This window comes from Monodelphis domestica, chromosome 7 (genome assembly GCF_027887165.1).
Source record: "Monodelphis domestica isolate mMonDom1 chromosome 7, mMonDom1.pri, whole genome shotgun sequence".
Taxonomy (NCBI): domain Eukaryota; kingdom Metazoa; phylum Chordata; class Mammalia; order Didelphimorphia; family Didelphidae; genus Monodelphis; species Monodelphis domestica.
Window position 1 is genome coordinate 145,898,168 of NC_077233.1, and position 576,716 is coordinate 146,474,883.

Consider the following 576,716-nt stretch of genomic DNA (forward strand, 5'->3'; position numbering starts at 1 on the left):
ACAAAACTCAAAATGTTACAAAGAACTGTGCTTTTAATTATCTTATCTAAAGAACTTTATCAGTACCAAATATCAAGCACATACATAAATTTACACATAAGCACATAACATACACATACATGCATGCTATATATATCGACACACATAATATTTACATACATGGCACACACATATATATACACATACATACTCTATAATATAATTTTCCAACCCAATCTATAACACACATTATTTACATATCTGTTTATATGTTTATGTGATATATAACATGTACTGTGTAATATGTACTATATAACATGTAGTACATGTTATGATGTATGTTGTAATGTATTTCAGTACCCTGTCTTAATTTAACCCTAATCTAATCTACCTATATCTCTATATACTCACTAATATCAAAACAGAATATCTGAACTCAGACATTCCATCTTAATGAAATATAATTAAATTAACCTATCTACCTATGCTACTACTATTTTAATCTATCTAAAATCTAAACAGTATTCATATATCTACATGGAAACTTATAACTAAATCCTATAACTATCCTTTGATTCACTACTTGAGTCAATGTATACTAACCATGTTTATGTTTATGTTTATATGTTTATGATCATACATATATGGTTATGTTGTATTGTGTTATATTTCTGTTGTATGCAACATACCTACCAAGACTTCAGATCTTTCATCTTCTTGTCTGATGAAATCTCTTCTTCTCCAAAGTCCATGGCAGTAATATCTGCTGTTGAATGCATTGTAATATGAACATATAATATTATCTAACACAAAATCTTACAATTAATTATCCATTAATTATCTGATCCTCTTCATTGAAAAATCCTCTTTAAAAGTCTTTATGCCCTTGACCTCTGTAAATCAGTCACTTTCTGCACAATGTCCTCTGTTGTCTCTGGATCCTCCTCTTTTACAGGAATGTCCTCTTCCTCTGGAATGATCCTCTCCTTACTGATCTTTCTGACTACAGACTCAATTTGAATGATGTAAAGGATAATTTTAGCATTGTGACCTAAACTATAGAAATTATTGGTCACCATGGATATCCCCAATAATAAAAAAAATTTACCCAAGTCAGTCTGGAAATTTATGGTGATTTAATTAATATAGTGGAAAGAAATTTAAGAAGAAGGGAGAAGGAAAGGGTGTAGGATTTCTCCTGCCTGGCTTGTGCTGGGTGGGAAGATTAGAGGCTCTAGAAGGTAAGGTTTTGGAGAGTAAAAGAGGAAGGAATCAGTCTGAATTCCAAGAGGGCTCAGCCAAGATGTCTGAACCTGATTTAGTTAAAGGGCAAACTCACCATCAAAACCCAGACAAATAGCTGCCACCACACCAAGATGTCGGAACACTTAGCATGCTGCCAGCCAGAGATGCCTCTCCAGGAAAAGAGGCTGAAGAGAGGAAGTGATGTGCCCTATATAGATGGTTTTATGTCACTTTCCTGCATCTCATCTGTACCAATGTTAGCTTAGTTTTGACTTAGGACAGCCCAGGGGTCTGTCCGCTGTTTCTGCACATGTCTGTTGAAGGCCATCTTCTCAGATCCTTAATCCTTGAATGTGGTGCAGACATTCCTGACCTTGTTAAACTAAGTAGGGTAGAGAAATGTAGAGTTCCCAAGACTTGATTCTATTAGACCAAGTATCTCCATCGTTGCTAATCAGGAAATAGCTTAATCAGATCTTCCAAAGTATGGTCTGAGTAGGGTGGAGTAGTTTTAAAATTCACACTGATGAAATCTTAGCTTTCCACCAACTCTTCTTCTTCCACTTCTACTATTTCCATACTCTCATCTTCAATTTTATGAGCTAATTTTACATGAGAACAATGGAACCATGAATTTCTTCCTAATACTTTCACTGATGTAGGTGAAATTAATATAATAGTATAAGGACCAACCAAACTTTCTTGTGTAGCTGATATTTTGGCAAAAATTTTCACATACATTTGATCACCTGGTTGGAAATTATGGAGAGAATAATCCAATGGACCAGATTGGATCAGCACTCCCATATCATGGAATTCTCTAAGTCAGGCATCCCCAAACTTTTTACACAGGGGGTCAGTTCACTGTTCCTCAGACCATCGGAGGGCTGGACTATAAAAAAACAAACAAACAAACAAAAAAACTATGAACAAATCTGTATACCTCTGTCTGGGATAGCGGAGCCTGCAGTGCTCGCTGTGATGGACCTGTCACACCTTGCATAGGCCCATCACTGCCACCACTATACCGGGCTGCAGTATACACAGTGTGGAATCCCCTCCCCAAGATCACCACTCAGCATGCTCACCATGCTCACCATGCTGAAGTCTTCCATTGTGCAGCTACATAATCCTTTGCTCAGTGCCTCATTCTCATTCAGTTACTCTCAGAAGAAGGTGCCACGTAAAGGATTATGTCACCAGAAGTAGTACTGTACATGAGCGACACCACACATACAGTGCTCCTCTCACTGACCACCAATGAAAGAGGTGCCCCTTCTGGAAGTGTGGTGGGGGCCAAATAAATGGCCTCAGGGGGCCACATGTGGATATTGATAATACCCCCCTAAGAGAGATGTATAAACAGTCTTACAAGTTTTTGCTTGCAAAGGAACATGATCAAATAACATTTCACAAGATGATACATGGAAATCTGATCTAGGTCTTATACACAGGGGGGAAAAAAGCTATGGGAAGAATATCTGGCCATTTTACATGAGTTTCAGCACAAATCTTCCAAACCATAGTCTTGAGTTCCCTGTTCAAATGCTCCCTTGTCCTGAACTTTGTGGATGATAAGGAACATGAAATGTAGGTATTATTCCTAGATTCTCATAGACTCTTTTCAGAATATTTTGAGTAAAATGAGATCTTCTCTCTGAATCTATAGTAACTAGAACACCATATCTAGGAACAATTTCCCTAAGCAACACTTTCACCACAAAGCTAACTGTATTGGTATTAGATGGAAAAGCTTCAGGCCAATCTACAATCACAAGACAAAACTTGTATCTTCCAGCCTTTGGCATGCTTATATAATCTATCTGCAAACTCTCAAATAGGCAGTATGCCAAAGGTCTACCACCTACACCTTTCTTTCTGAATGTACCTTGATTGAACTTTTGGCAAACAGAACAACTACTACAGATCCTATTTGTAACAGTATTAATTCCTGGTGCTACCCACTGTCTCTTTACAGAGTCTCTGAGTTTATATAAACTTGTAAATCAGTAGACTCAGTAGTGGAAAGATTCATTACATACACTGGAGCATTTTGGGCTGCATACTTTGCAGTTACATCAGCTCTATCATTTTCTTTAGACATTGAGTCTTTACCAAAAGTATGATTTCCACAATGGATTACAGTCAGCTGTTCTGACTTCTGGATAGCATCCAGTAACTCAGTTATTATTATTTTTGTTTTTTTTAATTTAAATTAATTTATTTAGTCAATTTAGAACATTTTGACTTGGTTATAAGAATCATATTATTTCCCTCCCTCCCCCCCCCCCTTCCTGTAGCTGATGTGCAATTTCACTGGGTATTATATGTGTCCTTGATCAAAACCTATTTCCATGTTGTTGGTGTTGTTCATTTAGGGTCTACATCCCCAACCATAAAGCAAAGATCTTTTGGGAATCCTCATGAATGGGAATTGAGAAAAAAATCTGAGCATAAATCTGCCACAGTGAAATATTTTGCCTGACTTGGAATGGAAGAAATTATAGCAACTGGGCTTGGTACAATATGATGAATTTTGATCACATATTCATTAACAGCTCTTAAATCTCATATAAAACGATACACAAGTTTTCCATTCTCATCCAGATTTGGCTTTTTAAAAGGAAGAATGGGTATATTAAATTCTGATAAGCAAGGTATTATGATCCTCAATTGCTTCTTTAGTCAAGGGATATTGAGGTACCCAAGGAACTGATCCTCCCTTAGTCCTCACCTTGACTGGAGTAGAAGATTTAAAAAATCTCACATCTGTAGAACATTTTGACCAGTCCTTAGAGATATAGATTGAACTGGATTCACCTTCTGTACTTACTGAATCTAAAAAAAGCAATGGAAAGGCTTTCAAAGATTCTTCTGGAAGCTGTAATGAAATTTCTCCAGTAGGAGTATAGTGGAATATTGTCCTCAGTTTACACAACAAATTCCTTTCTAAAAGATTCATTGGTCAATCTGGCATACACAAAAAAACATGTTCTACACTTAATGGACCCAAAGAAACCATCTTTGGTTGCAATTTGACTACTCTTTGTGATCTTCCTTTAGCTCCCACTACTTCCATTGTACCAAGAGCTCTACAATTTTCAGTCAGAGTTTATAACACTGACTTACTTCCACCAGTATCAACCAGAAGATTATAGATCTGGTCTCCCATAGTCACAGACACATGTGATTCTGTGCTATTTGGTGGTTGGAATGTTTCCAATACTGGAGCTAACACAGTGACATCAATGGAAAGCTTAGCCATCTCCTGTCCATCCAAACACACATCTGCTTGAATTACATGATTTTTCCAGGATTTTAACTCTTTATCACCTTCATCAGATTTAACACTACTCTTATTGGTCCCCTTAACTTCTACATCAGTTCCATTGTTCACACTTACAATCTCATTTCCTCTATCCAGTTTACATTTTTCATTATTTTCCATTATTACTTAATCTTCAGAATTTTCAACTATTATTACATCACTATTTTCTTTTCCTCCCACAATCATTAACATTAATTATACTTCCTTTTGTTTCAATTACATCATTTACAGATTCATTAACTTTATCCTCATTACATCTAATCCCATTAACCTTAAATCAATTTTGCATTGATTTACCCAACACTTGAGAATTCTGGGAACACCTTCATAATGAACATGTGCCTTTGTTCTGATTCCCTTCTGGACTACCTGGCTATACTTTGGTCTAGCTCCAGACTTCAGCCAATCCTGGATAGTATTCAGATCAGGTGCTTGAACCTCTTGGCAACAAGCATTAGAACACCCATTTGAATTAACTTGTACTTGATATCTATTCATATTATTTAAATTATTATTATTGTTCCATCTATTTGAATTCTGTCTCCATCCATTATTATATTCATTATTAAAGCTATTTGTCTATTTAGTTGTCTCGAGAATTGTCCCTTATAATGACAATCCCTTACAAAGTGACCCACACGATTACACAAAAAACACCTTGGAGCTCCAGAGCTCCTTTCTCTAGGACTATATTGATTTTTAGGCTGCACTGATCTCAATGGCACTATAATTTTAATTTCTTTGATTTCACTGTCTTTCACCTTTTTATTTGTTTCTTGTAATTGTCTTTTGAGATCTTTTACAACACTATCCTTTTCATCTGAACTCTTATATCCGTCTGCTACAACCACATAACAAGCTTTCCTTTTTAATTCCTCCAAACTGTCTCCCAATCTGGATAGTTGTTTCTAAAAAAATTTCTCACTATCACACACGTATTTTTAACAAACAGCCTCCTGATGTGAGAAATCATCTCCTCTGATAGTATGAGACCCAATTGCAACTCAGCAGCTTCCATAAGTTTGTCCAAGAATTCTGCAGGTGACTCCCCAATTTCTTGCTTAATGAGTTCAAATTTTGACCAGCTGTCAGGTCTCTTAGAATTTCTCTTCATTACCTCAAGAATAGATTCCCTTGCTTGTTTCAATACTCTATAACCATACACTGAATTCAAGTCAATGTCCTCATAATTCTCTGGTCATGGTGTTAGATCAGGATCATTCCAGGTTTGTTCTATTAATTGTTCCCTCTCTTCTAGTTAGAAGTTCTTCCAACAAAAAGAGAAAAATCAGCATAATCAGGGTCCAAGATTTTAATTGCCCTCTTGAACTCACAGATGATCCTATGAGGTTCATCAAAATATCCAGGAGTTTCTCCTTTTTATGGCATCTAATTCAGCTGAGGAGAATTTCTTAACATACCTCAGCGTTGATTTTTTTTTTAATAACCCTTACCTTCTGTCTTAGAATAAATATTGTGTATTGCTTCTAAGGCAGAAGAGTAATAAGGGCTAGGCAATCAGGGTTAAGTGATGTGTCCAGGGTCACACAGCTAGGAAGTATCTGAGGCCAGATTTGAACCTAGGACCACCTGTCTCCAAGCCTGGCTCTCAATTCACTGAGATACTCAGCTACCCCTGTCAGTTATTTTGATTTGTGAGAGATTTAGAACACCTTTTCATGTGCTAATTGATAGTTTTGATTTCTTTATCTGAAAACTGCCTAATCATGTCCCTTGACCATTTGTCAATTGGGGAATGGCTTGATTTTCTGTACAATTGACTTAGCTTCTTTTTTTTTTATTTTTTTTTAAACCCTTACCTTCCATCTTGGAGTCAATACTGTGTATTGGCTCCAAGGCAGAAGAGTGGTAAGGGTAGGCAATAGGGGTCAAGTGACTTGCCCAGGGTCACACAGCTAGGAAGTGGCTGAGGCCGGATTTGAACCTAGGACCTCCCGTCTCTAGGCCTGGCTCTCAATCCACTGAGCTACCCAGCTGCCCCAATTGACTTAGCTTCTTATAAATTTGAAAAATGAGACCTTTGTCAAAAGTTTTTGTTATACAATCTCCCCCCCCCCCAATTTGTTGCTTCCCTTCTAATTTTGGTTACATTGGTTTTGTTTGTACAGAAACTTTTAAATTTAATATAATCAAAATTATTCATTTTATATTTTGTAGTGTTCTCTATCTCCTGCTTGGTCTTAAATTCCTTCCTTTCCCTAGAGCTGACAGATATAGTATTCCATGTTTACTTAATTTATTTATGGTTTCCCTCCTTATATTTAAGTCATTTACCCTCTTTGAGTTAATATTGGTATAGTATGTAAGATGTTGATCTAAGCCTAACTTCTCCCATACTGTTTTCCAATTCTTCTAGTAGTTTTTGTCAAACAGTGAGTTCTTGTCCCAAAAGCTGGGATCTTTGGGTTTATTGAACACTATCTTGCTACTGTCATTTACTCTAAGTCTATTCCATTGATCCACCCTTCTGTTTCCAAGCCAGTACCATATAGTTTTGATGATCACTGCTTTGTAGTATAGTTTGAGATTTGGTAAAGCTAGACCTCCATCCTTCACATTTTTTTTCATGATTTCCCTGGCTATTCTTGATCTTTTGTTCTTCCAGATGAACTTTGTAATAATTTTTTTTTAATTCTGTAAAGAAATGTTTTGGTAATTTGATAGGTATATCACTGAATAAGTAAATTAATTTAGGTAGGCTTATCATTTTTATTTATATTAGCTCATCCTACTCATGAACAATTGATGTTTTCCCAGTTGTTTAGATTTAGTTGTATTTGTGTGGAGTGTTTTGTGGTTATGTTCATAGAAATTAAAAATTTTTAATGAAATTATTTTAATGTTCTTTTGATTCTTATTTTGACAAATTCATACTGTTTAAGTCTCAGTGGGAAATGGAAAATAAACTTGCATAGAAAATCAGAATCAATATTTTTTCCTTTGCCCATTTTTGTTAGTCAACAAGCATTTATTAAGTTTTACAATTTGCTAGTCACAATGCTATGTTCTGAAAAACATGGTCCCTGACTTCAAGGAGATCACATTCTAATTTTAATTTTCCATTGGCTATTGCTTATTTAAATAGAGCAAGTTATAACTGTGCCCATTGTTGTCTTCTCCTCTTTTGTTGATTTTGACCTTTGCCATAGATAAATGTCTGACTACAGATAGATAGCTAACTTGGAAATTACTTTCCCTCTATTTTACACTCATTTCTTGTTTTTTATGATGTAATTATTTTCATTCTTTTGTGATATTGTTTAGTGTTTGTCCTGCCTAGTGTATTGCAATTCTTCCTTCTCCTTTTCCCCCCAATCCACTAATACTTTCCTCCTCATCTCTGGGTCCAGTTGTGTTCTCTCCATCTCCCACACTGTGAAGACTGCCTGTCAGATTAGCATGTTTGAAGGAGCTTCAGAATATTGTTGATGTTCCCTAGTATGAGCGTAGGAATTGAGGTGGAGAGAAAGACTGTGAACCAATTACTGAACTCATTGAGGAAAGAAGGAGAGCATCCTGGAGACAAGTTGATAACAGCTACCAGAATTTTCATTGGACATAAGATATGGATTAAGTGAACCTCAGAGAAGGAGAGGTTACTGAGTGAGGGATGCTGGTAGAGGGAGAACTGGGAAGGGGTAATGGGAGCAAGGAATATTGCACCTCCCCCACATTGACCTTGAATGAGGGAAGGGAGTGAAATGGGGGAAGATAGAACTAGCAATGAAAGGGGAGTCCAGGGAGGGTCCATGATCAGGAGGGAACTAGCTCTTGGTGAAAACTAGAAGATAAGAATTAAGAAAAGAAAAAAGATTTAAGATGAAAGCAAGTTTGTTACTTCTAAAGCAGGCCTTCCAGAGAGCACAATGGAAGGGGTGCGTAGTTTTAGAAAGGGATATTGGGTCAGAGTTAGATCAAAGGGAATGACAATCAAGGCTCAGGAAATGGGAGATGGAGAATGATGATTGGGGGGGAAGGGGAGTTCAGAATCACTGGAATGAAGAAAGTATGACTAGGTGAGAATTTGTTAATCAGTGAGGAATAAGCTCTGGTAGGTTATCCACATCCCTAGGGGTTTGGCCCCAGGATGGAACCCTTTCCGGGTAGTGAGAGAGAAGAGAGGCAGCTAAAAGATGTTACTCTCCTTCCCCGCTAGGCATGAGATGAGATAGAATGGAATTTTCTTTCTTTGTCCCCAAAACTGGAGATTAGACTTTGATGGCATGTTGTTTTTTTTCTCTTGCAGATGAAGGCTTGAGACCAGGGTGGAGATCTAGAGCAGTGAATGATAATTTAAGTATTTTAAAGAGAGAAAAATTGCTAGTCTAATGGAGGACTGACCAATTAGGGTACAGTCCTGAGTTCCTGCTCAGGAGACCTAGATGCTCCCATGACTGGCTTTTTATTGGCCAGTCCTTTAATATACTAACAACTAGGGAGGAAAAGGGAAAGCTTATACCTGATGTGGTTCATGAGCTGAACCACTAAGAAAGAATTCAAAGAGATAAAGGTAAAGAAGAGGTGCTTTCCAAGGAGACAGCTTACAGAAAGACAGAAGGAAGAGCTGTAAATTGAACATAATTTAGAATTTGACTTTGTTTTTTGTTTTGAGAGCTCACTCTATTAAGAATACTATTTATAATGAAAGTATGTATTTTTTAAAATAAAGAAAATGTGAGGTAGTTATCTACTTCAACCTTAGTTTTAGAAACAGTATAGTATCAGAAAAACTTTGAAAGGATCAAATAATAGATCCAGACACAAAATATCTGAGTTAGAAGGGATCATAAAACAGAACTTAGAATGTCAGAATAGAAATGATAGGGAACCTGTAGTCCAACCTCTTCATTTTAGATAATGAAATTGAGTCCCAGAGGAGAGGGAGATGGCTTCTGGGCAGATGTGTCTTGCTTAGAGCTTCCTCTTATCTGGATCAGCTTTCAGGTTATATTTATCTGGCCTTTTCACTGAAGCTGGGGAGCCCAGTTCCTCCCTAACCTTTCAGCTAGAATAAAGTGTTCATCTCTCCATTTTTTTTTTCAGCTCAAAATGCTGTTTTTATCTTGATCTGGGAGAAATACTCTGAGTACATATTGCCACCCACAGTTTTACTCACTCAGAGGTGAGATTAGAGGATTAGTATCTACTGATACATATACCAAAATATGTGCCAACATCTACCACTCACCAGACCATGAGAACCATGCTCTGGGGGAGAAGTTCTTGCTAATTTGCCATTGACACAAGCTCATGTTCCCTAGGCTCAGCATCCGAGAGGACACGTGGGACTAAAAAGCCCATTGCTTGTTGGGACCTGGCATTTCAGGAGGTATGACTTTTCATATAAAGATGAATTGCCAACTTGCAACAAAGTAGAGGAGAAGGGTGATCGATCTTTGTGGAAGCATGACCTTGAAGGAAGAAGGAAGAAGGAAGAGTTGAATGTTAACTCTCTTTAAAAGGGAAAGGCAAATTTGATTCATGCTATTAATGCAATGCCTATTGACTCTGTTTGGACTGGATCCAATAGGAATCTGTGGGACCCTCCACCTCCATCACTACCATCATCACCCACCATCCTCAGCTACCACCGTCACCTTCAAAATGGTCATCTTCATTATAGATCCCAGCCACTTATATCATGACTGTTATCACTACCAATCACTACCATCATTGCCATTGCTACCACCACCACCATCATCATAAATATCCAGAGCAATCATTACTGTTATCATCACCACAACCACCAATATCATTCAAAAACTTGGTTCAGGGAAATGTGAGTCTAAATATGAGTTATTTCATAAGGATCTTGGGAATGGGGTACTGCAGACCCTTTTAGTGAGCACTAAATTAGGTTCCCCCCGGAAAACCAGTTTTATTTAAATAAATGACATAACATTTAAACTAATTAAAAAAAAACCCCAAAACCAAACCAGTCTGTTAACTTCACATGGCATTGGGCAGCTGTTGCTATTAAGAGGCAAGCTCCACAGTTACTACACTGACTTTTTTGATATATTAGTTCAAAATTTGTTCCCTTCTGTAAAAATGGAGATTTGAACCCTAGACTTCAATCCCCAGAAGTCCATGGTATTTCCCAAAATTCCCTATAATCTCACTGGAGTCTCCACCTGGGCGAGATCACAATGAGTATTTAACTAGCTCTTTACACGGTCTCTCTACTCTTCCATTTTGCAATCATGTAGTAAGTAAGCTAAGCACGGGGTTTCTGAATTGGCTAATCAGCCATAGGCACAAACGTGGTTTATTATTTTGTATCCTTGATTTCTAATAATCTTAATAAACCTCATAAAATATAATACTTTTATTACTAGAGACTAAAGTTTAATTCAGGTAAAGTTGGTCTCACAGTATGGTGTTCTCTCCTCTTGTGCATCCTGCAGAGGCAGGGCACTACTACTAAAAGTCTGGTCAAACACTAGACCTTGGTGTGATGTAAGAAAGAAAATGTCCTGCCATTGCCCCCAAATGAAACCCTTCCCTGGATCAGGTGGTGCAAATCACCAGGGGAATCCCTGTTCTGCTCCCAAAGGCTATCTTTATCTTGATGGTACAACTGGGTATTGGCAGCTTTACTCTTTGGAGAATCATTAAAAGTAGCTCAGAGGGTCAGTTTTCTTAAATGGAGAGGGAGCTCTGCAGAGGGAGCACCCAAGAAGCCTCTGGACAGACATGGTCTCAGATGCTACTCGGGTTTTAGATTTGGCTGAAACATCAGATTATTTGGGTTTCAGGCTGAGCATTGACAGGCTAATTGACCTCTTTTTAAATGAGGGACTGCAAGACTAGAGGGCTTGGCTCTTTTCAGTTTATTACAGGAATGATTTACACTAGTCCAAGTTAAACAGTGGACCCCAAATGGTTACATTAGACAAGCTGTGAAGTTTTTAACTTGTGACAAGGGACAGAAGGGAATTTTTCTACTCATTGCAAGGAAATCCTCACTTAAGCTTCAGTGAGCCACCAGCACTTAAAACTCATGAACCTCTAGCTGGCCATCCTTAGCCAGTCTAATCTTGATGAGGAACTGGCATAGGTTCTTGCGCTGGTCACCCTGTAGCTGAATTATGTCTCCAAATTCTGGATGCTCAGTTACAGTACCATTGCAGGCAAATTTCTTCTTTAATGCCATCGCTAGTTTCTTTTTATCATAATCATCTGTGATCCCCTGGACAGTAGTGAGGGTCTTCCTCCCGTTTCTCTGTTGAATTCTTATATGGATATAATCCTCGGTCCCAGCAGGAAGCAGGTCATCATCCTTACTTGTGACATGGGCACTGTACCCCCAGAAACCCAGGCTAACTATTATCAGGGAAACTCCCTTGCTCCCTTGCATCCTTGTGACTCTTAACCTAGAAACACCCAATGACCCCACCCAGGGTCCTGAGATGTTTACCCTCTTTTGTCCTCTGGATTTAAGGTGGACAAAGAGATGAATCTTTATGCCTCCAGGCAGACCCCAGTCAGATGACCACCTCACCCCACCAAGTGCCTGAGGGACTAATACTCTAGGTTATGTCCACACCAGGACATAGCATCTAAAGAGTATAAAAACCCCAGAACTGATGTTGTCTGGGGGACAGCCTTTCCACTCATGCTGTCCCCATAGGGAACAGCCTTTCCTTTCATGCTGTCCTCCCAGGAACTGCTCCCCATCTTGCTGTTCCACCTTGCTATCCTCCTGGCTAGTCTCAACATTACTTCCTAAATTAATAAATTTCTCTTTTTGTTTTTAAGCTAAGTTTTGGAGTCTTGAATTCTTGCAAAAGGTATCCTTCCCACCCATAATATTTTGACACCCAACGTTTTTGGCTCTCCTGAAAGCTACTCCTGTACCCCGGATCATCCATGAGGACACAGCTTCTCAGGTAGGAAGGAGCCTTTTCTTTGACTCCTGAAACCCCCATCTTTGGGTGATGTCTTTGTGGGACCTCTTTCGTGCTCTCTCTCCCATCGGCCCCAGATCAGTCTGGCCACTGGAGTTTGGGGTCTATCTGTTGGCTCCCCCTTATACTGGAAGACGTTCTGGTATGTAGGAAGTCTCGCTCTCCTCAGTGTTGAACTGAGTGCTCTTGGTCGGGCAACCTCTGTGGACGCACAGTTGTTGACCCTCCAGTGTGGAATTATCCATCCTGCATCTAAATGGGACAGAGACAGAGAGAACCCCGAGATTCCCCTTTGGGGTGCATACTTAAAATTGCAAAAAAAAATTGTCACTAAACAGCTTAAAGAAAAAGCAATTGGTTTCTTTTTGTAATGTTGACTGGCCATGATACATCTTTGATAAGCAAGAGGCATGGCCTATCCGTGGCACCCTAAAATTGTAATACCATCATCTACCTACAATTGAAAATTTTTTTTTCAGCCTGAGGTCAAGCCAGATAGGGACTAGCCAACCTAATTAAGACAAAGGGAGAAGCATGCTTGCAGGCCTCTCCTGTTGGGAAGAGATCAAGTGTAAGCAGCCTAAGAGAAAATTCAGTTGGAGATTTTGTTTGTTTTCTCTCATGTTAAATAGTTGAGCAACATCAAGGAAAAAATGATGAGGATATTGGCTTTTTGTTACCCTAAATTCTAACACCAGGTGGCAATTGGACATGTTTTATGGACAAAAACTCCTTACCTTTTAGATTTATTCTCTCACGAGGCTCCCAGTTCTCCAAACTCTATTCTTTATTTGGATTTTAAGGAAAGGGCCCGCCGAGAAACACAGGTGGAGATGGGGAAAAGGAAACCGGGAAGCTTTCATTTCACTGCTCAGATCTGCCTTCCTCTTCTTCTGCAGAGAGGAAGGGGGTTGATTCTGAACAGAGAGACAACTGGTGAGACACCCCTATTTTGGGAATTTTTAAATGTCTTACACTTTTAAAACTAAGGTTTTTTTTCAACTTATAGAACAACCCATTAATTATCTTCTGTTTTGAGGTAAACAGGGAGAGATAAGAAGACCTGATAAATCTCCTTTCCCTGTCTGCTAGCCAAAAGGAAGTAATGCTTAAATCTATTAGAGGTATTTATTGGTATTTTATTTCAAAACTATGATCATGTATTTATGTGGGTTTAGAAAATAACATCCTAATTTTAATTTTGTCAGACAGTGAAATTTCAGTTTGTATAGAAAAGCCACGGATTGGTTTTGTAAAATAGGTTTTAGCAATGTTTAAACTTACCAAAAATGGGTTTTTATTTTAAAATTACCAAATGGTTTTCATCCCAGTGTATTAAAGTTGGACTAACTTTATTATTACATTTAATTTCTTGGTCTTGAAAATAGATGATCAGCCTGCTTGTCAAAAGGCTTGCTTTAAGGTTTACAGTCCTTAAAAGGTTTCAAATCTCTAAATTTAAAATAGGTCCTGTAATACTAAATGTTTTATGAAAAATTTTTAAATGTTATGTGAATTGCTGTTGAAATATATATTTTAACTATTATTTGGATATAAATAAGCTCATTGTAAACCTGACTCTACCATAGATTTTGTTCAATACTCAGTGGTTACCTCAGTTTACCAATTTGTACTATGAACTGAAATTTATAATGGTTGAGCCCTATGCTAAAGATGGTTCAATGATGTAACCTTTAAATCAGAATTCTTTTGGTTACTGATTAGCAGTTGAAGTGATACCAATGGAATGTTTGGTTGACTTATGGTGGTAAAAGCAAGTCAGAGAAGGTAGAGAAGGTATGTTGGGTTTGAATTCATAACAAAGAGGGACTTTGATCTAAAGTCCATAAAGCTTGAGTATGCAGGTTTGTGAAGGAAGAATGGAAGTTGTGTTCTGCTTTTTAAGCAGAGGATTTTGAAGGAAAGAGAGAGAGAGAGATAAAGAGAGAGAAGGTGAAAGAGAACAGATAGATGTTCTGTCCTCATAATTGGATCTGTAACTTAGGGATCATTTCTAGAACTGATGTATGTAGTTTTGGAAAATCACAAATAATTCTGGAATTTCTCTGAAAATTCCTTAGAGAGATTCCTGACTGGTCTTGTTCCTTCAGAAGGCCTAAGGTCAGGATTTGATATCGCCCAGATTTGTATATTACTATAGAGCTAATGAATTCAACATTCCTGTTCAGGTCTTATGACTAAATTGTGATAAATTAATTATTGCCAAAATATGTAAGAATAATTGCTATAATGTAGACTCATAGGCTTTAAGGAATTCTTAGAGAGGGCAAATGGTCAGAAAAGCTTGTTTGAGGGTATGGAAATTTGTTTCTGGACTGTTGATAAGCAGAATTTCTCTGAGCTGAGTAATGGGTGAGACTTGTCCGTTAAGGAAAAAGAAGGCTTCTGGGATCTAATGGTGGCAAAGTACACAAAGGACAGAGAACATCCTGGAATGGTTCTGACCATCTAGGCTGCTAATCCTTTAGTGAAACAATAACGGGAGTGACAGCCTTGCTTTGAACATGAAGCCACTCACAGTGTCCTCTGTGACTTGGAGATATTTTCCCTTTCTGGACCTTCTTCCTTCGTGACACACGAATTCCCATAATCAGCACATAATACAAATTGGAAAATTAAAGTTTCCATTTCCCCAAACAACCTATTAAGTTAATAATTGAACATTCTCAAACTGTTAGGGAACATACTTTGAGAAGCAGGTAAAGTTTATTAATTGATGGCTCATATTTGCAGCCTTAATTGAAGTTTGGATCTGGAGCTTGGAATAGCTCAAAGCTCTCCTGAATTTTCCCCAGAATCTGGGGTAAAGAAATTCATCTGTAATATATTGTTACTCAAGTGTTTATAGATGTTATAGTTAATGTGTACTTTGCAAAAGGATATTCTTTAACAGAAACATCACATACCAACTCTGCAAACAACTCAGGAATCCGATTTCCTAAAGGGATCTATTCCTGTCAGAAGATTTCTGAAGAAGTCTGTTGGCTAAAATACCCAAATGCAAATGTGTAATGCCAATTGCTATTGTACTGTTTTGTATTATTCTCTGTTTCAATCTGGTGTTCTAGTGTTTGCCCCAGTCCTGGTTTCTACACTTCTATCTTAGGGGCTGATTCTCCCCTTATGACCTGTCTGCCCACCAGGGGAAGCAGTCGCTGGACATCCTTCACATCTCCAAGCAGATTCCCAGGTACATAGGACCCAGGCATTCACTGAGGACATGTCCCCAAGACCCTGTGCCCACAGCCTTTCCTTCCCTGTTATCTTCAACCCCTTTTACTTTAGCTCTTAACTACCTGACCATAACTATTTCTTTCCTTAAATTTTGGGTCTTCTATGTTTTAAATCATGCATACCCAGCCAGCTGGACATATAATTCTCTGATTCAGCTTGGGGAAGCAGTAGCCAAAGTGGGTCCCTCTAATTGTTGGATCTGTATGAAGTACCCCCAAAGTGGAGAGAACCCCAGGCCTCTAGCCCGAGATCTCAGTGCCTCTGGGGTATATCCAAGATCTGAGGCTTTAAGGAGATTAGCAACCACTGTAACAATTAAAGTAGTGTATGGCATAAACTGTTATAGATAAAAGAGTGGTTGCCTTAAACTGTGACCGCAAAGATATGTTTTTTTATATTAAAAATAAAGTGGTCTCCAGGGAAAAATTCCCAATTATGAAATATACCCAAATCAGCTGGGTTTTATGGAGATTTTAATTAATATAAATGAAGGAATTAAAGAAAAGGGAGAGAAACAGAGTAAGAGGGAATAGTAGGAAAAGGGCTTGACCAGCTTAGGCCAGCCTTAAGGCTTAAGCCTTAAGAGAGAGAGATCAGTCAGTCTTTTATCAACTCACCACATGATTTGTCCAAGCAAGACTCTAGTGTTCAGAGACCCACCAGTTCAGATTTGGCCAGCTCCATCTCCAGAGAGAGTTCTCTGAGAGAGAATTCCTTGCTCTTAGCTTCTCATCTCCTTTTAAAGAGAATTTTCTCCTATGTCACCTCCCCTAAGTTCTCACATCTACCAATCACAGTAGACGTTTTCCAAAGGACAGACCATTCTTAATTCACACCTAAATAGACTAAACTTTTGAGTAATTCATTCCTGAAAAAACCTCTGAGTAAGTTCTCACCTCTTTGCCACTTGTAAGTTTACAAGTTGCTTGACCTTCATGGGTACTTAGCACCTTCCTAAAAATAGACTTAGCTTAAGGCTTTTGCTTTACTATAAGTATGAGTTAAGTACTTTTTCATTGTTCAGTAAAGAGTTTACAACTTTATCGCCCCTAAAGTATGCTTAAGTATGGGTGGAGTAGAGTTCTCACATTCCTGACTAAGTCCCTTCATTGTTTAAAATGGGGAATAGTCTTACCAAACTTTATGAAGTAGGGTCTGAGAATTTTTAAGATTCACACCACTCCAATTTTGGCTACTCCCCCGTGGGATATGTGGACCTTGTATTTGTAACCTTGTCATCTCTTTAGTTGCTTCTAGGGTAAAAGCACTCATGGGAGTCACCCAGATGCTAGATGCCACCATAACCTCAGCAACCATACTAGCCTGATGCTCTGGACACAGTCCAGCCTAAAGTCAATACCTCTCTCTCCTAATGTTAGGCAGGGACAAATCTACACCCAGTCTCAGCTCTGAAGAAGTTACAAAAGTCTCTGAGACCATCGTCCCTTTTCCCTTACATATTAGGAGAGGGGGAAGATGACATGGGCACTGTACCCCAGAAACCCAGGCAAACTATTACCAGGGAAACTCCCTCCCTCCCTTGCATCCTTGTGACTCTTAACGTAGAAACACCCAATGACCCCCCCCCCCCAGGGTCTTGAGATGACTATCTACCCTTGAACAAAGAGACTTAAGATGGACAAAGAGATGAATCTTTATGCCTCCAGGCAGACCCCAGTCAGATGACCACTTCACCCCACCAAATCCCTGAGGGCTTACCACTCTAAGTCACTTCCCCACCAAGGCATAGGTTCTGTTGTAAAAAGGTATAAAAACCTCAGAACTGATGTCATTCTGGGGGAACAGCCTTTCCTTTCATGCTCTCCTCCCAGGAACTGCTCCCTGTCTTGCTGTTCCACCTTGCTATCCTTCTGGCCATTCTCAGCATTACTTCCTAAATTAATAAATTTCTCTTTTTTCTTAAGCTAAGTTTTGGAGTCTTGCATTCTTGTACAAGGTATCCTTCCCAAACCCCAGGGGTACACATCTGTACCCCCATAACACTTGCACCAGCAAAGGGGTCAAAAGAGTGGAGGTTCTGGAGAGCGGATGTATGATAGGATTCCTTTTCCTGGGTGGGGAACTCAGTGGCAGGAGAAGGGGGGGGAACGACAGAGCATCGGGAAGTGAGGGGGCTCGAGGGGGAGGCTGAGTCCTCGGGGGAGGTTCAGTGACTGGGCGCTAACATTAATTCTAAAAACTTAGCCAAGTATCCTTTTAATGCTTGGGTGACGGGGAAGGGCTGCAGGGAGAGAATATTCTCTGAGCAGTTGGCGGCATAGGGAAGGAGACCTTCACATAGTTTGGTTGTGGGACACAGAATTTAATTGTTTTTAAATAAGGAAATCTACTACAACTTTATATGGAAGTACTTCTTTATATTCAACTTATGTATTTATTGCTGCATTTGTTCCCTCCTCTTTTCTTTTTATAGTAGGAAATAATAACGATAACATTTTGTACCTGTGGAAACTTAATATTAATCTTCAGTCCTTTGTGACATTCCAAAACAACCCTTTAATTTTAAAGTAAAAAAAAAATCTTCCTTCTAAAGCACTGAACTATATCTTTTTAAAAATTATTATTATTTTTTAAACCTTTACCTTCAGTCTTAGAATCAATACTGTGTATTGGTTCCAAGGCAGAAGAGTGGTAAGGGCTAGGCAATGGGGGTCAAGTGACTTGCCCAGGGTCACACAGCTGGGAAGTGTCTGAGGCCAGATTTGAACGCAGGCTCTCAATCCACTGAACCACCCAGCTGCCCCCTGAACTATATCTTTATGAGGCAATGGATGGAATCCTTCCTCCTCTTGTCCACTGTGCTAGGAGATGCAGTGCCAGAGCTGTGCAGCCATTCTAGAGACCATGTGCTGATTCTTGGCATCTGGAAGACCCACCTCTTGCTTGGACTGATATCAGAGTCCTCCAAATAGAGGAGCTTGGGAAAGGGATCTCATGAGGAGCATAAATTAGAGTAGAAGAAGGAAGTAGGGGTTTCTTGCCTTGGAATCATGTGCAGTCTGACTCAGCTATGGTGTACTAGTGGGGGTGAGATAGGGGGAGAAGGCTACTAAGAGAATGGCTGACTACCTATGGCTGGTGCCTTTTCTTTCTCTGACCTGCTTTTTATTATTTAATAAATAATTATAAATTAAAATATGGTCTCCAGAGAATTTTAATTATAACAATGGCAACAAAGAGGCTGAATTTTTAATTCCTCCCCTCCCCCTTTTTTTGGCCTTTTCCTAAGTTTTATTTACTTATTTTTCACCAGGAATGACTTACTTATAGAGTAAAAAACTTTAAACTTCTAGGTTCCTGAGAAGCTTAGACTATCAAGAAGAAACTTTGATTAAGATTAGTGTTCTGGAGGCAGCTGGGTAGCTCAGTGGATTGAGAACCAGACCTAGAGATGGGAGGTCCTAGGTTCAAATCTGGCCTCAGACACTTTCCAGCTGTGTGACCCTGGGCAAGTCACTTGACCCCCATTGCCTAGCCCTTACCACTCTTCTGCCTTGGAGCCAATACACAGTATTGACTCCAAGACGGAAGGTAAGGGTTTAAAAAAAAAAAAAGATTAGTGTTCTGTGATGGGGCAGTTGGGTAGCTCAGTGGATTGAGAGCCAGGCCTGGAGATAGGAGGTCCTAGTTTCAAATCTGGCATCAGACACTTCCTAGCTGTGTGACCCTGAGGAAGACAATTAGCCTCCATTGCCTACCCCTTACTGCTCTTCTGCTTTAGAACCAATACATAGTAAGGGTTTAAAAAAAAGAAAAAAGAAAAATGGAACTCCCAGAGGCAGTAACAAACAGTGATTGAGGTGTCAGGGAAATCTCAAAACATTTCTAAGCTTTTTCCTTACATTATGTCTATGGAACCTCTGTCAGTAGAACACATTCTTCCTAATGCCAGATTCCCCTACAAATTTCTTATGTAAACTCTGGGCCACAATATTTTGCTCTCCAGATGGTTTTTTATCTCTAAAATTGCCTGAGGACTTTCTGTGTATTCCTTCCTTCCTTCCTTCCTTCCTTCCTTCCTTCCTTCCTTCCTTCCTTCCTTCCTTCCTTCCTTCCTTCCTTCCTTCCTTCCTTCCTTCCTTCCTTCCTTCCTTCCTTCCTTCCTTCCTTCCTTCCTTCCTTCCTTCCTTCCTTCCTTCCTTCCTTCCTTCCTTCCCCTTACCTTCCATCTTAGAATCACTACTGTGTATTAGTTCTAAGGCAGAAGAGTAATAAGGACTAGGCAATGGGGGTTAAGTGATTTGCCCAGGGTCACACAGCTAGGAAGTGTCTGAGGCTAGATCTGAACCCAGGACCTCCCATCTCTAGGCCTGGCTCTCACCCAGCTGCCCCCACCAGTCCTTATGTATAGCTGGATGCAGTGTTTGCTGGAGCACTGCCTTGCCTTTGAGCTGTGGTGGCCACAGCTCTCTTAGTAGAGATGACTCTGACCTGGGTTCTCCTTTAATTGTCCTCTGCCCACATTAGGTTGAGGCATTACTACTCCATGTAGGAAGCCCCTGGTAAAGAACTTCCTCTACCTATGTACAGCAACAAATTTTTTGCAATCATAATATTTAATCAATCCATCTTCCCTTTGCCTTATTACTTAATCTTTATTTTTATTGGAACTTCCATTTCCTCCATTCCTCATTTCTATCCCAGGCCATCACCACTCAACTGATTATAGTCTCCTTTCTTCCCTGTCTCTAATCCTTAATGAACCAACTCAATGTTATCCTTTCTTCCCTTGGATTCCCTTGCCCCATTGTCCTATTCATGATTGTGCCTGGGTCAAACTCCAGCCCTGGATTACTCCCTCTATATGCCTTTTTTATTTCTGTTCAAGTGCTGCTGAATGAAGCTGGAAGAAATCTGGGCCCACTGCAAATTTAGGTTATCTAAATTCTAAATTTAGGTTATCTAAATTCAACTGGGCTCTCACTGCTGCAAGGCACACATTTTATTCCTCCCTAAACAGCTCATTGTCTCACTTTCCTTTGCAGCTATTCCATATCTTTTCTCACATCTTCCATGGCAACCTCTTTCCTCCTCTCTCTCAGTTGAGGATCTTGTCTCACATTTTACTCTCATTCATCCTGCACATCCAATCTACTGTCAAATCATGTAATTTTTACTTTCCAGATATCACTTATATCTATATCTCCTCTTTATTAAGGGCCTGGTTCAGAGCATAATCACCTCTCCCCTAGATTACAATAGTAACCTTCTGGTTGATCTCCTCTCTTCAAGACTTTCTCCATTACAGTTTAATCCTCTAAGAATGAGGTCAAGGTCAAAGAGAATAACCTTTGCATCACAAATGACAGAGCAACAATGGTGAGCAGGAAATTTAAAAAATTTATTATTATCATGCAAAAGCTATACTTCCATATTGGTCATTGCTGTAAGAGCATACTCATACATAATCAAAACCCCAAAAGAAAACCATAAATACATTGATGTGAAAGATTTGTTTTGATCTGCATCCATCTGACTCCAACAATTCTTTCTCTGGAGGTGGATATCACTTCCTGTCATAAGTCTTTCAGGATTGTTCCAAATCATTTTAGTGCTGACAGTAGCCAATTTTTCACAGTTGATCATCATACAATGTGGCTGTTATTGTGTACACTGCTCTTCTGGTTCTGCTTATTTTTTTCTGCATCAGTTCCTGCAGATCTTTCCAGCTTTTTCTGAAATCATCTTACTAACCATTTTCCTATAGCACAATTGAATTCCATCACCAACATGTACCACAATTTGTTCAGTCATTCCTCAATTGATGGACATCCTTTCAATTTCCAATTCTTTGCCACTATAAAAAGAGCCAGCATGTAATTGATTCTAAAGATGGGTAAGGAGATAAGACAATATCTACTTGCCCTTGGTGAATTCAAGGGAATGTTAATTATCTTCAAATATTTGAAAGGCTTCTGTGTGTCAGAGGTCATTAGACTTGTTCTGTTTGACTCCAGAGAGCAGAACCATGAGCAATGAGTAGATGTTGCAGAGGCCAATTTATGATTAAAGAGGAGTGAGGTAAGAGGGAGTAAAAGAGAACAAGTATTTATTAAGAGCTTGTCATTTGCCTGGCACTGTGCTCTGTGTTTTACAAATATTGCCTCATTTAGTTCATTTGATCTTAAGGAAAACTGCCTAATAATTATCAGAGTAGAAGAGCTTGACTCCAGGGGCTTCTCCTTTCTTGTAGGCCTTCAAGAAGAGAATGGTTGAGTACTTGGTCAGTTTAATAGGATCAGTCTTCAACTGACAAAGTTTCTTTCCTCCAACCCACAACACAGGGAGGCTTTTACTTAAAAGACAAAGATGTCCTTGGCACTTGATTGGCCCCAGCTTCCCTGATGCAGCTTCTTGGTCAACTGAGGCAAAAGAAAAGTCACAATTTCTTGAAGTTTGACTTGGTGGGTGTTTAAAACCATTGAAGTCACTGTATTCTAATGACTTTCTGATTAGATATGTTTCTGTACGGAGATAAGGAGGACAAGAGTCCAAGGGAGTTAAATGCCACTGTATATTTGTTGCCTGGCCTTGCTATGTTAGGATAGAGTATTGCAAAACTCATGTTAAATGTTCAATGATTTTGTAGTGCCTCATTTTGTCCTCAAATCAAGCCTGAACCAAGAGGATGCTTGTATTCGAGCCAGGCCTCCAAAATCAGGTCTGTTCAATGGAGATTTTTTTCAGAGAAATACTGTACTAGACGGCCTCAGAGGGCCCTTCCAATACTCAAATTCTGTAGTTCTTCCCTTTGGTCTTTAAGACTGTGTTCTGAAATGATTCTCCCACCTCCCTTTTATCCCTATTTTCCCTTTTCTGTTTTTGATCTCTTGGGACTTTCAGATCACAGCACAGAAAAGGGGCAGGAATAGTCATGTGGGTGGGAATATATGGTGATGAACTTGTCCAGGTGAGCTTGAAGCATCCTTTTCTGGGACTCAACATATCTAAAATGGAACTTATTATCTTTTCCTCCTCTGGGCTTCTCCTCCTCCTAATTTCCCTATTACTATGACATAATATAGAAGTTATCATACCCCACCATTTTGTCTCTTCCTACATCTCCTTTTTCCCATTTTGTCCATTGCCAAATTCTATAGATTCTACTTCTATAGTATGTCTTCTACACCTTTCCTTTTCTTCCCCAACAGTGCCATCATTCTAACGCAGGCCCTCATCACTTCATACCTGGACTATTGTGACAGTTTTCTGAATGGTCTCCCTATATCAACTCTTTCCCTTTCTCGCTCTGCCTCTCCTACTCTTTCTGAGATTCAGTTCTGAGAGACCATGTAACAAATCCCTCTCCTTCATTCAATAAACTCCAGTGGTTCCATATTACCTTTGGAATAAAAAACAAAATCTTCTATTTGGCTTTTAAAGTCCTTTTTAACCTGGTACCTTCTTACCTTTCTGGTCTTCTTATATCTTATTCCCCCCAGCCCACATAATCTTTAGGGGCGCGGCATTCTTTGTTTATTTAAAGATATTTTATTTTCTCAATTACATGTAATAACATTTCCAACATGTTTCCCAAAATTATAAGATCCAAACTGTCTCCTTCTTTCCCTTCCCTTCCCCTCTCAGAGATGGTAAGTAATTTGATCTGGATTATACATGTATTATCATATAAAATATACTTTTATATTGATCATTGTTGTAAAAGGATATTCATATAAAACCTAAACCCCAAAATAAAACCATAAATAAACTAACATGAAAGATATTGTACTTTGATTCTGTATCTGACTCCAATAGTTCTTTCTCTGGGGGTATAAAACATTCTTTGTCCTGAGTCCTTCAGAATTGTTCCAGATCATTGGATTGCTGAGAGTAGCTGTCTTTTACCGTTGATTATCTTACAATATTGCTGTTACTGTGTACATTTTTCTTCTGGTTCTGCTTATTTCATTTTGCATCAATTCCTGGAGATCTTTCCAGCTTTTTCTGAAATCATCTTACTTACCATTTCCTATAGCACAATAGAATTCCATCACCAACATATACCACAATTTGTTCAGCCATTCTCCAATGGATAGACATCCCCTTAATGTCCAATTCTTTGCCACCGTAAAAAGAGCTGCTATGAATATTTTTGTACAAGTAGGTCCTTTCCTCTTTTTTATGATCTCTTTGGTATATAGACCCAGTAGTGGTGTTATTGGATCAAAGGGTATCTATCCACTGTGCTACTTAGCTACCCACATCTTACTAAATATCCATTTCTAAGGGCTAGCTATTTGGATGCCAATGCCAAAATTTGTTTTCCTTGACAATGTATATTTATCATGTGATTTGTCTTTTTCTTTTTCAATAGGATGGAAATTGGATTTTTTGTTAATTTACAAAGAATAAAAACTTTTAAAATTGTCTGACTAACTGATATCAGTTGATGATCATGGCAGGAAGCACAACATTATAAAAAACTTCTCCACTATGCTCTGAATCACTCCTTGAACCTGGAAGGAGAGATATAATAGTTGTTCTCTGGGGATTGAGTCTTCTTCTGGGGACTGGGGTTTCAGAAAATAGATTGAGAATGGATATTTTTTACCTTGTGGGTAACCCTGAGTTGAAGAGTTCTTGTTGTTCAAGAGGGGCAGCTGTGGCTCAGTGGTTAAGAGCATTGGGCCTGGAGTCAGGAAGACCTGAATTCAAATCCAGTCTCAGATATGGTCTTGCTGTGTGACTCCAGGTAAGTCATATAACCTTGTAAGAACACAGAACAATAAGAAACAATCTGCCTCAGTTTCCTCGACTATAACATGGGGATAATAATACCTCTCAGGGTTGTTGTGAGTATGAAATGAGGTATTTGTAAAACATTTAGCATAGTGCCTGGCATATAGCTGGTTCCCTTCCCTTATCTTGTTGTTTGTCACTCTCTCTCTAGGCTTCATTGTTTTGACTTCCTCTGCAATGTCTGATGCCCAAGTATCTCAGCCCAGGCTTCTCAGTTGTCTGCATACCTTTGGGACTTGTGCCAAACACTATCAATTCAGAACTTCTCAATCTCCCAGTCCTGAGAGTTTTCTTCACCTTCCCCTTACAATCATAAAATCTTGACCTCCAAGAAAGCTTGAGCCAGAAGGAACCTTATAACATAAGACATAGAATTGATGGATCTGATAGGTGACAGAGAAATCATTAACTAAAGCTCATTTTTTAAAAAGAAAGATGAAATGAATTACTTGAGACTGTACTGCACCTAAAGGTAGAGTTCTATGCCCCACACTACTTTCCTTATTTAGAGAAAAACAAAATCTAATTTGAAGATGTTTATCTGAGCCTACAAGTATTTCTGACAGTTAAGCACTAATCAAAGGCAGAATCTCAGTAAACAGTATTTTGAAAGTGCAAATTGTGAAAAGCTCTGCTCTGCAGATTTCTAATCTGCCTGAATTAACGGAGGGTGGGGGGTGGGAGGGTTGTATCTGTTGGCATAATTCAGGGCTTCACCCCACCGGCCAGTGGACTCCAAGAAAGCAAAATCCATCAAATGGCCAAGAACTTTATTTTCCCCCATAACAGGTACTTCAACATTGATGCTCCCCTTTTCCTAAGAGCCAAGGCAAGATATAAAGTTGGCAACATTTGGCTTCAGTGTCTCTTTCCTCCTTTCCTCTGCTAGTGCCTCTCACCATTCCTATCTTCTTCCTTTGCCTTTTCTCTGCCTTTCTCCTTTCTTTTCCCTTTTTTTATTTCTTATTTCCTTCCTCTATTTGCTTATACACTTTTTTGCCCATTTCCTTATAGATGTGTCTCCTCCTCTCTCCCTCTAAAATTCCCCCCCTTTCTTTTGGGTGTATCCCCCTCTCCTTACACTTTTCTTCTCTGTTTTCACTGGTTCTCTTCCTCTCCTTTCCTTTCCTCTGTCTCTCTCTTCTCATTTGCTCCTTTCCTTACTCTTTCTTTTTTATCCATCCCTACCTTCACTGCCTCTTTCTATCCCTGATCTTCTCTTCTCTTTCTTTTTACTTCCTCTTCTTTTCTCCTCTACCTTTGCTCCTTACTTCTCTCCCATTCTTACTCATCCCTTTTTTATCCTCTTTTTGTCTTGTTTCCTCCCCACCCCAACCCATTCTCATGGTTTCCCTTAACTACTCAGGGACTCCAGCAATGGTTGTCCTTCGGTTTTCCCATGCTTGGAAATACCCTGTAATAAATATTTTCCTCCCACCTGCCATTCTCCTCAAAACTTATGATCCTTCTATTTCATGGTGCAATGGAAAGAACCTTAGAGTCAGAGGATCTGAGTTCAAATACTATTTTTGAGGCTTATTACTTGTGTGACCTTGGGGAACTCACTCAACTTTTTCTGGACTTACGGAGGAGGCTGGATTGAAGACCTCTGAGGGTTTTTTTTTTAGCTCTACGTTGTGGCAAAAACCACATCTTGCAATTTTTAGAAAGATCATTAGAGGTTTTATTTAGACCCCAGTCAAGTTGTGAAGTTGGCAACATTTGTCAGGAAATTCTGTCAACATGCATAGCTATGTCTTTTTAGAAAGTGGCCATACCCCTTGTAGAAATGGAAGGAAACTTTTGTACCCTAAGGTGGTAACTGGTTTCCATTTGCAGTTATTAACCTTGTAGGTAGACTTACCTTGGATTTTAACCTCATTGTAGAATTTTAATTGTTTGCCCTAAAAAAAAGGATCAAATGTTTTAGCTACCTAGTAGCAAGGACAAAGGTGAGAAGGATTTTTAAGAACAGACACAGAGGAAAACATGACTTCTCGTTTTGGATGGACTAGAGTCTTGTCAAAAGAAGGAAGATATTGGGCCCCTCTCTCTTTGCTGCCACACTCCCTACTTTGAAAATCCTTTTCTCAGTTATCTTAAATAGCACTTCAAATACAGTCAGTACCTGAGTTTCTTTGATCAGGAGGCAGGGGAAGGATCTAGATAATATCACTAACCTTGTGTCACAAAGGGAAAAACCCAAGTAACTCTTGCCTGAAGTTGGGGATCTAAGGTAAGATTCCAAAGTGAGAGAATGTGGGGAAGGCATTGAAGCTCATATCTTCAGTTTCCAGGTTAGTATAGGATTAGAAGGTCCCAGATAAGGTGGAAGCAGTTATATATATTCCTGACTTCTTTTCCCTTATTCTAGATGAGGTATAGGTAGGTAGGAAAAGAGGCAGAGGTGTCTAGTTCTAAGGGTGGGTGGGTTCCTTTGCAATGTGATATGTGGTTCATGACTGATGGCTCTGGCAAGGTTGATGGTTAGCCATACCTACTGTCAGAAGCAAATTTCTCTCTCCATTATGTTGCCTTTTTTTAACATCATCTCTCAGTGACCTAGAGGTCAAAGACCAATGAGTAAATTCAGGTATAGATAAGCCCTCAGAGAAAGGAAGTTAAAGAACCAAGGAACCAATGAGACAAGAAATCTAATCTAGAGGTACTGCCCCCCCTGGCTGGCACAGGCAAATTAAGAAACTATGGTTGGTTCCTGAGATATGACATGTGAGAGTTAGTGGGTGGAGAAAAGAGCTTATAAGTGGAGACCAGGAAGTCTTTGGGATCTTCTGGTTGGGGCATGGAAAGTGGAAGGAACCCTTGTTGGAGTCTAGCTACAGGCTCATCATGGTAGACAATAGATTAGAAAGCTAAGTATCTCTCTACCTCTTTCCTACCTTTCCCTCTCTTTACTACCACTATGACATTGATTTAATAGAGTCATTAAGCTACTATAGGCCTCGTGATTTTAATTATTATACTAGGATGGACTTCTCTAGTTGGGTTCATGGGCATTCTTTCTATTATTGATTCAGTATTTAATTCAGTTAGAGTCTGAGGAAAGGGTATCAGGTGTTTGAGGCACAACTTCTAGTGTTGTTAATGAATAGACAACACTTTCATTTGTGCCTGTCTGCAACCCAGCTGATGGTTGGAGATTCTTTTGATGGTGGAACAATTGGAGGTCTAGAGGGGCATGTATAAGAATAGTAATAAGGTTTCATTTATGTTTTCTATGAATAGTGCTTACTATTTATATGAGGGCAATAGGAAGAGCAACAGGCCATTTAATTCTAGTTTAAGAAAAAAATCTTAGCTCTTTTGTTCTTAAGAATAACATTTCATTTTGTCATTCTACACTCCTGCAGATCCAGAGTAATGTGGGCAGTGAGAATGCTGTCAAATCTACAAAGCCTTGTAAATTTCCTTTATACTGTAATTTGTTCTGTAAAATGGGTTTTATTGTCTCCTAATAAACAGAGGGATACCAAATCTGTTTGAGTAATAGTATCTACTTTCTCATAGGAAAAGCTTCAATTCATCCTCAAGATTAGTAAACAAGTATAAGTACATAACCAAAAGAACACTTTGTACTAGTCTATATGTTTACAAGAGTTCTTCATAGTAGGCATGTTGGGGGGAGTTACTTGTTTCAACTTTATAGACTTTCTAATTTGTCTCATAGGTAGGGCAACTTGAATAATATTGTTGAACTTAGAAATAAAAATGTAAACCAACCAATGCTCTCTCTCTCTCTTTTCCATAATCTCCCCTTTTACTTATGATTGCAGGGATGTCTGAGAGGATGAAGGAGCAAAGGTGTTGTAGAGTCAGCACAGGTTCTTTGAATCAATTTAGGGATCAAAGTTCACTTGCTATCTTCTTTTAGTGAACTCCATACCCCTCATCAACATCCTTTAGTATAGGGGATCAATTAAATCTTGATCCATACAATTCAAGAATAGGACTTTTTTTTTTAAACTCTTACCTTCTGTGATTTGTTTGATAAAAGCCCAAGAAGGCAACAGTCTTGATTGTTGTTATTAGCAAGTAACAAAGAACTTCCTCAGACCCCAGAGCAGGGAATCATCAACTCTCATTCTTCCCTTCTTCCTCTGACCCTTACTCATTGATCTCTCTCACCTGGTTGTTTCTGTAGCACTGCTATAGCATTCTTCTTCGGAACCTTCAGCTTACTTCCTGATGAGAGGCTTAAATTTGTCTTTAAAATTTAATTGTACAACTGCCCTTGTCATTAGCTCTTTAAAATTTTTAAATTAAAATTTTTATTTTTTCAGTTACATGGAGACACTTTTTAAAATTTATTTTTTAAAATTTTATTTGGTTAATTTAAAACATTATTCCTTGGTTAAAAAATCATATTCTTTCCCTCCATCCCCTCCCCCTCCCCCTCCCATAGCTTGAGCACAATTCCATTGGGTATTACATGTGTCCTTGATCAGAACCCATTTCCATGTTGTTGTTGTTTGCACTAGGATGTTCATTTAGGGTCTACATCCCCAGCTGTATCCCCTTGACCCATGTAATCAAGCAGTTATTTTAATTCTGTGTTTCTACTCCCACAGTTTTTCCTATGAATGTGGATAGTGTTCCTTCTCATAGATCCGTCTGGGTTGTTCAGGATCATTGCATTGCCACTAATGGAAAACTCCATTACATTCAATTGTGCCACAGTGTATCAGTCTCTGTGTACATTGTTCTCCTGGTTCTGCTCCTTTCACACTGCATCACTTCCTGGAGGTTGTTCCAGTTCCCATGGAATTCCTCCACTTTATTATTCCTTTGAGCACAATAGTGTTCCATCACCATCATATACCACAATTTGTTCAGCCCTTCCCCAATTGAAGGGCATCCCCTCAATTTCCAATTTTTTGCCACCACAAAGAGCGCAGCTATGAATATTCTTGTACAAGCCTTTTTCCTTATTATCTTTTTGGGGTACAAACCTAGCAGTGCTATGGCTGGATCAAAGGGCAGACAGTCTTTTAGTCCCCTTTGGGCATAGTTCCAAATTGCCCTCCAGAATGGTTGGATCAATTCACAACTCCACCAGCAGTGTATTAATGTCCCAACTTTGCCACATCCCCTCCAGCATTCATTACTTTCCTTTGCTGTCATGTTAGCCAATCTGCTAGGTGTGAGGTGATACCTCAGAGTTGTTTTGATTTGCATTTCTCTGATTGTAAGAGATTTAGAACACTCTTTCATGTGCTTATTAGTAGTTTTGATTTCTTTGACTGAAAATTGCCTATTCATGTCCCTTGCCCATTTATCAATTGGAGAATGGCTTGATTTTTTTGTACAATCAATTTAACACTTTGTAAATTTGTGTAATTAGACCTTTGTCAGAGGTTTTTGTTATGAAGATTGTTTCCCAATTTGTTGCTTCCCTTCTAATTTTGGTTACATTGGTTTTGTTTGTACAAAAACTTTAATTTGATGTAGTCAAAATATTTATTTTACATTTTTTGACTTTCTAAGTCTTGCTTGGTTTTAAAATCTTTCCCTTCCCAAAGGTCTGACATGTATACTATTCTGTGTTCACATAATTTGCTTATAGTTTCCTTCATGTTCAAATCATTCACCCATTCTGAGTTTATCTTGGTGTAGGGTGTGAGGCGTTAATCCAAGCCTAATCTCCCCCACACTGTCTTCCAATTTTCCCGACAGTTTTTTTTTATCAAATAAAGGATTTTCCCCCCCAAAGCTGGGATCTTTGGGCTTGTTATAGACTGTCTTACTGAGGTCATTTACCCCAAGTCTATTCTACTGATCCTCCTTTCTGTCTCTTAGCCAGTACCAAATTGTTTTGATGACCACTGCTTTATAGTATAGTTTGAGATGTGGGACTGCTAGGCCACCTTCCATTGCATTTTTTTTCCATTATTTCCCTGGATATCCTTGATCTTTTATTCTTCCAAATGAACTTTGTTATGATTTTTTCTAATTCAGTAAAGAAGTTTTTTGGTAGTTCAATGGGTATGGCACTAAATAAGTAAATAAGTTTGGGTAGGATTGTAATTTTTATTATGTTAGCTTGCCCTACCCATGAGCAGTTAATGTTTTTCTAATTGTTTAGATCTAGTTTTAATTGTGTGGAAAGTGTTTTGTAGTTGTATTTATATAGTTCCTGTGTTTGTCTCAGCAGATAGATTCCTAAGTATTTTTTATTGTCTAGGGTGATTTTAAATGGAATTTCTCTTTCTAATTCTTGTTGCTGAGATGTGTTGGAGATATATAGAAATGCTTATGACTTATGTGGGTTTATTATGTATCTTGCAACTTTGCTAAAGTTGTTGATTATTTCCACTAGCTTTTTAGTTGATTCTCTAAGATTCTTTAAGTAGACCATCATATCATCCGCAAAGAGTGATAACTTGGTCTCTTCCTTGCCAATTTTAATACCTTCAATTTCTTTTTCTTCTCTAATTGCTACTGCTAGTGTTTTTAGTACCATGTTAAATAATAGGAGTGATAACGGGCATTCTTGTTTCACTCCTGATCTTATTGGGAATGCATCTAATTTATCCCCATTGCAGATAGAAATACTTTTTTTTTTAAAACCCTTACCTTCTGTCTTGGAAACAATACTGTGTATTGTTTCCAAGACAGAAGAGTGGTAAGGGCTAGGCAATGGGGCAAGTGACTTGCCCAGGGTCACAGAGCTGGGAAGTGTCTGAGGCCAGATTTGAACCCATCTCTAGGCCTAGCTCTCAATCCACTGAGGCATCTAGCTGCCCCCAAGAATGAGACTTTTAAAAGAAAGTTATTCTACCTCTATATTTTTACCACTGCCTGTTTAGGGATGTAGAGAGAAACTGATATTTACCATAAGGCTTTTATGGAAAAGAGGGGAAGTTGGACATAGTTTTAGCAATATTAAACTTTTCCATGAGGTCTGGGGGTCTAAATGGTATGGCTACTGTGACAAGGAAATCACTTTAAAAGACTGATATATATTAATTTAAGGTCGACAAGGAATTCAGCTATGTAATTCCTTAATGAAACTTCAAGTCAGCAGTCAACCTTTTATGGAGTTTAATTACAAATAGGAGGAAGAAAGGTATTAGAGAGAGAGAGAGAGAGAGAGAGAGAGAGAGAGAGAGAGAGAGAGAGAGAGAGAGAGAGAGAAAGGGGAGAGAAGGGAATAGGGCTTAAATACCCCCTCTGTTTAGGCTGGGCCAAAAGGCCCAAGCCCTTAGATAGCTGAGGCAACGAAAAGAGATCAGTCCCTATCACTCACATGACCAAAATGGAGAAACAGTCTCAGCGGCCTCCACCTCCAGCTTCCTTCTGAGCAAGCTTCTCAGAGCACAACCTCTCCAACCAACCCCTCTAGTCCTCAGACCCCTCTATCTTTAAGGAAACCATCCAAGTTCCCTCCCCTCAGTTCTCACATCTACCAATCACTGGCCATGTCTTCCCTGTGCCAATGGTGGCTCTAGCTTAACCCAGGACCACCCAGAGGTCTGTGGCTTTGCACATGTCTGTTGAAGGTCATATTCTCAAATAATTAAATTTTGATCTATGCTGCAGCCCTTCCTAAATCCTGTTACCCTGAGTAGGGTGGAGATTGGAATAATTAAATTTTGATCTATGCTGCAGCCCTTCCTAAATCCTGTTATCCTGAGTAGGGTGGAGATTGGAATAATTAAATTTTGATCTATGCTGCAGCCCTTTCCATTGTTCAGCAAAAGGTTTCTGTCCTAAAGTAATCTTAAGAAGGGAGGAGGAGGAATCTCCCTTGCCAATGGGGTTCACATTCCAATGGTGAAATTTCCAACATTCACAAGTCTAAGAAATATTAAGGTTTACACTTCCTTTCAGAAGGCATGTTGAAATAAAACCTTCTCAATTGTGTTTGGTTCTAAGTTGAGAAAATCTTTTTTTTTTTGTGAAACAAATTTATACATCATAACTTTACATTATTCAAGGGGTATAATAGCCAGGCCCATTATCTACTGGTCTGGAGGATCTCCTGACTTTTAAATAAGCAAAATAATGGGGAAATGGTTGGGCAAATTTGATACTTTCTTCAGAGGACCTTTCCAAATCTTCGCAATAATCTACCATCGTCTAAAACTGATTTGATACTTAGTGATGCTAGATAGAAGACACTGGAGGAACTGTCTATGAATTGTCAAAGTGTCAGCATTGACACTGTATTTGGTGGCACAGTGAATTGAATGCTGGGCCTGATATCAGGAAAATTCATCCTTGTTAGTTCAAATCTGGCCTTAAACATATATTAGCTGTGTGACTCTGGGCAAGTCACTTAACCCTATTTGACTCAGGTCCTCATCTGTAAAATTAGCTAGAGAAGGAAATGGCAAACCACTCCAGTTTCTTAGCCAATAAAACTTTAAATAGAGTCATAAAGAGTTGGACACAGCTAAACAACAGTCATTTTTTTTTATATCAGGATCAAAGTGAGAATTTAGATCAATGATGGTGAACCTTTTAGAGACAGTGCTGGGCCCCACCCCGACCCCACTTCCCAGACTGAGTGCCCCCTCCAGAGACATCATACCATGACCCTCTCCTCCCCTTATCTCACATATGGGAGGAAGAAGTGATCCCACTGGGCTGATGGGAAGAAGGGTGGGTGAAGTGAGGAAAAGTAAAGAATGTCCTCAGCAAATGTAGAGAGGGGGAGGGGAGTGGTCTGAGCACTCTGCTCCCCTCCAGCTCTGCCATCTGTGGGCCACTGACCTAACCCCCTGTGTGCTCCCATTGGGCTGCTGGGCTGAGGGGTAGGGGGTGTGAAAAAAATGACCTCAGGTATGGTGGAGAGGGGGAGAAGAGCAGCTCCTCCAAGTCCCTTTGCTTTTCTAGTAATGAACACTGGAAGTGGGGGGGAGGGAGGAAGGGTGACCAAGTGCCCATAGAGAGTGCTCTGTGTGCTATCTTTGGCACCTGTGCCATAGGTTTGCTATCCCTGGTTTAGATTATAAGCCAAATGTGTAGTCCCAAGAGATTTTGCTTCACTGTCAAATCCCCTGCTTGCTTAACAATTTAGAACAAAGTACAGAGTAGTTGTTACAGTGTTAATAATGATGATGCAAGGCGTGGGAAATGTTTTACATTTGTAACACAGTACATAATAATATGACATTGAAAACATCTTTTGTATCCATTGAACCCAGGGAAGGATTTTAAAATGCTTTTAATCCTTTTGTTTCATATAAATTTCACCTAGTATACATATACAACATTAATACTGTTCTCTGCATGGTTGGAACAAGCCTGCAACAAAAATAGTATTATCAATGAATTATTTTTCTAAATTTAAGAATTGTTCTACTTGAGAAAGAAATGTCTAAATTGATAGAATCCTTTCATGCTGTTGAACATATCTTTTACAAGGTATTTGGAAGTAACATTTATAGGAATCTTGAACAAGGAAAAATTCATAATATGATAAATCATAGTTGTACAATTCAGGGTAAAGTAAAATCTGACATTTAACTTCATCAAGCTAGAACATTAGTTATTTAATCTTGAAGAATAATTTTCCTAAAAACAATCTCTCTATTACCACTCCTCTCAAGGGCTCCTCCAACTTCTTCCTTCTTTCATTATCCCAGCAACTTCAGGGAACTAGAAAGGTACCCTTACTTCAGGTGGATCAGTCAAGAATCCCTTGGCTCAAGTGCATGATCTGGACATGGTCCTAATCACTTAATGGGAGGAGACCTTTATGGACTAATTTGAGGCGGGGGGGGGGGTGAAATTATTTTGGAATTGACAGAGGAAGACTAAAAAGACTAAAGACTACAAAGACTAAGAAGACTAAAAAGAAGTTCTCTTTCAGTTTAGTCCAAAGACTTTAGACTAGGATACTTTATTATTTTTTAAAATTTTTCTTTATTTTATTCCAGTAACAAATTTACACATAAGTTTTCCATGGTTACATGATTCATGTTGTCTCCCTCTCTTCTTTTCTCCCCATTCCCAGGGTTGACAAGCAATTCTACTGGGTTATACATGTATTTTCACTTAAAGCCTATTTCCACATTATTCATTTTTGTAAGAGAGTAATCGTTTAGAACCAAAACCCCAAATCATATACCCAAATAAACAAATGATAAATCATATGTTTTTCTTACACATTTCTTCTCCAACAGTTCTTTCTCTAGAGGCAGATAGCATTCTTTTCATAAGTCCCTCACAATTGTCCTGGATCATGACATAGCATTGCTATTAGTAGCAAAGTCTATCACGTTTGGTCATTCCAAAATATTGCTGTTACTGTGTATAATATTGTCCTAGTTCTTCCTAGTTCACTCTGCATCAGTTCATGGATGTTCTTTCACCAGTTCTTTCTAAAATCATAGGACACTTTAAGAATGCTTTATTAGTATTTCTAAAAGTGGAAAGAGGGGTGGAGAACTTTGCTTCCATACATTTATTACATATTCCAAAGGAAACATCAGTGAAAAAATGATAATCACAAATTTTAAAAAATTATAAGATTTTACACAAAAGTGTTCAGGTGCTTGCTTAAAACCAGAAAGATGACGAAAGTGGTTTAGTGTCTTTAAAGTTTTAGAATCTGTTTTCTTTTTAATCCTATTCTTAGCCAGGGAAGAGTACCAGCACAAAACCCTCTGCCCTAGTGTTTTAACACCAATTAATAGAGCAAAAAGGGTTTTTAAAGTAGGGTCTATGCATTTGAGATGAATGATCCTGACACTTCAGAACAATTCAAGTGATCCTGGGCAAGGTCTTTTCCCATTCAGCTTCTGGGCAGTTATTTTCTTTGATGGCCTAGAATGGTGATTCTACACCTATAATGAAAGGAATGAGGAAAGCTGCCTTCCAAAGGTGACTTAGGGTCCTTTCCCAACCAAAAACTATATGCTCTTGTGGCAAAAAGCACATCTTGAAGTGCTTAAAGCAGGTTAGTTGAAGTGTAATCCAGAAACATAGAAAATACATGCCTGTATGTAATTTTAGGTAGGTGGAGACTTCTTTTACAAAGCAGACCCCCCCTTACAGAGCTTTGAAAGGGCTTTTATATTCCAAGGCAGTGACTAATTTCTGTTTTGGTTAGTGTTATATTTTTTTTTTAGTTTTGATGCAGAACTTTATCATTGCCTGGCCTTCTCTGAGGACTGTCTGTACTATCAGACTAGTAGCAAGGACACTGGTGGGAGAGTAGAGAACAAGGACAAAGAGGAACACATGGTTTCTTATTTATTTTATTTTTTAGTAAAAAAAATTTAAAAACCCTTACCTTCTGTCTTGGAATCAGTATTGATTCCAAGGCAGAAGAGTGAGAAGGGCTAGGCAATGGGGGTTAAGTGACTTGCCCAGGGTCACACAGCTGGGAAGTGTCTGAAGTCACATTTGAACCTAGGACCTCCTGTCTCTTGGCCTGGTTCTCAATCCACTAAGCTCCCCAGCTCCCCCATGGCTTCTCATTTAGAAGGAATAGAGGCCAGTGAATAAAATGTCATAATTAAGACCAAAAGAGAGATTTGCCTTTATATCTAGAGTTACAATTCTTTATCCCATTCTCAGGTGAATGGGAAGGGATGGAAATTAATATGTCAATTCTCTCTATGCTCTCTGCCAATAGTTTATAATATTCTCCTTTGGTGACTCTAGGAGGGGAAAGGAAGATTATTTAGGAAAAATTCTGCTAGCAGACCTGGGCTTGACTTCTAGCCCCATTTCTTTCTTCATCTGGATCTTGAACAACTCCTAGTCCTTTTTGGAACTTCCATTTCCCCATCAATCTAATGGATTGGTACCCTGATGGTTTCACAGGGTTACAATAGGGCTCAAATTAAATAATGGTTAGGAAAACACTTTGTAAACTGTAAAGTATAATACAAATGTAAGGGATTGTTATTACTGAACTCAGAACTACCCCATGGGCATGTAGAGCAAATATTTTTGATAGCTTTTTATATAAATAATTTGATTTAAAAATGTATTACAAAATTCATGGGCCCATGGGACATAATTCTAATTTGTTGATGAACATTTAGAATAATTACCTTACAACATCCACCTTTTCATAAGAAGTCTTGTGAATTCAAATACTGAACCACATAGAGATGAAATGACCGTCTACATTTAGGTTACTATTGGAGTTTACACACTAATTACTCAAGTTGTAATTATGGGCAGTTAAGGAATGAAGAAATCCTCACCTTCCCCCTTAGAATCAATACTATGTATTGGTTCCAAGGCAGAAGGGAGGTAAGGGCTAGGCAATGGGGCTAAAATAATTTGCCCAGGATCACACAGTAGGATGTGTCTGAGGCCACATTTGAACCGAGGTCCTCCCACATCTAGGCCTGGCTCTCTATCTACTGAGCCACCTAATTGCCCCTTGAAATAGATAATTAAAGATAAACTTTGTTTTTATTCTGCAGCTTAAGATGATATTTTAAAATATTAGTTGTTTTGTTGGTAATACGAATAATCTAAATAATGGAATGTTGATACTGTCTTTACATTTCAGGTGCCTTGTTTTTTGAAATTTTAGATAAACTAGCTCTATCTTAAAATGAAAATAATTGTTTTTATATCAAGATCACAATTTAAGAAAGAAAAATTAAATAGACCTTATATTTCAACCATTAATACAATATTTTAATATTAAACAATATAACAATGTTTTCCTACTAAAAATTGAACAACTGCATTTTTCTTGCACTACTGTTCATGATAGCTTAAAAGCACACAAATGTAAAATTTATATTTTTACATTTTATTTTATATATTTTTTTATTTTATATATTTTATTTTATAATAATTCAGAAACTATCCAGCTTTTAATTTAATGCTACCTAACAGAAGATACCATCCTACACAATATTATAGACATGTGGACATGTGCATTTCGATAGCAACCACCAATTTACCCTTTTTTTAGATGGGAGAATTGTTAATTTTAAGTTTATTATAATCACAGTCTTAATGTTAATGATATTATATACCTTAAAAACAAATCTGAAGAAATAATAGCTTATTTTGTGAATTGTTTTTTCCTCAATTACATGAAAAAACTATTTTTAGCCTTCTTTTTTAAAGTTTAAGTCCAAGTTGTTTTTCTTAAATCCTTATCTTCCATCTTAGAATCAATACTGTGTATTAGTTCTAAGGAAGAAGAGTGGTATCAAGTCCTTACCTTCTCTTCTTTCCTCTCCTCTCCCCCACTTCCCTACCTCCCCTGCCCCCTCTCTGAGATGGCAAGCAATCTGATATAGATTTTACATGTGTTATAATGTAAAACATCTTTCTATATTAGTCATCTTGTAAAAGAGAACTTGAACAAACAAAAGAAATGTGAAGAAATAAAGTGAAATACATTATGTCTTGGTCTGCATTCAGAGTCCATCAGTTTTCTGTGGAGGTGGATGGCATTTTTCATAATGAATCTTTGAGAACTGTCTTGTATCACTGAATTGGTAAGTGAAGTAATTCATAAATGTTCACCATATAATAGTGTTATTACTGTGTATAATATTCTCTTTACATTAGTTCATGTAGGTTTTCTCAAATCATTCTTCTCATCATTTCTTATAGCACAATAGTATGCCATTACAATCATATACTACAACTTGTTCAGTCATTCCCCAATTGATGGACATCCCCTCAGTTTCTAATTCTTTGTCACCATAAAAAGGACTACTATAATATATATATATATATATATATATATACATATATATATATATATATATATATATATTTAGTAGTCCTTCGGTGACCGAGAATGACAATTGTCTTTGTGCATTATCATCTACGGTGTACCCTCATGTGGCTTTGGAGTCCAAAGGCTGAGGCGCACAGTTTGTGGCACTTGGGGCCTGGGACGCCAGTTGTTACGGGAAGTGCGGCTGTGGCCTGGTTTCGGCGTTCACAAGACATCGACGTCGCTCATCTTCAAAGGTGATGGTGGCATGGTTAATGTGGGCTCGCCAGCTGCTTCTGGCAGAGGCAGCGAGTTCTAGTTGCTTTGGTGTAATGCCAGCCCACTTCAGGTTGGACTTTAGCTGATCCTTGAATCTTTTCTTTGGTCGGCCTTGTTTCCTGAGTCCAGCTGAAGTTCACCATAGAATACCTGTCTTGGTATTCGCTGTGGGTCCATGCGGATGACGTGTCCAGACCATCGTAGCTGGGTTCTGAGGACCATGACTTCGATGCTGGTGGAGTTGGCTCTGTCGAGGACTTCCTGATTGGTGATTCGGTCCTGCCATCGGATCCTCATGATTGACCGGAGAGAGTGTTGGTGGAATTGCTCCAGCTGTTTCATGTGCTTCTGGTACAGTGTCCATGTCTCGCAACCGTACAGGAGCCAGCTGAGGACCACTGCGTTGTACACTTTGAGCTTCGTCGCAGTGCTTACACCTCTGTGTTGGAGGACTTTGCAGCGCAGCCGCCCGAGTGCCTGGCTGGCCTTTTGGATCCTGGCATTGATCTCGTGGTCTAGGGACCCGTCGTTGGCTGATGCTGCCCAGGTACTTGAAAGTGTTGACGTTAGAAAGCTGAGTGCCATCGATTGTGATGAACGGCTGGTTCATTGGCCTCCCTGGTGCGGGTTGGAACAGCACCTCTGTTTTGCTGAGGCTGATAGTCAGACCAAACAGTTTTGTTGCAGTGGAGAACCTGTCCACTGTACTATACAACTATACTATACAACTACTATAATTATTTTTGCATAAATAGGTCCTTTCCACTTAAAAAAAATCTTTTTGAGATATACATCTAGTAGTGGTATTGGTGGATCAAAAGGTATGCATAGTTTAAATCACTCTCCAGAATGGTTGGATCAATTCACAACTCCATCAGCAGTGCATTAATGACTCCATTTCCCTACCTCCCCTCCAGCATTTTTTTTTCTTTTTGGTCATATTAGTCAATATGGTAGGTATGAGGTAGTAATTCAGAATTATTTATTTATTAAAACTCTTACCTTCCATTTTAGAATCAATACTTGGTAGTGGTTCCAAGGTATCAGAGTTATTTTAATTTGCATTTCTCTACTCAAGACATTCAATTTATTCTAAAGCTTAAATGTGTAGTCTTAGGAGCAAGTGGATTCTCCACTGTTGAAATTCTTCAAATAATGCCTGTGATGTGGGCAAGGTTTATTGAGTCTCATTCAAAGAACTGATTGACAGCTTGTACTGACTCCATTTCAAGGGACCAAGCTTTATTATAAGAGTATAGTAATAGAGTGGATGTAGATAGTTAGCTAGCTGATATAGTAATAAAGGTAAGATAGGTAAGTAAAGTAAGCAAAGCATTTCAGGAATGCTTTTTTATTTTGATTGGTTGCCAAGGAAGGATTCATTTGAGTCGTTGTTGCCCTGTTGATTCTAAGGAACTTTTATCCATGATCCATTTTGGTCTCTGTGATTTTATCCATGATTCACTCTGTCCACTGGGGAGAGGGTGAAGCAAACTGCAATTTAAATGGGATGCAAATTATATGTTAAATACCCCAGGGCAACTTTAAGTCAGATTTTGCTCTATTCTGCCTAGACTCTAAGGTCAGTAGTGATTGTGGAAGCTGAGCCTTGTTTGAATATAGTCTTTTAGGAATGGGAAATTGAATCACCTGAGCTTGCTCTTTAGAGACCCCCAATCAAGGACTAGGTCATGTACGTAAGGAGTTTTCTCATAATTGTAAATCTAAGCAATCCATATGTCTTATCTGAAAGGTGACCCTATACTAATTAACTAATTATTGTATCCATGTTCTTTTGATTGTTTACAGCTACTTGGCAGGGTTTGGGGACATTTCAGCTCACATCCTTTCCCAGGCCAAATAACACAGGACCTAGTACTGGGATAGGTGTGAAGATCAGTCTTTTGGAACTACTTCCTGCTGAATAGGGGTACAGTTTCAAGTATGAGCATGGAGTCTTGTATTTCCTGGTGGGGAAGGGGTCATCACAAGCTTCTGGGAATGGAAGGTAGCAGCAGCAGCATCTGGGGGTTGGAGATGTACTTGTTGCTCAGTAGTGTGAAAAGGAAATTCTTTGTTCTCTTTGTCTATTCTGATTTACACTTGTAAAAAGGGAATCCTTTATTCTTTTTGCCTAGTTGGAGTTAACACTTTGGTTGACAATAACTTAAGTACTCCTACTTAGTACCTCACTAGATTGTGAAGACAGGACTAACTCTCCATGGTCTACTTTTGATTGAATCAACAATCAAAACCTATATCCTAAACCACTTAGAGAATTCACATCCTCAGAAACTCAATCAGTCAGAAAACTGTGAACCTTTTTGATGAGAATTCATACTTCCAGAAGGTGAGAAGTAGATCCCACAGACACTACCCCCCTGGGCAGTGCTAGACAGTTTAGAAGCTGTGATTGGCCCTTGTGAAGAGGAGAAGGGACATGAAGCCACTATAAAAGGCCCTGAATTTCTGGGGCTGGGGAGGTCAGCTTCAAGAGAAGCTCGGCTTCAAGAAGGAAGTCAGCTTCAAGAAGAAAGTCAGTTTAAGGAAGAAAGTTGGCTTCAGGAGTCACCTTCAGCTTGAGTTATAATCTTGGCTTTCCTCATGGAGGGAACTTGGGTGAGTGGATAGCCGGCATTCCCTTCCTGTGTTCTCGAGAGAGTTTAATTCCAGTTGAAGGTCAACAAATCCTGGATGAGTAGAGCACTAGAGCAATATTTAGTTAGATAGGCTAATGTCTTTATCCTTTTGTATTTCTCTACTTTCACTCTTTCCATATCTTTTGTAAATAACAGCTATTAAAGGTCATTTCCACTATGAGCAATAATACTTTGAATTGGTGGCCACCATTATTATTTATAATTTTCATATATTTTAGTAAAACCATTAATTTTTAATTCCTACAGTAGTCATCAACTGGAACTGGGAAAGCAGAGAGTTCACAAATTTAACAAAGTAATTAAATAGGCAAGGACCAAATAGCAATAGAAGCAATCATTAAATCAAAGGAGATATGAGGAATACCACCAGATGTCCAAGGGGAGGAAGAGATTAAAGAAACCCGAAAGGAATCCTGAGTTACCCAATAGTTATAAGGTTCTCTCCCTGGGCCACAGTCCTGGAGAGCTGGAAGATGGCATGTCAGATCTATTGTGGTATTCCAGCAGTCAAAATAGATGCAAATAAGAGAAGAGGGAACTAAGTACCCTGCATATTTAGGCTGGGAAGGAAAATAGTTGATCCAATAGTAGGTAGGGTGTGTCATACTTTCAAAGTTAGGCATGCCTTAAGAATAAGGCTTGGTATTTTGTCAGTCTACCAATGGTTAGCCATCTGTATGTAGCCTTTTGTATCAAGGACATTTGGGACCCAATGGTGGGGGAGGTCTGAATCACAAGAGGCTGCCTAAGAGTCAGTTTGGTAGCCTCTTCCATCATAGTAGGGGAGCCATTGCTGCAGGCAGGTCATTCCTGAGCTACTGTGTCTAGCTGTTTAGAAAAGTAGGCTATAGAGCAGTGGTCAGGTCCCAAGATCTGAATAAGGGACCCCCCAAAGTATGTCCACTTCTCTCATTAACAGAGAGAAATGTGTATCTAAGTTGGGTAAAGCCAGTATTGGGGTAAATGTGAGCTTGGCCTTGAAGATAGTCTGTTTGCTGATTGGGTCTCCAGTGCAGAGGCTAACCTGTACCTGCTTCATACAGTGGCTTGGCAATTATGCCAAAGTTAGGAATCCAAATTCTGCCGAAGCCTGCCATACTTAGGAAGGCCCTAAGTTGTTTCTTTGTCACTGGACTAGGGATAGACAGAATAGCCTTCTTTCTTTCATATGTTAGGAGGTGGGAGTTAGTTCATGGCTTATGTATTGGACCTTCGTTGGGAAACCTGGACCTTTTTTACTGAGACTTTGTATCTCCTTTCTATCAGAAAATTTACTGTACTGATAGTATCTGTGTGTGAGGACTTAAAGTCAGGACTACAGTTAAGTATGCCATGTGTGTATTGGGTGGCCATACTGTTGTTGGGGTGTAGGTCCCTAAGGTTTTTACTATGGTTGTTGCCAAATAGATGATGGGCCTCCCCACCACAATGAGTGGGGTGGCTGTCCCTAAATCCTTGAGAGAGGTTTGGCCAAATGCATTGTTGTGGGAGGTAGTCTGCTGGTGATGCTTGCTCAAAAGCAAAAATGAACTGAGTTCATGTGTAAAAGAAGACACAAAAAGGGGCATCTTTGAGGTCTAAGGTTAAAAACCAAGCTGTGTCCCTAGGGATCTGGATTAGTATAGTGTAGAGGTTAGGGATAGTAGGGTAGATAGGGATTATGACCTCACTGATAGCCCTTAAAATCTGGACCATCCAATAATTCCTACTTGGTTTTTTGTATTTGTATTTGTTTTTTTTTTCTTTTTTTAGTGGGGAGGATGGACATGTTACAGGGAGAGTGGGTGGATATCAGAAGACCATGTTGAAGAAACTTGTCTATCAAAGGTTGTAGTCTTGCCCTCACCTCTGGGCTGATATAGTTTTGCTGCCTATGTAGAAACTTGCTAGGATCTTTCAGGAGAACAATTGCAGGGACTGCATGGATTGCCCTTCCAGGGACATTCCTGACTTGGGGATTGACCTCTTCCCATACAGAGGTGGGAATGATGGGGAAGGGGGCATTTGCTTAAAGGCTCATTTAAGAGTGTGAAGGTACTAGCACAGGAGGAGCCTTCAACAAGGCTGGAATGTATCTCCATTTTTAGCATAGTGTCTCTTCATAGTAGGGAGGCTGGTCAGGAAGGAATTACCAAAAAAGTTATGCTGGAATAGGAGATCCTCAAACTGGTAGGAGAGTGGGTGGGTTTCTAAATACCTCCTCTGGTGCCCTCTGATTCCAACTATGTGATGCTAGTGGGACTTGAGATCTGAGGTGGCACAGAATGTGTGCTATATCTGTAAGAAAGATGATACATTTATCTGTCACATTTATTGCAACCCTGGGTTTGGCCATGGTGATAGAGAGGGAAGAAGCCAACTCAAACTCTGGATCCTATCACTCCAAGTCCTGAGGAGACTGGAAGGTTGAGAGTTGGTTTGTGGCTCAATCTCCTTTTCTAGTGGCCATTCTGTCCACAACTAGGACAGGGCCTGGGGACTTCTGCTTCTGTGGGCAGTCTCTCGACCAACAGCACTTCTTTTCACACTTGGAAACACAAGCTGATCTCCCAGGGGTTTCCTTTTTGGTTGGTAAAGGAAACTGCTACAGTCATCTAAGCCTGTTCCCCCTCATCAACTGGATGACCATTCATCAGAAAGGCTGAAGAAAGGATTCTTATTCAGGTAGGGGCTGAACTCAATGACATCCACATCTTTTCTGACTAAGAAAATTTCAGATTTGTGATAAATGATGAATGATGAGAATTTCTGGCACTGTGACTGCCCTGAGCGGGGAAACCTTTTTAAGAAACCTTACTTTTTGACTTAGACTCAATAATAAGTATGGGTTCCAAGGTAGAAGAGCATTAAGAGCTAGGCAGTTGGAGTTCAGTGACTTGCCTTGGGTCAGCTAGGAAGTGTTGGAGGCCAGATTTAAATCCAGGTCTTCCCAACTCCAGCCTGGATCTCTATCCACTTAGCCACCCCTCAAGCAACATCTGTTAAGTGCCTTCTCTGTATCAGGTACTGTGCTAAACAATGGGGATATAAAAAGAGATAAAAAACAATTTCTGCCTTCAAGGAGTTAATAATTTAATGACCCACATGGGTAGTGCTCTGGATTAGGGTTTCTGGATATCAGGGTTCCTGCTTCAGTGCTGTGATTGCAAAGCTACTGTTTAACTTCTTTGATCCTCAGTTTCCCCATCAATAGATTAGATATGATGCTTATTATCTGTTCCAGCTTAAACATATAGAATTTTAGAATGGGAAAGGACTTTAGAAATAACTTGATTTAACCCCCTAATTTTACAGAAGAGGAAACTGAATCACGGAAAGGGGGAATTGAATTAATGACTAATAGGAGCAGAGACTAGAACCCAGGTTTCCTGACTATCAGGTAACAATAACAACTAATTGCCTTTTCAGGAATTCCTCACTTATAAGGAGTCTCATTTCTGTTGAGTCTACTCCTTAAACACCAATTTTCTGTGATACACTGTACTCTTCTAGTCTATGGATGGGTTGCTATGGTGTTTATTCTATTGGAGATTCCATTGAAGCCTCCCCTGAGATCTTATTGTAGGAGAGTGTTGGTGTTATGTCTCCTTTAGGTCCATAGAACTTCCTGGTGAAAGAGTTTCCTTTTCTAGATTCCATGAGGAAATCATTAAACGTCAGGGAACCATAGTTTCCTCCTCTGCAAAATGAGACTATTTGTAATTGCTTGTCTCCTTGGGCTGTTACGAGCAAAGGGTTTTGTAAATCTTTAAGAATAAGAAATGTGAGCTATTACTGTAATTATAATGGCCTCAGTTCAATATTCAAGGAATAAATGTCCTGTAAAGAGTTTTATATGCACAGGGATACCAACTCTCTCATTTTACAAAGAACCCCACCCCTCTTGCCCTGAGGCCTAATTAGGAGATGTAGAATAACTTGCCCAATGTCACCCTAGCTCAAGCCTGAGCTAGTGAGTTTGTGGCCAAGCCAGAAACTAGGCAGGATGAGGGTTAAGTCCCATGTCTTTCATATGTGAATGGTTTGGTTCTTGAAAGAGACAGAAAAGAACATTTATGTGAGGAAAAATTATGAAATTAAATTGTGGATAAATACAGTCTCAAATAAAATGTTAGATAGAAACATCAGTCGGTCATTAGGACCAGAGAACTGTCTTCAGATGGATGTCCTGAGAGGATCCCTTGGAAGGCAAAGCACTGACAGCAGTTAACAATTTTGAGACTTCTAGAGAAGACCAAAGTTAGAGTAGATTTTCTTCTTCTCGTAAAACTACAAATTGCATACATAATACAAGCACACACACATGTCCACACATGCACAATTTTTTAAAAATCCTAAACTTCTGTTTAGTGTCAGTTCTAATTCAGAATAGTCAAAAGGGTTAGTCAATGGGGGTTAAGTGACTTGCCCAGGGTCACACAACTAGGAAGCATCTGAAGTCACATTTGAACCCAGTTCTTCCTAATTCCAAGCCTGGCACTCTATCTACTGTGCTACCTAGCTGATGCTACACATATGTATTCAGTTTGTATGTTTTTGTATACACATAAATGTGCCTGAAGAAAACGTGCCTGATTACTTCGTGAAATCGAGATCTTTTGAAATATACACTCATACATAAAAATTTTGGGTGCCGACCTCTTGCTTTGTTTGGTAATTTATTTTAAGGATTTATTTGTGAATAGCTTATTAATAGAATTTATTTACTATGAATTTATTATATTTTTGTATATGCTATACCTGTCAGTTTCTCCAATTCCCACCCCATATAGCTCCAAAAGCTAAAGGCTAGACTTGAGGAATTTTTGTGAGTCAACATCTTCTCAAAACCAGAGAGCTCCCATTCTGTGCTTGCTCTACTAAACCAACCAAACAGTGATTAGATATTTATTCTAATAGCAAGCTAAAATAATTGACATGGAATGTCCCTCATGCATACAGGGATATATTCTACCATGCCAACAGGAGAGGAGGGGACCCACAGAAGGAATATTCATGAACTGGAAACATGGAATACACATGGAAGGGTACTGGGCAGTTATTATTTTCTCCCACAATCTGCTGATATTCAGCTAAGATAGAAGTGCTTCTCCATAGGGAAAGGCAGCTATAGCTCTACAGTTTAATAGTAATAAAAGTAATAATTTCTAGCATTTATATATTGCTTATTATGTGCCAGGCATTGTACTAAACTCTTTTATAAATATTATCTTATTTTGGTCCTCACAACTACTGAGGTAGGTGCTAATATTATCTCCATTAAAAAAACAAAAAACAAAAAACAAAACCTTTTACCTTCAATCTTGAAATCAATGTTGTACATCGTACCAAGGTAGAAGAATGGTAAGGGCTAGGCAAAGGGGATTAAGTGACTTACCAAGGGTCACACAACTAGGAAGTAATTGAAGTCAGAGTTGAACCCAGGCCTCTTGTCTCCAGGCCTGTCTCTCAATCCACTGAGTCACCTAGTTGCTCCCTATTATCTCCATTTTTACAATTGAGAAAACTAAAACAGAGGGGTTAAATGACTTGTCCAGGGTCACACAGTTATTGTATGAGATCAGATTTGAAACTGGTACTTTCATGTAATACATATTTCCATCATGCTCTTGTTGTAATAGAAGACACATATCACATATACAATAAAAATCTCATTAAGGAAATAAAGTGGATAATGGTACATTCTTGAATTTTAAAAAATAGCGTTATTGATGTTTTGATACATTTTAACTGATATCTTTGGTGATATGACACCAGAATTTCTTGTGGTATTTCTCTTCCTCCCATAGAGCCATCCTATATCACAAATAATGTTTTACAAAAAAAATGAGGAAGAGAAAAATAAACAAAACCAATCAAAAGTCTGAAAATAGATGCAGTGTTCTATATCTGTAGACCTCCAACCTCTGCAAAGGAAGGGGGGTGGAATGGTCCTCATATATCCAGTCAAGCATTTTAAAAATCTGTCCTCTCATGATGCCCCTTAAGGTCATCTCTCATTTATGGTTTGAGATGCCTTTCACTCCTCTCTCATTCTTAGGCCACTAGTCTCGTCCCCTTCAAATCACTCAAGAGAATCCACTTAGCAAGATTGCGAAGGACTTTGATAATGCTGACTTATGGAACATCTTTTAACCTCCATAAAGCTCCTTATTGATATTCAAAATTGACTTGCAAGCAAGAGTTTGGTGGAGGTTGTGATATTGGAGAACTTTGCCTAGGTTGTTCTCTTTTCATGCCACCAAACAAAATAATTGAATTCCCTGGATTTAAGAATTTTGGAACAGATCTTTCCATGATGTCCTTTTCTCTCTCCTCCAATTCTTTTTGTAGGACTTCTTTTCTTCAAGGCCCAACTGAATTTCTGCCTTCTCCATATAGTCATCTATTAATTCCATAGCTTTAAGAGATCCTTTCTTCCTCAATTTTTTCATTGCAATTTGAAATTCTGCTCTGCACCTAGCAAATTCTGTCTTGTATCATCATTTTTTGTGCACATGCCTTTTCTTTTCATTAGGGTGTTAGATTCTTAAAAGACTTGAAAGGCTTAACCTTTTTCATTTCATCAATCAAGGTCATTCATTTCTGCAATCCTCTAGATGCAGAGGGCCTTGCCTATAGTGTGTACTTAATAAATATTTGTTGGATTTTATAGTTAAATTGAATCCCCCTCCTTCTGTCCCTCTGTCTCCCATGAAGTCATAATCCTAGGTTAAACATCATAATCTATTGACACCCCTCTCATGATCTAGAAGGAGTCAGAAGGGATGAAGGGGAGGAGGAATAGGTAGGATGAAGTTGCCCTCCCCCCCCAGATGTCAACAAACTTGGGTATCTGGGGGGGGGCGGGAAAGTGAGTAGTTAGGTCTGATCAAAAGTGGTTCCCTCCTCCCCCTTCCTCTTAAAATGGAAAAAGGTCTTGGAGATATATCTATGGAAATTTAGACACATGGAGGAAACATTGATTTCGGGAATGGTGCCTTTGATTCTTAGTCATCCAAGGTAGGAGAATTTGGGCCTCAGTCTTTTGCTATATGATATGTTATTTAGTCTACAATCTCACCTGTTCCTTTTCTCATCTTTTTCTGAACAAACTTCTATTCTTTGCATGTGTCCAGGGAGCTCCTTTGAGCTTCTCTCTATCTCTTTTAGGAAAGTACTTGATAATAGTCATTTGGATTTTTGTATGATTTCAAGCCAGTGTATTCCTTTCCATTTGAAGATGTAGCACAATACCTTACTATGAAATGAAAGCCTTTATTGAAATTTCCACCACCAGTCAGTAGATTCTCAAATTAATTAGACACATTTATTAAATATTTACTTTGGGCACTAGGGATACAAAAGTAAAAAAAAAAAGATGGGAGTCCTTGCTGTCAGGAAACTGATAATCTCAGAGAGAGTGATCCAACATCTAGACTATAACCATTATTTCTAAATATGTCTTATTGATGCTTTTTATCTTTCCATGATACACATATATGTATATATACACACATATGTTTTTTTCCATCTGCACTCCCTCCAGATTGAACCTGTGCTTGTGACAAAGAATAACAATTTAGCAAAAATATTTGATACAAAGACCAATAGTGTTTACAGTATTCTGACAGTTTTGGAAGGGAGGAGGAAGAAGTAACAAAGAAGTTCCCAGGAATTCTGAAATCATATCCTTTGTCAACTTGTTACTGTAGGTAAGAAGCAGTTTGGTATAAAAAACAATGGCCTTGGGGTCAGGAGATGTGAGTTAACATCCTAGCCTGACCATTAATTAGCTGAGTGGATTTGGACTAGGAATTTAACCTCTATCAGCGGCTTTAAAATAGATACACTCTACCTCATGGGGTTCTTATTAAAGGTGCAGCTTGATCTTGGACAAGTTTGATTTTGGGCAAATCTTTCTGGGCTTAAGCAAAATGAGAGTGAACAATACTTGCCATACTTCCCAAATTTTAGAAACTGTTATTTAAAAAAAAAAAAGCTCTATAAGAATACAGGCTATGATTATTATAGGTGGGGCATGGGTAATGGTGTCCAGGGGGTGTAGGAACTGACCACACCAGGAATTCATAAGTATAGTGTCTTGGCATAGAGAAGGCATTTGATAATGTCATATATCCATTGAAAGGTTTACAAGATGCTCCCATATCACCCCTGTGATGTAGGTAATGCAAGGATTCTTTTTTAAATTTATTTTTGTAAAGATATTCTATATACCAATTACATATAATAACAATTTTCCATATAAGTTTTCTGAAGTTATATGATCCAAATTGTCTCCCTCCTTTCTCTCCCTTCTCTCCCCCTTCCTGAAGATGGTAAGCAATTTGATCTGGGTTATATCTATACAGTCATTCTGACACCAACAGTTCTTTCTCTGGAGTTGGAAAGCATTCTCTGTCATAAATCCTTCAGAATTGTCTTGGATCATCATTTTCTGAGAATAGCTAAGTCCTTCAAAATTGATAATTCCACATTATTGCTGTCACTAAGTACAATTTTCTCTTGGTCCTGCTTATTTCACTCTGTATCAGTTCATAAAGATCTTTCCAGCTCTTTCTGAAATCATCTTGTTCATCATTTCTTACAGCACAACAGTATTCTGTCACTAACATATACTAAAATTTGTTCAGTCATTCCCCAGTCGATTGACATCCCTTTAATTTCTAGTTCTTTGACACCACAGAAAGGACTGCTACACACATTAAAAAATCTCTTAGGGACACAAACCTAGTAGTGGTATTACTAGATCGAAGGGTATGCACTATTTTATAGCCCTTTGGGGCATAATATCAAATTGTTCTCCAGAATGGTTTGATCCGTTCACAACTCCACCAACAATGCATTAGTGTCCCAAGTGTGCCACATCCTCTCCAACATTTATCACTTTCCTTTATTGTCATATTGGCCCATCTGATAGATGTGAGGTGTTACTTTAGAGTTTTTTTAATTTAGTGCAAGTGCTCTTATCTCCATTTTGCAAATGAGGAAACTATCTCAGAGAAGTCAAATTACTTTCCTTTCAGGTACATATAGTCATTGTAGAACCTGGGATTTTACTTCATGTTTCCAGACTCCAACTTGAATCCCCTTCCCTGCTATATCATGAATAATGTTTGTTGAAATGAATTGAACTGTTTTTAATAAGTCCACTAGTGCATGCCTAGTATCTCTAGACAGTATAATCACTATTTGGATGGGAAGGAATAGACCCTCCAACCTGCAAAGCATTTACCAAACTAAGGAACTGGGAAAGGTGAATACTAGGGACCTCATAGGAACAGGTTCAAATAACAAGTTCATGGGTCCTTCTTGTTCTGACTCAGGCTCATACCTCATTGTCGATATCATGTTTATTCCTCTGCCTCCATTTTTATCAACTTATATCTCTCAAGGTTCAGCTTCAGTCTTATTTCCTTCAGAAGATCCCTCTCCAACTGGCTCAATTCATACTGATTCCCTTCTCACTTCTGGATCTTAGCATCTTTCTCTGTACCTCATTTTAGTCCTTAACATGGAATGCATTGTATTGTTGTCTATTTCATGTGCATCTTTTTTCTCCAACAAGCTCTAGCACAAGACACTTTCCCTCTTTGGTATTCAGTTTCTTCATTTGTAAAATGAGTAGGTTGGACTATATGAGCATCTATTTCATAGACTGTGCTCTATGGAGCCCTTGTTTTTTAAGTGACATGAATAAGGATTCCATAGAAAATTTCAGTGTTAGTTACATTTTTCCTTTTGAAAAATATTAACAAAATTAAGTTTGCCTCAAAAATACTTATTACCAGAAGGATTTTTTTTTTTACCATGAAAATCAGCTTAATTTTTTTCTATTTTGTTAAAACATTTCCCCAAATCTCCTTCATCCCAGGTTTCATCTATATTCTAAGCTCCATTTCTCCTTATGATTGTGTCCTCCCCACCCCACTACCCCTGCAATAGTGTTTTGTGGCCAAACTGGTTTGGGAAATGATGGGATAGATGATTTTTAGGGGTGACTGCCAGCTCTAATATTTTATGGCTTCATGCTTATTGAGTACCTGTTGCAGTGCAAGGCTATGGGCTTGGGCTTTGAAGGAGACAACAAAAATTAAATAAGACATGGTTCCTGATTTTGTGAAGATCACAATCTAGTAGACTTTAAGATATTAATTTTCTTGAAGATAGGACTTTGTCTCTTATTCCCACACTGCACTCCCTTTGTAGTCCATAAACCAGTATGGTGCTGCTAGCCACCAGCTTGATGCTTTGCAATAGTAAGAATTGGGTTCTGGGTGAACCTAGCTGTGTGACAGCCTCTCTGTCTGTCTCTGTTTCATAATCTGTAAAATGGAGATAATAATAGCACCTACCTCTCAGGGCTGTTGTGAAGATAAAATGAAATATTTGTAAAAGCACTTAGCACAATAACTGGGACATAGTAGACACTTAATAAGTCCCTTCCTTTCTTCATTCCTCAAATTTATTCTGATGATTATGGTACCCTCTGTGGTGCTGGGGGAAAAAGACCAAGCTCTTTGTGGTTCTCAGACAATGAATGGACCTTTATCTCCTAGCTTCATACCTCTGTAGGTTAACTATGCTGGCTTGTCAGTCTAGAGCAGTGATGGAGAATCTATGGCTTGGTTGCCAAAGATGACATGCACTGTGCTCTTTGTGGGCACACGGCCACCTCCCCCCCTTCTTTACTAGAAAGGCAGAGGGACTTTGTTGGAGCTGTTCTCCTCCCTCTTTCCACCTCCTCCAACAACATTTTTCACATCCCCCACCCCTCTGTCCAGCAGCCCAATGGGAGGGCACAAGGGGTAAGATGGGTAGCTCATAGGCAACAGAGCTGCAGGGAAGTGGAGCACTGGGCCCCCCCCCCCCTCTCTATACTTGCTGAGGACATTCCTCACTTCATCCACCCCTCTGCCCAGCAGCCCAATGGGAATGCTCCCTTCTTCCCCTGTGTGGGGTAATGGGGGTCAGGATGCCCCTGGCACTTGGTGGGGGGAAGGTGCATGACATAAGGTCTGGGGGGGGGGTCAGGGCCCAGCACTCCATCTCTCAAAGGTTCGCCATCACTGGTCTAGAGAGTGTGGTGTCTAGATTCACCAAATCAAGTTAGCTTGGAGTCTCCTTACTGGTGAAATTCTACATATCCTGGCATAATCTATTAATTCCCCACAGGAATTCCCACAGATGTCCTTCAGGGTACTGTGTTAGCCCTCTTCTCTTCTTCTTTCATACTACTTCACTTGGTGATCTCATTAGCTCTCCTGTATTTAATTACCATCTTTGTGTTGATGCTTCTCATATTGATCTTTCCTGCCCACTTCTCTTCTGATCTCCAATCTCTCATCTCCTTGAATTGGATGTCCAGTAGACATCTTTTTTTTTTAATTTTATTTTTTATTATCATGCAAATCACACTTCCATGTTGGTCATTGTTGTAGGAGCACACTCATACAAAACCAACACCCCCAAATAAAACTATAAATACACTAATGTGAAAGATAGTATGCTTTGATCTGAATACATCTGACTCCAAAAGGTCTTGCTTCCAGTAGATATCTTAAACTCAATATGTCCAAAACAGAACTCAGGATCTTTACCTCCAACCTCCCCCCATTCCCACCTTCCTTATTACTCTAGAGGGCAATATCATTCTTCAAAATCCCCAGACTTGCCACCTAGAAGCAGTCCTGGATCTTCTAAACTGTTGCCAAGATCTGTTGATTTCAATTTGCAACATTCCTTCTCTTCTCTGACACTGTCACCCTCATCACCTCATGCCTGGATTATTGCAATAGCCTGATGGTGGGTCAGTCTCTGCCTCAAGTATCTCCCAACTCCAATCCATCCTCAATTCAGCCTCTGAAATGATTTTTCTAAAGGTTTGATCATGTTACCCCCTGCCCTGACTACCCCCTTCCCTGACCATCCTCCCTATCCCTATCATCCCCAGGAAAAATACAAAATGCTATGTTTGGCATTCAAAGCCCTCCATACCCTAGCTCTCTCTTAACTTTTTACTTTACTTAATGCCTTATTCCCCAACATGTATTCTTTCTTCTAGTGACCCTGGCCTCTTGACTGTCCCACAAACAAGGCATTCCATTGCTTGGTCTGAGCATTTTCTCTGGCTGTCCCCCATTCTTGGAACATTCTCTTTCTTCTGGTCCAACTAATGACCTCCCAGGCTTCCTTTAAGTCCCAACTAAAGTCCCAACTTTAGGAAAACTTTCTCAACTCCTCTTAATTCTAAGACCTTCCCTCTTTTAATTAATTCCTATTTAACCTGTATTTAGCTCACTTTTTATATGTTTGTTTGCATGTTGTCATCTCCCCCATTAGGTTACAAGCTTATTGAGAACAGGGGTTGTCTTTTGTCTCTTTTTGTATCCCCAGCACTTAGCTACAATGCCTGGCACCAGTGGTCACTTAGTAAATATTTATTGAATGACTGATAATAAAATACCTCCCTTGAGGCTGTGTGCCTACTCTTTATTTAGATCTAGATAGCATCATCTCCCCTCCCTACCAAACTCCCCAAATGCAGAGCAATTCTGAACTTAGAAATTCTAGGAATGGTACACTTAGGCTTGTTTAGTCCCTATATGACCTCTCCTTTTGTAAATGGGCAAAGGACAGTTGAAAAGAGTTTTCAACTTATAAATTCAACTCATACTACCCAGTATGTAGGTGAAGGTGAAGGAATCTGGGGCATTGGAACTCAACTCCTCCCATTGTGGTACAGGGTATATTGGGATCCAGAGTTTTTCTGATATATAATTTCTACCAATACTCTCTTCTAAGGCCTGATTCTTAAGAGAATTTGGGGCTCTGCTCTGTGGTTTCTGTCACTTCCCCAAAATTTGAGGCATTTTGTCAGCCTGCATTCTTCATGCTTAGTTCCAGAGAAATAATACAAATCATAGAATGTTAGGGGGGAAAGGTCTTAGAACACAGACTGTTGGAACTGGAAGGTATCTTAAAGGCTAAATTCAGCCTTCTTTTTTTATAGATAATAGCAACAATAATGATACTTCATGAATGGTTCCACCAGCATATCATATACTCTTTGAAGATCAGTCTAGATCAGTATGGCAAGATCCATTAAAAATTTACTCACTATTGAATGGATTATTTAGCAATGGAAATTTATGAAACCAAGAAAAACATAAAATGGATCTAGTCTTGTGCAGCAATGACAACGGCAAACTGATTGGAAGGGGGACAAAGAGTGCTAAGAATCACAGTTTTTAGATTGTCTATAAATATTAACTGTTGGACCTCTAACATTTATCCAATAACCAATGAGATCTACAACTGAGAGAAATTAATCATACCAGTATTGATATCTTTGATATAAGTGAAACCAGAAGACAAATGGAAGGATGACTCAGAGGTTATATTTGGATAAGAAAATAAAGAATCTGGTAAAATTGGTTTTACCATGCATCTAAAAGAAACAAGTAACAAAATTTCAGAGTTTTCTTGGTTATCTTGCCTTCAAGTACAAAGAATGAATCTAAACTAGCTTATATGATGTTTATTGTAGGAAATAAGGATATTGAGAAATTCTAATAAAGTCTTTGAAATTAAATTGACATGCACTTTAATAGTTGGTGACTTCAATCTAAAGTTGGGCAGATGGGATGATAGATAAAAGTATGGCTCAGTTCAAGAAATAAAGAAAGCCAAAGGCATATACACTACATGGAATGGTCATACCTAAGAATATTTTCTTCAAAAGGAGAGTTTGTGTACAGGATATAATTGAGCACCAAATAACATCACAGAAAATGAAACTGATTATCTTTTAACAGACAAGAAACAACTTGAGTGATGAGAGGCATTTCTGAATCAGCTATCTCTGGGCTTTCAGATTATCAAGTTCAAAATCAACATCAAGTTAGAATAAAAAAATGAGAAGATCCTCCATGTTGTTAAAATAGTTTCAACATAGCCTATTTAAATTATTGACATTAAAATGGAAAATAGATTAAGAGAAAGACATCAACACATCTAAGATGATTTACTATGGGAAATTGATTGTTATATAAATAAAGCAATTGCTATAACAACTGCCAAAAGAGCTTAGAAGCTACCTCAGTCAATAGAGACATGATCTTGCTAAACAAGAGGCATATCCAATAGCAACACTCATGTAAAATATAGATTGATTGGTAAAATTTTACAGAGGATGGTAGATGATGAGCAGAATAATTTCATAAAACACTGAGAAGTGGTAGAGAGATATGTTTATAGAAATTTGGTCTGGGATATAATTAAGCTACCTTGTAACAATGTTTGTGAACAGGAAGATGGAAGGATGAATAAATAATGGAAATGATGTCAACATTTTTATAACAATTTGCTTCATCAATGATTGTGTTACTCTCTTGCTTCAAAAACTTCAATGTTCACATATTATCTCTAGAATAAAACACATTGACATATAGAGCCTTTCCCTTTCTGGTTCTAGCCTACCTTTCCAGGCTGATTGCATATTGATTATTCCATCTTATATACTCTGCATTCTGTCTTTGCATAAGTTGTCTATCATACATTGAATCCATTCCCTCATTTCCATTTCTGGGAACCTTCATCTCCTTTTAGCTCCAGGTTAAATTCCATAAAAAGAAATGTAAGATGTGCAATTTTAGAGATATCTCCATCCCAAATGTTCACATGGGTTACTTGTGCAGGACCTGTGGTATAGAGCCTTTTGAGCTCATATTGGTCTGATCAGATACAGTAGGACACATTGTACATTGACTCCAACATAGTGATGGCATTTAAGTACAAAGGATAACTAACCAAATTCCATCATCTTCTGTAGGCAGAAACAACCCTGAGAAAATGCTGATTTTCAATTTGTCCTTTGTCCCCTTTGGCATTAATTTTTATTTATGTTTTCATATTGTTTGCCCTGTGTAGAAAAGCTCATTGAGGGCAGAGCCTGTTTCATTTTTGTTTTTGTATTGATAATATCTAACGGTAACTGGAAGATAACAGGTATGTGTGTGTATGGAAATTCGTCCCTGGCCAATTGATTCCTACTCCGATTTCAGTGGATGTAGTCATAGAAAGCGATCAATCATAGGAAAGAGAGGTGTTAATATGTGTGCCACTTTGTTATTTCTTTATAGAGTATGAAATTCTTTTTGATCAAGTTAGGGAATAGGTACTGACTCGCCAAGGATAGGATATATTTTGGGTGGCCTTAAAAAAAAGAGGACATATTCTCTAGTGATGGACACAGAAGAAGGGGCAAGAGTAGATAGAGAAGAAAGCAGTCTATGGATTTAAGATGGGCATCTGGCTCAATAAAAAAGCTGCACTTAGTAGCAAGCAACATGAGAACATATCTAGAAGAGGAAGAATATTGGGGTCCTGCAGTACTAGAGGATGGGGTTACTTTGTATATGTGTTCCCTATGTTTATGCCTCACTATCAATGTACTCTGTGTCTACCTTTCCTACAGATCCCTGTACTAATGGGAAGAGTGCTCTCCTGGGGTTAGGGAATGGGGTGGGAATATTTTATAGCTGCTGTTTTAACTATGCTTAGTAAATGTCTTTGCTTCAAACTAATGATGTCTATTGGATGACTCCTAAAAGTAAGCTTACTGGTGAGGCTTATATAAGCTCACTGTTGAATTATATTGTCTTATTTGACATAGTCACCCCTTTAGAACCCCAACCTATATGCCGGTGAGTTCTGATTTGGAGAAATAGATGAGAGATGGTACGATAGGTACTTAATAAATACTTGTTGAAAAGAAAAGAATTGAAATGAAACACTATATTTGGACTCTATCTAACATCCTAGTACCCAAATTCTGTATGAAGAATCAGAAATGGCACTAAAAAAACCAAAATACCAGTTGGACAAGACCAACTATACATTGAGAAAATCCACGCTGGAGTTGATGCAGCTTGGGACATCACATTTCAGGATATCTCTTAAGAGTAGCAGATACTATGGCGAGACATCCTTTCAAACCTTTTGGGATGCAGCCAAAGCGGTAATCAGAGGTAAATTCATATCCCTGAGTGCATATATTAACAAACTAGGGAGAGCAGAGATCAATCAATTGGAAATGCAAATAAAAAAACTCAAAAGTGACCAAATTAAAAAACCCCAGCAGAAAACCAAACTAGAAATCCTAAAAATTAAGGGAGAAATTAATAAAATCGAAAGTGATAGAACTATTGATTTAATAAATAAGACAAGAAGCTGGTACTTTGAAAAAAACAAACAAAATAGACAAAGTACTGGTCAATCTAATTAAAAAAAGGAAGGAAGAAAAGCAAATTAACAGCATCAAAGATGAAAAGGGGGACATCACCTCTGATGAAGAGGAAATTAAGGCAATCATTAAAAATTACTTTGCCCAATTATATGGCAATAAATATACCAATTTAAGTGATATGGATGAATATATACAAAAATACAAACTGCCTAGACTAACAGAAGAGGAAATAGAATTCTTAAATAATCCCATATCAGAAAATGAAATCCAACAGGCCATCAAAGAACTTCCTAAGAAAAAATCCCCAGGGCCTGATGGATTCACCAGTGAATTCTATCAAACATTCAGAGAACAGTTAATCCCAAAACTATACAAACTATTTGACATAATAAGCAAAGAGGGAGTTCTACCAAACTCCTTTTATGACACAAACATGGTACTGATTCCAAAACCAGGCAGGTCAAAAACAGAGAAAGAAAACTATAGACCAATCTCCCTAATGAATATAGATGCAAAAATCTTAAATAGGATACTAGCAAAAAGACTTCAGCAAGTGATCAGAAGGGTCATCCACCATGATCAAGTAGGATTTATACCAGGGATGCAGGGTTGGTTCAATATTAGGAAAACCATCCACATAATTGACCACATCAACAAGCAAACCAACAAGAACCACATGATTATCTCAATAGACACAGAAAAAGCCTTTGATAAAATACAACACCCATTCCTATTAAAAACACTAGAAAGCATAGGAATAGAAGGGTCATTCCTAAAAATAATAAACAGTATATATCTAAAACCATCAGCTAATATCATTTGCAATGGGGATAAACTAGATGCATTCCCAATAAGATCAGGAGTGAAACAAGGATGCCCATTATCACCTCTATTATTTGACATTGTACTAGAAACACTAGCAGTAGCAATTAGAGAAGAAAAAGAAATTGAAGGCATCAAAATAGTCAAGGAGGAGACCAAGTTATCACTCTTTGCAGATGACATGATGGTCTACTTAAAGAATCCTAGAGATACAACCAAAAAGCTAATTGAAATAATCAACAACTTTAGCAAAGTTGCAGGATACAAAATAAATCCACATAAGTCATCAGCTTTTCTATATATCTCCAACACAGCTCAGCAGCAAGAACTAGAAAGAGAAATCCCATTCAAAATCACCTTAGACAAAATAAAATACCTAGGAATCTACCTCCCGAGACAAACACAGGAACTATATGAACATAACTACAAAACACTTGCCACACAACTAAAACTAGACTTGAGCAATTGGAAAAACATTAACTGCTCATGGGTAGGACGAGCCAATATAATAAAAATGACCATCCTACCCAAACTTGTTTATCTATTTAGTGCCATACCCATGGAACTCCCAAAAAATTTCTTTACTGATTTGGAAAAAACCATAACAAAGTTCATTTGGAATAACAAAAGATCAAGGATATACAGGGAAATAATGAAAAAAAAAACACAAATGAGGGGGGCCTAGAAGTCCCAGACCTCAAACTATATTACAAAGCAGCAGTCATCAAAACAATTTGGTACTGGCTAAGAGACAGAAAGAAGGATCAGTGGAATAGACTGGGGGCAAGTGACCTCAGCCAGACAGTATACGATAAACCCAAAGATCCCAGGTCTTGGGACAAAAATCCACTATTCGATAAGAACTGCTGGGAAAATTGGAAGACAGTGTGGGAGAGATTAGGAATTGATCAACAACTGACACCCTACACCAAGATAAATTCAAAATGGGTGAAAGACTTAAACATAAAGAAGGAAACCATAAGTAAATTGGGTAAACACAGAATAGTATACATGTCAGACCTTTGGGAGGGGAAAGACTTTAATTAAAACCAAGCAAGATATAGAAAGAATCACAAAATGTAAAATAAATAATTTCTACTACATCAAATTAAAAGGCTTTTGTACAAACAAAACCAATGTAACTAAAATCAGAAGGGAAACAACAAATTGGGAAAAAATCTTCATAAAAGCCTCTGACAAAGGTTTAATTACTCAAATTTATAAAGAGCTAAATCAATTGTACAAAAAATCAAGCCATTCCCCAATTGATGAATGGGCAAGGGACATGGATAGGCAGTTTTCAGATAAAGAAATCAAAACTATTAATAAGCACATGAAGAAGTGTTCTAAATCTCTTATAATCAGAGAGATGCAAATCAAAGCAACTCTGAGGTATCACCTCACACCTAGCAGATTGGCTAACATGACAGTTATGGAAAGTAATGAATGCTGGAGGGCATGTGGCAAAGTAGGGACATTAATTCATTGCTGGTGGAGTTGTGAACTGATCCAGCCATTCTGGAGGGCAATTTGGAACTATGCACAAAGGGCGATAAAAGAATGTCTACCCTTTGATCCAGCCATAGCACTGCTGGGTCTGTACCCCAAAGAGATAATGGACAAAAAGACTTGTACAAAAATATTCATAGCTGCGCTCTTTGTGGTGGCCAAAAATTGGAAAACGAGGGGATGCCCATCAATTGGGGAATGGCTGAACAAATTGTGGTATATGTTGGTGATGGAATATTATTGTGCAAAAAGGAATAATAAAGTGGAGGAATTCCATGGAGACTGGAATGACCTCCAGGAAGTGATGCAGAGCGAGAGGAGCAGAACCAGGAGAACATTGTACACAGAGACAAACACACTGTGGTATAATCGAACGTAATGGACTTCTCCATTAGTGGCAGTGTAATGTCCCTGAACAATCTGCAGGGATCTAGGAGAAAAAAACACTACCCATAAGCAGAGGACAAACTGAGGGAGTAGAAACACCAAGGAAAAGCAACTGCCTGACTACAATGGCTGAGGGGACATGACAGAGGAGAGACTCTAAACGAACACTCTAATGCAAATACTAACAACATGGCAATGGGTTCGAATCAAGAACACATGTGATACCCAATGGAATCACGCGTCGGCTACGGGGGTGGGGTGGGAGGGAGGAAAAGAAAATGATCTTTGTCTTTAATGAATAATGCATGGAAATGATCAAATAAAATACTATAAAATTAAAAAAAAAGAAAAAAAGAGTAGCAGATACTAAATAATGAAAAATGTCACGTTATCAGAGATAGGGATAAGGATAATAAAGACTAGGCCTGTGATTTCATTGACATAGGGAATTTCCAGGCAAGGAAACTTCCTCTATCAGTGAAGTTAGAGATATTGTAAAGGTAGAATCAATAAGACTTGGAAACTGGAAATCATTGGGGAGATCTAACATAGCATCCAAATGGAAGAGGATTCTTTGATGTAGATGGTGAGGTCCTCCAGATGTTTCTATTTTCAGATGACATATAAATAGCATTAACTCCAATATGGTGCAGAATCTCCTATATGAGATCCATAAGCATCAAAAGAGTTCTGCTTTGTGGAGGAAAAAAAAAACAAATGGATACAGAATGTCTAATATTTTATGATATGCACTTATATGGACAGCCCCTAGAACTAGACCCTTATTTAGTGTATCTTTCTCAGACAGACACTAGAGAAAATGAGCTGGATCCAGAAGTGGGTAAGAGATAGGGCTGGACTGCATTTGAGAAATTTTGCTGTGTTTTCAGTAACTCCAAGTTTCTTCTTGATAAAAAAAGACATTAAATTCAACATCAATATTTTGATGATGCTACATGATGGCAAATTAAGGGATACAATAATCACTACAGAATCAAAATCTCCTGTAACTCAAAGGGCAATGGATGAATGTTGGACATAAATGGAGGGAGCATATAACTACTGGTTTGTATGCAAAAAGTTGCTTAAAACATAAGAAGAGACATATGATAAAAAAATAAAAAGATTAGTGAATGGGAGGAATATTGCTGAGTGCATTGGTATATTTGAAAACACCTAGAGGAGAGCCTTTGAATATTGGATAGACCCCTTGTGGAGGACTTGTGGAAGAACATAGAGAAGAATCATATAGGATGAGAATGGTTGTAATCTGCCTTTGTCATGGGTACATTCAATATCCTTGATGAAATTAGATTTACTAAAGTACTAAATAATTGGCATTTATGTGGTCCTTTATAAAGCACTTTCTTCACAAATCTTTGAGCTAAGTGTTGCCTAGTATTATTATTTCCTCTTTATAGATAAGGAAACTGAGAGGCTCAGGGAAGTTTACAGCCAGCGGTAGAGCAAAAGGATGGAACTCAGGTCTTCTATTAATAAATAGGAATTTTGTTTTCATAATACTTTGTTCATACTTCTCTTACTGGAATTATCCTCTTTAGACAGTTATTATTTTTCTTCTTGCTTTATTGCCACTGTTAGACTGGAAGTCTTTTAAAGGCCAGGACTATGTCTTAATCACTTCTGCATAGGATCATAGATGAAGTGTTGACAGGACTCTCCGAAGCCATCTATTGTACCTTTCTCATTTTATAGATGAAGAAACCAAGGCCTAGGGAGGCCCCAGCTAACAATAGAGTGTCAAAGGTAGGATTTGAATTTAGATTATTTCATTCCAAAGCTATTCTGGCAGTATGATGACTGAATTTGAATCCTGACTTATTTCTTGCACACACTGGGGTAAGTCACTTGGCCTTTGCTAGCCTCGGTTTCCACATCTGTGAAATAGGTAGGTTAACTAGAGGAGAACTAGATGAATTCTACAATTCCTTTCAGTGCTATATCTATGACCTTCCTTAGCACTTAATACCACATAATAATGCAAACTCTTCCCATGTAAACAGTATATTACAGTTTTAAAAAATGTGGAGGGATATGAGGGATATTTGCAGTGGCAAACAATTTAGAAAGATAGCTAGCAAACAAGAGAATTCTTAAAAGTCTTTGAATATTTGCTTCCCCCCCCTTTATATTGCCAGAATGTTTCCACCTGTTGTCCAGTTCTGATCCCCTACCAAAACAAACCAAACATAAGGCTAATTTAGACTGAGGGAAAATTGAGGATTTAATAAAAATAATTCAATGTAATTTTTTTGCCCCTCCCTCCCCAGCAGATAAACAGCAAGAAAAAAATCACAAAAATCATTGCCACATCAAATGTACTCAAGGGAGAATTCCAATCTCTCTTCTTTCATTTGAATTCCCCCTTTCTATTCCCCTCAAAATTGTGCAAGACATGAAAATATAGGGCTGGTGAATGGGGTGAAGGTATTGATGTTTACTAGTTTGCAAACTGGTTAATAGAGGTACAAACATGATCATAAAGCCAGTGTAGGGGAAGAGAAGCTGGGAGGAGTGGTCACACAGAAATGAGACAGGAAATGGAAGTGTGCATCACAAAACTCTGTTTGATCTCTCCAGTGCATTTATCACATCCTGCCTTGTGTGGCAGTTGTTTACATGTCTCTGTACTGACTCTATACTGAGCTAGCTAGCTCAACGAGGGCAGGGACTAGGTCTGGGTTATTTCTGTATCTTCCCCCAGTGGCCAGCGGTGCTCTGCAGACTGGTTTGTTGAACTGTTCAAATGAATAACCCTATGAGGATGACAAGGCAGGGATTCTGTTTCCAGGTAATAACAACTCACATAAGATCAGAGAATTTAGAGGAATATTGGCAATCTAGTTCAACCCGCTCATTTAACAGACTGCCAGAGCATTAGAGTGGCTTAAGGCCAGAGGAGACAGAATAGGATTCAAACCTAGTTTCTCCGACTCCAGATCGCATCTTTCCCCTATTGATGGGGAATTCAGACTGAGTCTTCAGACCACAGATGCAGGGCTAAAGGAGGTAGTTATCACCATCTGATAAATGAGGCTTAGTCGGCAACCGAATCGGAGAATTGGGCCGAATCTTAGAAAAGCCCCTTCCACATGGGAAAACTGATACCCAGAAAGGGGACCTGACTTTGTCCAAGGTTGAGCCCAGGGCGGGAACTTGTACTAGAACCACAGAATTCCTCCTTCAGAGAGGAAAGTCGATAGGAGTTGTAGTCTCTTTTTGGCCAGGCAGGCGGCCCTGAGAATGGATCCTGCAGATTTCAGTGCATCCCCGGGGCTCAGGTAAGGAGGAAGAGGACAAGGATGAATTCGAGGCCGAGTAGTTCAGCCGGCTGAGGGCAGCACAACCCACAGCCGCCCGTCCTATACCAGCTAGCAAACCAGGAAATGCAGCTCCAACAGGATGGGGGAGGGCAACTTGCAGCGGTCCGAAGTGGGGAAGGGGGTTAGTCGGGGTCTTGGTCCGAGTGACAGGCGGTGCGCCCAATAATTGGTGTGCGTAAGCCTCCCGACGCCGGAAATCCCTCCCTACCGACGGGTGGCGGCGTTGTCGTCGGCGGAGTGGGCGGGAGCGGGGGGGGCCAGGGAGAGAGAAAGAGAGTGTGTGTGAGTGTGTTTTAGAGAGAGAGAGAGAGAGAGAAAGCTAGAGCGAGGAGAGTGTATGTGTGTGTGTGTGCTCGCGCGTGTGTGTATGTGTATGTGTGTTGTGGGGGGGCGGGGGTTGGCAGTGCGGACGCCCGCAGGATGAGGGCGGCCATTGCTGTGGTTCCACCGCGGGGAGGAAGACTCTGAGGCCGCGAGCTGCGCGCGCGCGGGGGGAAGGGGGGGAGGCGCCCGTGCCCGAGCCCGAGCCGGGGCTCATGGCCAGAACCACGAGCCAGATCGTGAGTACTGGGGTGGGGGATGGGGGGGGGAAAGAGGCGGGGGCTGGAGGGAGGGCCCGGTTCGGGGGCTAAGTGGGCAGGTGGGCGGCCCGACCCGTTACCTCGGGTAGTGGTGGGGAGCCCTTTTGCCTCCTGCTCTGGGCCTGGTCCCAGCCCTGGCTTCCCGGGTCAGTGGCGTGAGCGAAGGCTCAGGGACCAGGGCCGGCCGGGGAAGGGGCGGCGGCGTCTGTGCTATACTGCTGGCCTCTCGACCGTCACATGCCTGACAGGTAGGGGGAGTGAGGGAACCTAGCGCCGGGCTCACATGTGTGTGTGTGTGTGTGTGTGTGTGCGTGCGTGTGCGTGCGCGGAGGTGGGTGGGTGGTGGAGAGCGACACTTCGGCTCCCTGGGGACCTGGGCTGGGTGTGTATGTGTGTGTGTGTGCGTGCGTGCGTGATGACTTACTAGCGAGTTTTGGTTCTCAGTAAAGTCCACCTAGCGGCTCCCACGCTTTTGGCACAGCCCCAGAGAGTGTTCGGGGAGACCCTCGAGTCACACCCTCAGTTTCGTGGGCCAGGTCCTAGCTTCATTCAGGCTTGCGAGATGTCAGCATTCTCATCCACGCTTGGCCCTCTGGGTGCCTTTGTAGGATTGAGCCTCCCAGAATCGAGGGAGTCGGAGGCGGGGGACCCTGTGGCAGAAGGAAAAGGTAGATGGGGACCCCTTGAGCAAGCGAGGACATAACTAGTGGGGGTTTCGAGAGGACACCGGCAGAATAGCTGGAGAGGAGGGGGATCAGAATGCAGCTAGAGGACTGGGAAGTGTGTATGTGTGGGAGCTGGGACGTGAGTACTACTACACTTGTGGCCTCTGCAATAACTGCTTCTGTGAAGGATCTGTTGACATGGGGGCTAGGGGAAGTAGGCCTTTTCCCAAGCGGACCACGCCAGCTGATCAGTTTGACAGATGCCAGGGGTGATGGGAAATCTTTGATGAGGGAGACAGTGTTGAGCAGTTCAGATACTGTCATCGAACATGGAGTAACTTGTAATTTCTTTTGATTGTCAGGTGCTTAAGAAGTTCCTCCTTGCTTGTGTAGAAACTTTATGCAAAAATTCTGTCGGTTTTCTATTTGAAATTAGCTCCCCTATTTTGTTGAAGGCCTGCTTCAGTCATTTTCACTGAATATTTTCTCCACATTTTTCCTTATGACTTCGAATTCTACAGAGGATAAATAGCATACAAATTTCTTTATTTTTTGAGAGGAGAAAGTTTACAAACCTGATGCTGATCTCCAATTCCTGATTAGGACTGAGTTTGGGAAATTCTTTCCATATCCTCTTCTATTACAAACAGAGGATTGAAATAATCTTTCCATCTTGTTGACTGGTCCCTTGGGGATGCTGATTGGTGTTGTGGGAAGCCTTGTGTAGTGACTCAGTTGAGTTTTGCCAGGGGGGGTTTGAATTTTTCACTGGCCTTTCAATAAAGTTAAGGCTTTTACATTTAGTTATTTGCATTTTCAATATTTGATGCTTATTTTTAATTCTCAGAATATTTTTCTTGGGTTTAAGGATTTATACTCTATGTGATTGTGAAATGGGTGATGTAATAATTTTTAGACAGGTTGCAAAATCAGTTTTGAGTTAGTACCCCCTCCCCCAGTGTGCCAGAGTATGGAGAACACTTGAGTTTTTGAGGTGGGTTTTTTTCCTAAGATTAAATTTTTTGAGATCTTGACTTGATTACGAATTCCTAAAAGAGAGATCTTCCTAGTTAAAAAAAAAGTGGAAGGAAAAAAGGATGAAGTTGGACTTTGCAGGATGCTAGGAATTATATAGAGGTATAAAATTGCCTGTTTAGTGAGTAATCAGAAAAAAGTAGCAGTTTACACACTGAACTTTCACATAGTGTCATACTCCTGAAGTTGGGAAGAGGGAATGTTGTGTGTACAGGGAAAATGAATCCCATTTTACAGTTAGTAATTCTACAAGATTTAGTCTGATATATTTTTCTTTTCTTTTTAAAAACTCTATCTTCCATCTTAGAATCAATATTGTGCATTGGCAGAAGAACAGTAAGGGCTAGGCAATGGGGCCCAGGGTCACACAGCTAGGAAGTATCTGGGATCAAGTTTGAACCTGGGACCTCTTGTCTTTAGGCCTGGCTCTCAATCCCCTGAGCCACCTAGGTGCCCTCTATGTTTTTTAAAATTGCAGAAATACGTCAGGATGAAAAAAAACTAAGCAAATTATAAAACAGGTCAAGAGTCTACATTAAGAAAAAAGGAAGTGAACCTGCTGGGAGTTAGTTAAATGTTTCCTTTCATATATTTCCCCAAAGGTAAGTGGCGATATTATAATAAGAATATGTTGTATTCAGAATAAACAGTGACAGTTTAGAGAAACAAGGTAGTGGATAGAGCTTTGGATTTTAATTCAGAAGACATGGATTTGAGTCCTTGGGTTTTAGATTTGAGTTTCCCTTTGTCAGCTTCAGTTTCCCCAACTATGAAGTATAATACTTGTATTTCTTGTCTCACAGGGTTCAAATATCATTGTCTATAGATAGTGCAGAACTTTGCCTAGACTGGCGATTAATTAAAACATACTTCTTACCCTCACTGAGCTTTCATTTTTGTAGGAAAAGGCTTTGTAAACAATTAAATACTATATAAATGAATGGTATTATATTTTATTATAATACTATTTAAAATACTCAACTTCACCTGAAATTTAGGGAAAATGTGGCATGTTTCAATTGAATTAGAAAAAGGAATTGTATATTAAACTGCTTTGTGAGAGTCTAAAAGCTCTATAGATGCAAAGTAGTATCATGTTTATCTAGATGTTCTTTTGAGACTAAATGACCAAAAATCGGGACAAACCATGGTCAGAGGTAATAAAAATTAAAATTGGATATTGAGTTTGGTGGAATGAAGTAGTGTCAGTTGGACTGCTTAGTAGTCATAGGGCATTTTACTTAAAGAAGTTCTCAATGTCAGTGATGCTAACTTTTTAAATGGACTTGGGGTAGGAATGAAGCTTTAATTTAGAAAAGTCGACACATTATTTATTTAGACAGATGGATGAACTTTGTGACCTTAGGGGAGTTAGTTTTGGTCTTGTGCTTACAGAAAATGGCTGGTTGGAACCAAGGCTATCTTATTTAAGAGATAATATCCTAAAAGATGTGTTTTGATGTTTTTGTTTTTCATTGAGGAAGAAAGCGCCTTTTTTTTTTGTTAAAGTTTAAAGAGGCTAAGAGACATTTTTATTATGAGAAGTAGCAAAGTGTTCCCATTACATAAAATATATGTGATGTGGAGAGAGACTTTTCTGTAGAACAAGTTGAGTTGACTCCTATATCCAGTCACTAGTACTTTACCTTTTTATCTTCTGTTGGGGCCTAGGGAAGAAAGGGATGATAGTTTGCCCAGAATCACACAGTAAATTGCTGGCAGGCTTGGGACTAAACCCAGGATTCCCAACATCTAATACTTGGCTTTTTATACTTTTTCATGGATCATTTAGTTAAGATATTAAGTAGATGAAGTAAGAAAGAGGAATGCTGAGACTTCAACAGCAGAAAGGGTCTTTATAAGGATGAAGCCTAGAGTGGAACTAATTTGGCTAATGTGGAGTGAGTTTGGAGGTCAAGGAGCAAGATGAATCCTCAAGAGCACTGTATGAGGGAGGTAGAAACCTGGGTGGAATTTAGCCTCTTTTTGATCATTTAACTAGCTGTATAACCTTGGGCAAATTACACATTTTTGAGGCCTGAGTTTTCCTTTTCTGAAAAATGGGGATATTACCTTTCTTCTATATTTTTCCCTTTTGGTAACTTGTGCTCATGGAACACTTTATGTTTTTTGGTATTTTGTTTTCCAACAGCTTTTGATATTATCTTATATAGTAAGTTATATGTGTGGCCTTAGGAATTGTGTGTAGTGTAAGAGTTCTAGAACTGTGGATGAAAAGGGACCAAAAAGAGGTAGAAAGATGTGACTTCATCAAGTGTTTGCCCTGTGTTCTTCCTTTTATAAGTAGGATAATCTCCAATTTTGGGATGCCAGTGGCTATTAAAATAGAACTGAAAAGAAAGAAAAGAACTTTTGAAATTGATATGTACTCTTTTTCCATGATTCCTCCCTCTCTTCCTTAATTCCTGGGTAATTTGATTAGTCTTCTTATTGTGAGGGGGGATAGTATAGAATGCATTAGACAGCAGTTTTGAGAAATATAGGTGAGTAGTTCAAAAGAATCATTTTTCTCTTTAGCACCTTTGGGCTGTATAGTTATTATTATTGCTAATAATTTGTTTTTGTGAAATACTTTAAGATTTATAAAGCATTTTATATATACTTATTTCCTTCTTTCAAAATTCCTGTGTTTTCATTTTAGTTTTTGACCTAGATTCTAGCCCTACTCTGTTACTGTTTGACTTTATTAAATTTTTTTTATTAGTATCTCTTTGTTTTTAACCTCATTTCCCAGTTGTATCACTCTTTTGCCCCTACCAGAGAGCTGTCCCCTTAGAGTAGTTTAAGTATTAACTTTATTTACAAATAAGGAAACTAAGGCTAAAAAAGGGGAAAATGACTTGCCTAAGGCTAATCAACTAGTGAAGAGTCTTGATTTCAGAACCTGTACTTTCTCCTCTATACCAAACAATTGTGTTTACCTAATTGAAAGACTTTCTCATGATCTCGAAGAAATTTGTAGGACAAACTGAGTCACCCCATATGTTATATTCCAGCTCTATGTCAGGATATAATACTCCTTGAACTGTAACACTTACCAAGGAAATGTTTTTCTTAGCAGGTGTAAGGGTTGAAGACACATATGCTTTGTTTCTTTGATAACAGGTGGCAACCTCAATGCATATAGCAGTTGTTTTGAAGGCAGGTTCAAAGTGCAGTTAACTTTGAGGAAGTACCTCATGTGGCGTGTGTGATTTTGGGACATTTTATTATTCATATCTTAATATCAAGCAAGTTACATGTTTTTAACTGTCTTGAACCTTTGTCCAGCATAATCCTAAACTTTTTCTTTTAAGTTCAATATCAATAATAGTGGTAAAAGAATTCAGATGAAGGAGACTGCCTATAAAGGATAATAAAATTTTAGTTTTATCTATGAAATTCTGTCCCTTGATAGTCAAAGCCCAATCTTCAGGACAAGGGACTGTCTTTTGCCTCTTTGTATCCCCAGTGTTGAGCATAGTGTCTGGCACAGAGTAGATACTTAATAAATGTTTATCAATTGATAGCTTATAGTTGTCATAGAATTTTAGAAATGGAAAGGGATCTTAGAAATAATTTAGCCCAATCCTTTCACCTAACAGGAAAAGCAAAGGCCCAAAGAATATAATAAAGGTCAACATTTGTATTTAATAAGGTGCTTTATATGTGTTCTTTTTTGATCTTTCCATTACCCCTATTGGATAGGTAGCAGAAATATTAATAGTAATCTATAAAATGATCAAGAAGCAAAGTTTCAAGTTGCAGAGTGTCACGTTTGGTTATATGTTAAATGACTGGCTGGGCTGAGATATGAACTTGAGTCCCTTTAATTGCTCGGTCTTTTTTTTTTTTTTTAACTCTAGAATAGATACTGAGCCAGTCGTTTAAATGCGGTTGCCCAGGCCTTACTGCTCTTCTGCCTTAAAATTGATACTTAAAGCTTACTTTTTTAATGGGGGAAATAGCATATAATGGAAATTTTCAGCTGCAAGTCAGAATGACCCTATAGTCTTTAGTATACAATGGCAAAACATCTAGGAGTTCCATCTAAAGTCATTTTCATTGATAAAATTATCAGTTTCTGGCATTGAACCATTTGACAGTGAACTTTGGTAGCAAGAACTTTCTTTTCTGTGTCTTCTGTAGCTGTGGCTACTGCAGGGTTACCAAGCTATATCTCCACTGAGAATCTTCCCAGGATGATGGAGGACAATACTATTTTACTGGGTTGGAAGCATTGCTTTTCTTAATACTTGGGGGTTCAGGGTCCTGAGCCCTCTATGGTAGACTTTATTTTCTTTAGTAATACTCTGGAGTTTCCTTTGTGCCTGTGTGAATCACTAGAATTGGGTTGTAGTCATCCGCTTTGCTGGGGAATCTTTTAAATAGTCTGGGATATCTGCCTCAAAACAACAGACCTGTCATTGTGATTCTACTATACTATCTGATCTGATTATATGATCTGTGATTCTACTATATTATTCCTTGTAAATCAAGTAGTTCCTTGCTTCTTAGAGCATACAGCTTTCTCCTGTCCAGGAAGGGCCTCAAGTTGATTAGCAGATAAAGTAGTATGCTGTACATAGAATTTTCCTAGATATTGAAAAACATTTGGATAAAATATCTCATGCTATTGTGGAAAATATGGTATGATATAAACTAATGCACTAATGGTGCAGTTGTATGGGTTTTGAATTGAACAAATGGCCAAACTCAAAGAATAGTTGTTAATGGTTTTGTGTTATCTTAGCAGGTGATCTCCAGGGGAGTGCCCCAGGGATCTATGCTTGACCCTGTACTGTTTAACATTTTTATTGTTGATTGGAAAAAGGCATAGCTGCCATATTTATCAGATTACCTGGGAGGGATGATAGAGTTCTGGATAGGTTAGAGTATTGGTTTGAATATAAGGTGAAATGCAGTAGGGATGAATAGAGTTTTATTTCTGGGTTTAGAAAATCAATCTTACAAGGTGAATGAGGCATGGCTAGACAGCAGTTTGAAAAGTATCTTGGGGTTTTGTTGGACTAAAAGCTCAGTAGGAGACCAAAGTGTAATGAATGAGGCAACTAAAAAGCTCATGGATTACATTGAGAAGCGTACTTTCTAAGAATATGAAGGTTCAACTATTCTCTGTCCTGCTCAGACTATATCTGGAGTATTGTGTTCAGTTTTGGATTCTACAGTTTAAGGCATTGGTGAGTATTATAGTAAATTAGAGTAAGAAATACATTGATGAGTATTAATTATAGAGGAGAGTGGTAAAGATGGTAAAGGGTTCTGAGTTCATTTCATGACAGGACTAATTAAAGGAATTGGGGATAACAAACTTGGAGAAGAGAGAGAATTTAGAGGGATTCTGAGAAAGCTATTTTTAGTTATTTTGAGGACTGTCATATGGGAAAGGGATTTCATTTCAAAACCAGAAGCAATTAATAGAAATTCTAAAGTGGATGTCAGGAGAAACTGCCTATTTGCCTATGTTTTTGGAGTAATTCAAAAGTAGAATGGGCTGCCTACAAGCAAAGGTTTGATAACTGCTTGTCTAGGATTTCATTGTGAGAATTCCTTTTGGGCATGAGTTGAACTACTTGGCTTTTGAATTCTGTTTCAACTGAAATTTTGTGATTCTTTAATAGTAAGAGTCAGAAGCAGGATTTGAATTTATATCTTCTTGACTTCATGTTCTTTTACTATGTAATTTCAACTTCAAACATTACATGCCTATTCTTTTTAGAGTATTGTGCACTATGTATGATACCAAGATTTTTAAATAAGGAGAACTAAATGTTCCTGCTTTCATGGAGCTGACAGTCTGCTGAGGGTTTAAGGAGAGCATAACACATGTAAAAAATAGTATTGTCAATGGTGTGAGAATTACTTGGGACAAATAATTTGAATATGGATTAATTTTGTTACTGCAGTAGTCATATTGATGTACTGCCATTGACACTAGACGGACTTTAAACAGATGAAAACAGATTGACATGGTTTCTGTATGTTTTAGTTTCCTGTCAGCTGAATGATGAGTTTTGTACCATAAACATATTTCATTGTTTTCTTTTGTTGTGTTTTAAAATCTGTACTTGCTAATAATAGATGTTATTCCAAGGAGATTGTGCAAAGATTGTAATGCTTCAGTAACTGTTAGAGATATTGCAGTAGCAGCTGGTGTGAAGAAGTCAAGTGTTTCAAAGATCATTCAAACCCACAATGACATAGGATTATTTTCATTGAAGCACAAAGGAAAGTGTGATCAAAAATAAAAAAACAAACCAACCAAAAAAATTTTTTTCTAAATAGCCAAGAATTGACAAATTATTAATGTGAAAAAACCTTATTAATTTTTCAGAAAATGACTTTTCATCTATTCCAGTCTTTGTATTATAATTATAATTATATTGCTTATGACAAGCATTTTGTCCTCATAACTGGTTAGCAGCTATTTTCCTTTTACCTTCTTACCATTCTTTCGATTTCAAGAAGCCATTGTATTAGAAAAATCAATAGACAAAGACTGGAATACAGAGATTGGAAAAAGTTAATTTTTTTGATGAAACTCACTTTTTAAAGGCTGTATCAATTATTTGAGATCTGAATGTCTTTACCAGATTAAAAAACCCACCCAGAAATATGTTTTTGGGATTTTTACATCCAGAGGGCCTTGATGCCTTGTCCCCATTAAGGTAATGATGAACTCTGATTATTTATATACCAAGGAGCAGAATTGTTCCAGAATTACAGAAATTCCCATTTGTACACCGAAATACTGAAACATGGCCTTGCACCATTCCACATGTCATGAAATATTAAGAAATCTATCCAAGAGGTGGCAATAAATACACTTCGATGGCCTAAGAACTTGCTGAAATGAAACCCCATTTAAAAATCTGGACTATAATATATATATATAATCAAAAGTTACTTGGAGAGAAAAAAAAAATTTGTTTAACAGCCAGTGTGATAAAATAATGTTTTAAGAAGAAGAATTAAAGATATATCACAATTTGTCAATTCAGTGCCAAATCCTATAAAGCTTCTTTTTATGATAAAAGATATACATACTGCATTTTGAAAAAAATTTTAAAGGTGTAAATAATTCCTAACGTTTATTGTGTAAGTCAATAAATTTGATTAACTTACTTTGTTCCAAGTAATTAATTTATCATTGTAGGTGCCAGGAGAGGTATAAGATGAAGGTAATATTTGAGGGGAGGAATTGTTTGTGACCATAAGGATGTGAGTAAGCTTTTTGAAGGTCTTTGGAACACTATTTGGCGAATTGATAGCTCCCTAAATTTACTAGATTTTAAATGTGTTGGATACAGTTACTTCAGCAGTGAGTGAATTCTTTTACCTAATGTTTTAGGATGTCATTAAGTAGTTAAGAATCTCTGAAACCAGGCAAGTCACTCTCTTTGGGCTTCTTTTTATTTTGTAAACTGAGGAATTTGGACTAGATTTCCCCTAAGGGTTCTCTTTAGCCCAGAATTCTTTTTTTTTTTTTTAATTTTTATTAAGCAACCCAATGATTTACTAGGAAACGTGGTTAGTGGAGAGATGACCCGAGTTTGACTCCCTCCACAGGTGCTAACTGTTACTTTGAGCAAGTCATTTAACTTTTCTGGTCCCCCTCAGTTTCCTTTTTTTTAAACAAAGGAATTGAATGGTAACCTTGAAGATTCCTTCCAGATATAAATCTCTGGTTTTATGATGCTGTGAACCTAAGAGTATATAGAAAGTTTAATAGAGCCTGGGAAGTACCTCAGGAGGTTACAATGATTTGCCATAGGATTAGAGAAATTGTCTTACTTATTGGTCACATTTACCTCATACTTGTTTTTATTTTTATACACCCTTACTTTACATCTTAGAATCAATACTGGGTATTGGTTTGAAGACAGAAGAGCAATAAAGGCTAGGCAGCAGGGGTTAAATGATTTGCCCAGGGTCACACAGCTAGGATGTGTCTGAAGTCATATTTGAACCTAAGATCTCTAGTCTCTTGACTTGTCTCTCAATCCACACCTCCCCCAGTATTAGCTTTAGAGAGCTATCCTTTTCCTTTCTGATGTTGGGGGTAAGATTCCTAAGGTCTGCAGCAAATGTAAAGCTCCTAGGAACTTAAAAAAAAACCAAAACCCTTACCTTCTGTCTTGGAATCAGTACTGTATATTGGTTCCAATGCTGAAGAATGGAAAGGGCTAGGCAATGGGGGTCAAGTGACTTGCCCAGGGTCACAAAGCTGGGAAGTACCTGAGGCTAGATTTTAATTTGGGACTTCCCGTCTCTAGGCCTGGCTCTCAGTGCATTGAGCTACGCAGATGACCCTCCCCTAGGAACTTTTTAATGAAACCTTTTGGATAAAATGTAACCGAACTAGATTTACATCCCAGAGTATAATCAAATCCCCAGAAACAGAGTGGCCAGGAAGAAAGAGTGCTAGATTAGAATTAGGAGACTTAAGTTTGAATGCCAGTTTTCCCATCTACCATCCTACCTACAGGACTTGGAAAAGTCTTTGGGTTTCAGTTTCCTCATTTGCAAAATGAAAGATTTAGATTAAATGGTCTCTATAGCCCCTTTTATGTCTGTATCTATGATTCTATAATTCTGGGGAAATCACTCTTCTCTTTCAAATACATTTCTAGATAATTTAGAATCATGCACTCAGTGCCCTTAGAAAACATTTGCCTCTTGCTCCTTCTTCTTTCCTTCTTCCCCGTCTTTTGCAACTGACAAAACTAAAGCCACAGATTTGTCTCTTTGAATTTATATTTAATCTTTTTTTTTTTTTTAAGTAGGTTCCTTGCCTCATTACATTTGTTACCTTGATTTTCTTTTTTTTTTCTCTCTATGTTTGAAACATTTGAACCTCCACTGGCATGCTTGTTATTACATAGCCTTTTGGTTACCAAGAAGAGTGGTCTAGAGCAGTGGTGTCATTTAAATAGAAACAGATTCCCATGGGTAGCATATTGATTTAGAAAACCACATATTAATATTATCTACATTGTATTATATTTTTACTTATTTTGTTAAACATTTTCCAATTACATTGTAATCTGGTTAGGCATCAAAGGTGAGTTGACATTTCTGGTTTAGTAGAAACAGCACTGGTCTTGAAATCAGATGACCTGAGTTCAGTTTTGGACTGTCCCTTGGTAGTTACATGACTAGCCAGTCACCTTAAATTTCCTGAGCTTTAGTTTCTTTATCTGTAAAACGAAGTACAGGCATACCTCAGAGATATTTTGGGTTCTGTTCCAGACCACTGCAGTCAAGCAGATATCTCAATAAAGCAAATCATACAATTTTTTTGGTTTCTCTGATGCATATAAAAGTTATGTTTGTACTGTATTGTAGTCTTAAGTGTGCTGTAACAATATAGTAGTAGTAGTAGTAGTAGTAGTAGTGGTAGTGGTAGTGGTAGTGGTAGTGGTAGTGGTAGTCTCTCGGTGACCGAGAATGACTATTGTCTTTGTGCAGTTTCATCTATGGTGTACCCTCATGTGGCTTTGGAGTCCAAAGGCTGAGGCGCAGAGTTTGTGGCACACGGGGCATGGGAGCCAGTTGTTACGGGAGGTGCGGCTGTGGCCTGGTTTCGGCGTTCACAAGACATCGACGTCGCTCATCTTCAAAGGTGATGGCGGCATGGTTAATGGGGGTTCGCCAGCTGCTTCTGACAGAGGCATCGAGTTCTAGTTGCTTTGGTGTAATGCCAGCCCACTTCAAGTTGGACTTTAGCTGATCCTTGAATCTTTTCTTTGGTCGACCTTGTTTCCTGAGTCCAGTTGACAGTTCATCATAGAATACCTGTCTTGGTATTCGCTGTACACCTTTAATTTTAAAATACCTTACTGCAGTTGTAATTTTTTTGGTGGTGGAGAGTTTTGCCTCTGTGTTGATGGCTGCTGACTTATCAGGATGATGGCTGCTGAAGGTGGGGGTAGCCCTGGCAATTTCTTAAAGTAAGACAGCAATGAAGTTTGTTGCTTTGATTTAACTTTTCCTTTCACTTGAATATTTAGAGGCCATTATAAGGTTATTAATTTGCCTAATTTCAATATTGTTGTGTCTCAAAAAATAGGGAGGCCAGAGGAGAGAGGGGAAAACTGGTTGCTTGAGCAGTCAGAACACATATGACATTTATCAATTAAATTTTGTCTTATATGGGTGCAGTTCACAGTGTCCCAAAACAATTAAAGTAGTAACAGCAAATATCACTGACCACACATAACAGATATAATAATGAAAATATTTGAAATATTTTGAGATTTGTCCAAATGTGACACAGAAACACAATGTAACACAGGGACAAAATGTTGAACACATGCTGTTGGGAAAATGGTGTCCATAGGCTTGCTTGACATAGGATTGCCACAAACCTTTGATTTGTAAGAAATGCAATATTTACATTAATAAAATTAATAAAATGAAATGCAATAAAATTTATGTATGTGTGTATATATATGAATCATCTATATTATAATCATTTTGAGGAAAACACTATATAAACCTTAAAGAGCAGTTTAGTTTTTTTAATTGACATTAATATGGATAGGAGCTCAGAGACCATTTAGAGCAACCAGAACCTTTGATCAAATATACTCTACCATATATCCTGGCCAAGTAGTCATTTAGCCTTGGTTGGAAGATCTAGAGCAGTGATGGGCAACCTTTTGAGCTTGGTGTGTCAAAATTCATCAAAAAACCAAGCATAACTTATGTGGTGTGTCACTTTGAGAAAAAAACCATAATTTTGTGATATTTATAGTTTAAATAACAAAAATGTATAATTATAATATATAACTATTTAATAAACCAAAAACTAATTACTTAACTTACCTGCTTAGTGACTTCTTTGTTCATTTGTCAGTTGGTTTCTTTTGTTGATCTTGATATTATTTAACTTGTATGGGGTGCTGTGAACTAAGATGAGTGAGAGAGAGGGGGAATTCTTTAACTAACCTGCCTATTAGTGACTTGTTGCTGAATTTCATTGGCTAAATCTTCAATTGAAGGTTGGTATTTTGTACACTTCAAGCCCAAGCAAGTGCTACTAACTTTATCTGTCATTCTGTTTCTTTTGTTGGTTTTGATATTATTTAATGCTGAGAATAAGGTTTCACATAAGTACGCACAGGGAATAATTGTGAGTAAAGCCATTGCAATATTTTTCAGGGTGCTAAAATTGTATGGTAGTCCTGTCCAGGCACTCCTCTATTGCATATGGCTAGAGCTCTGCCCCTCCCCAGCTGACTGACCCAGGGGGTACCATAAGAGCAGTGTCTGCCGCCAGCCTGCCCACATGTGCTCTTTCTCTCTCCCCTTCCCCACCCCCCCCCTTCCCCTGGAAGCCCCATGTTCCCCAGCCGCCTGGCCAGCTAATTCCCTCCCTCCCCCCCCCCCCCCCCCAGGCACACAGCCTTCATGCAGCTGCGTGTCATCGAAAATGGCTACGTGTGTCAGTGCTGATATCCATACGTATCATAGGTTCACCATCACAGATCTAGAGTGAAGGGGAAACATTACTTTTTTATGGTAGTCTATTTTTGGATAGTGCCAGTTGTTTTATCTTTAAAGCTTAAATTTGACCTTCTAAATTTTCACATTTCTTCTAGTTCAGTTCCCTCCATATCAGAGCATTTTAGCTACTTGGAAGACAATATAAAGTTTTTTCTAGGACACACATCTTTAGTTCTGTCAATTTGATCCTCATGGTAATATCTTAAAGCCCTTTACTTTCCTGGTTATCTTCCTTTGGAAGCTCTTTAGATGTAGATTGGAAACCCATAATGGAACATGATTCTTTAGACATGATCTGACCAGGCAGAGTTGAATGGACCTTCTGGTTCCTATCACAATTCCTCTCAGTGCTGGCTTATGTTTATTAGACTTTTGTCTATGGAATCACATGGTTGATTCATATTGAACCTGTTATCCACTAACACCCCTAGATCTTCTTTAGAACTGTACTATAGCTAATCTTTTCCCATCTTATACTTGTGAAGTTAATTTTTTGAACTTTCCATTTATTCCTTTTCAGAATGACTAAATTTATTTTGAAAAACTCAAGCTAAAAAAGCCAAACTCAAACAAAGCAGCCAACTCAAGTTAAAAAAAAAAAAAAGCAGCCTGCTGGTCCTCTGCTCCTGGAGTCATCTTATTGGTGCTGGATTCAGACCAAGACACTGGATTAGTTTTAGTCTGCATTTCAGAACTCCCTAACTTAAGTGGTCCTCAGCCTCCCCAGTAACAGGGACACCTACCTTTGTTTAGGTTTTTTAGACTAGGCAAATATGCTTTTACCAGCTTGTTTCTCATTGTACTCTCAAGCTAAAAGCCTTTAATTCCCACATTTTAAGCCAGAAATTAAAAACCCATTCTCCAACACCATCCTTTTAGCCATCTGTTCATTTCCCAAATCTGCCTTTCCCTTTGAAGTTCTTTTCTTTGATCAGCAGCAGTAAAGAAAACACCACCTGTGTCCTTAAGGTATTCAAATGTCTTGCCCAAGACTTTTTTGGTTTCATTCAATTAATAGTTATTTTTTAAACAGTTATTTTGTGGATGCCTTTTGGTTTTACATTTGTTTTATTTGAAAAGGTTTTTATTAATATTTTCTATTTCTTACATCACCATTGTTATTCCCTTCCCATAGCCATCTCTTATGACTTATAATATTTTTTTAGAGAGAAAAAAGTCAGCACAATTGATCGATACATTGAAAAAGTTTGAAAGCATATGCATTGCATAACACCTGTGGTCCTCCCATCTCAATGAAGGGGTAGGTTGGGGCAGTTTTCTCCTTGTTTTTCATGTGGCTTATGCTTCAGCTTCATAATTTTTTGGTATATCAGTCTTTACTTTTAAAATGTCAATAGTGATTATGTATATTGCATTTTGGTTCTACTTAACCCTGTCACTTTATATAGATCTTTCCATGCTTCTTTTCATTTGTCTTATACATCATTTCTAATAGCATAGTAATATTTTATTACATCCATGTACCAACAGTTTGTTTAGCTGGTCTTCAGTTGTTGAGCATTTACTTTGTTTCTAATTCTTAGCTATTACAAAAAAATGTTGATGTAAAAATTTTGGAGTATATGGGGACTTTTTTCTTATTTATACTGCCCTTGGTGTACAAGTCCAATAATGGAGTCTCTGGTTTAAACTCTGATTTAGTATGGATATTTTAGTCAATTTATTTGCATAATTCCAAATTACTTTCAAAATGTTCCAATACTTTAAAAATAATCTTTAGCTTTACTTTCCCTTTTATAGCATTCTCTGTGCCCACATGAATTAATAGTTAATTAGTAGTTATCACATTTGACAAGTTTTGAAATGTTTTTAAATTTAAATTTTTAAATTAGAATTTTTAATTTTTTCTCTTCATTTATTTTTTAAAGTATTTTTCCATGGTTATATGATTCATGTTGTTTCCCTCCCCTTTTAAAACCTCCCCCCTCTCAGAGCTGACAAGCAATTTGGAATGTTTTTTGTCATATCTTAGATACATGCCTTGGGGAACCAGATGACACTTATATCCAAGTTGACAGGTAATTAACTCAGTACCCCTCAGCAGGAGTCACCAATCATTACTTTTCTGTTATTAGATGATCTCATCTAATCTAAGGATCCACATACTCAAATTATCCTCTCCTTCCTTTCTAGAAAGATCTACTAGTGATCAGTGGTCCTTCCCTTTCTCTGGGTCACATTCTTTCTTCCAACCTGCTTTTGCAAGCTAGGATTCCTTTTTTGTCCTCTGATAATTTTCAATTGATAGTAGGCCAAAACTCTTTAATTTTAAAGAAAAAAACCAACTTTTAAAAAACCCTTACCTTCCACCTTAAACTCAGAAGAGTGGTAAGTGCTAGACAATGGGGGTTAAGTGACTTGCCCAGGGTCACACAGCTAGCAAGTATCTGAGGCCAGGTTTGAACCTACGACCTTCCATCTCTAGGCCTAGCTCTCAATCCACTGATCTACCCAGCTGGTCCCTTAAAGAAAATTTAAATAAAAAAATTTAAAATATCTTTATTTTCAGACCTTCTCTTACTTCTCCTCTACCTATTAAGTCATCCCCTATAATAATGAATGCAAAAGAGAAAAAAAAAAGAATAATTCAGCAAAACTAATACATCATCCAAGCTTGATAGTACATACAATGTACCAAAAATATAATCTCAGACATTTTCAAAAAAGAAAGGAAGTAGCATTTTCTTCTGTCTTATTTGCAGTCATATTTGGGAGTCAGTTTTGTTTTGCTATATAATTGCATTGTTGTCATTGGACATATTGTTTTCCTAGTCTTGTTCATTTTGCATCCGTTCTTAAGGTCATTTATTATGTTGTAATAAACACATGCTTCAGTTTGATTAGCCATTCCCCAGTTGAGGATCATCTACTTTGTTCTCAGTTCTGTATTACCACAAAAAATGCAACTAAGTATAATTTGGTGTATGTGGGACTTGGGTTCTGTTTTTGACCTTGCCTGAATCTTTGGGTCAGAGTATAGATTTTTTAGTACTTTCTTTGAATAATCCAAATTGCTTTCTGAAGTGGTTGAACCAATGTATAGCTTTATTAGTACTGTATTAATGTACTGATCTTTCTACTACCCCTTCAATATAGCTAGCATTTATTTAAAGTAATTTAAAGTTTATAAAGCACTTTACTTATTTGATTCTCACAACAACGATGGGAGGTAGGTAATATTATTCCCATTTTATAGATGAGGAAACGTGGGACAGAGCAGTTAGGTAACTTGTAACAGGTAACTTGTTCATATAGTAATAAGTGTCTGAGGTAGAATTTGAAGTCATATTTCCCTCATTCCAAGTCTAGAACTTGACACCTATCTGCTTCATTTATGACATCTTTTGTCATTTTTGACAAATTGCTGAGTGAAAGGTAAAACTTTAAAGTTGTTTGGATTTTAATTTCTCTTATTAGTGATTTGGAACTCTTTCATGTAGTTTTTAATAGTTTGCAATTTTCTTTTGAGACTTATCAGTCAGTAAGCATTTTCATTCATTCATTCATTCATTCATTCATTTATTTATTTGTTTGTTTGTTTATTTATTTTTAAGCCCTTACCTTCTGTCTTGGATCAATAATGTGTATTGGCTCCCAGGCAGAAGAGTGGTAAGGGCTAGGCAATGGGAGTCAAGTGACTTACCCAGGGTCACACAGCTGGGAAGTGTCTGAGGCCAGATTTGAACCTAGGACCTCCCATCTCTAGGCCTGGCTCTCAATCCACTGAGCCACCCAGCTGCCCCCTAGTCAGTAAGCATTTATTAAGCAACTATTAGAGCTATAATGACCAAAAATGGAATAATTCCAACTCTTATAGAACTTATATTCTATGAGGGTGGGGCAGAGAAGGTTAGGCATTATGGAAAATATATAAGTACCAAGTAAAAAATAAATGCCAGGTGGTTAAATCCAAGTTAGGGGTGGCGAGCATTAGCATTTGGGGGGTACAGTAAAGTTTTGTGTAGAAGGTGGTGTTCGAGTTCAATCTTGAAGGAAAAGAGGGTGTTTCTTTGAGGCAGAAATGAGGAGAGAGATGCACTTCAGGCATAGAGGAAGGACAGTTACTATGTATGGAGGAACTCAATAAGCTAATTTAGCTGGGACATAGGGCATGGGAAAGGGAGTAATGTGTGTATAATGAAGCTAGAAATATAGGAGAGGGCCAGGTTGTGAAGGGCTTTAAAAGCCAGAAAAGTATTTATATTTTGCCCCAGAGGCAATAGGGAATGTTTAGAGTTTATTGAATAGGGGAACAGCATAGATTTAGAAAAGGTAGATAGGTGATTTTAGTTTTTTGGTACATACTTTTCAGCATTAATAATCAGATCTCTTTGAAAATGTATGGAATTGAAAATGATTTAACTTCAAACATTATTATTTGTTGTGAGTGGATGGCATTTTTAGCTGTTGATAGCATATGATAGTAGAAAGGAACTTCTAGTTAGAAGAGCTAGTTTTGAAACCTAGTGGTTTCATGTGACTCTGGGTAAGTCTATTCTCCTTAGAGCTGGGTTGGTGAAGGTTTTTCAGTTCAAGTGGCTAGAGGGCAAATTCAAGCTTTCTAGGAGTGCTGAACCCCCTTCCCCTCTTACTTGAGAGAGCAGAGGGAGGAAGTGCTTGCTTTAGGTGGCTGGACAGAGGGGTGGGACATGCAAAAAAAATGTCTTCCCCTGGGAAGAGGGGCCTAGCAGTGCCCTGAGTGCTGGCTGGGCACACATTCCAATATGTGCCAGTATTTTGCCAATGCTGCCTTAGAGCCTTCATTTCCTCTTTGGTAAGAGAGATGTCTTTTAATTCTGGGTTTTTCCCAAGTCTCAGTTCTAGGCCCCCATATGCCTCTCTCTTCACATTTTTGGTGACCTTAATTGCGCTTAATACAGGTGACACCCATACACACATACTGTATATCTAGCACCAGTTTTTAACTTAAGATTTAGTCTGGTAATACCAATTTCTTATTAAACATTTTGAACTCGTGCTTGGAGACAGCTATAACTTAATGATTGAAATCTAACCCATTACTTTCCCCCTCAAACTTAATTAAGTCTACTAGGCTCCTAACCTTGACATTAATCTTTACTTCTCTCTCATCTTGTATATCCAGTTACTATATCTTACTTTTTCAACTTCTCTTGCCTCTTGGACCCCTTTTATCATTCACATGGCTTTCACCTTAGTTCAGACTCTTTTACTTCTCATTGAACATTATTACAACAGTCTCCTGTTTCTTTTCCATGCCTCAAGTCACTCACCACTCTAGTCCATTCCCTACAATGCACCCAAAGCCCTTCGTAATCTAAATCCCTTGACAGCCTTGTCCTAACCTGTCTTTCTAGCCTCATTAGATTTTACTTCCCTTCCCTGTACTCTTCTATCTAGTCAAACTGGCCTTCTTTCTGTTCCTCACCCATGAGACACTTCATCATCTGTCTTTGTGGCTTTACTCTAGGTGTCCCACATACCTAAAATGTATTTCTTCTTCACCTATGCCTCAGAGAATCTATTGCATTTCTTTTAAGATGCAACTTGAACACTGACTTTTACATAAAGCCTTTCCTGATATTCTGAAATGCTAGCAACCAACCTCTCTTCCAGACTAGTTAGTTAAAATACTATTTTGGGTCTATATTTATGCTGTATAAAATTGATATATGAAGTTCTTTCCTAGTAGAATGTAAGAATTATTTTATTCATTGTACTTCTATCTCTAGTGCCTAGCATACATTGTTTTTTTTTGGAAATTTTTATTTAATTAGTTAATTTAGAATATTTTTCCATGGTTACAAGAACCATGTTCTTTCCTTCCCATCCTCCCACCCCCCTCCTGTAGCCGATTCACAATTCCACTGGGTTTTACATGTGTCGTTGATCAAGACCTATTTCAATATTATTGATATCTGCACTAGGGTGATCATTTAGAGTCTACATCCCCATTCATATCCCCCTCGACCCATGTGATTGAGCAGTTGTTTATCTTCTGTGCTTCTTTTCCCACAGTTCTTCCTCTGAATGTGGATAGTGTTCTTTTTCATAAGTCCCTCCTAATAGTTCTGGATCATTGCATTGCTACTGGTAGAGAAGTCCATTACATTCGGTTGTACCACAGTGCATCAGTCTCTATGAACATTGTTCTCCTGGTTCTGGTCCTTTCACTGCATCAATTCCTGGAGGTCGTTCGAGTTCACACGAAATTCCTTCAGTTCATTATTCCTTTGGGCACAATAGTATTTCATCACCATCAGATAACCATAATTTGTTCAGCCATTCCCCAATCGAAGGGCATCCCCTCATTTTCCAATTTTTTTTGCCACCAGAAAGAGCGCAGCTATGAATATTCTTATACAAGTCTTCTTCCTTATCTCTTTGGGGTACAAACCCAACAGTCCTAGCATACATTGTACCTGTCACTAGAGTAGATGCCAATAATAGGTGATTGATTGATTGACCAATAAATAGTTACATAGTCTAGCTAATAGGGTTTCTTAGTAGGAAAAATACTTTATTTAAGCTATTTTTTTAAATTTTATTTTTTAATAAACATTATTTTATTTGGTAATTTCCAAACATTATTCATTGGAAACAAAAATCATTTTCTTTTTCCTCCCCCCTCCCCCTCCCACCACCTCTCACATAGCTGATGCATGATTCCACTGGGTATCACATGTGTTCTTGACTTGAACCCATTTCCGTGTTGTTGGTATTTGCATTGGAGTTTTCATATAGAGTCTCTCCTCAGTCATATCCCCTCCACCCCTGTAGTCAAGCAGTTGCTTTTTATCGGTGTTTTTACTCCCACAGTTTATCCTCTGCTTGTGGATAGTGTTTTTTAGATCCCTGTAGATTGTTGCGGGACATTGCATTGACCCTAATGGAGAAGTCCGTTACCTTCGATTGTACCACAGTGTATCAGTCTCTGTGTATAATGATTTCCTGGTTCTGCTCCTTTCGCTCTGCATCACTTCCTGGAGGTTGTTCCAGACTCCATGGAATTCCTCCACTTTATTATTCCTTTGAGCACAATAGTATTCCATCACCAACATAGACTTGGCTTGTTCAGCCATTCCCCAATTGAAGGGCATCCCCTCATTTTCCAATTTTTGGCCACCACAAAGAGCACAGCTATGAATATTCTTGTACAAGTCTTTTTCCTTATTATCTCTTTGGGGTACAAACCCAGCAGTGCTATGGCTGGATCAAAGGGCAGACAGTCTTTTATCGCCCTTTGTGCATAGTTCCAAATTGCCCTCCAGAATGGTTGGATCAATTCGTAACTCCACCAGCATATTTAAGTTATTATTAGACCTGGTTTCATGAAAAAAGATAACTGAGTTATAGATGCTACCTGTAACAAATAGAGAAATGTATGGCTATCACTTTTCAGCTTCTCTCTGAAGGAAAAGAAATATAGAGTAAGTTCAGTTAATATGAATTTGACCAGATGGAATGTTATAAACTAGCTCTTCTGTTAATCTCATTTGTGCTTTTGAAAATGCTAAATGATTAAAGAAAAAAAAAGCTTATGAGATGGGGTTTACTTCCTCATATAGTAGATAAATCAATTAGTAAGCATTTATTAAGGGTTTGATTTATGCCAGACATAGTGTTAAGTGTAAGGATGTAAAGATATGGATGAAATAAAACCTGCTTTTAAGGTACTTGTGTTTCTATAAAGGGAAAATACAAAGTATGCATATAAATGTATACAAACTAAGGACATAAAATAGACAACAAACTAAAAAGCATATATAAAATAGACATACAGTAATTTGGGGAGAGGCACTTTTAGCTTATAGAAGGCCTTTTTTCTTTTAGGAGGTAGTATTGGAGCTTAGCTTTGAAGGAAACCAGGAATTTTAAGAGATTGAGATGAGGATTAGGACAGAGTATATTCTAGGCATAGTGGACAGATATCTTGAAAAAAATTGGAGCCAGAAGATATAGAATGTTTTATGTCAATAGGCCAATTTGATTGACTTCAGAACATGTGGAGGGGAGAGCAGTGTATAATGTATAATAAAACTGGAAATGTAGGCTTGTTTATAAGAAACTTTAAATGTCCAAACAAAGGAGTTTGTATTTGATCTTCATTGAAGCCATTAGAGTTTGAGAAAGGGGAATGATATGGTTAGGCCTTTGCTTTAGGTATATTACTTTGGCCACTATGTGGAGGATAAGTGAGTCATGAGAGAGACTTAGGCTATAGAATAATTAGGCTATTACAGTAGACCATGTGAGGTGATGATGGCTTGAACAGGACTAGTGACTCTGAGTGGAGAAAATAGGACTGAGAGAGAGATGGGAAGGTAGAATTGACAAGACTGATTGGATATGTAGGCTGGAGATTGAAGAGAAGAAGATGACTGTAGTTTCAGACCTTTGTAACAGTAAAAGGTGGGGATGTCCTCAACAGAAATAGGAAAGTTACGAAGAGGAATGGATTTAAGGGAAAAGAATGATTTCTGTTTTGAGTTTGAGATGTTTGGGAATTGTTCAATTAGCAGTTGGTATTTTGGTACTGGCAATGGCTTCAACAGGCCGGCTAAACCTTGTGAGGGTAGCCATTGGGTCGACGTCAACCCCTGGTGAACTAGGGTTTTGCTCACCCAGCATGTGAAGACTGCTTCGGCGGAACAGGCGGAAGAAACCAACAAGAAGGTTCAACGGCTGAGATGGCGACGCAGCAAGGCACTGTGGAGTGCTTAGGGCGTGATGGAGCACAAAAGACAACAGGGCCATCCAATGCAGCTGAGGAAGTCTCTAGGTGTAACGACTTTTCGTGCCAATGGACCCAGGCTTCCAAAGCTGAGAGAGTGGGACTGTCTCTGTGCATCGACTTTTCCACTTAAATCTTCATGCACAGGTGTCTTTGTGCACAAAAACGCACAAAGACAATCGTCATCCTCCATTCGAGAGACAGCCAACAACAACAACAACACAACATTTTGGTACTGGAGCACAGGACTGGATTTTTTAAGAGTTGGGAGTCATAGGATGCTAGCTAGTTCAACAACTCTTGTTTTACAGATGAGGAAACTGGGGTACAGAGTGTAATTTTAAACATTGATCTTATGATTTTAGAACAAATACCCTTTCCATTGTACCATGATGCACAGAGATGATAATTAGATCCATGGAAGCTGATGAAGTCTTTGAGAGTATACAGAGAGAAAGTAAATAAATAAAAAAAGGAGATGAAACTTTGGGTTATGAAGCCTTGGGTTAAACTCACAGTTTGATCCAACAAAGGCAGACTGAGGAGCAGACAGATAAAAGGAGATTCAGGTAAGAGTAGTGTTAGAAAAATCCAGAAAGGAGACTATTTTAGGATGAGAAGACAACTGTTATTTTCTGTTGATTATCCTTTCAGAGATTTGGCATTCTAAAACAATTTTCCTCTTCAAGATTGGCCATTCTAAAATAGAGCACACTTTATTTACATGTATAAAATCTTCCTTGGGACCAGAGTTATTACAAAATAGGTTGTTATATCTAGTGTAATTTTCATATTACATGTATTCTTTTTTTTTTTTAATCAGTCATTCAGCAAGACTTTATTAAGCTCCTGCTACATGCAAGGCACTCTGCTAGATGCTGGGGATATAAAGGCAAAAAAAAATCAGCCCTGGCCTCAGAGCTGATGTTCTACTGGAAGAAATAATGTGTACATATATAAGCACATACAAAATAAATGCAAGGCAATTTGGGAGCGATTATAGACTTAAATTTGGTAGAGAGCTACTAGTCCAACCCCCTCATTTTAAAGATACAGAAACTGAGGTCCAGCAGGGTCAACTGATTTGCACTGATTATCCACATTTTGCAGGTGGAGATACAAAGGCTGGAAAAAGTTAAATGACTTTCTCAGGGCCACACAGCCAGTAAGTGTATAAGGTTGGATTTGAACTCAAGTTTTATTGTCACCAACACTAGCACTTAGTGGATTCATTGTGCTACTTAGTTGCCTTCTGATTAATAAGATGTAAGGAATTCATCATTGGGATGCAAAAAAAAAATCTTCCTAAAACACGTCTGACTATTTAAAAACTGACACTTGTCTTGTGTTTTAAGATTTGCAGCTAGGTGGTAAAATGGATAAAGTGTTGGACCAGGAGTCAGGAAGACCTGAGTTCAAATTTGCCCTCAGACATATACTAGCTGTGTGACCCTGGGCAAGTCACTTAACCCTGTTTGACTCAGCTTTCTCATCTGTAAATCTGGAAAACCATTCCAGTATCTTTGCCAAGAAAACTCCAAATGGAGTGAGTCATGGAGAGTAGGACACAACTGAACAACAACAACCCTTTACATATGTGTTTGTCTTTGTATTGTTTACATGTATTCTTTGAAAAGAAAATGCTTGCTTATTATGTGGGGCAGCTAGGTAGTTCAGTGGATAGAGCCTTGGGCCTGGAGTCAGGAAGGCCAGAGTTAAAATTTAGCCTCAAGACACTAGGTATGTGACCATCAGCAAGTCACTTTACTTGTTTGGCTCAGTTTCCTCATCTGAAAATGGGGATAATAGTAGAGCCTCTTGGTTGCTGTGAGGATCAAATGAGATAAAATAATTGTTCCTGCTACATAGTAAGCAGTATAAATGTTAGTTATTATTATTGTGATTACTGTAGAGGGCAACACTATCTTCCCAGTTCCTTGGGCTTGTAATCTGAATGCCATTCTTAACTCCTCACCGTCTCTTACTGTGCCCTTCTCCCCTTTCACCCCCATCCAAACTATTACCAAGGCTTGTTGATTTTACCTTTGTAACATCTTTCAAATATGTCCCCTTTGTTCTTTTAATACTGCCATTACTCTGGTATAGGCCCTCATTACCTCATGCCTAGACTATTGCAAAAACTTTCTGGTGGGTCTGTCATCCTGAAAATGCAGGTCTGACCATGTTACCTCATTCCTTACCCTCTACCCCTTGGTTCAATATACTCCATTGGCTCCCTTTTGCTTCCAGGATCAAATACAAACTCTTCTTATTTGGCATTCAAAACCCTTCATAACTTGCCTCCCTTCTGCCCCTTTCAATTTTCTTACATCTATTCCTTGTCATATACGCTTCTATTCAGTAATTCAGAGCTACTAACTATTGTACAAACAAATACACTCCATCTCTGTGATTATAGACAATTTTTCTGGCTATCTCTCATGTTGGGCACGCATGCTCTTTCTCCTTATCTCTGACTAAGGACTTTCTTGGCTTCCTTCAAGTCCCAATTATAATCTCACCTTCTATAGGAAGTCTTTCAGAACTCACTCTTAATTCTTGTACCTTACTGTTTTTACTTATATCCTATTTTTCCTGAATGTATCTTGTTTGTACATATTTATTTGCTTATCTCTGTCATTAGATTGTGAGCTCCTTGAAATGGTATGGTTTATCTTTTGCATTTATTTCTATCCTCAGTGCTTTGCACATTGCTTGGTATTTAGTACGTGCTTGATAAATCTTGATTGACTAAGTTCCCAAAATCTGCCTCTCCTAACTAATCTCTTAAATTCTTATTAGAAAAATGTTTTATTGATGCATTTCCCCCCAACCTGGCCTTTTCTCAGTTTCTCTCTCCACTCACAATAGCATGCTTTGTAATAACCAAAGGAGTAGAGGTAAGGAAAAGAAATTAACATATTGACCATATTTAATGGCATATGCCTCATTCCATATTTGGATTCTATCACCTCTTTATTGAGAGGAGGGAAGCTATGTTTTATCAATCAGACTTTGGAGTTAAGATTAGTTATTACATTAATCTGAATTCTGATGTCATTTTTGCATTTTTTTTATTGTGGATGTTATTCTCAGTGCTATTTTGCTTTTAATTCATACAAATCTTTCTAGGTTTGTGTAAATTCTTTATATCCGTTATTATGGTGCAATGATAATCTTTTCATTTTGTCTTTAAAAAAGATTCCAAATTTAACAAAACACCAATTAAAACAAACATTTCCATCTACACTGTGGAATAGAAGTTGAGAATTGTACATGAAATTGTGAATCTGTTATTTGCTTTTCTTTTTAAAAATATTATAGCTTCAGCATTTAATTTTCTTTCTTAGCTTCAATTTAGAAAAATTAATAAAGATCTATTTTCTCTTTTCTACCCCCATTGGGAAAAATTAAAAAGTAAAAAAAACCATTGTAATGTATGCATAGTCAAGTGAAACTAATTCCTGCATTGGTCATTTCCCAAAAAATATGTTTCAGTTTGCACCTTGAAATCATTACGTCTAACAGTAGATAGGTAGCTTGTTTTAGCTTTGTTCCTCTAATGATTCCTCTGATTAAAAAAAAAATTGATGGTCTTTATTCTGTCAGCACAGTTTATATGAAACTTTAAAGGATTAATATAGCATCCAAATATGCTGTGCTCAGTAGCCAGTAAGATATTTTAATGCCAGCTTTTATATACCTTTCATTGATCTCATTAAATGACTGGTGGAGGAAAGGAAAAAGAAGCTAATTAATACCATAAAGTATAAAATAATAACCTCACATTTGTGCATCCTTTCAAACAACCCTCTTACAATTCTGCTAAGGCTATTTCTCTCTTGATGAGTTCACCAAAGGCAAAAAAGCAAACCATGTAGATTGTGGAAAAGGGGTCTTAGATTTCACTCTGGTTCTGTTGCTGTTAAAGTGAGGCCTGAAAAATTGCTTTGCTTCAGTCTGCCTATCAACAAAATGGGATCAACGGAGGCTTAAATGGCTTTTTAGTTACTGACGCAACAGGCATGACTAAAATTTGCTCTGCTTAGAGCTTACTGCTGAGAAGAAAATATTCTGATAGAAGGAACTGGATGCTATTATTAGTATTAGAATTGTGGTTGTTTCTTCCATTAGTCAAAGTTTTTAGGTCGTTCAAATTAGTATTTATAGTGATGTTGTTATTGTGTAAATTGTTCCTCTGATTCTGCTCACTTTAGTCTGTATCAGTTCATATATCTTCCTATGTTTCACTGAAAATTTTCCTCTTTTTCATTTTTTTAAACAGCACAGTGGTATTTCATTACAACACGTACCATAATTTGTTTACCCATTCCCCAATTGATGGGTACCACCTTAGTTCTTTTCCACCAGATAAAAAACTGCTATTAATATTTTTGTTCATAGTAGATTTTCTATTCCTTGATCTTTTTTGGAATATAGCCCAGTAGTAGTATCATTAGGTCAAAGAGTAACTCATTGTTGAGTAACTTTTTTTTTGGCATAGTTCTAAATGCACAATAATATTCTATTATAGTCATATATTGTCCATTTGGTTAATCTTGGCTTCCATTTTGTTTCCATTTTTTTCCTCCCAAAAAAGTGTTGCTTGGAATGTTTTGTAATATATAAGATTTTTCTTTATGTCATTGGCCTTCTTGGAGCATAGGCCTAGTAGTATGATCAGTGGGACAAAGGGAATGAACAGTTTTAGTGGTTGTTTTTTTTTTCACAATTAATAATTATTGTTTCCTAGAACTATTGGACTAATTAATGAATCTTCCAATGGTATATTAATGTACTTCCTTTCTCAAAGACCCTCTAATGGTAACTATTTCTGTTTTTAATTATTTTTGCCAGTTTGATGGGTGTGAATTTAAACTCCAAAACAAGTAAGCTCTTAATTGAATGTCTTCTAAATTGTCTAGACTTGAAAAAAAAAAAGGTAGGGAACCAGAATTATGTAGTGCATAGAGGGGAGTAAAGTTAAAGAAAACTGTTCAAAGATAGGATGGAGTCATTTTTCATCTGTCTAGCAGACTTTTAAACGTTCCTTACAAATCTAAATTTTTATTTGCTGAAGGAAATTGTCTTTAACAGATGAGAAATCTTCTAGTATCAGTCCTGAAATTGCCTGTTTCTGATGGCCTACCTACTAACTGAAGTAACTGCTGGATAGCTATCTGGGAAATACAAAAGCTTTCAAATAACCATTATCAGAGGCAAATGAGGAAATAGTTTTCATAGAATTAATTCAGTTGGCATACTCAACATTTCAATTCAACATGAAAAAAATGTCTTAACCTTAAAACATTTTACAAAACAAAGACTGACTCAAGAGAAATAATCCATTAGACTTCTTCCAGCTCTAATTCTTAAAATCCTCAGAAACACAATCATCTACTATAGAGATAATGTCATGAAACTGGGATTTGAACTCAGATCCTCTCATGCAAAATTCAGCAAAATCTCCAATGCATAGTGTTTTTATCATTTAACTCAGTGCCATTGGACAAGTCACATTCTCTGGTTATAGTTTCCTAATATGGAAAATAAGGTTGGACAGAGAGCACTTCCAACTCTAATATTCTATGTTCTCACATTTAATGTTCTAAATTTCTAGCTCTTGAATCATATAAAAATAAAAACTAGAAATCCTCCATTTCAAGTTTACAATCTAACAAAGATAAGACTTCTCTGTACAATAAGCATGACCAGAGATTGAATATAGTAAAGGAAAAGTCTAGGCAAAGTGTTAGAATATTTGACAATTTGGGATTAAGGAAAATTTCATGGAGAAAGTGGCTCCTATATTGCTCCAGGAATAGAAGGATTTCAGCAACAAATGCATGAAAAAAGGGAGTTGCAGACATAGAATACAGTCTGCACAAATGCATAGAAAAGGCTGGAAGATTGGAAGTATAGTGGTGGCCACTCACAGGCCAGATCCCACCACTGATTGGCATGGAAGCTTTGACCTTTTCCCTTTGTGACTGGTTGCAGTTTGCCCTCCTTAGGCAGCACCTCCTTTGACCCAGTTTCCCTGGGGACTTACCATATTGGTGTGGAACTTAGTGTGGATATCAGATCAGCTTTAACTCTACTATAGATTTAGAACTCTTGAGCTTGCGATTCACCAGCCTCTCTCCCCAGAAGTTACAGATTATAAGCATATGCCCTCATACCTAGATAATGCAGTCCAACTTGCTGTTTCTTGAACAGTATATTCTATCTCCCTTTTCTGTACTTTTCTCCTCACTGTCTCTCATAGCTAGAGTACTTTCCTTAGTTATACCAACTTTTAAGTTTCTGGAGCTTTGAGTCAGCTTGAATTCCACTTTATGCAGGAAGACTTTCCTAGTACCCCCAGCAACTGGTGCCTTCCCCTCTGAAATTATCTTTCATCTATTCTACATATAGTTATGTAGTTATTTATATGTCGCCTCCATTAAAATGTGAGTTCCCTGAGGCAGGAAATACTAAGTCTCTTGGTTCCCTGTCCCATGCTATTTGGGAAAATTTTTTTTTTCTTAAACTAACAAATCTTTATATTTTTTCTGTTTTTCTCTACTTAAACCAAAAACAACAATTTTTTTTTAAAACCCTTACCTTCCGACTTAGAATCAATACTGTATATTGATTCCAAGGCAGAAGAGTGGTAAGGGCTAGGTAAAGTGACTTGCAGGTAGGAAGTGTCTGAGGCCAGATTTGAACCTAGGACCTCCTCCTGTCTCTAGGCCTAGGTCTCTATCCATTGGGCCACCCAGCTTCCCCCACAAAGTAAAATTCTTACAAGAAATAAGTATCATCAGGCAGAACATTCTTTTATATAATGCTCTTTACACAAACCATGTACCTCTAGATGAGTGCTGTGAGAAGCCCTGCTAGTCAGAGCATCAGATGAATGGTCAGACTACTTTAAGTATAGAATAAAAGCAAGTGACCCTGAGTTCATAGAATCATATATTTAGAGCTGGAAAGGACTTCAGATGATACCTAATCCAAACCCCTTAATTGTACAGAGGATGAAACTGTGTACCAGAGAGTTTAATAATTCTCCAGGATCAGATAGTAACTTGTGGAGATAAGATTTGAATTGAGACCTTCTTACTCCAGTACTTTTTATTGTATCATGTTCCTGTCTGTTATTATTAACCTTCTGTGTGATGTGGGCTAGTCATATTTCAAACTGCTAAATAGGAAGAGGGTTTTAACAATCTTGATTCGAACATAGGGATTAAATTTGCTAATTTGAGGTGTGGGAGTAGGGAGGTTTTTCTTAGTTTTAGTGGCATCCTACTAGAAAAGAGAATTAAGAAAAAAAAAAACCAAAAATCAACCCATCTCCAATGCTAGATTAGCTTGAACTGTTTCTTTTGAATATACTCTTGGTTTTTCCTATATTTTGAAATAAATTTCAGATCCCTAGCATGTGCCAAGTCTCTGATAGTGTCTAAGAATGGCAATTCTAGCATTTTAAAACATTACAGATTTTGAGTTTGTTTTTTCCCTTGTGTTCTGAAATGCTAAGCTTGCTGTTACAGCATATCTGACCATATAAGGTCCCAATTCTCTTCCAGTATCTACTACTGTATGTTGTACAGTCCAGGGGGCATAGTGTATTTATTCTCATGTGAGTTAGAATTTGGCTTCTTAGACATGTTTAACTTTCTCTAATAGAGAAATTTAAAGTGTTTTGGAAGGAGAAAGTTTATGGCTTTGATGGGCTTTCCTTGGTAAAATGATTTTTTGGTACGTTAATAATTTTCAAGTCCCTTATTAAAAAATGAACAGCTAGGATGTTTGTACTTAGTGATACTTCATTGACTAGTAACTTAATGTAATGTATGGTACGTGGTAGGTACTTAACAAAGGTTTATATAGACTAACATTATTGACTACCCCATGTTATACCACCTACCTTACAAAACTGTGATAAAGACTTTGTTGCTTTAAATTTTTACAGAAATTTGAATTTCAGAAGTATTTAAGCAATTTGACTACTTCTGATAGCTCTGGGTCACAAGTGGGTGGCAAACTGTTTAAAATATATTGGGAAGGGATGATTCATCTAGTGTCTGTCTGGTCTTCCCTTCTAGTTCTGTATCAACTTAACTAATATCTAATGAAATTTGCTTATTCAACTTGAACCATTTCTTTGTGCTTGGTAAAACCACATTGGGGGTAGTTAATCCTTTTGAAAACTTGATAATCATTTGTTTTCCATTTCTCTTGACATCATACCTTGAATATTATTGATGTGATTCAGTTAATGATGCATTTAAAAAATTCCTCTTGAAAATATTAATGTGAAAGTCTTTAAACTCTTTTGGAAATAATAATCTAAAATGTAGATTTGAGCTTTTTCACACTTTGAAGAGAATTTGTTCAATTTTATTTTTTAGATTGATCTTTAAAAATACATTTAAACGATATCCTTATTTTCTTCAAGTAGGAAACTAAAAATATTCAATAATTTCAACTCATTAGAAAAGTTAGACTTAAAAAATAAAAAAAATCTGCTTTAGAGATATTAAAGCTGGGTGGTGCTTTGATAGACTACTGAACCTGGAGACAGGAAGACCTCAGTTCAAATTTCACTTAAGATCTCATTAGCTTTGTAACCTGGGCAAGTCATCTAATCTCTGTTTACCTTATTTCCTTTACTAGAAAATGGAGATAGTAATATTACCTACCTTCCAGAGTTATAGTGAAAATGAAATAAGATAATATTTGCAAAGTGCTTTGTAAACTTCAGAGCACTATATATATACTAGAAGTTGTTTCTACTTCTACTACAACTGTTGCTGCTACTGCTATTATTACTACTACTACCATTGCTGCTATTATACTTACCTATTCAAAGAAAAACTTTTTTAAAAGTTAATAGAATTTTCTGGTCATGGAAGGTAAGAAATCTTACAAATGAATGTTTTTTGTATATTTTCTATATATGAAATAGAGATACTATCCAGAGATGCAGAGTAGCTTCTCTTAAATGTAGAAGTCTTTGTACTTAATATTCCAATGATAAATTTGTATAGAACAAAAAAATACTCTTTGGATTTGAGTTCTTGAGTAGATTGCTTAAATTGTCTGAACCTCACTTTATTTAAAAAGTGAGGTTATTTAGTAATAACATGTTTAATTATATATGTATAATTCTATACACTACAAAGCATTTTTCTTAATAGTCTTTTGAGATAGATAATAACAAGTATTACCCCTATTTTATAGATAAGTTGAGTCTGAAAGAGGTTATGATCCTTTCTAGAGCCATAGTTCTGTGATTTGAGTCTTCTTTGCTTCTAAGGAATCTTTAAAAACTTTAGATCGCTTTTAGCACCATTGCTTACTCCAAATAGAATATTGGAACTAGAAGGAACTTTAGTTATCATCTAGACCTTTGTAAAATACAGGAGATTGCACTACATGGATTTCTTAGTTTATAGTTGCTTCAGTTATCTGTCACCTCTCTGTCTCCTTTGCTGGATCATGCCCTCTTCCCATAGATGTTCCTCAGAGTTCTGTTGTAGGTTCTCTTCTCTTTCTCCCTATATGCTTCTTTTCTTGGTAATCTTATCAGCTCCCATGGATTTAATTGCCATCTTTATCCTGATTATTTTCAAATCTATCTTTCTTGTCCTACTCTCTCTGCTGACTTTCAGTGTTGTATCTCCAATTGCCTTTCAGACACCTCTAACTGGATGTTCAGTAGACAATTTAAAATCAATATATTCAAAACAGAACTCATCTTTTCCCTCCTAAATCCTTCCACCCCTACCCCCCTTCCCTATTACTATAGAGAGCAACACCATCCTCCTATCCCTCAGGCTCAAAATGTAGGGGTCATTCTAGATTCCTCTCACCCCCATATCCAGGTTGTTGCCTGCTGATTTTACCTTTGCAACATCTTCTGAATAATCCCTGTTCTCTACTCTGACATTTTCATCCCTTTTGTAGACCTTCACCTCACACCTGGACCACTGCAACAGCCTGCTGGTTGGTAGGTCTCTGTGCCTCAGGTCTCCCTGCCTTAGATCTCTCCTCACTTGAATCCAATTTCTATTCAACCACTAATTTGATTTTCCTAAAGTGCAGGTCTGATCATGTTACTCCTCTATTCAATAAACTCGAGTGGCTTCCTATTGGCAAATTGAGCAAATACAAAATGCTTTTTTTGGTCCTTAATAAATGAGCTATCCTCCCCCCACCTTTCTTTCTGGTCTTCATTCTTTTGATTTTGCTTTATTATTTTGTGATGTGAAATCATTAGCTTCTATTTGCCCAATTCTAACTTAAGACTCAATTTCTTCCATGACCTTTTAATCCTCCTTTTCCATTAGTCCAGGGGTCCCCAAACTACATGCAGCCCCCTGAGGCCATTTATCTGGCCCGCACCGCACTTCCGGAAGGGGCACTTCTTTCTTTGGTGGTCAGTGAGAGGAGCACAGGATGCGGATGTACTGTATGTGGCATTGCTCACGTACAGTACTACTTCTGGTTACATCCTTTGCTTGGCGCCTTGTTCTGAGAGTAACTGAACGAGAATAAGGTGCTGCGCAAAGTATTATGTGGCTGCACAGTGGAAGATGTCAGCATGGTGAGCAGTGATCTAGGGGAGGGGATTCCGCACTGTGTATACTGCTGCCCAGCATAGTGGTGGCAGTGATGGTCCTGTGCAAGGTGTGACAGGCCTAGCACAGCCAGCGCTGCAGCCTCTGTTATCCCAGACAGTGGTATATAGTGTCACAGGCCCAGCACCGCCTCCAGTACTGTATACAGGCATCAGATAGTGGTGATCTGGCCTATGACATCAGCGATGGGCCTCTATTGTGAGAAGTCCACCACTGCCATTGGGTGTTTTATAAGACACCCCCTGATTTTTGGGCCAAATATAAGACAGTGTCTTATTTTCAGGGAAACGTGGCAGTACAATGACCCCCATACTCCCCCAGATGTACAACCCTATTATAGGGGCCATTATGTTGTTCCTCTGGGGGAGTATGGGGGCCATTGTACTGTGTAGTAATGTGGGGAGAGACTTTTGGGCAAATGAAGGTTTATAGGGGCCATTATGTTGTGTTTCTCGGGGAGTACAGTTGCCATTGTACTATGTGGGGGAAGTTAGGCATGTGTTTTTCATATTATGGTCTATAATTACAGATCCATAAATACGGACCACAAGAGGACACCCACTAGTGTTGTGTCTTCTATTTTCTTGCCATGGAATCTGATTGGGAATCTGATCGCATGGGTATTACCCATGCGATCAGATTCCTGTGTGAGTTCACCGATCGCAATGCAGTTTGCACAGGGTAGTGTGAACTGGAAAGGTGGTGGAGAAACCAACTCTGTAATCTTGCCGGTTCCTGCACTGCCCCAGTGTGAGCCTGAGGTAAAAGTGGAGTTCCATCAATATGGCCACTGGTGAGGCTGAAAAGATGTGGACTGAGAAGGCTGCATTGATGGACACAGATCAGATTGCATTGATGTTCAGTACAGTCTGTATGTCTCTATATGGGCAAAATTATTGTTGGTATATTGTTTTTGTAGGGCTGTATATATATCTATATCTATTGGTATTTTACTAATAGCAATTTGGAATCCCTAGGAAACAATGACATCAAGAAAGAGAAAAACTGACTCTAGTGTAGGATATTCAAAGACCAGTGGACTTAAGATGACTTTTTCATGCAGTATAAGGAAAGAGCTGTGTCTTTGATATGCCAGAATATAGTGTCTGTGTTCAAAGAATACAATTTGTATCGACACTATCAAACTCAAAGATAAATGTGATTGTTTGGTTGGAGATGTGAGAAAAGATAAAATATTAAAACTGAAAAATATATTGACAACACAGTAAAATACTTCTGTGAAGCAGAATCAGCCAAATATTTCATCACTGCGAGCAAGTTTTCAAGTTGCCAAGCTAATAGCATGTACTGGCAGACCATTCGTGGAGGGAGAATTTGTTAGTGCCTTCTTTCTGTTTCCAAAGAGATGTGTCCAGAAAAGGCAGACTTATTTAGTGCAGTTAGTCTTTCAATATCTACAATTACACAAAGGATTGAAGAAATGGGAGACAATATGCATCAGCATTTGCAAAGCTCCACAAGAAAACTTTCCTATTTTTCCTTGGCATTCGACGAGAGCAATGATGTTCATGATTCTGTACAACTTCTGATTTTTATTTGTGGGATAAGTGACAATTTCGAAGTCACAGAAGAGCTTGCTGCACTGCAAAGCATCAAAGAAAAGGAGCAACTACAGGAGAGGATATCTATGAAAAGGTTTCCTAAACTGTAAAGGATTTGGAGCTGGACTGGGCTACTAGCCAGTGTGTCAACTGATGGTGCTCCTAGCATGGTGGAGTCTAAGAAAGGAGTAATTGCTTGCATTAACCAAGAGATGGACAAACATAAACATTCTCATCCAATAGCCATACACTTCATCATCCATCAACAAGTGCTGCTATGTAGTAAATCACTGAAGTGAGAGACTCTGTTAGGCAAATTGTGGTATCTTGTGATAACTTCATTAGAGCTAATGCACTAAACCACAGACAATTTCAGGAATTTCTATCTGAGCTACATGTTGCCTATGAAGATGTTCCGTACAACACAGAAGTCTGTTGGCTGAGTCGAGGGAAAGTTTTGAGACATTTCTGTGACTTACTTCCACAGATTACAGCTTTTATGCTTTAAAAAACAAAGAAGTACCAGAGCTCAGTGATGCAGAATGGAAATGGCACCTTGCCTTTCTGACAGATGTAACAGAGCAACTCAACAGTTTCAATGTGCAACTTCAAGGAAAAGGGAAGCTCATCTGTGATATGCAATCACATGTGAAAGCATTTGAAGTAAAATTAGGCCTCCTTATCAAACAAGTGAAGGAGGAAAATTTCTGCCATCTCCCCTTAACTCAAAATCTGTTAGTGGAAAAACCCTTGTTTGCATTCCCAAAAGAAACATGTGTGGATTCACTGGAAAAGTTGCAAAAGGAGTTCCACTTCAGATTTAAAGAGCTTCATCTCCATGAATAGGACATACAGCTTTTCTGTAACCCATTTTCTATTGCCATTGAGAATGTGGATACAATTTACCAAATGGAACTGGCTGAACTGCAGAATTGTGACTCTGAAAGATGCATTCAAGTCAAGCAGCTCTGCATCTCCCCCCTCTGAGACATATCCTAATCTCAGGAACCATGCACTCAAAGGGGCAACTGTCCTTGGCAGCACTTATGTCTGTGAACAGACTTTTTCCAGAATGAAACATCTGAAATCTCCAAACAGATATAGACTAACTGATGCACACTTGCATCACTTGTTATGGCTAGCAGTGACAAATATGGAACGGGACACTGACCATCTCATTAACCAAAAGCAGGGCCATAGTTCCCATTGAAACACTGGTCAGTTTGTTGATTTAAATTTACTTGTTCTTTATTTTAAGTATTGTATTTGTTCCCATTTTGTTTTTTTACCTTAATATATGTGCAGTGGGCATAGTTTGTTCATAGTTTTTTTTTTTTATAGTTTGGCCCTCCAATGGTCTGAAGGACAGTGAACTGGCCCCCTGTATAAAAAGTTTGGGAACCCCTGCATTAGTCCATTCTGCTTTTCATGTTACTCTTTTCTTCATTGCATTTTTGAGCCTCTTTTTCTAGTTGACCAATTTTGCTTTTTTAAGCTGTTATTTTCTTTTTCTATTACTTTCATTTTTTTCTCATTTTTCTTCATTTTGAATTCCTTTTTGAATTCTTCTAGAGCTTGAGACTAATTCCTGTCTTGGTTTTTTGTAGTTGTTGTTGTAGTTTTTTTTTTAAGTTTTACCTGTGATAGCTTGAATTCACCATCTCCTGTTGGTTCTGTTTCTTTTTCCTGTAGAAATTTTTGAGGGTTGTGTTTTTTTTCTCTTTTTCTGTTTGCTCCTTTTTCAAGCCAACTCTTTTTTTTGCCTGTGGACTAGTAATTCTAAAAGCTGCTTGCTGATTCTGTCTCCTCTGCTGGCTTGCAGGGTTAGCCACTGTGAGCTATTTTGCCCTGGGGCCAAGTCTTCACTGCTCCCACCAATGGAGTCTTGAAAGGGCTCAGTGCTGTGGACTGCTGGACCTCATCATGGTTTTGTGCCAGGGCCTGGGACCTCAAGGTGTGGGTCTGAGGTACTCTTTTGTTGGTGTAGCCTGCATCCTAAAATCCTAAAGTTGGAGCGGATTCTGTCTACACAACTTACCTTGTGATTCCATTGGGAGGCAGACATGTTGAAATCTCCCAAATTTATATGCCTAGTCTTCCCAGGGAATCATTTCACAATCTGACCTTTTGATGTGCCTTTATTCTAAAGACTGTTTTGGAAGGAATGTCAGAACATTTTCAGCTTTTGTTGTTACTAAGCTGCCATCTTGGCTCTGCCCTCCTTTCTGGTCTTATATCCTACTCTCCAACACTCACCTTACTCCTCAATATATACTCATTCTTTTAGTAGCACTGGCCTCCTGACTATTTGATAAATAAGACACTTCCATTTCTTGATTCTGGGCATCCTTTGCTCTCTTCTATTCCAACTACTGATCTCCTTGCTTCCTTTAAGTCCCAGCTAAAATCCTATTTTAAAACCTTCTCTAAATTTATTTCCATTGCCTTCCCTCTTTTAATTATTTCCAGTGCCTTCCCTTTTAAAGTTTTATTTTTATCCTGTGTATAGCTTGCTTTGTATATATTTGTTTGCATGTTGTCTCTCTTATTAGGTTGTAAGCTCCTTCAGGGGAGGGACTATGTTTTGCCTCTTATTGTATCAGCACTTAGCCCCATGCCTGGTTCATAGTAGGTGCTTAATAAATGTTGATTTAAGTGAATTGAAAAATTATATGATTCTTTTGTGTCCTTCATAGCATCATATCAATGATATATCATAAAATAGTAGTTGTTTTATTAAGCTTTACCAAAGGACTTTATGATGAATTTTGTCATTAAAATGGATTATTTAAATAGGATGAGATTTTAGAAACCCAGGTTTCAGTCATTTTGTTGTTGTTGACTATTTTGCTATTTTTTGAAAGTAATAGAAAGTGCAAGATAGAAGAGATCTTTGCATTTTGACAAGAGAAAGAAAGACTTTGGGATTTAGGATTCTAAAAAGTTATGCTTCTTCCTTCCAGAATTGTCTTGTTTCCTCTCTCTCCAGTGTCTTATTCCAATAAGTAGCATTTGCATAGTGTTTAGGGTATGCAAAGTGTGGTAGCACAAGTATTATTATCCTCATTTTAAAGGTGAGCAAACTCAATTTTTTCCTGACTTCAGGACCATCTTGTTGCTTCTGAATCACTTTCCCAGAAACTTAAGAATTAGTATTCAAATCCATTTTTGGGGGGTACATTGTTGCCCCTTCATTACTTTAACATATGCACAGGTCCTTTATTGATAAAATATTTTATTAATCTTACTATTCTCCTCATGATTTTTTTTACCAATTGTTTTCCAAAACAAGTTGTTACTGTCTTTTGTACTTGAAGAGGACCAAAACAATATCACTGATGTCGTTTAACTCTTGCATGAATTAGATTTAAGTGAGGCAGAATTGCATAAAGTTATATCAGTCTTACTCTCTTCCAGAGCTAGAAGTCCAATGGCATGACAGAAGTCAAGATGTCTGGTGATGGTTCAGGATGCAGTGGATGTCTAAGAAAACTCATAGCATCTTCTTTTGCTGCTTTTCATGGTTTTGGAACAAATTGTTCTCATCCTCTCCTTCTACTGGGGGAAGTCCTCACCTGCCTGGGATATTCAACTAACTCACTGATAAGTTTGAGGCTATCCTCAACCTTGTTTAGCCCATCTGATGAGACAGTTTATCAGGGTGTGGCCATTGTGCATACTATATACAATTTCTTGGAGCCATAGGGTGAGAATTGGGTGGCAGGTGGACACCAAAGGAAGAAAGTAGCCCTGAAAGGAATTAGCAGACCCCTCACACCATAGGTACTTGTCTTCCCTGAATACTTCATATTCCTCTCCAAAATTAGTAGGCTGTATTTGTTGCCTCCATTTTATATAACCTATTCCTGACCTAACTTTGCAGTTTTTTTCTTTCCCACCAATTCTGGAAAACTATACCCTCCAAGGTTACTAATATATTCCCTTGATTGCCATTAACCTTTTAAAAGTCATCTTACTCTGATGGCTTTTGAACCTGCAATCATCCTTTTCTTGAAAATTTCCCTCCTTTTTCCTTCCACGAAATTAGGAAAGTTCTTGGTTGTTTTTGTGAAAGATAACTCACTGTCTAAGTCACTTAATATCTCTGAATCTTATTTTCATCATCTTTAAAAGAGGATTCTTAAAGTTCCTGATACATAGGATTGTTATTATTAAAGGAGATATGGAAAATACTGTGTACATTGCCTAACACTTTAAAATATTCACATGATAATAATAAAATGTAATGCTATTGCCTCCACTGAAGTTCTGCTCTGGTGGAGTTGACCCCAGGGTTCTTTGAAGGCAAATTGTCCAAAATTTTCTACAGGTAAGAAGACTTTTGAGTGCAGGCCTGCTGACTGACACATTGTATCCTTATCATCAGTTCCCTGATAGCTAAGTACGTGAGGGCCATGATTTTCAGAAGACTGACTGCTAGATGATCATTTTTTTTTTTAAGGATAGCATTTCATGGAACAGTCTACTGAGGTCTGATGACATTTTGATCTCTATTGGTAAAGGAGGACAAAATTGTAAATCTTTTGTAATATGAAAATATAGTATTAAACTGCCCTTGTCTAAGATCTTTTAAAGTAGGATTCCATTGCTTTTTATAATTTCAAAATTGTGCATCTACTAAGACAGTTAGTTCTCCTTTATATGCATGCATTTGTGTTTGTATAAAGGAGAATTGACTTCATGTGTTTTTTAATAATACCTTGCATCAAAATGCAAAACATTTTATGCTGCTCTTTAGGGGGATCAGAACTATGTTTCTCTGTGTTTTTAAACCTTACAAAATGGGAAAGTTGTTTAATTAGTAGATTAGTAGATTTTTTCCCTAAATAATGTCCAAATTATTGGGTATAACCTTACAGTTAATGAAATTCTAATAACTGCCATTAGAAACAAAATTGTCATCTTTTAAAATAACTTTTTAAGTTTTTGTTTTGAGCAGCCTGGTAATTTCCAAAGGTGTTGAAAAGGAGTGCATTTTAATATTTTGTCCACACTATTTTACAGAAAGTGTGGCCATATATATCCATATCTCTTAAAATTTATTATTTGTTTTTAGCATTATTATATATCAATCAATAAAAAAACTTTTGAAAAATACAGTGGTATAATTTGTGTTTGAAAAGCTAGAAAAAGGGGCAACTAGGTGGCTCAGTAGATAGAGAGCCACGTCTAGAAATAGGATATGCTGGGTTGAAATCTGACCTCAAAGACTTCTTACTTGTGTGACCCTAGAGAAATCACTTAATTCCAATTGCCTAACCCTGTGATATTGAACATATGGTATGTGTGCCAATAAGGGCATGCAGAACTCTCTCTGTGAGCCTCTCCATTCAGCTCCTCTCTCACTCATTGAGAAGATATTCATTATAGATTCAAAATCATGCAAAACAGATTTCTGTTAGTCATGTTGCAAGAAAAAGAAAGTGAAAAAATTATACTTCAGTTTCTAGAATTCATTAATTTTCCATCTGGAGATGAATAGCAGTTTTCATTATAATTACTTTGTATCAGTTCATAAAAACCACCCTAGGTTTCTCTGTAATTACCCCTTTTGATATTTCTTATGATTTTTAATAGCATTTTATTACACTTACATACCATAACTTTTTCATTCATTCCCCTATTGATGGATGCCCCCTTAGTTTACAGTTCTTTTTTTTAATCACATAAAAATCTATTATAAATGTTTTTGATAATATGAAGCTGTTTCCTTTTTTTTCATCTCTTTAGAGTATAATCCTAATAGTTGTATTGATGGTTCTCTGTTTCATCTTAGGTTGAAATTGCTTTCCAGGTTAGTTGTGTGTACACACACACACACACACACACACACACACACACACACACACACACACACACACACACACACACGTTACAGCTCTACCCGCAATGTGCCAATAATGCACCTGTTTTTCACAGTCCCTCCAATGTGTGCCATTTTCTTTTCTTTCTTTCTTTTTTTGGTCAACTTTGCCTATCTGATTGGGTATGTGATAGAACTTCAGAATTGCTTTAATGTGTATTTCTCTATTAGTTATTTGGAGCATTTTTTCATAATGCTGTTAATAGTTTGGATTCCACTTTTTGGAAATTATTCATTTTTTTGATCATTTATCAATTGAAGTATGAATTATAAATTTGAACAGTTTTTAAAAAATATGTCTTGGAAATAAGACTTTTGTCAAATTATTGTGCTGAAATGATTTTTTTTTTCCCAGTTGACTTATGCAGATGACAACTTTTTCTCAACTCCTCCCTTCCCCAATTAGGGAAAAGACTGAATGATTTAAGGACATTTTTCCTTTTTCTGTTTAGTGTTGATGGTATTATTTCATTTTAATTTTTTCTAGGATTCAGAAACTTTTAAAGCCTTTTGAGATAAATGTGGAATTTCTTCATTTTAATTTTGATTTTGTCCCTTCACTTTCTATAGCAAAGCAATACTAAAAAGTGCTTCCCTCCTTCAAATCTTAAAAATTCATAACTAAAATCTGTGTTTTAATATCACTACTGTGGTACAACACTTGGCTATATAACATTATTTTAAAGTTTAACATAATGTTTAATCCTCAGGATGAAAATTATATAGTGTTTCACTCTCTTCTAAGAATATCCAGGTAAAATGAATTTTAAGAAATGATTTTTGTGTAGAGTTGTATATGCATGTGTGTGCATACTTATATGCGCATACATATATGTACACACAAATACACTTAAATGAGAGTGGCAGAATTGTAAGAAAATATTGTACAGTTTTCTCCAGACTCATGCCTGGCATTTAATCTTTCTAATTCTCATTTCTAATGTACTGTGTACCTTTTATGTGCAAGATCCTATGCTAGTTGTTGGGACACATAAAGATAAATATTATAACCTACCTTCAGAGAACTTATAGGTTATCTGTTGGGGAAATTATTGCATGTGCACAAATAATTGAAGTGCCAAATGTAAATATATAAATAAAGTACTGCTTTTTGTGATTCAAATCTTCCTAGTTAATTTCTTTTAACTCTACCTGTATTTCTATAGGCAAGGCGTTTTGTTGGGTTTCAGAGTCTAGCTTCTGCTGGACATCCTGTTCAATTTTTATACTGCTCATTGGCAAACTTCTTTCCTTATTACTTTATCAACCTCTGTCGTAGGTAGTATTAAATGAGGTAGCATAATCATTATTATCTCTTAGGCCAGATTAGACTTTGTTTTTGGAAAATATAGTGCATCTTCATTTTCATAGCTCTGTTGCTATATAATATTTATTAATATAATATAATATTTATTTGGGGGTGAAGATATGTTGGTTTCTATTTAATAAACACTTAACATCCTGTGAATGGCACTGAGATAATGCTTTATCTTTGTATGGCTTTTTACCTAAAAAAATCTTTCATATATATATGTGAGATAGCTAAAATTTTAATTGTTTTAATTACACTAGGTAGTAAAGTCATAGGTGGGGAAAGAATTATCTTCTATAGGAAAGGAAACTGAGCATCAGAGAAATTAGTGACTCATCTAGGGTCAAATTGTTACAAAGTAGTAGAACTGAACTCAGATCTCCTTATTTCTCCTTTTCTGTTGTAGTTTTCTACAACTATAATGATGATTCAGTAGCTTTTATTTTTCATTTAATAACAATAAAGTGTCCTTCATGTACCATTATTGTTCTGGTATCATCAGGATATATACTTGTTTTTTGGAATTTTTTTTTCTGATAGTAGGGATTTGTCTTTCAAAATATACTCTTAACATAATCCTGTCTGATTACACAAAATCATAGAATGTTGCAAGGTGCTTTAAATATTTTTGCATAGGATACTTTTGTATATAGAAAAGATGTTTCAGAAATACACTTCCCAGTTTAGTCAACATTTTCCATGTACTACTACTAATAAGAATAATATATTGTCGTTTATGTTTACAAAATGTTTTATAAATCTAAGGCATTATGTAACATCTTCATTTTACTGATGAGTAAGCAGACCTAAACTAGTTTTTGAAAACTGTATTCCAGTGATTTCCGTTAGATACTTTATTATACCATATAAAGCAACACAAAATAAATAGGTATATCTCATGTAAAGCAGATTTCCCTGGCTTTGAAAATATGTGTATTTATATAAATTTCCTTTCATCACTTGCTCCTCCATGCTATGCTGTTTGTTGTGCTATTGATAAAAGCCTGTCTTGCCTTATTCTTGCTCTGGATGAAGTGACTTGTTCACTTACTAATTAATAGCAGAGCTTAAGACAGTATTTACATCTTTTGACTTGACTCTTAGTCCAGCACCCTTAGAATGATTTCATACTTTTATACATGATTTTTAACTTTAAAATGCTTTTATAGCTATTGCCTTATAAAATTCAAGGTGACCTGAAGCTGTTTATACATCACCTTGAAAGGCACTTGTGGGCAAGGGGCTTTGATGGTGCTAGGCAAATGTGATGTTAGGATGTTGCTCAAGTCGGAACATAAATATTTCTTCCTAGGTCTGTTTAGTTATAATGCTGCAAAGCACATTCATGTTATACCTTCCCTTAAAGTTTTTTCTTGTTATAGAATCATAGATTTATAGTCAGGCCCACCTTCATTGTCTTTAAGTATCAGGCTTCAAAGCTTTCAAATTGGAATCAACCCTAGTAGCATCAAGACCAGTTCAATCCCATTACTATTATAAACATTTTGAAAGTTTATTTTGTGTTGTAAAAAGTATAAGCATATACCCTGCATAATATTGCTTTGGCTAGTGTCATTCTTTATTCAAGTCATTAATCATGGCATTGACTGATATCCTGACTATATAACGACTATTAAAGATCCAGCTGACTTTTAAGTTCTACTGGCATTAACCCCTCAGCCTGTTTAATATCTCTTTTATTATAATTTGCGAAATAACTGCCCTGGGCTAGAAGGAAAATCAGTTTCTAAGGAGCAGTTGTTCTCTGTTCAAAGTTAGCTGACCTTTCTGGAAATCAAATCTGCATTCCTACTTAGTCTTTTAGTTGTTAGTTTTATCCACAGAAGAGTAGGTATTTAGGTTAAAGTCAGAAAGAAGAAAAATTAGCTCTAGTTGTGAATCTGATTAGGCCCTTTGACTCTAAATATTCACTATACCACTTAAACTTTCATTTGTTTAAATGGTATTGTTTGTCTTGATAGTTTCATTTCGGGGAATAAAATGAGGAAATATAGGTAATAAATTTAACTAAGTGTAAACTAATTGTCCTTATCTTTCTTTCCTTCTAGTATGATGCTATTCCCATACAAACTAGTGTGGTATTATGTTCCTGTCCAACCCCATCAATGGTGAGAAACCATACAGATTCCAGCACTCCCCCTGTCATCGTTCCCTGTAGTAGTAGACAGGGGTCTACCATGGATGGCACTGCAGCCGAGCCAAGATCTAATTCCAATTCCTTACCACAACATTCAGGACAGCAGCTACCACAGCCTCGAAAGAAACGGCCAGAAGACTTCAAATTTGGAAAAATTCTTGGTGAAGGATCTTTTTCAACAGTAAGTATATGTGTGGTCATTATTTTTAATTTTCCTTTTGTTGGGTGATGCTTTGCAATTTTGAGCTAGAGGACTCCGGTCTAGTGTGGTAATTTATAGATGGAATCCATCCATTATTAGAACTGGAAGGATTTTTTGAGATAATATCTACTAACTACTTATTTTACAGATGAGAATATAAGTTTCATATTGTATTTCAGAGTGATGAGATGGGTTTGTACTCCAAAGAGATAATAAGGAAAAAGGCTTGTACAAGAATATTCATAGATGCGCTGTTTGTGGTGGCAGAAAATTGGAAAATAAGGGGATGCCCTCCAATTGGGGAATGGTTGAACAAATTGTGGTATATGTTGGTGATGGAATACTATTGTGCTCAAAGGAATAATAAACAGGAGGAATTCCATGTGAACTGGAACAACCTCCAGGAATTGATGCAGAGTGAAAGGAGTAGAACCAAGAGAACAATGTACACAGAGACTGATACACTGTGGTAAAATTGAATGTAATGGACTTCTCTACTAGAAGTAATGCAATAATCCAGGACAATTCAGAGGGACATATGAGAAAGAACACTATCCACATGCAGAGAAAGAACTGTGGGAGTAGAAACACAGAGGAAAAACAACTGCTTGATCACATGGGTCGATGGGGATATGACTGGGGAAGTAGACTCTAAAAGATCACCCTAGTGTAAATATTTATAATATGGAAATAGGTCTTGATCAATGACATGTTAAACTCAGTGGAACTGCATACAGGATGAGGTGGGGAGGGAAAGAACATGAGTCTTGTAACCATGGAAAAATATTCTAAATCATCGAATTAAATAAAATTTTCAAAAAAAAAAATTAGAAGGATAGGCAGTTGTTCTGGGTAAATAAGTATCTCATGAAATGTATTTCCTTTATTGTGAATCTGTTCCTCAGATCAGCCATCTCAGTCTAAACCAAACTGAGAACTGTTTATTCTCCATTTTCAAATAGTAAAAATTGTATGATTAAAATATATTTAATTATTTTATAAAAATAAGCACCAAATGACTGATGGCTTGAATTTCTTCAAGCAGTTGACTAATTTCATGAGCTTTTTGTTAAACAAATGCTCTCACTTTGGTTTTATTAGCTATGACACAGCGAGGATCCTCTTCCATAGGTTGAATCTTGGAGTCAGTTAATTCTTTCTGCCCATTATTTGGTAACATTTCTTGACCTTGAGCACTCTCATTTTGGTAAAATAGATAATGAAATATTTACTTGCATGTTTGTGTTTATTAGATTTTAGTACTTGAATACAGAATCTGTCCATGTTCATCTCTGTGGATAAGCTATATTTTAACGAAAGAAAATGGGTATGTGGTGCAAATAAAGCAGTTCAATCACATGAAAGAGCACTACTTTTGGGAACTCTAACTTGAAGTTAAAAAGCAGGGGTTGTTTGAGAAATGCATTGCTCTTTCTCACATTTCTCTATTAAAAAGTTAGAATATTAGTAAATTTAAGAGATCACGGTCATGGGCTCAGGTCTTCAGGCTCCCAGTTCACTGTGTGAATTCCCCCATACTGTGCTTCAGTTCAGTCTTTATTAGCAGAAGGAGGTGGACCTTTGAGGAGTGCTTGACAATTCTAAAATGAGAAAATGGATGCCCAGGTCAGATTTCTATTCTTCCACTATTTCCAGACTTCATAAGTTGTTATTGTATGTGTATGGTACAGTTTAACTTGACTGAAACTGGAAAAATGGTATTGTTTCCTTATATGCTCGTATATTCATAGATAACTTTGATATTCATAGATAATTTCAGAAATTAGTGTCTAAAATGTGGTCACTGAATAGAAAAGGGCTGCTACTATTTTTACAGCATCACAATAAAGTCATCTTCTGTCATTAAATTGGTATTTAATAGCTGTTAGTGCTTGAAGTGACTTTTAAAGATCATCCTGTCAAACTTTTTAAGAAAAGATATAGAGGTCAGCTGGGTAGCTCAGTGGATTGAGAGCCATGCCTAGAGATGGGAGGTCCTAGGTTCAAATCTGGCCTCATACATTTCCTAGCTGTGTGATCCTGGGCAAGTCACTTAGCCCCCATTGCCTAGCCCTCTTACCACTTTTCTGCCTATTCCAAGACACTTAGGTAAGGGTTAAAAAAAAAGAAAAAAAGAAAAAAAAATATATATATAAATTGAAGCCCAGAAAGATTAAACAGCTTGTCCAAGGTCCCACAACTGTACATGTGGGTGACAAGGTTTTGACCCCAGCCCTTACATACCATGTCCCACATACTTTTCTATGACAGAACACTGTGTGATGGGAAAATGAAGCCTTAGGTGCTAGGCTCCCATCTCCCAGGTCTCTAAGGAGTGTGACATGTTAGGAAAAACACTGGTCTGGGGTTTAGTCTTATAGTTACTGTCCAAGGCCTATGGTTTAGTTCTGTTTCACACTCTTTAGAACCTTTGACAAATCACTTCCCCTTTCTGGGCTTCATTTTGCTCATCTAATAAAGTGAGCAGAGTGGATTAATGATTTCTAATGTCTCTTTTGCCCCAAGCATTTTAAGATTATAAAAATAGAAAATGTAATAAAAAGTTTAGCCAATTGAATTTTTTTTTGACTATGTTTATGGGGCCTCAGGAGGTGTAGGCCATGTTATTTTTATGAGAGTCCCAGGACACCAGAAAAAAAGATGAAATAAAGAATTTATTACAAAAAATGTTAATATAGTATTCTCTAACCTTTCAAGTTTATGTTTTGATAGTTTTAGACTATATTAGATATGCTGTATGGGAGAACTCTTTAAACTATAAAGAATCAAAATACTAATGTGAGAGAATTTTTATTGAGGTTACTGACCTCCTGACATTAGGATGGGCATGGTCTTTGTTTTTTTTATGAATTTCTGATATTAACACATTTGGTTATATTTCACTTTTTTCTTCTACAAATATAGTTCTAAAAATATTTGTTTAAATATTTAATGTTTTACCATATTTATTAATCTGTTATCAGTCACATACATATTATTTGGCAGCAGATTATATATTCGATCATGACATTTATATAAGAATATACATATTTAGTCATGTTTATAGTGCATTATCTTATTCAGTTTTGAACTCTATGTAGAGTCCTTTGTGCACAGAAACACTTTAAGATTTTTTTGCTGAATCTAACATAGTTAACTTTTTGTTGTGTCCTTTTTCTCCTCCCTTACCACCTTCCTTCTCCTTTTTCTAAAACCAGGTTGTCTTGGCTCGAGAATTGGCAACTTCAAGAGAATATGCTAGTAAGTAATATAATGTATACAAATTTAATGTAGTATCTATGAATATAATAAAATTATATTTTATTTAAAACTTTAAGTACTTATTGCCAAGAACCTTATTTGTTTTTTTTTACAGACTATAAAAATATTTAAGTTTTAATAATGAATTAATAGTGAAATGCATTAATCATTTGGTATTTAAATCTTTATGTTACCAGTCTTAGTAACTCATTTCTTTTGATTTTTGTTTAAGTTAAAATCCTAGAGAAACGGCATATCATAAAAGAGAACAAGGTACCATATGTAACCAGAGAAAGAGATGTAATGTCCCGCCTGGATCACCCTTTCTTTGTAAAACTTTACTTCACATTTCAGGACGATGAAAAGCTGTGTATCCTTTGAAATGCCATTAGATATGGTCAGAGTAGACCATGAAATGTTTCATTATAATGAGAGTGATTCCCAGTCTTTTTAGGAATTTTGACACCTCATTGTTTGATGTTGCAACCTCTCTCCCCATCTCCCTTATAATATGACAGACATTTGAAAAATGAAAATAAATTAAGATAAATTAACTTTGAGAAAATACTTGACACACTTTGAGATTGATGTCCTCAAAAAGTACAACGAAGACCAAGACTTGATGAAAGAGAATATTATTCTTTGTGAAAATAGGTGAATGTTTTTTGATTGCAGTTATAAATGATTAAATTTTTTCAATTTCATTAGGAAGGATTATAACTTTGTAACCAATAGCTCTACTATATATATAGTCAATAAAAAAGTATTGACTAAATAAAAAAGAACTTAATTCCTCTACATTAAAACACTTAAATTTGTGTAGGTTATTTCCAATATATTGAAAATACACATTTCACTTAAATGTAAATTTAGTGTTCTATAGAATCTTGAATGATTTTCTCACTTCAGGGTGAGAAAAATGACTAATGTAAAACTAGGGACACTAGGGGCAGCTGGGTAGCTCAGTGGATTGAGAACCAGGCCTAGAGACAGGAGGTCCTAGGTTCAAATCCGGCCTCAGCCACTTCCTAGCTGTGTGACCCTGGGCAAGTCACTTGACCCCCATTGCCTAGCCCTTACCACTCTTCTGCCTTGGAGCCAAACCACAGTATTGACTCCAAGACAGAAGGTAAGGGTTTAAAAAACAAACAAACAAACAAACAAAAAAAAAACTAGGGACACTAAAGAGAGGTAGGAAAGGCTGTTAAATACAAAAAGGTAGGTTTACTGTGAGGTATTGAGCACAAAAACCCAAAACAGCCTTGTGATTTCTCACACATGATATGTTCCATCTTTTGTCTCTGCACTTTGCAGTAACTGACCCTATGCCTTCTTCATTTCTGCCTCTTGTCATCCTTGTTTACTTCAAAATTATGCTCAAGTTCTACTTCTATGGAAAAATCTTTCCTGATCCTTTTGGTTACTAATGCTCGTGCCCCCCCCCCACCCCCCATGTTTATTTTGCCTTTCTCCCTTCCCATTTTTTGTCTTAGAATAGGTTTGGAATTTAAGTGACTTGGAGTGTCTGAGATCAGATTTTAACCCAGGACTTTGTCTCTTGGCCTGACCCTCTAATCTACTTAGTTTCCCCTGTGCATGTATTTTTTTGACCAATATAGTATAAGCTTCTTGATTGCATTCCCCATTTTATTTTGTCTTTGCATCCTTAACACACAGCACAGAGTCTGACACTTAATAAATGCTTGCTGATTAATTAATTTGTTTATTCTTGGTGGGCGTCCTTTTACTACTAAACTCAATGTATAATTAGGAACAGGATAGGGATTGATCTTGTGATTTCATTGGTAAAGAGAACATCTGAGTGATGAAACTCCTAACAATGCAGTTTATAGTCTTCACAGTTTATTGTCTTAAAGGGTTGCCTCAAGCACTGAGAAGTCAAGTTACTTGCTCTTACATTTCATGTATTATAGCTATTACATATCAGAGGCAAGACTCAAACACAGGTCTTTGGGCTCTGTTCTGTACCACCAAACTAATGTGTACTTAGGGATTCTTTTTGCTTAGGAGAAGCATAATTAAGACAGTAAATCTGCTATAATACCAGCATGTGATGTTTTTCAGTCAAATATAAACTTTTGGGGAATTTTTTTACACCTATGTTTCCTACTATTAGTATAAGTAATTTAAAACTACTAAATATCTCATTGCTTCTATATCTTTCAGCAAAGGCAGTGTGTAGAAGTCTTTCTTACATGGAGAGGAAAGGAAGGTTAAGTGCTTATTATGCACCAGACATTTTGCTAAATGCTTTACAAATAAGAAACGTTTTAAAGATAAAGATATCTTAAGATGTGTCTGGTTCCTTACCTTCCTCCCACCCCACCCCAGATAGTTCACCTAATTTTAAATGAGGGTAGTCTTTATAAAGTAAAATGAAACTCTCCTAACATTTACCTAGTCATTTGCAAAATAATTTATAAGCTTTCTATTTTAATCCTCTTGCTTGAAAATGAACAAATGAGTTAATTTACATATCAAGTATTCATTAAATTCCATAATAGTAATAGCAATAATAGTATTTATATGGCCCTTTAAGGTCTGCAATCATTTTACATAAATTATCTCATTTGGCCCTTGCAACAATTTTATGAGTTTTCCCATTATCCCTATTTTCCAGATGAGAAAACGGAGGTTCACAGAGATAAGTGACTTGCCTAGGATCACACAGCTAGTAAGTGTATAAGGCAGTATTAGAACATTGATTTTTTCTGAGTCTAGAGTCAGTGCTTTATCCACTATACTCCCTAGCCAAGAACCTAAATAATAACCATTTGTGAAGCTAGTAGAGAAACCACATTTTTCTTTGCCCTGACCTAAGATATTAGCTTTGATGACTTGAAGATTTTACCCAAACTTCTTTGTTCTACATGTGTTCATTATACACCATTAGGGCAGGACTTTATTCTTAGAGAGATCATCTGAAATTCTAAGTTTGGTATTCCCCCCTCTCTAGCTAAGGCTTCTTTATTAGCTCTTTCATTCTCATGCTCCCCTTGAAATCTTTCTGTCTTGGATAGTAATTCTAGGCTTCCACCTTCTTCTTAGGCCCTTAGATATATTGTGCTCTTTCTGCAGCTCAAGTTTCATGGTTGGCTGACTAATTGCTGCCTGCAACAGAATTTTAGATTACTTCAGTTTCTTAGTTTCTTCTGTGTTGTCCCCCAACCTTAGATCACTCATTCACTTCATATATTTTATTATTCCTGGATTAAAAGGTACTTCTGGAAGAGAGCATAGGATGCCAAAGCTCAGATTCTTGTTATTCAACTTCAATTTGATCTTAATCACAGTTCTACAATCCTGCCATTTATTTCTTTTTTGACAACACTTTCATCTTCAGTTCTAATAGTGTTTATTCTAAAGCTTTCTCATCTCTTCTCAAGTCCTGTTCTTGGCTGTTGTATTCATATTATTTTGAGTTAATGACACTTTCTCAGCAGATTGAGTCAGTCTTCTGTACTCCACTCTTCTATAAGGAGCCCATTTGCCAAAGTTCTCTCGTTAATCTCATGCACTTTACTGTATGTGTATTATTGTTTTTAAAGAATTTTTATCAACATAGGCTGATGTCATTTTCTATATGTGGTAGTCTTCTCCCTCTGTACTCACTTTTCCCCAATGGGCTAGTTTGTCCCTCAACACATTTTAAAATTTTCCATTTATTCCATTTGTGAACTAGAAAGGTGGCTCTTTTCCTCTTAGAAAATATCTCTAAGTATCAAGCTTTTCTGAGTCCAAATCCAGTATTTATTTTTTCTGTTAATAACTCATAAAGGAGGGATTTACGAATATGAAAAATGATCTTAGTTTTTTAAACATGCATTATTTCATATTATCTTAGCTCTTTTTGTTTGAAATCTACTAAGAGATCAGACAAAAAGTCTTGCTAGAAGACTAAACCAGACATGAACTAACAAGAACCTATACTAAGAAGAGAATGGAGAAAAGCTAAAGTCATATGACGACTATGCTTGGTGGTAGGACTGGATTTAGGAAATGGTGGAAATAGGATGACTGGAAGCTATTATCTGTATCATATTGGCTTAGTCAACAGGTAATTCATATTCTTGTTCCATTCTCCTTTTGTACAATCTCAAATGCCTTTTTATTACTACCATTACTACTACTGCTATATAACAATTGTAACATGCTATATACAAGTTACAATTCCAAAGCATTTTGCATACATTCTCAATTTCCTGTCATGATCTTTAAAGTAAGTAGTATTTCATTGATCTCATCTTACAGATAAGGAAATGTGCTTAGAAGGGGCAAGTAATGGTTTTAGGTTTCGAAGCTCTGGCTTTTGACTATGTTTAATTTTTAAAAGTTCCTAAAAAATCCTCCCAGGCTAGGTTGATAAGAGTCAAAAAAGATGAAATAGAAATGACAGCCAAGATTGCTTTTTAACACAGTCAATCCTAGTTCCCAGAATGGGATGAAGAATGAGTTTTGCTTTTTCATTTTTCCTCCTGATGACTCATTTAAAATTATGCTTTGCATAACTAAGCCAGCAGATGGAGCATTTTCTCCCCCTAAACCTGTATGTTTCCTATGAGCTACTGATTTCCCTAATGTTAAACTAATTTTCTTGTATTTCTTCATAGGAATTTCAGGAATGTTGAGAATAATTTCCAAATACCACAGACTGTGCTAACACTTGTCTCCACTTCCTTTTTTTTTACATCAAAGTTTATGGTCCTCACCTTCACTGGAGTTTTTAGATAGCGTTCCTCAAGTTGCTTATCTACTCTTGGAAATCTACTCATGTAACTTCATTGTTCATCTTTATGTAGATGGTTGCTATGTGTCTGTTTCTTGTTAGAGTTGTTCAACTAAACTCTACTCTTTTATTTATTTTCTAAAATCTATTTATTTATTTTAAGCCCTTACCTTATGTCTTAGAATCAATACCATGTATTGATTCTATGGCAGAAGAGTGGTAAGGGTTAGGCAATGGGGGTTAAGTGACTTGCTCAGGGTCACACAGCTAGGAAGTGTCTGAAGCCAGATTTTAACCCAGGACCTCCCATCTCTAGGCCTGACTAGATCCACCCAACTGCCCCCTAAGCTCTAGTCTTTTATATCTGTTTTTATACTTTTCTTTGGATATCTTTCACCTCAAAATTATCCAGAATTGAATTTTTTCAGGTCTTCATTATCCTTATCACCCACCAGTTTCTCCATATATGTCCATGGCACCATCACTCTCCAAGTCACCCAGGCTTGAAACCTTAGAGTTGTCTTTTATTTCTTCCTTACTTTCAGTCCAAAAATATAACCTGGCATCCAGCTCTATCCTTCCTTAGTAATATTTCTGAGCCATATCTCCTTTTCTCCATTTCCACTACCACCACCAGGCCCATATATTTTTCTTGATGTATTTGTAGTCTCTTTGCTTTTATTATTTTTTCTTTTTGCAACCCCAACATTTCTATCAGACTACTCTTCAAAACTTCAGTTTTGTCATGTTACTTTCCTGTTGTCTACTAGATCAACCCAAATTCTTATTGACAGTTTTCCCATTGTTGCTCAGACATAAGATCCTCATTTCTACTTACATGACTTTTTATTTAAATGTGGTACTTCCTACTTGGAATACTGTCTCTCTTCTCCTTTTTCCTTTTCTAGGTTTCAATATTTTTTCAAAATCCAGTCCAAGACCTGCCCCCCAAATCATGTATGTACCCTGATATTTTCCATTCTTGATCTCTCCTATCTCTTTTATTATTGTTTGACATTATCTCATTTGATTACTTTAAGTCTTGTATTATTTTCTAATCATTTCATGTATGTAAATCATCTCAGTAAAACTTTGATGACTTGTCTCATATAAGACTCACTCATTTATCTGGAGATGAGATTTCTAGCTATCCAAACCATCAAATTCAGTGGTGAATGAGGATAGGGGGAGGTGAAGAGTTATTAGAGGCAGAATCCTTATATAAATGAAAATCGAAATGAAAAGCAAAAATAACAAGCAACAGGACTGCCTAGCATTCTAGACTCAATTAGTGTGGGATCAAATAGCTACCTTCAGAGCCTCTAAAGTAAAAAAATACTTTTGCTGAAAAGTCTGAGCCAATCAGATTTGGCTGTATTTATGTGGTATTTACAGCATTTGTCATAGAAGATAACATAGTATGTGAATTTTTTTTTTAATTTCTTCATCAAGCTTGGTTATGAAGTTTTAGTTCTTGATTGCATGAAGTTATTTGGAATGGCCACTAGCTAGGATATCTCACTTTCCAATGATGATGTGTTCCTGTATTGCTCTTAGATCCCCTAGAGTGCTTAATGTAGTAGACCTGGGCTCATTGGAAATGCTTGAACACTTGTGAAGTTTTACTGAACCAGGAAGCGATAAATCAGCTGCTTCCTTTCAAATTACTACATAAGTGAGGGAAATTTTGTCATGCTAATAATTGAGAAGGAATTGTTCGAGTTTCCATCCATAGGCTATTAAGTGCCCACTGTATTCAAAGCATTATATTCAGGGACTAGGAATGATTTCTTTAGTTTTTCTGAAATTATGCTATCATGGAGAATAAAAGCCCAATTAGCTTATAAAAGTGACTGCTCCTATCCAGTTACATTAATTGCTGAGTCTTTGGGGGTATTAATAAGTTGAGTAACTCTAAGCATGATTTTGAACAGCTTCCTTTCCGTCTTATACAAACATACTACATATGAAAAGTTATTGTTTTTCATTTCTTGTCAGAAGTTAAATATAATGTAATTAGCTAGAAGTATTAGGCTTGTGGATTTGGCATTCTATTTTTGCTAAATGACCTCTTCGTTGCTTTATTATAGAAGAAATCAAGAATTGTTTTCTAGTCAGTTTGGCCTGAAAAAAGACTTGCAAAGACCATGAATTTTAATTTACTAAAGCTAGAAAATGTTAGAACTGGATAAAAGCCTTTGATATAATCTAATATAATTTCCTTGTTTTATAGCGGAAGGAACTGAGGCCTGGTGAGGGAATTGAAGTCATATCAAATTTGTAGCAGAACAGGGACTAGATTTTGGGTCTCATGGTGCCTTTATCTTTATACCTCATGCTTTCCCATCTAGGTTATTGCCAAACTTAAGAGGCATTTTTTGCATTATGAGAACCTGGGCCCAATTTCCTCTTTTAGAAATGATGGATGGAAGTATGAAGTAGTTTATAATCATTTCAGTTGATAGCACATTCCTTATACCTATAGATCTTGAGAGAGGCTGAGTGACCTCTTGTCAGGGTTAATGTAGAGTGGGATTCCTGCTCAAGTAAGGTTGAATTTAGTGACCTTTGGGTTTACTTCAGTATTTTGAAAAATCATTTGGTCACCATTAGTCTCAAGATTTAGATCTCACATTCTTTGTTGGCTTTTTCTAAATTTTAATGTTAGATTATAAATCCTGTACCCTATTGTTCTTGGCCATTATTACCTTCAATTTTCACTTAGTTATAAAGTGTTTTCTGCATGCCCATTAAGGTTTTTAACTTGTTTTTTTAAGTTTTAAAATATTGATCCTTAACTGTATGCTTAGATTTTGGCCTTAGTTATGCCAAAAATGGAGAGCTACTTAAATACATTCGAAAGATTGGTTCTTTTGATGAAACCTGCACCAGATTTTATACTGCTGAAATTGTATCTGCTTTGGAATACTTGCATGGAAAGGGAATTATTCACAGGTAATTTTTAAAAATAGTTTTTTGTTTAAATATTTGTAGGCCTATTTATTGGTAAAGAATAGTTATTTTTACAAAGTTCAAGGAACATTTTAAAAGTTTCAGTTATAAAAATGTTATAAAAAGCTTTTTGGCTTTCAGAAAAACCACAGCAAAATTATATGTTGGTAAAATCCACTTTTTATTTTTTTATTAAAAACCCTTACCTTCCGTTTTGGAATCAATAATGTGTATTGGTTCCAAGGCAGAAGGGTGGTAAGGGCTAGACAATGGGGGTTAAGTGACTTGCCCAGGGTCTCACAGCTGGGAAGAGTCTTGAGGCCAGATTTGAACCTAGGACTTTTCATTTCTAGGACTGGCTTTTAATCCACTGAGCTACTTAGCTGCCCCCCAAATTATCCATTTTCTTGAAAATTAGTACAACAGAGAATAGAATGGTCACAAATAAAATTTATGTTGATGAAGTTTAATATATTTAAATGTCATAATATAATAAACACATTTATATAGCTCTGCACATGTTACCCTATTTGCTTTTCTAAGGGGTTAGTTAGATTGAAAAAGATACTATCTTGATGACAGTATTTCATTTCCCAAACTAAGTGGAAATATATTTTTAAAAATTATATTCATTTTTTTGTCCTAGATCTTAACACCAAATGAGGCAAAGGTTAAAAAAAAATAGTCCCTTTTAGATTTTGGTGGTTTTATTGTTAAGTGAGAGGAAAAAAAATCAAACTGTATAAAGATTGCAAAGGGGAATGAGAGAATCATTTTACATTTTGTCATACAATATCAAAACAAACATTTGAGAGGGAATACAATCACTAACTTGAGGGGTGGGGGGGAATACGAGGTAGTCAACTGCTGAATGTACAATGTTTAACAGTTGTCTTTTCCATATATGTGCTTTTAAATGAAAGCTGGAAAGTAGGCTTCTGAATATTTGTTGACTTTTTTAAAGTAGGGGGAAGATATTTAACTGATTTTAACTTTAGCATTTCATGATCTTGGTCTGTGGGTGTTTTCTCTACTAATACAAATTGTAATTACTCCATGCCATGATTGTTCATGGTTTTTGAGCTGCTTTGGCCAAAACATTCATTACTTTGTAGCTTGGTTGCTACAACTCTCTTATGATGAACTTCTTTTAATATAATTAGATTGGGTCCTTGAATGACAGTAAAGTGTGTTTTTGAACCCAGAAACCTTGGAATAGGACTCTTAAGGGAGATGAAGAATATCTTAGCTTAGTAATAATTTTTTATATTGTAGATTGAAAAGATTTGCTTAAGTCCATTGCATTTCAGGAGGGTCTAAGAGTTTCTCTTTGAACTTTGTAAGGCAAGTGACTGATGATTATTTTGCTAAGCTTGTGTAGTTTGGTTTCCTTCAAGCTTGGGATCACATTTCACCTGTCTGTCCTGAAATAGCTAGAACTAACACTGAAATTAAAACACCTTCAGCCATACCTGAATATAAATATTAAGAGTATTAAGTTTATTGTGGGCATTTTGATGGTTTTGCAGCCCCTGTTTTTTGTTATATTGGGCATAGTCTATTTATGCCTATTCTTTTCCTTTCTGGTGGAATGGGCTTTCTTTTGATTTTACTTCATATACTTTTAGATAAATTCATTTTAGAAATGTGACCAATTGCTAATTTCAGAGCCAGAAATACCTTAATTATTAATCATAGGGACTAAAATTGGGGTCTCTTATGAGAATAAAGTAGTTCACAGTTGTGAATTAAAATTTTCAAATCTCCATGCAATTTTCACAATCCCTTTGTAATTTTCTAGATGGGAGTAAGATCTATTTGCCTAATTGATATATATTTCATATTTAATAAGGTTTCAGTAAGAATGATTACATTTTCTTTTACTTTTTTTGTCACATTTAGTGTATATTAAAATGGACCTCCTTAAAATATTTCAGTTGAAATGTGGAAATCTATTTTTTCAGGGACCTTAAACCAGAAAACATTTTATTAAATGAAGATATGCACATTCAAATTACAGATTTTGGAACAGCTAAAGTATTATCTCCAGATAGTAAACAAGGTATGCAAGTGTTCTTTTCTAACACTATCAAGGCTGAGTTCAGTTTTATGAAGTAGAAACTTATCTTTCAGAGTTACTGAATGTTATTTGATTTGTATTGAACTATTTTGTATTTGAATTATTTGTATATTTTATACAGTAAAATCCATAGTAACAATAAAAATATTGTAGAGCTCATAATTTTAAAGTATCAAGAGTATAAATATGCACACCAAGATGTAGTGAGCTTCAGTTAGTGAGAATTATAAAAGCCATCATGCCTTTTTAGGCTGGGGACAAGAGGTACCAGGAAATCTTTAAATTTATTAAAAAAAAAAAATCAGTTTTTTCACTCATTTCTTTTATTGCTAAGCTAGAGCTGCAGAGATTGTTAGTATTTTTTAGTTCAGCCCATTAAAAACATTTTTTTTACACATAGAAAAATTGAAGGAAATAACTGTAACTTGGTTAAGGACATACATTGCATCATTTCCAGGGTTTAGCAGTAATTTTTCCACTGTACCATGTTTTTAGTGTATCCTTATCAACAACAGCATCAACTAAAATTTTAATAGTACTTAAAATTTTACAAGTCCATTACAAGTGTTACTTCATTTGAACCTCACAACAACTCAGGCAGGTAAGTGCTTTCATTTTATAGATGAAACCGAGGCAGAGATTAAGAGTTGCATAGCTAATAAGTGTCTAGAGCTGGAGTTGAATTCAGATCTTACTAATTCAAAGTCCAGAGCTCTATCAGAGAAGAAGCCACAGAGTATTAGGGTCATGAAAGTATGACTGTACTTCATACTATGGATATAGCTATGTTTATTTAATTTGAAATATGATATTTTAGGAAGATAACTGTTAAATTAGTAAGTATATTGAGAGAGATTAAGAAAGTTCTTGGGTGTGAGACATATTGTAAAGATACTATCCTCTTTGAGGTAAAGGACTTTATTTTGTTTCATCTTTTGCTCCCAAGTGCCTAATATAGCTTTGCAACATAGTTGGCACTTGGATTATTTTATCTTTGTATCCTTAGAAACTAGTTTATTGCCTTGTACAAAATAGAGGTTTATTAAATATTTGCTGAATTGAAGAAATAGAAATCAGCTAGAATGAATATTATTATGATATACAAGATTGACTACATTGACCTGGCAGACATTAATGAACATTTAACATTTTGTCTTTTTGATAATACTAATGAACCACTGGGAATTGTCATATTTTTGGTCATTTGAACAATTTTTAAAAAATTCTTCTAGAAGGTAATAGATATTGTTAAGCTTTAGAACCTAATTGTTGAATTCTCATGCCAGATCAGTGTAAGGACATCCAGTATTCATACTGTAAGGATGCATAATGAAGTATAATTGATTATAATTTGCCAATTTCTTATAAAATGTTGCAATATTTTCCTCATCTATAAATAGGTATGTTTTTGGTCAGTCAATAAAAATCCATTGTTAGAGATGGCATTACAAAAACATGAATAAAACAGTTTCTGACCCCAGATAGCTCTTTATATTTACTGTGGAGAGTCAGGGTGACTGTGGACTTGGAGTCAGGAAGACCCAGGTTCAAATTCTTTCAGAGGCTCTTGTTAGCTTTATCGACTCTATGCTCAAGTTATCTAACTTCATTATGTTTTGGTTTCCTTACTTATAAAATGAGGGGATTAGACTCAATGCCCTTTAATAATGCTCCTTTTAGATCCAAATTAATGATCCTATTTCATGTACATATAAAAGCATATATAAAATAAATACAAGGTAATTATTTAGGGGGAACAGGAACATATTAACATTTAGAAAGACCTCTTGTTAGAAGGTGGTGTTTAGAAACTAGAGTAAGAAGTGAAGAAGGATATTAGTGCAGGCATGGTAGGCATCTTGCAAAAAGGAAATGGAATATCATGTGTGAAGAAAAGCAAAGAAGACCAGATTGAGTTAGTGAGGGTAGGGGGAACAGAGGGAGAAAAATATATAATAAACATGTAAAGGTAGATTGGAATCTTGTTATAAAAGGTGTTAAAAGTTAAAATGAGGAGTTTGCATTTGATTCTAGAAGACACTGAGAGTCACTGGAATTTTATTGTGTAGGGTAATGCTATAGGTACAGCTATGCTTTAGAAATATCACTTTAACAGCTGTGTGGAGGATAGATTGGAGAGGGAATTGACTTGAGGCAAGGAAAACGAATTAAGAAGCTAAGGAAATGGTATAGGAAAAAGATGGAAAGTGCCTGACCTAGGATGGTGACCAGAGTGAGTGAAGAGGAGAGAATGGATATGAGAGAGATTGTGGAGTTGGAATCAGTTAAAGCTTGACAATTGATTGGCATATGGGGTAAGGAAGCTAGGATTCAGTGATGATTTTGAAATAGCAAATTTATGTGATATTAAGGATGGGGTGCCATTTAGGAGAAGGGATAGGTTTAGGGAGGAAAAGGAGTTCTGTTTTAGACATACTGAATTTTGAGATGCCTGTGAAATAGTTCATTTGGAAATGTCCTATAAATATTTGGTGCTGTAGGACTGGCACCTAGGAGTGAGGCCAAGACTGCACATCCAAATCTGGGAGTCATCTGTGTAGACTAAATGAAAACTGAACCAAAGGGAGCTGATGAATTCATTGAGAGAATGTGGAGAGGGAATAGAAGAGGACAGGCCAGAGCTTTGGGGTTAACCCACAGTTAGGGATCCCCGTTTGGATGATATTCCTGAATGTGAAGGAGTGGTTGGCCAGTATGGGAGAAAGAGAACCAAGAGAAGTATTGTTAAAAAAATCCAGAGCAGAGAGAATATTCTAGAGGGAAAATATAATAAGCTTTGTCACATGCTGAAGGTAAATTGTGAAGGATGAGGATCTAGAAAAGTTTGTTGTATCTTGCAGTTAACATTGGTAATGTTGGAGGGAACAGGTTAAATGCAGTTTCAAGAATGAGGTTGGAAGGAAGGCAGATTTAAAGGTTTAAAAAGGGAAGGAAAGGAAGAGTATATTCAACTTCTGGCAGTTAAAAGGAGGGGAGATATAGGATGATATCATGTAGGGAGGGTGGTAGGGTCAAGTGAGTGTTTTATAAGGATGGACAAGACCTGGAAATGTTAATGAGTAAGTGGAAATGAGTCAGGAGATAGAGATTGAAGATTCAAGAGAGAGAAGGGCTGATTGTGAGGGTAGTCTACTGAAAGAGATGAGAGGAGATGGGATCAAAGATAAAATTAGAAGGATTGGTGTTGGCAGGAAGAACTATCTTTTCAGTGATTGAGGGAGAGAATGGATATGATATTAAGAAGTTTTGAAATGGAGAATAATCCATGGACAATGGCTTCTTTTTTTTTTTTAATGTAGGTCAAAGTCTTCTCCTGAGAGGACAGTGGGGAAGACCCGGTGACTGAGATTTCAGGAGAGAAGTTATGTAACAATAGCTGTGGGGAGTGGGATAGAGAATGAATTAGGGAGGAGTTATAGGCTTTTCTTGCTATTATGATAGCCACATTGAAGTTAGGTAACAAATTTGTAGTGGACTGAATCAATATGGTTGTCAGATTCAGTAAAATTGTATGGCTTCCTCTCAGATCATTACATTAGGCATGGAGGATGCATATAATGGGAATAATTTGGAATTGAGGTTTGTTAATTTGAGAGTAACAGTAGTACAGTGGGTCATAACATTCAAGAGTAGAGAATAGTGTTAAGTTCAACTGATTAACTATAGCGAAAAGATTAGCGAGGGAGGAAAGTAAAGCCAGAGAAAGAATGCCAGCCTGGGAAAGTCTTGATTAGTGGAAGAATCGGAGGTTATGTTGAGGTTAAAGAATAGATTGAGTAATGAGGCATGAGGAGTAATATAATGATAAATTTAATGATTGGCTAAAGGAATTCCAGAATTTTTGATCATGGAATATTTTTGTTGGATATTGAGATCAAGAGTGTTAGATGACCTTTGTAACCTGAAACATAAAATACTTTTGAATAGACTGTATGTTTTGATATCTCTAAAGGTAATTTATTTTCTCCCTTCTTTTTTCCTTCTTCCTCAGCTAGGGCTAACTCGTTTGTAGGAACAGCACAATATGTTTCTCCGGAGCTGCTTACAGAAAAATCTGCATGTAAAAGGTAACCTACTGTCATTTGTCATATTCTTTGGATTGTATATTTTAAGGAAAAAAAAAGAGAATTTCTCATTGATAGACTACCTGTCCTGCAAAGCTCATCTCAGAGGTTCCTTTCTGTTAAATCCTCCTCTGATCTCCCACCTAGAAGTGATTTTTTTTCCCTTCATCTGAGATTCAGAACCCTTTATTTAGCACTCATTCCCATATCTTATTTCCTTCTACACTATTGAGGTACATTTAAGCAAGACTTGTGTTCAGATCTATCTCCAGCACTTATTTTCTTTGTGGTCATGGTGAGTCACAAAACCTCTTTGAGCTTCTGTTTCTCATCCATACAATGACGTTAATATATATAATCATGCACATGCACATTTAACCTTTAAGGCATTATCTATGCTAATTGTTGTTATTAAAGGTAGGGATTGTAGCTTGCTTTTTCTTTCCCCTCTAATGCTGTTATATATGTTTGTTGAATTCTGGATAACTTTTATAGTTCTTTACTGGTTAAGAATGCCCTGAAAAAAACTTGGGGTTTCCTTTAATATAGATTTATGTTGATGTGCTATTTATATTTTTGTTTATTTTTTGTGGGTTTGAACCATTTGTGATTTTTCAGTGTCTGTAGGAGTGGGAAAGGAGTGCCCTAGTCTTTCCTTTTTTCTTTTTACATGATCTTTGTTTTAGCACCTTGAGAATTTACATCATTATTAGGATCATAATCAGTATCTTAATATATTGGAACAAAGAGAAGTTTGTGTCTATTTGAGAATTGGTTTTATTATAACCCAAGGTCTGTTGTAATCTTTGAGCTAATTTCCTTAAAACTGTACTTCAAGGGGAGAACTAGGACAAAGGCATATCAAATTGTATTCTAAACATAGATTTCTTTGGATACCTGAGAAATCTTTTGGCAAGCCATTTCACATTTTTTAGATCTTAATTTATTTTCCAAAGTACAAAATGAGGAGGGGAAGTTGAATTCGATTATAGTGTCTTCCAGCTTCAGTTTTCTGTGATTCTAAGATTCTATGAATTATTTCTCAGACTTAATAAATTTTTACTTTCAGGGCCCTGGTAATGTTGTTTACTCATCAAATTTTTTCAGAGGAAGGTTCTTGTAGTCATTTATGGGACTAGTATTTAGTCAGTAATATTGTTCTTTTGAACTGCTCTATCTTGTTTAGTTTCTCTGGTCTGACTCTTTGGTGGCTCCCATGCTCCTTCTTTTGGGTTGATTCATTACCACTTTAGTGTAGGTATTGATGCTTTGCATTTTTTGGATATCCATGAGGAGAGATTATAATGGGCACAGATGGTCTTAAGTGTTGCATATTTAAGTTGCCATTCTGGAGTTTAAAAATTGTATCAGTGAGGGCAGCTGGGTAGCTGAGTGTATTGAGAGCCAGGCCTAGAGACGGGAGGTCCTAGGTTCAAATCTGGACTCAGATACCTCCCAGCTGTGTGACCCTGGGCAAGTCACTTGACTCCCATTGCCTAGCCCTTACCACTCTTCTGCATTGGAGCCAATACATAGTATTGACTCCAAGACGGAAGGTAAGGGTTTAAAAAAATAATAATTGTACTAGGTAAGAACTGGTAATAATTAAAGTTTCTATGCCCTTTAGTCTATGCTAAGTAACTGTGAAGGGAATTCTGTACTTTACAAAATGACATGTTAAACTTTTCAAAAGGAAAAGTTGATATCTTACTATTTCTTAGGACTTTTTTGCTTTAATTTTCACAAATGGGGGGAAATCCCCTTTCAAATCAGCTGACAGCTATGGAAGAGCAAATATCTTGTGTGTGGGTACATGCCTTCATTTATTTATTTTTAAAGTATTGACATCATTTGTTTCTCTGCAAAGGCCAACAAATACTGAAACAAACAAGCCATTTGACAAAGTTAGTTTATTGATCTTTTCAGAAAGGAGAGGTGTGTCCTTTGGCATTAGGTCATTGTAGTTGACCACAAGTTTTGGTATTTTTTGTTGACATGATTTATATTGTCTTTGAGTATACTCTGATTTCTTTACACTTTATCGTTTAATCAAGATAGGTCCTATTTCTGTGGAATCTTCATATTCCTTGGAACTAAGTTTGAGGGGGTTGGAATAACTAACCTCTCAGGTCTTTTCTAGTACTCTGCAAATGGTCCCTTAATTTTTCATTGACAAATGAAACAAAAATATCAACTCAGAGGGTTAGGGGGTTGCAGAGCTATGGAAGGAAAGTTTGAGGAACTATGAAAAGGTTTGGAAGAGTCATAGGTAAGTGAGATGGTGAATGAATTAGGGAGGTGATAAAAAGATTTACCTTGCTTCAGTGGAAGCTCAATTAAGATTCTGTAATAAATTTATAGTAGGTCCAGTGAGCAATATTTTGTGATTTTTCTCATATTTAGTGGCATGCGTAAGGAACAAAGAAGATGGTTTGAATAATCTAAAGCTGAGACCTGACTGGGTAAAACTGTGGTGATAGGATAAAAGGACAAGGGAAATGAGCTCATTGTCTTAAAGATTTACACCAAGTACCCATAGAGTGTTCAGTGTTAGAACTTTTATCAGATATTTATCAGACATCTTCCAGTAAAATTTTCCTTTGATAGTAATTTAGTGACCCTGAGTTCTCAAAGGATTGGTCCAGGAAATTAAGCTCCTGCATGGCCTACCAAGCTCAGAAGACTTCAAGATAGTGACCTCTACATTTCAAGTTCATAGTTCAAGAACTACCCTAGCCAAGTTTAAGAAAGGTTCTTCACCAGGTTGGTTGTAAGGTGATAATTTTTTCAGCTACAGTGATTCTCAGTGGCCAATTCGTCTAGTAGATACAAGAGGGGTTGTAATCTTTGTAGAATACCCACATTGATTAAATTACAGATTCTAGAAGTATTTAATGCAAATATTTCCCTCTAGTCTAGCTATATTGATTAATGCAAAAATTTTAAAATTTTACATAGTCAAGATTGCCTTTTCTACCTGTTTGGTTATACAACATCCCTCTTTCAAGGTTGTAAAGGATAGAACCTTCTTTTCTCCTCTAACAACTAGTCCTATCTCAAATGAATATAGATGAATTTCCTTGTCCAACTCTATAATCTGTTTTCAAAATGTTTTTAATCTTAGTTGTATGTTCATTCAACAAATGACATTTATTCATTCAGCATTTATTAGATGCCTACTATCTGCAGAAATCCATTTTAGGGGATAAAAGATGAAATGAAAAATATGTGCCCTCTTGGAGTTTATAAATTTAGTTGAGAGTATAAGCCATAGATACAAGTAAATTTAATCTAAATTAAAATATGATGAGTGTGTAAGAGAAACATAAGGTACACTAAGATAAGATGAGGAACAATTCCTACTGGCAGAAGTTATGGAAGATGTTAGGCTGAGTCAATAATTTTAACTTAATTTAATTTTAAACCTTTACCCTTTTTTTTTTAACCCTTACCTTCTGTCTTAGAATCAATACTGGATATTGGTTCTAAGGCAGAAGAGTGGTAAGGGCTAGGCAATGGGGGTTAAGTGACTTGCTCAGGGTCATACATCTAGGAAGTGTCTGAGGCCAGATTTGAGCCCAGGACCTCCCATCCCTGGGCCTGGCTCTCAGTCCACTGAGCCACCCAGTTGCCCCCAAACCTTCTGTCTTCTTATCAGTTCTAGCAAGGTCTAGGCAATTGAGGTTAGGTGACGTTCCCAGAGGTACGCAGCTATAGGAAGTATCTGAGGCTAGATCTGAAGCCAGGTCCTAACTCCAGACCTGAATTTCTATCTATTGTGCTATCCAGATGCCTTTAGTGAAGGATTTTAAAACGACTTTGTGTCACAAGGATTTCTAACTGAGAATGATTTTATTTTCATTTTCTTTTCATTTCATTCAAGTATATATATCTTATTTGCCTGTCTGTCTGTCTCTCTTCATCTGTCTGTCACATAGAGGACTGTTTTTTCCTTGTGCATAGGAGCCATAATTTTGTACCCTAGGCTTGAATTTGATTCTAAGAGAGGACACTGTTCATATACATATCTTGGAGACTTGGCTATCAGCATGAGGTAGAGTTATATTTTAGTGTTAATGTATATATAAGGTTGGTTTGTGTTAGAGTGGCTGAGCTATTGAAAAATATTGTTGAAATTTCATTCTAATAAAACTTTTTTTAATTGGAGGCAGTTAATTAGTACAGTGGATAGAGTGCTGGGCCTGGACTCAGGAAAACTTGAATTCAAATGAGACCTCAGACACTTAATTGGCTATATGATTCTGGGCAAGTCACTCAACCTCTCCTCTTCAATTTCCTCATCTGTAAAATGGGGATGATAATAGCACCTACCTCCCATTGTGAGAATCAAAGGAGATAATATTTGTAAAGGGTTTTAGCGCAGTGCCTGGTCCATAGTAGGAGTTTTAAAAATGCTAACTATTGTCATTGATGTTGTCCCTAAAATGTTTCTGAAAAGTGAAGAGAAAGAAAAGGTTAGATGAGAGAAGAGTGAGACATTACTATGTAAAAAGGTTTCATTTTTTTCCTAGAGAAAAGCAAAGGAGTTAAGGAAGAACAGCTCATGAGTAGCTTTACAAACCCATATGAAATTAGTAGAAAATGTTTGTGTGTAACAAATTAGAAGATACGTAGTTCTTCCTTCACTAAATCAGATCACACCTTTAAAAATATATTACTGGAAAGGAGGAAGATTATATGGATCAAATAACTTTGGAAAACTTATGTGGAAATTTGATATTAAAGACAAATAATTATTTTCCTGAGTTGTGGCAAACAAACAAACAAACAAAGATTTCTTGATGGATAGTTTTCTGGTGATTAATCTTTCTGAAGCACTAATCTTTTTTTTTTTGAGTCCTTTTCCAATAAGGATAGGAGGTTCTAAAGTATCTGGTCTGTCCTTGTAACAGACTTTGAGAAGCCAATCTCACCTTGCTTTAGGGAAACTTTGAAGGGACAGTAATGTGATAGACTCCTGGACTTTGAAAAGATTTGGTTCTTTTCCCTTAATCTGTAGTGAATCTTAACACTGTTTAAAAAATAACTTTTAGGATAAGGTTAGAATTTCCCCATTAGTACCTAAGAAGAGAAGGAGAAAAAAGCCATTCTGCATACATCCTATGAGATGCTTAATTTATCTCTTCTTAGAAGTTTCTTAAAAATTTTAGTTTGTGCAAACCCTGAATTATTTCTCTGGGAATTCAGGGTTGTTCTTGGAGGAACAAACTTGTTAGGTGACATTGTACCCATTCTCTTCATCTCTCTGTTTAAGTTGCTTTGTTTGTGAAATAATGCTCATTTTTATGGCTTGATCTAATTTAATTTAGAAGATGTTTTAGTGCTATAATAGAAAGATAATCTGTGTAGAAACTATTTCTTGTTGTAATTGGATACTCTGGCTTACTAGAGGGCTGCTAGTATTGGGACACTTGAGGGCACCTAATTACAAATGGAGATAGCTGAGAGATGCTGCTTGAGATAGAGTGATACTGAGATAGGGGAATGCTCTGGGGTTTGCCTACTGATCTCTTCTGATGACTAGTAGAATATATTTCCTAACCTCCTCCTCCCTTCACTCCCTCCCTTCTTCCACCCTCTCATTGTCTTCTTTTCTTCTTTCAATTCACAAAACCACCAAGGTCTCTCAGCCTAACTCCAGAAGCCCCCCCCCCCCCAAGAGTTCTTCAGCTTGGGACAGAAGCTAATAGGATCAGATCGTTCAGCTTCTTCCCCTTCCAGCCAGGCTTGCCTCCCTTGGTCAGAAAAACCCAGAGCCAAAGTTCTAGTTTTTCTCTCCTTTCTTTGTCAGTCACCCCCAGAGAGAGGAAGAATCCGTTCCTCCCCCTGGCCAGCTCCAACTGCCTCCTCCTGGGAACATTCCATTTGGAATCTTCGTCTTGATTGACAGACAGGTCCCCAGCCTTGTTTCTTGCATGACCTGACTTGTAAGTCCTCTCTCTCTTCATGCCTCTTCCACAGTGCCTTCAATACAACTTAAGAAATATTTATGGGGACAGCTAGGTAGTGCAGTAGATTGAGAGCCAGGCCTAGAAATGGAAGGTTCTAGGTTCAAACCTGGCCTCAGATACTTCCTAGCTGTGTGACCCTGGACAATTCACGTAACCCCCATTTCCTAACCTTCACTGCTCTTCTGCCTTGGAACCAACACACAGTATTGATTCTAAGATGGAAGGTAAGGCTTAAAAAAAAAAAGAAACATGTATTATGTACTTACCACTTTCATTAGTAATGTGCTTGGCCACTGGATAAGACACAAAGTTTAGATCAAATTAGATTTTGATGTTTATAGTCTATTAGAGGGATATGAAACCATTATACAAAATAATGTAACATAAATGTATCAGAGAGAGATACATACAAAGGATTGTGTGACAGCTGCTGGTGGAAAAGTCATTACTATCTTGGAAATGTCAAAGGAATTTTGAGAGGAAGTGTCTTGATTTGAACACATCAAAGTAGGAATTTATCAGGTGAAGGACGAAGGAGAAGAACATAGGAAACTGTGAGCAAAGGCATAGAGGAAATTGCAGGATAAGATAATAATAGCATTTATTTAGTGCTTTCACGATTGCAAAGTACTTTAAAAATATTATTTCATGTATGGTTAGGTATATGGTGCAGTTAGATGGCAAGGTGAATAGGGTTCTGGGTCTGGTGCCAGGAAATTTCTTCTTCCTGAGTTCAAATCCAGCCTCATACTTAATAACTGTGTACCCTTGTGCAAGTTGTTTAACCTTGTTTGCTTCAGTTTCTTCATCTGTAAAATGAATTGGAAAAAGAAAATGATGAATCACTCCAGTATCTTTGCCAAGAAAACTCCAAATTGTAAGAGGTAAAAATTCTGGTTGGACTGAATATTTGAGAGTTGGTCGCCAGATTTAATTACTAAATCCCAATGAATTACTCAAGTCAGAATGACTTTTATGGTAGTTTATTTGCAAATAGAGGGAAGAAATTAAGGAAGTGAGAGAGAGGAAGAAAGAGAGAGAGATAGCTGCTCTGGCCTGGTCTGAAGCAGGCAGGAATTCAGAGGCCCCAGCAAGAGGGGTGGGAGTGGGGTGGACCAGAGGATTAAATTTAGCAAGGCTTCCAGCCACCAAGGCCATCTCCAAGATGAGGGGCATCTCCAGAGTCTGGTGTCTCCAGAAAGCCAAGGGAAAAGGAGTCCCAAGACAATGGGCCTCTCCAGAGACTGGTGCCTCCAGAAAAGCTAAGGAAAGGGAGTCAGCCTTTTCACTCACCATGTGACAGTCCAAAAGGAAGCAGTCTGAGATCTCCAGCTTGAGTTCCTCCATGGTCAAGTTCCAAGGCAAAGACTACCTTCACAGGAAGTGACCATGAAATTTAAAGGCAGTTCTTTACATCACTTCCTGTGCCTTACATGTACCAATGGTGGCTTAAACTTGGCTTTGACCTGCCCAGGAGAGAGTCAGTTTTTTCTGATTTGTCACTTGCTAGCACACATGGGTCATAGACCTTCCTCCCCCACACTTTATCCTTAAGTGGGGGTGTATACATTCCTGGTGGCTAAAATTCTAAAGAATAAGTAGGGTGGAATTAATCTCAATTTTACAAAATGGAGTCATGATGAGCTGGATGTGACTGAAATAGTGAACTACAAAAAATATGACAGATGCTAAGGAACAGTCTATATAAAGTACTCAGAGAAGTTCTAGTCTTATTTTATTTTTTTTTATATTATTCAGTGTTAGTAATCAGTGGAATCCTGGAAAATTCTGGGTTTGCAATTTTTTAAACTCTGACTTGTTCCTGGTTTGCTGGCTTTTTAATTCTTAACAGTCTACTCAGGCTTCTCTCTTCAAGATCACTAGTCAAATTTTAGTGGGCTTTCTTTAGTTTTTATCTTCTTTGACCTTTTTATATAGCATTTAGTATTGTTGATGGTCCCATTCTTCTTATAAATTCTTTTAATTTTAAAGACAAAGGCATTTTCTCCTAAACTATTCTTTTGCTTCTTCTTTACTTGGCCTATCTTTTTAGTTACCTTTCTTGATTCATTATCTTTTTCCTGCTCCCTAAATATAGATATCTCCCCAGAGGTTTGGCTACCTTTATTCAGCTTCCTTTTTTCTTTCTATGCCCTTTCTTTTTGTATTGTCCTTTACAACTATGGTTTCGATGATCACTTTAATGTAGATGATTCTTAGCCTCTGTATCCAGCTTTGGATTCTTGTTTGTATTTCACTGCTGCATGGCTAAACACTTACTGGACATCTCCATCTGAATTTCTTGATAGCTACTTCATACTCAACAGATTCAGATTCTAACTCATATCTTAATCCCAATACTTCTTCTTTCAACTTGCCAGTACTTAGCATAGTGCTTTACATATATTTTTGTTGTTCAGTCATTTTTCGGTTGTGTCCAACTCTTCATGACCCCATTTGAGGTTTTCTTGGCAAAGATGTTGAAGTAGTTTGCCATTTTCTTCTCCAACTCATTTTACAGATGAAGAAACTGAAGCAAACAGGGTTAAGTTACTTGCCCATGGTGTATGGATGATATTAGAAAAATAGGCATTGTTTTATTAGTTTAGGGATAAAAAGTAGAGTGCTGGCTTGAGAAAGACCTGGAGGTTGAAGCAGAGCTGAGCGAGCGTGTTAATTTCAGATGTAACAATCATAACCATTTTTCTGTGTCATTTACTCTTTCTGGCAGCTGGGAGTTGGTCTCTGTCAGTTGGCAGAGACACTCTCAGAGACTCTCTCTCAGGGCTGAAGGAGGTAACATCTTTGCCTTTCTCTCTGTCTGAGGGAAAGACCTGAAGGAGCTCAGTGTTTTCCATTCCTAACTTGGGAAATCCTATTGACTATATATTGTCGTTTTTATAGATTGGTTTATATCTCAGAAGACCAAAGAAAAACCTGGTGTTTGGTTTGGACTCTGAGTCTTAACATATTCAGAGTCCTGACTTGATTCTTGTTGTGACTCAACCAGCTAGCCTTTGCTATTTTATATTTTGAAGGTGAAGTTAAGAATTATAAGGAAAATAGTGGTAATTTTATTTAGATAGTATAAGTTTGGGTTAGTCAGATCAGGGAGGATTAGTGTAGCCTGTGAAACCCAGGAGAAGTGGTTCCTTGCAGAACCAGGGAATTTATTTGTTTGCATTTAGAATCCCTTAGAATTAGAAATCCTTCTTTATCCTCATATAGTTCAATAAATACTTTATTTTTATAAGAAGAATCTCTTTAGTGTCCTTGCACCTGGCTTTGAAGGGAAGTTCACATTTGAGCTTCACTTCATCACTGAGGATACTTTTTATCACATCATCAAAAGTATCTGAACAGTTTTAAACCTATATGGAACAGTTTTTCCATCTAAATATTTTATTTTATAACTCACCATGGTCACAGAGCTAATAAGTGACTGGAGGCCAGATTCGAACTCAGCAAAAAGAGTCTTCCTGATTCGAGGCCCTGGCACTCTATACCCTGTGCCACCTAGTTGCTGATTTTATTTTATTTTATTAAAAAAAATTTTTTTTAAACCTTTGCCTTCTGTTTTAGAATCAATTCTGTGTATTGGTTCTAAGGCAGAAGAGCAGTAAGGGCTAGGTAATGGTGGTTAAGTGACTTGCCCAGGGTCAGACAGCTAGGAAGTGTCTGAGGCCAGATTTGAACCCAGGACCTCCCATCTCTAGGCCTGGCTCTCAATCCACTGAGCTACCCAGCTGCCCCCTAGTTGCTGATTTTACAGAGAAGCAGTATTTAATTTTTGACTGAATTGATTTGAACTGGATTAATATGAACTATTTACATCATGACCAGAAATAACATAAAGAGGTGATAGAATGAACTTCTTTTGTAGACAGCAAAGCCAGATTAAGGGAAACATAGAATAGAGTTTCTGACTATTCACATGAGCTTTAAAAAATTATTTTTATAAATATTTATTATTTCTTCCACTATTTCTCTGATTCAGCAATTAAAATAAGAAAAAGATGACCACTATACTAAATGAGCATAGTCCAACAAAACAAATTCCCACATTGGTTATGTCCAAAAATGCATGTCTCATTCATTTAAAATATATAACCTCACTGGTTCTAGGTGGCTGGTGGCACATTTACTTTTCTTGTGGCTTATCATTTAATTGATTAAAGTTCTTTAGTCTTTCAAGGTTATTTTTCTTTATATTGTCATTTTGTCAGTTATTCCCCTTGTTCTGAATCAGTGAATGAAGGAATGAATGAATAAAGCATTTATTGAACACTTAATATATGCAAAGCACCATTCTAATTGGACACAAATCAAAAAGCAAGACAGTCCTCTGCTATAGGAACTCAGTGTATGGAGAAGACAATTCGTGAAAAATTTCAGTTGTAAATCAGATAAGAAGTTTTCATGGCTCTTAGGCTACAGTGGGAAAGCAGAAGGCAATACTTCTCTTTTTTTTTATCCTTTAAAATTTTATTATTTATTTACAGCATTCATGTTAAATTTTGAGTTCCAGACTCTCTCCATTCTTCCTACCCTCTTTACTATACATTGAGAAGGCAAGAAATATACCAATTATACATGTGAAATCATCAAGCTATATAATATTTCCATATTAGCCTTATTTTTTTTTTTAAGTAAAAAAATGAAAGTGAGAAAATTACACTTCATTTGCACTGAGGTTATAAGTTCTCTTTTTGGAGTTGGATAGCAGTTTTTCATCATGAGTTATTTGGAATTATCTTGGATCATTAATATTGATCAAAGTACCCAAGTCTTTCTCAGTTGATCATCACTTAACTACATTGTAACTGTGCACAATAGTCTCCCAGTTCTTCTCACTTCATTTCAAACTTTATGGTAAAGTTGGGTTCTGTTCACTGGTAAATGCGGAGGCATTGTCTCAACCTTTAGGCCTTTTCTCATACTGCTGTTTTCAGAACTAGTTCTAGGGGGTCTGCAAGTTTTTGATGTTTCAAAGTTTGTGTGATGTGAGGAGATACATGGTCACTGCTTTTTCTGGTCTATGTTCTCATCTTACCCAGGAAGAGACCCATAGCCTCTGAAGTTGCATGTGCGAGTGCTCCTCTCTACTTTGTTTCTCTGACCTGGGCCCCTGCTCCCTTATAACTGACCATCAATACTTCTTTCCACTTCAGAAACATAGCTGTTTCCAAGGCTCTTGGGTTCTGGGTCTTTGGATACTTTCATCAGAGTATGATGGGCGATGATAGTTATGGTTGTAGTGGTTTGATATTCCCAACCCATTGTGAGATTTAAAATGGTTGAGGTCTTAAACTGTAGTGATTAAAATAGTGGAAGATATAAATTGTGATAGATATAAGAGAGGGTGAGTAAATTTGACCACAGAAATATGTTTCACTACAGTGTCTTGGGTTTTAAAATCAAATATAAGGTGGTCGCCAGGGAAATATTCCCAATCATTCAAATACCCAAGTCAATTGGGTTTTATAGAGATTTTAATTAACAATACAATGAGTAATCAAAGAAAGAAAGAGAGAGTAAGAAAGGAATAAATATGAAGGGCCTCAAGCCAATATGGCCTAGACCTGAGTCTTAAAAGAGAAATCAGTCAGTTTTTTATAACACCCCATAAGATCTAAGTAAGGAATTCTAATGACACCAGGCCAGCGTCCTTCCTCAAAGAGTCTTCCAGCCAGAGATTGTTTCAAAGGGCCTCTCTCAAGAGCCTCCAGAGCTCTTACTCCAGAGGGACAGAGCCCCTCAGAGGAGTTCCTCAAGGAGCTCTCCTTCAGAATGAGAATCAGAAACCAGATCTTTTGCTCTTCTCTGAGCTCTTATTTTTAAGGGCAAAATTTCCTCTGTCACCTCCCCTAAGTCCTTACATCTACCAATCATTGTAGATGTTTCTAAAGGACCGCCCATTCTTAGTCCACACCTAAGAAGGTGTGGATTTTTGAGTAATTCACACCAGGAAAGCTCTGAGTAAGTTTTCCAGTTCTTTGTTCCTTGTAAATTCACAAGTTGCTTGACCTTTATAGGTACTTAGCTTAAGAAAAGTATGGGTTTAAGTACTTTTCATTGTTCAGAAAAGAGTTTACAACTTTATCTTCCCCTAGGGCAGACCCAAGTAGGTAAAGTAGAATTCTCACATTCCTGCTTTAAGTAGAGTTCACTGCCCAAATGGGGAATGGTCTTAATCCAATCTTATAAAGTAGGGTCGAAATTTTAAGGTTTACACCATGCTGCATCTTCTTTCTTGCTGTACATTACTGCTTTAGCTAGGCTGGTTTGACTGCTCTGTGGGTGACAATTTGCACCCTGGCTCCATCTACAGAGGAGGTACTTTCTCAGATTGTGAGCTGGTGAGGGTTGCTCACTCCATTCCTCATTTGATCATAAAGGTGTTCCTGGCTACTTCTAAATCTTTTTTTTTTTTGGTCATTTCTTCTGACACAAGCTTCTATTGTGTTGATAAACTATAGTAAGTAAATTGTTCTAGTTTTCAGTTTTGCCTATTATGAAAAGAATTGCTATGAATATTCTTGTATATATGAATTCTTTTCTTCTTCCTTCACTCTTTGCCACATAGGTCTAATAGTGTATAGTAGGTTTAAAGGATATGTGTAGCTTAGTAACTTTTTTGGCATAGTTCCAAATTTTCATCCACAATGGCTGTAGGAGTTCCCATCTCAACCAATAGCACATTAATGCTCCTGGTTTCTCTCAAATCTTCCAACATTTGTCATTTTTCTCATTTCTTGTCTTTGTCAATGTGAGGTGGAACCTCAGAGTTTCTTTAATTTCATTTCTCAAATTACAATGGTTCGAAGCATTTTCTATCATTGTTTATTTGGTGGTTTCTTTGGAAACCACCTATTCATATCCTTTGATTATTTTTTTGGGGAATGACTCTTAGTCTTGCTGCTGCAAATTTTCCCCCTAGTTACTGTTGGTCTTTAAAATTTCACCTATATTACTTTTATTCATGTAAAAACCTTTAAATTATATGTACTCAAAATTGCCCATACATATCTTCTATAATCCTCTCTCTTCTTGTCATTTGGTCTTGAAACTTTCCCATCTCTAACAGGTAATTTCTTCCTTGTTCCTCTAATTTACTTAGGGCTGCTTTCCTCTTTTATGTCTTAAGTCATGCATCCATTTGGTATTTATCTTTGTGTATGGTGTCAGTGTTTGTTTATACCTAATTTCTGTCAGACTGATGCCAGTTATTCCAGCAATTTTTGTTAAATAGTAAATATCCCAGTGCCTGGGGTCTTAACAGTTTATCAGCCACTATACTACAGTATTCATTTCCTTCTTCATGTTTTTTATTTGTATCTAAGTCACATGAGTTTTTTATAGTATAATTATCACAACTTAGCTGAACAGTACTGATCATCACTTTGTTGTCTTATTTCTCAAAATGAACTCACTATTGAAAAATTATCAGAATGGTATGAAAAGTTAATTTGGCAAAGGTTATGCTTTCGATTTTTGTTTTAAAAGAAAAGATATGATTTGTGCTAAAAGTGAACTTTATTTTCTCAAAGCATATTAACAGAATTTATCATTTGAAGTATGAAATATGTTATGCCACTTGTCCTTTTCAAATATGATATTTTTCTTTTTCCCCCATTTTAAAGTTCAGACCTATGGGCCCTTGGATGTATAATATACCAGCTTGTAGCAGGATTACCACCATTTAGAGCGGGGTAAGAGAAATATAGCCTTCTTATAATTTTTTTTTAAAGATTTCAATGTTTTTTATTTATTATTTTTCCAATAATATTCTTATAATAAAATGAATGTTAGTAGTTAATTACATATTAATAAAATTTCAATATCTTCTTTTAAAATATGGGGAAAAAGTTTTAGAAGTTACCGGTTTATCTGAGCATTCATTGTTCAAGGGTATAGCCAGATGCGTAAGGAGGTGAGTAGAGAAAGGCTTTGGGGGGGCTTAAATTTGAGTTGAAATTCCAGGAAGACAGACTTATGCTTGTTATAAAGAAAAATTTATTAGTAGACCTGTCCCAAAATGGAATGGTTTTTTTTTTGTTGTTGGGTAGTATGTTCCCTGTCAATGAAGATGATTTCAGGTTGGATAACAGCTAGTTAGGTATGTTATAGAAGAGGATTGAGATTGTTTTAAATTGCCTTGAAATTTTTTTCCCAACATTAAAATTCACTATTTTTCAATTACTAGTTATGACAGTTATAAGAATTTTGGGGGGACCTTCCTTTTTTAGGGGAGAGGAGTGGACAATATCCTGCACTGTCCATGTTGCAGATTGAAATCTTTACCTTCAAAGCTGATTGCAAAGATAAAACAGCATTTTTGGTTTGAATATAACTGGTTATGCACAATTAAAAAATAGCAATGAAGCTTTAGGTTTAGTGCTTGTTTGCATGATTCTGAGATGAATCATTTTGCTTTTGTTTTGCCAGAAATGAGTATCTTATATTTCAGAAGATAATTAAATTGGAATATGACTTTCCAGAAAAATTCTTCCCTAAAGCAAAAGATCTTGTGGAAAAACTTTTGGTAAGTATATGTCTCATTTTATTATGGTGTACTATGGGTAAAAATTCCTTTCTGATCTATGTTGAAGGCAGTTTTTGTAACTTCATATAATTTCTTTGACTTTTTGTGTTTCCATCATTTTTCTGTTGTGTCTGACTCTTTGTGATCCCATTTGGGGTTTTCTTGGCAAAGATACTGGAGTGGTTTGCCATTTCTTCTTTAGCTTATTTTCAGATGAGGAAACTGAGGCAAACAAGGTTAAGTGACTTGAGCAGAATCACAGAGTTATTATTCTGTGACCAGATTTGAACTTCAGAATATGAATCTTCCTGACTTCAGGATTTATGCTACCTACTTTAGAGTACAAGTTACTAAAACTGTATGTTCCGAGAGTTAGCAAAGATTTTCATGATGAGTGGTAGAATAAGCTCTGGACTTATGTTCAAATTTTGACTCTGACACTTACTCACCATATGATCACAAATAAATTCCATTACCTCTTTGAGCCTCATTTACTTATATGTAAAATAAGGGTGATCTTTATACTACTAACATTATGGGATGTTTTGAAGGAAGTATTTTATAGAATAAAATGCTAAGCTACTATTGTTAACTAAAATTATATTTTATAAAATTTAAAGTTCTAATTTTAGAATTTTTTAATCATTGAAATTAGTCTGTAATACTCTTTAATGTCAGTATAAGTGACTAAAGTGTCAACTGAGTCATTTATGGCAGCTAAATAGGACTTTTATTCAGAATTTAGGTTTAAGCCAAGGAAGAAATCCTAACTTATTACTTGGTTGATCAGAGATGTGTGTCTATGGACAAGAAAACTGAACTCTTGGAATTCTCATGTTTGAGTGTGTGAAGTCTTACATTGGTTGGGAGCTAGTGATCTCCTGTGAAATGCCTTTTAGAATTCTGATATTCAGTGTTAGAACTTTTTATTGATATTATAGCTCCCAATATTGGTATACATAAGTAGTCTTTGCTAATGTTGGAACAACTGCTCTCTAACATAGATTAGGATTTTGCTGTCCAAGGTGAGGTGACAGAAGAAGGTATTGACTGTGTAGGCTTTTGCATTATTTTTAGTGGCATGAATCAGCACAACCCACATTTCTGAACTTGCCTTTAGCATTATAGAATAATCTTGTCCATAAACATATCACATGTGGTGTTCTGATAATGGGCAAGCATTACAGAATTCCTCAATGAGGTCTCTGAAATGAGGATCTAACAATTACAGTTCTTAATTTATGCCCATGTAGAGTATCTGAAATGACATACACTTTGTATGATCGCCTTAGGGCCTTAGTCATTTTTGGACTAGATACAGAATGTAAGGAGAAAAAACCAGTTCTAGTAATTGGTAGTGTTAGTGCCCATATGTACATGTTGGGTCAGGAAATAGACAGTATTTGGAAACAATGCCCATAAACCTCTTTAACCTGTTTTAGCCAGGTTTTCTGTATTTTTTGTTTTTATTAAATATGTGAGTTTTCTGATTCTGGGACAATGATAGTTGACAAGGTAGATCATTATAAATTATGTTTAGCTGACATTCATGGACAGTAATTTAAATGACATTTTTGTAATAATGCCTTACTATTGCTGAAGTGCTTTCCTCATAACTATGAAATCTCTGTTATAAGTATTGACCCCATTTTTACAGTTGTAGAAACGGAGACTTAGTTGAAGTCCTTTACCCAGGGTCAAAGAATTTTTAAAATGTTGGAACTTGGACTTGAACCCAAGTTTTGTGACTCTCAGGCTTGGGTTCTTTCCATTATACCAACATTCTCCATCCAATAGCATGTTGACTGGAATTTCATTGTATTTTATGGAAAGGCTTATACGAGTTAACATGAAACTTATAAAAATAATGTTTATTAGAACTTTAGCAACTGACCTCCCTTGTGATTCTAATATTTTAAACTATAGAAACCTTGCCAAGTCAGGAAACTTATGTAGCCTTTATATTACTCTTGTTTTAATATGAAAGAACTAGGTTGGTGGCTGAAACAAAATATGTAACAGTGCTGGAAGACACATCAACCTCTTATTTTCTTACATTTCCCATAGCTTTCCCCAGGGAATAGATGTAGCAAACTCACACAATGTGAGTGATTTCACATTTCACTAAATCTTTTGGATAGAGTTATAATTGTGTGAAATTTTGAGCTTTTGACTTTAGGAAATTTTTTTCTTCAGAGAGAGAGAGAGGGAAAGGGAAAGAGAGAGGAGTTAGATTCATTTTATTCATTCTATTCCTTAGGGAGTCATCTTCTTCAAAATATATTTTTGTTACCTCCGTTTTCTTTTAATTCGTTCTAACTTTAGGGAGTTGATTTCTTCAGTGAATTTTCCCCTCAGCTTATTTGATTTTTAAATTTATTTTCAAGTTCTTCCAAGGGTTCTTTTTGGGCCTGATATTTTTGCACATTTATTTTTAAGGCTTCATATGTTTCCTTTTTGGCATTGTTTTTCTCTTCTGAGTTTGTATTATCGTCTTTCCTGTTACTGAAGAAACTATCTAAGCTCAGGTTTGTTTGTTTTTTTCTTTGTATTTTTCTCACTTTCCAGACTTATTTATTTATTTGCTTGTCCATTTATTTATTTGCTGATTCCTTCCTTCCTTCCTTCCTTCCTTCCTTCCTTCCTTCCTTCCTTCCTTCCTTCCTTCCTTCCTTCCTTCCTTCCTTCCTTCCTTCCTTCCTTCCTTCCTTCCTTCCTTCCTTCCTTCCTTCCTTCCTTCCTTCCTTCCTTCCTTCCTTCCTTCCTTCCTTCCTTCCTTCCTTCCTTCCTTCCTTCCTTCCTTCCTCCCTCCCTCCCTCCCTGCCTCCCTGCCTCCCTGCCTCCCTGCCTCCCTCCCTCCCTCCCTCCCTGCCTCCCTGCCTCCCTGCCTCCCTGCCTCCCTGCCTCCCTGCCTCCCTGCCTCCCTGCCTCCCTGCCTCCCTGCCTCCCTGCCTCCCTGCCTCCCTGCCTCCCTGCCTCCCTCCCTCCCTCCCTTCCTCCCTTCCTCCCTTCCTCCCTTCCTCCCTTCCTTCCTTCCTTCCTTCCTTCCTTCCTTCCTTCCTTCCTTCCTTCCTTCCTTCCTTCCTTCCTTCCTTCCTTCCTTCCTTCCTTCCTTCCATCCATCCATCCATCCATCCATCCATCCATCCATCCATCCATCCATCCATCCATTGCTGTATCTATCTGTTGAGGTTCTTCTTTGTTCCTGGGGGGGTAGAAGGAGCATTGCTCCAAACTTGCAGAGTACTCTTCTAGGTTACTTGGGGTAGGCTTGACTGCCTTTTTTCAACCATGTTGTGTCTTTGAGAGGATGGTATTGCTGTTTTGCTCTGCTTGGGATGCTTGCAGCTATTTTGTTCAACTAGATTCAGTACTCCATGTTACCAGTTCCCTTGTTCTTTCATGGTCTGGGTTGATCCCCTTTCGGCTGCTTCCCTGACCCTGCCATGTGACTTGGGCTGGGCAGGTCTCCTATTCTAGGCTTTGCTGCCTCATGTGCTCTGCTGCCACATGGGAATTTGGAGATTTCTTGCTCTCTCTGACTTCTCTGCCTATGCCCTGTGGCTTAAGCTGGGCCAGTCCTCCACCTTCCCCTATCTACCTTCTCTACCTATGTCTTATGGCTTGGGCTTGGAGCTTCATTGCCTCTGGTGGAGTAGCAACATTTGAGCTGGTCTGAGTTTTGCCGGTTCCCACAGATTCCATACTGCCTGGGCTATGCTCTCTTCTTATCTATCCTCCTGCTTTCCTTTATTTTGAGGCAATTTATTTTCTTTGTGTGTGTGTATATGTGTAGAGATTAGGGGAGCGGAGTGTCCTTTACTCTGCCACCTTAGCTCTCAGCATGCAACCTTCATTTAGGAAATTGAGGGAAATTTCATTAAGTCTGTGAATAGATTACGTTAAATCATTTATTTTGCTGTTAAAACTTCAATTTTATTTAGGAAATTATTTTAATGTGTGTACTTGTTAATCACTTTTTACTATAATTATAGGGAGAAAGAAACTGGGGCAGCTGGGGGTAGCTCAGTGGATTGAGATCCAGGCCTAGTGACAGGAGGTTCTAGGTTTAAATCTGACCTCAAACTCTTCCTAGCTACAAGTCACTTAACCCCCTTGCCCATACCACTCTGCTGCCTTGGAACCAATACATATTATTGATTCTAAGGTGGAAGGTAAGGGTTTTTTAAAAAAAAGAAAGAAAGAATGAAACCCATGAAATGTAGGCAAAATATTTTACAGTAACAATTTATAAAGGAAATTTTGCAGGAACTACAACAATCCTAGACTAGTTGGCTATTATAGAATTGTCATGCTTTCCATGAATCTTTAGATAAATTGAACAGAATTTTCTTTTCATTACATAGCACCTAAGGTTGTAGTGGCTACTTAATAATTTTTGATTGATTTCTGACTGGAAATTTACTTATGATTTTTCTTTAAGGTTTTAGATTCCACAAAGCGATTAGGTTGTGAAGAAATGGATGGGTATGGGCCCCTTAAAGATCATCCATTCTTTGAATCCATTACATGGGAGGATCTGCAGCACCAGACACCCCCAAAGCTCACAGCATACTTACCTGCTATGTCTGAAGATGATGAAGACTGCTATGGAAATGTATGTCAGTATGTAATAATATGCATAATTTGCCAATCATATATTTAAGTTCTCTGTTCTTTCTTTCAACTTGGCCTGAGCTCTGGGGATGATATGGAACATGGAATTTTGGAGTTTTCCCCAAGCAAGAATATATCTGATTTAGGACAGAATCAGTAAAATGACTTCCTCTATCTGAATCAATATGTGCTGGCAGGCCAAAGCGAGGAATAATTTCTTTTAAAAGCACCTTAGCAACAAAAGCCGCTGTGGCTCGGGTCACAGGAAATGCTTCCGGCCATCTAGTCAGTTGATCTACTATGACTAGACAAAATTTATAATGTCCAGCCTTTGGCATTGTTATGAAATCTATCTGTAGGTTCTCAAAAGGTGTTTAAGCCAGAGGACTCCCACCAAAGGCTTTTCCACGAAAGGCATGTTGGTTATATGCTTGGCAGGTAGAGCCGGCTGTACACACTTTAGAGGCCATAGTAGTTACACTATGGGCTATCTTTACTCTTTTAACAGAGTCCACGATGCCCTGGGTGCCAAAGTGAGCATTTTTATGAATAGATTGGCAGATTTGGTGATAGAACCTTCTAGGGAACAGGGGTTTTCCTTCAGATGACACCCATACTCCATTAATTTGTTTTGCTTTGAATTTTTGCTTCCATTTTTCCACTTCCTTTTCATTATAGGAAAGTGATAAATTTTAGTCATCAGTGGTTGTTAATGTTAAAATTAATTCAGGCCCTTCTATGGCTGTTAGCTTTGCAGCAGCATCTGCTCAATCATTTTCCCTAGAGACAAGGTCAGTGCCACCTGTATGGGCAGAGCAATGAACTACAGCTAGGGCTTCCAGCAACTGGAGAGCAGAAATAACTTCATTAATAATTTCTGCATTAGCTATAGATTTTCCAGCTGAAGTTAAAAATCCTCTCTGGAGCCATAGCATCCCGACAGAGTGACAAATGCCAAAGGCATATCTTGAATCTGTATAAATTGTTGTGCTTTTATCCTTGGCAATTATACAGGAGTGTTTCAGAGCTATGAGTTCTGCCCCTTGAACACTAATATTAGAGGGCAGTGAAGCTGACCACTCAGTGGCAAATTCTATGACTATGAGTGTATGCCATCCCTCATAAAAGAGAAACCATCAGTAAATGAGACCAGATCTGGATTGCCTAAGGGAGTGTCCAAGAGATTATCTCAAAGCTTTTCTGCCATGAACACTAGTGTTTCACAACTGTGTAATGGTTCTTCTGAAGTTGGTAAATCTGGAAGCAAGGTGGCAGGGTTAAGGGTTGTACAGCGTTTTAAGGTAATGTTTTCGTTATTTAACAAGGTTATTTCATACCTTGTAATTTGCTGATCCGAGAATGCCTGTGTTCTATGTCTTAGCAATAATGCTTCTACCTCATGTGGGCACATAGTTGTTAATGGGCATCCTAATACTAGATCAACAGTTTTTGTCACTAGTAAGGCTACTCCTGTAAGACATGGTGGTGCTCCTGATGCTACTGGGTCTAGTTGGGCAGAATAATAAGCAATTAGGTGTCGAGAAGGCCCCAGAATCTTTTTTTTTGTTTTTGTTTTTTTTTTAATTTTAATATTATTTTATTTGGTCGTTTTCATACATTATTCACTGGAAACAAAGATCGTTTTCTTTTCCTCCCCTCTCCCCCCCCCCCCCCCCCCCCCCCGCCTTTCCCTCTCCCATAGCCGACGCATGATTCCACTGGTTATCACATGTGTTCTTGACTCGAACCCATTTCCCTGTTGTTGGAGTTTGCATTATAGTGTTCATTTAGAGTCTCTCCTCAGTCTTATCTCCTCCAGCCCTGTAGTCAAGCAGTTGCTTTTCAGCGGTGTTTTTACTCCCACAGTTTATCCTCTGCTTGTGGGTAGTATTTTTTTTTTAGATCCCTGCAGATTGTTCAGGGATTGCATTGATACTAATGGAGAGGTCCATCACCTTCGATTGTACCACAATGTATCAGTCTCTGTGTACAATGTTTTCCTGGTTCTGCTCCTCTCGCTCTGCATTACTTCCTGGAGGTTGTTCCAGTCTCCATGGAACTTCTCCACTTTATTATTCCTTTGAGCACAATAGTATTCCATCACCAACATATACCACAATTTGTTCAGCCATTCCCCAATTGAGGGGCATCCCCTCATTTTCCAATTTTTGGCCACCACAAAGAGCGCAGCTATGAATATTTTTGTACAAGTCTTTTTGTCCATTATCTCTTTGGGGTACAAGCCCAGCAGTGCTATGGCTGGATCAAAGGGCAGACAGTCTTTTATCGCCCTTTGGACATAGTTCCAAATAGGCCCCAAAATCTGAGTTAAAACACCTGAAGCTACTCCTCTTTGATCATGTACATACAAAGTAAATGGCTTATTGTAATCTGGGATGCCTAGAGCAAGGGCAGACAGGATAGCCTGTTTTAGATCTGATAGAGCTGACAAGTGCTCTGGCTCTAATTTGAGGGATTCAGGGACTGAATCCCTTGTTAGTGCTATAAGGGGTTTAGTAATTTCTCCATAGCAAAGAATCCATTGTCTACAAAACCCTGTTGCTCCTAAAATTGCTCTCAACTGTTTCTTAGTGGTTGGAGTGTTTAAATTTTGAATATTTTCAATTTGTTTTGGAGAAATAGAGCGGGCACCCACAGTCAGGATGAACCCCAAATATTCTACTTTGGGGAGACACCACTGAACCTTATCCTTCGAGACTTTATGTCCTTTTTTGTGCAGTTCCAAAAGAAGGTGTTTACTATCTTCCTGACATGCTTCTGTGTTTGTTGAAGCCAAGAGTAGATCATCTACATATTTGATTAATTTGCTATTTTTAAATGTTTTATTATTTGTGTCTTGGCTCAAAATTTGTGCAAATAACTTATGTTTTCCATGTAACCTTGGGGCAGATGACTACATGTATATTTGAGCCCTTCCAGGTGAAAGCAAAAATATGCCTGGAGTTCTCATGTATAGGAATGGAAAAAAACAACAACTGAGCACAAGTCTACTACTGTAAAGTATGTAGCTGTGCTAGGAATACAGGAAATAATCGTATTTATGTTGGAAACTACGGAGTGTCTCTTTATAATGTGATTATTCACAGCCCTCAGATCCTGTACGAATCTATAGAGGTGCTTGCCATCGGGCTCCTTTTTTGTTTTTTTAACGGGCAGGATGGGCGTGTTGTATTCAGATTTACAAGGGATCATTATTCCCTGTGGAATTAATGAGTTTATTACTGGGGTAATACCCTCTATTGCCTCTTTTGAGAGAGGATACTGAGGAATGGATGGAGGTGGACTAGATTTAATCTGCACTGGAATAGCTGATTTAAGTAGGTCTACATCAGAAGATGTGGCCCAAAGAGACTCCGGTATATCTGTGGGTATTTCAAAAGTGGGAGGTTCTTTTGCCTCCTGGCTCTCTGAGAGAATTACAGGGAGTAAATTTAAAGATTCCTCAGGTATTTCCAATGATAAGGAACTATCTGGGGAGCAAGTTATTGTGGCTGTGAGTTAGCATAGGAGGTCCCTACCTAGCAAATTTAAAGGGGAATCAGACATCAAAAGGAAGGAATATTGTTCCTCTTGTGGTCCTACAGACACCATTCTAGGGGAAAGTTTTTTAACCCTTTGGGATATTCCTGACACTCACATTACATTCTCTCAGCCAACAGAATAACAATGTAAATCAGGTGTACTCTTTAATACAGACCTGGAAGCTCCAGTGTCTAAAACACAATCATAATAGGTGTTACCCACCTTTAAGGTAACATGGGGTTCATTAGTATGGGGGGGCAGTGGATAGGGACAACAGGTAGTAGGACATCAGGGTCTGGAAAATCAAAAGGTTGTATCCTCTGATTCCTGTGCCCCAGTCCCCTCAGGACACTTTCATAGTATTTGGGAAGTTCCTTGGGCATCCCCTGAAGGGCACCCCCCTGAGGGGCATTAGCACTCCGAGTATTTTTTGGACAACCACCACTTAAGTTACATTGTTGTGGAGTGATTTGGTTTGAGTTAACATTTTCCCAATATCTATTCCTATAGTTATCGTTCCTAAAGTTGTGGTTTCCATTATCATTATTATAGTTATTTCTATAGTTATCACTTCTGTAGTTGTTATTAAACTGTGTATTCTTTCTGATAACCTTGAATAATACTCTCTCATTTTGCGGCCCTTCTTCTCACAGAATTGGCAAGTAATGGATTGATAATTAGATTCCTGGAGAGGGGCAAGTGACATTGGTTGAGTATCATGCCCACTTTCCATTTTAGCCATCTTATCTTTTAAACATCTCAATTCTTTCTTTATTTCCTCCATGAGATCATTATTTTCTTCCTCCTTTTCTTTGTTTCCCTTTGAATCATATAGAGCTGTTTTTTTGCAATTCTTTAAGGTCTATCTTTGGCCATCTTGGGCAATGTGTTCTAAAATAATCCCTAATCACTTTGCAAGAGTTATTGACAAAGTGCCTTCTAACTTGTCTTATTCAATTTTCTTTAGATAGGTCAAAATCCAGGTGTCTACCCCCAAACTCGATTATTCTATCCATGAATCTGGAGGGTGTCTCTTCCTCATTTTGCTTAATTTTTTCAAATTCTGTCCACTTATATGTACTGTCTGCATACTCTCTCATTGCTGTTAAGATGACCTCTCTACAATGGTATAGTTGCAAAAAATCCTCTGAGTTGTTATAGTCCCATTTGGGATCCTGAGATGGTCAATGTGCTGCATTGTGCCCACAAGTTTTGTTGACATGAGCAGTTTTTATTTTTCTCACGTTCAGTTAAAAAAAACCTGTAGCAAGTTTTCAATGTCCTTGTAAGACAGATTATACTGAAAAAAATATGTCTGTCATCTTTTTTTGTTACTAGAAAGAGATCTTGTTCATATGTGGGAATATTTCGTGTAAATTCATTTATTTCTTGGGGATTAAACGGTATATTGTGCCTTAGAGTCACCACATCCTTGTTCTGTCCTATTTCAGGTACTTCTTAGAGGAAACGGGCCTCTGATTGAATTTGGTACTTGTGGATTAGTTTGACTAAGACTAGTTTCGTTAGAAGGACGAGATTTCCTTTGGGCTGGAATTTGGTTTTGTGTAGGAGAAGGAACATGAGAAACTGGGATTGCAGGGGAGGGTCTTGGGGATTCCGTTCAGCCAAGATTTGTAGACCATGAGAGAACAAGTCTATTAACTGAGCTATAGGCAAAGTGTTTTCCATCTCTATTTCGGGGAAGGAAATTTCCTCATTTAGAGGTACAGAAACAGGTCTGTCATGTTCAGGGTGGATGTTTGCCAATTGATCCTGTAAGAAACATTTTAAATTATCCAATTGGGCTTGTATGTTCTCCTGCATTTTATCCTCAAAATTTTTTTTAATTTTTCTGTGTCTTGCATGTTTTTTATTTTCTGTATTTTAGCTTCAGATTCTTGTATAATTTCTTGTATTTTAGCTTTGGAATTTTGTGTGTTTTTCTGAATTTCAACTTCAAATAATTTTTTTATGTTAGCATCTCTTAAGCACAGTACTGAGGAGTACAAAAATGACATTACCTAATAATATGAAAAATTGGAGGTATGCTGAATTCCTCAGTGTCCGTAATTCTTCAACCGCCATATAAATGTCGAAGAATGTAGCATTCATTTTTATATATGTGTTTTGTAATTATTTTCCTAGTGGGCTTCACAAAACACGTGAGGAGCAGGGAAAGGTCAAAACTCTCTTTAGGTTCCACTCATTCCTAATTAAGAGTAATCTAGGCAGTTGTTTCCTGAGGGAAAGGAGATTTGTAGCTAAACAGCTTTCCCAGTCCTCCTGCTTTGGATTAAAAAAGAAAAAGAAAAAGAAAAACAGCTGTATTCTATCTAATTTAAGGAGAGAGGGGAAAAAAAATCCAAATTTACTTACCTCTACAGCTGATCAAAATAAGTTATGAAAAGCTGAACTTAGGGATAGTCACAGTAGAGAAAAGGTTAAGAAGTAGAGAAAGTTAAGAAGATTGAGGGTATTTCGTCACAACCAATGTGGTCAGCTAAAACTGTAAAGGATAATTTTAGTGTTGTGACCTAAACTATATTAATTATTTGTTGCCATGGGATATCCCAAATACAAAATACCCAAGTCAGCTGGAAATTTATGGTGATTTAATTAATATAGTGGAAAGATATTAAGAACAAGGGATAAAGAAAGGGTGTAGGATTTCTCCTGCCTGGCTTGTGCAGGGGGAAAGATTAGAGGCTCTAGGAAGATAAAGTTTTGGAGGGTAAAGGAGGAAGGAATCAGCCTGAACTCCAAGAGGGCTCAGCCAAGATGTCTGAACCTGAATTAGCTCAAGCGCAAGCTTACCACCAGACAATTAGCTGCCACCACGCCAAGATGTCGGAATGCTTAGCATGCTGCCAGCCAGAGCCACATCTCCGGGGAAAGAGACAGGTGAGAGGAAGCCCTGTGGGGAAAAAAAAAACAAAAACCTAGATGATTCTACCTTCGTTTCAATTGTAGCTTAAGCTTGACTTAGGACAGCCCAGGGGTCTGTCAGCTGTTTCTGATTTGTCAATTTCTCTATCAAAGGCCATCCCCCTAAACACTTAATCTTCAAGTATGGTTACTGACATTCCCAATTTTGTTAGACAAAGTAGGGTGGAATAATGCAAAGTTCCTAAGACATCCCTGATTTTGTTAGGTTAAGCATCTTCATTGTTACAAATCAGGAGATAGCAAACAAACTGCAAAAGTTGTGATTTAGTAGATAAATATATTCCTTAAGTCATTTGTCATTTTAGGCCTTCCCTGCTTAGTAGAGCATGCAGGAATTATATATTCCATTCATATTGTCTTCAGGCATTTATGGTCATCTCCATATCATCATGAAAAAGAATAGAACTTTCATGGGTATATGATGATGATATGCCAATCTAACTAAAGCAACAGAATGCAATAGGAGGGTAAAGAAGCACAGAGAGTTTTACTTACCCTTCAATATTTTTTTCTTTTGAGTTCCTGAACCTATTGCATCAAATTGTGACTAATGGAACTTTATTTGGGTTACTTTATAATCCAATCTGCTTAAGATTGTTTTCTGTATATTTACCATGTTACTTCAGTATCTATTTGAAGGCAAAAAAAGCATGAAATTGAACTTCTTGGAAGGCACATTATTAGGCTGGAGGAAGGAAATAATTTTTTAAACCTTCTAGCAGCATACATACTTATGTTTACTTAAGTATACTATAGCTTATATGCACTCTTTCTTTCTCTTTAAAAGACAGTGTATCTGAGTATTTTTGTTATCATTGCAGTTAACATATATTGAAATTGATTTCTGGTTTTAGCAGCTTTTATGTGTTCTGAAGTTGTCAGGTCTTCTGGAAAAAATTAGTTCAATAATATGTTGTTATTTTGAAAAGGTGAATCAGGAGTGCAAAATTGTCACGTAGATGCTCTTAAAACTTTTTGGGGAGAAATCATTTTCTAGTATATACCTAGAGCAGTGGTTCTCAACCTTTCTAATGCGGTGACCCCGCAATACAGTTCCTCATGTTGCAGTGACCCCAAACCAAAAAATTATTTTGTTGGCTACTTCAAAACTGTAATTTTGAGGGGGCAGCTGGGTAGCTCAGTGGATTGAGAGCCAGGCCTAGAGATGGGAGGTCCTAGGTTCAAATCTGACCTCAGCTACTTCTCAGCTGTGTGGCCCTGGGCAAGTCACTTGACCCCCATTGCCTAGCCCTTACCACTCTTCTGCCTTGGAGCTAATACATAGTATTGACTCCAAGTCAGAAGGTAAGGGTTTAAAAAAAAAACAACTGTAATTTTGCTACAGTTATGATTTGGAATGTAAATACCTGATATGCATTATGTATTCTCATTGCTACAAATTGAGAGGTTGAGAACCTCTGACCTAGAGCAAACAGGTTATCAATCATCTTAGTCCAGGTACCATACCTTCCTCCACACTTCTCTCCTCTCACTCACCCTAACATACTCTAATTTTAGAGATGAAGAACAAAAGCTTAGAGAAATGAAGTGACAATTCTTTGATCATATTAGCTAGTGTCCAGTGCCATATATTTGACCTACATGTACTTGTCCTAATTTAATGCTCATTATTATGTCATTAAAATAAATATTTTATGTATTTCTGGATTTTCCTGCAGATGAATTTGTAATGAGAATTTTTTACTTCCCATCTTTCATCTCTATTATGTGCTGAGTTATACAGCAGCATGAGAAAGTTGATAATTAGGCTGACGGAAGGGAAGGGATAGTTAAGCTTTTTATATTTGATGGAATCCTTCATCTTATTTTTTTTCTTCTTAATTATTTACATTTTTCTTTTTTATAAGCAAAAATGAACACAATCTTATTAAACTAAGTGGGCTGGTAATTGCTGTTATTTCTATGTCTTGGCCATGTTTGCAAAACCAAATTTCTTTTCAAATACACCAAATATTAAATCTCCATGTTAATATGCTTGAGTGAAATAGCTGTGAAATAACACACTGGCTGTTTTATTTAGATATTACAGACTTAAAATGAATAAAATTAGAATTTTTGTTTTTGGCTTACAGTATATGTGGTGGCTTATCCTTTTGGAGGATGATGTGCATACACATTTTTATACATGCATATTTTTGTGGACTTCCTGCCCTTTTGATACTTAAAATTCTGTTTTCTGTTTTTAAAGTGCAGACTGACATTGTTTGCTGCTGGGTTGCCTTTTTAGCTTTAGAAAAACAAAAAACCACATATAATTTGAAAGTTTCATGAAACATTCAGATAAAGCCATGTGCATTTATCTTTAATATATAATTTTAAATATAGTAATGATACTACTATACTTAACATACAGTCATATATGTATTTATATGTAGTATATAAGCTTATAAAACTTATATGTAACCTAAGGAAATAATACTGTTTTAAAGACAGGTCAAACAAGATAAAACCTATATGAATTGTTATCTTATGGAAAGTATTGAAAATACGAAATCTTAGCATCCAAATGTCAATAAATTTTAATGTTTTCTATATTTAGAGTAAGGAAGATATGGTTATTCATGCTCTTAAATAAGGAGAGTCATTTACTAACAGAGTGGGACTAATAAGCCATTATAGTGTGAACTGGTTTCTGTGATCCTTTAAAAAAGGTGGATATCCTAAACTAAAGTCAAGTTTGGGAACTTATTTTTGACTTCACTTATTAAATAACGAGTTAATACTGAGTAATCTTCCGTTTTTGGCCCTATTCAATTTACAAGGATAAGGAGAATTGAGGGGTAAAAAAATCACTTTATTTTAGATGTGGTTTCCTTCATAGAGTAGTTTTAAATAGAATTAATAATCTTTATCTTACAAGGGTATTTTTTTTTAAACCCTTACCTTCTGTCTTGGAGTCAATACTGTGTATTGGCTACAAGGCAGAAGAATGGTAAGGGCTAGGCAATTGGGGGTCAAGTGCCTTGCCCAGGGTCACACAGCTAGAAAGTGTCTGAGACCAGATTTGAACCTAGGACCTCCTATCTCTAGGCCTGGTTCTCAATCCACTGAGTTATCCAGCTGCCCCCCTTACAGGGGTATTTAAGGAAGAACAATTTTTCCCCAAGCCAATTCATCCTGTTTTTTGTTCACTTATGCCTTGTCTGTTTGTGACTCCTTTTGGGGTTTTCTTGGCAAAGATATAGGAATGGTTTGCTATTTTCCTCTCCAACTCATTTTACAAACAAGGAAAGTGAGGCAAACAGGATTAACTGACTTGCCCTGGGTCATACAGCTAGTGTCTGAAACCAAATTTGAACTCAGATCTTTTTGACTTCAAGCCTAGCATTCTATTTACTGTGTCACCTAGATGCTTTGAAGGGTAAGAAATTGAGGGAAATTTTATTGGTCACTGATGCAGGGGTTATAGATAGCAAATACTTTTAGACTTTCTCTTTCACTCTTTTTTCTCCATGTCTATATTTACAAATTGCAAACTGTACAATAATTCTACTTCTCACTTTTGGAAACTGCTTAATAACTAATGGTTATTAGATAAGTACTTCTTACCACCTTCATTGTTCCCACTACTATTTTGAAGAGGAATAAAAGTTGAGTATAAGATGTAACTTTTTTCTTCAAGAACTTTATAGTCTCATTGGAAAGTAAAGATTCTTACATATGAAATAAAACAGTTGAGTACTAAGCTGCCTCTGGCTAGGTGTGTAATACAGAGTTCACTGAGAGGATAAAGAACTGTGGGGATGAATATGACAATTAAAGAGTAATTAGTGACCTTCCTTTGTAAGAGAATGACCATGAGTTAATATCATTAGGATGGCATAAAACTATACTATAATTACTAGGGTTAAGTTAATACCCTTCTTTTTAAAGAAGGATAGGATTTGGGTGGGAATCCAACTGAGAGAATAAATCTAGGCTGGAACCAAATTTATAATTTCAAAATCTATTAGACTAGGTCAGAAAAGGAAAGCCTAGGGTAGGGGCAGAGACTTAAGAAAGGGACTTCAGTAATCAGACTCCAAGTTACTTTACACAACATCTCCTTGACTTTGTACCTTTTTTTGAAGTTTGTATGTTTTTTATTCCCACTTTAATATGAGAGACATTGTTTGAGTTGATGCACTAATTGTGACTGGTCTTTACTTGCTTTATTGAAAGAGTTTTGGAAATGGAAGAGGAATTAGCAATGAGTTGACAGCAGGTTTGGATCAACGTACTTAAGAAGAAATATATAATATATATATAAGAAGAAATAGGTGAAGAACAAGTTTGGTAAATATGTGGGAGGAAAACAAGTGCAATTTTTTTAAGGGTCGTCATATGTATCCCCATCTTTTCACTTATGTAGCTGCCATTCTGGTTCAGGCCCTTATCACCTCATACCTGGACACTTGCGGTAGTCATTTGAGTGTTCTCTCTACCTCAAATCTCTCTCCAGTCCATCCTCCACTCTGCTGCTAAAATGGTCTTCCAAAATTAGCCCAGGTTTGAACATTTCACCAAACTCAGTACACTCCAGTGGTTCTCTGTTACCTCTACCCATGTCTTTTCTCCTGACTGTTATTTTTCCTGGCTGTTTCCTTTGCAAAGAATGCTCTCCCTCCTTACCTTTACCTCATGACTTTTCATGTTCCTTCAAGACTCAATTCACATCTAATCCTCTTCAAGAGACTTTTCATGGTTCCCTTACTGCTAGAGTCAATCTTGCATTATACAGACTTAATTGCTTGTTGTTTGCCTCATTAGAATATGAGCTTCTTGAGGGCAGGGAACACAGCCTAGCACATATCAAATACTTAATACTTATTTATTTGTTGAGGTTGTTGTTGATGATGATGATTGTGGCAGGGTGGGGCAAGGGAAGGAACACAGAAATTACGGTCTTACAGATGAATTTGTACTGGGTATTATGAAGGTTTCCTAACTTTAGTATGCTTGTGATGCTCTTGTTATAAGTTGATGAAGATAAAAGCACAAAATAATGGGAGAGCAGTAGAGCCTAAGTGTTTGCTAAAGTCATTAAGAGGGTAATATTTGAAGTATATAGAAAGGACATAGAGGAAGGAGATAGGGTATTAATTAAAACTTTGCAGAAAATTTCATAAACATGACATGAATGGCAGATGAAGTTAAGTAGTGCAAGGATGAGTAGTTCTGCTACTTTAGTGCTAGAAGGTAGGAGGGATGCATTCCTTGTGAGTTGGAAAATATTGACCGAATTTAGGCTTTTAACAGAAAGGATTGTGGAGTCATCTAGAGTAGGATTTTATTGAGAGAGGAGAAAGTAGGAAAAAAGTTTATCCCTCCTGTAATAGAAGTTCCTTCCTTCCTTCTGTTCCAGTATTCTATCAGCTGTACTAACTAGCTACCCTGGTAATAGAGATTTCAAAGGGCTATATAACCTTGGAGTCGGGAAGATCTGAATTCAAATCCTGCCTTGGATATTTATTAGTTGTTTGGCCCCCCAGCAAGACACAAAACCTCTCTTTTACTCAATTTCCTTAATGTAAAATAGGAGGTTGGACTTGATGACCTTACTAAAGACTCTAAATCTATTTTTAAAAAAATTGGATTGGGCCTTTACCCTTGGAGGAATGAGAATGGCTGTTCCCAGTAAGAGTGGTCATATTTTTTGGTTAGTTCAGGTGATAGAATTAGTTCATATGGCTATCTGGAATGAGGGAAGCAGGACATTGGGAGAGAGAGGGAAGAATGGGTCAGAGGTGAAGAGATTCCTAAGGAGTAGGATTTTTTTTCTATTGATTATCTGAAAAATCAAAGTTGGATTGGCCACCTTCTGTCTTGTCCTATCTATCTATCACAGTTTCTGTGATACTATCATAGTTTTCATTTTTCTTTTACTCTTTGCTGTCCATTGGTCATTTACTCAGATCTCCTGTGCCAGAAATAATCAGCAAAGTTGGTGGAGAACAGAGAATAGAGAACTAATGAGAAACTTGAGGATATTATTGAATCATTAGGCCTAGTCCTGGCTAGGACATGATGGAGAAAACTTTTTACTAGCTCAATTAAACTTTATAGCCAAGCTGAGAAAATATCAGTAGCATGTTCCATCTTTCTCCTTATCATTTATTAATTTTATTAATAATTACATCATGTGTGTTGTTAATTAATAGCTCTTGCAGTTTTACCTAATAGTAGGTAATTTAATGGGTGTTTAGTTCAGTTTTCAATATTGCCCTCAAAAGGCATTTCTGTTTGTTGAGAGATTAAAAAAGAATATTTTTGAAAAAAGATTAGCATTGGACAAAGTAAGTAAGCACTTAACAACTTGTAAAAGTAATCACAGACACACTTGAGTTGGATATCAGTAATTTTCCATCAACTGGAAGTATGTCCAAGCTTTAGTGGAATGATCACTAGTTTCTAGTTCTGATGTTGGCACTTTATAGTCATTGACAAGACATTTTTCCTTTTTTTACTTCAAAGAATACTTGTGCTACTTGCCTCACAGGGTTTTTTGTGAGGAAAGTGCTTTTTAAACTTTAGAAATGTGAGCTATTAAGTTGGACAGGAGGAAAATAAGGAAAAAGCACCTAAATGGCACAATGATTACAGTACTGGACCTGAAATCCAGCTATACATACACTTAAACAGCTGTGTGACTCTATCAAAATCACTTACCCTCTGTTTGCGTCAGTTTTCTCATCTGCAAAATGGAGATAATAATAACACCTACCTTGTTCTGAAGAGAGCAAATGTTATCATTGTAAAGTGCTTATTCCTGGCACATAGTAGGTACTAGCTCCTAAATAATAAACAATGAACTAATAGGAATCCTTCAGGAAATATATATCTAACAGATCTAGTGAAACTAGAATATCCATCTGGTGTTATGTTATTCCATGTTGTTACATCAAAAAGCAGGGTCATTTCTTTTGCTTCTATTAAACCCAGACTCCATGACCTTTAGACTAGTCTATTATTCTTAATGAACATCTTGTACATTGTGTTATGGCATGATTATTTATAGCAGATTTTTATTAGTAAACTCTTAATTATGTTACATAAAAACTTTCCGGGAAGAAATTTGGGATTTTAGATTTTCCACTAATCTTAAAGAATGAAAGTTAAGAGAGTAAATGAAAGTTAAGTGACCAAGATATCATTATATTGGAGTGACCTAGAATTTGTAAACAAGGATGAATCTTGGCCTTCTAACTCTAAATGTAGGACTGTTGCTTTCAAACAGGAAAGCATGAGAAAATTTAATTTTAAAAATTATCAGAAATGCAACATTTTTAGGTAATACTAATTAACAAATAGTTTAATTAATATGGGACAGATCTTCCCTAGTTTTGTTCTGTGTTCCACTCTTGTACTATTTAGAAAGCTAAAGAAAATATTTTAGGAAGTAGTAACGGTATAGGTTCTGATCTTATTAATGTCTCAGGACATCCTGAAACTGCAAGTGAAAATAATGTTCATGTGTTGTATTACCTTCTTGTGTTTGCAACCTGGAAATTGGGTGGGATGGGTGGCTTAGGCATATGTTCTAGGAAAAGGAAATTTGTTTCTAACATGCAGTGTGGTGACTGTTTCCTCAGCTGTGAAATGGGACGGGCTAGTAATGCTTGTAGTATTTACTTTACAGGGTTGTTAATAAGGAGAACACTCGCAGTCTTATAGCACTTTAGAAATATGAGCTATAATTATTATTATGGTCCTGACTAGTTTGTCATATTTAAGATCAAATCTTGATTAGCTGGCATTACTTAGAAATAGAATTCTTTCCTTATTTTGTATTTGCTTAGTGCCAAATGTTTCTTTCCCAGAGTCTTCCCACAATAGTTTTGTTAGCCATTTTTCTTTTATACTGAATAGTACAATTCTTATTGTAATATTGAAAAAATAATATTATGCCAGATGTAATATGTGAAATGTAATATTTAAAAATTTGTTTGGAAATATAATATTAGTTTTAAAAAATATTATTGTGGTCGCTGTTTATAAAAAGAGAAAGACTCCAGCCCCTAAAACCCCTTTTCTCCTTTCACTGTGGCCTGCTGTAAAACATCTCAGGAACTAGTCTCTGAGCTGGACTTGTAACCCTATGTTTCCAGTCATGCTTTTAGGGCTTGCTCAGGTGAGTAGAAAGTTCAAGACCCTAGGAGAAAGGGTTTCCCTTTACACATTATCTAGCTCATCTGAAGAAGACGGTGTGTATTATATGTCTGTTCAGAGAGGAGGAGGGTTGATTTTTTTAGCTCTTTGTTTTTGGATTCATGTTTTTGTGCAATATATATTTGAAGTCTTGATCTTAGGATTTTGTTTGGTGCAGCCTTTTTAAATGTAGAACACATGAGAAGTTTAGTGTAAACCAATGGAAATTCATAATGACTTTCCTCTTTTTCTCTCCATAGTATGATAATCTCCTCAGCCAGTTTGGCTGCATGCAAGTTTCATCTTCAACTTCTTCCCATTCATTGTCTGCTTCGGAGACTAGCCTGCCCCAAAGGTCAGGCAGCAATATAGACCAATATATTCATGATCTGGACAATAATTCTTTTGAGCTGGACTTACAGTTTTCTGAAGATGAGAAGAGGTTATTATTGGAGAAGCAGGCCGGTGGAAATCCATGGTAAGAGCTCTTAATTTTTAACTTGTTTGGTTGCTATTGGAAGGATATAGAAACTATTTACTTTCCTTAAAAGGTGACTTCTGCCTGACTAGTTGAATGATATTTTTTTGTGGCTATAAATAGCCGATTGCCTTTCTAGTATTATAAAATGATAGTGTAACATTGGGGGAAGTTAGTTAATAAGAACAATTATTATGTTTTTGCAATAAGAGATATAGCAATGATAATGCAGGCTTATAGTTCAGGAAAGTAGCATAAGAACAATCATTATGTTTTTGCAATAAGAGATATAGCAATGATAATGCAGGCTTATAGTTCAGGAAAGTAGCAGTGCAAGGGCTCAAAAGCTTGCATTCTCACAAACCATCTGAATCATGTTAATGCAGAGTTTTTCTTAACTTTTTGGTGGAATTCCTGGTTATGATATATTAATATCCTTACTATGGAAGTTTTTTAAATAATTATTTTTAAAAATGACTTACTATGTGAAATGCCTTGTGCTTTTTCCTGGGAGACAGATATAATATTGATCCTGTTCTTAATGATGAGTATACAATAATAGATGCAATTTAGAGTGATATGTGTCTTATTGGAGAGGTCCCTGAAAAATTCAGTGTGAAAATGACTAGGGTTGGGATTTGGGGGTAGTGTGGAGGGGGTATTCAGAGAAGACTTTGTGAAGGCATATTCTGTGATTTGGGCTCTCAAGGAAGAGGACTTTATTAGGTGAGGGTTGAGGAAGAAGAGTGAGAAGTTTATTTTAGGCATGCTATGGTATTATTAGAGTAAAGGAACTGAAATGAAAGGAAGGAAGCACAAGAATAGAGGATAAAGAATAATACAATTTGAGTGGACCATAGACTGCTTGAGGGAGAGGAAATAATATAAAATTAAAGCTCAATAGGTGGATTAAAACAAGATTATGGATATGCTAGAGTGCTGACTCAGGAATTTATTCTTTATTCAGTTGGCAATGGGAGCCTACTAAAGCTTCATTGAGAAGAATAACAGAGGTGCATTGGTGAGGTTACTTTGACATTGGTTCATTTGTGGAGGTTTGTCCAAAAATATAATAGGAAGCCTTGGTAGATTGTGAATTTGGAGGTCTTCAAGTGTAGGATGAATGACTACTTAGCAGGAATGTGTAGTGGTTCTAATGTTTGGAGTAAGGTCCTTCTAAGGTCTGTGATTTTATACATCATCATCTTTGACTCTCAGTCCAACAGAAAAAGTTGTTTTTAGGTAACAATTTAATTAGGAAAAACAATAGTGTTTTAAAAATGCAACAAATATGTAACAAAATTTGTTCCAAGCTATAAAAAATGAGTTAAATTTGTTCATTAAGTGATGATGAGAAAGTAAGTAAAATTTCCCTACAAGTAGTTGTGTTGCCTGAAAATGGATTTTTATTTTCCTAATGAAGTGTTTTGGAAAAATTCTAGGTGAATTATATAAATTGATTCCATAGAACTTCATTCCAGCCTGTTCTTCTATTCAAAATAATATTGTACTATAGCTATTAGTCCATTTTCAAAAGTATAGGTGGCTATTATGGAGCCTTATGGGCAGGCTTAACCTTTTTTTTTGTTTGTTTTTTAGAGGATGCATGCAAATTGGTTGTTTTTTGGACCGACCTTTCCCTTCCTAAAACCTTCATTTGGGAGGGAGCTAAGGTAGAAAAACTCAGAAGATTGCCAAAAAAATATGTTTCTGCTAATAGACATTTCCTACTGGCCCTTCTCAGAGCACACATCTTCTTTCTGGGCATCATTTTAGTCTTACTGGCTCCTTTAGTGTGTGACAAAATTCTATTTAAGCTTCTCTACTTAGCTTTGATTATTGTTCCCTAAAGCTTTTTTTTTTTTTTAGTTTTGTAGTTTTGTGTCAAATGAGCAGTAGATGTGAACTCAGAAAATTTGAGTTTAAATCCCATTTCTACCATTTAGAAACTTTGTCCTCCTAGATAATATACTTCTATTTTGAGCCTCAGTTTTAATATCTATGAAAAGGGGGTAAATCCACTGCTTATTTTACAGGGTTGTTTTGAAGATCAAATTACATAATGAATCAGAATACTTTATAAATTTTTTTTACATTAAATGTGATGTATCACTATTTAATCTTCTTATGTTTTTGCCAGTCACTAAAAAGTTATGCATTATAAAAACAATTCATTAGAGTAAACATAAGAATTAATATTAATTAACTGGGTGTTAAAAGCCAAGAAAATTCCTTCCATTTAAAAAGTTTTAATTAATTATTTATTATGAAAACAATTTCTCAGAACAAAGGAGTTAACTTTAGTTTAAGAAACTGACATATTAAAGTCAAGAAGATTCCATCTATTAAAATTTTTAAATTTAATTAACTAGAAGTAAATCTTTATTATTTGACCATGTAAATAGCTGAATTAATCAAAGGCATAAGAGGTCTCTTTGATTTTTAACTTTTTAATTACTAATTTAGATAGTTGAAGTTAATCATACTTCTTTGCTTGGTATTCAAGGGCTTTCATTTCTCTTCACTTTTCCTGGAATTCCGGCCTTTCATGATTTGGATTTTTCCACCAGTTGATTATGCTTTGGCTATTCTGTTTATGGAATATAACCTGTGCTTTCCTATATTTATGCATTTCTTGCACTGTTCCCTTTTAATGTTATCCATTCCCATCTTTCCTACTTGCTTTCCATATCCCTGCTCTAACTCAGATGTCATATTTTCTATAAAGTCCTTAGCATTTGTACTGCTTTTAATGCACTCTATTTTGCTATCTACTTTATATTATAGTTTTGTTTATGTCTTTTCTACTTTATTTCTATGGTAAATAAATTCCTGAGATGGCAAGAACTGTATTTTATTCATTTAATCAAAAAAATCTTTTAATACCACATGCTAGGCATTGTGATAATTCTTTCTTTTATGTCCACATCCACCTAATCAGAATTCTATTAGCTGTTGTCAGTGGACCTTTAGGCACTCTTTTTTTCTTCACAGAGTAGGTTCTAGTAAATGCTTATTGACTGTCTGATAATCCCTGATAAGCATACAAAGAAAAAAGTAAAATAAACCAGTCCTTGTACTGAAGTAATTTATGTAGAGGTGACAACATTTGTAAACAGATATGCGCTCTCTCTCTCTCTCTCTCTCTCTCTCTCTCTCTCTCTCTCTCTCTCTCTCTCTCTCTCTCTCTCTCTCTCTCTCTCTCTCTCTCTCTCTCTCTCTCTCTCTCCCTCTCTCCCTCTCTCCCTCTCCCCCCCCTCCCCCCCCAAGCTGTATTAGTATTAGTATTACCTAAAAAGATTTACCAGTGAATTCTATCAAAAAGACATTTAAAGAAATTTAATGCAACATTATACTAATGTTGGCCAAAAAAAAAGGCAAATTATAAGCTTCCTTTAATAATATCAATATATTGCAACTTTTTAAAAAATTTGTTTGAATCCGTTAAGATCCTTCTTCTGATATTGTTACCCAACTACTTCTCACCCCAAATGAGAACATTTGAAAACCAAACCCTATTATAAACATCTATAGTCAATCAAAACAAAATTAGATGCTGACCATGTTCAAAAAACTTTGTTTCCTTCTGCAGTCTAAATCCTTATAGGAGGTAGGTAGCATATTTTATCATTATTCCTCTGGGATCTTGGTTGGGTCATTACACTGATAAGAATTCAGCACAGTAGTATTCCATTACATTGATTTACCATAATTTGTTCATCCATTCTCAATTTATGGGTACCACCTTAGATTCCCATTCTTTGCCACCTCAAAAAGTTATAAATATCTTTGTATATCCATATAGTTTGTTTTAGGATGGACCTCTCCCTTAATCTATATTCCCTTTAATTTCCCCTCTCCTGTTTTCTTTCTATTTTTCCTATTGAGTGAAATTTTTGTACTCATCTGAGTTTGTGTATTCTTTCTTTATTACCATTTCAGATGAAAGATTCATTCGTTATCTCTTCCCTCTGCCCTACCTTCTTCTTGTTTGTATAGATGTCTATTTGTATACTTTATTTACATTGAGATAATTTTCCTTAACTTTTTTATCCATCTCCCTCTCAGTATTCCCTTTCTTAAGATCATTGATATTAAAAAAAATGATATAAGAAGAACCATTCTCAGGCCTTGTTTAATTGGATCCTCTGTTTGAACCCTGATGATGATAGGGTTCAGAGAGGACACATGTATTATCTCTCTCCATATCTAAATGTAAGCACTTTATCCTTGTTTAGTCGTTTTTATCATGGTTCTTTCATGTTTACCTTTTTCTACTTCCTGTTACTTCTTTGTTTGAATATTGTATACCAAGTTCTCTGCTATTTTATAGTGGTAGCTGTTAAATCATGTGTGATTCTGACTCTTACTCCTTTGGCTTTTGGCTATAATGTTTTTAGAGATCTGAGCAGTTTTCTTGAAATAGGATGTTTAGGCTTTTTTTTAATCTTGGTCATGGTTTTCAAATAGTTCTGTGATTCTTAAATTTTTTCTCCTTGATATCTTTTCCAGTTCAGTTGTTTTTGCTATCAGATAGATGCTTTAACATTTTCTCCCCCCCCCTCACCCCCAGCATTTTCCCTTTGTTTTAATATTTCTTGTTTTATTAAGTCATTGGCATTTAAATTTATTGTTGTGGATTTTGTTGCTAGGGCAAAGTTTCATACTTCTTGTGGCAAGCTATTACTTCCTTTTCCAATTCTTTCTTCCAAAGCTTTCATTTCTTTTACAAATTTTTCTCAAACACACTCATTCCAGGAATTCTAGTTGAGTTTGAATTTGTGCCAATAGTATTTTTCTCTAAGGCTCTGCTTGTTTGTGTTTTGAGTGCCCCCACCACCATAATAGCTGATTGTAGTAAGGTTCTTATTTGTTTGCCTCTTTCTGGGACTTGATGTTAGTGCTGAGCTTTGTGGCAGTTCTGGAGAAAAGGTTAGGGGTTGGTCCTGTTGCTGATTTCCTGGGGTAGTTAAGATTTTAGAAATAGGCAAGACATTAGTAAGCTTTCAGTGCTTACAGAGTGGTCTGTTGCCCCTTTGGTCTTAGCTCTTCAAGTTCTTGACCTGGGTTTGAATCTGTGCAAGACTGCTGCTACACTCTGCTCCATCAGTTAGCTAGAAAGCTTTGTTGACTCAAAGTGACAGAATTATAAGTTGCCCTTTGGTCTAGGTTTCTTGCCTTGGTTATTTCTTTTCAGGCTGCACTAGATGCTATCAGTAAGATTGTGCCACATCACTGCTGCTGGCTTCTAAACTTCCTTTTTTCTTGGTATACTGCCCAGGGTTTCCTTAAGCTGTATGAAGGTCTCCTTGTTCCACCTGGGATATGGAAACTGGGTCTAGTTAGTGTATGACAGAACTACTAGTTGGCACCTGTCTCCTCACAGTGCTCTGGTTTGAGCCATTATGAATCTGGGAGCTCCTTTTTTGCTGGTTTATAACCACCACCTCCTGAATGCTAGAATGCTCCATGTACCTTGTGCTCTTGACCTAGCCTTGTCCCCAGACTTCTCCATTTGCTTCCCTATGCCAACTTAGACCCACTATGACTATTTCTGGATTTCTCCATCAGAATTTGATATGGTGCATTTTATAGATATAAACTGTTAGGTGAGTTGTAATAGAATCTCAGCTATATTCTAAATAATTCTTTATATCTAAACCAGGGAAAGGCAAAGCAGAGAAAGAAAACTATCTCTAATTAATGCAAAAATGCTAAATAAAATATTAGAAAAGAGGCTACAACATATTAAAAAGTTACAGACTATGATCATGTTGGATTTTTACCAGGAATATAGGGTTAATTATAACATTAGGAAAACTATTAACATAAAAGATCACATTGATTACCCAAACAATAACATTCACATGATTGTATCAGAATGTGCAAAAAACTTGACAAAATATGGCATTTAGTTTAAGTTAAAAATGCTAAAATTGACAAAAATAATGGAATCTTTCCTTAAGATAACTATCTAGAAAACCAAGAGGCATGTATATGGGGGATAAGCAAGGATGTTCATTACCACCAATGCTAACTATATTTAAAAAAGGAAGGAATAAAAATAGACAATAAATAGTTACTACTTTTTTCAGATTATATAATGTAGTTAAGAGAATTCTTGAGAATTAACTAAGATTGATTGAAATAATATTACCCAAGTTTCAGGGTATAAAATAAATCAGTATAAATAATCAGCTTTTCTGAATTTTACCAGGAAAACCCAGAAAGGTTAAATAGATGAATTACAGCCAGATTTGCCACACAGTATATGGAATATTTGTGAGTCTATGTATTAACACATGGGGAAACTGTATCAGTATAAAAGCAAAACATTAGGGGACAGCTGGGTGGCTAAGTGGATTGAGAGAATCAGGCCTAGAGACGAGAGGTCATAGGTTCAAATGTACCCTCAGACACTTCTCAACTGTGTGACCCTGGGCAAGTCACTTAACCCCCATTGCCTAGCCCTTACTACTCTTCTGCTTTGGAACCAATACATAGTATTGATTCCAAGATGGAAGGTAAGGGTTTAAAAAAAAAGCAAAACACTATAGAAATACAGACCTGAATAATTGACAAGATCTTAATTATTCATGATTGGGCCATGCCAAAGTAGTAAAAGTGACAAAACTCCCTAAATGAATATACTTAGAGCCATTCTAGTCATAATACCAGAGTCACATACCTTAGATTTTAAGGAAAATAGATTTCAAAATATACCAGGAAGAAAAGGTGGGAACCCATGGACTAAAAATTGTATAGAGGAAAGTAGTTTAGGAGGAATGAGGAAATGATTAATAAGGAAATTTGAAGGCACAAAAAAATAATTCTGATAAAGAAAAAAGGATGATCTGTTGAAAGAAATTAATTGCAGATGCTTAGGAAACTCAATGATGCATTTAAAAAATGTAAAACAAATGGAAATAAAAGCATGTAATGAGAGATGAGTATACAATAAAAGCATGTAATGTGCTTGTAAGAATGGTGTTTGGTGAGTCAAGGCTCAGGATAAGTTGATATGGGTTAGGAAAGCTTTAGATCGTGAAAAGAAACAAAGATTTTAAAGGCCTATTCGGAAAGAAGGTCAAAGAAGAGGTAGGACCAGGGCTTTGCTTAGTTAGGAAGATAATAATCAGTGACTAAAGTAGAGCTTTTTAGCTCTTTTCTTCTATTCTTCCCCCTCCCCCTCCCCGCAATTGGAATGATATTTGAAAGGATAGAATATAACTGGTTAATAGGATATAAATCAGGATACTTAGGGAGACACTGAGAATCACATATTGTCACTCTGGTTCTCTGCCGTATCTGATCAATTTTTCTCAGGCTTCTTGACTGAAATTTCATTCATATCATGCCCATCAACTGTAGGCATCCTCCAAGAAGTCTCTTTTCTGGGTCCCCCTTTTCTCTTTCCTGAGTTAGTTCATGAAGCCTTGATTAACCACGTCCCTGGGTGATGGAAGAACTGATGGTTTTGCTGAGCCTGATGATCTGGAGTCATGGAGAATAAGAAATGAATCATATGAAAAAGCGAAATAAATGTCCCAATTATTGAAAAAAGGAGGAAGAGTATCAATTCTTTTATTGGCAACTGAGCACAACCTCAATGTTTGGTAAAATTCTAGAACATTTTGTTCTATCGAATAATCTATGAAGATATAGATAGTTCATGTCTAAAAAAGGAAACAGTTGTCATTGGATTATATATTGAAGTTAGAAGGGACCCTAGTTTGTTCCAATGCTCTGTTCTTACAGGTGAGGAAACTTGAGTCACCAAAGTGGTCAAGTGGCTTGAAGAGTTATGCAGGTAATAATTGACAGAAAGAGTAGCATGGATAAATTAAGAATAGGTCATGACAAAATAACATTTCTTGTTTAAAAAAAAAAAAGATTGATTCTTTTTTGTTTTTATGCTAGTTATTTTAGTACTTCACTGACCCTTTTGTGTGACAAAGAAAAACAAAGAAAAACACCATGCATCTGATTTCCTGCAAATCCTCCAGCCCTCTTTTTGTCCCTTAAGGGATTCACACCTTTAAAAAATAGTAATGTATTAGACTGCTATATCAGAGGGATGATCTAAATTGCATTTTAGCAAAACTTTTGGCTAATAGTATTTGTATGTTATTTTATATATGAACTATAAAAAGATGTGTGCAAGAATCAGATGTCAGCACACTATGATCCATCTTCTTCATTTGGCCTGCTGATTGTTTTGGGTACCTTGCTGGTTGTAGAACAGGCAGTGGATCCATTCAGGCCCTGCAGGCTGTAGTCTTCCTATTAATAATAGGTAATTTGGAACTGTTTGAATGGCTGAACTCAGAGAATAGTTTTTAGTTATTGGAAAGATGTTTTTATTTTATTTTAGTATCTCAAGCATTAGTGCTTGACCCTTTACTGATTAACTTTTTATCAGGGACATGAAGGCATAAATGAAATACACATAAAATTTGAAAGGAGTTAGGGCGCCCCCCCCCCCAATATCTCCATATGTTAGAACATTGGGCCAAATTTAAATTTTATTTAATAGGCAAAGTCTGATATTTGTGTTAAAATCATTTTCGTAAGTTTTAGAAAATGTGGGCTAGAAGAACCAGGAGAATCTTATACACAGAGACGGATACACTGTGGCACAATCAAATATAATGGACTTCTCTGCTAGCAGCAATGCAATGATCCAGGACAATCCATTGGAACTTATGAGAAAGAACACTATCCACGTTCAGAGAAAGAACTGGAAGTAAAAATGCAGAAGAAAAACAACTGCCTGATCACATGGGTTGATGAGGATATGATTGGGGATGTAGACTCTAAGCAGTCACCATAATGGAAATATGTCTTGATCAATGAAACATGTAAACCTAGTGGAGTTGTTTGTTAGCTACAGGAGGGGAGGGAAAGAACATGAATCCTGTAACCATGGAAAAATATTCTAAATTAATTAAATAAAATATTTCAAATCAAAAAGAAAAAAGGAAATTGGGCTATGGCTTGACAACAGTTTTTCTGAGTTTTTCCAGTTTTAGTTAATTGGAAAAATAACATGAGGATAATAATATGACTGACAAAAAGTCAATGCATCATTAGTCTGCAGCAAAAGAGGAAGTTACGTCACGGTACTGGCCTTTTGTCAAACTACATCTAGAGCCTCATATACAGCTTCGGGAGCCACATTCCTAGAAGGACTGTTGCTAGAGATATGCATACATGTATACATACATGTGTGTATGTAAATACATACACATATACACACATTTCGATTAACAAGCATTTGTTTTCTGTCTCTCCTAAGTGGTTATTAATAAACTTTTTGGAAAATTAGAACTTGAAGTTAATAATTTAAATATAACATGTGCTGGAGGTTGGGAGAAGGGGAGGGCAAAGGAGGAGAGGAAGAAAAACAAAACTCCTATAACTAATTTGCATTTTAAAGCAAAATAAATTCCTTCATTGGCCATGTTCACAAATGTATGCTACATCTTTAATTTATCACCTGGAATCGTGGTTGGTCATTATTGATTATAGATAGGTCTTAGGTCTTTCAAAATTATATATCTTTATAGTACTGTAATTGTATAAATTGTTCTCTTGATTTTGCTCACTTCACTTAGTCCTGGATAATCTTAAATCTGTAATTTGAAAAATTGACTTCCCTTTTTTGAATATAACTGAAGGTTTCCTGGGATGTGTGTGTGTGTGTGTGTGTGTGTGTGTGTGTGTGTGTGTGTGTGTGTACACATACTCATTAGTTCCCATATATGTTGATATATTTGAGAACAAATGAATGTCAATAAGAGGAACCCAGAATCAATCCCTAAGGATATATAAAGCCTTTGAAACTAAAGGACATGAAGACATGTACAGGTGCCACTTTCATAACTACTAATTTCAAGTAGGAATTCAAGAAAAAGAAGGATACTGAAAGTGAACAATTGGTTAAGGTAATGATGTTGGAGAACTGGAGTTAGCTCTCTAGATCATGACTAAAGACATCAGGATGTTGAGTTTTCAGAAGAAGATGAAGGCCTTCTTGCCACAGACCTATGTTAGAAGAATTTACTTCCTTCCTGTTTTGAAAAGTGTGTTTGACCATCTCTAGTCCTGTTTTCCATAGTTTTTGGGGATCACCAGCAATTACTTAGGAATCACATCCACAAATTATTTCAGTGTTGAAACATAATTTTTCTAGGAACTCACCATTGCTAGATGCTTAAAAAAAAAAACCCACAAAAAGCCTAAAAGCTATTTTGTATCCTCAGTAACTATTATTATTTTCCGTGTTAGTCTATAGATCATTTCCTTTGGTACAGAAACAGGAACAAAATAGATGTGAATCATTTGTATCTTTTCTCTCCCTTTCATTATCATTTCCCCATCTTCCACCTTTTCCCAGTAAGGTCTTATGTGTTGTTTCTCCCTCCCAAACCTCCCTTCCCTATGAGGTCTTAACTGAATCTTCCCTAGGACTAGCGCTACCTACCTTCATTAATTTAATTTTTATTTACTTGGTATACATTTTGTATTTACTTATGACTTATGTTTTATTTCTTTCCTCTTCTTGACCTGAGATAGAATGCAAGCTCTTTCAGGTTAGGAACTGTCTTGCTTTTGTATCCTCAGGACTGAGTAGTATAAGAACAGTATTAATATTGCATAGAGTATAAGTATTTAGTTAATGTCTGTTGAATGGATGATTAAATGATTTAGAAATTTAAGTAAATTAAAATCAAACTTGAAACTAAGTTACTTTTTCTCTAACATGAATTTGAGTTTAAAGACTATACTTAAAACTTTTTGATTATCAACTATTCTTTACTTTGTTGTTACTTTACTCATTACTTTACATGTTTGTGATCCCAAACCTTGACTTGGACTTCAGAGTGAGTCCTAAATTTAGGTTTGAAAGGTAAGTCAAGATTGCTAATTTCCCATTGTCAAGCCTATACAGGATTTCTTTTTACTGGAATTTTTAGGATCATTGGATCATAATTTTAGAACTGGAAGTGACTTTAGATGTCTTCTATTCTAACCCCCTAATTTTACAGATTAAGACACTGAAGCTTGGAGAGGTTAAGTCTCTGACCGTAACATAGATGATTCATTTATGGTTTTGTTATAGAGTTGTGAAAGATAAAAATGTAGAAATATTTTCCCCAGTAGTTTAATGAGGGCAAAGTTTTGATGAGAGATGTGTGTTTTGGGGAAATATGAAGAATTTCCATAGATGTCCATCTAATTACTCAGACAAAAGTACCTCATTTACATTTTTCTTTTCTTATTTTAATAGGCACCAATTTGTAGAAAATAACTTAATACTAAAAATGGGTCCAGTAGATAAAAGAAAGGTAAGTAATGTTCATCTTGAATACCTAGTTATATATCTAAATATTTTCCAGTGGTGTTTCTAAGAAGATGCTTTCTCCTGCACAATAGATTTTTTTAAAAATTAAAAAATTTACAAAAAGCTATTACTTCCAGGTACTTTGTAGTATACAGACCATATGAAGTGGGGTAATTATTAATATTCTCATTTTATAGATGAATTAAATGAGTCTTATAAAGGTGAATTGACTTATTGAAGGTCACATAGCTTGTAAATAGCTGCCTCAGTCTTTTTTTCTAACTTCTAAATGGAAGACTCTTCCCATGTTTCTCACATTCCATACTATCATATTATTTGGAGTTAATAATTAAACCAGTTTAACAACTGAGGGAAATTGTAGCAGGTGAAAAACCAAAGGAGTAATATGTGTACTTGTCTGATGAAGGCATAGTAAAATTCATACCAAATTTCACAGTGCTCTCAGGCCAATATACTCTTTACTATATATTTGACTGGTTTCCCCTTTCTTTTAAGGAGGACTTTGCTTTTTTGGTGGGTGTTCTCAGTGTTCTAGAAATTTTTCTTTTCCTAGAAGTTAAATAAATAAAGTAAATTTTTCAAAATTGAATTCTATTTTGAAGAGATATAAGTTTTGTTAAAATAGTTTTGAAGTTCATGTCTGAAAAGTAAAAGGTTCACAAATTTTCATCAGCTTTCATGCTCTCCTGGTCTTTTGCATTTCTCAGTGTTATTACTATGCTCTCCTTAGTTTATTATTTCTGTCTATAGTCTAAAATAGCTGTAAATAATTTCCCTTTACTCCAGGAAGGAACAGGAAAAAACAAGAAAGAAAAGAATGGGGGAAACCTGATTGGAAGAGCCCTTTAACTTCTTTCAGTCATTGGCACTTGTTTGCTTGTTTCTTAATCTGCCTATACCAATCTATCTAATAGGATTTAGGATATTCCAGAGTCAGATGCATTGGAAGTACATGAATTTGATAAATGAAGGGTAAACTATATTTCTGAACCCACCTTAGAAATGCATGTCTGTCTTCTCTATTTTTCCTCTTCCCTTTTTGGGGCTGCTATTGGGGAAATTCAGGAGATTTATATTGTCCAGACAGATGGATGGTACTTGTTTGCCGTAATGACTAGTATTAGCTGGCTTCTAGGAACTTTAATGGCCAATCAAAGAAGTGATACCATAAAGAACTCTTGGTTTTTCATTTTGGATAACATGGATCTTTATGTTTATTTGTATCAGGGTTTATTTGCACGCCGTCGTCAGTTGCTCCTTACAGAAGGGCCACATTTGTATTATGTGGACCCTGTCAACAAAGTCCTGAAAGGAGAAATTCCCTGGTCACAAGAACTTCGGCCAGAAGCCAAGAATTTTAAGACCTTTTTTGTTCACACAGTAAGTATTCTTCCTGATTGCTTTCATTTTTCATAAATAAATATATACAATTAATTAAAAAAGCTATAAGGTGCTATAGTTTATAAACCTATTATATAGTGTCAGTATTTTCTTTCAGTACTTCAAAAGATTTGTGATTTCATCAGTGTGAGAACTTTTTATACTACTATATCACCCTCAAGGCTTGAGTAGTGATTCTCATGATGAACATTTCTAAACTTAAACTGATCCTCAGATAACAGACTCATGTTCCATGACCATTTCCATATTTGAAGGCTATCTGGTTCCATTAATATAGTCCTTGAGAATCCAGTGTGACCTCTATCCTATGATTGTCATTAGAATAGAACTTTTTAAGGGGATACCTATTTTATAGATCAGGAAATCAAGTTTAGAGTGGTTTCTTAACTTGAACATAGTCTCAAAAACCAATAAATAATAGAGCTTGAACTTAAATCTATTTTTCTAACTTGCATGTTTTCTTTTCTTCTGTTTGACATTGTTATGCATGATTGGCTGGACTGAGTTGGAATGGTCATAAAGAGAACATTGCTATGTAAACGTTTTTCTTATGCTGACTTTTGACCTTCCACCCCTCTCAGGATCAGTTAGAACACAATTTTGAGGACTTAGTTCTACTTGGTTTCTGTTTTCAGATATCTGGTATTTCCCCCTTTTTTTTCCTTTCCATTTTTCAGACAATATTTAATTTTTAATTTTATTGGCATCTTTTGTTTTAACTCTAGTCATTTCCACTTGTGTTATCTTCCCCTTTTTTCTTCACTTCCCCACACTACTTCTGACATCATATGCAACATTCTGTAACTAATCCTTTATACCTCAAATAAGGATGATAGTTCTCCCTTTCTTCTCTAGGACCATTATTTTATGGGTTTTTTTTTTTTTTTAGTTTTAGGTTTTGTTTTTTTTTTAGGTGGCAATGACATTTTAAAAAAGCTGTCATCAAAACTAGTAGAATAGACTCCCAGAAAAGAGTAATAAAAGATCATAGTAACCTTAACAATTGTAATTGACAAAAGTAAAGATCCAAGTTTTGGGGACTAGAATTCACTCTTTTCGTAAAAATTGTTGGGAAACCTGGAAAGCAGTTTGACAGAAACTAAGTTTAGACCAATGTCTTATACTATTTACCAAGATAAGATCAAAATAGATGTATGACCTAGACCTAAAGGGAGATATAGACATGTTAGAAGAATAGGAAACATATTACCTATCAGATTTGTGGAAAGGAGAGAAACTTATGACTAAATAAGAGGTAGAGAACATTATGAGATATAAAATGGAAAATTTAGATTACATTAAGTTTAAAAGGTTTTGTACAAATAAAACTAATGTGTTCAAGATTGGAAGGAAAGCAGAAAATTTTGGGGAAAATTTATAGACAGTTTCTTGGACAGAAGTCTCATCTGAAATATATGGATAACTTTTTCAAATTCATTAGAATATGAGGTATACTCCAATTGATAAATGGTCAAAATATAGGAACAATCAGTTTTTGGATGAAGAAATAGGTCATGCTAATCAAAACCATTCTGATGTATCATCTAACATCTATCACATTGGCTAAAATGATAAAAGGACAAAATGAAAAATGTTCAACAGGATATGGAAAAATGGGGACACATACATTATTGACAGAAATTGAACTGATAGGACCATTTTGGAGAGCAGATTGGAATCATGCCCAGGGAGATATTAAATTGCATACCCTTTTTCCCAGAAGTAATACTGTTGGGTCTGTTTCCCAAAGTGATCATGGGGAAAAAAGCAAAATAAACCAAATGTTCTAAAATATTTTATAGCATCTCTTTTTGTGGTAGCAAGAAATTAGAAATTGAGGGGAATGTCCAAAAATTGGGGAATGACTGAACAAGTTGCAGCATATAATTGTGATGGAATACTATTGCACTATAAGAAATAATGAGCAAGTTAATGAAAAAAAATGTGGAGAAACCTACATAAAATAATGAAGAGTGAAATGAGTAGAACCAAGAGAACATTATAAACAGCTACAGAATTAACATCTGAAGAACAACTTGTAAATGTCCACCTGCAGAGAAAGAACTGATGAATAGAAAAATGCAGTTTATATATACATATTTTTTTGGATCAGATGATGCCTTGTCTCGTTTGGGGAGGGGAGAGAAGGAAGGAGATAACTGGGAATTTTAATATAACCAAAAAACAAATTAATAAAAAAAATAAATGCACCATATTTAAAAAAGAAGCTACTGTCTAAAGTTAAATTATAATCTATACTTAGTTATCCTATTTTAGGATTGTTATTTTGCTGTGAAATTTTGTGGAAGTCATTAAACTTTGATCTCCTTGTAGCCTAACAGGACATATTACCTGATGGACCCAAGTGGGAATGCTCATAAGTGGTGCAAAAAGATACATGAAGTTTGGCGGCACAGATACCAGAATCATCCGAATGCTGCTGACTAGGAAAGCTTCCCCCAACCTGGCCTGGCTCCTGCCTGCTGCTCCATGATTCAGCATATGGGCTCGGCAGCACATTGGAAGGACCTTCCCATGCCACCTGTTAGCCATCTCAAGGGGAAATCATATGTCTGATATATTGCAGTTTTTTATTTAAAAAGAAAAAAAAACCAACAAAAAATGACAAAAAAAACAACAACAAACATAAATGGAATTCAGGGTCGCTTTGCTTGTTCTTTGTGCTTCCGTTGAGGCTTCCACTTGCATATCGTTGCAGTGAAGATCTTGCTTTGGTGCCCTTCAGCTCAATTTCTGCTGCAAACTAGTGGATAGACCTTGCTTCACTAAAGATAAATTGAAACTGGTCTACATGCACACACCCAAAATCATGTACCAGTCCTGTGTGTGTAATGGGACAGGGATTATTTCTGTGATTTTGTTTCTCCTCCTTCTCCCATTGCCAAGACCCCATCTAGATTATCATTGAACTCTATTTCATCAGGGAGCTTTTAAATGCCTCTGCTGAGGTCTTGCCATCGTCTCTGTGGGTTTATTTTATTTTCCTGTTTATGCTTTTTTTGGTATATGGCAATTGCAGTCAGGTTAGTTTTACCTTTTTCCATAATCTCTAATATAGTTCTGGTTGCAGGATTTCCGTGGTACTTATTATAATTATGTGAGTGCACCAGATATATGCTTGGCAGTCAGGCTTCATGTTATGAAGAGTATGGTATAGGTTTTAAGCAAGAAAATGCTGAATGTGGCACTGAAATTTTATAAAATTAAAATTACTGGTTCCTGGGGGTGTGTAAAATTTTAAGCTTGTCATTTTAATTAAATACATTGAAGTCCTTAATCAAGGGGCCGTACAGGTAGCAGCATGCTTTTAATGAATACTAACTGAAAATGAACTAGTTAGTAACAAATTTTAGTCATTGATGTAGGAAATATACTCCTGACATTTTTTAGATAAATTCAGGTTTTTCCTTTCTCCAGGGTGTGCACATATATACTGCCCTTGTGAATGTTGCTACCTGTTTTTAGTGGATATATAAAGATGAATGAGAAGAATCCAATTGAATTGTTTTAATGGGTCTTGGTTTAGTGAATTGTACAATTCTTCCTCTTCATGAGTTGATGGAAATCTAATGTACCCTTCCTTAGAATAATTTTTAAAACATTTAAATGTGCTTGGGCACTTTACTAATTGACTTATGGGGGAGCAAAGATGAAGCTTTTGATACTGAAGAAGAAAGTACGGTACTTTTTGTCTCATCAGTACATAATTGTTGAAGGGTCATATATGTCACATGAATCCTTTTTATGTTAAATTGTGGTTGAACATTTCTTGTAACATAGCAGAGAGCTTTTAACTTTTATGTTTAACCTTTTTCTAAATTTGTTCTTTAGCTGTTCTGCTGGTGGTCCTTCTGGCTCTCTTACAAAGAGCAGGGCTTTGCTTGGAGATAAGTATTGCTCATAATTGCATTAAAAAGGGGTAAAAATACCACACTAAATCACCTCATATTGATAAATTAGTGGTTTTTTTTTCCTTAGCTTCTTTTCTACTTGATTTATTTCCTTTATGACACCTTTTTTTTCTTTAAGGGGAAGTGTCCTGTTATTGGATAAGTGTTGATTATTTCCAATCATTGTTAATAGTTATTTTATTTTCTTCATGAATAAGTAGGCAGAAATCTTGTTAATCTAGCAGGATTAAGATGTTTCCTTAATTTCCCCAAAAGTCTTCCTTAGGTATAGTTATTAGTGGTGCATGGTTGGTCTATGTGAGGGCCTTGATACTGCTGCATGGGAGAATTTTTTCACATTTATCTCCTTTGTGGACCCAAGGGTGATGAGAAACTTTTCTACTTTTCCTTTAATGTAATCTTCAATAAGTGTCATTAATATAAAACTAAATTCAGTTGGAAGGCTCTCTCTGTCTAAAACAGTCATCCATTAGTATCAGACATAGTATACCAAATTGGGTCCAGATTTAGAAAGCTTCTATTTCTTCTTCTTGCCCCAGTTAAGTGGTATGAAATGATTTTTCTTGTCTCCTCAGATGTGGTAACAGATTTCTTTCAAAGTTATGTTCTCTTTCATGAACCAGGGGCTTGTTTGCTATATTAATTTGATTATTCTTAAATTAGATGGTGCAAAATGGTTCAGATAATGTAATAGGTAGTAGAACACTTCATGGTACTAATGATTTCTGGTTGGGCATAGAGCCCAATTCAGAGTTCAAGCAGCAAAGAGGACCAAATAGTGTAGAGAAGTTTATGGCTCATGTTGGGGACCCCAGAGAGTGGGGACTGTGTAAAGTCTTTCTGTACTGGTATCAGTTGTAGTGCCTTTAATCATATATCTAAAGGGATTTTAAGACATTAGACTAAGCATTTGTAACATAGATTCAAATTGTACTTTTCTTATTTCCTAACCCTTCAAAAAGATTTTTTTTTTGTTAATTCCAAAAGGTGATATTAACATTTCTATTTTAGAACATTTTTCCTTTAGGAATGCTTTCCCTTCATTTGATCTAATTGCACATATTGGAAAATTCTCTAAAGCATTTATAGAAGTCCCCACTTTTTCTGTTTATGTAATTATTTAAACTGCATCAAACCTAAAGGATAGATACCAAACTGCATTTGCCAACACATCTTTCATGGGCCATTTGTTTCAGGAGCAAAGGACACATCTAATAGATGGCCACTAATGAGGGCATTTTTTTGTAGTTGTCTTGGGGAAGAGACACATTTTTTTATTGGACTTTTCCCTTTCTGGGTGGTCATGCCACTACCTCCTAGGCCTTAATAACAATATTCACTTTTAGATTCTGAAACCGGATGGGGATACTATATTAGCTTTTGCAAATACTGAAATTATTTTGCCATTAGCTAGATCTACTGATACCACTGTGAGCTAATTCTCCTTTTTTAGGTAATTTTTTTGTTCCTTATACAAAAGTCCATTCTTTAGAAGACATTCTTTTATTTTCTTACCCCTTTCTTACTCATATCAGATTTATTCTAGTCTATCTCTATAACCCTGGTGTTTAGGTGCCTTTCATTATATTTAAGATCATATGTATGTGTATGTATATGTGTGTGTGTGTGTGTGTGTGTGTGTGTGTGTGTGTGTGTGTGTGTATGCCATCTGGGGAGGACAGGAGGAGGGAATTAAAAACTCTGTTATTGAATCCAACCAAGACACCTTTAATTTAAATAACAAATAGAATGATAGCCCTAACCAAGAGGCTCTGACAGGTACAGAGCTCACAAGTTCTCATTCTCTTTTTTGGTCTTTCTTAGAATGGGTAAAGAAAGGAGTAGACCTGAGAGCTATAATAATTATCTCTTCAGAAAGCCTACTTGTGCCTTGACTTTCTCACCTGGATGTTGTTTTATTGCGTCATATAGGTCCGTAGGCAGTGAGTGAGTGTTACCATTTGGACCATGAAACTACAAAACTCAGTATGGGAAAGGGCATTCCAAAAGCTATTTCAGTGTAATTTTACCAATTTTAATGTGTAAGGAGAATTCTTCTCATTCTTAATTCATATGCCCTCCTCCTCCCCCTCTCACCCCCTTTCAAGATCCTGGTAGAGAGAAGAGACTCCCAATATGAAACAAGAAAGACCCTTTTTATGCATTTAAATTACAAATTGCCATTCAGATAGATGGTCTGTTTTTCACTGATACCTTGTAGCAACATTATTCACTCTAAAGTATTCATTATAAGTTTAGGTTCTTTTTAGACCCTCCCTTTATAGGAGTTTAGTTCCAGAAATACAAAAGGAACTTGATTTAAGGCATTTTTTCACAGAAGGCAGTCTCATGACAAGGTAATAGTAAGGGCCTTCTTCATTTGACACTTGTAGCTCATAGTTCCATACACTGAACATATTTGTTTTCTCTCGTGGACTATGAAAAGCTTACACTCTCTGAAATAAATGCAGTGAAATGCTGTGTGTCCCAAAGAATGAATTTGAATAATACAACTTCTCACCCTCCCTATAAAAGCTTTTATACCTTCTCATGAATACAGTCAAATATTTAATTCTCCCCAAAACCATTACAGAAAAAAACTACTCAAGGAATATGGTTATGCTTCCATGTTAGGTATGCTTTCAGCCCCACCACTGACATTTTGGTTGCTAAGTGCTCCATGTCATGTTCAGAGACCTTGTAGGTGCAAAATGTAGTAGTGCCTGTTAGCTTCAAGAGCATTATTGTTAAAGTACTCTTAATGTCACATTTTTGGTAGTTCATAGATAATTTATTATAAATTATAGAGACTCCAAAATATCCATTGGGCTTTAAGGAACCAGTAGAAAGGCCTTAGTAGGTAGTTGTTTTATGTTTTTTTTTTTTAAATTCAAACCTATAGGTAGGTTGCTAGTTGGATCTTTAATGGCTAGAGTATTTATCCAGTCCTTATGTTTCAGGTCCACCCTGGCTTTGAGGTCCAACAAACATAATGGAATAGTGTATTGATTGTATTTGGCCCTCAGAAAGGTTCTCTAAATGAATAATTCAGGGGAGTAATGTAGTACTGATATATTTATCATCCCATCAGCAACAATTTTAGGCAGGCTTCACAGCTCTGCAAAAGACCAAAACATCTCTCTGGTTTATTTCTTGATTTCTTTACATCACTCTAGTAAGGGCATTAGGGAGGAAGAAAGTTCTATCATTCCAGATGAAAAGCATGCAAGCCAGATTTCCTTAGGAGCCATGCTCAACACCACTTTTTAATTTATCAGACGTTATGGGTCTCATGCCCTTTCTCTGTAGATGATTGCACTACCCTGGAGTTTCCCTTATCCCTGGCTGGTCCCCAGAGTGATGAGGAAACCCATAGATAAAACTTCAAACGGAGTGGGAGATTTTTAGGTATAGAGTTTGCTGAAGGTACTATGCTTTATGAATGCTCTACAAATTTTTCATTTTACTTCCTTTCATACCCAAATTCAGAAATGAATTGATGATTGCTCAGTTGGGTGTGGTTTTTATCTCTTTTTTGGCATATGTGGTGAATGTGTAAGTAATTTGTCTTTAGGCAAATATTTTCTAATCAAGTTCTGGGTCACTCCTCTGAAGTTTCCTGATAATAGTGGCTTTGTGGCCCAGGTTTGCATATATGTGTATATGCATATATATATATATATGTGTATGTATACTCATACATATATATGTATCTACACACCTATGTATCTACACACATACATACAAAGATATAACGCTGCCTTTGGAGAACTCTTCTAGATAAGTAACTATCCTTATGGCAAAGAGCAATTTTCAGTTCAGATAGAAGCCATGGGGAACTGAAAACAAAACACTTAGGTGTACCTCTTTATCTTCCCCCATAATTTATTTCTTCAGTCTGTGAAGAAACTCCAAACTGTATGCACAGTGGACTATTTATAAAAAAAGAAAACTTTTTTAGCTGTGTAAACCACCCTGTAATCCAATCTATATGTCTGAATGACTATGAATGTGGGTTCTTACTGTTGAAAAAGCCTCCATAATTTTGTCCTAAGTTTGATTGGATGTTGGCCAAATGTACTAAATTGTGGCAGTATTTTAGAACTGCTGTAGCTGTCTTTTAACAACATAAAATTAGGAAATTGAATGCATTTTGATAGTATGTTAGCTGTCTTTCAGGTTGGTGGCAGTTAGTAATATTCTCTACCTGGTTTGTAGCTGTAACTGATGTACAGGCAAAGCAAAAAAAAAAATAAAGAACTTATGAAAACAGAAGCAAATAATGCAATGATATTAGGATATACACTTTTGTATTTTTATTCTTATATAAGGTTATTTGCTGGCTACTGTTGGCCTCTAGTTCAGTCTGTTATTTAAATTCTAATATATGAATTATTTGGATTGAATTTCATGTTCGGGGCCACCTTGTTGTATGTATTGATGTACAGCCTTGAATGTGAATAATTATTGTAAACTATATTTTACAACTTTTTTTCTGGTTTTATTATATAAATTTTCTATTTGGTCAATGATTTAATCATATCTCATAATTTAATGAATCTGTTTATTCTCTTTCCAGATATTTGTGCTTTAGATGTAGTTACTGAATGATGAATTTTTCACATATGCTCGATAGTCTTGTAATAAAAAAAAGCATGTAGGGCTCTAGGTGTACAATGTCTTGGCTCTTTTCTTTGATTTCCCTCCCAGGACCTTCCCTTTCATCACAGAAATTTGACGGCCACCTCCTAAAGTTCAGGGAGAAATGGTTTTTATCTTGAGAGATGTGTGGTTGGTGTGTCCTTATTTGCAGTGAAAAAAGCCCGGAGTCCAGATTTGATACCGTCAGTGAGACGTTCCTCTTGAGTCCCTCTAAGACGGGAGTAAGACTGCACGGTCTACTTCGCTAAGTAGTCTCTAGGAAAGCACTACAGAAATGCTAATAAATGTTATAATCCTAAATCGCCGAAGGGGCCAAAGGGCCACTTTCAGGAGGGAGAGGCGTAGTTTTCTGTCCTAGAACCACGCTGGGCCTCCGGAGTCTGGGTCAGTCTGGGGCGGAGTCTCAGCCCTAGCTGTGCTAGGCGGAGTACCGGCACGGACCCTGAGAGAGTGGGAAGCTCTTATGCAAAGGTCATCATCAATTCACTACCGTGAACTTGGAAAGCCGGCGCTGTTCCTCGACTCCCTTTACCGAATCTCCAGCAGGCGGCCACCTTTCCGGAGGAGCACTTCCGGCACCCGAGGGTGAAGCAGGGGTTGGGGAGCCAGTTTAAAGAGTTGCTTCCGTTCTGGAGGACTCTCAGGGCGGTACTTCCGTCGGCGGGACCTGTTTGAAGGGTGGACTTAAGCCGACGGGAAGAGTTCCCGGCGGACGGCATTAAGGGACGGACCCTTCCGGCCTGAAAAAACCTAGCCGCCCCGAGCAGAGTGTAGGGCTGGTTGGAAGGACTCGGATCATGGCGGAGAATCACTGCGAACTGCTCCCGGCTCCTGGCGCCACTGCGCTCGGGGTGGGACCGGGGGGCGGCTTGTGTAGACGCTGTGGCTCCGGGCTCGCGCCCCTCGGGGAGCGGGCAACCGGCGGCGGTTCCAAGTGGGTCCGACTCAACGTGGGCGGCACCTACTTCCTCACCACCCGGCAGACTCTCTGCCGGGACCCGAAATCCTTCCTGTACCGCCTGTGCCAGGCAGATCCGGACTTGGACTCGGACAAGGTGAGCGAGGCCCTCCCGGCACCCTTCCCCCGCTGCGGAGCATCTCCCCTCAAGGCGACCCTGGCCCTGTGTCCTCAACTCACGCTGAACAGCACCCCCTTGTTCCCTACCCTACCTGGGCAGAGATAACTCTGATCCTGCTTCTAACAGACATTCCTCCCATTTCACACTCCTCGGCTGAGAAGACCTTTTTACCTTGTCTTGGTCAGCCTGTGGAGACTTGCTATACGTTCTCCCTCAATCCTTTTCCCCGGTCTGAAGAGACCCGAGTCTCTCTGACTTAACTGTACTCAGGTTTAGGGTAAGACCCCATTTTCTTTTCTTTATACTGTTTCCCTCTTCTGACTAAAGATATCTGCAGTACTTTCCCTCAACCACACATTTTGGTTATAGTTCGGTCCATAGACTGAGGAGACGCTAGGCTCTCTTTATTCAGTCCCCATCCTTTTGGTGAAGGCCTGCACTCCCCTTCCTATATTCTGTTCTCAGGAAGAGGAAACCGTGGGATCCTGACATATATTTGCCTCAGATAGCTAACAGTCCCACTCTCCAACCCCACTTCACTCCCAGGCTGAAGAGATCCCGAGGTACGCCCATGCTTAGTTAGGCTTATTTCAGGTCTCAAACTCTGGGACTACCCAAATTTCCACTTATCCCTCTTGCGGAATAACCCCGGGGGTCCTTCCTTTATTCATTTCCATTGTTAGGCTGAGACTTTACATTTCTGGTTCCTGAATCCAGTATACCTCACTCTCTTTAAATTCTCTTTAAAATGCTTTCTCTTCTAGGCTGAAGATATTCTGATGTCCCAAAAACCCTACTCCCTAGTTTTGAGGGGGCCCTTGATTCTCTTCCCCAGACTTGAGATCCTGCTATCCCTTATGACTACCTCTCCCTCCCCAAATTACCCTTATAAAAACGGATGTTGGAGTTTTCCTCACTTTTCATTCTACCAAATGCTTGAGTGCTAAGAACCCGATATGTGAATCCTACTACTTAGAACATCTTGTACATTTGGTACCTGATTTGATTCCTCCTCTCACCACCACCATTCTCTAACTCAACTGTAGCAGTCCTAGCCGCGCCTTCCTCTGGGGGAGGGCCCCCAGGCCTACTCCCTACTCCCCTCTTTTAAAGTAATTCTTTCTACCTTCTATAAAGGGTGCCCTTCTGCTCTTTGGGAAGTGCTAGTGAATTAATATTCTCCAATTTTCCAGCTGTTTTTCCTTTGTTAACTGAGTAACTTTCTGTTTGGTCTTGAAGTCTTCTTTCTTGGTGTTTTTGTTTTGTTTTGTTTTTGGTGTGGTAGTGGGGTGGGGTTCCCCCTACTTTCTCTTTACAGGTATATTAGTTGTCTTTGCAAACTGTATATAGGAAGACTGTCAGATTTAGTTAATTGATTCCATAGAAGCATGATATTGAACAAAATACCATCTAGTAAAATGAATTCTATAGGAATAAGTGTTATATCTAGTATTTCTTTTGACCTATTTTTTTCCTTTAATGTGATTTTTCTGAAAGAGATTTTATTTTGCTAAAGCTAGATTTTCAATGGTGTTGTGAAGATCAGGAGCCAAGTCCTCTTTAGTCTGCTCTTTAACTTAACAGTAAATTTGTTGTTTTTCACTGCTTTTGAAAGGATTTAGGACTGTTGGCCTAAATTACCTGCCCTTAATTTAATACTTAGACTATGTATATGCTAATAAAACAATGTTTCTTGACCACTAGTCTGCTTCAGATTTTTGCCAATTGTACAATATCTGTACTGTTCAAGATTCTTAATTGTTAAAAAAAAAACAACCCTACAAACTTTTAAAAGATTATTTTCTTTTTCTGTTCCCTATGACTGACTTATGGTCCCCTCTTCCATTCTTTTTTCTGGCTCCCATTCTTGAGCTATAGAGGTATGCAACTAATCTGCAATGTAGTTTGAGTTGGAAAACTAATAAAATTATTAAGTTTTTCACTTTTCAAAAACTAAAATTCTGGAGCTATAAAGAAACTTGGTGTCTCTTTAGTGCAGTTCTTTGACTAAAACATGAACTCCTACAGTATCACCCCAAGGGATAATCAGGCTTCTATTTGAACACCTCTAATAATGGGGTGTGTATATGTGCACACACACCTTGGGATGGGAGGTGCTACCTCACAAGGTAACCCATTCAGTTTCTGGACAGTTGTAATTATTAAGAGTTTATAACACTTAAAAGTATAGCTTTACAACAGTCATTTGCTTATGATAGAGATATCTATATGTAATACAAGATGTATAAATCTGGAAGAAATAACCAGTTTAACTGTTAGAGACGCTGAGGATTGAGGCTAAGGGAAAGCTTGGTCAGGACAGTAATTTTTACCAACCTATTCTGAGTTGGTAGACTTTATAGGAGTTATTGATGTTTCTGTTTTCCTTATGTATTTTAACACATTTAGTTTATTATGCTTCCAGTGTAACTATTATGTTAGCTGGTTTCCCCCCATCCATTTCTCCTCACAATACAAGATTTCCCCACTCTTCTCCCCTTAGGACTAAGTGTTTTGGATTGAGTATTCTGGAGTTTGTTTGGGAGCTTGCCTGAGGCAGGTGTCCCAGACTGATGGGATCAAATCTTAAATACCTTTTTTGTCTTCTAAGTCTCTCCTGTTCTATCTTCCTGGAAGACAAGCTCATTGGTTTAACTGTTCCTCACATCAGCCCCTCCCAGATAATCCAATCCTAAACTTTTTTGGGGGGGGGGATAATATTCTTGTCTTTTTTTTCTGGATTAAAACCTTTGTCTCCAACCCTTGAATGTTACTTTGCTTGAATGTACCTACTGTAAAGCTATTCTCCAGTTTCTTCAAGACTTAATTTGCTTGGATGTATAAATTGTCTATTGTATTTTCCTATAAATTGGGAGTGTCTGTAAATCTGGTGATATTACCACTACATTTTGTAACTGGAACCTTGTATCTTGAGTCTTCCTGCCTCTGCTCCATCGGAGGGCCTGCATGGCTACCATTTCTCTCTGTAAATCTTTGGGGCATTCGTCTTAGGTCAATGACTTGAGGTAGTGCCCCACATTTCTTTCAATAAATACATTCCATTTTAAAGATGTTTTTTCCCATTTTTTAAATAGTGGTTGTTAACTTGGAAATAACACAGAACTACCAAAGTAGTCAGAAAAACCACTGTTAAATCAGAATTGGGATAAGTCCAATATTTGTCTCTTTACTCAAAAGTCTGGCGCCACAACTTTTACAGGGTTTACACCCTGGGAGTGCTACCGCCCTAGATGATAACTCCAAGGAACAAAAGAATTTGGGGGAACCTATACCATTTGGGGGAATCCAGGGGCAGGGAAAGAGAATTGACATTACCATAACTACAAGGAAATGGGCATGTCCAAACTGTACTGACCGTACCATCAAGCTTGGGAAAGGAATCATAACCAGAGGCGAGGGGCAAGGGTCCCCAAACTTTGTATTTACACAGGGGGCCAGTTCACTGTCCCTCAGACCATTGGAGGGCCAGACTATAAAAACCTAACCCTAACCAAGCAGCAGTATACATAATGCGGAATCCCCTCCCCCAGATTGCCATTTTCCATGCTGACCTCTTCCATTGTGCAGCCACATAATCCTTTGCACTGCACCTCATTCATGGGAAGGATTATGTCACTGGAAGTAGTACTGTAGGGGAGCTACACTGTGCTTTGCATCGCTCCCACATACGGTTCTCTCACTGACCACCAATGAAAGAGGTGCCCCTTCTGGAAGTGCGGTGGGGGCCATATACAAGGCCTCAGGGGGCCACATGTGGCCCACTGACTGTACTTTGAGGACCCCTGGGTTAGGGTGTAAAGGGAAGGATCTCCTTACTAGGGATACTAAAAGAATAGTCCTTGCCCTGTTGTGGGTTTTCTTGGAAAAGGGTCTTTGATACTATTGGGAAGACTACCTAAAACAAAAAGGATACTTAGCATATGCTTAGTTCCACCTAACTAGGATTGTCATTTATCCCAGGGTCCATTATTCAGTCTGAAACTGCTAGCCTGAGATTCCCTTCAGGGTGAATTTTCTTGGGAACAGAGAACAAGTACAAGCTTTGGGGTCTCCAACTTACAAGCTAGTCCTAAAACTTGGGGTTCATCAAGATCTTACTAGGCTACAAGTTTGGGGTTTCTAGATTCCATGTTGACATGGTTAAAGAGAGTGTACTTTAATATTTTCAAGGTCCCCTTAAATTTCTACTAAACACAATTGGACATGTTCAGGGTCTTCTTGTGAGATTGTATGGATGCCAATGGGTCTCCTTTTAGTCCTTTTTGTATGACTCTAAAAATGTAATATGCTATAAAATAACATTTGTGAAAGCTTTATTCTCTTGTTGAAATTTTCTCAGGGTTATAGATTATTCTCATCAAGATTTTGAGAGTTGGGAAAGTAGAGTTATTGATATTTTCTTGTTTGCCTTTGAGGGGGTACTAATGAGGCCCGAGATTTTGTTTACATTTTTAAAAAAAGGGTATCCTTGGGGGCAGCTGGATAGCTCAGTGGATTAAGAGTCAGCCCTAGAGACGGGAGGTCCTAGGTTCAAATCTGGCCTCAGCCACTTCCTAGCTGTGTGACCCTGGGCAAGTCACTTGACCCCCATTGCCTAGCTCTTACCACTCTTCTGCCTTGGAGCCAATACACAGTATTGACTCCAAAAAAAAAGGGTATCCTCCCACTTTTCATTAATGTTGACTCAGTCTCAGTTTCCCCCCTTCCAGCATCTCCCCTTGCTGACTTTCTTTTCTTTAATACTATTTCTATTCATATATTGCTTGGGAGATGGTGGTGATAAAGGCAGGGGATATGAGGTAATAGTATCATTGAGTGAGAAAAGAGTTTGTTTTAGAATCTTATGTAGATCCTTTCAGCGGGTTTTCCCCCTGACCTTCCAGCTTCATTCTTATTCAAAGGATGGTTTAGTTTAGCTAAGTCCCTGGACAAAATGTAAAGATGAAAAATATTGATTGCTTCCATCAAGAAGCTTATATGTAAAAGGGGGATGGATAGACATCCAGAAGTAAATTAGAAAACATCTAAGTGTTTAGGAAAGGACTAACAGTCAACAGATTCAAAGGGGGAAGATTCCTTCTGACTGGTTGCTTCATGAAAGCAACTGAGCTGGGGTTTAAAGGATGGGAAATCTGTAGAAAAGTTATGGGGGAGAGAGGGAGGGGGAGAGAGAGAGAGAGAGAGAGAGAGAGAGAGAGAGAGAGAGAGAGAGAGAGAGAGAGAGAGAGAGAGAGAGAGAGAGAGAGAGAGAGAGAGAGAGAGAGAGAGACAGAGAATGGGTTGGATGACATCTGAAAATAGTGGGTATTCCAAATTAGTTAGAGATGAGAGGAAGCAAAAAGAGCCCATCACAAAATAAAGTTGGAAAAGCAAATTGAAAATAGATTGCTAAGCCTTAAATGCCAATTTATATTTTGTTTGGTGAGGTCTCCTGGGAGTTTCTGAGGCCACATATCTATATTTTAGGGAAAAAGATTACTATGCCAGCTTTGGAAGGATGAATTGGAGAGGAGAGGTAGTATTGTTGACTTGGAAATAACACAACTATCAAATAGTCAGAAAAACCAAATCTTTAATCAGGATAGGGATAAGTCCAATATTTAATTCTTTACTCAGTCTGGTGCCACAACTTTTTCAGGGTATAAACCCTGAATTCTGGGGATATTATCCCTGGGAATGCCATTAAAGTTGGGGAGTTGAAATACCTTCCTAGGTGAAACTTGGGGGCTAAGGACAGTTGATTGACTTTACTGTAGTAATTAAGGAAAATGAAGAGTTCCAGACAGGAACAACTGTGAGGGGCTGATGCAGGGAAAGACCCCACCTAGGACTGGGCCACCTGGGTAAAGGACTTAACATCTTAAAGTCTATTGTTAGTCTAAGACCAGTGAAGTAGGACTTTCCCTCAGGGAGGAATTTAAGCTACAAGTTTTTTTTTATAAACCTTGTTTTATTGTTTGGAATGCATGACTTGAATATTTTTCATGCTTTGCAGACTTTACTTGGGAAACTTCTATGGTCAAGAAATGAAAATTTGGGGTTATATTTCTCCACCAGTAGACTCAACTTTTGTAAACTTGAACTTGTCTTCAACAGGAATCAGACTGGTTTATCTGTACTTTTATTACTTTTGGGAATGGCATCATATGACAAGTGTATGATAGAATTTGACTTATTTTATTCATAAATTTTCTATTTATACTTACTGATATATATTTAACTTCTCAGAGTAATACTTAGTGAAAGCTTGGATGTCTACTGTTGCTCTATTATTATGTACTTGAATAAAACTTTAAATCACATTTTTTCTCTAGGAGGCCATGCATTGGTGGCCATATTTAGCAATTCATTAATCTATGCAGAACTTCTTAAGTTGGCTCCTACAGAGCCAGTTTATCCAAGTTGTAAGCTGGTGCTCCTTTTTAAAAACGTATGCTTTACGCTAATAGGAAGCCTTTTTAGTAGTATCAAAGTGACTGGCACTACAGGCAGTGGTCAGTCTCCCAAGGATCCTCAGAAGGAGGGTGTGATGTACTGGGAAAAGGCTTCTGGAGTGGATTGTCATTCCCCTGAGAGTCTCCCACTCCAGTCTGAAACTGCTAGCCTGGGATTCCCTTCAGGGTAGATTCCCATGGGAAAAGGGAACAAGTACAAACTTTGGGGTCTCCAATCTATAAGCTAATCCTGAAACTTGGGGTTCACTAGATCCCACTAGGCCACAAGTTTGGGGTTCCTAGATTCCATGTTGACACAGGAAATTACAGGTAATTGAAATAACCTTAGGTATCTGGGTTCCAAACAGATTGGATTCAAGCTTCATCCCTGCCATCCTATCAGTTTAGGCAAGCCACTTCCTCTCCTTGTGCCTTAGTTTCCCAATTTGTAAAATAATTGGTCTCTATGGTTTCTAAGAGCTCATCTAACTCTGACCTATGATTCCAAACTGACTAAATCAGCATCTTTTCTGCCAGATACAGTGGAAATACAGTGGATGATGTAACCCCTACTTGCATGGAGTTTTCAGAATATAAATCTTCAGAGTGATTTTGCTTTATTGTTCTTTTAAGCATATTTGAATTCTAGTTAATATAACTAAAAATGAATGAGTAATAGAAGATATTACCTTTTGATTCCTAATAAAGTGGTTGATATTAAGTTACTGTTAGCTTTATTCATAGTTAATATAATTGACCTAGATTAATTAATGTATTTATATAAATGGGAGTTCTTCAAGGCAAGGCTGAATGATGCTTTGTTGGGTATATTGTCCAGGCAATTCCTATTTGAAGGTGCATTAAATAGTTCCAAAGATTCCTAATGGCTCTAGTGTTCTGTGTCGGTGTCAAATAATAGTACCTTCTATTGGAAGTCCTTAATTTATTTTCTCATTTCTCTCCATTTTTTTCTTTTTTCAGTAGAGTGAAAACCAAACACACAGCTAGAATTTACATAGGGTCGAAGGTTTCATTTTATCCTCCCCAAAACCCTTGGAGTTGAGTGTTATTATCACCCTCATTTTATAGTTGAGGCAAACTGATAGAGATTAAATGACTTGGCCCAAGGTCACACAACTAGTATTTCAGGGTGCATTTGAATCTAGGACTTTCGCCATTGTACCACTTAGTAATAAGCCATGTGTTTCTTATTGATAATTAAGCCCTAGGATCTCTTAATGATGTGATAGAAAATAAATAAAAAAAAATATATATATATAAACTCCCTTTGTACAAATTTCATAATTGTAATCAGTAAAGACAACCTTTTTACACATGTTCTTGGTTTTGAATCTTGGGGATAGGAAAGGTACACCATTTTCTGTTCTTAAAAAGTACAGTGTTTATTGAAGGTTTGCTATGTATGCAAAGCTATTAGGAAAATGTTTTGGCTTTTTTTTTTTTTAAAGAGCCTGTATCTTCTGCCTTAGAATTAATACTTAAGTATTGGATCCAAGGCAGAATAGTGGTAAAGGCTAGGTAGTTGGAGTCACTTGTGACTTACTAGGGGTCACATTGTTGGGAGGTATCTGAGGGCAGATTTGAACATAGGATCTTCTATATTTAGGTCTGACTATCTACTGAGCCACCTAGCTGCCTCGTTCTTGAGAATAATTCCAATTCTCTGAACCTATAAATTCCAAAGTGTCAACATGGAAATATAGAGATCCCCAGTTTATTTAGTTTGAGTGTAGAAGCCCCAGGTTTTGACCTTGTCACTGGAGAGGTTTCTCCCTGAGGGAAGGTCCCACTTCACCAGACAATGGACATCCACTTCAGGTGGGAGGTAGACCTGATCTGAAGTCAAGTAGCTCTTTTGTCTCCAGAAGCTTCTCCCAGTATATCACACCCTCCTTCCCAGGACCTTCAGCTTGCGGACCTTCAGCGCTACCTACTGTGCCAAAGCTGAAGTGGACAAGTCTATTGTCTGGTGAAGTGGGACCTTCCCTCAGGGGGAAACCTCTCCTGTGACAAGGTCAAAACCTGGGGCTTCTACACTCAAACTAAATAAACTGGGGATCTCTATATTTTCATGTTGACAAAAGCAACATATTAACAAAAAATATAGCATGAGCTGTGTGTGTGTGTGTGTGTGTGTGTGTGTGTGTGTGTGTGTGTGTGTGTGTGTTCTGTGGGGAGTATAAAAAAGATTAGACTGTGATGGGCTTAATAAGAAGGAACTACAGAGATAAATGATAGCAAGGTGGTGCAGTTAATAGAGAGCTGAGTTGGGAAGAACTTGAGTTCAAATTCATCTTCAGACACTAGCTATGTGACCCTGAGCAAGTAATTTAACTTATCTGCCTCAATTTGCTCATCTATAAATGAGAACAATAGCATCTATTTCCCAAGGATTTTGTGAGGAATTAAATGAGATAAAATTTGTAAAATATTTAGCACAGTACCTGGCATCTGGTAGGTATTTAATAAATACTTGTTACTCCCTTCTAGAGGACTGGAGTCTTTTCAAGTGTTATAGACTTGAAAGTGTGGGATGCTAGACCTTATAGTTCATCTACTTTGACTCCTTTATTTTATAGACAAGAAACTGAGACCCAGAGATGCAGAAATAGTGGCCAAATTAGAAGTAGATGTCTTGACTTTAGTTGTGTTTTTTTCCTATTGTTCAGTTCCATTTTTGGCCTGGTAAAGAGGTTGGTAAATGTCAGGTTAGGAAGAATGACATAAAGCAGGGTAGAGCAGCAAGCAATAGCAAATTGTATGCAGGGGATGGCAACTAAGGAAGGCTTTGTTTATGATGTTCTTCTGGATGAAGGATTCTTGATTTTTTTCTGTGTTATCCCCTGGCCATCTTGCACCTATCCCTTCTCAGAGTAATATTTTTAAATGTGTGAAAATATATGTGATTATAAAAGGAAACTGATTAGCAAAATATTATCAAATTTTTTTAAAGTTCATAAATCCCAAGTTAAGAAATCCCTTTAGATCAAAGTGCCTTATATTTTAATGGGGAATATGATTATGTACACACATATACAAAAAGTCACAACAAATTATTGAAAAGTTTGAGAAGGGAGTAGTTATTCAGGAGAGAATAAAAGTTTCATGGAAGTTCCTCTAGAGTTGGATCTTGAAAAAAATGTTGACTGGGAAAAAAACAGAACTATTAAATAGTCAAAAATAACTCTTTAATCAAGGAAAAGGGGTTCGATGCAATAATAGGCCTTGACACAGAGCTGCACACCCACACGACTGCACAGAGTTTGAGGATTGAACTCTGGCCGCTCTGAATACTGACCCCTGGGAAAGCCAACCATGCTAGATTAGACAATTTCAAGGAACAAAAGAATTTGGGGGAAATCCTGGGTCCAGGAAAGATGATTGACATTAATTACCATAGCTACAAAGAAAATGGAAGTGATACAATCAAGCTTGGGAAAGGAATCATTGCTAGAGGCTAGGGCAGGGGTTCCCAAACTATGGCCCTGCAGGCCACATCTGGCCCCCTAAGGCCATGTACTTCTGGAAGGGGCACCTCTTTCATTGGTGGTCAGTGAGAGGACCACTGTACGTGGTGTTGTTCACTTACAGTACTACTTCATGTGACATAATCCTTTGCATGGCGCCTTGTTCTGAGAGTAACTGAAGTATAATGAGGTGAGGTGCTACAGATTATGTGCCTGCACAATGGAAGACTTCAGCATGGTGAGCATGGTGAGTGGTGATGGGGGGGGGGGGGGATTCCACACTGTATATTCTGCTGGCAGATATAGTGGTGGCCATGATGGACCTATGCAAGTTGTGACAGGTCCATCACAGTCAGCGCTGCAGCCTCCACTATCCCAGACAGCGATATACAGCTTTGTTCATAGTTTTTATAGTCCAGCTCTCCAAGGGTCTGAGGGACAGTGAACTGGCCCCCTGTGTAAATAGACCCTAGCTGCCAGGGTCTAAGGAAGGGGCTACTTACAATGAATACTAAATGGGTGGTCCCTGCCCAGGTGTGGGTCTTCTTGGGAAAACTCTCTGATACTATAGGGGAGACTACCTAAAACAAAGAGGGTCCTTAGCATATGCTTAGTCCCCCCCAACTAGGATTGTCTTTCACTTGAGGGTCTTGTCACTCTGAAACTGCTAGCCTGGGATTCCCTTCAGGGTGGATTCTGTGATAAAGGATGGAAAGGTTTGCAATTTGCAAAACTGCAAAAACTGAAAAGTGCAAACCTAGGTATGATTGACAGTGGCATGTGACCAAGGGTCACATGAGAGCCTGAGCTAGAGGAGCTGGGAAGATTCCATTTTGCCCCAAGGGACTTTTCTTCTGGTCTCCTGAGGAAGTCAAGAGGAAGGTCTGAAGAGGGATATCAAGAGAATTTCCCTGTGTTGAACTGAGGAAGGGTTCCTGTATCTGGCCGCTGGCAGCATTCAGTCTCACTTGGACATCAGGACTTGTTTGGACATCTAACAAGAGATCCTGGCTCTTAACTGGTTTTGGGCCCCTACTGTGATATTTGGGTATTTTGTTAAGTTCTTATAGTTTAGTAACCTAGTTAGCATAGTTAGTTTTTTAAATAAGAATAAGCATAAGTAAATCCCTAAGCCCTTATTCCTTTCCCTTCCAAAACAATAAAGTAGATTTTTGTGTTTTTTCCTCTTGTGTTTTCCTAACCCAAAAATCCTATCTTAACAATTCCCACGGAACAGGGAACAGGTTGGGGTCTCCAACCTACAAGCTATCCTGAAACCTGGACAATGACCCCTGGGAATACCACCGCACTAGATGACAACTCAGAGGAGCCATTCAAGTTTGAGAGTTTATGTGGGAGTAGAAACACCAAAGAAAAACAACTGCTTGAATACATGGGTCAAGGAGGATATGATTGGGATATAGACTCTAAATGAACATCCTAGTGCAAACATCAACAACATGGAAATAGGTTCTGATCAAGGACACATGTAAAACCCAATGGAATTGTGTGTCGGCTATGGGAAGGGTGAGGGGAGGGAGGGAAAGAATATGATTCTTGTAATCAAGGAATAATGTTCTAAATTGACAAAAAGGAAAAAAAAAATGAGTTGATTGTCAAAATGGCTTTTGGACTGCATTCAGTTTCCAAAAACATTATACCAAAGTTTAATATCATTTGATTAAATAATTTGATCATGTATTATTAAAAAATAAGTAAATAAGATAATGTTGGGGAATTTAAATACCTTTCTAGGTGAAACCTGGGGGTTTAGGATGAGAGGGACAGTTTATTGACTTTACAATGGTAAGAAAGGAAAGGTGTTCCAGACAGGAATAACAGTGAAGAGCTGATGCTTTACAATGGACACAAAAGGGAAAGACCCAGCCCAGGCCTGGGCCACCTGGGTTAAGGACTTTAGGGGGAGAAATCATTTGGACTAAAGAGATACTTAACATCTGATGGGATTAGGTATTCCCACCCCAAACTACCAGGAGGTCTGAGACCCATGTAGTAGGACTTTCCCTCAGGGAAAGAACTCTCCCATGACTAGATCAAACCTGGGGTTTCTACCTCCAAACTAAACTGGGGATCACAAAATTCCTCCAACTTGCAAGTGCGGGGACCTCTAGATTCCACGTTGACAAGAATTAAATCTTTGAGGAAGCCACTGAAGATTTCTTAGGGTCAGTTGGCATAGTCAGCCATCTATAAAGAGTTTGACTGCAGAATGAACGGTAGCCTGGAAAAGGGAAGACAGTGGAGGGGGGAGACTAAGAGTTAAAAGAAAAAGAGATTATTACTTTCAAAATGGGAGATTTTCAGAAAAAAACTCCATCTGGGGAGAAACACATCTCCACAACCCAGAGTAGCCCAATGAAAACTTGGCATTTGAACAAGGCCATTGTAATTGCTTTAGAGCTGCAGATGTGGAGGCATCATTTGGAACACTGATGGTTGGGGAATATGCTGATGATTCTAGCCAGATATCAATTGTAATTCATTACTCAGTGTTTACCCAGAGCCCCTTTGTGGTTGAACCATCTAAATAACTTCAGGCCACTTTAGAGGAGACCTCTTTTTTTTTTTTTAATTTTATAGTATTTTATTTGTTCATTTCCATGCATTTTTCATTAAAGACAAAGATCATTTTCTTTTCCTCCCTCCCACCCCCCGTGGCCGACGCGTGATTCCACTGGTATCATATGTGTTCTTGACTTGAACCCATTGCCATGTTGTTAGTATTTGCATCAGAGTGTTCGCTCCGAGTCTTTCCTCTGTCATGTCCCCTCAGCCATTGTAGTCAGGCAGTTGCTTTTCCTCGGTGTTTCTATTCCCTCAGTTTGTCCTCTGCTTTTGGATAGTGTTTTTTTTCTCCTTGATCCCTGCAGATTGTGCAGGGACATTACACCACCACTAATGGAGAAGTCCATTATATTCGATTATACCACAGTGTGTTTGTCTCTGTGTACAATGTTCTCCTGATTCTGCTCCTCTCGCTCTGCATCACTTCCTGGAGGTTGTTCCAGTCTCCATGGAATTCCTCCACTTTATTATTCCTTTGAGCACAATAGTATTCCATCACCAACATATACCACAATTTGTTCAGCCATTCCCCAATTGATGGGCATCCCCTCATTTTCCAATTTTTGGCCACCACAAAGAGCGCAGCTATGAATATTTTTGTACAAGTCTTTTTGTCCATTAGAGGAGACCTCTTTAGGAAGAAGAAAGAACAGCTTGTGGCCAGGGAACCTAATTGGAAAAATGTGTACTAAAACACTAGAAGAAGAATGAGAAGCTGGTAGGAGGACCACTTGTATATTACCGAGATCTAGGCAAAGAAGATTTTAGAGGGAGCTAAAAAGAGAATGAATGAGCATTTACTGGGGGTGGGTGTAAAGGAAAGGGAAGAGTCAAAAGTTTGAGTTTTCGATCATCTGAGATACTGGTAGTTACTATCTATTAAAGAGAAATTATGGAGAAAGTTAGGTTTTGGGGAAGAGTTCAGTTTTTGGTAATGGACTATAATGCAGATGTTGGGCAGAGACATCCAGCCGATTGCTGAATCCAGTAAAACTGTTCACTAGGCAATTGGAAATACAGGACTGGATATTTGGGGAGAATTTGGGAGTTAGTACTTATTCTGTATTTTTCCAGTGTCTAACACAAGGACTGGGCACATATTATGTACTCAGTAAATACCAGTTTAATTTATGTCAATTATTACTCCATATATGCTGAGGCACATGATTCAGTTGACCATTCAGTTATTAGACATTAATCACATCTTGTATGCTGAGCACTGTATTAGCTCTGGAGGAAATGAACAGTTTAGGTAAGACACTGTCTTTGGTCTCATGGATCTTACTAGCCCAATGGGATATAATAGGTAAAATATTACATATTACATAAGTACATCAGAAAGTAGTGATGTGTGGTTACCAAAGGGAAAATTATTATTAACCAAGGCTGTATTAAGAAGGCTTCCTGTAGGAGGTAGCATCTGAATTGAGCTATTTTTAATGAATCCCAGACATAGAGCATAAGTGGACACGGTGGCATACTTTGGCCCTAGAATAGGGCTTGAAGTGCTTATCTCTCTACTCCATCCTTCTCCCCCCATGAGGATATACCTTGGCCAAATAATGGTCCCTTTCTTTGAGGATCAGTTTTGGCTGTTGGACTGCTCTCCAGGCCACTACTGGTTTTTGGTTTGCCCTCCTCAGAACACCATGGGACCCTTTTGGGCAAAACCTAGTTAAGAGGTTTTCATTCATTTGTAGAAGCTAGAGGGTTCCATGTATTATCACTTTGCTTATGAGCCTCCTTCTTCATCTAATCTTTTGCCAAATTCAGTCGATTCTACCTTTGAAACATTCTATAAGCTCCTTTCTTTTCTCTGATACTATTATCACAAGATGCAGGCCCCTATCACCTTCAAACTTGGACCATTGCAGCAGCCTTCTTGTTGGCTCCATCTTCCATTCAGCTATCAAAGTTATCTTCCTAAAGGCAGGTCCAATCATGTACTATTTAATAAACTCCAGTGATTCCCTGTTTCAGGCTCAAATATAAAACCTTCTGTTTGACTTTAAAGTTCATCATAGCCTGGATGCTTCCTATCTTTCCTTTCTTACACCCTACTACGTACTCTTTACCTCTATTTCTTGGCTTCTTTCAGATCTCAAAATATGTGTGAGTGCCTTCCCTTTTTAATTATCTCCAATTTACCTGGTATTTATCTTGTTCATACATTGTTATTTTCATGTTACCTTCCCCCTTAGCTTTTGTGCTTCTTGAGAGCAAGGGGTCTTATTTTTTTAAATCCCTAGCACTTAGCAGGGTGCTTGTCAAATAGTAGGTACTTTGTTGACTTTATGTGCTACCCAGAACCTTCCCTGACATCCATTGAGAGCTACTATACTTTCCCTTACTCTTTCTTGAGGGCCCTTCCCTCAATCCCAGTGTGGGGTGTAGGATAGCAGAAGACTTTGAAGCACAAGGAGATCATTATCTCTTGATTGCAATGAAGAGAAAAAGGATGTTGTCCCTACCTTAACCCCAGGTCTCCCAACCAGATTTAAGTGTATCTTAATCCTAGGTATAAGGTTTTTGGAAACAGGCTTTTGGGGCCCTCTTCATCATGTCAAAAAGTAAATATTTATAGATGGATATGCTTATGTGTATGTGTGGTGTATATGTATGTGAGTATATATATGACTAAGCAAATATTTTCTTCATTGTTTCTTATGGGGATTATACCCAAAAGAACTAAAAGCAGAAAACTAAAACAAGTCTGAATTCCATCAGAGCAGTACGTGCAGTTTTAACAGCATAATAAAGAATTTTGTTAGGCTTCAAGGTATGGGTAAAACAAAGCAAAACAAAACACAGAATGAAATAGTTCCTAATAATCATGAGCAGGGCTGAGAAAACAAACATGGTATTATCAATCTTCCTCTCCCCAAGGATCTGATTTAGAACCTCATAGAATCATAGTATCTCAAAATCAGGCCATTTAGTCCAGAATGTACCTGAACAAGAATACATTATACCACATACTGAGAGCTGATCATCCCAAGTTTCTCTGTAGCCCATACCACTTAAAATTAAAAAAAAAATTTTTTTAATTAAATCTTTTCAAAGATTAGTCTTTTCTTTCATTTTGCTCATGTGAAAAAAAAGTAAGAAAAACAAAACTCCTGCTACTAAAATGTATGATCAAGCAAAACAAACTTTCTCTTTAACCAAGTCTCAAATATAATTCAGTACTGGTACTTTGGGTCTCCCAGGAGTTCTAGTTGAGTTTGTGCCTAAGCTGTGTTTTTCTCTTAGGCTTTGCTTATAGATGTTTTAAAGTCACTCTCTTCATTGTGTCTTGAGAGGCCTAACACCATTATAGCTCATTAAGAAGTGTTGTTTTTTTTTTCCTTGTTCAGCCTGACTTTGTCTCAATGTTTGGGATTTCGCACTGCCACAATTTTAGAGGGAAGATCTGGACTGATCCTCTTGATGCTTTATTTCAGTATTGAGTGTTGTGTTCTTCCAGGATCTCAGAAAAAAGCTAGGAATCTAAAAGTGTTTCCAGAGTTGTCTGATCTAGGACAGAGCTAATTGCTAGTCCCTTGTCTGTGCCCTGCAAGGTCCTGACCTGGGTTTGGGTCTGAACAAGAGTAGTATCTGCTGGACCCAGCCCCTTGGCCTCTAGAAAGCTCAAACTGGCTGCAGGCTTCTCTTTGGTCTGGGTTTCTTGCTTGGCTATTCCTCTGTAGATTATTCCTCTAGATCAGCGGTTCTCAACCTCTCAATTTGTAGCAATGAGAATACATAATGCATATCAGGTATTTACATTCCGAATCATAACTGTAGCAAAATTACAGTTTTGAAGTAGCCACCAAAATAAGTTTTTGGTTTGGGGTCACTGCAACATGAGGAACTGTACTGCGGGGTCATGGCATTAGAAAGGTTGAGAACCACTGCTCTAGATGCTAGATGGAAGACCCTGCTTTGTGCCTGTGATCTGAGCAATACCACTGCTGCAGGCTTCTGAATTTCCTCTTTAAAAAAAAACAAAACCCTAAACCCATACCTGCCATTCCAAGGCAGAAGAGCAGTAAGGACTAGGCAATGGCTGAAATTCAATTTAGTTAAATGACTTGTCCAGGGTAACACAGCTAGGAAGTATCTGAGATGAGATTTGAACCCAAGACCTCCTGGCTCTATCCATTGAGCCACATAGCTACCCTGAATTTCCTACTACCATGTATTTCCCAGGGCTTATGAATACTGTTCCCCTTTTCATGTCTTATTCTACCCTAGCTCTGTGAACTAGGTAATGGCTTATAAAGTTAGCAGTTCGCATCTTTTCATATAATGTCTGAAGGCACCTTTTTTCTTCTTTTTTTTTTAGTCTGAAACCTTTTTGCCCTTGATGCACAGCCTCTTCATGGGCATTGGAATGTTCCTTTCTCTAGTGTTCATACATTTTCCTGTATTATCTTTTTGCTGAATAGGGCTAGACAGATGACTCATTCATTTTTTTTCTTGATTTCCCCATTAGAATTTAGTTTGTGTAGGAGAGCTTGGCCACACTGTTCCATTTCATTTCTGCCATATTAGTTTTCCTACTTCAATGGTTGTAGTAATTTTAAACATTATTATTAATATCTTTTGTTTTTACATTCATCCTCTCTTTCAAATATAGCCCTTATTCCTCCCATCCTGTGAGATATCACTTGTAACAAAGAATTTTAAAAGAAAGAGAAAATAAGGTGTTTGGAAAAATCACTTAATATATCAACCAACTCTTGATGTTATATGTAGTATTCCATATCTAGAGCCCTTAATTCTACAAAGAAAGAAGAGAGGAGGAAGGTGCATTTTCTCAGCTTCTCAGGGCCATGACTGCCTATCTAGCAATAATTTTTTTTCTTTCCAGTTACATTATTATAGTTGCTGTGCATATACCATTTTCCTGCATTAGTTCATACAAGTCTTCTATTGCCAACCTCTTCATAGTTTTATGCCGTTTACCTTATCCACAGGGAAGCAAAAAGGAAAGTATACTTTGGGGTTTCATGGATCATTCCAGTCAAACCTATGGACCATATATATTATTAATTTGTATATTGATCATGATAATTGATTGTCAGCTTCTAATGCTAATACTCAAAAGCTGCAGAGCAACTCTGCTGAGTTTCCCCTTCCTGTCTGTACGCTTGTCTTCTGTTTTTTTTCTGTTGTCTCCCTTTCTTTAAATGTTAGTATGGTCTCTCAACATTTTCTTTGCATTTTGAAATTTTAGGTCACTTTTCCCTCTTCTTGATCAGTGGACAAGGATGAAGTACATCCTTCTGTATGAGGTATTATTCTAGTCACTGAGAATACAGTCAGTGATAACAGTCCCTCCCCTGGTGGCGGGGGGGGGGGGATAATTAAAAACTATTGGTATTGGTATTGGAACTGATGAACTTTGAAGGAAACTTAAGAATTCCAAGTAATGGAGGTGAGGAGGGTGTGTAGCATACTCCAGACATGTAAAGGCAGATGGTGGTTTGGGAAAGGGCAGGGTGTGAGGTGGAGTTTGCTGTAAATACTGCAATAAGACTTGACCATGGAGTACAAAAAGGAGAGGGGATGAATAATAAGTAGAAAAGAGTAGATTGAGGTCAGATTGTAAAGGGCTTTAGATGGTCTTAGAGTAGAATTGCAAGAGCAAGGAGGAACTTTGATCATAGAATGGTAGAGCAGAAAGATCCCCCAGAAACTTAATCCTCTCATTGTACAGAGGAAGAAATTGAGGCTGAAAGAGGATATAACTTAATGACTACTGCAGTGATACTAACAGAGATGGCTTACTAGTATCACTGCCACTTACTCTTCCTTTTATATCCATAAATAATATCCTTTTCAATGTGGAGACAGTTCATAATAACAAAAGACAATTCATAGAGTCTAAATCCATGGTCCAAAATTCATGGTTCTTTATGACAAAGTTTGAAGACAACCTAGGACTTTCCTATAACTGAAATGATAATTCTATTTCTCTTTGAAAACCCTGTAGACACTTCAGATAAGCATTGCTTTGTTGGCCTTTTAAGAAGAGAATTCTAGTGATATGAGAGGAGAGGTACATTTCAAGCTTGGGGAACAGTTTAAACAGATTGAATAGAGGTAGAATCCTGCCTGTATGGTGACCTCATGGAAAATAGCTTGAACATCTTAATTCCATTTTCATTGAAACAAAGTATGAAATCAGGCCAGATAAGTGAAAGCCAGATTATGGAGAGCTTTAGTGTAAGGAGCTTGTATTTTATCTCCTACACATTAACTGGACCTTGAAAATATTTTAACAGGGAGGTGGTATAGTCAGACATATGTACTATGATAATCATTTGTCAGGTGTTTTTTTTTTTTGAAGGTTGGATTGAATGAGTGGGAAACCAGAAACCAATTTTAGGAGGGAGATTGGTAGTAAAGTTCTGATTTAGTGTGTTGTCAGTTTGAATTGTCAACATGGAAATCTAGAAATCCCCAGTTTATTTAGTTGGGAGGTAGAAACCCCAGGTTTTGACCTTGTCACAGGAGAGTCTTCTCCCTGAGGGAAGGTCCTACTTCACCTGGTCTTAGGCTAACAATAAGCAATCCACTTCAGGTGGGAGCTAAGCCCAAGCTGAAGTTGAGTGTGACTCTTTGGCACTATAGGCAGAGCGTCAGTCTCCCAAGCTGAAGGTCCTGAGTTTGATCCTCACAAAGAGGGTGTGACATACTGGGGAAAAGGCTTCTGGAGACAGTCACTCGATTTCTGGCTTGGGTTTGGCTCTCACCTGAAGTGGATTGTCTATGGTTAACCTGAGACCAGGTGAAGTAGGACCTTCCCTCAGGAAGAAAATTCTCCTGTGACAAGGTCAAAACCTGGGGTTTCTACCTCCCAACTAAATAAACTGGGGATTTCTAGGTTTCCACTTGACAGAATCAATAAATCAACAAGCAGTCATTTATTATGTTCTTGCTAGATCCTGGGGATACATGTACAAAGAATGGAATAATCCCCATTTTCAAGGAGATAACACACATACATGTAAGTATATACAGATAGAGGAATAAGGCTTGGACCTAAGATTTTATTTGTATAGGAAACTTCTTACACCAGTTTAGATCAGCACCCTCTCTGTAATTTATAGTCATAGAAAATTGTCTAGATCATTGAAAGGTTAACTGATTTGCCAAGGGTCACATAGCTGGTACATCAGAGGTGAGATTTGAACCAGGTCTTTCGGGCCTTAAGGTTGGTTTCTTGTCTTTTCACCATGCTTCTCTTAATAATAAATATATCATAAATTTCATACTCTACAATATAATGTATTTATTTGGTATAAGTTATATGCAGGATAAATACAAAGTAGATGAATATAAGGTAATTAGATAGAGAGGGTACACTCAGCTGGGACACCAGAGTTTAGAGAGTTTAGAGATGGGGAGATAGATGTACTTAGAGATATTTAGGCAGAATGTAGAGATTGGTAGAATTGGTAGAATAGGTCTTGGCAATTGATTGGATGTAGTATCTGAGAGAAATAGAGGGATCAGATATACCTATCAAAATCAAAATAAAAAATACCACTAATGGAAATTAGCTTCTTTGTTACCAGTGATCTCTTTACTACCAAATCCAGTTGCCTTTTCTTAATCCTTATTCTCTTTGATTTTTGTAGCTTTTGACACTTGTTCACTCTCTACTTTTTGACACTCTTTTCTCTAGGTTTTTAGCTATCTCCTTGTTCTCCTCCTACCTGTCTGACTACTCCTTCTCTTTCTCCTGTGCTAGATCTTCTCCAGATCACACCCTCTAATCTTTAGGTGTCCCTCAGGATTCTGTCTCTTGAATCCTCTTCCCTTCTCCATCTGGTTCTATTTCACTTGGTGATCTCACCAGCTCCCATGGATTGAATTACTGTCTCTATGCTGACTGTGGGTCATGACATTTAAAGGCATTTAAAGCTATTAGAACCATTAGTACAACTGGATAATTGAGGTTTGGGGGATGGAAGCTAGGGGAAGAATGAAACTACTTTAGTTGTCTTTAGAATCATCAAAACAAAATAAAAAATGTATATTGCTTTGGACTTCTCTATTACGGAGCTTCTCTTACTCCTTCCCCACCCTGTACTTCTCAGCTTCCTTTTATGTTTTGTTTTCCTTGTTAGAATATAAGCTCTTAAAAGGCAGCTTTATCTTTTTTGCTTGTATCCTCTTGAGTTTTGCACATTGCACATTGATAATGATTTTTCTTTTATCTTCTATCTCTCCATTCCCAGACCCATGAACCCTATACAGAGATTGTGTGCTCTCCCAGCCTTGTAGATCTTGATGTATCTTAAAGGACATTTTATGTTTTAAGAGCCCACTTCAGAATTTTGTGTCTTCTATCTGAAGATTTACATGATATTTAGAAATTTCATTTTAAGTTTTGTTCTGGGGTCAGACCTTGACTTCTTATGTAGTAAGATGGGATTCTTAGTGTTAATATTGGGAATACTAAGGAAGTTACTAAAGAAGTCAGAGTTTCCTGCTACTTACATCTTGAGAAGGAGCCATATGTGGTCATTTGCTATGGAGTGACAGTCTGCTCTTAAGGAATTGTGCTCTGCCTTGGGTTCACAGCTGATTGTGTATGCTGAGGCAATAGACTGCCATAGTGTCAAGATTGGATTTAGTTAATGGTATTTTGTAATATCTAAACCATAAATGTACTCTCTTCTTCCTTTATAACCATCTGCTCTGCTCACAGGTCTAGGACTTCAGGCAGGCTCCTGCAGTACTACTTGTTATAAGTGAGCATGTTTGTTAATTTCATATTTCTCTTAGATGTATGGGTGTGGTTGTATTGGTCATTAATTTGGGACATATTAATGCTTTAATGACAATGCTATTCAGCAAGATCTCCCCTCAGAGTCCTTTGCCAAATCTATTTTGCTTCAAATTATTTGACTGTGACATTGGCCTTAGCTTGTGACTTGGTTGGAGTACATACTGCTTTCCAGGTTCTTTCCTTGGTATACCTTAACACTATACATATTAAGCTAGCTTCATTGGGATAATTTAATCATCCTCTTTATCTCCTATCTCCAAACTAGACTTTGACTGGAGAATATGACTGGCCATTTCTGGATGACAGAAATTATTGTTTACTTTCCCAAGAAGGTCATGTTGCTTTTTGGTTTATAATATTAGAGTGCAGCAGAAGACCCTACACCTCCTTTCACTTCACCCAATCAATCAGGTTTGAAGAACCAATGTTGGTTTTGTGCCATTTACTCAGTATATCTGTGCTTATATATTCAAATAGATTAGAAGATCCCTCTCTCTCTACAATCTGATGCCTACTGGCTCTTGGGTGAAGTAGTTTCTCACCATTCAGGTAGTTCCCCACCATTCCCCACTAAGGACCCCACTAACCAGGGGTCCTTGGTGTCTATTGGAACCCCTTGAATCATTGACATTTTCAAATTAGTGTCTTCAGAGCACTTTAACACCTATTTATTTCCTTTGCTCCAGTGCACAGTATTGAATACAAATAGCTTCAGGTCAGTGCAGATATGATATAGTTTAGAAAGATGAGCCCTACTCTTGCTAGGCCCTTTTGAAGTTATATCTCATTCTTGGTATGATTTCTTGTGTATTTTTATTGTCTGGCATTTATTTTCTGATTCAAGTGACAGGCAGGGGACTAGTAGAAGTGGGTTGGTTAGATTGGAGATGGCTCCATAGCTTAATGTCTTCTTTTTGCTTAGTCTTTTAGACTTCTCTCAAATTTTCCCATTTCACAGAAGAAGAGACCTTGATCATAGAGATCTGACATGACTATTAGTTACCTTTTTTGTAGCATAGGTGCCATTATAAATAGAATGTGAGCTTGTTTTTTATTGCCTCAACCTGCTTTTGGCACATCTCCAAAGTTCCTAGCAAAGTTAACTTTTGTAGCTTTAAATCCTTGCTGTGTTGCTCCTACTCAGTTTGCTTAAAGTTGTGTGCCATAGCTACTCCCTGTAAGACTCTTAAATTCTCAATTCATTCCACTGTCCTGGTCCTTTTCTTTCTTATCAAGAGAAACATCTTGTTCTCAAAGGATTATAGAAGAGAGGGCTCATCGTTGGAACTAATGGATTGGTAGCATTCTTCCTTGATACTGAGAAGCTGGAAACCTGTATTATAGACCCACCCAATTTAACGTATACTACATCCCATATTAGTTTGAATTTTAGAAACCTTACCACTAGTACCAGTGTGTTACACATAATTGAAAAATCATACAATACAACAAGGATCCTGTTCATGTATTCTTGTAAAGTCCGAAGGACTTCCGGTTAAGATGGCGGCTTAGAGAAAGCTAAAGCTCAGATCTCCTGAAAACCCTTCCCGACCGATCTCAAACGATAAGCTCCTAAGGCGCGGAACAGCACAGACCCTGGGAACCCTCCTCCTGGACCTGGACCCGGATCAAAAGGTACGGCTCCCCTTAAAAGCCAGAATCCGAGATCCCTCGGACCTCAGGGGTAGGAGCGCAGAGTCCAAGGCTCCCGGAAGCCGCAGCCCGGCAGGGCTCAGAGAGCAGAACCCTCAGGGCCTTCTACAGTCCCGGTGAAAGTTACTGCCTGGGGCTTCTGCTGCAGAGAGCTGGTCGAAACAACAGCAACCCTCAGGGCAGGCAAGACAGCCTCACGGGCTGGATCCTGCTATCCAAGTCTCAGTGAAAGTCCTCGCCCTCGGAGCTTGGGCTAGCTGCAGCCCATCCCCCCGCAGGCTGACGAAACAGCCTCACGGCCAGCGATTCTGAAGGCAACTTCCGGAAAGGGGGGGGGGGGGAGTGTGGCCTCGTGGTCCGACCCTTCCATTCCAGTTCCAGTGAGGCATATTCAGTTTAACCCAGGGAAAGCTCATAGAACCAACATCTGCCCAGGACTAAAGCCTCTGAACACCAGACAGAGATAAGAAAAGCTAATCCTCCACATTCAGAGATGACAAACTCCACAGAAGCACAGAAGCCCCAAAATACCAAGAAAAATAAGAAGAAAGGGGCGACTTTGGACACATTCTATGGAGCCAAAATACAAAATACAGAGCAGATAGAAGAAGATATACAAGAAAATTCTCCAAAATCTTCCAAAGGAAATAGAAACTCTCCACAAACCCATGAAGAATTTGAATCAGAAATGACCAAAAAGATGGAAGCCCTCTGGGAGGAAAAGTGGGAAATAATGCAAAAGAAATTCACGCATCTACAAAACCAGTTTGACCAAACTATAAAAGAAAACCAGGCTTTAAAGCAAGAACTAATAAAGCAAAGCCAAAACACCAAGAAATTAGAAGAGAACATAAAATATCTCACCGACAAGGTGATAGATCTGGAAAATAGAGGGAGAAGAGAAAATTTAAGAATAATTGGACTCCCAGAAAAGCCAGAAATAAACACCAAACTGGACATGGTGATACAAGATATAATCAAAGAAAATTGCCCAGAGATTCTAGAACAAGGGGGCAATACAGCCACTGACAGAGCTCACAGAACACCTTCTACACTAAACCCCCAAAAGACAACTCCCAGGAATGTAATTGCCAAATTCCAAAGCTATCAAACAAAAGAAAAAATCCTACAGGAAGCCAGAAAAAGACAATTTAGATATAAAGGAATGCCAATCAGGGTCACCCAAGACCTTGCAAGTTCTACTCTGAATGATCGTAAGGCATGGAACATGATCTTCAGAAAGGCAAGAGAGCTGGGTCTCCAACCAAGAATCAGCTACCCAGCAAAACTGACTATATACTTCCAAGGGAAAGTATGGGCATTCAACAAAATAGAAGACTTCCAACTTTTTGCAAAGAAAAGACCAGAGCTCTGTGGAAAGTTTGATACCGAAAATCAAAGAGCAAGGAATACCTGAAAAGGTAAATATTAAGGAAAGGGGAAAATGTTATCTTCTTCTTTTACTCAAACTCTCTTCTATAAGGACTACATTTATATCAACCTATGTATACTAACATGTGGGGAAAATGTAATGTATAAATAGGGGGTAAAGAAAGACCAAATAGAATAATGGTTCTCACACAAAGATTCACAGGGGAAGGGGAGGGGAAGAAAACTCCTATAAGAAGGAGAGGAAGAGGGGGGGGGTTAATTAAACCTCAATCTCAGGGAAATCAGCTCTGAGAGGGAAAAACATCCAGATCCATTGGGATCTTGAATTCTATCTTACCCAACAAGGGTAAGGAGAAGGGAAAACCAAGGGGGGGAGGGGGAGAGGGAGAACAAAAAGGGAGGGAAAGAGAGGGGGGAGGGGGAGGGAACAAAAAGGGAGGGACTAAAAAGGGAAACATCAAGGGAGGGGACAAGGGGGACTGTTTCAAAGTAAATCACTGGACTAAAAGGTAGAGCCGAAGAAGAAAAGGTTAGAATTAGGGAAGGCAATCAAAATGCCAGGGAGTCCACAAATGACAATCATAACTTTGAACGTGAATGGGATGAACTCACCCATAAAACGTAGACGAATAGCAGAATGGATTAGAATCCAAAACCCTACCATATGTTGTCTTCAAGAAACACACATGAGGCGGGTTGACACCCACAAGGTCAGAATTAAAGGATGGAGTAAGACCTTCTGGGCTTCAACTGATAGACAGAAGGCAGGAGTGGTAATCATGATATCTGATAAAGCCAATGCAAAAATAGACCTGATCAAAAGGGATAGGGAAGGTAATTATATTTTGTTAAAAGGGACTATAGACAATGAGGAAATATCATTAATCAATATGTATGCACCAAATAATATAGCACCCAAATTTCTAATGGAGAAACTAGGAGAATTGAAGGAAGAAATAGACTATAAAACCATACTAGTGGGAGACTTAAACCAACCATTATCAAATTTAGATAAATCAAATCAAAAAATAAATAAGAAAGAGGTAAAAGAAGTGAATGAAATCTTAGAAAAATTAGAATTAATAGACATATGGAGAAAAATAAATAGGGATAAAAAGGAATACACCTTCTTCTCAGCACCACATGGCACATTCACAAAAATTGACCATACATTAGATCACAGAAACATAGCACACAAATGCAGAAAAGCAGAAATAATGAATGCAGCCTTCTCAGATCACAAGGCAATAAAAATAATGATTAGTAATGGTACATGGAAAACCAAATCTAAAACCAATTGGAAATTAAACAATATGATACTCCAAAACCGTTTAGTTAAAGAAGAAATCATAGAAACAATTAATAATTTCATCGAGGAAAATGACAATGGCGAAACATCCTTTCAAACCTTTTGGGATGCAGCCAAAGCGGTAATCAGAGGTAAATTCATATCCCTGAATGCTTATATTAACAAACAAGGGAGAGCAGAGATCAATCAATTGGAAATGCAAATGAAAAAACTGGAAAGCGATCAAATTAAAAACCCCCAGCAGAAAACCAAATTAGAAATCCTAAAAATTAAGGGAGAAATTAATAAAATCGAAAGTGATAGAACTATTGATTTAATAAATGAGACAAGAAGCTGGTACTTTGAAAAAACAAACAAAATAGACAAGGTACTGGTCAATCTAGTTAAAAAAAGGAAGGAAGAAAAGCAAATTCACAGCATTAAAGATGAAAAGGGGGACAGCACCTCCAATGAGGAGGAAATTAAGGCAATCATTAGAAATTACTTTGCCCAATTATATGGCAATAAATACACCAATTTAGGAGAAATGGATGAATATATACAAAAATACAAACTGCCTAGACTAACAGAAGAGGAAATAGAATTCCTAAATAATCCCATATCAGAAATTGAAATCCAACAAGCCATCAAAGAACTTCCTAAGAAAAAGTCCCCAGGGCCTGATGGATTCACCTGTGAATTCTATCAAACATTCAGAGAACAGTTAATCCCAATACTATACAAACTATTTGACATGATAAGCAAAGAGGGAGTTCTACCAAACTCCTTTTACGACACAAACATGGTACTGATTCCAAAACCAGGCAGGTCAAAAACAGAGAAAGAAAACTATAGGCCAATCTCCCTAATGAATATAGATGCAAAAATCTTAAATAGGATACTAGCAAAAAGACTCCAGCAAGTGATCAGAAGGATCATTCACCATGATCAAGTAGGATTCATACCAGGGATGCAGGGCTGGTTCAACATTAGGAAAACCATCCACATAATTGACCACATCAACAAGCAAACTAGCAAGAATCACATGATTATTTCAATAGATGCAGAAAAAGCCTTTGATAAAATACAACACCCATTCCTATTAAAAACACTAGAAAGCATAGGAATAGAAGGGTCATTCCTAAAAATAATAAACAGTATATATCTAAAACCAACAGCTAATATCATCTGCAATGGGGATAAACTAGATGCATTCCCAATAAGATCAGGAGTGAAACAAGGATGCCCATTATCACCTCTACTATTTGACATTGTACTAGAAACACTAGCAGTAGCAATTAGAGAAGATAAAGGAATTGAAGGCATCAAAATAGGCAAGGAGGAGACCAAGTTATCACTCTTTGTGGATGACATGATGGTCTACTTAAAGAATCCTAGAGATTCAACCAAAAAGCTAATTGAAATAATCAACAACTTTAGCAAAGTTGCAGGATACAAAATAAACCCACATAAATCATCAGCTTTTCTATATATCTCCAACACAGCTCAGCAGCAAGAACTAGAAAGAGAAATCCCATTCAAAATCACCTTAGACAAAATAAAATACCTAGGAATCTACCTCCCAAGACAAACACAGGAACTATATGAACACAACTACAAAACACTCGCCACACAACTAAAACTAGACTTGAACAAATGGAAAAACATTAACTGCTCATGGATAGGACGAGCCAATATAATAAAAATGACCATCCTACCCAAACTTATTTATCTATTTAGTGCCATACCCATTGAACTACCAAAATACTTCTTCACTGATTTAGAAAAAACCATAACAAAGTTCATTTGGAAGAACAAAAGATCAAGGATATCCAGGGAAATAATGAAAAAAAACACATATGATGGGGGCCTTGCAGTCCCTGACCTAAAACTATATTACAAAGCAGCAGTCATCAAAACAATTTGGTACTGGCTAAGAAACAGAAAGGAAGATCAGTGGAATAGACTGGGGGAAAGCGACCTCAGCAAGACAGTATACGATAAACCCAAAGATCCCAGCTTTTGGGACAAAAATCCACTATTCGATAAAAACTGCTGGGAAAATTGGAAGACAGTGTGGGAGAGACTAGGAATAGATCAACACCTCACACCCTACACCAAGATAAATTCAAAATGGGTGAGTGACTTAAACATAAAGAAGGAAACCATAAGTAAATTGGGTAAACACAGAATAGTATACATGTCAGACCTTTGGGAGGGGAAAGGCTTTAAAACCAAGCAAGACATAGAAAGAATCACAAAATGTAAAATAAATAATTTTGACTACATCAAACTAAAAAGCTTTTGTACAAACAAAACCAATATAACTAAAATCAGAAGGGAAACAACAAATTGGGAAAAAATCTTCATAGAAACCTCTGACAAAGGTTTAATTACTCATATTTATAATGAGCTAAATCAATTGTACAAAAAATCAAGCCATTCTCCAATTGATAGATGGGCAAGGGAAATGGATAGGCAGTTCTCAGATAAAGAAATCAAAACTATTAACAAGCACATGAAGAAGTGTTCTACATCTCTTATAATCAGAGAGATGCAAATCAAAACAACTCTGAGGTATCACCTCACACCTAGCAGATTGGCTAACATAACAGCAAAGGAAAGTAATGAATGCTGGAGGGGATGTGGCAAAATAGGGACATTGGTTCATTGCTGGTGGAGCTGTGAACTGATCCAACCATTCTGGAGGGCAGTTTGGAACTATGCCCAAAGGGTGCTAAAAGAATATCTACCCTTTGACCCAGCCATAGCACTGCTGGGTCTGTACCCCAACGAGATAATGGACACAAAGACTTGTACAAAAATATTCATAGCTGCGCTCTTTGTGGTGGCCCAAAACTGGAAAATGAGGGGATGCCCATCAATTGGGGAATGGCTGAACAAACTGTGGTATATGTTGGTGATGGAGTACTATTGTGCTAAAAGGAATAATAAAGTGGAGAAGTTCCATGGAGACTGGAACAACCTCCAGGAAGTGATGCAGAGCGAGAGGAGCAGAACCAGGAGAACATTGTACACAGAGACTAATACACTGTGGTATAATCGAACGTAATGGACTTCTCCATTAGTGGCGGTGTAATGTCCCTGAACAACTTACAGGGATCCAGGAAAAACACCATTCATAAGCAAAGGATAAACTATGGGAGTGGAAACACCGAGAAAAAGCAACTGCCTGAATACAGAGGTTGAGGGGACATGACAGAGGATGGACTCTAAATGAACACTCTAATGCAAATACTATCAACAAAGCAATGGGTTCAAATCAAGAAAACATCTAATGCCCAGTGGACTTACGCGTCGGCTATGGGGGGTGGGGGGGGGGAAGGAAAAGAAAATGATCTATGTCTTTAACGAATAATGCTTGGAAATGATCAAATAAAATATATTAAAAAAAAATCACAAAAAAAAAAGTCCGCATATAAACCAATGCTTTTGGGCAGTCTATAGCTGGGATTCCAATGTGATTGTCTTGGACTTGGTCCTGTCTCTGGAGGCATAGTCAGCTTTGCATTAGTTGGATTTGGAGGATAGGCATCTCATAGGCCAGTATCATCTGAGTAAGTATTATAACTTCCTTCAAAATTGGGCCTGGGTGCTAATTCCTAGACAAAACCTTTCTTGATCTTCCTGATTATTTTTTTCTTCCTCTTTAAATTGTCTTGAATTCATTTGTTGGGTTACATGTCATATATCCTAGTTGAATGCAAGCTTTTTGAAGATATTTTTCTCTTTGTATTTCCAGCACTGAGAAAGAAAATACTTTGCATGTAGTAGGCAATTAATGTTTATTTAATTGAAAAGATACTTGTGTAGCTAAGTCCTTAGAGTTTTCCTGGAAGCTGTGGCCACAGTCTTTTCAGTCATTGTTCTTTTTCTGTCTGTTGGCATAATTCATACCATACTTGTGAAAAGCCATTATTAGGACAGTAAATTAAGCTCTTAGTCTAGGCCCTCGATACTAAAAGTTGAAAATGCCCAGGCTAGAGTTCTCCCATTGGACAATTTGAATACTTGAATGTTACTAGCACAAAAAACCCCAACAGAATTCATGTGATACAAATTGAATGTAGCAAATAACTTTATCTTGCTTTTTTTGTTTGTTTTTATCTTGCTTGGGACTGTTTTCTTAGGTTAAATTTGAGATAGTGCAGGCCACAGGTGGTATTGGTTTGGAGAGTGCAATCCTTTGTTGTATTTGGTTTAGAAAAATCCTAATGCATTGAGGTGCAGGATAATTCGTATTGAAATGTTCACAGAATCAAAGATTTAGACCTGAATGGAATCTTGGAGGTTATCAGCTCATCACCCTCATTGAATAGATGAAAAATCAGAGGTTATGATGCAGTGACTTGCTTCTAGTCACCATTAGTGCCAGAACTAGAATTTGAACCATGTGCTTCAATTCCAGATCCTATACTCTTTCTCTGATCCGTACAGTATTTTTTTGGTCATTTATTCATTAGGGATAGTATAGAGTTATAGAATGGAAAGGATGCTGATTTTGGTGTCAGAAGTACTGAATTCAAGTCATACTAACTAGACTAGGGAGGTCAATGCATTTTTTGGTGGTAATTGCATCACCCCATAGTTATGTGAGGGAAAGAAACTTTGTAAACCTTTTGAAAGGCTGTCACTTTTAATAACTGCTATAAATCCCAAACTTCTGAGGGATTGTTAAAAAAAGTATCGATGGTAAGAAAGGCATTATTTTGGTTCATAGCACCCTGTCCATGTTTCCTTTTTGAATCTTTGTCTTGCCTTCTCCCATTTTAAACCTGAGTTTAATTTGATTCTTAATTAAATCCATCTGGCCATAACCAGGGACTGGTACTGCGCCAAAACATTTAAATTGACAAAGAAAATAATAATATTTTCTCAAATGTCCCTTGTTAGTAATTTGTTTTTGCCACTTTCTGCAGGAGCCTTAAGAACCAGGAATAAGGGTGACTTATGCAAACAGAGCTTTTTCTTTCCCAGCATGACATGAGATGTGCATACCACCATGGCAAATTTTCTGTGGCCAACATCTTCTGATTGAAATATAAATTCCTTGAAAGCAAGGATGATTGATATCTTGGACTCCTTTAATAACACAATATTACAAATTTAGCTCTACCCTTATGTGTTCCATCATAGTCCTGGAAGGTAAGTAATATCAACAGTAGCTAACATTTTATATAGTGCTTTCACAGAGTCACAGAATTGAGAGTTGGAAATGTCTAGGTTGTTGAACCTTTTCAAGATTGTGTGTCAAACTGCAACTTCAAGCTGCCTCTGAGTCCCCACCCACTGCATTACACCAGACAGTGGAGGAAGTGCTTACCTTGGGCCACTGGACAGAGGGGTGGGGCATGCAAAAAATGTTCTCACACACTGTGGAGAGGGAAATCAGCAACTCCCTCCATGCTGCCAGGGCACACATGCCACACCTTATCTAACACAGGTCTAGGGTTTCTTTACCTTTTTGTGTGTCCTGGACGGTGGTGAACCTATAAAAAAGAACAATTTTAGTATTTTAAAATTTTAAATAAATTAAGGTTTTTTAATTTTTATTTTAAATAATTGAATTTTAAATACATAAAATAAGGTATGTAGCATTACGAAAGAAACCAGTGCTATTAAAATATAGTTTTGAAAATATCTGTGGGGAAAAAAGCCAGTCATAGACCCTAAGTTAAGAAGTCCTCTGTTTGAAGACCTCTAGGCAGAGGAAACCTTTTACAGAGGCATAGTCCATTCTAGGAGGGGTAAGCTTTATTTATTAGAATGGGTCTAGGGGCAACTAGGTGGCTCAGTAGATTGAGAGCCAGTTTTAAAGATGAGAGATACTGGATTTGGCACTTTCTAGCTATGTGACCTTGGGTAATTATTGCTCTTCCACCTTGAAACAAATATCCAATATTGATTCTAAGACAGATATGGGTTCTTAAAAAAATTAAAGATTCTTTTGACATCAAACCCAACTTTGCCTTATAATTTCTACTCATTGCTCCTACCTCCTCTAGTCAGACAAAATAAATTTAATCTTCCATCTACTTGATAGCCCTTCAGATACTTGAAATGCAGCTATCATGTCTTCCTTGCCTTCCTTGGGCCTTTTTCTTCTCCAGGTTAAGTAAGGATCACCAGTTGCTTCAACATATCCTCTTATGATCTGGACTGAAGAGTTTTCTTCAACAGATGTCTGATCAAGCCAAGTACAGGGAAATTGTCACCTTGTGCCTACTACTTCTTAGAAGCTGTTTCTTTCAATGCAGCCCAAGATCATGGTAGCTTTGTTTGTCCTCCCTGCCACTTTTATCAGTCATTCAATCAGCTAGCATTTATTTGTTAAGTGTCAGGCACTATGCTAAGTTCTGGGATACACTAAAAACTCCAGATCTTTTTTTTTTTTTCTGCAAAAAAATTACTCTTTTAATTGCTTTAAGTTTTGCAAATACGAGGATCAGGTATTTTTACAGATGAGAAAACTGAGGGAAAATACATATTTATCAGGAAAAGAAATAGGTTCAGAGGGATGTGATTGGCCTCAGGTGATTGCAAGCCCAGTTATGTCAGATGCTAGACCCAAAGTTTTCTAATTGAAAGTCTGATGCTCTCTACCCTGCCATGCTCCATTTTCTTGCTTCATTAAATATTTATAGATTTGAGTGTCAGGCCAGAGTTTTGAGCTCTGTAGTTCTTGCTCCATCTAGACAGAAAGGAGAGTTAATTTATTCCTGCAAGGATTAGATTTGATAGCTAAAAGTTCCTTCTAATTCTGGGATTTTGATTATAAAATGAGATTCCTAAAGAAACTCACACTCTGCTTGGGGATAGGGAAGGCATACTTTGGTCACAATATTTGTTAATTCCATTATAACTGAATATCCTTCTCTGCTGGGTTTCAGACAAGTAAGAATAGCTTGTAATGAATAGAAAGAACACCTTAGTAGTGAGATCTCTATTGTAGGCTTAGGTCTTTTATTAACCCTTTTTGTGATCTTGGGGAAATCATTTAGAAGCTTCAGCTTCCTCCTGTATAAAGTGAGGAAGCTGGAATAAATAACCTCTAAGACCCACTTTGGTGCTGATATTCCAAAATTCCTAAAAACCAAAAGCCTCACCTGTCATTCTGCTCAGGAGCTGTTCATATTCTGCCTGCCTGAGATGCTCTTTGCTTCAAGTGTCCCTACTTTCAAGACAAGGAAATTGAGAAGGTAATCTTTGCAAAGCCTAGAAGGTTTTTCCAGAGACTGCCAGGAGGCTAGTTTTACTATTTTGGGGGCAAAAGTTAGAGACTTTGCTAAGCTCAAGGCTCACTAATGTTTTGTAAGAATTAGCTAAGCAGTCACATCAGTATTTACAATTTTATTTTGGGGTTCTGGTTTTGTATGAATGTGCTCTTACAAACTGTATTTTGCATGATAATTTTTGTTGAAAAAATCTGATAAGTAGGGATTTGGAAACTGTATCAAATATTAGTATCTTAAGGATGAAATACATTATCATATCTCATGACTGTTTAAGTTTATTAGTGAGTAGTTTTTGTGGGCCAAGATTTTCTGATCCTTGAAGATTATTTAGGCTTCCTAAATGTGTTACGATTTCCCACCCTTCATTCTTTTACTCCTAAATGAGGTTAGCAGATAATGTTGCTTTTTGTATTTGTTTCACTCTGATCACTCCTACAGATCTTGTTTTTCAGGAAGTCTCCATGAGGCAGCTTTTAGTGTCTTTTAAAGCTAAACCTTGTTTGGCCTGAGGAGTGGTGTTGTGAGAAAAGAACACTGACCTGTGACTCAGGCTCTAGTTTCACAGCTCTGCCACTTTATGACTTTGTGTAAATTGCCTTGTCTCTATGGACCTCTGTTTCCTCTTCTTTAAATGACGTTGCCAAAGAGGTCAGTGACAAAAAGAAAAGCCCCATATCTTCTGAAATATTTGTGGCAGCACTTTTTGTAGTAGTAAAAAAAAGAAAACTAGAAACAAAGCAGATACCAATCAATTGGACAATGACTAAATAATTTGTAGTACATTAAATAATGGAATATTAATTGGCTATAGAGAAGCATGGGGAAGACTTATGAACTGATGCAAAATGAAGTAAATTGAAACAGGAAAATAACATATACAATGACTACAAAACTGTAAATGGAAAGAACCAGACAGTAAAAATTAAACGCTTATGTTTTTTATATGTTATGGTGAACAAATTTGGTCCCAAAGAATTGCTTTGAGATGACTAGCCCCTCTTCTCACTTTTTTTAGACACTGGGGACTTTAGGTATAGAGCATGACATAAAATGGTAAGATTTTTAAAATATGTTAGGTTTGGTGAACCTTAAGTAATTGTTTTCTGGAAGGGAAAAAGATATATATTGGGAAAGGCAGGCAATGTAAAAAAGTACAAAAGCTATCCAAAAAATTTTACTTGAAAGAAATAAAATTAAGAAATTGGACTAGATCAGAAGTTCTTAACCTAGGGTCTTTTAACTTTTAAAATATTTTGATAACTTTAAAAATGATTAATTTCCTTTGTGATCCAATATATTTTAATTTATATAACCTGTGGTTCTTGTCACTGTATTGCAGGTTTTTAAAGAATGCATTTCTAATTCTGTCCACAGAGTTACTACACTTACTGTAGTACCCTATTGGCTGATGGAATGAGAGGCAACCAATCACAGTGCTGTGTTCTGTATCCTGGACACTGATTGGCTCAGTGACTGTAGGTTAATAAGAGTGTGGAAAAGTTTATAGGAGAATGGGAAGGGTTAATAAAGCCTTAAACTATATATAAATAATAAAATAAATATAATGCTGCTACTTCACAGATTTTCACCTATCAATGGGGTCTCTGTAATTCCAAAAACATTCTCAGGAGTCTAGATTTTGACCAGACTGCCAAAGATGTTTATGGCTTAAAAAGGATAAAAGGCCCTTGGACCTGGATTTTTTTTTTTTAATCTCTTACTTTCTGTCTTAGAACCAATACTGTGTGTTGGTTCCAAGGGAGAAGAGCAGTAAGGACTAGGTAGTTGGGATTAAGTGACTTGCACAGGGTCACACAGCACCTGAGACCAGATTTGAAACCAGGACCTCCCATTTCTGGGTCTGGCTCTCAATGCACTGAACCACCTAGCTGCCCTCTTATTAATTTCTTCAGTATTTTTTGTGCCTCCTTTACCAAGCTTTGATTTCTTCATCCAAAAATTGTTCAATTCTTTCACCTATTTATCATTTTGGTGATAGCTCTTATTCCCAAAAATTTGACAAAATTTTCTATGTATTTTAGATATGAGATCTCCATTTAAGAGATTGTCTATGGAAATTTTTACCATGTTTCTTTTCTAGGTATTTGTCAATATTTATGGTTGAATCTGCTCTCCTTTGGAGAAATTTGATTTCCCAGAGCAGTAATAGTGAATGTTTTAGAGATGGAGAGCCAGGCCCCGCCCCTACTTTACCCCCAGTCTGATTGTCATGGCCATCCCCCTGTGCTGTGTCCTGAGACAGGGGAGGTAAATGTACTCCTGTTGGGCTCCTGGGCAGAGGGACAGGTGAAGTGAGGAATGTCCTCATGCACATGAAGGGTGTGGGGGGTGTGGGTGGGGAATAGCACCTCCCTGGCTCCCTCTGGCTTTCTAACTGTGAATTCTGGCAGATGTACCCACAGAGAGGATTCTGCATACCCCCTTTGGCACATGTGGCACATTCATCATGGCCCTAAGGTATTCTACCACTTCCCAGCACTTCCAGCCACCTATCCTTGGTATATGTGTTTAGGGAATGAATATTAATTTGAATATCAGTCTAAGCAACACATAATTATCAAGAATAATCTGGTGGGTTTGGGAAGAAGAGTAATATTGGTACCTTTTATGTGTTCTCATCTGGTTCCCTGCCAAATCTAGGCTTTCTGCCTTAAACTGACCCTATCATTTAGAAATTCCTCATTAGCCCTGTTGCTAGGAGATATTTTTGTTTTTAAAGAAGTTGCCAGATTTCACATTGTTACTTTGAATTCATTTATATTCTCTTTTCCTATACAGACCTTATCCCCTGTGTTACTAGCTCAACTCCTTTCTCTCTAATGTCTTTTCATATGTATATCAATATTATGTTTGTTAATTAACATAGTAACTGTCTTGTCTTTCTATTGTTTCTTAGACTTTTACTTTTATGTTAGTAGGTTACCAAAATTTTGACCTCTACCTCTTAAGGTGATAGGTTTTTTTTTTTAAACACAGTGACTTATGAATTGGATAAAAGCATAAAATGGCAATATTCCATTAAGAATGCTTAATAACAGGGGCCTTAAAAAACAAATCCTAGCTGTGTTACCTTGGGCAAGTCACTTAACCCCCATTTCCTCAGAAGGTAAAGGTTTAAAAAAAAATACTCAATAACATAGATCAGAGGTCCTCAAACATTTTACACAGGGGGCCAGTTCACTGTCCCTCAGACCATTGGAGGGCCAGACTATTAAAAAAAACAACTATGAACAAATCCCTATGCACACTGCACATATATTATTTTAAAGTAAAAAAACAAAATGGGAACAAATATAATACTTAAAATAAAGAACAAGTAAATTTAAATCAACAAACTGACCAGTGTTTCAATGGGAACTATGGCCCTGCTTTTGGTTAATGAGATGGTCAGTGTCCGGTTCCATATTTGTCACTGCTAGCCATAACAAGTGATGCAAGTGTGCATCAGTTAGTCTAGATCTGTTTGTAAATTTCAGATGTTTCATTCTGGGAAAAGTCTGTTCACAGACATAAGTGCTGCCAAAGATGGTTGCCCCTTTGAGTGCATGGTTCCTGAGGTTAGGATATGTCTCAGAGTGGGGAGATGCAGAGCTGCTTGACTTGAATGCAGAGAGTCACAATTCTGCAGTTCAGCCAGTTCCATTTGGTAAATTGTATCCACATTCTCAATGGCAATAGAAAATGGGTTACAGAAAAGCTGTATGTCCTGTTCATGGAGATGAAGCTCTTTAAATCTGAAGTGGAACTCCTTTTGCAACTTTTCCAGTGAATCCACACATGTTTCTTTTGGGAATGCAAACAAGGGTTTTTCCACTAACAGATTTTGAGTTAAGGGGAGATGGCAGAAATTTTCCTCCTTCACTTGTTTGATAAGGAGGCCTAATTTTACTTCAGTTGTGGTTTAGTGCATTAGCTCTAATGAAGTTAACACAAGATACCACAATTTTCCTAACAGAGTCCCACTTCAGTGATTTACTGCATAGCAGCACTTGTTGGTGGATGAGGCACTGTATGGCTATTGGATGAGAATGGTTATGTTTGTCTGTCTCTTGGTTAATGCGAGCAATTGCTCCTTTCTTAGACCCCACCATGCTAGAAGCACCATCAGTTGACACACTGGCTAGTTTAGCCCAGTCCAGCTCCAAATCCTTTACAGTTTAGGAAACCTTTTCCTAGATATCCTCTCCTGTAGTTGCTCCTTTTCTTTGATGCTTTGCAGTACAGCAAGTTCTTCTGTGACTTTTAGGATGTGTTCCTGGATGATTTAAATTCAGATAATTATAGATTAAAATGAATAGCTATAGAGACATTTTATAGGGAATGGAAATAGGCATAGCACTAAGGATTCTATGGTTTGACTGAACTAAGCCAGCAGAGATTGGCTAGGCTGAAAAGTGGGGTTTTGCAAAGCAATAATGACATGGTATTAAAATTTCTGAAATTGGATTTATGCAGGTATATTGTTTTGCAGTTGTTGAGGATAGGAAATGTCATTATTCATATCTTTTCTCTTCTAAATGGTTCTTGTGATATATTCATGACGATGGAATACTGTACTGATTCACAAGTTTCACATTTTATTATACAAATTGTTTCAGCTGTTACCCTTCTTTAACTAAACAGTTTACATGATCAACATTTTAAATTAGCACACTTTTGATTAGCAAAGAGGAGGCATCTTGTGATTCCATTTTTTTTGCCATTGAAGTTCATTTTCAAATATTATGCAGGGGAATATCGGTGACTGCTCTTCATCAGGGAGTAGCTTGAATTCATTTTTTTATCATTCAGGTTGGTTCTGTCTCTTCAGTGCAAGCTTCTTGTGCTGTCTTAGTATATGGAAGACCGTTGGCTTTCAATACCCCAATGGAATATTATTTGGTTTAAGAACTGTTGAAAAATAGGAGAGATTGTATAATCTAGTAAATGTTGATAAGTAATTGGTATCAGTTATCAACAAATATTTATTTTGCATCAGTTACGTGCTAGTCATTGTTCTAGGTACTCAAGATACAGATATATAAAAGAAAATAAACCAGCTCTACTAGTAGTTAGGGAGAAAGAGAATACTTACATTCTAGAGTACCACTACATAGGAAATAAACTATGAGACCGGAAGGCCTTTGCTCTAGCCCTGGCTCAGCTATCAATTTAGTTACATAATTTTGGAGGGTTCCTTCTACCTTTTGGACATTAGTTTCATCACTGTAATCAGAGAGCCCAGGACTTGACTCATAAAATTCATTCTTTCTCTGGATCTTATTGCTCAATGTTGTGTAAAGATCTCTTCCTTTTTGGGGATTGGATTCTTGGTAATAAGAAAAGGAATGGAATGAAGACCTCTTCTTTCTATGAAGTTTCCCTGTTCACTCAAGTTGAGGGATGCATGCTTCTGAAATCCTTATAGAGGCTACCACCTACCAGTGATGGTGAACCTTTTAGAGGCCAAGTGCTCAAATTGCAACCCTCATGCCACATGAGCCGTGCTTCCCCCCCCACCCCTTACCTAGGCAGGGGTGAGAAGAATCATTCCTGTTGAGCTACTGGGCAGGGGGGCAGGTGATGTGGGAAATGTCCTAAGGCATGCATGGAGAGGGGGAAGGGAGCAGCCCCCTTCCAGCACACATACCATAGGCTTGCCAACATGGGCCTATACCATCTATAAAGAAATAACTCCAGCCAAGAATGAGACAGGCTTCCACAGTTGTTTCCCAGACCCGCTTAAACCAAATAAGCCATTTAATCTGAACCCCCCCCCCCCCCTCCCAACCATCTTTGTCCTACTGTCTTCCATCTTTGTGCATTTGCTTTTGCTGTACTTGAAGGCAGTTGTGGACTTTCCTCTTTGCTCTCTCTGTTCTCACTCTTCTGAATATATTTTGAATTTTTTCTCTTCCTTCCATTTTCATGCTGCTTTCTCAAAGTATATTATTGGATACAACTAGATGAAAGTAATCTTTTCACCTTAATATTTTGTATGCCACTATATTAATAATAGGAAGAGATATTCATATAATGCTTTAAAGTTTGCAAAACACCTTGTGTAAATTATCTGAATTGTTAATGGATAGGTCCAGGTCAGATTTCTTATTTTTGATTATTTCATTCCTCTTTGTACAAGAGATCTTTGTTTTATGTACCCTTTCCCCTGTTAGATAAGAAATCTATCAAGAGTAGCACCTGATTGCATCTCTTTGTTGACTTTCTTCTTAGGATCTAATATCACATCTGCTATTTTAATTGATGCTTCATCAATGGGCCATTGAACAACCTGAACTTTTTCTTTTGTCAGTTTCCTTTTGGCCTTCAGAGCTGCCAGTGCTGCCACCCATAAAAAAAAAAAATCATCTCTGGAAGAAAACCTTAGAGGTGATCATTCTTCCCTCATTCTAATTTGTAGATGGCAGATTTGAATTCTTGATTGGAGAATGGACTTGATGGAGATCTTACAGCAGGATGGGACAAAACTAGGACTTAGAGTATAGGTCTTCTAACTCCCAGGCCAGTGTTCTTTTCATTGTACTATCTAGGTGAGAAGGGGATCAGTTTATTGATAGGAACCCTTTTAGTAGTACCTTAGGCCTCTCACAGATCCACTGAGATAAATTTCAGGTAAACTTGTGCTTGCACCTATGATAATGCCGCCAGAGCTGGTGCCCTTCCAAACTCCTGTTTGGGTTTTTTTATGTCACTCAGCACCTTGTATTTTTAGTGACATTTACTGTGTGTATGATTCACCTCACACACTGTCTGTCTCTTCCCTCTCTTCTCCTCTCCCTCTCCTGATTTTTCTGTCTGGCTGTCTGCTATGCCTAGAATTTTCTCCCTCCTCATCTCTTCTGCCTTCCCTGGATTCATTCTGATCCCAGCTAAAATCCTGCCTTTTACAAGGTTCCTTTCCTTATCACCCTTAATACTAGTGTTTGCTCTTTGTTGAGTATTCCCTATTTATCCTGTTACTTTTCTTGTTTGAATGTAGTTGTTTTCATCTCTTTCATTAAACTGAGCATCTTGAGAATAAGGACTGTCTTGCTTTTCTTTTTATTTCCAGAGCATAATACAATGCCTGGCACATAGTAAAGATTTAATAAATGCTTATTGACTGATTTAATATCTATTCTTCACCCCCCCACCCCCCAAATATCTGGCACCATGCCTTGAACATAGTAAGATTTCATTCAATTGAATTTGTTGTATACACATTAATAGCTGGTTTGTGAGAATCTCTTCATGATGGAAGGGGTTGGGGAGAGGGGGAGGGGATGATATTTCAGTACTTTCCATTGTGATATTCATATGTAAAAGAGTTTTATTTATGAGCTATAAAATACCAGTTAGAATTAATCTTAGAGACCATCTAGTCTAGCCTAACTTCACAAAGCGAGTAAGTGGCAAGACAAAGGCTTGAAGATATATATCCATCTTACTCCAATGCCTGTATTTTTAAATATATCATGGATTAATTATCATTTCTGTATATGACTACTGGTCAGGGTGTGTGTGTGTGTTATACTCTCCTGCCAGTTTTTCATCACAAACTCTTTTGGACATTCTGAAGTGGGTAGTTTATAGACATCTAAAAATAAAACTCACTATCTTTACCCCTAAACTCATCCCTCCTCCAGATTACTGTCAAGAAGCACCGTCTTCTAGACACCCAGGTTGACAACTGCAGTATTATCTTCTATTCACTCTCTCACTCCACATATTCAATCATTTGCCAATTCTGATTTCTATGGCATCTCCTGCATAAGCCTTATTCTCCCTACTCACACAACTACTACTATCTACTTCCTGCCCTCTACTCTAATTTAGGGACTTATTACCTCTCATTTATATGGTTACAATAACCTCCTAATTGGACTCCCTATCTCAAACCTCTCTCCTGACCTCAAATTTTATCCTCCACATTATCAGTAAGCATGTATTAAGCACCTACCATGTTGTAAAAAAAAAATCATCACATCACATCCATCACTTAATGGAGGAAATAAAATGCCAGGCACTGTGTTAAACATTAACACAGGCTCTGGCCTCAAGGAACTCAGAATTTAATGGTATAAATAAGCAAACAAACAGTTACAAATGAATTATATATGAGATAAATATTTAATTAATAGGAGAGCACTAGAATTAAAAAAAGGGTTGAGAAAGGCTTCTTGTATAAGGTGGCATTTTAGTTGAGACTTAAAGGAAGCCAGGAGGCAGAGAAGAGAAGGAAGGACATTTTAGGCATGGAAGATAATCAGAGAAAATGCCTGAAGCCAAGAGATGGAGTGTTCATGGAATAGCAAGGTCTCATTGTATTAAAGAGTACATGGTAGGAAATTTGGTGTAAGAAGACTGGAAAGGAAAGGAGGGAGGGAGATTATAAGGGGCTTTGAATGTGAAACAGACCTTTTGTATTTGATTCTGGATGTGGTCAGACAATGCTTTAGGAAAGTCATTATTGAAATGGGGAAAGACTTTCAGGCAGGCAGATCCCCATTGGGGTATTATAGGAATGAGGTGATAAGGGCCTGAATTCGAGTGGACAGTATCAGAGGAGATACTCTAGAACAGCGGTGCTCAACCTCTCAATTTGTAGCAATGAGAATACATAATGCATATCAGGTATTTACATTCCGAATCATAACTGTAGCAAAATTACAGTTTTGAAGTAGCCATCAAAATAATTTTTTGGTTTGGGGTCACTGCAACATGAGGAACTGTATTGCGGGGTCACAGCATTAGAAAGGTTGAGAACCACTGCTCTAGAAGTATGTTTTTGTGTCTACATAATAAATCCTGTCTGAGCCTCTCTCAATCCTCCCTGAATCACAGAAGATTTCATCAGGGAGACTAATTTGTACATATAAGTTTTTTATGTTTCACCTTTCTGTTCATTTTCTGTAGATAACATTCATAGTTTATTCTTCCAGCATAAATTTTGTGGCTGTGTATAATGATCTTCTGGTTCTACTTATTTCACTGTTTATTATCTCAAATTAAAAAAAAAAATCAGTTTGCTCATCGTTTTTTATGGTGCAGTAGTATTATTCCATCACAATAATACAATACAATTTTTAATAATCACTTTCTGATATTTTGTGATCCATTTCCCTCCCACCTCTTCCTCTCTTCCCAAGATGGCAAATAATAATGATATAGGTTGTAGATCTGTTATTATATAATACATATTTCTTTGTCATGTTGTAAAAAAAGACTCATCACTTACACTAGAAAAAAATTAATGGAGGAAATAAAGTAAAAAATGGTGTACTTCAATCTGCATTCCAACTATCAATTCCTCATCATGAGTTCCTTGGAGTCATCTTGGATCCTTGCATTGCTGGTTATAGATAAGTCATTCACAGTTGATCATTATACATTATTTCTGTTGCTGTGTACAATGCTTCCACCTTGTATCCCTGCATATAAGTTTTTCCAATTTTTTGGGTGATTATTTTGTTCACTATTTCTTATGGCACAATAGTATTCTATTATCTTCATATACTACAACTTGTTCAGCAATTCCCCAATTGATGGACAGCTCTTCGGGTTTTTTTTGGATGGACAGTTTTCAGTTTTTTGCTACCACAAAAAAAGTTGCTACAAATATTTTTGTACAAGTAGCTCCTTTCTTCCTGTTTTTGGTCTCTTTGGAATACAGACCTAGTAGTGGTATTGCTGGGTCTAAGGGTATGTACAGTTTTGTGGCTCTTCGGGCATAGTTCCGAATTGGTCTTTAGAATAGTTGTATTAGTTCATAGCTCTACCGACCATATATTAGTGTCCCAATTTTCCCACATCCCCTCTAACATTATTATCCTTTTTTGCCATATTAGCCAGTCTGATAGGTGTGATGAGATGGTGCCTCATTCAAGGTGAAGACTTTGGCAACAGATTGGATGTGAGGGGTGAGAGAGTTGAGGATGATACTTAGATTGAGTGCCTGAAGGACTAAGAGGATGGTGATACCCTCACCATCAAGACCAATAATAGGAAAGTTTGAAAGGGGAGAGAGTTGGGGGAAAAGATAATTTCACTTTGGTCATGTTGTGTTTAAGATGACTTACTGTACATTAAGTTTGAGATGTTTGAAGAGACATCAAAGGCAAATGGAGATATAAGACTGGAGGTCAGCAGAGAGATTAGTATGCAGGATAGGTAGATTTGAGAATTAACAGCATAGAAATAATCATTGAAACCAGGGAACTGATGAGATCGCTAAGTGACTGTAGTACAAAGGGAAAGAAAGACAACCCAAACCTGTCCATGTTACATTCTTCTCTATCCCTTCCCTTGCTTTGTAAACTTCAATAGCTCTTTTTTTACCTCTCTCATTTTTCATTCATTCAATTGTGTCTGACCCTGACTCCATGGACGAAAGCACACCAGTAGGATTCATGGGGTTTTCTTGGCAAAGATACTGTTGTGGTTTTCCATTTCTTTCTCCAGAGGCAAACAAGTTATTTGCCCATGGTCACACTGCTAATACGTGTCTGAGACTAAGTTTGAACTCAAGTCTTTTTAACTCTAGTCCTGGCACTTTATCCACTGAGCTGTCATCTAGCTGCTTTCTACTATCTCTTTCTCTTCACATTGTGTTCCCTTCCTATCTTTCTAGTTTCCTTTTTTTTTAAACATTATTTTATTTGGTCATTTCCAAACGTTATTCATTGGAGACAAAGATCATTTTCTCCCCCCCACCCCCCCCATAGCTGACGCATGATTCCACTGGGTATCACATGTGTCCTTGATTCGAACCCATTTCCGTGTTGTTATTTGCATTAGAGTGTTCATTTAGAGTCTCTCCTCAGTCATATCCCCTCGACCCCTGTAGTCAAGCAGTTGCTTTTCCTTGGTGTTTTTAGTCCCACCTTTGTCCTCTGCTTGTGGATAGTATTTTTTCTCCTAGATCCCTGCAGATTGTTCAGGGACATTGCATTGACACTAATGGAGAAGTCCATTACGTTCGATTGTACCACAGTGTATCAGTCTCTGTGTACAATTTTTTCTTGGTTCTGCTCCTTTTGCTCTGCATTACTTCCTGGAGGTTGTTCCAGTCTCCATGGAATTCCTCCACTTTATTATTCCTTTTTGCACAATAGTATTCCATCACCAACATATACCACAATTTGTTCAGCCATTCTCCAATTGAAGGGCATCCCCTCATTTTCTAATTTTTGGCCACCATAAAGAGTGCAGCTATGAATATTCTTGTACAAGTCTTTTTCCTTATTATCTCTTTGGGGTACAAACCCAGCAGTGCTATGGCTGGATCAAAGGGCAGACAGACTCTTAGTGCCCTTTGGGCATAGGTCCAAATTGCCCTCCAGAATGGTTGGATCAATTCACAACTCCACCAGCAATGAATTAATGTCCCTACTTTGCCACATCATCTCTCTGATTATAAGAGATGTAGAACACTTTTTCATGTGCTTATTAATAGTTTTGATTCTTTATCTGAGAACTGCCTATTCATATCCCTTGCCCATTTATCAATTGGAGAATGGCTTGATTTTTCATTCAATAGATTTAGCTGTTTGTAAATTTGAGTAATTAAACCTTTGTCAGAGGTTTTTATGAAGATTGTTTTCCAATTTGTAGCTTCCTTTCTGATTTTAGTTACATTGGTTTTGTTTCTACAAACCCTTTTTAATTTGATGTCAAAATTATTTATTTTACATTTTGTGACTCATTTCTAAGTCTTGCTTGGTTTTAAAATCTTTCCCTTCCCAAAGGTCTGACGTGTATACTATTCTATGTTCTCCTAATTTACTTATAGTTTTCTTCTTTATGTTCAAGTCATTCACCCATCCTGAATTTATCTTGGTGTAGGGTGTGAGGTGTTGATCCAACCCTAATCTCTCCCACACTGTCTTCCAATTTTCCCAGCAGTTTTTATCAAATAGTGGATTTTTGTCCCAAAAGCTGGGGTCTTTGGGTTTGTCATAGACTGTCTTGCTGAGGTCATTTACGCCAAGTCTATTCCACTAATTCTCCTTTCTGTCTCTCTCTTAGCCAGTACTAAATTGTTTTGATAACCACTGCTTTATAGTATAGTTTGAGATCTGGTACTGCAAGGCCACCTTCCTTTGCAATTTTTTTTTCGTGATTTCCCTGGATATCCTTGATCTTTTGTTCTTCCAAATGAACTTAGTTATGGTTTTTTCTAATTCAGTAAAAAGGTTTTTTGGTAGTTCATGGGTATGGCACTAAATAAGTAAATTAATTTGGGTAGGATTGTCATTTTTATTATGTTAGCTCGTCCCACCCATGAGCAATCAGTGTTTTTCCAATTGTTTAGATCTACTTTAACTGTGTGGAGAGTGTTTTGTAGTTGTGTTCATATAGTTCCTGTGTTTGTCTTGGCAGATAGATTCCTAAGTATTTTATATTACCTAGGGTGATTTTAAATGGTATTTCTCTTTCTAATTCTTGCTGCTGAAATGGGTTAGAGATGTATAAAATGCTGATGATTTATGCAGGTTTATTTTGTATCCTGCAACTTTGCTAAAGTTGTTGATTATTTCGAGTAACTTTTTGGTTGATTCTCTAGGATTCCTTAAGTGATAGACTGGTCTCCTCATTGCCAATTTTAATACCTTCAATTTCTTTTTCTTCTCTAATTGCTACTGCTAGTGTTTCTAGTACAATGTTAAATAACAGAGGTGATAATGGGCATCCTTGTTTCGCTCCTGATCTTATTGGGAAGGCTTCTAGTTAATCCCCATTGCAGATGATGTTTGCTGATGGTTTTAGATATATACTGTTTATTATTTTTAGGAAAGGCCCTTCTATTCCTATACTTTCTAGTGTTTTCAATAGGAATGGGTGTTGTATTTTATCAAAGGCTTTTTCTGCATCTATTGAGATAATCATGTGATTTTTGTCAGTTTGCTTGTTAATGTGGTCAATTATGTGGATGGTTTCCTAATATTGAACCATCCTTGCATTCCTGGTATGAATCCTGCCTGGTCATAGTGGATGACCCTTGTGATGACTTACTGGAGTCTTTTTGCTAGTATACTATTTAAGATGTTTGCATCTATATTCATTAGGGAGATTGGTCTATAGTTTTCTTTCTCTGTTTTTGACCTGCCTGGCTTTGGGATCAGTACCATATTTGTGTCGTAAAATGAATTTGGTAGAACTCTTTCTTGGCTTATTCTGTCTAATAGTTTGTTTAATATTGATATTAGTTCTTTGACTGTTTGATAGAATTCATTTGTGAATCCATCTGGACTTGGGGATTTTTTCTTAGGGAGTTTTTTGATGGCTTGTCCAATTTCTTTTTCTGATATGGGGTTGTTTAGGTAATTTATTTCTTCCTCTTTTAGTCTAGGCAATTTATATTTTTGTAAGTGTTCATCCATATCACCTAGATTGCCATATTTGTTGCCATATAATTGGGCATAGTAGTTTTTAATGATTGCCTTAATTTCCCCTTCATTAGAGATGAGGTCTCCTTTTTCATCTTGGATACTGTCAATTTAGTTTCTTTCTTTTATTAGACTGACTAGTACTTTGTCTATTTTATTTGTTTTTTCAAAGTACCAGCTTCTAGTCTCATTTATTAAATCCATACTAAGTATCATTTCCAATGCAGAAGAGTGGCAAGGGCCACTCTTGCGATTAAGTGACTTGCCCAGGTTCAAATGGCTAGGTAAGTGTCTGTGGCCTGTTTGAACCCAGGACCTCCCATCTCTAGGCTTGGCTCGCTATTCCCTAAGTCACTTAGCTTCCCCTCATTTACCACTTTCTACAAAAAATCTTTCTTTAACACAACCCCCCTCCCCTGCAATCTGCTAGTGCCCTTTTCCATCAAAGTACTTTGTATATTTAATTTGACTGAATGGATATATGAAAACACATTTATTAAAAGCTTTCTAAGTGCCAAGAATTTGGGACAATGTAAAAATTATAAATAGAAAAGTGAAATTATTTCCGCTTTTGAAGAGTTTATATTCTAATTGGAGAAGACAAAATATATTGGAGGGTTTATTTTCAGGACTGGTGAAAAAGCCTTTGGATCCTTTAGCTGTAGTGGCACAATAGATGGAAAGGGTTATAAGATGGGTTTATAGGATGCAATGTTTGTCATCCTCCTGGAGGGATTATAATTGGTGACTTTTGTGAGTGCTAGTCTGCTTTCACTAAGCAAAAAGCTATAGGGGCTTGGGCCTCTAGCTTTTTACTTGGATCATTGGGAAATACAGAATGTACATGATAGGGGTGGAATGGTTATCCTTTAGTCCTTTTTTCGTTTGAGATGAATGGTTGATGGTTTATGGCTCACAATGGAAGAGAACTGGGACAGTCTTGGTGGGGAAAGAGCTTCCTCTCATCTTAATCAGCTCAGTTGAAGGGCACCAGGTAGGATTTTTTATTAGACAGATAGTCTGGTCTACATAAACCTCTAAGGCAGGGGTCCCCAAACTACAGCCCGCCGGCCACATGTGGCCCCCTTAGACCATTTATCTGGCCCCTACCGCACTTCCAGAAGGGGCACCTCTTTCATTGGTGGTTAGTGAGAAGAGCACTATATGTGGCGTCGCTCACGTACAGTACTACTTCCCGTGACATAATCCTTTGCGTGGTGCCTTGTTCTGAGAGTAACTGAAGCAGAACGAGGAGCCATGCAAAGGATTATGTGGCTGCACAATGGAAGACGCTGGCATGGTGAGCAATAATCTGGGAGAGAGTATTCCATACTGTGTATACTGCTGTCTGGTATAGTTGTGGTGGTGATGGGCCTGAGCAAGGTGTGACAGGCCCATCACAGCCAGCGCTGCAGCCTCCGCTATCCCAGACAGCGATATACAGATTTATTCATAGTTTTTTAAATAGTCTGGCCCTCCAAGGGTCTGAGGGACAGTGAACTGGCCCCCTGTGTAAAAAGTTTGGGGACCTCTTAGACTCTATGGGATTTCTATGTATAGTTGTCTTCTTTGACCCTTCAGATGTCAGCTCCTTGAGGGCAAGTACTGTTTTGCTTTTATTGTTGTAATCCTAATGTTTTATTTACACAGTGCCTAGCACATAGTAGTCACTTAATAAATACTCATTGATTGATTGATTGTGTCAAATGATACTTCCTGGGCAAGGCAGAAGCATCAAGTGCTTTGACAACAATCAATAAAAGCATCTAGCAGTAGACTAAAGGCCCTCCCTGCTTCTTCTCCATTACCTATGTGCTCCGTCCTCAGTTCAAAGATTTGGTCCAGATGTTTCAGCACTCCCACCAATAAGAAGTTACCTCAAATACCAGCTTACACATCCTAGTTACTTCCTTATAAGTTTGTTTACAGGAGCATCAGAATTATGGGAACTATACGAGGGCTGGTCTGGCTTTTATCCCCTGGTGTCCTTCAGCTGAATCTACTGTTATTCTATTGGGGTGCAACGAGTTCAGCTGTTTCCAGGCTGTCAGCACTTTGTTCTTTTTTTAATTAGAGCACTCTTAAGATATTAATGTAGAGGGAGAGTTGCCAAGCCATTATAGAAGTGGTCCACCTCTGAGGGCTTATTGTCTTAATTGTGTTTCCCTGTTGCTTCCCTGTTGGCTTTGAGATTGATTTAGGGTTACCTTTTTTTTTACTTTAGACTCTAAGGATGATATTAGGACACCATTTTATAATTTTTTAAAGTACCTAAGTATTAGCAAGAAAAATTAATATCCAATTTTCCTCTTGCAATGCATTTCAGTAGGGAATAATAATGGTGATGTACCACATCCTAAAGTTGGCAAAGCACTTTTAAATCATTTAAACTTAAACTGAATTTAGTTGGATCCTTGGATACTAATTTCAGGTTCTCCTGCTTCATAGCAGTATAAACTAGTCTGGAGAGCTCTGAATTTGAATTCCTTAACTAACTTTGTAGTTCTGGATAAGTCACTTTAATTCTGAGTCTTAGTTTCCTCATTTGTAAAATAAGTATAATAATGTTTATACTATTTTTTTATTAAATACTTTTATGTGCCTGGCACTGTGCTGAGAATACAAAAGAAGGTTAAAAAAGCACAATCCTTGCCCTCAAGGAACTTACATCCTGATGGGACAGACAACATATAAACAACTAGATAGATGCAAGATACATGCTGAGAGTAAATGAAAGCACTTTTGGAAATCGAAAGTGTTCTTAGATGTGAATAGGTATTATGACTTTTGGCATGTAGGAAGTAAGGAATAGAGTAAATTTCATGGATTAGCTTTAAGAGGAAAAGAGAATTTGGATACAAGCCCTGGAGGGTAAAGATTCTAGGTTTTCACTCTTCACTGTTTAACTATCACTCCTATTTTGACCGAGCTGGAAGAAGGATCTTTGCTCTGACATTTTCCCTTGGAAATCCTAATCTTGTGGGGTGGTTAGTGATTCCTTGGTTTGAAAGTTTGCCTTGGGAGGCGGAGTCAAGATGGCGGCCTAGAAGGAGCAGAAGTTCAGACCTCTGAATACCCTTCCTTACCGATCACAAACTGAATGCTCCTAGGCGACTGAATATCAAACCTAACAAGACAGAGCCAAGGAACCCTCCTGCTGAACTCAATTCAAAAGGTACGCCCCCCCCCCCCCAAGTCGGAATCCGAGAACACGTGGGTTTAAGGGGAAGGCAGAAGGAAGGTCCCACGATCCCTCCCCGACCACCTAGAGCATTGAGCCTCTAGCGACAGCGGGAACCTCTGGGTGGGCAAAGGTGCTGGTCTGGAGGTACCTTGCGGGCAGGGCTGTGTCAAGCTCAGAGCGTCGAACACAGACAGTGGGGAAAGAGCTGGAGAAGGAGCATAGAGCTGGCAGCCTGGACAGAGCTGTGGAGATTCTCCATATTTTCTCCAGCCTTCCAGGAGGTTTTGGCCTCAGAGCACACCTAGCCCAACCCAGCTGAACTTAATCCCATCAAAAGTCTTCAGAACTTAGGGAAGCCACACCCCTCCCTCATTGACTGCTGGACTTAAATCCAATAAAAAGCCTCCAGAGGACAGGGAATCTCAAATCCCAACCCTAGTCCCCCAGAGACTGCACCAACAAATCCTCTGTCAAAGCTCCAAGAGGGGAGACTGACAGAAGCCCCCAAAACAAAAAAAAAAATGAGAGGCGCAAGAGCACAGACAAATACAGAGAGCAAAGAAAGGGTGAATATGAGCAAACAACAGAAAAAGAAGAAAGAAATTATAATAGACAACTTCTATACAGTGAACGGAACAGAGGGGGAGGGATCAACAAACGATAAATCAGAAATCCCAGCAAATTGGACACAGGTTTTGGAAGAACTCAAAATGCAATTCAAAACACAATTAAGAGAGGCTGAAGACAATTGGGAAAAGAACTTAAAAACTAAGATAAGTCATCTGGAAACAGAGGCATGTGAATGAAAATGAGAAAATAGTGTTTTGAAAGCCACAATCAACCAGCTGGAAAATGAGGCAAAGAAGATGAAAGATGAGGCAAAGGAGATAAAAGATGAGGTAAAGAAGATGAAAGATGACCTCCATAGAAAATCAGACCAGAAAAAGAAGGATGACCAAAAAGTCAGGGATGAAATCCAGTCTTTAAGAACCAGAATACAACAACTAGAATTAAGTGACCTCACAAGGCAGCAGGACACTATAAAACAAAACCAAAAGAATGAAAAAGTTGAGGAAAATATGAAGCATCTCATTCACAAAACAGAGGATTTAGAAAATCGTTCGAGGAGAGACAATTTAAGAATCATTGGTCTACCAGAAGACCACGACAAAAGAAAAGGCCTGGACATCATACTACAGGAAATTATTAAAGAAAACTGCCCCGATATCCTAGAACAAGAGGGAAAAGTGGAGATTGAAAGAATCCACAGATCACCTTCTGTACTTAATCCCCAACTGACAACACCCAGGAATGTTATAGCCAAATTCAAGAACTATCAGACTAAAGAAAAGATATTACAAGCTGCCAAGAAGTAGTCATTCAGATACCACAGAACCACAGTGAGGATAACAAAGGATCTGGCTGCTCCACACTGAAGGACCAAAAGGTATGGAATATGATATTCCGGAAATCAAGGGAACTAAGTCTACAACCAAGAATCAACTACCCAGCAAAACTGATTATATTTTTACAGGGGAAAATATGGTCATTCAACAAAATAGAAGAATTCCAAGAATTTATAAAGAAAAGACCAGACCTGAACAGAAAATTTGATGCCCAAGCACAGAACTCAAGAGAATCATCAAAAGGTAATTTTTAAAAAGGGAAAAAAGAAAAACAAAACAAACAACCCCCCCCCCTTTTTTTTTGAGACTCAATAAGTTAAAATGTTGTTGAGGGGACATGACAGAGGATGGACTCTAAATGAACACTCTAATGCAAATACTATCAACAAAGCAATGGGTTCAAATCAAGAAAACATCTAATTCCCAGTGGACTTACGCGTTGGCTATGGGGGGTGGGGGGGGGGGAGGAAAAGAAAATTATCTATGTCTTTAACGAATAATGCTTGGAAATGATCAAATAAAATATATTTTAAAAAAAGAAAAAAAAAGAAAAAAAAATAAGTTAAAATGTTGTGTATCCCTATAAGGAAAGAGGTTATTGGTACCTCTTAAAAATTGTTGTTATCACCTGGGCAGCTAGAAGAATTACACTTAGAGGGAACAGTGGCAAACTGTATAGGCTGAAAGGACAAGACATAAATAGGTATATAGACATATGCATGCATAAATACATATACATTTGTGTGTGTGTGTGTGTGTGTGTATACACCCAACTAGAGCTAAAAAAAAGAGGTTAATACTCAAAGAAATGGGAAAAGAAACAAATGGAGGTTATTTATATGTCACAAAGAAGCTCATGGCGGGAAGGGGGAGAACATCAATACACTGGAAGGGTAAAGAGGTTGGAGATAGTAAATACTCAACTCTTATGTGCTTTGAAACTGACCCAAAGAGGGAAGAACAATACAATTAAAACTAGATCTAAACAGTTGGAAAAACATTGATTGCTCATCAGTGGGACGAGCTAACATAATAAAAATGGCAATGCTACCCAAATTAATTTACTTATTTAGTGCCATACCCATTGAACTACCAAAAAACTTTTTTACTGAATTAGAAAAAAAAAAACATAACAGAGTTCATTTGGAAGAACAAAAGATCAAGGATATCCAGGGAAATCATGGAAAAAAATGCAAAGGAAGGTGGCCTTGCAGTACCAGATCTCAAACTATACTATAAAGCAGTGGTCATCAAAACAATTTGGTACTGGCTAAGAGACAGAAAGGAGGATCAGTGGAATAAACTTGGGTTAATGACCTCAGCAAGACAGATTATAAAAAACCCAAAGATCCCAGTTTTTAGGATCTAAACCCACTATTTGATAAAAACTGCTGGGAAAATTGGAAGACAGTATGGGAGAGATTAGGTTTGGATCAACATCTCACACCCTACACCAAGGTAAACTCAGAATGGGTGAATGACATGAATATAAAGAAATGAACTATAAGCAAATTAGGTGAACACAGAGTAGTATACTTGTCAGATCTTTGAGAAAGGAAAGGCTTTAAAACCAAACAAGAGCTAGAAAAAAAATCACAATGTAAAATCAATAATTTTGATTACATCAAATTAAAAAAGTTTTGTACAAACAAAACTAATACATCCAAAATTAAAAGGGAAGCAACAAATTGGGAAACAATCTTCATTGCAATAACCTCTGACAAAGGTCTAATTACTCAAATTTATAAAGAGCTAAACCAGTTGTACAAAAAATCAAGCCATTCTCCAATATATAAATGGGCAAGGGACATGAATAGGCAATTTTCAGTTAAAGAAATCAAAACTATTAATAAGCACATGAAAAAGTGTTTTAAATCTCTTATCAGAGAAATGTAAATCAAAACAACTCTGAGGTATCACCTCACAACTAGAAGATTGGCTAGCATGACAGCATAGGAAAGTAGTGAATGTTAGAGGGGATGTGACAAAGTTGGGACATTAATTCATTGCTGGTGGAATTGTGAATTGATCCAACCATTCTGGAGGGCTATTTGGAACTATGCCCAAAGAGTGCTAAAAGACTGTCTGCCCTTTGATCCAGCCATAACACTGCTGGGTTTGTACTCTAAAGAGATAATAAGGAAAAAGATATACAAAAATATTCATAGCTTCACTCTTTGTGGTGGCAAAAAATTGGAAAACGAGGGGATGCCCATCAATTGGGGAATGGCTGAACAAATTGTGGTATATGTTGGTGATGGAATACTATTGTGCTCAAAGGAATAATAAAGTGGAGGAATTCCATGGGGACTGGTACAACCTCCAGGAATTGATGCAGAGTGAGAGGAGCAGAACCAGGAAAACATTGTACACAGAGACTGATACACTGTGGTACAATCGAATGTAATGGACTTCTCCATTAGTGACAATGCAATGACCCTGAACAACTTGGAGGAACCTAGAAGAAAAACCGCTATTCACATCCAGAGGAAACACATTGGGCGTAAAAACACCGAAGAAAAACAAATGCTTGAATACATGGGTCTAAGGGATATGGTTGGGGATGTAGACTCTAATGAACATCCTAGTGTAAACAACAACATGGAAATATGTTTTGATCAAGGACAAGTAATACCCAATGAAATTGCACATTGGCTGTGGCAAGAGTGGGTGGAGGGGAGGGAGGGAAATAATGTGATTATTGTAACCAAGGAATAATTTTCTAAATTGACTAAATAAACTTATTCAAATGGAATTAAAAAAAAAAAGTCATCTGCCCATGTAGGGATATACACATTTTAACCCCCCCCAAAAAAAGTTTGCCTTGGTGTGGACTGTTTTTTCCCTGAAGGACAGAGACCATCTGCCTGTGATCTATTTGTCAGTCCACTTGGCTAAGGTAATCCCAAAGGTTTGTCACCTGGGACTCAGGGTTACCTAGTGAAGCCAGCCTCAGGCTTTAGATAAGGGCTCAAATGCATCTGTTGTGATCCCTTGCTCTTTCTCCTTTTGGATAGTCAGTATTAATAGGTTAGTTTATAGTCAGATAGCTGGGTTTTTTTTTCTTGGTCTTATGTAGAAATAAGGAGTTTAGAGTAGCTTGAATGAATTCTCAAGAAGAAATAATTCACTGATAGGTGAAAGAGGGTGGATGGAGATTAGATCTATAGTTTTAGGAACCTCCCTATCATTTCCCCTTTACTCCTATTATAAAAAATAAACTTTTGTTTTTAGAGCCAAGGGTTTTGTGCTTTACTGGCTCTGAAGAAATCCCTAGTTGTGGGTGGTTTTCGTTTTCCATCCATCTAGGAAGGATTTTTGTTTCAGGGACCTGTTTCCTTATCTTGTGAGATGGGAAAATTAGTACTTGTATTTGTGATGCAGGTTATTTATAAAGTGTAAACCATCACAAGAAATTTGAAATTATTCATACAGATTTTCCTCAATAGGAGACCGTGTCTCAAGAAGTCAAAAAAAGTAATTTGGGGAGTAAAATATGCATTATTTTGGTAACTCACATCTTCTGGCGCATTGACCTCTTAGCAACTTGCCTGAGAAGTTCTTTTTGTTTTTTATACCTGTCTTAGGTGCTCTGGTTTTGCTAGTTAAAATTTCTGCAATGGTATGATGCTTCTGTTAATTTGTTTGTTTGTGGTGTGATAAAATGGAAAAAGCCTAGGCCTGGTAATCTAGTTCTAACTTGGCTACTGGGAAGCCTTGAGAAATTCATTTCCCCTTCTGCTTCTCTTTTTCCGCTTTGTCATATGAAGTGGAGTAGATTAGGTGGGCTCTGTATTCTTGAGCAAAAATCTGCAATACTCTGTATTGGTTCCAAGGCAGAAGAATGGTATGGGCTAGGCAATGGGGGTTAGGTGACTTGCCCAGAGTCACACAGCTGGGAAGTGTCTGAGGCCAGATTTGAACCTAGGACCTCCTGTCTCTAGGTCTGATTATTGAGTCTTTAATAGATTGAAGTCTTTCAAAGTTTCTCTAAATTCCATGTCTGTAATGTCTTAATATGCAATACTATTTAATTACATTAATGTACTATAGTTTATTTAGCTATTCCTCAATTGATGGTTCCCTATTTTGTTTCTATTTTCTTGCTTCTACAAAAAAATTTACATGAGACCTTTCTATCTATGAGCATTTTTTCTCTTTCCCCTACATAATTCCAAATTGTTTTCGAGAATAATTGGATTGTTCCCAGTTCTGCCCAAATGTATCATTGTCCCTATCTTCCTGTAGTTTCAACATTAACTATTTCTTTTGTCACCTTTGCCAATTTGCTGGATGTATGGTTGAAATTCTAAGTTGTTTTAATTTGTGTTTTCCTTATTATTAATGATATAGCTAGTCTTTGTTATGGTTTTTAAGAGTTTGAAGTTCTTTTTAGTACTTTTTTCATATTTTTGGGAAATTTCTACTGGTGAATGGCTCTTGGTCTTTATATTTATGTTAATTATCTCTGTATTTCTTGGGCCTTTGTCATAGCCATTTGATGCAAAGATATTTTCCTAAATAGTTATACTTAACTTGGCTGTACTGACTTTGCTTGTGTGAAACCTTTTCAATTTTGTGTAATAAATGCTATCTTTTATCTTTTACTTTCTCCTCTCTGCCTTGTTTCTCTCATCGTAATTGTAAAAGGCTCTTCCTAGACAACTACTTTTAGGATGTTATTTGTAGAGGTGATTCCTGTACATAAATTGATTGGACTAAAGGCCAGTTAGGAATAGAGAAAACAATTTCTCAGGAGAGTTAGTGATATAGAGTGTTTTAAAAATAAATTTTCATTGATATCTTTTTTTATATCATCAACATTTCTCCCAATATATCCCCTTTTCCTTCCCCTCCTATATAACATTTTTAAATACAAATGAAAATCTTCAAAATTGATGATTACATCAAAAAAACTCTAAAAATATGCACATTAGTGGTCCTTCCAAATGTCCAAAGTTTGAGTCACAAACAGAAGGAAACAGAGGTCTGACATAAGGAGGCAAATATGACCATATGGCTTTGTTAATGATGACGATGGCATTTCTATATAGTGCTTTAAGACTTTCAATGTTTTGCAAATATTACTTCATTTTATTCTCATAATAGCTCTAGGAAGTAGTTTCTTCTACCCTCATGTTATATAGATGAGGAAATTTGAGACAGAAGTGAAGTGACTTGCCCAGGATCACTTAGCTAGTAAATATTCGAGGCTGGATTTGAACTCAGTTTTTCTTAACTTCTTCAGGTCCAGAACTCTATCCACTCTGCCACCTGGCTGCCTGAGACATACAAGATTGGACCATAGCTCTAGATGAGTTTACTTTATTGAAAAGAAACAGACTTAAAAAAAAGGAAAAAGTTAGCAAAAAACTGTGGATTAAGAAGATATATAAAGATATTTAGTCATTGGGGAGGAATCATGATTGAGAGTATTGATTAAAGTTCAAAGGAAGGAAAAACAGAAGTAACATTGTTGTTTGAATATTCCACAGACCACTTTCTTAGATAGGAAGAGGAAGTAGATGAGAAGTTTTAGGAGCAGATATAAAACCCAAAATAGAGAGGCATAATATAGTAGTCATGGAGAACTTCAGTTACCGCAGATATCTGCTTGGGCTCCCTCTCTGCCATAAACAGAGCTGCTAATAACTATTTGATTTGACTTAAAGATAATATCATCTTACCAAAGGTGGAGGAACCAGTAAGGAAAATTTTTATTCTGGTTCTGATTCTCACTAATGGGGAACTGGTTGCTAGTATGAAAATGTTCTGCCTCCTGGGAGAGGGATGCCTAGATTTAGTAATAGATAAAGAGAGGAAATCTTAGTTTGATAAGCACCCTAAGCTTTAAGAAAGCAGATTTAGATTTTCAAAGGTTCAGAGGAGAGGTAAGTAGGATCCTCTAAAGATTGGATGCTATAGGAAAAAGTTGCCTAGGAGGGATGAGAGATACCCAAGAATAAAATGCTGAATGCATATGGGAAAACAGTTCTAATAGTAAAAATGGGATTTGCCTGGAGAATACATGTGAAGAAAGGCATTTTGGTAACTGGGTAGAGATAGGCTGGAGTGGAAAGGAGACTAGTTAGTTTATTTTCCAAGATTACAAGTGAGATGTGATGAGAGCCCTTCTTAGAATAGAGTAAAAGTGATGTATGGGAGAGATACTTTGGAGCAGAAGGACTTGATGACTTCCTTGTGGGGTTGGAGGGAATGATTGAAGGTAATGAATCAAGTATAGCTCCTAAGTAATATTGAGTGGAGGGAGGGAGAAAGAGAGAGAGAAACTTATAAGAGTTGGGAAAACCTCAATTCAATTCTCACATCAAACACTAGCTTTGTGGTCTTGGCCAAATCACTTAATCCTTATCTGCCTCAGTTGCCTTATCCATCAAATGAGAATAATAATAATAATAATAATAATAATAATAATAATAATACTTATTTCACATGGTTGTTGTGAACATTGCAAACCTTAAAGCACTATATAAATGTCAACTGTTGTTTCTATTGATATTTTCAGATAATTTGCCAATTTAGATTTTTAAAAGGAATGTATAAAAAAATGGAAGCAGGCATAGGATCTTGTAAACATAGTGCCAAGAGTGAATGCTAATACCCAAAGTGAAAAACTATTAAGGGAAGCTAAAGACAATAAAAAAGAATTATTGAAGAATCTACTTCGGGGAATTTTTGTTTTGAGATGGATGGGACAATGGCAACTTTCAATAGAAAAAAGGCTGACATTCTTATTTTATTTCTGCTTTCTCTGCTAAAGAAATTGGCTTTGGCATAAAAATGACTAAAAAGTACCTAAAATTTTCTTTAAGTAAAGAAATAGTAGGAGTATACCTTGGTGCTCTTATTTCTGAGCACCTGGCCCAAATGGCTCATCTTTGGGAACTGACTATTGAAAGTACTGGCAATTGTGGCTGCTGAGTGTTGCCAAGTGATATTTGAAAGTTCATGAAAAAAATGGGAAAGTTACCTCAAGATTGAAGGACAAACTGTGGTCCCAGTTTTCTTAAAAAAAAAAAAAGCAAGAAGAGAAAGCATGAAATTGTGCCAATAAGCCTGACTTCATTTTTAGGAGATTTCTAGAATGGATATTTAAATAAATGGTTTGAGTCTTGGCAATTTCTAGTTGTCTTCTCCAATAGGGCCATAGTTTCTTCTTCCTACATACTAGAAGCTTGAACTCTACCCCTGGAACCATCTTAGACTCTAAAAGGCTAGCTTTCACTTTACTTTTCCTGGAGGCTTACATGAGTACATCATTCTCTTCCCCCTTCCCGGCCCCCCCAATGTCAAGAGCTCTCTCTTAGGTGTTATCGTCTTCTATTAGAATGTAAACAAGAATTGTCTCATTTGCTTTTATTTATATCCTCAGTTTATCACAGTGCTTGGTACATAGTAGTAAGCACTTCATACATGCTTCATCTATCTGTAATCAGGAACAGGTCATGCCAGACTAACTTCCTTTTGTTTTAAAATAATGTATTAGAATGGAAATAGGTTTTGAGTGATAATATATGTATAACCCAGTGGAATTGATTGTCAGCTCTGGAAGCAGGTACATGAATCATGTAACCATGGGAAATTTTTTTAAATAATAAAAACACCATAAAATAGTATATTAGAGCAAGAACTTAATTTAATAAAGTATCTCAGACTATTCTGTGAAAAAAGATAAAGTGAGATAAACTAACAAGGATTACAGTTAGATGGGTTTAGGGTTGATTGGAAAAGCCAGATTAAAAGAGTAGTTAATTATTGATGGTTTTATGTCATTGTAGTAGGAAGTCTTCTGTGAGGTACCCTAGGGGTATCTGTATTTGGTCTTGTGCTTTTAAAGTGACTTAGCATAAATAGCATACTCATCAGATTGCAGATGATGCCAAATTAGGAAGACTAGCAAACAGTGCATAACTCAAGCCCTTTCAAGTCATTTTCCAACGTAGCCACTCTCTCCCCTTTTCCATGCCCTTCCTCTTTTTTCATGCCTTTTTATGTTTTCTTCTCCCATTAGATTGAGCTCCTTGAGGACAGGAACTGTCTTATCCTCTTCTTTTTATCTCCAATGCTTAGTACATAGTACATGGCACATAGTAGGTGTTTAGTAAATGTTTATTGACTGATTCTAGATGACAAGAGTCTTCAAAAGATTCATGATTGGCTAGAGCATTAGGCCGAATCTAATAAGATAATATTCATTAGGGATAAATATAAAGTCTTAAACTTAGATTTTAAAAAATCAACTTCACTAGTACAAGATGGGGGGAGGACATGGTTTGTTTTGAAAAAGGTCTGGGAATTTTAGTGGACTATTAAGTTCAGTATGAGTCAGCAGTGTTATGTAGCAGCTAAAGAAGGTAATGTGTTCCTGAGCTGTATTAGAGAGGTATATCTTCCAGGAATAGGAACGTGATGCTTTCAATGTATTCTGATTTCATCAGTCCATCAGCTTTCATCTGCAGTATTGTGATCAATTCTGGGTGTTACAGTTTAAGACAAACTGGAGACTGTCCAGTAGAGATCATGTGGAGGACTGGGTAAAGGAAAGGGGATGGAATTATCCTGGAGCAGAGAAAACTGAAGGGGATGTGATCACTATCTTCAAGAATATGAAGGACTATTATGAGGAAGCGATATTAAGGTTTTTTTCTCCTTGGCTCCACAGGACAGAACTAGGATCAGTGGGTAGAAGTAACAGAGATCAGTTTTGGCTTGATGTCAGAAAAACATTCCTTAACAATGAGTACTGTCCAAAAGTAGAATGGAATTGCCTCTAGGGTAGTGGGTTCTCCTTAGGCAGAGGCTAAATTACCAATCATCAAGTATATTATAAGTGAGATTGTTTTCAGATATAAGATTAGACAAGGTGATCAGTTTACTCCCTATCATCCCTAATTCTGTGATTCTGGGAGGAATAACCACCTAATACTTTTTTGCAAGCTATCTTTGATTTTATTTCATTTGAAGATCTCTAAAGTGATAAATCCCACTATTATCTTAGAGAAGTCATTACAGATTTGAAGAACATTGGTCTTATTCTTATAATTTCTATCTGTTAGTCCTAATTTTTTTTCTTCAGGACCCAAATGGACTAAATATATATTCCTGCATCCACACGCCAACTTTCAACATATTTCAAGACAGTGATTATGTGCTCCCATACTCTTCTTTGTTCAGGCTAATATTCTTTAACTGAATATCTGTGATTCCTCATTCAATACTTTTAATTTTCCCATATCCCCTCCAACATTTATCATTTTCCTCTTTGGTCTTATTAGCCACTCTGTTAGGTGTGAGGTGGTATCTCAGAGTTGTTTTAATTTGCATTTCTCTAATCAATAGTGATTTGGAGCATGTCCTCATATGACTATAGATGGATTAATTTCTTCATCGGAGAACTGTCTTTTCAGATCCTTTGACCATTTATCATTTGGGGAGTGTTTTGTATTCTTATAATATAGTGCAATTTATACATTTGTGAATGAAAAATTTTAAGCTTTATCAATTTTGGGAACTAAGATGCTTAAAAACCTACAACTGCTAGAAACAAGGAGAAATAAATGAATTGTGACCCCTTTGAATATTTCCTCTTCTGGTTCTTGTGAACAATTTCATGGATGTGTAGGTTCCTGTGAGGAAGAGTCCTGTCCTGTCCACCCCACTAGTATTCCCTCAGGACTATAGGTTTCTACTAAGTAAGTTTTGTTAAATAAGAAACCGAGTGTGTACCTTGTATAGCTTAATAAGATTTGGAAATTTGATGATTTGAGCTAGTTAGTACACTGCTGAGGAAAAGTTTACTACAAATAAGGATTATTCGTATGACTTTGTAAACTGAATTCTGCATCTTAGAAATGGCGCATCCATTTATTAGATCATATTAGGTAACAAGCCATTCTAATGCAATGAAAGCGCTGGTGAAATTGGAAATTGGAAGGGTCTTTAATGAGTAGGCTTCATAACTAATCATGTATCTGATGTTCATGGACTAGCATATGTTCAAAGAAGCTTATCACCAGAGAGTTTGCCTCTTAAAGTTTGTTGACCACAAAACTATTGGTTAAGGCGTAGAAGAGAGTTCTCAGAGGAAAACTCAAATCTTTCAGAGTTACAAAGGTTATTTATATACTGTAGCTAAAGTTTAAGTTATATGTATTATATAATATATATTAAATGTTTTCAGTATTTTAAAATTTAAATTTGAATGAATTCATTGTCAAACTTAGTATTCTAGTTCCTTTTTAGACTTTCTGCTTCCAGTCTATTCACTATATCCCAACTCAACCCCCTCCACATCACTGTAATGAACCTAATTCACTACTGTGATCCTGTTATATTTTTACACAAAAAAAGTTATTGCTAGAACTTGCTTGAATTTAAAACCCCAATTTTGGTGTTCAAGGAACTCTACAATTTCTATCTTTCCTGTGTAAGTACTTAGCTCTGCCTTATGTTCCTCCCCTCACTGCAGGGGCACTGTTTGAATAGAAAGAGCCCAGTTCTGCTAGCTCTGCTACTGACTACTTAGCTGTGTGAGTTTGGCCAGGTCATTTACTTACACCTCTAAAATCAAGGGATTGGACTAGGTGGACACTAAAGTCACTTCTAATTCTTTCTTCTTGTACTTTGGGTTCTCATTTATAAAGTTTTATTGATGTAGGGAGCTTCTGAAAGGAAAACGGCTTCCACTGATGGAGATCAGCAGTTTATCTGTCAATTAGAATCCTAGAGAATAACTTGGTACACTGAAAGGTTAACCAGCTGACTGCCCATATTCACCCAGCTCATGCTGTCCGAGATATCAAAAGTGGAATGGGTATGTATAGCAGGATATAAACTGAGTACCTCTTCATTGGAAGAGTTCAAGTGGAGCTCAAATCTCTTTAAGGAATGGCTTGACCTAGGTAATAGAGAAGACTCCATTTAACTTTATGATTTTGTGAAAAAAGACATGTTCTAATAGTTTTTTCAGACTTCTTTGGTTGTACCTTTTACCTAGCCCATATTAGGTCCTTAATATTTATTGAATTGATTGGCATTTATTTCATCTATATTTTATTTATTGTAGGATGAAACAGGTGCCTATTTAATAGACAGAGATCCTACGTATTTTGGGCCAGTTCTGAACTATTTGAGACATGGAAAACTGGTCATCAATAAGGACCTTGCAGAAGAGGGTAAGTTGAACACTTTCTATTTGTTATTTCCCTTTAAGAAATAAGACCAGAGTGACATGGGGTGGGGTGGGCTTCATGATGTTTCTAAGACAAAAATACCAATTAACATTCAGCCTCCCTTGTTGGTGATATTAAAGGAAAGTGAGGTATCTTTCAGACTACTCCAGTCATTTAAACCTCAGGCTTTGCATCTTTTCCAGTCTACCAGAATGATTTGGTGGTGCCAGATTAAAGTTTTGATCTTCAGCAAGCTTTCTTCTTGCAAGGGCTTAAAATGTTGTACTGGTTAGCATGAGCTGATAGTGAATAGGCTGTTTTAATTAAATTTTTGATTGGAAATTCATAGCCTTGTGGTAGGCATATTTATATTCTTCAGTATAAACAGTTATAGTGGAGTATGGTATCTTACTACTTTGATTAAATGAAAGACTTTTTAGGTAATAATAACAATAACAACAACAACAATAATAATAATAATAATAATAGCTCACATTTGTATATGTTTCCAAAGTATCTTTCCAAGTTAAATGTTCAGGATCATTTGAAATAGAAATGTACTTTTAAACTCTGCTCAGATTTTTTCAACCAGGAATCCTTATGATCATGGTTTGATCTGTTATTCTCAGAGTCCTTATTAAAAAGTTGCAGTTCTGGAAGCTTGTTTGGAACGGAAGAGCTCCTATACCATTACATAAATTCTTTGGATTAAAATAGATAACGAAGACATCTATACTTTGCAAACCACACTTGTTTTTAATCAGATACTGTACTTTACCACCATTTCCTGACTTTTTTTTTTAAACCCTTACCTTCTGTCTTGGAGTCAATACTGTGTATTGGCTCCAAGGCAGAAGAGTGGTAAGGGCTAGGCAATGGGGGTCAAGTGACTTGCCCAGGGTCACACAGCTGGGAAATGTCTGAGGTCAGATTTGAACCTAGGACTTCCCATCTCTAGGCCTGGCTCTCAATCCACTGAGCTACCCAGCTGCCCCCTTCTGACTGTTTTTAAAGAAATGTTTGCCAGTGGCAAGAGACTTTTTTTCATGTTCATTTACTCTTGCATAGGGACTATCTTTTTTATAGTTGATAGCATGAATAGCTGATACCACCACTTATTGCAAAGAAACTGTAAATCAAACTATGTTTGCAAGACTGACATAGTGTTTAATTCAATTGGACTAGTATTTAATTTAGGGAAAATAGTGTCAGGTACATTCCAGGATGACTCAAGTTTTCAAGTCCTATTTCTTTCCTTTATGTAGTGCTTTCCATGTATTGGGCAATTAATGGTTGCATGGTTGTAGTCCTAGCCTTACCTTTTCTTCACTTTGTCTTTACCATGAAGCTAAAATATCTACTGATCCATTTACATTTTAGGTTTCATCTTATCTTCCCATTTCTAAGCCCATGGGTCTTTTTTTTTAAACCATTTGACTAAGACTTGGAACTGCTTTCTACTTAACAGACATCAAACTTTGTTCGTCTTCATTTCAAATTATGCCTTTAAGAAGTTTGTTTAGATGGGCAGGCTTATAACATTTCCTTATTGTATTTGCTTATGTTTTTGAGTGATGATTTCTTTATGAGCAAATTTTAGCCTTGTATAGACTACTAATTTATGGTGTTTTTGTATCCTATTTATGGGTGTCTACATTTCTAGACTTGAATTAATGTAGAATAGCTGTCATTGTCCTTATTATAATTATAAATGCTTTATTTCTTGGTTCTGTGATTTTCTTATTGAATTTCTTCTACTTGTGAAGATCACAGCCTCTTTATACCCACCTACCCTGTGCATTCTTGTCTGTGTTTTCCCTTAGATCATCCATAGAGGATCTTTCCAGTGTACTAGGGTCTACCTTCTTTGTGTTCTATAAAAATAATAATGATACCTTATGTATACAGTTACAAAGCAATTAGAAGAAAGAGTAATATACTTGGTGACAGAAGATCTGATCCCAAGTCTAAACTTTGTCAATAGCTATGTTGCCCGTAACAGGTCATTTCACCTTTTTTCCTCAGTTTCCTCATTCTATAAGATGGGGAAAATACTTGAATTGTTATGAGGGCAAAACTTTGTCAAATATAAAGTGTTATATAAATATTGGTTATTTTATACCTCAGGATCACAAAAACCTAGGTTTCTGTCCCAAATCTGAAGCATAGTGACACTGAAATTGGGCAAGTCATGTAACCCTTTAGTACTCCAGACCATCTTTTAGACTTGTAGAATAGCTAACATTCTATCTCTGTTGGTGAAGGGAATTCCCTCTAACAAAAATATCATGGGTCAGGACCCAAACCTAAGAATACATTTCATTCCTGATTACCTGATAGATGTTTTGAGCCTCATTGCATAGGCAGGCTGAAAATGTAGATTTATGTGTCTATTGTCTGCCTACCTCTTCTCCAGTAGAATGTAAATTTCTTGCAGGCTGGGAAGAGATCATTTGTCTCTATCACCAGTGTGTAGAATAATGTCCTTCACACAGTAGGTTCTTCACAAATATTTTAACTATTGTTGAATTGAGGATCATTCTAATCAGTATTATTTATATTAACAATAAGTCCTATGAGAGTGGCAATAATAAGAGTTCAAGTTTCTTTAGTGCTTTGCAATTTATAAGTCACATTCTGTACAGCAGCCCAGGGTTCTAGGAAATACAAGCTTTTTCTCATTTTAGTGAAGAAGCCGTAGTAGTAGTCATTTTATTTCTGGGTCTCAGACATATAGCAGGTATCACTTTTTCCACCTGCCTTGAATCTGCATGTTCAGACTGCCTGTCACTCAAATGTCTATGAATTCTAAAGACTAATTATTAATTTGCTGTTCTTTGATGATATATAAGGAACTCTTTAGTTTATTTTGTAAAACTCTTAGGGATTTGGTTTGATGATTCCTCTAAGGTAGAGAAACTCCAATGGAGGAAAACTTTGTTTCCTCAAAGGAAAATTGATTATTATTTAAAGAAACATCTAAAAATGGCCTCTGAAGAATTTCGAAACTTTATGTGTTTTTCCTTTTAAAATGACTTCTTATTTTTTTAAATCTCACACCAGGGGTGCTGGAGGAAGCTGAATTTTATAACATCACTTCACTAATAAAACTTGTAAAGGACAAAATTAGAGAACGAGACAGCAAAACATCACAGGTGAGAATGCTGACTAATCTAATCTGTCTTTGTACTCCTGATGTAAGAAGTCAATACGATTCACTCTTTTCTGGTCTCAGATGATTTGGGGCCTTTGGATTGTGGCTGTGCAAGTTTTAAAATATTTCTTTTCCCTCTTCAATCATTGTAGTCCCTGATAAACCAGTCCACCAAACCCTTTGTGACATCATCTTCACTCCTTTTCTTTGGAAAGAGCCTTCTTGTTCATATGTGGACATGTCATGTGTGAACATGTTTCATTGTGAGCAGGAAAATCTTTACTTTGCTACTTTTCTTCATAGAACTGTTTCAAAGATCAAAAAAGTAGTAAAACGGGGTGGTAGTGGATTCTCTGCATGTTTAGATGGCAGAAAAATGCTGTGTACTGTAGCTGCTTATCTTGTCCTTTGGGTTTGATTTAGTGCCTGTTTACATAAATATGTTCCAGGTGCTGTGCTGGGCACTTGGAGGAAGAAGGGAGGGGTAAGGACTAACCATTTATTAAGTACTGTCTATATGCTTGGCACTGATAAGGGCTTTACAATATAATCTCATTTGATCCTCATCATAATGTTGGGAGGTAGGTGCTATTATGATCTCTGGCATTTTATAGATGAAGCGAACAGGGGTTAAGTGACTTTTACTTGGTTATACAGCTAATGAGTGTCTAAGGCTAGATATGAAGTCATTTGAATTCCTGAGTCTAGGCCTAGTGCTCTTATCTTCTGTAGCACTTGGCTTCTTTTAATTCTTTTGGTATCCTCTCTATTACTAGAATTACAAAGACAAATATGAAACAGTTCTTGCTTTCAAGAAGTTACATTCTATTAGGGGAGACAGTATACACACAAATAAGTCTATATGTAATACAAAATAAATACAAAGTAATTGAGGAGGAGGGTTCTTAGTGATTGATTAGGAAAGGCTTTGTATAGAAGGAAGTTATAGACCAGGGCTGAGTCTTAGAGTACAAGATTCTCTGTGAGACAGGTGAGGACAAAGAGCTTTTCTGGCACCAGCAGTCAGTGTGAAGGCACAGATAAGGCATGGAATGTGATGACTGATGAATAGCAAAAAGACCATTTTAACTGGACCAGAGAATCTGTGAAAGGGGACAAATGTATAATGAGAATAGAAAGGCAGGTTGGGACCAGGAAGGGAAGAATCTTAAAGAACAACACAAGAGTTTACATTTAATCCTTGAGGCAAAAAGGAGCCATTGGAGTTTGAATAAGAGAGTCGTGCTTAAGGAAAACCACTTTGGCACTATGTGAAGAAAAGATTGGAGTAGAGAGATATTTGAGCAATGAGAAGGCTACTTTAACAGTTCTGAGGAGAAGTGTTGGTCTTTGTGAATAATGAGAAAAAGACAGATGGAAGAGATTTTGTGGAGATGGAAATGGCAAGTCTTGCCAAACCACTTTTAAGGTTTCACTTCACACTTTGCAAACTAACAAAGGTGACAGAAGATGTAAATTGTCAGCATTGGAGGGATTACAGAAAGATAGGCATACTAATATTTTTTGGTTAGAGCTGCAAATTGGTTCAGTCATTCCAGAAAACAATTAGGAACTATGCCAAGAATGTGATTGTAGTGCCAGAGATTACAGGCATATACTCTAAAGAAATTGATGACAAAATGCAAGGCCCCCCATGTGTACCAAATTATTTATACCAACTTTTTTATGATAGCAAAGAACTAGTAGCAATAGGATCCCATCAGTTGTGGAAGGGCTAAAGAAATTGTGTTACATGAATGTAATGGAATATTATTGTGTTGTAAGAAATGGTGAGCATTATGAATACAAAAAAACATGGGAAAGACTTTCATGAATAGGCTCAAAGTGAAGTAAGCAGGACCAGGAAATAATGCACACAGTGACTATAGCAATGTAAATGGAAAGAACAACCAAAAAAACCCCCAATCAAAATCAAATGCTAATTATAAACAAATTTGGTATCAAAGAAGAACTGAGAAGGCATCTTTTCTGTGCCTCTTCTGCCTCTCCTCCAGTAGTTAGTCTTACTCAACTTTTTTCCTTCTTCTTATTCTTTGTTATAAGAGATGATTCCCTGGGAATGGATTGGGGAGAGAGACAATGGGAAATGTGACATAAGATTTTTTAGAATAACAAAAATATATATATTTTGTAAAAGAAGTAGCAGCATTTTCTAACTAGTTGATTGAGTTTTTAAAGTGAGAAATAGAGAATAATGCCAAGGTTCTGAACCTGGGCAAACATGGTGGTACCTTCAATACAAATAGGGGATTTTGGTCCAGTGGTATGTATGTTTAATTTGAGATATCTCTAGAATATTTAGTTTGAAATATCTAGCAGTTAGGTAAGATTGGAGTCCAAAAAAGAGACTAGGACTTGATATACGGAGATGGGAATCATCTTCATAAAATTAAACTCAAGGGAACTGGTGAGGACACCATAAGAGCAAGTATAGAGAGAGATGAGAGTGTTCAGTTTAGATGGCATGAAGTATGCCCATAGCTGGGAGCATGATATGGATAATGAACCAGCAAAGGATACCAATAAGGAATAGTCAGCAATTAGAAGGAAAACTAGAAAAGAATTTGTCACAGACTTGCTTCAGAGAATTACAAAATCATGAGGATTTAGAAAATGCCATTAAATTGATCATTTAATTGCAGATTGCAGATGGTTAAAAGTGATTTTAAAAGTTAAGACAATGAATGTGAACTACTTTTTTTAGGAGTTTGACTAAGAAAGGGGGGAGAGACAACAATAGTTTAAAGGGTTAGTAGGGTTCAGTGAAACAATTTAAGTAAAGCAGAAACTTGGGAATGTTTGAAGACAAGGACAGAGTCATTAAATAAAGATAGATTGAATATTGGAGAGAAAGAGAGGGGATAATCTGTTGGTGAAGATAGTTCATACGGTCAAAGGTACATGTAGAACCTGGCAAAGGGAAGGACTATTTATTATGGAGCATGATGTGATAAAGAGTTTTGGGATGAGCATGAAGCTTATGACAGATGGCCTCAGGTTTTTCCAAAAATTAATTAATTAATTTAGAGTCTTTTTGCATGGCTACATGTTCTTTCCCTCGCCTCTTCCCTCCCCCCTCTCAGAACTGACAAGCAATTCCATTGGGTTATATATGTATCATTGTTCAAGGCCTATTTCCATATTATTGATATTTGTAATAGAGTGATCATTTAAAGCCAAATTCTCCAATCATCTCAATTTTCTTAAATAAAATGAGATGAGTCCTTGGCTAAAAGGTATTGGAGTAGAGATATAGGACATGCAAGGAGAAAAAAGAAAATTTTGAAGAGCCTCTGTGAAGAGGGTGATAGGAAGTCATTTTGGTAGGAGTAGAGGGACAGCTAGATAGCTCAGTGGATAGAGAGCCAGTCCTGGAGATGAGACATCTTGGATTCAGAACTAATCTCAGATACTTCCTAGCTTTGTAACCCTGGACTAATCACTTAACCCCCATTTCCTAGTCCTTACTGCTCCTCTGCCTCAGAACTGATACTTAATGTTGCTTCAAAGATAGAAGGTAAGGATTTTTTGTTTGTTTTGTAAAGGTGTAAAGGATAGGTGGCACAGTGGATAAGAGTGCCAGGTTTGGAGTAAGCAAGACTTATCTTTTTGAGTTCAGATCTTGCCTTATTAGCTATATGATCCTGAGCAAGTTACTTAACCTTGTTTGTCTCAGTTTCCTCATCTATCAAATGAACTAGAGAAGGACATAGCAAACCAAATGGGGTCACAAAGAGTTGGACATGATTGAACAACAACAAAGGCTTGCCTCTTGGCAAGGGCCCAGGCGAGTAAAGTAACATCAGTGTATGGTGGATCCAGGTAGCTCAATTGTATGACTTTGTCAAATTCTTTTTTTTTTTTAATTTTTATAGGGAGTTCCAAATTCTCTCTCCCTCCTTCCACACTCTCCCTGGCCCTTAGAGAAGACAAGAAATATAATACCCATTGTACATATGATGTCATGCAAAGCATTTCCACATTAGCCATGTTGCCCAAAAAAGGAAAGAGAGGGGAAAAAAATATGTATCAGCCTGCACTCATAGACCATTAGTTTTCTCTCTGGAGACAGATAACATTTTTCAGCATTGAGTCCTTTGGAATTGCAATGGATCGTTGTATTGCTCAGAGTAGCTACATTGTCCATCTCTTTTTAACAGCAGGTATGTAGGGGTTAGTCTTGGTAAGAAGTTAGTGGCAGTAGGCCAGCTGGGAAAGGGATTCAAAAGTTGAAGACAGGTGACATAATGATTAACTAACTGTAGGATTGAGTTTTGAAGAGGAGAATGAAGTCAGAGAATAGATCATTCTAGAGAAGGTACTGAGAAGTAGAAGGATTGGTGGTCACAGTGGAGATGCATAAAAAGAAAATGATAGGGAGTTAGGATCAGGTAGAGAGGAATGCCAGCAGTTTTGAACACAGAAATGGAATACTTGTGGTTGATGGTGAAATGTGGATGATGATTGTTCCTTTCTTGGGCTGCTGTGGAATGGAAGGATAAGTCATAGGATTTGAGGGAGGGAACATCAGCCTAAATGTTCAGGTGTGCTAGTATGAGGGCAGGATTCAAGGAGGAAAGGAAACAGTGAACCAGTTAAATTTAACTCCTTGAGAAAGAAGGGAGACTGACCTGGGGGTTGGTATGGGGGATCTGTTTCGATAAGAGTACTTTTATAGGAGGAGAGGTTGCTGAGTGATTGTAGGAAAACTATGATATGAACATTGACCCAAACTACTAGAGCTTCCCTGATGGTCCATTAAGTGCATATTTTTGTGGTAAGCTCTATCCCTGCATCTTTTAATGTACTGAAACCATTAGACTTTGTTCCTGAGCCAGACAGTTTTACAGTTGAAAGCACAGCTCATCCCTTCCTATCTAGCCAGCTCAAGCTCTGCTATTAGCAAGGGTCTTCCCAGTATTATGGCTGCCAGCTTATTTCCTTAAAGTCACTGCTGTTGTAATTGAGTTAGAATAATCTTTTTAACTACTAAAAATTCTTTCATTGCTTCCCAGCTATGCTCTGATTTTCTGTTCTTGAAAGTATCATACATCCCAAGGGAAAGAAAGTATCATATCCCATGAACTCTGTGTCTCAGGGAAAATAAATTATTCTGATTTTGCAGGATCAATAATGGGATATCAGTAGAAGAGTTTTCCTTTAATTCCTAAATCAGACCCTCCTTTTTCCCCTCTACACTACAAAAAGAAAAAGAGAGACAGGTTTCTCCTGTCAATTCCCTTTATTCTACTTAATGTTTTGTTGTGTTTCCATGTACATAGGCTAATTTCTGTCTCCCTGACCTCCATATGTGTCTGTTTTCTCTGTCTAATCCTTTTATTTTTCATACTCAGATCTTCAGTTTACTTCCCACTCTGTACACTACCTAGCTCTCACTTTAATAATATTTAAATATTTGTAGAAAGAACCAGTGATCAAAGCTGCAGAGAATCTTTGAAGTCATCCAACCTTTTCATTTGACTGAAGAGGAAACTGAGTCCCCACAGAAGAAGCAAATTTAAGTTTATAAAATGAGTACAGTGAAATCAGGACTAGCATTGAAGTCCAATACAGTACTTTCCCCACCAAATCTAAAGTTTATTCTACCTGAGAAAACTCAATATATACAAAATTCCTGTCCATAATGAATGGCTACTGCCGCCTTAACCCTGATCCCTCTTCCCATACACCTGCTGTAGCAGCATATTACCTTGTTTGCCTTGAGAGTTCCTTTCCTTTCTTCTTTGAGCTCTTATCAGTAAGCTTAGTTTTTGAAAAACTTGCTCACCTACCCAGCCAGCTCCAGCTTTCTTTAGTCTACTTCAATCATACCCAGTGCTATCAGGAACCATTTCCCTATTATCCCTCCGTATGCTGTTCTTCCTTTTCTTCTCCCTTCCCTAATAGGATACCATGTCATCCTGGAAGCCATTGGATCTTCCATCCTGACCACCAGAACCCTTTTCCTCTCTTCACTGGAGTCTAGAGGACTAGTGGCTGGTATGAAGGAAAAGAGGAAGAATCCTTATTGTGGTTTGGAAGGGGGTTTTGTGGGGTATGGATATGGATGGTATTATCAGTTTAAAAAAATGTGATTTCCCAGGATAAAATATTCTGTTCATCCTATAGGTCAGTTGCCACATGGGTGAGATGAGATTTTTGTGGATTGATCTGGGAAACTACCCTTAATGGCATTGCTTCTATGGGAAAATGTTTCCTGAGTTTCTGGATATATCACTAGATTAGAAATGAGCATTTGGCATATAATCCATTGGTGTATCAGGAATTACCTCAGGGTAGCATGAACTCTTTGGGGGAAAAAAATGGTCTGAAAATCAAAATCACTGTTAAGAGTGTAATGATTAAAATAGTTGAGGCCTTAAATTGTAGTAGATAAAAGAGTGGAAGAGTAAATTGTGACCGCAGAAAATATGTTTTCACTACAGTGTCTTGTTTTAAATCAAATATAAGGTGGTCGCCAGGGAACAATTCCCAATTATTAGAATATACCCAAGTCAACTGGGTTTTATAGAGATTTTAATTAATACAAATGTGGAATTAGAGAAAAGGGGAATAATGAGAAAAGGATAGGCCAGCCCAGGGCAGCCCTGGCCAACCCAGGTCTAAGCCTTAAGAGAAAGATCAGTCAGTCCTAAATCACTCACCACAAGATCTGTCCAAGCAAGGATTCTAGTGACACCAGGCCAGCTTCATTTCAGCTGACTCCACCAGCTCAATCCTGAATCTGAATGTCTCTGAATGAATCTGAGCTCCTATTTAAAGGGAATTTTCTCCTATGTCTCCTCCCCTAAGTTCTTCCATCTACCAATCACAGTAGATGTTTTTCAAAGGACAGACCATTCTTAGTTTACCCCTGAGTAGACTAATCTTTTGAGTAATTCACACCTGAGTAGACTAGAATCTCTCAGTAAGTTTTCACCTCTTTGCTCCTTGTAAGTTCACAAGTTGCCTGACCTTTATAGGTACTTAGCACCCTTTTGTATTAGTCCTAAAATAGGCATAGCTTAAGAACTTTTGTCCCACTATAAGTATGGGTTTAAGTACTTTTCGTTGTTCAGCAAGGAGTTTACAACTTTATCTTCCCCTAAGGCATGCTTAAGTATGGTGAAGTAGAGTTCTTCACATTTCTGATCTAAGTAGAATTCTCACATTCCTGATCTAAGTACCTTCACTGCCCAAATGGGGAATGATCCCAACGGGGAATGGTCTTAACCCAACCTTATGAAGTAGGGTCTGGGAATTTTTTTAAGGTTTACAATCCTAACCTTATGAAGTAGGGTCTGATAATTTTTAAGGTTCACAAGAGTCATTGTCACCATTATAACAGCAATACCAGATAATTTTTCAGTCACAGGGTCTTTTTTCCCTTTCCATTTCCTTCAGATTGCTATTATTGTAGTCATATTAGTAGTATAATAATGAGTATGTAATTTTGTCCATGTCTGCTCCCACAAGTTTTCATTTTTTTCTTTTTCCTACTCAATTCTTTAGAAGGTAAATTTATTTTCAAAAAACTCAGTTCTGTTGTAATTAGACAGGAACTCAATATAAGAATCAGTGAAAACGAGAAGACAGAATACAGGTTTTTATGTGTGTACCATAGATAATATAAATTAGAAGAATTTAACCACATCCTGTGAGTTTGTTTCTGTTAGGCAACTCTCAGGTTCAGCTCTTTATTTGAGAAGCTGTGATACTTTGAAGTGGGTGATTCTAGATGCTAGCTCTAAGGTTCTTTTATGCAAGATCTAGAAGGTCAGTGAGTTTTGCTCAACCATTAGTCATTCTTTTTTTCTGCTCCAGTTTTCAATAGGAATCCACAGCATCGGGACAGACTAGGTTTCCTGGTTGTGGCATTTTCCACTAGTAAGAACCAAAGCCTCCTCACCTGGCTGTACAAAGAGGACTGTATTTCTTTAGTAACAGCTTATATCTGGAGTGTTTAGCTAATTACTAGATAACTAATTTTTAAAAATATTCTTTCATATTACCTTTTTGTGTCTTTAAAAAATAAAAAATAGGGGTACCTGGGTGGCTAAGTGGATAGAGAGCTAGGCCTGGACGGCCTTGGTTGGATTCAAATGTGGCCTCAGGCCCTTCCTAGCTGTGTGCCTGGGCAAGTCACTTAACCCCCAATTTGCATAGCCTGTACTGCCCTTCAGCCTTGGAAGCAATTCTGTATCCAGAATCTAAGAAGGTAAGGATTGAAAAAGTAAAAGCTATGCTAGAACACAGGAACGGATCAGGGTATCTAGAGAGACTAGACATTTATTTAGATGATAGGAATAAAATGTCTTCATTGCTAACATTATATGAATGAAGCATTTTTTAATAACACCTACAATATGCAAATTACTGTGCTAAGCATTGGAGATACAAATCAAGAAGCAAGACAATCCCTACTCTCAAAGAACTCAGTTGTTTGTTTGTTTTTTTTAACCCTTACCTTCCATCTTGGAATCAAGGCAGAAGAGTGGTAAGGGCTAGGCAATGGGAGTTAAGTGACTTGCCCAAGATTACATAGCTGGGAAGTGTCTGAGGTCACATTTGAACCTAGGACTTCCCATCTCTAGGCCTGATTCTCAATCTACTGAGCTACCCAGCTGCCCTCAAAGAACTCAGTTCTAATTGAGGAGACAACATATTTGGAAGATTTCTAAAGTCTTAATAGTTGAATTCCCTACTGTCCATTCAAAGGATTATTTGTGTGATAATTTTTTTCTCTGGAACTCAAATAAATGAGTGCATAGTTCTAGCTACTGGGGTCATGTGAATTTTGAAAATATTCTAATTTTATTTCAAAGTGCCTGGGTGGAAATACTTTGAAAGGAGAAATGAGAGGGCAGAAAGAAAAGTCACCATCATTAATATTACTTCTGGTCTTTTGAGTACATTCTCTTTACTCTAAATTTCAGTTTGTTACTTGCAGATTCCAGACTGTAATGATAATTTAGGGTCATGAGCTAATCTAAATTTAATTTTTGGATATCCCAAATAAAATACCCAAGTCAGTTTGGAAATCTATGGTGGTTTAATCAATATAGAGGGAAGAGATCAAGGAGAAGAGAGAGTGAAAGGGTATAGGATTTCACCTACCTGGCCTGTGCAAGGTGGGGAGTTCAAAGTCCTCTGCCACAAGGTTTCTGAAGATTAGAGGCTTCTAAGTGGATAGTGTTTGGAAGGTAAAGGGCGAAAAATCAGCCTAAATTCCAAGAGAGCTCAGAGAAGACGCCTCACCTGTACTAGGTTACTAGGCTTCCTCCAGTATGGTATCAAGGAAAACTCACCGCTAAACCAGACAATAACTGCCGCCATGCCAAGATGCCAAGACGCTTAGCAAGCTGCCGCCAGCCACCTCTCTGCCACAAAAGAGGCCGGAGAGAGGAAGTGACGCAAAATATATAGATGGTTTTACATCACTTTCCTGCATCTCACCTGTACCAATGGTAGCTTAAGCTTGACTTAGGACAGCCCAGGGGTCTGTCACCTATTTCTGATTTGTCATTTGATAGCACATGTCTATCATAGGCCATCCTCCTACATACTTAATCCTTAAATATGGGTGTAGACATTCCTGTTTTTGTTAGACTAAATAGGGTGGAGTAATCTAAAGTTCACAAGATGGAAGAAATGATGCTTAGTGATGGTAATGGTATGTACAAGTTTTTCAATACATGGAATTTTTCTTTGACAGGTGCCAGTCAAGCATGTGTACAGAGTGCTTCAGTGTCAAGAGGAAGAGCTCACCCAAATGGTTTCAACCATGTCTGATGGCTGGAAGTTTGAGCAGGTAAAGAGGAATGTTGGGGGGAATTGGAGGTTTTCTTAAATTTAGTGTAACAATTGGAATGGTGTGAATTATAATGTTGTTTTGTAGTACAAACTTTTCTAAAGTATAATTACAAAGGCATTACACTTTAATGGCTGTGGACTTAAGGGACTGGTAATAGAATATTCTACCTCTGATATCCTCTTTACTTTGTAATGATTCCTGGAAGTAAGGTAAATCTTAATGTTCAGGTGCTTTAAGCCAGCTAATAGAGAATTAAAAAGTGCCGCCACCACCAAAAAACAAAAACAAAACACTTCACTGCCTCTCCCAGTTGAATCAGCCACAAAATTTAGAAATGGGGGTTAACTGCTGCCTTTCAATTTAGGGAAATCTTTTCCTCTTTTTTTTTCTGCAATATCTTTGTAAGCTTCTTTCTTTATGTGCTGATTTCTGGGCATTTGTGTTTACCCTTTCTGCTTCTCCGTAATCTTCTCTGTTTCTATTAATGCCTCCTTAATGGAAATGAAGTAAACTCTGATATCTTCCCTAGTTTGTCTCTCCTCTTTCTGTCCTTCTCCTTTTCCCCTTTTTTCCTTCTCCCCCTTCTCTTTCTTTACCTCTTGTTGTTCTTTTTCTTCTCCTTCCTTTTGCCTTTCCCTGAAGGGGAACAATGGGCTCCATTTTGATTACTTCTACTGTGGAAGTAGGGTGAAATGTTTTTCCTTTGGTTCTCTTCCATTCTTATATCATTGCTATAAGACAGATACCCTTTCTTCTTTGTCTTTACTTTCTTGCCACTTGTCGCTGAATGTTTTGCTCTCAATTAGTGAAATTAGTTTGCTAAATATGTCACTGCTACTTTCTGATGTTTATATTCTGCTAAAAATGTTTCTATAAGTTGTCAGTTTTTATATTCTAGTTCTATATTTCCTTGCCTTTCCTTCTTATTCTAGTTTGTTTCTATGCATCACATTGTGATTTGTCATTTTTTCCTTTATCATTTGCATGTTCTTTAGTAACTTTTCTTTACCTATATGTTGCTTATTGCTTTTGATGCAATTTTTTTCATCATTCTCTAATTTTTATTTCTTTTTTAATGTGGAAGGAACCAAGATACTAAATTTTAAGTCATCATTTTCCTCCCCACCAAGTAACTGGTCACATAAGAGAATCATATTCTTGACTTCCAGCTCTCAGTGGCCCATCTTTCCGTTCAAATCCTTAACTATTTATTGTTCTATAAATAAGACACTGAAATAGGCACCTGTAGTAGTGGGGGTGGAATTACTTCCCTTAGGGAGGTGATGGGCTGATGGGTGGTGGTATATTTTGGGGGTAAAGGAAGATCATCCTATAGATAATTTCTTTGAGGTATTCTTTTTCATCTTGTAGTAACTTGATCCTGTGTTACAACTCCTGCAGGCTATGTTTTTCTAATTACCTTTCCTAGGGAGAAAAGAAGAAAGTTGTTGATTTTCCACAGTATCCTTCTAATTAAGGGATAATTTACCCCCAAGTCATTTGAAATAATTGATCATATTTATAGAATGCTCTGATTTAAAATAAAATCAAACTTGGGGAAGCAGGGTAAAGGCCTCCAGAACTTAATTTTCTAACTGCCTTTCTATTACTTGTATACAGAGGGTTTGCATACACTGAAATGCCATTGGAATCCTGGTGCTGGGAAATTTTGCATGTTCATGACCATGGAGAAGGATGTGGGTCACAGAGGTTGGCAATACCTTTTGTGACACAGGGGACATTGAATGCTATAGCATCACCAAGATTTCTGTTTGTGTTTTGCTCTGATTGGATGTTGCAGCTTGTCAGTATAGGTCCTGCCTTTGGCTATGGCCGGCACCACCAGTCAGAGTTTCTGCTGATAGTGTCTCGGGAAGTGAGAGGGGAGGAGACACGTTTCCAGAAATGCTGCAGTGAGGTGTGTCCCACCATTCCACCCCTTCCCAAGCCCATCTTGCCACAACCTGCATGAATAAATTCCTTGCATTAAAAAAAAATTTTTTTTTCTGCTTCCAGGTCACATAGCTTCTTTCTTAGGTGCATAGCTGGTTCTGTTATGATTGGCTTCTTACCACTTTCTTTTAGTCCATGGCATTTAATTGCACTCTATAAATGTTCATCTTATAAATAAAAAGAAAAAGCCTTGTAGAGAATGAAAATCTTAAGAATCTAAATCCTGCATGTTATTTAACATAATTGTGCTTCTTTCAGCCTATGACTGTGTAGGTTTAGTAAAATAAGAGAATCTTAGAGCTAGAAGGAATTTCTGACCCTATCTGAAGTAGAAACAGTAACAACAGCAATAATAAAAACAGTAACAACTGTATTTATGTTGTACTTTAAGGTTTTCCATCTTTTCAAAAAAGTTTCATTTGATCCTCATAGTAAGACTAATTACCTATATTATTTCTGGCTTATTGAGACTCTTAAAGAGGCCACATAGCCTGTCAATGGATGTGTATCTGGAAGTGTCATGGTTAGAGACTTCAACCGGTTCTCTCTTGACACAAGTCCAGCACTCTTTCCAGCTACACCACACCAGTGATAGAGGTAGTGAGTTCCTCCTTTCTGAAGAGATTTTCATTTAGAGGCTGATTAGCTGACCTCTTGAACTGGATGTTGTAGAGGGTCTTCCTGCTCAGGTACTGGTTGGATGTGATGATCATCATGCAAATAGTGATGCTTAAAAGACAGTGATAATGCCAAAAGGGTTAATTCAGTGCTGGAGTGGGTTGATTATTCTTTAGGTTTATTCCCATAAAAAGTCTATTCTGTGCCAAAGTTAGCTTAGCTAACTCCAGTTTTAAAAATCCAGCTTATACATTTATCATAGTGCCTTCTACTCGGTTCTCTATTCTTTTAGCAGATTTTATTTGTGAGCTGTTCATAGTTCAAGACTCACTCTTATTTATAGTTACTGAGTAGAGTAATAAAGGAATAGGAGCCATGATTGAAGTCCCATCAATAATTTTTTTAAAGTCAATTTCATCCATTTTCTTTGACTCCAAAGTGACCAGAATTGCCAGTTCAAGTTTCATTTCTTCCTGTTTTGCACAAGGAACAGATAGTGAAATGTTTTTTTAAATAATTAGATTCATTTACTTCCAATAAACCATATACATTTTTACATATTAAAAAGCATTTTGGTAGTGAAATGTTTATAAAATGGCCTGCAGGAGGAAAGTCAAAAACCATGAAACTTGGAGAATATGCAAACTAGATAACCAGATCATTAATTTTAGGGCTTTTCTTTCATTATACTGAAACCGTTTCGTTAAGTCTTTGATGATGAACAATAATCTTTCTGTGATTTGATGAGGTAGAAAACAGTTTAGGGAAAGCAAGATATAGTCGCTTTTTCTTTTTCTCTCACAAATAATTTCTAATTTATTGATGATATTTTTAAATTTTACACTCTTCACTTCTCCCTTATATAGAGATCGTAAGCATTCTAGGTGAGCATGTTATGGTCAGACCCTGTTTATAGTAGAAACATTCCTAATTCATTGGGGAAAAGGCTATTCCAACGTCATAAACTTTTTTTTTCAAAATTGCCATTTTGTAGCCTGAATTGGAATATATTATGTAAGTTACACTATTTAATAGGTATTAAGTAACTAAAAAATAGTTAATGAAAATATGGCTTCCAAGATGACATTTTGTAAATATTTTTAAAAACTACCAACTAAAAAGTTGAAGGCCTGAAAGAAACTTTCATTTCCTTTGCCTCTGGTTTGACAAAGCTTCCAGTTTTTTATTATTTGTGAAGAAGTCTATGGCAATTTACAAGGTGAGTTATCATCACAAATTTTTTCCTTAGCTAGGACTGAAACTCAGATTGAATGACTCCATTGTTCTTCTTGCTCTGCTACCATATGCTTCTGGGTTTTTAGCCTATTTAGCTACACTGAGTTAAGAATGTAATGAACCTGGGTTAATTGAGGGGTTCTGATCTTCTTTCTTATTGAGCCCCACTCCAAACTGATATTCTTCAAAATTCTGGGCTATCCAGAGTAGACCAGAGAATTCCAACAAAAATAGCTATGTCAGTAGTCAGCAGCCACGGTGTTAGTCATTTGATATCAAGACACTAACACATTTCTTTTTGTTCCCAAAGAAGTTTTCTCTAAAGACAGAATTATGTGAATGCCAGATCAGCTTCTCTGAATTAGGTCAGACAAATCTGAGTCTAAGCATTGATGTTGCACTTCTCACAGTGCTGCCTCACCAGTTTGGCTATCTGATGATTTTAGGGATAAACCAAAAAAAGATTTATCCTCATTACTTGAAGTATCCTTCTGACTGCCTGTGACCAAGGCAGTGGGTCCTGTCCATAGGACTCCTTTGGAAGAAACTGGTTGTTTTTTTATCTTCCAAATTCCAAGTTGCAGTCTTTAGATAATCTTCTTTAGTTCATTTTAAGTCTTCTAGCAATATTGCTGGAGGGCAACAATGACATATTGGTGTATTTGGGAAAGTTATAATACATTTAGTTGGAAATGAAGAACTAAGACTGCCAGATTAAAACATCATCTAAGGAGCTTCTTCTAAAGGCAAAAAAAGGCCATTTTTCTGGTTCAATATCTAGGCCTTTACTAAGCATTAATAAACACTGAGGAGGAAAGACTGTTTTGTTTTTGAGGGTCCTGCCCCCTGTTCTTGTTTCTAGGAGCATAATTGCCCCATCTCTTAATAAGGTGACACCTTAGTAGAACAGAATAAGATTTCATAATAGAAAAGAACTGGTTGTAAATAGTTCTAACTAGTTCAAACCCTTTCTTTTATAGAGGAGACAATTGAGGATTATAGAGTAGATGTGATTTGCTCACATGCACAGAGCCAGAGTTAGATCTAGGACTGGATTCCAAACATCCTGAACATTGGCAAAATTGATTAACAGGGATAATTTTCCTCCTTTCTTTTAGTTGAGAACATCTGTATTCTCCAATGTATGGCTTCATTTGGAAGTAGATTTAATTTGATTTTACCTAGAAGGCATAATCCTCACTAATGGATGTCAGTAGCTTTGTTTAAAAAGGAGCTAGCTTCCTAACTATCCTTGCTGTTGACCAGTGAATGAGCTGCCTCAGGTGGAGACGGTGGACAGTAGGCAGGGAGTTCTTTACTCCTGGAGGAATTCAACCAAAAGTTGGATGCCTACCTGGCAGTGATAGATTCATGCTTTTTTAAGGGTTTGGACTAGGTGACTTCTGAGGTCTCTTCTAACTCCTGAGAGTATGGTGCTAAAGATAGCTGTTTTAAAGCTGAGATAGCTATAAAGTGATTTCCCCATATTGATGTTCATCCTTTTTTGCTACTAGTCAGGCAGCAGCTATCCCTTTTGTTCTCTCCTTTCTGGGGATAGGCAGTTGATTATTGGGTTATTTTCTGAGGAGCACAAATGAAAACTGATACCAAAATAGTTGTTTATGAACCTTGCCAAGATTTTAAGTTCAGCTCTCCCAAATGAAAGGAGAACTCACTAAAATGTTTTCATTCCTTATCTATTCCTCTCACTTCTTATTTACTCTCTTTTCACACATTCCCAGTGTAGTGGAGAGTTCAGCAATTTCACATTCTTCCACTTAGAGCTTACGTGTCATCTACTTTTATTGCCATTGAAGTATTGTTTTTTGTCTCAGATGTCTCTTCCTGTATCAAGACCACTTTTGGAGTTGGCAGGAGTTTGTACTGGCTACTCTTCTAGGCTACTTAGCATGTGTCTAATGCAAGTATAATGTATTACCTTGGAGGAGCTGGCCTTTTTAGCCCACTTTAGAGCTTAGTAAATGTACCATTGACTCTTGCTGCAAGTTAATGTTTAATATACAATTCTTCTCATCCTTTCACAAGGCTTATTTTTCTTTATTGAATGAATGTAATCCAAATTTTTTTCTGAAGCCAGTGCAAGGATACATTTAGTGTAAAATCTATGCTGATTTTTTGAGCTCTAGAAGTAAATTTGCATGATAAAATATCTTCTTTCTTTGAGGCACCATGACAGTAGAGAGGCAGTTTATGGGCTGTGCTGAGTGGCTGAAAGCCAGTACCCTCAAGACTTATTGGGAAAACCCACAAGCTTATGCTTCAGATCTGACTTATTTCCCCCTTCGTTAAACGTTTTTCCCATCTGAAGTTGGTTGGGTTTTGTTTGTTTGTTTGTTTCCTGCTCCAGAACATAATTCAGTTTAATTGAACAAATATTCTTCAGGCAACCACTACGAGTGCTAGGAGCTGGGGCTATAAAAATGAAATAGCATAGCCCCTGCCCTCAAAGAGTTCTCAAGTTCCCTGATGGATTGATGTAGACTCCTAATGCAAATAGTTTACTGTTTTTATGGGGCTCAGAATTGTTTCCTAGTTCCCACACCTTAGAGGAAAATATGGAGAGGTTTTTAATGTGGAGATTTTTTTCTACCCTTAATGTTCTTTATCCTACCTCTGAGCCAATGATTCATTGCCACTTCATAGAAGCATAGTATGTTAGACCTAATAAAAGAGGTCCTGGAAATCATCTAGTCCAATTCCTTCATTTTATGATGTGCCCATGGCCACACATAAAGTAACTGTTACAGGGTCATGACTTGGACCTAGTGTTTCTGATTGCCTCAGTTAAGGTACATATGTGCTGTTGTGACATCATTGATATTACTCTTTGAATCTTTGGGCAAGTCATTCTTTGATTCCCTCTGTGATTTCAGGCCTTAAGTCTAGAAAACTCAGAAATGCTTTTCCAAGAACAAATAGGGCAATTTTGTTACTAATTTGTTAGTGTAACTCTCATATTTTGGAGCAGCCTTCTCCTAAGTTTATTGCTTGTATGGCATTGTCTGGCATAGAGGTATGGTTCATTTGCTACCCTAGACATGATTGCTTGAATGGCTGGATTACTTACAGCATCTTCTTATTGCTTTTATCCCCCATCCTTATACTCCTTCCTCCCCAATCTCCCTTGTGGTGTTGAATGGTCTCCTCCTGGTCCAATTAGGAAAATTGGGATAATTATAAGTAGAATGTTTCATTGGGGGAAAGAGCATGTCCTAACAAGTTAAAAATAAATGATGTGGTCCTGCAAAGGGAGAGTTATATGTGTAATTTAAGAAGTTTGTTTTCCATTAATTCATTAAAAATACCTTCTCAAAAGCACTCAAATACCTTGATTTCCCTATTTATTTAAGATCATTGGAAGTAAACTGTCATCTGGTCTCCTGAGGAGTGTTGACTAGCTGACAGGGCTGCTTACTGCCCTGAGAATTAGACCTTACCTTGGAAGTCATTCTGACTCTAATAGCAGATGTCTCCCAGGGTAAAGGGTCAGCTTTGAGTTTTTCTTAAGGGCAAAAGCCATTAAGATGCTCAATGATAAGGTGAAGGGAAAAGGAAGAATTTATTTTCCTACTAACTTATCACCTATTGTTTATCTTCTAGCTGGTCAGTATTGGTTCATCTTATAACTATGGAAATGAAGACCAAGCTGAATTTCTTTGCGTTGTCTCGAAGGAGTTGCATAATACCTCTTATGGCACAACCAGTGAACCCAGCGAAAAGGCAAAGGTAAGTATTGGGAAATAGGTGGGGAAAGGGACTTTGAGGGCCAGGAAAATTTCTCAGGAGTGTCCTTCAGCTCTTAAGAGAAGACTGTTTATTCATGAAATGGAGACTAGATGTCTGCTTTCTTCATAAGCATGGAGAAGCTCATTCCCAGAAGGATGGCCTCTCTAGGAATGAATGTTTTATGGTGACAGCAATCCTGAAGGCCTCATAGGTAGGACTTCTGGTCTTATGGAAGGAAGATATGCCTCTCCACTGTGTGAGCACAGATCAATGACATCGTTTTACCAAAGTAAAAAAAACAAAAAGATATAAGTACTAACTGTGACAATGGACAGTAAAAATACTTAGGGATAGGAATGTGTGATTGTACTGAGAGTGGAAGCAAACCCTTTCTCATTGCAGGTCAGCCCCTTCTCTTCAAGTTTATTGTTTGGGAGAGTTGACTAGAGTACACAGAGGTACTCCAGTGATTTGCCCAGGCATACACAGCCAGGAAGTATCATTTGTGGGATATGTACCTAAGTCTTCTTGACTTTGAGGGTCAGCTCTCTAGCCATTGTACAAGAATGTTTTTCATTAAGTATTTATTTTAAAAAAGAAAATATTTTTCATATTTTATTAGCTTTATTTCATCTTACTATTGGCATTTAGTTGCCAATCTTTCTCAAATACAGCTAGTTCACTTAGGTTCCTTTTTTCCATTGCTATGTAGTTTTCAGACTATTTAAGCAGTTTACAAGATAGCAGTTTTCCTAAAACAGTTCTATTGATTATTAGAAGCTTTGGGGAAGTATTCTTCATGCTAGTAGTAACAACTTGTATTTACATATTGCTTTATGTTCATTATCTATTTGAATCTTACAATAGATCTGTGAAGTAAGTGATGCAAGTATAATAGTGTATCTGTTTTATAGATAAGGGAACTAGTGTGGCCTAGAGAAAGGAAGAACCTTACCCTAGTTTATAATATTGGTTAGCAATAAAAGTGGGATTTGAATCCAAGATTCCTGACTTCAGGTCATGTTCTTTCTATTTCAACACATTCCAACCTCTGTCTTTCAAAACCAACCCATTTATTCAGCAATTTTTTTATATATACAACCTAAAAACCTATTTCAGTTACCTCTAGAAATGTAAACATCCAAAATAGGCATGAGTTTTGCAAAAGCTTTGCAATGCTTCCTCATTTGTTAATGGTAACCTTGTTTTCTGTGGGCAAATCTCAAAGGAATCAGTGAGAATGTGTGATAGTAGGGAAAGACAGGTTGCATTTTTCTAAATATCAGAAGTGGATAGATATTTTACACTAGGGGCTGAATGATACCTCTTTTGTATCTGAAAACCACCAAAATAGTTGATAAACTATTCAACTAGATTCATTTGTTCAAAAGCTTAGAATTTTATTTGGTACCCATAGAGCTTTATATACATTGTTAGCACATGCTTATAGTATTGTACATGATGAGTATCAACTGCTGTAAATAGGTAGTTATTTTTAATAATCTCTGCCCTTCCTTGTAATCATTGTAAATTCTGATGTATATAATTATAGTTGTTGGAAGATAGTATGGTCTGTCTTATGGGTAGCTCCAGTTAATTTCCTATAACTAGAGATTTTCAAGTTAGAGGCTAGATGACGACTTATTTCTTATTTGTGGTACTCATCCACTGGGAGGGAGTTAAAATTGGTAATTCCTAAAAACCCTTAATTTTGACGGTTATCAGACATCCTATGTTAATAGAGTCTAGAATGAGGCTGTATTATGACAGTTCTTACAAAGAACTATGGAATTAAGATATTTTACATTTTCATTTGGCTGAGTACACAGTGAACCCATTTGGATCTGAGGTGAATCAGCAAGTGTTCATTGAGCAGTTGTGTTTTTAAAATTAACTATAGTGAATGTATTTTTTACAAAGAATCTGATCTTACTGAGGAGATGTTTTACACATAAGAAATAGGCAATAATTCAAGACATTTTATGATTGATATACTAAAGTATTTGGTAAATTTAATAAATACAAATTTAAAACTCTAGATTGAAGTAGACAGGAAATTTCATGAAGGTAAAATGTCCCTTAGATCTTGAAGAATGAGTAAGATTTTACTAGAAGACTAGAAGGCAGAAGGGAATCTACTGAACATGAAAATGGTATTAGCTAAAAGCTCAAAGTATTAATGATTTGAGTTCTGAACCTTTGTATTTAGTATAAGAAGTACAAGAAAAGATATTAGTTTGTTATTTATGTATAGGCCATGATTCTAAAAGGAAACTTTCAAAAGGTAAAATGTATATAGATATACTACTTATATACTTATATACTTATAGATTATACTTATAGTTCAAACAAAAAATTCAGCACATATTTGGACCATTACTGTGTTACACTATTAAAAATTTAGCATGTTGTCTCAAAAATTTGAAATTTTGTGACTTTGTATATTGTGAGAAATTGTTTAGAAATTACTTTATGAACCAACCTGAAGTTTAGTCTGAGACCTAATTGGACCCCAGTTGTTTGCTTGGTCTTCGTAACAACTGTATTGACCTGTTTGGGGCATTAGGCAAGGCCAGCTACAGTAAATAGTGTATGATCATTCCATTACCGAATTGTCAGTGCTATTTTCCTGGAGTTGCTGAGTAGTAGAGGGAGACAAATTGTCAATTTGGAGTCCTTCGATTGCTTTTAAGAGCAAATGGTATTGAGGCCACACCTTTCTTTGGGAGGCCTTTAAAGAATAAATTGATCACCAAGTAAAACACTACTACTCTCCCTGTATTATGTTTTTTGATTCCTTTTCAGATTGAATTAAGGATGCAACTGGCAAAATTATTAGAAGGGTACATTCTCTCATGTTGAACCACTATTAGAATGTTAGATGTAGTATTTACTAGTAAGCAAAGATAGGTTTTACAGGCTTTTAAAAAACACTTTTTAAAATTTTAGCACAAAATAGAGATTTAGATGACTTCTAGCTGTGAAATGCATGAGAACAGTTGTTAAAAGGCTTCGGGTATGACCCAAGTTCCCTTTTATCCCATTAAAAAAAAAAAAAGATCTGTCAATCCAAAAATATCTAGGCTTTGTGAGCAGTATCCTAAAGCCTCTGCTAAACTAGGGCATAAGCCACAACAGGCATTTTCTAGGGCTTAGGAGAAATTTCTAGTTCATGGTCAGGGCTAGCTTAGAATGGAAAATGGGTTTTTGGCCATTCATTTGGGCAAATAGGGAGCTGAGAAAATATTGTTCTTTAAAAATTTACATAATGTTTTGAAATAAATTCATCTACTTCTTTGTTAATATAAAAAGTTGCTGTTCTCTCCTTTTTAAATTCTTCTTTCCTCATATAAGTCTTTACAAGCTGCATTTTAAACTTTTAGTTTTAATTTGACAATATTTTATTCATCTCTTTAAACTTGTGGGGAAAATGAAGTTCCACATGGGAGAAAAATAATGCTAAAGAAATGAATTTCTGTAAAATTTATAAAGGAAGTTTTTTTTTTTTTAAACAAAAAGGTGGGTTACAGGAGTAAACCCTGTCCCCACAAAACCCATGTGGGTTTGGTGGCTCCAACGATCACTAAGACTTCCAGAGGTGGGTAATAATTCTATGCATAATGGAAAATAGAAAGACTTCTCCTATTAAAAAGTTATTTTCAGGGGCAGGTGGATTGAGAGCCAGGCTTAGAGATGGGAGGTCCTGTGTTCAAATCTGGCCTCAGACACTTCCCAGCTGTGTGACCCTGGGCAAGTCACTTAACTCCCATTGCCTAGCTCCGACCACTCTTCTGCCTTGGAACCAATACACAGTATCTATTCTAAGATGGAAGGTGTAGCTTTAAAAAAAAAGTTATTTTCACTTCCCTTTGTTTTCTTCTGTCAAATTGTGAAAATTGGCACTACTTCCTCACACTGGCTTTTGAATAACAGAAAATACTCTTATATGTTGACTAATTGCATTTCTGTGCTACAGCTACTGACTAAACTGTGCTGTCTTTTCTCCCCTCTCTTCTGCCACTAATCTCTTCTCTGTACTTGCTGCATGGTGCATGCTGAACCAGAGTGAAGATGAGGAGACGGATTACGATATGAATGACTCAGATTAATTGTAAATGTAATGGTGAGCTCTAGCTGTCCTAGAAATTCCTCCAAAAGCCTCACCTCTTAATGACCCAGAAATACCTGACCCTTAACCCAAACTTCCCCTACTGGTGTGTTTGTTCAGTTGTAGTTTACCTGTGTAACTGATGTTCCTTAGAGTGGTAGAGCTGACTAATTGTAGATCTTGTGTAGTGAGCTAACCTAAGTATGTCTTTCCTACTGCAAAAATTTGCTGAAAGTATGCAGTCTGTTTTAGCACTAAATGACACTAGTTGTTATGGTAGCTGGAAATGAGGTTTCATTTTACATGTCATATTACAGGCCTTGATTATCCTTTGCTCTGCTTTGTTCAACATTCTTGTTAATCCTCTGAGTAAAGGTACTTAGACGGCATGCTGATAGAATATGTGGGTAATACGAAGATGGGAGGATTAACTAATCCATTGAATGGCAGAAGTAAAAGAGATTTCATCAGGTTGGAACAAGGTTGAATCTAAGATGCAGTTTAATGAGGATAAATGTAAAGTTCTCCATGTTTTCTCAAAAATCAGCTGCTTAGATACACCTTAGGGGAACTATGTTTGGGTGTTATGTAAAAAACTGGACATTTTAGTGTAATGTAGGCTCAGCATAAGTCAACTGTGTGATCTTGGTCTACATGAGGAGAATCATAGGCCAGACTAAAGTACACAACTTTCCCATTGCACTTGCCATACATAGACTACATCTGGAGTGTTGTATTCAGTTATAGGTGCCACATTTCATTGATAAAACTGGAATGGGTCAGATGATAAAGGGGTTATGAAAAGAATATTGAAATTCCTGAGGATATTGAGCAGAGATGATTTGACTGGGGCTTGGGTGAGGCCAGGTGTATTGGAACAACATTAATTGTTTCAAATATGGGGTGTTCCAAAAGTCTTAGTATATATATATGCGAAAGCTTAAAATTATTTAAGCTATTAAAACTTAAAACTGCACTCAGGCCTTTGTAACACTTTGTTTTCGAAGATCTGTAACATTAAAAAAGGATTCGGATTCTATTTATTCTTCTGAATCCCTGTAGAAAGAACAAAGACTAAAGAATATATGAAGGGGCAGAGTTCAGATCAAGGAAGAACTACTTAAGTGTTAAGAGATGTCCAGAAAGGAGGGGAGTAAATAAATTAGATAAGCAGAGTTCCCTATCATTCCACACTTGCGTTTGGTGAATATTGGGTCCTATAGTATTTGTTTTGAAAGTAGTTTCAGTTTAAGAAATACAACTTTTCAGAAGTTTAATTTCCATTGACAACAAAATAACCCCACATAGCCAGACATTTTGTCATTGTTGTAGGTGGATGATTGTGGCAAAATTTATCATAGAACTCAGGTTAACAAAACTTATTAACCATGATCTGTTCCCTCATTTCACATGTCAAAAACTCAATGCTACTAAAGTTTTAGTATGGATTGCTTTCAAACTTATAGCATATTTGGACATTTGGGGTTAAAGTGAAAGGCAGAAAGTAATGTTAGAAACCTCCCATGGTATTTCTGGTGGCCCAGAAACACAGCTTTTTAGAAAATGGAATGATAATAAAGAAAATAATAAAGGAAGTCAGATGGGTGCTTTTTTTGGAAACCAGTTTTAGGGCATCTGGATTTATAAATGCAATAAGAATTAGAGCTGGAGATGATAATGAAAGAGGGTCATTCCTTCATAGAGTGCTTAAGCTTTTGAGATATTACTAATATGAGGTGAGGGTGCCCTTAGCAGCAGACTAAATTTAGCTAGCCCAGGAGTTTCCTTCCTTTTAGGGTCAAGCTTACCTTTAAAGATAGACAGGTTTCCTTTACAAATAACTGACTGTGAATTTAAATGTCAAGGCTTAATTTGACACATTTTCCCATGTGGTCCTCCAGTTTTAATGGTCTATAGCTAATGTATGTGTGTGTGTGTGTGTCTCTGTGACTATTAGAAATTATTGCATTACAGAGAAAGGTATTTAAAGGACTTTTCTGACTAGAAGAGATATAAAGAGAATATATATATATATATATATCATATATATAATATAAAGAGGGTATAATGAATGGGACATAAATGATAAAAAAAAAATTTTTTTTTTTTTAGTATATAGCTTCTGCAGTGTGTCCGGCATTGGGCTGGGTGCTTTACAAATATTCTTTCACTTCATCATTTCTTTCACAGTAATATTCCATATTATTTGCATACCACAATTTCTTAAACTATTCCCCAACTGATAGATACTTCATTTAGGTTCCAATTATTTACTTTTCTTTAAAAAAAAAACTTCTTTTTTAATACTTCCCTTCAACATCAGGAAGTTTGTTTCTGAATATCTCTTCCCTTTTGACCTGTGGCATCCCTATTTATTGAGTTCAGTGCATTTTTTACAATAAATTCTGTGTGTATGAGAGGGAGAGAGAGTGAAACAGAGACGAGAACAAAGGATTGATTCCTGAGGTGCTTATTTTAGGGCTTATAGATGGTCAGTTTTCATTTATAATTTTCAGAAATATTGTGTAAATGCTCTTTTTAAAAATATATTTTGGGGAATCCAGTTTTCTTAAAATGATCTCTCATTTACCTGCTTTCCAGGTCAGTTTTTTATGACAGGTATCTTTTTTTTTTTCAGTCCTTTGATTTTGTTCTTACATTTCTTGCTATTTTATGGAGTCATTGATTTCTGTTTGATCTATTCTAGTATTCAGGGAGTCTGTTACATGGGGTAAGGCATACCATTTTAAAATTTCAAGTTTTTAATTCTCCTGATTCTACGAGAGCTTTTATTTAAAAAAAAAAAACAAACAAAAAACCTCTTGCTGCTTCATTACCTCTAGGTATTCATGTAGTCCTTATGGAAAAACCATTGTTTCCTTTGCTTGCAGTTATTATAGAGTTACTTTCTCTTGGCCTGGATTTTTGAGCATCTTTTGATCATCTATAGTAGTTTCTTTTATTAGTTGGTGTCTTCTTTACCATAATCATCTCTTCAGCTTCAGTTCTTGAATTGGAACTTTGAATCTTCCACTCCCCCCCCCCCCTTGATAGATAGATAAATACGTAGATAAATATTTTAAAATTATATTTGTATTTTTTAAAACTCTTACCTTCTGGCTTAGAGTCAGTACTGTGTATTGGTTCCAAGTCAGAAGAGTGGTAAGGACTAGGCATTGGAGGTTAAATGACTTGCCTAGAGTCACACAGGTAGGAAGTGTCTGAGACCAGATTTGAACCGTCCTAGGTTCAAATCTTCCTTCTCTAGTCCTGACTCTCAGTCCATTGAGCCACTCAACTTTCCCCTTACTTGCTATATTTTTTTGATGAGTTACTCAGCTTATAACTTCCTGGAAATTTGAGAATGCTGGTTCTTCAGAGTCCTCAAAGGCTTCTCAGAGCCAAGAGTTAAGGACTTTGGAGCCTTGGCCTATCTAGATCTTGATATTATCCAACCCTCTCTTTTTTTCTCCTTTTATTTTTTTTTAATTTGATTTATTTTTTCCCAATTACATGTAAAAAGTTTCCAACATTTTCCAACAAATATTGAGTCTGAAATTCTTTCCATATAGATTTTACATTGCAATCATGTATAACTTTTTTTCATATTAATCCTTTTGTGGAAGGAAAATCAAATAGAAAAAGAAAGTGAAAAAACGTTTGGAGTCAGAATTCAAACTCAGTTCTCTGGAAATAGATGGCATTTTTTTTATCATGAGTCCTTTGGGACAGTTTTTGATTATTGTTTGAAAATAGCTGTTACTTATAGTTCATTGTGAAGTATTCCTGTCACTGTGCAGTATCCTCCTGGTTCTGCTTATTTCACTTTGCTTCAGTTTGTGTAAGTCATTTCAGGTTTTTCTTAGCTCCTCCTTGTCATTTCTTATAGCACAGTAGTATTCCTTTACAATCATATGCTATAATTTGCTCACCCTTTCCTTTAATTGATGGGTAGCCCCTCATTTTCCATATCTTTGCCCCCCTAAAAAGAGTTGATTTAAATATTTTTTTACAGTGTTTTATCTCTTTGGTATATAAATCTAGTAATGATATGGAGTAGAAGGGTATATACTGCTTTATTATCACCCTTTTGGCATAGGTTCAAATTGCTCTTCTGAATTATTAAATCAGTTCACAACTCCCTCAACATTGCATACATGTTTCAGTTTTCCCATATCCCCTCCAAATTTTTTCATTTTCCTTTTCTGTCATAATAGCCAATTTGGTAGGTGTGAGTTTTGTCATGGGGAAAGGATAAAGATAGGAGGAGATTTAAGAGAAGTGGAAGGCTTGTCTTTAAGCTACATACCAAGAACTCAAGGGGAAGAATTTTAGCAGGCAGAAGTCAGAGGAGGAATAGTTTGGAAGTGACAACTGCTAGAGTAATAACTTCCTGTAGGAGATAGGGCTTTTCCTGTTGGAAAGGGTGGAGGAAAGGCAGACTTGTCAGAGCTCATCTACCTCCACCTGATTGTGGAGAAGGAATAAACCCCTAAATCTTCTTTGGAGGTACTCTATTTGACTGGGAAACATCTAGAAAAAGATCTGACCATACCTGCTATGATTTCCAAAGGGTTTTTATTTTTAAATCCTGTCAGATCGGCTTTGTGGTTTTACCTAAGGGGTCAGATCCCCTGGGGTGAACTTAGCTGGTTGAGATCAATCATAATGGTTTTCAAGAGATAGCTTTTGAAATAAATCTAACCAACTACTGAGGGTCATAGATAGGTAGCTTAGTCAGCTTTTGGGGAACACCTAGATAGAAATAGTTAGCTGGAAAACCAGGAGGCAACCTGATTGTGGGGGGCTAGCTAGATCCCTCAGAGTTAGGGACCCCTTGTTCTGATCCTCAGTTTGTATCCCCTCTTTGAGATGCCATTTTCATATATCAGTTGTCTCCAAGGCATTTATGCAACTGACCCAGTGAGAGAAAGTAATTCTGTTTCACTCCCACTACCAGAGGTTAGAATACCCTGAGATCACAGCTGGGTATTCAGGGGAATCCCCAAGTGGAAAGTACTCTATCTACTCTGAGTCTGGGTCTCCCCTTTTTTTAAGATGATACCTCAGAGTTGTTTCTCTGAATAATAGTGACAGCATTTTTTGCATGACTATAGAGAGCTTTGATTATTTTATCTGAGAATTGCCTGTCCATATCCTCTGACCATTTATCAGTTGAGGAATGAATTGTATTCTTACGTATTCAACTCAGTTCTCTATGTATTTGAGAAATTAGGCCTTTATTAGATAGACTTTTAAAAATTGCATCATTGTTACTATATATTACTTTCCATCCTATTTATCTACGTTTAGTTTCTGACCTCTCCCTCTCCCAATGTCCTCTCTTTTTCTATTGGTTGGTGTCTCTCTCTGTCTGTCTCTGTCTCTCTGTCTCTCTGTCTCTCTGTCTCTCTGTCTCTCTCTCTCTCTCTCTCTCTCTCTCTCTCTCTCTCTGTCTCTCTCTCTCTGTCTCTCTATTGTGTATATTCTTCTTTCATTGGGCCAGTTCTGATGAGAATAAGATTCATGTGCTTTCTTCACCAACTCCCCCATTTCCTTCACTATGAATGCTCTTTCATGCCTCTTATATGTGCAATAAATTAATCCATTCTGTTTTTCCTTTATTGCTTCTCCAAATATATTCCTCTTTATCATGCCTTAGTTTTATTTTTTTTATTCATCTGATCATATTTAAATCACACCCTTGCCCTCTGACTATATATATATTCCTTCTAACTGCCCTAATTTATAAGAATCATCTTTATGTAGGGATGTCTTCTGATTCTCTTTCCCATTTATCTTTTTATAAGTCTCTTGAATCTTGTATTTGAGAGTCAGATTTTCCATTCAGCTCTGGTCTTTTCATCAGGAATGTTTGGAAAACCTCTGTTTAATTGAATAGCCATTTTTTCCCTCTGAAATGTTATGCTCAGTTTTGTTGGATGATTCTTGGTTGCATTCCTAGCTCCTTTGCCCTCTTCCAGGTCCTCCAAAGCTTTATTGTAGCAGGTGCTAAATCTTGTGGTATCCCATCTGTGGTTCCATGATATTTGAATTGTTCCTTTTGGGCTGTTTATAATATTTTCTCCTTGATCTGGAATATTGCTTTGATATTTCTGAGAATTATCCTTTTTGGATCTCTTAGTTTTCCTCTGATTCTAGAATATCAGGACAGTTTTCAGAGCTCTTTTTTGGATTATGGCTTTCAGGTAGACTGTTAATTCTTACATTGTCTCTCCTGGATTTATTTTCCAGGACAGTTGTTTTTCCCCATGAGATCACATTTTCTATTTTTCATTCTTTTTACTTTATATGTTTTTTGTTATCTTATGGAGTCATTAGCTTCCCCTTGCCCATTTCTAATTTTTAAAGAAATTATCTTCTTGAATGAGCTTTTGTGTCTCCTTTTCCATTTGGTCAATTCTATTTTATAAGGAGTTCTTTTCCCTAGCGAATTTTTATACCTTTTTTTTGTAAGGGGCCAAATCTGTCTTTCAAGAAGTTTTTCTCTTCATTGCATTTTTGTATGTCTTTCCATTTGGCCAGTTCTACTTTTAAAGGAATTTTTCTCTTCTTTGAATTTTTGTGTCTTTTACAATTGGTCTATTTTCTTTTTAAGGTAATAATTTCTTCAGTATTTTTGTGTGTGTCTCCTTAACAAACTATTGATTCTTTTCATGATTTTCCTGTATCACTCTCATTTCTTTAACCAATTTTTCTTCTACATCTTTTATTTGATTTTTGAAATCCTCCATTCTTTTTGGGCTTAAGAGCAATGAATATTTTTCTTGAGGTCTTTGATTACAGCTGTATTGGCTTTGTTTTCTTTTTCTGAGTTTGAGTCTACCCTGTCACCAGAAACTTTCTATGTTGAGTTTCTTTTGTTTGTTCGTTTTCTTTTCTTGTAGTTTAAAATATTGTTAAAAGTTGGTTCTATATCTTTGGTGAAGGGGAAGCATTGTTCCAAGCTAACTGGCCCTGGTGATCTGTCTGCTTTCAGTTCTTCCAATGTGGTATAAGGAGAGGTATATTTAAAGCTCTCCCAGCCTGTACTCTGATCTGTGAGTAATCCCAAACACTTTTTTACCCCATAGAACTGTGACCAGGGTGCCCTGCTCCCTTGTGTCTACAAGTGCTGGTGTATGCTGATGCTCCTCCTCACCCTGCAACTGTGCCCCAGGACTGCAGCCTGGTTCTGGGTATGGGCAATCGCAACAGGAGTCTTGCACCCAGGGCCAGCAAAGGGACTCCTGTAATCTCCTTCTCTGCAGTTGTCTTACCCACCCACCCCACCCCATGCCTGCCCCAATTTGTGGCTGAGAGTTCCAGAAGCCTTTGCTGCTACTTCATTTGCACCCAAGGCCGGATGCATTGGTGGGATCTGCCCTGTTGCTATGCTCCATCTTCACACTAATGCACTATATCCCTCATGCTAGCCTTCTAAGTTGTCTTGGGCTGAAAAATTACTTTACCATGTCTTTTTGTGGGTTAGGCTGCTCCAGAAATCATTTCAAAGTATCATATTCTTTTGGAGGGCAAATTGGAAGAAAAAGGGAGAGGTTCCTGTACTGTCTCCACCACCTGCCCTTGCCTGCTTTTGTCAGCAATATAAGAAAGATCTTCCAAATAACTAGAGCTGCAAATCTGGCCTCAGACACTTCCCAGCTATGTGACCCTGGGCATGTCACAACCCTCATTGCCTAGCCCGTACCACTCTTCTGCCTTAGAACCAATACACAGTATTGACAGATAGAAAGTAAGAGTTTAAAAAAAAAAAGAGCTAGATTTGGCCTCAGATACAGAAGATAGCCTCAGGAGGTAGTGAGTTCCCCATCCCTAAATAGGCCTAAGCACTGGTTGGAAGACTACCTGTCAGAGATAGATGTTGAGGATTCTTTGGTCTTAGCCTTGCTGAAGCAATAGCAGGGACATTTTGTATTGGGGGAAGGAATCACAATGCTCAGTGATCCAGTGGAGTGTTTAGTTCACATGATTTAGGGGCTTCCTTTCTATAAGGGAGGCATAATGATAGGTTGTTAAATGTTTGCTTCTAAATAATAAAAGAGGGAATGCCCTCTTATGCAATACCTCACACAAAAGGACTAGAACAAAATCTCTCTCTCTCTCTCTCTCTCTCTCTCTCTCTCTCTCTCTCTCTCTCTCTCTCTCTCTCTCTCTCTCTCTCTCTCTCCTCTCCCTCTCTCTCTCTCTTTCTCCCTCTCTCTCTCTCTCTCTCTCTCTCTCTCTCTCTCTCTCTCTCTCTCTCTCTCTCCCTCTCTCTTTCTCCCTCTCTCTCTCTCTCTCTCTCTCTCTCTCTCTCTCTCTCTCTCTCTCTCTCTCTCTCTCTCTCTCTCTCTCTCTCTCTCTCGCTCTCTCTCTCTCTCTCTCTCTCTCTCTCTCTCTTTCTTTCTGTAAAACCCTTACCTTCTGTCTCAGAATCAATACTGGGTATTGGTTCCAAGGCAGAAGAGCAGGAAGGGGGGCTAGACAATGGGGGTTAAGTGACTTGCCCAGGGTCACACAGCTGGGAAGTGTCAGGTCAGATTTGAACCTAGCACCTCCTGTCTCTCAGTGTGACTCTCAATTCACTGAGCTACCCAGCTGCCCCCCAAAGCAAAATCTTGTCCATTAGTTTGTGGTATAGCTTCTTTCCAAGCAGCCCAATATGGCCTACAAAAAGAAAGCTGAGATATGGCAAAGATCATAGAATCATAGGTTTACAGCTAGAAGAGACATTGGAAGTTATTGAGTACAGTCCTCTCATTTAGCTGATGAGGAAATTGAGACACAAAAAGGGTAAATGACTTGCTCAGGGTCACACAACTAGTGAATTTTTGAAGAAGAATTTTATTTTTAAGTTTTGTACACTATCCCTAGCTGGATATTCCTGGGTCAGTGGGATGGTAGCTGGGGCTTTAGAAATCTTATCAGGAAGTCTTAAAATTTTGTTCTCTACTACTGGGCTAGGTGTAAAGATGACAGGATGTTTTTGTAGCACTAATATTAGAGTTTAAACACTTTTTCCACAACAGTCCTCTAAGATAGGTAGTGAAAATGTTATTCTCTCCATGTTACAGCCGAAGAAACTAAGGATCAGAAAAATAGAGTGAAGGAATGATTTCAGATTCAGTTTAAATATAAAGATGAGCTTTATTTGCCCTAGAAATGTATGTGTCAAAGCCATAATCTGAATCTGACATGCAGACTAGCATATATGATGCTCTTTTCACTTAACTAAATCTTTCTCTAAAGGATCAAGGATTCTCCATTTTTCCCCCAGCCTACTGTCTTTATTACTTCATGTTTTGTTCTGTCTCGAATAGTTTCATAATAACTGAGGAAACAAAGTCTAAGCTATGCACTATATTTGCAATTGCAGAATAAATAGATTTGATGACTCCCCTTAGGAGACAAAAGAACCTTGAAGATTTACAAAGGTTTTTATAGTTAGATTTAGGGACTTTACAGAATTGGGGACTCTGATTGTATTCACCTGCATCTTGCAAAAACAGTAATATAAGTCTTGTCCCCCATGGATCACTTTCTATAAGATTTTTAATATGGTTATGGTCAGGCAACTGCATTGACATGAGCCTCTCTTAGACTAGAGTAGAACAGGCTTTAAAATAGCAACTAATGCAAAGTCTAAAAAAGAATTATAAAGCAGAAGGCAAAGAGGGACCATTTACAAAGGGTTGGTACCAAGCCATTTCTCTGCATCCAGGTGTATATCAAGAGGGATTGGTTACTTGGGGTGGGTGATTGTATTTCTGCTATAACGTGTTGAATTTTATGAAGGCTGATTTCAGTTTCTCCTGATTGATTATAAGAACAAGACTGACTGATCATAATACAAGGCTCTCATTTTGAAACTCTAAGATCTAAGATCAAGGGTTTTGTAAGACCATTTGTGCCTCAATTTAGAGGGCGGACTTATGGTTTAGACTAGTTTCTTACTTTCAAGTAAGATGCTCCTAGCAGTTTGATTGATTGCAGAGACACTAGTGTTTGGAATTAGGGACCAGAAGAATATAATCCTTCCCAAGTTTTTATTTTTAAAACTCTTACTTTCTGTCCTAGTAACAGTTCAAGACAGATGGGCAAGGGCTTGGCAAACAGGCATTACGTGACTTGCTAACATCACATAGATAGGAAGTATCTAAGGTCAGATTTGAGCCCAAGTCTTCCTGACTCTAGGCCTGGATCCCTATCCTGTGCTACTTACTTGCCCCTTTCTAAGCTGTTTTACAAGTTTTGGGATTGTAATCATGTTTGTACTACTAACAGACTAGTGTCTCTGTCTCTGTCGCTCCCTTTCTCCCTCCCCTCTTAACATTACTTAGGAGCCACATTTGATTCATCATCAACTGTCCAAAGGTCACTGGTTGCCAAGGACTTCACATAAGTGGACAGCCAATTCATAGATAGTTTAAATGGCCTTAACCACTCTGGCAGGATCTTAGCAGGGTGATAGCCAATACCTCAAATGCCTTCACAAATGTTCCAGCTATGAAGCTATTAAAGGTCAGGTTGCCAAGAAGAACACAATTTAAGAGTATCCTCATTATCAAAGGTGGTGCTTATTTGGCAATGGGTGCAGCTAGGTGACTCAATGGAGAGAGTGCCAGGCCTGGAGTTGAGAAGAACTGGGTTCAAATGTGACCCTAGGTACTTCCTGTGTAACCCTGGGCAAGTCACTTAACTCTTATTGCCAAGCCCTTGCCACTCTCATGTAAGGAATGTACACCCTGGGTTAGATTCAGTATTCTGACTCTTTAACAAACTGTGTGGTAAAATCATTAAAATGCATAAAGAATTTTATTTTCTAATTCAGCCAAGGTAATAAGTAGCTTAAGGAAATGCCTGGTTGGATTATTTTTCTTTAGATGTATCATAAAACATTTAACTAGCATAAAAGGAGAAAAGGAGTCTTTGAGTCCCCTCTAGAGACCCACAAACTGCTTCCATCAAATCTGCTTAGGTGCAAAATTGTCTCCACCTCTGTAATGAGGACCATCCATGAGTCAGGGGCCCCCTGATGTATTTGATGGCAAATTGAACACCTATAAGGCCCAGTAGCTTTGAGGCAACATAAAGTATGATCTCTCAGTCCCTCCCCCCTCCCCCCCCCAAATGACTAGAAAAAGAAATCAAACATAGCAAAAACATTATGAATCAGTATGGGGACCAGGTTTCATGTGATAATTATGTATCCAGAAATCCTTTTCCATGAATTTTTTTAAACCCTTAACTTCTGATTTAGAATAAATACTAAGTTTTGGTTCATTGACAGAAGAGCAATAAAGGCTAGACAGTGGTGGTTCAGTGACTTGCCCAGGGTCACACAAAAAGGAAGTGTCTTGGGGCTGTATTTGAACCCAGGACCTTCTGTCTCTGGGCCTGGTTCTCAATCCATTGAACCACCTACCTGTCCTTCCTTTTCCCTCATCTTGATTGATGTTGGAGTTGTCAGAATCTCCTGGAATGGGCCTTCCCATGTTAACTGAGTTCATTTGGTCCACTGTGAATTCTTGATGTCAACCATATCTTTGGTGAAATCAAGTAGTGAAAAGTCTAAAGGTCTAGTCTATATTGCCATTCTCATGTCACCACATTTTCTCAGCTTGGTTCCTGTATATAAGAAATATTGTGATTAAAATTTTCTGGAGACCTTATCTTAATTTATAGTTATTTATTAAATAATGACTAAAATATACCTTCCTAATGTCTCTTTAAAGTATAGAATTTTGTATGCTATTACTTAAATAATTCAGAATTGCAGTTACAGTTCTATATTTTCTACATCACAAGGAATAGCCAGGCAAAGTTTCTCATATTCTTCTTATCTGAATGAAAGCAGAAATCCTTCCTCCAATCTCTCTATCCTAAATTCTTTACATTCAAACCTGTTCATACTGTCAGTGCAAACAGAATATAACTTACCTAACTATCTACCTGTATCTTTTTATCCATCCCTGCTTAATGACTCTAATCTTTATTTCCTAGTCATATTGCAGACTATCTATATACCACTTATCTTCATTCTGTTAATTTTCTTCTTTGTAAATTAGCACAAGTTTTATTATACAGTACCAATTATTTGCAACATTTTACTTTTGGGGTTCTTAAAAGCTTACAGTACAAAGTCTATTCCATTTTGTTTTTAGTGACTTTGCTTTTTTAAGTAGACTCAGACAATTATATTTTGTTTTATCATTCATAGAAGAAAAGAATGTAAAACATTCTCCCAAATTAAATTTTATTTTCAGGTTGCTCACTGAACAAGTTTCTCTTTTCATGGTCAAAAGAAGAATTAATTATAATCAGTTCTTAATCACCAGATAAATTAATGATACAAACTTCCGGCCCTTTCTCCTTCCTTCACTTTGGAACTTAACTGATACTACTTTCAAACTAGCTTCAGTTCCATTAAAAAAATATGTCAGTGAAATAACATCTTCCTTTTCACTAAAATAATAAATTTATTACTCTCCCAGGGAAACAGTGATAAACTATCTAAGTTCTATTTGTTTCTATGTAACTTTCACAAAGTTTTATTCAGGTGCAGTACCCCAAAACTACCTAAGATAATTCAGCTTTTGTAAAAAACATTCAAACCATAATCTGAAAATTCACAGCAGAGAAATTCTATTTCATTCACAGTGTCTGATTAGTTTATAATGCCATAAATTCCTGCAGTCTGGGAACAGAAATTACATTCCTTATCTGTGTTTTCTATCTCCTCAACTTGGCCAGAGTTAGGAATGCAGACAGACTTGTTGTTGTTGTTGCTTTTAAACTCTTACCTTCTGTCTACAAATGAATATTAATTATTGACTTCAAGGCAGAAGAGTGGTAAGGGCTAGGCAACTGGACTTCAGTGACTTCCCCAGGGTAACACAGCTGGGAGGTGTCTGCGGCCTAATTTAATAGAGACCTCTTGTCTCTAGGCATGGATCTCAATCTATTGATCGACCTAGTTGCCTCTAAGGCTTTCTTTTTTGAAAGATTTGAAAGTTCTGCAGAAAAGATTTTGCTCTTTATGCCCTTTTTCCTTTTGCTGATCAAGCCATGGGAAAAGGTTAGTTTAATATACCAAAATATAAACACAGACAGTATGATAAAACAGACACATAGTCTTATGTGGCTGGGGTTGGGATTGGTGGTGTCTCAGCTTTATTTACATTACTCAAAGGTACCAAATAGAGACCAAAACAAATTTTCAGCTGAATCTCTCAACAGTTTTAGACCAAATTTCACATAACCCAATAATACACTTCTCAGTCATTCCTGGCTCCACTGGAATCTTCTCCTGATCTTATGCTATAAGAAAATTTTCCAGGTGCTTCCCCTTGGTGTATGCTATTATCAGATCCCGTTATTCCCTTAAAAAGACCTTTAGACAATGTAGAGGCTTAACTTAATTGAGATCAGTGGGGAGTCTGACTGCTGGATTCGCTTTGGGCAAAGTAATCTTTCAGTGAAAAAATCAATTGGAGCACTTTAAGGAGTTCCTTGAAAAGGTCATCCCCAAGGGCTAGAGTCCCCTTTCAACCTCTTCACTGGCATCACCAACTGTCCCAAGTAGTTTTATAATAACTGAAAAAACAAAGTCTGAGCTATGCAGTTTATTTGTAATACATGTAATTGTAGAACTGATCAGGTCCAGAGCCCCCTCAATAGGCATAAGGACTTTGAAAATTGATTTGCATGGGTTTTTATAGTAAAGTACCATTACTGTGTTTACTGCTATTGTTTTTAGATTTAGGGACTGAATTCAGATCTGATTGGCTACTTCCTTCTACATCCTGCCTAACAGTAATACAGTGGTAAATTACTTTTCTGAAATTATATGACTTACAGGAAAACTAAACTTAACACAGGGAAGTTAGACAACTCCAACAGCTGCACAAAAAAATTGGTGCTAATACAAAATGGAGTTGGTTTGTTTTTTTCCAAGCCCAAATAACTTAGAAATTGTTTCAAAATTTAGTGGTTGATATTCTCATTATCAAGGAGTAAAACTAAAAATGAAATGGCAGGGGGAAAACAGCATATCATAGCAACCACCTTTGTGCTAGCACTTACCATAAATCCATCAATGATACTGGAAATATTGAAAAATCAAGACACTCTTGAGTGATCTTGAGATTTACCATTCAGATAAATGCTTTAAGGCACTTGTATTCAGCAACCCCTGTTGAATGAAGCATAGGAACAATTTTTGGTGGTAATCCATTTTTTTCATTGGTAAGCACCTCACCCTGTGATGAAAACAATCTTCCTATTCAGAAAATAGAGATCATTGGATAAGCCATGGGCTCCATAATCTACCCTAGAGTTCAGAGACCAGGTTGGTGGCAATAGTAGTATAGCAATGTTAGTAGTAGCACTAACATCCCTGCTGGGACAGTATTGATTGCTTTGTCAGATTTGGAATTCTGCAGTAGGTCTGCTGATGTGTTCAGTGTCCTAGCAGTGTAAATATACCTGAAAATTCATAGCTAGGGATAAACCTTTTATTTTCCCTCTGCATGAGTTGTGGGATGGGATGCTGTCACTAAGCCAGAAGGCTGATCTTGCTACACATGATTGCTGCAGTTCCTAACTTTCCTCCAAGAGATAAAGAACCCTGCCACACTTTCCTATGTCCAGTCACAGGCAATGTAGGCCTTGTTCCAGGTTTAGCAGGATCTATAAACTTAAACAACAGAAGCCCCAGGGCTCCTAACAATGTGTATTCCTGGCCTGGGAAGACTGGGAAATATGGAGACTACAGGAACTATTGCAGGGCCAAATCCTTAGAAGTTACAAAGTCCATAAAGTCAAATTTCAGCAGCAACTGGCCCCAGCTCAGCTCAGTTGTTTTTGTTTTTTGAACTGTGAGGCAAACTTACAAGCTCTCGGAACAGCAGGAGGAGAAGTCAGACAACAGCAGGAGGAGAAGTCAGACAGTGTAGCCATCAAAAGACTATATTGCACCCCCAACCAGCAGAGCAACATTTCTCTATTTAAAAAATATATATAACATTTTTATTACAACTGATTTTTTTTTGAAATCTGCTTTATTTAATTTCAATTTGGAATTCTATCTTGTCAGAAAACTGAACAGATAATGCATTTTGAGATGGAATACAGTAATTGATATTGTGTTTTGTTTTCAAACAGTGGGAAACTGTGCTTTTCACTTTGTTTTTATTTTTGGAAGCAAGTATCAGCTTCTACAATGCATGAACAGGTTTTGTCCTACAGCTATTTGATTTTTCTTTTTAAATCATTGGCTAATGGTAATATTTTATGTTGAATAAAAAGCATTAAAAAGAAACATTTGTGGTACAATAGTGCTTTTTGTAACTTACATGTATATTTTTGCTAGAAATGTGCTATAAGATTTGTTGCTAATTTTTTATTTTGTATAAAATACAAAATGCTCATTTGAAACTATAGTTTGAGGAATAATTGAATGAGACACTTTATAAAAGAACAATTAAATATGTGCAAAGGCAGGTACTTTCCTGATTGTATAGATTCTTACAGCAACTTTCATAAACATCTCTCTCAGCAAAAGTGCAATTCAAATATAGTAAAAATTACAATCCTGAATATTTCTTAACAGATATATTTAGTTATGCAGAAATTTGCATTGTAGCATTGTTTCAATCTTCACAGGTTGACTATAAATGACTTATTAGTCTTTAGTACAGACTTTTGAGTGCATAAGCACTGTTGTCTCAAAGTACTTTTGCCTAAGGCTTTTCAGCTTACAGTAGCTGTTCCAACATGTGTTAGTATTTATAATTAGAAATAATGCTTTTATTCAGAGTTTGATATTTTCCAATTTTAACCAAAGAAAATAGTATCTTTTGGATTTATCAGCTATTTCTCTTATGCATAGATAGCTAATTAAAAATTTTAAAAGAAAGATCATAAGATTTCCTGATGCTTTAAGTCTTCCCATTAACCAGGCTTCAGATCCCATTATTCTGTCACCCTTCAACCATACCCCCCAAATTCAGGGAATTATATTTCCTCATATCCATCTAATAGCTCACTAGTAATTTCTTCTTACTTTGGATAAAATGGGATTAGTCCAAGCTTGACTCAGACAACATCAGATGACAGTCCTTCTCTCTGTTAAATCATTGGTCTTTAAATACTATGTGAAATTGCATAGGCTATATATGGTATTGAAATAAGTAATATTTTCAAGGCCAGAAATGCTTTTAATAGCAGAGGTTAGGTTGGGATTTGTGAGTGGTGGTGCTTGTCTAAATCTGTGGTTTTTTATTTTTCTTAGAGTAGTTCCTCACATTTAAATGTCTGAAAGATGGTAGAGTGTGGGATGTTTGTGTGTATTCCCTATTGAAGCAACCCTGGGAAGATGAGGACATTGTGATGTCCAGATTGTGTGTTTCCATAGTATAACAGTGATCATGGCTTATAGAGATATGGTAACATCATTTCTAGTAATTTATTAGCTCTCTTAACTCCTGCTTAGGAGCTTCTCATAGTTATTTAAGGATTGTGGAGCTACCCTATCCACCACCTGTCCTTTATTTCCTTTAAGCACTTTGACTCTTCAAAAAACTCAGTGAGCTTGGTTGCTTTTCAGGGGGCTGCACAGCTAAGTGATTGCCTTCTGAAGACAAGCCCTCAATTTTTTTGTAAAGTTTTTCTGATTTTTCACTCTGCATTTGTTATCTTTCAGATTTTGCAAGAGAGGGGTTCCAGGATGTGAAGACCACAGTATTGAGAGCTGAAGAATTTTTACTTTTTTTCCTCCCAAAATACAATGAATTGCCATGTTGAAGAGGCTTGGCTGTAAGAAGAAACCTGCTTTAGACAATTTTCAATTGAGATCTGGGTTTGAATTTGAATCTTTTTTGGGGGGCCCATTGGGTGTAGCATAAGACAGAATTGACTGGCTGAGAGAGAATGTGAAGAAATTACTCCTTGGCAGAACACATGGAGAATGTGTGTTTTCAGCCTGTTGCTGGCACATGGCAGGACTGGCCCTGGGTGGAACAAGCACACACACCCTGAATTCTTCCCCAGGTCTGTCTATGCAGGACTGGGGCAGAGAGATCCTATAATGATCAGTGTGAAGTTTTTTTTTTTAACCTTTTTTTTCTTTTGGTATTATTCATTGAAGATAGTTTAAAAGACAATGTACTTGGTGCTACATATTACAACCCTTAAATGCAGACGTTTGGGGCCTTCATTGTTAGGAAATGCTTGGCAGCCCCAATTTACTGTCTTACACTGTTTGGTCACCCCATCCAAGCTTTTAGGAGATCCAATGAAATCAGAAAGTCAACACCAAGCAGCAGGAACATATAAGTGGAAAGTTGGCTCAGTTCGGCCATCCAGGCTTACTGCATGCATTTAGTTCGGAGTTTACCTTTCTCTTCAAAGGGAAGCTCCTAATAAGGGAAGATTCTTTTTGTTGCTACTTCCTGAAGACCTCTTATCTTAGTAACTGATTCTTATGAAAATTAAGCTTCCATCCCAGCTAAATGTTGGATTAGGAAAAAAACAAAATTTCTTAATAAATACTTTCCAGCTAAGAAAACTTTGTATTCTCTGCCCCATTTCCCATTTTTTTTAACAGAAAAAAAAAATAGCTCCTTTCCCAAATGTTCCTGTTTTTACTTTCTAGAAATGCCTATAAGTGTTGAGAATTTTTTGGATTAGGTTAATTGATCTAATGAGAGGTACAACCTCTGCCTAAAATTATATAGAGTGCTTGGTGGTCATTGTTAACCTCTGTCAATGCATTTGTCATCCTAGTGATCTCCATTGGGATTGGGGAGGTGTTTTGCACAGATTTTCACCTGATTTCTTGAGTTTAAAATCTGGATTGAATTGAAAATTCAGGATGTTTACAGTGCATCATATATCTCTCTCTTCCTCTTTCATTTTCTTTGTAAAACTATGCAGTTCTCTTTAGAATCATAGGGATGTTTGAGATCTCACGGAAAACCAGAACAGGATATGTTAGCCTTACATGAGATTGGAACTCTTAGTGTTCTTTTAAGAAATCTGTTAGCATGCCTTTTAAACAGATTTAACTCAAGTAATAGTGCGAAACTAGTTTTCTAAAGCTCTGTTTGGTACAGTGGAGATGTGATTATCTAGAATGAGCAAACTCTGCTCCTGATTGACAACAGTTTCAAAGGGAAGGTATAAGAAAACTGACCCTCAGGATTGCTGACATTTACACTTTGGAGGATGTCTAGAATTTTAAGGCTTTTACAATTGTTGCATTTCAAAATATTTCCTGAAATGTTGCCTCCCTACCCCCTTCCTCTTGCCAGTGACATGTTCAACAAAGTTCTTGAGCATTGAGGACTTAGCTCCCTTTTTATAAAGTTCGTTGTATGTTATTGTTAAAAAGGTTTGGCTTAAACTGTTTGTAAAAAAACAAAAACAAAAATATTTCTTATAAAGCAGGTTTAGCAACAGGCTAAATTTTTTTTCCACCCAGCTGAGGCATGGAAGGATTTTGTAGTATGTTTTTCCATTTGGACATGCTCTCTGCAGGAAGCTGCTAGCCGCTTAGCATTCTTTTGATTAGTGATATTGAAAAGAAAGGTGTGTGGTGTTTTTTTTTTTTTAATATTGAGACTTAATTAACTAGAATTTATTCTAAAGGGGATGTTTATACTTTTATACTTTTTTTAGGTATCCATATTTTATCAGCTTAAAGTTTAATGCCTAAGTTTCCCCATGAAAATAGCAAATAATAGTGTATATTTACAGATAAGCATAACAGCTGTTAGTGTCTTAAACTGCATCTAAAAGTCTCTGCTGCCAAAGTCCTTGGGTAAGCGTCTGGGGCTAGAGATTGATTATATAGAGCTCCACATATGGGCTACAGCATCCTCTGCCCCCATTAAGGCATTGGTTTTGCTCTTGTGAGCCATGCAGAGTAAACTCAGCATTCTATTTCTTGGCTTGATTTTATTTGCCATAGGAAGCAAGAGTCATGGTTCCCAGGAGTGAGGATTACTTAGTGCCTGCCTCTTGTCATCCACATTCCAATGACTGCACAAGAAAGGTATTGTAATTCCTTTCTTTTGACCAAGAAACTGTTATTTGTGACTTTTCAGGACTGGCTATATAGCCAATAAGCCTGAAAGAGAAAGAGAGAGCACTAGAAAGAAAGCTTGCAGATTTCTTGGAAGTAGAATTCGCAAAGTAATCCAGAACCGAAGAATTTCCTTTATGGAGTGACTTTATACTGGAATATTTTGCTCTTGTTCATTTGCTTCTCCCGGTGGCATTTCTTGCCTTTTTGCCTCCATTATTCCCCTGCATTGGGGAGAAAGGAACACCATTTTAAAATGAAATTTTACTGATACCTCATAAAGTAATTATTGTTTTGTCTGTCTCTTTCTTTGGCTAAAAATAAAAGTGATAACTATAAATGATGATTTCCCGAGTTTTATGGGAAATTTCTAGACAACCCATTTGAAAGAATTTTGAAAAAATGCCCATTTTCCCTAATAAAGGTAGCAAAGATTCTCATAGCCCATGAAATCAGACCTTAGGCTAGGGTTTTCCCTCTAGAACTCCCAGGGACCTCCTCTAATAGCTGTTTTGTTCATTGTGTTTTTGAAATCTTGTATCTGAGATCAGGTACAAATGGCTCCCTCCAGAAGAGGCCTGCCATGTGCAACTGGCTTGTTGCTCTAAAGACTGTTAGGATTTCCACACCTGCCACTATCTGGAAGTCAGAAGAGTATTATGCTATAAAATTACCTGTGTCTGATCTGCACTGGTTAATCCTCTCTGTCTAGCTGTGGGTAATAGGTTCCTCTCCCCACACCCCCCCCTCCAGTGATAGTATAAATTCTCATTCAATGTCTACTATATAAACTAGCAGAAAAGCTACTAAAGGAAATTTTACACCATCAGTTAACAGATTTTCCCTAAAATTCCATGAAAAAACAATTAACCTGTAGCTTTCCCTCCCTGTGTCAAGATTACAGATGTGACCGCTAAGAGTCTAGGATATTTCAGAGTTGCTGGTCAAATCTTGTCGCCCCTTTAATTTTCTTCTGTCCATGAAAATCCTAATTGATTCATACTGGTTATCCAGTCCAACAGTCCAAAGGGTCAAACTTCCTTCAGAGCTTGAACTGTAGAGCTGCTGCTGCTGTTGCAACTAGTGGAGAATGGGAGTTTAAGATGTGCTTCTGATACCACCCTGTTGCTCTAAAGTGAATTCTTTATTTTCTGGCCCTAATTGCACAGAAGCTGAAGTCAGAGCAGGTGGAAGGGAGGGGAACAAGAGAACTAAGCTTTTCCAGAGAGGAGGAGGTCAGTTCCTTATCAGTTCTGGGACTTAAACTCAGGAATGATAATTTGGCCTTTATTTCAAAGGCTGTTCCTCATTTTTGAGAAGTTACTTGGAAAAGAAATGGGTTCATGCTTTGAACATGCTTTGAAATAGGGATCTCACGCATCCAAAGGGCCCTCAGGAAAACAGTTGTCATCACTGTGTTCCCCACATTAGGATTTACTTGCTGGCTAACAGCAGCCAGTGACTCCCTTCCTCAGCGGCAGTTGCCTATTTGGTCCCAACTACCCTGGCAACAGCTTTGGCCTTTCCACCTGACTGGGATTACAAAGGGCTAATTCTGCACCATTGTGGGGTTTTTTCATTGTTTCACTTTTGTTGTTGTCTGTTCTAAGGAACTCCTCACTTTTACTGTGGTGGAAAATGCTAAGGGCTAACACCTTCTGGGTCTGTCTTTGGGAACTGTGTGTCTGTCTGTCTATAATTAGAAATGGTGCTCAAACTTATTTTGAAAGAGTAGCTGCTGCCTTTTAAAAAAAAAAGACAAAACCCAATAACTTTGGATCAGATGCACATGCCCTTGGGGAAGGCTAGGTCCCCATGGGATCTGATTTATTGATGCCACTGTCATTGGGGGGAATCTCTTTGCCTTCTTCCCTCTCTGTCCCTCTTCCTTACCCTCCATTTCTGAGTATCTCTCTGTCACTTCAACCTGTCTGTATTTCAGGCGAGAGGTGAGAAGATTGGGGTGGTGCCTTTCCCCTATACCATTTCTTCCCCCCATCCCTTCTGATTGAACCAGTCATGGAACCTCCAGATTGGCTTTTTAAGTTCTAAGCTACTCCTCAGGACTTAGTACTTTGACACTGTCACCATTAGAATTGCCACTGTGGAGTGATTGGTCTGAAACATTAACCAATTTCAAGGCACCTCCTCTTGAAGGCCTGAATTGTGATTGTGAGAGGGGCCGGGCACTTTTTTTTCTTTACTTGGTTCTCTTTCTCTGTTTTGGAGATCTGACCAAGATGCTTATGCACAAGTTCGGCCCTGACTAGTGGAGCAGCAGTTCCCCAAGTATGTGGACCATTGCCTTGGTTCAAACTGTGGGGACACTGGAGAGGGATATATATGTTTCTGACTACCCTTTTCTTTCCTTTCCCAAAGGTCACTGAGCTGCTGCTCCTGGACAAGACTGCCTAGTTAAGACTTGTCTTTATTTGGGCTGGACTTGAATTCAAGGGGCATGAATTTGGAGGCTCTTCCCATGGGCCTTCCAGTCCTTTTCATTGGTTTGCCAGGGATAAAATTATCCATTTGGCTGTATTCTCAGTGCCGACCACCTTCCTGAGGTTATGTCTGTGATGTTTTATTTCCCAGCTACCAAATTAGCAATAACAGTCTTCATTTTCACTCTCTTTAAAGTGTTCTTATTGCAGCCAATAAGCACTCTTTTTGGAGCCAAGAGTTGGCTCTGGCTCCTGGGCTTTAAAGTTGCATCAAGGTTATACTTAGCAGCAGCAAAGTGCACATAGAAAGTTGTATTTAAGCAGCCCACCCAGAAGAGTCTGGGAGGGAACCTTACCTGGGGCTTCCTCCTTCATCCAAAGAAGGAAGCTATCCATTGTTTCCAGAACAAATATATGACAAAGTGTGTGGGTGTTTTTTAAACCTCCTTTTCATAACACTAAGCTTATTGTGTATTGTAAATTGCATGAAATAAACCTGTTTTCCCTTTTAAAACTTTGACTTGATCTGAAAATATTTTTATTCCATCTCTTGCGACCTTACCTGTTTTTACTCAGCCAGCCCTTCTTGAAGACCTGCCACTTGTTCAGCACTATTCTGGGCACCGAAGGGAATATTAAAGAAGTGAGGCTGTGCCTACACAGTGCTTTTTAGCCTAGTTTGGAAGATGGACATGGGAAACAGTGGCAAAGACAGCAGTAAGCTTCATGGAAAAATTAGTGAATTGTCCAGACCTGTAATTTAATTAAGCACAGTCACTATAGAGGGGAAATTGCCTTCCACAAATGAAGATCAGCAACTCTTGTACAAGTTAAGAGTCTGAACTATCCCAGATACATTTGTCATTTCGTTAGCCTCTGTGTCTGAGAGGTGCAAGCCAAAGTGTTGGGAGAGTTTTGTCTGTTTGACAAATTTATTAAATGACTGGTGTATGTTGAGGATTGTGCTAGCAGTGAAAGATATAAGGATGAAAAAACCTGGTCACTGTTTTTTAAGGAGCTCACACTCTAATAATAGAGATTAAATGTGGACTAATAATGGAAAAACATGTTAAGATGTGAGTCGTACAAAGGATATGTCTAAAATTCGGAGAGAACATCAAGCTGGGAAGGGAGCTTATCATAGTCATCTAGGTAAGAAAGAGGTAAAGACCCAAACAGTATTTGGGGAACAACACAGAGGTTAGAGACTTTGTAGAGGCAGAACTTGGGAGCCAAGGAAGAAGTAAATCATGTTTTATCATCAGTTAAATTTGTGATGAAATAATGAAGTAACTTAAGAGGTCAGGTCTCTGCCAGATAGTGTGTAATGGGAAGAGTGCACACGAATGTCAATAAGCCTGGATTCCTGGGATGACCCATTCTATTGTGGGAGGGTTCTAATTATTAACCCTTTCCCTTCTTCTAACCCCCCCCCCCAAGCCCTTCATGTATTAGGCATCATCATGAAGTTACTGGGTGGGATTTCAAGGAAGAGGATTCTTACCTTTAGTAACATCCTACAAAATGGAATGGGATAGGAATAGAACTTTGCCTTTTCCTTTCTTTCCTGCAGAAGAGCCAAACAATTCTAGCCATAGTGCTTTGTTTTGAGGGATAAACACATGGAAAAATGACATTGGGCCAAAGGGTCATTAATTAGAGTGGGTTTGTGATGTTGGTGCAGTTTGACTTCAACATGCTCCCCACCCACAAATTCACCTATTGCTACCACCTCCTATTCCCTGTATGTCCTATGAACAAAAAAATTGGAAGGGCCTTCAAGAGCTGTCCTCTTCCAATTCTATTTTACAGATGGAAGAACTGAGGCCTATTGTTCAGTTCCTTCTAGGTCCCACCTCAGAGCCTTTTGTTTGCTGGAGGGCCCCAGCCCTCTTCTATTTCTGGTCACCACCTAGGGCCCTTCCCAGTTCCTCCCTCCAAGGGAATTCCCAGGTGGCAGCTGTTGACAACTTGGCTTGCCACTGAATCACCCTTTGGGGCATGTGACTTTTGCTGGGAGGTTTTAAGACAACCACAATCCCCTCAAGAAACCAATGTCTTGTTTTCTAGCTCCTTGTAGGATCTGCTTTTCTTCCTAGGACCCAGGGTCCTGATTCAAAAGTGCTGTTCTCCAATTTCTTCCTCTTTGGTTCCAACCCCCAAGTAATAGTAATAATAATAATAAATTACATTTCTTTGGTGCTTTAAAGTTTATGAAGCACTTTGCTCACAACTGACCTATGAGTTCGTGTATTATTATTCTCATGTTACAGATGATGAAAGGGGTACAGAAGGACAGTAGTGTTTTCCCCACAGCCATACCTGGCCAGTAGTAGAAGTTAGACTCGCACTCAAATCTTCTGGCTCCCTAAGTAGAGTGCTATCTACCTCCCTCACCTGTTCCTAGAACAGCTGCTTCTGCTTTCATGCCGTGGCTTTCTCCTATAGCTCCAGATCATCCTGTTATCATATAGGACCTCTTCCAAGAACCCTGGGTACATTGTTTTTTCCCTTCTCAATTCCCTCTCTAGATCCCCGGTGTTCTGACCCCTATGAATTGAGGCATTTAGGAATGGACAGTACAGGCTTTATTAATGGGTTAATATAATAAAAACTAGGCTTATGAAGAACAGAAGGGATATTTACAAATATACAGTGTTGACTTGTAAAGGGAAAATGGTGCCCTGGGTACTCCCTGCAGTGCCAGCCTGCCCTTATGGAGTATGATCCTAGTAGAACAGGAATATGATCCTTTTCACCAACTTCAATGTTTGGGCTCTGAGGTTTCTAGACAGATTCCTCTTCCAATTCACATTCCCATGGGCTAAAGGGAGGAGCCAAACATGGGCAAACAGTCAGGTGGCTAGTGCCTCTGTCCTCAGGCCTTTGCCCTGGCCCAGGTTGGTCTTATTCAACTCAAAAGGTGAGCAGAACAATGAGACTGAGTAGCAAGGTGTGGGCAGCCAGGCAAGGAGCAAAGCTTGGAGTGGAAGTCTGTTGGCCCCGGGGCCCTCTCTTCCTGTTAAAGCCAGTTTTGAACTCCAGTTCTGGGATAATCCTGTGGATCCAGGCATGGTGGGCAGTGACTCGAATGTAGACTCCTGGGCGGTTACGGCGGGCACATCCTTCTCCCCAGCTGATTACTCCAGCCTGGAGCCAGGAATGACCAATGTAGCAAACCAAGGGTCCCCCAGAGTCTCCCTGTAGCAGGAAGCAAAACTCATGTTTAGGCATTCCCAAAGGTTAAGAGAATAAGCATTTATAAAGCACTTGCTGTGAGCCAAGCACCTTGCTAAGCAAAGCCCCCTTTACAAATATCTCATTTAATCCTTACAATAACCCTTCAAGGTTGGTGCTATTATGACCACTTTTAGGTCAGGAAACTGAGGCAAACAAGTGACTTGCCACCAGTCAGACAGCCAATTAAGTGTCTGAGGCCAGATTTGAACTAGATCTTTCTGATTTCAGGTTCAGCACTTATCTACTGTGCCACCTAGCTGCTTCCAGGCCCAAAGTGATATCATAAATCCAGTCTCTTCTGTCTCTAATCTCATTTGTAGCTATTCTTCCTCTCCTCTTTGTTCTTCCTTTTCCCTTCCCTTCCCTTTATCTCCTTTTCCCCCTTCCCTCTCCCATTCTACCTCCAACCCTCCTCCTCCTCTCTCCTTCCTACCAACCTGCAAAAAGGGCTTAAAGCCTTTCCCTAAAGGTTCAAAGGATGTACTACAGGAAGCCTTCCTCCACTAAGTTTTTGTCATCAACCCCAATATAAAGACAATAGTCTTTCTAGTCACTCAGGTTAACAACCTCAATGTTATTCTTTCTACCTCCCCATTTTTAGAGATAAACAGATGGAGGGGAAGGAGAGAGTTAACTGGGTATTTAAATGTAACAAAATATAAAAAAGAAAAACGGGAATAACAATACAGTTACATAGTGATTCAGTGGAAGAACCAAGCCCCATAAAAAGATTCCCTGGCTTCCAGCTCCCAGACTCTTTCCCTATACCACCCTAACTTGCTTAACTTAAGCTGCATAAAATTTGTTCAGTATTAGGAACTGAGGGGTAAACCTCCCACCCAACCATGATCCCTCTCAATTTCTGGCCCATGGGCAAGTATAAGGCCATACCTTGCAGGCATCTTTCTTCCCCTCTGCGTAACCAGCACACAACATGTCATCTTGGATGGTTTTGGGTAGCATCCCATGCTCTGAGTCCTTGCTGTAGAGGAGGTTGCACTTCCGTGTATCAATGATGGGCACAGCCAACTTCTGTAGAATTCGGGGATGAGGCAGGTTATCTAGAGGAAGGAAAACCTACCACTTTGAGTTAAAGTTTTCCACATAATATCCCACACCTAGGCCCCAGCACAAGAACACCACCACTTCTGATTACTAGCTTCCTTTCTCTTTATTTCCCCCAATTTTTTCATCATCCTAGTGCCCACCTTTTCCAAATTCTCATCTCACTTAAAATGTGAGGTGAGGAAGAAGGGGAGTCCATTTGGTAGGTTGTCTCAAAGATTGTGCATTTTGGTTGCCTACAATCCTGTCTTCAAGCTAGTAATGAGACCATAGCAATCGCACTGCTATTCAATTTATGAACTACGGACCATTAGACCCCTTCCCCAGGGGAATGCCAAGGTAGGGAGAGAAATTAGAACTTGGAATGTATCTTTTAATTTCTTGAGGTTTTTAATGCTATTTGTTCTCTCTCAGCTTCAATTTATTTGATTGCAGGTACACAATTCTCTTTCTGGTCCTGGTCCTCTCCCCGGGACCCCAAATTTCCCTCAAAGATTCCAATCTGCCTCTTTCCTCAATTTACCTTGCTCACTGGGACTGCCCCAGCCTGTGACCAAACAGTTCATCCCCTCCTCAAATTTGACCTCAGGGTCAGGCATGCACACAGGGAGGATATAGTCGGTGAAGGGCACTGGAGCTTCCAGCTGGACCAGGGCCACATCAGCACTGGAAGCCATGCCCTGATATTGGGGGTTGCTTTCCACCCTTTTTACTTGAGCATATATGGCATGAGGCCCAGGATTCACCAGCTGCCGGGCCCCTAGAAGGACCTTGTACAGGGAAGTTTCTGAGGTACTGATGGAGGAAGAAAAAGACAAGATCAAACAGTAAATAGAAGGTTCATCCTGATGGTAAACAAAGTAATCACATAGGAGAGGGGAAGGAGCAGGGACTGCATAGGACAACCACAGGTTTGAGTTAAAGGGGAGAGATCATTTAGGCTATTTGTTTTATAGAGAAACAGGCCCAGAGAAATTGACTTGTTTAAGGTCAAACAGATAAATAGCTGCACAGATTTGCACCCAGGGCCAAATTCCAAATTCAGTGCTTTTTCATAGAATCATCAGTATAGAACTGGAAGGGGACTGGTCCAATCTCTTCATTTTGCAGATGGGAAAATAAACTCCGTGATGTTGGGCAACTTGCTCAAGGTTGAACAAGAGGTAAGTAGTTACTAAGATTTGAACTGGGGCTGTATGATTGATCTATGTTTGGCTTCTTTTGCTATCACTGCCACCCTTACAGAAGGACTGGAATGAAAAAAGAGGTTATAGAATCACAGAATCTCAGATTTGAAAGGGGAGTAGAGTACAAATTATACCTAACTGAACAACACTTGTGCACCATTCCCAAAAGAAGACACCCCTGTTATGAGGAACCCATTATCTTCTGAGGCATCCTGTTCCACTTTGGGGCAAATCTAATTCTTTGGAAATTGTTTCATCAAGCCTTAATCTACCTCTGCAACTTTGATTCTTTTGCCTTTTTCTCCTAGATCTGCTCTCAAATCCAGCAGAATAAGGTTAATGTCTTTCCCATGACAGTCCTTCAGATATTTGAAGATAGCTATCATATGTCCCCCAAATTTTCTTATCTCCAAAATTAGTTTTCCCAGTCATTCAAATGATTCTTGAGACCCCTGCCATCTTGGTTATCCTCTAGTTGTTCTCTAGCTTATCAGTGCCCATCCTAAAATGGGATGCCTAGAAATGCCACAATCCCCAAGTGTGATCTGATCAAAGCAAGGCATAGTGTAACTATTGCCTTCATTGTACTGGACACTTGCTCTCTTAATACAGCTTAACATTGCAGTAACTTTTTAGGCTGCTTTAATTTGCACTGAACTTGCAGTCCATTAAAACCTCTATCTCTTTTTCAAGCTATTTTGTGTTTTCCATGCCTCCTCTATGTGATACTTGTGAAACTGATTTTTTTTTAACTCAAGTGTAGAGCTTCATATTTATCTCTATTAAAATTTTTATCTGATGAGATCTGTTCTATTCTAGTTTGCTGAGATCTTTTTTTAATCCAGAGGCTGTCATTCTACATGCTAGTTATCCTTCCCAGTTTACATCATCTATAAACAGGATGTGGACAGCTAGGTGGCGCAGTAGATAGAATGTTGGGCCTAGAGTCAGGAAGACCAGAGTTCAAATCTGGCATCAGACACTTGCTAGATATTGGACCCTGGGCAAGTCACTTAACTTTATTTGCCTTAGTTTCCTCATCTATAAAATGAGGTGGAGAAGAAAATGGCAAACCACTTCAGTTTCATTGCCAAGAAAACGTCAAATTGGCTTAAGAAGAGTCAGACATGACTGAAAGTGACTGAACAGGATAAGCAAGTTATTGCCTCCATCCAAGTTATTGATAAAAATATCAAACAGCACAGGATACTTACTCTACCAAACAATCAGAAATCATTTATTAAGCACCTACTATATTCCAATAGAGAACTCCTTTCAAGTTGACATCGAACCAATAATGGCGTCTGTTGGACATTAAACTAATTCTAAATTCACTTAATTCAGCTGTCATCCAGTTTATGCCTCTCTTCCTTATCAATAATGATAGCATCAGAGTCTTTGCCAAATTCATTGCTTAAGTTTAGAGAAACTATAGTATTCACCTGACACCACCAGACTAGCAACATTGTCAGAAACAATCCAAAAAATAAAAAGAAAATGAAGTTAATCTGGCATTTCCTGTTTTTGGTGAAGCCATGCTGCAATCTGTGATCACTGCTTTCTCTTCTGGATGTTCACTAACAATCCTTTTAATAAGCAGTTCTAGAATTTTGTCAGGAGTCAAAGTTAAGCTGTTTGGTGCATAGATTGCAAGCTGCACTTTCAGATTTGAAGATTAAGATAATATTTTCCTTCTCCAGTTCTATGACACTTCCACCTGTTCTCTACCACTTTTCAGGTAGCACAGAGAGGTTTAGCAGTCACATTTGTATCCTTTCAATGTCCCGGAGTATAATCCACCTGAACTTGTGACAAACTCAGAATAGTTCTCTACTCTTACTAACTTCTTTGTTATCTTTAGTTTCTGACTATTAGCCAGTTTGGTTTTATTAGCCAGTTTGGTTCTATTCTCTCCAGCAAGGAATGCTCTATTGTGTAGTATCTTCCCTCTATCACCCAAACAATGGTCCTATCTCTTATTCTATCCTCCTGTTTATTTCTAAAATAGCTTTTAAAATCCACTTCTTTTATCCACATTAGCTTCAATTACTCATTCTGAAGGCCTGACATTCTTATAGGATTGTGCCACTGTTTTGTATCCAACCTTCTTTATCTTCTACTTCTGTCTTCTATATATGTCTCTTTAATGTCTAACTTAGTTGATTAATTCCTTGTAGATTAATTATCATAAATCTCTCACCAATTCTCTTCCTCAGAGTTATTTGTGAAATTATGAGAAAGAGTGCTCATAATTTCATTTGTTAGAACTTCCTATTCCTTCTGGAGGGATTTTCTCTAGAATATTAGCCTATGGAGTCCTCGTTAATCTTTCTTTGAGTCCTTTGAAATCTGCTCTTTGATTTTTGATACATGTTGGATTATACCCCTCCTCAGTCATGAGTTCTGAGATAGTGGTCATTTCCCCCCAAGGTCCCATCATTTCTACTTCTGTAATCAATTCTTTCTTATTGGTTTTCTGACAGCAAATCTGGCACTCTTATGCACTACATCACAGTTTACTCCTTTGGTTCATAAGTTCACAGTTCATCCGAGTTATTATGATCCAACATCTTCCTTGTTCAAAGGAAATCACTGAATGCCAGGGTGAGGTTGAAACTAGAACTCAAAATGGCTACTTTTCAGTCCCATGCTCAGTTCCATTGCATCACACTGTTAAGAGGGGTCGATTGTTACCCATGATACATGATTCCTAAACATCTCTCTTTTCCGATAAGTATGTCTGAAATTCCACCGTTTGTGGTAGAATTCTTTTGGTTTAAGAAAATTCCTCTTCAAGGATCCATTTATAATGAATACTACTGTAAGTGAGTTTATCATTTACTCTCGGCTTAGTGTGAAATTGTCTTAAGGAGAATGAAGAGAAGAGAGAATTTGGGAACACAATACTCAGAGGTATAGCATGGGAGAGAGCTCTGGACTGTACATCCAAATGAAAGTTTCAGCTCTGCCGCTAATTCACTATCAACCTATAGCAAGAAATTAACCTCCCTAATACTCAAAGAGATCATCTGGCCCGGCCCTCTTATTTAGACGCAGCAGCACAGGTCCCTTCAAACTCTGAAACTGTAGTTCTATGTGATTTATAAAATTGGAAATCTCCATTTCCTATGATTGTGGTCTCCTGGGACAGAGGAGAACCACAGGTGGATGTGTAGGCATAGTAGGCATCCAAGAGATAGAAGAGAGCACCTGAGGGGGTAGAAGGGACCCCAAGCCCTTTTCTGTGGGGTGAAGTTCATTTGGAGACATGTTGGCTAAGATCCGTTTTAGATCCTAATATTTACGGACACACAACAGGAAAATCATACCTTTCCCAGCCCCTCTAAAGTGGGGGAAGTGCTTTGTAATCTTTAAATCACTACAGAAATGAGTTTCACATTATTTCCCATTTTTTGCTGAAGACTATCTATAAAATGAGGAGGTTGGGTTAAGTGAACTATCTAACCTTTCCCGCTATAACTCCTAAGAACCTTTTATGAGAATTGGAAGGTATCTAGGGTTTTGAGGATGGAATGAGGGAGGAAGAACAGGGTGGGGCTTGCCTTGCAGAGATGTCCATGGTGCTGAGAAACTTCAAAGGGGAGAGGCAAAGAAAGCCACAGGGTACAGGAGAAATACTCACCTGAAGGCTCCTGGGTGTGGGCAAGAGCATGGGAAGAAGAAAGAAAAAAAAAGTGATGGGATTTAGGGAGAGTCAGAGATTAAAGGGAAAAGGATTAACAATAGGAGTTAGTTTAAGGCAACTGCCCAAGAAAGAAGGCAAGAGCCCAGACACATGGCCAGCTTCAACATCTTCTCTGAGAATGGACCTAGGGATGAGAGGGCCTAGAATTGTACCTGAGGGACCAGAGTTCTTTTAAAGCTTAGCTTAAAAGCCATTATCTGCAAGAAATCTTCCTTACTCCATATGTGATCCATGGCAAGTCACAACCTCAGTTTCCTCATCCATAAAAATGAGAATTGAACTTGAGTTCTTAGGTTCATATACACATATATGCATTCACAGACATACCTTGTGTGAGTAAATATTACAAACCTGATTGTATCACTTCAGTGTATCGTAGGGTAAGCTAAGTGAGGTAATTTGGCATAGTGGAAAAAACACTGAACTGACTGTCAGGAGACTTGTGTCCAAGTCACTTTACTTCTCCGGGCCTTTCTTTCTGCTCCTATAAAATGAGAATCAACATCATCATCCAAGCGCTTCCCACTTTGCAGTATTTTGTGAGGAAGTTGCTTTGTGATAATAAAGTGCTAAGGAGCTGTGAGCTAGTACCATAGGCAAATCAGTACAGTGAACTTGGAGTCAGTTGATGCTGATTTGCATCCTTTTACAAGTCTGTCTGTGTTTGTTTATCTATACTAAGTCAAAGAAAATAGTACCTGAGTATTTGAACATGGGAGACTTACTAGTGTTGATAAATAGGAGAAAGGTCTGGCTAGGCTGTCCAAGCATTGTGTAAAGCTGCAAGAATGGAGTGTCAAGAGTCATTTCCTCTGGATGTTCTACATTCTCAGGCCAAAAAATTCTTCCCTGTCTCATGGAAGACTAAGGGATTATCTCAAGTGGGGGCTCTCCATGGTGCTGAAATGAAAGACTAGCCTAGAAAGAAGGAAAATCCAAAGGTGTGGGGGAAGTTTGGCCTTACTTAGACTTACTTAGAGAAGCAATGAGCTGCTGTCATGACCCACTGGTTCGTTATAAGGCTTCCTCCACAGAAGTGACTTCCATTCTTCTGGATACTGACTTGCCAGGGCCATTCCCTCTCTTGGGCGTCCTCACCTCCTACCATTCGATTCAACATTTGGGGCTGGCCACAAGCTGGGAGGCAGAGGAGAGTAAAAAAAGAGAAAATAGATATTGCTGTTGCTGTCCTGTGGAATGCATGCCTCTCTCACTGTAAATGTGAGATATTTTTATAGTCATAGTAGGTTAGAGCTGCAAGATTTCATGCAATTTCATAAGTTTTTCTCCTTTCCATCTTTCATTGGCCTATAGTTTTCCCCACCTTTGGGATTCATTTTTCCTCATCCACTCATGGGACCTTGGCAATTGCTTCTCCATTCTTTCTGTTTTCTTATTAGCTAGCTATTTTTGCCTGTCAGGATTTCTCTCATATGCCTAATTCCCTTTGGAAAGCCATATCTCCCTTGTATTATAAGAAGTTTGGAAATAGAATCCTTGAGTAGGCATGTCATGTAGGCCAATATCTACCTGAAACAGCCATCCCCCTCCTTGACAACATCCTTAATAAATTGTTATGGAGTCTTCATTTTGAAAGTGCCATTCCTGTGAAATTACTTGCCTCCTAAAGTAACCCATTCCAATGTTTTAAAGCTCTAATTGTTATTGAATTCCTCCTCATGTTGATTAGAAATAACCTTCCTCTAATTTATACCCACTGACTCTTTTTCTGAACTCTGGGGGTAAAGTAAATCAAGTCAAATTCATGTGTCACATCATGCATAAAATATCTGAAGGAAGCAATTCTGCTCCCTTTATATTTCCAGAGTTTTCTAGTTCTCATGAAACAGAAAACTTCTCCTATCAGTGAAAGCTGTCTGCTTAGTCCCATACTCTGAGGCTCTTGAGCATTATTTCTCTCCCAATAACATTGGCAGAGCCTTAGACACTCACCTCTAGTTGACTCTGCCTCCTTTGTTCCTGTAAAATAAGATACAAAAATGGAGGGTCAACAGCCATTGCCATTGGATATTCTACATTCTCAGGCTGAAAAGTTCTTAGTCTTCTAGACATTCTCATCCCTTCTTATCCTTGGTTGCATTATACCTCACTCCTATTCTCTAACCAGGCTTGGAGCCTCAATGTTTTTAAGGGGTTTCTGCTGACCTCAGGGGCAACCATAACCTTACAGGATTATCAACTCTACCCTGAAGAATCTTTCAAGGCTCTGATAACTTGCTAGTATGAAATTATGGGCCAATGAGAAACAACATAGTTAAATAATTAGGCATGAAGGAATTAAAGAAATATTGATTAGATGTTTGATTGGATGAATATGGGAGATACAATGTAGTCACCCAGAAAGAATTTGGGATTTGGAGTCATAAGTCCTGTTTCAAGTCCAACCTTAACTATTTACTATGTAGATATGTACAAATATGTTTATCTCTCTGGGCCCAGTTTTCTCTTCTGTAAAATAGGGGTAATAATTTCCACACTACCTATTTCACAGGGTTGTGAGGAAAGGGTTTAGTAATCTCTAAAGCACTATAGAAGAATGAGCTGCTATTTATTAATGGACACAACTCTACTACCAACCTCCACTCTCTCCCAGGCCTGAGTTCCCTAAAGTTCAAAATTATCTTTGGAAAATTCTTCCAACTATAAAGTCATAATTTTTTCCCAGGCCTCAGTATTTCCCATAGACTTCACCCTGTTCCCAGCATCCAGTGGGTGGATTTGTTACTACAGACTCAGGTCTTCAGGCTTGGACATTCAAATAAAACAAGCAGATGGATCTGAGTAACAGCCTCAAAAGGAAATGGACAGGCCCATGACGGGAGTTCATTTGTATAATTAGATCATTAATTCAATGTGTAGGGTTGGGACAGTTAGGATGTACTGTAAGGGGGCCTCTATATGCACATTCCCTCGTCAAAATGGGGGCATAGAGGCACTAGGGAATGGAGGAATGACAAGAATAGAGGAGGAGAGAAAAAATAGAAAAATAAGACAGAAAGGAGAAAGGAGACAGTGGTGAGGAGATAGGATGGTTAGGTGACAAAAAGAAGTAAATAGGAAGACAGGCAAGGGTAAGCACTGGAGTACTTGAATATGAGAAAGAATTTAATAATTTTTCAGAAATACTGACCTCTAGTTCTGAAATGGAGGAGAGTAGATACACTATTGGAAATCAGACATAGTATTGCCCTGAGTGGGCAGTAGTTCCAGGAAGCCCCTGAATGCTTTGCTGAAAAAGTACCTTACCATACCCATTACACTAATTCATTTAGGTTAGCAAAGTCCTCTATTAAAATCTAATTATACTTCCAGATTAATGTCCATTAGTTTACTGTCAGATTGATAGGCTGACATCTAGCTGAGACAACCATGTCAACGAACTGGGAACTTTAACTGGGAAAAAGAGTAGGAAGGAGAATTCTAAAGCCCAAGACTTTGGAAGAGGAACACAGCTAAGTGAAGTACTATTTGAGGGGCTTTAAGAGCACTAGGGAAGGGGCAGCTAGGTAGCACTGTGAATAGAGCACCAGGACCTAGATTTTAATCTGGCCTCAGTTTACTTCCTAGCTGTGTGACCCTGGGCAAGTCACTCAACTGTGTTTGCTAGCCCTTGTTGCATTTCTGTCTTAGAGTTGATACTGAGATAGAGAGTAAGGGTTGTTTTGTTTTGGTTTTTTTAAGGGCAGTAGGGAACAACATAGAACAACATCTTGGGAGAGTGAAGAGAGGGAAGTGGAAGGGCAGCAAATAGGAAATTTGCCCACTCAACTGTTTTGCAAAAGGTTCTAGTGACAGTAACTTGCCATATAGCTCTGGGCTTGGCATTAGTTGTCTGTCATGTTGGGGGACAAAGTTCAGGAGGAGTATAGATGGAGCCTACAAAATAGCAAGAAATGGAGAAAGCTCAGAAAAGAGAAAGAAAGAAATGGAACCTAGAAACAGGAAATGGGGGAAACTGTTAACACACATACTGTGTACACATGCTTGAGAGAGAGAGAGAGAGAGAAAGCATGCTCTGAATCAACTTGTCTATGTGGGGATTTTAGTGGGGTGGGATGAATAGGAGAAAAATAGTGCTTCACCCCAGGATTCTTGTCTCTCAGTCCAAGGTCCTTCCCCTAGGCCTTTGGCTTGAAGAGGTGAATTTCACTGTTCCTTGCCCTTATTGGTAATAACAGTAATTACCCAATAATATCAAGAACAATCACACCTAATTACCTGTCATTACTATGATTGTAAAAGGTGTATGGTCACTTATCTCAAAGAAAAGCAATTATCATTGCAACAACAGGTCCAACTAGAAAGAGCCAGTGGCTAGGGGGAAGGCCTGGGCACTTAGAAAAGGAAGAGAGAATGGGGACAGGATTCTGGGGTCCCTAATAGCAAAGGACGACAAAGAGCAGCACAAATTCCAAAGCAGCTTTTCCTAGAGCCACCCAAGAGAGTATGTATCCCCCACACCTTCCAGAAGTCACCAGATGATGAAACTGAACCCCAGTCCTGATCTGCAGCCTGAAATGGCCAAGGCCCATCCCAGGGAGGTGACACAGGGACAGGGAAATGCAGCTGCTTCCAGAGAAGGGTGTGTTGGCCAGTGGAATGCAGTATGATTTTCAGGGCAAAGAGCACCCAAGGGAAGGGAAGGCAAATCAAGAAAGGAAGGAGTGTCTCTTTAGATGTTTGGAAGACCTCCCACCAACCCAGGAGTCCTAACTCCTGGTCCTGTCCTTCAGCTTCCTAGTGATCTCATCCCTTTAAGCTGGTCTGATGAGGGTAACCCCATCTGACCCTACTTAGCTTGAGAGTTGGAAACAGAGGAGAAGGCTGGCACCCCACCCTCCTCCCACACTTTTCTTTGTGGCCACAATATCACTAAAGTAAACTGGAACTCTGCTCTCTAGCCCCAATATCTAAGTTCCTGACTTTCTCCCCCTTCCTTACACTATAAATTATAAGGGATCTAGAAGGGACCATAAAGACCATCTAGTATTACCTTTCATTTTGCAGCTGAGGAAACTGAGGTTCAGTAAGGTGATGATGTAGTAAGATGACATGGTCACACTAATTATAAGTGACAGGGATGGAATTTGATCCCCTGTCATCTAATTCTGCATTTCATTTTCTTTTTGTTTTCATGCTGCCCCTAAGTGCCTTCTAACCTCCTTTGTGCCTTGTTAGCCCCCAAACCAAACCTTCTACTCAGCTGCATATTCCTAGTGAGCGTCTCAGCTTTTTATTCGTCTCCAACTTCCAACCTGCTAACCAAGTCCATCCTCCAGTCTCCTACTCAATCCCCTCTCCTAAGTCTCCAATTCCCTCTTGGCTCCCATTCTCCTTTTTCTTTCCAAATGAAGGAAAGGCATTTAAATATATCTTTCCTCTCCTCATTCAGAGGCTAGTAGCTTTGTCTCCCATCCATTCCCTCTCCAATGCTACTCAGTCCTTATTGACATACTGGCTGTTGAAGCCCAGACCAGAACCTCTCCCTTCTTTGTAGGCCCATTGGATCCTATTGTTGCCACCTTCACACCCTCCTCCAGGAATGATGACAGATGGAAAAGGGTGTTTTCTCCAGGTCATGGTGATCTTTCCCTCCCCTAGCTCTCTACTACCCCTTCTCCAGGACTGTGACACTTTATGGAGGCAAAGCTACATACATGCCCCTCAGGCTCGTGTCTACCCTAGCATGACTAAATCTTTTATCCTAGCCATGTCAATCTTGGATAAGGCGTAGGAGAGTCATTTAGCATGATAAATCAGAAAAAAACAAGGAACTTAGACATAGGTGAAACATAGATTCAAATTCTGGCTTTAACACAAGCTATTTAACCATAGGCATATTAACTCTTTTGAGCCTCAATTTCTTCTGCTTTAAAATAGGGGTAATAATACTTGAACCACATACTTCACAGGATTTCAAACCATAAGATGTTCTATAACCTTGTGAGCTATTACTTTAAGATTCCATAGAGTGGGAGCTGCAGTGGTCTTCATTGATAGGCTGCTTCCTTAGTCTTTTCCTAAGACCCAGAAATTGTGATCTCTGTTCCCAGAGACACTCCTAAATTCTCAAGAAACAACCCCAGGCCTGTCAGGAGTACCTAAAGTCGTGGAGAAAACTCTCCTGTGGGATCCTGCATGGTGCTATTACCTGCCATGGAGTCTAAGTTTGGGGAAGAGTATTGGGTGGGGAGAAGAATGGATAGCAGAGACAGAGGTGGACGTATTCTGGGAGGGAGAATAGGAAATGAAGATAGAAAGCTCATCAAAAGGAGATAAGAAGACACAGGAATCAACTTAGAGATAAAATATGGAACAGAGACCCATGGAATTACAGCAATGAATTGAGAGAATGAGATGGGAACCAAGGAAATATATGACTAAAGAAAAGGAAAAGGAGGTGGGGACCCATAAGGGTGAAAGAAAAAGTGAGGAAAATAGAACCTAGTTGTATTGCGCTGCAATACCCAGATCACTTTCTTTAGGTTCAACTCTCCAACTCACCTTCAACCCTGCCCCCCCCCCCACTTCAAACCCAGATATTTAGGGCTCTAGCCTTCTGAAGACTCACCAAACTGAAGGAGGAGAAAGAAGAGGGCCAGGGCTTGGAGCTGCCTCATGCCTTCTGGTCTCAGGGAGCTGGAGGAGTAGGGCTCCTGGCTTCAGGGAGGGGCTCTGGGTTAGTTGGGTCAGCAAGGCAAGGATGGTTTGGGGAGCACTGAGCTTCCTGGCTCCATGAAGCAGGGGGTTATATCCCGGGAGGTGATTGCCTGCTTGGAAATGCCACCAGACTAGTTTGCCCAGTTCCCTCTCAATTGCCTCTCCTTCAGGAACTGGAGGCTCCTGAAGCAGAGGTGACACCTTAATGACCCTGCCCTCCTTGAACCCCCTGAACTTCTAGGGTCAGGACCAGAATCCCCTGACTGACCCCAATTTTGCGCTGTGATGGACTGATCTAGAACCTCCATGTCTTTTTTGTCCTAGTCTGAACAGTAGGCATAACTGAGGATCATAGAGCTCAGCTTGGTTACTCTGTAGAAGGTGGACACTTGGGTGCCTGGCCAGAGGAACCAGGAGGAAGACACAGAACTAGAGGACAGGAAACCTTCCCAGAATGGGCAGGGTTTTAGAAGGGGTGAACAGGAAGTCTGGGTTCTGAGAAGGCCTGGTTCAGCAGTGCCCCAATTCCTTTGTGGTTATTGGTGTCTGGGTGGGAGGGATCTTCTCCCCTAGGCTCTGAAGACGTGAGGATTGGAGAGTGGAAGTGGACAGACACCCAGGAGGAAGTAATTTAGGGAATGGGTTTGACGTAAAAGAGTCAAGGATAGGAGCCACCCGTTGGAGAAGGCAACTCCCCTCTCCTTCCCCATATGCCTGAATCCCTGAACCCAGGTTCAAACCTAGAGTTTCCTGGTATGGGCAGTCCTCAACCACATTCATCCTCTCATCCCTTGAGTCTTCCCTAACTCTGTACCTCCTTCTCCATTCTAGATCCCACCTTTCTCCCAGAAGTAAAGTCCATTCAGTTTAATAGTCATGCTCTGGCTCACACCCTCCCTCAATCTTGATCTTCCCTCTCTCTGTCTGTCTTTCCCAATTCAAATGCCTAGATTCTAAGGTCCATTCAGGATTCAACATTCTGTTCTGAGGCTTCTTTGTAGGATCACAAGATCATAGGTTTAGAGCTAAAAAGAACCTTGAAAGCCATCTCGGCCACCCTCAAATTGAAGTCAATGGAGGTTAAATGACTTGTCTGATGTTACCCAAATATTAAGGACAAGCCTTGATGCTCTAGCATATCTTTTAGTCCTAAGATTTATGGCTCATGTTCTTAGAGCCCTATTAGCTTTGGCATTCTGTGCGTTCTTTTCTTAGAGCCCTTCCAGCTCTAATGGCCTCTCTAGCTTTGTAGATTAGAACAAAGAATATTAAAATTCTACAAAGCTGGAGAGGCCTTTAAAAAAAGAGCATATTAAAGGTCAGAGCTGGAAAAGATCTAAAATTCTGACTCGGTTTTTTCAATGTATTGGTCAGTTTGTTAACTTTTTTTCCCTCTAAAAATCCTATTTGAGGTCTTGATCAATGACACATGTAAAACCCAATGGAATTGCTTGGGTGGGGGAGGGGAAGAGGGGAGGGAAAGAACATGAATCTTGTAACTATGGAAAAATATCTAAATTAATTCATTAAATAAAATCCCCCCTAATAATTATAAATCAAAATCAAAATCCTATTTGTCATATGGCATGGCTCTCTGGGAGAGAGAAAGAGGAATTCATGTAATACTGTGGTGAGGCGAGAAATAGAAGGCCCGGCTAAAAACTCATTCTAGAATCCTCACTCTCTTACTCTGTAAATGTTTGGAGGGAATCTGGCCATAGGAATGGACTGCATGGTAGTGAGGAAGAGGGGTGAGGGTCCATGAAAAGGAGATACAAAGGCTATCAAATTTGGGGGAAGGAGCAGAGTGAAGAGTTGGAGCTTCTCCAAAGGAAGTTCTGACACATGTGAGACACATATGAGCGTGGTTTTATTCATGCCCTTACCTTGACCTGAAGCCCATCGATGAAAGGCAATGGGGTGACCTCTAGTGGCAAAGGAGTGCCAGCGCTGTTTATGGAGAGGGAAAGGACATCTAGTGGAGAGGACCCCAAAGGAAGCCAGAACTGTTAGACAACCCCTCTTCCCCAGGGTCCCTTTCTCCTTATTGCCTACCCTCCCTCCTTATCCATTCACTTTCTCCCTCTCCTTTTCTTCCTGTGACTAGATTTCCCCACTTATTTTTTGAAATTTAAATGTTTTAGTAAACAAAACTCACGATTGTACGTTTCGGTCAACCGATCAGTCAACATTTATTAAAGGTCTGCCATTGTGAGGGACTGTGTGGTAAGGGTTAAGGATGCTCTTATAGCCTTAAAAGAAGCAAAATACAGTCTCCATCCTCAAAGAACCCACAGTCTAATGGATTTAGGTGTTGACTTGCATTGGGAGATGAAGTTTCTCATTGAGAGTTCCCAATGGACTCCAATGAAATCACAGAACCAATCCAAATAGAAATTTAACATTAAACATTAATACATATAACCATATGTGCTTAACAGCTACATTAAAAATAATTAATTCAAGGTCACAAAGCATCAAAACACTTTTTTCCCATTCCTTCCTCCACATCCCAATTAGGATTCTTTGCTGGTTCATTATAATGAACTCTTCCTCATATAAGCTTCTCATTACTGTGCACACCATTTTTAAAGTCCTGTATTTTCTGTTTTGTCTTCCTCAGTGGTCCAGCCATCTCAATTTCCTATTCCCATTTCTCACAGCCTTTCCCACTCACCATTCCCATCTCTTATGCCCCTGCAAGATATGTAGCCTGAAGTCAAATTCATATTCTAGACTGCTACAGTGTCCATCCTGTGAGTCTTTGCTAGTAGAGAGAGTGGACCATTTCCTATAACCATCCTTTTTTAAAATGAGTTTTGAAGTTCTACTGACTTTTTCCTTTCAAAATTTAAGAATCGTATTTTCTGTAACCTCTTTTCCTTCACCTTCAGCCTCCATGACAAAGCCCTGGGTCCAGCCTAATGTCTGGGCTCATCCTACCTCTTCCCAGTTCATTTGTTACTTTCCCCCTCACTTTCAAGCCAAAGAAGAATGGGTGGAAGCGTCCTGAATGTTCCAAAGCCTCTCAACTCTTCCCATCTTGTTCGGTGCACACTGAAGCCTGGGACTTAGAGAATCTCGGAATTTTAGAGTTGAAAGGAACCTTGTTGGCCATCGAGTCCAACCTATACCTGAAAGAAACCCATAGACATATATACTGACATGTATTATGTCTATATAAACACACGTATTACATCCATATTAGTGTGATGTACAGTGTGTGCATACATATAAACATATATGTATAAACATTTATTTCTATAATATACTGGCTCTATAATATATACCTGATGGGTGGCTCCCTGACCTTTGCTCAGAGACCTACAGTAAGGCGAGAATCCATCTTGGGAGGCAGCTAGTTTTCCCTTGGGCAGCCCATCTACTCGTGAGCAAACAAGAGGGACCAGGAGAGTGTATCCTTCAAAGTGCAGCAAGATATGGAAAGAAAAGCAGCTGGCCTATAAATAGGGGTCATCACTAGAGGTCTTGTGGAGCTCAAAGGAGCTAATGGATGTAAAGCACTTTGCAAACTTTAAAGTGCTTTGTAAATTGTATGATTGAAAATCTGTTACCCTAAAAAAAGAACTATATATCCCAAGAGCCCACTGACTTCCTGTCATTACATACTTCCTGTAGATAGAGGATAAAGGGTGTGGGCTTTGGAGGCTCCTCATCTCTGATGTAGAATCAGCAGGGATGGTGGTGATGGGAATGGCTAAAAATGGCTAACCAGCCATGGGCACATGGTCTTTATTTTGTATCTTCTTTATTCCTTCATTTCTAATGATCATTAATAAATCTCTTAAAATATAATATTATTATTGAGATTTAATTTTAACTTTTACAAAATGCATTATTATTACGATGGGTGGTAGTTATTATTATTCACTTCTGGTCACCAGGTCTCTAGTCTCTTTGTGAATTAACTCCCTGGTCCTTCTATTGCCCTCTTGCTGAGCTTAAGCAGTGTTGATAGAAGAGTACCGGAGTCTGACAGAACACGGTTAACAATCAGACTGCGGTGGGGGTGGGAGGTGTATAAATCATGTATAAATTTAATTTGCATTATTAACACTTTTTTTTAATAAACATTATTTTATTTGGTCGTTTCCAAACATTATTCATTGGAAACAAAAATCATTTTCTTTTCCTCCCCCCCCCCCCCCGCCTCTCCCATAGCCCACGCGCAATTCCACTGGGTATCACGTGTTCTTGACTCAAACCCATTTCCATGTTGTTGGTATTTGCATTGGAGTGTTCATTTAGAGTCTCTCCTCAGTCATATCCCCTCCACCCCTGTAGTCAAGCAATTGCTTTTCCTTGGTGTTTTTACTCCCACAGTTTATCCTCTGCTTGTGGATAGTGTTTTTTAGATCCCTGCAGATTGTTCAGGGACATTGCATTGGCCCTAATGGAGAAGTCCATTACCTTCGATTGTACCACAGTGTATCAGTCTCTGTGTATAATGATTTCCTGGTTCTGCTCCTTTTGCTCTGCATCACTTCCTGGAGGTTGTTCCAGCCTCCATGGAATTCCTCCAATTTATTATTCCTTTGAGCACAATAGTATTCCATCACCAACATATACCACAATTTGTTCAGCCATTCCCCAATTGAAGGGCATCCCCTCATTTTCCAATTTTTGGCCACCACAAAGAGCACAGCTATGAATATTCTTGTACAAGTCTTTTTCCTTATTATCTCTTTGGGGTACAAACCCAGCAGTGCTATGGCTGGATCAAAGGGCAGACAGTCTTGTATCACCCTTTGGGTTCCAAATTGCCCTCCAGAATGGTTGGATCAATTCACAACTCCACCAGCAATGAATTAGTGTCCCTACTTTGCCACATCCCCTCCAGCATTCATCACTTTCCATAGCTGTCATGTTAGCCAATCTGCTAGGTGTGAGGTGATACCTCAGAGTTGTTTTGATTTGCATCTCTCTGATTATAAGAGATGTAGAGCACTTTTTCATGTGCTTATTAATAGTTTTGATTTCTTTGGCTGAGAACTGCCTGTTCATGTCCCTTGCCCATTTATCAATTGGAAAATGGCTTGATTTTTTGTACAATTGATTTAGCTCTTTGCAAATTTGAGTAATTAAACCGTTGTCAGAGGTTTTTATGAAGATTGTTTCCCAATTTGTTGCTTTCCTTCTGATTTTAGTTACATTGGTTTTGTTTGTACAAAAACTTTTTAATTTGATGTATTCCAAATTAACACTTTCTTAGGTCTAAACAATGAATGAAACAATTTATTAAGCCCTAATTTGTATTGATTTCAGATTTCTGAGATGTAAATGCTCACATTCTTGACTGTAGTCTACCTAATGCCTCTAACTGGTTCTGCAGAAACACTATGTGAGATCAAACAGTGTTACAAGAAGAAATTTGTACCCTAGGTACAATGTTTGTAAATATACAGTTTGACTGAATGATGTCGAGCAGTTGAAACACTGTCTCATGTACAAAGTCTTTTTTCATTCCTCCAGCTGCTAGGGCCCACCCTCCTGAAATTACCTTCTTTTTTTGTTTTGTTTTGTCTTTTTTTTTTGTATTTTCATGTAATGATAATAATAGGTAAAGTTTATATAGTGCTGACTATATGCCAGGAGCTTTAAAAAATTCTTATTTAATTTTCCAAACAACCTTGGGAGGTAAGTGTTATTATTATCCCTATTTTACAGATAAGGAAACTGCGGCAAAGAAAGATTAAGTAACTTGCCCAGAGTCACTGTTACTGAGTGTCTGAGAAGATATTTGAACTTGGGTATTTCTGAGGTTCCACCTCACTGCCATGCATATACAGGGAATCCCAAAAGTTTAGTGGAACTTTAAGTTTAAAAAGTTTTTGAAGCTTTTAAAAATTATTCTGAGAGGTAAATTGCTTGAGACTAGAGACTATTTTGCTTTTGTATTTATCTTTGTATCCCCAGCACATAGCACAGTACCTGGCACACAGTAGGAACTTAATTAAAGGTTTGTTTCTTTACTGATATAATGAAGCTTAATTATAACACAGGGATGATTTTCTTTTGGAAAACAACATTTCAGAGCAGCTAAGTGACTCGGGGGATAGAGAGCAGGTCTGGAAATGGTAGCAGCTGGGTTCAAATGTGACCTCAAGACACTTCCTGGTTGTGTGGCCCTGTGTTAGTCACTTAACTCCAAATGCCTAGCCTGTACTGCTCTTCTGCCTTGTAACAGAGGCTTAAAATGGATTCTACAAAAGGCAGTATGGATTTTAAAAAAGAAAAAGAAAAACCACATTGTTAGCACCAACTTTATGGGAGAGATGCATTCTCATAGATGATCATATTTGGTTTTTGTTAAACAAAGCACAATTTCACTGACCATTATAGAGATATAAGATCATATTTTAGATTTTTATGATCAGAAGTGCCTATGGCATACACTAGGTATTTAATAAATGCTTATTAGATTGAATGGAATTAAAAGGATTAGAAAAAGATCTCTAGCATGCTGACTGGATCTTCAATGGAGGATTTACAGAAAGCCATGAACAAGAATCGTATAGGATAAGCTATAGAAGAGAATTTTTATGTAGGAGAATACTGAAGCCCAGAGTTATATAGTTAAACAGAAGATTGATGGCAAAGTGAGGACTAAAACCCCAACTCGCTGTTGTGTTAGATTTTCCTGGACATATAAATAAGTCCCCACAGGATGAAGTTGAAACCCTGGTACAAAAAAATCACTGTGGGAAAGCCAGGCACTGGGACTTGGTCTCAGTGAAAAAACATCCCTGGGAGTTAGTGAGCTCAAAGCTCCTTCTCCAAAGGATTTCTTCCTTTGTTTTCCTCTTCTTGCTGTCATTTGCTTTAATCTGACCACCCCGTGGACTCCTTCTTCTTTCAGTGCCTCAATCGAAGCAGGCAGCTGTGGTTACATTCAAAAAGATTCCCTAGGAAACTAAAAGAATAAAATAAAACAAAGTGCAGGAACAGAGCTAGCCTTTTAAAAAAGTTTGTGATATATTCTTTAGATGGAAAAGTAGCTTGATTTCTCTGGCAGTAGAAGCTTTGCAGAGTGCTTTTCTTATAACAGAGTGTGAAGTAGAGAAAGCAAATATTATCCACATAGAATAATGGACTTGTCACCCAGTTAGTAGTTGTCTCTGCTCATAAAGAAGGGACGATTTTTATATGAACGTTTCCCCCATCCTGATTCACTCAGGTTTGTGGATCAACCTTTCCCTGCATGGAAGATGTTGATTTCAACTTTCCCAATTAAGGTAGTTATGGTAGATTTTACCTGTTTTCCTCTCTTTCATCTGATTGACTAATTATCTGGATTGTATACTCGAACAAAGTGTGTTATAGTTAGAAAAAACAATGGAAATGGAAACAAGAAACCTATGATTAAATTCTCAGCTTTGACATTTATGCCATATTGCTTCAAAACCTGAATTATTGTTCCTCTTTTACAGCTGAGGAAACTAAGAGAGTTGAAGTGACTTGACCAGGTCACAGAGCTGACACTGAAACCAAGACAACCTGATTGGACTTCCATATCTAGCTGGATGTTGCTGGGAAAGGCACTTTCCCTCAGCTCTCTTGGACTTTAATTGGCAGAAAAGGTGCTGATCTGTATTTGTGGAGAGAAATTTTGTCACCTGAAAGCTTTTTATGCTAATAAAGTTACAGATTTAGTCCGTCCCCTAATAGGGGTTTTTCCAAGACTTTATAATCTTCAGGACATTTGACAGATATGCCGTATTACTGATTGTGTGAAGGCTTTTATTGGGCTCTAGTTTACATAGGGGAGATGTGTTTGCTCTCTTCAAATGTCTGAATAGTTTTGAGGTGCAAGAGGGGTTCGTCCTGTTCCCTTTGGTCCCCAGATTTAGTATCATTGGTGGAAGCTACAGAGAGAGAGAGAGAGATTTCAGTGCAATAACAGGGAAAACTTCTAACAATTAGAGGTCTCTAGCCATTGAATGGGATTCTGCAGGGTGCTGGAGAGCTTCTGGTTACTAGAGGTGTTGAAGCAGACATTATTGTAGGGAGGATGTATGTTGTAAGATGATGCTTTCATCAAATAAGAGGCAGCCTGGATGATTTCTGTGACCTCTTCCAACTCTTGGCTTCTAGGGATTCTCTGATGAGGATGTGTGTTTGGTATCTTTGGCAAGACTGAATTCTCTGGGGACAGGGACCATAACACATCTGCACAGGGCTTTCATTTCCCAACACTAGTTGCTAGGGAATCAAGGGTTAATGGGAGTCAGAGAGAATGCTCTAGAGACAGAATTCAGGGTGGTACAAGGATAAAGAGACTAGGATCCCAGAAGTCCATGGTATTACCATCAGTCAGGACTGGTAATGCTGATGCAAAAATAGTGCCAAGAAGTGATGCCCAATGCCAAAGCCGCATTGAAGGGTAGAAGAGATAGTCAGAGATGAAGACCAAACTTATAAGTATATAGAAATCAAGATCAAATGCTGGGAAATGAAGTTGGAATATACATTGAGATTGAAAAGATACAGGTTGGGGGGCAGCTGGGTGGTTCAGTGGATTAAGAGCCAGGCCTAGAGATGGGAGGCCCTGGGTTCCAGTATGGCTTCAAACACTTCCTAGCTGTGTGACCCTGGACAAGTCACTTAGCCCCCATTGCCTAGCCCTAACCATTCTTCTGTCTTGTGTATTGACACAATATTGATTCTAAGATGGAAGATAAGGATTTTAAAAGAGAAAGAAAAGATATAGGGAATTTGTCTTAATGCCATTCTTTTGGGTTGTTATATCAACATTTATCCATCCTTTGGGTGATTTTTTACATTTCTTCATCCTATACCTCTCATATACAATCAAACACCAGGTCCTGTTAATTCCAGAAAATTTCAGGGTTGGAAGAGACCTCAGCAATCATTTGGCCAACTCCTATCTGAAACATGATCCCTACCCCATTTGTAGGGGGATTTTGAATTCAGTAACATCTTTCTCACTCATAATATTCTCTACTCATAATAAAAAATAGCAGCACTGGGGGCAGCTGGGTAGCTGAATGGATTGAGAGTCAGGTCTAAAGACAGGAGGTCCTGGGTTCAAATCTGGCCTCAGACACTTCCCAGCTCTGTGACCTTGGGCGAGTCACTTGACCCCCATTGGCTAGCCCTTACCACTCTTCTGCCTTGGAACCAATACACAGTATTGATTCTAAGATGGAAGGTAAGGGTTTAAAAAAAATAGCAGCACAGCAGTGGAACGAACATTGGCTTTTGCATCATAGGCCCCAAGTTCAAATCCTGCCTCTGACACTTCCTCCTTGACCTTCAGTTTCCTCATTTACAAAATGAGGGGGTTGGATTAGATGGCTTCTCAGTTTCCTTCCATTTTCATTTCTATGATCTTTAACTCCATTCTCCCAAAAGAATATCCTTTGCAACATACCTGACAAGTAGTCAGCCAGCCTTTGCCTGAAGACCTCCAATGGGGGGAAAATCTACCTTCCAAGCCAGCCCATTCCACTTTTGAATAGTTCTAATTGTTAGAATTTTTTTCCCCATTGAGTCTAAATTTGCTTCTTTGCAACTTGTGTCCTTGGCTCTAAATTGTGTACTTTAGGGCCAAACAGTACAAATTGAATCTTCCTTCCAAATTTTTATTATTCTTCTCGTGTTAACCATGTCCTCGTAAAGCTGGCCTTGAATCCTTTCACCACTTTGATAGCCTTCATCTGCACATTTTCCAGGTTATCAGTGTCCTGGAAGTGCACAGAACTGAACAAAATGCTCTAGAAGTGATCTGACCGAATCATAATAGAGCAAGCCCATGACCTCATTATTCTTGGCTGCTGCACAGCTAAGTGGTACCCTGCTTAGGAATCTGGGCATGGAGTCAGGAAGATCTGAATTAAAATCTGGTTGCAGATCTTATTAGCTGTGTAACCTTGGACAAATCACTTAATTTGTTTGTCTCAGTTTCCTCAACTGTAAAATGAGGATAATAATAGCACCTGCCTCCCAGAGCAGTTGGGAGGATCAAAAGAGATAATATTTTGTAAAGCATTTAGCGGTGTCTGCCATATAGCAGGTGTTATAGAAATGTTAGCTATTATTATTATTACTAATAAAATCCAAAATTACATTAAATTGGGGGAGTCTGCTATAGACTCACATTGAGGTTGCAGTATACTAAAACACTCAGATCTTTTTTGAATATGTTTTTCATATATATTTTTCAGGAGTGTCATTACAGGGGCATCTAGCCATGCCTTCTCCATACCTTCCATGAGAAACTCATTTTGGGAGTTCAAGTGTAAGACTTTGCAGTTTTGAAGAAGACATTTTATTTTATTAGACAGATCTGAAATCTCAGTAGATAGTCTCCATTGTCTTAATTGTGTAAAAATTAAAATTAATCTACAATAATTTAAAATATATTTTAAGAGATTTATTAATTATCACTTGAAATAAAGGAATAAAAAGGTAACAAAATAAAACTACATGCCCTGGCTAATCTATCTTTTCAAAAACTCCACTCTACCATAGTCACAACAGGAAGCAAAAAGAGCAAGACCAGGACCCCACCCAATATATCCCCCTGTCTATGTCAGTATAGAACAACAGGAAGTCAGTGGGCTCCTGGGAAATGTAGTTCAAAGGCACAAGATTTCCAATTACACAATTGTCACTCCCTCTCCTGGACCACTCTTCCAGGAAAGTTTCTACCATGCCAAACTTTATTCCTTTCTCGTGTTATTTCTTCACCAGGCTCACCAACCACCTTGCTGTCAAGTGCTTGTCTTTTCCTCTCAATCTTCCTACAGTTCTGGACTGGTGAACCCTGATCAAATCAACTTTTATTGTTCCAGGATAGGGTGTGTCAATCTAGTCCTCTAAGGTCTCACTCACCAACCCATCCCTATAATTTCCTAGACTCAAGTACATCATTCACTACTTCCTTCTATGTGTTGTCCACCCCTTTAGAATGTAAGCAACTTGAAGGCAAGGACTGTCTTTGCTTTTATATTTGTATCCTTTGAAGTGTTTGGCACATAGTAAGAGCTTTTAACTTTTTTTTCCATTCATTCATTCATTCATTCATTCATTCATTCATTCATTCATTTATTTGCCTCAGTCCAATACTCAAGTCTTTCATGATCTTTCTGGGTTCCTAACTCTCATCCAGATTGTTAATTATTGCTTCCATCTGTAAATTGGTAAACAGGCCATCAGTGCCTATAGTTGTCATTATTAAAAATGTTCTATAGAACAGAGTGAAGAAGCATTGATCCCTTAGATACTCCAGCCAGTGGAGAGTCCCTGCTAAATTGACAATGAGTCATTAATGGCCACTATCATCTAGACCAGGACTTGGCAACCTGTAGTCCATGGGTCAAATGAGACTGCTTCCTATTTTCATATAGCTGTGAATTAAGAATGGCTTTTCCTTTTTAAAAACAAGGCTTTATTGTGGAATGAGCAATTATTGTGGAATGAGCAAATGACTTAGCAGTGCAGTGATCCAGAAGGACTTATAAGAATCCCAAAGGACTTATTAGAAAGAACGCTATCCTCATCCAGAGAAAGAACTGTGGGAGTAGAAATCCAGAAGAAAACATATGGTTTATCCCTTGTTTATGGGTTTTGGTCTTCAAAGATTACTCTATTACAAAAATAAAAATAAGTTTTTTATTTCATTTAAAAATATAAAATCCATTCTTAGTTCACAGCCGTACAAAAACAGGAGTCAGACTGGACTTGACCCTGGGGGGATAGGGGGGTGGAGCATAGTTTGTTGACTCCTAATCTAGACCATGTCTCTCCATCTTTCTCAAGTGCTCTTAGTAACCCTGGTTAAAAAGAAAATAAGATTAATTTGGCATGACTTATTCTTTTCTTAAATTATTTTTTTAAATGATCAAGCACTTATTTTTCACACTCAGCTATCCTCTTCCCATTGGAAAAGGAAAAAAAAAAACCATTGCACAAATAAACACAGTCAAGCAAAACAAACTCCCATATTGGCTAAGCCTAAACATGTCTGACTCATTCTATATATTAGTCCATCACCTCTCTGTCAGGAGGTATATAGCATTCTTTATCATTAGTTCTTTAGAAACATGGTTAAGAATTATACTGATCACAGTTCTTAAGTCTTTATTTTTATAATGTTGATATTATAGCATAAATTGTTTTCCAGGTCTTGCTCACTTCATTGATCATTACTTCCTACAAGTTTTCTCAGGTTTCTCTGGAACTGGTATGAGCCATTCATTTTGGGTTTTGTCATTTATTTATTTACTTATTTATTTTTAACAATTACATGTAATAACAAATTTCCACATAAGTTTTACAAATTGTCTCCCTCCCTCTTCCTCCCTCCCAGAGCTGACAAGCAATTTGATCGGGGTTATACATGTATTATCATGCAACACATATTTCCACATTGTTTATTTTTATAAGTGAAAAATCATATAAAATGAAAACACCTAAACAAAAAAACAAATAAACAAGTGAAAAATTGCATGCTTTCATCTACATTCTGACTCCAGTAAAAATCTTAAATAGAATATGGAAGCAAGGATAGGTAACATTGGACACAAAAATATAGAGCAGTATTATAAGAAAAGGGTCAGGAGTACTAATTTTCAGAATACCTGGGTGGAGATGAGGAGAACTAAGGACAACAAAAAGATTTTTCAACTATATTAGAAAGATAAAAGAAGTGATAAGGTCACCACTAACAGTGGAAAGGATAAAAGAGAAGACAGACCCGATCAATTATATTTTGTTTTTGTGGCCAAGAAAAACAAAAATGATGAATATGTATTTGGGGCAAATAGGTGGCACCATGGATAGAATGATGGACCTGGAGTCAAAAAGATTCAAGTTCCCAAGTTCAAATCTGGTCTCAGACACTAGCTTTGTAACCCTGGGCAAGTCAATTAATCCTGTTTGCCTCAGTTTCCTTATCCGTAAAATGAGCTGGAGAAAGAAATGGCAAACCACTTCAGTATCTTTGCCAAGAAAACCCCAAAATGGGGTCATGGAGAGTCAGGCATGACTAAAACAACTACATAACAACAACAAAAAATAAAAATTTAGAAAGCAATTCAACATATTTTAATTCAAGTAACCTTGCCCAAATGAATTACATCTTTGAATACTGAAAGAACTCATAGATATGCATATCAAGAGAGCTAAAAGATCACAGAAAATGGAAGAGGTATTTCAGGATCAGGAAAGTCCCAGTGTTGTCCCATTTTTCAAAAGGAGGAAGAGAGTGGTATCTGCAAACTATAGGGGCTAGTGAGCTTGACTTTGATTTCTGGCAAAAATCTACCATATCTTATTAAAGAAATGGTTAAATATTTTTTAAAAAGGCAATCAGTGATCACAAAGAACTAGCTAATATTGCTTTAAGAAAGCTCATACCGGGGGCAGCTCAATGGATTAAGAGTCAGGCCTAGAGATGGGAGGTCCTAGGTTCAAATCCGGCCTCAGACACTTCCCAGCTGTGTGACCCTGGGCAAGTCACTTAACCCCCATTGCCTAGCCCTATGATAGTGATGGAATACTCTTGTGCTGTAAGGAATGATGAACAGGATGATTTCAGAAAGAGCTGGAAAGACCTTCATTGGCTGATACAGAATGAAATAATCAGAACCAGGAGAACACTGTATACAGTAACTGAAATACTGTGATTGTGGGATGATCAAATGTGATAGACTTAGCTACTTTTAGCAATGCAATGATCCAGGATAGTTCATACAGCAGAAGATTCCATCTAATTTATCCTATGCTTTGCTTTGCTCACATACTTATATTAAAAACAGATGCTTGATCCCATGGTTCAATGGGGATATGACTGGGGATGTAGACTCTAAATAATCACCCTAGTGCAAATATCAATAATATGGAAATAGATTGGTATCAATGATACATGTAAAACCCAGGGAGTTGTGAGTCATCTGTGGTAGGGGGGTGAGGGGAAGGGAGGGAAAGGACATGAATCGTAACTGTGGAAAAATATTCTAAATTAATCAATTAAATAAAATTTAAAAAAAGATATTTTACCAATTACAGGTAATAACAATTTTCCACACAAGTTTTCTGAAGTTATATGATCTATACTGACTTCTTCCCTCCCTTCTCCTTTCCTTCCTGGAGCTGGTAAGCAATTTGACGAGATACTTCTTTTGATTGCTTTTTAGTATGATCAGTACTTTAATAAGTTTTAGGGGAAATTCTTTTCCTAGACTGATTAGGCCTCTCTCTTTGGAAACTGGTTGAGTTTTTGATAAGGATGAAACAACAACAACAACAACACTTTATATTAGGACACCATTTCTTTAACATTATCTTTTCTTCAAGGAAAAACTGATTAGACCTTTCACTCAAATGAATCCAAAGATCTTAACTTAAAACACTGAAAATTTTTTTTAAAAAATTAATTCTAAGGGGGCAGCTGGGTAGCTCAGTGGATTGAGAGTCAGACCTAGAGATGGGAGGTCCTAGGTTCAAATCTGGCCTCAGCCACTTCCTAGCTGTGTGACCCTGGGCAAGTCACTTGACCCCCATTGCCTAACCCTTACCACTCTTCTGCCTTGGAGCCAATACCCAGTATTGACTCCAGGACAGAAGGTAAGGGTTTAAGAAAAAAAATTAATTCTAAAGTAGGGAATGGGGGGGGGGGGGAGCTGGGGAGCTCAGTGGTTTGAGAACCAGGCCCAGAAATGGGAGGTCTTGGGTTCAAATCTGGCCTCAGACACTTCCCAGCTGTGTGACCCTGGGCAAGTCACTTAACTTCCATTGCCTAGCCCTTACCACTCTTCTGCCTTGGAATGATTCCAAGATGGAAGTTAAGGGTTAAAAAAAAAAGAATCTTACATTCTAACAGGGGGAGACAATACATAAAAGGGAGCTTCAAATCTGGGGGAGAAGAATAAAGGGGGTTATTCACAGAGGGGCATGGTGGTGAAGTCTAGAGGTCTGAACTCTTCTTGAAAATCCAGAAAGGATAGAGTATTTAGAAGAAAGTGTAGACATCAAAAATGATGGGAATTGACAAAAGAGCATTAGATTCAGCAATAAAGAGATCACAGGTGAGTAGAGAAAGCAGTTACATTTGAGTGATGAGGTCAGAAACCAAATTGGAGAGACTTGAGAGAAGAAACAAAATGGTCAAGACTTGATGACTTTTTTCAAGGAATTGCACTGAAGAAGGGAGAAGAGCTATAGATAACAGCTAGCAGGGATGGTAAGATCTAATAAAGTTTTTTTCTCTCTTCTTTTAAGGATAGGGAAATGTCAAGCATGTTTGTAGTCAGCAGGGAAATCTAGAGAAAGATTGTAGATTAGAGATGTGAAGGGATGTTGGGGGGGCATATATAGTGGATGTATAGTGGAGAAGACAAGAGGGTATTATTATACTTTGGAGCTGGCCTTGGCATGAAGTCTCATCATTAGAGACTGTAGTAAAGGAAGAAAACTGAGCTGAAATAGGAAGGTTATGAGGTGAAGAAGGAAAAAGAGACAATTCCTATAAAGTGTCCTTTATTTTCTCCACAAAATATGAGGTGAGGTCCTTATTATGCCGTGGGAGGCTTAAGAGGAAAAGAGAAGTTCTAGGTCTAGGCCATGCACTTTGGTGAACAGGGCAGAAAACCCATCAGTAAGGGGTGAAAGGATTGCTCTATTGCAATGAAGTCTCAGTTGAGATTACATAACATACATTTATGGTGGATTGATTTCCTCCAGCTTTTTTCAGAATTAGGAAAATAGAACTAGAGGAAGTGGATGGTGGGAGTGATTCAAGATTGGGGTTTGGCAAATTGTGAAAGATAATAAGATAAAGGAAAAAGGGATTAAAAAGTTGAAGATAGCATAGAGTTGAATTATTTCACTGAAATTGGAAAAAGAAGGGGCGGCTAGGTGGCTCAGTGGATTGAGAGCCAGGCCTGGAGAAGGTCCTGGGTTCAAATGTGGCCTCAGACACTTACTCGCTGTGTGACCCTGGGCAAGTCACTTAACCCCCATTGTCTAGCCCTTATCACTCTTCTGACTTGGAACCAATACCTAACATTGATTCTAAGATGGAAGGTAATGTTTAAAAAAAGAGACTGGAAAAAGAAGACTGTGTTGACAGAGTATGAGTAATGCCCTGGGAAAGAACTGAGGGGCAAAAAGACTAAAGGTCATGGTGAGGACAAGGAAGAAGTTTAGAAGGAAAAAGGTATAAGGAAAGATAGAATGATAAATTATGATCAGATAAGGAAGTTTAGAGTTTTTCTCTTAAAAATGGAACATTAGTAGGTGATGGAAGAAGGATAAAAGATGAGCCCTTCTTTGTGCATAGCTAAGGTAGAACGAAGGAATAAGTCATGGGAATTAATTAGATGGAAGAAATGGGAGGTTAAGGTATTTAAAGGAAAATCTACATGTATGATGAAATCCTCTATTATAGAAGTAGGACTAGGAGTATAGAGGAAGACTATGAGCCCTGCACTGGATTTGTGAAGAAAAGAAAGATGTCTTAAAGACTGTCAGATCCTCATATGGTATGGACTTGAAGTCCTTCAGGATTTTGGTTGAACTCTGGAAGCATGACAACTTATCAAAAGCCTTCCTAAGTTCTGTCATCCAGAACTGAATACTCTAGATGTGGTCTGACTGACAGAGAACATCAGAACTATCTCTTTTCTTTGAATCTGTATTTCTTATTGAAGTCCTAAATTATGTTAGTTTTTCTGGCTACCACTATGGGTGAGTGAGTTCTCCGTCCATTTGCATTAGTCTTTTTAGCTTACTCACATTTTCCTTTCACACTAGAATTCTTTTTCTTTGTAAAAATCTTCAGAATTTTATTCTTTAGAATTCTTTCATTAAAAAAAAAGAAACACCTCATTGTTCCTGTTAACCTGAAGAGGCATTCCTTCATTCTTCAGCACATTCATCCTCCTTTGTAGGCAGGAGTCTAGCCTACACTCAAGAGTATAGATAGCAGTCCTTTGGTCATTGCTAGAATTCAAAAACCATACAGGGCAAGTCCCAGAGAATTTACTCTGTTTTCAACACTTACAGGAAGTGAGACCAGCATCATCATCATCATCATCATCATTATTAGTCTTTCTTCTTCCTCCTCCTCCTCTTCCTCTTCCTCCTCCTCCTTCCTCCTTAGTAATAAATTAACTTGCCCAGGTTCATGAGAAGTCTGAGATCAGATTTGAACTCAGTCCTCTCATCTCCAGGTCTAACACTAGCCACCATGCCCCACCTAGCTCCCCCTTTCCATAGCCTTCTTAAAAATGCTAAAGGAAATACGTTTTTCATGAAAGCACTGGCATAATCTATATCAGACTATTTAACATCTCACAGAAAGTGGGAGAAAATATGAATCCTAAAATGTCAGGAGTCGGTTGATAAGAAATGTTTCTACATATAACTGAAATGAATGAATGAATTTAAATGAAGTGATTTACCCAAGGTCAATTAGCTCCTTAAAAGGGCTGATATTTCTGAAAGTAGGTACTAGACAAGTGCTCAAAAGAAAAGCTATTAAATGACTGACAGATTTCTTATCTTTACTTTATAACAAAACTTTATTTTTAATCCTGAAAGTACTAATGAGAATGTTGGGGCAGGAATGGAAAAACTTTCACACTAGAGGAAACTACAGTTTGGTGAAGAGAAGACTAAGTTTGGAGTCTGAGGCTGGACTGGAGTTTGAATCCCAGCTCTGCCAGTCATTATCCCTGGGTCTTTGGGTCAGTTCTCTCAGAAGACTCCATTTCTACTTCTGTAAAATGAAGATCTACCTGTCTCAAAGGGCTTTTGTAAAGATGTTTTTAAAAGATCTTTGTATCCTGTACAGTCCTTTATGGAGACAAGGTAAGAAAGGTAAGATACTCAGCAGTTTGCGAAACAAAATACTCTGTACTTTACTTACTTAAACAGAGACTAAGAATTTACAAAGCCTAAACAGGAGGGATTGGGGAAGGAGGCCAAGATATCCAAACTCATTGAATTCTAAAATATCAGAAGTGAGGGGAGACAGAGGAGCTTCCGGGTAAATATGATGGCAGTCTAGATGCAAGATTCTTCCTCTCCTCAGCACCCACCAATATAGACTACCTCAAAAGACCAAAAAAAACCCCCCAAAAAAACAAAAAAACCCCAAACCAAATTCATAAGAATGAAGGGACTCTACAGTAGGGGGAAGCATTGAAGGTACGTGGGATTTGGGCATTTCCACACTATAAGGGGGTGAAAAAGCTCCCGCAAAAACTGAGAGCTGATCTACCCTCTCCCACCCCACCTACGGAGCTAAAGTCAGAGCTCCCCAGAATCAGTGAGCAAGGGGCACTTCTAGAGTGAGTAAGGGGCATTTCTAGGTCCTTGGGAGCTAACTAAGACCACCAAATACTATCCCTGAGAGCAGCTACACCTGAAACCCCAGCAGGCTGAAGAGCACAGACTGTGGGTGCTCGTGAAAAAATAGCATAGACAAGGGCAGAAAAGAGCAGAAGCTACGGAGATTTGAGAGCTTGCCTCAGGCAAAATTCTTGCTCCTTAGCTCCATACACAGAGAGCCTGCCCATCTCACTCAGATTTCTGACTAAAAAGGGAAGGAAAAACCTCCACAGTGATGGCAAATTGTGCCCAGGAGCAACAACCTCTATCCAAGAAAAACAGGAAGAAGGGGTTGACCATGGAAAATTTTTACAGAGGAAAAACCCAGGCTACAGAGGAAATACAGGAGGAAATTCAAATAAACCCAAAATCTTCCCCCCAAAATGGAAATTGTCCACAAGCTCTTGAAGAATTTAAATTGGAGCTTATCAAAAAGATGGAAGTCTTCTGGCAAAAAAAAAAAGTGGGAAATAATTCAAAGAGAAAATAAAAGTTTAAAGGACAAGAATTCCCAATTGGAGAAACAGCTGGAAGCCACAAAAAGCAGGATAGACCAAACTAAAAAGAAAACCAGTCTTTAAAGACCAGAATTAGGCAACTGGAAGGCAATGATCTTGAAAAACAACAAGAATTAATAAAGCAAAGTCAAAAGACTGACAAAATAGAAGAAAACATAAAATATCTCAATGACAAGATGACAGATCAGGAAAACAGATCATGATGAGACAATTTGAGAATCATTGGTCTACCTGAAAATCCAGAAATAAACAGAAATCTTGACATCACACTACAAGAAATCATGCCACAAGAAAACTGCGCTGATGTTCTTGAACAAGGGTGGGGGGGGGGGGAATAGACATTGAAAGAGTTCATAGAACACCCTCTACACAAGAGACTTGGGTCTTTAGCCAAGGATCACTTATCCATCAAAACTGACTATATACTTCAAGGGGAAAGTATGGGCATTCAACAAAATAGAAGATTTCCAAGTATTTGTGAAGAAAAGACCAGAACTAAGTGGATATCCAAACACAAAGATCAAGAGAAACATGGAAAGGTAAATAAGAAAGAAAGGGAAAAGGGGAAAAATGTTTTTTTATTCAAACTTTCTTCTTTAAGGGCTACAATTAGATCAAATTATATATATTAATATATGGGGAAAATGTTATTTGTAACTCTCAAAAATTATGTTCACTATTATAGTAATTAGAAGAATCATTCACAGGAAGAGATTGGGGTAATAAGTGCTATAAGATGATATCCAAAAAAAGAAAAAGGGAGGGGGAATTGATGATGGCACCAAGAGATACTTGAAGAAATAAAATAAATAAGATAATCTTTATCACACAAAGATATGCATGGGAAGGGGAGGAGAAGAATACTCTTATAAGAAGGAGAGTAAGAGAGTGCTAACAGGTAAAACTTAAACCTTACTCTCAGTGAAATCAATTCTGAGATGGAAGAGCATCTAGACCCATTGGGGTCTTGAATTCTATCTTATCCTACATGGGAAGTGAGAAGGGAAAACTTAGGGGGTGGGGGGAGGGATTACAAAAAGAGAGGGAAAGAGAGGGGGAGGGGACCCTAAAAAACAAGAAGGGAACAAAAAGGGAGAGGCCAAAAAGGGAAGCATATCAAGGGAGGGGATTAGGGGGATTGGTTAGAAGTAAACCACTGGTTTAAAAGGATATAGCAAAAGAAGAAAGGACAGAACTAGGAGAGAATTTCAAAATGCTGAGGAATACACAAGTGATAATCATAACTTTGAATGTGAATGGGTTAACTCACCCATAAAATGAAAACAAATAGGAGAGTGGATTAGAATCCCAAATCCTACCATTTGTTGTCTGCAAGAAACACACCTGAGGCAGGTAGATACTCACGAGGTTAGAATTAAAGGTTGGAGAAAAACCTATTGGGCCTCAACTGATAGAAAGAAGGCAGGAGTTGCAATCATGATATCTGACAAAGCCAAAGTAAAAATAGATCTGATTAAAAGGGATAGGGAAGGTAATACATCCTGATAAAAAGGAATATAGACAATGAGGAAATATCAGTAATCAACATGTATACACCAAATTGTATAGCATCCAACTTTCTAAATGAGAAACTAGTGGAATTGAAGGAGGAAATAGATAGTAAAATTATATTAGTGGGAGACCTAAACCAACCACTATCAAATTTAGATAAATCAAATAAAAAAATAAATAAGAGGTAAAAGATGTGAATGAAATCTTAGAAAAATTAGAGTTAATAGATATATGGAGCAAAATAAATAGGGACAAAAAGGAATACACCTTCTTTTCAGCAGCACATGGTACATTTACAAAGATTGACCATAAACTGTAAATGTTAAAGACTGTAAATGCCAAACTGTAAAGATTTTTGGCCAAAACTGTGAAGGATAGTTTTTAGTGTTTTGACTTAAAATCTAAAATAAGTGGTCACCATGGGAAATTCCCAAATATGAAAATACGCAAGTCATCTGGGATTTGGAGATTTTAATTAATAAAAAATGAAGGAATTAAGGGAAGGAGAGAGAGAGAGAATTATTTTAAATTTCCCTGGCTCAGGCTGAGCCAAGCAGTAGAAAAAAGGGCCTAGGTCTGAGCCTAAGGGAGAGCAAGTCAGTCTTTATCACTCACCTCAATATTGTCTCCAAGAAGCTGTCTGAGGGGGAATCCTCCAGGCTGAGTTCCAGTTCTCCACTGAACTCAATCTCCTCAACTGAGTTCAGAATCTCACTCAATTCAACTGACCTCCTTTTAAAGAGAATTTTCTTTTATGTTATCTCCCCTAAATTTTCACATCTACCAATCACAGTAGACACTTTTTCCTAGGACTGACCATTCTTAGTTCTCACCACTCTTTAGTTCTCACCTTCTCTGGGTAGATTATATCTTCTGAGTACTTCAAACCTCTTTGTTAAGCTTGCCTTTTGTAAGTTACTTGACCTTTTAGGTACTAATTTAACCTTTATAGGTACTTAGCACCTTTTTGTATTAGGTCTAAAAATAGACCACCTAGCTTAAGGTTCTAGCTTTACTATAAGGTATGAGTTGGGCACTTTCATTGTTCAATTAGGAGTTTACAACTTTATCTTCCCCTAAGGCACTGTCTGAGTAGGGTGGGGTAACTTTAAAAGTTCCCAATACATTCCTGATCAAGAATCTCCATTGTTAAAATAGGGAAATAGCTTAACTAAACCTTCTAAAATAGAGTCTGAGTAGTTTTATGATTCACAGTACTAGGTCATAAAAATATGGCAAACAAATTCAGAAAATCAGAAATAATAAATGCAACCTTTTTAGATCATAATGCAATAAAAATAATGATCAGTAAGGGTATATGGAGAGCTAAATCAAAAATTAATTGGAAATTAAATAATATGATTCTCCAAAATCAGTTAGAGAACAAATCATAGAAACAATTAATAATTTCATTGAAGAAAATGGCAATGATGAGACACCCTTTCAAAATCTATGGGATGCAGCCAAAGCAGTATACAGGGGAAAATTTATATCCTTGAGTTCATATATTAACAAATTAGGGAGGGCAGAGGTCAATGAATTGGACATGCAAATCAAAAACCTTGAAAGTGAACAAACTAAAAATCCCCAGAATAAAACTAAATTAGAGATCCTAAAAATTAAGGGAGAAATTAATAAAATCGAAAGTGAAAGAACTATTGAACTAATAAATAAGACCAGAAGCTGGTATTTTGAAAAAACAAACAAAATAGATGAAGTACTGGTCAATCTAATTTTAAAAAAGGAAAGAAGAAAACCAAATTAATAGTATCATGGATGGAAAGGGAGAACTCGCCTCCAATGAAGAGGAAATTAAGGCAATCATTAAAAGCTATTTTGCCCAATTATATGGCAATAAATATGCCAATCTAGGTCATATGGATGAATATTTACAAAAATATAAATTGCCTAGATTAACATAAGAAGAAATAGAATTCTTAAATAATCCCATATCAGAAAAAGAAATTGAGCAAGCCATCAAAGAACTCCCTAAGAAAAAATCCCCAGGGCCTGATGGATTCACCAGTGAATTCTATCAAACATTCAAAGAACAGTTAATCCCGATACCATACAAACTATTTGACATAATAAGCAAAGAGGGAGTTCTACCAAATTCCTTTTATGACACAAATATGGTACCAATTCAAAAGCTAGGTAGGTCAAAAATGGAGAAAGAAAACTATAGATCAATTTCCCTAATGAATATAGATGCAAAAATTCTAAATAGGATACTAGCAAAAAAACTCCAGCAAGTGATCAGGAGAGTTATTCACTATGATCAGGTGGGATTTATACCAGGAATGCAAGGATGGTTCAATATTAGGAAAACCATCCACATAATTGACCATATCAACAAGCAAACCAACAAAAATCACATGATTATCTCAATAGATGCAGAAAAAGCCTTTGACAAAATACAACACTCATTCCTATTGAAAACACTAAAAAGTATAGGAATAGAAGGGCCTTTCCTAAAAATAATAAACAATATATATCTATAACTATCAGCCAACATCATCTACAATGGGGATAAACTAGATGCATTCCCAATAAGATCAGGAGTGAAACAAGGATGCCTGTTATCACTGCTATTATTTAAAATTGTACTAGAAACACTAGCAGTAGCAATTAGGGAAGAAAAAGAAATTGAAGGTATTAAAATTGGCAATGAGGAGACCAAGCTATCACTCTTTGCGGATGATATGATGGTCTACTTAAAGAATCCTAGAGAGTCAACCAAAAAGCTAGTCGAAATAATCAACAATTTTAGTAAAGTTGCAGGATACAAAATAAACCCGCATAAGTCATCAGCGTTTCTATATATTTTCAACACATCTCAGCAGCAAGAATGAGAAAGAAATTCCATTTAAAATCACCCTAGACAATATAAAATACTTAGGAATCTATCTGCGGAGAGAAACACAGGAACTATATGAACACAACTACAAAACATGTTCCACACAATTAAAACTAGATCTAAACAATTGGAAAAACATTAACTGCTTGTGGGCAGGATGAGCAAACATAATAAAAATGACCATCCTACCCAAACTTATTTACTTATTTAGTGCCATATCAATTGAACTATCAAAAAACTTTTTTACTGAATTAAAAAAACAAACATTGGAAAACAAGGGGATGCCCATCAATTGGCAAATGGCTGAACAAATTGTGGTATATGTTGGTGATGGAATATTATTGTGCAAAAAGGAATAATAAAGTGGAGGAATTCCATGGAGACTGGAACGACCTCCAGGAAGTGATGCAGAGCGAGAGGAGCAGAACCAGGAGAACATTATACACAGAGATAAACACACTGTGGTATAATCGAAAGTAATGGACTTCTCCATTAGTGGCGGTGTAATGTCCCTGAACAATATGCAGGGATCTAGGAGAAAAAACACTATCCATAAGCAAAGGACAAACTGTGGGAGTAGAAACACCGAGGAAAAGCAACTGCCTGACTACAGCGGTTGAGGGGACATGACAGAGGAGAGACTCTAAACGAACACTCTAATGCAAATATTAACAACATGGCAATGGGTTCAAAGCAAGAACACATGTGATACCCAGTGGAATCATGCGTCGGCTACGGGGGGTGGGAGGGAGGAAAAGAAAATGATCTTTGTCTTTAATGAATAATGCATGGAAATGATCAAATAAAATACTATAAAATAAAAAAAAAACATAACAAAGTTCCTTTGGAAGAACAAAAGATCAAGGATATCCAGGGAAATAATGAAAAAAATTCAAAGGAAGGTGGCCTTGCAGTACCAGATCTCAAACTATACTAAAAAGCCATGGTCATCAAAACAATATGGTACTGGCTAAGAGACAGAAAGGAGGATCAATGGAATAGACTTGGGGTGAGTGACCTCAGCAAGACAGTCTATGACAAACCCAAAGATCCCAGCTTTTGGGACAAAAATCCCCTATCTGGTAAAAACTGCTGGGAAAATTGGAAGACAGTGTGGGAGAGATTAGGTTTGGATCAACTCCTCACACCCTACAGCAAGATAAACTCAGAATGGGTGAATGACTTGAACATAAAGAAGGAAACTATAAGTAAATTATGTGAACACAGAATAGTATATATGTCAGACCTATGGTAAAGGAAATATTTTAAAACCAAGCAAGACTTAGAAAAAGTCACAAAATGTAAAATGAATAATTTTGATTACATCAAATTAAAAAGTTTTTGTACAAACAAAACCAATGTAACTAAAATTAAAAGGGAAGTAACAAATTGGGAAACAATCTTCATAACAAAAACCTCTGACAAAGGTTTAATTACTCAAATTTACAAAGAGCTAAATCAATTGTACAAAAAATCAAGCCGTTCTCCAATTAATAAATGAGCAAAGGACATGAATAGGCAATTTTCAGTCAAAGAAATCAAAACTATTAAAAAGCACATGGAAAAGTGTTCTAAATCTATTATAATCAGAGAAATACTAATCAAAACAACTCTGAGGTACCACCTCACACCTAGCAGATTGGCTAACATGACAGCAACGAAAAGTAATGAATGCTGAAGGGGATGTGGCAAAGTTGGGACATTAATGCATTGCTGGTGGAGTTGTGAATTAATCCAAACATTCTGGAGGGCAGTTTGTAACTATGCCCAAAGGGCACTAAAAGACTGTCTGCCCTTTGATCCAGCCAGAGCACTGCTGGGTTTGTACCCCAAAGAGATAATAAGGAAAAATACATGTACAAGAATATTCATAGCTGTGCTCTTTGTGGTGGCAAAAAATTGGAAAATGAGGGGATGCCCATCAATTGGGGAATGACTGAACACATTGTAGTATCTGTTGGTGATGGAATACTATTGTGCTGAAAGGAATAATGAACTGGAGGAATTCCATGGAAACTGGAACAACCTCCAGGAAGTGATGCAGAGTGAAAGGAGCAAAACCAGGAGAACATTGTACCCAGAGACTGATACACTGTGGTTCAATTGAACGTAATGGACTTCTCCATTAGTGGCAATGCAGTGATCCTGAACAACTTGGAGGGATCTACGAGAGAGAACACTACCCACATTCAGAGGAAAAACTGTGGGAGTAGAAACACAGAAGAAAAACAACTGCTTGATTACATGGATGGAAGAAATATGGTTGGGGATGTAGACCCTAAATGAACATCCTGGTGCAAACATCAACAGCATGGAAATGGGTTCTGATCAAGGTCACATGTGATCCAATGAAATTGTTAATCAGCTATGGGAAGGGTGGGGGAGGGGAGGGAGGAATAGAATATTATTTTTGTAACCAAGGAATAATGTTTGAAATTGACCAAATAAAATTAAAAAAAGAAGTGAGGGGGAACTCAATGTCAGTACCTTCCTTCCATGATTATCTCCAGTTTATCCTATATGAATATCTTATGTTGCAGGTTGTCTCCCCAATTAGATTGAACTCCTTGAGAAAAGGGATCATTTTGCCCCTTTTTTTGATCCCCAGTGCTTAGCACAGTGCCTGGAAAATAGTAGGTACTTAATAAATGTTTGTTGACTTGTTAAGGACCTCTGAGAACCCTCTGGTCTAGCCCATCACCAAATATTGGATAACCCCTCCATCTGCTCCTTTCTTGGACAACTTTCCTGCTGTCATATCCTAATTTGGCCATGAGAGGACAGCAGAGAATAAGAGAAAAAATGATGAGCGCCTCTCCCTTAGACTAGCATGGTAGAACTTTGAATTTCAGAGCATGGGAGGTACCTTGCAGGATTGAATGTGAGATCTGGAAGGGGCTTTAGAATATATAGATTGTTAGAACTGGAAGGTACCTTAGAACAGTGGTTCTCAAAGTGTGACTTGGGGACCCTTGTGGATCTCTGAGACTCTTTTAGGGGGTCCTTCAGTTCATTATTTTTATGATACTAAAATATTCTATTTCTTTTAAATCCTTACCTTCTGTCTTAGAATCAATATTGGTTTAAAGGCAGAAGACTGGTGAGGACTATGTTTAAATGACTTGCTTAAGGCCAGGAAGCATCTAAGGTCAAATTTGAACCCAGGACTTGGCTCTCAATCCACTGAGCCACCTAACTGCCCACATAAACAAAATCTCTTGGGTGGGTAGGGACAGTTTTCAATAATTTTTCAGAGTGTAAAAGAATCTTAAGACCAAAAAGCTTAAAATATAGACGGTCAGAGTAAAAGGTGATATTAGAAGATTGTCTAATTCACTTCCTTTTCTTATTAAAAGTTTTTTTGATGCTTTTTTCATATAACACAATTATTTCCTGGTATACACTTTGGTCTCCCATTTAACCCTATTTTGTAACAAAGAATAGGATATACAGTGTCCTCTGCCTCTCTGTCAAGGAGAAGGTGATATTCTCTTAGAACAAGATTAGTGATTATAATCAAGCTGAGTTCATTTGCTTTCATTTTTTTTTACATTATTGTGAGGGGTTTTAAATTGTTCTTTTCCAGTCTGCATTCATTCATAACTTATCTTCCTATGGTTTTCTGAATTCCTCCTAATTATCACTTCTTACAGTGCAATAACATTCTATCCATTCACATGGAATAATTTGTTCAGTCACTCCCCAACTAATGGACACCCTCTTAACTTCCAGTTTTTTACTACCATGAATGTGCTATGATGATTATTCTACTATATATTAAAATTTTACCAGTTGAGAACTGGAGGTCCAGAGAGTGAGAGTCTGAGTTACTGGCAGTCAAGAATTCCTGCCTTGCAGTCCAGATGGAGGCTCTAGCAGATTATATCCACTGGAGCTTAAAAAAGCAAACTCAAAACTTCTCAGCACAATTCTTTCTGCTCCTTTTTTAGGGTCGAAAATGAGACTGAATAAAGACTTATTGAACTGATTCAGACAAACTTAGGAAGGAAAGGGCTGGGTGAACTTTCAGGGTGTTTGGAGGCTGATACTATTTATCACATTAAAAAAGCCAGGGCAGCTGAACAATGGGGATAGCAAGAGGCTGTGAGCAATAGTCCTAAGGACTGCATCAGCTTCTTCCTATGCCAAGATTGTCTACAGGCAACAATTCAAAGCAGAGAGCCAGACCCTCTGGGTTGGTGTTATAGTCTGGGTTCATTACATGGCTGCTTACATAGCTGGTGCAAGAAATAGGGAGAGGAAGAGGAAGGGGAAGGGGTATAAGGAAGGGAAGAAAGGAGAGGAGAGAGAGGAGAGGAGGAAAGAGAAGGAAAAGAGAAGGGGAGGAGAGGAGGTGAGGGGAAGAAAAGAAGAGAGAAGAGAAGAGAAGAGAAGAGAAGAGAAGAGAAGAGAAGAGAAGAGAAGAGAAGAGAAGAGAAGAGAAGAGAAGAGAAGAGAAAAGGAAAGAGAGGAACTAAGTGAAACATTTTGAGTGAAGAGCTCTGGGAATCTGATGCTTTGGATTCCCTTAAGTTGTATGTTCTTGGTATGTTCTCGTATGTTCTTGTGTGCTTCAGGTAGCATGAAGTCTTTGGCTCAGAAAACAGTAAATCATTTAGGCAGTGATGATAAGGGACATGACTATGTGCCACTGATACTCTGTCTGGTACAGAGCCAAGTCCATGCTTCACCAGTGGGATATCTTCTGGGTATGCATCATCTCATACCATCTTGGGATATAGCCACCAAACTGGCATCATATGTGAGATTAGACTGTCTTGTGGAAACAGTCTTTGACCTACCTTCTTACTCCCTGATCCCTGATGTTTGGAGGTGGAATATTTGCACTAATGCCATTTTTCATTACCATAAGACCCTTGAGGCATAACCCTCCAACCAATGGTATTTCCCCAGTTCTTTGGCTATCAGATTTGTATATTCTATCCTGAAGCTTAATCACTTAGTGGATAAAGTGCCAGACCTGGAGTGAGGAGGACATGGGTTCAAATCTGGACTTAGACACTTGTGTGACCCAGGGCAAGTCACATAACTCCCATTGCCTAGCCCTTACCACTCTTCTGCCTTGAAACCAATATACAGTATTTACTCTAAGATGGAAGATAAAGGTTTTTTACAAAAATCATTGTCTTCTGAGACAACAATATCTAACTCCACTTCATTACTCCCTAGCCCGTTTCTTCCCTTTCCTTCTGAAACTTCCCCTCTGAAACTTCCTTTCCCCTTCTTTTTCCCTTTGATAGTCAAAGGTCTTGGCAAGGAAAAGGGTCCTCTCGTCCTGAATAGAGAAAAGGATGAGTGAAGTAATAGAAAAATTTGGGGATTTGGATTAGGCATGATGAAAGAGCTCATGCTGCCTCATTTTCCTCAGTAATATAGGAAAGGAAAACATCTTTTGAGAAAGGTGGGTAAGAATGGCACTAGAGCTTGAGGAGAGAAGAGATGATCTAAAGCATCTACTGAGAGGAGTGAAATAGAGAGTTAATCAAGGAAGAATAACAGGATTGCCATGCATCAGGAAGAACCCTATTGATATTAGGTAACATGGATATTTAGTAAATCCAGTGATGTGGTTTCTTTTATTCATGTTCAATGGGAATAGAGAAAGAATGGTGATCCAAGGCTGAGAAGTGACAAGGTGTGAAGGTGAAAGGACAGAGGGCAAAGGAATTAAGAGTGAATGATAGTGTATAATTGAATTAGCTAACTATCAGGTCAAGATTATAATTAAGGGAAAGGAAAGGGAGGAAAGTGAGTCTGGGATAGAAGTAGTAGGCTGAAAGAACAAGGAGAAAGAGAGACTGGAAATTTCTTTGAGAATATCAAAAATCAGAAGGAGGGAAGCAGAAGAAAAATAGAAGGATAAGAGATTATGATTAGTGAGAGAAATATAAGAGTTTAGAATCATGGAGGTGGCACAGTTATGGGTGATGGCAAGATAAAACCATCCTATATAGGTCATTGGAGTTGAATAGATGAATAAACAGAAAGGGCAGGGTGTTTGTGACCTTGAACTAGGTACTGAATCCTTGAGAAAGGAGAGATAGTGACCTGAAGGTCAGTAGATTAGAGCAGCAAAGATCTGGTCTACATAATATAGACAAATAGAGTGAATATCAGAGAAGAAGAGGTTGGTGAGTGAAATAGCAGCGGGAAGGCAGCCTTCAGAATTTGTTCCTACATCAAGTTAACAATGGAAATGCAGACCCTTTCTAGGATCCCACTGATGGCTGATGTCAGGAACTGTATGAAGATTTCTGGGCTTATTCATGGAGAGTCCATAGAGAGATCCTACTGCTAGATAAAAGAGAAATTAACCTGCTAACCAGTAAACTCATCTAGCATCTACTTCAGAGGAAGTGGCTAACCCATAAATGCTCCCCAAATCCAGTGGTACTGCTGGAGATTGCTTGCTAAGCCAGCCCAAGGGAATAATTAGAAGAAATAGAAGCAAAAATTGAAATTTATAATCTGAAGCCATTATTCTCCTAGACCCTTGGTGGCAAACCTATGGCAGGTGTACCAGAGGGGGCACTCAGAACCCTTTCTGTGGGCATGCAAACTGTCACCCCAGCACAGAGTTTGTTACTAGAAAGCCAGAGGGACATGGCAGGGCTGCTTCCCTCTCCTCCACACACACTTGAGGACATTTCTCACATCACCTGTCCCTCTAAAATGTTCACCATCACTAGGCTAATATTGTTGATGACCAAATGGCTCAGGATAAAGGGGGAGAAAGAAAGGGGTCATTATCATGTGAACTCCTTTATTCCCCTCCCCTTATTCACTGCTACATGAAAATATTTCATGTCAAATGTGGGTAGCTGATACTCCAAATTCTCCTCGTGTTTACCCTACTACAGTAATCTCTATTATTTATGGAAGCCAAGAGTATGTCAACTCCTCCTCTTGATTCAGCATGTGAAGAGTATGGTTAGCAAATATTTTATTTAGCATTTACTATGTGTTGGGCTCTGGCAACATGGACACAAAAGCAAAAGAGTCCCTGCCATCAAAGAACTTATATTCTATTGTGGGGAAGGGGTGGCAAGACATAAGATGAACACATACATCAGCAAAAGGATTTTCAAAGAGTATAAGGGAACTTTCTGGAAGGATCCTTGGAAGCTACATGGAAGACATATACCTGAACTGAGGCTTAAAAAAAAATAGAATGATTTTTGAAAGGTGGAGATGTGGAAGAAGTCCATTCTAGTCATATAGTTGTGAATGCCTTTGCAAATGCACCAAGGGTAGGAGGTAGAATGAGGGGGTGTATGACGCAATAGAAAGAATACTGAATTTGAAGTCAGGGGACCTGAGCTCAAAGCCTGTCTCTGTCCCTTACCATCTTTGTGACTTTGGGCAAGCCACTTTTCTTTTCTTTTCTTTTTCTTTTTCTTTTTTTGAAAATTTTATTTTATTAGATGATTTAGAATATTTTTCCATGGTTACAAGACTCATGTTCTTTCCTTCCCCTTTCCCCCACCCCCTTCCCATATCTGACACATAATTCTGCTGGGTTTAACATGTGTCATTGATCAAGACCTAAGTCACTTCTCTTTTGTGAAACTCAGTTTCTGTATTTGTAAAATAAGATGAGACTAGATGACATTTGAATTCCTTTTCATCTATGATCCTACAATGGCTGAGTTCAAGGACTCTTGTAAGTTTATTTGTTGGGACTTGGATGTCGACGATGATGTTGAACCTTGTGAAATGAGCCTGGATAGGTTGGAGACAGGCTGGAGATAGACTTGTGTGTCAGACTAAGAAATGTGCATTTCATCTTCAAGGCAATAAGGAAAAAAGAAAGACAGCATTGGCTCCTTTCCCATGCTACGATGGTCTACAGACAACAGATTAGAAGAAACCACCACAGGTTTTTGAGCAGGGAAATTGTAGACCAGCAGGTTAGGGGGATATTTTGGCACTAGATGGATTAGATGGATATGGTTGAATCAGAGAAAGAAAAGGACTTGAATGCAGAAAGAAAGAGGAGATGAGGCAGAGTTGTAAAGGAGGTGACTTAAAAGGGCTTGAAATTATGAAGAAGGTCAAAGATTAAAATTTAGAAGGGAAAATTTGGGATTACCAGTTGACTCTATGAGAAGTCAAAGGATGAGATGGAGAAAGACTTAAGAAGAATGAACTGAGAAGGAGAAGAAGGAAGACAAGGAAAAGGAAATTGGGTCTTTCTGGTAAGTTATTGAGGAGGTAAAGGGAGAAAAGTGAGACCTATAGCATTGAAGGACCGCCCCACCCCCCAGCAGGTTTTCATACTAAATCTCCAGGAAAGATGAATATGAATATTCATAGGATCATAGTTTTAGAGCTGGAAGAGACTTCAGAGACCATTTAGTCCATATTCTCATTTTACAGATGAGGAAACTGAGGCATGGAGAGGTTTAGTGACTCAAACCCGCATTAATAGTGTCAATGGCAAAATATTAACTGAGGATTCTTGACTAGCACTAGAATGCCACTGCCATTCTTTCTCCTGTTGGGCAGGTAGTGGATAGAGTCCTGGTCCTAGAGTCAGGAAAGCAATTCACTTCTGGTCTTAGTCACTTACTGTACTCCTGACCAAATCATTTAACCTCTGGCTGCCTTAGTTTCTTTACTGTAAAATGAGGACCCACTTCCTAGGTTAGTTATGAGTATCAAAGCAGGTATTTGTAAAGTGTACTTGGCACATAGTTAAATACTTGATAAATGCCTGTTCTCTTCTTTTGTTATTATAAACAACAGATTGAAGATCTCATTTCCAATTAGCATAGAAAAAGTTTGCTGTGATTGGCACAGAGTATGCTCTTTGCCTTTATGCCACAATTGAGTTTGGTGTTTTCAGTCTTGTCTGACCATTTGTAGTTCCATTTAGGGTTTTCTTGGCAAAGATACTGGAGTGGTTCGTCATTTCCTTCTCCGGCTCATTTTACAGATGAGGCAAATAGGGTTAAACAACTTGACAAGGGTCGCAGTTAGCAAGTGTCTGAAGCCAGATTTGAACCTGAAAAGTTCCAGGCCTAGCCCTCTATTTTGCCATCTAGCTGCCACAATTGAATAACTCTGCTCATGGATCATGCTAAAAAAGACTAAAAAGACCAAGTGTCCCAAAGAATATTTCTCTGCTCCCCAGGTTACTAGTGAGAATTAATTCTGGTCTTTTTTAAAGAATGAAAGACTTTAAGGATAATAATAAAGAAAATGGATCTGAACTTGATGAAGGAAATGTTGATCTTTGTCAAAAGGCTGGAGAATTGAACAATGTAACAGAGGAGAGAAAGGAGAGTCTCTTTTGGTTAGTCAAAAAAAAAAAAAGAGAACATTAATCCTTCAGTTCATTTTTTGTTTGTTTGTTTTTTTAATCCTGACTTTCCATGTTAGAATCAATACTATGTATTGGCTCTAAGGTAGAAGAATAGAATGAGCTAGGCAATGTGGGTCAAGTGACTTGCCCAGGGTCACACCATTAGGAAATTTCTGGGGCCAGATTTGAAGCCAGGACATTCCATCTCTAGGTCTGGCTCCAAGCAGAAGAGAAGGGCTAGGCAACTGGGGTCATAAGAAGAGACAAGGGTGGTGGTTGGTGATGCCAGGCTGAGAGATCCTGAGACAGTGAGTTATTGATGATAACAGCGGAGAAGGCTGTTTTTTATTCCTGGGTTATGGTTGCAGGACACAGTGGAGAGACTTGTCAAGCCTGATGATTGACACCCACTTGTGGTGATTCATGCTGGTAGAAATGATACTATCAGAAGGAATCTAGGAAGCATTGCTAAAGATTATGGAGTCTTGGGTAAGAAACTGAAGATCTAAGGGGTACAGGTGGGGGTTTTGCCACTACTAATTGAAGGCAAGGGCTTCAGAAGAGTCAAGCCAAACAAGCCCATGTTGAATGCTTGCTATGGGCCAGACACTTTGCTGAGAGCTGGAGATACAAAGAAAGGTAAAAACAGTCCCTTCTCTCCATAAGCTCACATCCTAATGGGAGACTTAATGGGCAAAAAGCTACGCACATGCACTACATCTGCAGAGTAAATCTTTTTTTTCTTTATTTTATTCCAAAAACAAATTTCCATGTCATTCCCCCAAAGTTACTCTCCCAGAGCTGACAAGCAATTCCCCTGGGTTACATGTGTTACCACTTAAAACTTATTTCCATATTATTCATTTTTAGGAGAATTATTTTATAAAACCAACCCACCAAATCACAAGCCCAAATAAAAAAGTGATAAAAACATGTTTTCTTCTGGCTTTCTACTCAAATAGCAGATAATCTTGGAGGGAAGACACAAGGATTTAGGTGAACCAGGGAGAGTCTCTGGAAGGGATTTGAGCTGAGATTTGAAGGAAGTTACATGATAGGAGATAGAAATGAGAAGGAAGAACTTTCTCTGCATTAGAGATAGTCTGTGAAAAGAGATGGCATGTCTTGTGTGAAGAACAGCAAAGATGCCAGTGTCATTGGATCCTAGAGTATGTGGAAGAGAGAACAATGAAAGAAGCCTGAAAAGACAGGAAAGGGCCAGGAAGGGCTTTAAAAACCAAACAGAGGATTTTATTTTTGGTCCACACTGAAGATAACTGAATCGAGCATTGCAATGGCGAGATTTAAACTTTAGGAAAACTACGTGGCATCTAAGTAGAGGATGAACTGGAGAGAAGAGAGACTTGAGGAAGGGCACTCAACAGAAGCCTATTGCAATATTCCTGGGATGAGGTGATGAAAAGAAGATCTGAAAAGTCAACAAGTGGTTATAAATAGCCGATTTACAAATCCAGGCTTTGGATTTTTGAACCTTGGCTTATTATAAAATTGTGATGGGTTTTTAGTAAGGCAGGTAGCACAATTGATAAGTTGTACAAATAATGTTTTTACCTGCAGGCTTACAAAGCTTATCAAGAGTGATTTAAAATGAAAAGGAAAGGGGAGGAAAAGAAGAAAACTGTCCAAGTATACCCATCATGCTGGACACCTTAGAAGAGTAGTTAACTATATAGGAAAAATAGTAATTAAGAAGCCCAGACATTCACAGAAAATAAAATCCAAGGAAGAAGACCTCAATGAAACATATGGTGTCAGATATCTATGGGCAAATGCACAAGTTTGGGTGATAAAAAAGAACTTGAGATCCTAACATGAGGAGATAAATTCAACATAATAGATATTGCTAAGACTTGGTGAGAAGTGACCCATATCTGAGATATATTTTTAGAAGTGTATTCCTTATACAGGAACAGCTAGATGGCTCAGTAGATAGAGATCCAGACCTAAAGACAGGAGGGCCTAGATTCAAATCTGACCTCAGGCATTTCCTAGCTGTGTGACCCTGGGCAAATCACTTAACCCCAATTGCCTACCCCTAACCACTCTTCTGCCTTGGAATCAATACTTAATATTGATTCTAAGACAGAAAATAAGAGTTTTTTTTTTAAGAGTGTACTTTATCCATAAAGAACAAAATGGGTAAAATGGGGGGGGGGGAGTAGCTTTGCATATTAAGCAGATATACTCATGTAGAAATCCAGGAGCTAGAAAGCATTTGGATAAAAAGATGAACAGCGCAGAATAGAAATGATATTATCATTTGAGTATACTACAGAATACCAGGACAGGAAGAGGAAATAGAAAAGGAATTTGGGTAATAGATCACAAGACTGGGACAGAGGCATGAAACAGTAGTCATGGTTAAGAAAGTACTGCATGCCAAGCGCTAGGGATACAGATAGAAAAATAAGACAGACCTTGCTCTTAAGGGGTCTTACTTCCTAATTAGAAGGAGGTTCAGCTTCTGAGGAGATGATGAACCCAGGAGTCCTTAGGATGTAATAACAGGTCATATGACCTAGAGGATGATAGTGTCAGGGTAATTAATAAAGCCCAATGGACTTAGAGAACAATGGCAGGGCAAGATGATTAGGCTAGGTGTCCCACCAAGAGTTCCCTGATACTAGAAGGATTGTGGTTGTCGACTTCCTACTCATCCGAGTGATGTGAGTAACCATGTCTTTGACCAATGATCATTGGGAAGAAATGCTGAGGATTGAAGCACATCAGGATTTTGGGTTATTCCCATTAGGGATAGGAATAGGGAGGGGATCAGTATTCACCCAGAGAGGTATCCATTTCATGGTGGGATCTAGGCAATGGGAGCTGGGTTGAGGGAAAGAAAGAATAAGTTCCTTTGACGTGTTCCAGCTTGGTGTAACCAGGCCCTAATGGTCAGCAGTGTAGTGTCAGCTAAGAAATCTAATGTCATCTGAGGAGCCATTATGAAAGATATATCTTCTAGAAAATAAGGTGGTGGTGTTCCTGTTGTACTTTGTCTTGGCAAGAGGCAGAGTAACATCTGGACTGTTGTACTTTGTCTTGGCAAGAGGCAGAGTAACATCTGGAATGTTGAATTCAGTTTTGAGCACCGTATTTTAGGAAGGATTTTGATAAACTAGTGAGTATCCAGGAGAGGACAGCCAGGTCACTGAGGAGCCTCAAGATTATGCCATCATTTGAAGGAATCCAGGAATTTTTAGCCTGCAGATGAGAAAACTTAGGAGCAACACAATTGTTTTTTTTTCAAATATGCAGAAACATAAAACAGAAAGGAAATTATACTTGTTCTGCTTGGTTCTGGGGAAGACTTCACAAATATCAGTGGAGATGACCAAAAACCTTATTTAGACTTGATGTAAAACTTCCTAACAGAAGTTAAATGGGCTCCTTCAGAAGGCAGTGGATTCTTCCCCTTTTATCACCCCCTTGCATGAATGTTTCAGAGTAAAGGCTGAATGACTCCTTGTTGGGGATATTTCAGTGAGAATTCTTGTTGAAGGATGGATTGGACCAAATGGTCCCCCTTCTAACCCTTGAGGTAATATGATTTCTTTGAAGGGAAAGCCTAGAAGTAGGAGAGCCAATTGGGAAGTTCAAAAATTATTTCTACATGGAACTGAAAACATAAATTACTTATTTTAAAAAGACTAGTAAGAAAGAAAAAGATCCCAGAATCTGGATGATAGACTGGGAAAAGAGGGAAGGACGGAGGAACTAGAGATGATTAATAAACAGAATACGTTTTAGAGGAGTGAGCCAGAGGGAGAGGTAAAAATTTAGGAACTTAGAGAGGAAATTTTCAGAGTTTGAGATCATAAAGGTAGCACAGTTGTAGATGAAAGAGCACTAGCTTTGGGGTCAGAGAGTCTTGATTCTAATTCCATTTTTGATACTTATTAACTTGGTGATCTTAGCCAACTCACAAATTCCCTAGGCCTTAGTTTCCTTATCTGGAAACTAAAGGATTTAGAATAGATGACTTCTGAGTCCCTTCTAGTTCTAGGATCTACAGATTCTATGAATTCTCTGAGTTTGGGAGGAGTCACAGAAGAAAGGGATTATTATATTGATAGAGAGCAACTCTGAATTACAAGGACTAAGGGAGTAAGAGGTGATGGTGTTTGGCAGTGTGATGGCGTTCAAGGTGAGGGAATAGAGAGGACAATGTTACTGAGCTTTAGTTTGAACAGTCAGAAACCAGAGGTTCGATGGTCATAGAAAAACCAATGTTCCAACATAGTCTTTCTGGAATTAGCCTCTCTCTCCCCTCCCCATCACTTCAGCAAATTGAGGTTATCAGCACTACCACTTAGTGTTGCATGACAGTAGGCATGGCATTTTCCCTCTTTAGAATTCAGTGTCTTCCTTTGTAAAATGGGAATGATAATTGTATCACTTGCCTCTCAGGGATGATGAGAAGGGAGCACTTTGCAAGCCAAAAAATGCTATATAATGTGCTATTATTGTTATATATAATTTTTTTATTAGCAATATCAATGATAATAACAATCCTCACCTCTCGGGCAGCTAGCTGGATAGAACACTGGTCTGGAGTCAGGAGGACCCATCTTCTTGAATTCAAATACGGCCTCATGCACCTCCTCCCTATATGACTCTAGGTAAATCACCTCATCCTGTATGCTTCCATTTCCTCATCCATAAAATGAGCTAGAGAGAGAAATGGCAAACCACTCCAGTATCTTTGCCTTAAAAACTTAAAACGAGATTGCAAAGAGTCAGACACAACTGATGACTGAACAGAAATCTTTATCTCCCCTTCCCCAAACTCTTTTTTTTTTTTAATTAAACCCTTACCTTCTGTCTTGGAATCAATACTGTGTATGGGTTCCAAAGCAGAAGAGTGGTCAGGGCTAGGCAATGGGGGTCAAGTGACTTGCCCAGGGTCACACAGCTGAGAAGTATCTGAGGCCAGATTTGAACCTAGGACCTTCCATCTCTAGGCCTGGCTCTCAATCCACTGAGCTACCCAGCTGCACCCTGCTTCCCCAAACTCTTGATAGTCATCCCTTTTGACCCACCACATCCTTTTGGAAGGGATCTTCTACTTGGCTTCCTCCAGTCTTCCTTGTTTCCTCACTTATACTTGGTTGCTGCTCCATTGCTCCTCAGGGCCAGCTCCATCATTTGTTCCTATTCTGTAGTACCTTGACATGTACCTTTCACAGCGACTATACTTCTACTACCACCAGAAACTGAGAGCCTATTGAGATCATTAACTCACTGGATCTAATTAATCACCTGGTAATTAGTTGATTTCTTTTTTCCGTCAGTGTGGATGGGATGTGAGCAGGTGTTTCCTTCTCTGAGTCATCTATGGGTGGCAAACAACACTTTTGGGAAATTTAGAAACAGATTATTTCCTAGTATCACTTTCTGGGCCTACTTGAATTCCATAGTCCAGACGGGTCCAGTCTGAGAAGACAATAAAAAGAAGCTGGAACTCAAAAACCAAGAAGTCTGGTTTTGACAGAGCTCAATCCTGTGTATGTATGTGATGGGCCTTTCTTTCCCTTTGGCAGTCTGGAAAATCCTAGGAGGCCCATCTCAGAATGGTATTTTTTAAATGCATTAAATAAAATGTTAAGGAACATGAAGGAAATAATTGTATTTATATAAATTTATATAAATTAATTAACATTCTATATTCTAAAGACTATGTTTAGATTTCCTCTGCCTGACTTTGCCTAGCTTACTTAGGTATTTCACTATCCAAGAGGCTTGTTTACAGAAAAACAAAGAACTTGTCTCCACCCTCATTCAGAAAGGGGGAAAGAAGCATGTTGTAGCTTTAATCTTAAATTTAAATTTCCCTTTTAAAACCCAAAGTTGTCTTGGGGTGCCAAAAAAGGGGTACAGATTAATATTAAGTTTCCATGTATAAGAGTCATTTCCTCCATTTGAATAGATGCTTCTTGAGAGTAGAGATTCAATTTCCATCCTGAGTGCTTAGCACAATGTTTTTGTGCATAGTAAGTGATTAATAAATGCCTTTTCATTCATTCATTCATTCATTCATTCATTCATTCATTCATTCATTCATTCATCCATTCTAATGACCCTTCCAGTGATGACATTTTATGTTCTCTGTTAAAGTCTCATCCAGCTTTAACATTTTATGTTCTGCATTAAGGTTTTTCCAGCTTTAATACTTTATGTTCCTAGGTCTCTGCCATTCTACAAGTGGGCTACTCATTTTAAAGATGGCCCCTCATGTATGTGTAGCCCCTTCTCCTTCACAAAGTCTAGTCCCTTTACTACTTCCTACTGATGGCCCTAGAGTTATCCATAATCAAGAACATAACTCTTCTCTGCCAAACTCATTCTTATCTCCTAGCCTAAGGTCCTGCTATTTCCTCCCACACTGAATTCCTTCCTTTCTTTTCTAAACCTATCTAAATCTTAACTGTCCTTCAAGGTTTTCCTCTTACATGAAGTTTTCCTTGAGAATTCCTGAAAACACTAAGCTCTCTTTCCTCCCTGACCATCCAGAATTGCTTCATGACTAAGTAATGACCTTTGCTGGAGAAATATTCCTGATTCTGACCAAATGAGCATCCACATGTCAGCAATAAGTAGAGCCATCATTCATTTTCCTAGACAGCTGGGAATTGGAGGAGAGATGTGGTTCAGGGAGATATCCTATGAAGAAGAGATGATCAATTTTTTCTTCTATTTCCTTTCCTCTAGGGCCAGCACTGAGATATGATTATTCAGGCCACTCAAACATAGAACCAGGGCCAGGACTCAATTTAACAAGGATGTATCAACTAGAGCATCCTGGTGTGGTGGAAAGAACCTACTGGTCTCCTGTCCAGCACACAGGAACATTTAAAAGAGGTGTGTTTATACTAAATCAGTCAAGGGACTTCTATCTACAGCCTGATGGGACATAAAATATTTAAAACAGTGCTGGACTTGATGTTAGAAAACTGGGTTCACAACATGGAAGTGTGTTTTGCATGATAACAACAACAACAACAAAAAAAAATTAAATGAATAAAAATATATACCAGGTTCATATCCCAGCTCTGCTATTTATGGTTGATTGTCAATAAGTTTTTAAATTTCTCTGGTCCTCAGTTTCCTTAACAGTAAGATGAAGAGCTTGCACTAGATCACTTTCTGATCCTATTCCTTTGAGCTGATAGCACAGACTACCCAACAACCACATGGAAGTACCACAGAGGGAAGTACTCCTACATGGAATGGTGAAGAGGGGTGGGCTTTGACTTTCTCTTCTTTCTCTTCCAATCTAGGGCCTTCCTTTCCTTGCTTACTTGTGTTACCTCTTCAGGAAGCTTGGCTTCTGATGTCCTTTTCATTTATAAATCTATGTTTCCATCACCTATGATCCCTTCATGTGATTTTGTTAGAGTCAAACTGTGTAGTTCAATATTTCCTTATCTCATCCTACCCTTTCCCAGCTCTGTGTATTTGTTTGCTGTCCGTCATCATTGTAATTCACTTCTTTATTTTTACCTGTGGAAATACTTTTATATGACAGAATTTTAACCTGGAAAGGATCTTTAAAATCATCTAATTTAAATCTCTCATTTTACAGAGGAGAAAACTGAGGGTCAGAGAGAAGGGATTTGTGTGAAGTTCCAGGCACAATTCATGTCACCTCCTCCATTAAACCTTCCCTGATCCCTGCCCCCATGAAGGTGAGCTCTCTCTCCTCAAATACCATTTGACTTAATTTGATTAGGATATATCCATCTTAAAAACCCATTAGTTTCTTATATTAAGGTTCCCAGATGTCTCTCTCCTTTCTTTCCCTCTTCAAACTAGAGGAGGCATGATTTGGCAAAAGGATATATTTATATAAAACTATGTCAAATACCTTGTTCCTTCTGATAAATTCCTGGTCCTCACCCTCTTCACTGAGTTAGTTGCCCTGATATGTGAAAGGACAAAGGCATCTCACTGTTTGAACTTAAAATTATAATAATAGAAGCCAGCCTCTGAAGTATTATTGGTCTACCTTTGAATTCCTGTTGCGACATTAAAATCATTCTATCCAAGACCCAGAAACTGGTCAGCTGTATACTTACCTCTCTAGTAACTGAGAAGCAAATATACCCTTTGGTCTGAATCCCCTTTTTCCTTGCTATCTCATCATCCCCCAAGGGTCTCAAGATCTTAGATTTTACGCCTTTATCTTCTACAGGTTAAAACATACTCGTAATAAACACTCGCTCCTTTAGTATCACTGGTTCATCCATTTCTTCAGCGAAAGTCTTTTTTTAAAAAAGATTATCCTATTTATTTTATTTCTTCAAGTATCTCTTGGTACCATCTTTGATTCCCCCCAATCCTTTTTCTTTTTTTTTTTGCATATCATCTTATAGTCCTTAATGCCCCAATCTTTTCCTATGAGTGATTCTTCTAATTACTATATTAATGAATACAATTTTTGAGTTACAAATAAAATTTTCTCCATATGTTAATATATATAATTTGATCTAACTGTAGCCCTTAGAGAGTTTGAATTAAAAAACAACAACAACAACACGTTTTCCCCCCTTTTCCCTCTCTTTCTTATTTACCCTTTCATGTTTCTCTTGATCTTAGTGTTTGGATATCAAACTTTCCACTTAGTTCTGGTCTTTTCTTTACAAAAAACTTGGAAATATTCTATTTTGTTGAATACCCATACATTCCCCTGGAAGTATATAGTCAGTTTTGATGGATAGGTGAACTTTGGTTGAAGACCCAGTTCTCTTGCTTTTCTGAAAATCATGTTCCCGGCCTTGCAGTCCTTTAGTGTGGAAGCTGCCAGGTCTTGTGTGATCCTGATTGGTGCTCCTTGTTATCTGAATTGTCTCTTTTTGGCTTCTTGTAGAATTTTCTTCTTAGCTTGAAAGCTCTTGAATTTGGCAATTACATTCCTTGGAGTTGTCTTTTGAGGATTTAGTGTAGAGGGTGTTCTATGAACTCTTTCAATGTCTATTTTGCCCCCTTGTTCAAGAACATCAGGGCAGTTTTCTTGGATGATCTCTTGTAGTATGATGTCAAGATTTCTGTTTATTTCTGGCTTTTCAGGTAGACCAATGATTCTCAAGTTGTCTCATCATGATCTGTTTTCTTTATCTGTCATCTTGTCATTGAGATATTTTATGTTTTCTTCTATTTTGTCAATCTTTTGACTTTGCTCTATTAATTCTTGCTGTTTTACAAGATCATTGGCTTCCAGTTGCCCAAATCTGGTCCTTAAGGCGTGGTTTTCTGTTATGATCTTTTGGTTCTCTGCTTTAATCTTTTGAATTTATTTTTCAGTTTGGCCTATCCTGCTTTTTATGGCTTCCAGCTGTTTCTCCAATTGGAAGTTCTTGTCCCTCAAACTTTTATTTTCTCTTTGCACTATTTCCCACTTTTCTTGCCAGAAGGCTTCCATCTTTTGGATAAGCTCTAATTTAAATTCTTCAAGAGCTTGTGGACAATTTCCACTTTTGGGGGGAAGGTTTTGGCATTGTTTGAATTTCCTCCTGTATTTCCTCTGTAGCCTGGATTTTTTTCCTCCATAAAATTTTTCGAGGGTCAATGCCTTCTTTTCTTCTTTTTGTTGTTGTTGTTGTTATTGTTGTTTGTTTGCTTGTTTGTTTGGTGGTGGATGGAGGTTGTGGTTCCTGGGTGCAATTTGCCATTACTGTGGGGAGTTTTCATTCCCCTTTTAGTCAGAGACCTGAGTGAGATGGGCAGGTTCTTTGTGTATGGAGTCAAGGAACAAGGATTTTGCCTGAGGCAAACTCTCAAATCTTAGCAGCTTCTGCTGTTCGCTGCTCTTCTCTGTGCCTCCTTGCTGAGAGTGCCCATGGTCTATGCTCCGCAGCCCACCGGGGTTTCAGGTGCAGCTTCTGCTCGCTGCTCTTCTCTGCGCCTCCTTGCTGAGAGCTCCCATGGTCTACGCTCCCCAGCCCGCTGGGGTTTCAGGTGTAGCTGCTCTCAGGGGTAGGTCCTCGGTATTTTTAGTCAGCTCCCAAGGACCTAGAGGTGCCCATTGTTCACTCCAGAGGTGTCCCTCGCTCACTCACTGATTCTGGTGCACTCTGGCTCCATAGGTGGGGTGGGGGAGGGCAGATCAGCCCACATTTGAGTGGGAGCTTTTTCACCCCCTTATAGTGTGGAAATGCCCAAATCCCACATACATTCAATGTTGTGCCCTACTGTAGAGTCCCTTCATTCTTATGAGAATGGTTTTTTGGGTCTTTTGAGGTAGTCTATATTGGTGGGTCTGAGGAGAGGAAGTGTCCCACGTCTAGACTGCCATCATGCTTACCCGGAAGACACTGGTAGTTCTATTTAGATAGTATAAATTTGGGTTACTTAGATCAGGGAGGAGTAGTGTGGCCTGTGAAATATAGGAGAAGTGGTTCCTTGCAGAACCTGGGAGTTTATTTGGGTGTATTTAGAATCCCTTAGAATTAGAAATCTTTCTTTATCCTTATATATTTCAACAATTATTTTATGTTTATAATAAGAGTCTCTTTAATGTCCTTGCACCTGGCCCTGAAGAGAAGTTCATATTTGAGCTTCACTTCATCACTGAGGATACTTATGATTACCTCTATCAAAAGTATCCAAATTGTTTTTTAACAGTTTTGAACAGTTTTTCTATTCATATTTTATGTAGCTGGCTATTATTTTTTTTTATTTTTACAAATATGACTGTAGAGGAAAATGATAAATGTTGGGTGGGAATGTAGTAAAATTGGGACACTAATGCATTGCTTGTGGAGTTGTGAACTAATCCAGCTATTCTGGAGGGCAATCTGGAATTATGCCCAAATGGCTATAAAACAATGCCCTTTGATCCAATAATACCACTACTAGGTCTGTATCCCAAAGAGATTTTAAAAATGGGCAAAGGACCTACTTGTATAAAATTACTTATAGCTGCTCTTTTTGTGGTGGCCAAGAATTGGAAATTGAAGGGATGTCCATTAACTGAGGAATGGTTGAACCAATTATGGATCATGATGATGAAAGAATACTACTGTGCTGTAAGGAATGATGAACTGGATGGTTTCAGAAAGAGCTGAAAAGACCTCACACATGTCTGATTTCTTTGGTCCTGGACTACTGGATTCTGTGCTGGCCCCTTCTGCTGGGCTGTGAGAGTGAATTCTACTGCTCATTTGGATGCCACCTTCCTCCTCCTCAGCCTGTTCTCCCTGCCCAGGGCTATCTCCATTTCCAGCCCCCTGGGGAAGGGGAGAGTGTAGGACTTCTGTACAGAAGAGGGTTCCAGGGCCATGGAGCTCACAAAAATGACAAAGAGCAACAATAGCATTCATGGTGCTACTCAACTTGGCAGTTAACCTCTCTCTTCACCAGGACGTGACTTTCCACTCCATATAGGTCAGGGTCTGTAAATTCAGTTCACTTCCAAATGACTCTTTACTGGAAACTCCACACACTCTTTAGTGGCAAGATGCTCCATAATTCTGTAAATTGGACTAGATGGCAGTAGAGGTCTCCTCCAACTCTCAAATTCTGCGACTCTCCAGCCCCAACAAGCAGCAGTGTAGGGGGAACCCGGGCCAGAAGCACCTGACACGAACGAGACATACCATTCTCTAACCTGCAGACTAGGGAGAGACAGCTTATTGAGAGAAGGGAAATTGCCCTCAAAAAGGAGTCTCACGAAACAGAGATATCCAGACCTCTTTTTGCTAAGTCTGAGGACAGAGACAGTCAAGAGATTTGACGAAGCAAACACATTTCAGTTGTATTTTCCTATTCCTCGCCCTCAACTCTCTCCCCCTGCAGAACAGTCGAGGAATCTTCAGTGAGTCTTTGTCTCCTAACTGCTGCAACAAACTGGAATACCCTTTTTAAATCTTTCCTTTAAATGCTGCCTTGTGTGTTCACAATAGCCACAAAAGACAGCTCCACTGTGAACTTCTCTGTAGTCTCCTTTGACCTGGTGCTGACCCACCTACTAGCTCCCAGCCTTACCCCTGGCCATGGTACTGGCGAGTGACTCAGTAAGGAGCAGGACTGAATTGAACATGATTTTAGACTCCCAAGCTAATTCTGGGTTTGAGAGCATGCTCAAAAAGGTTCTCAAGGAGGGTGTGGGACTGGGTACCATTGATGCCTGCGCTGAAACTGATGTATTGAGGGGTTTTTTTAAGGTCTTTAATAGATGATGGATTTTAAATGAGAGATAAGAGATATATTTTTAGTTATTGCTGATGTGGGAATGTTTTGCTTTATTTGTTATAATGGTTTTATTTTTCTGTTCTTTTTGTCAAATGGGAGGAGTTGGAGGGAGAGAAAATAAATGGTAATTTATTGGAAAATAGTAAAAAAAATTAATGATGTTAAAAGTCTGTTTTGATTTTTTTTTTAGACGAAACTTGATTGGAATAAATTCAGGACCTTCTATTTAGGGTCCCAAACCATACCAAAAGGAATGATTAACAAAGAAAAAGATTGGGAGTCCAAGTGAACCACAATCAAAAATTAGTTAACAATGTAACAAATTTTGGTATGCATAAAGATTGAAGGAATTAAATTGGACAAATCAGTTCTCCTTTCTGGTACTCAGTTATTTTTTCCTGTAAAACGAGAGGCCTTAAATTAGGTGATTAAAAAGAAAAACTTTTATTGATGACTCAAAAAATATTGCTATCATTTCCTGATGTTCCAGTAATACCCTCTTTTATATAAAAAGTACAGTTAAACAAAATAAATCAATACATTAGCCATATCTGACAATGTGTCTCATTCTGCATTTGTAGCTTATCACTTCATTACTTCCTTACCAAGAGGAGGAAGGTCTGTTTCACTATCAATCCTTTTGAGATTCTCTCTCTCTCTCTCTCTCTCTCTCTCTCTCTCTCTCTCTCTCTCTCTCTCTCTCTCTCTGTCTCTCTGTCTCTCTCTCTCTCTATATATATATGTATGTATAAAATATAGCAATAGAGTAGAGAAAGGAGCGGGAAAATAGGTAAAAGAATACATACTTTATTATTTCTTGATTACAGTGACCTTTATCTTTCATTGCTAATCTTCTCTCTGGCTCTCTTTGTGTCAACTAGTTTTCAGATGTTGAGTAATCAAAGCTCTAGTTTTCAAATCTTACAAGCACTACTTTGCTTCTTGTTAGTATATACAGTATTTCACAGGGTTATTTGAAGGAGATTTAAAGTTAGAAAGGGCCTTGGAGGTCTAGTCCACATCTCTCATATTGCAAATGAAGAAACTGAATCTTCAGAGGCTGTGATTTTGCTTAGGGTCAAACAACTTGCTTAAATTCATCAGTGAGGTACCTAGAGGAAGAGACAGAAGGCAACCTGTGCCAGGTAAAGTCAAATGACCACCACCACCTTGGCCACCATCTCCCTTTAGCTCCTGATGGGGACAACCCAAGGCTCTAAACCCCAAAGCCTTGGAAATAGTGGCATTCCCTCAAACCCCCAGACCGTCTTCCAGCCCAGACCCCATAGCCACTATTGAGAGGAGAAATTATTGTAGAGCAAGGGCTCATCTTCCTCATCACTACCAGCAACATCTACTGACCATCTGCCATCACCAGGCAGAAGCCCTGGGAATAGCAGTACCTTCCAGTTCTCAGGTCCTCATTCCAGGCTAATCATCACCTGGGGAAGCAATTCTTGTGCACAGGGGTCAGTCATCTCCACTGATTACTCACTAACCAATAGAAACAAGGCAGGCAAACCAGCCTAGTTGAGAGAGCAGGACACCCTGGGGGGACAGGAGGTAGTATGTGCAAGGCAGGCCAAATTACCACCCCAACAGCCATGCCCATTCGGCCCTTGGTGGGGACAGCCCTGGACCCCTAAGCCCAGGAGCCCCGGGAGTAGTGACATCAAATAAGAATATTTGACCTTACAGCATTTAACATGCTTTGTGGTTCTCTGGGGACTTTGGGATTTTTCCATCTGATTTTTTGCTAAAACCTTCATTATGTGTTTTCTCCTCCATTTGAATGAAAACTTTTTGAGAGAAGGGAGTGTCTTACTTTTCATTTGTATTCCCAGCACCTAGCATAGCACTTGGCACAGACTAAGTACTTAAGAAATGCTCTCTTCATTCATTTCTTGGAAATAATTAGTCATTTCATCAATCTGAATTCTAATGTCTTTTACTGTTATTTTCTTTTACACTATTATGTTACTGTATATTGTTTCTCTGTTGCTTCTGCTTAGATCAGTTCACAAAATCTTCCCAAGTTTCTCCAAATTCCTCATATCCATTTTTTCATAGTGTATGATAATATTCCATTATAGTTATATATTACAATTTCTTCAGTCATTCCCAAGTTGATGGATATCCACTTCATTTCCAGTTTTGCTTTGTTTTTTTTTTTACTACTACAAAAAAGTGCTAATGATACAAGATGGGATCTTTTTTTTTCTGTCTTTGACCTACTTGAGATATATGTCTTTTTGCTTCCAGACAACAATGCTAAACTGCCTACAAAACTTAGTTACATCCTAGGTTCAAATCTGGCCTCAGACACTTCCCAGCTGTGTGACCTGTAAAAATGGAGATTTGAACCCCAGACTTCAATCCCCAGAAGTCCTTGGCACTTCCCAGAATGTCCTATAATCTCACCTGAGATCCCCACCTGGGCCAAGAACAAAATGGGTATTTAAACTGACTGTACCTCCTACTTGGTCTCTCTGCTTCCGCTTCTAAGCACACGCTCTCTCAAGATGTAGAGTAAGTGGCTGTGAATGGGCTGTTCAGCCCTAGACATGTGCTTTTCTCATTTTGTATTTTCTTATTTCCTTGATTTCTAATAATCTTTAATAAACCTCTAAAAAATAGTACTTTTAGAAGAGAAACTAATTTAACTGTTACTGACCCTGGGCAAGTCACTTAACTCCCATTGCCTAGCCCTTACCACTCTTCTGCCTTGGAACCAATACACAGTATGGATTCTAAGACAGAAGGAAAGGCTTGTTTTTTTTTATTATTTAAAACAAAAACAAAAACTTGGTCACAGGTTTGCAGAGGTGCCTGGATGCTCAGTGACTTGAACTTTTGAAACTCAAAAGATTAAAGGTTTCGGTCCCTTTACTTGGCATGGAAAAGAACAAATACAGAACATGGAGGATAGCCTTGATAGGGAGAAGGCTCCAAGACCTTTCTCCTCACAACCTAGTTATGACCAGTTTAGCCACTTTTCTAGCTTATGAATGATTTCTCAGGTCTCTTTCAGCAATAATAAATATTCTGCAATTGTATGACACCAGAAATCTGTTTTAGATCAGTTGCTATTAGGAGTGTGTGGTTGGTAGTGAGGAGATACGGAATCAATTCCAGGTCTTTTTGGCAAGCCTCGTCCTCTTTTGGAGCCTCAGTTTCTCTATATGTAAAATGAAGGAATTAGACTTAAGTCTTTCAGGTCTTTTCCAATTCTGTGATCTAGAACTAAAAATTTATCTACACAGATTTAGAGTTGGTTAACCAACTGGTTAACAGACCAGAACCAGTTTCATAATGTGTCCACAATGTCCACAGTCTCTACAGGGCACTTCCATTCCACATTATCACAGCTCTCCCAAGAGAATGCTAATCATAAAGCTCTCTGTGAAGGTAGAGAGGTGCTGTAAGAGGTGGATGTGCCAGACTCCTCTTACAAATGTCACCTTTTTGGAGGCAGCCACTATTTTATTTTTGTCCTTCTGTGTCTAATATTTGGCCTTTTATCTGACACATTTTTTGGTAATACATGTGCTATTATGGGTAAAGACAGCTCCCATGATGAACTTTTTCACTGAAGACCAGCACTTTCTCTGACACTTCAAAGCTTGAGAGTTGCCTGAGGCACATAAAGGCTAAATGACTTAAGCAGAGCCAGGTCTTTCCACTTTCCACTTTCCACTTTCCAAGCTGCTCTTCATAGTAGGAAGCCAAGCAGCCTGGTATATAGCCAGCACATAATTAATTGCTGGATTCTTACTATACAAAAATTAGAGAAAAAGCTTTGTGGTTTGTGATTAGGGAGATGAGAACTAGAACCTATAAAGAAAGAAGAGTTGGGATCTTTGAGTTTGGAGAAGACTTTCGGTGGTGTGGAGGGGAATCACATAATTCTACAAAGAACTACATAATCTTAGAGTTAGAAGAGATCCTGGTAATCATCTTGTCCAAGTCAGACTGACCAAGAATTTCATCTATGCCTTCTATCCATCTTCTAAAGAACTCATGTGCTTAATGCACATTTGGAGAACAGCTAGGTAACACAGTGGATAGAGCACAGGCTCAAGAGTCAGGTAGACCTGAGCTCAAATTTTGCCTCAAACTACTTCCCAGCTGTGTGACCCTGGACTAGTCACTTAACCCTGTTTGTCTCAGTTTCTTCATCTGTAAAATAAATTGGAGAAGACAATGGCAAGCCATTCCAGCATCTTTGCCCAAAAAACCCAACTCCAAATGGGAACACAAAGAGTCAGACTCCTGAAACAACTGAACAACAAAATTTTAAGGAAGTTTGTCCTTTCCACAAACTTAAACTTATTTCTTTGTTATGTCTCTCAGTGCTTCTAGTTCTGCTTTCTGGGATCAGGAAGGGCAAGTCAAATACCTCTTCCATAGCACAGCCCTTTGTCCAAAGGCAGATATCTTCAAGTTATTAAGGAGAAACTTTAATGATGGTCTTGGATGAGTCTTTTTACCATCTGGGCCTCATGATCTGGGAAGATGGTTATTATCAACTCTAATATTCTATGTTCTAGAACCTCTTGAAAGTCTAAAATTCTATGTTATAAATAGGCATACAACAGATGTTAGTTAAAGATTATAGTAACTTTGTATTTCACAAAAGTAAAGGATCAAGTTTTGGAGATAAGGATTCACCATTTTGTAAACATTGTTGGAAAAATTGGGAAGCAGTTTGGCAGAAACTAGGTATAGACCAACATCTTACACCATTTACTAAGATCAAAATGGATACATGACATAAACATAAAGGGAGATATCAAAAGCAAATTAGAAGAACAGGGAGCATATTACTATCAAATTTATGGATAGAAAAGGAATTTATAAATAAATAAGAGAAAGAGAGCAGTGCAAGATATAAAATAGATAATTGATTACATTAAATTAAAAAGACTTTGTAAAAATAAAACAACTGTAGCCAATATTAGAAGGAAAGCAAAAAAAGGGAAATTTTATAGGTAGTTTCTCAGAAATATCTTATTTTGAATATATATAGTGCTTTGTCACATTTGTGAGAGTATGCACCATTCTCCAATTGATAAATCTGAACAAACAGCTCTTGGATAAAGAAACCAAAGTTATATATAGTCATATAAAAATGTTCTAAATTATTATTGATTAGAAAAATGCAAATCAAAACAATTCTGAGATATGTCACACCTATAAAATTGCCTAAAATGACAAAAGGGCAAAATGACAAATGTTGGAGGGGATGTGGAAAAATGGGGGCACTGATACATTGTTGGAACTGTGAACTGATCCAACCATTTTGTAGAGCAATCTGGAACTGTGCCCAGAGAGTTATAAAACTGTATTTACCTTAGACCCAGTAAATCCATTATTGGATCTGTTTCCTAAGGAGATCAGGGGAAAAAAACCTATATGTTCTAAAAATATTTATAGTAGCTCTCTTTATGGTGGCAAAAAGCTGGAAATTGAGGAGTTATCCATCAATTGTGGAATGGCTAAATAAGTTATGGCCTATAATTGTGACAGAATACTACTGTAACTGTAAGAAATGGTGAGCAAGTTAATTAAAAAAAACCCATGGGAAGAACTAAATGAAATTATGAAGAGTGAAATGAATAGAACCAAGAGTACATTATATACAGCTAAAGAATTAATATTTGAAGAATAACTTGTGGATTTTCACCTCCAGAGAAAGAACTGATAAATAAAAACACAAAAGGCAGTTTATATATACTCTTTTTAGTCAAATGATGCTTTCTCTAGTGTGGGGAAAAGAGGGAGACATCTGGAAATTTTAATATAACCAACAAATAAAATAATAAGTAAATAAATAAAATTCTATGTTCTGTTCTAAGTTTCTTTCTTGTTCTGAGTTTCTATGTTGCATGTTTTGAGTTTTGAGTTCCCTTTAAGTTCTAACTATGGTCTTTTAGAATATAAGGATTGAGGATAGAAGGGAGGGTGGCCAATGACTCAATTTTCTCAGATAGTAGAGCAAGAGAAATCATGTCCAAATGATAGTGAAAGGAAATATGGTTAGATGGAGGAACCTCCCTCCAGATGGGAAGGGTGAAGAAACATTGGCTGAGGTTGACAAGAAATCACTGCCGGGGAACTATAATTATTAGCCAGGCCAACCAGGAAGCTGTTTAGAAAATAATCATTAGGGCCACAGAAGTTCTCTGTAACTAGGGCTGTACCATTAGCCCTGCCCTAGTTTCTAGTGATGCTTCACGTTACCTTTGAAAACACTGAATACTTCTTAAAGTCAAAATCAAGAAGTAGCTGTATGAACTTGAGCAAGTCAACTAATTTCTCTGGCCTTTAGTTTCCTTATTTGTTCTGTTGGTTCAGTCATTTTTCAGTCATGTTCAACTCATCATGAACCTTTTTGGTTTGTTTGGGTTGTTATTGTTTTTTTTTTATTTTTAGCAAAGATACTGGAGTGGCTTGCCATTTCCTTCTCTAGCTCATTTGACAAATGAGGAAATTGAGGCAACAGGGTTAAGTGACTTGCCCGGGATCAGGGTTTGAGGCCAGATTTGAACCCATATTGGATCACAGACAGTTAGGCATGACTGAACAACAATAACAAAAGTCCAAGACCCTTGTATGGATAAGGAAACTGAAGACCACACAACTCAACTCACAAATTTGTGACAGGATCAGGATTAGAACCCAGCTCTCCTGACTTCTGGTACCAGGCTCATTCCACTATCTCATGTCACAGCATCCATTTGCCTACCCCCTAATTAGAGAAAATCTTCCCAAAGATAGAAAAGTGAATTAGATGACTTCTGAGTGCTCTTTCAGCCCACGACTCTCAGGTCCCCTCCAGTTGGTAACAAAGGGGAAATCACCTGGGAGTAGCCCTATTATGACCCAACACATCCCTTCCTCTCTCTGGACTGGACTCCTGCCTTTTCTTCCTTGCCCAGCTCTGCCACTAACTTGTTGTTAAACCTTGGCCAACTTCTGCTTTGGGGAAATGTGGTTTGGAGGACAACAGCTGCCATTTTTAGAGTTCTTTCGTGTCTCCCTGTATCATCTTATTTGATCCTCACGATAACCATTTGAGATAGGTGCTATTATTACCCTGATTTTACAGCTGAAGAAAATGAGTCTAAGGGAAGTTAAGTGGCCTGCCCAAGGTCACGCTGTTAGTAAATATATAAGGAAGGATTTAAATTCAAACCTTCATGACTCAGGAGTCCAGCACTCTATCTACTGGGGCAACTGACTACCACAAGGAGGGAAAGGCAGGGCTCAGGGCCCTTCACATGCTAAGAAAGAGGAGGGATTCAGCTCTGTCAGGGTCACAGTGCCTTGAAACTCTTTCATGAGTAATTCATCCCTTTGGGTTAAGCATTGCCCTCTAAATTCTTTTTTAGTTGTAGATGTTTCCTGGAAGTAGGAACTGTTGAAAGAAGCCCTAGACCCTTTATAACACCTCCGTGTGAATTTGGTTTTCTGGATCCTTTCCCAGACTGTGGCAAAGCAAATAATATATAAAATAATGACATCCCCAATAAGTGATTGTTCTAACTTCACCGATGGGTAAGGCTTGACCCACTGAAGAATTCCATTCCACTTTGGGACAACTCAATGGTTGATCCTTTTTACTGATCCTGGATCTGCCTTCCGATGATTTCCTGATTACAGATTTTAGTTCTGCCCTCCAGAGGCATACAAAACAAGTCAAATGCTTTTTTACCCTGAGAGCCCTTCAGATACCTGAAGAGAGGGATCGTGTCTTTCCCAAGTCTTTTCTGAGCAAAACCTCTCTGTTCATTCATTTGATGGTTTATTAATTCATTCAATAGACATTTTATGAAGTGTCTACTGTGTAGAAATCCAGACTAGGTACTAAGGGAGATACAAAACTTAGGGAAGACAAGTGCCTGCCCTCATGGAATAGACAGTTTAATGGCATGTGTTAGGGAGGGAGAGGGAAGAGGAGAGCAGAATAAGACACAAACATAGACAATTATCTAGGTTTAAAAAAAAGTACAATGGGAGGTCAAAGGGGGAAGGTTATTGGCAATTAGGGGGCGTCAGGAGAGGGTTCATGAAGGAGACTTTACTTGAGTCTGATTTTAAAGATGAAAGACGGTGAAATTTTTTCAATCTCAGTTATTTGCTCTCCTTTAAGCTGGGTTCAAATCCTGTCTCTGCTACTGAATAGATATGTGACAATGAGTAAGTCTTTTAACCTCTCTAAGTCCCCGCTTCCTTATCTGTCTTTAAAACCTCATCTAAAATGGAATGAGAATAATAATTCTTTGGGACTTACTTCATAGGGATGTTGTGTGAGGCTCAAATTAGATAACATATTCAGAGAGCTTTGTAAACTTTAAAGGACCATATAAATGTCCATTTTTATTATTTAGACAAATAATATATTTTGTGCCTAGCCATAAAAATTATTATTCATTTTAACACTCACATTTTGTTCTGTTTTCCAAATTCTTTACCTCCCTTGAACTCCTCCCCTACTCACTGAGAAGGTAAGCAACATCATTTCAATTACACATGTGAAATTATAGCAGTCATTTTTCAAAAGGTGAAAATGAGGGCTTTTCATTGTTGATCAGACAACGTAGTCTTTTTTATTGTAAGAAAAGGACTTGAGTTTTAATCCTCACTCCAGGATTTATTTCCTGTTTAAATTTGAGCAGTTCAGTTTAGGTTTTTATGCCTCAACTTCCCCACCTGTAAAATGAAGGCATTTGATTAGATTATTTCTAAAGTTCCTTCCAACCCAGAATCTTGGAAGGGTTCTCAGTACTGCAGGCATACCAGGAGGCGCTTATGACAGCTCACCCTCGATGGTCAGGACCTCAGAGGATCTGGGATCACAAACTAGTGGAGAATAAAGCTTTATGGAGAGTGGACTAGAGCCAACTCTGACCTTTATTACTTTTCTTTCTGGGGCTTTTCTTAACAATTTCTGATTGGGGAGTGGGATGGAGAATTGTGAGAAGGGAATAAAATCATGAATGTTACTGCACACTATTGCCATGGGTAGGTCAGAAAGTGGGGCTCTTTCTGTCCAGTGTTTTGATCCAATAGGAAGCCCAATGCTTTATAGTTGGGGCTACTGAATTTCCAAGAGACAAGTTCCTCTGGTCTTCTGTGTGGAAGTGCCTGTCAATCACTTAATAATTCTTTAAAAAAACCAACACCAAACTCTTGCCTTCTATCTTAGAATTGATACAAGCATGGGTTCCAAGGCAGAAGAGCAATAACGCCTAGGCAGTTGGGATACCACTTACTCATTCAGGCTTGCCTCACTCAGATGCTACCTTCTTCATGAACCCTTTCCAGAATCTTCCCATCTCTGCCTCTGGCACCTCTATCTCATTAGAACTCATTATCTTTTGTCTTCCTCTTATTCATTGATTATATTCTACTGTGTTTCCTAGTTATCTGCACAAATCTGGGTCTTACTCAGCTCCCAATTAGGTTGCAAAGTACCCCAAGGCAAGAATCATCTTTTATTTGCCTTTTATTTCCTTTTACTATTGTAAGGTAAACACTTTGTAAATTTTTTACCGTTATGGAAATGAGAGTTAATAATAATAATAATAATAACTGCTGAGGCAGAAGGGATATAGAAGAGAAAAAATAAATATAATTTCTGATGTTTCCAATATGGCAATTAGTCAAACTAATCTCTCCCTTTTATCTTCTTTGTTATAGGGTATGGATGGGAAGGGGAGGTATTTATTGAGAAATGTGTAACAAAACCCAAAGATATCAATTAAAATTTATTTTTAATGAAGAAAAGAAAGGCATTTGTTATTATTATTGCTATAATTTTGTTCTTTTCATTTCAGCTTAGCAAAGTTGATGTAGAAATGGTGCTGGGACAAGTTGCCATCTTCCTTTTTTTAAGCCTAATCGTCTATGGACTATTGTGCGTGTGAATAAAAAAAAATGTTCGGTTTTTGTAATTGAATTATTATTGTAAACTTATCCCTCTTATCTTCATCTGTTCATCATTTTATTGCATTAAAGGAACCACTGGTAGGCCCAAGAATCCAGGGCACAAACTGCTCTTCATTTTCCACCAAGATTCCTCTCTGGTCCAGACCCAGGACCTCTTGGCCTCAAGAGGTCATCTCTAAGCCTGGCCATGTCTACACCTACTCAGAAAAGGAAACACAAGGCATCCAGGAACATAGGTACAAAGTTGTCTAGTGAAGTCTCTCTATTTAAGCTGTCAAGTAAAAGTGGTTGCCATGATGCTGGAAGTCTTGGTGTTGCGTAATGCCCCTTGGAAGGCCAAAAGAAGAAAGAGATCCAGCTAGGAGCTCTCTATCCCATACGTTCCCCAACGTGGTCATGGATCCGTGAGGAGGACACCTAACACTCAAGGCTTTCTGCATCAGATCTTTCCAGTGCTAAGTGACTGTAGAGCCAGAAGCACCCAGGAAGTTCATCATCTCCAAAAGGCCCAGGTGTTGAGTCATCATGCTCCTGGAATCCCCTGGAAGTTTCCAGTTCAGTTTTGGGCCTCCACTCTTGGGGTTAATTCTCACAGTCCAGTTCAACTCTGCTCTGTTATTATTAATGCTTAGAAAGAGCCTTAGGATAGACATTTAGAGCAAATGTGTGAGCCCTGGAGTTCTGCCACTGTGTGACTTTGGACAAGTCATTTCCTTTCCTCTGGATCTTTTACCTCACCTGTCAAATTAGGACCTACAAAGATGTTTAACTGATGATGGTCATGTCATGGAGGGGAAGTGCCTTGTAGATAGCAACTGAGAGACTGGATGATGACAACAATAATCACAACAAGCTCAAAGCTCTTGACAATTTAAACATGTGAAAAGTGCCATACAAGGGAAAAGGGCTTATTGATTTATTTTCTTCCACTGCTAGTGAGAAACATCCTACCATACCTGCCTGGCATCCTGGTCCAGCTCTGGACCTGCAGAAAGGGCTGTCTCTGTCCTTTCGCCAGGACAGCCACGTTGGAGTTACGGGACACTTCCAGCTTACTAATACTTCAAAGGACTGTGGAAAGAGGATCTCCTTTTCCAGTTAGGCTGGGGGATGAAACACCCGGGTCTCTTCTGCCCTCTCTCCCTTAGCCTCTTGGGATTTAAGGACTAGTTCCCCAAGGCAATTCTTGCAGGCCGCTTCTGAGTAGTTCCTCCATAATTCCATCCCCCTTTGCCCTTTTAAAATCTCTGGGCATCCCCTTATCTTCTTCCCCCTGCCCCCTTTTGGGCAAGGCTCCTCTGCCCCAGAATATGCTACATTTCAGGGGGACTGCCTTGTCCATCTTCACTTTAGTTGTAGATAGCATCCCTGGACTCTGGGATGGGAAGAAGGCCTGATAGGGAGAGGAATTGCTTAGGGTATAAATAGCAGGAAAATACTGGGGCTACAAATGGGGCCGGGTCCCGGGGGTTCCTATGGATTTGGAGGGGGAGGGTGGTAATGAACACTTGAATTTCTGGAAGGGAACAAAGAATGCCAGATCTGGAAGAGGTTATAAAGATCATTTAGGCCAGGCCTCTCTCTCATAGATAAGGAAAAAGATCTAGCAAGAGGCTGGTCCAAGTTCATATAGAAAGCTAGGGGCAAAATTTCCTTTCTACCTGCTTTTGTTTCTTTGTTTTAGCTTCTGGTTCTCATGGATTTTATAGACGTAATCTCATTTTCATAATAACCTCATGAGGCAGGCACTGCCAGTACTACTGTCTAAATTTAACAGATAAGGAAACTGACGCACAAAGAAATTAGTATTTTGTTCAAGGGCCTCAGGATTTGAACCCTTGGAAGTTGTCTCACTTGGAGTTCCAGTGCTTTTTGGGACAAGGGTGAGTGCAGAAAACAGGATTCTGAGACACAGACTTTAAGAAAGTGGAATTGGTGGTTCAGTGGATTGAGAGCTGGTCCTGGAGACTGGAAGGTCCTGGGTTCAAATTTGACCTCAGATACTTCCTAGCTGTATGACTCTGGGCAAGTCACTTAACCCCCATTGCCTAGCTCTTACCGCTCTTCTGCCCAGAAGGTAGGGGGTTAGGGGGAAGAGAAGAGAGAGAGAGAATGGCTTGGCTCTCTTTTTCCCCTTGCTGGCAAAGTCTGCCCTCTGTCTGTCTGTCTGTCTGTCTATCTGGCTGAGAGGGGGAAGGGCTACTCAGACGAGTGTGGGAAAGGTTAAGCAAAGGGCAAACCTTGCCACAAACTTGACCCAAAGTTTCTCCCGCCCATTTGGTCACAGCTGACTGGTTACTGGTAAACCCTTTTGGGGAAAAACTTCCCGCCTGAGCTCACAGCAGACACAACACAAAGCCCAAACCACCCCCAATTTCCCCCTAATTATGTCCCTCCCTCCCTCCTTCCTTCCTCCTCACTGATCAGCACTGAGGTCATCCTCATGAGATCATCACCAGTGAGCCTTTTGACCCTTGGAGGGATGGATGTGTTTTGCAGGGCCCTCAATCCTATCCTTTGACAGAGGGGGAAGATTGAGGCCAAAGATGGGAAGTGACTTCTCCGAGATCCCACAGGAAGGTGGTGGCGTAATTAGGACTCGAGCCCAAGTCTCCCGATTGCAGAATTTCCAGCTATAGGAGGACCTTTTGGCCACGTTCAGGGCTACCTCTCTTAGACCCAAGCCCAAAGTGGGGAAGAGGCTTCTGGTTCCCCAATTCACATTCAAACGTTCCAAACCACAGCTTAGAGGCTGCTGGTGGTGAGTTCAAATCTGTGTTTGTCTCAGTCTCTATAAAACGGGGGCAATCATAGCACCCGTGTTCCAGGGTTGCAGTGAGGATCCAAGGAGATAATATTTGTCAAGTGCTGAGTGGGTGTCTATAAATGTCACTCCTTTCCCCATTCCCCATCTCTTAGTTCCAAAAGCCACAGGCATCACTGAGGTCCAGGTTTTGGCCATAGGCTTCCATTACTCCATCTCTCTGCCTTTCCCACCCCCACTCCTTTTAGAACTTAGTTTCTGGCTCTTATCATAGCTTCCTAGTCTCCTCTCCTCTCCCACTCCCCCTCCCACTGTAAGAGGCTGAGTAACAGGTGACTCCTCAGAGCCTGGTGAATGATTGGTCCAAGCTCCACCCCTGCACACCAAGAGCAATAGCAACAGGAAGAAGACCAGTTGGGCCACTTCTGGGAAGGTGTCCAGACTCTGGAGAAGGTGTCCTGCCAACTAGGAGGTGGCCCTGACTTCCCTCCTGTGGGCTGAGTTTTGGAGGCTGGGGGACCTGAATTGCAGCTTTCCGGGAAGTGGGCTAACGGGATTCCAGAGCTCAGGGGTGGGTCAGGTCCACTGAGGCTGAGTCACAGAGGACTCTGGTCACCAGAGGCCAAGGGGCCGTTAGAGACCAAGGCCACCTTCTACGTCTCAGAAGCCATCCCCACACATTCTCTGTCTGTCTGTCTGTTTGTCTGTCTGTTTGTTTGTCTGTCTGTCTGTCTCTGTCTTTGTCTGTCTGTCTGTCTGTCTCTATCTCTGTCTCTGTCTCTGTCTCTGTCTCTCTCTCTCTCTCTCCTCTCCTGCTTCATGGCTCTTGAATCTTTCTCCTTTGATGTCTCTAAAGATGGCACAAAGCTAGAAGGAATCATGAATACATTGTCCAACAAAATAAGGATCTATAAGAACTGTTTCAGGCTAGAATGTGAGGTCAAATCTACTGTGATTCAGTTTAACATGGAGAAATGTAAAAACTTACACTTGACTATAAAAAGTCAACTACACAAGCACAAGTTAGAGGAGGCATGACTCGATAAGAAATTCAATTGATCAAGATCTGGGTTTTTTTCCTAGTGGAATTCAGAGTTTATTCTGTTGATACTAAGGAGCTTAGTAAAATAATTGTTGATTGAATGACTGGTGGAAGGAACTGGGAATGCTTAGCCTGAAGTTTAGAGAAGATTTAGCATGGAACATGATGCTTATGTTCAAATATGGAAGAGGGATTTGACTGGCTTTGCTTGGCCCCACAAGGAAGAACTGGGAGCAATTGATACAAATTCTAGAGATAGGCTTAGGCTTGATAATAAGGGAAAATTTAGTATGGTGTATAGCATCAGCTAAAAATACAAATGCCATCTTGGGCTGAATTTAGGGAAATAGAAATGGTGATAGCATGAATCAGTCAAGTGTCACTGATCAGTCAAACATTCTATAAGCCCCTACTATGTTCCAGACATGGTGCCAAGTAATGGGGGTGTTGTTATTTAGGTGTTTCAGTCATTACCTACTTTTCATGATCCCAATTGGAGTTTTCTTGGCAGAGTCCATTTCCTTCTCCAGCTCTTTTGACAGACGAAGAAACCGAGGCAAACACTGGCAGGTGGCTTACCAGAGGTGACACAACCAGTGAGTGTCTGAGGCCAAATTTGAACCCAGGTCTTGCTAGCTCTAAGCCTGGTGCTCTATACCACCTAGCTGCCCCAATGAGGATACAAAGACAAAAATGAAACACTTTGCCCTCAAGGAACTTTTGTTACATCCCCCAAACCAGTTTTGGTTTCTTGGCCTTTGCCAAGGCTGCAAAAGGTACTAAGGACATCAATGATCTGGAGCGTATGCTCGGGAGGATGACCAGGGAGAAGGGCTTCAAGATGATGCCATAGGGTGACTGGCTCAAAACTCAGCTCAGATCCTACCTTCTGCTGTCGGCCTTTCCAAGTCGCTTTTACTTTCCTGCTGCCACCGCCTTCCCTCTGAGATTGCTTCCCTTCCCACTTCTAAGAAAATTATTCTGGGAAGAGATCCACATTCTGTGAGTACATAATGGTTTGCACGTTCGTCTCCCCCATTGGAACATGAGCTCCCTGAGGGCAGTGCCCAGACTTTTGTCTTCCTTTGTATACCCAATACTTAGTCCAGTGCCTGGCACAAAGAGCTTAATCACATGATTGTTGATTGACCGACTGAAGGAAGGAACTGGGAATGCTTAGCCTGAAGTTCGGAGAAGATTTAGCATGGACCATGATGCTTATGTTCAAATATTTGAAGGGCAGCCATGTGGAAGAGGGATGGATATGCCTTGTTTTGCTTGGTCCCACAGGGAAGAACTAGGGGCAATTGATACCCATTCTAGAGACAAACTTGGGTTGACAATAAGGGAAAACTTCACAGTGAATAACGCCATTCCAAAATGCCATGAGTTGCCTTGGAGAGAGAGTCGCATCCCCTCATCAGACAAGTAAAGCCTGGGTAGCCATTTGTCAGATGGAGAAAGAGAATGAATTGTAGAGTAAACTCGTGGTCAGGCTCGAGAAAGCTGCTGAGATCCCTTGAGATTCTGTGATTCCTAGACTCTGTGTCTACCCCATAGCCTCTACTGGATCACCATTTTTCTGGGCCAAGAGAGTCTCTTCCTTGCATTCCCCTCTCTCTACACAGTGAGAGATCAGGCCAGGATCAGAGCTAATGGGGTTCTCATTATCAACCTGGTAAATCCAGAAGGCCAGGAGATCTTTTCCCTTCTCTACTTTGACTTACTTTGGTATGATGAAAAGACCATTGGCTTTAGAGTCAGAAGACCTGGGTTCAAATCCTATCTTGGCTGCTAAAGACTTCTGTGACTTTGGGCAAATCACTTCCCCTCTCTACATTTCAATTTCTAGACTTACAGTTTTCTTGTACATGGAGGAGTTTCACATGGACGTCCTCTGGAGTCCCTTCTAGCTCTGTCTATGAATATATGGTTCTATCTAGTTTAACATGGGCCATGGACCATGGCTTTAGTGAGTCCCCATCTATAAAGTGAGGGTGTTCAACTAAAAGGATCACTAAAGTCTCTTCCAATGAGAAATCTGACTGGGTTCTGGCCCAGCTCTGCCACTAAACTCTTGTTTGAACCTAAGCGTGTCATTTCCTTGCAGATGCTCAATTTCCTTTTGACTTCTTCTTAAAGGAGGCATTGGCCAAGATTAGGGGATTCTTAAGCTAGGGTCTGCGAACTTGTTTTTTTAAAAGAATATTTGGATAACTGTATTTTAATATAACTGGTTTCATGGGAGACTAGGAAAGATTTCTTCTAGATTTAACATTTTCTATTTCAAGGTCCCTTTTAGCCTTGAGTTTTGAGGTTCCTTCCGTCCACCTCTGACTTTTTATGTTCTGTTTCTGAAGGTCCTCGTCTACTCTGAGCTTCTGGGTTCCATGGGCCTAACTTTGACATTTTTTGTCCTTTGCTTCTCCTCTCTCCCTTCACCTCTTGAGGCCAGGGAGCTTGCCCCAAAGCCAGCCATTCTATGGACCTGAGGCAGGTGAAGGAAGCTGGTTCTGCCCAGGGCCACATTAATGACCCACAGCCTTGGGACAGGGCCTCAACCAAGTAGACACTGAGTCAACTGGTCTGACAGCATTCCACCCTTGCCATGGATAAAAACCTAGGGCCTACAAGCCAGGCCACAGATTCAGTCAGTCTTTCTCCCTGGAACTCACGACTCCTGTCCTCCTGGTCCCAGGGCCCTGAGCCCTCCTTCCTCACTCACCATGGGAGTTTCCAGCTACTGCTGGGCCTGGTTCGGGTTCTTGGTCCTTCTGTTATTCCTGACCCACTCAGGTGAGTTACTGAGGTGAATTCCCGTGGCTGAACGTGCTATGCTTTCTGGCCTTTCCTATCTCACCTCCCTCTTCTCCTCTGCAGTGTGTTTTTCTCTTCTTCTCCTATAAAAACCAAACTCCAGCTCTGTAGCCTTCTACCTCTCATTCCCATTCCTCAATGGCTCTCAGTTCCCTTTACTCCTCTAGTTTTCACCTCCTCCTCTCTGCTCCTGCCTTCTCTTTTAGTTCTCTTGTACTCTCTTTCCACTGTTTTCATTGTCTTTCACTGCCTTTGCAGCTCTTTTGGCTGTCTTAAATTCTCCCATCCTTGCTGCCTCTAATTTGGGCTTTCCTTTTGTGTTTATGACCTTGGCCTAGGAAGCCCTGGCTCTGCCATTGACTCAGTGTGTGTCCTTGAGCAAGACACTTCCCCTCCTTGGGTCCCTTCCAACTGTGGCATCCTATGAGTCAATGGCTCTTTCAATGTGTCTGTTTTGACCTGTTTCTTTTTTTTTGCACTGGGCCTCTTCTGGCTCCTTCTTCTGTTTTCAGAGCATCTTGAGTTCCTATATTTATTTCTATCCTCAAAGAGCCTCAGTATACTGCTTCCATGGGTGGGGACTGGGTCAGGGGAGAGACAGAGAGCTCTCCTCTCTCATCTTGTCCTCGCCCCAACTTTCATTCAAGAGAGGGGTAGAGATTCTGAAAAGGAACACTGGCAAGCGCAGCCTGAGGAAATGGATTCGAATCCTAGTTGCAGGGGAGAGTTGAGGTCAGGAGAAAAAGTCATGAGTGCTAAGAGAAGTCTGCATGGGAGGCTCAGACCTGGGGAGAAGGTAAGAAGGGATGTTTCTTATAATCTACTTCCCCTTGAGTCAGTCTTGGAATCTTTTCCGAGTCTCCCTGAGGAGGCAGACACTTTTTTGGAGGACTGGACAATGATGGACTTGAGCAACATCTAGGCAGAGATATGATGGACAGAGGGGCTCTTGGAGGAGCAATCAGAGGTAGGGGAGAGCAATGAAGGTATGCTCCTTTCAGCCTCCAGGCAATGTCTCCCTCTTAGACCTGAGGGGCTTCTCAAAGGGGGGGTGCCTGGGTTTAGAGGCACTGGCCCCCTTCTGTCAATCATCCTGACCTTTTCCTTTTTTCCCTACTAGTCACTCCAGAAGCTGCTGAGATGCCAGGTGAGTTGGAAACATCAGGACATCCCCATGAAGGGCAGGGAACTAAAGGAAGAGATAGAAGTAGAGGAAAGATCAAGTTGAAGGGGTCAAGAAAGTTTGGGAAAAGCAAAAATGCAGAAAAAAGCTGATAATGGGAGGGAAATTGAGAAGGAAGGGAAGAAAAGGAAAGGTCTAAGCATTTATGGAGTACCTTCTGTGTGCCAGACACTGTCCTATAATACACATAATTTCTCAATTGATTCTTATCACAACCCTGTGAAGTAGATGTTATTATCCCCATTTTGCAGTTGAGAAAACTGAGGCAAACAGAGGTTAAGTGACTTGGGTCATGCAGCAAGTAAGAGTTGAACTTGGGTCTTCTTGATTCCAGGTCCAGCTCTATCCACTGAATCACCTAGTTGTCTGTCTCTAAGGAAGGGAAGGGGTCCTCATTACAATGGGAATAATCAGGATAGAGATCAAGAATAGCAGAGAGATTCAAATCTGGCCTCAGACACTTGCTAGCTATGTGACCCTGGGCAAGTCACTTAACTCCCATTGCCTACTCTTACTGCTCTTCTGCCTTGGAACCAATGCACAGTATTGATTCAAAGATGGAAGGTAAGGGTTAAAAAAAAAAAGAAGAAGAGCAGAGAGAAAAGGATGGCAGATGTAGGTTAAAGAAGGGCTGCTAGTGAAAAAAAGAAGTTCTAATTTCCCCTCCTCTCTCCAGCCTGTGGGAAACCCCAGCTGCTGAACCGAATCATTGGGGGTGAGGACGCCATGGAGGCTGAATGGCCATGGATTGTCAGTATCCAGAAGAATGGGACTCACCACTGTGCCGGCTCCCTGATCACCAACAGATGGGTAGTCACAGCTGCCCATTGCTTCAAGGAGTAGGTTTTCTTTCTCCTCTCCCAGACATCCTGCCTCCAACATCTCTCTTCTTCCTAATTAATAACGATGATGATGATGATGATGATAGTTAGCATTTTTAGAATTTTAAGATTTATAAAGGGCTTTTTAATATTACTTCATTTGATTTGATTCTTATAACAACGTCTGTGGATTAGATACTATTTTTATCCCCATTTGACAGAGAAAGGAACTGAGACTGAGAAGTTAAGTGACCTGTTTGAGGCAAAATTTGAACTCAGGTCTCAGTTCTGAATTCAAATGCAGTACACTATCCACCATGCCATCTAGTTCTGTCAGGCATTCTGGGCTCCAGATTTCTCCATGCTAAAACCAACCTACCTCATTCTTCTGTCTTCCCTCAATCCAAGAATCCTGTCCCCTAGATCTCTCCATCCTAGAATCCAGACAACCTGTTCTCCCATGCCTTTCTGCCCTATAGAAGCTAAATATCTTGTCTCCATGTAGTCCCTTAGAACATAGGTTACTTAGGTGGCAGCTGGGTAGTTCAGTGGATTGAAAGTCAGACCTAGAGATGGGAGATCCTAGGTTCAAATCTGGCCTCAGATACTTCCCAGCTGTGTGACCCTGGGCAAGTCACTTAACCCCCATTGCCTGGCCCTTGCTGCTCTTCTGCCTTGGAGCCAATGTGGAAGGTAAGGGTTTAAGAAAAAAAATAACTTAGAGCTAGAAGTTCATCTCATCCAATTGCCTCCAGGTTTTTTTTTTTTTACTTAGAATCAATATTGTATATTGATTCTGAGGTAGAACAACAATGATGACTAGGCAATGGGGGTTAAGTGACTTGTCTAGGGTCACACAGCTGGGAAGTGTCTCAGGTCAGATTTGAACCTAAGACCTCTTGTCTCTAGGCCTGGCTCTCAATCCACTGAGCAACCCAGTTGCCCCCCAATTCCCTCATTTTTCAGATGAAGAGCTTGAGATACACAGAGAATGAGTGATTTGCCCGATGTCATGCAGATAGCAAGTAGCACACTTGAGATGTAAACTCCAAAGCCAGGGATTTTTTCCATTATAGTACACTGCTTTTTCTTCTATGCCTTGGCATCCTGTCCCCCATCTCTCTTTCCCCTAGAAACCACATTTCTTGTCCCTACCTCCTTCCTTAAAACTCAAGGATCTTATGTTCCTGGACTTCTATCTTCAAAGAATCTCGACATACTGCTTCCACAGGTGGGGTCTAGGTGGAGGGAGAGACAGAGTAGGGAGCTAGTTCAACTAGTGCCTGGCCCCAATCCTCTCCAGTCCATTCTAACCAGTAGTCATCCTACTTTTTCTTAAAGACTTCTAGTGAGGAAGAACCACCTCGAGGAAGCTCATTCTACCCTTGTAGGGCATTCATTGCCAGGAAGTTTTTCATTGTTAGTTTGGAAAACCTTTCCCCAAACTAGGAGTTTTGCCCACCTGTTCTCTCCTTCAGAAGCCAGGTGTCTTGTTTCCAGACCTCCCTTCCTCCCCCAAGAAAACAAATGTCTTGTCTCCAGTTCTTTCTCTTCCCCAAGAACTCAGATGTCCTGTCCCCCAGACAAAGAATCCAGGTGTCCTAACCCAGGTAGTCCCCAGCCTTGCCAGCTCTGAACAAGCTATTTCTCTTTTTCCAGTTCCGTGGAGCCATCTCAATTTTCAGTGCTTCTGGGGGCCTGGCAGCTGGCAAACCCTGGCCCTCGGACCGTACGAGTGGGCATGGCCTGGGTACTGCCCCACCCTAGATACATCTGGAAAGAGAGCAACCAGGGGGACATTGCCCTAGTACGCCTCGAACACTCCATCAAATTCTCTGAGCATGTCCTGCCCATCTGTTTGCCTGACAGCACTGTAAAGCTCCGTCCTGGTACCTCTTGCTGGATTGCTGGCTGGGGCAGCATTGGAGAAGGAGGTAAAGCACCCCACACACTCTCCCCATGAGACATCCATTGTTCACTTAAAGGAGGAAAACAAAGAAGCTTCTATGGGGAGTGATGGGTGTCTGGAAACAGAATCAGAGAGAGAGGGGAAGAGGCTCCAGTGAGAAATGTTCTCAGGCGTGTGTGGAGACGGGGAAGGGAGCATCCTGGCCCGTGTCCCTTTGGCTTTCTAGTAATGAACTCTGGTGAACTCTGAGCTGGGGAGATGGCACATGCGTCCACAGAGAGGGCTCTGAGTGCTCCCTCTAGCACAGGTGCCATAGGCTCACCACTACAGCTCTAGGGGGTCTCCCAGAAATCAGGCAGCCTCATTTAATCAAGTTGCCACTAACTTTTTCCCAGTTCTGATTTTTTTGTTAATATTTAGTCATTTTTCAGTCATGACTGCCTCTTTTTGACCCTTTTGGTAAAGATGCTTAGAGGTTTGCTGTTTCCTTTTCCAGATCATTTTACAGATGAGGAAATGGAGGCAAACAGGGTTAAGTGACTTGCTCAGATTCCTACAGCTAATAATCAAATCTAGACTTGAACTCAAGTCTTCCTGACTCCAGACCTGGCAGTCTATCTACAGTGCCATCTATTCTGGTCTTTAGGGCCAAATAATTTGTCTAATCTTTTACTTCAATAATTTTTGAAAATAACATCATGTTCCTTCTAAGTCTTATGTACTAAGGCAGAACATCTCTGTACATCCTGGTTTTGAGTCCTCTCCCCCATCAAATTAAGTCCAATGTAGGCTTCCTCCAGTGGACTGAACAAACGACTAGAATCGAAATTCTAGTGTGGACACAATCCACCTGGGAGCAGTTGCCCAGGGAAGAGACATGGATGTAGGCTGAAAGACAGTTGGGTCCAGAGGCAGGTAGAGGGAGCAGACCAAATGGAAAAGAAACTTAGCCAAATGGACTAGTCAAGAGACTTGAGATTCAGAATCTAAAATGGAAGGTCTGCAGTATTAGGGATATCCTGACATTGCTAGCAAGGAGTCTTCTCCCAGCCATCAGAGATAAGATCCTGAGCTAGGGAGCCTGGTGCTGACCCTGGTGCTGAGGGCTAAGTGTGAGCCACTTCTCCTATCCTGATAGAGAAGAGCAAAAGAAGGCGCTTCTGGAGAAGACTGGGTGGGAGTGATTATCTCTGAGTCCAGCTCCTTATTTCCTTTTTCCTTTCTCACACCCCCAGTCTCCCTGCCAAACCCCCAGACTCTGCAGAAGCTGAAAGTCCCCATCATCTCCTCTGAGACGTGCAGCCGCCTCTACTGGCGGGGTGCCGGACAGGGAGCCATCACCTCAGATATGCTGTGTGCTGGCTACCTAGAAGGCAAGAAGGATGCATGCCTGGTAAGCTCCATCCCTGGTCAGATGACTGGCCCACTCTAGAGGGAATTCTCGTCTCCCCAACACCAGACCCAGCTAGGTGGTACCATTGCACTCGGTGACAATGAATTCTTCCAGGAATCAGGTGCTGCCTCTGCTTATTGACCTCTGTTGCCTGACTCACTCCTCTAGGCATGACAACCCAAGAACCATCAGATTTCTCTCTCAGGAGCAATTATAGACGTATTTCCCCAGATGCTCTATTCTTAGTGGCCAGGTGACTGAGCCAGTGGAAAGAGGGCTGGTTCTGGAGTCAGGAAGACTCCATCTTCCTGAGTTCAAATCTCGCCTCAGACTCTTACTAGCTGTGTGACTCTAGGCAAGTCACTAACCCCATTTGCCTCAGTTTCCTCATTTGTAAAATGATCTGGAGAAGGAAATGACAAACTACTCCAGGATTTTCCCCAAGAAAACCTCAAATGGGGTCCTGAAGAGTTGGGACATGACAGAAATGGCTGAACAGCAAACCTGAGCCCCTACCCTATGTCAGTTTAGGGCGAGAGGCCTACAGCAGGCCAGTTTGGCTGCACCCTAAAACCCATAAAGGGGAGTTTGTGCATAAGACTGTAAAGGTCTTTTGAGGTCAGTTTCTGAAGAGCTTTGATGCTAAATAGTAAAGAGAGTTGAGTAAATTTTTAAAACGATCTCCTACCTAATTTCCTTTGTATCAGGGCTGCTCACTTTCCTTTCAAAACTGGAGTAGCTGCCCAGTTGTTCTTGTTCCCCTTCCCACAGAATTTCAGTAAGGCTTGAGGGAAGATAAGACTTCAGCTGGGTTCAACATGTCCACCCACCAACGAAGCACTATCATGGCCTGTTATAAGCAGATTACTCTAGGTCCTACCCTACAATTATCTCCGAGGCTCTTTTCTCATTCTAAATGTATGTCACTTTTCTCCATCTCTGCAGGGTGACTCGGGGGGCCCCCTGATGTGCCAAGTGAATGGGTCCTGGCTTCTTGCTGGCATCATCAGCTGGGGAGAGGGCTGCGCTGAGCGCAACCGGCCTGGTGTCTACATTCGCCTCACTGCCCACCAAGCCTGGATTCAAAGAGTAGTGCAAGGGGCACAGTTCCGAGGCCAGCCGCGGGGAGACACCGAAGACTTTGGCCTGATGAGTGAAAGGGACAACCGAGGTTACAGGCTGCGGCCCTCCTAGGGGTGGGCGAGAGGCCTGGATTTGAGGGTAGAAGGTGGAACCTAGGACCAGCTGTGGGGTCAGCTAGACACCTCTAGGTCTTTGACTTCATGTTGCGGTTTTCCCCACTGTAAATATATAACCTACCTCTGAATGAAGGCAGAGCTCAGATGCCTCCGTTTATGCCCCCTTCTGGGTCTCTACCACCCCCTCTAGGATCAGGCTTGGAGAGCATTCACTCCTTCTCCCCACCTCCCTCAAACCCCTAGCAGAAATTGGGGAAGGGGGAGCCTGTGAGGAGCCTGAACTCTTGGGTCCTATCCCGGCTGGCCGGTGATCCAGTCTTACAGCATCCTGGTTAGATAGAGAGGGGTGAGAGAAGAAGACTGTGGTTCCCAAGAAAGCACATGTTTGAATGTTAACTGATTTTTATAAGTTATTTGTGGCACTTCCATGTATCTAATTCTATTCCTTTAATTTCAATAAATTATTTATTCGCCTATCCTGAGTCATAGGAACATGGACTGGGAAGCAGGAGCATGAGGGATGGGGTTGGGGTGGAGATATTTTTCCCTAACTGTTTTCTAGACCTGGAATCTTAACCATAATAGAATATCCTGACTATTATCTTCAAGGGGATACTTCCCAAGCCTCCAATATTCTCCTAGAATCCAGATCACCAAGTCCCAAAGTCCAGAAATATGGAATAGAGGAAATAGTTCTAATGGTAAGGGTTCCAACCATAACTCCACCACGAACAATTGTGGAACCTTGAGCAAATGCCTTTTCCCTCAGATTTATTTTCCCCATCTTTAAAATAAAGATGTTTAATCAGATTGTTTTTAAGGTCCCTTCCAATTCTGACTTTCTATGTTCTAATGTCCCTTCCAAATCTGACATTCCGTGGTCAAAGGCTACCTAGAAATTCGACATCATGCGTCCTTTGTTCTAAGGTCCTTTCCATCTTAAATGTTCTATAGTTTAAGGTCCTTTTCATATATGGAATTCTACATCCTGTGTCCTAAAGTCTTTTCTAGCTCTGATAGTCTGTGAATTAAGATTGCTTCCAAATCTGACATTCTTTGTTCTAACTTCCCTTTTGGCTCTAAAATTCTACATTCCATCTTCTAAAGTCTTTTCTAGCTCTGACATTCTATAATCTTAATTCTTTTCAACTCTGACATTCTATGTTTTAAGTTCTCTCTCAGTTCTGGCATTCTATGATTCAGTGACACTCTTCCTAGTTTTCCAGGTCTGTGTCTTGCCTTCTGATTCCCAGCCACTGTCTTGACAGGTCCTTGTACCTTTGGGGTACCCTGACTCCTCACCCCAGTCCCCCACCATTGGAGCTCCCATATCATTGTCATCGCTCATAATTATATAACACTTTACAATCTAAAGAGTGCTTTCTGACAACAACCTTCTGAGGCAGATGGAGAAAAATATCACGATCCCTGTTTGTCAGGGAAAGGAACTGAGACTCAAGATGAAGTGACATGCCCTGATCCTATAAGTAGTAAGCTAGGATTCTTATCCAGTTCTAACCCCAACCTCTTTTCCTATTCCACTCCCGGGCAACTACCACCTCCAAATTTCTGGTCCCCACTTCCTAGTGATTGACTGAGGTATGGCAGAGGTCAAGGACATGACAGGTGGGGGAAGAAGATGTTAAACTAGGGATGATGCCTTGTTGGGCATGTGGGAATTAAGCGTGTCCCTATATATTTGGAGTTGGGAGAATTACTGTTTTTCCACTCTAAATTCTCCTAAGGGAAACTACCTGGATCTGTGTGGGGACTCTGACCTTGAAATGTAAATGGAGGCTGTATGACTACTACAGAAGGAAGAAGCCCAGCCTGGCATCCTGGAGATTGGGTTCTAGATCATCTCCCAACCACATACTTCACCTTTTCTTGAGCCATGGAAATCCTCTTTGGCAGTCAAGTGAAAGCCTGACCTTCTCAGAATGTTCTTTAAGGTGCAATATATAGGATCACGAAGGAAATCAATTCTAGTGAAAATAAAGATGGAAAATGTCTCCCCATCCAACTTCCCAATCCTTCTGAAATCTATCCTCAGAGCCCAGGGCAGGAAGCCCTCAGGGGTCTGAGGTCTCTTCAAGCTCCCAACATTCACTGGCTCCTAATGGCCGTTGGCTTAGTCCCCTGACCTCTCCTTCTACATTTAGGACTAAGGTCATTGCTGATATTCATAGTGATTAGCTCATAGTTTCTTAATACTTATTGGCTTCTTGCCCAGGTTTGAGCAGCCACTCATTGTCAGAACCTGGATTCAGATTCAGGTCTCCAGACTTCAAATGGCAGCCCTTCTTCCCCCCACCTCCACCTCATTACGCCTTATTGCTTCTCTTAAAGTATTCATATCAAAACCTTGTTGAGCACCTACTTAAAAGGTGTGTGGTGGAAGATCCCTTTGGGAGCTGGGAAAAATCTGAAGTTTCTGTAGACCTGGGCTGCCTTCATGGGGCTTAAACAAAGTGCTTTTCTCACAATATCCCAGTGAGGCTGGTAGGGCAATATTCATTATCCCCATTTTATAAATGAAATGCCACAGGCTCTTATTGCTAAAGGAAAGGTTATTGCAGGTGTCCCTTTCAGGGAAGACACATTCCTTCCTAGTCTGGAAAAGATAAATCACCTAACATCCATATATATATGTAAATCATATATATCATATATTATATAAATATAACATGTAATATATAAATCATAAATTATATATTTAAGATATATATATATATAAATCACCTACCATCCAACATAGGGGTATATGGGGTGCTCAGGGAGGAGTAATATCTTTGGTATGGAGGGCTTGTCGTGCCCTCCTAGGGCAGCTCTCCAACCTCTGACCCTCACCTGACACCCAGCTCTCACTTGTGGCTCCCAGTAGCTGCTAGCATGCGGCAACAGCTTCGACAGGCCAGCTAAACCTTGTGAGGGTAGCCATCGGGTCGTCGTCGACCCCTGGTGAACTAAGGCTCTGCTCACCCAGCATGTGAAGACTGCTTTGGCGGAACAGGCGGAAGAAACCAACAAGAAGGTTCAACGGCTGAGATGGCGACGCAGCAAAGCACTGTGGAGTGCTTAGGGCATGTTGGAGCACAAAAGACAACAGGGCCATCCAATGCAGCTGAGGAAGTCTCCAGGTGTAACGACTTTTCGTGCCAATGGACCCAGGCTTCCAAAGCTGAGAGAGTGGGACTGTCTCTGTGCATCGACTTTTCCACTTAAATCTTCATGCACAGGTGTCTTTGTGCACAAAAACACACAAAGACAATTGTCATCCTCGGTTACCAAGAGACTACTACTATACTATACCATCCAACATATGATCTCATTTCATATAGGGAAGAAATACTAGGGGCAAAAAATACCAAACAAATCTCCAAACCACACCATCAGGGGATTACCAGTTCTGATTTGGTGTTGGTGATAGGTAAGGAAATGGAGGAGGAAAGAGGCCTCTTTGACAATTTCTCACCAAACTCCCCATAGAGACTTTAAAAATCCAAAACTTTACCTTCTATCTTAGAGTCAATACTAAGTATTGGTTCCAAGGCAGAAAAGAGGTAAGGTTTAGGCCATTGGGATTAAGATTAAGTGACTTGCCCAGGGTCACACTGCTAGGATGTATCTAAAGCCAGATTTGAACCCAAGTCTTCCTGATCCCAGGTCTGACCCTCTATCCACTAAAGCCACCTCCCTGCCCCCCACCCCACCCCAAAATAGGTTTTCCTCACTCTGCGATTGGGCCTATGAGGTTCAATGAAGAAAAATCTATAGCAAGCTTCTGCTGGAAGCATGGGTCTGAATTCAAAGCACCGTAAGCCTGAAGCACATTTTCAGAGGCGCCTGGCATTGTGTTTAGTAATCAGACCTATTCAAAACAAGCTTTTTATTAGAAAATATTCAAATATTTGGAACACAGCCCTTATAGAAACTCCTCCATGAAACAAATGTCCCAGCTTGATAACAAGAACTGTGAGGTCTTGTTTCCTTTTGTGTGTAATTTTCAAAATTATCTCATATTGTATCGCAGTTACGTTTGAGGTACAATTTAGGTGCAGTTTGTGCAAGATATAGGTGGAGAGGTTAAATAGTAAGTCAGTTTCCTACAGTTTCAAGGACTTAATGATATTTCGAAGGTGAAATGGGGAATTGAATAGCTGTTTATGAGAATAAACAAAAATCTTATCACATGGGAACGTTGTGTGGTAAAAATGGATCTTCTGTGTTGATATAATAAATGGTTTAGTTCACTGGAAAAGGTGGTGTGCCTGTGAGGTTTTGGTGGTTTGTGGGAGCAGGAACAGGGTGGGAGAGAAGCCTATGTTAGAGCAGCAATGGCAGCTCCTTCTCTTTCACTCAAGTGATAATAGGCTGACAGTTATCACTTGATGCCCCCTGAGGAAATGGCTGAGGAGATTAGAGGTGGCTCTCCCCCAGGCAGCCCACTGGTGGAGGGTGTCCTCGCCTCTTCCTCAACGTGGATTTAGTGGCAGGCCTTGGTCTTGGCCATACCACAGAGGGAAAGATCTCAGGTGCCCTTTGTGAGACCAGTCCCTAGTTTTTGTGTTTGTTTTTTTAAACCCTTACCTTCTGTCTTAGAATCAATACTGTGTATTGGCTCCAAGGCAGAAGAGAGGTAAGGGCTAGGCAATGGGGGTCAAGTGACTTGCCCAGGGTCACCCAGCTGGGAAGTGTCTGAGGCCAGATTTGAACCTAGGACCTCCCGTCTCTAGGCCTGGCTCTCTATCCACTGAGCTACCCAGCTACCCCACCCAGGCCCTAGTTTTTGAGGTAACTCTTCCTATATTATTGAAAGCCCCACACCCATATCTGACTGCTACAGAGGAGTTTATTGCTGGGGTTTAGGTGAGCAGGATGAGGGGAGAGGGATTGGGTGGCCCTGCCAAAAACCTACGTGGTTCATAATCTAATGGGCCTGTAACAATGCCCAACAGACATCTCTGCCCCTTCCCAGCTAAATATCCCCTTTCTATAACTTATTCGCTAGTTTGTCTTAAGAAAAATAAGTAGATGTGGGAAAAGAAACAGAAGAAAAACAACTGCTTGATCACATGGGTTGGTGGGGCTATGACTGGGAAAACAGACTCTAAAGGATCACCCTAGTGCAAATATGAATCAGGAAACGGGTCCTGATCAATGACACATGTTAAACCCAGTGGAACTGCATACAGGAGGGGGAGGGGAGGGAAAGAACATGAGTTTGGTAACCATGGGGAAATATTCTAAATAATTTAATTAAATAAAATTTTAAAAAAAGAAAGAAAAATATGTAGAAAATAGTTCCAGGCAGCAGGGAGAGTCAGGGGAGGTGTGCCCTCCTTTGAGGGTCCAATCAGCCCCCTCTTAGGGGACCCAGATGTCTTTCTTCTGGTTGAGGGAAGCAATAGTTGTATAGTTGATGGGAGATCAGCAACAAGCTTGGAGAAGGAAGCAGAGTCCTCTGGGGTGGCTCTGTAATCCTTCAGCCCCCCAAACTCTGGTCCTGACAGCTTCAGGTCCCAAGTCAGAAGACCCCTCGGGTTCCTCAGATCTCCTCAGAAGCCTTTGTCGACCCAGAAGTCTCAGCTTCTGGTTCAGTCCTCATCCCAGAACTCCAATCGCCCTGTCCCTACAGTAGAATGTGCTTGTGTGTGCATAGGTGTGTATATACACCCATAGGTGAGCATTTTCTGGTACGTGGCCTAGGCTAGTATTTGCATACAAAATTGGTTGACTTGACCAGCAAGGATATAGAGGCCGAGTCCATTTCTAGCCCTATCCATGCATTCATTCTTTCTATACCTTTGAGATTGCAATGGGTTTGCTTCCATCCAGATAAGGAAAGGACAACGTGGTGACTGTAGCCCAGGGTATTTGTCCACAGGGTCTGCCACATTGCCCCATGCTGGGGAGAGAAGAAGAGGAGGCAGAGGCCCCCCTTTGACCCTCGGTCCAACATCCTCATCCCAATTCCTGGGTCAGCCTGTCTCAAAGATGTGGGGTGAGTCTGGCCTCCTCACCCTCTCCCAACTGATTCATGACGTGAGTCACTGAAGATTCTAGAAATTCTTCCCCAGCGATGAGTGTGAAAACAATGAGCCAATGATTTCCCTTCCTCACAAACCCGAGTCACCTCTCCTGACCTAAAGCTTCCTCCCCCGGCCACAGGTAGACAGGAAGCTGCCCCGAGAGCCCGGGAGGGGATTCTCTAGGCAAAGCCAATAGGAAGGGAGCTTTTCTAGCCTCTGGAAGCCCCCTCCCGGCCAAGACTTGGCTGCTTTCTTCTTACAGGACCCAGGCTGCCTTTTCTAATCTAAATTCTGGCCAGCCTCCCCTCCCCTCCCCTCCACCCTGAGCGCTTCCTCCTTCTACTTGCTCATCGTAGGAGAGCAAAACCATTGATTCTTGGGCTCTTCTCCTCCCCTCTCATCTCTTAAGAAGAGATGGGTTGCTTTTGTCCCCTAGACCTGGAGCACTCCTTCAGTCTAAGGGGGAAGAGTGGCTAGCGTTCCAATCCCGTCTCCAGAAAGGCTGCCCCCTCTGGAAATGGACCACGAGGCCCTTTCTGGTTCTGACTCTCTTTGTTGAATCTCCTCAGGGTTTTTCCCATCTAGAGTGGCAATTAGCATGGGGTGTGGGATTTTTACCCAGGGTACCAGCATCTGGCTGAGCTGCCAGAGTGTTAATCTCCCCCTTCTCCCAGATTTCCACCCTGGGCACCTCTCTTCGGAGGCCGGTTCCCTTCATCCCCAATCTTTCAGCTATAAGAAATGGCCTCTCTGAGGGCTGCAGCTCTCCTTCCCATGGCATGGTTGCACCCAGTTCTCTGTGATGCCTCTGCCCTTGATGCGTTTTTTTTTTTAACAAATAATTAAGTTTATGTTAGATGAAAAAAGGTTTCTACAAACAGAATCAAAACAACCAAGATTAGAAGAAAAGCAACAAACTGAGAAAAAAAATTTATAACAAATTTTTCTGATAAAGGTCTAATTTCTCACATAAATAATTGTAAGATTACAATTAATATCCAATAACTCCAAGTATTCTATTTTATAAGATTTGCAGATCAGCTACATATTTGCTTCCACTTCTTAGTGTGTGTTCTCAGATCTGAATAGTCCGAGTTCTGTTCTAAGGGGTCCCTTCTAGCTCTGATGGTTTCTATTTTATGATTCTGTGACTCCAGCTACTCACCCTTCATCCAGAAGCCTGACCTCTCCAGGCCCAACTGTGCTCCCTGCTCTGTCCTCTCCTGCCCACCTCTTCACCCCCTCCACTTGGCCTCAGACCTGGGCTTTCCCAGCCCCACCCCCAGAGCATTCTTACCTGGACTGAAGAACCCCTCCCTACTCCACCATAACAGACTGGCCTCCTGCTAACAGGAGCAGAGAACCGGTCTGGGGAGGGAAGAGGTGACTCAGAGGGGAAGGAGGGTTGGGCAGGGAAACTCAGGGCCAGGTGTTCTGTGTTCTCCTAGCCTGGAAACCACACCGTCTTACAATCTCTCAGCTGAGACCCCCAAATCCACATTCCTGGGATCCTTGCTGATTTCTGCTGCTTTGGGGGACCGTTAGCCAGATGCTGATCTTTCGCCATCTCTTCGTCTCCATCCCTACCTCTGCTATCCCCCAGACTCTTCTTTGGACGCTCCTTTGGTCTTCCCTTGCTTGTACCCTCGTCTATATTCTGTAGTCTCCACCTTCTCAGTGTGCCTCAGTCTTTCTCTATATGTGTGTTCCTCATTATACCTCCCCCCTTTGAGTCCTTTAGTCTCCCTTCCCTTGTGTCTCTTAGTCTACTTCTCTTTCTGGTGGTCTCTACTGCCCATATATCTATAGAGTTCTTCAGTGGTAAAATATTATTTTGTGTGCTCCCCTTCCCCAATCCCCATCATGGGAACACACTTAAAGATACAAACAACTTTGCTCTCTGGAGAGCTCCACCTCCCTGTGGACTTATATAGCCCTCCAGATTTATAGCAGTATTGCCTTGTTATTTTCCCCCAAATGCTATTTGTCATTCCCTCTTAAAATCCAAACCCAAGGGTGTAGCCCAGATGTAGGAAATGGCCACCAACTATCTCAGGTGAGGCCCAGTTGGGGATATTGAGCCTGAAGAAGAGATGATGGGTAGTCAGGTGGGCTGACATGGATAGGATAGCTATTTTCAAGAATTTTGAGAAATGTTACTTGAAGGGAGATTGTAATTCTTCTTAGCCACAAATTGAAAAATCAAAAATGATTGTGGTCTAACATTTCATACAGTATGCTAAGCTCAAAATGGGAATATGATTTAGACATAAAGAATGAGGTCATAAGCAAAGAAAGCATGGAAAAAAATTACCAGTCAGATCTATAGAAAAGGAAAAAGTTCATGACCAAACAAGAGACAGAAAGGATCATAGGAGGTAAAATGAATAATTTTGATTACAGTAAAGATTTTTCCCTAACAAGAAATATGTAGCCAAAATTGGAATAAAAGCAGAAAGTATTTTTTACAAGTTTCTCTAATAAAGGTCCGATTTATCAAGTACACAGGGAAATGAGCTAAAGCTACAAAAATAAAAGTCCAATTTGTGAAGAGTGAATCAAACTCTCTTTGTCTATCAATCAGCTATCAATCAAAAACTTAAGTACCCCTACTTAGTACCTTACTAGTCACTAAGTATAAGAGTTCACAAGTCAGTCACTAGAGTGGATGGCAACTCTAGAGGCCACTGCCCACCCCCTTCCCCCAGCAGTTGAATTGGCAAATTGAAAGACTTCAAATGGTTCCCATAAAGTGGGAAAGGGACAGGAAGTGAAGTGAAAAAGGACTATAAAAAGTCCTAAACTTCCTGTCTAAGGGACTTCTCCTTGAAACTTCTCCCTTGGAATTCTTCTTATAAGGACAGCTCCTTGGGGCTTTTGGACTTGGAGTTTTGGGCCTTTCAACTTGAGTTTTCCACTTCGACTTTTGACTTTGGAGCTTCTTGGACTCAGGGACTTTCTTGTTGGGTTCACTGCTGCCTCAGTGAGCTTAGCTCACAGAGGGTTTTTCTTCATTGGGACCTTGCTTGGATCCTGCCTAGCTTGCTGGTGAGTAACTAGGATTCCCACGTGGAGATTGGAACTCTGTCAGGGAGTAAGCTTCATTTCACTGGATCAGCATTTAGGGTAGGTTAGGCAGTCTCCTTACCTCTTTCCCTTACACATTCCCCTCTTTTTACTAATATTCCAATTAAACAAAATTGTTAAAAGCTGCTAATAGTTTTCCTGACCTAAGGGATAATTGGTGACCACTTTTTTATAATGCTCTTATTTAGTCAGAACACCAATTTAACTGTTATAAATTGAATTTTTAATACATTCCCCAAGTAATAAATGTTCAAAGGATATATATAGACTATTTTCAGAAAAAATCAAAGCTATCAATAGTCACATGAAAAAATGCTGTCACTAATAATTAGTGAAATGCAAATTAAAAACAGCTGTGTGAATTAAATATCTAGGAGACTACCAGAACCAGGAAATCTCACCTAATATGGGTCACAGAGTCATTTGTCTTCATTTGACAACATGGCAGGTGAGAATCCTGACCAGTATTCAAGGGATGTGACATGTGGGGACTGAAGTGAAACCCTGGCCAATTAGAAAATCTTAAGCAGAAGGGTTGAAACTGAGCTTAAAAAGCCAGCATGTGAAGCTGACTGGCTCTTGTTCTCTCTGCCATTTTCTGGGCTTGTGAAAAGAGCTCTCTCATTGTCAAGCTGGCACTTTTCTATGTAATCCATCTTTAGCAAGTGGCTCCCATCCTTTCCTGAACTCAAGCTCACTCCTTGACTGCCTTAATTTGTCTGGGTAGCTGGGCCTCCTGGCCTTATTTTGTGAAATGGACTGATTATAGAGTGAAGTGACTCTGTTTTGATTTCAGGTGACAGTCAGAGCTATCAATCATTCATGCAATAACCAGTCTCAGGAATATTCAGAATCAATTGGCCCTACCAAATTATAAGGATCCTATCCAAGCTTGGGCTGAAATTGTCTTCTCAACTTTTATAAGGACCTTCACCTGTAACCATTCACATTCCTCTTGGTGCCTCCTGGCTTCTCTCAATGATCCAAAAATACCTGAATTCAAAATTCAAAATAATATCATTTGAGTTCCCAAGAGCTTTTACGTCAAATGGCAAATCTCACAGCTTAGAACTAAAAGGCTTATATTCTCCAGTAATCCAATTTTATTGTCTTGAAATTCCATAACTCAAACAAGCTTCCCCCCACACCCTCCCAATACAGTGACTATATCACTATCACAGATCTATCCATGAACCTTCAAGAGCTTTAGGCTTGCACTACTACCTTGTCCATTAGAAAGGTTGAAGCAGGAAAATAAGATAATTCTTAAACTAATTACAAAATGGGTAGAAGGTAATTTACTTTATAGAAATATTCACATTAAAACTAGTATTTGTTCCTTCAGTATACACACTTTATGGGGTGCTCAGGGAGGGGCAGTATCTCTGGTATGGAGGGCTTGTCATGCCCTCCTAGGGCAGCTCTCCAGCCTCTGACCCCCACCTGACACCGAGCTCTCACTTGTGGCTCCCAGTAGCTGCTAGCATGCGGCAGCGGCCACACCCTGGGCAACGGCTTCAACAGGCCGGCCAAACCTTGTGAGGGTAGCCATCGGGTCGTCGACCCCTGGTGAACCAGGGCTCTGCTCACCCAGCATGTGAAGACTGCTTTGGCAGAACAGGCGGAAGAAACCAATAAGAAGGTTCAACAGCTGAGATGGCGACACAGCAAAGCACTGTGGAGTGTTTAGGGCGTGTTGGAGCACAAAGGACAACACGGCCATCCAATGCAGCTGAGGAAGTCTCCAGGTGTAACGACTTTTCGTGCCACTGGACCCAGGCTTCCAACGCCGAGAGAGTGGGACTGTCTCTGTGCACTGACTTTTCCACTTAAATCTCCATGCACAAGTGTCTTTGTGCACACTCATCTATATACCATATATGAAAACACACAAAGACAATCGTCATCCTCGGTTACCAAGAGACTACTACTACTACTACTATACACACTTTCTCTCCTTTTCATTGGGTCAGGAAAGGGTTAAAATACTACTGGCAGTTTCTTATATTACCTCAGCTTTCTCTTTATTAGTGATGACTTCATGTGGGGGGGTGGGGGGGGCATTAAAGCCACAATGTTTGAAACTATCACAAATGGAAACCAAGGATTGCAAAGTGGCCCCAGGAAGAATGGAAACACCCACTCAGACCTCCTCTGTGTGACTTCTTCTCACTAACAACCCTTATTATTAGAATTGTTTTCCCAAGAGAAAATAGATGACAGCAAAATGACTACAGGATTAATACAGATGTTTCACTTTATTCCCCCAGAATATCACCAAAAGATCATACTTACAGAATTAAACCTAAAGATTCCTATGTACCCACTTGGGTGGCAAACTCCCATTTTTCCCAAGTTAAACTGCCAACAAAGTTGTAGTTAAATTCTCCACCCCTACTACAAGCCAGGGACAACAGATAGATTAATTACCCTCCAGGCACAGACTGGCACATTACACCCCACCGATTGTCCTGCTTGCTGATTGTCCTGAAAACCTCAGTGAAATATTAGAAACATCATTAGCCTGATATTGAAAAACACCTAAAACTGAATTATGTTTCTGTTACCCTGGATTGCATGCCATTAATCTAAGAAGTATATTCTTCCTTATTCTCTCCATATCTTTGCTCAAGGTATCAGATGACAGCAAGTATTGGAGTTAAGAAGTCTAATAGAATGAGGACGGAAGTTATAAGACTTTCTTCCTCATTCATACTATATCACAAGACAAACCTCAACCCTGTTTCCCTCAACAACAGAATACTTCAAACATAATTAAAGCTATTAGGAAAATCAGAAGTGGAAAATACAAGAAGTTCATGTTAAACTTTTCTTATTTTCATCTTTAAGGGGTCAGATCCTTGTTCTATTATCCAGTTGTTTTCAGGTGCTGCACAGGTCCCCTCAGTTTCAAGTGATGAGTCCTTACTGCAGGTTAGAAGTATAAGGAAAGATCCTTCCTAACTAGGATCAACTTCTTTTTCCAAGTCACCCAGGATCCTGGTCACAGTTGCTATGCAGGGAGTTTGAACTAAGAGTAAAGAGATAGAAATGGAAAGTGCATGTATTTATCATTACCTTCAAACTGGGGTCGAAGAGAGAAGGTGGATAAAGACTTTCTCCTGAGGGTTACCCACTTTTTCTGCTGGTGACTGGAAATCCTTCCCCCCAACACTTCCCAATTGAAGGAACTTTCTGAAGAGAAAACCTGAGCAGACTTTACCTCAGCTCCTGTTGCCCAGGGGTGAGTCACACCTGACTTTCTCTCAAGGGGCTCAGGCTGCCAAGACCTGAATTCCCCCCAAACTTGAGGAGGGAGGAAAAGGGTCTAGAGACAGGGACCTCCTTTTCCCACTTTCCTTTTTCCTATTCTTCCCTGCCCATTATTCTTTTTATATTACCTGATTGAGTTAACATTAAAGTTATCTGTTCCCCAAGCTGAGTGTGAGTGAACGGATCAAGGGGAGACCTTTTTGGTCTCGAGTAGTGGAGGGGGGACAAAAGGGACAAGAGTGAATTGGGGAGAGCAGCTTCAGCTAAGGAGGGAAGGCTGAAGGGGGAAAATCTTCAAACCCCCTCTCCTCTCTCTGAGCCAACCTGTTACATCTGCTGTCTCCCCTGAACCCTGCTTTGTGGAGAAGGGAGTTCTCCTCTCTTTCCCTCTCTCTCTCTCATACCAAAAGTCCAAATCTCCCTTTGGGGGTACATTCTCTTCCTTCTTTTTATTTTTTTAAAACATGTATCTTTTCTGGAGGTAGTTCTGACTCTTATCAGAACAATGGGCAAACACTTCATCCAGGGTAATTAAGGTCTGGTTCATTCCCTTTACCCTTCCCAAGGAAGGTGGATGCCACAGAATATGGAAATCTCAATTTATTTCTCAGGATCCTATGATATGCTGAAGAGCCCAGGTAGTAAAGTGAGTCCCATTGTCTGTGTCTATATTTTCCACCAACCCATACTTTGGAATTGTCGATGTGAATATTTGGATGACTAAGTTTACCTCTGCACTTTGAGAAACCCCAGTACTAAGCACACCTCTTTTGGGTTGAATGTTAAATACCTTTTTATTTTGGAGACTTCTCTTTTGAATGAAAGTTTTCCTCTCATGAAGCCCAGTTTCTTAGTTTGACCTTTGCCTTTAATTTGTTACCACTGACTGTTCCCTAATGTCATAGCTATTGACTGTAAAAAGGTTTATACACCTGTTTGTGGTTAGTCTTTGTAGGCTTCCCAAAAAGTATAAAGAGACTCTCAGGTTCAGTATCTCTTTAGAGTCGACACTTAGCTGTGTATTCTCCCAGAGGAGTTGGCCTAAGAGCTGTGTCTTCTCCCAGGGATACAGTTCCCAGAGCCTTTGGTTTTGTATGGTATTTAGCTATTGACTCTGTAATAACCAAAATGATAAGCCTATCCTTTTTCCTGATTAAAGAATGGGTTTTCTAACTACTTGGAAATTCTGAATTTATTTCCAAGTTAACAGAATGATGTGCCCTAGGATAGTCTTGGCTACCACTTGTTTTTGAGGTAGGGTAAGCCTCAATCCACCCTGTCAAGTGATCTATTACTAGAAGGTATTTTACCCTCCTCCCCACAGGAGATATTTCAGTAAAATTGATTTGTACACTTTGGAAAGGCCAAAGGTCTGGAGGATAGCCTCCCAGTGGTTGCCTTTTCATGAATTTCTTATTTATTCCTTTGGAAATTATGCAGCCCTCACAAATCTGCTTTGCTGTATAAATTCCAATACATCCAAGCCTCCTGAGTATAATTTCATATATAGCTTGGACCCTGGATGGCTTCCTTGATGTAAAATACTCAGTTTCCTCATCGCAGATTTGTTAACCATTTCCCTCCCATCAGGAAGCATTCATCTCCCTTCTATAGGGAGTTCTGCTCCCACTTCCTTAAATTTTAGCTCTTCTTCCTTTGAGAAAAAAGGGAATTTTATTAAAGTTGGGAGGGTATGTATCAAGGCCATTAATTTTTCCTCAAATTGCTTTAAATGAAAAGCCCTCTTAGCATCTTCACCTCTGGCCTCAAAGTTGTCTATATTTTGGTGTCTGTTAATATGGACACGCAGCAATCTCTTCTGGTAAAATTAAACTTTCTAAGAATCTTTTCAGTAATTCATGGTATACTAGTTGTTTGCCCTAACTGTTTATCATCTCTCTCTCCTCCTAGATTTTTCATAATATGTGCACTACTTCAAAAGTACAATTTGGGGGATCCCAGACTTCCAGGCTAAGATAGCAGCAGAGTAGAAGGAAGGAGCATATTCTCCTCACAACTGACTGATATAAAATGTTTCAAAAGGACAAAAATCAAAATCAGACAAGTGAAGGGGCTCTGCCATGGGGTGCAGTCTTGAATGTAGGCAGAGGCAGTTTTGGGGCATTTCAACACTATAAAGGAGTAAAACTACACTTACCAAAGCATGAGCTGATCACCCCTCCCCGACATCACCTACCCTTCCAGAGTCAGAGAGGGAAAGGGAAATCTCTAAATTCTTGGGGGCTGGCTGAAGGCACTACAGAATTACCTCTGAAGGCAGAGCAAGGTCTTGGCAGCAAGACTTGAGGCCTGAGGCTGAAGAGCATGGAGCACAGGCTTGGAGACAAGGCAGATTGTGATTGGCAACAACAGACTCAAGGGAGACTGGAAAAATAGCCTCATGGCAAAACTCTTTAAAGCTCACTACACCAAGATCTGCCTGCCCACCTCACTCAGACTTCTGGCTGGGAAGCCAAGATAATACAGAGAAAAAAACAAACACAGCAATGACCACCAACACAAAGGAGCCACAATCCACAAATACCAAAAGAAATAAACTACAACAGAAAAAGCCTTTGATCTTGGATAACTTCTATGAAAAGAAAGAACAGAGTACAGAAGCACCAGCAGAGAGTGACAAACAAATAAACACATCCAAACTTTCCCCCCAAAATGGAAATTGGTCACAAGTTCTCAAGGAACTCAAAAAGGAGTTCAACGACCAAGTAAGAAAGATAGAAGAAAAATGGAAAATAGAAATGAAAGTAATTAAAAAAGAAAATAACAGTTTAAAAGACAGAATCACTTGGAAAAAGAAGCACAGAAATCACATGAAGTGATAAGCAAATTGGAGACCAGAATTGACCTATTGGAAGCCATGAAAAGCAAGATAGACCAAATTGAAAAGGAAAATCACAAGATCAAACCTGAAAAACCAGACTTTAAAGACTAGAATTGGGCAAGTAGAAGCTAATGACCTCACAAGACAGCAAGAATTAATAAAGCAAAGTCAAAAGAATGACAAAATAGAAGGAAACATGAAATATCTCATTGAAAAAACAATTGACCTAGAAAACAGATCTAGGACAGACAATTTGAGAATCATTGGTCTACCTGAAAACCTGGGGAAAAAATAGAAGCCTTGAGATCATATTACAAGAAATTGTCCAAGAAAACTTCCCTGACATTCTTGAAGAAGAGGGCAAAATAGACATTGAAAGAGTCCATAGATCACTCTCTACATTAAATCCTCAAAAGACAACCCCCAGGAATGTAATTGCCAAATTCAAAAGTTTCCAAGCCAGAAAGAAAATATTACAAGCAGCCACAAAGAGACAATTCGGATATCAAGGAGTCCCAGTCAGTATTACACAGAATCTGGTAACCTCCATACTAAAGGACCACAAAGCTTGACGTGTGATATTTAGGAAGGCAAGAGAATTGGGGCTACAACCAAGAATCATCTACCCATCAAAACTGACTATATACTTCCAGGGGAAAGTATGGGCATTTAACAAAACAGATGATTTCCAAGAGTTCCAAAAGACCAGAACTAAATGGACAATTTGATGTCCAAATACAAAATTCAAGAGAAAAATGAAAAGGTAAACAAGAAAGAGAGGGAAAATGTTTTAAGGGCTTCAGTAAGGCCAAATTGTTCATATTCCCATATGGAAAAATGATATTTATAACTCTCAAAAATTGTTTTCACTATCATAGTAGATAGAAGAATTATTCATAGGCAGAGACTGGGGTACTAAGTGGTTTAAGATGATATAAAAAAGGGAGGAATAGAAGAAGGCACCAAGAGAAACTTGAAGGAAGAAGAAAAATAGGATAAATTATACCACAAAAGTACATTTTGAGTCAGTTTAGATAATTCCTAAATTCTCTACCAAGCAACTCAATGCTTGGTTTAATGCATACAGTTCACATGTCTGTGATGACCAGCTATTGGGAAGCCTCCCACTCTCTGCCACAGAAGTAAAATTCCCATTAATGATTGCATACCCATTATGTCTTTTCCCTTTTACAACTTTAGATGACCCATCTATAAAAAGGTGTCTTCTTTTTACAAACAGGGATTCTTGCAAATCTTCCCTAACTTTAGTTTGATAATCTATTAAGTCTTTACAATAATGCTCCATTTCCCCCCTTATCTACATTAAAGTCATGCCAAAGAAATTGGTAGGGTTTAAACAGTTCTCCGCAGTTAATACCAGATCATTTTTTCCCAAAAGGATTACCTCATACTTTAGGATTCTAGAAGCAGTCAACCACCTCCCTGCCTTTTGACTTAAAATAGTCCTTATCTGCTGATGGGTGCTAACAATCAATGTTCTCCAAAATGTTAATTTCCTACTTTCTTCAACCAGCAAAGCAGTGGCCACTATGACTTGAATACATTCAGGCCACCCTCTGGCCACTGGATCTAATAGTTTTGACAGAAAGGCTATTGGTCTCCTTTGTCCTCCCCACAATTGGACCAACATTCCCAGGTCCACTCCATTTCCCATGTTTACAGAGATGGAATGGTTTTTGTAGAGAAGGGAGAGCTAACATTGGAGATTTGATCAGTAATTGTTTGAGCTTTCATTTTTTTCTTCCCAGATTGAGGTTAGGCTCTCTAATAAGTATATGGTTTACTTAACTGGGCATGAGTCTATCCATAACCAACAGTATCCTACTAGTCCCAACAATTTGCTTATTTCCTTCTTAATCTTTGGGAGGGGCAATTAGAGAATTCCCTTGATTCTATCAGGATCTAATCTCCTTTTTCCAGCACTTGAAGCAAGTGACAGGCTTTCTTTCTTGTTTTTCCCTCTTGTTTCCCATTTGTCCTGATTCCCATCATTCAGTACTCTTGAACACTCTAGGGTTTTCCTGATACTTCTGGTTTGACCCCCAGATGGATTACTAACCCTTCTACTGTTAGTTTCCTATTTCTCCATGATCTCATTAACAGCAGTCATCATAATCTTAGCTTTTTGCCTTTGTTTCTCATGCTCTCTTCCACAAATGTATTTTGTGCCTTCCTAAGAAGTTCTTCTAGAGGCTTATTGTCCCATCCTTCTATCTTTACTATTTTTTTTTACTATTTACTTTATTTCTAGCTTTACTTTTTATTACTATCAGGCCAAGCCTTGATCACAAAATGTAATTTAAGTATTCTTTGTATTAACTTTGTGCTTTAAAAACTCTCTCAAACCTTAATTCACTTTGCTCAGAATTTCAACCCCTTAATAAAATATTTCACAATTATCAACTCTTTTAGGAGAGTAGGATAAGAATTAACACACTCTTCTAAACCTTTGAAGTTAAATTCAAGTAGGGAAAATAATATACAATCAATCTTTTGCCATTAGTTAGAAAAATTACTGTAATAGCTTAGCAGTAAAATCTTTTAAAAGAATAATTTTACATGTATTATTATCCTAGTTTTACGGAATCTGATCATTACTGAACATGAGAATATTGAGACTTGTACAATTACCAATATATACAACAATTGTAATCCTATACAATTTGACAGCAAATTTGCAATATTGAATTCTGACTTTATATTCAGACTCTGAAACTTTTATCCTAGTTTCCTTCAATGTGGCCAGCAGAGAAGAAAGAGGAAAAGGGACAGATTTTCTTGCTCTTGTTTTGGGTCGATCAAGCCCTCACTTCTTAAGCCAGTTTTTAGAGGTAAGTAAGGAACTAAAAATTCAGAGATTTTCAGCTGTCTTTAACATTCAGGAATGTGGAGGGATAAACAGATCACAAAACATAGAGACTTGCTTTCTAAGATCCTAGCTCTGTGCACACAGACAGACCAAAACACAGATTCACAAAGACAGACTTAAAAGAGCCAACATCCAGCCTGGCTTACTATCTCTTAGAAAAAGTTTCACTGGCTTTTTCAGCAGGTTGAAATAGGTTTACAGAGAGACAAACAGACTTAATGCATAGAACAGATAAAGACACTTGAGCTTTGAGGATTACCTCTTTTCTCCAGGCTCCCCTGTACCACTGGCATAGAGGGGAAGGGGACAGGGTGGCAGAGAGACCCAGATCTGAGCCCAGATCATCCATGCCCACAGACTCGGTTTGGGTCTTGGGAAGCAGCTCCAGGGACTCTTCTCCCTTTGCACCACTCTGAGCTTACCCATCACTCACCCCCACAGTTAGCTCCCAAATAACCAACTTGCTTAAGGTCTAACCAGAATACATCAAACTGAAGTGTAATGTGGAAGAGAGAAAGTGGGAAAGCATGCAACAAGACAGGAGTAGTTGAGATTGATGACCTGTCATTCAAAGGAGAGTGTTCTATTTGGATTGTTACTGGGAGAAGTAGTTGGAGGAAGGAACAGACCAACTGAAGGGTTATGTCTTTAACCTTGAAGACAGAAAGGAGAGGTTGTCTCTGAGTTTTGAAGACAGAAGAAAGAAGGACAAAGTCCAGCGCTCTCTCTCTCTCTCTCTCTCTCTCTCTCTCTCTCTCTCTCTCTCTCTCTGATTTGCTCTGTTGTGTTAGTGACTGAACTTCCGGACTATCAGCCATTTCTCCCAGTTGAAATATTTCACCATCCTCCAAACTGAGACTCATTGTAGTATTAGGGAAATCCCCAACCCTCTTACCTCCATTTCTTATCTTTTCCTGTCTTCCCCAAATAAATCCCTTACTTAAGATAAAGAAGAGAAAGAGTATTTCATTTGAGACATCATAAACTCACCCTGAGTTGATTTAGAAGAAGAAGAGATAAGAAGAAGAAGGAAGGGGGAGGAGAGGAAAAGGGAGCCTGAAAGGAGGGAGGAAAAGGGAGAAAGGGAGGAAGAAAGTAGGTAACAGCCTGATCTGTTAGTTATCAATTACCAATCAAAATAGTCCCTTATTATAGTAACTGACTTAAAGTCCTCACTGATTTTGAGTTGAGTGTGGTGATGGCTTGCCTAAAGGTTCTGGGGAGATAAATCAGGTTTGGGGTTGGGTTTTTGTCTTTTCCTGCAATAATGGCCATTTGGTGTTACAATTGGAAATTATGCCTTTGTTTTTACTCTTTCCTTTATTGTTTCCAATTCACCTCAATTACTCAATCCTCAGTTGGCTTCCTAAAGGGCTATCTTTAGGGACCTCAGGGAGAGGATTCTTTCCTTTTCCTAATTCTCAGGATTCACTGTTTGCCACTGAACCAGACTGTAACTGGCAACTTACACAGTGAGTATGGACTCAAACTGCCTCTTATGAACTGGGTATATGGACTTTAACCGCTTCACTCTATGACCATCCAAGTAGCCTTTTCTTACCTGGGTTTATGTGCACAGATTTATATGGGCACCTTAGACAAAGCAAACTCTCTTCAGGTGCACCCATCTTTCTTCCCTGTAGCATTTGCAACACTTCCACTGAGTCCCTTTGGTTTTGTCAGGAGTCAGGATCCCAAGATTCCAATAACCAACCAGCCACTGATAATTGTTAAGGGAGATGTCCTGCCAATGGATGTTGGAACTTGGCCATCTGAAGTCCCCTTGGATCCCGGATGAACCCCCAATTGAGAGGAAGAACCACCACCTACTCAAAAGAATCTTGAACTCAGTGTTAATATGGCAAAGGCTCTTTTATTGCATTCTCGAAAGAATGGGGACTCATAAGCCAGTTTTACAGGTGTTACAGCCCAGCAAGCAAATATAAGGAATGGAAGCATGCAGGCTCCTTTTTATTAACGAGAATCAGTTACTCCCCTCATTCACCATTAACTGGTTCCCAAGAGTTATAATAAAGTCACAAGAGCCAGGTGATTCAGAATGCAATTTACAGCCCCATTCGTTCACATTAAAATAAAGCAAACTTCACCTGCTAGCCCCTTAAGGGCAGCTAAACCTATCATGTGTTCCTTGTCATGTCCTCTGGATGTGGAGGTGGGGGAGAGGAGCTTAAGCTAAGAACATGAAACTTAATTCATTTCTTTTCTTCACACTTCATTATATGGGTTTATGAGAGGAGTCCACCATCTTGTCAGGACCTGTTCCTCTCAGGGAATGACTGAAGAAATTATGGTATATGATTGTTACAGAATATTATTAAAATAATGAAGGGGATGGTTTCAGAAAAAGAGGGGAAGACATATAGGCTGATGCAAAGTGAAGTGAGCAGAACTAGGAAAACATTGCACATAATTATAACTGTATTTTAATAATAACCAACTGTCAAAGACTTAGTTTCTCTGATCAGTGAAATGATTCATGACAATTCCAAAGGACTCATGATAAAAATTGCTATCTGCTTCCATAGAGAAATAATGAGCTCTGAATATAAAGCATATTTTTTCTTGTAACATGGTTAATGTGGAAGTGTTTTGCATTACTTTGTGTGTTTAATGGGCATCATATTTCTTGGGGGGGCATCATATTTCTTGTTTTCTAAGTAGAGGAGAAAGGGAGAGAATTTTGAACTGAAAGTTTAAGCATATTAAAAGTTTAAACATATTTAAACATATATAGTAAAAACAAAGAATTAGGGAAAAAAAATTTGTTTTTTTTTTCCTGACAGGAGTCTTTCTCAAGCCAATAAACTCTCCATACTTTCCTATATCCCCTCCCACTTAGTACTTTCTCTATTCCATAGTCCCTTCTTTGGAGAACAAATTGTTTAGCATTAGAATTTTTCTATTAGAATTTAAGCTCCTTGAGGGCAGGAACTTTCTTGTTTGTATTACCACTGTTGAATGCAGTGTTTAACACACTGTAAGCATTTAAAAATGCTTTATCTATCCTATTGACAACCATATTTTAGTTAATCCCATTACTGACTTTCTACCAGATCTTGAAACAAAACTCAATTGACTGAATTGGTTGTGAATCATCTAGCCTAGTTCCCAGAAAGTGATAGAAATCCCACTTTCTGTAATTTAGGAACCTCACTTTCAGTAGTTCAGCAGAAAACCCCAGTAATTAGATTACTGGCATTCTTTCCTGAGACAGTAGTTGTCCTAGGGTGGTGGCCCTGTGTGGTGGATTTGATTATAGTCTCCCTCACCCTGATTAAAGACTTGTTATTATAACTAATACTGTGGTAGTTCTGATTATTTTTCTGGGTGACACTATGATAATTCAAAGCCTTACCAACAATGTATTAAATTCCCTTCTGGTTTCCTGATTCCCAAACCAACATGCCAGTAGTGTTAGGGATGTTGAGGTTGAGCTTCTTCTCTCCCTTCCAGCTTCATAACCCAATCGAAACCACCAGTATCCAGTGGCCAGAAAAACAAGATCTAACACACCTTTTTCCCCATACATCCCGCCAATACCCACCATGATGGATGGTGATAAGACAAAGGTCTGGCCAATGGAAATCCCATCCTTGGAGTATGCCCAGTGTGCTTTGTCTATACAAGCTCATGGAGAAGTGGTTGGGAAAAACTGGGTAGTCTGTTCCAACAAGTCATGATGATGTATAATGAAAAGGTCTGACTTCCCAATTCATGAAATACACAGATATTCTAAAGGCACAGGTGGGTGGTGCAGTGGACCGTTCAGCCCAGAGTCAGGAACACTTGAGATCAAATCCAGTCTCAGATATTGTATTACAAACATGTGACTCTTGGCAAGTTACTTAAACCCTGTTTGCCTCAATTTCCTCATCTATAAAATGATTTGGGGAATGAAATGGCAAATCACTTTAGTCTCTTTGCCAAGAAAACCCCCAAAAGGGGTCATAGAGAATTGGAGATGACTGAATAACCATAACATAGATATTTAACCATAATTTAATCAGTTCCCTTACTCTATAGAGAAGAGTCTTCCAGTTACCTGCTGACCTGGAACTGGGAATGTATTCACCAGGCACCAACAAAAGACCTTTTCTCTTTCCCAGTTGAATCAGAGAGAAACAAGCTGTAGGCCTCTGGATGGGGAAAGGCTTCAGGCATTTTCCACTTGGAAGTTGACATGTGGCTGGAGAATTTGGCGCTCTCCTTTTTGTATTTGTTCTTTCTTGCTTTGAGCCAATGTTTGTTAAAGGCAATGTATTACAAATATTTATACTTGAAGGAAGTTCAAAAATGGCAAAGTTCAACCTGTCAATTAAAATTCTCCCCACTTAATCCTGTTACATCATGAAATAAAGAACAAAATTCCTTCAACAAACTAAACCAAAGGTATAAAGTTTATTTAGGATTTTGAATTTATCTAACAGAAATCTAGTCATAGTAATGCTAGTGTATTTTTGGAGAAATTATCTTCCTGAAACCAATTATTTCCTCTTTAGCTATTTTCTGTTCAGTCTGACCTAAAGTGAACAAAAGATATTTCTCTTAATTGAATTTAACAAAGAACTTCCATTCTTAGTTTGGTCACCACAAACAAAGATCAAGTGTCTTAATTTCAGGGAACTGAGATTCCTTCCTGAACTTGATTGGGAATTCTATTTGAAATATTTCAAAGCCTGAATAGTTCTTTGATTCAAATAAAACAAAGACTTCGGTGCAAGATACTGTCTCTTTGGCACAATTAAGTCTCCCAATAAGGTTTTACTAATATTTAGATGACACCAAAAGTTATAAAATTGTGTATAATACCTTTTGACACAGTAATGCCACTATTAGATTTATTTCCTAATGTGATCAAGGTAAAAGGAAAAGAAACTAAATGTTCTAAAATATAGCAGCTCTTTGTGTGATGGCAAAGAACTAGAAACTGAAGGGATGTTTATCAACTGGAGAATGATCAAACAATTTGTGCTATATTATTGCAATATAATTCTATTGTGTCATGAGGAATGACAAAATGATCACCAAAAAAACCGCTGGAAAGATATGTGAAATGAGGTAAAGTGAAATTAGTAGAATCAAGAGAACGTCATACTGTGAACTTTAGATTATTCCACCCTACTTAGTCTAACAAAATCAGGAATGTCTACACCCATACTTAAGGATTAACTATCTAGGAGGATGGCCTATGATAGATATGTGGTAGCAAATGACAAATCAGAAATAGCTGACAGACCCCTGGGCTGTCCTAAGTCAAGCTTAAGCCACCATTGGTATAGGTGAGACGCAGGAAAGTGATGTAAAACCGTCTATATATTTTGTGTCACTTCCTCTCTCTGCTCTCTTTTGCAGTGGAGAGGTGGCTGGCAGCAGTGTGCTGAGCCTTTCAGCATCTTGGCATGGTGGCACCTATTGTCCGGTTTAATGGTGAGTTTTCCTTGATATCATACTGGAGGAAGCCTAGTAACCTAGTTCAGGTGAGGTGTCTTTTCTGAGCTCTCTCAGAGTTTAGACTGATTTTTCCTCCTTTACCTTCCACTTAGAAGCCTCTAATCTTCTTCAGAAACCTTGTGGTGGAGGACTTTGAACTCTCTCTGACACAGGCTAGGCAGGAGAAATCCTATACCCTTTCCCTTTCTCTTCTCCTTGATTTCTTCCCTCTATATTGATTAAACCACCATAGATTTCCAAACTGACTTGGATATTTTATTTGGGATATCCCCTGGCAACCAAAAATTAAATTTAGATTAGGTCATGACCCTAAATTGTCCTTACAATACATGGTAACAACAATAATATATGATTGTCAATTGTGAATGTCTTAACTATTATCAATAAGATAAGAATCCAGGACAAATTATATACTATGATGAATTAGATTTGAATCAGGGATGCGTTTTGTTTTAATATTTATTGTTGTTAAGTTGTTTCAATCATGTCTAACTCTTCATAATAACGTTTGTGGTTTTCGTGGCAAAGACACTGGAGTAGTTTGCCATTTCCTTCTATGACTCATTGTACAGATGAGGAATTGAGGCCAACTGAGTTAAATGGCATTCTCAGTTTCAGGTCAGCAGGCAACTGGAAGACTCTTCCTATAAGAAGCTAATATAATAGATGAAGATAGCATATAAGGGAATACCTAGAAGTCAGGAGAAAAGAATAGAAAGAATAGCCATGTGGAGATATGACATGGCAGATAGACTGCAGGAAGTGTAAAAAATTATAATCTAGGTTCCCAACAAGATAAGGCACAAGGCTCACCTCTTAGAGTCATACCTAAGGCTAGAGAAATGGCTTATATGCACAAAAACATTTATGGTAGCACTTTTTACTAAACCAAAGAACTAGAAATAAAGTAGGTTTCTATCAAGTGAACAAATTGTAATATATGAATGTAATGGGACATGATTGTGCCACAAGAAAAAATGAAACATTATTGAAACCTGGGAGGACTTATATGAACTAAAACTGAATGAGGTAAGTAGAACTATGAAAACAATTTGTTCAATGACTTTAGAATTGTAAAGAAAAAATAGAGAACTCTGATTGTTGCAAATAATCAAAAATGTCTGCATGAGATGAAGCATGCTGTCCAAATCTTGACACTGAGGTGATGGAATAGAGGTGCAGAAAGAGATACACATTTTCAGCTACAGCCAATATGTATATAATGACGGTCAAAAAGAAATGGAGTTTTAATTGCTGGTTCTCTAACAAATGGAAATAATATGATCAGTGAGTGAGGGGTAGGAACCATGGCAATAGGGAAAAAGGCACCCAAGGCACACAAGGGCATCCTGAAACCCCAAGTGGAAGGTGTATCTGGCTCGGCTCTGGGAGAAAGGAAGAGAAAAAACTTGCTATAGCATTCTATTTTGTTTGATTATACTCATTGATTACAATAGAAGGATCTGCATATATCTGAATATATATTTATGGTTTAATTTTTTCTGCAAGATTGAGTTAATCCAGGTATTTTTTTAAATAAATATTTATCCACTTCATTGAAGTTGTTGATTTTATTAGCATGTAACTGGGCAAGACGGTTTCTAATAATTTCCTTAGTTTTTTTTTTTCAATTTATCATTTCTTGATAATGATGATTTGGTTTTCCTCTTTAAAAACCAAATGAGTTAACAATTTATTTTTCAGAAAAATATAATTTGTATTGCATTGTAATTGGTACATGATACACTTGATATTTTTGCATTTCTACATTTTTTGGAATTTTTATGCCCTGATAGGAGGCCAATGTCTGCAAAAATACCATGTAATCCTGAAAAAATAAACATTCCTTCAACCATCACATCTAACTTTTCTAAAATTCTCTTTAGGTCCTTAACTTCTTTCTTACTTTTTGTGGGAGAGGGGTGGATCTGTCCTGATCTGAAAATGAATAGTTTGAATTCTCCAGTTATAATTGCTGTTTATTTCTCCCTGCAATTCATTCAACTTTTACTTTATGGGCCCAGATGCTATAACATTTAGCAAAAAAGTATTAAATATTGTTATTAATTTATCATCTATGATGCTATTTAGCATAATATAAGATCCCTATTTATCTATTTTTATTAAAACTATTTTAGATTTTATCTTATCTGAGATTATGATTTTTATCTCTGCTTTTTTAGTTCAGCTGAAGCATAATAGGTTTTCCTTACCTCCTCTTTAAAAAAATAATTTAAATTTTATTTTTTAATTATCAAACACTTTTTTCCTCTCCCCTACTGGGAAAAAAAAGAAAATAAACAATTATGCATAGTCAAGGAAAGTAAATTCCTCAATGAGCTATGTCCAAAAATATGTGTGTCATTCTATATATTGATCCATCACGTCTCTATCAGGAGGTGGACAGAAATTTTTACCCTCCATCCTCTGAATTCATAGTTGTTCATTGCACTAATCAGAGTCCTTAATTCTTTAAAAAAAATTTGACAGTGCAACTCAAGGGGTAGAGCCAACATGGTGGAGAAGGTACCCACACCCACCTGATCTCTATCAAATTACCTTCCAAAAATCCATGCTATAACATCTCAAAATGAATTCTGGAGCAGCATAACTCACAGAAGATAAGATAAAAAAAAAACTTTTCAGCCCAAAACAAATTAAAAAGCTGGTGCAAAAGATCTATTGCACTGGGCTAGACATTGAGTACAAAGCAGCATGCCAAGGCAGGCCCTACCATGGCAACTTGTCTTGAGGGTAAAGGCTTCTGGACTCTCAGTCACAGATGATAAGAGGGGTCAGACAACTGCTCAGGAGATTACATTGATTCCTTTGCTGCCTTTGGGCTCAAGACTTTTGTCCTATTGCCTATATACAGATCCAGGTCCTGGTCCTGGGGCAAGGTCTCAGGGTAAAGAGAAGCACTAGAACACTCCAGCATTTGTAGGCACAGGGCAGCAGGGGACCATATCCTAGTGTCAAGGCAGAAAAGAGCGCTAGTGGTTACTCACAGACCAGAGCACAGTCTTCCACCTTGGAAGTAAGATGAATATTTTTCATCCAATCTGAAAGGAAACAAAGAGGCATATCTCTAAATTAATATATGTTTATTGAGAGAGACCAATGTCTGGGTCCTTAAGTTTCCTCATATTCAAGGACAATTGAATGAGAATTTTTCCTTGCTTATATACCCTAAACTTACAATACATCTGGATATATTTTCCTGACATCAGATAGGGAGATACAAAAGGGGTAAGAAATACAATGGATGAGAGAAAGAACTATGGGAGTAGAAACAGAAGAAAAACAACTGCCTGATCACAAGGGTTGATGTGGATATGATTGGGGATGTAGACTCTAAGTGATCACCTTATTGCAAATATTAATAATATGGAAATAGGTCTTGATCAATAACATATGTAAAACCCAGTGGAATTGTGCATTGGCTATGGTGGGGGAGGAAGGGAGGAAAAGAACATTAATCATGTAACTATGGAAAAATATTCTAAATTAATTAAATAAAATAAGATAAGATAAAAAAAATTAATACAATGGACGAGGAACACATTTTCTGACATTACACCATGATATGTTTTTAAATGACTGGGATATACATCATCTTATAATGGGTGGGTACTGGCTTCTTGAGGAGGTGTCTCAGCTTCTTATTGAGTCCTAATTGTTTAGGATGGTCCTTAAGCTGACGTGTTGGGCCACGACCTCCTTCAGATATGCCTTAAATGATCAGTAGACCTTCCGTTAGAGGATGTTCATCTTTCCATTACTGAGTCACATGGTACCCAGTGGTACTTTTGCTTAAAGGATGCTCACCTTCCTATTGATGAGTCACTTGTTACACAGGCCTTCTGCCTGGATGGGGCCATACCTTATTGCAAAATTCTAGTTTATAGGAAAGTTACAGAAACAGCTAAATATGTTACATTCAGTTTGCTTAATAACCTCATAAAATAGAGTTACTTTGCAATATAATTATTATAATTCTATTAATCACTAGTCATTTATTATGCCAAATTAATCACTTCCTTTAGCTAAATGCTGACTGATTATAGTATCTGGTGTCATATTTTTAAAAGAATCAGGGAGTCAAGGATTCTCATTCTCTTTAGAACTGTAAGCAGATAGATTCCCAGTGACAGTTCTGAAGGCAGCTGCACAAAGAACCTGAAGCTTGGAACAGAGCGCCTTTCATCACAGTTATAGAGCCTAACTTTAATAGTTTTTTAAGTTAAAAAAGGAAAAGGCTAGAAAATGAGCAAACAAGAAAAAAGAAACTCAACATAGAAAGTTATTTTGGTGCAGGGAAGACAAAAACACAAACAGAAAAGAACAGTCCCCAGAGCTGGGAAGATGGTTTGTGGTGGCTTTGCCTGCTCTGAGAATATCCTATGTGTGCTCAACATGATCTACATCATCAGGGGAGTCATCGCAGTAGGGGTCTTTATCCTCCTCTTGCCATGGTTGGACTCATTGGTGTGATCTAGCACCACCACGTTCTTTTATACGATCATACTTGGTTTGGTTTTTATCTTCCAATTTGGAATCTCTTGTTCCTGTCTGACAATAGAAGCAAACAGAAAGATGTCATCAGCACCTATTGGTTGCTCATGAATAACAAGATCCAGAATGAACTGGAGACAAGTTTGGATTGCTTTGACCTCTTTAACTCCATGGCCTTATACTTGCAGGACTATGCCTTCTGTGCTGCCTGCTGTAAGACCCATAGCTCAAAGTGCCATGTTTGTGGAAACAAATTCCTTAAACATTCAGATGAAGCCCTGAAAATCCTGGGGGGTATTGGACTCTTCTTCAGTTTTACAGAGATCCTAGGTGTGTGGCTAGCAATAAGATTCTGGATTCAGAAGGACCTTCAAACCAACCCCAGGGGCTTCCTATAAAGACCTCTGATGCCCACGACCCTTCTTTTCCCCAGTCCCCAATGGTGGGGACTCCAGGGTCTTTTCCATGTAAGTAAAAGAGAAGAGGCCCTTCTTTGCTATGACCCCTAAGCTGATTGTATGGGTAGGCTTCTGTTCTTGACATGATGTTTTAGGGATAGGCAGAGCTAGGGAAATTCTGAACATACCCCCATGCCCCAAGGAGGGGGATGGTATTTATCAAATGCATGTGATTGAATGGGGCAGGAAGCCCTCTGCAATCTCCAGCCCTGCCAGCTTCCCCCTAGATTGGCTTGATCTATCTTACCTTGCTCAAGATTTCTCATCTCCAAGACTAATCACAGCAAAGACACATAGTCAATCAGCCAGAATGGAAGCAATTTCTTTGGGGGTGGGATGAATGGGTAAGAGTTCTCCAAAGGTGACAACTTTCTCATGTCATTGAGAACATAGGTTTTATATTTTTGAATATATGTGTAATGAATGTAAAAATAAAAACCTTTTTAACCCTAAAAAAAAGGGGGAATTGACCAAATGGAAAAGGAGGTACAAAAACTCACTTAAGAAAATCATACCTAATCAAGTGATAACATTTGTACAACCCAGTGGAATTGCTTGTTGGCTCTGGGAAGAGGGAGGGAAGAAGGAAGGGAAAGAAATGAATCATGTAAACATAGACAAAATTTGTTAATTTTTTTAAATAAAAAAAATCATACCTTAAAAATTAGAATTGGGGGAGTGGAAGCTAATGAGACCATGAGACATCAAGAAATAATCAAAGTCAAAAGAATGAAAAACTAAAAAGATGCAAAATATCTCTTTGGAAAAACAACTGACCTGGAAATTAAGGGCAGATAATCTAAGAATTATCAGGCTGCCTGAAAACCATGATTAAAAAAAAAAAGAGCTTAGACATCCTCTTTCAAGACACAATCAAGAAAAATTACCTTGATATTCTAGAACCAGAGGGTAAGATAGAAATTAAAAGAATCCATCTACAACCTCCTGAAAGATTAAGGAGAAAATATTGCAAGCAGTTAAAAAAAATCAATATAAATATTGTGAAGCCACACTCAGTATAACAAGATTTAGCAGCTTCTATATTAAAGGATTGGAGGACTTAGAATATGATATTCCAGAGGGCAAAGGATCCAGGACTGCAACCAAGAACCACCCAGCAAAATTGATCATGACCTTCAGGGGGAAAAATGGGCATTCAATGAAACAAAGAACTTTCAGACATTCAATAAAGTTAAACTGTTTATATCACTACATGGGAAGATGATTTTTGCAACTCCAAGAACTTATGATTATTAGGACAGTTAAAAGGAATGTTCATAGATAGAAGGCAAGGATGTGAGTTGAATATTATGGGATGATATCTTTAAAAAAATAAAATTAAGGCATGAGAAAGAGGAATGAATTAGGAGAAGGGAAGAGAGAAATAGAATGGGGTGAATAATTTCACATAAAAGAGTCCCTGAAGAGCTTTTATAGTAGAGGAAGTGATGGGAGAAGTGGGGAGGTATAATAAATAAAAATTAATCTTGGAGACTTTATAGTAATTTATAATCATTTATTAGTAAAGAGAAAGAAGAAAATATTTCCAGCCTAACTTCCCAGTGTCTCTAGACACTATGCTTCATCAGATTCTAGATTCCCCATGAGTCCTGGTTCATTTCACAAGCAGAGACCAGGGGACCCAGCTAACCACATGGTCCAAACAGACAAATTAAGGTCAGTCAAGGAGTGGACTTGAATTCAGGAAGGGACTAGAACCAAAGATCCTGAGTTTCTGTATTCTTATCCCACTTATCTTGGCTCTCATATCTTGCCTATGATGTCACACCTGCTTAGCTTTGGATGGGACATTCTGGGTAATGTGTTCTGACCTCCAGGCACATAATCACAACATGCTGTGTGGTCAGAGGCTACACAGAGTGGCTTCCCTTGACCCATTCAGGAAGTCAGAAACTGTCTGTCACTCTGCATCATACCTTAATCTGCATGTACCAACTATAAGTTTTACTTTTATATTAATTTCACGCATGTGAACCTTCTCATTGGAACTGGCTCATTCAGGGAAGAACACATACCATCTATTGGGTATAGAAATCTATCTTACCCTATAGGAAAGTGGAGGGGAAAGGGATAAGAGAAGGGAGGTGTGGCTGATAGAAAAGAGGGCAAATTGGGGGAGGTAGAGATCAGAAACTAAACAAGGGGTAATAGGATGGAGAGTAATATACAGTAATCATGATGGTGAAAAAATTTTACAAGTTTCTCTAACAAAGGTCTCATTTCTCAAATACATAGAGAAATGAGTCAAATGTATATGAATAAAAGTCATTCTCCAGTTGATCATTGGTCAAAGGATATGAACAGGAAGTTCTCAAAGTAATTAAAGTTCTCTATAATGATGCAAAAAAGTGTTCTAAATCATTATTAATTAGAGAAATGAAAATTGAGACAACTCTACAACTCTCAGATCGGCTATTATGACAGAAAAGGAAAATGAGAAAACTTGGAGGACATGTGTGAAAATTGAGACACTAATGCACTGTTGGGAGAGTTGTAAACTGATTTAACCATTCTGGAGAACAATTTGGACCTATGCCCAAAGGGCTATAAAATAGTGCATACCCTTTAATTAAGGTTTGTATCCCAAAGAAATAAAAAAGAAAAAGGGAAATGATCTATATGTATAAAAATATTTAAAGCAGCTTTTTTTTTTAATGGGGGCAAAGAATTAGAAAGTAAGAAGATACCCAACTGGGAATGGATGAGTAAACTATAGTATTTGATTGTAAGAGAATAATACTATTGTGCTCTAAGAAATGATGAGCCGGAGAGGCTCAGAAAAATCTGGAAGGATTTACACCACCTGAAGCAGTAAAGCAAGCAGAACCAGGAGAACATTGTACATAGTGACAGCAATACTGTACAAGGAACTACTGTGAACTATTCTCACTAATACAATGATCCAAAACTACCCCAAAGGACTCATGATAAAAAACTGCCATCTGCTTCCAGTGAAAGAACCAACTGAGTCTGAATCTAGACCAAAGCAACCCTTTTTCACTTTCTTAATTTTTTTGTTCAAGTTTTCTTTCACAAAAAGATTAACATGGAAAAATGTTTTAATGAAAAATCTATATCAAATTGCTTGTCATCTCACCAGGGATGAGATTGAAGGGAAGTAGGGAGATAATTCAGGATTCAAAATTCTTTTAAAAATTCTGGAAATGGACTTTTCATATAATTGGGGGGGAAATAAAATAATATTAAGACTTGGAAAAAAATTCTCCTGTAGTTCAAATTTCCAACTTCTTTAAAAGCTATTGTAATAAATCTCTGAGATGCTTTGTGTCATACTCAAACTGGCAAAAATCTAGTTAAGCAAATGAAATCTTTATTCACCTCTGCCAGAGAGATCGATAATATCAACCTACTGATTGCTCAGAAGACCATTTAGAGCACATTGAACTTAGGATGGTGTATTGTTCCACTTTAATTCTCTTTTTCAAAGTTCTGCATTGTATACACCTTCCTATTTTCTCATTCTTTTCCTATCCCAATGCTGTAAGTAATGCATCTGGCATGCTGGACTTTGAGGTATCACTATTAATTTCTTCAGATGGTTTCCAAGATCTCTTCCTTTTTCTAAGCTTTGGTTTTCTCACCAGTGGAAATGCAGGATTAGATGATCTCTTAATCCTTTTCCAACTCTAAATCCTATGGTGTGATCCTAAATAAAAACTTCTTTGAATCTCAGTTTTCATATCTATATCGAGGTGTCATTGTAAATTCTGGAAACCCCAAGCGTGCCCATTTCGCTTGGGTACTTACTTTAAGGGAAATCGCAAAGTGACTTTGTCTTAGACTGAATAAGGGATCTCCCAGCACCCATTAAGTGTCCTGAATAGGAGTAATAGAAATGCTCAAATGCTCATTCACTGTTTTAGTCTTAGAAGTTTCCCCCATTGCATCAGAGATCCCAAGAAGACCAACACCTGTGCAGGAACCATCCTTTTAGTATCCATCAGTAGATCACTCCCTGATACCCCAGCCTGTGGTTACAGCCTCTTTCCCAAACCTGCTTACAACCTGTCTGTATGTTTGATGTGCTTAATTCCCCGAAAGGTATATAAGAACCCTATGTTCTATTATTCTTTGGAGAATTGTCTTGCATGGTAGAAATAAGGTTCCCAGAGTCCCAGAGTTTTTGACTCTGTGTGGTGGCTGAATATTGAATACTCTTTCCTGATTAAAGAAACATTTTTTGTTTTTAAACTCATACCTTACTTCTTAGAACCACTACTGTGTATTGGTTCTAAGACAGAAGAGAGGTAAGGGCTAGGCAATGGGGGGGAGGGTCAAAGTGACTTGCCCAGGGTCACACAACTAGGAAGAGTCTGAGGTCATATTTGAACCCAGGACCTCCCATTTCTGGGCCTGACTCTCAATCCACTAAGTCACCCAGCTTCCCCTGAAAGATTTGGTTTTGCTGACTACTTTAGTAGTTCTGTGATTTTCCAGGTTGACAAAGGGGATAACAATACTTTCAGTCCTGAATTCATAGTATATTGAAAGCATCAAATGAGAGAATGACTATTAAAATAATTTGAAAACTATGAAATATTAGGGATATTTCAGCTATTCATTTTTTCAATGAATATTTTTCAAGTACCTACTATTGACAAGACCTTGGCATTGGTGTTGGAGATATAGATATAAAAAATAAATACTTTCTTCCTTTAAGGAGCTTATAATTTAGTGGAAGGATAGAACTTAAATTAGAATATGATAAATAAATGTTTAAAATGAGGAGAAATCACTTCCAACTGGGGAGCAGGGAAAACTTAAATGGAGAAGGAGACATTTGAATTGGTTCATGAGACAGGTTGGAAATTACTGTTGCAATAGGATGATTCTCTGGAAAAGGAAGAATTGGGATACAGGGTTAAATTCAGATGATACAAAAACAAAGCATACCAGTAAAATTATTTAAAATTTAAAAAGCAATAGGAAATTCAGACATAGCAATAACAAAGAACACTCTTATTTTTTGTTTTTACTTTTAGATTTGGAAAAATACTTTAATATATTACATCATGTGATCTTCCCAACAGCCCAATGAGATGGCTGCAATTATTACTTCTGTTTTTCAGAGAAGGAAACTGAGGGTCAGATTAGGTGACTAGTTAAGGATACGAAGCAGTATTCAAACTCTGGTCTCCCCAACTTCAAGTTCAATGTTCTTTCTTTCTTTTGTTAACTTTTTTTTCCCAGTTACACATGGAAACAATTTTTAAAATTGTTTTCTAACATTTTATGGTTCAAATTCTCTTTCTCCATACTCTAGCCTCCCCCACCAGGCAATAAATAGTCTGATGTAGATTATATCAGTGCTTTCATGCAACACATTTTCATATTGCTCAGTGCAATGATGTGGGCTGGAAATGGGCAATAAGGGACAATAATAGGAACAGGACTCTCATACTCTGAAATCTTGCATTTCTCACTAATTAGCACTAGTTAAACATCACCTGAAAACTCTGTAGTTTTGGTATTAGTCACACATGAATTGTAGATTGTTCAATTATCTACTCTGTGTACCAGATTGCTAACATTCTATGCTAGGCATCATTCCTACAAGGACAGAATTCATCACTTTTTTTTAGGAATATGAATTGTGTGGGAAGAATTAATTTGTTCTTCTCAGGGTGGGATTCCATTAGAGAAGGAAAACCTGTTTAGGAGATCAGAATAACATCTCAAGGACATTTTGTTATTGCCATTTGCCCAGGGAGTTGAGAGATCTCTTATCTCAAGGAAAGCAAACCATTAGGCTATCCTATCTCCTTATCTCCTCTGACCTTTAGAAGAGCCATTCTAAAGGATATAGCTACCTCTTCATAACCTACCCCCTAGTCTGTGGAAGCTCACACTGTGATGGGGCTCCTGCTGTGTGACCTGTAAATCTTGCTTCTGTTCAGGTCTCTATTTCTTTAAGCCATATTGTCTCATACATGAATTTAATTCCTATTTTATTTATTTCCAATTCATGTAAAAACAACTGTTTATATTCACTCTAAAATTTTTTTTGGCAAAGAAGGTTAAATGATTTGCCCCAAATCACACAGCTAGTAAGCATCTGAGGCCAGATTGAACTCAGGTCCTCCTGACTTCCAGGTATAGCAAGGGAAATTACAGGGTGCAAAGAGTTTGAATGACAAGCCCTCAAGACTCAGAATTCTCCCAGGGCTGTCAGGATTCCAAACTGTTGAAGAGACAATTTCCCAGCTGACACATTGGACCTGAAGGTGAAGCCTGGAAGGTGAAGATCTGATCTCTCCTGGACTCCCCTGGACAGCTAGCAAGCAGCCTCTTTTAATTCCACCATTTGAGAGGACATATCTATATACTCTGGTGGACAGAGTGAAACTTGGAGAAACCTTCTTTTCCCCTGGGACAATGGAGGACTCAGGTGGATCCCTGTACCTGAACCACCAAAGACTCTGTGTGTGAGAAATCTGGTTCCCTGTTGGACTTAGCCTTAGGAAACTTGGGTATTTAGATAGTGGGTTTAATAACTGGATTAATTGTCAGAAGCTAACCTTTTCCCCTCATTCCCAAGCCCTTACCCTTATCTGTTAATAAATTCTATATTTATATGTTTTCCCTCTGTATTACTTTTTCTTTCCCCCTATCCTATTTATAGATACTTTTAACACAGGCTCTGAGCTCTATCTACTACACCATCTAGCTGCCCCTTTTGCATGCATTTAAAAAATTTTGTTTTGAATTCCAAATTCTTTCTCTTTCTCACTCCCCTCCCTGCTCATTGAGAAGTCATACAATTTTATATAGGTTAAATATGTGGTGTCAATGTCCATATTAGACATGTTGTAAAAGAAAACACAGACCAAAAGTTAAAAAAAAATTATAATAAAACTAAGCTTCCACCTGAATTCAGACTCCATCATTTCTTTCTCTGGAAGTGGATAATATCTTTCATCATAAACCCTTTGGGATTGTCTTAAATCATTGTATTGCTGAGAATAGCTAAGTCCAAGACTGTCGATCATCTTACAATATTGTTGTTACTGTGTGCAATGTTCCTCTGGTTCTGCTTATTTCACTGTTTCAGTTCAGGTAAGTCTTTTCAAGTTTTTCTAAAAGTACCCTGCTTATCATTTCTTATAGCACAATATTTCTGCACAATCATATACCACAACTTGTTTAGTCATTCCCCAAGAACCATAATTTAAAAAAAAAAAAACCCTTACCTTCTGCCTTAGATTCAGTTCCAAGACAGAACAATTGTAAGGGGTAGGTAATGGGGTTAAGTGACTTGCTCAGGGTCACACACTAAAAGCATCTGAGGTCAAATTTGAACTGAGGTCCTCTGGATTCCAGTCCTCATTTTCTTTCCACTGTGTTACCTAGCTTGAATCCATAACTTCTTAAGGCAACCAAATTCATTTCTGGAGAATTGCAGCTGTTAGAAAGTTTTCCTGACATTTAACCTAAATTTACCTTCTTGCCACTTCTTGCCTTCTCAGGTCAAACTGAACAAGTCAAATCTTGCCTCCATATGGCAGCCCTTTAAATACCTGAAGGTAGTATACAAAATTTAATATTAATTTGCACCCTTTTTGACACTCCAAGGCAGGCTTGGCTTTTAAAGAGGGAAAAGCTTGATCTCAAGATTGAAGCTATAATGTGCTTCTTCCTCCTTGTTGAACCAGGATGGAAACACGTTCTCGGTTTATCTGTAAAAAAGCCTGTTGGGCAGTGAAGTAACTAAGCAAGCTAGGCAGAGTCAGGCAGTGAAAAGTGGACCTTTGTGTTGTGAGGTCATTCCAAACATGAAGTGGCTCTTAGACTTCAGAAGAACTGCTTCCCAAGCTCTGAGCCCTCTAATCAAAGAGGCTTGGGAAAAGGTGGTCATGAAGAGCATAAGCCGGAGTAGGGGGAGGAAGTGGGCTCTTTTTTCCTTGGCATCCCAGACTGAAAGGTTAAGAGAGTGCTGACATGAGTGGTTTGGCTTGGGGCTGGCACAGCTAGCCTTTGGGGGAAGGTGGCAGTTAAGAGAGAGGTCAGCCATATGTGGCTGGTGTCTTTTCTTCCTCTGGCCCCCCTTTTATTATTTAATAAATCATTATACATTAAGATATGGTCTCTAGAGGATTTTAATCATAACAGTAGTTATTATGACCTACCCCACCCCATCAACACATATACCTCGAGGCTTATCTGTTCCAGGCTAAATATGTTTAATTTCTTCAACCAGCCCTCATATGTCATGGACTCAAGAACCTTCATCATCCTGATTCCCCTCCAATGGACATACTTGATGCTTACAATGTCTTCTTTAAATTGAGCTGCTCCAAACTGAATTCTAGATGTGGTCTGATCAGGGCAGAGACATATTCTTTTCCTTTCCAGAAGCTATACTCTTTTTATTGCAGACCGAGATCAAGTCAGTATCGGTGCCACATCACATTGCTGACATATGGAGCTTGTGGTCCACTAAAATTCCTAGATCTTTTTTCAGAACAACTGCTCTCTGGTTCTCCAAGATCTCATGTTTGTGAAGCTGACTTTTTTTATCCAAATGTAAGACTTTTATTTCTACTCAGTTTCATCTTATTAGCTTCATCCCAAAGCTCTAGTTTGTCAAGTTCCTTTTAGGTCCTGATTCTATCACACAAGATATTGGCTATCTCTCTCAGCATTATGTTCTCTCTCTCTCTTTTTTTTTTTCTATAACTCTTACTTTCTATCTAAGTATTGGTTCCAAGGCAGAAAAGTGGTAAGAGCTAGGCAAGGTACACTTTTCTGCCTTGGATCACTGATAAAAAAAAAATAGCTTAGGCAATGGAAGTTAAGTGACTGCTAGGAAGTGTCTTGGATCAAATTTGAACCCAAGCCCTCTGGACTCCAGGCCTGGCTCTCTATCCATTAAACAACTAGCTGCCCCCATTGTGTTTTCTTATAAAGTGATGAATGTGCCATCTCTACATTCAGTCAAATCACTGATAAAAAAAAAATAGCACCAAGGACAGATCACTGGAATGCTCCACTGGAAACCTGGCACACTACTGATAAAGCACTAAAAATTATTCTTTGAGTCTGTCCATCTAAGCAACTCTGAATCCATCTAATTGTATTCTCATCTAATCCATAGTCTTCTATTTTCTCTATAAGAAGAGTATGAAATATTGTATCAAAAACTTTGATAAATTCTATTTCTACAACTATTATTCTTAATCTGTTATTTTAATAATGATGATAAAAATGGAAATAAATTTAATCTGGCATGATTCATTATTTTTTAAAAAAATTAATTAATTTAGAATATTTTTCCATGGTTACATGATTCATGTTCTTTTCCCTCCCCCTTCCTGTAGCCAATGAGCAATTCAACTAGGTCTTACATGTATGGCATTATTCATTCTTGAGGAAGCTACCCAGCATTCTGTAATAACTGCTTTCCTTTCATTTTATTTTTTAAATTAGTATGATTTTATTTTGTGTCCTTCCCACTGTGTGTGAGAAAACTCTTGCAGCAAATACACATGATCACATGATCAAGCAAGACAATTCCTTTATTGATTATGTCCAAAAATATGGAGAGAGAATATGTGTGTGTGTGTGTGTGTGTGTGTGTGAGAGAGAGAGAGAGAGAGAGAGAGAGAGAGAGAGAGAGAGAGAGAGAGAGAGAGAGAGAGAGAGAGAGAGAGAATCAGGACATTTGCTTTCTCCCATCTTGGTGTACCTTACCTCTTTCGTGTTTTTTATAACCTTTCAAATATCTCTGACAGGGACTTGGCAATCACAGTTGCTTAAAAAAATGTGTTTTTTGTTTTTTTTTGGTAACTGAAGATATAGTTTGTTTGGGCCAAGTGAAGCCTATTCTCTTGATTGATAAGTCTCTTACTAGGATTCATGGTCATTTTTCTCCCAGTTTACCTCAATACATGGCGTGAATACTTTCCCACCTCTCAGCTCACCAACTCTTTTTGTTTTTGTTTTTGTTTTTGTTTTCAATTTTAGACTTTTATTGTATTGCACTAAGGAATAGCACGGTAGTTACACAACATTCTCTCCTTTTTTGTTCTGAACATCTAAGGTATAACTTGCAAGTCCTTAAGAATATCTTATCACTGGAATGTAGCAATAATCAGAATACTGAATTTCTTACTAAATGACTTCTACAAATGAAAGCATTTAAAATAACTTTAAATGCATTCCAAGATAATTTAGTATATATTCTTAGTAAGTTCATTTATGCTTCAGAATGAAAGTATATGAATTGTATGGACTATTATGGGAAATTCCTAGGTCATGCAATAATATGTAGGGCTAATATTCAAATGTTAAGAAAAAAATCCCATCAACCTTATTTTTTGCAAATATACCCATGTAATCTTCTACATAATATATGCAGAAACCTGTGAGTTTTTCCACAAGGTCACATATACAGTTTTCAGTGCTTCAAAAGCTCTTGATCTCTACAGCTAATTGATAATTTGTATTTCAATAGAACCAAAACAAGCTACTATAAGCTCCTAGAAACAAAAACTTCCAATAGGTTAAAGACCGTCAATAATTAATACAATTATTCAGAAGATTATGGCTGTTCCTAGGGAGTACAAATTTAAACCTATACATAATTCCATTTAATTTCTTTGTCTGAGCATAACATATGAAAAATCTTTCCACAAATAAAAAACATGGAAACATTTTAAAAAATAAGGAGTCTTTTTTTAAAGGTTCTTGTTGGACAGAATCCTTTCAACTTTGTGGCTTTTGCATGCACTTTAATTGGACTGAGTCTGTTGAATATCATCTTAAGAGTGTCAACATGGAAATCTAGAGATCCCCAGTTTATTTGGTTTAAGGGTATAAACCCCAGGTTTTGACCTTGTCACAGGAAAGGTTTCCCCCTTAAGGGAAGGTCCCTCTTCACCAGACAGTGAACTTCCTGGTAGTTTGGGTGGGAACAGCTAATCCCACCCAATATTAAGCATTCCTTTTGTCCCAATGGTTTCTCCCCCTAGGCTAAGGTCCATTACCAAGGTGTCCCCAAATTCTTTTGTTCCTTGGAGTCCATCCTGAGGTGGTGGCACTCCCAGGGGCTAGTGACCAGGGCGTCTTGACTCTGTGCAGTCATGGGAAGCAGCTCTGTTGTCGTATTAGTAGCACTAACCCCTTTTCCCTTGATTAAAGAGTGATTTTGACTATTTAATAGTTCTGCGTTTTTTCTAGTTGACAAGAGCTCGCCAAAACGTAAATCATATAGGTAGTAAAAAAATGACAGTAAGTAAAAAGCTAATTTGCACCACCTTCTTTCTGACAGTATGCTAGAATAGCTGTATTCATGATGGTTGTAGGACCATAAAGTCCTGGTCTACTCATCCCTGGTCAACTCATAAACCTCCAAATATGATATGCCAAGAATCGCATATTGAGACCCAGTGTAAGCCACTCTGCTGCACAGAGAAACATGACACAGAAGAAAGCATTGTTGAGATATTCTGGAAGTACAAGAGGATTGTACATTACATTGGTTTATAGGATTCTTGGAATTAGTTGTTAACATGCAATCTAGGAATCCCAAACTTGTGACCTAGAGAGATCTGATGAACCCCAAGTTTCAGGACTAGCTTATAGGTTGGAGAGCCCAAAGTTTGTCCTTGTTCCCTGTTCCCATGGGAATCTACCCTGAAGGGAATCCCAGGCTGGCAATTTCCAACTGAGTGGGAGATCTCAGGGGAATCACAATCTTAGTTGGGTGAGACTAAGCATATGCTAAGGACCCTCTTTGTCTTAGGTAGTCTCCCTTATTGTATCAGACCCTTTCCCAAGAAGACCCACACCAGGGGCAGGAACTTCAGTATCCATAGTAAGTAGCCCCTTCTCTTACACCCTAGCCTCTAGCTAGGATTCCTTTCCCAAGCTTGATTGTATCCTGTCTGTGTAGCTTGAACACTCCCATTTCTTTGTAGCTATAGTGATGTCAATCATCTTTCCTTGTCCCTGGAACACTCCACCTTAGCTCACCAACTCTTAAGGCTTTTTCCATATCATTTTTAGGGTTTTGTCTTCTAATTAGAATGTAAGCCCCACAGGTGGAGCTAGGTAGTACAGTGGATAGAGTACCTGGCCTGGAGTTGGGAGAACCTGGGTTCAAATGTGACCTCAGCAGCTTCCTAGCTGTGTGACCCCACGCAAGTCTTTTAACCTCATTTGGTAAGCCCTTGCCCTTGTGTCCTAGAGTTGATAATAGGACAAAAGGTAAAGATTGGGGGGGGGGTAAACAAAGGATGTAAGCTTCTGGAGAAAAGGAAAAGTCTCAAGCATTTAACACGTGGCCTGGATCCTAGTACGTGCTTAACGCCATGTCAGTGGATCTCTCTAGCAGTCTGCAGACCTACTTCTCAGTTGATCACAGCTGGGTGCTCTTTACCATCTCTATAGGTTGGGTATCACCTCCTCCTGGGTGCCTCTTGTTCCATCATTTCTATTTAAAAAAGGTCACTTTCCTGGGCAGAGGAAACAGCAGCAAGGGTGGCTCTGCCCTCGTTCTCAGTAGTCATTATCATCATCCCACCGCATCCTCCCCATCCCCAGGAAAGGGAGCTCCTACTTTTTATTCTCCTACTCTAGATGGAAAGTCTCCAGCCCTTTTTTCAGTCCTTCATTTTCCTTCCTAGCCTGTTTATTCTTCTCTCTAGCACTCCAGACACTATGGTAACAGGATGCTTTTAGTTATGCAACACTCTTACATCCTTCTCCTTTCTCCTCTTGCCAAGCCACCACTAGGGAATGATTCTTTGGGGTTAAGCCTTCTAGTTTACATATGGGGAGAGGGAGGATCCTGGATGGGAAGAGATCTTTTAAAATGAAAATTCCCTGGGAAGGAGAGTTGCCCCACACCAGGCTTGGCTTTTTCATAGGATTTTGTCAGAGTTGGAAAACTTATTTATTCCAATCCCCTCATTTTACTGGTAATTAAATTAAAAGGTACTGTAGTTATTAGGACCCAGAATCAAATGCTGACTCACTGAGTCCCTGAGTTGTGTTTAGATCACAATCTTCAGAGCCTTGGTTGCCTCCACTCTAAAATGAAGATGGTCCTACTGGCATTGCCCATTTCATAGGGCTGTAGAAATGGAATTTATCAGTGTATTTATGGGTTTCTTTTGGGATTTTGGTTATATGTGACTTTGCTCTTACAACAATGACCAATATGGAAGTGTGTTTTGCAAGACAATAAGATAAACTAAAAAAGAAATAGAATTTGTGTATCCTTGCAAAGTTGGAAGACTTAGATGTGTTAGTTCCCTAATACCTACTGCTCTTTTTTCTTCTTTGTTATAAGGAGTGACTTTCTAGGGAGTAGAGAGAGGACAGAATTTGGAAATGAAGGTGATGTAAAAACAAAACAGATTGATAAAGATTTAAAAATATAAAAGAAATGTGAGCTATCATCAAAACACTTAACCAGGGTTACTTGGATAGCAAGGGGAAATTTGAATCCAGATCTCCCAACACTAAACCCAGTGTTCTTTTTACTACACTTTATTTCTCTCCCAATCTGGCAACTAGACTCAGAAAATGCCCGGAAGGGGCCTGAGGGCCCTGGTGGGAGGCAACATCTGAACAAAGGGAGCCACCTCCTTCACCGACCTAAGTTATCACATTTATACATACTTTGTCCATAATAGGGGTTGGGGGAGGGGTTGGAGGAGCCCCTGTGGTTGGTACTCTATTTTATGACCTATTCTGCCCCTCCCTTGGGGTGGGAACTGTCCTGAGGACTCTGATCTGGGAGGTAGATCTCCAAACTGCTCCTGTTATTTGGAGTGTCCATGGAGTCCTCTCCCTGCTCTCTCCTGCTTCCCACGATACTGTTGCTGCTGTTCCATGGTGAGTGTCTCCTGGCCTTGAGTGGTCCATCCTTGGGTAATTGCTCAGCCCTAGAGGCTCCACCATCCTTCGTCTCTTTCTTTCATGTGTTCCTGTACCTTTTGTGGTCTCTTAGCTCTCTCTTGGGAAGGGTTCCTGGGAGACTCCATGGCTGCAGGATTTAGTGGGTACCAGAATGGCTGGGGAGGGAGGGAGCCTAGATGATGTACCCGGGGAAACCAGGAAAAAGATCTAGGGTGGAAAGCTGGGAGAAGATCCTTTTGCTTTGCTTTGACCTAGTCTCCTCTCCCTTCTCAAGGCTTCTGAGTCTGAGGATGCTGTAAGGATAACCTACACTCTAGTCTTCTCTCCTTTTTAATCTCCTTTAGGTGTCAATGGGAACAGCCTGCCAACTGGTAAGTAACTAATCCTGGAAAAGATAGTGAAGGCAGTCAGTCTGTTGGTCTAGCCTCTGGGCTACAAACTGGGGATCAGCTCTAATGCAAGAATCGGAGGCTTTGGGTTCAAGTCCCAGTCTCCATACTAATTATGTTCTCTTAGACAAACTTCAAGGCTTCCATTTCCTTTTCTCTAGAGTGCAGTTAACACTGCTTTATCTAGCTCCTGGTGTGATATATAAGGAAGGCACTCTGTAACCTGGGGAGGGAGCCGTATGTGGCCTCGAATTATCACCTGAATGTTGCAGGTTTAAAAGCCCTTGGGTCTTGGGGGGGGGGTTCTATAGAAAGAGTGGGGAATGAACAGGAAGGGGCTAGAAGAGCAAGGAGGGCTCTGATACATCAGGGGTATATTTGGGTAAGAGAGGCCAGTGGCCAGTGTGAAGATTGGAAAGAAACTGACTGAGGGGGGAGCCGGGCCCAACAGGGTTCTCAAAAGCCTTTACTTTCTCAACAGTGTGTGGGCACTCTACCAAACAGCAGAGAATTGTAGGAGGGCAGGATGCCCAGGAAGGACGATGGCCATGGCAGGTCAGCTTAAGGACCTCTACCGGGCATCATATCTGTGGAGGCTCTCTCATCCACCCCAGTTGGGTGCTAACTGCTGCTCACTGCTTCACGATCTTTAACAGGTAGCAAAGCCCCTGGCAAGTCTCCAGAAATGGGATATGGGTGGGAGGGAAAACCTTATCTCTATTCCTACCTTGAATTTCCTATCCTAATCCACCCTCCCTAAATAAAGTATGCCATTTGGGGAAAGGGGGAGGAGGGAACAGTCCCTTCAGTAATTCCCTTGTACTCCCTAAAATCCACACAGCCTCCAGGAAACCAGTTCCCCCAAGTTCCCCTGTCGATGACACATGGATGCTCCTTCTTGGTTGGGCAAGTCACATCTTCCCTGGGTCTCAATTTTCTTATCTATAAAATGTCAGATCTTAGCTTAGATGACCTCGTAGTTCCCTTTCAGGTTAAGTCTGTGATTCTGTGAGCCTTCCTTTTTGCCTTCCTTCTTTAAAACCCTCAGATCCATTTAATCTGACCACTGCTGCTTTCAGGTATGGATTCCTGAGCCCATTCTTATCTAATGAACCCTTTAGCCTGTGACTGCCTTAGTCATTCCAGAGAAGCCTCTTTTTTCATGCAACTCTTCTGCTTTTGTCTTCCAAAACCCTCCCCACTCCAGCACCCCTGCTCCTTAGAGTTTTCAACTGGAGGCAAGATCACCAAAAATCTAGGCCAGAAGAATAGGAATGTCAGAATGGGAAGGGGCCTGAGATATCTCCTAGAAGCTACAGTTTCTTCAGGGTTCAACTCAAGGGTCACATTCCGTGGCAAGCCTTTCCTGATCGGTCAGGATGCTTGTGCTCCCTCTCCCTCCTCAAAATATCTTGTCCTCACTCTCATCTCAGCAAAAAATAAGCTCCCTGGGGGCAAGAGCTATTCTTTGTCTTGTCTTTGTTTCCAGCACCTAGCAGAGGGCTTGAAACACATACTAGGTACTCTGATGTTCATAAATGAATATGATATAAATTAACAATACATTTTATTAATACATTCTTGAATGAATGGCCCCAATCCAAATCTCTCCTTTTACAAATAGAGACAGAGAAGTGACTTATGCAAGGTCACATAGTCATTTAGGAGGAGAACCAGGACAGACAACCTTTTTCCTCCATCTAGTAAAACCACATTAGATAACTATCCCCATCTATAGACATAACACCAGTCCTAGGAGAGACAGGAGAGAGAAGAACTTGTAGTTTGGGGCTCTTAGTAGGTACTTAAATAAATGCTTGTTGACTTAAAATTTATTCTAGGACAGTGGATAGAGAGCCAGGTCTAGAGTCTGGAGGACCTGTTCAAATTCAGCCTGGGATACTTTCTAGCTATGTGATTCTGGGAAACTCACTTAACTCCAATTGCCCTTTTTGGAAGTGATAACTAGAAAGAAAGAAAGAAACTTGTGTGCTGAATTAATCAACCAATTGGCATTTATTTTAAAAAAACACTTAACTTCCATCTTAGAATAAATAGTAAGTATCAGTTTCAAGATAGCAGAGCAGTAAGGGCTAGGCAACTGGGGTTAATGATTTTCCCAGAGTTACAAAGCTTGGAAGTGTCTGAGGTTACATTTGATGAGCCACCTAGCTGCCCCCCCCACACAAATATTTATTTAAAAAGATACATGATCTCAATTGATCTTGACAATAATGCTGTGAGGGAGGTACTATTAGTACCATTTTACAGATAGAGAAACAGACTGGAAAGGTTAAAATTATTTGGAGGGGGTGTAATATACCTAGTAAGTTTCAAAGGGATTTGAATTCCAGTTTTCCTGACTCCCAAGTGACACTCTTACACATTATACCAACTAAGTGACACCTACGTGGTGGGAATACACAATTACAAAGAAGGAAACAATCCCAGCTCTGTAGGAGCTTCCATTCTAATAGAGAAGAAAATAAGTATACATAAAGATAAAGAGAATAAACACAAAGCTTATCTTTCAATGGGGTCTAATTTCATGACCCCATTGGGGTTTTTCTTAGCAGAGGTACAGGAAAGGTTTGCCATTTCTTCCTCCAATTCATTTTACAGATGAGGAAAGGGAGGCAAACAGAGTTAAGGGACTTGCCCAGGGTCACACAGCTAGTCTATGTCTGAGGCTGGATTTGAACTCAGGAAGATGAATCTTCCTAATTCCAGGCCCAGAACTCAATACCAACTCATTAAATCCTAGGTATTTTGGGAGGAAGGGCACTGATCTTTTTTTCAAGCTCTGCAGCCTCTCAGTTGGCCTCATGTTTACTTCCTTTCCAGTTCCAGTTCCCAGTTCCCAGTTCCAGTTCCCTCATCTTATCTCTTAAGGATGGGAGAGCTGAAGCTGTATACATCTCCACACAATTCCTTCTATGCCACTGTGAAAAGAATCTTCATTCACCCTTCCTTCCAATGGAGATCCTATAAAGGGGATGTTGCATTGCTACAATTGGACTCCCCCGTTCAGATCACTCCTGTCTGCCTCCCAGAACCGCAGATCCAATTTCCTACTGGCACCCTGTGCTGGGTGACTGGATGGGGAAAAACCAAAAAAGGTAAGATGAGGCATGGGGTAAGTGTGCTTGCCCAGATGCCCAACCCCAGGCCAGAGTATTGCTATCTCTTCCTCTTCCTCTGAGCCTTTCCGGACTACCTCAGCTCATAGGAAACTCTCCTACCTCTGATTGTGTGTCATCTTGACTGTCCCCCAGATGCAGCCCAGAATGAATGCTGCCTAGCACCCAAGGACTGAATGGGATCTCCACAAATACTATATTACTCCAGGACAAGGGACTGTATAATAACAAGAGCCCTAGACCTACTCAGGAAACCTGCTTTTGAGTCTCAATTCCATCATTTAGTCTATATGCAATTCTAGTCTCTGGATTTCCCTTTAACTTTAGACCGGTCAGAGGGTACAATATCCAGAAGGACTGTAGAGGTCCTCTAATCCAACCCCCTAATTGTACAGATAAAGGAATTGAAGGCCTGAAGAGTTTAGTAAGCATTATTTTTTTCCAGGCATTGTGCTAAGTATTGGGGATCCAAAGAAAGGCAAAAAGTGTCTGTCCTCAAGGAGTTTACATTTTTAAAAATCCCTTATCTTCTATCTCTGGATCAATTCTAAGGCTGAAGGGGCCAGCATATTGCAATGGGGTTAAGTGACTTGCCCAAGGTCACACAGCTAGGAAGTGTCTGGGGCCAGATTTGAACCTAGGACCTCCCATCTCTAGGTCTGGCTCTCAATCCACTGAGCCACCCAACTGCCCCATGGATGTATATTACCAAGCCTATCATTCCCATTTTATAGATGTGGTCTAGACAGATAAAGGGACATCTCATAGACTTTAAAAACCAGATCCTTCTATTTCTAGACCCAGCTCTGTTCTATAGCAGGTTGCTTGAAGCCAGGCCCCAAGGTTGAGAGGAGGGAAAGATGGTGCCTATTGCTGAGCTGTTTCACTCTGTCTGCAGCCAGGTTTTTAACTCAGGAAGATGAATCTGCTCGATTCCAAGCCCAATGCTCTATCCATTGTACCACCTAGCTCTCCCTATTAAAATCCTATTAAGCCAGGCCCAGAGATAGGAGGTCCTGGGTTCAAATGTGGCCTCAGACACTTCCTAGTTCGGTGACCCTGGGCAAGTCACTTGACCCCCATTGCCTAGCCCTTACCACTCTTCTGCTTTAGAACCAATACATGGTTCTAAGATGGAAGGTAAGTGTTGTTATTTTTTTTTTAAGAAAAGTCACTTAACCCTGTTTGCCTCAGTTTTCTCATCTGTAAAATGAGCTGGAGAAGGAAATGGCAAACCACTCCAAGTATCTTTGCCAAGAAAACCCCAAATGGATGTGAAGTTAAAACAATTGAAAATGAAGCTATTTTCGAATCTTATTTCATCTGATCTTCACAACTACCCTAGGAGGTAAAATGCCATTATTATCCCTATTTTACAGTTGAGGAGAATTATCCAGGGTAGCATCTGAATTACACAGAATTACACAGGTAGCATCTGGAAACTGGCTTTGTCCTCGAGTCTTTCTGCTCTAGCCACTGGCTTTCTCTAAGGGAGATAAAGCTTGGCCTGAAGGAATGGGAGAAGGTCTTGTGGAGGGGTGACATCTGAATTGGAACTTGAAGGCAGGGGAGGATCGGGGTATTCAAGCAGAAGGTGGTGATGATGAATGGAAGACCACTGGATTGACTCAGAAGTCTTCCCTTTGAATCTCAGCTCTTCTATTTACTAACTGCGGTTGTGATCAAGTCTCTCCCCTTCTATGGGCCTTAATGTAAAGAATGAAGGGGGTTATGCTGGATGGTTCCTCTAGGTTTTATGTCATTCTGTGGAGGGTGTAAGGTAGAACAGGAGAGGAGGTAGGAAGACTGGACAGAGAGGAAAGCTGCGAGTGACAGAAGGAGGGGCAGAAAGAATAAATAAGAAAGCATTCCCTAAGAGCTTTCTAGGAGTCAGATGCTGTGCTAAGTGTTGGGGATATAAATATAAGTAAATCTAAACAATACAGTCCTTGCCCTCAAGAGGTTTACATTTCAACAGGGGAAGATGGCACCACAAGGAGGTTCATTTGGGAACAGCGTGGCTTGAAAATGACCAGGAATGGGCATGGTGGTCTGGTTCTAGGGACAGTGAGAGTTCTCCTCCTAATTAGGTCCCCAGATTTCCCTTGTCTTAAAATCAATTCATGGGATCGCAGATTTAGAATTCGAAGAGCTTTGAAGATCATCAGGTCCAAGCCTCATTTTTTCAGATAAGGAAATTGAGGCCAACAGAGGTTAAATGACTTGCCTAAAGGCCCCCAGGTAGGAAGTAGCAGAACTGAGATTCCAAGCCAGATCTTCAGACTCCCAGGCCAACCCAAGGTGCTTGCTGTTTCTTTAATTCTTGCTGCTTCTTCCCAGGTCCTGCCTCTGCCTTACAAGAAGCCCAGATTCCCCTGATTGACGCCAAGGCTTGTGATGACCTATACCATATCTACAGACGCGCAGATTCAAGGCGATCCATAATTGAAGATGACATGATTTGTGCTGGATACAAGTGGGGCAAAAAAGATGCATGCCGGGTAAGAGCAGCTTCTTCTTCCTCCAGGCTTTTCAGGTTCATAAACTGATAACAATTTCTCACCAAATGAAAGAATGCATGTATCATGCAGGTATGAAAAAAGCATTTCTTAGTATCAATTATGTGCCAGGCATGGTTCTGAGTGTTGGAGACAAAAAGCCAAAAGTGCCCTCAAAGAAACTTACATCTTAATAGATTATGAATATTTTTGTATTTGTATTTTGTGGGAAATTCCTATCTGACTGACTATTGAGAGCATGTACCTCATGTGGGGCAGCTAGGTGGTACAGTGGTTAGAACACTGGGCCTGGAGTCAGGAGGACCTGAGTTCAAATTTGACCTCTGGAACCCTGGGCAAGTCACTTAACCCTGTTTGTCTGTTTCCTCATTATGAAATGATCGAGAAAAGGAAATAGCAAATTACTCCAAAGTCTTTGCCAAGAGAACTCCAAATGAGCACATGAAGAGTTGAACAAGACTGAAATGACTGAACAACCACAGCCCAATAGTGGGATCTCTAGGTCAAAGAGTCTGAATAGTTAATAACTTTTTCCCCACAGTTCCACATTTTCCAGAATGAGTTCATGCCTCTACCAACAATATATTTGTTCCTCAGATTTCCCACAGTCTCACCAACATTTATCATTATCATCTTTTGGCATCTTTCCTAATCTTACAAGTGAGAGATGGAACCTCAATTATTATTTCATTCATTGATTATTTTTTCAGTTACATACAGAAACATTTTTGACAAGTGTTTTCTGACATTTTGGGATTCAAATTTTCTTCCTTCTTTCCTTCAACATCGCCCCCTCCCCCCCCAAGCAGTAAATAGTCTGATAAAAGTTATATCAGTTCTTCCATGCAATGCAGATTTCCATATTGCTTGTGCCATGATAGAAGACACATAACACACATACAATAAAAAACTCAGAGAAGGAAATAAAGTGAAAGATGGCATGCTCTGCTCTTCAGAGTCAAACAGTTTCTTCTTTAGCTGTGTACAGCATTTTTCATCCCAAGTCCCTCATGGTTATCTTGGAAAGTTGTTTTGCTGATAATGGTTTAGTCCTTCACAGCTGATCATCACACAGGATTTCTGCTATGTAGATATTGCTCTGGTTCTGTTCACTTCACTCTGCATCCATTCATATAAGTCTTTGCAGTTTTTTGGAACGGATTCTGTTTATCATTTCTTATAACATGATAGTATTCCATTATAATCACATACCACAACTTGTTCAGCTATCCTCAGTTTCCAATTCTCAAAATTGTATTAAAATTAATTTAAATTTTGCATTTTATTTTTAGTTATTTGGAATCTTTTATATGGTTGTTGAAAAGTTTGTATTTCTTTTGAAAAATATTGGTTCATGCTCTTGATCTCTTATCAGGGTATGGTTTGTTCTTATGTTTTTGTATCAATTCTCTGCATATCTCAGAAAGCAGCCCTTAATCAGATAATTTAATGTGTAGATCCCCTCCCCCCTTGACAACATCTTTTGTTTGCAAAAGCTTTTAAGTTTTATCTTCACCTTGTATACTAAAAAAACCTGTCCCATAATAGTATCTAGTTTTTTCAGCAACATATGAAGCTGACATATGTTTAATAATATAGGGCACCTTGTTTTGCCAAATACTTTACAACAAGATTTTACAGAAGCCCCACGTATAACTGACTGTGATGCCTCATTTATCTAGCCTTGGCAGGAAATTATCTCACCCACATATTTTTATAATGCAAAGACAAAAATCCTAGGCACTAATAATATTGTTTAAATGGATGCTTATAGGACTTGGAATAGAATAAGACCTTGGAGTTCATCTAATCCAATTACCTTTCTATTGTGCAAAGAGTATTAGGCTGGTCATCAGAGGATTAGAGTTCAAATCTTGACACTGCTATTCATTGACTCATGAGATGCTGGGCAAGTTACTTTCCCTTTGGGCCTGAACCCTCAATTATAACATGGAAGGGAAAGGTTATATTAAATGGCCTCCAAGTTCCCTTCTAGCTCTATATCCATCTTCCCATGTAACTGAGGTTCAGAAAACTAATGTGGTATGGGTAGAAAGAGCGCTAGATTGAAATCAGAAGACTTGACATTTGTGAATTCTAGTACAGCCACTTAACTAGCTGTGTGACTTCAAGTAAATCATTTCTCTGACAAGTTGTCATCCCATGCCTTGTCTAAAGTCACCCACTCGGTAAGAAGCTGCAGAGCCAAGACTTGAATCGAGGTCTTTTAACTCCAAATCCAATTCTGATTCTACTATAGCATTCTGACTCTCGTTCCTTGCTAACAGTTATAGTTGGCAGCCATTCTCTAGATCTGTTCTAGTCTTTTTAGAATGCTTGTAGAATTGCCCCAGCATCCTTGTCTTGTGCCCTGTTAGGAAGATGTCTTCCACTAGATAAGGGCAGAACTTGATGACTTCTACACTTCAATAATTCCCCAAAGTACAACAGAAAAGTCATATCTTCACAGGGTTCGGGTTAATCATATGCTTTGGTGACTGAATTAGACCTTGGAGTCCTCTCCTCAATCCCACTTCCCTCTACATGTTCAGGATGTAGATAGAAGATCTACATATTCCTCTATTGTGACTAACCCTGCCTCTCTGCCTCTCTCTCTCTCCCAGGGTGACTCGGGAGGCCCTCTTGTCTGTGAGAACAATAATACTTGGTTCCAGGTTGGGGCTGTGAGCTGGGGACTAGGTTGTGGTCTACGCAACCGACCAGGAGTTTATACCCGGGTCCAGGCTTATAAAGATTGGATTCAAACCACCATCGCCAGCTCTGCTCCAGTCATTCTCTCAGGGCCTGCTCTGCTGCTGACAGTGGTTCTTCTCGTTATCCAGTGAGGTCCTTCCCAGTCCACTTCAACTCTAACCACCAGGGATCCTTTCTGCCCCTTCATTTGGATCAATCCTTTTCTGTATCCTGAATGCCTTTCTTTGCACTTTGGCTGATGGCAGCTGTATTTTTGTCTGGAGGATGGAAGGGGAGGATCACAAGTTGCCGTACCTTGTCCCTAGTCCTGGCCTGCATCTGATGCTAGTGGAACACAAAAGTGGAAAGTGATATGGTCCCTTTCCAAAGGGAAGGAAGTCACAGTCTTTCTGGGTGTCCTATCTAGGACATCTCCACCATCATATAGCTATCATTTAGCAACATGTCAATCATATATGTGGTCCTATCTATATGCAGAAAAAGCCCAAAGGAGGCTCATCCTGGGCTAGTCACCTGGAAAAACTTTCTAGAAGGAAGGAGAATTAGGCAGCAAGAAACCTGAGATTCAGTCCTGACTGTGGTCCAGAAGCAAGTCATTTTCCCCATCTTCTGTAAAATGAGATGGCTGGTCTAGTGTGATAGAGACATGAGAGAGAGATTTTGCAGGACTTGTGGACCAAGATGCAAGAGAGGATTCCAATGGAATGTCCCCAGTTGTTGGCAGCTTGAGTTGATGGGGGTTTTTTGAACTTGGTCTCTGACTGGGAGATACACTCTCCCTGGAGGTTTGAAGCTGGCTGAAAGACTTGTGAGGCTGATTTGATTTTTTTGTTTTCTCTGGCTCTGAGCAGTGGAAGCTGATCAGGGAGAAGCTTTTGAGTTGGTGGTCTATAAGAGAGTTGAGCTGATCAGGAGAAACTTGGAGACTTTGAACTTTGTTTCTTTCTGGGTTTAAGCTGAGAGATCTGGCTGATTTGTGAAGAAGAAAGAAGATTTTGAACTGCTATTGTCCTCCATCTTTCTAACTGTCCAAGAGTCACACTTGTGACTCCCCAAACCCTCAATTTTATATCATTTAGATTGGGGAAATTCCTCATCTCTCTTACCTCAGTTTCCCATACTGTTATCCTAATAAACCTCTTGACTGAGAAAGCAACTAGAGTATCTTTATAGTTCACTCAAGAGGGAGGGAAGGAGCCAAAGGCTTCAAGAAGAACTGGTGGAGGGGGGTGAGGGAGGCAAGGGAGGGAGTAAGGGAGGAAGGAGGTTAGGAAATAGATTGATTCATCAGCAATCAATAGGGATCAATAGGCAGAAACCCCAGAGTAAATCCCAGAACAGTCCTTTATAAGCAGTCCCTGTGTAGTGGCATCCCCCCAGCAGCATTTCTGTTCTACTTCCATTAACAATAAGCAGATTCAGGTCCCTGTAGCATCCTGTTTGCCATAGCCAGCCAGAGAACAACAGTCATTGTGAAGTAACAGGTACCCCTCAGTTTATCCTATAGTTCAAGATGTAACAGTTTCCAGTCAGTTTACCTTTACCATTTCAAGCAGTAATAAGTTTCCCTCAGCTTACATTTTTATTTCACCAGGTAGGAGTTCTTAACCTTTTTTGCACCCTTGGACAGTCTGGTAAAGCTGATGGACACTCCAGAATAAGGTTTTTAAATGTCTAAGATAAAATAGTAAACTAAAGGTTATTAAAATGAAGATGTCATTTTTCTTCCTAGCCAAGTTCTTGAACCCCTTGACGACCTGTGGTGTACAGGTCAGAAATCCCTTGACTAGGTGATCTCTATGGCTGCTTCTGACTTTGATATTCTATAACAACAAAAAATGAGGAAAGAGAATAAAGTACACGTCCCCATCATCTTTGCTGTTGGCATTTGTAAACAAAAAATGACTGGGAACTGTCTTCAGAGCAAACTGGGCTTTATTGTGAGGGCTGCAGTTTACAAAGGCAGCCAGAAGGGTCTGAGACCACAAGTCCTCTAGTTGGCAAGTATTTATACTCAATGCAAGTCACATCATACAAATTTCCTGGGGTCAGAGGTGGGAGGAGGTCCAACCGGCTCTTGCCTGCAGGTCAAGCGTGTTTTGCCAAGGTATACTACAGGGGATTTTTGTTGCTGTGATTATCAATTATTGATTCTCATCCACAGTTACTCACTCGACCAATAACTGGGATTTTTGCTTACTATTATCTATAGTTACAACTTGGCACTAAAGTACTGACTATCTAATGGGACTACATGCAGAGGATAAAAAGTTATAAACAGGCATAAAAAAATATAAACTTGTTGACTTTGCTTAATTAATTTATACTTTACAAGTGGTCCCAGAGATGCCCCCCTCTAGTGAGACTCCAAAACATATCTAACCAGTTACAAAAAGCCGTCATTTTATTCACCTGTGCAATGGTGGACCAACAAAATGGGAAGATCATGACCCAACTCAGCCATTTCTATCTGAAGTCCATCAAATCTAGAGAAGAAAAACAAAAAATCATAAAGAGAACCCAAAAGAACTCACGTTTTATTTGGTGTATTAAGGCTTTTACAAAACTTTCTTCACAATGACCCCAAAGGGCAGGTAATGTAACTTACGATCTGTTTTATGGATGATAAAAATGAACCTGAAACCAAGAGGTTAAAGGATTTGCCCAGTAAGTGCTGAGGCTGGGCTTTAAAGCAAGATTCCTTGACTCAGTCTAGCTCTCCTGACATGATAGTGTGCTCTTGGGGGTCCTGGCCTTCTCTGACATTTTCTGCTTGATGCATCTAGGTGATGACGCTTGAGCTGGCCCTTGATAGACGGGTAAGACTGCAGAAGCTGCAGGGAGGACTGGTGGAGGTCTAGGCTGGCATGCGAGGAAAATGTTGAAGTCAACAGGTCTTGGTCTAGTGTGATGGTATTCAGGGATGTGATTTCTTGGCTGATATCAAAGGACAGATTGAAGCCTGGATCTCATTTAACTTTGCCCATTGAGTCTTGCTAAGTATTGATATGTCAACTCATGCCATTTCCCACTGGTAAAGGACAGACTCCAGGCCTGGCTTGTCATACTAGACAATAGAGAGATGAGTTGGGGGAGAGAGACAGAAAATTTAGGGCAGCACCTCAGCTTTGGCCACGACTAGAGCAGAATGACTGGAATTTTGTCAAGTGGCCTAAAATTTAGAGAGCCCTAAAGACACTTCCTAGCTGTGTGACCCTGGGCAAGTCATTTAACCCCGATTGCCTCACCTTTGCCATTTCTCTGTCTTAAAATTGATAATAAGATTTAAAGTAAGGTTGACTTTTTTTTTTCTTTAAATACTGGGTATTGGTTCCAAGGGCAGAACAATGGTAAGGGCTAAGCAATGGGGGTTAAGTGACTCATCCAGGGTCACACAGCTAGGGAGTGTCTTGAGACCAGATTTGAACCTAGGACTTCCTATCTCCAGACCTGGCTCTCAATCCACTGAGCCACCCAGCTGCCCCCCACTTTTTTTTTTTAAGAAATTTAGGGAGTATTGAAAACATTTGTACTCCTTCAGCAGATTGAAACAACCAAGGTTATCATTAGTTTAAAAAAAACAAAGATAGAAAGCTACCGGATGGCATACTTCCTTGCCATAGGCAGCTATGCTCCTGGTAAACTTCTTCTGGGCCATCCTTATTCTGCTCTCTAACAACCTCGACAATAGATACTTCATGTTTTCCTGGTGTCTCTGTTTATTAGGTCAACCATGGAGGACTTTCTTCTGTTTCAGAGTGGTATTCTAAGGTCTCCTAACTAGAGACCCCCCTATGTCCCACAGCCTAAGGTCTCACCCTCTGGTTTTTCTGAACTCCAAATAAATTTGTCTTTTTTCAATTTGATTGAATCAAATTTGTCTTACAATTTGATTCAAAAAGTCTTAAATGCTGCTTGCCCTGGATGCCAAGATTGCTTGCTATGGCTCTGTCCAGACTGTACTTTTTGGGAAGAGTTCTATGCCCAAGGGATGGATTTATGACTTAAGAGATAACCAGGGGAATAGGAAATGTACCTGGGAGGATGCAAACTGCACCTCAGGAAGTACTTCCTGACTATTCAGGTGCTTGAGAAGTAGCATAGGCAACTCCCACCACACCTGCAGCTACTCTGCCCAGGGGACTCAGTCATACACAAGGTTGATTGTTTTTCTGATAAGGTCCTGGGCACTGTGGGTGGAAAGAGGAGATAAGAGAAGAACTGGTGGGAGAAGACAGAGGGAAATAACAACTAGGTCCCTGCCCTCCAGGAATTCCTGATCTAGGTTGAGATCCTGACTCAGTCATAAAATGTGTTAGGTATCTTTCTTAGCTTTATGACACAGCTGCAGCCCTCAGAGAACCCTCATGATGAGGGAGGGGCAGAGTGTCTGTCTACTTTTAGGAAGTCCCTACTCTAAAGAGACTATTTCCCCTGACCTGGGAAGCTTTGGCTCTGAGGGAGCTAGCAAGTTCCTGCCTTTAGTCAGTCTTTAGTCTAGTAAAAAAGAAATAATATGGTCCCTGTCCCTGTGCAATCCTGTTTGAAGGGATAGTTCCTCCCTAAAGAAAGCTCTGGTGTAGGGCTGAGAACTGCATAGCCTCTACCCTTGAAGACCCAAGGTTTCAGGAAAAATCTTTGCCATAGACTGAAGAGAATCCTCAGCTTTGGAGAAACCTAACTCTTGACTTCAAGGCACTCTTGATTTGAGGAGGGAGATGTGCCCCTGGTGCAAGGCATGAGATGGAGTCCTTCCTAGAGGGGATCCTCTAGTCTAATGTGAACTACTTCCTGAAGGACTTGTGTAGGTCAGGCACAAGACTACAAGAATTTATCAAGTACTTAGGCACCAGGGACAAAAAGACAGGTGAAAATAGTGACTGCCCTCAAAGAACTTACAATCCAAAGAGGAATGAAAATGAATATTGCAAAATCAAAAAGAATAAGCATGGGCAGCCCTTGGACTCTGGAGAGGGCCAGACAGGCGAGGGGTGGAAGCCAGAGTCGGAGCCACCGCTGGCCTTGTTGTTCACTGAGGGAGACAGATGAGATGCTTACATAAAATAGCTGTGCAAAGGGAACCTGGAAGAGTTTTATTTGTGCACAGAGACACTCCCGAAAATAACCCAGATACTCCACTGTTTTCATCCAAGAAAACTCCAAGAGGATAGATTGTAAAGAGAATTACCTGGAGGGGCATAAAAGGGCAACTGTGCGTCCAGTACTGGTCTTGGCTCAGAGCCAGAATGGATGGTTGCCCTTCTTTGCCATGAATAAGGCTGCTGAAGTTTTACAAGCGTCTCCATTTAGAGTATATGAAGTAGCAACTTTTTATACAATGTATAATTGACAGTCAATTGGAAAGTATCATATTCAAGTCTGTTCCACTACCCTTTGCTTCGAGATTCTGGCACACTAGAGGCCATTGAGGAAACTATACCTGACAGAGTTTTTACACTAATAAAAGGAGAAAGTGTAGGTGATTATAAGTGCACCAGTGGTTTAAGTAAATGATAATTACTCCGAAGATTTGATGCTTAAGGATATCGAAGTGATATCTGAGGACCTCCAAGTTGGGGATGTTCCAAAGCCTGGACCAAGGAGTGGGCATTTCTCTCATGAGACAATTGGTGGTCTTTTGTTTTTTTTTTTTTTTAAATATATTTTATTTGATCATTTCCAAGCATTATTCGTTAAAGACATAGATCATTTTCTTTTCCTCCCCCCCACCCCCCATAGCCGACGCGTAAGTCCACTGGGCATTAGATGTTTTCTTGATTTGAACCCATTGCTTTGTTGATAGTATTTGCATTAGAGTGTTCATTTAAAGTCTATCCTCTGTCATGTCCCCTCAACCTCTGTATTCAGGCAGTTGCTTTTTCTCGGTGTTTCCACTCCCATAGTTTATCCTTTGCTTATGAATGGTGTTTTTTTTTTCTCCTGGATCCCTGAAAGTTGTTCAGGGACATTACACCGCCCCTAATGGAGAAGTCCATTACGTTCGATTATACCACAGTGTATTAGTCTCTGTGTACAATGTTCTCCTGGTTCTGCTCCTCTCGCTCTGCATCACTTCCTGGAGGTTGTTCCAGTCTCCATGGAACTTCTCCACTTTATTATTCCTTTGAGCACAATAGTATTCCATCACCAACATATACCACAGTTTGTTCAGCCATTCCCCAATTGATGGGCATCCCCTCGTTTTCCAGTTTTGGGCCACCACAAAGAGCGCAGCTATGAATATTTTTGTACAAGTCTTTGTGTCCATTATCTCTTTGGGATACAGACCCAGCAGTGCTATGGCTGGGTCAAAGGGTAGATATTCTTTTGTCGCCCTTTGGGCATAGTGGTCTTTTGTTTTTGATGGAGCCACCCAAGGGACCGGTTTTAGTATGCAAGCAGACCAATAAGCAATTTGTATGAATTTGTCCATCCTCTTTAAACAAACCGATGAAAAGATTTCTTTGTACATTTAAAATAATCTCCATCTATGCAAACTTTAAATATCGAATATTCTGGTTTGTATTTTCTTTGGTGATGCATAAAAATCACAAAACAACCTCTTAAAAATTTAGGGTTTAAATAAATAAATAAAAATGCCTCGTGACAGTTATTACTAAGTATGTTTTTCTTCTTTTTTAAAAATAATATTTTATGTTTTTCCTCAATTACATGAAAAGACAATTTTTAAACCTTTGGGTTTTTTTAAAGTTTGAGCCAAATTCTCACCTTCTTCCCTATGTCCCATGCCCCATCTCTGAGATGGCAAGCAAGCTTATGTAGATTTTACATACATAATAATGTGAAACATCTTCCCATATTAGACATTTTGTGAAAGAACTTGAACAAATAAAAGTGAAGAAATAAAGTGAAATATGGTATGTCTCAGTTGGCATCAGTTCTTTCTCTGGAGGTGGATGGCATTTTTCATCATGAATCTTTAAGTATTGTCTTGGATCACCATTTTATTAAGAATAGCTAAGTCATTCATAAATGTTCATCATAGGGGGCAGCTGGGTGGCTCAGTGGACTCAGAGAGTCAGGCCTAGAGACAGGAGGTCCTAGGTTCAAATTTGACCTCAGACACTTCTCAGCTGTGTGACCCTGGACAAGTGACTTGACCCCCATTGCCTAGCCCTTACCACTCTTCTGCGTTGGAGCCAATACACAGTATTGACTCCAAGATGGAAGGTAAGGGTTTTAAAAATAAATAACTAAATGTTCATCATATAATATTGCTATTACTGTGCGTGGTGTTCTGGCTCTGTCCCCCTTTGCATCAGTTTGTGTAGGTCTTTCTAGGTTTTTCTGAAATTATCCTTCTCATCTTTTCTTATAGCATAGTAGTATTCCATTATGACCATATACCACAAATATGTTTTTTAAATTACATTTAAGGTTTTTAAATTGTATTTAATATTTCATTACTATAATTACAATTTGTTAACAAATGCTCTCTAAATCTTATTCGTGTCAGCTTGCATTAGTCACGTAAGACTAATTATGCTAATAACGATAATGAGGAGGAAAATAGCTAACATATAGCACTTACTATGTGCCAGGCACTGTGCCAAGAATGTATATGTTCAACAAATATATCATTGTATTTTCAAATTCATAATTTACTCCAGGAAAGCTTTAGGTAGTGGGTTAAGGAAATTGTCTCACTTGTTTTCAGCGGCATCATTTTAAAAATGAAAGCTGCCATGAATAGACAGACTAATGTCTATGGCTATTTTGACTCAGAAGACTCATTAAGAAGACACACAGTCTTTTTAGTTGTGTAGGTAACAACACAAAATGTGTTTTGTAGTCAAATAAAGCAACAAAAACTACTACAATAACATTAGTTTTACAGAGTTGTAAAACTTAACAGCCAGCTTCTACCTTGAAGTACAGAAGCAAATATGTATTACTGTTTTTTAGGGGTTCCTCAACATCACTTGTCTTCATTGACTAACTGAATTTTCTACCATCAAACATCAGTAGCCAAAAATCATAACTATGTTCTTTCTCTCTCTCTTTTTAACCCTTAGCTTCCATCTTAGAATCAATACTAAGTATTGGTTCCAAGGCAGAAGAGCAGTAAGGATAGGCAACTGGGGTTAAGTGATGCCCAGGGTCACATAGTCTGAGGTTAAATTTGAACCTAGGACTTCCCAACTCCAGGCTTGGTTTTCTATCCACTGAATAACCTGGTGCCCCACAACTATGTGCTCTCTCTTTCTCTCTCCCTCTCTCTCTGTCTCTCTCTGTCTCTCTGTCTCTCTCTCTCTCTCTCCCTCTCCCTCTCTCTCTCTCTCTCTCTCTTAACCCTTACCTTCTGTCTTAGAATCAATACTTTTTATTGTTTCCAAGACAGAAGAACAGTAAAAGCTAGGCAATCAGGGTTAAATGACTTCCCGGAGTCAGACAACTAAGAAGTGTCTGAAGTCAGATTTGAAAACAGGACCTCCCATCTCTAAGCCTGTCTCTCAAACCACCCAACAACTATGTTCTCTTAACCCAGTGATGGGCAACCTTTTGAGCTTGGTGTGTCAAAGTTCACCAAAAAACTGAGCTTAACTCGAGTGGTGTGTCACTTCGAGAAAAAAACCATAATTTCATGATATTTATAGTTTAAATAACAAAAATGTATAATTGTCATATATAACTATTTAATAAACCAAAAACTAATTATTTTACTTACCTGCTTAGTGACTTCTTTGTTCCTCTGTCAGTCGGTTTCTTTTGTTGGTCTTGATATTATTTAACTTGTGTGGGGTGCCATAAAGCAAGATAAGTGAGGGGGAGGGGGGATTCTTTAACTAACCTGCCTATTAGTGACTTTTTTGTTGCTGAATTTCTTTGGCTAAATCTTCAATTGAAGGTTGGTATTTTGTACACTTCAAGCCCAAGCAAGCACTACTAACTTCATCTGTTAATCTGTTGCTTTTGTTGGTTTTGATATTATTTAACTGCCCACACATGCTCCTCCTGCCCTGTTCCTGCATGTTACCATGTGTCACTGAAAATGGCTGCGCGTGTCATAGGTTCACCATCACGGTTTTAACCCATCCCTAAATAAATATTATTTTAGGAATTTAAATATTTTTAAACATCTTAAGTAAAATATTTTAAAATATTATTTTAGAAATACTCTGCTCTCTGCTAAGTTTTTTACAATATCCTTAATCTACAAAATTCTGACTAAAGACAGTTAGATACAGCTGAACCTCTTCATTAATACTGTCTATTTAATGCTTAAGATAAAGAAATATTCAACATTAATTTTTAAATTAGAAAACTTAAAGAGCGATAACAGGAACTCTGAAAATACAAAATGATCTAAAAGACCATTAGGCATCAATTACTACATAATCCATTAAGAGAATGGAATGGAAGAAAGCATTTTACATAAATGTCACAATGACTCAGTGTACTAAAGATCTATATTTTTGTCTTCCCCTAATGCAGATTGGAAAGAACCCTTCTATAATTCACTAGATGCTGCTATTTTAGAGTGACTTTGACTGAAAAGTTCATCACCCTACACTTGACTCTGAGCCTCCTTATATTAAGCTAGACTGGTATAGAGACATGCAGACTCCCATGAGCCTTGCACTCAAAGCTTTTCTTTTTCTTAAAAAAAAAAATCCCTTACCTCCTGTCTTAAAAAATCAATACTAAGTATCTATTCCAAGGCAGAAGAGCAATAAGAGACAAGCAGTTGGAATTAAGTGACTTACCCAGGGTCACACAACCAGGAAGTGTCTGAAACCAAATTTGAACCAAGGACTTCCCAACTCTAGGTCTGGCTCTCTATCCATTGAGCCACCTGGATGCCCCTCAAAGTTTTTCTGCTTTGGTAGAACCTGTTAGTTTATTCTTAGAATCAATACTGTGTGTTGGTTCCAAGGCAGAAGAGTGTTAAGGACTAGGCAACAATAGTTAAGTGACTTGCCCAGGGTCACATATTAGGAAATATTTGAGGCCAGATTTTAACCCAGGATGTCTTGTCTTTAGACCTGGCTCACAATTCACTGAGCCACCCAGTTGCCCCCTGATTTATTTTTTTGTGAACATGACCTCCAGGAACCTAGAGTGTTATTTCCTTGATGAAGCATCACAGGATTTTAGTTGAGAAAACATGCTAAAGAAAATGTTAATATGCATGATGATAATTTCATTTCAGTTAAGGTTTTGGAAAATCTAGAACTTGGGTAAAATATGCAAAATTCTTGCTTACCCGGAATGTTCAGATCACAATCTGTGCTTCATATCTACAAAAATCCATTTTTATCACAGCACATATATGCTTATCATTTGAGTTTTGCATTTTTATAAGCCAAAGCTAGGATGTCAATCTAAAAGATTTCTTTGGGGCATCTAGGTAGCCTAGTGGATCAATCTTCCAAAATTCAAATCTGGTCTCAGGCACTTATTAGCTGTGTGACTGTCTCCTCTTCCTCCTCCTCTTACAACAACAACAACAACAACAACTACTACTACTACTACTATGACTACTACTACTACTATGACTACTACTACTACTGTTGTGGAGGGCTTGAGGTGCACTCCTGGGGTTCAGGAAGGGTACCTTTTGCAAGGATGCAAGACTTTGAAACTTACCTTAAAAATAAAAGAAAGATTTATTCATTTACAAAGTAATGTTAAATCTGGCCAGGAAGACTGCCTCCTAGGGGAACAGCATGGGTGGAAAAGCTGTTCTCCCAGATGACATGATTTCTGGGATCTTTATGCCCTTTACAATAGTGGAGACGTGACTCTGTGCCACGCTATAGACATAACTTTAGAGTAGTATGCACTGAGGCATTGGGGGGGGGGGGGAGTCTGCCTGAAGACATAGGGGATGACCCTCATAGTTTCGGGGACATGACAGATAGATGTCTTAGATACAACCCGATGGTATCAAGGCATAGCCTGGAGGTGCATCTCTCTGTCCATCTGGAATCTAAAGGAAGATCCAAGGAGGATAATCTTCTCAGGGTCTTATCAGAGTTATCCGATGTTTTGGGTTAGGAGTCACCAGGGTAGAAGGGAGCAAAGGAACTTCCCTGCTTATAGTTTGCCTGAAACACTTCTATGGTTTTGGGGGTACAATGCCCAAGCCGCCGCCACCACCACCACCACCACCACCGCCACCACCACCACCACCACCACCACCACCACCACCACCATTACTACTACTACTACTACTACCACAAATATAAACATTTATGAATGATTTTGTCAACAAGTAAAGCTTTGTTTTTGTTATTTTTATTGTCTGTCAAAGATTAGCTCGTGTTGCTATAAATATTGTGCAGGGCCCGCAGACACCCCTTCCACCTCATAGGGCAACTATCATGTCTATTTCCAACTATGATCATAGTTTTGTTGGTTGCCCTCCTCTCGTATCCCCTGGATTGCCAGCTATGGCTCTGCTGGACAGGTTGTCTTTGTGGTCTCTGGGTCATGTTTGCTTCCAGCTTCTGTCTCATCTTCAGTCTTCAGCTATTTCTTTCTCCTGGAAGCCTGGGTGCTGACGTGCTTTCTTAGTTTATAGCCTAAAGGTAGACTTTTCCCAGCTCTCTTAGAAAAAGCAGATTAAACCCTTGTTCCAGGGCAAACAGAAAAGCAGAAAGTCTGTCCTGTCTTGTTCCCTTGGAGCTCCAGCTGTGGAGTCTTTGATCTCCCTAGAAGGAGATCATCAGCCCCAGGTGCCACGCTCTTTAGAAGACAGAGCTGAAAGGTCTCAGCTCATGCTTAGCCTTTTCTTTGGACTCTGATTCTTATTCCAGGGCTTGGGCTCAGCCATGGGGAACCTCATCCTAGTTGGTGATGTCCGTGTCCTTTCCAGTTTCATCTGTGAAGGCCAAACTATAAAGCAGGTCGTGCTATTTGCCTAATAGCTACCAAACAGATGTAGGGGTTCAGGGTTCTCTAGTTTTTCAAGCCCGGAGTCTCTTCCCTTCTCCCCCGCAGTGGAGGGCGGAGAGAAACACCAAGAGAGACAACGCCAAGCCCAGGGGGGTAAGGTCTTGTCTCTGCTACCTACCAGCTCAGCTACATTCCTGGCCCCTTTCACACGTAGATGGAGCCAATCAGTGTCGGAAAGGGGGTTTGCTCCACACACTTAAAGTGATAACACATTTTCAGTCGTTATTGGGAGAAAATCTGAGTTAAGAAAATTGCTTGAGATGATGAAAAACATGCAGCATATGACTTCTTTTTTTGTAATAACAGTTGGCTGACTGGAAAATAATAATAAAGTCTGGAAAACACTGGCATTGAGAAAAAAGAAAAGAAGACCTAGGGCAACGTCTTGAGGAATGCCCACATTTAGCAGATGAAAATAATAGTGTAATAGCAAAAGGAACAGATAGGAGAACAGAGTCCAATCCATAATGATTAATGGAATAGAGTTTATATAAAAAAAGGGAGTTGTTGATGGTGTAAAGTACTAGGGAGCCGTCAAATACAATGAGAACTGAGAAAAGGCAGTGAAGAAATCATTGTTAACCCTGGAGAGAGCAATTCCAACAGAATGGTGGGGTTGGAAGCCAGATGGCAAGGAATTCCAGAAGAAGGAGGAGGTGAGGAAAGGGAAGCAACTCTGGATGAAGGTAAGTTGTGTGAGAAGCAGCCCTTTCAACTTCTGTGTTGTTCTAATTGTCAAGAAGGGTTTTCTTACAAAAATCCCATTTATTGCAATTTCTAGTTGTTTAGTTCATCTACACTCTCTTTCCCAATCCATTTTTCATATCACTATAGAAAAACTACCATATCTGCCACCTTTGTGACCTTGGACTAGTCCCTTGACTTGAGCCTCATTTGTCTAATTTGTAAAATGAGGGGATTAGACTAAATGACTTCCAAGGTCCATTTCAAAATGTGAACTCCTATATCAGACTAATCTTTCTTATGCACAGCTCTGGCCAAAATCCCTTAATTGTTCCCTATGGATAGATGGTACAGTAGAGTGTTGGGTATGGAGTTAGAATATGTCAATTTTGTCATATAAGTCACATAAGACGTCAATAGGTCAAATTTGACTTCAGACACTTTCTAGCTATATGACCTTGGACAGGTCACTTCCCCTCTGGTTACCTCAGTTTTCTCAACTGTGAAATAAGACAACATTTGTAAAGTACTTAGCACAGTACCCGGCACATAGTAGGTTCTTTAGAAATGCTAATTCCCTTCTCTTTCCCTTCTCTCCCCTCCATGGAGCAAAATCATATTTCTTTATCTTGGCAGCATTGATAGCCCCCAACATCCTGTGGATGGTATGTGTGTTGAAAAGAAAAGAACTCATTATTGATGAATGTTCAAAGCACACATGCAGTGAAGAAAGAGGGGTTTCCGGGAAGAAGAAATGCAATGTGGGAAGAGCCAGAGTTTCTATGTATATCTCCTTAATTCCATCTTCTCCTTAACACAGTAGTTTTCCCAATCTTCTCATCTCTCCGCAAGCCTCCTATGTTTCCCCCTTCCTTCACTCTTTCAGCTAACAACTTCACTGAAAAAAAGCTATTCTCTTAAGAGCTGCTTCTTCTCTTTTCTACATCTCACACCTCAGATGTCTTTCCTTACTATCTCTCTCACTCCTGTCTCACAAGAAGAGGTGGGTCTTCTTCTTGCCAAGGAAACTCAGCCTCTCTACATGAACCCTTGATCTCATTCCATTTGATCTTCTCCAGCAGATTTCTCCTTTATCATCTGTATTCTCCCACTAATCTCCAGGCTCTTTCTGTCTACTGACTGCTTCGCTGCTACTTACAAATATTCTTAAGTCTTCCTCATCTTCAAAAAATCTTTACTTGATCTATTTCTAGCAGCTATCAACCTATATCTCTTCTGTTTCATGGCTACACTCTGGGAGGAAATCATCTACAAACAATACTTCCACTTTATCTTCTCTCACTCTTTTCTAAACTCTTTGTGGTCTCACTTTCAATTTCATCATTCACCTGAAACTAATCTCTGCAAGAACATCAACGTTTTGTTTTGTTTTTTAAATCCTTACTTTCCTGCTTAGAATCAACACTGTGTGTTGGTTTCAAGGCAGAAGAGCAGTAAGGGCTAGGCGATGAGAATTAAGTGACTTGCTCAGGGTCACATAGCCAGGAAGTGTCTGAGGCCACATTTGAACCTAGTACCTCCTGTCTCTATGCCTACTTCTCAATCTCTGGAGTCACCCTAGCTCTATCCCCCTCCCCCCAATGTTTTCTTAATTATCAAATTTTAATGACCTTTTCCTCAATCCTTATCTATCTTGACTCTCATGCACCTTTTGGCATTGTTGATCACTCTTTTCTCCAGGATCCTTTCTTCCTTCTAGGTTTTCATGACAGTTCTCTCCCTATTCTCCTCCTACTCATCTGTCTACTCCTTCTTACTACTTCCTTTGTTTGATCCTTATCTAGGTCACTCTCACTAATCACAGATGTCTACCAAGGATCTGTCATTAGATCTCTACTCATTTTAGACCTTTTCCTTCTGTATTAGAATCTATACTACTTCCAAGACAGAAGAGCAGTGAAGGCCAGGGGTTAAATGACATGCCTCAGGTCACACAGCAAGAAAATGTCTAAGACCAGATTTGAACAGACTCTGTAGGCCTGGCTCTCTATCCAATGAGCCACAATATACTATCTATACTCTTTTATATAGTATAGATATGTTATACATACATATATAGTATATATACTATACTTGTGGGATACTATACTATCTATAGTTCCTCTATACTATCTTGTTTGGTGATCTCATCTGTTCTTATAGATTCAATGAGATCTGAGATTTATTTATCTTGCCCTTACACAATGCTAAAGTTGCCATGAATGATCTTGACCAAGGGGGATAAGCAGTTGGTAGTGCAGGAGGCATTACTGATGATCTTATGGGGATTGTCAAGTTTCTCATGGTTTTGCTTCCATCATAAATGTTGGGGAATCAGCAGAAGGGGCAGAGATAATGACTTGCTTGGCTCTATCCTTCAAATGAGCCCTGGTCTTTTCCATGGTGATAAAGATGCCAGTGGACTCTACAACACACTCAGCTCCAGCATATCCCTATTTAATATTGGGGGGATCCCACTCCTGGAAAATGGTAATGGCTTTTCCATTGATCACCAGCTTTCCATTCTCTGTCTTCACAGTGCCCTTGAACTTAACATGAGTGGAATCATATTAGAACATATAAACCATGTACTTGAGATCAATGAAAGGGTCATTGATGGTCACAACATCTACCCCATTACAACTGAATGCTGCCCTGGTCACCAGGGATCCAATACAATCAAATCTATTGACTCTGACCTTCACCATCTTGTCTCAGAGATGCAATGGCAGTGAATTTGGGAGAAGAGTTGAGAACCTGGATATCTTGAACTGTATATGTCTTATAGATGTTTAAAATTCAACACATCCAAAATAATTATATTTTCCTCCAAAACTTTTACTCTTCTTAACTTCCTTATTACTATTGAGGGAACCATCATTCTCTCAGTTACCTAGGACCACAGCATAGGTGTCATCCTTGATTTTCCATTCTCTATCACTCTTTCCTTCCAACCTGTTGCCAAATCCTGTTGTTACTACTTTTATAACATCTCTTATCTTATGCCTCCATCCCTTCTTTGACATTGCTACCACATGCTTGATTTACTATGATAGCTTTCTAATTGGTGTTTTCCTCAATTATCTCCATATCTAGTCCATCTTCCACTCAGTCTTCTTCCTGAAGTTCAAATCTGTCTATTCAAACCACTATTCAGTCAGTCCCAGAGGCTCCCTATGATTTTAAGGATCAAATATGAAATCATTTGTTTGATTTTTAAAACTCTTCATTACCTTGCCCTTTCCTACCTTTCTAGCCTTCTTACTCTTTACTCCCCTTCATGTACTCTCATGTCAGTGTTTGGCAACACTGTTCTTCTGGTGTTTCTTGCACAAAATATTTCATCTTCTGGTTGTGGAAAGGAAACTGAGACTGAGGAACCATTTTTAGAATGTTGTCAGGAGGGGGAGTGGCAGTTGGAGGAGCAGAAAGGGCTTGTGGGATTGAGAGCTTGGAAAGGGATCTTTGCTCTGTGAACTCGTGAGAGACAGGAGCTAGGACAGGAGCTCGAGATCCCAACCTGTGACGACAAAACCTTGCCTCCATTGCCCTTGCCCTGAAGACAGAAGATCCCTGACATCTTTAGATCATCCATTAAAGAAAGCAAAAGAACAGCAACTGCTGCTGAAGGGTGCTGATCCCTTGAACTTCACAGGTCACCCTGAAGACTCATCCCATCTCTTTACCTTCCCAATAAGGACACTAGTGCCCTGATTAGAATAGGATAGTAAAGCAATTAGAGAGGAAGGAGGAAAAGAGACACTGAAGCCTGAGCCATTTGGCTCGGTTGAAGAAGGAAAAGACGACCTGTAGGGTTTCCTATTCCCACAGACCTATTTCCTACCCACCTCCTTTGTTACTTGAACTATTAAATCAACCTCATTCTGAAGAAACACTCAGTTAGATTCAAGTCATAGCAGTTTAGGAGAAAGAGAGGGTGTTGGGGTAGGCTGACCATTTAGCCTTGGCTAAATAACAAAGAGCCAACAGGGACAGTCAGCCTGCCTGGCAAATAGGGCTTCTAGGGGCTCAGGCACCAGCCAAGTCATGAGGACAAGTGAACTCCATAATTCCCCAGAAGCCTACTTATTGAGATGCAGCCCCTGTTCATCCTTGCTACAACATCAGCTCAGGGGTACCTCTCTCATGGGTTTGAAGTGTGAGGGAAAGGGAGAATTTCACAGATCTCTCAGCCCCAGTGGTTCTCTCTCCTCTACCTCACCAGTCCTCCTTATTCCATCTGTCCTTTCACCTTCTCCATTCCCTGTTCCTACCTATCCATCTTCCCTTTTACCATCATTACATGATTCCTTTCCTTTTCACTGGCTGTTTCCTATATCTGGAAAACATTACCTCCATGGCTCTACTTCCTGCATTCCTTGTGTTCCTTCAAGACTAAACTTAACTTCTAAATTTTATAAGAGGCCTTTCCACTATCCCGCCCACAAAAACCTACCTTCAATTACCCTGAATATAGCTTGTATAAGAACTGTTTTTGCCCTTTTTGTGTGTCCTAGAGCTTAGCATAAGCCTGGCACATAGTAAGCACTTAAATGCTTGTTGACTCGATTTAACAACATTATTCATGAGATTTAATTAGGAATATGAAGTTAGTTGGGAGCTTAGAATCTAGGAAAATCTAGTGATATAGTAGACAGTTGTAAAAAAGTAGGAACTGTTTATATAATTATTGTCTTACAAAAATGAACAATATGGAAATGTTTTACATGATAATACATGTATAACCCAGATTGAATTGCATACTAGCTCCAGGAGGAGGGAGGGAGAGAAAATGGATCATATAACTTTGGAAAACTTATGTGAAAATTTGTTATTACATGTAATTGGTAAAATAAAAATAAGTAAATAAAAGAATGGAATTGACATAAATTTGGTAAAAAAAAATAGGGAAGAGATGGATTATACCAAATTCCTTCAATAATATAAATACATTCTTTATTGCTTTGAGCACAACAGTATTCCATCACCAGCATATACCACAATTTGTTCAGCCATTCCCCAATTGAAGGGCATCCCCTCATTTTCCAATTTTTGCCACCACAAAGAACATAGCTATGAATATTCTTGTACAAGTCTTTTTCCTTATTATCTCTTTGGGGTACAAGCCCAGCAGTGCTATGGCTGGATCAAAGGGCAGACAGTCTTTTAGTGCCCTTTGGGCATAGTTCCAAACTGCCCTTCAGAATGGTTGGATCAATTCACAAGCCCACCAGCAATGCATTAATGTTCCAATTTTGCTCCATCCCCTCCAACATTTATTACTTTCCTTTGCTGTCATTTTAGTCAATATGCTAGGTGTGAGGTGATACCTCAGAGTTGTTTTGATTTGCATTTCTCTGATTATAAGAGATTTAAAACATTTTCTCATGTGCTTATTAATAGTTTTGATTTCTTTATCTGAAAATTGCCTATTCATGTCCCTTGACCATTTGTCAATTGGGGAATGGCTTGATTTTTTGTACAATTGATTTAGCTTCTTATGAATTTGATTAATTAGACCTTTGTTGGAGTTTTTTGTTATAAAGATTTCCCCCCCAATTTGTTGCTTCCCTTCTAATTTTGGTTGCATTCGTTTTGTTTGTACAAAACCTTTTAAATTTAATGTAATCAAAACTATTTATTTTGTATTTTGTAATTTTTTCTAACTCTTGCTTTGTCTTAAAATCTTTCCTTTCCCAAAGATCTGACAAGTATACTATTCTGTGTTCACCTAATTTACTTATAGTTTCCTTCTTTATGTTCAAGTCATTCACTCATTCTGAGTTTATTTTGGTGTAGGGTGTGAGATGTTGATCTAGACTGTAAGATAATTTTAGTGTTTTGACTTAAATCTAAATAATTGGTCACAAGGGATGATTCCCAAATAATAAAATACCCAAGTCAGCTGGGAATTATGGAGATTTTAATTAATATAGAGAGAAAGAATTAAGGAAAGGAGAGAGAGAGAGAGAGAGAGAGAGAGAGAGAGAGAGAGAGAGAGAGAGAGAGAGAGAGAGAGAGAGAATTAATTTAAAGTGCTCTGGCTCAGGCTGAGCCAGACAGTAGTTAAAGGCCTTGGCCAAAATGGCCTCCCTGAGCCTAAGGGAAAGGGAGTCAGTCTGATCACTCACCACCAGACCGTCTCCGTCTCCAAGTTGGGTTCCAGTCCTCCACTGAACTCAATCTCCTGAACTGAGTTCAGAACCTAATTCTCCTCCAAACTGAATTTTAGCCTCCTTTTAAAGAGAATCTTATCTTATGTCACTTCCCCTAAATTTTTACATCTACCAATCACAGTATACGCTTTATCCAGGACCATCCGTTCTTTAGTTCTCACCATTCTTTAGTTCTCACCTTCTCTGGTTAGATTATATCTTTTGAGTACTTCACACTTCTTTGTTAAGCTTACCTTTTGTGAGTTACTTGACCTTTTTGTGATTAATTTAACCTTTATAGGTACTTAATACCCTTTTGTATTAGATCTAAAAATAGACTTAGCTTAAAGTTCTAGCTTCATTATAAGGTATGAGTTAAGTACCTTCATTGTTCAATCAGGAGTTTACAACTTTACCTTCCCTTAAAGTATGTCTAAGTATGGGTAGAGTAATATAAAGTTCCCAAGACATTTCTGATTCTGTTAGACCAAGTATCTCCATTGTTACAATAAGGAAATAGCTAAATCAAATCTTCTAAAGTACAGTCTGAGTAGTTTTTAAAATTCACAAGACCTAATCTTTCCCAACTGTTTTCGAATTTTCTCAGCAGTTTTTGTCAAATAGTGGATTTTTGTCCCCAAAGCTGGGATCTTTGGGTTTATCATAGACTGTCTTGCTGAGGTCACTTTCCCCAAGTCTATTCCACTGATTCTCCCTTCTGTCTCTTAGCCAGTACCATATTGTTTTGATGACCACTGCTTTATAGTACATTTTAAGATCTGGTACTGCTAGGCCACATTCCTTCACATTTTTTTTCATTATTTCCCTTGATATTTTTGATCTTTTGCTTTTCCAAATAAATTTTATTATTGTTTTTTCTAATTCAGTAAAAAAGTTTTTTGGTGGCACCCAATTGCACCAAAGAAGTAAATTAGTTTGGGTAGGATTGTCATTTTTATTATGTTAGCTTGTCCTACTATGTGAACTGGAACAGACCTCCAGGAACTGATACAGAGTGAAAGGAGCAGAACCAAGAGAACAATATACACAAAGACTGATACACTATGGTAAAATCAAATGTAATGGACTTCTCTACTAGTAGCAATGCAATGAACCAGAACAATTTGGAGGTACATATGAGAAAGAACACTATCCACATCCAGAGGAAGAACTGTGGGAAAAGAAACACAGAAGAAAAACAACTGTTTGATCACATGGGTCAATGGGGATATGACTAGGGAAGTAGACTCTAAAAGATCACCCTAGTGCAAATATTAATTATATGGAATTAGGTCTTGATCAATGACACATGTTAAATCCAGTGGAATTGCGCATCAGATATGGGAGGGAGGAGGGGGGAGAGGAGGGAAAGAACATGAGTCTTGTAACCATGGAAAAATATTCTAAATCATCTAATTAAATAAAAATTAAAAAAAATATTCTTATTACCCCTAATTTTACAATTACAACAAAATTTTAAAGTAAAATACTAGTAAAAAGCCTATAGCAACATATGACAAGGATTATATATCATGACCAGGGTGGATTTATATACCAGGAATGCAGAACTGGTTCAGTATTAGGAAAACTATAAACATATCTTGATTATGTAAATATATTTTTAAAGTTTCTGACAAGCTACAACATATACTCCTGTTAAAAACCATTAAAATTATAGAAATATACACAAGTTTCTTTAATATCATAAATATTATCTATTCAAGACTAAGATCTAACATTTTTCATAATGAGATAAACTAGAAGCCTTTTCAAAATAATGAGAGGTAAAGAGAAGTTATTCATTATCACCATTATTATTTGATATAGTGCTAGGCATGCTAGTTCTGGCAATAAAATAAGAAAAGGGGGGGCAGCTGGGTAGCTCAGTGGATTGAGAAGCAGGCCTAGAGACGGGAGGTCAAATCTGGCCTCAGCCACTTCCTAGCTGTGTGACCCTGGGCAAGTCACTTGACCCCCATTGCCTAGCCCTTACCACTCTTCTGCCTTTGGGGCTAATATACAGTATTGACTCTTGTAAAGATTAAAATTTAGGGGAGATGGGGAGACTGAGGCATCTGAGGCAGGTAGAAATTAGTTTCTCTCTGCAAGGAGTATTATATTTTTTAGAGGCTTATTAAAGTTAAGGATTAGAAGAAAATACAGGATAAGAAAAAACACGTGTCTAGGCTAGAGGCCTAGACCTCACCTACATTATGGAAAGAGCCGTGTCTGCTCCAAAACGGAAGTCCAAAAAGAGCCAAGAGCCCCTTCAAAAGCCTTTGAATCAACTTAAATACCTTCTCGATCTCGGCCCAGGTGAGATTACAAGGCATTCTGGGGAAGTGGAGCAAAGGCTCATGGGGATTGTAGTCCTGTGTTCGAGTCTATTTTTTACACTCTAAGATGGAAGGTAAGGGTTTAAAAAAAAATAAGAAAAGGAAGTTGAGAGATTGAGCACAAGCAAAAAGAGAACAATTTTTTTTTGCCTTTTTTCAGATGACATGATGGCTTGCTTAGAGATTCCTAGATATTCAATTGAAAACCTAATTGAGGTTATTGACTTTAACAAAGTAGCAGGATAGAAAATTGTTGTTCAGTCAGATATGACTCTTCATGACCCTATTTGGGGTTCTCTTGGTAAAGATACAGTAATAGTTTTGTATTTTTTTTTCCTCCAACTCATTTTACAGATGAGAAAACTGAAGCCAACAAGGTTAAGTGATTTGCCCAGGGTTATCACATAGCTAGTAAGTATGTAAGATTTAAATTAATATGCAATAACTCCAAGTATTATATTTTATGTTTACTAATAATCACTTGAAGTAGAAAGAAAATAAACTAAAAGAAATAGAAGTTCAAACCTAATTATCTAACAAAAATAAACCCACATGCATAAGTTCTCCTGCCTGCCCAAAAAGCCCACTTCTGCAGCTCCAATCAGGGAAAAAGAGAGAGGGGGGCAGGGTCAGACACAAACTTTATCTCCAAAATGAAAGGACATAATGTGAGAATGAAAGTGGGATGCTGGGATATAGAGTTCTGAGGAACAGATCCTAATTGCACAATTCCCCCTGTGATTCCCATGGAAAATAAGCATGTAGAAATCTCCCAGATTTATATGCCTGGTTTCCCCATGGAATCAGTATACATAACCAACTTATATCTCTAAAAATCTTTAACTAGAGGTACATAAAATATTGCGCTTTTTAAGGGGAAATTACAATAATTTGGAGATAAGAGGGAAATAAAAGAGAAAGAGAACAAAATCAGTGTTAGCTAGGTGCACTGACAAAAAAACAGTTGGGGGCAGGCCCCTTTGACATAAGAGATTACATTCAAAATAAATGTGTTCAACCCCCCACAGTTAAATTTCAGTCCATCCCAAAGTTCATTCTGGATCTTTCAATTCAATCTGTAGTCTCTGCAGGAATCTCCAAGGTGCCTTCTCCAAACAGTTCACTTTCTTGATTTGGGGAGGTAGCAAGTTTCTTATCCTAAAATTACTCTCAAACAAGAAAAATTTTCATAAATCTAGAAGTTTATGACAAAAATACAATCCGCCCTGAGGAAGGTGTTGCTCAACACATGGATCACCCTGGGCTACATGGCTGAGTTATGAGATATGTGAATCAATTGTTAAAAGGAAGTCAGAAACATTGAAAACAGACAAATAGAAAAAAAGAATAAAAATAAAAATTAAATAATATATAAAAATTCAGAATAAGTAAGAATAAGCCCATTATACGTCCTAGAATCAGGGCCCAATAAAGTGATTTATGTCCCACAATGCCTGTAGGATCATTGCAGCAATATGCACTTACCCAATCAGCAGCCAGGACTACAGAAAATTGCCACACTATGAAGGAGAAAGAAAAAGGACTAGATTTTGAAGCAGAAGGGAAATATTATTCCCTGGTCTGATTTTACTTTCACTTACAGGGATAGGGGAACCAAACTATCTATATGAGGTATATAAAATACTATATGAGGTATTTTGTCTGAATCTTGCATGGGAAAATCCTTTGTCTAATGTTGTCAAATTATTCCTCAAACCCAAAAACAAGTCCTCTGTCTTGGCGCAGATTCTCATCAATCCCACCAGGATTGGTTGGTCTCCTTGACCTTGTGCTCCTGAGCACTGTGCAGTGGCTCTTTTGTGATTCCTTCTCCTGGAATAAGATACAATCATTAATCAAAGTCCCATAATATTTAACAATCAATGGCAAGTTTCCATAGTCTAAAGCTTTTGGGTATGCATAGACATTAGGCCTAATGGACATTTTAAACTATCCTAGTGCAAAATTAAAAAAAAAAACATTAATACTGGTAACATGTACTACAAGTACAAAAAATAAGAGAGGGAAGAAAACTCAAATACTCTATTGCATATAAGGAAAAATAACAATAAAAAAATACATATATGTATGTATATGTATATAGTTCACAATCAGTGACATACTGTGTTTGCCAAGGAGAGGTGTAATAAAAAGGTTTCTCATCCAAAAATGAGATCCATTTGTACATCATTTTCACTAAAATAATAGCTTTGTAAAAAACAGTAGTACAGTAGCTTTATGCACATTCAAAGAAGTACCAAAATTCCCCCAAACCATAAGAGCTCATAAATTCTACAAAGATTACTGATACAGGTTGTAACCAGTTTGATGGAGTACATTCATCATCTATGTGACAATTAGCAAAGGCAAAAAGTCACAAAAGGCTGTATAGGCAATATGTGACCTCATTGGATCTGGTGACAAACCCAATATCCAGGAGGACTTATGGCCAAGCCATGGGACAGGTTTGCCCAACTTGACTATGGGCTTTTACAATGGTATTATCTCCAGTCCAAGTATAGGACAGTACAAATAAAGATAGTAGGACTGTGCAAATAAAAACAGTGTAACAGAACATATAGCTAATAGCCAAAACACAGTAACTTAAAGGAACATGGTGTAACCAAATATATTCAATTAAATCAAAAAGTGAACTTAACAAACAAAACTAAATCTTAAAACAAACAATCAGGAAATACAATAAGCGTGATAGGATACAGTCACTCAGTGTCACTAGAAGGTGCTCTCTTTACATGAGAGCAATGAATCCAAGAGTCCTTTTCTCCAATTTTGATAGCTATTGGAGTGGTTAAGAGGACTTGGAATGGACCTTCCCAGGCAGGCTGAGTTCCTCCAGTGTGCTAGAAGTTCTTTATATATACCTTGTCTCCTGGGTGTAGGTCATGGAACAAGAAGTCTATAGCACCTGCTTATACGGCAGCTCCAGATTAATGGAGTTCTCACAATTTGATTTGCAAGGCCTGTATATATATGAGGCAATAGAAGTATCTCCCCTTAGTAATGATGCATATGCAGGAGAGAAAGGCTTAGTCTGTATAGGGGGATGTCTAAAAAGCATCTCAAATGGTGAGATGTGTAAATTTCCCCTGGGCCTGCTTCTAAGATAAAATAGGGCCAGAGGGAGTGTTTTAGGTCATTTTAAATGAGTCTTCATGCACAATTTGCTAATCATAGTTTTAAGATCTTTATTCATTCTCTCAACTTGGCCTGAACTCTGGGAATGGTATGGTACATGGAATTTGGGAGTTATCCCCAAATAGGAATATATCTGAGATAAAACTGAATCAGTAAAATGAGTTACCCTGTCTGAATCAATATGTGCAGGCAGGCCAAAGCAAGGAATAATCTCTTTTAAGAGCACCTTGGCAACAAAAATCACTGTGACTCAGGGGGTAGGAAACATTTCCGGCCATCTGGTCATTTGATTCACTATGACTAGACAAAATTTATACCATCCTACCTTTGGCATAGTGATAAAGTGAATTTTTAGGTATTCAAAAGGTGTGTAAGACAGAGGGCACCCACTAAAACCTTTGCCACAAAAGGAGTGCTGATTGAATGCTTGGCAGGTAGGGCAGGCTATACACACTTTAGAGGCTATGGTAGTTATGCTAGGGGCTATCCATACTCTTTTAACAGAGTCCACAATTCCCTGGGTACCAAAGTGACTATTTTTGTGAATGGATTGGCAAATTTGGTGATTAAAATTTCTAGAGAGCATGGGTTTTCCTTCAGATGACACCTAAATTCAATTTATCTGTTTAGTCTTAAATTTTTGCTTCCATTTTCCCACTTCTTGTACATTATAAGAAAGGGATAAATTTAAGTCATCAATAGTTGCCAATGTTAAAATTAAATCAGGCCCTTCTAAGGCTGTTAGCTTTGCAGCAGTATTTGCCTGGTCATTCCCTCTAGAGACAGGGTCAGTTCCACCTGTATGGGCAGAGCAATGAACTACAGCTAGGGCTTCAGGGAGATGAAGGGAATAAAGGACTTCATTAATTATTTTATGCATTTGCTACACATTTTCCAGTTGATGCTAAAAATCCCCTTTGAAGCCATAGCATACCCACCACATGACATATTCCAAATGCATATCTAGAGTCTATATAAATTGCTACCTTCTTACCTTTGGCAATTATACAGGCATGCTTCAGATCTATCAGTTCTGCACCTTGAGCACTTCTACTTGAGTGCAGTTGTGAATCTTAAAAACTACTCAGACTGTATTTTAGAAGATTTGGTTAAGCTATTCCCTTAATGTAACAATGGAGATACTTGGTCTAACAAGAATCAGGAATATGTTGGGAACTTTTAAAATTACTCCACCCTACTCAGACAGTGCCTTAGGGGAAGATAAAGTTGTAAACTCCTGATTGAACAATGAAAGTCCCCAACTCATACCTTATAGTAAAGCTAGAACCTTAAGCTAGGTCTATTTTTAGATCTAATACTAAAAGGTGTTAAGTACCTGTAAAGGTTAAATTAATACCTAAAAAGGTCAAATAACTTACAAAAGGCAAGCTTAACAAAGAGATGTGAAGTACTCAGAAGATTTAATCTAACCAGAGAAGGTGAAAACCAAAGAAGGTGAAAACTAAGAAAGGGCAGTCCTGGAAAAAAGCGTCTACTGTGATTGGTAGATGTGAAAATTTAGAGGAGGTGACATAAGAGAAAAATCTCTTTAAAAAGGAGGTGAAGGAACAGTTCAGGGACAATTGAATTCAGTTTGGAGAAGAATTTCAGTTTGGAGTGGAAGAACCCAGCTCGGAGATGGTCTTGTGGTGAGTGATCAGACTGACTCCCTTTCCCTTAGGCTCAGGGAGGCCATTTTGGCCAAGGCCTTTAACTACTGTCTGGCTCAGCCTGAGCCAGAGCAGTTTAAATTAATTCTCTCTCTCTCTCTCTCTCTCTCCCCCTTAATTCCTTCTTTCTTTATTAATTAAAATCTCCATAAATCTCAGCTGACTTGGGTATTTATTTTTATATTTGAGAATTTCCCATGGCAACTACTTACTTAGATTTTAAGTCAAAACACTAAAATTATCCTTACAGTTTTGGCATTTACACAGTGAAGCTGACCACAGAGTGACAAATTCTGTGACTATAGCATCTCCACTGTATATGCCATCCCTCATGAAAGAAGAGCCATTGATGAATAAGTCTAAGTCTGAATTATCTAAAGGAGTATCCAGGAGATTATCTTGAGGCTTCTCAGCCATGGACACTAAAGATTCACAACTGTGAAATGGTTCTCCTGAGACTGGTAAATCAGGAATCAAGGTTGCAGGATTTAGAACTGTACAGCATTGTAAGGTAATATTCTTTTTTTTTTTTTTAAACCCTTACCTTCCATCTTGGAGTCAATACTGTGTATTGGCTCCAAGGCAGAAGAGTGGTAAGGGCTAGGCAATGGGGGTCAAGTGACTTGCCCAGGGTCACACAGCTAGGAAGTGGCTGAGGCCAGATTTGAACCTAGGACCTCCCATCTGTAGGCCTGGCTCTCAATCCACTGAGCTACCCAGCTGCCCCTGTAAGGTAATATTTTCATAGCCTAACAAGGTCACCTTGTGCCTAGTAAGTCTTTGATCAGAAAATGCCTGTGTTCTATGTCTTAGCAACAATGCTTCAACTTTATGTTGGCACATTATGGTTAATGGGTTATCTCAAGACTAAATCAACAGATTTAATTACCAATAAAACTGTCTAGAAACTACTGGGTCTAGCTGTGCCAAATAATAAGAACTGGACACTGAACAGGTCCCAAAGGTTGAGTTAAAACACCTGAAGCTACCCCTCTCTGTTCATGTACATACAAAGGAAATGGCTTTTTGTAATCTGGAATACCTAGAGCAGGGACAGACAAGATAGCCTGTTTTAATTTTGAAAGAGCTAACAGGTGTTAGGCCTCTAATTTAAGTGGTTTAGGGACCAAATTTTTGTCAGAGCTATAAGGGGCTTGGTGATTTCCCCATAGCAAGTGATCCACTGCCTACAAAATCCTATTGCTCCTAAAATTTCCCCTAATTGTTTCTTAGTGGAGGGGTGTGCTCAATTTCTGAATATTTTCAATGAGCTTGGGGAAATGGAGCAAGCACCATCAGTTAAAATGAACCCTAAATATTCCGCTTTGGGGAGCCACCACTTAACCTTTGACTCAGAGATCTTGTGGCCTCTTTTATGTAGCTCTAAAAGGAGATGTTTGCTATCTTCTTGGAATACTGTGGCATTTGATGAAGCCAAGAGCAAATCTATAAACTGTATCAAACAGCTCTCCTTAAGCCTAACACTTTCCAAATCTTGTCTTAAAATCTGTGAAACCACTGTGGAATATTCTATGAACCCTTGTGGTAATCAACACCATGTCAATTAGGAACTTTTCCAGGCACGGCAAATATATTCCTTGAATATTCATGAATAAGGATTGAGAAAAATGCCAAGCACAAATCCAACACTGTGAAATATTTTGCTGTGCTGGGAATAGAGGAGATAATTGTGGCTGGGATGGGAACCACAGGTTATCTCTTAATAACATGATCATTTACAGCCCTCAAATCCTGGACAAATCAATAAACAATTTTCCCATATGGCACTAATTTTTTTTATAGGTATGATGGGTGTATTATATTTAGATTTGCATGGAATTATTATTCCTTGCTCAATTAATAAATTTATTACTGGGGTAATTCCTTCAATTGCCTCTTTTGATAGAGGATACTGAGGAATGGAAAGAGGTAGGACACCTTTTGTCTTCATGGCTAACATCAGAAGATGATGTGTCCCAGAGAGATTCAGGTATATTAGCTGGGAAGCTCCTTCATCTCCTGACTGTCTGAAATAAGTACAGGGAGCAAAGTTAAGGATTCCTCAGGCAATTCTAATGACATAGAGCTGTCTGGAAAGCAAGTTATTGTGGCTCTAAACTTTGTGAATCTTAAAAATTCTCAGACCCTACTTCAGAACACTTGGTTAAGACCATTCCCCATTTTAAACAATGAAAGGACTTAGTCAGGAATGTGAGAACTCTACTCCACCCATATTTAGGGGAAGTTCAGGAAAAGAGTTCAGCCTTGGAAGCTGAAATGGAACTCAGGAGGTAAACTGGAAGGTCTCTCTGAACACTAGAATCTTGCTTGGGACAAATCTTGTGAGTGGATTAAAGACTTACTAATCTCTCTCTCAGGGCTTGGGCCTAGGCTAGCCTAGACTGGTTTGGGCTGGCCTAGCCCTTTTCTCATTATTTCCTCTTACTCTCTCTCTTTCATTAATTCCTTATTTGTATTAATTAAAAATCTCCATAAAAACCCAGCTGACTTGGGTATATTTCATATTTGGGAATTTTTCCCTGGAGACCACTTTATATTTGATTTAACACAAGACAATATCTTGAAACCATATTTCCGCAGTCACAGTTTAAGACAAACACTCTTTTATCTGTAACAGTTTACACCCCACACCACTTTTAATTGTTACAGTTTATGGCAACCACAGCTTGCATAAAAGATCTCTCCCTAGCAAATTTATAGGGGAGCTAGGCATTAGAAGGAAAGAATGTTCTACTGATAGGTATCCCACAGACACCATTCAAGGGGAAAGCTTTGGAATCTTTAGGGGTGGCCCTGATACCCCCACTACATTTAGCGAGTCAATAGAATAGCATTTAGAATCAGGTTTACTCATCAATACTAATCTGGATGCTCCAGTGACTAAGAGGCAATCATAATATGTGTTTCCAACTTTCAGGATTACATGAGGTTCATCACTATGGGAGGAGGAATGGATAGGGATAACTGACATTAAAACATCTGAGTCTGGGAAATCAAAGGTTTCACTCTCCAATTCCAGGGCCCTTACCAACCCACCCCTTCACACCTTCATAAAGATCCTTGGGTATTCCTCTGGGATATCCCATACTAAGGGGAATTTTCACCCTGAGTATAGTGTGGGCAAGTCCCACTATGGATATATTGTTGTTGGGTATTTTGGTGTGTATTATCATTTGCCTCATTTGGATTATTATTTCTGTAATTGTTATTATTTCTAAAGTTATTATTTCTATTTGCCTGATTTCACTTCCTATAGTTCATCATTATGTGACCCCCTTTTCCATAGAAATAATACATTAATGATTAATTTGTGGATTCCTGCAAAGGGGCTATAGATACTCCATGATTTTCTTTTTTAATTTTCTCCTTTAAAATTTTATTTCTTTCCTTAAGTCCTCCACTAAGTCATTGTTCTCCTCATCTTTCTTTTCATGGCCCTTAAAAACATAGATTGCTACCCTCCTCAATTCCTCAAGATCCATAGAGTCCCAATTCATGCAGCTAGTCTTAAAATAGTCTCTAATGACTTTACAACAATTTTAACAAATTGTCTACATATTTGTCTAATGCAGAGAAAGGAATGTTAGACAAATACATTTTTGTTATGATTTTATTTTTCTCTCTATCAAGAATGCTTGGAGCACATTTTCCATATTCTACTATGCAGGATCATTTGTATGATGGACGTTTTCAAGCTTTTAAATAACTACAATAGACTTATCTTCAAAGGAAGGGGTGTTTTGCTTGAATCTCTCACAATCTAGGAAGTAAAGGGTGTATAGTGTCTTAAGCACACCATATCTCCAGTTTTATTGAAGATGGGTACTTCTTTTATGGAGAATACAACTTTAACTGAATTATTTGCAATTTCTGCCTCTTGGCAGGATGTTTGAGTTGCTATAAAACAGGTGAGGGAAGGGAGAGGAGCTAAGAGGGAGGGGTTAGTCTGGAGATGGGAAGGCAGGGTTCAAGGAATGGTGTAGGGTCTGGGGGAGGGGCAGGGTAGGAAGTGGGTCTGGTAGAGGAGGGAGGGGCTGGGACAGGGGAAGAAGAGGAGGCAGGGTGAAGGGAGATCTGGCAGGGGTGGTAGTGATGAGAGGAAAGGGTAGGGGATGGGTAGGGGGAAGAGGAGGGGGCAGAGGAGTGTAACAGTTAAATTAGTTTCTCTACTAAAAGTATTATATTTTTAGAGGTTTATTAATATTATTAGAAATCAAGGATAAAGAAATACAAAATAAGAAAGCACGTGCCTAGGGCTGATAAGCCCATTCAATTTCACTTACTACATCTTGAAAGACTCATGTGCTTAAAAGCGGAAGCAGAGAGACCCAAGTAGGTGGAGAGCCCCTTTAAATAATAATTTGTGATCTCGCACTCAGGTGAGGACTCAGGTGAGATTATAGGGAATTCTGGGAACTACCAAGGACTTCTGGGGATTGAAGTCTGGGGTTCAAATCTCCATTTTTATAGGAGATAGATTGAGAAGTTGAGCAAGTGAGGAAGAATTTCGGGTCAGGGGCTTCCAAAAGCTGAACAAGATGAAAAATTATGTATTCAGCTTGAGACGTAGTCTGGGCAGGTTTGAATATAAGGGAATCCTCCTTCTGAAATTTGAAATTACTCAAGGGTTTCTCAATGTTGTCTATTTGAGTCTGTAGTTTAATCAAAGTAACCTTGTATTGATTTTTCTTGAGGAGAAAATATGCTATGAATGAGAGCTCTCCCAGGAACCATGCTAAATAAAACCATTCTGAAGTGTTGAACAGTTTGAACTCAGTAAAATTCTCTGGGAATAAAAGCATTTTCAAATTGAGGGAAAGTTAGGTTATGAAGGGCTTTAAATGCCAAAGAAAACATTTTGTATTTCCTTCTGGAGGCAATAGGAAGCCAATGGATCTTACTGAGTGGGGTGGCAGAGAAGGGTTGCATAATCAGACCTACATTTACTTTAGTGGCTGAATGGAGGATAGATTGGGGTGGGGAGAGATCTGAGGCAGACAGGTCTACACACAAGTTTTTATAATACTCTAGGTGTAAGGTGAAGAGAATGTGTTCTAGAGTACTGGTAGTGCCAAAGAAGAGAAAGGGACATATGGGAGAAATTTTGCAATGATGAAATCAATAGCCTTTGGCAACAGCTTAGAAATAGGTGGTAAGAGAAATAGTAAGAAATTCAGGATGTCTCAATGGACACTAGAAGGATGATGTTGCCCTCTGCCATACCTCGAAAGATAGGATGGGGATGAAGTTAGGGGAAAAGAAAATTAGTTTTGTTTTGGATATATTGAATTTAACATGTCTAGTGGACGTTGAGTTCAAGATGTCCACTGTGAAATTGGAGGTTGTCAGAAAGTTTGGGACAGGAAAGGTGGATTTGAGAATCATCAGCATAAAGATGGTACTTAAACTATGGGAACTGATGAGAATTTCAAGTGAAACAGTATAGAAAGAGAAGAAAAGAAGACCCAGGACAGAATCCCAAATGACACCTTTGGTTAACAGGAATAGTCTGGAAGAAGATCCAACAAAAGAGACAGTGATAAGAACAGTCAGTTGGTTGCAGGAAAATCAGGAGAGAGTGGTGTCCCTAAAACCTAGAGAAATGCAAATGGCCTTAAATTTTTCTATAAAATATGAGGCAGAGTTCTCAACTGAGAGAATGGAGAGGGGAAGCAATGGACAATTTGAGAAGGAATGAAAAGTTTGGGAAGATCTACTGTGGCAAGTCCAATAGTGAATTGATGAGGGAGATATAGTAGGATTACCTAGCAGCAATGAGAATCCAGTTAGGTTATGTAACATAATTTTGCAGTGGACTCAGTCAGAATAGTTGTATGATTTTCTCTACCTTTGTTCAACATCATATATACAGAAGTAAAGACAACAAATGGTGAGAATGATCCATGGCTGAGACTTATCCATGCATAATTTATGATCTGAAAAGGGACTAGTAATTCAATAAAATGAGAAGAGAAGATAAATGGGGGTGGGGATCTTTGTAGCAAGGTTCTCTGACAAAAGTCTCATTTCTAAGATATATAGAGAATGGATTGATATTTATTTATTTATTTTTTAATATAATTTTATTTTTTAAAAATATTTTTCCATGGTTACATGATTCATGTTCTCTCTCTCCCCTTTTCTTTTCCCCATCCCAGAGCTGACAAACAATTCCACTGGTTTATACATGTATTATCACTCAAAACCTATTTCCATATTGCTCATTTTTATTATAATCTTTTAAAATCCCAAATCCCAACCTATATACCCATATAAACAAGTGATAAATTACATGTTTTTCTTCTGCATTTCTATTCCCACAGTTTTTTCTCTAGATGTGGATAGCATTCTTTCTCATAAGTCCCTCATGATTGTCCTGGATCATTGCATTGCTATTAGTAACAATGTCAATTACATTTGATTTTCCCACAGTGTTTCAGTTACTGTGTATAATGACCTCCTGGTTCTGCTCATTTCACTCTTCATCAGTTCATGTAGGTCTTTCTAGTTCTTATAGAAATCAAGGAGTTCATCACTCTTTATAGTACAATAGTGTTCCATCACCATCATATACCACAATTTGTTCAGCCATTCCCCAGTTGAGGGACAACCCCTCATTTTCCAATTTTTTTGCCACCACAGAAAGCACAGCTATAACTATTTTTGTCCAAACAGGTCCATCTCCATTTTTTTTATCTCTTTGGGGTAGATTCATATTTATAGGAATGAATCATGCCCAATTGATAAATGACCAAAGGTTATGAACATTTTTCAGATGAAAAATCAAAGTTATCAATAATTATATGAAAAAACTCAGTTATTACTAATTAGAGAAATTTAAATTAAAACAATTCTGATGTTCTACCTCACAATTGAAAAACTAGAAAAATTGACAAAAATGGAAAATGATAAATGCTAAAGGAGCTGTGGGAAAAGTTACATTAATGTGCTATTAAAGGATTTATAAGTTGGTGGCATTATAAACTGGTCTAGGCATTCCGGAAAGAAATTTGAAACTATGCCCCTAAATCTCTTAAAGAGATCAAAGAAAGAAGAAAAGGACCTATATGTACAGAAAAATATTTATAGTAACTTTTTTTTTACATGGACAAAGAATTGGAAACCAAAGGAATGCACTCTAATTGGAGAATGGCTGAATGAATTGTGGTATTTGAATTCATGGTGTTCTATTGTACTATAAGAAATTATGAAAGGAATGGTTTCAAAGAAAACTGGAAATATTTGTATGATTTGATTCAGAGTAATGTGAGCAAAATCAGGAGAGTAATTAATACAAAAACAACAGTATTATAAAGACGGACAACTTAGAAAGACCTGGGGGCTCTGCACAATGACTAAACTTGATTCTAGAGGACGCGTGAAATAGACTGCCTATCTCCTCTTAGAGGGATGATGAATTCCAAAAACAAATTGAGGGGTTTTGGGAACATGACCAATGTGGGAATTTGTTTGACTATACTTGTTTATAACAGGAGTTTTGTTCTTGTTTTCTGAATGTGGGGGTAGGACAGCAAGGCAATGGGAGGGAGAGAAGGATTTTTGTTTGTTTTTTTAAAAGAATAGAAATTTATATAATTACAGATATTTCTAGGACAAATGAGCAAACATACTATATACCTCCACCTCTATTGGCAAGGCAAATAGACCATGAGAGGAGCAGCAGACACCACTGTCAAGTCTTCCCCATCTACTCACTCTACTGGGACTTCCCTTCTTAGAATTGTAAATTCTGTTTTTGAGGACATGGGGAATAATCAATTTTCTTGCTTCCCAGGCTTTGATGGGAGTAACAACTTTTGTTCTTAACATGCTTTGTATAGCTGCCATCCATATGCTTAAAAAGCACTCTCTCCTAACTTCTGACTCAGAATATCTAGTTTCTTTCAAAGCCTGGATCAATGGCCAACTTCTACATAAAACTTTAGTACCTACGCACACAAATGATTTTGAATTATATATGGGTTTATTCCAAGCATACACAGGTATTCTCTGCTTGCTTCCTGTCATGTATGACTCATTATTGAAGGACTGGTACTGTGTGATGATGGAGAGTTCCCTAACTGGCAGCTGAACAAGAATGACCAATGACTAGTGCTTTCAATAGGAGATTAAGAGTTCCCTAATTGGCCACTCTGCCCAAACTTGGTGGATATACAAAAGGATAACCCTCTCTTGCCTCTTTTTCTTCCTTTCCAGTTTCAGAGGATAAGTACTATTCAAAACTGTATCTGAAGAGAAGAGGAGTCACTCTATCTCTTACAGGAGCTCATGCAACTGTGAGCATATGTCCTGACTAGGCAGGCCTGTGTCTGGTAAGGGACTGGGTTTCTTTTGTTTTTCCTTTCCCTGGACATAAGACCTTCTGAATTTTGAGAAGTCCAGAAATTTGTATTTGTAGCTACAATGGCAGCAATATCTTTCAGGAAGAAAGTACCCAGTAAATGCTGACATAGTAGTAGTGGTGGTGTTCACTGGAGTTTTGAGTATCAGTGGCTGATTTTAGGAAAGTGTCTTCATCTGGAAGTATATGGAGTGTGCAGAGAGGACTAGCTCCTTTGGTATGAGTGCTTGCTGAGGCCTTTGGTATCTACCTGTCATCCAGCTCTCAGGTGCAACTCCAAGAAGATGTAACATATGCTGCAGAATCACATGCCAGTAAAACCATCTTGGCAGATGGCTAAACCAGGTTGAGGACAATTAATAGACCTCAAATCTATCACTGACTTAGGGGATTGTCAACTTCCAGCACGTGAAGACTTCCCTCAGTGAAATGGGTAGATAAGACCAATTTTTCCCAATGGTCACAAAGGTGGCTAAAGCAAATGCTTTGAAGTGCCTAGAGTTTGATCAGACAATGAAAAATATCCCAAATATCCAGGGCCATCACCAGTCATCCTGACTTTTATCTTGCCATTGGACCTGAATGACTCTGGAAGAAAGAGTGAGGCTGGCAACATTATGAAACTCTGTCACTTAAATTCAACTGAGGAGCAAGTCACTTCAAGGGGAAAGTGAAATGTAAAAATGACTAATTAGGAATACTTCAAACTATATTAATTTTCCAGTTGATTAAACAAGTAATTATAAATTGTTACTGCTTAAATCATTACTGTAGTTACTGTTTAGATCATCATATTACTACATACTGTGATTTTTTTTTCCATACTGTGATTTTTTTAATAGTTATTATTGTTTTCTGTTTAGGAATAAATGAACTTACCTCTATTTGTTTCATATTGTACAATGAATCTGTCTTTTCCAACTCCTTTTTTGGGGAGATCCTAGATTGAGCCAAAATTGTCATTGTCTTCATGAAGCTAGGGTTAGGGTTTAATAAAACAATGAATGTGAGAAAGGGGAGCTTAATCCCCTAAATTAGAGGTAAGGTTTCCTTCTCCAGTAAACCTGGTCCAAACCACAGTGAATGGGTACAGAACAGGGAGTGGCACAGATTGAGAGTTCTTGTACTCCTAGGAGGCATAGCTAATGGATAGAGTCACAACCTTTTTTGTTTAAGACACACATCTGAGCTGTTGGGTCAGTTCACTGCTGGACAAATACATTGTTCCTCAGGGCTCTGTTGGTTCATCAAGCTTAGTCAACACTAAATCGTAGCATGGATTAAAATTCCTGAATCTGTGGTGGCTCTTCTAATTTTTAAAAAATCACTAGGTCATACTTAGTCTGTTTCATCTCCTAGATTATTCATATTAGAGGGGTAAAGAAGGAAACACAATGGAGATGGAAAACTAATAGCACCATATATTCAAGGTCACATAGATATCCAGGTAATTCACTTAGTGTCCAAAACCTACTTCCTCAACCAGAGGTTTCAACATGTCTTTCATTAATAGATTTTGCCTATTTGTGCCCTTTGATATACTCACTAATCTTTATTTTATCAGCCATTTGACCTTATTGAAGCCCTTAAATTTTTTCTCTTTCTTATTTCCCTTTTTATGCTTCTCTTGAATTCTGTATCTGGGAATCAAAATTTCTGTTTAAGTCTGATCTTTTCTTCAGGAATGCTTGGAAATACTCTATTTTATTAAATGAATGCAATAATGAAAATAAATATAATATGCAATAATTAAAATGCCATATGTAATATTTAGAAATTGGTTTTGTTAAATAACATTAGTAAAAAAATTGTTATGGTCACCATTTATAAATTTAACTCTTAAAACAGGAGGATGATAGTAGCTTTTACTGATTTAACTTAATATAAATAGAGTGTAAGAAAGAAATAAGGAAGAAAGTAGAAAATTGCTTCCTAGCCAACCACTCTAAAGTTTGATCAGTAGAATTTCAGCTTGCTCCACAACAAGGTTTTGATCTCCACATGGAAGTCTGGTGGTCTCTTTGGAGCAAGAGTCTTACAAGCCTACAAGGGTGTCTTCTGCCCATCACCAATGCCAAATGGAGTAATTTCTTTTCTGCTCATTATGATTTTCCCATGAGTAGGATGCAACTTCATGAAGGTCAGACAGCCTCACCATGTCATACTTAAGGAAATAATTTTTTTTAAACTTTTAAACATTATTTTATTTGGCCATTTTCAAACATTATTCATTGGAAACAAAAATAATTTTCTTTTCCTTCCCCCCTCCCACCTTCCCTCCCATAGCTGACGTGCGATTCCATTGGGTATCACATGTGTCCTTGATCTGAACCCATTTCCATGTTGTTGGTATTTGCATTAGGGTGTTCATTTAGAGTCTCTCCTCAATCATATCCCCTCCACCCCTGTAGTCAAGCAGTTGCCTTTTCTCAGTGTTTTTACTCACACAGTTTGTCCTCTGCTAGCGGTTAGTGTTTTTTCTCCTATATCCCTGCAGATTGTTCAGGGACATTGCATTGACACTAATGGAGAAGTCCATTACCTTCGATTGTACCACAGTGTATCAGTCTCTGTGTACAATGTTCTCCTGGTTCTGCTCCTTTCACTCTGCATCACTCCCTGGAGGTTGTTCCAGTCTCCATGGAATTCCTCCAATTTATTATTCCTTTTAGCACAATAGTATTCCATCACTAACATATACCACAGTTTGTTCAGCCATTCTCCAACTGAAGGGCATCCCTCATTTTCCAATTTTTGGCCACCACAAAGAGCACAGCTATGAATATTCTTGTACAAGTCTTTTTCCTTATTATCTCTTTGGGGTACAATCCCAGCAGTACTATGCCTGGGTCAAAAGGCAGATAGTCTTTTAGTGCCCTTTGGACATAGTTCCAAATTGCCCTCCAGAATGGTTGGATCAATTCACTACTCCACCAGCAATGAATTAATGCCCCGACTTTGCCACATCCCCTCCAGCATTCATTACTTTTTTTTTTTGCTGCCATGTTAGCCAATCTGCTAGGTGTGAGGTGATACCTCAGAGTTGTTTTGATTTTCATCTCTCTGATTATAAGCGATTTAGAACACTTTTTCATGTGCTTATTAATAGTTTTGATTTCTTTATCTGAAAACTGCCTATTCATGTCCTTAGCCCATTTATCAATTGGAGAATGGCTTGATTTTTTGTACAATTGTTTTAGCTCTTTATAAATCTGAGCAATTAAACCTTTGTCAGAGGTTTTTATTATGATTGTTTCCCAATTTGTTGCTTCCCTTCTGATTTTAGTTACATTGGTTTTATTTGTACAAAACCTTTTTAATTTGATGTAATCAAAATTATTTATTTTACATTTTGTGACTCTTTCTAAGTCTTGCTTGGTTTTAAAGTCTTTCCCTTCCCAAAGGTCTGACATGTATATTATTCTGTGTTCACCTAATTTACTTATAGTTTCCTTCTTTATGCTCAAGTCATTCACCCATTCTGAATTTATCTTGGTGTAGGGTGTGAGGTGTTGATCCAGACCTAGTCTCTCCCACACTGTCTTCCAGTTTTCCCAGCAGTTTTTGTCCCAAAAGCTGGGGTCTTTGGGCTTGTCATAGACTGTCTTTTACCCCAAGTCTATTCCACTGATCCTCCTTTCTGTCTCTTAGCCAGTACCAAATTGTTTTGATGACCACTGCTTTATAGTATAGTTTGAGATCTGGGACTGCAAAGCCCCCTTCCTTTGTATTTTTTTTCATTATTTCCCTAGATATCCTTGATCCTTTGTCCTTCGAAATGAACTTTGTTATGTTTTTTTCTAATTCAGTAAAAAATTTTTTTGGAAGTTCAATGGGTATGGCACTAAATAGATAGATCAGTTTGGGTTGGATGGTCATTTTTATTATATTGGCTCATCCTACCCATGAGCAGTTAATGTTTTTCCAATTGCTCAAATCTAGTTTTAGTTGTGTGGCGAGTGCTTTGTAGTTGTGTTCATATAGTTCCTGTGTTTGTCTCGGGAGATAGATTCCTAAGTATTTTATTTTGTCTAAGTTGATTTTGAATGGGTTTTCTCTTTCCAATTCTTGCTGCTGAGATGTGTTGGAAATGTATAGAAATGCTGATGACTTATGTCGGTTTATTTTGTATCCTGCAACTTTGCTAAAGTTGTTGGTTATTTTGATTAGCTTTTTTGTTGATTCTCTGGGATTCTTTAAGTAGACCATCATATCATCCGCAAAGAGTGATAACTTGGTCTCCTCCTTGCCTATTTTAATACCTTCGATTTCTTTTTCTTCTCTAATTGCTACTGCTAGTGTTTCTAGTAAAATGTTAAATAATAGAGGTGATAGTGCTTGTTTCACTCCAGATCTTATTGGGATGCATCTAGTTTATCCCCATTGCAGATGATATTAGCTGATGGTTTTGATATATACTGTTTATTATTTTTAGGAACAACCCTTCTATTCCTATGCTTTCTACTGCTTTTAATAGGAATGGGTGTTGTATTTTATCAAAGGCTTTTTCTGCATCTATTGAAATAATCATGTGGTTTTTGTTGGTTTGCTTGTTGATATGGTCAATTATGTGGATGGTTTTCCTAATATTGAACCAGCCCTGTATTCCTGGCATGAATCCTACTTGATCATGGTGAATGATCCTCCTGATCACTTGCTGGAATCTTTTTGCTAGTATCCTATTTAGGATTTTTGCATAGGGAAATAATTTTTTAAAAAGTTTTTTAGGTGTGAGGTGCAACCCCTAAGAAATTGTCTCCTCACATGAGCAGCAGACTCTTCTGAATCTTTCTCAATACCCATGATGGACTTAGCTGTTTCTGAGAGGCGATCAATAAAGCTAGAAGGATGTTCTGAGTTCTCTTGAACTAGCTTATCAAACTTTCCCCATGCATTGGTCTTTGAACAGAATGATTTAATAGCCTGGAGAAGATCCTCCCTGCATTTTCTTAGATATGTCATACATGCAGGATTTGAAAAATCAAAATCAATCAAAATATTCCCTCTGTTCCTCAGTAGGCCAGCTAGTTAGGGTGTTGTCAGTCCTAGTCCTCTCAATGAATTGTCTATGTTCGTGGGTGCTTAATAATTCAGACAGAAGGAACTCTGAATCCTCAAAACCAGGCTCAAAAAATTTAAACACTCTCTTCAATTCTTTATGAGTTTGGTGGGGCACAGCAACAAACTTTGGAAATCTATGGCATATGGAATCAAGTTCCTGTGTTGTAATTTATGTACTTTGGAATGAAGCACTCCTGCATTATCTGATATCTTAGCAATATCTCTTAAAGGAAAAATTTTCTCAGCCTCATTGTTGTTATCATTGCCCTTTTCTTTGCCATTGTCATGTGCTCCTGTCTTATTTTTTCCCTTAGCTTTCTTGTTATCCTTTCCTTTGTCCTTAAGTCCACTATCTTCCTGCCCACTTCCAACCTTAGCCTGATCTAATCCCTCTTTCTTTAGAAACTCCTCACACATATTTTTCACTAATTTTTTCAGGTTTGTATCAATAACCATAATCTGAGCCACCTTCTTTGGTGTCAAGAACTTGAAAATATTTCTTAGATAGGTGAAAGTCTGTATGGCAGCCATGGTGAACACATACATCTGTGTAAGGATTTGCCATATCATGGTGTCATTGGTAAAAGGCATGCTCATTATGAAGGAAGTGGAATTGGATATAAGTCCTATCATATCCATTACAAAGTTAGTCACAGCACTCTACATAATGTTGTAGATCCAATAGCAGGCTATGACAGAAAGTACCATCATGCCACATGCTACTTTAAGAAACACCCTTCTTTCTATGCAGCCTTCACTATTTTGGAGATAGGGTAAGACCTTTTCCCAGGGTGCCAAATTGTATTAGGTGCTCCTTTTGTTAGGTTATTTATGGTAATGTGAGTTTGCTGAGCAAGCACACTGAGTAATAGGGTAATGAGAAGTCAGGATTCTTTCTCCCTCCTCCCTTCCCACCAGACTGTTATTCTCTTCCGTTGGAGTTAAGCTGGGATCAGACTGAGTAAGTTGACTGAAAACTTACAGATAACTCACTCTTTAAATTGTTAGAAATGGGGTTTATTTTAAGGAAGGAGGGGAAAGGGAGGTTTGATGGGAGAGGGGGGTTTAGGATTTTCCCTGATCTATTGTAAATCTTAATTGAGTAAATAGAATTATATAGTCTCATAAGAGAGATGTTGTTAACAGTTCTCAAAGGTCTGCAGAGCCAAACTCCAAATATTTTCAGAGAGAAAATCAGTAACCAAAAGGCAGAGAAATCTCCTCAGCTCTTCCTCCCAAAAGGTCTCAGGAAAAAGAAAGTCCCTATCAGCAGTTTGTGTCTCTTTGTTTAACTGCCTTCTCCAAGTCACATTCTCCCCTGGAATTTCTCCTTTATGGATGGATCTCCAAGCTTCCATTCATTGCATCTATTTCTCCAGGTTTTCTGCAATATTACTCTTTTACACTTTCTAGACTTTATTTTTTTTTTTAATTCATATGCCTCTCTTTCCAGGTGACCTATTTTACTTTTTTAAGCTGTTGTTTCCTATTCCCAATTTTCTTCAATCTGTTTTATTTGAATTTTGAATTACTTTTTGAGCTCTTCCAGAGCCTGAATCTAGTTCCCTGGATTTTTTGAGGTTTTGCTTGAAGTTCCCTGGATCCTGTCTACCTCTGTTGATTCTGTTCTTTTGTCTTTGTCCTCATAGAAACTTTCAATTGTTGCCTTTTTTCTTTTACTTACTCATCCCCCTGCCCCCTGGACTTTAAACTCCCTCTGTTGGTTTATTGGAACAGGGTATTTGAGCTGCTCTGCCCTAGAGGGAATCTTCAGTATTCTCTCTCCTCTGCTGATATACTGGATTAGACCAGTTGAGATGACTTGCCTATCTAATCTGTCCCGAGACCAAGTCTTCACTGTAGCCTGCTCCTGGGGAGGCCAAGGGTGCCCAACCAGAAGTCCCCACACCAAGTTCCTCCCTGCCAGTCACTGTCAGAGTCTTGGACCTTGTGTGGTGGATTTGAGGTGCTCTGACACAGTTGCATCCCCCAACCAGGAATCCCACAGTTAGGCCCTGTCAGATTGCAGGTCTCAGTGCAGTAGGTGGGGGAAGGGTATTGGGTCTTGCCCTTATATCATGGAAATCGACTCTCTCTGACTATCTTTCAAGTTATGTTCAGCAAGAGAGTCCTGTGGCTTCATCTCATTATTAGATTTGGATCTCTGTCTTTTTTGAAGGACTTTTAAAAGATTGGTAAGGATGGATAGTCAGAGAGTTTTCGTCTTTCGCTTCTCCTAAGCCACCATCTTCTCTGCCTCCTTGGCCATGTTCTGAAATGGAAGGGCAAGATCTTCCATTATACATGCTCTGAAGTAGGTTATCCAAGCACCATGAGGGCTGGCATCAGGTAGAGTGGACTGCATGTGATCATAGGAGTAGCCCTTCATTAGCCAGTCTCCTTATGCCAGTGGATATACATGTCATATCCCCCAACAGATTTTAAACTCCTTGAAGGAAGAACTATTTCATTTTTTGTTTTTGTATACATAGAACCAGCCCAGTGCCTGGTACCGAGTAGGTGATTAATAAATACCTGTCAAATGAGTCTATGTTCAAATTTGTATTGAGAGCTGACTGTTTGTAGAAGAGATAGAGTAGGACAGAGGTATCAAACAGGGACCTAGGAAATCAGCAACACTCTTGAATGTGGAGGAACTAGATTAAAATATAGTTGGGAAATAATTAACAAAATAAATAAAAACACAATAATAGATATTGATAACATTACATTTTAAAATTAAATCAGTATGGATCCTGCCTATTTGAGTTCAACACCACCAATTTAGGAATTAGAGACACACTAAATGCCAATGTTACCAGAGAAAATTGTGGGTGCAGGACATTTTTGTTCAGTTATTTTGCAGTCATGTCCAACTTTTCATGACTTCCTTTAGGGTTTTCTTGGCAGAGATGCTGGAGTAGTTTGCTCTTTTCTTCTCCAACTTATTTTACAGTGAGGAAACTGATGCCAACAGGATTTAATGACTTGCCCAGAGTCACATAGCTAGCATGTGTCTGAAGCCATCTTTGAAATCAGGAAAATGAGTCTTCCTGACTTCAAGCCCAGCACTCTACCCACAATGCCACCTAGCTGCTGCTGGGCAGGACATACTAATCATTATAAGATATAAGGTCTTCTGGCTAAACCCAGTCATTTTTACCAAGAAGGAAAGGGTCCACTGCCCCTACTAAGCACAACAAAGTTTACATGGGCCTCTCTACCCTTCCAACCTTTTTTCCCCCCCTAATACTTCCTCCTGTATACCACAACCAAAATTGGGTTACTCTGGCTCTTACAAACACTCCCTATTTTCTACCTCATCACCCTATTCCCTACGCAAAGAATGCTCTCCCTCATTCTTTGCTATCTGTTGAAATAAGGTCATAGGATTTAGAATTGGGAAGAACATTTGAGTCATCTAATCCTACCATCTCATTTCACAGATAAGGAAACTCCTCTCCCCCAAACACCCCCTCCCCTCCCCTTTTCCAAAGGAGGGGTGACTTACTCATGGTGACGCAGACACAGATAGTTAAGTAGAAGAATTAGGATTTGAGTCTAGTTCCTCTGAGTCAAAAATCTCATGATGCTTGTCACTCTAGCATTCTGCCTATCAGATGTCTCCTATCCATTCTTTAAAATCCAGCTCAAATGTTATTTCCATGAATCTATCTCTAATACCTTACATTGGTAACGACCTGTCTTTTCACAAACTTCTACTAGTACTTTTCTTACATCTCTGATGTACACTTATCATGAAATATTATGTAGGACTTTATTTTCCCCAAACTCAGTACATGTGAATTCTGGTATATGCAATTGGTGATTAAAAAAAGACGAAGGCAGAAAAGTACAAACATTTTAAATTATGTGCTATATCTGAACCATTTCCCAGAGTAGTATTAAGTCTTGTGTTAGTGAATCATTACATTTGTCTTATGCCAAACATTCGCTCCTGCATCAATCTTTCTCCAAAGTTCTTGCTTGTAACCAGTCTTGTCTAAGTCAGATCAGTGCTTCTTTTTTTTTTTTATTCATTCTAGTCATTAATAATGGACCCATGGGCAAGAGTAATGATGCTGAAAGCTTTGATAAGCCTAAGAAAAGTCATAAAGTGCTTAAGTATGTTCACATAAGAAATATTTATTAAATAATGGGGTTTGCTATTATGCATGATTTTCATCTTATGTGAAGAGTATTAGAAGCTATTGGTCAAGTAAAATGAAGTCATACGGCTTGACAGTTATCTATGTAGGTATCAAATTCCCCCACTAGACTGTAATCTCCATGAGGGGAGGGACTGTGTCTTTCTAAACTTTATAGAACCTGGGACTAAGTTTTGAGCACAGTCAGGATTTGAATATAGTTTGTTGAAGTTTACTGTTAATGAATTTGAAATCTGAATATAATCACCTATAAACCACACATTATAATGGCTTTAATTGGTTGTTATACTTGTATTAATGCCACCTGTCTTACATAAATCATTTCTGAATATGCCCCTCTATCTAATCTTCCCTTGTAACAAAGTTAAAAAAAAATTCAACAAAACCAACACATTGACCCTGACATTTTATCAACATCCATATCCATAGTCTGGCACCTCTCCAATGAAGGGAGGGAGCTTATGTCTTTAATTGTCAACATTTTATTGTTCCTGAATTATCATGATTTGGAAAAGTCACTTACTATGAGAGGAAAAACCTTTGATGAGAGATTTGTTCTGGATTTTAAATGATCTCATTATTGCCAGAGGCTCATTCACCTGAGACCAATAGAGTGCTGGTCAGAGCAGTGAGCAAGGAGACTAGAGATAAGAATTCCACCCCCTTTGTGATTGGGGATGTAGACTCTAAATGAACATCCTAGTGCAAACATCATCAACATGGAAATGGGTTCTGATCAAGGACACATGTAATACCCAGTGGAATTGCACGTCAGCTATGGGAGGGGGGAGGGGGAGGGAAGGGAAAGAATATAAATCTTGTAACCAAGGAATAATGTTTTAAATTAAAAATTAAAAAAAAAATGTTTTTAATCTGCAAAGAAGGGAGGGATATGTATCCCCCCCTCCTCTTCTATAGGTTGAATCCTTAAAAAAAAAAAAAAGAATTCCACTCCCTTGGGTGGACCTGAACATTAGGAAAGAGGTTAGGGTAAGGCCTGATCAGGAAAGGCATCTAATAATCAGAGGAACCTCTGGGGGTGCATATACCTTTTAATCTGCTCAGTTGAACCTTTGGTCTTATTTTATCTTTATTCCATAGAGAAGACTGACCAGAGATTTTAAAATGAGAGAACTGAATCAGATGATCTCTAAGGACTCTTCCAACTCTAATATTCTATATGTTCTAAGATACTTTCCAAGTATGACATTCAATGTTCTAATACTCCATGTCCGACTCTGACATTTTGCTCTAAATTCCCTTTGAGCTCTAACATTCTTCTGTGTTCGAGGGGTTCTTTCAGCTGTAATATTCTAGGTTCTACATTCTAGTCGACAGTATCAAACTACCAAAAATTGAGAGCTAGATAAAGGCTACTCTCCCTCTTCAGAGCCCCCAAGGCTTTCTGTTTAGAGAAGGGAAATCCAGGTGGTTAGAGCTATAGACCAACATTAGAAATGTCAGGGACTTGCACAGGGATGGGTGGAACAGCATTGCCCCCTGGTGGGCTATATAGGGAATTGAGGTCCCAATCTCAGTCTTCCTGAGTATAATGCTAAATGAGTGCTGGAGGGAGTAGGGATAAGGGGTAGTTGTTGAGTTTCATGGGATTCTTAGAGCTGGAATTTACCATGGGGTATAGAATGTTAAAGTTGGAAGGAGCCGTAGGGATAATTGAATTCAGGAATTCTTAACCTGGGGTCTGTGAACTTGTTTTAAATATTTTTTAATAACCATTTCTTTTTTCTTTTTAATTCGAAACTACTTAATTTTCCCAGCAACATGTAATAATTTTCAACATACATTTTCCAAAATTATAAGATCCAAATCATCTCCTTCCCTCCCACAATGATAAGCAATTTGATCTGGGCCATAAGTTTCATCATGCAAAACCCACTTCCATATTGGTCACTGTTGTAAGAGCACTCTCATGCAAAACCAAAACCTCAAAATAAAACCATGTAAATACTGATATGAAAGACAGTATGTTTTTATCCGCCTCCACATGACTCTGGGGATGGATTGCATTCCTCATCATAAGTCTTTTAGAATTGTCCCAGATCGTTGCATTGCTGAAAGTAGCCAAGTTTTCAGAGTTTATCATCATACAATATTGCTGTTATTGTGTACAATGTTCTCCCAGTTCATGCAGATCTTTCCAGTTTTTTTTCTGAAATCATCTTGCTTATCATTTCTTAAAGCACAATAGTATTCCATCACCAACACGTACCACAATTTGTTCAGCCATTCTCCAATGGATGGGCATCCCTTCAATTTCCAATTCTTTGACACCACAAAAAGAGCTGCAATAAGTATTTTTTTTATAAGTAGGTCTTTCCCCCTTTTTTCTTATCTCTTTGGGATATAGACAGAGTAGCAGTATTACAGGATCAAAGGGTATATGCAGCCTATTTTATAGCCCTTTGGGCATAATTCCAGATTGCCCTCCAGAATGGTTGGATTGGCTCACAACACCAACAACAACACAACTCTCAATTTTGCCATATTTCTTCCAACATTTGTCACTTTCCTTTACTGTCATATTGGCCAATCTGATGGGTGTGAAGTGATACCTCAGCATTGTTTAAATTTGTGTTTCTTTAATGAAGAGTGACTTCACTAATTTTTCTAATACTGAGTTATTTAAATAATATATTTCTTTTTCTTTTAATCTAAGTATTTTATATTTGTGAATGCCAGTTGGTTGGCCTATAACTAGACAAAATAATCTAATAGTTTACTTCATTTCATCTTCAATTGTGTTTTCTTTTTTATTTTTGTTACAACTTTGTTTTTTTTTCTTTTTGAAATAAGACAAGCCATTTATTTTGTTAGGTTTTTTTTTTTCCCAAAGAAAATAACTCTTCACTTTATCAATTTAATGGTGGTAGCTTTTGACTTTTGAGATTTTAGGGAGTTTTCCTTTGTTTTGGTTTTCTGTTTTGTTTTGTTTTGCTTTCCATTTTGTTCATTATATCAGGAATGCAGGGCTAGTTTAATGTTGGGAAAACTATCAGTGTAATTGACCATATCAATAACCAAACTAGTTGAAATCCCATAATTATCTCAATAAAAAGCCTTCAATAAAACAGAACATCTATTCTTATTTAAAACACTATAAAGCATTGGAATAAATGGGTCATTCCTTTAAAAATCCCAAGTAGTATCTAATTAAAACCATCAGCAAGTATCATTTGTAATGAGGGTAAATTAGAAGCCTTCCCAATAAGATCAGGAGTGAAGCAAGGATGCCCATTATCACCACTATAGTTTAATATTGTATGAGAAAACTAGCTTTAGCAATAAGTAAAGAAAAAGAAATTGAAGGATTTAAAGTAGGAAATGAAAAAAACTCTTTGTGTATGATACTTAGAGAATCCTAGAGAATCAACTAAAAACCTAGTTGAAATAATTAATTATTGTAACAAAGTCACAGGATGCAAAATAAATCCCCTTAAATCATTGGCATTTCTATATTTTTACCAACAAACTTCAGTAGCAAGAGTTAGAAAGAGAAATTCCATTTAAAATCACTCTAGACAATTAAAAAAAACACCTGGGATTCTACTTGCCAAGACAAACCAAGGAATTATATGAACACAATTACAAATATTTTTTCACACAAAGGCAGTTCTAAACAGTTGGAAAAATATGAATTGCTTGTGGGTAGGTCATAATAAAAAATGACAATCCTATCTAAATTAAGTTACCTATTCAGTACCATACCAATCAAACTACCAAAAAATTACTTATGGAATTAGGAAAAATAACAACAAAATTCATCTGGAAGAACAAAATATCAAGAATATAAATGGAAGTAATAAAAAATGTGAAAGAAGGCAATAGTCATCAAAACAGTCTGGTAATAGCTAAAAAATAGAATGGTAGATCAATGGAATTGAACAAAATGGAAAGCAAAACAAAACAAAACAAAAAACCAAAACAAAGGAAAACTCCCTAAAATCTCAAAAGTCAAAAGCTACCACCATTGAATTGATAAAGTGAAGAGTTGTTTTCTTTGGAAAAAAAAAAACCTAACAAAATAAATGGCTTGTCTTATTTCAAAAAGAAAAAAAAAACAAAGTTGTAACAAAAATAAAAAAGAAAACATAATTGAAGATGAAATGAAGTAAACTATTAGATTATTTTGTCTAGTTATAGGCCAACCAACTGACAAAAAATCAAATGAATTAAAATTTCACAAATATAAAATACTTAGATTAAAAGAAAAAGAAATATATTATTTAAATAACTCAGTATTAGAAAAAGGAAGTCTAACAAACTACAAATAGATTTCTTCCAAAAAAAAAAAGTCCAGATGGATTTTAAGTTAATTCTATCAAGCATCCAAGAATAATTAATTCTAATATTATGTAGATTACTTGAAAAAATGAGATCTTTCCAAACTCTTTTTCTTTTCTTTTCTTTTTTTTTTAAACCCTTACCTTCTCTCTTGGAAACAATACTATGTATTGGTTCCAAGGCATAAGAGTGGTAAGGGCTAGGCAATGGGGCTTAAGTGACTTGCCCAGGGTCACACAGCTGGGAAGTGTCAGAGACCAGATTTGAATCTAGAACCTCCCATCTCTAGGCCTGGCTCTCAATCCACTGAGCTACCCAACTGCCCCCCCCAACTCTTTTTCTGATGAAAATATGGTCTTTATTCTTACACCAGAGAAAGCTAAAGCAGAGAATTAAAAACATAGACTAATATCCTTAATGAATAGTGATGTAAAATCTTTTTTTTAATTAGCAAAAAAGCTAAAACAACATGTTAAAATATAATACACTATGATTTAGTGGAATATATAACAGGAATGCATAATTGTTTCAACATAAGGGAAACTACAAACACAATAGACCATATTAATAACAGGAAAAAAAAGCAGTTGATTATCTCAGTAAATGCAGATAAAGGCTTTGACAAAATACTAAATCCATACCTGTTAAAAAATATACACACACATCATAAATCATAATATAATAAATGGACTTTTATTAATATGGTAAGTAGTATATTCCTAAAATCAAGAACCAACATTATACATAATGAAGAAAAGACACCTTCCCAATATGTTCAAGGATAAAGCAAGGATATCCACTATTATTATTTGATACAATCCTAAAAATATTTGTTTGAGCAAAAAAGATAAAAAAATTAGAGAAATAAGCTATGCAGAAAGAAAACAAATTTGTCATTTTTGAAGGTGATATGATTACCTAGTGAACCACAGAAAGTCAACTAAAAAGTAACTGGACAATAACTTAACTAATATGATAGAATATAAAAACATTGTCAACAAAACCTATCAGAAAGATATGTAAAGTGCATTTCCATTTATAATGTTTGAATCTACTAAGACATATGAATACAATTATAAAACAGAGATTGGTACAATGGATAAAGTCCTTAGACCTGGAGTCAGAAAGACCTGAGTTCAAATGTGACTTCAAAAATTAATTAGCTGTATGGTCCCAATCAAGTCACTTTTGTTTGTCTCAGTCTCCTCAATTGTTAAATGGGGATAATAACATGTTGTGAAGATCAAATGAGATAGTATTTACAAAACACTTAAGACTTTTGTAAAGCACTTAGTATGCTGATTGGCACATAGCACTTCTTCCTTCTCTACAAAACACCTGAAAGAAATGAAGAGAGATCCAAATAATTGGAGAAATAATAATTACTCATAATTAAGTCACTAATTGACTTAATTATTAATTGACTTAAGTCATTAAGTCATTAAGTCAACATCACAAAAATGATAATACTATCCAAATGAATTTACTTATTTAGTGTTTTACCAGGAAATTGTCAACTTTAGAGAGTTAGAAAAAATAACAAAATTCATCTGGAGGAACAAAATGTCAAGAATCTCAAGAAAAATAATGAAACAAAAGAGCAGGAAGAAAGGGAGACTAGAAGTACCAGATCTCAAACTAAACTACAAAGCAAAAATCATCAAAATTACTGATACTTATTTTTAAAAAGAAAGGTTTATCAGAGGAACAGACTAGGTATAGAGAACATAGGGAAAAAACAAACATAATAGCATGGTGTTTGGTAAACCCAAATTCCCTAACTACTTTTCTTTACTGTTATATGAAATAATAATTCTCATAATCATCTACTACCCTAAAAAGCATTTTAGAAATGAATTTGTATTTTCAACCATTGCTTCCCTTGGCTGCCATAACTTCCAGTAAAAAAAAAAATTACAGAATGAAGATGTTGGACTAGATTGTCTAACATTCTTTCTAGACCTATTCTGATCTTGTAATCCTAATTCTTTAGTGGTCAGAACATTTTCTTGACTCTCTTGTTGTGGCAATCACTTTATGTGGGTTAATCTTCTGCAAGAAATGGTGATATTCTTTTTTTTTTTTAAGACCTTACCTTCCGTTTTGGAGTCAATATTGTGTATTGGGCAATGGGGATTAAGTGACTTACCCAGGGTCACACAGCTGGGAAGTGTCTGAGGCCAGATTTGAACCTAGGACCTCCCATCTCTGAGCCTAGCTCTCAATCCACTGAGCCATCCAACTGTCCTCTGGTGATAATCTTTTTGATGTCATTACTTTTTCCACCACCATCCCCCTTTTTTTAGTTTGTAAACAAGGAATTTGCTAAGAACAAGGGAGACCTGCAAAGGTTGAAGAAAATGCATCTGGAAGGGCAATGGAGCATTCAGCCAGCAGGGGAAGGGGGTTCCATGGAAGATTCAAAAGCGAGAAACTGTTGGCCAGAGGGAGATTCTCTCTTACCTAAGACTCTGGGAAGAGCTAGGGAGGCGATTCTCTCTTTTAATACCCTTTTGCCTGGCTATGCTGAAGAAAAGTGTTTCTGCCCTTTACTGAAGATCACCCTGGATCACCATTTCCCTGAGAGGAAATATATTTTCCTTGAAAGACAGTTTGATCTCACCATATAAAAGTAGCCATTAGGGAATAGTTGGCAGGGTCTCCTTGGTCCTCTGCCCTCTACCTTCTCTCTCCCTATCTTTCCTTTTCAAGAAATAAATGAGATATTTACGTTTACAGAAGACTGCCTCTAAGTCGTGTAATAGGAGGGAGGATTTGGAAGTCAAAGCAGAAAGTTGGGAGGGGTTGACTCACCTTCTGGTCAGGTCAGGACTCCATTAAAGTTGTCCAGCCTAGTGGAAGAAGAAGGAAGGTGCTACCCAGAAATCAGTCCCCAACAGCAACGGTTTCCTGGTCCTAGCATTTTAAACCCCCTCTGTCTCTCCCACTATTACAGTACCAGTAGGTCAGGTGGGAGCTCTTATTTTATACTATGTCTCCCACTCATCTTTATCCTTCTAATTTACTGACTTGTGATCTAACAAATTGATAATGTTTTTGTTCACAACTAATTTGAAATAGCCTTTACATTAGTAACCAGGTGTCTTAAATATATAAAAATATCATAAATTTTGAATTTTGGAGTTATTTTGTGTGACTCATTCAGCACGTTACAATTCTCCTTATTAAAAAAAATAATGATATAATCACCAGGGGGCAGTGTAGGTATCTGCTAATCTACCTTTCCTTTGAGTCCAAGAGGATGATAAAGGCAATTGATTAGCTCCATCATTGCCATCTGGTTTTCCAAGGTTCTGAAATCATTCTCGAGATACTTGAGCATCAATCAGTCAAATCTCTCAGCTCACACTCCTAGCTACTTAGCCTCTTCTTTCCTGTCCCTGCACTAAATCGTATTTGTTAAGGGGATGAGAGAATTTGTAGACAGAGGCTATCATAAGACTTAGGTTCAAGTCCTTCCTTGGTATGTACCAGCCCAGCAATCCTGCGCAAAGCACTTAAATTTCTCACCACCCCTAAATTATAAATTGTAGAGAAGGCATTGATCTACACTGACAGGGAAAGTGTCTTACTGGGAGTTTTCTCTAGCAACAAAATCACAAGTGATACTGTACACACGCACATACACAGAAATATACATATACGTATCTATCAGGGTGTCACCACAAGCCTCATTTGACTGAAATGTTCAGCAAAGGGACAAAGTTTCTTTGGTTAATGAAAAGGAAACAGAGCAGGTTATTTGAGTCTTATCTAAGACAAATGCTTAGAAGGAACCAAATGCCCCAGCTCACTCTGCACAATGATGCTCTTCCTCTCCATTCCATGGTCCTCCTTCAAATTGCTTGTCCCCATACATCTCAGCCTCTGGCCATAGACTTTAATCCTAGGTATGCAGATCCACAGCCTGGATTTAAGCTTCTCAGTAATCTCTGAAGCTTTAGGCTTCTTTTATTTTTAAATTCAAATCATATTTTCTAAGACATCTAAGGATGGAGGTCAGCCTCATCCAAGAGTTCTTTTTTTTTAAACCCTCATCTCCCATCTTGGAATCAATACTATGTATTGGTTCCAAGGCAGAAGAGTGGTAAGGGCTAGGCAATGGGGGTTAAGTGACTTGCCCAGGGTCACACAGCTGGGAAGTGTCTGAGGCCACATTTGAACCCAGGACCTCCCATCTCTGAGCCTAGCTCTCAATCCACTGAGCTACTCAGCTGCCCCCGAAATATCTTCTTTTAAAGGATGGAAAGGAGGCCAGTGTCATTGGATTACAAAAAAATGTGTAGTAACAAATAATACACTTGAAAGGCAGGAAGGCAGGAAGGAATGGGTGAATGACCTGAACATAAAGAAGGAAACTATAAGTAAATTAGGTGAACATAGAATAGTATACATGTCAGACCTTTGGGAAGGGAAAGATTTTAAAACCAAGCAAGACTTAGAAAAAGTCACAAAATACAAAATAAATAATTTGGACTACATCAAATTAAAAAGTTTTTGTACAAACAAAACCAATGTAACCAAAATCAGAAGGAAAGCAACAAATTGGGAAACAATCCTCATAAAACCTCAGACAAAGGTTTAATTACTCAAATTTACAAAGAGCTAAATCAATTGTACAAAAAATCAAGCCATTCTCCAATTGATAAATGGGCATGGGACATGAATAGACAGTTTTCAGATAAAGAAATCAAAACTATTAATAGGCACATGAGAAAGTGTTCTCAATCTCTTATAATCAGAGAGATGCAAATTAAAACAACTCTGAGGTATCACCTCATACCTAGCAGATTGGCTAACATGAAAGCTATGGAAAGTAATGAATGCTGGAGGGGATGTGGCAAAGTAGGCACACTAATCCACTGCTGGTGGGGTTGTGAACTGATTCAACCATTCTGGAGGGCAATTTGGAACTATGACCAAAGGGCAATAAAAGAATGTCTGCCCTGTGATCTAGCCATAGCACTACTGGGCTTGTATCCCAAAGAGATAATAAGGAAAAAGACTTGTACAAAAATATTCATAGCTATGCTCTTTGTGGTGGCCAAAAATTGGAAAATGAGGGGATGCCCTTCATTTGGAGAATGGCTGAACAAACTGTGGTATATGTTAGTGATGGAATACTATTGTGCTAAAAGGAATAATAAATTGGAGGAATTCCATGGAGACTGGAACAACCTCCAGGAAGTGATGCAGAGCGAAAGGAGCAGAACCAGGAAAACATTGTACACAGAGACTGATACACCGTGGTACAGTCAAACGTAATGGACTTCTCCATTAGTGTCAATGCAATATCCCTGAACAATCTGCAGGGATCTAGGAGAAAAAACACTATCCACAAGCAGAGGATAAACTGTGGGAGTAAATACACCGAGGAAAAGCAACTGCTAGACTACAGGGGTTGAGGGGATATGACTGAGGAGAGACTCTAAATGAACACCCTAATGCAAATAAATACCAACAACATGGAAATGGGTTCGAATCAAGAAAACTTGTGATACCCAGTGGAATCGCGCATTAGCTATGGGATAGGTGGGGGGGGGGGGGGGGAGAAAATGATCTTTGTCTCCAATGAATAATGCTCCGAAATGACCAAATAAAATAATGTTATAAAAATAAAAAAATAACAAATAAAAGAAATTTTTGGGGTGCAGGACACTTTTGGTTAGTGATCAATTGGGGAGACTAGTCCCCCAATCATCATCAGAGGGGATTGTGATTTTTAAATTTCCTCCATTTTGCTTGGTCTAGCACCCAAGAATGTGCACACCCACACAACACAGTCATGTGCTAGCTAATGACAAATCAGAAACAACTAACTGCCCCCATGGGCTGTCCTAAGCCAAGCTTGAGCCACCATTGGCACATGTGAGATGCAGGAAGTGAGGTAGAGAACAGCCTCTGGAGTTCGTTCACTTCCTGTAGAGGGGGCTAGACATCAGTTTGATCCTAGAGCTCCAGCTGGGAGGAGGCCCACAGACAGCTTTCCTTCAGAGAGGTCACATGAGTGATAAGGACTGACTCCCTTCTCTGCCTTGGCCCTCCAAGGCCTAAGACTCCCTCTGACTCAGCCTGAGCCAGAAGGTTGAGTTAACCTCTTTCCTTCTCTCCCTCTCTCTCTCTCTCTCTCCCCCCCTCTAATAATTTCTTACTCCTGTTGTAATTAAATTACTATAAAACTCCATTCTGACTTGAGTGTTTCATTTAGGATTTAAGAAATTAAATGCTTGGTGACCAAAATATAATTAATATAATCAGTCTTAAATTATAAATCTAAATTTAACATGATGAAGGATTAAATCAGGGTTATGGCTATGTGAATGAAGAGAAGGGAAAGAAGGAATACATTGTAGAGTTAGAATTGGCAAAACTTGGCAACTGATATTGAATATAAAGAAAAAAAGGAAAATTTGATTCAGATTCTCATTTGTGAATCTGGGTCCTGAAAGGATATCCATACCCTCTAAGAAATGGAGAATGTAAAGATTAAAATTAAACTTGAAAAGATTGGCTTGGCCACTGGATGAAAGGAAATGGTTTCACTGATAGTAAATCACTCCTCATAAGCCAACATATAAGTCTAGTAAATCATTCAGTGGCCAAATATTCTGGTCTCGGGAGAAATTTGTGGGGGCAGATGTGTATTTGTAGGAGAATGAGGTACATATCTGGAAGGGAGAAAATGTTTTTACCAATAGTTCTTATACCATCTTAGTACATATCTATGCTAAATGCTCAATAATTCTAATGGCTTATTGTTAAGACATAGCACACTTGTGGGGATTTATGAACTAGAGTGTTAGGAGTAACTACCCACACAGTGACCCCTATGGGAAAACAACCCACAAAAGCAAGTTAGGGGGTATTTTCAATATGATGCTCTTAAAAAAAGACTCCCATGAAAAATCACCATTTATGTACCAATTCTTACAGTATATCTAGAGAAAATCTATAAAGAGTGCAACAAGAACCTTCATATGAAGTTAATATATAACTAAATAATCAAGTTCTTCAGTGCAAAGGTTGGCATCTCTATGCATATGATTCCCAGATCAATATCCTAATCTCTCTCCTGAACGTCATTTCTGTATCATCAACTTCCAGTTGGATGTTGAAAAATGAGTGTCACTTCAAATTTAATATTTAAAACAAAATGCATTATCTTTTAATGAAAACCTCTTCTCTCATTAACTTTTTGTATAAATGGAGATTTTGAACCTTTGACTTCATTTCCCAGAAGTCCTTAGTATTTCCCAAAATTCCCTATAATTTCTCCTGCATCTCCTCATTGGTGAGATCACATTATTGATATTTAAATGGATGTATGCTCCTCCCAGGTGCTCTTTTTGACCTGCGACCAGGCTGAATTCAGGCAGTTCTTTTGCTTTAGTTATTATTAATAACATTTTTAAAATATAATACTTAGTATCTGTTCTTGGGTATGTGTCTCTGTGCTCTTAGTGGGATATATTGTCTCCTACTAATCTAATAACTCTGATGAACTGGTTACTGGTTGGAAGGCTCAAGATAGTTCCCTTCCTTTCTTTTGCTGCCTTCCAATACACATCTGCCCCCGCAAATTTCTCCTGAGACCAGAATATGTGACCATTGAATAACTTACTAGATTTATATGTTGGTTTATGAGGAGTGATTTACTATCAGGGAAGCCATTTCCCTTCATCCAGTGGCCAAGCCAATCTTTTAAAGTTGATTAATTTCCAATTGTTGTGACATTCACTCATTGGCCTAGTGTAGTAGGAAAATTCTTTATCACTTACTTCATATTATTTGTAATTATATTCTAAATATTCTGTGATTACTTCATCTGAGATGGGAAGGGAAACTCTTTCCCTTATATTTTTGACACTCATCAAATGAGATGACCAGATGAGATGAATAAGTTTCCTCATGGAATTATGTTTTCTTTTTAAACTTTAATTTTAAAATATTTTTCCATGTTTACATGATTCATTTTCTTTTCCTCCCCTCTTCCCTCCCTCTTCCCAGAGCAGACAAGCAATTCCAATGAGTTGTACAAATGTTATTACTTAGTACCTATTTCCATATTATTCACTTTTGCTATAGAGGGATTTTTTAAAGCCTAAACCCCAAATCACATACCCGTATATACATGTGAAGTGATGGCATATGTTCTTCTTTTGCATTTCTACTCCCATAGTTCTTTCTCTCATTGTGGTTAACATTCTTTCCCATAAGTCCTTCAGGAGTATCCTGGCTTGTTGCATTGCTACTAGTAGCAAAGCCCATTACATTGGATTATTCCACAATGTTTTATTTTCTGTGTACAATGTTCTCCTGTTTCTGCTCGTTTCATTCTGTATCAGTTCTTGGAGTATATAGAAATCCTCCAATTCATTACTCCTTCAGCACAATAGTATTCTTTTTTTTTTGGCTTTTCTGATGTTTATTATGTCTTAGTATTGATCGATTTTTCCAATACTAATTTTCTAATTTTTTAAAATTTTATAATATTTTATTTGATCATTTCCGTGCATTATTCATTAAAGACAAAGATCATTTTCTTTTCCTCCCCCCCACCCCCCGTAGCTGATGCGTGATTCCACTGGGTATCACATGTGTTCTTGATTCGAACCCATTGCCATGTTGTTAATATTTGCATTAGAGTGTTCGTTCAGAGTCTCTCCTCTGACCTGTCCCCTCAACCGCTGTAGTCAGGCTTTTCCTCGGTGTATTTACTCCCACAGTTTGTCCTCTGCTTATGAATAGTGTTTTTTCTCCTAGATCCCTGCAGATTGTTCAGGGACATTACACCACCACTAATGGAGAAGTCCATTACGTCCGATTATACCACAGTGTATTAGTCTCTGTGTACAATGTTCTCCTGGTTCTGCTCCTCTCCCTCTGCATCACTTCCTGGAGGTCGTTCCAATCTCCATGGAATTCCTCCACTTTGTTATTCCTTTTTGCACAATAGTATTCCATCACCAACATATACCACAATTTGTTCAGCCATTCCCCAATTGATGGGCATCCCCTCGTTTTCCAATTTTTGGCCACCACAAAGAGTGTGGCTACGAATATTTCTGTATAAACATTTTTCCTTATTCTCTCTTTGGGGTATAAACTCAGTAGTGGTATGACTGGATAAAGGGCATGCATTCTTTTAAAACCCTTTGTGAAAAATTCTAAATTGCCTTCCAGAGTGGCTGGATTAATTTACAACTCCACCAGCAATGCATTAGTGTCCCAATTTTGCCACAACCTCTTCAACATTAATTATTTTACTTTACTATCATATTGACCAATTAGCAGGTGTGAGGTGGTATCTCAGTGTATTTTTCATTTGCATGAAATAATGTTTCTTATACACAACGAAACTCCATCCTTTATTTGCCTTTCCCAGAAGAACCTGTAAGCCATCTTCCTATTTTACTTTGGCTTCCTTACTTTTTCTAGTTTGTGGAAAATTCAATTGTGGAAATTTCAATATTGATCAATTTAGTTCTTCAAGTAGTATAACAATTTATTGGTCATTAGACAAGGATCTTGCATGTTAAGTACCTTCATGATATATGCATGTTAAGTGCTTCATTTTATGTTTGCATCTTCAGTGCCTAAGACAATGCTTGCCACTTAACAATCATTAAGTTCTCTTCAAATATATAGTGTAAAAAACTCAGGTCCTTCCTTTCCTTATTCTGCCACCATTACTGTGAAAATAGAAGTGATTTCTACAGAACTAGAAACATTTAGGATTTTTGCTTATTTCCTAGGTTGCCATGGCCAAAGAATCTAGTTGCCAATCTACTGGTAAATTTCAGGGTTTAGTCAAAGTGAGCATTATATGCAAACACATAAATTTCTGGAGCTTAGACTACTAGGAAGAGCTCTTACAATCTGCAAAGTTAAGAGTGTTATCCATGCAGCATGGTTTAGGCAATTAATTAAAATGATTACTAGTTCTGGTCTTAGCACTTGTTCCCCTGCCCCACAGGGGAAGAATCAGCTCCTTCCAGGATGGGTAAAGGGCATTGCACCCAGGAAGTGCCTTTAGGTTAAGAAGGAGACTTCCCAGCCCATCTCCAAATCCCTAGACCATAGGTCTAGAGTCACCATCTTCCATTCAGCAAGGAAGTGAGGTTAGATGTTAAGGACTGTTTAACAGGAATATAGAGGGCTCTTGTGTTCCACAGGAAGGGACACTGAGAAAGTTTCTATATTCACCGCTCAGAAATAGGCAGGTTCACTGAAAGGCAGACTCTGATGTCTTTGGCAATCTATCTAGTGTTCATAATATAATATGTATGATCTGAGAACATAGCACAGGAAATTCTTGAAACTCAAATATTTTCCTGCTTAGGACTTATTGTGACCTATCCACCATTCCCTTTGTAATAACAAACATTTCTATAATGCTTTAGAGTTTCCAACAACCTTATGAGGAAGGTAATTCAAGTATAAATCTACAGATGAGGAAACAGAGGCTTCAAAGTGAACTGCCCAGTGTTTCACAGTTTGTCAGTCAGTGCTAGGATTCAGCCTCAGGTGTTTTGAGTTCAAAGCCAGGGCTTTATTCATTACCTACAATACTTAGCACACACTAGTTCTCATTGTGGTTAAAGAAAGGAATATGCCCCTTGTAGCCCAAACATTCCTAATGCACTTATATGTGCTCCAAGGCCATGATCTTTGAAATGAAATGGAACTAAAGATCTCTACTAAGTAGAGATCATGTAAGGTGAAAAAGGTCAAAAGAATTTAGAGCTAGAATTCAATTCAATTCAGCAAACTTATACTAAATACCTATTACTATCCAAGAAACATGCAAGGAACTAAGTCTAAAAACTCATGCAGTACATGACACTTGACTGAGGTTTGACTTTGAGATTGTGAACTCAGTGGATAAAATCTTAGAGATTATCTAATTTAATCTTCTTATTTTACTGATGAAAGAGCTTAGAAGGAAAGTGATTTATCCAAGGTCATGTTAGTAGTAAGTGGCAGAGTTGAGATTTAAACTCTAGTCCTCTGATTCTAAATTTGATAATCTTTCCATACGAATATATATGATCTCCCCTTTTCTTCCTCCATTCTGGTGCCACTCTTCTGAACTTCTAAAACCTGAATAATATGAATAAAGAAGGCCCTTCATTGCGTATATTCTTCTAATCTACACTACATGTTTCCATTGATCTGAGACCAGTTATTATATTTTACATAAATATAATGTGATTATAACTTTCAATAGTGTGAATCCAAAAACATGTAACTATTTCAGCGATTCAATATTTGCTCTAATTGGGATTAGATGTAGAGCCCTGAACTCTTCAACTACAACCTAGGTTCTCTTAAAATTTGATCTTATTTAAACTCTTAGGATCATAAAATCATAGATTTATAGCCAGAAAGGACGTTAGAGGTCATCTACTCCGACACCCTCATTTTCTCTCTCTCTCTCTCTCTCTCTCTCTCTCTCTCTCTCTCTCTCTCTCTCTCTCTCTCTCTCTCTTTATCTCTCTCTTTAAACTTCTCTTTAGAATCAAGACTGAGTATTGGTTTGAGCAGTAAGGGCTGGACAATTGGAATTAAGTGACTTGCCCAGGGTCACACAACTAGGAAATGTCCAAGGCCAGTATTTGAACCCAGTTCCTCCCATCTTCAGGCTTGGTTCTCTATCCACTGAGTCATCTAGCTGCCTCCAAACCCTCTCATTTTCAAACCCCAGGTTTGAATACAGTGTGTTTTCTGATATATCATCTTATCCCTGAAAGATGCAGTCTTTCTCTATTCAAGGTTTCTCTTCTATATCTTAGAATTTACCTCCCCTAAATCCCTATTAAATTCTGCCTCACTGATAACTAAACAATCTCTTCTTTTTCATCTCTTAGACTCTAATGCCTCATGACATCTATCAACTCTATGGGCACAGTTTTACCCAGAAGGCTGGGGAGTTCAGAAACTATAGGGACCTTAGTGAACAAGCAAGAGTACATGGCTATAGTTTTCCCACCCTATTAGGATTAATTAGCAGCTAAGGACAGGGTAAAGAATAACCGGTAAGGTTTCTTTAAGGCCAGACAGAATCTTGGGAAGAGTGGTGGTTGGAATTCTGGGTAGCTGGAGTCAGTTTTTGTTTTTTTTGTTTTGTTTTGTTTTGTTTTTTTCCCTTCCAACCACCAACGGTCTACTGGTGGTTTTTGGCTTAGGAAGAAGTCTGGTGTTTCTGTTCTGTGGAACATGGGAAAAACCCAGTGGCAGGTGAAGGAGGAGAAAAGGTTAGAGTTTCTGGAATAAGTTTGTGGGGAAAATTAACAGAAAGGAGAAAGAGAGAAATTTTTTTCTCTGAGTGGCTGTTGAGAGGGCCAGACCATTTTGTACCTTGGTCAGGCTTTAAAAGTCCAATTAGGCCCGGAAGGGCTGGCAGTGGGCAAAGAATGAGAGGACTATCAATGGATTCAAAGCTGAAGGAGATTTATAGAGAGTGTAAATATTTAATTAGAGGATTTGTAAATAACATAAGGTTATTTAGTATGGTTTCAGTTTTTTACTGATAGATAAGAAGGTTTTTTTTTTTAGGTATTTTTCTTTCTTTTTTTAAATTTTATTTAGTCAATTTAGAACATTATTCCTTGGTTACAAGAATGATATTCTTTCCTTCCCTCCCCTTCCTCAACCCCTTCCCATAGCCATTGCGTAATTCCACTGGGTTTCATATGTGTCCTTGATCAGAACCTATTTCCATGTTGATATTTACACTAGGATGTTCATTTAGAGTCTATATTCCCAATCATATCCCCCTCGACCCATGTGATCAAGCAGTTGTTTTTCTTTGATGTTTTTACTCCCACAGTTTTTCCTCTGAATGTGGATAGTGTTCTCTCTCGTAGATCCCTTCAAGTTGTTCAGGATCACTGCATTGCCACTAATGGAAAAGTCCATTACATTTGATTGTACCACAGTGTATCAGTCTCTGATGTTCTCCTGGTTCTGCTACTTTCACTCTGCGGATAGATAAGGAGTTTTAAGGAGGTTCAAGGGAAACCCTGAGCAAGAAGCAGGTCCATAAGGACCAGAGGGCCTGGGATAAATTTAGACCCTTTTAAATTAGGGAATCCTAATCCTCAAAACCATTGTTTACCTTCCTTACCTTTCCTTAACATTTTTTTTTGAAATTTTTATTTAATTCATTAATTTAGAATATTTTCCCATGGTTACAAGATTCATGTTCTTTCCCTCCCTTTCTTCTTCCCCTCCCACAGATGACTCACAACTCCACTGGGTTTTACATGTGCCATTGATCAAGACCTATTTCCATATAATTGATATTTGCACTAGGGTGATCATTTAGAGTCTACATCCCCAATAATATCCCCATAGACCCATGTGATCAGGTAGTTGTTTTTCTTCTGTGTTTCTACTTCCACAGTTCTTCCTCTGAATATGGATAGTGTTCTTTCTCCTAAGTCTCTCAGAATTGTCCTTTTCCTTAACATTTAATAGTTATTAGAGAGTTTTTTACATCTGTCTCTAGCAGTTGTCCTTGTGTACCTACCCAATCTATTATAAGCTGTAAAGGAGATACTGTATCCCGATTTCCCCCCTTAACATTCCTTGCTGTTCCTATTGTAACATTACTGCTATTACCATTCTTGGCTATTTCCTATTTATTACACTCCAATGGAACTTTTGACTGATTCAACAGAAGCCATTCATTAAGGGACATGGAAGGACTTCCTGTAGTCAAGGAGGGAGTGAGTTTCACTCATTTAGATTTCCTAGAAACCTTTGACCTGTATCTACACAGAATGCTATTTAAAAAAAGGGAAAGCTAGGATAAGGTAAAGGGAACAGGAATTGTTTTTTTCAAGAGGAAGTCAATGACCTAATAACAGGAAATAGTTTAGACATAAAATGAATGCTTCTTTGTATGGAAATGTTGAACATCAGTCAAGTGGGAATTTAGGAATCTCTGTAGGGGGACAAGGGTAGGATCTGATAGTCCTTTGCAGGCTACAGAGTATGAGGTATGGGTGTGGTGCTTACCCACTGGGAAAAGATGCACAGCCATCCACAAAAAGTGCCCACTTTTTCTTATCATGTTTTTCTTTTGTTTCCAAGACAGTTTGGCCTTAGCCATAAAAAAGATATGCTTGAATCACAAAGACTGAGTCATTTCTGCTACTTCAAGTGCATTAAGATGCTGACAGGACTATATTAGCTGTGGTCACAGGTAATGAATAGGACCTGTTCTTTGTAAAGACCAGATGCAACCAGGTCACAGCATTTAGAACTGCATCTTGTTCAATCCACTTATTTTACAAATGAAGAAACTGAAGCCCAGATGAGAAGAAACTTGCCTAAGATGACAGTGTCCTGATATTTCCAATTCTATTTCTACTAAAACATTAAAACATATAAGGTTACTTCCCAGGTAAAAGCAGACTGAAAAAAAAGATTTTATAAGATTTCAGAACCACCATAAAGTGGTTCTTTTTGGTAAATTTAAATTTAATTTTATTCTTCCTAATTACATGCCAAAATTTTTTTTATGTTACAAAAATAATTCTGGGTCCCAAATTCTCTCTCTACTTTCCATTCCCCTTTCTTGACGAGGCAAGCAATTTAATATAGATTATAAATGTGTATTCATATAAAATAGTGCCATATTATCCATGTTTCATTCCACAAATTTTGGTATATTTTCTCATTGTTGTTATTCTCTTTAGTGGAATAATCAGTTATTTCTATGATTTGTTCTTTGACCCACTCATTCTTTAGGATTAGGTTATTTAATTTCCAATAATTTCTTAATCTATGTTTCTATGACCTTATAGTGAAAACACTTTTATTGAATTATGGTCTGAAAAGGATGTATTTAATATTTCTACTTTTTTTTTATCTCTGTTGTGAGGTTTTTGTAATCATGTGATATAATAGATGATCAATTTTTATGTAGGTGCCATGTATCACTGAGAAGAATGTATATTCCTTTCTACTCCCATTCAGTTGACCCAGAGATCTATCATATCTAACTTCTAAAATTCTATCAACCTCCTTAACTTCTTTCTTCTTTGTTTTTGATTGGATTGATCTAGTTCTGAAAGGAGAAACTTGTAGTCCCCCACCAGTAGAGTTTTATTGTCTATTTCCTCCTGTAACTCATTTAACTTTTCCTTTAAGGGTTTGGATATGATATTATTTGGATGCTATGTTGTTTATATGTTTAGTATTGATATTACTTCGTAGTCTGTGGTATCTTTTTAGCAAAATGTAGTTTCCCTATTTGTCTCCTTTATTTAGATCTATTTTTGCTTTTCCTTTGTTTGAGATGATATTTGCTATCCTTGTTTTTTTCCTGCCTCAGCTGATGCATAATAGATTCTGCTCCAGCCCCTTATTTTTATGCTGTGTGTCTCTCTGTTTCAAGTGTGTTTCTAGTAAACAACATATTGTTGTATTCTTATTTCTAATCCATTCTGCCATCCATTACCAGTTTATGAGTGAGTTCATACCATTTATGCTCAGTTATGATTAACTATGCATTCCCTCCATCCTATTTTCCCTGTTTATCTTTCTCACTTTTTTTTACTTTGTCCCTCCTCAAGTCTCTTTGTTTCTGACTACTACTTCCCTTAACTTGCCCTCTTTTCTATCACCCTGCTCCCACTCTCTTGTCCCCTTCCCTACCTACTTTCCAAATGAGTGTGTATGTTGTTCCCCCTTTGAGCCAATTCCAATAAGAGTAAGGTTCACACATTGCCCACTCTCCCATTTTTCCCCTCCAATGTAAAAGCTCTTCCTTTTATACCTCTTTTTGTGAGATGATTCCCCCCCCATTCTTCTCCTTTCCCCTTCCCCCAATGCATTCCTCTTTCTCATCCCTTAATTTTATTTTTTTAGACATCCCATCATAGTCATCTTACACTCATGTCAAATGTACAGTCTAACTGCCCTAATAATGATAAGATTCTTAGGAGTTATGATTGTCATTTTCTCATATATGAATACAAACATTTTAACCTTGTTGATTCTCTTATCATTTCTCTTTCATGTTTACCTTTTTATGCTTCTCTTGAGACATATAATTGAAAGTCAAATTTTCTACTCAACTTATCTTTTTGTCAAGAATTCCTGAAAGGAAACAGGTAGGTTGCTCAATAGATAGAGAGCCTGGCCTGGAGATGGGAGGACGTTGGTTCAAATCTGGCTTCAGATGTTTCCTACCTGTCTGACCCTGGGTAAGGCACTTAAACCCCATTGCCTATCCCTTGCCATTTTTCTGCTTTGGAATAGATATTTAGTACCAATTCTAATTTTTTTTTATGTAAAGAATGTTTTTAAGTCCTCTATTTAATTAAATATTCATTTTTCCCTTCTGAAGGATAGTACTTGGTTTTGCTGGATGTGTTATTCTTGGTTGCAATCCTACTTCCTTTACTTTATAAAATATCATATTCCAAGCCCTCTAAACATTTAATGTAGAAGCTGCTAAATCTTGTGTCATCCTGGCTGTGACTGTATGATATTGGAATTGTTTCTTTATGACTGCTTGAAATATTTTTTTCTTTGACCTGGGAGCAATGGAATATGGCTATAATATTCCTGGTAGTTTTCATTTTGGGATCTCTTTCATGAGGTGATTGATGGATCTTTTCAATTTTTATTTTACCCTCTGGTTCTAGGATATCTAGGAAGTTTTCCTTGATAATTTTTTGAAATGATATGTAGGGTCTTTTTTTTTTTTGGTCATGGCTTTCAAATAGCCAATAATTTTAAAATTATCTCTCCTTGATCATTTTCCCAAGTCAGTTGTTTTTCTAATGAGATAGTTAATTTTTTTCTTCTATTTTTTCATTTGTTTATTTTTTCCTTCATGTATCATGGATTCATTATCTTTCCCTTGCCCAGTTTTGCTTTTTAAGAAGTTCATTTATTGGTGAATTTTTGCACCTCTTCTTCCATTTGGCCAATTCTGATTTTTTAATTCATTCTTCTCTTCAGTTAGTTTTTGTGTCTTTTTAAAAAACCAAATGGTTGACTTTCTTTTCGTAATTTTTTTTCATTACTCTAATTTCTTTTCTAAATTTTTCCTTTACCATTCTTATTTCATTTTTTAAAGTCTTTTTTTTTAAACCCTTACCTTCTGTCTTGGAATGAATACTGTGTGTTGGTTCCAAGGCAGAAGAGTGGTAAGGGCTAGGCAATGGGGGTCAAGTGACTTGCTCAGGGTCACACAGCTGGAAAGTGTCTGCGGCCAGATTTGAACCTAGGACCTCCCGTCTCTAGGCCTGGCTCTCAATCCACTGAGCCACCCAGCTACCCCCTTTTTAAAGCTCTTCCAAGATTTCTTGTTGAGTTAGTATCCAATTCATATTTTTCTTTGAGGCTTTCCTTGTAGCTGCTGTATTCTTTTGGGTTTGTGTCTTGATCTTTGTCACTACAGTAACTTCTTGTGGTCAGGTTCTTTGTTGTTTGCTCATTTTTCCAGCCCATTTTTTTACTTTTAACTTTATGTGAAAGTGAACTCTGCTCTCAAGGTAGAGGGAGCACCATACCAAACTTGAGATCTTTCTTTTTTTGCTGTTTTCATGGCTTGCTTTGGGAGTCTGTAGGTTTTGGGGGCTTCCAAGGTCTAAGGTGATGATGATGATGATCTATAGGAAAGTGCAGTCATTGCTCTCCTGATCTGTGTTCTGGTCTTTACCCAGACAAGGACTTTGTTCCCTTTTAGCTACCAGTGGTAGCACTCCTCCTAGTCCTGTGACTATGACCAGGTCTCCTGCTCTTCTGCAGCTACAATTTCAGGTGCTTGCTTCTGTTTTAAATCGAAACCAGGGTACCTACTCCCCTGTGAGTGATAATAAGAAGTCTGCTCTACCCTGGAACCTGTATTAGTGGGAAAATTGAGAAGGAACCAAAGTTGCCAGATACTTGGGAGCATAAATACAAGGTAGCACCACTTTCTTCCTCCCCTTCCCCAAGCAGTGCTGTTAACAATGGAGTCAAGTCTGGCTGGAGCTGAAAGGGTAAGTAAAATTCCCCTCAGCCCCTTCTTCTCTAGATGATGTTCTTGAAGTTCCCCTCCGAACATATTGAATCTGACTGAGTCTCTAGTAAAAATCAAGATGTCTATTTATTTGGGTAAAAAGGGTTGAATTGTAATGAGGACAGAGGGAAAAAGGAAATCCCTAGCTATTTCTTTATACAGATGATCTTAGGGATTTAGTCAGGGAGTCTTCTTTAGAATAAGCTTTGGGTTTCCCTAAGTGAAAAGTCTCTAACCTAAAGGTATCACCAATGAAAGATAATATCTTCTGTTGCTCAGGCAAAAGAATTAAGAGATGTGTATAATCTTCACAGCAAAGGGCAGTTCCCTCTCCCTTCAGACCATGGAGAAAAGAACCTCTAACTTCCCAACTGCTGACCTTTTGAGTTTGGCTGGAAAGTTCCATACCACCCCCTGATGGCAGCTGGGTTACATCTCATCTTCTCCTGAGACAGTCTTTCAAATTTAGTCTTTCCATTTCTTCTGGTCTTTCCCTCTTATACAAACCCCAACTTGGGTCCCTGATCTTCCTATACTAAAAGAGTTATCACTTCATTTAATCCTGAAATTACAACTCAAAACTGCATATGGCAGTGGACTAGGGTCTTGAACTCAGTGCTAACAAAGAGAATCCTGCAGTCTCCCTCAGACCAATGCAGCTACTGCCAAGATGTGGCCTGGGCTATGCTCCCAGGGACCACCACCACCTCAATGAGACAGAACTTTCCTGCTGATCTCCCAAGTTATCTTTAATGAGAAGATTGTTTTGCCTGACCTTTTGTTGCTTCTGCTACTCTTAAATTTGATTTGAGGCATTTTTTAGAGTTTTCTGGAGGAGATTTTGGGAGCAGTCAGCTAAGTGTTTCTCTACCAGTTTTGGTAGAAAAACTACTATTAGAGTAGTTCTTAAATACTCTGTCCTCTAAAAGTCTACAAATGAACCTAAGGTCAATCCACCTGGAGGAAGTTACCTCATCTTGCCCTGGGTATGTTCCAAATATTCTTGTTCACCAAAACCCTGGTTGATGGGGAGGGTAAGGGAATAGGGGAGTTAGTTCACACTGCCCTTAATCTGCTGCCATCATGGCCCACAACAAGGATGTTCTATATAGTAAGCATTTAATGGGATTAGGTAAAAGGTAATTAAAAAAAAAACAGAAGCATTATTCTCCTTCAACATAGACAAAGAACATGATTTCCATTTGATCCCTGGACTCCGCCCTTCTGAAATCCAGAAACTCTGTAGACACTAAACTCTGACTCTGTCTCTTTCTCTGTCTCTCTCTTTCTATCTATGTCTGTCTGTTTCTCATCTCTCCCCTACTTCCCTCCTCTCTCTGCCGTCTATCACAGAAAGTCAATTTTGAGAACTGAGTAAAAGGCTTCTTTCACCATACAGTATACATTGTTGGACTTCTTGTTCCTTATTCTAAGGAAAACAGTCTCAGTTCCATACCAAGTTGGCTGTTCAGTTCAGCTGGATTTACATGCTTAGAATTTGAAACTCCACTCAGTTTTAAGCTGGGTTCTACAACTACCTCTCAATTTTGTATTATCCTCACATATTAAAATGAGTTGGCACACGTGTGGTTAACAAGACATAGCTAAGATGGAAAGTGACGCACTGTCATTACTCCTTATTGTGGGTTTAATAACTATTAAATCATGAGAGAATTCTTCATTACTGCTGGTCCTTCAACTTCAAGAGAGTCATATGATCATAGGATTTTAAAATGGAGGAGTTTATAAAGATCATCTGGTCTCAACCCTTCATTTTACTAATGAGGAAACTGAGGCCCAGAGAATGACTGTCAACTTCAAATATGTGTGACAAGTGTGATTGATTTCTGGTGTCAAGTACGGTGAGCACAACTCAGCTATCCTTTCTTTTTTGTTTTCTTTTATACAAAAATTCAAATAAAATAGTTTACATTTTATTTTTCTAATTACATGTAAAACACTTTTTATATTCATTTTTAAAAATTTGGATTCCATATTTTCTCTCCAACCCTATTCAAAAGGGAACCAATTTGATATAGGTTATACATGTTCTGTCATGCAAAACATCTTTCCATATTAGTCATGTGAAAGAAACAAACTAAACCAAACAACCCATAAAAATTAAGAATAAAGAAAGATTAAAAATTGCATTTTTCACTCTGCATTAAGACACCATCAGTTCTTTCTCTAGAGGTGGATACCATTTTTCATCATAAGTCTTTTGAAATCATTTTGGATCATTGTATTGCTGAGAATTGCTAAGCCATTCACAGACCATCATTATACAACATTGCTCTTACTAAGTACAATACTCTTCTGGTTCTCCTCACTTCATTTCATATCAGTTTATGAAAGTCTTTTGATTTTTTTGAAATCATCCTGCTCATCAGTTCTTATAGCACTATAATATTCCATCACAGTCATATACCACAACTCATTCAGCCATTCCCCAGTTGATGGGCATTCCCTAAATTTCCAATTTCTTTTTATCACCACAAAAAAAGAGATATTTAAATACTTTTTTTTCACATATAGGTCCTTTTCCTCTTCCTTTTTAAAAAATCTTTTGGAGATATAGATTTAGCAATGGGAAAAAAGAATATGCACAATTTTATGACTCTTTGTTCATAGTTCCAAATGCTTTTCAGAACAGTTGGATCAATTTACAACTCTATCATCAGAACATCAGTTTCCCAGTTTTCCCACATCTGCTACATTTGTTATTTTCCTTTTTGTCATATTAACCAGTCTAATAAGTGGGTGGTGTTACCTCACAATTGTTTTAATTTGTATTTCTTTGATCAATAGTGATTTAGACCATTATTTTCATATTATTGTAGATAGCTTTGGTTTCTTCATCTGAAAACTATTCATTTTCTTTAACCATTTATTGATTGGTGGATAATTTGTATTCTTATAAAATTGATGCAGCTCCCATCAGCCTGTCCCAAGCTTTAGGTTTTCCATGTGGTATTCCATTCTAGTTCTGGTGAGTTTGTAGGTTTTCAGTTCTTCTAAGGTGGTATGGTGTAAGGTGAAGGGTAGTCACTGCTCTCCTGGTCTGTGCTCTGATATGTGAGTGAACTGTCCAGGGATCCCACTCCTGCTGGTTTTCCTTCAAATCCCAGGGCTACAAATCTGAAACCTCACAATGTCAATGCAACAGAGAGACCTGCTCCCATTGCCAGTCCCTGCTTTTTTTTTAATGGTCAATTTTCACTTTATTTTTTAAAATTAAATTAAATTTTATTATTTTTATCTCCATATTGGTCATCATTATAAGTACACAATCCCACAAAACTCAAACCCCGAAACATATACCCAAATAAACACGTGATAAATCATGTTTTCATTTGTATTTCTACTCCAACAGTTCTTTTTCTGGAGGTGGAAAGTATTCTTTGTTATAAGTCCCTCAGAATTCCACCATCCTTTCTACCACTCCTGTAGCATACCAGGCATGTTGGCATTTGGGAAGTATGATTGATGTATTGATATTGTACTACCAGACACATGGTCAGAACCTTTGTTGTTAAAGGGACAGTCCTAGGCACTAGCAAAGGACGGGCAAATTCATGAGCTGGGTCTTGGCCACGCTGCTTCAGGGCCAGCTGCCTCAGCTCAGAGCACTGTCATTAACATAGAGCGGTTCCATTAGGGCATTGCCCAGCTCGGACTACACTCATTTGCAAACTGAGAGGTTGGATTGATCCCCACCTCTTTGATCGTGTCATTGTCAATTTGACCAATGTTAATACCTATGTCATGTTACGTATTCGTTGATCCACATTCCTAATACCTTCAATAAATCCCAGGGTACAAGGGCAAAACTCCTCCTTTTCTTTCTAACTCCGCTCTTGCACTCTCTTACCAGCTCTCTCTTACTAGCTCTCTCACCCTTCACTCCCTCTCTTCCTCTGTTCCTCCTCTCCGCTTACTCTCTTGCTTCACTATATCTCTTTCATAGCGACCTGGTCACCCCAGTGCCTACTATTGCTATAGAGGCACCAGGAGCTGAGGCTCCCACCTTTCCTAGTGACGTGGTCACCCCCAGTGCCTCCTATTGGTATAGGAGGGACCAGGAGTGGAGACTCCAGCTTTTCTAGGGACGTTGTCGCCCCCATAGCAGATTCTTTTGTCTATAGAGTATTAAGGCATTGGTACTCCCCACCTATTCTCTTGTTCCTCTTATTTCCTCTGAGTTCCCATTACTCCCCATGTGTTTCAACTTTTGTCTTTGAGTCATTATTATTCTCTCCCATTTCCTTAGCCTCCTCTCCCCACCTCAGGTTATTCCTATAGATAAATGTTGTAGGACTCCCATGGGGGTCACTATACCTTCCCAGCACTTTCTACTCCATCCTCACTCCCTCTTTCCTCCCACTATGGACATCATTTATAAAAGGCAAAGAGATTTTTTCCCTGTACAAAATATGTTATATGCTCCAAAAGGAGTCCTCGATTTATCAAAGCATGTTTATTAGATTGCCAAGCCCATTGCTAAACTTCAACAACCAGTCAACTTTCTTATTCCCTATCTCCATGCCCAACCTTTAGCCTTCCTTCTCATGTATAAGAGATTGGAAGGCATGTTGGCCTCTTAAATGCTAGTAGGTTGAGCTAGAAGTTGGCAACAACCTTGGAAAGGAAGGCTGCCTCACCATGGCACCCTCCCGAGGCAGGGGAATGAGGGCAGAAACCCCAGATGTTGAGAAAACTGCTCCTCTCAACTCAAGTGTGGATTCTATAAATGTTTTGTGAACAGAACTGGTAACATAGGGAGCACTTGATACACATCCCCATTGCCCAAGGATGGCTTTATTGGAAAGATGAGGTCAGAGGAAATTTGTTTAAGAGCCACTCAAACCTAAAGTTTGGCAAACTTCTTCTTAAAGAAGTTTGGGGATCTGGGAAAGGCTGGGAATGAGGGAAAAGGCATTAGATGAGGAAAAGACAGACTCTTTGACTCAATGTGATGCGAATGGGGAAAGTACCAGCACATTTTTGCCTGCTGGAGACCTGGGATGATGGGAATCCCCCTAAGGGATCTTGAATCAGGAAAGCAGCTGAAAGAAGAATGAACATGGAGATGTTATTGGCATTCAAATGAGGTCTAGCTCTGTTAATCTCTCCAGGCTGGCAGCTGGCCCCCTCCTCACTGCAGACCCTAGAGCAGCACTCTCCCCTTGTCAGAGACCTTGCAAGAAATGGGAATTTTCTTTTTTATCAGTATGATAACAATAATAATAATAATAATTCCTTTCTTTTCTATTGTCTTAGAGTCATTCAATCGCTGTCACAAACACAATAAATGCTGATAGTCCTAGGCGAATCCAGATTCCAAGGTCTCAATTTCTGATCTGAAAAGCATCCTAGTGTCAGATTAATTGCTTTTACCAAAGGATATTTACTTCAAAGATAGAGCAAAAACAAAACTCTAAATATTTCATCCAGTATCTCAGGGGCACATTCTTGTCTATACCACCTCAGGCTCTGGAGAAAGTAGGCTAAGACTTAGTACAATTTCTACACAGACTAGGTTCTTAAGTGACTTGCCCAGGGTCACATAGCTAGGAAGTCTGAATCTAGATTTGAACATGGGTCTTCTTTTTCACTATGCAAATCAGAGCCAGGTAAGGTTATTTCACAAATAGAGGTGTCTGTTAAGTTAGACAGTTTTAAAAAAGTGCTTGTCATGGGTAAAGGTAACATTCTGAAGCTCAGAATGCCAGAAATATCTTGTGATAGAACTTCTTCCAGATACTCTCTTTTAAGTGATTTTTAAAAAGGTAATTAAATAGGATTTTATCATTTTTTCTGCCCTACTTTTCCACCCCAAAAAGCATCCATTTAATTTTCTGTGCCTAGTACACTGCTTTACCTCAACCCCCTGAATACCTCCATTCTTGGGAACCCATTTAAAAAATAGTCTCTGGTATGGATGATGAATGGCATTCACCTTCCCTTTGTCTACAGTGAGGTACTTGCAGGTACCTTAGAACATTTGTGTTGAACTCAGAATAGAAACAGGATGCCTTAATCCACACAGAAGGATCCCTGGCAGATGCTCCATATTGATTTAGTTTTAAAGTGTAATACTATATGTGACTTATTATTTTAATTTACTTTGTTAAATATTTCCTAATTACATTTTAATCTAATTTAGGCTGCTTTCCCCAGGCTCTTTCTCTGAAATTAGTGCTTCTAGTCAAAGCTTTCCGTGGTTTGGAAGAGCTCTGAACAAAGCTTGCTTGTTAGAAAGCATTTGGGTCTTTGGACTCTCCAGGGAATAGGAATCCATGAAGCCAGCCTATGTGGGAAAGTAGGAGAGTCTAGGAGGTAGAAAGAACCCGGTTAAAGCTGAGGTATGATTGCAAGTTCATGGGAAAGGAGGTTAGAGAGAGGCTAGCGGCCTTATTCGTAGGAGAACCTGGAAGAGGTCAGAGTCTGGGGAAGGGCAGGAATTAGTGGCAGAGGGCTTCTAGGCTCTGAGGTCACTACTGAATGGTACTAGGACTACCCCTTGTGACTCCAGCTTCAGTTAGAATGTTTTGAGTAATCAGATCATTCAACCATGGCTTGAGTCCTTATTCACCTCAGTATCTACTAACAAACCAGGCAGGAACTATACATCTGGTTAACAACGCTTTTAATGAGGTCAGACTAGCAAAGCAATAGAGTCACAGAATTCAACCTTTTCTTCCCATTGGGGATCTTGGGGTACCCTGAGCAAACGGAGTTCTCTTTCTAGTGCTATTGTCTCAAGTCCTCATTCTATTGCTTGTTTTCCCCTCAACATTTGGGGAGAGCAGTTATATGTGGAGTTAATCAGTACTTTGTCATTTGAATACAAAAGTTCTGCAGTTCCCTTTTATTAGTTGATTTAAAATTACTTTAGTTGGGTGGGGTGAAGAGAAATTCTCTGTGAGAAATCTTCAACTTCAGTCCATCAGTCAATAAACTGTGCCTAACTGTGTCAGACACTGTTGTAAATACTGGGATCCAACCAAAAGTAAAAGACACTCCTTGTTCTTTAAGAGCTCTCAAGTTAATGAGGGAGAAAACGTGCAAATAAGCATTATCAACTAAAATGTGAATATTCAATGGAGTGGGAGGGGATGAAGTAGTCCCCTCCTTCCAAAAAAATTAAAGAACTAAAGCTGCTAGTTCTAAAAGTTATAACAAGAAAAAAAAAAACCCATTTGTTTAAAGTCACAGTAGTCTTGAGATAATGTGCTATATCTTGTTCTGTAAATACTCCATAGGATCTTTGAAATGACTTCTTCTATTCTGTTCTGTAATATTCCCTGCACAAATGTTTCACTTGAAATAACCATCCAGAGCAGGGTTTGGCAAACTATAGCCCAAGAGTCAGGGCCAAGTCTGTACTACTAGCTGGGTCAGGGAAGAGCTTATCTGAAGGGCAGCAGAGGGAAGGAGTGAGTACTCTTCCAGGTAGCTTCCCATTGGAATGATCTCTCCAAACAGGTGCTAAATTCAGTTATTCCCACCTACTAAAGGAGTATAATTGCTATCAGAGCCCTATACATTTTGATACCTTAGTACAAATTCCCAGTCACCTCACCTTAGTTATGGGACTAACTCTAAGTCTTATCACAATCCTAGGTTTCAAGATTGCAGCTTCTTCCAATCTTTTTCCTTAGCAGTGATACAGTAACCCAAAGAAAACCCTTGGTTGGTCTTTTCCTACAACTAATTCATCTCTATAGTACATAATGCAATGCTAAGTGTATGGGTTAGTCATTTCACCTCAGGAGGAAAACATCATTCATTCAGACTCCCAAGGGTTAGGATAAAAGGTGGCAGTGACCTGGGGTGTATAAGTTGTTTAAACATGGTTCCTACCTGAGTCAAAGGAGTGAGCAAAGCCCTTTTCAATGAAAACTGTCCTTGGTTGAAGTGATGATGTCCATGAAAGTTTTGCAACTAGAGATGGTGGCCCTGTAAACACAACTCCCAGAAAAAATGTATCCATGGAAAAGGTAATCTCAAGCAAGTGTAAAGTTTATAAGAATTTGTTTGAGATTCCTACTTCTAACCCTACCTGGAAAGCACTTCACTTGGCATGTGGAAACGGTCAAGGTGTTATGGGCATGAAGGATACCCTTTGGGGTTCGGGAAGGATGCCTTTTGCAAGCATGCAATGACTCCAAAATTTAGCTTAAAAACAAAAGAGATTTATTAATTTAGAAAGTAATGTTCAGAGTGGCCAGGAGGATAGCCAGGTAGAACAGCAAGGTGGGGAGCAGTTCCCTGGGAGGATAGCATGAAAGGAAAGGCTGTCCTCCCATGACATCGGTTCTGGGGATTTTATGCATTCTTCACAACAGTTAGTCACTCAGGCATGAGGTGGGGTGATCATACTGGGGTCTGCCTGGGGACAAAAAGATTCCTTAATTTTAGGGGACAAACAGATGTCCGATAGGATCGAGGTGTGGTCTGAAGGTGCATCTTTCTGACCATCTAGAGGACGATCAGAGGGAGATAGTCATCTCAGGACCCTAGGTGGGGTCATTGGGTGTTTTTAGTCTCAGAGTCAGAAAAGCAACAAGGGAGTTCCCTTGACAATAGTTCGCCTGGGTTTCTGGGGTACAGTGCCCATGTCAAAGGGAGTCTGAGATACTTCCTTGGGTTAATATTGTCTAGGGAGTTTAAGGAGGGCAGTGGCAGAGCAAGGACAGAATGATCAGATTATCTGAAACTACAAGAAATAGGCAGGAAAGGAAGAGACCCATCAGAGACTTTGAAATTTCCCTAAGGGCTTGGAACAATGAAGGGAACAGAAGGGAGAGGAAGCCTCTTTGCCCATTCCTCATTGTCCAGCTCTTACCAAACGGCTTCTTCCTCACTCCTAATCGTTGGACAAGAACAAAGTCCTTCTTTGTTAAATTCCTTTCAGAGTGATGGATAGTCTTACAAAATCTCCATTCTATTTGCCAGCCTACAAAAATCATTCTTTTTGCCAAGGAGCTGACAGAATCATAACACTAACAATAATTCCTTACTTCTCTGGTCTTTACGGTCACCCAACTTCTCTTGAAGTACTGTAAAAATATTTGTCTAGAAAGAAATATTTAGGAAACTCAAAATATATTTTAATATGTTGAATTCATAAATATAATGAAGATTTTAATTTTTTATTCTTTTCTCTTTGAACTCCCTATAGAGAGTAGCTCTAGGCAGGACTCAGCACTCTCTACTTGAAAGGTAGAAAGCATCCTTAGATAATTTGAATAACTCCATCCAGTTAATCCTAGAGGGACTCTCAAGAGTTTAAGAAGCAATTGGATGTTTTGTCAGGTTCCTGAACTTACAAAGAAGACTGAATTAGAGGCAACAGGTGGTTCAGTGGATAGAGAGTGTTAAATTTATGGTTGAGACTTGAATATTCAATTGGTAGTCTCCAGGGATTTAATTTCTAAATTCCAAAATGAATTACTCAAGTAAATGGAATTATGGTAGTTTATTTTTACAATAGAGGAAGATATTAAGGAAGAGAGAAAAGGGAAGAGAGAGAGAGAGAGAGAGAGAGAGAGAGAGAGAGAGAGAGAGAGAGAGAGAGAGAGAGAGAGAGCGAGCTCTCCGGTTCCCTCTGAAACAGTTAGAAATTCTAAGGCACCAGTCAGGGGAAAGGAGTCTCAAGACGATGGGCCTTTCTTGGAGGTTCACACCTCCAGAAAGGGCAAGGAAAGAAGTCAGCCTTTACACTTACCACGGTGACCATCTAAAAGGAAAGCAGTCTGAGGTTTCCTGCACAAGCTCCTCTAGGGGTCCAGTTCCACAGTCAAGTGTCTTCACTCCAAGTCCAAATGTCTGTCTTCCAGTCTCTCCTCATGTGTCTGTCCTCCAGTCCAACTCCGGGAGATTGATCAATCTTCACTCCAAGTCCGAGTGACTGACTTATCCTTGTGTGTCTCTGTTTCCACTATTTAAAGACCTTTTTCTCTTGGATCTCCTTCCCTAAATTTTATGTCTATCAATCACAGCAGATGCTTTTCTCCAGGACTGCCCATTCTTTCATAGGTGGGTCACAGACCTCCCACTAAATGTATGAAATGGGTGTTCACACTTTTTTGTGGTCAGTTCACACTTTTTGGTGATTCAAATGGGTAGGTCTACTTTAAATACTGGGTTTACACTTTGGGGATTAAAATCTAAAAATAGACAGAGAATTTAATCTTTACAATAAAGGAAGAGCTAAGTACCTTAATTGTTACAATCTGGGGAGAGCTAAATCCAATCTTCACAAGAGCCAGGCCTGGAAACAGGAGATACTGGGTTAAAATCTGGCCTCAGACACTATCTCTGTGACCCTGGGCAGTTCACTTACCCCCTCTTCATTGCCTAGCCCTTACCACTTTTCTGCCTTGGAACCAGTACATAGTATTGATTCTAAGATGAAAATTAAGGGTGTTTTTTTTTTTTTAAGAGAGAATACTGAATTAAACATGAAGTATATTTTCTGAGTATGAGGAGAAAAGAAGTTTTCACTCTTTAGATTTACCACCTGGTATCAAAGATGAGGATGACTAGAAAAAAAGAAAAGGAGGGGAATGTGTTCTTGAATTCTTTATAAGATCAGAGGCTGGAAAGAACCATAATATTGGCAGGGGTTGAAGGGCTTCAAAATGGAGGGACTCTGGTCTGATACTTGTTTGAGTTGTAATGAGGCCAAGAAAAAAAAAATTCTGAAGCTTTCTCTATAGCATGATGATCAAGTCTACCTCATCTTTTCCTCTAGGAAGAAGAGAACATTGGTTAGGACACGTCCTTTGAATGGAAAAAACTGTAAGAACAGCAAGATGAGCAATGATTGGTGCCACCTTCTGGTAGTTGTAGAAAGCTGCAATATGTGTCATTAACTGAGAAAACATGAGAAGCAGCACTTGCTGGAAGTCCCACCTAGTTCATGACTATAAATGAAGAGTTGTTCATTAGCAGGTGTTATTTTTCTACAAGCTCTGATATAGGTCCTACTGGTTTCCTTTGATATACAAATATTTTTTTCCTTTAAGCTTCATGGACAGTTTGCTCCTTAGGGGAGTCACTCACCCAGATCCATTGGGTGGTATTCAGTAATGGAGTTTCCCAAATTTCTAATTAAGGAAAACAATTTTTAAAAAACCAATTCATTCAATAAACATTGAGGAATCACTATTTTAATCACTGGAGCAGATAAAAAGTTTAGGTAAAACATAGTCCCTGTTGTCACAGAACAAACAGTAAGGGTGTAAATCTATTATACAATATTTAATTTTAAGTAGCTTAGAAAATCGCAAAACAAAATGTTATACAATGTTAAAGAGAAAAAATTAGGTATTACTACCTAGGGATAGCTGGTGAGCTGAATTTAAAAGGAGTGTTAAGACTAAGGAAGAGGGAAGATATTTCAAGCTCAGAAGACTGTGAATAAAAGGCAGTAGTAGAAATATGTTTAGGGAGTAGATAGTAGTACATGTGGTCTGAGTAAAGAGTACATGGAGAAGAGTCAGAAGAGACAAGTCAGAAGCCCCCTTCTAGCTGGGATTTGAAATTCCAGGCAAAGGAGCTGGAGCTTGCTTCATCTATTTATTTATTTATTTATTCATTTATTCATTGATTGATTGATTGATTGATTGATTGATTGATTCATTCATTCGTTCATTTATTCATTTATTTATGTATTTATTTGTTTGTTTGTTTATTCGTTCATTCATTCATTTATTCATTTTGTTTATTTATTCATCCATTCATTCATTTGTATATTTTTCATTTATTCATTCTTTTTTTTAAACTTTATTTTATTTGGTCATTTTCATACATTATTCATTGGAAACATAGATCATTTTCTTTTCCTCCCCCCCTCCTCCCACCACCCTTCCCCTAGCCAACCCGAAATTCTACTGGGTATCACATGTGTCCTTGCTCCGAACCCATTTCCTTGTTGTTGGTATTTGCATTAGGGTGCTCATTTAGCATCTCTCCTCACTCATATCCCCTCCACCCCTGTAGTCAAACAGTTGCTTTTCCTCAGTGTTTTTACTCCCACAGTTTGTCCTCTGCTTGAGGATAGTTTTTTTTTTTCTCCCATAGATCCCTGTAGATTGTTCAGTGTCATTGCATTGACACTAATGGAGAAGTCCATTACATTCGATTGAACCACAGTGTAACAGTCTCTGTGTACAATGTTTTCCTGGTTCTGCTCCTCTCACTATGCATCACTTCCTGAGGATTGTTCCAGTCTCCATGGAATTCCTCCACTTTATTATTCCTTTTAGCGCAATAGTATTCCATCACCAACATATACCATAGTTTACTCAGTCATTCCCCAATTGAAGGGCATTCCCTCATTTTCCAATTTTTTGCTACCACAAAGAGCACAGCTATGAATATTCTAGTACAAGTCTTTTTCCTTATTATTTCTTTGGGGGTACAAACCCAGCAGTGCTATGGCTGGATCAAAGGGCAGGCAATCTTTTATTGCCCTTTGGGCATAGTTCCAAATTGCCCTCCAGAATGGTTGGATCAATTCACAACTCCAATGAATTAGTGTTCCTACTTTGCCACATCCCCTCCAGCATTCATTACTTTCCTTTGCTGTCATGTTGGCCAATCTGCTAGGTGTGAGGTGATACCTCAGAGTTTTTTTGATTTGCATCTTTCTGGTTATAAGGGATTTAGAACATTTTTTCATGTGCTTATTAATAGTTTTGATTTCTTTAACTGAAAACTGCCTATTCATGTCCCTTGCCCATTTATTAATTGGAGAATGGCTTGATTTTTTGTACAACTTGTTTAATTCTTTATAAATTTGAGTAATTAGACCTTTGTCAGAGGTTTTTGTTATGAATATTGTTTCCCAACTTGTTGCCTCCCTTCTAATTTTAGTTACATTGGTTTTGTTTGTACAGAAACTTTTTAATTTGATGTAGTCAAAATTATTTATTTTACATTTTGTGATTCTTTCTAAGTCTTGCTTGGTTTTAAAATCTTTCCCTTCCCAAAGGTCTGACATGTATACTATTCTATGTTCACCTAATTTACTTATAGTTTCCTTCTTTATGTTCAGGTTATTCACCCATTCTGAGTTTATCTTGGTGTAGGGTGTGAGGTGTTCATCCAAACCTAATCTCTCCCACACTGTCTTCCAAATTTCCCAGCAGTTTTTATCAAATAGTGGATTTTTGTCCCAAAAGCTGTGATCTTTGTGTTTGTCATAGACTGTCTTGCTGAGGTCATTTACGCCAAGTCTATTCCACTGATCCTCCTTTCTGTCTCTTAGCCAGTACCAAATTGTTTTGATGACCATAGCTTTATAATATAGTTTGAGATCTGGGACTACAAGGCCACCTTCCTTTGTATTTTTTTTCATTATTTCCCTGGATATCCTTGATCCTTTGTTCTTCCAAATGAACTTTGTTATGGTTTTCTCTAATTCAGTAAAAAAGTTTTTTGGAAGTTCAATGGGTTTGGCACTAAATAGATAGATAAGTTTGTGTAGGATGGTCATTTTTATTATGTTAGCTCATCCCACCCATGAGCAATCAATGTTTTTCCAATTGTTTAGATCTAGTTTTAATTGTGTGGAGAGTGTTTTGCAGTTGTGTTCATATAGTTCTTGTGTTTGTCTCGGCAGATAGATTCCTAAGTATTTTATATTGTCTCAGGTGACTTTAAATGGAATTTCTCCTTCTAATTCTTGCTGCTGAACTGGGTTGGAGAGATATAGAAATGCTGATGACTTATGCAGGTTTATTTTGTATCCTGCAACTTTGCTAAAGTTGTTGATTATTTTGACTAGCTTTTTGGTTGATTCTCTAGGATTCTTTAAGTAAATCATCATATTATCCCGAAAGAGTGACAGCTTAGTCTCCTCATTGCCAATTTTAATACTTTCAATTTCTTTTTCTTCTCTAATTGCTACTGCTAGTGTTTCTAGTACAATATTAAATAGTAGAGGTGATAATGGGCATCCTTGTTTTACTCCTAATCTTATTGGGAAGGCTTCGAATTTATCCCTGTTGCAGATGATGTTTGCTGATGGTTTTAGATATATACTGTTTATTATTTTTAGGAAAGGCCCTTCTATTCCTATACTTTCTAGTGTTTTCAATAGGAATGGATGTTGTATTCTATCAAAGGCTTTTTCTGCATCTATTGAGATAATCACGTTATTTTTGTCAGTTTGCTTGTTAATATGGTCAATTATGTGGATGGTTTTCCTAATATTGAACCATCTTTGCATTCCTGGTATGAATCCTACCTGTTAACAGTGAATAACCCTTGTGATGACTTGCTGGAGGCTTTTTGCTAGTATCCTATTTAAGATTTTTGTATCTATGGTCATTAAAGAGATTGGTCTGTAGTTTTCTTTCTCTGTTTTTAATCTGCCTGGCTTTGGGATCAGTACCATGTTTGTGTCGTAAAAAGAATTTGGTAGAACCCCTTCTTGGCTTATTCAGTCAAATAGTTTGTATAATATTGGGATGAGTTGTTTTTTGAATGTTTGATAGAATTCATTTGTGAATCCATCTGGACTTGGGAATTTTTCTTAGGGAGTTCTTTGATGGCTTGTTCAATTTCTTTTTCTGATATGGGGTTGTTTAGGTAATTTATTTCTTCCTCTTTTAGTCTAGGCAATTTATATTTTTGTAAGTATTCATCCATATCACCTAAATTGCCATATTTGTTGCCATATAATTGGGCATAGTAGTTTTTAATGATTGCCTTAATTTCCTCTTCATTAGAGGTTGGGTCTCCCTTTTCATCTTGGATACTGTCAATTTGGTTTTTTCCATTCCTTTTTTTTAATTAGATTGACTAGTACTTTGTTTATTTTATTTGTTTTTTCAAAGTACCAGCTTCTAGTCTTATTTATTAAATCAATAGTTCTTTGACTTTCAATTTTATTGATTTCTCCTTTGATTTTTAGGATCTCTAATTTAGTCTTCATCTGAGGATTTTTAATTTGTTCACTTTCTAGTTTTTTAATTTGCATGCCCAATTCATTGACCTCTGCCCTTCTTAATTTGTTAATATATGAACTCAAAGATATAAATTTTCCCCTGAGTCCTGCTTTGGCTGCATCCCATAGGTTTTGAAAGAATGTCTCACCATTGTTTTCTTCAATGAAGTTATTGATTGTTTCTATGATTTGTTCTTTAACTAGCCAGTTTTGAAGAATCATATTGTTTAATTTCCAATTAATTTTTTATTTATCTCTCCATGGACCCTTACTAATTATTATTTTCATTGCATTGTGGTCTGAGAAGGTTGCATTTATTATTTCTGCCCTTTTGGATTTGTTTGCAATGATTTTGTGCCCTAATACATGGTCAATTTTTGTGAATGTACCATGTGCTGCTGAAAAGAAGGTATATTCCTTTTTGTCCCTATTTATTTTTCTCCACATGTCTACTAACTCTAATTTTTCTAAGATTTCATTTGCTTCTCTCACCTCTTTCTTATTTATTTTTTGGTTTGATTTATCTAGTTCGGATAGAGGAAGGTTCAGATCTCCCACTAGTATAGTTTTTCTGTCTATTTCATCCTTGAGCTCCTCTGGTTTCTCCTTTAGAAATTTGGATGCTCTGCCATTTGGTGCATACATATTGAGTACAGATATTTCCTCATTGTCTACACTGCCTTTTATCAGGATGTAGTTACCTTCCCTATCTCTTTTAACTAGATTTATTTTTACTTTGGCTTTGTCAGATATCATGATTGCGACTCCTGCCTTCTTTTTATCAGTTGATGCCCAATAGATTTGGCTCCATCCTCTTACTTTCACCCTCTGCGTATCTACCTTCCTCTTGTGTATTTCCTGCAGACAGCATATGGTAGGGTTTTGAATTCTAATCCACTCTGCTATTAGCTTGCATTTTATGGGTGAGTTCATTCCATTCACATTCAGAATTATGATTACTAGCTGTGTATTTTCCAGCATTTTGATTTCTACTCCTGGTCCTGCCTTTTCTTCTTTCACTATTTCCTTCTACACCAGTGTTTGTTTATAATCAGTCCCCCTAGTTCCCATCCTTATTTTACTTCCCTTTCTACCCTCTCCCTTCTTATTTCCCCTGTAGTCTTTTTAAAATCCCCCCTCCCTCCCTTGTACTGCTCCCCTCCCCACCAGTCCGTTTTTTATGCTTCTACTCCCCTATAGGGCACAAATCTATTCTCTGCCCCAATGGATTGGATTGTTCTTCCCTCTTTGGGTCAGTTTCAAAGCACGTAAGAGTTGAATATTTCCTATCTCCAACCTCTTTACCCTTCCAGTGTATCGATGTTCTCCTCCTCTCCTGCCATGAGCTACTTTATGACATATCAATTTACCCCCATTTGTTTCTTTTCCCATTTCTTTTAGTATCAGCCTTTTTTTTAAAGTTCTGGTTGTATATATATATATATACATATCTATATCTATATCTATATATATATATACACACACACACGTATATGTATTTATGCATGTATATATCTATATACCTATTTATGTCTTGTCCTTTTATCCTATACAGTTTGTCACTGTTCCCTCTAAGTGTAATTCTTCTAGCTGCCCAGGTGATAGCAACAGTTTTTAAGTTACCAATGACGTATTTTCTTATAGGGATACATATTTTAACTTATTGAGTCTCTTAAAAATTTGTTGTTGTTGTTGTTGTTGTTTTTTGTTTTTCTTTTCCCCCTCTTTTTTAATTACCTTTTGATGATTCTCTTGAGTTCTGTGCTTGGACATCGAATTTTCTGTTCAGGTCTGGTCTTTTCTTTACGAATGCTTGGAATTCTTCTATTGTGTTGAATGGCCATACTTTCCCTTGTAAGAATATAGTCAGTTTTGATGGGTATTTTATTCTTGGTTGTAGACCTAGTTCCCTTGCTTTCCAGAATATCATATTCCATGCCTTTTGGTCCTTCAGTGTGGATGCAGCCAGATCCTGAGTTATCCTCACTGTGGTTCTGTGAATGGCTTCTTCTTGGCAACTTGTAATATCTTTTCTTTGGTCTGATAGTTTTTGAGTTTGGCTATAGCATTCCTGGGTGTTGTCAGTTGGGGATTAAATATAGGAGGTGATCTCTGGATTCTTTCAATCTCCACTTTCCCTTCTTGTTCTAGGATATTGGGACAGTTTTCCTGAATAATTTCCTGTAGTATTATGTCCAGGCTTTTTCTTTTGTCATGGTCTTCTGGTAGACCTATGATTCTTAAATTGTCTCTTCTCAAATAATTTTCTAAATTCTCTGTTTTGTGAATGAGATGCTTCAGATATTTTCCTCAACTTTTTCATTCTTTTGGTTTTGTTTTATAGTGTCCTGCTGCCTTGTGAGGTCACTTAATTCTAGTTGTTGTATTCTGGTTCTTAAAGACTGGATTTCATCCCTGGCGTTTTGGTCATCCCTCTCCTTCTGGTCTGATTTTCTTTACCTTGCCTTTCATCTCCTTTTTCTCATCTTTCATCTTCTTCACCTCATCTTTCATCTCCATTGCCTCATTTTCTATCTGGTTGATTTTGGCTTTCAAGACACTATTTTCTCATTTTAGTTCAAGTACCTCTGTTTCCAGATGACTTATCTTAATTTTTAAGTTCTTTTCCCAATTGTCTTCAGCCTCTCTTAATTGTGTTTTGAGTTCTTCCACAGACTGTATCCAATTCGCTGGGATTTCTGATTTATCGTTTGCAGATCTCTTCCCCTCTGTTCCATTTGCTGAGTAGAAGCTGTCTATTGTAGTTTCTTTCTTCTTTTTCTGTTGTTTGCTCAAATTCACCCCTTCTTTACTCCCTGTATTTGTCTGTGCTCTTGCTCCTCTCATTTTTTTTTGGTTTGGGGGCTTCTGTCAGTCTCTCCTCTTGGAACTTTAACAAGAGATCTCTTGTTGTAGTCTCTAGTGGAGGTTTGTTGGGGTTTGAGCTTCCCTGTCCTCTGGGGGCTTTTGATTGGATTAAGTTCAGCTTAGTTGGGATGTGTGTGCTCTGAGTCCAAAACTTCTTGGGAGGCTGGAGCAAATATGGAGGATGTCCACAGCTCTGGCCAGGCTACCAGGTCTATGCTCCCTCTCTAGCTCCTTCCCCGCTGTCTGTGTTGGAGACTCTGAACTTATCACAGCCCTGGTTGCAATGTACGCCCTCCAGACCAGCACCTTTGCCCTCCCAGAAGTTCCCGCTGCCACTGGTGTCTGGGAGTCTCAGCGCTCTGGGTGGGAGGGGGGATAGGTCCTGGGATCTTCCTTCTGTCTTCCCCTTGTGATAATTTAAATGTTTTGGGAGCAAGGGAAATATATAACAATTATGACTGCTGAAATATGTTTTCTACTGTGTCTTGGGTTTATATAAATATAAGATGGTCGCCAGGGAATATATTCCCAATTTATGAATATGCCCAAGCCAACTGGGTTTTATAGAGAAATTTAATTTATAATACACTGATTAATCAATAGAAAAAGAGAGAAAGTAAGAAAGGAATAAGAATGAATAAGTCAGTCAGTTGGTTTTATCACTCACCCAAGATCTCTCTAGGTAAGGCTTCTTATGCCAACCTCAGGCTCCACCTTCAAGAGAGCCTCCTTTCAAGAAATGTTTCCAGAGCCTTCTCCTCCTGACTCCTCCTGAGTTCTCTTTCCACAGCCTCCTTCAAGACCTCTCCAGGAGCTCTCCCTCCAGGACCTCTCTCCTCTCAGCCTCCTTCAGAGCAAAACCTCTCAGAGCAAAACCTCCTCCAAGCAGAAAACTCTCCTCCCTCTGTCCTCAGACCCCACTATCTTTAAGGAAACCATCTAAGTTCCCTCCTCTCAGTTCTCACATCTACCAATCACTATCAATGTCTCCCCTGTGCCAATGGTGGCTCTAGTTTAACCCAGGACCGTCCAGAGGTCTGTGGCTTTGCACATGTCTGTTGAAGGTCATATTCTCAAATAATTAAATCTTGATCTATGCTGCAGCCCTTCCTAAATCCTGTTATTCTAAGTAGGGTGGAGATTGTATTTTCTAAGACCTGGTTCTGTCATTCCAAGTATCTCTATTGTATCAATTCTAAAATCAATCATGACTCAAAGAACTTCCTGTTCTATGCTTAAGCATAGGTCAAAACCTTTTCCATTGTTTAGCAAAAGGTTTCTGTCCTAAAGTAGTCTTAAGTAGGGAGGAGAAGGATCCTCCCATGCCAAGGGGTTTCACATTCCAATAGAGTTCTTACTATCAGTAGGAAATTTTTTCCAAGTATGAAATTTCCCAATGGTGAAATTTCCAACATTCATAAGTCTAAGAAATTTTAAGGTTTACACCCTTAAACCCGAGTGTTCTTGGATTCTGGCTTGGGGGGGTGGGGCGTACCTTTTGAATTAAGTCCAGCAGGAGGGTCCCTTGCCTCTGTCTTGTTAAATTTGTTTTTCAGTCCTCTGGGAGCATTCAGTTTATGATTGGTAAGGAAGGGTATTCAGAGGTCTGAACTTCTGCTCCTTCTAGGCCACCATCTTGACTCCTCCTTGCTTGCTTGACATAGACTAGGGCCACTGAAAATTCTGAACAGAGAAATGACAAGTCTAGATAGATAGTCGTGTAAAGTAAGAGATACTGGCAGTGTTATGAAAAATATATTGTAAAGGTGAGAAGAAATGGATGAAGAGCCATTAGAAGGCTCCTTTAACAGTCCAGGAGGTTGGTCTTAGGAGTTTTTGCTCATGTGCTGGCATTGGGACATCAAGAAAGGGAAGAAATTTGATAAATATGTGGAGGTTTGGTAACTGTTTGAATATGAGGCAAGATAAGAAAAGTTTGAGATAATTCCAAGGATTTTTACCAAGGGGAAGTTATTGACATGAACAGAAATAAAGAAAAGTCATAAAATGGGAGCAGGTTTAGGAGGGAAAGATTAAATAAGATTACTTTGTTGGCTGGTGTACCTAAGGAAATTATATACTTTATGAAGCTAAAAACACAAACAATGCCTTTAGGCTTCTAAAGACAAGTCAGTTTTATGATGTCAGGTGGAAAGGTTTTGTTGTCAAACAGATTGTCAGTTCTTTTGGTTTAAAATTTTACATTTTTTTTCCTAAATTCAACACAGAAAATAGCATATCAAAGTACATTCTCCTTTAAGTTATTTTTAAGCTAGTATTTTTGCTGGAAAAAATCTTTGAAGTTAGTTTAGTGAACTATATTCAGTACAATTTCCCAAACATAATTTCCAAAATTCAGCAACAAGAAAGTAGATACTTAACAAAAAACATTAGAATGTTTACTAATTCACCTAAGCAGAATCAACTGAAGCAAGGAATAATTTAGAAAGGGTAAGAGAAACTTCTAAAAGAAAAAAAGTATGAAAATAGTGTAAATTTACATTAATATGACAACATAAGTTTAGAAAAGATACTAAAATTTTTAATTTTTATAAAATTCCTTAACAATATTTCAATTAATCATTTTGTTCTTCTATGAATTATACAATACCTTGGTGTCATGCACCTGCCTGTGAATGTCAGTAAGCTGTAGGATTTTGTATTCTAGCTCCAAAAATCTAATTCAAAGGAGGAATAAATCTGTCAAACTTGTGCCTGACTCCCTCTTGCCAGGTCACAGATTCTGACACAAGGACTGCAAAGATCAATACTCCAGAACTTCAAGAACCCATGATTTCCTCAGTGTGGGTCTCCTTGACATTTTAGTAGGCATTTTTCATGAATTGTGTTTGATAAAAAAAAATCACCCTGGGGTCACTTTCGTATTAATGATCTTCTCCCAGACTGTTTAGGGTAGTCCTTGGATTACAGACACACAGCCCATCCACCAGACCAACAATAGCATACTTTTTAGCTTAGAATATACTAACCGAGCTTCTACTCCACTGACATTGTCTTCAAGAATCCAGGATCACCTCCATGCAGTGATGAGAGATCAGAGATTATTAAGTGGAGATTTCAAATAAACAAAGCACAGAAATGGAACATTTTCCTTAAGGATAGTTACAACTAAAATGTATATGGTACTTTAAGACTTGTGAGCCACTTTTCTCGAAACCCTATGATGCCAGGAAAGTAATGCAAAACTTATCTTCTGTTCACATATGAGAAAACTGAGGTCCAGAAATATGAAATGACTCACCCAAAGTGATACTGCTAATTAATGTCAGAGCTGGTCTCCAACATTGAGTTCAATGATTTCAAGTCTGGGGTTCTTTCTACTATTTAATGTGCCAAAGCACATTCTATATCAAATGAGATATAGGGATAAGATATAAGAATATGGGATATAGGGATATCAATGCTACTGACAAGGAAATCTTATTCTAGAATCATCACTGCAGTGCATCCTAAAGTTCATTACTACTCAAAGAGGAACCAAAGTGAAGGTATTTTGTTAGTTCACATCTAGGTCTAACTCAAGTGATTCTATGTTTCTATGTCTGTGCAGAACCCTAGGTGCGTGCCTCTGCTTCCTCCCACTATCCATGCCTCCTTCACCATGTGTCCTCTGTAAACCAGTAGGGAATAACTGGGGGAAGAGGACTTCCTCTCTGATTATTCCATTTCTGATTACTCTTGATACTAGTGTCATACATCATAACTTCCGAAGGATGCTACAAACTACTCTGTACTCTTTGCAGAAATATAAGGTACTTGGGAAGAGATTCAGGAAAGAGAAGAATGCTTCTTCTGCACTATTCAGTCTCCCAGAAATTGTGGAGCCTTTACAGGTTCCCAGTGATATTTACAGAATTGAATTCAGGTAAATATGTGCAAATAAATCCTAGTATAAATTTGTAGGGACTAAAATTTTTAACTGAAGTGATAAAGACATCCCTGAACTATTTTTCTAGACTTTAGTTTCTAACCAAGTAAACTCTATAACCAAGGAATATCAAGGAAATGGGAAAGTGGGGACGGGGGACCTTTCCCTCGTACTATGTGTTACATTGACTGTGCATGTCTAAGAGAAGTAGAACTTCTCTATTGAAATCAAGTTACTACTGTTTTGGAGATGGGGTGGGTGGGAAACAACCATGGTAGTATTATAAATATAGAGGACTAGATAAATAAGGGAAAATGGGGATCATCAGAACTCTAGAAAATCTGAATGCTTTCATTTTGGAAGGGGTAGGTTCAAAAAGGATAGTATTATAAATAAGGAGAACTGTTTGAGTTCCAAGGGCATATAGAAAACTTCTGGAGAAGGAAGAAAAGTTGTTACGGTTGTTTATAGGCTTGGGTACAGATGTTTTTGCATTAGGTTAAATAAAGCCTGCTTATTATGTTATGTGTTGTTAGTCTGAGTGTTCATATAGTAATTGAGAGTGCTTTAGATTTTCTACAAGTACATAGACAAGTAAGAACCTGAAGTTTAGGGAAAGTAATGGGTAAAGACAAAATAATTAAGATTCTCATGTTCCCAAGGGAAATCTTGGAAGAAGGCAAATTGAGCCAAATGAGATTTTCATAAAAAGCTTCCAGGAAAAAAGTTTTACATGACTGAATATGTAAAATGCATATCAGATTGTGCACGATCTCATGGAGGGGAGAGGTAAAGAAAGGTCAGAGAAAAACAGAGGGTTTAGAACTCAAAATTTAAAAAAGCAAATGTTAAAAATTATTTTTACACATAATTGGGGGAATAAAATATATGTGTATATAAACATACTTTTTTTAAGTTTCCAGGATTATCCATGTAAACATAAAGCCTCTATTTCTGATCTATTGGTATTATTCTCTTCTGATTTTTTTCCCAGTTGTGTACCAACCAGTGAGATTCCCAAGAGATTTTTGAATGATAACATCATTCTTTATAAATCTCTAATAGTAGCCAGAAAATCCTAGGAATAACTTCAGTTTTAAAAACTTTTTTAAAACCTTACATTCTGTCTAAGGATCAATACTAAATATTGGTTCCAAGGGCCAGGTAACTGGGGTTAAGTGACTTGCCTGGGGACACACACAGCTAGGAAGTGTCTGAAACCAGTTTGAAATCAGGACTTTCCATCTCTAGGCCTGGCTCTCAATCCACTGAGCCAATAGCTGACTAAAAGCTTCACTTCTAAAGAATTCTTCAAATGTTAGTGAATGTTTTTATCTTCTTGGGGTTGGTATTGTTAAAAGAGTATTGATAGCTCCTGGTATAACTACTATAGCCAGCCTGCTCCACCTGCCAGGCATACAACCAACACACCTTTCATGGTAAAGCATTTGGTGGGTGTCCTCTGGCTTACACACATTTTGAACATCTGCAAATTGATTTTATTACAATGCCAAAGGCTAAACATTATAAATTTTGTCTAGTCATAGTAGACAACTGACCAGATGGCCAGAAGCATTTCCTACTGCCTGAGTCACAGTGGCTTTTGCTGCCAAGATACTCTTAAAAGAAGTTGTTTCTTATTTTGGTCTGCTAGCAGGAATTGATGTGGATAGGGGAACTCATATTACCAATTCGGTCCGATCTTAAATTTATTCCTATTTGGGGATAACTCCTAAATTCTATGTACTGTATCATCCCCAGAGCTCAGACCAAGTTGAAAGAATGAACAGAGAACTTAAAACTATGATTGGTAAATTGTGCACTAAGATTCATTTAAATGGCCTGAAGTTCTTCCTCTAGCTCTATTTTATCTCCAAAGCAGGCCCAAAGGAGATCTACAAATCTCATCATTTGAGATGCTTTTTGGACATCCCCCTATACAGGCCAAACCTTTTTTCTCTTGCATATACATCACTACTGGAGGTGGGGGGGGCACTTCTATTGCTTCATATATACAGAATTGCTGATAAAATTATGAAAACTGCCTGAATCCAGAGCTGCAATACAAGCAGAACCTTTAGACTTTTCATTTCATGACTTAAACCGAGGAGACAAGGTGTACATAAAGAACTTCCAGTGCACTGGGGCAACTCAGCCTACCTGGGAAGGTCCAGAATGTAAGGGTTAAAAATTAAACATTGGACTAAATATATTAAAATATGGTCGCTAGAAATCATTACTCAAGTCAGAATGACTATAGCAATTTCCATTTTACATGAACCAATTGCATCTATAGCTTTGCTTAGGAGGGCAGTCTGTCAATTTTTATTCATCACTCATTATAGCACATGTGAGTCACAATTCTCCCCATACTTAAGAATAAATGGGGTGTATATGCTTTTGGTGATTAAATCTAAAAACAGGCAAGGAGAGTTAATCCCATCTTCACAGTTTCAAGTATTGTTAACTACTCCAACAGTTATCAAAATTGGAGAAAAGGACTCTTGGATTCATTACTCACATGCAAAGAGAGTACCTTCTATCGATACTGATTGATTATACCCCTTAACTCAACCATCCTGTGTTGATCCAGGTATTGGTCAATACCCTCCTCAAAGGGGATTGTATAATTTTCATAAAATCCAAGATTTAAAATTTTTTGAGAAAATGTTCAGGAAAAGAAGCTTGTTAACTCCTTGAATCAAGAAGATGAACTGTTCAGAGAAAATGCCATAAAGAAACCTCCACTACATCAAGAAAATCCAGAATGAACTTTGGGGTGCAATTGATTGAACTGAAGGGGGTTGAACACATTTATTCTGAATGTGAACTCTTATAACAAAGGGGACTTCCCCCAATTGGCTTTTTGTCAATGCGCCTAGCAAACATTGGTTTTGCTTTCCCTCTCTTGTATTTCCCTCTTTTCTCTAACTATTGTAGTTTCCTCTTAGAAAGTGCAATATGGTATGCACCCTTAGCTAGAAAATCTTTAGAGGTATAAGCTGGTTATGTCAAATAATTCATTGGGTAGACTAGGGTCCCAAAGAATCATAGGGGCTGATTGTGAAAGGGAATTCTTTATTCTCTTTGTCTATTTTAAGTTAACACTTACTTAACCCTTACTTAACCTCTACTTAACACTTTGTTATTAGGTAAGAAAATTCACAAGTCACTTACTTGGAGAGCTCCCCTTTTAACCCAATCAATCAAAAACTTGTGAATCCTATGATGAGTTGACACCTTCAGAGGATGAGAAGTGGATCCCACAAACACTGCCCTCTTGGGCAGTGCTAGGTAATTTGGAAGCTTCAATTGGCCCCTGTGAAGAGGGGAAGGGACAAGAAGTGACTATAAAAAGTCCTGAACTTCTTTGGCTGAAAGGTCATCTTCTTCAGCAGTGGTCTTCAGCCTGAGCTTTCGGCTTGAAGTCTTTAGCCTGGAGCTTCGGGTGGTGACCTTCCTCTTGGAGGTGCCTCTGAACTTGGCTTCGACTTGGGACCTTGGCTCTTGGGTGAGTGAATAGCTGGGCTTCCTTACCTGGCTTCTGGAGAGAGAGGCCTGTCCTTGGGCCTGACTCTCCATCCACTGAGCTACCCAGCTGCCCCAAAGATCTTATATTCTAATGGGAGAAGAGACATTAAAAAAAAGAAATGGGGACAGCTGGGTAGTTCAGGGGATTGAGAGCCACGCCTAAAGATTGGAGGTCCTTGGTTCAAATATGGCCTCAGTTACTTCCTGTGTGACCCTGGGCAAGTCACTTGACCCCCATTGCCTAGCCCTTACCACTCTTCTGCCTTGGAACCAATACACAGTACTGATTCTGAGATGAAAGGTAAGAGTTTAAAAAGAAAGATACTCTTGTGGTGGCATGGTTGTAAAGTTCAGAGGATGAAGGACAGCTGGTCTGGGCCCTTCCTCAAAATGAAAGCTCAAGACAGAATACAACACTTGGAGAAAGGGACAATCAGAGCAGAAAGGGAGAGGCAGCTAAAGCTGGTGATGTTCAGAAAATGAAAGATGACTATTCTAGATTCTCCCTAAAAATGGAAGTTGAAAAAAAAAACACAGCAGAATTTATTGTGGTGAATCACATGCCTTGTCCCTTAGCCATATCTTTGAAATTAATTAATATAATGGAATTATTCCCAGGTATCTCAACCCCTTACTTTCCTTTCTATATCATAGAAACAACAAAAAGATGTGTATATGTTGATTGAAACTATTTTTTGGTTCATTCTCTGTATGTGGACACTCACAAGTTATTCTTCAAATACAGTTCTGTAGCTATATATAATGTTTTCTTGGTTCTACTCATTTTACTCTTCATTATTTCAAATAGTTCTTCCCAAGCCTCTAAAAAAGCAACCTGCTCATCGTGTCTTACAGCACAGTAGAAATCTAGTACTGCTAAACCCTTTTTTACATTTTTCCATTAATTCCTTTGGTATTCTTAATTTTTTATTCTTTCAAATGAATTTTGTTATTTTTTCTAGCTCAAAAAACTTTTTTTTGGTAATTTAATTGGGATGGCATTGAATAAATAGATTGATTTAGGTAAGATTGTTGTTCTAATTACATTGGCTCTAATCCCCCACAAACAATTTATATTTCTTCTATTACTTAAGCCTGATTTTATTTGTGTAAAAAGTGTTTTATAATTATGATCAGGTAGTTCCTGGGTTCATTTTGGCAGGTATATACTCCCAGGTATTTTATTCTGTCTGTGATTACTTTAAGTGGAGTATTTCTTTCTATCTCTTCTTGCAAGACTGTTAATAATACATAAAAATGCTGACATTTTATGTGGGTTTATTTTATATCCTGTTACTTTGCTAAAATATTGTTAGTTTCAACTAATTTTTTAGTCTCTAGGATTTTCCATCTATAGTATCATATTGTCTACAAAAGAGATTGTTTTATTATGTCTTTGCCTACCCATTCTGATTCCTTCCATTTCTTTTTCTTCTCTTATTGCTATTGCTAGCATTTCTAATACTATATTAAATAATACTGGTGATAAGGAATATCCTTTTCTCACTCCTGAGTTTTTTGGGAAGTCTTCTACAAATAATATTTGCTGGTAGCATTAGGTAGATATTTCATATCATTTTAAGAAAAAAAATTATTTGCAGCTAAGCTTTCCAGTGTTTTTAATGGGAATGAGTACTGTATTTTGTCAAAGACCTTTTCTGCATCTATTAATGTAATCATATGATTTTTGTTACTTTTGTTATTGATATAATCAATTATGTCAATAGTTTTCCTTATATTAAACCTTCCTGCATTCCTGATGAAAAAATCAGAACTGAAAAGAAAATTAAGTGATCAAATTTGACACTTCTGAGAAGCATAAAAAGGTAAAGAGAAAAGAGAAAACTCAAGGATCTCAACAGGGTTAGACTAATTACATTCCTATATGGGAAGGTGATAACTAGGATACTTAAGATACATATGAGCTTGAACACTAATAGAAAAGGAAAAAGTAGTATATCTAGACAGAGGGCAGAATAAGTTGAATTCGATGGGTTGATATTCAAAAATACAAAATTAAGAAATAAGAAAGGGGAATTCGCTGAGAGAAGAGAAAAGGGGAGATAGATGGAGGCAAATTATCTCACATGATGAAATACATAATAGTCAATATAGTGGAGGGTATGATGATGGAAAGGTTTGCAATTTGCAAAACTGTGCAAAAACTAAAAAGTACAAACCTAGGTATGATTGACAGTGGCATGTGACCAAGGGTCACATGGGAGCCTGAGTGGAAGGATCTGGGAAGATTCCATCTTGCCACAATGGACTTTTTCTTCTGGTCTCCTGAGGAAGTCAAGAGGAAGGTCTGAAGAAGATTTCCCTGTGTTGACCTGAGGAAGGGTTCCTGTATCTGGCTGCTGGCAGCATTCAGTCTCACTTGGACATCAGGACTTGCTCGGACATCTAACAATAACAGATCCTTCTCTAACTGGTTTTGGACCCCTGCTGTGATATTTTGGTATTTTGTTAAGTTCTTATAGTTTAGTAATCTAATTAGCATAGTTAGTTAGTTTTTTAAATAAGAATAAGCATAAGTAAATCCCTAAGCCCTTATTCCTTTCCCTTCCAAAACAATAAAGTAGATTTTTATATGTTTTTTCCTCTTGTGTTTCCCTTACCCAAAAATCCTATCCTAACAAGGGAAAGATGGCAGGGGCAGGGTATTATAGGCAATACTTAAATAATACTCTCATTGGAGTTGACTCAAAGCAAAAACAACAGTCACACATAGTTTACTATAGACATTTATCTTACCCTATGAGGAAGTAGAAGAGAAGGGGAAAAAAAGAAGGGAGGGTTTGGTCAAATGGCAGGGTAAATTGGGGGAGGTGGTGATCAGAATAAAACATTTGTAAAGAGATAAAAGCTGAGAGAGAGAATAATAAAAATGAGGGAGATAAGATAGAGGGAAACACAGTAATCATAACTATCAATGTGACGCAAAACAGAAAAATATAGCAGAATAAATTAAATACCAGAATCCCAAAATATGCTCCCAAAAGAAATGTATTTAAAACAGGGAAACATACCTACAGTTAAGGAAATGGGCTAAAGCAGAATCTATTATGCTTCAGTTGAAGGGAGGGGGAAAGAGGGGGTAACAGTCACAATCTCAGATAAAGTAAAAGTAAAAATTGATCTAATTAAAAGAAATTAGGAAGGAAATTACATGTTAATAAAAGGCACCATAAACAATTATTACTAAACATATATGCATCAAATGGAATAACATCCAAATTCCTAAAGAAGAAGTTACATGAGTTGCAAGAGGAAATAGACAGTACAACAATAATAGTGGGGGACCTCAACCTTCATCTCTCAGAACTAGATAAATCCAACCTAAAATAAACCAGAAAGAAGTGAAGGAGATGAATAGAATTTTAGAAAAGTTAGATACGAGAAGCCTTTGGAGAAAAATGAATGGAAACATAAAGGAATATACCTTTTCCTCAGCAGAATATTGCACCTTCATGACCATTAAATAGGGCACAGATGCCTTATAACCAAACACAGAAAACCAGAAATATGAAAAACATTCTTTTCAGACCATAATGTAATACAAATTACATACAACAAATGGCTTCAGGAAGAATGACTAAAATTTATCTAGAAACTAAATAATTTTATCCTATGGAATGAGAGGGACAAAGAACAAATCATTGAAATAATCAATAATTTCATTAAAGACAATGAGAAGACAACATACTAAAATTTTAGGGATATAGCCAAAACAGCACTTAAGGGAAAGTTTATATCTTTAAATGCATGCTTCAATAAAATAGAGAAAGAGCAAATCAGTGAATTTGATATGGATATGGATTAAAACATAAAAACAAAACATGTAACTAAAATGTAAATGTAAAAAAACCTAGAAAAAGAACAAATTAAAAATCCCCAACTAGATACCAACTTAGAAACCCTGGAAATTAAAAAAAAAACAAAAACGATTGAATTAACAAATAGAACAAGGAGCTGTTTTTATGAGGAAATGAATAAAACACATAAACTACTGGTTAATTTGAATTAAAAGGAAAGAACCAAATTACCAGTATCAAAAATGAAAAGAGTGAATTAACAACCAATGAAAAGGAAATTAAAGCAATTATTAGGAGTTATTTTTCCTAATTATATGCCAACAAACCTGACAATTTAAGTTAAATAGATGACTATTTTAAAAATATATAAATTAGGGGGCAGCTGTGTGGCTCAGTGGACTAAGAGCCAGACGTAGAGATGAAAGATCCTAGGTTCAAATCTCACCTCAGACACTTTCTAGCTGTGTGACCCTGGCAAGTCACTTAACCCCCAGCAATATGAAATGGCTTTCGACACAGGATTTGGCTTAACCTGGGATCTAATAGAGATCTCCCTCTGAATAACCCTTCTCCCACTATTCTTCCTTCACCTTTTTGATAACTGATCTGACTGTGTTTGTTCTTTAGTTGAAATGTGGTTTGAAATAGTGAATAACAAGGAAAGATTGGGAAAGAGGGGTCCCTAATTAGAATAAAGATCAATCAGTTCAATCCTTTGAAACCCTCAGCCAAAGTTGAGGTTTGTCCTTGTTTTCTCTGCCTAAGATGAAACTGCTTCTGCTCTTCTAAGCTATCTAAGAGAAACGGTGATAGTCTCTAGGTAAGCAGGTACAAGGGGGGAGAGAGAGAGAGAGAGACAGAAACAGAGACAGAGACAGAGACAGAGACAGAGACAGAGACAGAGACAGAGACAGAGACAGAGAGCGCAGTCTTCAATGGTTCCAGCTCCTCTCCAGGTAAAACTCTTTGAGAAAGTGGCATTATCACTTCACATGGATCCCCGACAGTTCAAAGCAAGATGGTCAGGCTACTGGGTTCACTGAGGTATTGGGAAACACAGCTAGGGAATATCTGCTCCACCAGAAATCCTCTCTGGTGACTCCTGTTCTAACAGAAGCCAAGAACAGACTCCCAGATTGTCCATTGGGCTCCCACAACTGCCCCTCCCTCAGGACCTCAGGATTCTAATGACCTTTCACACTGTTCTCTTGTTCTCATGGCTTCCTCTATGTGAAGTCCATTCCTTTATTGGTCTACATTCCAGAGTTCAAAGAAAGGGGGAAAGGACCTATTTGTACAAAAATATTTAATAGCATCTCTTTATTTTTCCAAATGCATTTTATCACTTTTTCTATATCAATGAAATATTATTTTGGAAATTTGATTGGCATGGCACTAAATAAGTAAATTAATTTATTATATTGGTTTCCCCTACCCACATGCAATTTATGTTTTTCCAGTTGTTTAGATCTGCTTTTATTTATTTGAAAAGTGTTTTGTAATTATGTTCCCTAATAATGAACCATCCCTGCATCCTTGGTAAAAAATCCATTTGGTCATAGTATATGATTCTTGTGATGTATTGCTATAATCTCCTAGTTAGTATTTTGTTTAAAATTTGCATCTATATTCATTAAAGAGACAGGTTGAAAGTTTCCTTTGGTTTTGAAATTATCAGCACCATATTAATGTCACAAAAGGAATTTGGCTATAATATTTTGGGGAATTGTCATTTGGAGATTTATTGCAGGAGGTGATCTATGGATTCTTTCAATCTCTATTTTATCTTCTTATTTAGGAATATCAGGGCAGCTTTCTTTGCTAATTTCTTGTAATAGTTTTTTTAATAGATTTTTTACCCTCTTATTTAGAAATAGAATACTTATTCCTGTCTCATAAAAAGAAATTGAGCAAGCCATCAATGAATTCCCTATGAAAAAAAGCCCCGAACTGGAAGGATTCACAAATGAATGCAACCAAATATTTAAAGAACAATTAATTCCAATTCCATGTAAACTGTTTGGAAATTTTGATAGATCCAAGAGCTCTGAAGCCAAGGAGAACATTGTAAACAACCAGAAAGAAACAATTCAAATATTATAGAGCCCCAGTCAGGATCACACAGGATCTGGCAGCCTACACACTGAAGGACTGGAAAGCTTGAAATATGATATTCCAGAAGGCAAGGGAACTGGGTCTTTTTGTGATGGAAAAGAATTGGTAACTATGGGGATGTCCATCAATTGGGGAATGGCTGAACAAGCTGTGATATATGGTTGTAATGGAGTACTGCTCATGATGCAAAAGACTATCTACTATCATAGAAGGAACTGATAAAGTCAATGCAGACTAAGTGTTCCACTTTTCACTTTATTTCTTTCATGGTTTCTTTTTCTTGATTGTGTGGTATGTCTTCTTTCACAATATGACAAATGAGAAAATCTATATTGCATGAGAACATATGTATCACACATCACATTGCTTGTCACTTCAGGAAGTGGGAGAAGAAGAAGGAAAAGAATTTGGGTCACAAACTGTCAGAAAAAAAATATTGATAATTGTTTCTGGGATGCAGCTAGGTGGCTCAATGGATAGAGAGCCAGCCTGGAGAGGGAGGTCCTAGACACTTTCTAGCTGTGTGACTCTGGAAGAGTCACTTAATCCCCATTGCCTAGTCCTTGTTACTCTTCTGCCTTAGAATAAATACTAAGATAGAAAGCAAGGGTTAAAAAAAGGAAGCATGATATGCAATGGTGACACATTAGAATTTTTTCCAGTAAATACAAGAGTAAAACAAAACTGCCTACTCTCCCCATTATTGTTCAATGTGCTTCTAGAAATTCTAGCAATACTAATAAGACAAGAGAAAGAAATTTAAGGCATCAAAATAGGTAAAGAAAAGATAAAACTATTTCTACTTGCTAATGGTATGGTGGCATCTTTGAAAAATCCTAAAAAATAAGCAGAGTTGCTGAGATAACTAATAGTTTCAGTAAAGTTGCAAACTACAATAGAAAAACTCAAAAATCAATTGTATTCCTATACCACAAGAATGAAGTAGAAGGAAAAATAGAAAAGGAGATTCAATTACAAAATGCACAGAGCACCTAGAGATCACTCTAACAAAGCCCACAGAAAATTTGTATCGATTTGATTACAAAATAATATTTAAAGAAATGAAAGATAGGGTAACTAGTTAGCACAATAGATAGAGCACCAGGCCTGGAATCAGGAGCACCTGGGTTCAAATCTGATATGTGCCCCATGGAAAGTCACTTTACATCAATTGCCAAATATGAAATTGATTTATAATTAAGAGTTTTGTTAATCATAATAGGAGCCATTGTAACCAGACTTTAAGGATTAGAGTATTATTGTTCTCAGAGTATTGTATAGTATAGTATATGGAGTATTATAATGCCCAACTTTCAAAAAGGGAGCCAAAAAAGCATACCAGTTAAAGGGAAATAAGAAATATGGAAGAAGCGTGATTTAACCTAACCACAAGATATTCTCCTAATGGGCTCCATAGTTACAGGGAGTAGTAGATAAGGAACCTTCTGGAGAATGTTACAGGAAGATGACAAAGTTTGTGCCAGTTCCATAGCACCATGGTCTCTGTTACGTTTTTGGTTTAGGAGGGCATGTGGGATTAAATGGCATGAGTTCTTCCAAGAGGATGTTGTCAAAATTTGGGTATTCTGGTCACCACAATGAATGAAGGCTCTTGGTCAGATGGTGAGAAAGTATAAGTAAGAACTAATCACAATCCTTATTTGGGGATGTCTCTAGGCCTTATTAAAAAGCTGCTCTGACTGTGTTAGAGGTCTTTGGTTGTTGAGGGACCATTGATCTCTCTTATTGGTAACTGCTAGCCTTGCTAATAAATAGATTAAGCTCTGACACTTTGTGCCTCAGTTTCTCATTATTGCAGATTTATTGAGACATTAGCCCTTGCCTCTCTTCTGTCTCAGAACTGATGCTAAGAGAAAAGGTAAGGTGTTTTTGTTTTTTTTTTTAAATAAAGAATAGCTTAAATAGTTGGAGGAATATTCAGTCCTTTCCATAAAAGGATGGTTTGGGATATCCTCTCATATCTCACTATTTGTGTCATGTTTGATAGTTATAATTTTTTGGTTTTTTGGTGCAAAGTCCTCCCTCCCCCCATTTTCACTGTAATTATGTATATAGCATTTTCTTGGGTCTGTTTACTTCACTGTACATTAGTTCATGCAAATATTCCATGCTACTCTGTATTCAACACAAACATTTCTTACAGCATAATAATATTCCATTATAATCATATTTAGCTATTTTGTTTAGTCAGTCCCCACTCCATGAGCATCTACTTTGTTTCTAATTCTTGGCAATCACAGAAAGGGCTGCTACAAATATTTTAGTCTTTATGGACTTTCTTCTTAACAATAGCTTCCTTGAGATAAAAGCCTAGTAATGGAATGTCTACAAAGGAATGGAAATTTCACTCACTTTACTTACATAATTCCAAATTCCTTTCTAAAATAGATATACCATATTGAAGCTCCACCAACAATATATTCGTGTATCTATCATTTCACAACCACTTCAGCAGTGACTATTGCCATTTTTTGGTCATCTTTGTCAATTTTCTGGGTATGAGTGAAACTGTAGGGTCATTTTCATATGAATTTCTCTTCTTATTGATTTGAAGCTTTCTGTTACTTAGTGGTGAATACTTTGCAATTCTTAGTTTTAGAAATGACTGTTCACATCCTTTAACCACTTATGTATTGGGAAATAGCTATACTTTATATGTGTGTATACATGTGCATATATATACATGTGTGTTACATGCATATATTTTATAATAAGAATTGTTTATACATTGCAGATACTAAACTTTTATCTGAGAAATTTGATACAAAGATTTCTTAACCTAGGTGAACTGATTTTGTCTGTGCAGGAGATTTTCAGTTTCAAGTAATGAAAGCTATCTGTTTTATCTTTTGAAATAACCTGTATGTCTTGTTTAGTTAAGTATACATCTCCTCCCCAAATCTGTGAGAAATATGTAATCTGCTTCTTTTCTAATTTTTCATTGTATTATCTTTAATATTAATAATGTATCCATTTAGAAGGTATTGTGGAATATTGTGGAAAATATTTTGTTGATATGGTCTAATTCTAATCTCTGTCAGACTGTTTTCCAGTTTTTCTACCAGTTTTTATCAAATAAGATTTCTTCTGGTAATTTATGCTTTTCATTTTACCAAACACTGGGTTATTGAGTTCCATCATTTCTGATTCTCTTTTCTGGCCTATTCCATTATTCTCTCTCTATCTTTTAACCTATATAGTTTTGATGACTGCTATAACATAGTTTGAGATCTGTAAGTGCTATTCCCCTTTCATTATTATTTCTCTTCATCATTTTCCTTGATATTCTAAAACTTTTAAAATTAAGTTTATTTAATTAATTAATTTAGAATCGTTTTCTGATTCATGTTCTTTCCCTCCCCTTCTTCTACTCCCCTCCCATAGCCAACGAGCATTTCCACTGGGTTTTACATGTGTCATTGATCAAGACATATTTCCATATTATTAATATTTGCATTAGGGTGATCCTTTAGTGTCTACATCCCAATCATATCTCCATCGAACCATGGGATCAAGCAAATGTTTTTCTTCTGTGTTTCTATTCCCACAAATCTTTCTCTGGATGTGGAGATATTCTAAAACTTTTGTTTTTCTAAATGAATTTTCTTATTATTTTATAAAGTCTATTACATCTCTCCTTGATAATTTGATTGGTATATTAAAAGTATGAATTATCTTTGATGGTATTACCATAGTTATTATATTGGCATAGACTAGTCATGATTGCTGAACATTTTTCCAACTATGTAAGTAGTCTTATTTCTTTAAGGAGTAGTTTTTTTTGTTTTTTTTTTTAAACCCTTACCTTTCGTCTTGGAGTCAATACTGTGTATTGGCTCCAAGGCAGAAGAGTGGTAAGGGCTAGGCAATGGGGGTCAAGTGACTTGCCCAGGGTCACACAGCTAGGAAGTGGCTGAGGCCAGATTTGAACCTAGGACCTCCCGTCTCTAGGCCTCGCTCTCAATCCACTGAGGTACCCAGCTGCCCCCAAGGAGTAGTTTTGTAATTGAATTTAAACAAGTCTTTTTTGTGGAGTTAGGCAGGTTGATCCTCAGATACTTTATGCATTTTTTAAGCAATTTGGATTGATATTTCCTTTTCTCTTTTTGCTTCATAGATTTTATTGTATCAAAATGCATTTGACTTTTGAGGTCTTATGTCTTGTAATTTTGTTGAAGTTGTCTCAATAAGTATCTTCTCTCATGCCCTATGATTTTGCAAGTATACCATCATATCATTAGCAAATAGCAACAGTTTTATCCTCTCTTTTCCTATATTTATCTTTTTATATTTATTTATATTTATTATTTTTATATTTATTTTTTCTTACCTTGCTGCTATTCCTAACTTTTCTAGAATAGTAATAATAAGTCAATAATTATGGGGAGGGTGAACATCCTTGATTTACTTCTGTATTTATTAGAACATAGTGCACAAGATACTTGCTTTTGGTTTTAGATAGTTTTTATGACATTAAAATAGTCCATTTATGTCTATAGTTTGTTGGGGGGGGGGGTATTGAACATAAGAGTACGATGCTTTGTAAAACTTTTTCTGTATATATTAAGATAATACTGGGGTTTGGGTGTTTTGCTTTTTAATGTTATTATGTTGATTGTTTTCCTCACTTTGAAATATGCTTATATTCCTAGTATAAATCCCTCCAGGGTATAATAAATGAGTTGTATAAATAAGATAAATTGTAATCTGTTTGACAGAATTCTGTTCAAAATTTCTGAGTAAATATTCATTAAAGATATTGATCTATAGTTATCCTTATATTTTTATCATTCCCTGATTTAGATATTAGGGCCATATTTATCTTATAAAAGCATTCCATTAGGGTATTATCTTTCTCTATTTTTGTAAATGATTTTTAAAGCATAAGTACTAATTGTTCTTTAAAAGTTTGTTAGAATTCTCCCACAAATCTATCAGGGCCAGGAACTGGTTCCCTCTTTTTTCCACTTTGGTAATTCCTTTATAAGTAAATCTATTTCCTTTTCTGAGATAAGGTTATTTAAGACCTTTATCTAATGTTCTAATAGTTTTAGTATTTCATATTTCTGAAGATATTTGTCTATTTCTTTTGTTTTCTTAGTGTGTAACAGAGCATAATAGATTCTGTAAACCTTAAAATTTCTTAGACTTATAAATGTTGGAAATTTCACCACTGGGAAATTTCATACTTGAAAAATTTCCTATTGAGAGTGGGAACTCTATTGGAATGTGAACCCCATTGGCATGGGAGGTTCCTCCTCCTCCCTTCTTTTTTTTTGTGTTGAATTGTATTTTTATTTATTTTGCTAAACATTTCCCACTTATATTTTAACATAGTTCATTCAGGTTGTACTGGGAAGTTTTGTAGATGCCTACAGATTTATGTGTAAACTGAGACCCAGAAAGTAAAGTGTTTTGTCTAATGCCTTACAACGAATGAGAGGCAGATCCAGGATTCAAACCCTGTGATTTCAAATCCAGCACTATTTCTAGTATAATACGCTGTTTCTTAGAGTTTTCTCATTTAGCACTTAGATGACCATTCAGAAATATTTTTAAAAAACCCATATTGATTCATTTATTTGGTAGTGCTCTAATTAGATAATTAAGTAGAGTGAAATCTTGACATCAAGATCCCTTGTCATTCACCTCAGCACCTTTGACTGAAATTTCTGTGCTTGGGATCCATTTCCACCTGCTATTATAGTTCTTGTTGGAGATTGCTGTGCCTTTAGGAGATTAATAAGCCATTTAATATTTTTCCCTAAGAGATGGATAGTAGATGACTTGATGTAGATCCTATGGGATCCATACATTCTTTTTTTTTTAAATATATTTTATTTGATCATTTCCAAGCATTATTCGTTAAAGATCATTTTCTTTTCCTCCCCCCCACCCCCCATAGCCGACACGTAAGTCCACTGGGCATTAGATGTTTTCTTGATTTGAACCCATTGCTTTGTTGATAGTATTTGCACTAGAGTGTTCATTTAGAGTCTGTCCTCTGTCATGTCCCCTCAACCTCTGTATTCAGGCAGTTGCTTTTCCTCGGTGTTTCCACTCCCATAGTTTATCCTTTGCTTATGAATGGTGTTTTTTTCTCCTGGATCCCTGCAAGTTGTTCAGGGACATTACACCGCCACTAATGGAGAAGTCCATTACGTTCGATTATACCACAGTGTATTAGTCTCTGTGTACAATGTTCTCCTGGTTCTGCTCCTCTCGCTCTGCATCACTTCCTGGAGGTTGTTCCAGTCTCCATGGAACTTCTCCACTTTATTATTCCTTTTAGCACAATAGTACTCCATCACCAACATATACCACAGTTTGTTCAGCCATTCCCCAATTGATGGGCATCCCCTCGTTTTCCAGTTTTGGGCCACCACAAAGAGCGCAGTTATGAATATTTTTGTACAAGTCTTTTTGTCCATTATCTCTTTGGGGTACAGACCCAGCAGTGCTATGGCTGGGTCAAAGGGTAGATATTCTTTTGTCGCCCTTTGGGCATAGTTCCAAATTGCCCTCCAGAATGGTTGGATCAATTCACAACTCCACCAGCAATGAATTAATGTCCCTACTTTGCCACATCCCCTCCAGCATTCATTACTTTCCTTTGCTGTCATGTTAGCCAATCTGCTAGGTGTGAGGTGATACCTCAGAGTTGTTTTGATTTGCATCTCTCTGATTATAAGAGATGTAGAGCACTTCTTCATGTGCTTGTTAATAGTTTTGATTTCTTTATCTGAGAACTGCCTATCCATGTCCCTTGCCCATTTATCAATTGGAGAATGGCTTGATTTTTTGTACAATTGATTTAGCTCATTATAAATATGAGTAATTAAACTTTTGTCAGAGGTTTCTATGAAGATTTTTTCCCAATTTGTTGTTTCCCTTCTGATTTTAGTTATATTGGTTTTGTTTGTACAAAAGCTTTTTAGTTTGATGTAGTCAAAATTATTTATTTTACATTTTGTGATTCTTTCTATATCTTGCTTGGTTTTAAAGCCTTTCCCCTCCCAAAGGTCTGACATGTATACTATTCTGTGTTTACCCAGTTTACTTATGGTTTCCTTCTTTATGTTTAAGTCACTCACCCATTTTGAATTTATCTTGGTGTAGGGTGTGAGGTGTTGATCTATTCCTAGTCTCTCCCACACTGTCTTCCAATTTTCCCAGCAGTTTTTATTGAATAGTGGATTTTTGTCCCAAAAGCTGGGATCTTTGGGTTTATCATATACTGTCTTGCTGAGGTCGCTTTCCCCCAGTCTATTCCACTGATCTTCCTTTCTGTTTCTTAGCCAGTACCAAATTGTTTTGATGACTGCTGCTTTGTAATATAGTTTTAGGTCAGGGACTGCAAGGCCCCCATCGTATGTGTTTTTTTTCATTATTTCCCTGGATATCCTTGATCTTTTGTTCTTCCAAATGAACTTTGTTATGGTTTTTTCTAAATCAGTGAAGAAGTATTTTGGTAGTTCAATGGGTATGGCACTAAATAGATAAATAAGTTTGGGTAGGATGGTCATTTTTATGATATTGGCTCGTCCTATCCATGAGCAGTTAATGTTTTTCCATTTGCTCAAGTCTAGTTTTAGTTGTGTGGCGAGTGTTTTGTAGTTGTGTTCATATAGTTCCTGTGTTTGTCTTGGGAGGTAGATTCCTAGGTATTTTATTTTGTCTAAGGTGATTTTGAATGGGATTTCTCTTTCTAGTTCTTGCTGCTGAGCTGTGTTGGAGATATATAGAAAAGCTGATGATTTATATGGGTTTATTTTGTATCCTGCAACTTTGCTAAAGTTGTTGATTATTTCAATTAGCTTTTTGGTTGAATCTCTAGGATTCTTTAAGTAGACCATCATATCATCCGCAAAGAGTGATAACTTGGTCTCCTCCTTGCCTATTTTGATGCCTTCAATTCCTTTATCTTCTCTAATTGCTACTGCTAGTGTTTCTAGTACAATGTCAAATAGTAGAGGTGATAATGGGCATCCTTGTTTCACTCCTGATCTTATTGGGAATGCATCTAGTTTATCCCCATTGCAGATGATATTAGCTGATGTATCCTTATATATTTCAATAAATATTATATTTTTACAATAAGATCCTCTTTAGGGTCCTTGCTCTTAACCCTGAAGGGAAGTTCATATTTGAGCTTCACTTCATCACTGAGGCATTACATCTATCAAAAGTATCTGAACAGTTTTGAACAGTTTTCTATTTATATTTATGTAGCTCTCCATTATCATTTTTTATTTTTACACGAAAGAGGGGAAATGGGGGAGACTGACTAAAAGCAGAGAAAGAACTGGTGTAGTCTGAATCCAGACCAAAGCAAATATTTTTTACTTACTCATTTCTTCTATCTAGTTTCATTTCACAAAAGGATTAATATGGACAAAAAGTTTTATTTGATTGCATATGTTAAATTGAAGTCAGAATGCTTGCTATCTTGGGGGGGGTTGAGACTCAAAATTCTTTTTAACATGTGAGAAATTATTTTTACATGTAATTGGGGGGAAATTAAATTTTAAAAATTTTAAAGTAAATCCATAAGTACTGCAAATGGAATGTGTTTTTATATTTTTCAAATGTGTTTATTGGTCATGCCTCTTTTTTCCTTTTTGTCTTAAAAACTCTGCTATATGAGATAGCTCTCTGACTGAGACAAGGGAGCAATGCTGCAGGAAATAATGATGATATATAGAATAAAAGGTATCAATAAAATCTCATATTTTAAAATTTTACAACAACTAAATTTTATTTTTAAGTATGAATTTTACCAGGCATTTTAAAATTTAGTTTCTCCACATTATTACCCTGATTAACTTGGTTTAAAAGATTATCTTTTCTCCTGGACCCTACTTCTCTAGTCTTCAACTTACTCTCCAGGATTAGGAGCAAAAAAAAAGTACAGACAACCAGAAACTCAACCTTTTAACATTTTAACTTTGGCCCTCATGGACAATGAATCTGTGAATTCATCCATAGAACAAAGTATCCAGATGAGTCAAAAGGATGGTGTCAGCAGATTTCACTGTTGAATGTAAGATTAAATAAGACTGACAGAGATTGATATCACATTCCCACAAAAAGGGCTTGGTTCTAAACATAGTCCAGTTTTTAGCAAATGCTCTCTTCTTCCTCTCCTCCCTCTTCCTTTCCCTTGTGTCAGGATAGATGAAATCAAGTGCAGGTTCAGAATAGGTCTAACATAATAAACTCAATGTGTCTCCCTTAAAGCAATGTCCAGATCAAGTTGATATACTTACATAAATTATTAATAAAAATCACAAAAATGCTTTAGGGTCCCCATGATACCTCACATTGCTAGCTAGAAAATTAGTCCTCTTAGCTAGTTAATTCCTGAATAGACATATAGGGTTTGGGAAGAAAGGAATGTAGATGTCAACCTGAGGGGAACTAGAATTAGAAAGACCATAGGAATAGATAAGGTAACAAATGCTAGAAAGCAGGATGGCCTATAGTGGAGACAACAAAAACTAGATGTCTGCAAAGACTGGGATAGCTACCTCCAAAGTCTCTATGTCCTAAGAATCCCCATGTGGAAAGAAAGTCTTTACTACATTGTGTTGTTCCTAAAGACATCCAGAAAACTTCATGAGTTTGCCCATAAGCCTCTTAAGTATGAGGGGAAATGTCTTTGAAGACAGAAAGGAGGTCTATTAGGCTCAGGACATCTAAATCAATAGGAAGCAAATGTGATCAAATAGGATTAGCATGTATTCTGAGAAAAGATGGTGGTTAAAGACTTGGGAAGTTCATTAGCCATTGATTTATTCAGTCTTCTACCTGCCCTTGGTCCCCCAAAGTTTTCCATTTTATAACAAAGGATCCTCATTTCCCTACCATTCTAAAACCTTCCTCCATGCCCTTGAACAAGAAGACTCTTCCAAGGTAGATTTCCCTTTAACAGTCAGTCAAAAAAACTTTATTAAGACATTTAAAATATAATTCTTTTTTGTTCCAAGAAGTTTTTTGTCTTCCCAGCAATACCATATATTTGTGTCTCTCCACACCAATCACAGCCCTAAATCACTTCTTGTTCATTCAGCTTCTGTCATGATCAATTGTACTGAGGTTACTGGGAACTCTTGGAACAAAACCAGAGTCATTTTACAATTCCTCCCTTTGACTCTTTTTTCCTTGTCTGATTCTTCCCCTTTCCCTGAGATGGCAAGCAATTTTGATCTGGGTTATATATATATATATATATATATATATATATATAATTATCATGCAAAACCTATTTCCATATTGGTCATGTTGTTGGAACAAATTCATACATAAAACAAAAACCCCAAAATAAAAATACATGCAAATAAAATAAAGTGAAAAATAGTATGCTTTGATCTGTATTCAGATTCTATTAGTTCTTTCTCTGGAGGTGGATAGCATTCTTTGTCATAAGTCCTTCAGAATCGTCTTGGATCATTGAATTGCTAAGAATAGCTAAATCTTTTACAGTTGATCATTGTACAATAGTGCTGTTACTGTGTACCAATGTTCTCCTGGTTTTGCTTATTTTATTCTTTCATGTAGTCTTTCCAGGTTTCTCTGAATTCATGCTGCTCATCATTTCTTTTAGGGCAATAGTATTCCATTATAATCATATATTATAATTTGTTCAGTCATTCCCCCCAAAATAATCTTCTTAAAGCATAGATCTGACCATATCATCCCTCATTTAATAAATCCCAATACAATCCCCATCACCTCCAAAATCAAATAGATAATTCTCTAACTTTCAAAGACCTTCAGTGTTATTCCAATCAAATTGTTCCAAAATTATTTTAAAGAGATAGAAAAATAATAACAAAATTCATCTGGAATATAAAGAATATAAAGGCAATCAATAAAAAATGTATTTCAAACTGAATTACAAAGCATTAATCAAAAAAAAAATCTGGTACTGGCTAAAAAATAGATCAGTGCATTAGTGGAATAGATTATGTACACAAAACCTAGTAATAAATTACCATAGTAATTTAGTGTTTAAGAAAATCAAAAGATCTGACCTTTTGAAATAAGAATCCACTGTTTAACAAAAACTGTTGGGAAAATTAGAAAATAGTATGAAGAGTCTGGGAATAAACCAACATTTCACACCATAGACCAAGATAAGGTCAACATGAGTACACTATCTAAACATAAAGGATGATACCATAAAAATTATTGGAACATAGAATAATCTACGTGTCAGATCTATGGATCAGGGAATAATTTATGATCAAATAAGAGATGAAGAGCATTATAAAATTTAAATGAATAATTTTGAAATTTAAAAGGTTTTTTTTACAAACAAAACAGATAAAGCCAAAATTAGAAGGAAAGCAGAAAACTGGGGAAATTTTTGGTAGCAAGTATCTCTGATAAAGGATTAATTTCTCAAATACATAGAGAATTAAGTCAAATTTATAAAAATAAAAAAAATCATTCTCCAATTGATTAATAGTCAAAGGATATGAACAAGCAGTTTTAAGATGAAGAAATCGGAGTCATCTATAGTCATATAATAAAAATGCTTTAAATCAGTCTTGATTAAGGAAATGAGAATTAAAATAAATCTGAGGTACCATCTCATAACTATCAGATTGGTTAATATGACAGAAAAGGAAAATGATAAGTATTGGAGAGGATGCAGGAAAATTGGGACACAATACACTTTTGGTAGTGTTGTGATATGATCCAACCATTCTGGAGAGTAATTTAGATTGTTTCTTTCTGGCTGCTTGCACTATTTTCTCCTTGACCTTGGGGCTCTTGATTTGGCTGTGACATTTCTAGGCATTATCATTTGGGGATTTATTGCAGGAGATGATCTGAGGATTCTTTCAATTTCTTTTTTGCCCTTCTCTGAAAAAATATCAGGGCAGTTTTCTTGGATAATTTCTTGTAAAATGATGTCTAAGCTTTTTTTTTTAATTTTGGTCATGATTTTCAGGTAGTTCAATAATTCTTAAATTGTCTCTTTTTGTCCTAACATCTATAGCAAGCCTAGATAATTTAAATTATCAAGCCTAGAACCAGAATTTAGAGCATTTGTGGTGTCAAATGTCTCTTTCATTATATGTGGTATATAACTAATATCTTTTTTATTGTTTTCTAGCAAACTAATTTTGATAAGTGATTTACTTGATTTGATGACTTTCTAGTCATGTTCAATCTCTGATGTAGACGTTGACCCATATCATCCAAAGACAGAATTTAAGCACCATTTCCCTTGTGGGAAAAATAGTGAACTGTTTCAGGCCAGTATTGCCAGAATGGATGTTCTGGTCCTGGTCAGTCATGAAGGTGAGGTGCTGAGTACAATTACTTTTGTTATTCTCTTTCCCCCATAAATATATTTATAAAAGTATGTAGAATTTCTTTATTAAAAATTCTGCTTTATTTCTTTCAGAAATTCAAGTTGAACTTGTGTCCAAGTGGTGTTTTTCACAGAGGCTTTGCTTATAAATGTTTTGGAGTCATTCTCTTCTGAGTTTGTGTCTTGGGTACAGTTATTACCACAATAGTTCCTTGGGATAGGAGAGTTTTTTTGTTTATTTACTTATTCTTCCAGCCTTACCCTCTGACTTTGGACTTTACATTAGGGCCAGACTTTGACTACTTCTGTTTCCACAGCAGGCATGAGGTGAGTGGTTAGTCTGCGAAATGTCTGGGTCATTCTTGGTCCTGTTTTGTGACCTCTTGAGTCCTACTTCTCTTTTCTTCAGGTAGTGGTTATTTTATTATTTACAGATCAAAGAGGAAGTTCAGGCTGGACACCTACAAGATTTCCTTGTGCCTAAAGTGATCTGATCCAGGGCATCAATGCCTTCCTTTATAGTATATTTATTTGATAAGATATTTATTGACTTCCTAATATAAATTCTACAGGCTCCTGACCTGGATCTGGGTTGCAGCAACATAACACAATTCCATCTTTGTTGGAGCCCAGTAAAATGCTGCCTGACTTAATCACCAACAACTAGGAAGTTCCAGTAGTTCAAAGCAACAGAACTGTAGTCTTTGCTTTCATCTGAGTCACTGCCCTTGTTATTTTGCCATAGGCCTGGAACTGAGACTGCCAGGATCAGAGCCACACAGTTACTTCTGGCTTATGTTTCTGTTCCTTGTCTACCACACAGCCTCAAAGTTATGATCTTTCTTTTCCCTGAATCTCTATCCCTGGGGGCTAGTTATTCTTCTCAGTCTACTCTAAATCTCTGACTCATAAGTATGAATAACAGTGCTGTCAATTGGCATAACATTAGAATCTTCTGAGCTGAATGGAGATCTCCAGGACATGGGGAACTGGCTTCTCTTTAAGGATTCATCAAATGGAAGGTTCCTTGGCTAGATTACATACTCAGTGTCCATAAAACTTTCTGCCTTTCTAACCTGGTCTGGGCTAGAAAAATTACTTACTGATTTTTTTTCTTGGATTTCCTGAAAAGAATTCTGTGGCATGAGTTTTCTAGGTCTTTGGGGTATATTTCTTCCTACTAGTCTACCATTTGTTTTAATCTCTTTTTCCCTTGTAAACGTTGAAAAATAAGTCTGAATAAGACTCTATAAGTCTGAAGTAAATGGAGAGAGGGAGCAGATGAAAAAGAGAGAGCAGACACAAAGAATGAGCTATCTAGCTATGGGAACATCAGCAAAAGTAAGGGGGAAAGTAAATAGGAAGGTGATAGAATGTTAGAAAATAGTGAAAGGAAGAAGTTCTGTTACCAGAAGACAAGGTCCCTTGCTTTGGGACTAAGAAAAGTGTTCCAGGGAAGATGATTCAATCCCATAGCCCAGGGTTGATTGCTGTACAGAAAGAAAGGCAAAAGAATGGGTCATTAGACTAACTACTAAAGGCAGTGAAGATCAAACCTTTGGTGTAAGAGGAAACTAGCTTTTGGGTAAGATTTGATCATTAGGTTTTTTCATGATTTTGAATTTATAACTTTACCCTTAAAAAATGAGGAATATTCTCCTGGGCAGAAAAATCATCAAATATTCCTTGTCTCTCTACTTCCATTTTCACAAACATAAGTTTGTGAAAGTAAGAAGTAAACTTCTTAATAAGTAAGAAGTTGCCTTTAACCTTCTCTTCCAATAGTGTAGAAATTTCCCAGGACTTTTTACCTATTTATTTATCTTTTTCTCACATCCCATGTGCAAACCATATTCATAATATCAAAGCCCAGGATAATGTTGGCCATCAGAAAAGGATTACCCAGATTCTTCTCTCCCTAATGATCCTAAATATAGACTATTTACAATCCTTATTACTCAGCCTAGATGAAAAGGGACAACACAGGATAACTTTATTCCTCCAGTTCTGGAGCTGACCCTCAGACCCAATCTATAGGACTCCCTGCCTCTATTTGGACATTAGAAAATAACTGAACTTATGAGAAGAAGCTCAGAAGTTATGGTCTTATTCTCCTCATACAGTGAACAAGTCTGAATGACCTCTCCAAAGCAGCTTAGACTAGATTTCAGCAAGCCAGCCCCTGAGAATTTTCTCCAGAGGCTAATGTCCCTGTGGCTTTATACTCTATAAGCAATGTCACCCCAATATCACCTAGACCAGTGATGGTGAACCTTCTAGAGACTGAGTATCCAAACTGCAAACTGTGTGGAGAGGGGGAGGGGAGCAGCCTGGCCCTACATCCGTCTGGCTTTCTAGTAACAAGCTCTGTCAAACTGTGCTGAGGAGGTGGTGCATGTGCCCACAAAGGGCTCTGACGGCCCCTCTCTGGCATGTGTGCCATAGGTTCACCAACACAGCCCTAGGCCCTAGGCAGTTTCTAAATTGGCCCACAGGCATTTGATCCCTTGTATTATGATGAAATAAGAATCTTTCCTAGATGGATGGGAGATGATAACCACCCACCTAGGGACCTTTTCAGGGCCAGTAAAGTACAGGAGCAGGAGTTGGGGAAGAGAGGAAAATTATAAGTCATGTAACAAATTCATTGAGGAATGTAACATTTAAAATAGTTGATGTCATAAACTGTTATATTTAAAATAGTTAGAGACATAAACTGTAGTGAGTTAAAATGGTGGAAGATATAAATTGTGATAGATATAAGAGAGGGTGAGTAAATTTGACCACAGAAAATATGTTTCACTACAGTGTCTTGGTTTTTAAATCAAATATAAGGTGGTCGCCAGGGAATATATTCCCAAATTATGAATATGCCCAAGTCAAATGGGTTTTATAGAGAATTTAATTAGTAATACAATGAGGAATTAAAGAAAAAGAGAAGGAGAGAGAAAAGGTATTAATGAGAAAAGAATAGGTCGGCCCAGGGCAGGCCTGGCCAACCCAGGCCTAACCCTTAAGAGAGAAACCAATCAGTTATCACTCACCACAAGATTTGTCTTAAGCAAGGATGTCTGGGGAACAGAGTCTCCCCAGAGGGAGTTCCAGCCAGAGTCAGCTTCCCAAGGGACTTCTTCTCAAGAGATCTTCAAAGGGCCTCCTCCAAAAGGATCTATCTCCAAGGACCCAAGGATCCTATCTCCAAGCCTCCAAGGATCCAAGGATCCCTTGCTCAAGAGATTCCTTTTCTTATATAGGGGTTTTTTTCCTATGTCACCTCCCCTAAGTTCTTCCATCTACCAATCACCGTAGATGTTTTCTAAAAGGACAGCCTATCTGAATTCCTGCTGTGTCGACTAATCCCCTCAGTAAATCTGAACCAGAGAAAACACAGCTGAGTCGACTAATCTCATTAAGAGAAAACCTGGGGGGAAGCTGGGTAGCTCAGTGGATTGAGAGCCAGTCCTAGAGACGGGAGGTCCTGGGTTCAAATCTGGCCTCAGACACTTCCCAGCTGTGTGACCCTGGGCAAGTCACTTGACCCCCATTGCCTAGCCCTTACCACTCTTCTTCCTTGGAGCCAATACACAGTATTGACTCCAAGATGGAAGGTAAGGGTTTTAAATTAAAAAAAAAAAAAGAGAGAGAGAGAGAGAAAATCTGCCCAACCTTTTTAGGTACCTAGCATCCCATTGTATCAATTCTAAAAAACAGGCATGGCTCAAAGAACTCCCTGCCTCATCATAAGCATGGGTCCAAGTACTTTCATTGTTTAGCAAGGAGTTTTCTCTGCTAAAGCAGTCTTAAGTACGGGTGGAGCAGAGGTCCTCCCATAGCAAGGAGTTTTCTCCCCTAAAGCAGTCTTAAGTACGGGTGGAGTAGAGGTCCTCCCATTTCTGATCCTGGCAAGTTCTCACATCAAAATGGGGAATGTTTCCAGTAGGGAATTTGTTCCAATGGAGGATTCTTCAATGTGGAATTTTTTAACATTCACAAGTCTGAAAAATTTCAAGATTTACAGGAATGAAGGATTGAGGAAGGAATGTAGACCTGGAGGTCTGTAGACAATAGCTACTAGGTTTTGACTGGGAGGTCAAGATAAATTACATGAACTTTGAAGGAGGAGAGGTTATTGAGCTATGGAGGTAAGAGAGAGAACTTGGAAGTGGCAATGGGGACCAAAGAGTATTCCAACTTCCCTACCTCATTCAATAAACTAAGGGGAATAAGTGGGAGTACAACTATTATGAGAAAGGGTGACCAGGGCAGTTGTGTCACCACAGAATAATCCAAGTTTCAGTAAGAGCTAGAAGATGGAAGGGGGGAGAAGAAAAGTTTTAGGATGAAGGGAAGTTTGTTGCCTATGGAACTAGCATTCCAGAAGGCATAGTGAAAGGGGCAGGTGATATTTGGTTGAAACTTTGAGATGATAGGATTGAGAGAGATGCAAGTAAGGTTCAGGTAGTAGGAAATGGGGAATGTATTTTGGATGATGACCTCCAGGATTTCAGAATTACAAGGATGTGTAGTATGACTAGATGTGAAAAATGGAGGTTATGGACTTAGAAACTATAAACTATGTTCTACAGGAATTGAACCAAGTTTTGGACCTAAGTCCCTTCCCCTCACCAGAAACTGAAATGTTATTAGAGGAAAATTAAGCCCCACATTTTGGGTGAATAAATTTGTATGTTTATTTTGTGTATGTATATTCATCAGTGTATGTATATTTATTATATTTAAGGTCCCTTAAGTTGGGGAGGCTTTGGGAGCTATCCAGTGGTCTCCCTGACCCCTGAGAGTTGTGAATCTTAAAACTGCTCAGACTGTACCTTGGAACATTTGGTTAAGGTTATTCCCTTATTTTAAACAATGGAGGTACTTAGTCAGGAATGTATTGGGAATTTTAACATTACTTCACCCATACTTAGGCATACCTTAGGGGAAGATAAATTTGTAAACTCCTTACTGAACAATGAAAAGTCCCCAACTCATACTTATAGTGAAGCTAGAACCTTAAGCTAGGTCTATTTTTAGATCTAATACAAAAGGGAACTAAGTACCTATAAAAGGTTAAATTAATCACTAAAAGGTCAAGCAACTTACAAAGGGCAAGCTTAGCAAGAGGTGTGAAGTGTTAGTTTACTCAGAGAAGGTGATAACAAAAGAAGATGTGAATTAAGAATGGACAGTCCTGTGAAAAACATCTACTGTGACTGGTAGATGTGAAAATTTAGGGGAGGTAACTTAAGAGCAATTTCTCTTTAAAAGGAGCTGTCTGAATCAGTTCAGGGTAGTTCGGACTAAATTGAGTCTGAAAGCTGAATTGGAGAGTCTCTCTGAACACTAGAGTTTTGCTTGGAATGGCCTTGTGGTGAGTGATTAAAGACTGACTAGTCTCTCTTAAGGCTAAAGCCTAGGCCATTTGGCCTAGGCCTTTTCCTACTATTTTTCTCTTATTCTCTCCTCTCTCTCTTCCCTTAATTCCTTCATTTGTATTAATTAAAATCTCCATAAAACCCAGCTGACTTGGGTATTTCATATTTGGGAATTTTTCCCATGGAGATCACTTATTTTTGATTTAGATCAAGACACTAAAATTATCTTTACAGTTTTGGCAATTAACACTATTGAAACTCGTATTTTTGTGGTCACAGGATGAGGGCTCACTCCATCTAGATGTGACAATCCCCTTGAGAAATGGAGATGAGAGACACTGTGTGCTCAGGCCCATGTGCTTAGGCATCATACAGTGTTCTACAGTATCAAAAAACAAAACAAAAACCTGGGCAGTAATCTCTCCAGGGTGCCTCACAAAAGAGAAGGGTCCAATTTTATCCCATAGAAGATTTCGTATATAACACTGACTTTTTTGTCCTACTTCCTGAAGGCCAGGTGTGTTTCATTTCATCCCCTCCCTGTGGGGAGCCACCAGATCCCCCACTGGTTGACATGGTCACATTTGGAAGCCGGAAACTGAAAGACAGCGCCCCCCCCAAACAAAGCCCCCTGATGACCCCCATAGCACGGAGGTTCATTTATTATATAGACTGGTGATTACATACTTCTTTGGCACACAATCAATTTTCTACATATGTGTTTCCATAGTACTTAACAACAGACATGTAGCCTAAGGACATAGTCAATGAAACATTGTTGCTATAGATGAATAACATAGACAGGGTGATCTAAAGGTTAGCTCTCCCTGATCTAGGAGAATCATTGTTACTATTGGTCAGCTTTCACAATCAATCACAATTACTTAGGAGATGAATAATAAAATATTTTATAACTAGGTACAAGGTTGGAGGGCAATTTAATGACAGGCCAGGTTTGGGGTTTTCCTCAATTTACAAGTTCTATTCTTCTTGTGTTACTTTAAGGCACCTGGCAATGTTGCCTGGTTTCTGTTCATCAACATATTCATTGGAGTGTGATGACTGTAAGGAAAGATTTATTATAGTGCTCAAGCATTTGACCAGGGCTTATTGTGGGGCCTTGAAGCGTATCTGTGCTGGAGTGAGAGAAAGGAAGGGTAATAGGCAATAATCCTTGGGTTTTAATTCTATAAATGCAATCTTTTGGGGGCAATAATCTAGGGGGATTAAAGTGGGATACACACACACATATATCCTATAAGTATTTGCTCTCATATTATTCCTCCTGCATTGGGGAGAAAACAATAGTCATTACAAGTCCATTAGTAGGGAAAGTTGGAGAGAGAGAGAGAAGTCACAGAAGGGGGTCAGCAGGAGGCTTTGTTCGGGGGGGGGGGGGGGGAGGACTGTCTTGCAGTTTCCGGCTTCCAAATGTGACCGTGTCAATCAGTGGGGGATCTGGTGGCTCCCCACAGGGAGGGGATGAAATGAAACACACCTGGCCTTCAGGAAGTAAGACAAAAAAAAAGTCAGTGGTATATACGAAACCTTCTATGGGATAAAATTGGACCCTTCTCCTTTGTAAGGCACCCCAGAGAGATCACTTCCCAGGTTTTTGGTTTGTTTTTTTGATACTGTAGACTATGAGACCTTAGAGAAATTCGGCATACATTTTAGGCTCTAATCATAAAGTCATTTTTTTCCTAGCATGTATTCCCTCACTAATCAGTTCCATTTACTTAATTTTGCAAATTTTTCTTTTGTTGACTGCTTCATTGTTCAAACACTGAATTTTTTATTATCAAATTTTGTTTGAATATTGATAATACTGATGAGTTCTACATTACTGAGTCTTGTATAAGTATTTTTTTAGAAATATGCCCCCTTAGAATCAGTTCTATGGATTAGTTCTAATACAGAAGAGTAGTAAAGACTAGGCAATGGGTGTTAAGTAACTTGTCCAGGATCACACAGCTAGGAAGTATTTGAGGTCAGATTTGAAACTAGGACCTCTCATATACAGGCCTGAATTCTCCATCCACTGAGTCACATAGCTGTCTCCCCCTCTAAGAGTATCAAAATTTAGTTTAATGTGAGAAATCTGGAATCTCTAGAATGCTACAGACCAGTAGAAAAGTTCTTATTGTTCTTTTGAATTTATTCAGAACTAGACTTTTTATCTTTTGTGAAAGCAAAAAGTCCTTCAGCTTCTTAGGATCCTGTGCCTGAGATCAACAAGTACTAATACTTTACAAGTACAATACGTTAATATTTCTGTAAGTAAGACTGTTTTGTCTTCTTGTTCTAATGGATGAAGTAGCAAGGATATAAGGTGGGAATTTCAGGTATCCTCTGTAATAAAGGTCCAGAAGAAATTGCCTGGACTTCTATAGGAATCACCAATGGTACAGAGAGATTCTTAGAGCATGTGGGTGTGCCTTGTGTAGAAAGGGACACTTTTTGTCTAGATCCAAGTTGAATAGACTTACACAGAGAAGGAATTGTGGAAAAATCTCCACATAAGGCTGTTTTTCTCAGCTGAGAAAAAATTGGCACCTACTTGACCCTATGTTCCAAATCCTTGAGCAGAGAGAGAGCTCCACGTAGTTTAGAAAGCTCGAAGTGCACCTGGTTTCTGTCCAAGAAAGAAAGCCAGTTTTCTTTGCCTTCTTTGCTCTTTCTTTTGCTTGTGGTTTGAGAAAGTTCTTTAAATGCTAAAGCTAAGGTAGCTTTAAGAGGCATTTGATAAACTTTACAAAAATGCTTGTCATTTTGTGGAATCTCCAAACTTCGTGTTTGAAGATAATTGTGATTTTTGCCTGCATTTGCAGGATTGTGTGTGATAATTTTACATTGACTACTTTGAGTCTTTGCTGTCTGACACTGGGGAAACAAGTGAATGGTTATTACTTGTGCCTACCACAAAGACCACAGATAACTGATTTGAACTTGGGACACAGACTGTTTTTCCAAAAATGTATTTGTCTGTTTGCTGAGGAGAGCACATTTCAACAGAGCTAAATGCATAATCATTCCTTGGAAACTTTAATTCCTTTGTGCTAAGATTCTATGCTATTCAGTTCATATGTGCTTAATATCAATATTAATTCATTATCTAAGGTACCTTTTGAGCAAAATGTAGTTTCCCTATTTATCTTTTAATAAAGTTCATTTTTGCTGTGACTACCTAAGATTATGATTACTAACTACCCTTGTCTTTTTTACTATAGCTTACATAGAACAGATATAACTCCTTAACCTTTTTTAACTGATTTTTTTCTTCCAAGTGTATTTCTTTTAAAAACACATTACTAGATTCTACTATCCTTTCACATTTTATGGATGAGTCTACTCCAATCACATCCACAGTTATTATTTTTAATTATATATTTCCCTTCATTCTTTTCTATTATACTTTCCCTTCTTTGTTTCTCACCACTCTTTACAAAGAAGAGGGTGGTGAGTGAAAAAAGTGTGCTCTGTGTAAAGTATTTTTGCTTTTGATTAATGCCTCCTTTATTTAATATGTCCTTCCTCTTATTCTCCTTATGCTGTTCCTCTTTCCCTTTACTCTTACAGAGTAAAATGTATTTCAAGATTGGTGCATTTGTTTGTGTATTCACCACTTCTTTGACAAGTTTAAATGAAAGTGAAGTTTAAGTATTCCCCCTACCCCTTCCTCCTTGTTTCTATAGTCTACTAGCAAACCTCAATTAGGTTGCATCATTTCCTCCGTTTTTTCTCCCTCCCCCATTCTCCCACCCTTTGATATATTGCTTCCCTTCTTTTAAGATCAGGAGAATATAATAAAACCACTCTCAGGTCTTCTATCTTATTAATCTACCTTTATGATCCCTGATAATGTTAGGATACTGGGTAGAAATGTCATTCCCTTCTCCCCATAAGAATGTAAATATCTCATCCTAGTTGAGTGTTATTTCTCACTCATATTTACCTTTTGATATTGTATTTATATTTCTATTAATATAAATATGTACTGTATATATCTCTATTATTATTTATATTACTATTATATTTATATTTCAAACTTTCTACTCACAGCTCTGGTCTTTTCTTCAGAAATGATTGGAAGTCTTTTTATTAAAGATCTATTTTCTCCCTAGAAGATTAAGCAAAGCTTTTGCAGGTAAACTGTTTTAGTCATAAGCTTATATCTTTTCCCTTTTGGAATATTACTCTTTTATAGTATGGTTACTAAATCTTGTATGGTTCTGAATATGACACAATGATACTTAAATTCTTTCTGGTTGCTTGCAGAATCTTTTTTTCTTTGATCTGGAAACCCTAAATATTGGCTATAATATTCCCAGGGGTTTTATATAGGGGGTTCTTTCAGGAGGATATTGGTAAAATCTTTTTTTATTTTCACTTAACCATCTAGTTCTGAGATCTGAGCAGTTTCATGATTTCTTGAAATTTGACACACAAGTTCTTATTTTTGGTAATAGTCCAGTGATTCAATAGTCTAATGATTCTTAAATTATGTCTCATCGGTCTGTTTTCCAGTTCAGATGTTTCAGGGGGATATTTTACATATTCTATTATATTTCAGTCATTTATCTTGGCTTTAATACTGCCTATTTTACAATGGAGTCATTACCTACAACTTGGCCCATTTTAATTTTCAATCATCTCTTTTCTGAAGTTCTTAATTCTCTCTCCTAGTATTTTTTTCTGTATCTCTCATTTCTTTTCAAATAATTTTCTTTAGAATTCTTGTTTCATTTGTAAAGTCCATTTAACTCTTTTTTTCCTGTTAATTAATTTTTAGTGGAACTTGTCCCTAAACTTTTTTCCTTCATTTCTCTTCTTTTGGGTTTGCATGTTGGGTGTGGTTGTCACCATAATTACTCTTTATGGTAGGATCAATGTTTTGTTTGCTCATTCTTCCCAATTTTTTTTAAAACCCTTATCTTATTTCTTAGAACCAGTACATAGTATTGGTTCCAAGGCAGAAGAGTGGTACGGTCTAGGCAATGGGAGTCAAGTAACTTGCCCAGGGTCACACATCTGGGAAGTGTCTGAAACCAGATTTGAACCTAGGACCACCCATCTATAGGCCTGGCTCTCAATCCACTGAGCCACCCAGCTGCCCCCCCCCCCATACTTCCCAATTTTTAACTTTGCTTTAAGGTCAGGTTCTGGAGGCAATGTCTGGTCCAGGTTTGATTCTGTTTTGTGTCCCATTGAAGCCTCCTGTTCTTTTCTTTAGGCATTGAGTATAATACTTTACAAGGATCACAGGGATAACTCAAGCTAAGGACCTAAAAGTTTTCAGTGCACCTAAGACATTCTAATTCTGCACACACTGTTAGTATTGCAACTTCTTAGTCTCCATTTTACAAGTCCCTGACATGGGATTGGGTCTGAGGAACACAAGCAACTGTAGCCTTGCCTCTTGTTGGAGCCCAGGAGACTGATAAAGGATGATAGTTAAACATCATCACAAAGCAAAAAGTTATATAAATCTCAAAGCAACAGAACTATGAGTTCCCCTTTGGGCTGAACTTTCTGCTCCAGTACTCTATTATCAATCTGATTCTGAGATTGAATTTGATGCCCTATTATTTTCTTGGGGAGAGTCACACAGTTTCTGCTGCTTCTTTCTCTGCTCCTTGCTGGGTACAAAGCCTCAGTCTTGAAATCCCTCCCAACCCCTTACGCCAGTACCACTTGGTGTAGGTTCCTACACAGTGCACAGTGAATCTGTGACCTACCTCTGTGTTATGAATTTTTTATGACATTATTTTTTTATTTGGTCAATTGCAAATATTATTCCTTGGATACAAAAATCATTTTCTATTCCCCCCTCCCCTCCTACCACCCCTCCCATAGCCGACACGCAATTCCACTGGGTATTACATGTGTCCTTGATCAAAACCCATTTCCATATTGTTGCTTTTTGCACTAGGATGTTCATTTAGAGTCTACATTCCCAATCATATCCCCTCGACCCCTGTAGTCAAGCAGTTGTTTTTCTTCGGTGTTATTACTCCCACAGGTTTTCCTCTGCATGCGTATAGTGTTTTTTCTCATAGATCACTCTAGATTGTTCAGGGACAATGCACTGCCACTAATAGAGAAGTCCATTACATTCAATTGTACCACAGTGTATCAGTGTGCTCATGGTTCTGCTCCTTTTGCTCTGCATCACTTCCAGTACTGTTCTAGGTTGTTCCAGTCCCCATGGGATTCCTCCACTTTATTATTTCTTTGGGCACAATAGTATTCCATCACCAACATATACCACAATTTGTTCAGCCATTCCCCAGTTGAAGGGCAACCCCTCATTTTCCAATTTTTTGCCACCACAAAGAGCGTAGCTATGAATATTCTTGTACAAGTCTTATTCCTTATTATCTCTTTGGGGTACAACCCCAGCAGTACTATGCCTGGGTCAAAAGGTAGACACTTTTTTATCGCCCTTTGGGCATAGTTCCAAATTGCCCTCCAGAATGGTTGGATCAATTCACAACTCCACCAGCAATGAATTAATGTCCCAACTTTGCCACATCCTCTCCAGCATTCATTACTTTTTGTTGCTGTCACGTTAGTCAATCTGCTAGATGTGAGGTGATACCTCAGAGTTGTTTTGATGTTCATCTCTCTGATTATAAGAGATTTAGAACACTTTTTCATGTGCTTATTAATGGTTTTGATTTCTTTGACTGAAAATTGCCTAACCATGTCCCTTGCCCATTTCTTAATTGGAGAATGGCTTGATTTTTTGTACAATTGATTTAACTCTTTGTAAATATGAGTAATTAGACCTTTGTCAGAGGTTTTTGTTATGAACATTGTTTCCTAGTTTGTTATTTCTATTCTAATTCTGGTTACATTGGTTTTGTTTGTACAAAAACTTTTTAATTTGGTATAATCCAAATTATTTATTTTACATTTTGTGACTCTTTCTAAGTCTTGTTTGGTTTTGAAATCTTTCCCTTCCCAAAAGTCTGGCATGTATACTATTCTGTGATCACATGATTTACTTATATTTTCCTTCTTTATGTTCAGGTCATTCACCCATAATGAATTTATCTTGGTGTAGGGTGTGAGGTGTTGATCCAAACCTAATCTCTACCATACTGTCTTCCAAATTTCCCAGCAGTTTTTATCAAATAGTAGATTTTTGTCCCAAAAGCTGGGATCTTTGGGCTTGTCATAGACTGTCTTGCTGAGGTCACTTACCCCAAATCTATTCCACTGATTCTACTTTCTGTCTCTTAGCCAGTACCAAATTGTTTTGATGACCATAGCTTTATAATATAGTTTGAGATCTGGTACTGCAAGAGCACCTTCCTTTGTATTTTTTTTTTCATTATTTCCCTGGATATCCTTGATCTTTTGTTCATCCAAATGAACTTTGTCATAGTTTTTTCTAATTCAGTAAAAAAGTTTTTTGGAAGTTCAATGGGCATGGCACTAAACAGATAGATAAGTTTGGGTAGGATGGTCATTTTTATTAAGTTAGCTCATCCTACCCATGAGTAGTTAATGTTTTTCCAATTGCTCAGATCTGGTTTTAGTTCTGTGAAAAGTGTTTTGTAGTTGTGTTCATATAGTTCCTGTGTTTATATCAGCAGATAGATTCCTAAGTATGTTATATTGTCTACGGTAATTTTGAATGGAGTTTCTCTTTCGAATTCCTGTTTCTGAGATGTGTTGGAGATGTATAGAAATGCTGATGACTTATGTGGGTTTATTTTGTATCCTGCAACTTTTCTAAAATTGTTGATTATTTTCACTAGCTTTTTAGTGGATTCTCTAGGATTCTTTAAGTAAACCATCATATCATCTGCATAGAGTGATACCTTTGTCTCTTCATCGCCAATTTTAATGCCTTCAATTTCTTTTTCTTCTCTAATTGCTACTGCTAGTGTTTCTAGTACAATGTTAAATAATAGAGGTGATAATGGGCATCCTTGTTTCACTCCTGATCTTATTGGGAATGCATCTAGTTTATTCCCATTGTAGATGATGTTGGCTGATGGTTTTAGATAGATACTTTTTATTATTTTTAGGAAAGAACCTTCTATTCCTATACTTTCCAGTGTTTTCAATAGGAATGGGTGTTGTATTTTGTCAAAGACTTTTTCTGTGTCTATTGAGATAATCATGTGATTTTTGTTGCTTTGCTTGTTGATATGGTCAATTATGTGGATGGTTTTCCTGATATGGAACCATCCTTGCATTCCTGGTATAAAATCCCTCCTGATCATAGTGAATAACCCTAATGATGACTTGCTGGAGTCTTTTCGCTAGTATCCTATTTAAGATTTTTGCATCTATGTTCATTAAAGAGTTTGGTCTATAGTTTTCGTTCTCCGTTTTTGACCTGCCTGGCTTTGGAATTGGTACCATATTTGTGTCATAAAAGGAATTTGGTAGAAGTCCCTCTTTGCTTAGTATGTCAAATAGTTTTTATAGTATTGGGATTATGTGTTCTTTGAATGTTTGATAGAATTCACTTGTGAATCCATCAGGCCCTGGGAATTTTTTCTTAGGGAGTTCTTTGATGGCTTGTTCAATTTCTTTTTCTGATAGGGGATTATTTAAGAATTCTATTCTTCTGTTAATCTAGGCAGTTTATATTTTTGTAAATATTCATCCATATCACCTAGATTGCCATAATTATTGCCATATAATTGGGCAAAATAGTTTTTAATGATTGCCTTAATTTCATCTTCATTGGAGGTGAGTTCTCCCTTTCTATCCATGATACTATTAATTTGGTTTTCTTCTTTCCTTTTTTCTTCTCAATTGACCAGTACTTTGTCTATTTTGTTTGTTTTTTTTCAAAATACCAGCTTCTAGTCTTATTTATTAGTTCAATAGTTCTATCACTTTTGATTTTATTAATTTCTTTAATTTTTAGGATTTCTAATTTGGTTTTCCTCTGGGAGGTTTAAATTTGTTCGCTTTCAAGTTTTTTGATTTGCATGTCCAATTCATTGACCTCTGCCCTCCCTAATTTGTTAATATATGAACTCAAGGATATAAAAATTCCCCCTGAGTACTGCTTTGGCTGTATCCCATAGAGTTTGAAAGGATGTCTCATCATTGTCATTTTCTTCAATGGAATTATTAATTGTTTCTATGATTTGTTTTCTAACCGATTTTGGAGAATCATATTAATTTCCAATTTATTTTTGATTTGGCTATCCATGTACCTGTACTGATCATTATTTTTATTGCCTTATGATCTAAGAAGGTTGCATTTATTATTTCTGCTTTTATGCATTTGTATGCCATGTTTTTATGACTTAGTATATGGTCAATCTATGTGAATGTACCACGTGCTGCTGAAAAGAAGGTGTATTCCTTTTTGTCCCTATTTATTTTTCTCCATATATCTATTAACTCTAATTTTTCTAAGATTTCATTCACCTCTTTTACCTCCTTCTTATTTATTTTTTGGTTTGATTTATCTAAATTTGAAAGTGGTAGGTTCAGGTTTTCCACTAGTATAGTTTTACTTTCTATTTCCTCCTTCAATTCTACTAGTTTCTCCATTAAAAATATGGGTGCTAAACCATTTGGTGCATACATGTTGATTAGTGATATTTCCTCATTATCTATCTGCCTTTTATCAGAGTGTATTTACCTTCCTATCCCTTTTAATCAGGTCTATTTTTACTTTGGCTTTGTCTGATATCATGATTGCAACTCTTGCCTTCTTTCTATCAGGTGAGGTCTAATAGGTCTTGCTCCAAACTTTAATTCTGACCTTGTGAGTACCTATCTGCCTCAGGTGTGTTTCTTGTAGACATATGGTAGGATTCTGGATTCTAATCCACTCTCCTATTTGTGTATGTTTCATAGGTGAGTTCATCCCATTCATGTTCAGAGTTATGATTATCACTTGTGAATTCCTGTTACAGACAAAAGAGTGGTTGCCATAAACTATGACTACAAAAATGTGTTAATGGCCAAACTGTAAGGTTTTGGCCACACTGGTAAAGATAATTTTTAGTGTCTTGATTTTATATCAATATAAAGTGGTTGCCATGGGGAAAATTCCCAAATATGAAATACACCCAAGTCAGCTGAGTTTTATAGAGATTTTAATTAATAAAAATTAAGGAATTAATGAAAGGGAGAGAGAGAGTAAGAGGAAATAATGAGAAAAGGGCTAGGCCAGCCTAGGCCAGCCTAGGCTTAAGCCTTAAGAGAGAGATCAGTCAGTCTTTAATCAACTCACCACAAGATTTGTCCCAAGCAAGATTCTAGTGTTCAGAGAGACCCACCAGTTTAGCTCCTCAGCTCCACTAAGTTCAGCCACCAAGCCCTCCAATTCAGCTTTGTCAAGCTGAACTCCTTCAGAGGTAAAGCTTCCTCAGAGGGGAGAGAGAAGCTTTAAGGTAGGAAGATAGAGAAAGGATAGAAGTTTTAGATACCACAAGGGGGATGACGGAGTCGAAGTAGAGATATGAGGTGGCAGGAATGAGTCTTTATTAATTATCAATGAGCCACAGCCAAGCTCTGATCAAAGGACCATTCCGAAAGCTTATACCAGTCCAGAGATCCACATTTAATACCACACAGGTCGGAGAGATGATAGAGAAAGATTAAAGATGGAGCCTGGCCAAAGGCCAGGTCCCAGCAAGGATAGGCATCAGTGCCAGCTGGAAGGGAGGAAGAGCAGAAGAGAGAGAGGCAGAGCTGTCTGGGCCCTATTTAATACATAGGGATGATTATCATTGGTTAATGACAAGGTATAGGTGTGGTTTCTCTTAACCAGGTGATCACAAAGAAACCTGTGTTCCCGCCTAACCTGGGGGAAGCTAGGGTCAAGGGTCAGAGGCTTTCCCAGCCACGTGCAATACTGAGCATGCTCAAGACTGAGCATGCTCTCATCTAAGGCAACCTGTACATACCAACTGTTTCCCTTGCCCATAGCTAGGGGTGGACTGCTACAAGAGGCCTTTCTGACCTCCTTTTAAAGAGAATTTTCTCCTATGTCACCTCCGCTAAGTTTTCACATCTACCAATGACAGTAGATGTTTTCACAGGAGTGACCATTCTTAATTCACACCTGAGTAGACTAAACTTTTGAGTAATTCACACCTGAGTAGACTCAAACTTCACACCTCTTTTGTTAAGCTTGTCCCTTGCAAGTTTGCACGTTGCCTGACCTTTTAGTGATTAATTTGACCTTTATAGATACTTAGCACCCTTTTGTATTAGATCTAAAAATAGACGCAGCTTAAGGGTTTTTAGCTTTACTTTAAGTATGGGTTAAGTACTTTTCATTGTTCAATAAGGAGGTTACAACTTTATCTTCCCCTAAAGTATGCTTAATTTTGGTTGGAGTAAGGTTAAAGTTCTCACATTCCTGACCAAAGTCCCTTCATTGTTTAAAATGGGGAATGGTCTTAACCAAATGTTCTAAGGTAAAGCCTGAGAATTTTTAACATTCACAAGTCTGAGAAATTTTAAGATTCACATTCCCTAGCATTTTGATATCCTCTCCTAGTTCTGTCCTTTCTTCTTTTGCTATATCCTTTTAAACCAGTGGTTTACTTTTAATCAATCCCCCTATTCCCCTCACTTTACATGCTTCCCTTTCTGGCACCTCCCTTTTTGTTCCCTTATATTTTTTTTAGGGTTTGTTAAGTTCCCTCCCTCCTCTCCTTCCCTCCCTTTTAGTACTCCCTTTGCCTTATCCCCCTTAGTTTTCCCTTCTTTTTTGCCCTGTAGGATAAGATCGATTTCAAGATCCCAATGGATGTAGATGCTCTTCCCTCTCAGAACTGATTTCACTGAGAGTAATGTTCAAGTGTTACCTATTGGCACTGTCTTCTTCTCCCTCTTATAAGAATATTCTTCCCTCCCCTTCCCATGTGTATCTTTGTGTGACAAAGATAATTCTATTTATTTTATTTCTTCAAGTATCTCTTGGTACCATCATCTATTCCCCCCACCCTTTTTCTTTTTTTGCATATCATTTTATAGTAATGCCCCAATCTTTTCCTATGAGTGATGCTTCTAATTCCTATAATAATGAATACAATTTTTGAGAGTTACAAATAACATTTTCTCCATATATTAATATATATAATTTGACCTAATTGTAGCCCTTAAAGAAGAGAGTTTGAATAAAAAAATTTTTTCCCCTTTTCCCTCTCTTTCATATTTACCTTTTCATGTTTCTCTTGATCTTTATGTTTGGATATCAAACTTTCCACTTAGTTCTGGTCCTTTCTTTACAAATACTTGGAAATCTTAAATCTTCTATTTTCTTGAATGCCCATACTTTCCCCTGGAAGTATATAGTCAGTTTTTTCCCCCATTTGAATAAGTTTATTTAGTCAATTTAGAATGTTATTCCTTGGTTACAATAATCACATTATTTCTTTCCCTTTCCTCCACCCACTCTTCCCACAGCCAACACACAATTTTATTGGATATTACTTGTGTCCTTGATCAGAACCTATTTTCATGTTGTTGTTTATACTAGGATGTTCATTTAGAATCTACATCCCCAACCATATCCCTTTAACCCATATATTCAAGCATTTGTTTTTCTTTGGTGTTTTTACTGCCACTGTGTTTCCTCTGGATGTGGATAGTGGTTTTTCTTGTAGATTTCTCCAAGTTTTTCAGGGTCATTTCATTGCCACTAATGGAGAAGTCCATTACATTCAATTGTACCACAGTGTATCAGTCTCTGTGTACAATGTTTTCCTAGTTCTGCTCCACTCACTCTGCATCAATTCCTGGAGGTTGTTCCAAGTATATAGTCAGTTTTGATGCATAGGTGATTCTTTGTTGAAGACCCAGTTCTCTTGCCTTTCTGAATATTGTGTTCCAGGACTTACAGTCCTTTAGTGTGGAAGCTGCCAGGTCTTGTGTCACCTTGATTGGTGCTCCTTGGTATCTGAATTTCCTCTTTTTGGCTTCTTGTGAATTTTCTCCTTAGCTTGAAAGCTTTGGAATTTGTCAATTACATTCCTGGGAGTTGTCTTTTGAGGATTTAGTGTAGAGGGTGTTCTATGAACTCTTTCAATGCCTATTTTGCCCCTTTGTTCAAGAACATCAGGGCAGTTTTCTTGGATGATTCTTGTAGTATGATGTCAAGATTTCTGTTTATTTTTGGCTTTTCAGGTAGAACATTGATTCTCAACTTGTCTTGTCGTGACCTGTTTTCGTGATCTGTCACCTTGTCAGTGAGATACTTTATGTTTTCTTCTATTTTGTAAGTATTTTGACTTTGCTTTATTAATTATTGATGTTTTGCAATATCATTGGTTTCCAGTTGCTCAATTCTGATCCTTAAGGCCTGGTTTTCTGCTTTAACCATTTGGTATTCAGCTATGATTTCTTGATTTTTTTTTTAACCATTTCCCACTTATCTTGTCGGAAGGCTTCCATCTTTTTCATGAGCTCCAATTAAATTCTTCCAGGTCTTGTGGACAATTTCTTTTTTTTTTTTTTGAAACCTTTGCTTTTCTTTGAATTTTTATTTATTTCCTCTGTAGCATTTTTCCTCTGTAAAAATTTTTGAGGGTCACTGTCTTTTTTTTGTTTTTGTTTTGTTTTTGGTGGGAAGGATTTTGAGGCTCCTGTGCACAATTATCCATCACTGTGGATGTTTTACCTACCCTTTTTTAGTCAGAAATTTGAGTGAGCTGGGCAGATTCTCTGTAAATGGAGTTAAGGAGCAAGGATTTTGCCTGAGGCAAGCTCTTGAATATCTGCAGTCCTTTGCAGCTCTTCTCTGCACTACCTTCCCACGGGCAGCCAAGGTCTTCACTCCCCTGCCTGCCTGGGTTTCTGGTATAGCTGCTTTCAGCGGTATGGGTTCAGCAGTCCTAGTCAGCTCCCAAGGACCTAGAAGTGCCCCTTGCTTGCTCTAGAGGTGTCCCTCACTCACTTGATGGTTCTAGCATGTGCTGGCTCTGAGCACCTCAAGTCTGCCCCACTCGGCCCCACTCAGTCCAGCCACCTGGCACGTTCTGCCCTTCACTCGCTGATCCCCTGAACACCCTTGACCACCTTGTGGAGTAGCCCTTCTCACCAGGCTGGGCCAGGGAATGGCCATTGCTAGGCTGTGGGCACCTGGCTCCCTGGGTGGGACCAAGCCCCATTGAGCCCACATACAACCACATGACATCAAAAATGGCTACACACATCAGTGCTGACACATGTGTCATAGGTTTGTCATCACAGCCTTAGCACAAGAGGATTTCTGGCAGATGAATCACTGGCAAATGATTTCTGTACTCAGGAAAAATGGTTCTCTCCAAAGTATATTCTCTACCAAGAAGTCAGTCATTTCTCCACAAAACTATGAGTATCTAGGGAAAATCTCTCAGAGCAAAACTTCCTTCCAGCTTAGTGAAAACCCAGGTAGAGAGTAAAATCTCCTTCCTGCTCAGTGGAAATCGAAGAAGAAAGTAATGACAGTTAAAACAGTCAAACTCCCATGATTCCTGTCTCCTCAGAATCCTCTCCCAGGGCATTTATCAGAATTCCCTTCTTTTAGTTAATCCCTAAAATCACTCTATCCCTAATTTATATTGGAGACAAAGATCATTTTCTTTTCCTCCCCCCCCCCCCAAAGCCAATGCACGATTCCACTGGGTTTCACATGTGTTCTTTATTCGAACCCATTTCCATGTTGTTGGTATTTGCATTAGAGTGTTCATGTAGAGTCTCTCCTCAGACATGTCACCTTAACCCCTGTAGTCAAGCAGTTGCTTTTCCTTGGTGTTTTTACTCCCACAGTTTGTCCTCTGCTTGTGGATAGTGTTTTTTCTCCTAGATCCCTGCAGATTTTTCAGGGACATTGCATTGACTCTAATGGAGAATTCCATTACTTTCGATTGTACCACAGTGTATCAGTCTCTGTGTACAGTGTTTTCCTGGTTCTGCTCCTTTCGCTCTGCATCACTTCCTGGAGGTTGTTCTGCTAATTTATCTTCTTACAAAGCATCAGATTACTAAGAGCTAGATCTGGGACTTTTAGTACACAGAAGATGGCACTGTCCACTTAGATTTCTTTTTCTCCTATTGCACAATTATAGGCCCCAATTCAGACCATACACTAAAATCCAACATATGGCTTGCTTGTGGTATCTAAGAATCTTTCTGTCTTCATATGGTTACCAGGGTTTGAAAAGTGATTCACTGTAATTTTTTCTTGGATTTCCCAATCAAGTCTTGGGCAAGTAAGTTTTCTAGGTCTTGATTAAGGACTTGTGAAGGCGAGCTGGACTATATTACTTCCTCCTACTGTGTCATATCTTTTCTCTCTCTGGAAATGACTTTAGAACTATTTCCATGACTTTGAAATTATTACTGGACAACCCTAACCTCAGGAATACTTTAGTGTAGGTAACAATGGAGTTTAGTGTAGGTGAAAGAAAATAAAAATTCAAAGGAAGAAAAAAGGAGAAATATAATGCCCACTTCTCCTTCAAGAAAAAATTAAATGTGAAGAAGGAAGAAGAGAAATTCTGGGATTTGTCTTTCCTTCATCCCCATCACCTTCCACAGGCAATGGAAGGACTGAGTTCCACATTTTGTTGACCTAGCCCATATGGTAGATGATGTCAAACCTTTACACATAACATTATTTCTCCAGGTTAACCATCCTAAATTACTTCAACTTATCTTGATAAATTATTATGGAACAGGATTTGGGGACAAGTAGGGAACCATTAGTTAACCAGCTCTCTATACTTCAAAAACACCAGCCAGGGGCTACTTCAAGCAGATAAACTATGGTGCATACCTGGGAAAGTTTGGACCAACTTTGCCTTCCAGCATATTGTTCAGGAACTCAGATGTGAGTCCCTCTGAAAGGAGTGAGATATTGAGGAAAGATTCTTGGGCCATCTTTTAGCCACTAGTTCATTCAACCTTGTGCAGTCCACTAGCCCCCAACAGCTTTTGATTTTATATCACAGGGTCCCCATTTCCCTATGACTTTAAGACTTTCTTACTCCAGAGTCAAGAAGGCCTATTCTTCCCCAGTAAGTTTTCCCTCCAATAGACTCATCCAAAGACCTCATCATGGTTTTGCAAAACCTTTATTAAGAGATTGAGAATATAATTATTTTTTTATCAAAAGGGTTTTTGCTCTTCACTGCAACATTATATTCTATGTTCCTCCACCTAAATCATATACCTAAACTTCCTCTTTTATACCTAGTACCTTTCATGATCAGCAAGACTGAAGCTTAATGGTAGCTCTGTGAACCAAACAAAAATCAATTTCATAATGTTTTCCTTTGAACTTTTTCTTCCTTGTCTACTTCCTCAGCCCAGTTGAATCTAATCCAATCCCTGGAAATAGGTTTTTCAGTCTAATTCTCTGAGAAGTGTATACATTATCTGATATGTTTAATCTCTGCCTAAATGATTGGCTTGATTCAGGATACAAGGACTTTCACTGAATTCTTTGATGGGTCATTGATTTTCTCTGGAGATTATGCTGAGTCAAGGTTGTGAAAACACCTAGAGAATTTGGGAAATCATGATTGCAGCTAGCTGCAGGGTATGATGAAGGGTAACCATTACAGCCAGGTCCTATATCATTTAAAGTATCAGGTCTATAACCATGGCAGGGATAATTTGAATTATCAATGCTATCTCCCTCTATCCTAGGGTGGTGGGTGTAAGGGGGAAAAAATCATGGCTCTTGTTTGAATTATTAACCCTTTTTGGCTATAGCTTGGGCTCTGAAAAGTTGTCCTTTGGATACCTGTCCAATGAATTGGATTGATTAGATACCTGTGGCTAAGTAGTTGACTGAATGACTGCCCCTTAATTTCTTTGTGGATCATATCCCTTAACGAATGGCTTAACTGACTCTTGAGTAGTAGGTTTAGCAACATGTGCTGCCTTTTGAGTAGTAGGTTTAGCACCATGTGTTGGCTCTTGAGTAGCAGGTTTAGTGACATGTGCTGGCTTTTGAGTAGTATGACTGGCAGCAGGTTGTGCTGGCTTTTGAGTAGTAGAGACATGTTAGCTTTATGGTTTTCCAGATAAATGACAGACTTTTTATGCATCTTGACCTATACTTTCCACCGACTGAATTCAATACAGCCCCTTCTATACTGTGGTCTTCCTTGAAAACATTCTTGCCAGCTTTGCCAAACTTAAGATTCCTGCCTTGGTTTGTATGGAAGCTGATATAATGGATGTACACTGATTTGTCATTACTACCAGTCACTTCGCTGATGAACTCGTCTTTCTTCAAGAGGATTTCCTGGGGAGAGCCCTCGGGGTTGCCAAATATTAGACTCCATGAAGTGCCGAAACGGATCTGTATACTGAAATAGAAAATATGTCAAATGACACAAGAATTGGTTCTAATCAACCATCCCTCATCCTTTAACAAAGATCATAGTATCTCACAATTCCTAGTTATGACATCTCAGTAAATGATTGCTTAGCCTGTGTCTGAAAACCTCCAGTGGTGGGACATCACTACCTCCCAAGGTTTCTAAGTAGCAGAGACCAGTCCATTATCCTTACCGTCATGCGATATAACCCATGTCCTTGGTGCAGTGTTCTTCAACACATGCCATGGAAGAACAATGGAAGAATTGAATATGGAAGATCTCCCTGTCCAACCTTTACAAAGTCTAACATCACTATCCCTTTTCTATGTGTAATAATATATATGGCTTGGTGAAAGAGAGTAGAACCAGAAGGACATGACTGGCCATGTTAAGTGTCTCAGAGGACCTCCTAATGAATGTAAATGTATAAATTACAAGAGTCATATGAGATCACATGGAAGAGATCTCTTGTTCCTTTGGGTCTACTCACCTAGTCAAGTCATCTGATGTTCCAAAATGGACCTGGATTGCAGAGATTGTTTCCACAACTTTATACATTAAAAAATTGAAGCCTAGATGTTGTGACCCAATAGTGGGACTTTCTGAAAGAGAAAAATGATGCAAAAATATGGTAGAAAGCAACCAATAGATATAATAGAAAGAAACCCACACCACCCTAACCCCCAGAAGTATGCATGACTATGAAATCCAAGTCAAAGTCATGTTCCTGGTCAGAGTTTAGAGGGACTATCTGGAGACTGGAGAGGCAGTCAGGCACTTGTACCAGAAGACAAGAACTCCTCCCTAACAAGATGGAAAAATGTTAACACAAGAGTCTCCACCAAAGATGCCTTCATTCTCTGTCAGCTTTCTGAATGATTTCATTCATACCCAAATGAAGAAGCAACTTTTCCAACCACCTCTGAATTTGTCTGCTTACTCTGACCTAAAACAGAATAGAACTTTTTTTTTTTTATCATAAACATTCAGTAGCAGCCAGACCCAGGAGATTTCCCAGGGTGAATCAGTGCTTCTTCTGAACAAAATCGAATGTAACATAGACAAAAATCACAGTCTCCATCCCCAAACCTACCTGGTCTACTTTACAGAATAATACAAAAAGATAATTCAGGTACACTGTACACTTTAAGAGTGATTAATAAGTCAAGTGGAAATATTTTGATTGTCAAAGTAATATGACAGCTCTTTCTGTTCCTTTTTTACTTTGAGCAAGGAAGTATATTTTGTTGACTAATCAAATAATTCCATGGACAAAGCTTTCCAAAACCTTTATTGTTATTTTATATATATATCTCCTGAAAATATATCTATAGTATTATTTGTAAAATATTTTTAAAATTATGTCATTATTTCTTCATGGTATCCCAGTTGCATCCAGCTGCCTCTGACTTTCATATTTTTGGAAACTGCTTTTTCTTGGAGTTCAATGCATATATTGTTAGGTGGGTGGGGGGTGGAGGGTTCCCAATGGATCATTTATTTGAACTTGTGCTTGGGATGATCCTTTATTCCAGATAAGGCACCCTGACTGGAACATATGTCATGGACTCTAGGCCTTTCACCATCTTAGGTGCCAAATCCTGTGTACACACTCTAGCTTATCAATAGTCTTAATCTGTGGTGCCTGGAACTGAACACAACACTCAAAATGACACCTGACAAGAGTCCACCTCCCTACTCCTAGGAGCTATATCTCTCTTCATGGAGTCCATTAGCCTTTTTTAGTTGCCACATCACTGTGTTGATTCGTATTGATCTTGAAGTCCATTAAAAAAACCCTAGGTCTTTAAAGAAATCTGCTGAGTAACTGCACTCCTGCATCTTATACTTGCAAAATTAATTTTTATTTATACTGCAAGAATTTGTATTATTCCTATTGAATTTTATCCTGCCAGAGTCAGCCTAATGATCAAGGATTCTTCCTTCCTTCCTTCCTTCCTTCCTTCCTTCCTTCCTTCCTTCCTTCCTTCCTTCCTTCCTTCCTTCCTTCCTTCCTTCCTCCCTTCCTCCCTCCCTTCCTTCCTCCCTTCCTTCCTTTCTATCTTGATAGGTTTATATGTTATGTATATCTGTAAACATTTCTTTATCTGTGAACACAGATGAATGTCTTCAATGTATAGATAATAATTGATCCCATGAGACTAGATGAGTTCACCGAGTCGAGTTCACCTAAATAAGTTCACCTATGCGAAGACAAGTATGGAGATTAGATAGTGTTCCAGCAATGTCCAAAGACAGAGCTCCTGTCCAAGTTTTCACTTTTCATTCCAGTGGGGACAGCGTGATTATGATGTAAAAAGCACTGAATTCAAAATCATAGGACCTAGGTTCAGTTCCCAGCTCTATGACTTCTTATGTCATGGTCATCATGACATAATAAATAATTGGTACATTGTGACATAAATAACTTCATTTAACTTCATCTATTAAATAAAACAGTAGGTCTAGCTAACCTCTGAAGTTCATTTCAGTTCTAAATCCAAATCTATGACTTGACTCTTTTTTTTCAAACCCTTACCTTCTGTCTTAGAATCGATACTAAATATTGGTTCCAAGGCAGAAGAGAGGTAAAGGCTAGGCAGTGGAAGAGAACTGCCTTCCACAGGGTCACACAGCTGGGAAATGTCTGAGGTGAGATTCAAACCTATCTCGAGACCTATCTCTCTATCCACTGATCCCCTAGCTGCCCCCTGAGTCTTGACTCTTCAACCATTACTTTGTGTCTCAGGATGAGTCACTTATACTCTCTTGCCTTAGAGCATTTCTCATCTGTAAAAAGATAGCTTGTACTAGATGATATCTAAGTTCCATTGCAACTCAGATTCCTATGATCTGAAATTAGTGTCATCTTCATTCCTTTTAATGAGTCAAAGTAATGCTCCTATGAGTTTAGGTGTCCATTTTTGGACAAAAGAGACATCAATATGTGACCTTTCTAGCCTCTCATAGGACTGCCCCCCCTTCACAAGATCTTCTGCACAGAGCCTTGTCTTTAATTCTATTCCTTGCCAAGAAATAGTGAACATTATTCCGTTCCCCAAAATTCTAGTAATTGTCTTCTGGCAGCAATTATAATATTGAAGATACTCATTCTTTCCAAAAGTTTAATGCTTAGCTCACATTCTGCCTCTTGTCCCCAATTCCAGAATTCCTACTAGGAGATTTTGTCCTATCTATTGATACTCCCTCAAACAGAATAGATCTCTTATTTCCTCAACTTGCTCATTTCCCATAACTTAGTCCTCCAGCCCACATGAACTATGCAAAATACAGCCATACTCTATCTTATCAGCCACAGACATGAACTCTGAAATTCTTATATCTAATTATATTCTCTTGTCTTTCTACCTCTCTTCTGTCTTGCACATTATACTTCTGTCTTCACCCTCACCATGACCTTGTAAAAATGATGATTTGAACCCTGGACTCCATATTTTTTCCTCTTATCCTCAAATTATTGTAATCTTTAAATTGGTTATGTTTTTATGATCCTTTGGTGAAGTCCTTCTTCCCAAGGATCAAGTGGAGGAATTTTAAAATGGAGATTTGAACTCTGGACTTCAAACCCCAGAAGTCCTTGCTCACTTCCCAAGATGCCTTGTAACCTCACCTGGGCCGAGAGGGAGAGGGGGTATTTAACCTGATTGTAAAGATTTCTGGCCCTCTGTGTTTCTCATGATGTGAGTGAAATTGAATTGGGCCTCACGGGCCACCTAGCATATGTGCCTTCTTAGTCTGTGTTTTCTTTAATCCTTAACTTTTAATAAACCTCTTAAAAATAATATTCCTTGCAGAGAGAAACTAATTTCTATCTCCCTCAGTTTCCCCAAATTTTTATTCTTTACAGTTTGGTGACCACCAGATTGGATGAGAACTTCTCAAATTTTTAGCCTAGAATTTTTTTAAAGCCACATTTCTTCAAGATGCTTTTTTAGAAAACCATCTCGATCAGTTCCTGCCGGCAGCCATCTGCTTGGACATTCTTGATTCAATATAGATCACCTGGTCACAACCTTTCCAGCCTGGCTACTGTTGCCTGTAATCTGGACCTGTTTGATTCAGATTTTTCACCTGATTCTGGCCTTGCCCACCCTGGCTGCCTGCTCCAGCTCCTGGACCTGCTTGCCTGCGTTCCTGTCCCAGCCTTGCCCACCCCAGTGCTCTCTCTTGCTCACCCAGTCCCTGTTTAACCCAGATCCATGACCACCTCATGACCTGCCTGTGGATTGATCATCACTCAGGACTCATTTCTACTAGCTAGTAGAAAACGGGGGCATTGGCCTCCACATGGGCGATATTGGAGGGGAGTGAGAAAAAGGGAGAAAAGAGACTTACAAGCAGGAACTTAAAAGCATGGCTATTTTACAAGGATATCTTTTAATTGCATTGATCCTTTTATTGACTTCACCTGCATGTCAGGGAGGAGATTCAGCTCCCTACAACCATTTAACTAACTATGGGGAGAAAACTCTGCGGCTCAGTGAACTGAGAGCCAGGCCTAGAGATGGGAGGTCCTGGTTTGGAATCTGGCCTCAGACATTTCATGGCTGGGTGGCCCTGAGCAGTTCGCTTGGACCCCATTGCTTAGCCATTACCACTCTGCCTTCTGACAATAGATATCTAAATGGATAATTAAAAAAGAACCCAAAGAACTTTAAAGAGACTGGAGGTATATTTTAAGGCATTTCAAACTCCAATGGTTTAAACAAATCTCTGTATTCTATTGTATTTTACTGTTTGCTTTGTTTAATGTTTAACTTTTTTATTTTAAATTCATATATTACTGCATTCAATATTATTGTGTAATGCTGAATCATTTTAATGTACTGAGTTTAACTGTTAAATTCTGTTGCTTTCCCCTATAACCATATTGAACAAATATCATTGTAATTAAGCCCATATATGAAAAAAAAAAACCTTTCTATTTTTGACTTTGTAAATTGTCACATAGAGGATAGATCGACTTCATCAGAACTGGTTACAATTGCTATAACAACCTTTGGAAATTTTAATGTGCTAAATATCTCAATTGATTTTAAGGGTTTTTTTTAAACATGATTTTTAGAAATTTTTTTTAACAATCTCTGGTCATTTTTGTCTGCCCCTATCATGAGGTAAGGCCCATTCTAGTAGCTGAAGTGAAATACATTTTATAACTGTGAATCTTAAAATTTCTCAGACTTGTGAATGTTAAAAATTCTCAGACTCTAAGACCTTAGAACATTTGGTTAAGACCATTCCCCATTTTAAACAATGAAGGTACTTGATCAGGAATGTGAGAACTCTAACATTACTCCACTCATACTTAAGCATACTTTAGGGGAAGATAAAGTTGTAAACTCCTTACTGAATAATGAAAAGTACTTAACCCATACTTATAGTAAGGCAAAAGCCCTTAAGCTAAGTCTATTTTTAGATGTAATACAAAAAGGTGCAAAGTACCTATGAAGGTCAAATTAATCACTAAAAGGTCAGGCAAGTTGCAAACTTGCAAGGGGCAAAGAGGTGTGAACTTACTCAAAGGTTTTAGTCTACTCAGGTGTGAATTACTCAAAAGTTTAGTCTACTCAGGTGTGAATTAAGAATGGTCAGTCCTGTGAAAACATCTACTGTAATTGGTAGATGTGAAAACTTAGGGGAGGTGACATAGGAGAAAATTCCCTTTAAAAGGAGGTCAAAAAAGGCCTCTGAGAGAGAAAAATCAGCTTGCCAAAGCTGAATTGGAGGGCTCAGTAGCTGAAATTAGTGGAGTTGAGGAGCTAAACTGGAGGGGCTCTCTGAACACTAGAATCTTGCTTGGGACAAATCTTGTGGTGAGTGGATTAAAGACTGACTGATCTCTCTCTTAAGGCTTAAGCCTAGGTTGGCCTAGGCTGGCCTAGACCTTTTCTCATTATTTCCTCTTACTCTCTCCCTTTCATTAATTCCTTAATTTGTATTAATTAAAATCTCTATAAAACCCAGCTGACTTGGGTATATTTAATATTTGGGAATTTTCCCATGGCGACCACTATATTTTTGATTTGAAACCATATTTTCGCTGTCACAGTTTAAGGCAACCACTCTTTTATCTGTAACAGTTTATGCCAACCACTGTTTTAACTGTCACATAACCCCCAAACTTCCCGCATTTCTAAATATGTGAATGGAAGTTGGGGCAGTTAATCTCAGGGCATTTGTACCCCTAAAAAGCCTCCAAAAAAGGAGCACCCTTCATTTATAACTCTTCAGCTCACTACTTTACTTCCATCAGAATGATATCTAGATTTCATGATGTTCTAAATCCAAAATGATTTTTACTTTGTTTAAAAATATGTTTTATTACCAAGGTTGAAAGATTGCTACATTTGTAAAAATTGTGACAAATATCCATCAATTCATAGGCTTTGCAATGCCATACAGCAATTTATGTGATATATGATAGTGTTTGTTTGCTATTGTAATTAATTGGGCTATTGAGAATTGTGGGGATATTGATATCTGCATATTTATAATACCTTGCTCAATAACCCACAACACGAGAAAATATAAAAAAAATATTATTTTAAGTTGCAAAGTTTAAATTCCTTTTTAGAAGAATTTTAGGTAAAGAAAGATGTTACCTCTCTGAATCCAGAAACTGAACTGTTGGAGAAGATACCATGAAGAAGCCTCCAGACCACAAGCTGAACAAAAATGAACTTTGGGTGTGGCTGATTGAACATTTATTTGTATGTATACTTTCATGTCAAAGGGGACTGCCCCCTAACAGGCTTTTTGTCAATTTGTCCAGCAATTATTGGTTTTGTTTTGTTTTTTCCTCTTATCCTCAAATTATTGTAATCTTTAAATTGGTTATGTTTTTATGATCCTTTGGGGAAGTGCTTCTTCCCAGAGTATCAAATGGAGGAATTTTAAAATGGAGATTTGAATTCTGGACTTCAAACCCCAGAAGTCCTTGCTCACTTCCCAAGATGCCTTGTAACCTCACCTGGGCCTAGAGTGAGAGGGAGTATTTAACCTGGTTGTAAAGACTTCTGGCCCTCTTTTCTACTTCTGCTTCGGAGCAGACGCGTCTCTCATGATGTGAGTGAAATTGAATTGGGCCTCTCAGCCCACCAGCACATGTGCTTTCTTATTCTGTATTTTCTTTAATCCTTAACCTTTAATAAACCTCTAAAAAAAATAATACTCCTTGCAGAGAGAAACTAATTTCTACCTGCCTCAGTTTCCCCAAATTTTTAATCTTTACAACTTCCAGCCCCTCCAGCCCTCAATTCCTTCCCAAACCATCTATCCATTCACTGACTATACTCCCCATCCATTTCCATCCAGAACCCTGGATAAATGAGTTCAACTCTACACTATCCTCTTCTCTTAAGTCCCTTGATGATTTACCCTTTCACTCATCTTTCCCTGCCAAACCCAAAACTGAGACTACTCCCAGCATTGGCCACTTTTCTACCTATTTATATTTGCTGAATGAATCTGAAGAAAACCACAAAACAATGCTTACTGAGAACACTGTAAACATAGCATGATCTCAACATTTAGAAAATCCCTAATTGATTCCCTAGCCTACGCTATACAGCAGCTTTGCCAAAACATTTTAACCCTCCTCAAACCTTTCATGACTCTCCAATCCTTCATCCTCTCACTTAAGAAATTTGCCTCACATTTTATGGGGGGAAACGTTGAGGCTATCCACTAAAAATTTCCTCTTCTCCCTTCCTCATTTCATATCATACAGATTGCTTCTGCCTTTGTCTCCTCTTTCATCTTTATCTCACATGGTGCCTTTCTCCTTGCCAGGGCAAGCCCCTCTACCTGCTCAAGTGATCCCATTCTTTCCCATCTCCTCCAGCATATTGTCCTCAATTACCTTCAATCTCTCTCTATCTATTGGATGGTCCCTACTGCCTACAAACATGTCCATTTCCCCCCATCCTCAAAAAACCCTTGTTTGATTGATTCATCCCTTTGACTGTCATCCCATTTTTTTCCTCTCTTTTGTGGCTAAATTCTGAAAAGTCACTCTTCATTCAGTGTCTTTACTATCTTTCACTCTCTTCATTCAGATTCATCATTAAACCAACATTACTCTCACCAATAATCTCTTCATTGCCAAAATAAATGACTTTTTCTGAATCCTCACCCTTCCTGATTTTTCTGCAACCTTTGACACTGTCAATCACTCCTTTCTCCTAGATACTCCTCCCTTTAGGTTTTCATTAAACCAGATCATCAGGAAGCTGGGAATGATAGCCCCAGGGAGGTGCATAAAAATTTGGTCCCCAATAGTTTACAAAGACATTTGGGCATTGAGAGCAAGGAATGTTAGTGTTGTGGGGGGCTTGAGGTGAACACCCAGAATTTTGGAAGGGTGCCTTTTGCAAGGACGCAAGACTCTGAAACTTAGCTTAAAAATAAAAGGAGAAATTTATTAATTTAGAAGGTAATGTTGAATCTAGCCAGGAGGACAGCATAGGTGCCTCCTAGGTAGAACAGCATGGATAGAAAGCTGTTCCCCAAATCACATCAATTCTGAGATCTTTAAAGTCTTTACAATAATGAAGACATGACTAGAGTGGTATGCATTGAGGCATGAGGTGGGGGAGGTTTGCCTGAAGACATAGGTAGTGACCCTCAGAGTTTAGGGGACAAATAGATGTCTGAGGTACAACCCGATGGTATCAAGGTATAACCTGGAGGTGTATCACTATGTCCATCTCTCAGGGTCTTAATCAGAGTTACCAGATGTTTTGGATTAGGAGTCATAAAGATGGAAAGGAGCAAAAGAATTTCCCTGCTTACAGTTTGCCTCAAATACTTCTATAGGTTTGGGGTACAATGCCCATGTGATTAGGAGTTTTGCTTTTGCTATTACCCTTCTCATTTGCACAATTTTGGACAATAGGGTTCTTTTACCTGCAGGTAGATGACTTCAGATGACCTAATTGATCTTTTTATTTTCCATTTTCCCTGGAATAGTTAGGTGTTCTTCTGAGGAAATCTCTTTTGCTGTGCCATTCTTGCTATTCTTGGTCTCATCTATCCCCCCCCCCCCAAAAAAAAAATCTTAAATGTGACCCAGGCTTAAATCTTTCAGTATAATTTCCAGCTCAGCTTTTTGAGATGCACTCTCTGAGAATACCCTTCTAAGGTTTCAATTGTTTTTTAAGAATATCTCCTAAGAGGCAATGTGGTTCAGTTGTATAGCTGAGTCACAGGTCTGGTGCTCAGTTTATTAATCCAATCAGGGTTCAAGCATCTCTAGTAGAAATGGACTCCTAACTGTTGAAAATGTATAGAACCTGATGCCAGGTTCTCAGCACCATAACTGATGGTCAGTGCTTTGTGTGGAAATGGAGCCTCCTGGGAGAACATAGTCCCTCATTGGCCCTTGTATTTTATGGCTGGGTACATTGTGCCATTCCCATTTAACATGGGTGCCACTGCCAGTGGGTTCAGTTCTTTCTCAGAGAGAGGGGATAACCAAATTCATAAGCTAATGGAAGGGGGGGGGATCAAGGACTTAACGTGAAATGTCTCTCTATCTCACTAATCAAATTACAATGTATTGTTCCACTAGCACTGCTTGATGAAATTACAACTACAACAAAGATACACACACACACACACACCCAAGAACACATTCATGGAATAGGAAACTCTGACTAGTCGTCTAAGAAAAATAATTCTCCTAATAACTTACCTCCTCTGCTCAGAGAAATATTTTACTGATTCAAATCCCAGTGAAGAATCAGGTGGGGAAAATGACTTCCAGTGTGATTTCTCAAAGGTACAGGGAACTCTCCTGAGATGATGCTCAGTTCGCAGGAGTAATATTTGCGCGCGCACACACACACACACACACACAATTGTTCTATAATTTAACAGCCCTTTAAAGACCCTGTGGGCTAGGGAACCCGGGAATAATGTGTAACTAGGTTCCTCAACTCCCTGAGACTCAACTATTTGGGTAGGAAGGCAAGACTTCTTCAACCCCTCAAGCTTCAGAGAACATTGAAATAGAGCACTCTTTTAGTATCCTCGGTTTTTAAAAAGATCTTCCTTGAAAATTAAGAACAAAATTGCCTTCAAAAAAGTTTATTTCCCAGTCCTGTTTGGAAAGATCTTCTTTACAGTAGAAATTAATACTCCAGAAAGCACGGTTCAGAAAATGTTTTGAATATCGGTGACTATTTCCAATTTTTTTCTATTTTTGACATTATTTTTTATTTGGTCAATTTCAAACATTATTCCTTGGTTACAAAAATCATTTTCTATTCCTTCCTCTCCTCCCATAGCCGACAAGCAATTCCACTGGGTATTACATGTGTCCTCGATCAGAACCCATTTCCATGTTGTTGGTGTTTGCCCTAGGATGTTCATTTGGAGTCTACATTCCCTACCATATCCCCCTCAACCCATGTAGTCAAGCAGTTGTTTTTCTTTGGTGTTTCTACTCCCACAGTTTTTCCTCTGAATGTGGATAGTATTCTTTCTCTTACCTCCCTCCAAGTTGTTCAGGATCATTGTGTTGCCACTAATGGAGGAGTCCATTACCATCACTTGTACCAGTGTATCAGTCTCTGTGTACAATGTTCTCCTGGTTCTGTTCCTTTCACTCTGCACCAACAAACTTGGAAATTTTAATGTGCTAAATACCTCAAATGATTTGATTTTAAGGGTTTTTTAAAATTGTATAATATTTTATTTGATCATTTCCAAGCATTATTCGTTAAAGACAAAGATCTTTTTCTTCCCCCCCCCCCAACCCCTATAGCCGACGCGTGATTCCACTGGGTATCACATGTATTCTTGATTCGAACCCATTGCCATGTTGTTAATATTTGCATTAGAGTTTCGTTTAGAGTCTCTCCTCTGTCATGTCCCCTCAACCGCTGTAGTCAGGCAGTTGCTTTTCCTCAGTGTTTCTACTCCCACAGTTTATCCTCTGCTTATGAATAGTGTTTTTTCTCCTAGATCCCTGCAGATTGTTCAGGGACATTACACCGCCCCTAATGGAGAAATCCATTACGTTCGATTATACCACAGTGTATTAGTCTCTGTGTACAATGTTCTCCTGGTTCTGCTCCTTTCGCTCTGCATCACTTCCTGGAGGTTGTTCCAGTTTCCATGGAACTCCTCCACTTTATTATTCCTTTGGGCACAATAGTATCCCATCACCAACATATACCACAATTTGTTCAGCCATTCCCCAATCGAAGGGCATCCCCTCATTTTCCAATTTTTGGCCACCACAAGGAGAACAGCTATGAATATTCTTGTACAAGCCTTATTCCTTATTATCTCTTTGGGGTACAACCCCAGCAGTACTATGCCTGGGTCAAAAGGCAGACAGTCTTTTAGTGCCCTTTGGACATAGTTCCAAATTGCCCTCCAGAATGGTTGGATCAATTCACTACTCCACCAGCAATGAATTAATACCCCGACTTTGCCACATCCCCTCCAGCATTCATTACTTTTTTTTTTTTTGCTGCCATGTTAGCCAATCTGCTAGGTGTGAGGTGATACCTCAGAGTTGTTTTGATGTTCATCTCTCTGATTATAAGAGATTTAGAACACTTCTACATGTTCTTATTAATAGTTTTGATTTCTTTATCTAAAAACTGCCTATCCATGTCCCTTGCCTATTTGTCAATTGGAGAATGGCTTGATTTTTTGTACAATTGATTTAGTTCTTTATAAATTTGAGTAATTAAACCTTTGTCAGAGGTTTTTATGAAGATTGTTTCCCAATTTGTTGCTACCCTTCTGATTTTGGTTACATTGGTTTTGTTTGTACAAAATTTTTTTTTAATTTGATGTAATCCAGATTATTTATTTTGCATTTTGTAACTCTTTCTAATTCTTGCTTGGTTTTGAAGTCTTTCCCTTCCCAAAGGTCTGACATGTATACTATTCTGTGTTAGCCTAATTTTCTTATAGTTTCCTTCTTTATGTTCAAGTCATTCACCCATTTTGAATTTATCTTGGTGTAGGGTGTGAGGTGTTGATCTAAACCTAATCTTTCCCACAATGTCCTCCAATTTTCCCAGCAGTTTTTATGAAATAGTGGATTTTTGTCCCAAAAGCTGGGATCTTTGGGTTTTTCATATACTGTCTTGCTGAGGTTGCTTGCCCCCAGTCTATTCCACTGATCCTCTTTTCTGTCTCTTAGCCAGTACCAAATTGTTTTTATGACTGCTGCTTTGTAATATAGTCTGAGATCTGGGACTGCAAGACCCCTTTCCTTTGTATTTTTTTTCATTATTTCCCTGGATATCCTTGATCTTTTGTTCTTCCAAATGAACTTTGTTATGGTTTTTTCTAAATCAGTAAAAAAAATTTTTGGAAGTTCCATGGGTATGGCACTAAATAGATAGATGAGTTTGGTTAGGATGGTCATTTTTATTATATTGGCTCATCCTACCCATGAGGAGTTAATGTTCTTCCAATTGTTCAAGTCTGTTTTGTAGTTGTGTTCATATAGATCCTGTGTTTGTCTCAGGAGATAGATTCCTAAGTATTTTATTTTGTCTAAGGTAATTTTGAATGGGATTTCTCTTTCTAGTTCTTGCTGCTGAGCTGTGTTGGAATAATATAGAAATGCTGATGACTTATGTGGGTTTATTTTGTATCCTGCAACTTTGCTAAAGTTGTTGATTATTTCGATTAGCTTTTTGGTTGAATCTTTAGGGTTCTTTAAGTAGACCATCATGTTATCTTCAAAGAGCTATAATTTGTTCTCCTCCTTGCCTATTTTAATGCCTTCAATTTCTTTTTCCTCTCTAATTGCTACTGCTAGTGTTTCTAATACAATGTCAAATAATAGAGGTGATAATGGGCATCCTTGTTTCACTCCTGATCTTAATGGGAATGGATTTAGTTTATCCCCATTGCAGATGATATTAGTTGATGGTTTTAGATATATACTGTTTATTATTTTTAGGCCCTATTTATTTTTCTCCATATGTCTATTAACTCTAATTTTTCTAAGATTTCATTCACCTCTTTTACCTCTTTCTTGTTTATTTTTTGGTTTGATTTATCTAAATTTGAGAGTGGTTGGTTCAAGTCTCCCACTAATATGGTTTTACTTTCTATTTCCTCCTTCAATTCTCCTTGTTTCTCTATTAAAAATTTGGATGCTATACCATTTGGTGCATACATGTTGATTAGTGATATTTCCTCATTGTCTATACTCCCTTTTAGCAGAATATATTTACCTTCCCTAGCCCTTTTGAGCAGGTCTATTTGTGCTTTGGCTTTGTCAGATATCATGATTGCAACTCCTGCCTTCTTTCTATCAGTTGAGGCCCAAAAGGTCTTACTCCAACCTTTAATTCTAACCTTGTGAGTGTCAACCCGTCTCATATGTGTTTCTTGAAGACAACATATGGTAGGGTTTTGGGTTCTAATCCAATCTGCTATTTGTCTACGTTTTATGGGTGAGTTCATCCCATTCACATTCAAAGTTATGATTGTCATTTGTGGATTCGCTGGCATTTTGATATCTTCCCCTAGTACTGACCTTTCTTCTTTAGCTTTCTCCTTTTGAACCAATGATTTACTTTAGGTCAGTCTCCCTAGTCCCCTCCCTTGAGATGCTTCCCTTTCTAGCCCCTCCCTTTTTATGCTCCCTTCCCCTCTCCCCTCTCCTTCCCTCCCTTTTTATACTCCCTATCCCTACCCCTCCTTAATTTTCCTTTCTTTCTTGCCCTAATGGATAAGATAGAATTCAGGATCCCACTGGATCTAGATGTTCTTCCCTCTCAGATTTGATTTCACTGAGAGTAAGGTTTAAGTAATTCCACTTCACGCTCTCTTCCTCTCCTTCTCATATGAGAGTTCTTCCCCTCCCCTTCCCATGTGTATCTTTATATGGGAAAGATTATTCTATTGAGTCCCCCCCCATTTCTTGAAGTTAATCTTAGTATTATCGACGGTTCCCCCCTCCCTTTTCCTTTCTTTGCCCCCACTTTCCCCAAATCTTCTTAATGCCCCAATCTTTCCCTATGCATGTTTCTTCTAACTACTCTTATGATGCTACAATTTATGAGAGTTACACAAAACATTTTCCCCACATATTAATTTATATAATTTGATTTAAATGTAGTCCTTATAGAAGAGAGTTTGGCTTAAAGAAAAAGATAAGATTTATCTCCTTTTCCCTTTCTTTCATATTTAACTTTTCATGTTTCTCTTGCTTTCTGTGCTTGGATATCGAACTTTCCACAGAGCTCTGGTCTTTTCTTAGCAAATGCTTGGAAATCTTCTATTTTGTTGAATGCCCATACTTTCCCCTGGAAGTATATAGTCAGTTCTGCTGGGTAGTTGATTCTTGGTTGGAGACCCAGCTCTCTTGCCTTTCTAAATATCGTGTTCCATGCTTTGTGGTCTCTTAGTGTGTTAGCCGCTAAGTCCTGTGTGATGCTTATGGGAGCCCCCTTATATCTGAAGCTCCTCTTCTTGGCTTCTTGTAGGATTTTCTACTTTTCTTGGAAGCTCTTGAATTTGGCAATTACATTCCTAGGGGTTGTCTTTTGGGGATTTAGTATAGAAGGTGTTCTATGAATCCTTTCTATTTGTATTTTGCCCCCTTGCTCCAGAACGTGAGGGCAATTTTCTTTTATAATCTCCTGTAGAATAATATCGAGTTTATTGTTTATCTCTGGTTTTTCTGGGAGACCGATAATTCGGAGGTTTTCTCTTCTCCCTCTGTTTTCGAGATCGGTGACCTTCTCAGTGAGATATTTTATGTTTTCCTCTAATTCATTAATTTTTTGGGTTTGCTTTATTGATTCTTGCTGTTTTATCATCTCGCTTTCTTTGAGGTGCTTAATTCTGGTCGTTAGGGACTGGTTTTGCTTTTCAGCCTTGTCTGCCCTTCTATTGGATGCTTCGAGTTCTTTTTCCAATTGAGCAGTCTTATCTGTCAGACTGCTGATCTCTTTCTCCCATTTTTCTTTCCAGAAGGTTTCCATCTTTTGGATAAGTTCCAGTTTGAGATCTTCCAGAGCTTGTTGATAGTTTCCATTTTGGGAGGCATGTTCTGGTTTTTTTTTGGATTTCCTCCTCATTCTCCTCTTTTCCTTGGGTACTTCCACCATAAAAGTTTTCAATAGTCACTTTTTTCCCTTTCTTCCTGGAGGCTTGATTTTGGGCCATGTGAGCCATCCCTTTGGTGGTTTTATTCCCCTTTCCTTTTTGGTCTGGGGTCTGGGTTATATGGGCGGTTTTTCTGTGAATTTAGGTTGCTTCAGACTAGTTCTTCCCAGCCTCCGAGGTTTCTTAGAGCGCTGGGTCCCTGATCACAGCCACACTGCCCAGGTGTTCAGCTCCGCCCAGATAATCAATGTGTGGTCCGCCCCTGGTGTTTAGCTCCACCCGGATGTTCAGCGCAGCCGCCCCAAGTATATCTCCGCTGACTGCCGTAATCAGTGCCGGATTCTCCAGTGAAACCGCCCTGAGAAGTTTTTTCCTGGCAGTCCCCAGATCCCAAGGACCCTGGAGTGCCCCCCCCCCCCAGAGATGTTCCCCACTCACTCACTGTCCTGGTGAGCGCTCATGTAGCTCACTCTGGTTTGGTGGGGGAGGTGGGGTGGGGGAAGGGCGTCTCAGTTCACTTTTCTGTGCAAGCTTTTCCTCCTTATTGTAGTGTGGAAATGTTCAAGCCCCACGTACCTTTGCCTCTGTGGAGTACTGGGAGTACTGGGGTGTCCTTCTGTTCCTCCAAAGGTGATTTTTATGCTCCTTTGATGTAGTCTATTTCGTTCGGTGCCAGGGAGAGGAAGCGTGTGGTGTCTAGATTGCAGCCATGATTACCCGGAAGTCAGGGTGTGAGATCTTGATCCAAGCCTAATCTCTCCCACACTGTCTTCCAATTTTCCTAGCAGTTTTTATCAAATTGGATTTTTGTCCCAAAAGCTGTGATCTTTGGGGTTATCATAGACTGTCTTGCTGAGGTCACTTACCCAAAGTCTATTCCACTGACCCTTCTTTCTGTCTCTGTAGCATCCTAAGCATATTCACAACTAAGAAATATAAATAATTGTATAGTTATTGTGTCTTCAGACACAAGGTTATACCTTGATATTTGTGGGTGGACTTGACCTAGCCATGTGGCCTTTGTTCAAGGCAAACTCATTAACATTTGGTGCTGAGTTGAATTCCTTTGTAAAAGTGCTGGTTGAAGTCAACAGGTCCAACACGCCCAAAAGGTGTGTTATCCAATCTGAATTATCTATGCTTTGTTACATGGTTATTGATCCTGACAATCCCCAATAAAGCCTCGGGTAAAGGCGTGATTCCTTCTTCTTGTTGCTGCAATTTTCAAGTTCTCATGACTGTCTCTCCCTTTACTAAGGCCTCTCTGGGCCACATGCTTTCTTTCTCCAAATCCTTACTTCCACGTGTCTGCAAACTATCACATTTTCCTCTAATTCTTCTACCAGGGAAAATGTCATAGGGATCACACCTGCCCTATCAATTACTTTGACTTGTCCATGTCTCTCATTCTTCACTCGTATTCTCAGACTCCTCGCTCCTTCTAGAGTCCCAACCCACAAAGGAAAAATCCCTTTTTATAAGTGCCACTGGCAGGTTATAGTCTCTTAGTCAGTACCAAATTGTTTTGATGACCACTGCTTTATAGTATAGTTTGAGATCTTGTACTGCAAGAGCACCTTCCTTTGCACTTTTTTCATTATTTCCCTGGATATCCTTGACCCTTTGTTCTTCCAAATGAACTTCATCATGGTTTTTTCTAATTCAGTAAAAAAGGTTTTTTTGGAAGTTCAATGAGTATGGCACTAAATAGATAAATAAGTTTGGGTAGGATGGTCATTTTTATTAAGCTAGCTCATCCTACCCATGTTTTTCCAATTGCTTAGATCTAGTTTTAATTGTGTGGAAAGTGTTTTGTAGTTGTGTTCATATAGTTCCTGTGTTTATATCAGCAGATAGATTCCTAAGTATTTTATATTGTCTAGGGTGATTTTGAATGGAATTTCTCTTTCTAATTCCTGCTGCTGAGATGTGTTGGAGATATATAGAAATGCTGATGACTTATGTGGGTTTATTTTGTATCCTGAAACTTTGCTAAAGTTGTTGATTATTTTCACTAGCTTTTTAGTGGATTCTCTAGAATTCTTTAAGTAGACCATCATATCATTGGCATAGAGTGATAGCTTTGTCTCTTCATCGCCAATTTTAATGCCTTCAATTTCTTTTTCTTCTCTAATTGCTACTGCTAGTGTTTCTAGTACAGTGTTAAATAATAGAGGTGATAATGGGCATCCTTGTTTCACTCCTGATCTTATTGGGAATGCATCTAGTTTATTCCCATTGTAGATGATGTTGGCTGATGGTTTTAGATAGATACTTTTTATTATTTTTAGGAAAGAACCTTCTATTCCTATACTTTCCAGTGTTTTCAATAGGAATGGGTGTTGTATTTTGTCAAAGACTTTTTCTGTGTCTATTGAGATAATCATGTGATTTTTGTTGCTTTGCTTGTTGATATGGTCAATTATGTGGATGGTTTTCCTGATATGGAACCATCCTTGCATTCCTGGTATAAAATCCCTCCTGATCATAGTGAATAACCCTAATGATGACTTGCTGGAGTCTTTTCGCTAGTATCCTATTTAAGATTTTTGCATCTATGTTCATTAAAGAGTTTGGTCTATAGTTTTCGTTCTCCGTTTTTGACCTGCCTGGCTTTGGAATTGGTACCATATTTGTGTCATAAAAGGAATTTGGTAGAAGTCCCTCTTTGCTTAGTATGTCAAATAGTTTTTATAGTATTGGGATTATGTGTTCTTTGAATGTTTGATAGAATTCACTTGTGAATCCATCAGGCTCTGGGAATTTTTTCTTAGGGAGTTCTTTGATGGCCTGTTCAGTTTCTTTTTCTGATATGGGATCATTTAAGAATTCTATTTCTTCTTCTGTTAGTCTAGGTAATTTATATTTTTGTAAATATTCATCCATATCACCTAGATTAGAATATTTATTATCACATAATTGGTAAAAAATAGTTTTTAATGATTGCCTTAATTTCATCTTCATTGGAGGTGAGTTCTCCCTTTCCATCCATGATACTATTAATTTGGTTTTCTTCTTTCATTTTTTTATTAGATTGACCAGTACTTTGTCTATTTTCTTTGCTTGTTTTTTCAAAATACCAGCTTCTAGTCTTATTTATTAGTTCAATAGTTCTATCACTTTTGATTTTATTAATTTCTTCCTTAATTTTTAGGATTTCTAATTTGGTTTACCTCTGGGGGTTTTAAATTTGTTTGCTTTCAAGTTTTTTGATTTGCCTATCCAATTCATTGACCTCTGCCCTCCCTAATTTCTTAATATATGAAATAAAGAATGTAACTGAAGGAAACTTTTTACTTGTTGAATTAGAGGGGATAAACTGAGGGGAACCTGTTTCTTCACAATGGCTGCTGTTCTCTGTCTGGCTTTTACTTGAGAGAGCTGCTACAAGGACCTAATGCTTAGTGGTAATGGGGGTAAAACAAAGCAATGTTGGGGGATGCTGCCTAACACAGAGATGCTAGTACACAGGGGACACTGCTTATAAGGGATTTCTCTGGGGTTTACTCTGGGGTTAGCCTACTGATTCCTCCTGATCACTGATGGATCAATCTACTTCCTAATCTCTTTCCTCCCTCACTCCCTCACTTTCCTCCTTCACCTCCCCAAACTTCCTTGAAGCCTTTGGCTCCTTCCCTCCCTCCTGAGTTAAACTATAATAATAATCTAGTTGCTTACTCAGTCAAGGGGTTAATTGGGATAACAGCATGGGAAACTAAGGTAAGAGGAATAAGGAATTTCCCTAATCTAACTGAGGTAAAATTGAGGGATTGGGGAGTCACAAGTGTGTCTCTTAGACAGTTAGAAAGATGGAGGATAAGAGGAGCTTAAAATCTACTTTCTTCTTCTTCACAAATCAGCCAGATCTCTCAGCTTAACCCCAGAAAGAAACAAAGTTCAAAGTCTCTAAGTTTCCTCTTGGCCAGCTCAATTCTCAAATAGACCACCAATGCAAAAGCTTCTCCCCTGATCAGCTTCCACTGCTCAGAGCCAGAGACAAAGTCCAAAAGCCGAGTCAGCCTCACAAAAGTCTCTCAACCAGCTTTCAAACCTCCAGAGAGCAAGTGTGTGTCCCCCAGTCAGAGACCCAGAGACCAAAAATCCCCCTGGCAAATGCCAACTGCTCAGAACCAGAGAGACAAAGTCCAAGTTCACAAGCCCAGTTTCTCCTCTCAGACAGTGGCCAGCCAAAAGCCTCCAGGGAAAAAAGTGACTTCCAGTGCCAGACACAGATACCAAAAGTCCCTGCCCCTGTCAGCTCCAGTGCCACCAGCCAGGGACATTCCATTGGCACCCTGGTTTTTGCATTTTAGGGCTAGATCTCCAGTCCTGCATCTTGGTCCACAAGTCCTTCAAAAACTTCTCTCTTCATATCTCTATCACACATATGAACTCAAGGATATAAATTTTTCCCTGAGTACCTTTGGCTGCATCCCATAGGGTTTGAAAGGGTGTCCCATCATTGTCATTTTCTTCAATGAAATTATTAATTGTTTCTATCATTTGTTCTCTAACTAACAGATTTTAGAGAACTTTATTATTTAATTTCCAATTTATTTTTGATTTGGCTCTCTATGTACCCTTATTGATCATTATTTTATTGCCTTATGGACTGAAAAGTTTTCAATTGTTATTTCTGGTTTTATGCATTTGTAAGCCATGTTTTTATGACTTA

General features: G+C 38.2%; 6 protein-coding genes and 2 pseudogenes across 12 annotated transcripts; 6 read left to right on the forward strand and 2 right to left on the reverse strand.

The window, feature by feature from the left end:
• Nucleotides 1–11,567: 11,567 nt before the first annotated feature.
• On the reverse strand, nucleotides 11,568–38,415 carry LOC100018866 (eukaryotic translation initiation factor 1-like). Its single transcript, XM_007499305.1, has 4 exons — nucleotides 38,374–38,415; nucleotides 17,749–17,893; nucleotides 12,129–12,135; nucleotides 11,568–11,859 (listed from the first exon to the last, which is right to left on the reverse strand). Exons 1-4 carry the CDS (start codon nucleotides 38,413–38,415, stop codon nucleotides 11,568–11,570), a joined length of 486 nt encoding a protein of 161 aa, XP_007499367.1.
• A 4,479-nt stretch (nucleotides 38,416–42,894) lies between these two features.
• PDPK1 (3-phosphoinositide dependent protein kinase 1) lies at nucleotides 42,895–180,471 on the forward strand. 6 transcript variants are annotated; one of them, XM_056805775.1, is made up of 15 exons: nucleotides 47,863–48,120; nucleotides 48,647–48,812; nucleotides 107,438–107,707; nucleotides 110,947–110,989; nucleotides 111,222–111,359; nucleotides 118,547–118,691; nucleotides 120,653–120,750; nucleotides 124,781–124,856; nucleotides 138,469–138,537; nucleotides 139,274–139,370; nucleotides 143,815–143,988; nucleotides 158,885–159,102; nucleotides 170,396–170,453; nucleotides 171,698–171,850; nucleotides 174,206–180,471. In XM_056805775.1, exons 3-15 carry the CDS (start codon nucleotides 107,495–107,497, stop codon nucleotides 174,317–174,319), a joined length of 1,596 nt encoding a protein of 531 aa, XP_056661753.1. In that variant the 5' UTR covers nucleotides 47,863–48,120; nucleotides 48,647–48,812; nucleotides 107,438–107,494; the 3' UTR covers nucleotides 174,320–180,471. The 6 variants fall into 6 exon arrangements, with proteins under 6 accessions (XP_056661752.1, XP_056661753.1, XP_056661751.1 ...); XM_056805774.1 differs by lacking the exons at nucleotides 47,863–48,120; nucleotides 48,647–48,812 and adding an exon at nucleotides 42,895–43,782; XM_056805773.1 differs by lacking the exon at nucleotides 48,647–48,812.
• Nucleotides 180,472–181,108: 637 nt separating this feature from the next.
• Nucleotides 181,109–290,322, forward strand: KCTD5 (potassium channel tetramerization domain containing 5). Of its 2 annotated transcripts, XM_007499162.3 has the most exons (7): nucleotides 181,109–181,520; nucleotides 243,515–243,623; nucleotides 246,684–246,775; nucleotides 256,511–256,606; nucleotides 258,411–258,527; nucleotides 264,038–264,163; nucleotides 284,980–290,322. In XM_007499162.3, the coding sequence occupies exons 1-7, from the start codon at nucleotides 181,263–181,265 to the stop codon at nucleotides 285,007–285,009; spliced, it is 828 nt and encodes a 275-aa protein (XP_007499224.1). In that variant the 5' UTR covers nucleotides 181,109–181,262; the 3' UTR covers nucleotides 285,010–290,322. The 2 variants fall into 2 exon arrangements, with proteins under 2 accessions (XP_007499224.1, XP_007499225.1); XM_007499163.3 differs by lacking the exon at nucleotides 258,411–258,527.
• Nucleotides 290,323–292,180: 1,858 nt separating this feature from the next.
• On the reverse strand, nucleotides 292,181–305,743 carry LOC100018725 (serine protease 27). Its single transcript, XM_007499161.3, has 6 exons — nucleotides 305,593–305,743; nucleotides 300,954–300,980; nucleotides 299,975–300,137; nucleotides 294,631–294,902; nucleotides 293,934–294,103; nucleotides 292,181–293,003 (listed from the first exon to the last, which is right to left on the reverse strand). The coding sequence occupies exons 1-6, from the start codon at nucleotides 305,639–305,641 to the stop codon at nucleotides 292,719–292,721; spliced, it is 966 nt and encodes a 321-aa protein (XP_007499223.1). The 5' UTR covers nucleotides 305,642–305,743; the 3' UTR covers nucleotides 292,181–292,718.
• Nucleotides 305,744–366,876: 61,133 nt separating this feature from the next.
• Nucleotides 366,877–374,086, forward strand: LOC100018664 (brain-specific serine protease 4-like). Its single transcript, XM_001371756.5, has 6 exons — nucleotides 366,877–367,046; nucleotides 368,188–368,214; nucleotides 368,927–369,089; nucleotides 370,731–371,005; nucleotides 372,216–372,373; nucleotides 373,319–374,086. The coding sequence occupies exons 1-6, from the start codon at nucleotides 366,977–366,979 to the stop codon at nucleotides 373,565–373,567; spliced, it is 942 nt and encodes a 313-aa protein (XP_001371793.2). The 5' UTR covers nucleotides 366,877–366,976; the 3' UTR covers nucleotides 373,568–374,086.
• Nucleotides 374,087–401,533: 27,447 nt separating this feature from the next.
• Nucleotides 401,534–402,529, forward strand: LOC130455419 (tetraspanin-31-like; annotated as a pseudogene).
• A 13,352-nt stretch (nucleotides 402,530–415,881) lies between these two features.
• Nucleotides 415,882–426,635, forward strand: LOC100018588 (serine protease 30-like). Its single transcript, XM_007499160.3, has 6 exons — nucleotides 415,882–416,025; nucleotides 416,394–416,420; nucleotides 416,920–417,094; nucleotides 419,283–419,557; nucleotides 421,919–422,079; nucleotides 424,722–426,635. The coding sequence occupies exons 1-6, from the start codon at nucleotides 415,968–415,970 to the stop codon at nucleotides 424,941–424,943; spliced, it is 918 nt and encodes a 305-aa protein (XP_007499222.1). The 5' UTR covers nucleotides 415,882–415,967; the 3' UTR covers nucleotides 424,944–426,635.
• Nucleotides 426,636–429,386: 2,751 nt separating this feature from the next.
• LOC100618980 (NADH dehydrogenase [ubiquinone] flavoprotein 2, mitochondrial-like) lies at nucleotides 429,387–436,703 on the forward strand (annotated as a pseudogene).
• The last annotated feature ends 140,013 nt before the right edge of the window (nucleotides 436,704–576,716 follow it).

Coding starts and splice junctions, on each gene's coding strand:
- LOC100018866 (XM_007499305.1), bottom strand. CDS start 38,415: ATGTCTTGTGAACGCCGAAACCAGGCCACAGCCGCACTTCCC. Junction 17,894..38,373: donor AGGCCACAGCCGCACTTCCC/GTAACAACTGGC, acceptor ACCTCCCCCGAG/GACTCAGCCTCCCCCTCGAG.
- PDPK1 (XM_056805772.1), top strand. CDS start 63,966: ATGGCCAGAACCACGAGCCAGATC. Junction 110,990..111,221: donor AACTTCAAGAGAATATGCTA/GTAAGTAATATA, acceptor TTTTTGTTTAAG/TTAAAATCCTAGAGAAACGG. Junction 138,538..139,273: donor TTACCACCATTTAGAGCGGG/GTAAGAGAAATA, acceptor TTGTTTTGCCAG/AAATGAGTATCTTATATTTC.
- KCTD5 (XM_007499162.3), top strand. CDS start 181,263: ATGGCGGAGAATCACTGCGAACTGCTCCCGGCTCCTGGCGCCACTGCG. Junction 181,521..243,514: donor CGGACTTGGACTCGGACAAG/GTGAGCGAGGCC, acceptor TATTTATTGTAG/GATGAAACAGGTGCCTATTT. Junction 264,164..284,979: donor AACCCAGCGAAAAGGCAAAG/GTAAGTATTGGG, acceptor GTTATCTTTCAG/ATTTTGCAAGAGAGGGGTTC.
- LOC100018725 (XM_007499161.3), bottom strand. CDS start 305,641: ATGAGGCAGCTCCAAGCCCTGGCCCTCTTCTTTCTCCTCCTTCAGTTT. Junction 300,981..305,592: donor CTTTCTCCTCCTTCAGTTTG/GTGAGTCTTCAG, acceptor CTTATTTTACAG/GAACAAAGGAGGCAGAGTCA. Junction 294,104..294,630: donor GGGCAGTCCCAGTGAGCAAG/GTAAATTGAGGA, acceptor TCCTTCCTCTAG/ATAACCTGCCTCATCCCCGA.
- LOC100018664 (XM_001371756.5), top strand. CDS start 366,977: ATGGGAGTTTCCAGCTACTGCTGGGCCTGGTTCGGGTTCTTGGTCCTT. Junction 368,215..368,926: donor AGAAGCTGCTGAGATGCCAG/GTGAGTTGGAAA, acceptor TCCTCTCTCCAG/CCTGTGGGAAACCCCAGCTG. Junction 372,374..373,318: donor GCAAGAAGGATGCATGCCTG/GTAAGCTCCATC, acceptor CCATCTCTGCAG/GGTGACTCGGGGGGCCCCCT.
- LOC100018588 (XM_007499160.3), top strand. CDS start 415,968: ATGGAGTCCTCTCCCTGCTCTCTCCTGCTTCCCACGATACTGTTGCTG. Junction 417,095..419,282: donor TGCTTCACGATCTTTAACAG/GTAGCAAAGCCC, acceptor CTTCCTTTCCAG/TTCCAGTTCCCAGTTCCCAG. Junction 422,080..424,721: donor GCAAAAAAGATGCATGCCGG/GTAAGAGCAGCT, acceptor TCTCTCTCCCAG/GGTGACTCGGGAGGCCCTCT.